Source organism: Lacerta agilis, chromosome 15 (assembly GCF_009819535.1).
Source record: "Lacerta agilis isolate rLacAgi1 chromosome 15, rLacAgi1.pri, whole genome shotgun sequence".
Taxonomy (NCBI): Eukaryota; Metazoa; Chordata; class Lepidosauria; order Squamata; family Lacertidae; genus Lacerta; species Lacerta agilis.
The window spans coordinates 11145513-11722228 of record NC_046326.1 but is presented as its reverse complement, the minus strand read 5'-3'; the positions used below and the strand labels follow the sequence as shown (position 1 = coordinate 11722228).

The 576716-nt window shown below is 45.9% G+C and overlaps 4 protein-coding genes and 1 long non-coding RNA gene across 12 annotated transcripts in view; 2 read left to right on the top strand and 3 right to left on the bottom strand.

The window, feature by feature from the left end:
* ESAM (endothelial cell adhesion molecule) overlaps positions 1-9585 on the bottom strand; it is a 72326-nt gene extending 62741 nt beyond the window's left edge. The window contains exon 1 of the mRNA XM_033172512.1: positions 9478-9585. Coding sequence (XP_033028403.1) covers positions 9478-9520 — 43 coding nt within the window. The 5' untranslated portion in view covers positions 9521-9585. The remainder of the gene's footprint in view (positions 1-9477) is intronic.
* A 15799-nt stretch (positions 9586-25384) lies between these two features.
* MSANTD2 (Myb/SANT DNA binding domain containing 2) lies at positions 25385-40609 on the bottom strand. Of its 6 annotated transcripts, none has more exons than XM_033171768.1 (4): positions 40044-40606; positions 29829-30105; positions 29029-29089; positions 25385-27178 (listed from the first exon to the last, which is right to left on the bottom strand). In XM_033171768.1, the coding sequence occupies exons 1-4, from the start codon at positions 40557-40559 to the stop codon at positions 26326-26328; spliced, it is 1707 nt and encodes a 568-aa protein (XP_033027659.1). In that variant the 5' UTR covers positions 40560-40606; the 3' UTR covers positions 25385-26325. The 6 variants fall into 6 exon arrangements, with proteins under 6 accessions (XP_033027659.1, XP_033027660.1, XP_033027661.1 ...); XM_033171769.1 differs by having other exon boundaries at positions 29829-30087; XM_033171770.1 differs by lacking the exons at positions 25385-27178; positions 29029-29089 and adding an exon at positions 30671-30714 and having other exon boundaries at positions 29914-30105; positions 40044-40609.
* A 62999-nt stretch (positions 40610-103608) lies between these two features.
* Positions 103609-113110, top strand: LOC117060167. The gene is made up of 3 exons (XR_004427976.1): positions 103609-103946; positions 107980-108077; positions 112976-113110. It is a non-coding gene; the product is annotated as an uncharacterized LOC117060167 (long non-coding RNA).
* A 25315-nt stretch (positions 113111-138425) lies between these two features.
* Positions 138426-448894, top strand: ROBO3 (roundabout guidance receptor 3). The gene is given in 32 exon segments (XM_033171318.1): positions 138426-138671; positions 293516-293842; positions 369904-370061; positions 371496-371616; positions 374601-374739; positions 376378-376505; positions 379653-379664; positions 387172-387296; positions 390126-390198; positions 390201-390296; positions 406336-406541; positions 421495-421576; positions 423585-423626; positions 423629-423752; positions 428112-428278; positions 429108-429234; positions 430049-430193; positions 430195-430255; positions 432365-432489; positions 433644-433815; positions 435649-435843; positions 437542-437565; positions 437686-437728; positions 439241-439398; positions 440315-440590; positions 441638-441782; positions 443221-443448; positions 443965-444146; positions 444856-444963; positions 445380-445562; positions 446405-446559; positions 448367-448894. Coding segments are annotated over 32 exon segments (4311 nt in total). The 5' UTR covers positions 138426-138499; the 3' UTR covers positions 448379-448894.
* Positions 448895-463626: 14732 nt separating this feature from the next.
* ROBO4 (roundabout guidance receptor 4) lies at positions 463627-557519 on the bottom strand. 3 transcript variants are annotated; one of them, XM_033171790.1, is made up of 20 exons: positions 556845-557519; positions 540988-541311; positions 533010-533167; positions 531652-531772; positions 530014-530152; positions 524560-524687; positions 522678-522808; positions 521447-521666; positions 519164-519285; positions 517101-517272; positions 515208-515402; positions 514370-514412; positions 513770-513909; positions 511508-511843; positions 505222-505338; positions 498626-498770; positions 490906-491145; positions 480091-480497; positions 469218-469487; positions 463627-464098 (listed from the first exon to the last, which is right to left on the bottom strand). In XM_033171790.1, the coding sequence occupies exons 1-20, from the start codon at positions 557023-557025 to the stop codon at positions 463932-463934; spliced, it is 3756 nt and encodes a 1251-aa protein (XP_033027681.1). In that variant the 5' UTR covers positions 557026-557519; the 3' UTR covers positions 463627-463931. The 3 variants fall into 3 exon arrangements, with proteins under 3 accessions (XP_033027681.1, XP_033027680.1, XP_033027682.1); XM_033171789.1 differs by having other exon boundaries at positions 463628-464098; positions 511508-511846; positions 556845-557514; XM_033171791.1 differs by lacking the exon at positions 556845-557519 and adding an exon at positions 548274-548355 and having other exon boundaries at positions 463629-464098; positions 511508-511846.
* Positions 557520-576716: the final 19197 nt, after the last annotated feature.

The window sequence follows — 576716 nt, the reverse complement described above, 5'->3', positions numbered from 1 at the left end:
CTAAAAACCCTCCAACATAGAAGACTAAAGGTTACCGTTCTTTGTTTCTCTGGGGCTGATAACTATCCATACCGCATATTTTAAAGCATATGACTTCCTTCAAAGAATCCTGGGCACTGCAGTTTTCCCAGAGCTACAGTTCCCCCACACTCTTAAACTACAGTTCCCAGAATGCTTTGTGCTCTAATTGTATGGTGCAAATGTGCTCGTAATTAGACGTTTTCCTAGCAGGAATGGGAGTATCTCATTCCCAATTCAAAGTTGCAAGGGGGAGAAAAAAGTTTGTTTGCGAGCAGGAACTATTTATAAAATTAACAGATATGAGTTGGCCTTAAGCACAACGCTTGTTGAGAAAGTCCCTCGTTGCATTTCTCACGACCCCAGGGCAGGAGGAACTTTAAGACTCAAGAGAATAAAAATTCGGGGGGGGGGGGTGTGAGAGAGAATTGGCTACTCTGTAATACTTAGCAGCTAGCTGACTGCTTTTTAACTCTTACCATTCTGATTTTGTTTCATGGGGGGACCAATTTAATTAGCAATAGTGAGTTGTCTTTCAGAGGTAATTTAGATCACAAAACACTCAGAGGTTTGAAAGGGTTGGTGTTGTTTTTTTAACTCAGCTGAAATCCCTTGAAGTGCAGCAGGTGCTTGGACTGATAGCCAAGGTCTTGGGTGGGCTCCAAGACAAATCGCCACGGTCAAGGTGAGTGCAAGAAATTTTGAAGAAAAGACAAGATGCTTCCCCCCATCCCCCAATTTAACACACATAAAATAACTGGACGGGCGCTTGTGTCTAGAAAGGAGCATTATACCAAATCAGACTATTTGTCCATCTGGCTCAGTATTCCCTATGCAGGCAAAGCAGATTTGCCTCTCACCTGCTACCTCAGAGATGGAGAACCTACATCCCTCCAGATATTCTTGGCCTACAACTCCCATCATGCCTTATGACTGGCAGTGCAGACTGGGGCTGAAGGGACTACATTTGGAGGGCCAACGTTTCCTCATCTCTGTACTACCTAGTCCAGATAACTGGAAAATGCCAGAGATTGAACCCAAGCCCTTCTGCGTTCAAATGAAATGCTCTGCTACAGATGTCCAGTCCCTCCCTTCAAATCAGTTGCTAGTAGCCCAATAGCAAACCTCTTTTTTTTGCTCCCTTTTTACAGATGGCTAAGATTATGACCTTGCTTCCTTCCGGTGAAAATTTGTGTGTGAGCAACATTGGAAATTTTCCCACAGATCAGGCTGGTCAAAGTTTATTCAACAAAGGGGAAACGAAAAGCTTATCAAATCAATCAACTATGGGCATGTTATGAGCACCGAAGAGCGTAAGGCAAACCAGCCTGCTGGATCAGGCCAATGGCCACCTAGTTCAGCTGGACATGAACACAACAGCACTCTGCCCACCTACGATTCCCAGAAACTGGGGTTGTTCAAATGCACGATGCCTCTCATGGAGGTAGGACATAGCCATTGTGGCCGGCATCCATCGATGACAACAGATTCCAAAGCAAACCAAGATGAAAGATCTGAGAGGTGCTAACAGAATTCAGACATTTAAATGAAATCCATCAATGGCAACGTCAGCAAGAACTGCAGGGTATTTTAAGACAGCTGATTGCACCCTAGGTGAAAACGAGAGTGATAAGTTCAGTGGTGTTTCTTAAGGACCCACAGGGAGATTCAGGACCAGGGGTCAGCAACCTTTTTCAGCTGCGGGCCAGTCCACCGTCCCTCAGACCATGTGGTGGGCTGGACTATATTTTTTGAGGTGGGGGAGAGAAATGAACAAATTTCTATGCCCCACAAATAACCCAGAGATGCATTTTAAATAAAAGCACACATTCTACTCTGTAAAAACACACTGATTCCTGGACCGACCATGGGCCGGATTGAGAAGGCGATTGGGCCGCATCTGGCCCAAGGGCCTTAGGTTGCCTACCCCTGTTCAAGACAGACAATTTGGGAGAAACAGCTGAAAGGCCAGAATCCTGTAGGTAGGAGGCTGCTTCTACGGGATGAGAAACTTTTTAAACTTGTGGCAGTTAAGTTGTTTGGGTGAAAATTCCCAAATAATCCTGCAAATAACTAGAGGAACCTGTGGCCCTCCCGAGCTTGCTAACGACAACTTCCATCATCCCTGACCATTGGCCATGCTGGCTGGTGGGAGTCAAACAAAACCTGGAGGGCCACAGGTACTCCACCCCTGGCAGCAGTCTTGCTATTTCCCAGGTCGTAGTTGCGTATAATTTGGTAGCTTAGCATCAGGTAGGGCTAAAATACCTCACTTCCAGCAACCAGTTGCACACTGCAAAGTGGAAGCAGTTGCCTGCAGGTGAATGTTTGTTCATTACCCAGAAGCCACTGGGCTTGCACAGCCCAGAGGGGATGGACAGGTATGTCCTACCAAGTTCAGTGGGACCAATTCACACAAGTGGTGTCTGTAGGTATGGGAGCTGTCTGCAAGACATGGAAAGGAGCATTGGAATTACATCTTCCTCTACAATCTTGGCCAAGGTGATGCTCATCTTGCAAATTGCCTGCTATGGACCCTTTAAATTTACAATGCTAGGTGTGTACACCGTTCTCCCCAAAGCAACAGAACTCATATTGGAGTTAGTTGCACTATCAAGTGCAGAGCTTGGGTCTCTCCGGGTGTCCTTTTTATTGTGCATTCTGTTGAGTGTGTGTTCAGGGTAATATTAGGAAAATCATACACAATCCCGCTTTCAGTACTGTTAGAACCTGGAAATTTTGGGGGAGGGGAAAGAAACACTACTTTGTTTCCTACAAGTGCATTTATTGGGGCTTCCTCTAGAAATCCAGAGTTTTTTCTACTTTTGTTACTGCACTACAGCACAAAAGTGACCCTCCAGACAGCAATAATGCAAAATAAAATAAAATAGAGGAAGCACCACAGAAATAAAGCAGAATTAGGTATGCACAGTCCAATACCCACCCCCCAAAAAACCCTCACACAAGTCTGGAGGGGACCCTGATTTAGACATCATAAGAGGAGGTTTGGAATCTCATGGCTCAATGCAAAATATTCCCTTCCTGTTACATTCTAGAAGGGTAGAGGGGAATCTAATTAATAGGATCCCTGTATTTAAGCCTTGTCAGTATGCAATTTTTCTCAGCATCGCTGTGCAGCCCAGAATGTTACAACAGGGTCCTGGAAAACAGAGCTAGAAATAAAAGCCATGGTCCACCCAACTCATTCCCTGGGGAGAATGCAATTTTTTTTAATTTAAAAAAAATGTTCCCAATGTTGTGTTTTAGAGTCATCGTTTCCATCTCCTTTTAAAGCTATCAGGCAAATGCCACTTCCTTTACGTAGAGGCAGTTCCACAAACTCGCAGAACTCGTGCTTCAAATGTCCTATGTCACGTAGGGCTGGGTGGGGGGAGGGGAGGAAAGCATAATAAGACTTAAAGGAAACATGCAAGGGCAAGGGTCCCAGTGGAGATGACTTGGGAAGTCAACCTCTCCAAATAGGGACACAAACACACACACACACCCCACACAAACATTAGAGGCTGGGCTTAATTTATACAGTGAAATGCCTGGTACTTCAGTCTATTCCAATCTACCCACAAAATCAACCCAGAGCAGATCTTAAGATGGTAAGGCATTCTTAGGATCTGGCAGCGTTCGTATTTTAGGTTGTTTTATCCTTGTTTTTAATGGTCATTTCGCAAGTCATTTTGAGTTCCATTTCTTTCCCCCCTTTTTAAAGCAACCAATAAATACTATTGTTAACAGCAACAGCATGTTTCCATATAGTAGGGATGGGAAACCTTTTTCCAGCCTGGGGGCCACATTCCCTCCTGAGGAACTTTCCAGGGGCCACATTCCAGGGCCAGAGGTGAAAGTGACCAGAGCAATGAATATTAGTTTTACCTTAGGCTAGCTGTGGTCTAAACCACTGAGCCTCTTGGGCTTGCCGATCAGAAGGTTTGAGGTTCGAATCTGTGCGACGGGGTGAGCTCCCGTTGCTCTGTCCCAGCTCCTGCCAACCTAGCAGCTTGAAAGCACACCAGTGCAAGTAGTTAAATAGGTACCACTGCGGCGGGAAGGTAAACAGCGTTTCCATGTGCTCTGGTTTCTGTCACGGTCTTCCATTGCACCAGAAGCGGTTAAGTCATGCTGGCCACATGACCTGGAAAGCTGCCTGTGGAAAAACGCTGGCTCCCTCGGCCTGAAAGCGAGATGAGCGGCGCAACCGCATAGTCGCCTTTGACTGGACTTCACCATCCAGGGGTCCTTTACCTTTTTTATCCATATTCCCCACTCTATCCCTCATCCAGGCAAGCAAAGAGCACTGCCAGAACTCAAGCACACATTCCAGCCAGGCAAAAACTCTCAAGGGGGGAGCAAAGCATGGGTGGTGATGTGGTGTGTTCTGGGGAGAGGGATGTGTGGTTTTGGGATGACTTAGAGGGACTGGGGTCATATCTCCCCACACTATTTTCACTGCTATCCTTACTGTAGCCCAACTCTGCAAAGCCACCAAACTGCTCCGAGTAAAAATTTCCAGAAAATGTAAAACAACAACAACAGCAACAACAATGGATCAATCACACACTCTGAGAAATTTTCATCTCCCCCCCCCCATTTTATTTTGAAGGCAAAGTTTTTAGTTCCCCTGGTACAGATCATGTGTGTATGTACATGCCCAGAATACAGTCCGCTCAGCTCTCTTTTAAGCCTGTGTGATTTCGTGCTCCTCTTTCCTAGCTATTCAGGTCTGGTGCAATTGCAGTCATGAACTAGACCCTGGAATATATCGCCATGGATTAGTACTCTCACGGCGTTTTCCAGAAATTATTTGCGGAACTGTTTGCTAGAGGCCCCCAACATTTACACAATGTTATACAGACAGATTATCAGCTGCCCTGAGAAGGAGAAGTTGCCGTCCAAGTTCTACCAAGGCAAACAAACAAGACAGCAGTTCAGAAAAGGGCAGAGGGATAAGAACAACAGAAAGCCAACAGTGATAACAGTGTGTGCCCTCTTCTGACTCTGGGACCCAAAAGTTCAAAGCTCTGTGCTGACATCCTAATCTGTTATCTGCATAGAGGGCAAAGTGAGCGATTGTGTTGTCTGCACCTCCAACTCCTGGTGTATACACAGTGATCTAGATGCATAGGCTCAAATCGCATGGGATGCAGAAAGCAACCCCCCCAAGCCTCTCTTTCGGACCCTTGGGGCTCCCTCCAAGCCACACTCCACACCGGCCCAGTTTGTACCCTCCATGACTGTTTCCTCCTGGCTGGAATTTGCCCTCGAAGTTTGATTAACGTCTTCTGCTTGTCTTGATGAAGGATAGATTGCGGAGCATGTATAGAAACTAGCCAGCAGTACCAAGACAATGGAAGGCTTAGATCTTCTTCATGCAGTGCACAGTTAAACTATGGGACTTGCTCCCCCAAGAGGCTGCAATGGCCTCCAATTTGGGTGGCTTTAAAAGAGGACAGGGCAAATTCGTGGAGGGGAAAGCCATCAATGGCTACTGGCATACGGTCAGTATCTTCAAGCATTGAGAGTCTATGTGAACAGATCACTGTGGGAACACTGAGTGTCAATGTGTATACAGTGTAAAAACAGCTGTCTGAAGTGATCGTGATTCCACCTCTCTGCATGTGTTAGATTACAGGGGTGGCCAACTTCCAAGAGACTGTGATCTACTCACAGTTAAAAACTGGCAGTGATCTACCCCCTTGTTTTGGGGGGTTCACATAAGTTGAGCTTTAGGGAAGAGGACAGCGATGTTGAGCTTTTTTTTAGGAAGGAAAGCCCTGTTTTTGGTGGTTCAGGTCATTTTAGGGGTGTAGGGCAAAGATGCTGAGCTTTTTTTAGGGGAGCCAAAGTTTTTTAGCTTCTTTGGAGGGAGCCGGTGATCTACCACAGACGTCCAGTGATCTACCGGTAGATCACTATCTACCTGTTGGACATGCCTGAGTTAGAAGAACTGGCATAGGGTTGTAAACTGAAATATGCTAGCACCAGAGACAGGCAGACAGGAAAAAAGGACAGCTTTATATACTTGTATTTTCAGTACTAACAAATAAAAATCTGTGGGTTGTATCCAATGCTAATTGTACTCAGAGTCGACCCATTGACTTAAGTTCACTAATTTCTATTGGATACAATCCTGTAGCTGCAGTCTTCATATAAGAGAACATTATTCTACTTGAGTAGACCCATTGACATTAACGAAACTAAATTAGTCATACTCCCCCCCCCCCCCGAATCACTATCTAGGAAAAATCTGACACGCTGACAATAGTTTTCGTTTCTAGTTCTGGTGACCACCATGAGTCAAATGCTCTCACTTAAACAAATTGGTCATTAAAGCTGGTTTCCCGTGCTCAATTTCTCCCCCCCCAATCAATATGTTATCACTAGCTACCACCTCAACACCATCCAACAGCTACCCAAGATGCTCCATGAAATAACAAAAATCTGCACAGCAAGTAAAAATAACTACAACAGCATGCTATCAGTGGTGTTAGAAGTAGAATATCTCACTCAATCTGCTACTAGAACAGGTTTATTAGGGAAACGTGCAGGCTGTGTGGAAGCAAAAAGTGGTGAAAAAGTGACAGTGCTTTTTCACCTTAAATCCCAAGTCTTTTGATCCCGGTTTTATACATTGAGGAGTGTTTATCCATATACACCCCTCTGGTACCTCTGTTTGGCCCTCCTCTTCTTCTCTCAAGCAAATGAAAGATGCCAATGATGCTGGGAGGATTTGCAAGCTGAAGGCACATCTCACAACCTGAAGACCATTGTCCTAAATTGTCCCCAATGTATCATTCAGGATGGATCCATAAATGATTAATAGACAGTCTGATGCATGGGTAATAAACTGCTAAGGAACTGGGGGGAAGGTGCAGGATGTGTGGATCTGCCACTTTCAGTTCCTCATGCTTTTTTACCCAACCTTATATGTAACTCTCCACATTTCTACATGATTGTTTTGTTTTTGACTGCAATAAACACGGATTGATTGTTTTTCATGAAAATTCATCAGCATTTTCGTGCAAATTTCTCCTAATATACACATTTTATATGCTATTTTGCCTGAAATACACATTTTTTTGCAGGCCATTTTCCCCTGATATAATGCATTCTGTATGATATTTTCCACTAATATAGACATTACTGTGCACATTTTTAGTATTTGCATTTTTGTATCCATTACTTGGCTGGAGAACTGCACTGCAAAATTCAGAGCAGTGCAAATTTCAAAAGCTGTGTCACAGCTGATAGATTGTGCCAGAGTAAGTGCGAATTAGGTAGATTCACCTTTAAATACAAACTGAATCAAATTGCTCCCCTCTCCCTAAGAGTAGGTCAATAAGTCACTTATAATCACAGATTCTACACAGGTCCTACCAATCTGCTTAGAGTGCACAACCACAAGCTGTCTCCAGATTCAAGTGTGCATTGTGGTTTACAACACATTTGTTAACTCCTCAGTAACCAGGAATGTGACTCGCATTGGCTGTTTTCTCATGGCTCTCCTTTCCCAGAGAGCAGGTTATGTTAACTAAGGTTTTCATTGGCCTGTTGAGCGTAATTCCACATCTCCATGTGTTTGATTAAAGAGTATAATCTTACCATTGCTTCAGCAGTGCGACGGATGCATTTCAGAATGCCTGAGCCGCTTTGAACTATGGAAAAGGTGGGTTGGCAAATACAGTAAGGAGATTAAAGTAAACAAATGTTCCTCTCCTTCAGGATGGATTAAGAAAAATGGTAGGGGAGCAGAACTTGACTGGAGAGATTAGCTGCAGAGGCTTATTGTAACCAGGCAGCAAAGGAAAGGGAGGGCCGAGGGAGAAGAGAAACCTTCCATTCTAGATGAGAGTTTAACTTGCACCTCAGCTCACATCCAAATGGTATCAAGCACCTCTCGCCCGCTGAGCAGAGACAGGGCATCTGTGGCCCTCTAGATGATTAATATGATGCTCTCTCCAGATGTTGTCAGACTCCCAATTTTCATCAATCGGCACGACAAGTGGTGATGGGAGTTGTAGTCTAGCAACAGCTGGAGTCCAGCAACAGTTTTCTCCAACCCATGTAGAGCATTTAACCATCTTTTCTGACTCCTCTCACCACTATCCTGTGAAGATCATTTCTAAGATTTTCCTTTGGGGGTGGGGGAGGGAATCAGAACCAAAACACACAAGTGTCCTATTTTATTTTGTTGCCCACCTACCCTCTCTCCAAGAACTCAAAATCTCCTTCCCCACCCCCCACCCCCATTCCTCACAACAACCCTGCAGGGGCAGCTTAGGCAGAGAGTGCGGCCATGATCCACAGTCACCCAGAGAGCTTCACGGAATGGAAACCCTGCTCTCCAGCGTCTAAGCACAACTGCTACACCACACTGGCTCTCACCAGTGGCAGCAGATCTATGGCAGAAGTGGGACTTACAGGCGTTTTTAGAACCATACAGAGCTATTCGTTCACTGCCCATACTTGGCAATTAGCCAGAACCACCCAGCAATTGACTGCAACTACACAGCCCATAGGGCAGCATACATGTCTCCCATCCAGAGCCAGACCCATTTAGTTTCAGCAAGGTGTTGGCCTCATGTACCATCAGACCATACTCTGGTACCACCTACCCACATGCCAGCATATGTATCTATGTCCACAGACACAGACCTCAGGTCACAATCATGCACCTGGACGCAAGTCCAGCACTGGTGGGATTTATGTCCGAGGAAACACGCATGGGGGTCAGCTTGCTAGATTCTTACCTAAAGGGAGCCCTCTTTCCGATCCAAACTCTACCCAAGCCCAAGATTACAGCCTCGCTGGTTTTACTGCGTTAATCCGGAGTGAACTCACACCGCTGGGTTCTTGCCCTGCTGCTGACAATCCCTAACGAGGATTATCGGAGGATCTCCAGTTTCCTCCATCAATAGCCTAGACGGGGGAAAACTAAACCGACCAAAGACTCTACTCCACTTGCACGCTGATTAGCCAGGTTCTTAAGGGAGGGCAACTAATTCGCGGTAAGCGAGCGGAGCAGCCCCCTGCCATTGCCGGGGTTAGCTGGAAAGCACAAGTTCGCCTTTCAATGCAGCCGAGCGAAAGCTGAGCCGCCCGCTCTCTCCACCTCCTTGGCGCTGGAGATCGCGCAGCACAATCCTATTCACGATGCACCCCATCAACACCCTCAAAAAAGTGCTTCCCCAGCTACGCTAAACGGAGCTTACTCGCAGGGAAGGATCGCGGCCACTTTGGAGACTCCAGGGAAATGGTGACGCGGGGCAAGCTGGGGCGCGTCCAGGCGGAGGAAGGAAAGCGCCTCCGGAGGCGCACCTGAGGCGCCCAGGGGAGACCCCGGCCGACGGGCTAGGCAAAGGCTCGGGCGGGCCCCGTCGCCCCGGGTGGAGAGCCGCGCTCTCCTCGCCCTCCGTCCGATCCCTCCCGCCGGACCATCTCACTCACCCAGCAACGCAGCCAATCCCAACGCCAGCGGCAGAGGCTCCATCGCGCCCGTTCCCCGAGGAGGCGCCCGACGCGCGACGACGAGAAAAGCGAGAGGAGCAGCAGGTGCAGGAGCCGGAGCCCGGGAGCTGGGGCGAGGGGGAGGCGGGGAAACCGGAGAGGGGAGGAGCCACTCGAGTGGGGGCGTGTCCGGCAGGTGGGGGAGGGCAGGGGGCGGCGCCCCGGGGAAAGGGAGGAGCCCCGTCAGGTGCCAAGCGGGCGGAGCGCACAGGTGGCGGTTAGAGACGCCAGAGGCGAGGAAGGGATCCAGGGTTGCAGCTCTTGTTTGGAGGAAGCCGACTGTGATCATCAGCGACTGCTTCTTATTTCGTCTTGTTTTGAACCCTTACAGATCGCAGAGGCGGGGGCTAACCAAGGGGGTTTAAGTTGCAAGGCACCCGCCAAGCAGGTAGCGAACTGGGGCCGATTTGGGACATCGCTGCAACTGGTGATGCTGCCGGATGGCAGCTTGCCCGCTTGACGCCGTCGCCGCCGCCGGCAAGAAGGGAAGTGGGGGGGGGGACCCAAAGGAAAACAGCTAACGCGATCCTTTCATTCGGACCCACGAAGAAGTCAGCGAGCTGCGCAGATAGCTTCGTCAGAATCCCTGGCCACTGCTGCTGCTACCTAGGGATCAGGGGTGCCAAATTGAATAAAACATTTGGGGCGGGGGTAGTTAAGCTCCGCCCCGCATAATCATTCACATGGTGCGGCACACGCACGCTATTTGAATGGCAATCAACTTGGGGGGGGGGGCGCGTCCACCTCAGATATTTTATGGGGAGGCAGAAGACCCCCTGGGCCCCTTGGCTCCTATGTACATAACCGATCACAAGATGCAGTGCACTTAGCACACACATTATTTGAATGGCAATGCCCATAAACGTGAGGGGAGGGGCTCAAATATTTTAATGGGGGGGGGGGCCCGAAGGGACATCGACCTCTAGGAGTTGGCTCCTATGCTAGGGATGATAGGAGTTGTAGTCCAAAAGCAGCTGTAGAGCCAACTTTGGGAAGTCCTAGATTAAACACACACCTTGAAAATGCCAGAATTTATCTGTTTAGTTTGTTATTTATTAATTTATTTATTCATCTGTTGCTTTTCTTCCAAGGAGCTCAAGCTGATATACTTAATTTCCCCCCTCCCTCTCCCTCCTCAGGAGAAGGGTGGTGACTCAGTGGTAGAGCATCTGCTTGGCATGGAGAAGCACACAGGTTCAGTCCCCCGTGGTATCTCCAAGTAAGACAAGGAGAGGCTCCTATCTGAAACCTTTTGAGCCAGGGTAGGCGTTACTGAGCTAGAAGGATTAAAATTCTAACTCTGCATAAGACTGCTTCCTGGGTCGTTTTACCTCCACAACAACCCTGTGAGGTAGGTTTGGCTTAAAGCAGGCATGGCCAAACTTTGCCCTCCATATGTTTTGGGACTACAATTCCCATCATCCCTGACCACTAGTCCTGTTAGCTAGGAATGATGGGAGTTGTAGCCCCAAAACATCTGGAGGGCCAAGTTTGGTGGTGCCTGGCTTAAAGGTAAAGACCTAGGTAAGGCCCATAGCTGTCAAGTTTCAGATTTGAAAATAAGGGATCAGCACCCTCACCTGTCCTGGGACACTCTACGGTTCTCAGGGACAGTCCCCGCCATGGTAATCCCTGCAGGCTACAAATTAATTTACACCAGGCTACACACCATCATCTTTCCCCACATTCATATGTGGGATTTGACTGGAGTAACACATGACTGGAAAGGTTTGCAGTTCCACAAACATAGGTGTGCACTGCCTCAAAATAAAAATAAGTGAACAAAAGAGGGCTCACTAGGGGGGGAGCATTGCTAAAAAAAATTCAACTTTGTAACCAGAGGTTCAACTGAATAGAATGTGAATCACATGCACCACAAGGCCTATGCAGCCTCAACTTCCTGGCCTGGCTTTTTACAGGCCCCAGCTGACTGCACAACCTGGCCTTTGGAAAGGCCATATAGACAGATACCTTTAGCTTCTGCTCCTCTCCTTTGCACACCTGTCAACACAACCACATAGGCATTTTCCACAACAGCTCCGCAGCACAAATCCCTTAAGCAGGCAGGCACCCGTGCGCAAGAAATGCGCTCCGCTCCCCACAGCGGACCCATGCTCCCTCGCCCTCTCGAATTTCCCCTCTGCAAGCTGAATCCATGGATAGAACATCGCAACTAAATATTTCCATTCTTCACAACGTGCAGCATTTGCACGACCCCCTCCTGACAGCACCACACACAGAGGGATAAATCCCCCCCCCCCATAGCTTGATGGGCACATGTGCAAACCCACCCCACCCCCACCCCAATACATATATAGCAGATCTACATCAGAGGGAATGGCACATGCCTCTTTGTCAAATTGAGCATAGTTGCGCTCCGTGGGCGACAATGTACAGAAATAGAAAGAGATGGGCAGGCCAAAGGCCTGGAAACTGGGAACACTCTGCAGCATCTTTCCCCAACCTGGTGCCCTCCAGATGTTTTGGATTACAGCTCCCACCAATCCCAACATCTTGAGGGTGCTAGCTTGCAGGAAGCTGCCCTAGATTGCACTCAATAGGTGAAAGCCACCTCAGCTGACACCCGTATTGTTTGCAGAGTTGCTTTGCATAGCTGTGTTCTCAGTCTGGCAAGTTTCAGTCTAAAATAAGCAGGGAAGTGTCACTCCTTTATTAGAAGCACAAAAATGCTCACACCCATGACTGCATGGAGTCAAAATGAGCACTGTGCAATATGTCTGTAGTGCTTACAGGTATATTCAAAAGTTGATGGCCCTTGAATATTAAGTACACAGAACCTTGGTTTTCTTTTGCAAAGTCCACAGGGATTTTGTCATACTGTGAATACTCTGGAAAGGAGAGGGTATGAGGAAATCTGGATTGTGGAGAGTGTGGGAAGGCAGTCATTCGGAGGAGATTGCCACGTGGACAACAGAATCAATGGAAGCAAAAGAAGCTTGCTATCCACAGCATGGATGAGCCCCATTTCATACCGAATCAGACCTTTGAACCTTTAAGCTCACTGTTTATACTGACTGGAAGCAGGGTCCAAGATAGGAGTCTTTCGTAGCCCTACCTGGAGATGCCAGGGATTGAATTTGGGACCTTTACGCCCCTAGACTAGCATTTGCTGTGCCCAGTGCTATTTTTCTAGAAAAAGAGGTGCCGGAACTCACCGTGAAAGCTTCCTTTGTTCTCTTATAATGGCAGTGGCACCCACCTGAGAGGTGCCGGAACTCAGTTCTGGTGAGTTCCGGCTTAAAAAGGCCTTGACTGTGTCTACTCAATTGTGGCCCCCTTCCCCTGGCACACTCATATTTAGGATGGGCCATCTCCCTGCCACAGTGAAGGAATAAGATTTAGCCCTGTCAGTCTTCCCTGATGCATTGAATACTCTGCAACTAGTTCATAAAGAGCTTTACAAGCAAGCATGTTGGCACGATACAGCTGCTGGCAGAGTAGAATGCCATTATCCCCATTTTGCAGATGAGGAACTGAACCTGCTCACGGTTTACCCAAGGATTGGGTTTACGCCTAGTGATTATGTAGTTGAGCAAGAAAAGGAGCCCAAATCCAGCATGCATGAAGCAATGCTTAGCTATTAGTCTCAATCCTAAATATGCAGAGGAAAGAGAGCTGTGTTTTATAACCGCTTATTTCTGAGCAGGGCCTTGATTCTTGGTTGCCATAAAAGTCCATTCCCACCAGTTATTTCTCAACAGGCAGGATGTAAAAGGGGCACCCAAATCACACTATTGAGTCACACTTCTTCCTGGGTAACTGATAGAGGGAGAAATGCTTCCCTAGTCTGTGTATTTAAAAAATGCATAACATGGAAAGTTGTGGAATGTTATGCTTGGCATTGGAAGGAATGTTTACATCTGAAACTTGGACCCCGTTGCTCAAGTGTCAGTCCTTTGCGGTGGAGAAGCATGTGGCCATCTTTTCCTTCAGGTAACTTTTGAGCTGGACACTCCAGGTAGGGACCTCTCCATTCAGATTGTTCAGAGATTCCAAGAACAAATAAGCGAGTGTTGGTGGCTGAGAGAGATGGGGGCAAAGCAGGACTTTTAATGTGGCAAAGTCTTTACAAGGCTCACTGATCAGAGGTATGGAGCAAAACCCCTATGAGGAAAGGTCGCAGCATTTAAGGCTTTTTGTTGAGGGAAAAGTTAGGAGGCAAGCTGATCATAGAGTTATAGACTCAGGGTGGAAGACGGGGACAAAGGTTGAATTAACTGGCTCTGCCTGGCTCTGGCTCCCCCTACTGTTTGGCTCCTTGCCTTCCAGCTCACCAGCCTGCAATGGGGCCAGCCATCACTGGTGCTGTCCCTGAAACATTTTGCCACTTGGGGAAGTGGGGGAGAACATAACAGTGGGGAGCACATAACACTCTGAGTTGCAGATAGGTCGTGTGTAATCTAATGAAGCACCATTCGCTGGCCAGCCTTTGAATACACCAAGACAAAATGAACTGAAGCAAGGATATGATGCTTTATTGTGGTTTTAATATTCTGTTGGGAGCCGCCCAGAGTGGCTGGGTCAACCCAGTCAGATGGGTGGCATATAAATAATAAAATTGTGGCTGTTATTATATATAGGGAACAGGAGAAGCAATTCTGAGCCTAGTTTCTCTCTATGTGGAAAGTGGCCCAGGGGAGATGGCTGACCACTTAATTTAGCAATTTACCTCTAAGTATAATAGATCTGTATCCCTCTCCCTCCAAAATAATTATTAGCTAGTGAAATGAACCTCCAAATGAACACAAGCAATATCCAGTGGGTGCCTAATCAGATTTGGTCGGTGGAGTAACAACTTTAACATGTTCTTAAATCAAATCAGGATTTAAGCAAATCTCTAAATATGAACAGATTAGATTTGTTCAGCCCAGCAGCATGTTAATCTATTTTGTCCTCCTGGAGAAACCTATTGCCTGTCATTTTGAACCATCAATGTCAAGAGTCCCCAGAGCTAAAGAGATGAAAACAGTGATGCTGTTAAGATCCCTGACCACATCTCATCACTTCTAGTTTGCTGTGCACCATGGGGGGGGGGGGCTGGGTAGCCTTGTTATATGGAGGCAGACCACTGGTCTACCTAAGCAAAGTATGGTCTGCATCAGGGTTTCCGAACCTCAGGTCTCCAGCTGTTTTTGGACTACAACTCCCATCATCCATAGCAGGACCAGTGGTCAGGGATGATGGGTAATGTATTCCAAGACAAGCTGGAGATGCAAGGTTGGGAAATCCTGGTCTACATGGACTGGTAGTGTTTTTCCCTGACCAGTCTAAAAATGCTAGGGACTGAATCTGAGAATTTCTGCCTGCCCCCCCCCCACCCCTTTTCCACCCCTGTATGAAACCAGGGGCAAAATCCTTCTCAGGTGCCCTTCTCCAATCTGGTTTCTGTCAGATATTTTGGACTAGAACTCCCATTTCTGTCAGATATTTTGGACTAGAACTCCCATCCTCTAGCACCTGGTCCAATACATTTTGATGACAGAAAATAGACTGTTTCCCTTAATTAATTTATTGTTATCATAGCACCACCTGAATGTAAAGGACACAACAGAGAGGATGGGAGGAATTATTCTTATTATTGTCCTCCTCTATATAGGATCAGCAGCATGTATACCACTTTACAGAAAATACGAGGGGATCTGCATCCCACCAACTTTCATTCACTAGCAGTGGGCACAACCCGCCTGCCCCCCGTTGGGGAAGGGCCCCAGCTCAGTGGGAGAGCAGCCACTTTGCATGCAGATGGTCAGTCCCTGGTAGGTCTGGGAATTATGCCTGTCTGTCCCCCTGAAAAACTGCATATGGTCCTGTGCTAAATGGATGATAGGCAGATTCCTACGTCCCCAGGAAGTTGTCCTGTATGAGCCCCACAGGAGGTTTGCAGAAACACACTGATCCAAATGCAGGTCTTGCTCAGCACACCACTTTATTTTACTTGCACCCCACTTTTCCTCCAAGTTATGCTCAAAACAACCCTGCAGGGTAGGTCAGGCCAAGAAGCAGACTCATTCCAAAGGGTTCAGCTCCAAGGGCCTTCTGGCAGTTCCCTCCTGTGAGAAATGAGGTTACAGAGAATTAGGCAGAGGGCCTCCTCGGTGGTGGCACCCGCCCTGTCCTGACTGCCGCCACACCTTGCCTCTTGTAGAAGGGGGTGCCAGGACAATACTCACACATGCAAGATGTCCTCTGTCACGTCCAGTTCCTTGCTGATCCCTTCTTTGCGGGGCTCAGGGTCAGGGGCCAGGGAGCCCAGCGCAATCTCGGCCAATGATGATGATGATGGGAAAGGGATCCTCAGCTCACAGATGTTGGGGGTAGCGATAAGGAGCATAAAATGTACAAGAATGTTTGTATATTTAGGTTACTGCCTAAACAAACAATGCACAATTAAGAGGCAGTCCTATATATATAAAAGAAGTTTTTTGTTCCCTATGGCAAGGAGTGCCAGGATGGGAAGCATCCATGTAATCCACCTTGTCTTAGACACACACCAGTGATGCATCAGAGGAGCACCTTGCTTCATTTAGCTCTTAAGGGAGAGAGAGAGAGGGAGGGAGGAAGGGAGAGAGGTTGCATTGGAAGTAAGCAGGGACACCGCAGGGGCTTGAACCCCGTCCTGGAAACCAGGAGCGCCGACCACCAGCGTCTTTTGCCTTTTTTTTGGCCAATGCAACAAGGTGAAAAGCAAAACCTGAGAGAACACTCTGAATACAGAATGTTCTCTCAGGGAAAAAGAAAACCCTTAACAGTTATGAAGTTGCAGACAGAACACAATCGAGGTTTTATCCCTTGCCAAGCAAGGGATAGTCACCTAGATGTGTTCAAGTCACAGAGTGCCATGTTGACTGCCATTAATTTGCAGGGCAGAACAGAGAGACTGGTCCCAGTCTTCAAACTCTGCCTTTATGCTCACCTTTTTGTTTGTCCCTCTGAAGTGTGAATCCATGGGCTGGAAGTTCCTTCTGCTGGTCTGTGAAAAGCAATCTGGACTCATTAGTTTGTCCCCGGCCCTTTCCCGCCAATTCCAGAGAAATGTTTTTTGCAACACAGCTGTTCTTACTGACCTGACTTCTGAAGGAGGAGCTGGCTTCACCTGATGGTGGTGGGCTCTTCTTGGACAGAACTGTGAAGAGATCAAGTGGGGGGAAATGGAGAGGCCAGCACAAAAGGATTGTACTGAAAAAGATCACTGAATTGTAGAGTGTGAAGTTCACTTGCCGTCAAGTTTCCTGAAGGCTTGCAAAATTCTATTTCTCGTGTCCCTGAGATGCACCTGGAAGAGACTAGGGTCTTCAGCAGCCCTCCCCTCCAGACACAGGAGCAAAAACAGCCGGTTACCTAAAGCAGCGCAGTCAGGGCACAGGTCTCTCTCAATCCTACACTGCAGATGTTCACTTGATGTATCAAGAGCTCTGACACTGCCTCTTACTTGGCAATGGAGCAGATCTGCTTCCAGCACAGGTAGCTCTGTGAGGTCTATAAAAAAAAGAGCTGCAACAAAACAAGGATGGCTGTCCCAACAAAAGATGTACCTTATGATGTGGTGGTGGTGGCACAGTAAAGGGCCTCCCCTGCAGTGGTGTCCCGACAAGAGAAGTCCCTCCAGGTAGAAGCACGGAGAGCAACTGCATTAGGCTTTCGAGTTCGCAGCTCTTCTGAAAAAGTGATTGAAGAACCAACATGGCTCAATACAAGCTCTTGGGAATATTTAGTTTGCATATTTGGTGTATTATTCCATTTAGAGCCTACCTTTTCTCCAACAGGCTCTGGGTGCTTGAATGGTCCCCCTCACTGCGACCTGAAAGAATCTTTGTACAAAGAGTTGCAGGCAGAACACAACAGAGATTTTCTCCTCAGCCAAGCACAAGATACTCACCTAGTGGACCCTCAGCCAGAAGACACACAACTGTATTGCTGCTACAATTACGATAGAACATTTAGAGATTACTTGTTCGTTATTAGTGCCTATCGCCACCTCTGATAATTCAAAAGTTTTTTTAATAGAAGCTATGATTGCAGTTGAAGGTAACCAAGTGAGAGGTTACAGGCAAAGGAAACAGTTTCTACACCAGGTTTTTAAATATATTGCCTTAGGAACAGAAGTACTGGCGAGGATCCAAATTTTAGTATTTGTCGGAAACCCAGCGACTAATAAACCCTATTGTACAAGTTTTCACCAAAAAGCCAGTAATACAATTTGGGTCAAATTAAATTTCTAATAAAGTCTCAGCATTTATGAATCATGTTTCCTGCCTTAAACAGACATACCTGTACCCCAGGCAAAGAAAATTGGGAGCTACATGCCTCCTTTATCTACAGGATTTAAGGGTACAGGCCTCTGTTCCAAAATGTTTCATAAATGTGGGTTCTTATGATTTTGGGTGGCCCCGCTTTGGTCATTAGTGGAACAATCAGCCACCCCCTTATGTACAAGTCAAAATGACCAGAGATTCGGGATTCATAAAATTTCAAATATTTTCTCAGTCATTTCAGCCTTACCATTAACAGACAAAATTTTCTGCCCCTTATGTACAGGAAAAAATGGTCTAGGCTCATCCTTCCTAATTCTGAATATGTTTGTGCTTAAACGTTTGCTGGACATTTTTTGCTTAAAAATGGCTGACAAAATGGTGAAAACCTCTACTCACTCCAATGCCATCAGTAGACTCACCCTCAAAATGCCTTATTTGCTTTTTTACACTGAAATCAGCAAGGCAGCTCTTGCAGACAAAGGAAGCAGTTTGATGCATCAGGTGTAAAAATGAGTATTCTAAATGGGAATTCTACCTTAGGAACAGAAGTACTGGCGAGCATTCAAATTTTAGTATTTGTCGGAAACCTAGCAACTGTCAACCCTATCGTGCAAGTTTTCACCAAAAAAGCCATTAATACAATTTGGATCAAATTAAAATTCTAATAAAGTCTCAGCATTTATGAATCATGTTTCCTGCCTTAAACAGACATACCTGTACCCCAGGCAAAGAAAATTGGGAGCTACATGCCTCCTTTATCTACAGGATTTAAGGGTACAGGCCTCTGTTCCAAAATGTTTCATAAATGTGGGTTCTTATGATTTTGGGTGGCCCCGCTCTGGTCATTAGTGGAACAATCAGCCACCCCCTTATGTATGAGTCAAAATGGCCAGAGCGTCTGGATTAATAAAATTTCAAATATTTTCTCAGTCAGTTCAGCCTTACCATTAGCAGACAAAATTTTCTGCCCTTTATGTACAGGAAAAAATGGTCAAGGCTCATCCTTCCTAATTCTGAATATGTGCTTAAACGTTTGCTGGACTTTTTTTTTTTTTGCTTAAAAATGGTTGGCAAAATGGTGAAAACCTTTACTCACTCCAATGCCTCTACCAGGCCTCTTCTACCATTGCCACCAGTACATTGCTTTTTGCTGCTGCTCCTTGTGGCCTTTTCAGTAATTTCCCTCTTTTTGCTTCCCCCACCACTAGGCCTACTCCTTGGAAGCCACATTATAAATACAGTGCCTCGCACAACGGAAAACTCGCAAAACGAAAGGGTTTTGCGAGTTTTTAGTTGACTCGCGAGACGAATTCATCTATGGCTGTTTTTCGCAAGACGAATTCGTCTGGCGAGGTACCACTGTAAGCTGGCGCTGGGCCGCGCCACGTTTTAAAGCTGCAGCGAGCGAACAGCAGCGCTGCTGTTCGCTCGCTGCAGCCTTAAAACACGGCGCCGCGCGGCTCCGGACGGGAGAGGCGGGTCGGATCGCGCCCCCCCCATCCAAGATGGCGGGCGCAATCCGACTCCGCCCCCCAACCGGCACCGGAGCCGCGTGGCGCCGCGTTTTAAAGCTGCAGCAAGCGAACAGCCGCGCTGCTGTTCACCCGCTGCAGTTTTAAAACGCGGCGCCGTGCCATACAGGGAGCTGTAAAGGCTTACCTTTTGGCTCCGGTCGGGAGGGGTGTTGTCCGATCGCGTCCATCTTGGATCGACTGCGCATGACATACAGCTCCCTGTATGGCGCGGCGCCGCATTTTAAGGCTGCAGCGAGCGAACAGCAGCGCTGCTGTTCACTCGCTGCAGCTTTAAAATGCGGCGCTGCGCGGCTCCGGTGCCAGTCGGGGGGGCGGAGTCAGATCGCGCCTGCCATCTTGGATGGGGGGGTGCGATCTGACCCGCCTCTCCTGACCGGCACCGGCACGGGAGCCGCGCGGCGCCGCGTTTTAAGGCTGCAGCGAGCGAACAGCAGCGCTGCTGTTCGCTCGCTGCAGCCTTAAAACACAGCGCCGTGCGGCTCCGGTGCTGGTCGGAAGGGGCCCCCGGACTTTCCCCCCCATAGGAACGCATTAATTCAATTTTAATGCGTTCCTATGGGAAACGGTGCCTCGCAAGACGAAATTTCCGCAAGACGAAAAGTCTTGCGGAATGAATTCATTTCGTCTTGCGAGGCACCGCTGTAAAAGGAAGTTCTGCCCATTAGCGAAGGAGCTTATCTCTAGTCCCCAAGAAGCTATCACAAAATGGCTGCAAAGGATTTTGTCAACATGGCAACCTGAGCTAACATGGAATCAACTGGAACTATGTTGTCTTCTGCCCCTCTGCTTTGCTCTTTATCACATGCACAGCTCCCCCCCCCCTTGGATCCCCCTACCCTTCTCACTTCTAGGTCTTACCTGTGTTAAAATCTTACCAGTCTTGGTTTTTCCTACTTCTGGAGCGAAGTTCTGGAGCGAGTGGTTGCAGACCAGATCCAGGTGCTCTTTTCTGGATCCATTTCAATCAGGGTTTAGGCCTGCTTTTGGCACAGAAACTGCCTTGGTCGCCCTGTACAATGACTTCTGTCGAGAGACAAGGGAAGCCGCTCAGCGACCCGGAATGCCTTCCATCAGCTTCGGCTGGTGCCCCTATCTGGATACACCCCTCTCTGGACAGGGATCGTCTGACTACCGTTGTCTATGCTCTGGTAACCCGTTATTGGGTTGTTCTTTTTGTTTTGATTTTGTGTATTGGATATTTTATGTGAACCTCCCTTAGACCTTTGGGTTTAAGGCGGTATAGAAATTAAATAAATAAATATTAACTTTGGCAACAGAAACGCCAGCCTTCTTTTTATGAAACGGCTTCTCCAGTTGCCTTTTAAAAGAAAAGCCTTCTCTTTTCTGCAATTATTCTTCACTCTGCTTGAAGCAAACTTCATATCCACCTACCCGTTCCTCTGCTCCTTCGTACATCCAAAGACTTGTTGGTCGAAAGGTAAAAAAACTTGCTTTCGCCCCTCACGTTCTTTCATTTGTCTTAGTTTTCCCTTGGCTTTTCTAGTCATCAGGTGTATCTGCTTTTCTTGATTCTCTGTAAAATCTTCAATTTGGTATTTTTATGAGTTTTCAGTTTAAATTTTGATTGGCTAAGCTTTCTTTTGGGGGCTTTCTCAAACTCCATCATCTGTCCACAATTTACTCTCCCTGTTTTATTATGATTCTTTGTTGGTCTTCTATTTTCTTTCAGTTTCCTTTTAAATTAAAATGTATTGCCTCTCCTAACACTTTTTAGGGACAGGTGGGTAGCCGTGCTGGTCTGCCATAGTCGAAACAAAATAGAAAATTCTTTCCAGTAGCACCTTAGAGACCAACTGAGTTTGTTCTTGGTATGAGCTTTCGTGTGCATGCACACTTCTTCAGATACACAGTAACTTTTTAGGGAGTTACTGAATTAAGCTATCTATCTATCTCTTTATCTATCTCTCTATCTATCTACAAGCAACATTTAAAATTGCCAACTGTGGAGATCACAAGTGAACATTTGTTGCATCTCTTTTTAAAGTTGTAAATAACAACTTCAGCTCTGACCAGTGGGAGGCTAAAATCAGTATTACAGCTAGGGACAGTCTCACTCACTAGACTCTGGCTCGCTCCTTCCACCACCTGTCAGTCATAATGACACATAAAAAGTCCCTCGGCGCATTGATACAGTGGGTACAAATGTGTTTGTTTTCAACATAGGATCATTGCGCATGGGTGAGAAATTAGTACCGGCACCACTCCCTAATAACAGGGTTGCTGCAGTGCCAACTTGAATAAAATATGGGGGGCGGAGGGGCAGTAAGCCCTGCCCTACATAGTCACATGACACGGCACACACCATTAAATGGCAATGCCCATCAACTTGAGGGGGGTGGTCCCTGACCCCCTCATATGTATTGGGGAGGCTTAAGAGGAGTTTGCTCCTAAGCTGGGGGTATGTGTCATTCCTGGATCCATGTCTTTGCTTGCTTGGCTATGCATAGCATCTGCTGTGCCTTTTAATGGCATTTTGCCCATGTATCGCACTGATCAGAGCATTAAAGATTTTGGTAGACACTGCAGCCTGAGTTTGAATTCTTCTTTGAGAGGGACCAGGAAACTCTCCTCCACAGTGTGCTTTTTGGAGGTATTCCTTGTGGGAGGGGCCCCAGGGCCCCAAAATGGATAGCCTATCGCTTTAAGAAAATGCTAAGAAACTGTTAAAGCTAGCTATCTGTCTATCTATCTATCTATCTATCTATCTACATACAAGCAACATTTGTCTACTATGGATCAGGCCCTTGCAGAGCCAGGCAGAGGCCCGGGCCAGGTAGATAATGTGCCCCCCCCTTTTTAACATGGGAATCTCCGAAGTCTTATAAATAAGTAAGTATATAAATAATAGTGCTTTTTAAAAATACATAGGGAAAAGGATTATTTTAAGTATTTACATTTAAATAATGGTTAGCGATTGTGAATATGCTGACCGAGGCCCCCTTTGGAATCGGAGGCCCGGGCCAAGTGGCCCATATGACCCCCCCCCCCCCCGTTTGGGCCTGGTCAGGTGGTTTAGGGAATTTTTATGAATCTTTTTGTTATTTTAATTTACAAACAACTGCATCTCCCTAAAGAATGTAGGAACAGATATACATGGTGCATGAGACTCTATCTCACGGTGCTGGGTTCGAGCTCCACTTTGGGGGAAAAGATTCCTGCATTGCAGGGGGTTGGACTACATGGTCCTTGTGGTCCCTTCTAACGCTGCAATTCTATGATCCTAAGTTAATTCAGCTGCTTGATTTCGTGGACTGATGATAGTTTTAACAGAGGCCTGTAACTTGGCAGAACCTTTCCGTTTTTTAATAAATGGCTCCCTCTGCTGACAGAAACAGGAATGATATCCATTGCTGGGGACATCTGGAGATTTATAAGCTCTCTGGGGGATATCCTCAGTTCAAAAGATTTTTATTTTTTTTTAATGTAGAGGTGATAGCACTGCTGCTCTTGAAAAGGCCCACCCTGTGTCTACAGGTTTGGAAAACTGCTTCCACATTGGAAATATCCCTTTTGGGTTGGGGATCTATCACCATCTCAAGTAAGTTTAGCCACTCTTGAATGACACAGATTATCTGGACCTTTTCTAACCCAGCTTCAGATCCGGGTCCCCATAGTTGGCGTATGGACAACCAGCCAAACAAACAGCTTAAGCTTTCAAATATTTGGGCCTTATTTGTCAGTCCACGGGGTCATGGGGAGCACATCAAAAATGTGCAAAAGAAAAAACACCCCAGAGCACCAGACCTGTTTTTTTCCATACAAAGGGTAGTAAGCATATACCATCAGCCCTAGAAGCCACCTTAGCACTTTGGAAGCTGTTCAGTTTTTAAGGCAGATCTTTTCTGTCCCACTATACGTCCCAAACGCATCACTGCGACTGGAGGCAAATCTCCCTTCAGTAGAAATACGGATTTGGCAAAGAATTTCTTAACTTCTGGTTCCGCCTAAATTCAACCCCCCCCCCCCCCGTTTATTATCTCTAGTACTTCAGGACTCCCATAAAAGCGCCTGGACTAAAACCGTTCATCTAAAACTTCTCTCCTGTGGCCTATCCCTGCAACATCTGCTCACGATGGGCCCTACCAATGCAAACAGTCTAATTGGCCAACGTTTAAAAGACATCAGAATAACCTGGCTACTATAAAGAAATTCTGCCCCTGGTATCCTCGTTTTCCACCCTCCCATTTCGATTCTCTGGCTCCATATCTGCATAAACTTATTATTCCAAAATACAGACGTGCTTTTACACTTGAAAGACTGGATGTTTTGCCATCTGCTGTACTTGAGGGTCGATTCCAAAAGATCTTACCTGAGAAACGACTTTGCCCCTGCGGAGATGGTAGTACAGAAACAGTGGCACACGTCCCGCTGTCTTGCACCCTCTACAAAGATCTGAGGAATGAGATCATCACCCCACTCCTATTAACCATCCCACGGTACCCAACCACGGCCATAATGTCCTTTCTTCTAGCAGACCAAAATGAGCAGATAAAGGCCAAGGTTGCCAGGTTCAAAGCAGGGGCGATTAGAATAAGGGCCACTAACTGATTGATGATTCAGGATTTTAAAATGTGCTTTTAGATCAAATTCTCTTTTCTGTATACATTGTAATGTTTTATTGTTGCTATGGCCATTGGCTAATGCGAATAAAGTTTTTATCTCTCTCTTCAGATCCGGGTTTGGCATGAAGCCAGTCTTTGTCATTCTTGTGGATGACCTTTGGCGGAACAGCAAAAAGGGGGAAGGCAATCCCAGTGCTCTTTCTCGGCCTCTCATGTGCTTTTGAGACCATCAAACATGTTTTTTCTCTGGGTTAAATGAATGTGTTGGAGGGGATGTGTGTGTACTATCTTGCATCAATTTTACACTTACTTGCAGGGTCAACCTCTGTCTGCTAGCACAGGGGCCCTTGCGTCTTATACAGGTGAAACTCGAAAAATCAGAATATCGTGGAAATGTTCATTTCTTTCAGTAATTCAACTTAAAAGGTGAAACTAATATACAAGATAGAGTCATGACATGCAAAGCGAGATATGTCAAGCCTTTATTTGTTATAATTGTGATGATTATACAGCTGATGAGAACCCCAAAATAACAATCTCAACTTTGGGGTTTTCATCAGCTGAATGCCAAAATCATCACAATTATAACAAATAAAGGCTTGACATTCTCACTTTGCATGTCATGAGTCTATCTCATATATTAAACTCAAGTAGCTAATGAAAACAATTGCTTACATAAATGAACTTTTCCATGTTATTCTAATTTTTCGAGTTTCACCTGTACATGGGGATGTCTTATACACAGAAAAGTACGATAGGTAGGAATAAAACACTGGGTTTTATCCATGTGACACTCCAACAGGAAACTTATCCCCCCAAAATTAATTTCTCCAGTCTGTTGGGTAGAGAAATAAAGCAGGAAGACAGAATTGTGATTTCATTCGCAGATAAGGAAGAAGTGTGCCTCTCTTTCCAGGTCTGGAGTGTTCAGCTATCCTATACCTCATTAATGGAGAATGTCTTCCTATTAAAGAGAGGTGATGTACCAAGTGACAACACAACTCAGAAGCGAACTACGATTGGGAATTCTGGCTATGTACAACCTCAGAAAAGTACAAGATTTCATGCTCCATGCTGATCCCACTCACTGCTGATACTAGAAAAATGTTATATATCTACATGTGCTTTTTAAAAGCGGTATTTTATAATACCAACCAGTTCTTGCATCTCTGTTAGAAGTTACCACAAATTTCCACAGACCCGTAATTCAAGAATAAAGGGCAATTCTGAACCAAGCTCTAGTGCTTTATAAGTTCAGCATGTTTTTTAGAAACACAGTGATGGTACCTTGAACCCACAGACATCCTACAAAAGGTATTTACACCCTTACCTTCAAAAGTACAGGCATTCTTGCTTTATGCCAGGTGTGAGGGATGATGGAGCATTAATAACTGTGAATATCATTTCTACGTCCAGGGAGACACCACCGAGTAAGAAACACATTTCTGAAAACTCGTGTTTGTTTGTTTTTATTTGGACTGACACATTCATTGTATGCCACAACTTCCACTGATCAATGAGGTTTTTAAAAAAAGAACTTTTAAAAAGCCGGAACTTGCCAGCAGCGTAATGGGGCTTATATAGTCACATTTTGATGAGGCATTAAAAAGGCTTACTCCCCTGGTCCATAACTTTCCCCTCCCCACCTCCCACCCTCTTCTCACAGCTTTGATTGTATTTGATAAAAGCATGGTATGGCAAAATGCATCCCAGCAGTTGAGTTACTTTCACTGCCACATAAAGAGGCGAACTAAATTTGTTTAAAAATGCCAGGGATTACTTTAATGTAAAAAAATAAAATAAAATAAAATAAAATAACAAAAAAAGCTGATATGGCAACACTACTAGTAAAGTGGGATACATCACAGAAACAGAAGTTTTTGCAGGCAACACTGGTTGGAAATAGTAAAAAACACTTGATGGGTGAAAAAAGTGAAATGCTAAATTATATACAAGAGGAGCAAAGGGTGGCACTGAAAAACAGTCTCAAGTGACTCCAAGTTTAAACTTGCCATTATCTATTGCTTATTTATTACATAACTGTAATAACACTTATAGAGACAAGATGTGTAAAAATGAGACATTGTGGAAAACAGTTTTTGCATATGAAACGTAAAGTGTACGTTTGTCCAACATGGAATGTACCAATAGTCATTGTATTTACAGGCTCCCTTTCAGAGTCTTCTCTTTACAAAACCAGCTAACTGGCCCAAGGCAAGTAAGCTGTATATTTTACTGACTTGGGAATACGCATTTTGTAAAATCATTTGCAAGTGTCTTTTTTTGTTCAAGTTCATTCAGGAAGGCTTAATTTGCCCAGTCCTGTACTGCAAGATTCTGTAAGACGCCCCAATGCCACGGAAGAGTCAAACCAGCAATCCTTATGAAGGACGAAATTCAGTTGTTAAATTTCAAGGGGTATCCAATGGCTTTTTCCAGACACTCTACCAAAGAGCCAGCAGAAAGGAAGTCCCTCTCCACTTCTACAAATTTGATGTAGATGGACTTGGGAGAAATTCCCGGGTCTACAATGCAGTTTTGAGATAAAAAGCCATTGATTCCAACCCACTCTTTGCTGAAGGTTTTGGTGTTTGCTTGAAAATGTAAGAACAAGCACTGCTGAAGAGTTCTGACCTCGGCAATACCAAGGTAACAATATATTATTCGGGTTGATTCCATCTCGACTTTGAGCGACGCTTGTGACAGGGGCATATCTGCTTCCCCCAGTGTCTCATTTTCAGGGTCTTGGCTGACGCCCTCATGATCAGGAGACGGTAGTTTCTCGTGACAATCTTCATAACCAATGGCATACAGACCAGGGCTCTTAGGAATACCCCCAGGTAATAAATACTGCACAATATTTCCACCTGTTGGCTTAGAGTGAGCAATAGGAATCCAGTCAATCTCCATGTGCAGCTCTAGGCACCTGGCTTCGCTAATAGTGATCTCTAGGAATTTGTAGTAAACGTTCTTCCAGTTCATTTTCTGTACCCTGGTCATTATGATCCTGCCCTCCGGTTTCTCCGAGTTGAAATATTCCCGGAGCCGCTTGCCAAGGGGGACTTGGGAACTAATCTCCGCGTAGTGGTAGCGGATATCCTCCTTCCACCGTGTGTTGTAGCCAATGCCAAAAATGGCCAGTTTGTTAGAAAGATGCAGCCTAGAAAAGTCTGTCCAGCTCTGAAATAATTCCCATTTTAACTGGACGGATTCCAAGATCTGTACAATATTCTGCATCATATCACGCTTCCTTAAAAAAAAGAAAGAAAAAAACAAAGTGTAAGGTTTAAGGCAGGCAATCAAGGGGTTTAGAATTTAAAAGAAGAGCATAAGAAGAAGTATAAGTTTTAAACACCAACTTTCATATGAAAGAACATCTGGCACTGTAAACACATATAGTAGCTACAGAAATTAAAAATGTTGCCCTGGATCTTTGAATATAATTTCATATAACTAACCTGACCGGCTTGCTCCAAAGGCATTTTCTAGCCAGTAAAGCTTAAGACACCGTGGAGAACTGTGGCAGTGCCTTAATCACCACAATAATTCTAAATGTACCTAGCGTTATCTAGCATAATTCAAAGAAAGCTCAGAGGCAGGGCATGCAGAAAGTCCCAGGTTTGATCTCTAGATAGCTCAGTTGATAGAGCATGAGAATCTTCATCTCAGGGTCATGGGTTTGAGTCCCACGTAGTGATCTAACATCTTTCCAAAACTTTGTTACAAGTACAATTATCTTGGCTTATCCAGCAGCTTAACCTGTCTTCGCCAAATTATTTCAAAGGTGTACTGAGATCTAACTAGCAGTTACCCTCTTTGGTGTGTGGACACATCTAACTGGTGTATTGCCGATTTAAATGGCTGTGTGCTGCCTGATAACCCCACCCATATGAAGACTACTGTGTCTGGCAAGCATTCCAGGACGTGAAAACAGGAACTTCCAAGTAGCTGCATTCAACACAGTCAATCACGCATAACAACACAATCCTACAAACTGCCACTCAGATAATAAAGGTGGTCCGGAGTCACCCTGGAAAGACAGGGCTGCACATGTCATCTTCTTAGGGAACAAGCAGATTTTGGAAGCTAGGACTGTGCACAACACAAAAATATGCTCTTTTCATAATCTTCTCTTTCTAATCTTTCCATAAACTTATTCCTTCCAAGCAATACTTTGTGGTAGCATGGGTTACTAGCCTTGTATCAACTGCACTGGACGCCAGTTCACTTCCAGTGCTGCCTATTGTATTTAATGGATTGAGACCAGAATACCTAAAGGATTTTCTCTTATTGTACAATCCAACCAGCCCACTGAAGTTATCTGGATGATCCTGCTTGTGTGTCCCTCTCCCATTTGAAGGCCTATTGCTGTGACTGCATGAAGCCTCTCCCAGTTGTGAGCACTCAGCTTTCAAAAATTCCCTGCCTCAGAAGATACGATTGGGCCGAATGACTTTCTATTTCTACCCGAATGGATTTTGTGTGTCAGAGAGAGAGGGGGGTGGGGGTGTGCAACAGAGACAGAGGGAAATCAGGCCTTTAACCTGAAAGTCAATTCTGCTGGTTCCCTCCTTCTGTCAAATTTTATCTGTAGCCTGTTTTTATTATTATTATAAAATATAAGGTATAACAGCTTGCTGGATCAGGCCAATGGCCCGTCCAGTATCTTGTTCTTACAGTTACCAACCAAATAACAGTTATGCTGTTATAACTGCATTTTTAACTTGGTTTAGCCACCCTGAGTGGCTCAAATTTTGAACTGAAGACAGGATAGGAGTATCATTAGCAAACAAACAATTTGGTGAAGATCAACTTGACACTCCATAAGCTACCTGAGTTTTGAGAAATAAAATGGGGTGGGAGATAAAAAATTTAAGTAGGAACATTATATAGACCAGTGTCTGGATTTCAGTGGACAACATACACACAGCTGATGGACCTGTATGTGTTAAAGAGGTTTAAGACCCATTTTATACAAACGAGTTCTGAACAGGGAAAGCCTGAAGAACTTTATAGTTATTGTTTGAAGTTTTAGATGCCCTCCTTCTAAAATCAACTACTGTAAGAGATTCCCAGGTAGGACACTCATAAATTACTCACTGGGATTCTTCAGAAGATTCCTGTTTTATCTTCAGTGATTTCTTCATAGCAGGCATTTCATCTGAAAGATTGGGTTACAAATAATTGTTAAAATCAAAAACAAAAACTTGCTACTTTTTGAATTTAAATGTCCTGACATATATTTAAATAGCACTTAAAAGAGCAATAAAAGTTAGATTTATTCAGCATTATGTACAGATTAGAGAATCACACTCTTCTTAAGAATAATACCAAGAATCAAGCCAGAAGGTAACTTTATTGAATATTTACATAAGGCAATTCTGCCTTGTTTATATTTGAAGATTGCATATAACAAACCTTTGCATCTGATTTAGATTTCCTGTGTACCACCAATTCTGATTTCAAGTAATATCAAACAAAAAAAACACATTTCTATAAAAACACCCATGTGCATCCATAACTATAAGGAAAATGGCAATCAGCAAAACATAGGGAAACTTGCAATATCTAAATGCACTGTTTGGAACTCTCAAATGCTGTAGCTTTGTTTTTCATGCGTGAGCTATTTTATAGAAATAGGGGTGGGTGGGTGTTCTTGAGAGCTTGTGGGTGCAGTGGCCAGTAGGGAAGCAGGTGTTAAGCCTACACAGGCAGAGAGAGGGAGACAGAATGAACCAAACTGGCCAAAGAAGTACAGCAGTCCTCCTCTGTGCATTCCTTTTTCCTTATTTATAATGAGATGATTTAAACCTCTTCATCAAGATACACAATGGCAACAAGCAGCATAAATTGCAGCAGCAGAATTATAGTTAGCAATGACAAAGAATAGTATTTTGTACCTAACTCTTGGTCTCCTGACTGGTAGCAATGAAGGTCCTGACTGTGGTTCCCCCATTCGTCCTGCGAATATTCCTCCATAGTGCTGCCGTCTGACTCCAACTCTTGGTATAGGCCACTGCTGTTGATAAGCACAGGCTGGCAGGGTTGAGAGTCCCATCCTCCTTGACCAAACACCTGCTCCAGCTGTTCAAATGTGTAACTGCTTTTCCTTTTCCCAACGCCGTGCTCTTTTACCCGGCTGTAACACCTGCGAAGAGTCTGAAAGACAGAAGGCACCTGGTCAGTGTAAACTAGCTTACCAAGACTTCTAGATAAGCTACACAATTTTATTTAATCTCTAACTTTGGCTGAGCAAAGCTCTACCACATATATTTTACTATTCTTAACCAAAACAGGATGCTACCAAGTAGCTTTAAAGCCAGGTTGAACTCTTGCAGCCATTTAAAGTTTCCAGCATACAGCACTTTCATTTGTATATTTGCCTCAAGAGCACAGCGCATCTAAGTGATCATCGTTTTAAGACATCAGTTTTCACTGGTTCTTGTATACTACCAAGGGCTTTCCCTTCTTAGCCCCCAAACTTGCTATATTATGCAGAACTAAATCCCAGTAAGATACCAACAAGCCCATAAGATGTACACCTTTACAAAGGGAGGAGAAAGAACAGCTACTGTTGTGCCCATAGTTTGGAGAAGATTAAGGGAAGGGAGAGAGAAAGAGAGAGAAATAGGAGTCACCAAAAGCAGACAGTTGGATCATCCCTTACTCCAAAAAGAAAACATTTAAGAAGTTAAAAAAAATGTTGGCCTAAACTCTTTAGCTAGTAAAATATATTACTTACATATTTTGCATCCTTACTAACTCACTCTGTCTCTTGGGAAGCTGCTGAAATTTAAAAGAGGTGAAATCAATAATACTCTGAATTCCCATGCTCAAATATCATAACACACAGTACTACTACGGTCAGGTCTAATAATAAAACATTAAACCCAACAGTCTGCCCTAGATTCTGAAGTATCTTATACACCAAGCTTCAATCAGGTTTTGGCCTCTTTCATTCTTACACTTTGGCTGCAAGCAGTATGCATTACACAGCAGCAGCAAGCATAAAGCTTTACAAATACTTCCTTCCGGGTCTTCCTTCCTGATTTCCAACTGCATACAACACCTTTTCTTTGGAAAACCTTAAATCTGTACCTATTAACATAGTCTGATGTAAAGAGCGGGCTACAGGCAGAAAACTGACCACACACCGCATCACAGGGCACCCTGTTTGTAAGAGCAAGTATGCTCCATTGACAGAAAAAATAAAACAGGAAGGGCAAAAGCTGTAAGGATTTGAAGAAATTCAGTAACTCAAGCACTCTTGCCTCCCAACCACTTTGGATTTTTATTCTTATAAAGTGTAGCTCTGCCAGCTTCTCCCATTGCCCCAGTGACAATGCTGCTGCTCATTTCTTAATCATGCAGAGAAGAGTTAATCAGTGCCCTAATGCATATTTGGAATCCCAGGAGCTGAAATCATGTTATTTTGCTGCTTAAGGCAGGGCAGTAAATTGCACTCCCCTGCCCATCTCAAGGGATAGAGTACCCAAGGACACTCAATATAGAAAATCCCACAAGCACCTCCTCCTCCTCCTCGGAAGTAAAAATGCAACTAACAATATATTGCCCTTTGATGACACACAAAATGAGCTGCTTAACACACCATACTGGTCCTAGGAATGGTTAGTTTCATAATGTTAATTTCATACTGCTACCTTTGGAGATGTGAAGACAGGGGAAAAAAGACAGGGAAAACATTTTCTCTTTCTTTTAGAAAGGAAAAAGGCTAAATATATTTGAAGTGTTTCTAGACTTCTGTTGGGAACATGTTTAGTGCTTTTGTACACTTTTCTGATATTTTCCAGGAAGTTTCACAATCCGCTTACAGGTGTGGGGGAATTGTTTCAATACTTAATCCCACTGGGAAGTCAACAGAACTAAGCCTACTAAAATCCCTATACTGTTGCTTAACTGTGTGACAATGAGTTGATTCTCTAGCTAAGCAGCAGAGCATTAGAGGAGACACTAATACGAGTTCATTAGAGATAATAAACGCTTTTATTAAATGTCAAGCTAAAACAAACAGTTCATCTAGCACAATTAGCCTCAGTATGATCTACTGAGGTCTTTTGGGAGTCCTAGCATTCACAAACACTACTTCAAATATTTGGGGCTCAGTTTAGCATTTCCAGATATTTTCTCGCTGCTTGCTTCAATACTAACAAAGAATTCTGACTAGCAGCAATCCTACTGAACATTCAAAACTATTTTAACACAGCCTACCTACTAAAACCCAGGGCAAGGGAAACAGGTGTACTACTGGTGTAGGCACGATGTGAGCCTAGCTGCATCATTCAGAGGATGTGCAGGCTATGTGGCTGCATCATTCAGAGGAAGGCCTTGCCTATACTGCCAACAGAGCTTAAATCAGACATGAGCAAAATGTTCTGCTTATGCTGTGTGAATCCTTTGCTCTAGGGGAGGCTAAAAGGCCACAGACCAGAGATTCCCTTGCCATGGATAAAACATACAGTACCACTCTGCTCAGGACATGCAACATTTCCCTTCAAAGGGGCTGAAAATATCAGTACTCATTTCCTGACACACACATGAGAAGATATCCCTTGTCAAAAGTAAGGGTGGGAGATTCCCAGACATCTGGGAATCTTGAAATGTTATTAGGGTTGCCATATGCCCTCTTTTTCTAGGGTAAGAGTCGTAATAGTGATCCATAGTTAAAAGTAGAAGTCTGCAAATGTGTCCTTTTTTTTGCTCTTCAAAATATGGCAACCCTAAAACTGAGACTGCCAAAGAACAACCCAAGAGGGTTACAGTGTGCTCCTATTTGCTTCTTGGCAATTTTTAAATTTGGCATCAAACGTGAGCCTTACTGTGGGCAGAGGTTGGTTTTGCTTGGGAATTCCTTATTGGAGATCCCTAATGCAAGCTGTTCGTGCCTTCTTCCTCAGCAGACACAGTTGATTAACGTGAGGCCTGCAAAAGGAAGAACAGAAAGATTTGAGAGGGCACACTAAGTGTGTGTTCCCAAGTCTTTCCTTTGAAGTTAAGTCCCCTGACATCATGGTGACATCCACTGATGACAGGTGGGCAGCATTGCTAGTTTGACTCAGTGTTAAACTGACTTCATGTATTCCATATGAAATTATAAAAATAAAAATAAAATCATTGTTTGGCCAAGTCGCTGGGCAAATTAAACGAAAACAAAAGAGCACAAAAGCACAAGTCAGAATTAAGTTCAAACATTTTGAATCCCCCCCCAACTTATTCTACCCTTTGCCACGTGGCACTGTGGGTTAAACCACAGAGCCTAGGGCTTGCTGATCAGAAGGTCGGCAGTTCGAATCCCCGTGACAGGGTGAGCTCCCGTTGCTCGGTCCCTGCTCCTGCCAACCTAGCAGTTCGAAAGCACATCAAAGTGCAAGTAGATAAATAGGTACCGCTCCGGCGGGAAGGTAAACGGCGTTTCTGTGCGCTGCTCTGGTTCGCCAGAAGCGGCTTAGTCATGCTGGCCATGTGACCCGGAAGCTGTACGCTGGCTCCCTCGGCTAATAAAGCGAGATGAGCGCCACAACCCCAGAGTCGTCCGCAACTGGACCTAATGTTCAGGGGTCCCGTTATCTTTACCTTTACCTTACCGTACCCTATCTTACCCAACCCAACTAGCTGTTCCACCTTCAAAATCGATTCACCTAGACAAAGGCACAAATAGAAAGTTGCAACCCATTTGAGCAACCATGTTTGATGCCGGTTTGGTTCAGTTCAATTCCTACTAGAATATTCATGTGATCTTTTGCTGACTCAGAAATAATTACCAGTCCTAGAAAGTGAATCTGCATATGCTCTGCAAGACAGATCAAACTGAAATCACATGTCCTGAAACACTCTTGCTGTATGCAGACAAGCCCAGAGTACCCAATTTGTGTACCTGAGTAACTACCAATTCCTTTGAAAATTAATCCCTTTCATTATTTCGGGCAAAAGGAGGAAAGTTATATCCAGAAAGACAAATGATGATAATAAATCAGGTATTAGATAGGGAGATTAACTTAGCAAACCGTTATATTAAGTAGCCAAGCAGTGTATTTTCATATTACAGACATTTCAAAGGCTCATCAAAGAAGTTGCCCAAGATCTAGATTAATGCTGCCCACTCATCACATAGCTGAATAGGTAATAGCTGTCCAATATATACTTCATGATTCCAGTAGATATTGCTTTATTCAAAAGGAGCAAGATGTTTGCAGACATCAAATTAACACATTAAGGACAAACTTGTTTTCACTTCCAGTGTAGCCCAGGCCAGTAAATTTCTGCTACGTTATGAAGCATGTTGCTTGATTTAAACATATTTTGACTTTGAGAATGAAAGTGATCAAGAGTTTTTAAAGCAAAGTTGAACCTTATTATTCATCCAAGCTCGTCCATCTTTAGCTCCTTTCAATGGTGTCATGCCATTTTCTAGTTAAGAAAGAGTTCTTTAGAATTTTAAAGTCCTTCCTTTCCTGAATATTTATACATGCATGCTAATCAAGTCTTTCTTTCTTTCTTTTAAAAAAAGAAATGTCAGCTCATTAACTGCTGACTTGCTCTGCAGCATCAATTCGTTTCTGTAGAACTTTTTAGCACTTTCTTTATGAAAAGCAGAGGCATAAATGTACCATGTAAAACCATTTCACTGATCTAACTCATTAGCTTTCTATGTCTTTCATTAAAGAAATGAAGCATTGATCGCCAGAAACTCAGTTACATTATAATTATTTCAAATATGCATACATTAGGAATAGTTTAATAGCCCCATTTGATGCTCTTGTTGAAATTGTTTAGAACAATTGGGTGCAATCTCAAACAATGGCTGAAGGTCTACTCAACAAAGCCCGTAGACAGACACTGATTTGCAGTGCAATCCTATGTAAGTCTCATCAAGTAAAATAGGATTTATACTCAGGTAAGTACTTTTAGGATTGCAGCCTTAAAACTCATAATAGACAAGTAAAAGGAAGTATTACTGCTCATACATAAGTAGAATCTTCTGAATTTCTCTCCTTTGTTAAAAACATATAACTCAGTTGGTAGAGCCTGAGACTCTTAATCTCAGGGTTGTGGGTTCAAGCTCCAAGTTGGACAAAAGTTTCCTGCATTGCAGGGGGTTGAACTAGATGAACTTCGTGGTCCCTTCCAACTCTACAATCTTCTGCAAGATTGTATGACCCTTATGTTAAGCAAGTATAAGCAAGTATACATTCATATGCAATGGGCTTTACGTTATATTGACAACTGGGCAAGCTATTTGAAGAGAGAGAATTATTTTATTTTTTTAAGTGGAAGCTGTATAATGCTGTTGGGTAAGGGAGTTTAATTACTTTATCCAATGTTTTCCACAATGCAGATTGCCAGCTGGCTAAGACAGCTGGTCACTCAAGTGATACAACAAATCAAACATTAGTCCCTTCCCTAGAGAACACAGCTTTCTGCTGGCATTATTGGGCCTGCATCAATATGGCAACTGGTATCAAAAACATGAAAGGAAACTTTTAATTCCAACTGAATCAAATTAAGCAATCCTGTTTTGGATTAGTCAGTATCATATCAATATAGCATGCAAGTAAAACAGTACAGTGGTACCTCAGGTTACACATGCTTTTGGTTACAGACACTTTGGGTTACAAACTCCGCTAACCTGGAAGTAGTACCTCAGGTTGTGAACTTTGCCCCAGGATGAGAATGGAAATCGTGTGGCGGCAGCGGGAGGCCCAATTAGCGAAAGCGCACCTCAGGTTAAGAATGGTTTCGGGTTAAGAATGGACCTCCAGAACGAATGAAGTTCGTAACCCGAGGTACCACTGAATAAAAATATAGTAGGATTAGGTCACCTGCCAAAATACATGTGACCTCCTCCAACCCACCTGGCTAAAGTTACAAAGGTGCAAAATGAATGCCAGCATGAACAATTGCTCACATGTAATGGTTATACCAGAGTCAAGATAATTGATTCAAATTGACAATCTTGAAAACTCCTGCCTTAAAGCCATAAAGGCTTGTCACCATGTCAAGATACAGAGAAGAGAGCCCATATCATTAGATGCTCTTCTAGATACATACCTTTATACTTTCTGGGACAGACTGCCTTTTCCCAATGAGCCTGCCTACCTATTCATCTTTGGAGGCCCTCTTGACAGTTTGAAACCTAAATTGTATTTGAGTGGAACAGGAAGAAGGGACTTTTTCTGTTAATGCATCCAGACTTTGGAACTCCCCCCCCCTTCCAGGGAGGTTTATTTTGCCTCCTTCTAAGTGGCATACAAATATCATAAATAAACATTAGCCTTCCATCACAGTATGAATACCTTCCTCTTCTGGAAAATCTAAAGCTATTAGAGGCTTATTTTATTGCTTGCCTACCAATCATAATTTCATGTAATCTGGATGTTTACTTTGTCATTTAATTCCTATGGCCATTTTAATCCTTCATGGTTCTGTCCTACAACTTGCTATAATTGCTCTGAATAAACACTTATTCTGAAAGTACTTCCTCCTTGCAGGGCATAATTGCTTAACCAGCTTTGCACGTTTCCCACATGCACTACTTACTGGCTTTAAACAATTTCTGACTCTTGCATGAGAGTAGTCCACTTACAGCAATCTTGTGATGTTTAAAATAAAATTTCAAAATCTTCACTTCATGCAGGTTCTTAAGGGTAGGCTGTCTATAGCAGTGGTAGGCAACCTAAGGCCCATGGGCCAGATGCGGCCCAATCGCCTTCTCAATCCGGCCCACGGATGGTCTGGGAATCAGTGTGTTTTTACATGAGTAAAATGTGTGCTTTTATTTCAAATGCATCTCTGGATTATTTATGGGGCATAGGAATTTGTTCACCCCCCCCCCCCAAATATAGTCTGGCCCACCACATGGTCTGAGGGATGGTGGAAGAGGCCACGGCTGAAAAAGGTTGCTGACCCCTGGTCTAGAGGATGCTCCAACATGAAATTAAAGTGCTTGGGACTAGGCTACCCAACAGATTGCTTTCTTCCATATGTATCTATCAAAATCTTAAGATCCCCTACAGAGACCCTTCTTTGGATGCCCCCATCAAATGAAGTGAGGTAGGTAACCACCTGGAAAATTGCCTTTTCAGTAACAGCATCCTACCCATGGAATAACCTTCCTCAGAGAGGCCCACTCAGCTTCATCTTTATGGTCCTTTAGGTGCTAGGTTAAGACCTTTCTGCTCACCCAGGCCTTTAAATAACTTAAGTCTGGGGTTGTTGTTTTTCCTCTACCCCCCTTTTAAAAAATGTATTTAACATTGAGGGTACCCAGTATGGAGAGGTCTATTGTCTCTACATAGCTTTTGGATTTGGTGTATATTTCTATATTGTATTTGTATTTATTTGTATATTATTCTTGCATTTTTTGTCACTTTTTCACAAAAAGTGACCCAAAGCGACTCACAAAATACAAATGTTAATACAAAATTTAAAAAATCAAAACCAAATCAAAGACCAAAAACAAAACCATACAATACATTTTAAAAAGCAGGTCTAATGGTTTAGTGTAGGTCCATTTTCACTGTTTTCTATTTATTTACTGTAAGGGATCTAGAAAGATTTCCCCATAGACCACTTGAAAATTGCTTACTGGTTTTTCTGCCTGTTATAGCAATTGTAATGCACTGTGCTAGCTGCTGTATGATTTTTTATTATATTTTCAGACATGCTTGCAACTACTGGTAGTCTGGAATAGTTTGGGAACCCCTGACCTAGACAACTTTGTTATGGGGCAACATACAACTGTCATAAAGATTAATTCTTGTCTGATAAAGGTGACAGCTCTGTGCCCACAGAACAGTTGCATTGCCTATACAAAAGGCTGTGGCCTGGTGGGTGGATGTCGAAACAGCCCAAATATAGCATCCCAGGATATGTGGTGCTGCTGCTGCTCCTGTATCACTTCCACTATCACACAGGTGGTTTTCACTAACAAAGTTGACAGCACCAGAGGGAAGCAGGCACTGGATTTTATCCAGTTATGCCCCCCCCTATCTTAGTATTAATATCAACACGTTAAAATTAAAGGAAACTTATCTTCAGGAGCTCTGACTCAAAATAAGCAAACTACAGTAAGTTAGTTAAAATGGCATCATCTTCAATATTAGTCAGAGTGAAGAAGAAAATAAGAAAACCTGGGAATATGATCAAATTTAATTTGCCATTACAGTGGTACCACAGGTTACAGAAGGTTCAGGTTACAGACTCCGCTAACCCAGAAATAGTACCTCGGGTTAAGAACTTTGCTTCAGGATGAGAACAGAAATCATGTGGTGGTGGCACAGCAGCAGCGGGAGGCCCCATTAGCTAAAGTGGTACCTCAGGTTAAGAACAGTTTCAGGTTAAGAACAGACCTCCAGAACAAATTAAGTTCTTAACCCGAGGTACCACTGTATAGTATACTAATTCCTGCTACCTTTCCCACCTAATAAGAAAAACTACTTACTGAACCAACAAAGTTTCACTCCAGTCACTAACAAATTTCATTATTCAGAACCATTTATTCTCACACTGAAAAATAAGGAAAACTGCATGCTTCGGTTCTTATGCTGATTAACTCTTATTTGTCAGATACCGCATTCCCGGAGAACACAACCACTAAACTAGGAATCTACTGTATGTTACCCAGACTGCAGTCTCCTGTTTTTAGCTCACACCCTTCAACTCTGGCTTTTGTCTTTCTAATACAGTTGTGGGATGGGGGCCCACCCATTTTGCTGCTGGCACAGAGCCACTCCCTTTGTTACCTTAAGGACCCACACTTAGGAGGACATTACCAAAAAACTTGTCTAGCTATTCTAGCAATTGGATCCTTGTTGGATTCAGGAATTAGAAAGGACTCAGGCACTCAGCCTACTTCCCCACACCAACTCACAACAATACTTACTCCATAAGATGCTGCCATTCAGCTAAAAAGTCACTCAACTAAACCGAAATATAGATAATAATTCATTTTTAAAACAGCAGTATGTACTCTTGTAATCTGGCAGAAAATGGAAACAGATGATTTGACTTGCATGAGATTTAACTTGCTTGAGACATTTTCGCTTTGAGTTCTACTGGCATTCCACATGAATTTGCCCACGCTTTCCCAAAGCTAACACATTTGCTGCTATATCCCCTTTTAATGCCGCATAATAAAACTAATGTTCAAATACCATGAACAAAACTAAACCAAGTCCTCAAACCTGTCATTTAGAAAACATTTAATATACTGTACTTGAACAGATAAAGCTACCACTGGATACTAGGCTACTCTTCACCATTATGGCACACAACCACCAATATAGGCTCTGGATCTTGCCCCTAAATTTGGGGCTGGTCTGCTAAATTGTAAAAAAAAAAAAAAAAAAAAACAGGAGTCCAAATTGAACCAGTTCCTAATATTATTCAAGCTGCGGAATCTTATCTTCTGGAAGAACAACTCTCAGCCTTGCTTCTCATATCTACAGCTCTGCTTGCTGTCATTCATTGGACCACTGCTGCCTGTGGCAGATAACTCAGAAAGTTTCTGCGTGGGAACTCTTTTGTAAAGGGAGCATCCTGCTCTTGAAGGAAAACAGAAGATAAAATATTAGCCTATGGCCTTGCCAACCCTACAAAATCTTTAGGAATTAGACCAAAAAAACTTCATTCAACTGCTTGCATTGCTGGATAGGATGGTGCTGCTTTTTCTCTCCTTTTAATGAGGAGTTGATTACATGTGATTTCTTGACCCCAAATAAGACCAAGAAAGCAATAAATGGACCGCCCCTCGCCCCGCACTAAAGCTAATTTAGTTGGTCACTACGGACCAGAAAATTACAAAACCAAAACGGACACTAGGGGATGAGTTTTGCTGGCTGTCAAAAGGTCCCTGGAGAAACAACCGAAGGATTACAAAGCAAGCCCGAAGGAAGGGCAAATTCTTTCTTTGGCCAAGACTTAAGTGCTCTGGGATTTCCAAGGAAGAAACGGCCCGCCAGCCAGCCAGCCAACCAACCAACTACATGGAGAAGTCCCCAAGCTATGAGCCACCCTTTTCAGGGAACGCCCAGGTACCTCCTCCTCCTCCTCCTCCTCTCTCGAGCATCACTTGCTGGGCAAGCGGCTGCGCTCCGTACCTTGATGCGCTCGCGGCACTGGGACGGTGTCCGCTCGTAGCCCAGCTCGGCCAGGGCCCGCGAGACCCGCTCGTACATGGCGGGCCCGGGGGCCTTGCTGCCGAACACGGTGCCGGCGCCCTCCAACTGCTGGTACCGCGCCTCCACGAGCCGCTCGTTGCCCCACACGGCGATCAGCGCGTTGGTCTCGGCCGGCGTCCACGACACGCCTCGGCAGGCGGCCGCCGTGGCTGTGCCTCCGGGCGAGAAGGAGACGGACGGGGAGGCCCCGCCGCGGCCCCCGCCGCCGCCGCCGCCCCCCGAGCCGGCCCCAGTCCCCGCCGAGGTAGCCGCGGCCACGGAGCCCGGCCCGGCGGGGCCTAGCGGGGAAGCGCCGCTGGGCGTGGAAGGGTCGGAGAGGCTGGGGTTGCCGTCGCTGAGGGCCCCGGGAGAGCCGGGAGACAGCACCTCCATCTTGGGGATCTTCAGCGGCGGCTCGGCGGCTGAGAGCTGTGAGGAGCCACAGGGCGCCGCCATATTGGAGCTGCGGAGCCGAGCGGGCGGAAGTGACGGCCGGAGCCCAGCGGGCGGGGCTTCCGCCAGGCGGTGACAGCCAACAGTGGAAAGCGGGAGAATGGGGGGGCGGGGAATGATGGGGGGGAGTGGGGAGGCGAGAAGGGAGTTGGGTGGTGTGCGCGTGCGCGTGCGCGTTAGGGAGAGCGTTGCAGCGCGTGCCGCGGCAGGAGGCGGTTTGTAACGGTTGTTAGAGGATGAAGGCGGGAAAAGGCGCGTAAGGCGCCTCAGGCGCTTCTCTCCTCAGGAGCAGCAGGACCATGTTTCGAAGTAAGCGAATACAGTGGTACTTTCAGTGCCGTATAAACTAAACAAGCTATAGCTTAGAGCCCCACTCTCTTGGCCCCCCCTCCCAAAATTCACTATTAATATACTTCTCCTTAATTGTATTTCAGTTCAACAATTACTTTGATAGAATACATATTTTGTTATGTGCAAATGGCTTTAGATACCTATTAGGTCCATAAATTATATATGTCACAAAAACAGCGACAATTTGCTGTTGACAAAGGACAGCTGGACATGTAAAGGGCCTCATTACCTTAAGTAGCTTATGGCCTCATCAATCATCAAACCTAAATCAAGCCCTGGTACTTTGCTTCTCAAACTTAATCCATTCTGGTAGTCCATTCCAAAACCAACGTGTTCCAAAACCAAGGCGCGCTTTCCCATAGAAAGTAATGCAAAACAGATTAACCCGTTCCAAACTTTTAAAAACAACCCCTAAAACAGAAATTCAACATGAATTTTACTATCTTAACGAGGCCATTGAGCCATAAAATGAAAGCAATAATCAATGTACTGTAAAATAAATATGACAGTATTGTAGGTGATTAAAAAAAAATCTTACCTGCACTGATTATAGTCGTTTGGATGGGGGGCTTTTGTCCATTTCCACAGTCACACAGTCAATCAATCAGTAGCTGAACTGGGTTCCACACAGTCACACACACACACACAAAAATAACCCCCCAAAAAGCCTCAAAAACAAAAACGCAAAATAAATAGCAAAAACAAATGCACGAAACTTAATCCATTCCGGAAGTCCGTTTGACTTCCGAAATGTTCAAAAACTAAGGCACAGCTTCTGATGGGTGCAGGCGCCCCAGAAACAATAGCCGACAACAGCATTGGATGTTTGGTTTCCGAAAAACGTTTGAAAACTGGAACACTTCTGGGTTTTTGGCATTTGAGAACCAAGATACCACTGTAACTAGACAGTTACTCAGGGAGTTTTCCTTCCTTCGTTCTTCCCAAGGGGGAGGGAGCAATGGGACAAAGGAAAAACTTTTCTAAGCACTGGGCAAGTGTAACAACAACAACAACAACAACAACAACAACAAATTTATTACTTGCACCCCACCCATCTGGCCTGGCCTCGCCAGCCACTCTGGGCAGCTCTAACAGAATACATGATAAAACATCAAACATTCAAAACTTCCCTAAACAGGGCTGCCTTCAGATACCTTCTAAAAGTCGATACAGTCGTACCTTGGACGTTGAACAGAATCCATTCCGGAAGTCTGTTCAGCTTCCAGAAAATTTGAAAACCAAATCACGGCTTCTGTTTGGCTGCAGGAAGCTCCTGCTGCCAATCAGAAGCTGCGGAAGCTGCGACGGACGTTCGGGTTCCAAAAGAACATTCAGAAACTGGAACAATCACTTCCGGGTTTGCGTTGTTTGGGAGTCAAAACGTCAGAGTTCCAGGGCATTTGACAACCAAGGTAATATTGTAATTTATTTCCTTGACATCTGATGGGAGGGCATTCCACTGGGCGGGCGCCACTACAGAGAAGCCCCCTGTCTGGTTCACTGTAACCTCACTTCTCACAGGGAAGGAACTGCCAGAAGGCCCTTAGAGCTGGACCTCAGTGTGGACGAACCCTCCGTCACAGTTGCGTACCATCCAACATTTCTCCATTGAAGATAGGGACTTTCTCTTCTACACCAGGAAGCTTTTTCTGCTGTTTGATCTCGCCATTGTCCTTTGGACCCCCAAAAGGTGCTAGTTTTAGCAGTATTAATCCACACATAGCAAGGAATCCACATATTCTGGGTGCTCCCTTTACCAGTCCTTCTGTTCCCTATGCATCAAATCAGACACTGTTTCAGTTACCATTAATAGAAACAAGTGGGAATTGCAACAAAATGTTGCAGCATAGCTTTACTTCCTAATATGTAGGAGTGTTTGTGTGTTCACTGTACAAGCCAGCAAGCTATGCCTCCTTCTAGCATACTAAGTATAAGCTATTAGGGGCTTGTAGCAAGCCAATGATGTCACTCAGCTTTCCATTCAAAAAGCCATTCAGTGTTCTATAGCTTTTGGTGAACAATCAAACATTCAGTATGGTGGTTTCCTATATGCGCTATAGTGGAATTTATTGTTTTATTTCCTCATGACTGGATTCTCACTTCATTACTACCCTGATGCATCTGGATTCAGATTCACCCAGCGAAATATTGCCTGGCTATATGTTCAGAGGCAGATATAGGGGAGCACAATGTGTTCGGACATACTGGGCATGGAACCTCGGGGGCACCACAGAGGACGCTGCAACTATTATTGGAATGAGGGCAAGAGGAGGGGTGGGTGGTTGCAGTATTTTGGTGTCACACAGGGTACTGCTGAAATTTGAGATCCCAAGATCCACTACTGCTATGGGAAGCAGACGAGGCTTGCAGCGAGAATTTATTTGTGTGGTTTTTGAATCTGCATGCACTCTTCTGGTTTAATGCTGTATTTGACATTGTCTTTTTCGTAATTGTGGTAACTCTCCGTCAGGAGTTCCATTTTGTAAATATTTTATAGGGCTGCAAGTCTGTTCATGTGTCAGGTATGCTGGCACCAGCGTTTCTTCACTTACATGGCAATATCAATTCTATACTTTCCGCTTCATTATTGTAGTTAAAATTTACTCTCTTAATCCCATTGAGACCAAGTAGAGTATTAATATTATGCCCAGTGTCAGGACTAGGCAATTCAGAGCCCTTGGCCTAATGAGTAGTGAGACACCAGAGGGTGAGAAGGGAGGGCAGATAGGAGAATAGCTAAAACGGATGGCGTGATTGGGGAGGGGAGCCCTCTGCAAGGGAACAGTTTAGACCTCTGGCCAAGAACAAGCTCACAATCTCCCAGCCTATTTTTAAATAGAGTTTCTTCTAACACATAAATTCCACATCATTCCTTGGTAGAAGGGAGCTGGTATTTTCAGATAGTTTGTTAGCCTTTCTGCTTTTGATCTTTAAAATTGTAGTATATTTGTAAATGAAGCATCCCCAGTAGCATGTCTTTGTGGAAAGCTCCCAAACTGTAGCATCATCATGGAACATGTGTTCCAAACAGTTTCCCAATCTTGGTGCTTGGTTGTACCAATCTTGTACTGTACCAATCTTGTAGCTTGATTGTAAAATGCTATCCTGCATCAGAGCACTAGAGGGAGCCATTACTCCCTATAAAACTGGCAGGTTTATGACTTGTCTAGTGACACTGGACTGTCAGTGTTATCTTCTTTCAGGGTTGTCTTCATTGAGATAACAGAACATTTTATCAGAATGCTTTCTGTTAAGTCTCTGTCCTAAATTAGATTCAATTTATGTGTGCAGGAATCCACTAAAATGTGATCCCCTATCTACATGAGTGATGAAAGGCTGTACCATAATTCACTATCCATGTGCATTTTATGTGGCTGTTTTTGTAAGCAGAATCACAGATTCAAGCTAAATCTGGCTATGTTATGGAGTTGTTCCCAGAAAATAGTTATACTAGTTCAGTCATGTGGCTAATCATAAACTATGTGTTTTGGTGTAACTTCAAATATTTTATATCAAATTTATTTGTACTGCTTTTTAACAGGGTATATTTTTGTATAAAAATACTGTTTCCTCATATCAATAACTAAAATGGATACATAGGACATGTTTTGCAGTTCAGCTTTCCTCCATATGTGAAGCATTTTACCACTGCAGTCATGTCCTGGATGGTTTTCACTGGTCCTGGCTGTTTGAATTTAATTTTAATACCTTGCAGCCAAGTCACATTTATTCTATCTTTCTCTGGACTATAGTGCATAGGTTAGAGAGTTCCTCTCTGCACTGCAGTGGTTTGAATGATTCCACTGAAATTAAAGGTTACTGAATAGCCCTGGAGCTCAGCGTTGCAGCATAACTGAGCACAGTCTTGCCGCAGGACCTGCAGGGTTTGGTGCACATAATCTATGTTTAATGTGTGCTGCATTTACAAGGTGCCCTGACTTCAGATTAAATTATGGGCTCCCAGACCTGCCTTGCAAATTTTCTAAGAGTTCTTTCACACAAAGAACTCTAAAGGATGAAGTAAAAGGCCATGCATCTATAAATGAAAACAGCACAAAATTCCAGCTCCTTCAGTCTTCAGAGCTGAATAGCAGTTCTGATCACATGGAATGCAAAACCAAATCTTTGCTTGGCATTATATAAATGCATGTTTTGGCTTTCTTTTCCTTGCATAATGCAGTCAGGTTCATCTGTTTTGCAGAAAACCATGATTTGGCACTACATGTCATATCAACCAAGTCACTGTCCAAGAAAGAGCTCTGAAGGAGTTGAACCATATTTTGTAAGTTTGGTTTGTAGGACAAACTTTAATCATACTTTGTCAGCTACGATGTAACTGCTACATACGGTTTGCTGCAAAAGAGGGCAAGAGAAGAGGCTGATATTGTGTGTCAGCCGCATAATGTGGCCACATAATGCCAAATGAGCTCTGTTTCTTCTTGCTATGTTAGTCAAGGTTTCAGTGCAAACAGTTCATAGTTAGGACCTCACAATATTAAAGGATAAAATTTACATTGTGATAAATTTTTTGGAATGGACCTGGATATCATGTATAACTATAGTCAAAACAAAATAAAATAAAAAATTCCTTCCAGGTGCTACTGGAAGGAATTTTGTTTTGACTATGGCAGACCAACACGGCTACCTACCTGTAACTGCATGTGTATTATGACAAGGTCCTTCATAAACATCTTACACAGGGATTAGATGCCCAGAGTGTTCCTGTGTTCTCAGTTGCAATAGTATATTTTCTGTAGCTTTTAATGATAATTGATTGATTGCTGGATACTGATTGAACTTGGTTTAATATTTTATTGGTTTGTCTCTTTTTGTCTCCACCATTAAAATTCCACTCTGGAGTTTTTCCTCAGCACACAGTTAAAAACAAAATCTTTTCTCAAATTCAGCCTCTTGCCAGATCTTTTCAGCAGTTGTTAATTCTTCTTGTTCTGCATTGCTCCCTCACGCTCCTGATCCAATCCAAAGATAATTTTAAATAAAAGTCCATTCAACCTCAGTCAAGGGGGGGTATAATAAAAGCTTGTTAAATTTCTTGTTGAGCATAAATCAAAAGCCTCCCCCCTCTTTTCCATGGTAACAGAAATAATAACATAGTCACAGCTACACAAGTCTTGTTCATTTTACAGGGGAGGACAAGAAAAAAAGAAGGCCATTTGAAAACCATATGAAAGCACAAAGCAACTTTGTCCTCCCCCTTCCTTTCCCAGCTGTTGTAAGGATTCTCAAGCTTCAGGGGAAAAAAAACATTCAGATAGAGCCAAGCCTAGTCCTTTCGGCCGCTGATTAATTGCAGCCCATTGTCATATGTTGGTCCATGGGCCTCTTGATTAACGCCAATATTCTAGATTAAGGAGGAACCAACCACAAATCATGACGGAGACGGAGGCTCGTCCATGACAGGGACACACTCCCAGGTTGCACCCGTTCTGCCTTTCAAGTTGGCAGACACAGGCTTGAGCGGCACAGTGGGATGCAGTGAGCTCCCCAGACCCCACTGGGGAACATTGCCAGGATTTTTGCTTCATAACCTGCCTGAACCTCCCCGCTGCCTGCAGCGGGCAGCATGACGTAGCCTGAAACCCCATATTGCTTCTTTCTATACTGCCTCCTCAGTTGCTCCCACTTCCTTATTATTCTCCCCATCACTTTCTCCTTTACTCATGACAGCAGAACTTCATTGACATGTGGTCAGCAGGTACTTTTTCATAGCTCTGCTCCTGCTGAAGCAGGCTCACTGGATTTTGGCAGCAATTATCCTTCCTCTCAGTGCCTCACATATCTTCATCCTATGGTTGTGGTTATGAAGGCATTCTGCAGATTCTGAAAGACAGAATCTGTGTTGCAAATTGAGGGGCAGAGTGCTGCCAGGAACTGGAAATGGTTTTTGGGTAGTGGGGAGAAGGGATCATGTTTGTGGGTTTAGAACAGTAGTTGGTAAGGAAGGAATGGTTAGAGGTATAAACAGTCTCCATTTCTGAAATATTTTTGAGCACAGCAACTTCCAGATCTAACAAAGAGTACTATGATTGTATGTTTCAAACTTGGGCAACACAGAAACAGTTCGTTATAATAAAACAGTACTGAACTGGCTGATAGATCAAGTTCAGCAGTGCTATAGTTCATCAGCTCCCTTTTAGGTGTCATATGATCTATTCCAAGGTTTCCCTGGAAGGTTTTTTCCTTGTTTTTAATTGCCATGTCTATGGTCCTCTGGGAGAGAATAGGGAAAGAACTGTCCTGATTGCAGCTTGAATAGTTTGTATAATAATAAACTTACGTTAAACTCAGATAGACTCAGAGACTTCCTCCTGGTGGAGGCCAGAGTCTCTCAGCAATCACTTCGTTGGCAGACAGCTCATTTGAAGAGCATCTGTTTCAAATTTATCGTTCTCTGTTGTCATACTTAAGTGTAACAGATTCTGGTTCTTGCTTCTCTTCTCTGCAGACTCTTTTACCAACTGCAGCCCCAGCTGAGCCTTCTCCCAGAGGTCTCAGTAACACCTTAGGCCAGCCTGCCCCAACGGACAGAAGAGCAGGTGCTAAGCGGGCTATAGATAGTGGAGTAATTCTCTTTCACATCCCAGAACACACACATGGGCATGCAGGGTGCCACACACAGCTTTCCTATTACATAGCCTCTCATTAGCTTGATGTGTGTGGGGTTATTGTAATGAGGGGATCTGTGGTGTCTGTAACAAAAGATCTCTGTAGTAATAATGATAATATTGGAGCTGGGTGGACTGTCAAGAGCCGAACTCACACACTGACACTGCCATTCCTACAACAGAAGTCTTCCATAGAAAAACTTTACATTTTCTCAGTTTTTCATGCATTGAAGTGTGTCCCTCCGAAACTTCCCAAGGTTTTGCCATATTTCTCACTCACCATTTCTTAGATCAGTGGAAAATCTCAAATCAATCAAGAAAACCTTGCCTGTGCTTGACAAACATAAAGTTTACTTATATGCAATGAAATATGGTAAGCACTTAAATGTATTGCCCCAATGCAAATTTTGATTCCTTTAGCTTGTGATTAGATATTTATAATTGCTGGTAGAAGGAGATGGCAGAAGATTACCCCTGAGAACTGAGAATTGTTGAGGCCTCTCTTTGGCAGGTTCGGTGAGAAATGAAGAATCTCTGATTAATATATTCTACTCTGAAAGCAAGCAAGGTGATTTTGTACCAGTGTAGAGATGTTGAGGGGTAGGGAAAGGGATAGAAAACTGAACTGGGCAGGCGGAATGCAATAGAGTATTTTGAAAGAGGTCATGGCTGGGTGCCTTGAACCGTGAAAGGGGAGGGGGGATATTTATTTATTTATGCAAATCCCACTTCCCTTTCTAATCAAATCATGCAGACAATTCCTCCTACTGATCTACATTTGGATGTAGGAATGCATGGAACAGATCATATGCTCAGAATGTCTTCATAAAAATAAGAAGTTCCAAAATCAGAAATATACCGGTAACTGGCCAGGGGATGGAGAAGTATTTGCATATTTTAACTTTTTACACCTGAGACGGAACAGCTACAATCTTGCATAGTAATTGCTCTGAAATGCAGGCATCCTTTGACCGCAGTGCTAATTTGTTGCAGTATATGGAGTTTGCAGACAGGGAAGACAGCAGCCTTCCTCACTTCCTACTTACCATTTATAGCTTTAACCCACTTCTCAAGAAAATAGAAGAAATCTGGCAGCAGCTCATTTTGAGACCTACAGTGCAATCCAGTACATGTCTGCTCACAAGTAAGTTCCATTGAGTTCAGTAGTGCTTACTTCCAAGTAAGTGTGTATAGGATTGCAGCCTAAATCAGTACAGTATTTTCTTCTGTTTTGCACTTTTCTGAAGGAGAACTAGCTTGGCTGCGTGCCCGCCTGCCTGCAGGCCTATTGATCCCCTCAGTGAGGGATTTGTATGCATTTGGTTGCATATTTTTCTGCTTCTGTTAACCTTGTGCCTGCCTTGTCCACTGCCAGGGAAACCCTGTGAAAAGAAGATTTATTGAGAAATTCAAAGTAGTGCTATATAAAAATAGAAGCTAGCAGCTCTTAGCTTCCCTTTCTTGCCCTTTCTAGTTTAAAGCATTCAGAAGTGAAATATCTGAATGCAGCATAGGCCAAAGGGGACCTCAAATTAAGTTTCCTTCCTTTTTTTCAGAGAGTGGCGGAGGGAACGCTCACACATTTTGTGAGGGGTTATCTGATTTTTACTACTGATTTACAGCAAGCTGGGGCCAAAGTACACATGATGTGAGATATCTATTTTCAGACCTCCAAATACTTTTTTTAAAAAAAAAGCTTAAAAGTAACTGGGCATGGCTTGGGGCCACAGCATTCTGCGGATGTGTAGTCTTTGCCTCCCTTACTTATTTCTCCAACTAAGTAATAATAATAATAAATGCCCTATATCACCTTTTGAGATTGCTATAATGGTCTTGCTGGGTAAAAAAGACAGAAACAACAAAGGTATATTTTCTTCCCTGTGGAGTGTGTAATTAAAAAAAAATAGCAGAGAAGAAAGGATTAAGTACCCTCCTACCCTAATCCAGTTTGATCATATGGTTGCTTTTAAGCTTTTTTTTAAAAAAAACTGTTAGGCACCTAAACACTGATTTCTCACATCACGTTTAGTTTGGCCCAAAGTAATTCTTGAACTGTTATCTTCTCACACCTCAAATCCCTTCTGGTTTTGAGCCTGGAGAGCATCTTGGTGCATAATCCATGAAATTTAGGAAACTATTTCCTTCATACCACTTAATGGTTGTAGAATGTCTTGCCAGACCCTATGGAACAAATGTATTTATTGTAAGGGAAGGGCAGGAGGGGTGTATTCATAAGCCAGGCTCTGGTGTCTTGATGTGCTGTACCACTTGTGCCTTGCCAAATATGGGGGATCAAGGGCACCATCTAGGCTTCAGTACCAGTCAGCCTGAATGTTGTTGTTGTTGTTCAGTCGTTTAGTCGTGTCTGACTCTTCGTGACCCCATGGACCAGAGCACGCCAGGCACGCCTATCCTTCACTGCCTCCCGCAGTTTGGCCAAACTCATGTTAGTAGCTTCGAGAACACTGTCCAACCATCTCATCCTCTGTCGTCCCCTTCTCCTTGTGCCCTCCATCTTTCCCAACATCAGGGTCTTTTCCAGGGAGTCTTCTCTTCTCATGAGGTGGCCAAAGTACTGGAGCCTCAACTTCAGGATCTGTCCTTCTAGTGAGCACTCAGGGCCGATTTCCTTGAGAATGGATAGGTTTGATCTTCTTGCAGTCCATGGGACTCTCAAGAATCTCCTCCAGCACCATAATTCAGAAGCATCAATTCTTCGGCGATCAGCCTTCTTGATGGTCCAGCTCTCACTTCCGTACATTACTACTGGGAAAACCATAGCTTTAACTATACGGACCTTTGTCGGCAAGGTGATGTCTTTGCTTTTTAAGATGCTGTCTAGGTTTGTCATTGCTTTTCTCCCAAGAAGCAGGCGTCTTCTAATTTCGTGACTGCGGTCACCATCTGCAGTGATCATGGAACCCAAGAAAGTGAAATCTCTCACTGCCTCCATTTCTTCCCCTTCTATTTGCCATGAGGTGATGGGACCAGTGGCCATGATCTTAGTTTTTTTTGATGTTGAGCTTCAGACCATATTTTGCGCTTTCCTCTTTCACCCTCATTAAAAGGTTCTTCAATTCCTCCTCACTTTCTGCCATCAAGGTTGTATCATCAGCATATCTGAGGTTGTTGATATTTTTTCCGGCAATCTTAATTCCGGTTTGGGATTCATCCAGCCCAGCCTTTCGCATGATGAATTATGCACATAAGTTAAATAAGCAGGGAGACAATATACAGCCTTGTCGTACTCCTTTCCCAATTTTGAACCAATCAGTTATTCCATATCCAGTTCTAACTGTAGCTTCTTGTCCCACGTAGAGATTTCTCAGGAGACGGATGAGGTGATCAGGCACTCCCATTTCTTTAAGAACTTGCCATAGTTTGCTGTGGTCAACACAGTCAAATGCTTTTGCGTAGTCAATGAAGCAGAAGTAGATGTCTTTCTGGAACTCTCTAGATTTCTCCATAATCCAGCGCATGTTTGCAATTTGGTCTCTGGTTCCTCTGCCCCTTCAAAATCCAGCTTGCACTTCTGGGAGTTCTCGGTCCACATACTGCTTAAGCCTGCCTTGTAGAATTTTAAGCATAACCTTGCTAGCGTGTGAAATGAGTGCAATTGTGCGGTAGTTAGAGCATTCTTTGGCACTGCCCTTCTTTGGGATTGGGATGTAGACTGATCTTCTCCAATCCTCTGGCCACTGCTGAGTTTTCCAAACTTGTTGGCATCTTGAGTGTAGCACCTTAACAGCATCATCTTTTAGGATTTTAAATAGTTCAGCTGGAATATCATCACTTCCACTGGCCTTGTTATTAGCAAGGCTTTCTAAGGCCCATTTGACTTCACTCTCCAGGATGTCTGGCTCAAGGTCAGCAACCACACTACCTGGGGTGTATGAGACCTCCATATCTTTCTGGTATAGTTCCTCTGTGTATTCTTGCCACTTGTTGATGTCTTCAGCCTGAATACAGTAGACTAATTTGGAACAGCCATTTATTACAAAACTTGGGCTTCAGAAGCTGCTTTTCAGTCTGAGCAATTTTCCAGCCCCGTGGGAGTAGATGGCTCCTTGGATCCTGATTTGTGTACTTTTGAACTGGTCCTGACCATATCCCTCCTGTGCTGAAAATCAGCTTACCTGTATCTTTGCACCAAACACCTGGAGCAGACTCCTGAGGCCTGACAGTATATTTAAAAAGTATTACATAAATACAAATGAGTAACATAAATAATTTTCTGTGTAATATTCTCTCTGGTGGAAATCCCTGCCAAATTTATTGCACTGAAAAAAGATTTCCATGACCACATTTGAAGAATGTACTAAGTTGCTATAAAACATAGTTACCATCCTAGTTTCAGAAAATGCAAAATTCTTAGGTCGCATCTACACCATACATTTAAAGCACGTGACCTCCGTAAAAGAATCCTGGGAACTGTAGTTTACCCCTTACAGAGCTACAGTTCTCAGCCCCTTTAATTGCAATTCCCAGGATTATATGGGATGAGTCATGTGCTTTAAATGTATGATGTGGTGTGTGACCTTACATAGTTTTGAACTTTATTCAAGTTCAAGTTTAGAATTTCAGACAGTTTAGTCTGGAGAAGATTATGAATCTCAAGAGCTTGCACACCCTTTAACTTAGTGGTGGGAAATCTATGACTGCAGCAGATGTAGTTGGACTACAATCCCATCATTTCTGACCTTGCTGCCTTGGACTGATGGGAGCTTGAGTCCAACAACATTTGCAGGGCCACAGGTTCCCCACTCCTGCCTTAAGTTGAACAGAGGTTATCCGTCACATTTAACACTCCTTACCACATATAAATAGGCATCTATCCCTATTAGTGGCTCCTTGCAATCTGGAAAAGCAGTAATTGCATATCATTAATTGTGTTTGTGTTAATACAGATCTCCGCAGTCAGGGCTGATATAATAGCTGTTGTCAAAAATGAATTGGTACCATCTGGCTTTGTTGGGTTGTTATTGGGTTCTGCTGCTTTGTACTGAAGTGAGGTCTCCAAAATGCACTGGATGAGAATAGATGAAACAACTAATTGACTCTCTTTTCTTTGTCATCTTGGGTACTTCAGAGCTATGAAAATGCACATGTACTTGTCAAGTGGGCACAAAAAAGAGGTCAAGATGTCTATTTTACTCTGGCCAGGTCATGACCTGAGGCTCTGCGGCCAGTGTCTCCAAATCCCTGTAAGGCAGTGGGCCAGTAGTGAGCCTGTGTGTGTAAGAAACCCTCCCACTGAGAATGTAATTAAAGCAGCTTGGAAACAGAGGGGGAAACTCTGCATTCTCTAGGGGTCATTTTATTCCAGCTTTGATTAATGAGGTTGGGTGGAGTTAATGAACAGGGAGTTTAAAAGAGTGAGCAGCCCAAGCTGATACATCTCCTTTCTCTTGGGAACTTGCTAAGGGTTATGGGCAGCAACAATGATCCAGCAATGGGGGTTTGGGGGATCAGGTGCTGTCCCTCTCTGCTTAGATCATTTATGCAGAGAATTATCTCCAATGGTATTTTTCCTGCTCCTCTGTGCAGGGGCACAACTGACTAACCTCTTCAATTTTGTAGCTTGAAGAGCCAGTGGGAGCTCCTTGAGCAGATCAGGCCATCATGAAGCAGTTAACTTTAGTCTTGATTCCCTTAGGAGTTGCATTGTCTGGGCATAAAACTGCCCTTTTTCCTTGTTTAGTTAAAGAATGTCAGAAGTCCTTTTTAACTGAAACCATCAAAGAGTAGCCCACGGGAAGACCTGCCTAATCTATCACTGCAGGTCTTTCTCACCTCTAATAGCAAAGAAGAAGAAATAGATACTGCTCTGAACTAAGGAATATCTCCATAGGTCTAGGGAGCAATTATTCAGTACATGATGTGGAGCAGAATAGTACCATAGTTAAAATACTGCTGTGAATCTTTGGGGCTAATTCCCATTTTCATCTAGCAAGTTATCAAATATTTTCCTTTTTTATTTATTACTGATCAATAACTTTCATTAGAATCCTAATATCCATTAAAACACACAATACATTTCTTCCTGAAAATGCACACTTTCTGTGTACCTCTCTATTCTTCCATTCTGTCTTCCTTTTTCTTTGTTGAGCTATGTGTCTGCACTTTTGTCCCAATAATACGCATAGACATTGACTGTGATGTGCAATTTAGTACCCTTTGCAGAAGCAAGTTTATGGTTTGATTGCAAACAAATATCTGAAAATGTGGGCAGTTCTGCTAAAGACGTTGATACCTGAGAACTAGCATTGGTCAAAATCTTTTGTATTCACTATAGCTCTTGTTCATTTTCTATTTCTTATTCCTTCCCTTTAATTAGCATTGAAGCAAAACAACAAGAAAAACAAGCCCAGCTGTGGACCCAGAACTTCCAGGAAGATAACCCCATTCTAAAAGGCCCAATAAATGTTACAGTGGCTGTTTTTTGGGTGGAAATTAGATTTAAAGAGGTCTGCTCTTGGCAATGGGGCACCACCAGGCATGCCTTCAATATCGCCACTGGGGATAATATATTCTTAAAGTTGTTTGCCCTGGTATCTGAGAGAAATAGGAACTGAGGGGAGAGAGAAAACCTCTAGGGTAAGAGACTAGTTAGCTGAAAGAGTTGACTACCAGGTACCTGCATGAGCCAAATAGTTAAAGGGGATTACAATTCTGAGAGACAGACAAGTGAAGATGTTCATTGGGTTGTCTGGAAGGCCCAGTTTAACATCTGATTCGCATTTTAGCAATTCTTGTGATGATGTCATGATTGCTATATTATAACAGAATATAACATATGAGTCGGTTTTCTTGTTGCTGGCTCTAGGGTACTTTATTAATGATTTTGTTGCATACGATGGCAAGTAGCAATTCACAATCATTGAAGGCCCCGTTTGCTCTTTGCATGAAGATGGCAGCATGTCCTCCAGGTGCAGAAATTCTGAATGCTGGCCCTCTCTTTTCTTCCCAACCCTACACTGCATATAACACCAGTGTCTCACAACAAATGTAACTGAAGAACCTGAAGAAAGAGACAATGCATGTGCTTTTGAAAACTAGGGGAAATTATAATTTTTTTAAAGAAGAAAATGAGTTTGTGGCAGCCCCCCAGTATTTATAGAGCCCCCACCCCTATTACATCATTAGAACCAGAACATAAACCTATGAAACTAGAAAAGAGCGAAAAATATCAATGTTTGGTCCAGATCCTAGGTATTGCACCCTCACTAAAGGAGGCTGCATGGATGATTCACTAAATGATTGTAGGACGATGACCCTCGGGGGAAGTCTTGTGCTTTAAAGGTGCTCTGGATGCTCTTTAAAACATACCATTATAGAATTGTAGAGTTGGAAGGGACCCCGGGGGTCATCTAGTCCAACCCCTTGCAATGCAAGAATCTTAACTAGATGATCCATGGCCGATGGCCCTCCAAGAGCTGCTTAAAAACCTCCAAGGAAGGAGAGTCACTGCCTCAGGGCCTAAGGGCCTCTGGAGCAGGAGAAAACAAGCTTGCTCCATCCTCCATGTAACAGCCTTTTAGACTTCAGTTTTTGAAAGGTCTGCATAGTGTGGATCTCATATCAGTGTTATGAGAGTGTAAGCAACACATTTCTCTCTCCCCTTTCTCCACACCATGCAGAAATGCAATGGTAACCAGGAGACTGGAGTTTGGAGCCCAGCCCAGGGCTGGCTGTGGGCAGGATCCTTGTATTGCTGGGGGTTGGACTAGATGACACTTGGGATCCCTTCCAACCCTGCCATGCTATGATTATATTAAGCAGCTAAAGGAACAAAAAGATGCTTCTGAAACATTTGGGAATTATAGGAACACTCTCCCCACCAGTGGCTTCCAGCAAGAGCTTGTATCTTCCTTAGGAGAGAGGCAGGCCAGAACAAGGGTGGAAGGCTCAGAGTTCAGGTAGGTGGAAATGCCAATTGAGTGCCACTATACTATAAGAATGCTTACTTCCCGTGTCTCCCACCCTCATGCACCAGACTGCTGCTAGCATGGCTGGGAGCCAGGCGCCTGCTGGTTGCTCCGTTTTCTTTGCAGCAAGGGAGCCTTTCCCCAAAATGTACTTGGTTCTGACAACCCTCAGGTACTGGGGCAGAGGAAAGGAAGGGTTCCTTGTGAAACATGTTTGGGGTGTCTGTGGCTTCCAGCAAGTGCTTTTCAGAAGTATTGCTCCCTCCAACAGGGGAGGCTGAGCATAGCCATCACGGCTAGTTGCCTTTGATAGACCTCTCCTCCATGCAGTTGTCTAGCCCTCTTTGAAAGCCATCCCATCCAAAATGCTCTTGTGGCGCATCTGATTCTCCTATGTTTCCTTGCTCCTTCAAGGAGATGACTATTGTGAAATCCTTTGGTTAACATCTATCTGGGCTGGAAAATATTCAAGAATCAGGACTGGTGAGCATACCCTTGAAGCAAAACTGATCAAAGGCAGGCAGATCTGTTAGCATCTTGATAAAGATGCTCAAACGACAAAGAATGCTATCATACCCTGCAAGCGTCTCAGAAAAAGCTCTCAAGTTGATGGAGAAGAGAGCTGTTAAGTGGTCAGTGGGGCTCCAGGTTGCCATTTCTGGATCCCACCACAGACATTCCAAGCTGCCAAAGAAATCAGTGTCACAACAGTTTTTTCCTCGCACCTCCTCCCCATGATCTCTCGTGGGGCCTTCTCAGACATGCTGTGTCTGAACCAGCAGATCCCATCAAACCAAGGAATCAAGGACCCAGTCAGAAAAGGAGTGTGCACAGTCATACCAGAAATAAGCAAAATAACTAAACAAGTATTAGAAGTCACCCCAGAACTGGCCCAACTGAACATCTTCCAAGATAACAATGCCCACACACTATAAAGGGCTCATAACCCACTGACAGCATATGATTCAATATGGCTAATAGTTAACCCGACAACCCCCCTCACCCACACACAAACAAATCCCATTGCAGCCAGCCAAAGACAATCAAACATACCCTAGGCCACTCCAACCTCTCTCACCACCAAAGAAAATTAACAAGCAAATAGAAAGAGAACTTCCCAAGTGATGCTGAAAGAAAAACCCCAAGCATACACTAAATCAGTGTTTTTCAACCACTGTTCCGCGGCACACTAGTGTGCCGCGAGATGTTGCCTGGTGTGCCGTGGGAAAAACTGAAAAATTACTTTATAAATAGTCAATATAGGCACAGAGTTAAATTTTTTAACATTTTCTAATGGTGGTGTGCCTCGTGATTTTTTTCATGAAACAAGTGTGCCTTTGCCCAAAAAAGGTTGAAAAACACTGCACTAAATAAAAGAACTTACCGGTAAGCTTTGCCACTCCAGTCCCTCTCTCTCTTACAACCCCCCCCCCCATATATGTCTGTGGTATCTACAGTAATTAACACTTTTAGTACTATAGAATTGTCTTGCATTTAAAAAATCATGCTACACATTTTGAGTACCGGTAAATAAATTCTTAAAGAAGTTCAAAAATAGAAAAAAAATTCCTTGCAGATTTTCAGTGTTTTCAATTTTTCCCAATTGGAAATCTTGGGAAAGTCTTTGGGGGGGAAACAGAAAAGCATGTTTGTGTCCCCCCCTTTTTTTACTTAGCCTTCATATATCTACCTTTGCCGGACACCCTTGTCACTAACCAGAGTAGGTAGAACCAGGGGCGTCGCTGGGGGGGCGGTGGGGGCGGTACACCCCGGGTGACAGGGGAGGGTGGGGGTGACAAGCAGTGGCCCCTCCTGCCACTCCCACGCGCTGCCGCTCCCTCCGTCACCCCGGGAGCAACAGTGCACGGCCAAGCGACCACCCCGTCTGTGCAGCGCTGCTGCTCCCGGGGTGACCGGCGGTGTGTGGGGAGTAGCGGGAGGGGCCGCTGCTTGTCACCCCCATGCACCGCCGCTCGCTCTGTCGCCCCGGGAGCAGCAGCGCACAGCCCGATGACGGAGTGCGCCTGCGCGACAGGCGCACTCTGTTGGACCGCTGCTTCCGCGGCCTCCTTTTGAGCTGCAGAGTGAATGTGATGTCACGGCGCCCCGCCCCCCGGGCATTTCCTTTTGCCGTCCCAGGTAGTGCGGAGCCTTCCTCCGCCACTGGGTAGAACTGAGCAAAATGGGATGTATAGTGAAATATACTTGGAGTCAAGTGTGGATTTCATGCTCTTTATTCAGCTCATTGTAGCGAGGAATGCAGTTTCCCCAAAACATCTGCTTTATATGCACTATTTACACAATGGGCCCCACGTGATTGGCTAATTCCGGGATACTCCTATATGCCAATCGGGTTGCGGATTCACTTCCACCTGAGCTGGATTGGGTGGCTCCTGCGGAGCAATCAGACTGCTGCATTCTGGATCCTATTGTTCTAGGACCAATCAGACTGCTGCATTCTGAATCCTATTGAACTCAGTACATAACATATAGGCTGACCTGATCCAAGGTGACTTCCTGCATACGAAGGAAGTACAGGAATTGTGAAAGCAGGAAGAACCCACACCACCTTTTGTACCTCTTATTTAGAATATGTGAGATTCCCCTCACTTGTATCTGTGAGCTAATAGAAGCATGGAAAGTGCACGGGGAGGCGAGACTTGTTTAGAGAGAAAGAAAGAATTTGCAAAATTATTGTAACTTTTTAATTGTATTACCACATTAGCTGAAAAATATAATTTGTTGGTTGCAGACACTTTAAAAGTAGGCACAATTATATCATGACAAACAGTATGTAACTTAAGCCTTTAGAAAAGCTGTAGTTATTCAAATGGCCTATCATCACAAAGGGTTTAGCTGCTAAAATCCCTCTGAGGAAGGGGCTTAACAAATAGAGGCTCTCACAGTGAAGGAGGGATCAAATCCTTACTATATTTAAGTCAGTGCAGTTGACTAATTCCAGGAACAAGTTTCAGGAAAAACTTGTAAGAAGGGATATTACTGCACGTCCAAAGAAATGGGAACATCTTAACTCTTGGTAATCATTCATTGCTTCAAAGCATTTTTGCTCTGTTCTTTAGCCAAAAAAAGGCTTCCAGTGTTACTTACAAATGCCAATGGTAGGACAGTCAATTCCGTGAAATTTACAATCTAAAATACATAAACGGGGTTGGGAGGGAGGAAAAGAGCATACTTAGGCACTAGGTATTTTTAAAAGTTCTTTTTATGATCAGTGGGAATGGAATGAATTGCAAGGGAGGAGCCAAAGGTTTCTGGTATTCCCTCAGATTCTATGGGTCCTGCAGTCTTAAGTTCCATAGCTGTCAACCTTTTCCCTTTTGCGGGAAATTCCCTTATTATAGCATTGGGAAACAGCAGGGAGGGCTGACAGCAACTCTCCCTTTGCTAGTCTGATGGAATGGCTGCAGATTGATGACGCTTTAGCAGGGAGCCTGATGGAGCTGGTGTTCCAACAGAGCTTATGGAGAGGACTTGCAGTCCTTCTGATGAAATGGCTGCTTGTATACGTCATCTAATTTAGCTCCAGAAGCAATGGCCTTTAAATAGGATGGCTTTGTAAAAAGAAGTACAATATGAGCAGGAAAGGCAAACAAACTGAAACAGATATTTGCAAGGCTCCGATGCAATCAGAACTTTTCAAAGCAGCCAGGAATGTCACCTATATCACAAAAAGTGTCAGTGTGCTGTAGAGCTTAGAATGTTGGACTGAGACCCTAGAGATTGGGGTTCCAGTAACCATTTAGCCATGACAGTGTTTTGAAGCTGTACTACAGAAAGGAAAGACAGCTGTATTGCATATGTACACTAAGATCATGGCCACTGGTCCCATCACCTCATGGCAAATAGAAGGGGAAGAAATGGAGGCAGTGAGAGATTTCACTTTCTTGGGTTCCATGATCACTGCAGATGGTGACAGCAGTCACGAAATTAGAAGACGCCTGCTTCTTGGGAGAAAAGCAATGACAAACCTAGACAGCATCTTAAAAAGCAAAGACATCACCTTGCCAACAAAGGTCCGTATAGTTAAAGCTATGGTTTTCCCAGTAGTAATGTACGGAAGTGAGAGCTGGACCATCAAGAAGGCTGATCGCTGAAGAATTGATGCTTTTGAATTATGGTGCTGGAGGAGACTCTTGAGAGTCCCATGGACTGCAAGAAGATCAAACCTATCCATTCTCAAGGAAATCGGCCCTGAGTGCTCACTAGAAGGACAGATCCTGAAGTTGAGGCTCCAGTACTTTGGCCACCTCATGAGAAGAGAAGACTCCCTGGGAAAGACCCTGATGTTGGGAAAGATGGAGGGCACAAGGAGAAGGGGACGACAAAGGATGAGATGGTTGGACAGTATTCTCGAAGCTACTAACATGAGTTTGGCCAAACTGCAGGAGGCAGTGAAGGATAGGCGTGCCTGGCGTGCTCTGGTCCATGGGGTCACGAAGAGTCGGACACGACTGAACGACTGAACAACAACAACAACTTATGTTCAGAACTAAACAAGTTGGAAAATGTGAGAGTTGGCTAGTTTGTGTGCGTGTGTGCGTGCGCTGAAATATAAAATGACCAATTTTTGAATGATGTGCTGATTTGCTCCATTTTACTAGAGAATTAGCGTGGAATGGAAGAGTATCATTTGGAAGGTATTAATGTATTTGAAAAGGAAAAGCTGGTGCTAAGTCTCTACTAACTGCTTTTTAGCCCCTGGTAATTGTGCTTCATGGTTGGAAAATCTCTGTGTTTGTTCTTGCCTGCTTAATTTCAGTTGCCTTTGTTATGGGTATTCCACTCCTCACATTAACCAAAATGCTTTAATTGCAAAGCCATTTGTACCAATGTTGGTTAAACAAATCAGTGTTTGGAGAAAGCAGGATTCTGCCTGCAGAACTAATTTCCTCAGCTGGGTGGGAAGGGTTTGAGGGGGGAAATCCCCCCAAAAGTAATGTGGAGATCTAGGCAATCACAGCTGTCAGGACTCCAGGACGGGAGCAATCAGATACGTAATTATACTATTCTAATTACAGGGATTACAGAGATCGTGGCATTACAAATTGCATGAGCTGCGGGCATTAGAATACATTAAATGCTTACTTGAAAGCAAAGCAGGTGACTAAGCCAAGGATGCCCTGCTCTTTGTGAAGAATAAGACTTTGTGTGGAATTGGTGACACAATCCCCTGTTTTCTAGATGGAATTTGGTATAAAGTGTGGAATTCAGACTCTAATGTTTCCATGAAAAAGAGAGAAAAGTTGAACCTTAAAAAAGATTTCTAAAATGGACTTTGAAACCTGAGGAACCAGAAGAAGGGCTGGACAGGATTTCAAGGGGCTGCAGGTTAAAGCTTCAGAAGATGGTTATTGAGCTCATGTACTATACTGTACGTGGACTTCTCATACGCCTCTGGCCACTGTTGAAACAGGATGCTGGATAGGCCTTTGTTCTGATTCAGCAAGTTTCTTAATGTTCCTTATCTCCAAAGCAAAAAAATACATGCAAGTAGTTTTGCTCAATATTTGCAGGTAGCATTATTTTTCTTCATATGGTATAAATATGTTTTGATGATATGTGTAGCCTTAATGATACTGAGCTAGAGAAAAATGGAGGCTGTAGGCCAACATAACCTTACAGCAGGGTGGCAGTGTTAGCTCTGTTGCAGCAATAACATAGAATCATTAAATTTTAGAGGTGGAAGAGGGACCATGAGAGTCATCTAATTCACCCCCCCCCACTGTGCAGGAATCTTTTTGCTCAATGTGGGACACAAACCCATGACCCTGAGAGTAAGAGTTTTATGCATTTACCAACTAGGTTATCCTGCCTTGGTGTCTGTTCATTTCATTGGGCTTCCTCAGAGCAGGGCTAGCATTTGAAAAATGTGGTTATGTGCAATGTGGAAGTGAAGCAGACCTTTCCCAACTCCCCAGCTCTTTGATCTCATTTCTTACTGACAAGCATAACCAATAAAACATGAGATTTAAAGAAATTACAAAATCTTGTACATGCACTTTGCTGTTCATGTTACACAGAGCACTTGAGATTTAAAACATCTTTATAAAATTTGTGTTATTCATAACAATTCAAGGGAGAGCATAAGCAGATCTGCTACCTTGCATTAAATTCTTAGTGTTTGCGAGAGAAACACTGCCCCCATAGAACTTCAGCCAACTTAGAATACACAGCTGCGATGGAGGAAACTGACCACTGTAAACTATTATTAACTAGTGGTGTGCCTGATAAAGCAAATAGTTGACCCGCCTCTGTAATACTATTATTATTGGAAGGATAGAAACAAATTCATTGTTTTATACCTTCTTACCACATCTAAATAAACAGTGTCATGAAAGGAAAGGAAAGGAAAGGAAATGTACAGAAGTAGAGTCAGTGTGATGTAGTGGTGTAATGGTTAGAGCATGCGTATGCAAACTAAGGCCCGGGGGCCAGATCCAGCCCAATCGCCTTCTAAATCTGGCCCACGGGTGGTCCTGCAATCAGTGTGTTTTACATTAGTAGAATGTGTGCTTTTATTTAAAATGCATCTCTGGGTTATTTGTGGGGCATAGGAATTTGTCCCCCCACAAAAAATATAGTCTGGCCCCCCACAAGGTCTGAGGGACAGTGGACCGTCCCCCTGCTGAAAATGTTTGCTGACCCCTGGGTTAGAGTGTTGGAGACAGGAGTTCAGATCCCTGCTCAGCCAGTCACAGTCTCTCAGCCTAACCTACCTCACAGGGTTGTTGTTAGGATAAAATGGGGAAGGGGGAAAACCAAGTATACCACCTTGAGCTCTGGAGGAAAGGTGGGATATAAATGCAATAGACAGGTGGTCTTATAATCATTGCTCTTCTGTCACACAGTTCTTACCTTTGAACCCAGATTTTCCATCTGTATTGCCAATGGTGATGTTGACATCTGGGATTAACAACACCACATTTTTTGGCTACTATTTTAATGCCATTCTTTTTCAAAGCTGAGGAAATGTTTCAGGAAACAAGAAGCAAACTCAGCAGGTGGAGTGAGAATAGGTTGCAGAATATGTTTGGAAATTGAGAGTCCCATGGTGTCCTTAATGCATTAAGTTGAATAGGTGTCCCAGCAAAATGCATTTAACCCTGGAAGATTTCTGAAAGCCACCTCTCCTCCCATTTGTGATGAGTGCTTGTTTGCCTTTCGCACTTGTCAGTTCCCCAAGCAGCCCTAGAAATGATGAGTTGCAAACTCATTACCCCAAAATACAATTTGCAATTCTAATACAGATGTTATCCAAAGGTGCCTCTTGCGCTTTTATAGATCTCACCACTGTAACCCCCAGCAGGAGACATTCCATGTTTCACAATTGATTTCCTTCCTTTTGCCATAGCTGTTGGTTCGTTGGATGTAATACACATAGTTTTATCTCTATCATATGATGAATGTACATATCAGGCACATCAAGTTAAAACACATTAAAATGTTTGCCATTAATCTGCAGGCTTCATGGTTTTTTTTGTTTTTGTTTTTGTTTTAAATCTGAGTGCATGTTATCCTTAATCCAGTTGTGCATTGTAAAGCTTGCATGCTGATCTGAAACTGAGAAATTGAAAGATGAGGATGGTCACCTTGATTGCAAAGTAGAATGAGACACAAATAGCCAGTGGAATTCTATAATTCTTTTCCTACATGTTATCTAGCCTCACTCTAGCAAAGGACAACAGACTGAATTCTTAGGGTTATGAAGACTGTTGTCTTATAACTAATTTTGTCTGTTCTTGGGAAGTGAAATGTATATCTATTGATTATTGCGATTTTAGTATTAATAAATGGGTCCGATAGGCTATAAAATCAGACAATTCATAAATGTTCAAATATAGAAAAATGGATCATAGTTGATTCTCCCCATAACAAAACAGTTGAACATTCATCATTGTTTATCACTTTTGAGAAATACATTTCAGAAGCTAAGGATCCTGTCAGGGCCGTCTTAGAGGGATCGGCTGCCGTGGCGCAGCGATCCCTTGGCGCCCCCGGCCTGCCGCCTCTCCTCCCGCCTCCCTCCCGCGCTGGCCGCCTCTTGGGAGGGGGGGTGGGCGAGCGGGGGATGAGGGGCGTGGCGTTGGAGCGGGCGCTCGCGCGCCAGCGGGCGAAGGATGAGAGGCGGGCGGGCGGGCGCTCGTGCACGGGTGGGCTGCAAGCTGGCCGCCCTCGCCTCCCAGAGCCCCAGCTGGAGTGCTGGAAGGGCGCGCAAAGCCCCGCGCCACTCCAGCGCTCCAGCTGGGGCTCCGGGAGGCGAGGGCGGCCGGCTTGCAGCCCGCTTGCCCGCCCGCCCGTGGGGGCGGGGGCGGGTTGGGGAGGGGGAGCCCAGTATGCCGCCGTGCTCGTGGGGGCGCCCCCGGGGGGCCCGGCACCCTGGTGCGCCGCGCCACCAGCCCCTATGTATGAGACGGCCATGGATCCTGTACACACACCCTTGCTGATAAAAAAAAAAATCCTTTCAGTAGCACCTTAGAGACCAACTAAGTCGCTTGTTCTCGAAGCGACTAGCATGAGTTTGGCCAAACTGCGGGAGGCAGTGAAAGATAGGCGTGACTGCGTGCTCTGGTCCATGGGGTCACGAAGAGTCAGACACAACTGAATGACTGAACAACATGAAGTTTGTTCTTGGTATGAACTTTCATGTGCATGCACACTTCTTCAGATACACTTGCTGATCATTGAACCATATGGTAATGAGGCTGAGGCAATGTATCTGATTAGTGCAGCTGGTTATTCACAAAGTATGGCTCACAAAATTGAAGTTTTCACTGTGTTTAAGATTAATGTATGACTATTATAGAACAGAGGGGCGTGGGGGCGCTGTGGTCTAAACCACACCATAGTTCTGGTCCACAAATCAGTCTACTTCCAGTCAGTTTTGCATGACTTTATTCACCAAGTTGGGGATGCGGGTGGCACATCACAGATCCTAGGGCTTGCTGATCGGAAGGTCGGCAGTTCGAATCCTCGCGACAGGGTGAGCTCCCGTTGTTCGGTCCCAGCTCCTCCCCACCTAGTAGTTCAAAAGCACATCAAGTGCAAGTAGATAAATAGGTACTGCTCCGGCAGGAATGTAAACGGTGTTTCCATGCGCTGCTCTGGTTCGCCAGAAGCGGCTTAGTCATGCTGGCCACATGACCCAGAAGCTGTCTGCGGACAAATGCCGGCTCCCTCTGCCTATAGAATGAGATGAACGTGCAACCCCAGAGTCGTCCGCGACTGGACCTAATGGTCAGGGGTACCTTTACCTTTATTATAGAACAGCTATCCTTTACCCTGGTGCATTTTGGGGGGAGACAAACCACAAACCTGGGTTCAGGCATAGCTTAGCCCGTAGTAGTGCTGCAGAACCAAGGAAGGGGCACAGTGGCAATGATTTTTACTCAAAGAACTCACTCATTTGTGCTAAGTCATAAATCCGCTTGGTGCTAAATGCACACTGGGCCTCTGAATCCAAGTACAGGATAATATGTTTCCTTCATCAAAGTAATCCATCATTGAGTCTGTTGTAGGCTTTTATGAAGGAAGTGCCTCTCTCTGCATATGTCCAGATTAGGTCATCATTACAAAGGACAGAATCTGCTTTATGTTCAGGAGGCCTAATCCATTCTTTGAATTCAAATGGCCAGCGTTCCAGAAGTTGTCAAATGATCCATGATACAATGTTATGGTTGCAACCTGGAGATTCCGTGTACCTAACAGGTCAGCAACCACAACAGAATATATTATTAGGGCTTTATCCCCCTGCCTTCTCCCCAGGCAGTCATGGAACAAAATGAGTCCTGCTTGCTTAAGTAAATGGAAGGGAAGAAAGGACTATTGCAGGGGAAACCTTTTGCAAGCACAGAGTTCTTTTAAAAGCCTATGTATTGCATCCAACAATCCTATGTTACTTAGCAAACAGAATCCCAGCAGCTCGTTTAATGTTTGCAGTGTTCAGTAAAAGTGTCTACAGTATCTGCTTTCTGAGCATCCTCATATCAACTCCTAAATCACCTGTACTTTTCCAAGTATTTTGTGGATTATTTGACCCATGCAATCAGATCTTCATTTTCTGTTTTCTTAACATTTCCTCATGAATCTTCATGACTCCTGATTCAGAGATAGGGAGCCTGTAGACTGTCAGACATTGCTAGACTGGAGCCCACCCCATCTCTGGCCTGGTGCTGATGGATCGGAGTCCAGTAAATGGGGGACATAGATATTTTACCCCAGCATGCATTAACCTAGTCCTCCACCTGTGCAAGATTTGAGTGATAAACAAGTTTGAGTGGTTTCTGCAAAAAATGTGGAATGATTACCTACATTCATCCTTCACCTTATGGTTTCCTTGTTATAGTGGCCAATCTGTGCCATGTACCATAGTAGTGATCTTGGTTCTGGGGCAGGGCTGATTTATTTTAAGTCCATACTTTCTCTTATTCATTTCTTCTCTGATCTAATCTGACCTATCACTTTGAATTACCTGGGCTGAGACTTGCACTACCTTATTGTGTGTTAATTGCTTGCCCCCCCCTCTCCCCTTCATCAAAGATTATTTAGCTATGCTTCTGTCAGCATTAGAGTATTACATAGTACATAGCAAATATGCATTTTTCCTTGTGCTTCTAAGAAAATAGAGTGCAGTGTGTGTCTATCTGTCTGTCTGGCTCTCTGTCTCTCTTCATCTCTTTTACAATTTGCAGCACATCAAAATGTAATTCTATCCTGTATTTTGCTAGTTATGTTTGTTCTAAGCAAGGTTCATGATGGACAAATCCTCCTGTTTGCCTTATGACAATCTCCCTGTTAGAGAGATAATAAGAACAAAATTAGAAGGACTCTTGATAATCCAAGTGGTCCAAAGTGAATGAGGAATGCAAATCAGGTGAACAGTTAATTACTTTTTGAAAAATTCATTATTTGTCTAGAGCAGCTGATTGAAAAGCAGTGTTGCAATTTAAATTAGGACTATTTGTTCATTTCCAGAATGAAATAGTGTAATTTGACTTATAATCTGTTATAGTTTAGATGAGTAACAGTGATCTGAGCGCCCAAGGCAGCTTTGGCCAATTGAATAACAAAGCTTTCTGATGAAGCAGGTAGAGGTGAAATAAGGGACCTCTTCTTCTGATTGTAACATACAAGCACACACACACACTAGCAATTAATTGTTGTCACTGTTGGAAACACAGTAGTGCTTTTTATCCTACACCACTTGAATTTGCATATCATGTATCATTCTCCATGTTGCCCTTGGACATTATTATGATTGGTTGGAGCATAATACACAGTGATTCATCTTACACATGCAGCGCTTTCCTTTTAATGAAGTTACAGGCTTTGCATATGAGTTAGCTTAGGGTGACATCACAATTAGAAAAACTATCAGATCTTACTCTGTAGGGAAACAAGAATGTTTCTTTGCTACTATTGCAATAGTTTGATTCTTCTGAACAACGGGGTGTTTAGGAGGATGCAGCTGATCTAAAAATTTGCCTTAAAATCGCAGGAGTGAGTTATGGATGCTTCAAAGTCATTCTGGGACATATTGACTATTTCATTCTATACAGCTGCAGTTGATATCCATTTTCAATTGGCTCTGTCCACTTATAGCAGTCTGTGAAATGCTTATTTATGCTTCAGACTTGTTTTCAGTAATTCAGATTTTGTGGCTTTTAACGTAAGTTAATATATCAAACCCTTTTACAGTCACGTTGAACACAAAGCACGTAGGATTCTGTCTGTCTTGCATTGGCTCCATTGGCACTTGCCGTTATTTATGTCACTGTACTTATATCTTGCTTTTCTTTGTTATATTTGAAGCAGCTTATAACATCATGAAAACAAACACATAAACTTTGAAATTAGCAAAGTGACAATAAAATAACCTTACAACGAAACCTAGTGGCATCAGTTTAACACACTACCACCAGAAGTTTCAAAGCTCATGTTCTTGGATGGAATTGGTTCTTCCATCTATCATCTAATCTTATTTCAGAATTCTTAGGAGAGGGCAGTGGCATAAACAACCATTTGTAAATTGCATGTCTTTTGAAAATCACAGTACAATTAATTCAGGAATAGGAGAAAAGAAAAGAGAATTACTTAAGACACTCCTTGACTATAGCTCCTGGTTCCTTTCTCCCCTCTTCCATGAAAACTGTTTGTGGCCTTTGGTGAGTAGGCTGCATCATGATGTTAGGATTGAAGTAAACTTTATATATTTATGCTGAAATTTCATATACATTGACATTGGGGGGGGGATAGGTGGTTTAGGGAAATTATAAAATCAAAATCAAATCTTGAAAGACAGTAGCAGGAGGCTGAAAATGAAAAATCATAAGTGATAGACAGGCCGATTGGAGTGACTATGGAAGACTACCTATATCATATTAATTTACTTTATGGATGGTCAATGTGGAGCAACTCTCAGCCCCAGCCAGAATGTCAAGCAGCCAGGGATGATGGGAATTGTAGTCCAAAACACCTGGAGATTACCACGTTGACTAGCCCTGGTTTGGTCCACAGGTTGAAGGATAAAAGTATGTGGGTGAGGCAGGGGATAAGGGTTATTGTGACTTGCTGGACATGGCTACAACAATAAGCTGATGCCCAACTCCTGGGTCTCCTAGTTTGTGCCCTTCAGTGCACATCATTCTGTGTCTTGAAAAGCTGTTCATCAGACAACTGCATAGCTGAAGTTTCCCCCAATGTTGTCTCCATACTAGAAACAGCTGCTTGTCATTCAGCTGTTAATGGGACAAAACCAGCTGGCATCAAAATTTGAGTTATGGCTTCCAGAGTTAATGACAGAGTGTCCTGGACTAGCTGGATGCAGAGGAGGGACTGCTGGTGGGACAATGATGAGTGGTCAGAGGGAAAAGAGGGGACATACTGGGAAGAGAAGGTGTTGGAAGCTGAAGAAGCAACAGGGTTTAGTGATTAGGAAGAGTCTGGTGCAGAAAGCAGTTCAGAATCAGAGGCAGGAGAGATAGAGGTCTCCCAGAATACGCAGAGAAATGAAGAGGCCAGAGCAAAGAGATACAAGACAATGGAGCCTTAAGCTACTGGGGAAGGACCCAGAGGAGGAGCCTTAGAGAGCAGTGGGAAAGCAGGGGCCTTCAGTCCTTGCAATTGACTCACTGGGGCAAGACCTACTGGGAAGAGTCGCTGTGATCACTAGGCCTGCACTGTTTGGTTTCTTTGAATAATGAGTTAACTTCACTGACACTGGGTGTTTTTATTACTGAACTACTCCTGACTCTGGCTCCTATCACGAGGTAGTTAATCTATTCTAGTGCATGAGTTGGCAAACTAAGGCCTGGGGGCTGGATCCAGCCCAATTGCCTTCTGGATCTGGCCCGTAGATGGTCCAGGGATCGCCGCGTGGATTGGCGTGGATCTGATTCTGATCGTTCGGGCTGCGCCACCCCCACCCCCACATACACCGCAGCGGCGCCTCCACCCTCCCGCCTCCTGGCTTCTCCCCGCCCTGTGGAGGAAGGGGGCTGGGCTTTGATTGGTGCCAGCAGCAGCAGTGTGATCGCTCGAGCAGCCGCCTTTAAAAGCAGCCCCTCTTCGGAGCCCTTTCGCGTGCTGCTCATTGTTCCTCCGCTGCCACCGCCGCCTGGTCCCCCACAAGGTTTGAGGGACATTGGACCAGCTCCCTGCTGAAAAATCTTGCCGACCCCTGATCTAGTGCTCTCCAGATGATATTGGACCAACCTCCATCAGTTCCAACCAGCATGACCAACTATTGGGGATGATGAGAGTTCTAGTCCAACAACATCTTGAGGGCACTAAGTTGTCTACTCCTGATTTAAGAGATGTGAGGCATCAGGTTGGCTACTGTGGAAAGTAGAATGTTTGACTAGATCACTTTTGGCTGTGATCCAGTAGATCTTATTTGAACCCTTAACTTATGGACCTGGCTAGAGTTTGTAGTTGTGTTTTTGTTTTAAATCTAGATTTTTAACCAGAATCCTTTTAAAGGAAGTGTGCAAGTAAGGTTACTGTTCTCTTCACATATCCACCCACCCCTACCAGAAATAATGTTCATTTCTACTGACAGTTGCTCTGGTGCCGAAGAACTTAAGGGCCCTCTGACCTCTTCCCATTGACCAGGGGACCAAGAGCTACTGGGAGGCTGCACCTCCTGCCTCCCAGCAAGAACATCAATATTTACTGAATTTATAACCCACCTGAAGGTTCCCAGGGTGGTAAACAACATTACATTAAAATATAGTATATAAGCCATAACATAAATAAAATAAAACAAGCAATCCATCAGCAGATAAATTAATTCTTTAATTCAGTCCTCTCAATGGTCTAAAGAAAAAATAAGTTTGTACTTGATGTCATAACACAACATGGGACATAACTCCAATGGGAGAGAGTTCCATAAGCAAGGTTCCTTAATATCATGGCAAGGGAAAGAGCAATCTGGCCTGATCCTTTAACCAAAGAGGGAGCGGCTCCAGGGAACTTGCTTCCCAGCTTCCTGCCAGAAAAAATCCCTCTCCAATTGCCAGTTGCCCTGCAGAATTAAAAGAATGAATTCTCTGGCCTCATCTATTAGCCTATGGGACAAGAGCTACCAGCTGCTATTCCAGTAAGAACACCAGCAGTGGAAGATCAGCCTGACCTGAACAGGATATAAATTCTTGTAGCTCAACACATTTTTCTGGCTTTTAAAAACTCATTTCCCTCTACCGTTTCCTTGTGTGTCCTGTCTTTTTAGTTCATAACTCTGATTGCAGGGCCTTTCTCTTTTATTGATGTGAGCCATTTTGGGACACAATCATTACCTGGAAAACAAGGTGAGAATATAGTAAACAAATCTATTTACTTGTGAATAAGTTTCAGTGAACTTGCTGGGGTTTGCTTTTGAGGAAATATGTTTAGGAATGTAGAATATGCTTTAGTCATAGTGGAAGGCTTGGACTATATCTGTGCAGCAGGACAGCACAGCCAACTTGGCTCCCCCAAGGCAGGGTGATGGAGAGAGGAAGCAAAGGAGCAACCTAGTGCTGCAGAAAGGCAGGCCAAAAGAACTGCACAAGCATCTAGCCCTGGCTACTGCCAGCACTATTAGGAGTGGTATCTACAGCCCATGAGCCATGCACACACAAAGCTCTGACCACAGACCAGTTTCTTATTCTGCCGCCTTCCAACTTGGTCAGAGAACCTACACCCAAACCAACATCACCCACTGCAGGAGATGAACCCCTGGGGGAATGTGATACAAAAAGCAGGACTGTCAGGTACCATGCTGTGTCTCTGGAGCAGCAAAATTGATTCCATGCCCTCACTTCAGACACCGATTTTCAGTCAGAGGAGTGAGAACAGGAAGTTGCAGACCTCAGGTACAGTGAACAGAATCATTTCTGCCACCCCAGTTCTGTGGTGTTAGCAGGTGACTCCCTTGGGAGGCAGCAGTGTGCAGAAGAATAATTCATGGTTTCAGTTGTCTCTATACTAATGCACAGAGTATGGGAAACAGGTTGGAAGAATTTCAGCTATTAATACAGGGTAACAAACATGACCAATAGGCATTGCTGAAACTTGGTGAGATGAGACTCATGAATGGAATGTAGACATTGAGGGGTGTAACCTATTCAAAAGGAATACCGGTAGATCAAACAGGAAGGGAGGAGGAGTAGCATTATACGTAAATGATGTGTCCACTTGTGAAGAGATCCATGACTTGGAGCACTGAGGGCAGATTCAGAATATATAGGTAAAAACTGTAGAAAAGGGAAACAAGTGTGACGTTGCTGTGGGTGTCTGCTATAGACCTCTAAGCCTATATACTAAGGACTTGGGTGATGCATTCCTACAGCAGATTAGCAAACATTTAAAAAGGGTAAATATAGTAGTCATGGGAGACTTCAACTACCCCAGTATCTGTTGGAACTTACACTTTGCCAAGAATGTAAGGACCAACAAATTCATCCATTGCCTCACTGTCAGTTTCATTTCCCAGAAGGTGGAAGAAGCAACAAGGGAATCATCTCTCTTGGATCTGGTCCTCACCAAAAGGGAGGAACTGATCAATAAACTGAAAGTACTGGAAACCTTGGGAAGAAGTGATCATGTTCTCTTGGGTTTATTTTTTACAAAAGCAAGGCAAAGCTGAATGTAGTCAGACATGCACTCTGGACTTTAAGAAGGTTGGTTTCAGAAACTTTTTACTGAGTGAAATCATGGTCAGAAATACTCAAAGAGAAGCAAGTCTAAGCTGGATAGGAGTTTCTTAAATGTGAAATATTGAAGGCACAAATGAAGACAATTACAACAAGAAGGAAAAATAGGCACCTAAACTGGTGTGGCTGCATAAGGAGCTTACAGATGAGCTGAGATGTAAGAAGGGCATGTATAAGAAATGGAAGAAAGGAGAAATCACAAAGGAAGAGTATACACAAGTAGACAACAGTTTCAGGGAAAAGGTCAGGCAGGCCAAAGCTCAAAATGATCTCAGGTTTGCAAGAAAGGTTAAAAGCAATAAAAAGGTTTCTTTGGCTATGTTTGAAGCAAGAGAAAGAGCAAGCAAGTAGTAGGTCCCTTGTGTGGAGAAGATGGAGAAATGCTATTGACTGGAAGAAGGTGAACTGCCTAACATCTGCTTTGCCTCTCTTCACCCAAAAGGAAATTGATGCCCAGCCTGGTGATAACAGAATAAACAATGCAAGGCAGGAGCTGCACTCAAGGGCTAAAGGAGCTTGCAGATGTGATCTCTGAGCCTCTGTCTATAATCTTTGAGAATTCCTGGAGAACAGGTGAGGTCCCTGTGGACTGGAGGCCAGGAAATGTTATCCCCATCTTCAAAAGTGGGGGAAAGGAAGACCCAGGAAACTACAGACCGGTTGACAGTAAGAACTATTTGAAAGTGAAATGCACTCCTTTGGGAGATGGTGGACTTGCCTTCCTTGGAAGTATTTTAAGCATAGGTTGGATAGCCTTCTGTCATGTATGATTTAGTTGAGATTCCTGCATTGCACAGGGTTGGACTAGAAGACTCTCAGGGTCCCTTCCAACTCTACCGTTCTAGGATTCATAGATGCTAGAAACAGTTTGATCCCTCTTCCTTTCAAACAGCTTCCATGACTGTTGCTGCTGCATATTTTCTCTGAACATCTTTTCCAACACTACTTCAGCCAGCAGCTGCACCCACCTCCTATGAATGCAATCATAGATGCAGGGCAATCTATTGCACTATATGAAAAATTAGAGCATTTTTATTCTTGTCTTTATTTTGATTCCTTCTAGGAGTTAGGAAAATAGGATTGCTGATTAAAATGGATACACTCCAGCTTCGCCCAAAGCCCTTCCTGACTGGCAATAAGATTGACCTGAATCATGCTAATCAACAATTGCTGTATGTCAGGCTTATGGAAATACAACATCTGCACGAAAAGGGAGGAGGATAATCAGCTGCTGATTACAAAACTTCACTTTATTTTAAAATGATTTTTGTGTGTGTGTGTTTTAAGGTCAATTTCTGTTGGGACAGGAAATATCAGTATGAGACTCCCCAAGCCACTTGCTCATTTTATATTAATGAGATCATCTCACACAGTTGAATTAATATTTGCAATACATTTGATCAGACTGCTGGTCTTCCTATAGTGACTTGTCGATGGATACATTATTCCTACCATATAGATTTGCTGAACTGTCTTCAATTAGAAATTGCTTCATGCAGAGAGAAGTCTGTGTCTCACAATCAAAATTATGAACACTATTTCTGAATTGCATTGTAGACTTTCCCCATGAATATTGTGTGTAGCCATCAGTTAACTTCACTATATACAGAAAGTAACTAAATCAGTTGTAAAAATATTAATATTCCTATATTTATCTTAATGCCTGATCAGACTTATTTAACATGTATTTTTGAAGGAGTGTTTAGAAATCCCATTAGTTATTTCATTTTTGTTGCATCAGGGACAGTATAGACCAGAGGTAGGCAACCCTTCGCTAGTAGCTAACTGAATCTCTGCAGCTCAGGACAAAGTTGACTTGGGAAACCTAGACATGTTTTATATTGCATATTAACGTGCTACTTCTGTTTGAAGCTTTTCTTACATTTTTTAAAATATTGTAAGGAACTTTGTGCATCATTGCTTTTTTTCCTTTTCTTTTTTGCTATGTGGAGTATAGTGCAAGTCTCAGCTCAGAAGCTCAGAGGGCTCAACCAGACTTCCAACTTTCCCCTGGGAAAATGCGCTCTTTAGTGCTGAATCAGAGCAATCAGTAATTGGGTTTTCTGTGGATTGGCATTTGCTCCAATTCACTGCTAAAGAGCTGGTTTTCCCTGGCAAAGCAGTGGGGCAAACAGAACACTGCTTGGACATGTGCAAGACAAGTGGGAAACCACTTTGGACCTGTGCTTTCTATGCACAAGACAAGTGGAAATGTGGATGTGCCGAAAGTCTACAGCCTCTGGTTATATCTATGTTGCCACATTCTACAAATAGCTCTTGGAATCTTTTGATTCTTTTCATATAAGGATATAGAATAGTTCGTGTTCTTGCTTGGACATGAGATTTGCTCCTTGTCTTTTAGACTTATGTGGCATCTTGCCAGGAGCTACATGCCATCAACTCCTGAACAGACTGACTAAGAGAAAAGTAACTTTCTTTTTTCACACAGGAGGGATGATTTTTCCTAAAATGTTATCATTACTTGCTGTAATACATGCCTGCACCACCTAAATACAAAGTAGGTATTTTTTTTTCATGAAAAGAACTGGTTTGTATTCCTCTCCTCTCTTCTGCACCCCCATGTCCCTTCAAAACCTCCAGAGCAGATGAGAAAAGAGGAAGATGAAGTCCTGTTGCATGAGTGGAAAGTTGCCCATGCACTGTTGGGTTCTGCCCATTGCTTTAGCTATATGCAGATTAATGCAAATTGGTAGATTCATTTGATTAAGAATTTTTTTTTAATGGGTGAGAGCCCTACAGCAGACCAATATTTAATTTAATGTGTGTATGTGTTCTATATAAAAAAGACTTGCAAGATGAAAGCACCTCTGCCTTCCACATTGCTGTCCAGAAAATCAAACCAAGACTAGTGGGTAGATAGCTTAAATGAGAGTGAAAAATGAGATGACTTTGTTTTTTGCCATCAGTAAATCAGCCAGCCTCCTCCTTAAGAATCCAGCCTTTTATGGCTGCTCAGCCCCTTTTCAAAGACTGTTTTTCATACAAATGGCAGGAGGCAGGGATCCAGCTGTTTCTCAAAGGACAGCAGGAAGTGGCAACCTCCTTGTTTCTACTGGTGGGTGAAGCTTGGTGAAGACTCTCACCCTTGGAAGCAGAAAGATCATCTGCAGACATCTGATGGGTCCCACACAGCCTCTTTGTAGCTATCAGCATGGGCTGGACTGATTCCTGATGGGCATAGAGCATGTGCATTGAAACCCCTGCCACATGTAGAATACTAACTCGAAATTCAAATTAAATAAGGATAATTAACAATTAACAAAAAGCTAAGCAGACAAGTAATTAGATATTCCCTGACTAGTGTTTACTGTAATTTCGTGACCCATTCATAATTAACCTCAGATTGTAAAGTATATTGATGAGAAGCCAAAGTATAAACTTGTATTAACAGTGACAGAATAAGGTGCCAATTAAACTGCATTTCATTCAAGCTTGGGAAAGCAAAGCTATAATGGGTTTTTATTATCTTCCCATGCTTCCCTATGCTTGGCACGTGCCAGAATGAGATTAGGAGTTGATGAAAGGGGATAAAAAAACTGCTTGATGTCTGAGGCAAGTTGGGGGCGGGAAGTAATAATAAAGAGGGTTTAAAGAAAAACAATAAAAATGTTAAGCAGCCTTCTGCTGTACAGGAGTACATATGCATGCTGAATAGGATCAACACATGCATCCCAAAGTTAACCTTTTTCAGGTATGGCCTGAATAGCTGGGCTTCCAGTGCATTCTTTTCTGACAGACAACCAGAAAGCTAACTTGGAGGCATTATTCACCTATCTGAATGTCATGTGCCATTCTATTGATATTTTGTTAAGGATAATCAATGGTGATAACTTTTTATTCCCGCCATTAAGTTTTGTTCTTCCTTGTAAGAAGCCACCTTCTCCATCACAGCAGATTGGTTCTACAATAATGCCAAACCAAATGTGAGAAACTGCATTCCTAGGACTTGTTCTTTCTTGAATAAAGAAAGGGTGTGTGTGTGCTTAAATGAAACCCCTGGCTCTTAATTTCTCTACAGCATAGAAGGGGATGCTGTTGGATTTCAACACTCATCAACCCCAGCAATGAGTATGACCAGTGGTTAGGAATGATGGAAGCTGTAGTCCAGTAACATGTGGAAGACCACAGATTCTCTTCTCCTGTTCTACAGAACATTGCCACTGACATCTGAAGCTAATCCTTGCCCTGTCCTTTAACTTATCTTCCATTTTAAAAATCAGTTTATCCTCCAGCAATTCAATAGATAATTTTAAAAACTACTTCTTACACCCCTTGCCTCATTATTCCCAGTACTTTAGTTTTTACTGTAGGTTACGGTTTTGCTATAGCCCATTCTTCCCAACATCTTACTACTATCCATCTCCATCTTGTAATGGATTAAAGGAAACTCATATTGTTAGCCTCATAGCTCCTAAGCACAGTTCCCATAGTTGCATGTCCTCCAGACAGTTGACTCTTCTAGACATCCAGCTTGGCAGCTCTCTAATGTCTACTGTCCCCTGTGACTGCAGAATTCTCTTTTATGACACTGTTTGCTCAAATGTATGCCATTGAAATCAATGGGATTTACTCCCAGGTAAGTGTGTATAGGATTGAAACCTTAGGTTTCCACCCTATGCCCACTGACCTGGAACTTGTACCTCTGTAGACATGCATAGAGCTAAAGCAGAGAGGAGTCAGGTGCTGTTCTACTTGTAGTGTGTTGTGTTTATAAGTATGGAATGGCAGTTACTTGGATGCTGTCCTTTCTACTCCCTTCATCTTGGGATATCTTTTAATATCTAAGAAAGGGTCATAGCTTGGTGGTAGAGCATCTGCTTTGCATTCAGAATCTCCCAAGTTCAATCCCTAGTAGCCTGGTATGGCTGGGAGACACCTTTTGTGAAACCCTGGAGAGCTGCTGCCAGTCATTGCATATGATATTAAGCTAGATGGACCAAGGTTCTGGACAGCTTTCCATGCTTCTGTGAGGAGCCAATATAAGGAGGATCCATATAATGCATGTTATACATGTGCTAAAATTAGTTCTTCTCAACTTTGTGTGTACTCCTTAAAAGAACAGTTTGTATGTCCACACTACAGACATTTGGACCAAGCCATGCTCTATGATACATCCAGCTCTAAACCACTTACCCATTGATAATCCTTGCATATCAATAGCTTTAACGTTGCTTTGACAGCATTGCCCAATAATTGATGGTCAAATCTGGCACTAGCCACTTAGGCAATGTGATTTGTTTATGTAGTTGTGAGTTGGAAGTGTACGTTGAGGAAAGAATATGCAGGTTTGATATGGTGCTCTTCAGAGTGTCAAACCAAACCAAAGGACGCACCCCTTCCCCGAGGAGTGTATAATTTAAATTAAATTGTTACTTCAAGAAAAACCGCTTCTTGGAAACATAGGAAGTTGCTTTATACCAAGTCAGACTATTTGTCCATCTAGCTAATTATTGTACTTTCACTGGTTGCAGTTCTCCACCACCATAGGTTCTCATCTCTGTTCTGAATGGATAAACTTCAGCTAAGAAAGCTGCCAGGAGGGGAGTTCGAACCCTTCCAGAAACAGGAACTCCTGGGCATGGGCTGGTTAAGTCTGGCACCTTCAATCCCTGAGCCATTGTGCTGCAGAGAGCTTCTTTAATTACTTATTATTATTATTCTTCAAACAACTAAGCTGGGACGTACTGTAATAGAGGCTTTAAAAACTATGCATGGTATGGATAGAAAATGTGGATAGTGAGGTTTTCCTCCTTTCTAATAATACCATAATTGTGGCTCATCCAATGCGAAATTGGTAGTAAATTAAAGATTGACACAATAACATTCACATAACACTTAACTAATTTATGGAAGTTGTTGCCACAAAATGTGGTAGTGGCTTTTTACTTAGAAGGCCTCTAACTTTATGGTGTTGCCTGTTTTGCATATGATACAGCTCCCTTGCCCAAGGCAGCTAAAAAGTTCTGGTCAGTGCCTGGGTGGAAAACCTGCTATAAAATCCTGTATGTTGCCTTTAACTTCGATGATAGAAGAAAAGCAGGATATCAATGCACTGAATAAATAGAGGGGATTAATCAGATTCATGGTTGTGCAATATTTGTCATGACTGACTAAATCACACCTCTATGTTCAGAGGCAATAAACCTCTACATACCAATTGGGGTGGGAGAACAGCATAAGAGGATTGTTGCCTTGTGTGTGTCTCAAGAGCATCTGTTTGGCCACTGTGGAAAACAGGGTGCTGGACTAGATAGTCCTTTGGTCTGATCCAGAAGGGCTCTTTTATGTTCTTTCTTACTACCAGCTCCTTGGTATGTGAAATTACATGAATGTACAGGGTAAGATGGAATTGACCCCTCTGTGTTAGATATTGAATCTAAGAAGAATAGCCCTCTCTCTCTTTAGCTGCTATTGAAACCATAGAATGGGTCGTGTCCTTTGAAACATCATCTGCCTCATTATGCAACTAGAGCCCTCTCCCCCTGTGTTCTGACTCCTGGATGCCCCCACATTACCCTGTCTCGTTGGAGTGTGGGTCACTGCTGTTATTTCCCTCCCAAGTTACAAGAGCCATAAAATTATTCTCCAAAGGGAAACGATTGCAGCAGATGCCACCTCCCCAATTCCCTCAAGTTCCAGACATGGATGTGATCAATGGCATAAACAAACAAGCACATCAGCGCTCCAGCGTCTGCTGTGAAGAAGGACAAGTAATCTTAATTAAGGTATTGTCCCAGAACTTTCTAAAATATGGAGAGTTTGTACTCTCAGTCTTAATAAAGTGCTACAAATGAAGAACTAATTTATATTTAACAAGGTATTTACTGGATGTTAGTCAACTACGGATTGATTTATCTAAAAACAAAAAAGTGGAGAGTTATAGCTGCCTCATCAGTTTATAACTGTCAAATTCTAATAAAAGTTTTAGTCTAATAAAAGTAATCAACCTGGTGTGTGCTAGCAGGCACTATACCAGAGGTGGCCAACTTTCAAGATACTGCGATCTACTCACAGAGTTAAAAACTGGCAGTGATCTACCCCCTTTTGGGGGGTTCAGGTCAAAGTTGTTGAGCTTCTTTAGGGAAGAAGAAAGCGACTGAGCTTTTTTTTTAGGAAGGAAAGCCCTATTTTTGGTGGTTCAGGTCATTTTAGGGGTGCAGGACAAAGATGTTGAGCTTTTTTTAGGGGAGCCAAAGTTTTTTAGCTTCTTTGGGGGGAGCCACTAATCTTCCGGTGATCTACCACAGACGTCCAGTGATGTACTGGTAGATCACGATCTACCTGTTGGACATGCCTGCACTATACATTTTGCTAAAGTGCTAGTGATCATCAACAAGGAGGATTGTATGTCGTGGGGTTTAAAGATTCATTTTATTTATTCATTCTGAAGATTCATCTCCTATCCATCCAATGTATTCAGTTGCTCAGACTATCTTACAATGATTATAATACAACTATCTTGTAATCAAACAATTTAAAACAAAGTAATATAAAAATGTAAACAAGCACAGCCAATAAAAGACTACAAAACACCATCTGCCTAGCAATACAAAACACCATCTGCCTAGCAATACAAAAGCTTACCAGAACAGAAAAGCTTTCATAGGCAGAAATAGGCAGAAAACGACAAGGGAGGGTGCCAAGCAAACCTTATGGTCACTTGGGTGCAGCTACCAAGAAGGTCCTATCTCTTGTCCCAGACAAGCATTCCTTCAGGTCAGGCTTGATACAAAAAGGGGGCTCTCCAACAGAGATTAGGGAGGAGACAGGTTATTTAAGATGAGTTGGCCCCTGAATTTTCCTGGACCCAAGCCATTTAGAGCTTTATAGGTAATAACCAGCACTTGTGGCCAGAAACAAATTGGCAAGTAGTTGCAGAATAGGTGTGATATGATCCCATGCTCGAACACCCGGTAACATCCTTGTTGCTACCTTCTGGACTCACAGAAGCATCCAAAGACTCTTCAAAGGTAGCCCTGTATATAAAGCATTGGACTTATCCAGTCTGGTTATATCTAAGATCTTTGCTGAATGTCAGGTGAAGAAATAAGAGTACCTCTGCTGACGGAGTTCAGTGAGGTCTTCAACTGGCTTGTGATGTTTTCTTGAGGCATTACAATGTGCAGCCCTTATTGCAAAATTTTATTTGAAAGGGAGCAGTTGTCCTATTGGAGCAAACCATCCTTGGAAAAAGAAGAAGAAGACATAAGCAGAATAATATGGTAGAATCCTGAGATGGAATGAACTCATCACTTCAGACTGCAGTCCAGATAGGAAATTACCCCTTTTGAATGCTCTCTTGCATTTTTTTTTAAATGCCAAACTCACATCAATGCAAGTAGAATGCTGGGACATCAAAAAGTGAAGTGGATAAGACAACCCCCACCCCAATTTTCTAGCTGCAGGGAGATTTTTAATTTAGTGCAAAAGAATAGTTTTTAATAAAAAATCCCCTCTAGATTCTACCACCACATTCTAATGCATGGGAATGACAAGCTTAAGTTTCCATGTATAACTGGGTAATATTTGTAGGACTAATTTAATTGTGTGTTTCCCCATTTCCCTAAGCCAGTGTTTTTCAACCACTGTTCCGCGGCACACTAGTGTGCCGCGAGATGTTGCCTGGTGTGCCGTGGGTAAAATTGAAAAATTACTTTATATATAGTCAATATATATAAAATTACTTTATATATAGTCAATATAGGCACAGAGTTAATTTTTTTAACATTTTCTAATGGTGGTGTGCCTCGTGATTTTTTTCATGAAACAAGTGTGCCTTTGCCCAAAAAAGGTTGAAAAACACTGCCCTAAGCTGTCCTTTCCAGACTTGCTGAGAAAGCACCTGGGGAAAGGGTCATGCTGTTCACTTCGGTGGACAAATTTCTTAAACAAACAGAGAGATACTTAACCACAAACAGACTCCAGGAAGAGAAGTATCTTCCTGCCAGGGTGGGAAGCTAGAGAGTGAGTTCTGTGTCCCTGGGTGTTTACAATTCCAGCTGCCCTGACTATGAATTGCTTATTTTTGGACAATAGGGCACAGACACTATAATTTGGTGTGTGATCATTGACACACCCTCTCCTTTGTCTTCCTTTCAAAGCCAATATCTCAGGCCCAGATGGGTTAATACATAATGCAGACATGCAAGTAATTGGCTGCCTTTGTATAGCAGTCAGTCATAGCTCGCTGTCCCTCTGATCCACTATTAGTGGCCATGCAAACACTCCTTCCACCTAATTAAGCACAGCTTTGAAAATACCCTTCCCAATGATGTTCCAGTCCCAAGCTAGTGATTCACATATGAGCCCCTACCTGTTAAACCTGCAATCTCACTCTCTTCTGGGATAGAACATCCCTGCCCGCCCCCAGGTGACCCAGCTGCTTGCTGGGGATGCTTAGGACCTAAAGGGAGTGGGGAGTGATAAATGATCTTTAGAATAGTCTGTATTAAAGAGTTGGAAATGGGATGTTAATAAACCCCAAGCCACTAATTTAGAGAACACATGCTCTCCAGGCTAAACCAGTGCCCTGAAACAATGGCCAATGATAAACATGGCCTTTGCCAGACAACTATCTTTCCAAAGGCAGCTTTTTTGCATTTGTGTCCCTATGCATGGTAAGTCCAGCTAAATTTTTGCCCTGTATATACCACTCACCTGGTGTAACATGTAGGTCTATTTTACTTAGGTGCTATCCTGGGAAAGCCTGTCTTGCCTTTCTTCCAATAACCTGAGATTTTTATAACTAAGTGTAGTGTTACTTGCTAGTATGGTGTAAAGTCCTTATTTGAACTGGAAAGATTCAGGTTCAAATCCCACTCAGCTATGAAGCTCCCTGGGTGATTTTGAGCAGGTCATCATCTCTCAGCCAAATCTACCTTAAAGAGTAGTTGTGAGGATCCAGTTAGCAGGGGAAGGAACCATGTACACCACTCTGAGCTTGAAGAAAATGTGGATATAATTTAAGGGAAATGAAATGAATAAAAGTGTTCTTGAACCAGCAGTAAATATATTTGTATTGCCAATGTGTTATATTGATTAGGATTCTGGCATGTATAAAATATATGGTGATATTTTTTTCAGAATTATGGTCATGAGAACATTATCTCAATATATTCCAACTTATCATGCCCAACACCTGCTCATCTAATGCAAGCAGAAATGATGAATTTGAACCACCAGTATATCAGGCTCCTTTATATTTTGCTCATCTGCTAGCCATGTGTGCTGACGTCTCCAAGCGCTGCCCCAAGGACATCCTGAATAAAAGCGAACACTCCATACTCCTTTATTAGGGATTATCAAAAAATTAGAGGGAAATTTTGAATTTTGCTGACTCTGGACTAGGGTACAAGAGTGGTTTAATTACAATTACAATGATAATTGCCACATTAGGAGTTCTTGAATAATGTTTCATGTTACTGTTCTTTGCAGCAGGTATAATCTCATACACCAGCTAGGGTATCAAATGCCCTGCAAATATTTGTGCAAACTCTGCTTTAATTTTATCTTCTCAATTGGATGGACATAGCCCCTCTCCCCATTTAAGACAATCCCAACTCTTGATTTTCACACAGGATTTGAACAGAGATAATGTTGCCGTCATCATTTCAGCCTACTCATTGTGCCTAATAACATTAATACTTCCCATGCATTATTGTGTTGAAATCCTTACAACAACATTGTAAAGTAGGCCAGCATTATCTCCATACTGCAGCTGGGGTGAAGGACCAAGCCCACCTAGTAAATTCATGGCAGAGGTGAGATTAAATCAGGTATTTGGTGTTTCATAGAGGCTCTCTTAGGCATTATGCTATTTCATCCGCTAATAAAATTCAAAATATGCCTACTGTAATATAGTTATGAGAGACTAATTTATTACTTAGTTGAATACATAATCTCATTAATCAGATAGTACTTTTGGTGAAAGAAAAATCTAACATGAACATTGGCCATTTCAAGACTCTCTCCAGCAGTTTAAGGAACCACTTTTCCTGAGGCTGGTGGCAGATACACAGGCAAAGTAGTACTGCAGAAAGAACATAGCCTTATAGCACCTCAGAGATTAGCAGTTCTAACATGGTATCAACTTTCATAGGATTCCATTCAACATTTATACTTTTGTGAGTTTGGGGGTTGGGTAGCCTGTAAGCCTGAGTCCCTTCTAATTTCAAAAAGACACCACAGTCTCCGCTGACCCTCTTTCCAAGGAAACCGAACCCTGAGTTAGCACCTGGAACCCCTGGAGTTTTGCAACTCTCAGAGATTGTGGTGGCATGCAACAATACTATAAACTGCCCTGTGATCCTCAGATGAAGGGTGATACAGTGGTACCTCAAGTTACATAGGCTTCAGGTTACATACTCCGCAAACCCAGAAATAACGCTTCAGGTTAAGAACTTTGCTTCAGGATAAGAACAGAAATTGTGCTCTGGCGGCGCAGCAGCAGTGGGAGGCCCCATTAGCTAAAGTGGTGCTTCAGGTTAAGAACAGTTTCAGGTTAAGAACGGACCTCCAGAACGAAATAAGTTCTTAACCCGAGGTACCACTGTATATCTATCAAAGCAAGCAAGCAAGCCTTCCCTGTAATGAATGTGCTGCTGCAAGATTCTTGCTGTTTTTGGAGAGCTGTTAAGAATGCAAGACTGGATTAGGCCAAAGGCCCATCCTGTCCAGTATTCTGTTCTCAGTGGTCAACCAGATGCCTGTGGGAAACCCACAAGCAGGAGCTGAGCGCTGCCGTGCTCTTTCAACTTTTGATTCCTAACAACTGGTATTCATTCAGAAACATACTGCCTCCAAGAGTGATATATTGTATCCTTGCAGCACTGTTACCTTGGAAGCTTCATTTCTGCTTTAGCACATGTAAATGTGCAAAAAATAGACAAACATGAGAAGGAAGAAGAACAAGGTAGTCAACATGGTGCTATTTAGATGTGGACTGCAGTTCACATGATCCCTGACTATTGGCCTGCTGACACGGGGTTGATGGGAGTTGTATTCTAAAATATCTAGAGGGCAGCAGATGTGTCTTCCATGATCCTCACATTCTCTGCCCTTCTGTGTCTGATCTTCAGCTATAGTCATACACCAGCTGGATGACAAAGCCTTCTAAGCTTTAGGTGTTTGCCTGCTATCACTAGCTTTTTACTCTTGTTTGTATATTATATACAGTATATTTGTACTCCTTTAAGAAAAAAATCTGCAGTGCATAGAACAGTTTTCAACATTTAACAAAGTATGCGATGAGTGCTCAAATTATGGAAAGGTTTGGGGAGCTTAATAAAATCCACAAGCACCACCCCTAGATTCTCCTCAATTCTAACCAAATCATCCTCCCTGTCATCTTCTAAGGGAGCAGTCACAAACAATCAGGGAATGACCCCACCTTGTAATTTGAGCACTGCAAATGTTAAAATAATAAATAAGGAAAAAAATCCATTCAAAACAATGAAAAACAGTTTTAAACCAGCAGTTTGATTAAAAGCAGCAGCAATAGGAAGACCAAATTTAAATATTAAGAGCGTGTTGACTTAAAAAAATTGTTTAGCAGCCATCCAAAGATTACAAGAGAAGGGACCAAGTGGATCTCTGCAGAGAGGGTATTCCACAATAATGCTCCCAAGCTGTTTATTAGTCTCTGCACATTTTCTGTTAGTGGCTATACATCCTGCCATTCAGGATGTTTTCTCCCTCTGAGAAGCAAGGTTTGTAGTTCTAAAGGTTGCTAATGATTGCAGAGGAAACAAGGCATGTTGAAGACCCTTTGGAAATCCTGATCCTAAATCTGTGTGTTTTTCTCATTTGAAAGTCAGTCTTGACCTGCTATATCTTGGAGTGGATGGGGGATTTGCAGATAATGTCCTACTGTCTCATTCATCAGCAGATCCCAGCTGAAAGTCCTTCCCACATGGGCAGCAGCAGGAGGAAGCACACCAGTATCATTATTCTGCATTAATAGAAGGGCCAGTCTCCTGCTGTAGCATTTTCCTCTGTTGCCAATTCACATCTCCTTCAATCTTCCCTGACTAGTTCTGTTTTAACATGGACAACTCCGCTTGAAATGTCTTCTTCACAATTGAAACCATTTCATTTATTTGTTTTATAAACAGAACTCTCACTTGCAAAATTGCCTATATGATTTATACTAAGCAGTCACTACATACCAGTATGTATAAATATTCAAACAGATGACTTTTCAGACAGCTGAGCAGATAACAGTCAACAGAGGAAGAGACTACCGGGTCTCCCTAAGGATATGCTAATGGTTTGGTCTGAAAGGGATTTACATTCCAAGCATAGCCACTTAAAGTACAGAGCTTTGTATTTCAGTCATTTGTCCATGTACATTTTTGTCACTCACCGTTATTCAGGACTTTGTCAGTCTTTGGCCAGGAAGCACCTTTTCTGTTCTTGCCAGTGATTAACTAGCATAGGGAAACATTTCCATTTAATACTTACCTTTTTAAGTCAGCTGTGTGCTCCCTTTCCAGATACTTAATAACCAGCAACATAAAAAGTACCAACTACAGGTGACCGTTGATCCCAGTTCCACCATTTCCTTCCTTTTTTCTCATTTTCCTAGTTCACTAAGTTTTAGTTTCCAACCTGATGCATTAGCTTTGATAGCCAACATTATGGCAATTAATTCCTTAAGCCCATGTTGTGTACACTGACTGGTAGTGGTTCTCTGTGGTTTTCAGCAGGGATCTCTCCCAGTCCTACCTGGAGATGCCATGGATTGAAGACTTTTGGCAGGCAAGGATTTTACTCAGTCACTGAGATATGATCTCTCAGGTTTTTTACCACCCACACTAGCTTAATGGAGTTACCTGTCCTGATTTGCATTCCTCTCTTGGTCTTTTGTTTTTGTTAGTGCGTTCCATATTTTTAATTTCACTTCAGCTGGAATTAAGGAATTCTAGAAAGAGAATTCAGGTTTCACTGTTTAAAAAAGAATGCATATGTTGTGGTATGTAGGTAGGGCAATAATTATGTCCAGAATGACAAGCAAGTATGTGCATGTGTAGGAGAAAGTAGTCAGTACCCCACAGCTTAGATACAAACCCGATTATATTGTTGGGTTTCTGGACCGTAATAAAGATTTTATTATAAACCCGATTATGATGCTCATTAATACTAGAAGTGATTGACTGAGCAACAGTTATGCATCTCCTTCCATCCTAGCTATTGTCATGCTTCTCTCCCTCCACTTTATCAGAGCTTTTAATACATTGTTTGTACTTAGAGTCAAGAAAGAAAGGCACTGTTTGCTTCTCTACTTTATTTTTTCATCCCTCATAGATCATTTAAGCACTCTTCCCTTTATGTTGAACACCTCAGCAAAAGTTAGCAGTGTTGGAAATACTGTATGGGGAATTCAAAGGATAATGTTTGCATGCTTCAAGAAACTGAGTGGAAATGCACTAAAGCAGGCATGGCCGAGGCATGCAGGAGAAATCTGCTTGATAGCAGCCAATTGTGACAATATAAAAAGAGTCTGATTATATGTCAGTTTCGTATGGTTCACAAAAATGTGGGAAACCACAGATATTATATTTGTGTCAGTAATGCATTCTTTGCATTTGCTCCCAGTATGTTTTCAAGCACAATTCAAAGTATTGGTGCTGACCTTTAAAGCCCTAAGCGGCCTCGGCCCTGTATACCTGAAGGAGCGTCTCCACCCCCATCGTTCACTGAGGTCCAGGTCTGAGGGTCTTCTGGTGGTTCCCTCACTGCAAGAAGTGAGGTTATAGGAAACCAGGCAGAGGGCCTTTTTGGTCGTGGTGCCCGCCCTGTGGAACGCCCTCCAATCAGATGTCAAGGAAATAAACAGGCAGCCCTGTTTATGGAAGTTTTTAATGTTTGATGTTTTATCATGTTTTTAATATCCTGTTGGGAGCTGCCCAGAGTGGGTGGGGTATTATTATTATTATTATTATTATTATTATTGCTTTCTATTTGTTAGCTCCATTGATATATAGTTGACCAACACGCACTGATAGTGCTGCCACTTCTTATCTGCTACATTTCTTCCCACTAACAACATGCAGTTCCATTTGACACTAGGCTTTGTGAAATGATGACTTTTTAAACATTTCTGAATAGTTGAAATATTTATGAAATGTCGCTGATGCCCCAGTCCCTAAATCTTCTTTACACACACATGCCCAGTAGTGTGAGAGCTGCTTCCTCCATGTGTCATCTGATGCTGCTGTGCAGGAGGAGTGCCTATCTTCAGGCCAGAGGGTTGGCCCTTTGAGACTCTGAAGTTCTCTCAAGGAAGTAGAACCTGGAGGAGATGGTCCAGAGTCAGAGCTCAGAGACTTTAAAGGGCCTCAGTGTGCTCCCAACTTTTATCAGAGAAAATTGCTCACTCAGAGCTGTCTAGCATTGAGAGACGGGGTAGGGAGGCAAATGGCTTGCAATGAGCAGAAGGCAGCTGAATGGCAGTCACTGAAAACAAATGCCCTTGCTTCTAGTACATGGTGAAGAAGCTATAAACACAAGCTATATAGTTCGTGGTAAACTGTCTTTGAATTTTAGAGGCAGAGAATATATATATATATATATATATATATATATATATATATATATATAATCTGTAAAGTCAAAAGCAGCTTGGGATAATATGTTTGGACACATTATGATGACACAGAGAAATGAAGTATTAAAGGACGGAGTACTTAAGATTTGCAGGAGAATAATAGTTTTGCCAATTTGCTTCCAAAATCAGATAAACTTGACAAAGGGGTGCGGGAACTCTTAAGAAAAAAGCAAACAGGGTCTTTGAAATTTCTATAGATATTGACTTTGGGATGCTGAAGTGAGAACAATATAAACAGTATTCCCATTTCTTGCAAGGTAGCATGGTGCTCAGCCTGCCAAAGAGACTGTTTCTTCCTCTATCTACTGAATTCTTTAGGGGAAGAACCAGTCCTTTAAGTATGTGAAGAGGAGGCTTAATAATGTAAAAAAAACCACACAAAAACCTACAGATCTGTCAACCCTACTGCGTGGGGGAATACAGAAAGAATTCAGTAGAGCAGTGCTAAAGTGGGCCTGGCCCAGGCATCCCCAAACTTCGGCCCTCCAGATGTTTTGGACTACAGTTCCCATCATCTCTGACCACTGGTCCTGTTAGCTAGGAATCATGGGAGTTGTAGGCCAAAACATCTGGAGGGCCGCAGTTTGGGGATGCCTGGCCTGGCCTAAGAGCATGTGAGTGATATCCTTCATGTAAAGCAAACTACAATTGTTTAAAAGAAGCCTGAACTGCTACTAGAAATAAATATTAATATGTTGGTTTCCTCAAAGTAAATATATATGGGGTGGCACCCTGGATTGTAGAATTAACAGATCGAAGGCTGTCACATCTCTAAAGTCTAGATATAGAAAAACCTTGTAAATCAGGAACAAAAACACAGTCAGAAAATAATGTATGGTCAACAGAGTACTTGGACCTTGTAATCTGATTGCATTCCTGTGTCCTGAGATACCTTCCAATGGTTAAAATCACTCATTATTCTACCCTTGGAGTCTATTGGATGTCCTGTTAGGTTACAAATACATAGCAAAAGTGGTGGCTCGGTATTGGATAGCTAGAAGTGGAAATTTACTCTGTCAAAATTTGGTGTGATCCCTCCTGATGATGTACTTGCTTTCGTTTTTATGAATCCTGGGCTGTTCCTCCACTAGACTTGGGGACAGGTATTGTTTTCAGTTTTCATCTTGTAGAATATAGTGCAGTTTGCTCCCAGCTGCAACTTCCTTGTGATCTGAGCTAACAGTTGGAGACCGCATTTCATTTTTGATAATAGGTCACCCATCTTCCTTGGTTGCAAATGCATATGACTGCATGAGTTGATTAGATTGTCTGGAAGTATTAATTTCCCCCAAAGTCTTGCCTCCATATCCATTAGCTACTTGGCTGTGTGGCTAACAATTCCAGAGAGCACCTTCAGAGACACTTCATTACCATGCAAATGGAGACTGGCTCCTTTCTATGCAACGTAGCCCTAGCTAGAGGATTACACTATAGCTTTAAGGAGAGCATATGCAGAACACAAATTATTCCAGTCATCAATATTTATACAGCTGCTAAAGTTCATATCTGACAGGAACAGCTTCTACCACAACGACTCATAAAAGCAAGAGAGATACACTGAGACTGAGAGGTACCATGCTCACAATTAGGAGCCCCATAATCAAAGTATTTCTGTGCTGTTGAAATAAATTGGAATTGGGCTGGTGGTGGGGATCATTTCTAGCACTAGTTAGTCTCCAGGGGGTAAACTTTGGCCATGAAGGATGGTGTCCCTTTCTTATCTATCAGATTGAAGAGCAGCATGCAGGTGGTTGACACTTGCAGATCTCTATAGGAGTGTATTGTCATGCATGCTGAAATATATACTTGATTGCATTCATGTGCCTTGATATTTTGTCATTGCTAAAATTTATCAGTATTGTATCCCTTGGAGTCTGTTTATGTTCTGTGTTAACACACATCAATTTGCAGCTGGGTTTAGGAGGAAAGGAGTTGGGATTTTACCTGCAGAAACCTAGTTTGATCTCTCCTGATTGACCATACAGCTAGCAGCTGAAGTACAGAGAAGCAGCATCACACAAAAGAGGGTTCTCAAAGGGGGTATCTAGGCTGTGGAACTCTGCCTCATAAGATTTGATAAATTACTTCCTCAAGTATCACCTTAAGATAACCATGTTTAGCCCCCTAAATTTGACTTTTAATTTTTGCAGTTAACTTTTATTAATTCTGGGGTTTTTTATGTGTTGCTGCTGTTCTACAGATTTGATGGTTTTATTATCCATGTTAACTGAAGCTCACCCACTTAAATGGCTTTAAAAGGTGGTTAGATAATTTCCAAATCAGAATTATATTTTCAGCACCTGTAGGGTTTGACCAAGGGTGTTTGCTTCAATATTGTTTTAACTGATTTTGTATTGTTATATTGTAATTCATCCTGGGACTTTATGGTGAAGGGCAGTAAAAAAAAAATCTTATAAATAGACAAGCAAACATGGGAATATTTCAAAACATTATCTTGAATGCATTCGTGCATAGGAATGAGACTCTAGGGTGTGATTCTTTTTTTTATAAGAATTTATTGATTTTTACAACAAACAAATAAAACACCCACATTAGCCCAACACCTAACTGAAAATAGACAAATACATATTCTAGGGTGTGATTCTAACCCCACTCACCTGAGAGTAATCCATATGGAATCCAGGAGGACTTAATTCTGAGTAAATAGAGTTAGGATCACACTGTTAGTGTCTTATAAAATTATTTGCAAAGATGTCGGTATTTCAGACCCATGCTGCTTATTTTCATTGTGGAGGGATTGTGCATGTCCAAATTCATAAAAATGAATTATAGTTTTTATCTAAAACGTCCTTAAGAACTGTATTCTGGTAAAGATACAAGTAAGATCACATTATATTCAAAAAATGCTGGCAGATATTCTTGGCTTTCACTTTGGCTTTTAACAAAATTAAACCTACTGAAGTATGGGGACCAAGGCATATTCACACATCTTTCCAAAGCATATTCTTTATATCTTTTAAAATAAATCTGTTGCATAAATTTGCCATGGCAAGCTTGGTGCAATCCTTTAATATTTTTTTCAATGGGAATAACAGTCCAGGTTAGACCCACATTGTACTCAAATAGTTTTAATTCTGTCCATAGTTGGGACAGGAAGCTCAGTTCACAAAATGTGAAAAGGTTATAACTTGGGGAAAGTAATGCTGTGTTTGCCACTTTTCCAATTGGTGAAACTGGTACCTAAAATGAGTTAGTCTTTCTACTCATTCCTACTCATTCCACCTATCCAGCTCCTCACTTTTTAACAATTTGTTCCTCCACCCCCTTTAGAAGAAACCCTGAATGTGCAATTGTGGAATAAATGAGATTCTTCTATATTTTCTTCCTGTAATTTCTCATTGTCTCAGAATGCTCTCTATTGGATGAATTCCAAAGTCTTGCTTCATTCTGTGTGTCTGAAAACTAGCCTTGATTTCCAATGGAGTCTTTGTTCCTATCTTAGCTTGTCTCATGTAAATCACTGCCCTGTGTACTTCAAAGGCCTCTCAAGATGAGGAATTCTTCACACTACTCTATGATTCTTACTGACTAGGAAGGCCCAGATTACCTAATTGATGGCTTTGTTCTTGATAGCTTAGAGACATCCCACTGATCTGAGCGGCCTCATAACCACACCTTTCTGAAAATGGATATTACAGTAGTTTGATTTGAAGTCTGTTGTCCTCACTAGGAGACCTTCATGTTTTAATTAATTTCTACCTCTTTAAGAGATTAGGATCCTTATCCCAAGCAATCCTGGGAATTTAACAAGTCTTTTTCTTCCTTCACACATTATTCCATAGCATTATCCTTGGGCTAGCACAGTCCTTCCTCCCACATGCTCGCATTCCCTCCTGTGCTTCATGGTTGTCAGCAAATCATTGCGTTCAAATTGGGTAAACTATGGCTTGCTTAAACCTTAATTTGCTTGGTTTGGAAGTAACAGCAAACCATGGTTTTCTGAGAAACAGGAAGCATAGGAGTGAATTAAAATATGTACGGGGAGGGTGGCGGGATAGTTCGTGTCCAAGTCTTGCTCATGCAATGGCAAACCATGATTTGGTGTTTCATATGAACCATGTCATGGGTGTAGCCAGGGGCAGCAGATGGCCACCCCTACCCCAATCAAGTAGTGTATATGTTCGTGTTATTTGCATTATTTTTCTGAGCATTGTTTTACTGCTCTGGTTTGTTAAAAATGTTTTGATTGTTTAGGTATCAAATGTAATTCTAAGATTTCACTCTCTGAGCCTTAAAAGACCTCTGGACTTTAGGCTACTAAATTAATGGATGGAGACATTGGTAAAAGAAAAGCTGGCTGGACTTTGAGTTCAAACAGTGAGAAGAGCACAGATTTCTGTAACCAAATTAGTTATTCTCCTTCTATATCTCACCATTTTGCCTGCTTCTCTGGATTTTAAACATTGGATGGGCTACTGCTAGCAAATAGCACAGCATTAAGGATTGATTGACACAAGGGCTGTGTACACACCATGCATTTAAAGCACACACAAACCTCAATGATCCTGGGAACTGTAGTTGAGGGTACTAGGAATTGTAACTCAAGGGGTAAACTACAGTTCCCATGATTCTTCTTTTTGAGAGGATGTGCTTTAAATGTATGATGTGTGTGCAGCCTTAGTTTACCTCATCCTAATCATTGTATTTTAATATTACTCAAAAGGCAGACACTTTGACCTGGATCGGATGTAAATGAGCTAGCCTGAGTGTTAGGCCTGTGTGCTCACCCCTTCCCTCTTATTCTCTTTCATATGCCACTTGCTGTGGTCATTTAAAAACCAAAAACAGAAGAGAGTCCATGTGGTGTAGTGACTAGAGTGTCAGACTAGGGCCTGGGACACCAGGATTTAAATCCCCACTTAATCATGAAGCTCACTGGGTGACCTTGGGCCAGTCACTGCCTCTCAGCCTAACTTACCCCACAGAGTTGTTGCTGGGAGTAAATGAGCAGGGGGAGAACCAAGTACTCCACCTTGTACCTTGGATAAAAAGATGTGATTATAAATGCAGTAAATAAATAAAAAATCAGTCTCCTTCTCCACAGAGGGGAAAGTGTGTGAGCCCCAAGTGCACCGTAGGACTTATATATGTAGTTGGGAAACTGTTTTCCTATTACCTCTGAACTGAGCCTTAGAGGAATAGAAGGACAACTCTACCAGATTGATTTTGGACTTTTGACAGTTACACCAAAATCTCTTTCATATGTATATTCATATGTGTTCATAAACAGTTAATATAGAAAACTCCATTGCATAGAAATGTTCTAATTCACATAGGTCCTAAAGAGATATTGCACACATCACATCAATTAAGCACACACATATATAAATCATAATGAACATTGTGGCACTTTTAAAAACTAGCAGATTTATTGTGGTGTGAGCTTTCGTGCACTAGAGCCCAATCCTCTGGAGGATATAAATTATCAAGAGGCTTCTTATGCATGCACATGCAGACCACTTCCATGCAAATATTTTAACATTTGTAAGCGCCCAGAAAGATAGCTGGCTTGCAACATTAAAAGCACCCCTCTTTCCCTTTCAGATATATATAGAGAGAGAGATCATACACAAGCTTTCCCACGTGCATCTGGATGCAATATGTGCAGATGTCTTTGACACATCTGAGTGAGTGGCATGGCAAATTTCTGAGAGTGCAAAAGATGGAGAAAATGATAAGTCAACTGTCAATCTTTAAAATTTTAATGAAGTGAAAATACTGCCTGAACCAGCATGTGAGGAGGAGAGAGACCTCCTTCAGTTTGAACAGATTAAAAAAAAACTCAGGGGGATCAAAGCGGCTTAGCACTCCCAATGCTAGCACTACTGCTTGGAGTGATGTTTGGGAAAAGGCTATGTAAACCATCTGACAAGAGAAGCTAACCTCCTTTTGGAAAGCCCTGAGCAAACAAATACTAATCACAGAATAAAGGGACAATTAGCAGTGATGTCTCCTGTAATAAATCTACTAACAAGAATACAACCTTCTGGCCATTCACAGCCAGATCCCCAGCCTTGCTGTTTGCTGAGCAGATTAATGGGGACAAATCGGGCAGCTTATTGCAAGGGACAAGCACATTTCTTTGTCTGTCTTGACACAAGGAAGCCAAACCTGCCTGGAATTGTATTTCCAGCTTGATCAACGGGGCATCTGGTCTAACGATTGCTCCAGTTCCAATGTCCATAAGTGGCACCTAATTTCCTCATAAAAGATGCCTCTGCTAGAATAATTGAAAACTAACAGCCAATTTCAAAAGAAGGACACAGCTAGTCCTGTTGTGACTCACACAGTCATCCTCCAACTTTGGCTTTCTGTGTAAATTATATGGCATGGAGTGCATCTGATGTAAATTACTGACTTAAATCCATTAAATGTCACTTTTGATTCACATCTGTGAATGTAAGGGGAATCGACCCCTTACACCAAGCCATGTTTGCTCTTGAAATGCTTCAGCTCTGATTTTGAGGTGACATTTGGTGCTTATGTAATGAGATTTTTTGAAGTGGTCCCATGATCATATATACATTGAAGAGTTATGTTGGGTTTGGATATTCCTCAACATAACTTTTCTGGGAACAATGCCATGAGTGACATCCTCAGTTCCTGCTGGGTCTGCATGCAAGATTATCCATAGAGAAATGATAAGGATATTATGTTCAGACATAACATGGCTGAAGCTCAGTGGAACAGAATCTGTTTTTCATGCAGAAGGTCCCAGGTCCAATCCCCAGAATCTCTAGGTAGGGCTAGGACAGAAACCTATCTAAAATTTTGGAGAGCTGCTGCCAGTCAGTGTAGGCTGACTCAGAGTAAGGCAGCTTCCTGTGTTATAAGTTCCTATGTTCTTTTCAATGTAGCATTACCATTCTCAGGTTTTCATTCTCAACTTTCTCTTAATCCGACCCAAGGCCAATACTCAAATGAATGCACAGAAATCTTCATGGTCAAATCTTAGCCAGAGCTGTTATGTTTAAGGAACTTGGGAGCATAGGAAGTTCCTTTATATGAGATCAGATTAATTGTCTTGACTTATATTGTCTTCTCTGTGGTTCTTCAGGGTCTCAGGCAGAGAGTCTTTCTCATTTTCTGCCGAGATCCTTTTCACTTGGAGATGTGGGGGCTGGAAGCTAGGACTACTATGTGTGTAAATGGTGTGCTTTACCATTGAGTTGTGGTTCTGCCTAAAGAGCCTTAGAGTATATGAGAGAGGGGGTTCATTGTAAATCAAAGTGAAGCTGCAAAAATGTAAATTGGATATATGCAAAATTATTTAATTTCTTAATTTATCAGCATGGAAGCCTGGTGTATCCTTAAAGAATACAGCCTCACACACCCCTATGACCATGATCTTGCACAAAGTCAAGTGCATGCAGCCTGTGCTTCTGTACTCTTGAATCTGTGGATTTGGACAATAATCAAACAGTGGGTTTAGAAGAGAAGATAGGAGATGCCTCCAGCTGGGTTCCCTGCCCCCCGCCCCGGGCCAGAATATCAGGTAAGGAAGTAGTTAACCGCCACATTTTTGTGATACAAATGTTGCAGTGTTGTGTGTGTGAGCCTTGGATCTATGTGGCACACATGCTAATACTACATTGTTGTAGCATTGCACTACAGAGAAGCAGATTCCCTCATGTCTTCTGAACCAGGCAAGGGAGCACTCCAGCAATATCAGCAGTCAGAATGTTGTTGTTGTTGTTCAGTTGTTCAGTCGTGTCCGACTCTTCGTGACCCCATGGACCAGAGCACGCCAGGCACGCCTATCCTTCACTGCCTCTCGCAGTTTGGCTAGACTCATGTTAGTAGCTTCGAGAACACTGTCCAACCATCTCATCCTCTGTCGTCCCCTTCTCCTTGTGCCCTCCATCTTTCCCAACATCAGGGTCTTTTCTAGGGAGTCTTCTCTTCTCATGAGGTGGCCAAAGTACTGGAGCCTCAACTTCAGGATCTGTACTCAGTCTGGTTATTCCCTGCTGGCCTGGCCCCCACCTTGAAATAAGGTGAAACCTTGATCCTGACTGTACTTATGATAATGGTTCATGTTGATTGTGGGGGTTCCACAGCTGTAGGATGAATCCAGCGGAAGCACATCAGATCTCATGATTCTGCAAGTTCCCTGGTTAGGGGAATTGCATTTCAGTAGGATTTTTGGGATTGCCTCAAGGTGCCCTATCTATGGTGTTGTGTGGTTTATTTATATGTTCCATTTGGGCTCAAAAGGCCCTCAAAGCATGAACAACAGTAATGCATATTAACAACTTGGGACCAGTTTATCTACAAGATTGCCTTACCCCACATGTGCCCACTAACCTAGCCAGAGGCTTAGAAAGTTGAGGTAATTTTAATCTGTTTTAGTATTTTAACTTCTGCATGTTTTTGAGTATGGTTGTGATCCCCCGCCCTTGTTTTATCTTTCTGTAAACCGCGTTGAGGCTTTTTACATTCAAGCGGTGTATAACTTTCATGAAATAAATAACATCAATGCAAAAGAAAGATGCAGTAAAATTACAATACATGCCATAAATTAATTAAAACAATATCAAATAATTTTAAAATTCAGACATGAAAACTAACTATGTGATGATATCCCTCCATTCTCCTTTGCTTCTTTGCAGGAGCAAAGATATCATTAGTACTACATCAGCAGTGTTTCTCCTGAGACACCATATTAGATGTTAGGCTGTCCCAGGTCATCTGGTCCTGGTTCATGCTGGGACTGATAGTGGTATTTTGCTCCTCTTCCTGAGGATGTCTCATGATAATCCAGTTATAGGAGCTTGGCAGGTCCCAATGCTTCCGCACAGCCACTCAGGAGTGGGTCTCAGGAGGTGGCTCAGTGGTGCTTTAGGGCATAATATTCAACATCACAGATTAATCTTAAAACCCTTTAAATCCACTTTTCATGTTGGGTGGCTTAAAAATGTAGTTTCCATTCTTTTGCTGCATATTTATGTGAGGATTTTACACTAGGTTAACTGTACTGAATATTGCGGCACAGGAAGGAAAAGATTCAACATTGTTTAATTGGGGATAAAAGGTGTGTTCTTTGTCCATGTCATTTAAGCTCCAGATGCAGAGTTTTGTGAATGTGTCATATTTGGGGCTTTCCACTGTTTCATGTAGGAGACAAGTTTCAATACCCCTAGGTACAAGGCACCAAGGCAGCTCCATATCACCTAAGGTTCTCTCTTTGGCCTGCAGCAGGGTTGGGAACAAGTAGCCCTCCAAACATTATTGGACTCCCACTCCCATCACCTCTGGCTATTGCCCATGCAGGCTGGGGCTGATAAGAGTTGGCATTCCAACAACATGTTTGTTGTTTCATGCTGATTTATGTGTATTCATTTAGATCATTTACTCAGAGTGAACAGTACTCTTGGACTTGTCTTTAATGTCACCTTTCCATTCTGTCAGATTTAATGCTGACAGTTAACTGACAGCATATTTATTTGTTTGTTTTGGCTCTTTATATCCCACCACCTCAAGAAATGTTTGAAGTGACTTGCAACAGTTTGCTCCTACTTGATTCCTTTAACCCAGCAGTCACCAAGCCAACATTTGGCTTAGTGTGTTGTCAGAACCCAATAATGTGGTTGAACTCTGTCCTCCTTAAGCACAACCTGTAGCCAAGAACAAAACTGCTGCAATCTCTTTCTTGGGAGCCAGCATTTGCAATAAACCATAGTTTTTGACAGCATTACACACAAACATGGCCAGTGTAGCTAGTACAGTGGTACCTCTAGTTATGAACTTAATTCGTTCTGGAGGTCCGTTCTTAGCTTGAAACTGTTCTTAACTAGAGGCGTGCTTTCGCTAATGGGACCTCTTGCTGCTGCTGCGCCGCTGGCACATGATTTCCATTCTCATCCTGGGGCAAAGTTCTCAACTTGAGGTAACTCTTCCAGGTTAGTGGGTGTAACGACGTTCAGTGGCTGTTCATGAGTGAAGCCAAGACACAGGAACTTCTAAGCTAAGTTCTTTATTGTGCTCAAAAAATGTACAGTGAGAGCAAAAGAAACACGTCCATTCCTGACTAGACAGATCCCAGGAATAACTACTTCCTGTTCCTTGCCCAGCAAAACCAGCGTGGGATCCGATGTGGACCCCTCCCTTCCCTGCTTCTGGGCGTGGGAATCTGATCCTCCCCCCAGCCTTCCCCCCGGCCATAAGGCTGCTTCATCGTCTCGCCTCTACCCCTCCTTCCTGCTTCTGCTGGCGTCTCACCACTTGAGGAATGCAGGGGGGAGGAGGAGGAGGAGGAATCTTCGCCTTGAGAACTCTCCCCGCTGGAATATAATTTAGGAGGATCTCGGTAATTATAATGCTCTTTCGCTTTCTCCAGCAGCCCTGGGGGGGGGTTCCTGACATCCACCCCCCCCTCAAAGCCCCCCTCCTCCCCCGAGGCTCTGGGCTTCACCTGCTGTACTCCCCCCTCGTTTCCCTCTGTTAGTTCGCCTCCCTCCCCCCTGAGGGGCGATACCGGAAAACCCCTAAAATCTTCCTCCTCGTCTTCCGTGGAGGCGAAGATGTCTTGGAAACCCATGGGTAACCCGACCTCCACCTCATTACCCTCCGGGACCTCCTCTTCCCACTCTGACTCCCTTTCTGTGTCGTCCCGCTCCCCACCAGACCGGAAACCCCAAAACTCTTCCTCACTGTCATCCGTGGGAGCAAAGACCTCCTCCCACGAGCCCCTCGCCGGCTTGGGCTTATGTGGAAACAAGGCATGGAACTCATGCACTAGATATTCCTCCGAGATGGTGCCTGCTGGTACCCATGTGTTCTCGGACTCTGGCTCCCCTTCCCATGCCACCAGATACTCCAGTTCACTTCCCCTCCACCTGGAATCCAGGATCTCCGTAACCTCATTGTAGGAATCCTCCTTTTCTAACACCGGTGTTGGTACCTCCTCCCTGGCCTCCCTATGAAACCGGCTCCCTTCCCTATACTTGGACAAGAGGGCACGATGAAACACGGGATGAATCCGCATACTTTCCGGCAGCCTCAAGCGAAAGGTGACTGGATTAACCTGTTGGGTTACCTCAAACGGCCCCAACCTTCGGTGCACCAACTTCTTACACCCCCTCCTGATGGGCAATCCCTGTGACGAGAGCCACACCTTGTCTCCTACCTGAATGCTTTCCCCTTCCCTCCTGTGCCTATCCGCATCCCTCTTGTAGGTCTCCTTGGCCCTCTCCAGCGTTTCAACTAGCTGCTGATGCACCCTCACCATTTCCCCAGCCAGCTCCTGCGCCGCCGGTACCTCCAGGACCTCCTCGTCCCTGCCCGGAAAAGCTCGAGGATGCCGCCCGTAGTTGGCCATAAAAGGGCTCATCCCTGTGGTGACATGCTCTGCGTTGTTGTACGCAAACTCTGCTAGTGGCAACTTGTCCACCCAATCGTTCTGTCTCTGGTTCACGTAACAACGCAGATACTGCTGCAACACCCCATTGGCCCTCTCCGCCTGGCCATTGGTCTGAGGATGCCTGGCCGTGGACAGAGCCACCTCCACCTGCAGCAAGTCCATGAGCTTGCGCCAAAACCTAGAGGTGAATTGCCGTCCACGGTCCGAAACAATCCTCGACGGCAGGCCGTGCAGTCGGAACACGTGCTTGAGAAACAGCTTGGCCGTTTCTTCTGCTGACACTGCCCTCGGGCAAGCTATGAAGTGACACATTTTGGTGAACAAGTCCACCACTACCAACACCGCCGTCTGCCCCTGGGACCTTGGCAAGTCGGTGATGAAATCCACCGAAACTACCTCCCAAGGCCCCCTGGGCGTGGGCAGTGGTTCCAACAGCCCCGCTGGTGCAACTCTCTCCCCCTTGGCCCGTTGACACATTTCACACCCCTGCACATACTCCTTTACATCCTCCCTCACCCCTGGCCACCAAAAGTCCCTGGTTACCAGGTCCATCGTCTTTCGCTGACCAAAGTGACCTGCTGTGGGGGTGTCGTGCAGCTGCTTGAGTACCTTGGCCCGCAACCCCCCATCTGGAACGTACACTGCCCCCTTGCGGAAAAGCAGCCCCTCCCCTTCAGCAAAGTCTCCCTCTGGGCTGCCCTCCTTAAGCTCCTGCAGCTGCTTGCGGGCGAACTCATCGTCCTTGGTCAATCTGGCAATTTCCCCCCTAAGGTCCAAGGTCCCCCCGCAGGCCCACTGCTGCTGACTGAAGACATGTCTCGGTTCCGGGGCTCCTTCGTCTGCCAAGTACTCGGGCTTCCTGGACAGGGCATCCGCCCTGACATTCTGCTCTCCCCGGACGTACTGGATCTTAAAATGGAAACCGGCAAAAAACTCTGCCCATCTGATCTGCCGCTGGTTGAGCACCCTAGCCGTGCGCCAGTACTCCAAGTTCTTGTGGTCTGTGCAGACCTGTATCTGGTGCGTGGCCCCTACCAGAAAGTGCCTCCACTGTTTGAAGGCCGCATAAATGGCAAGCAGCTCCTTGTCCCACACTGTGTAATTGCGCTCAGACTTGTTCAACTTTCTCGAGAAGAAAGCGCACGGTCTCCAATCACCGGCCTTGTCTTGCTGCAAAAGCACGGCACCAATTGCGCGGTCAGAGGCATCTGTCTCCACCCTGAGTGGAGCGTGCGTGTTCACGTGCACCAGCTGCTCCTCCGACGCAAACACCCTCTTCAAACGCTCAAACGCCTTTTGGGCCGCCTCCGACCAGACGAACTTCTTCTTGCCACTCAAACAGTCCGTTATGGGCCCCGCCACCTTGGCAAAGTTGGGAATGAACTTGCGGTAGAAATTGCTGAACCCAAGGAACCGCTGCACATCCTTCTTGTTCCTAGGGCTCTTCCACTCCAGCACCGCCTTCACCTTCTCGCCGTCCATGGCCAACCCCTTGTCGGTTAAACGATAACCCAGGAAGTCCACTTCTCTGGTGTGAAACTGGCATTTCTCGAGCTTGACGTACAGCCTATGCTCCCGCAGCTTCTCCAACACCGCCCTGACGTGACGCACGTGCTCCTCCTCGTTCCTCGAGTAGATCAGGACGTCGTCCAAATAGCAAACACAGTTCCTGTAGAGGAGAGGACCCAGCACGTGATGCATGAAGGCCTGGAAGCAGGGGCTTCCCGCTTGCAAACCGAAGGGCATAACTAAATACTCATAGCTGCCCAGGGGGGTAAACATGGTAGTCTTCCACTCGTCCCCCTCTCGCACTCGTATCAGATTATACGCTCCGCGTAAGTCCAACTTAGTGAAAATCTTGCCCTCGCGCACTCTCGTCAACAAGTCGTCGATGCGGGGCATTGGGAATGTGAGGGGTTGCGTCAAGGAATTCAAAAATCTATAATCCACCACCAGTCTCTTATGGGTGGTGTCTTTCTTGTCCACGAAGAACACAGGACTTCCTCCTACTGCCCGGGACTCCCGTATGAACCCTCGTCTCAGGTTCTTGTCAATGAACTCCTTGAGCTCATCCATCTCCTGATCCGACATGGCATAGAGCTTCCCCGTGGGCAACCTTGCTCCCGGCACCAGGTTGATCTGGCAGTCGTAGGGCCTGTGGGGTGGTAGCCGATCGGCCTCCTTCTCACTGAACACCTCCGCGAATTCTGCGTAGATTTCAGGCAGTACTCCACCCCCACACATCTGGACCGCTGCTGCCAACACCTTGCCATTGTAGTCACTCCTTCCACCCAGACAATGCCCCATGCAATGTGCTGATCCGAAAGTTAGTGACCTCTGGTGCCAGGCCACCACCGGGTCATGCTGGTTGAGCCAGCTCATGCCCAGTACAATGGGCGGCCCTGCTAAGGTGGTGACATTAAAAGCGATTACTTCCTCATGCCTCCCTATTTTCATGCGCATTGGAGGGGTTTGATGGGCAATTTCCCCTCCCAACAACTTCCTTCCATCGATGGTCGTCACCTGCAACGGAAAGTCTAATGGAAGCAGATGCAACTGATGCTCCAAGGCAAAGTCTCTGCTGAAAAAATCTGCACTGGCACCTGAGTCAATTAAGGCTTCCACCTCCACGGGGTGACCGTTGGGAAGCTCTAGCGTCACCTTAACCACAATGCTGGGCTTGGGCGCTTCTGGCCGGGGCACCTTCACTTCCGTTCCGCCTGGCTGCTGGCCCCTCCTTTCTCCAGCCAGGCTGCCTCGTTTCCCTGTGGTTCCACCTTCTCCCCCTCAGGCTGAACGGTTCCTGCCATGCCCTGCCACCCCCTCCTCTGCGGGCATGATCTCGCAAAATGCCCCGTTTGGGAGCAGACATAGCATTTGAGACCCGTCCGAGGCGCCTTGCCTTCAGCCTTGCGCCCCGCTCCAGGCCCCTGGGAAGGCTTCACAGGCGCCCCCCCAATCTCCATCGGCTCTGGCTGCTGTACTCTGGGCGCATGGCCGGAACTGCCTGGAATACGGTTGCTTAAGAAACGCTCCGCCCTGTGCGATCCCTTCAAACGCGCCCTCTCCTCCAGCCTCACGCCCACGGAGAGAGCGCTCCGCATCAGTTCATTCATGTCCTTCGGCTTAGGACAACGTGCCAACTCGTCCTTCACTTCCTCATTGAGCCCCGCTTCAAATAAGGCTTGGCTCTGTTCGGATGATAAGTCCCAATGCAAGGTATGGCAGAGCATTGAGAATTTTGACCAATAAGCTCTCACGGTCATGGCTCCCTGCTTGAGCGCTAGCAGCTCCTGCCTGGCCACATCTTTCTCGACCGAGGATGTGAACATCGCATCCATAGCATCAAAAAACTGTGTAAGGTCCTGCAGAGCAGCATCCTCTGATGCAATTAAAGGCCTGATCCACGCCCTGGCCTCCGCCTCCAGGTGAGAAATCACAAATGCAACTTTCTCCCCGTCATTGGTGAACTCCGCCTCCTGCAGCTTCAGGGCATACTTTATCTCAGTCTTAAAATTCAAGTAATTCCCGGGGTCCCCACCAAACTTGCTCACCAGCGCCCCCAACTTACGGCCAACCGGTGCCTTCTGCCCCCCCTGGCTCAGCTGCCTGTGTTCCTCCAGACGCGCGCTGAGCCTATCGGCATGGGTCTGTAGCTCACCATTCCTCTGCTGGAGCGCTGCCAGCTGGTTCTCCCTCTCTTCCAGTCGGGCGTTAACCTTCACTGCATAGGCTTCCAAATCCCCCACTCGTTTCTGCAATGCTGCAATCTGCTGGGCCGCCTCTGCCATCCCCTGCTCGTCCGTGCTCATCGTCTGCCGGTAGCAGCCAAAAGATAAGAGGCAAAGGGGAAAAGAAAATAAAACCTCTCACAAACAGCCAGCAGGGTTTCCTGGGATGCTGTAACGACGTTCAGTGGCTGTTCATGAGTGAAGCCAAGACACAGGAACTTCTAAGCTAAGTTCTTTATTGTGCTCAAAAAATGTACAGTGAGAGCAAAAGAAACACGTCCATTCCTGACTAGACAGATCCCAGGAATAACTACTTCCTGTTCCTTGCCCAGCAAAACCAGCGTGGGATCCGATGTGGACCCCTCCCTTCCCTGCTTCTGGGCGTGGGAATCTGATCCTCCCCCCAGCCTTCCCCCCGGCCATAAGGCTGCTTCATCGTCTCGCCTCTACCCCTCCTTCCTGCTTCTGCTGGCGTCTCACCACTTGAGGAATGCAGGGGGGAGGAGGAGGAGGAGGAATCTTCGCCTTGAGAACTCTCCCCGCTGGAATATAATTTAGGAGGATCTCGGTAATTATAATGCTCTTTCGCTTTCTCCAGCAGCCCTGGGGGGGGGTTCCTGACAGTGGGGTTTGCAATCTGAAGCGTTTGTAACCTGAGGCATTTGTAACTTGAGGTACCACTGTACTGAGCTAAATGGACCAATGGTTTCATTGGGAATGAGTCAGTGTCCTTTGTTCCTAGTCGTGGTCCAGATCCTTAAGGAGGAGCTATGGGTGGTGGAGCATGTGTGTTGTATACAGAAGATTCCTATTTCAATATTCATAATCTCCAGTAGTGCTAGGAATAACCCTATCTGAAACACAACAGATGCATTATAAGAAGATAACCAGGAGCTAAAAGGGGCTATAGTCTGACTTGGTAAAAAGCTATATCCTTATCCTTATGTTGTGACTTGGCAACATGGAATAATTCCTTCCAAGTATATAGTTGGTGCAGCTAAAATATTAAATACACTTCCTTTGTTGCCTTCCATTTCATTTACATGTATTTTCACATTGACAGCTACAACTTAATATTTGTTTACCACAAACATTTATGACCAGACATTATACAAAGCAGAAAAGTCATATAGAATCCTTTGGAGTATAAGTATTTTTCCATAAAGCTTTTTCTGGGGGTTTCTAGCTTCACTGAGAGAAGCCTTCAATTTCCTGGTTGCCTTATATACATTGGAAGCAATGTCTTCCAAGTTGTTGTCTGTGAACTTGATTGCTTAAGAATCCAGCCCAATAGGCTCTGTTTGAATAGCATTAACCAGAATACACGTTAAGATGCTACAAGTAATCTGGATAAACAGTGATAAGACAAAAGAAAATAAGCATTATGCATGCTAAGCACAAATAAATGAAACTTATTTGATAGGCCAACCTCTGTCTACAGTGGGAATGACAAAGTAAATTGGGGGAGTGAGATTGGAGCGGAGCGGTAAACATCTGTCACAGGGAGCATTTTACAGAAGGCTGGAATCGAGGTGAGCAAGATGACACAACCAGAGTGAACGCATTTTGAAATCATCTTCATTTGGCTGGAGCTCATTAAATTTCACACTCAATAAGCAGTATACATGCAAGAATGTGGGGGCTGGATGGGAAGAAGGTAGATAACAGAAGACGCTGCATCTAGCCTTGGTGACTGAATTGAAACTACTAATCAGTCTACTCCTGATTATGTGGAACTGAAGCTAGATGAAACTGTGTAACAGGACTGGAAAGGAAGAAAATGAAATGAGATGATCAGATTTCTTTAATAATAAATAATTCTTGCATTTCATTGCCTTTTGGTCTCACTGTTCACCTTTTTCCTCTATTCCCTGCATGTGTTCTTAATCTCGTCTGTCAGTATAGATATTATCTTCCATATGAGGACAACACTTCATGCATCTGATAATGTGGGTTCAAATCAATGAAAGCTTATGCCATAATAAATCTGTTAATCAAATTCTCTCTCTGTGTGTATGTGTGTGTTTGTGTTTGTGTGTGCGTTTGCTGTAAGAGACTAGCATGGCTATCTGGAATTTAATCAGAAGTTGACCCAAATGCCTGAATACAGCAAGGGGGTAAACCCTACCCTGCAACCCAAAGGTTTGAGTACCGTATTTCAGCTACCCCCGCCATCTAACTCAGGTGGGACACTTCAAGCCCAATGGCCAAATGGGCCCCCCATGCCTCTCTATCTGGCCACTGGGACTCTTCCCAGGCCAAGCTCTTGTGCAAAGTAGTCTTCCATGAACACGGTTTTAACAGTGAGTCCATAAGTGACTGTGGAGGCCAATTCTGGATCCACACATCCTTCCACAGTGGGGACATAGGTTTCTGGGTGGGAATTGATCATGGTGAGGGTTTGCCAACATGCCTTCCTCTTAACACGTTTCTCCCTTTCGTCCTGAGTTCGAGTGTCTTCAAAGCCCATGACACCTTTGGTGAAGGCTGTTCTCCAATTGGAGCGCTCACAGGCCAGTGATTCCTAGTTTTCGGTGTTTACACTACATTTTTTAAGATTTGCCTTGAGAGAGTCTTTAAACCTCTTTTGTTGACCACCAGCATTACGCTTTCCATTTTTAAGTTTGGAATAGAGTAGTTGCTTTGGAAGATGATAATCAGACATCCACACAACATGAACAGTCCAATGAAGTTGATGTTGAAGAATCATTGCTTTGACACTGGTGATCTTTGCTTCTTCCAGTACACTAGCATTAGTAAACTGACACTACTCTTTGCAAAGTAGTAGCTCCTGTGCAAAGTACTAGCAAAAGCAGCATGTGATGGTGGTTTTTACAGCTCTATATGAAATGGATGCATCATTGTCTCCAGGATAATATCTGCAAGCTTGGGTTATTTTCAAATACTTTGTATAACTGACACTGTGTGGAATTATTCATAAAGTAAATGTGTGTAGCAACCATGAAAGAGTGGGAGGACTCTCAACAATAATCTGGAAGTGTGATTAAGGAAGTTCTATAGATCAGTGGTGGCGAACCTATGGCACACATGCCAGAGGGGGCACTCAGAGTTCTTTCTGTGGCACGTGCACTGTTGCCCCAGCACAGAGCCGGCAGAAGGCAAGGGCAGCGTGTCGAGTCCTCAGCTCAACTTGTGTCCGAGTAGAAGCACCTCGGATAGGGTATCGGTGTGTGTGTGTGTGTGTGTGCAAAACGGAGCCACAACCTCCAGGGCGCGTGTTTTCCCCTGGGGAGCCTCCGCTGTGGGTGGGGAAGGCGCAGCGCTATGCACACGCTCAGAAGCGTGCTGACGCATTGGTAGGCCGCCGAGAGTTCCAAGCAGCCGCCTTCCTCCTCCTCCTGCTGCGAGGTTGAGTCCTTACACACCCTCCAGCCAGGGCACATCCCTTGCCTGCTTGCTTGCCGCTCAGCCCACCTTCCCTCACTCTGAAAACGGAAGTGTGGCAATCAAAACGGAAGTTATACTGAGAACAGAGCACTTTCTGCTTCCGAAAACAGTTCGAAAACCCGAACACTCATTTCCGGGTTTGAAGTGTTTGGGTTCCAAGTAGTTCGAGAACTAAGCTGTTCAAAAACAGCTTTGAATGCTTTGATGGTGTTTCCTGCTTGGCAGGGGGTTGGACTGGATGGCCCTTGTGGTCTCTTTCAACTCAATGATTCTATGAAAACCGAGGTACCACTGTATTGTTCCACTCTCTCTCCACATGGATGCACCAACTTCCCCTTTTAAACTAAAACCTCAATATTCAGGTTAAATTACCATGTTGGCACTTTGCAATAAATAAGTGGATTTTGGGTTGCAGCTTGGGCACTTGGTCTCTAAAGGTTCACCATCACTGCTATGGATGTACAGAAATTGTCATGGATAATGACAAAATATTGTGTAACATCAATGATTCCCCTTGTGTTGTATGTATGTGTGTGTGTGTGTGTTCAACACACAAATGAGTTTGTGTTCAAGAATGCTGGTGGGTTTTTTCTTTGACCTGGATTTGAAATCCCCTCTTCCTTTCAGTGGTTTATTGCACCTAAAGTTAATACCCTATCTTAGAGGTTTGCTAACTTTCTTGACTCCCAGTGCGGGTTCACCAAGGCCATGAACATTAAGAGCACAACTTGATCTGACACCAGGAGATCTATGATCATATCACTTGCTACTTTCAAAAGTACAATTAGGGGCACCAAATATGATCAGGATCATGACACTGGAGAAGGGAGGGATTACCTTTTCTTTTCTTTTTACACCATTGAGAAGATTTAATAAAAATGTAGAAACCACAAACAAAAAGGAAAAAAACAGTTGCACAAATGAATTGGGTCCTAACTCGTTTCACTTTTCGAAAAAGCTACTTGAGACCACTTCACTTTGTGTCCTTTTCCCACTTGCCATTTTCCCAATGAAAATCCATAGCTGCAATTTGCACTTATCACAGTGCTAGTTTTAATCTGGTCTACTCCTCTTCCTTCTTAAACTGAATATTTAAAAACTGGGCAATTCTTTTTAATAATTATTTTAAGGAAATGCATTGCTACATTTTTTTGCTGTTAGCTAAGTCAAAAGTGGACTTATTAGAACATAATTGACTGTCTGTGATGTATAACAATGCATTACGGTACAGTCCTTGATTGAAAGTAGGTTGAAATAGTTTCCATCTCTTCTCTTTTAGCTGGGGTGGGGTGGGGTGGGCAGGCAATGTTTTCCCATAACTAATGGCTAAAAACAAACAGACTGAACTAATTTGAGGCTAAGGCAGGCACCCCCAAACTCAGCCCTCCAGATGTTTTAGAACAACAACTCCCATCATCCCTAGCTAACAGGACCAGTGGTCAGGGATGATGGGAGTTGTAGTCCAAAAACAGCTGGAGGGCCGAGTTTGGGGGTGCCTGGCCTAAGGACAACACTTCACAAAACTGATAAAGCAGGCTCTGACCCACAAAAGGCTCCTTTCTATTATAATAACTTTAATAATCTTTTAAGGATTTGCTGCAACAGGCTAACATAACCATCACTCTGTAATCTATCTTTAAAGTTTACAATAACACTTTGGATCAAACTCATAACTATGATCAGTTATAGCTAAGATTTTCAAAAAATCTATATGGCTTTAATAGTTGAAAGCCATGATAACGAGTGCCAGTTAAGGTCACTGGTCAAGGGCTCAAGTGACAGTTGCTTCCACATACCATAACATAGTAACAATTTCTGCTTTATTTATTGCTGAATTTGTCCTGTCAGGAAGCAGACCAATTCAGAGCAGTGATTTAAGGAAATCTTTTAATAAAGGCACTTCGCAGAACTCCCCACTTGTCACCTTGCACAGCATTTAATATTCCAGTGTAACTTGACTGTTCATTTCTATTACAGTGGAGAATAATTGTTTTGATAATTGTTTGATAACGTGTTATTTTCAGGTAATTTATTTCTACTTTTTCCGCGTGGTGGATTCTCCTGTGTCCCTGGAGCAACGAGAGCTGCTGCAGGAGAAATGGAAGGCTTTGTATTACTTTGGAATTAATATTTATTTGGTTTCTTCACTTGCTCAAGAACAAGAGACTCCATGAATAATACATAGGCCCAAAGATGCCAAGATAGGAGGCTTTATATTCTGAATGCCGGTAGGATCCAGAAAACTTAAATCGAAGGTAAGAATCATCATTGTCGGGTGCATCAGGCATAGCTCTGGCAAATGGGAATTCGAGTTCACTTCAAGGCCCATGGTTTTTTTCAAATAAAAATAAAAATGAAGGCAGACCCATTATTATCTTGGGGTAAATGGGGGTAGGAATGACCTGGGAAAAACAGACCACCAAAATGAAATACAGATTCAGAATTTTGAAATACACTGGAAAATCTCCCTAGGAGATTTGCATGTTGCTTTCTTGACTTGGATGAATGACTCCTGAGGGTAAATTACTGGGAATATTTCCTAGCTTCAGATACTTCTCTGTTACGTATTTTACTTTATATATGGTCCCAGAACAGGATCTTAAGGCACATGATGCAACAACCTTGCCAAAGCTAAATAGGTCAGGGTCTTGATTATTGTCAGGATGGGAAACCACTGCCTGTTCCTCTGGTTCAGGAAGTAAAGCAGCTCAGTCTATGATATAGGAGCTGGAGGCTCCAAACTTCCTGATCAGGACAGGTGTTTTCATGAGCTTCCCTATCCTGAGTAATTTCATATGTGGTGGTGGCCCAGAAGCTCTTGCCCTGTTGACTGTCTCCTCTGATCCTGTGAATGTTGAGTGGGTGACCTGAGAGCCAGTCAGGAACCCATGCAGCTGTTGTGGTGCTCTCCAATCCTGTGGAAGCGATGTCTAGATCCAACAGCTTTTCAGGGTTTCCAGTGGTGTGGAGATCTGTTGGGTTGTTCTGCTCTGTGTATGGGGATACCTCAAGTTCCAGAGATGCCATCTACCCGGGAATCCCCTGCACACTGCATATAATAGAAGAAAGTCAGGATATAAAAGTAATAAATAAATATTAGCAGAATAATCTATTTTACAGCTAAGAATTTTGCAGAAATGTAAAGGCCCAATGTAACCTCAGATAACTGCCCAGCTTCAGAAGGCGAAATGACATGCTGTTGATCCTAAAGGCTCCTTTTTCTTAGTACAAGAAGTGGTATTCGTTGTTTTTAATGCCTGCCTGCTACACATCCCAAGAGAAACTCCAGCTTAGCTTTTGGGTGACATGTTTTCCTTTGTTATCTCACATCAGTCCTGACACTGAAATTAGTTCGCTAATGCAGCCATCATGGTGCAACAAGATAAAGGGTCAAAAGATGCAGGCATTTCTTATCACCCACTGGGTGGATAGATGTGAGCTGGTCAATAAGTGCTTAGTAATGTGTTCACGTTGTATGGAGCTTTTGAACTAATAGACATGTCAGCATAGTCCCAAGAAGCTGATGTTTGTACATTTGGGATTGGCGTTGACATTCCACTTCTTCCAGTCTTGCCCTTCTTAATGTAATAAGCAGAACAATTGCTTCTCTGATCAATCATCTTGTTCCAAGTTGCTTTCTCTCCACCCCACAAACCTTTCCCACACTTTCTTTCATCAAGGGGTGCCTGATAAACACCATGTTTCACTAAATGAAAGGATAAGTGATGAGGCAGGCCAACAACTATCTATTCTGAGACTTCTTATTGAGAGAGACACAAAATTAAAGCATGAGCATAAATGATGATAAGTCTACTTGGTTTTTGTCATTCCGAGAGCATGAAATTATTGGGGGTTTCCTGGTGCATCTTCCTTACTTCATGCCTTTCAGATTCTATAATATGCTGGATAATGCAGGCAAAACTAGACTGCATGCAGTTAATTGAAATACACAAAGTGAATTGAGTTCCTATCTCATCACTAAGGTGCAGTGTACTGAAATCTGAATTGTGCTCATCACTTGAGTCACAGTGTCTGTTTTCCAAAAAAGACTGAACAGTTGCATCATCTATACAGCGGTTGTGTTTGCCATAATAAATCCCCAAAGTGGGAAAGAATGTACATGTCTCAAAACACTTTGGGTTCTGTTATTGGCAGCCTTGAGCCTTTCCGTTATACTGGAAAGGTTGGGGAGCTAACCCATTAGGCAAGGCACAATCTATAGCAAAGTTTGCTTAAAGCAACAGGGGAGCTGTCCAGCACAGCAATCCATGCCAAAGCAGGAGCATCAGCCCCTAGACGAAGGGCATGAAACCTTTTTGGCTCTGTCAGCCAGATCCTAGCCCATAGGCCAAACTTGACATCACAATGCCATCAGGCAATTGGGCGCTTTCAAAGCACCACAAAAGGCTTGTAAAGAGCACCCAAGGCTTCCATTTTTGCACCCTATTAGTTGCCTATAACGTAAACAATTAACTAGACATATAAGTTGCATACAGTATTTCAAGACTTGCCAGCATTGCCTGTGCAGCTTTGATGACAGTTCAGAAAATGCAATTAGTACAAAAATGTAGTAGCTGGACTGCAACCTGGGACTACACACCCAGTCTTGCTCATATTAAAAGAGCCTCATTGGCTGCTGATCTATTTCCAAGTCTGATATAAAGGTGCTAGTGCTAACCCATAAAGACCTAACTGGACCCAGGTATCTCAAGGGATACTTGCTGCTCTATCAACATGCCCACATACTGAGGTCATCTGCTGGTGGCATTCTCTAATGACACTGCTATCAGAAGAGAGGCAGGTAGTGGTCAGAAGACATCTGCTGTGGTTCCCCCATTGTGGAGCTCTCTCCCTAAGGAGGCTCAACTGGTGCAGAACAGACAAAAAAGGTACTTCTGCACACAATGCATAGTTCATTATGGAATTTGCTCCTACAGCAGGCAGTGATGACCACCAAATTGGGTGGTTTTAAATGAGGATTGATCAAATTCATGGAGAATAAGGCTATCAGTGGCTTATTAACCCCGAGGACTATATTATACCTCCACTGTTGGAGGCCGTACATATGCCTCTGAATACTAGTTGCTGAGAATCGTGAATGGGATTTTACTATTAGGTCCTGCTTATATGCTTCCCATAGACATTTAGCTTGTCACTGTGAGAACAAGATGCTGGACTAGATAGGTCACTGGCCTGATCCAAAAGGCTCTTTTTTATTGTCCAGGCACTAGGGTAAGACCCTTTTGTTCACCCAAGGTTTTTAGATAATGCTAGTTGGGTTTTTTAAAACTATAGTTTGGACAGAATATCTCCATTGTTAATTATATTTTTATGTGATTGTACATTGCACTTAATTCAATATATATAAGGTGATATATATATATACATTAAAAAATAGATTTTAAAAAATGATGGGGAGTTCACATATACTAACTGTTGCGCCCATTCATAAGAAGGGCTAGTTTAAAGTAGCATATTAGCATTACAGTAATACATTTCCCACTGTCATAAAAGGCAGAAATACATTGTTAATTTCCACCCTTATTTTAATTTGAGACTGATGAAGAAAGGGATCTGTGCAGCCTGGAATCCTGCTAGTTCAAAGGGATTAATTAAAATAAATGCTTATTTCATCTCCCTTGTAATTTATTTAGCAAGGCTCTATAGTGTAGGTAAAACAACCATAGTAGCCACCCTGAGAGATAAAGGTATCTCAAAGTATGAGGGATGAGTTTCAATCTTAGACATTATTGTTTATGGATTCTGGAACTGAAGTGAATTTGCTCTGAAAGCAGCAGTTGAACCCACACAGATGTTAAAAAAATCTGATACTGACAAACTGTTAGTTGATCTTTAATTAGTTGCCAGGTTTGGAAACTGGAAAGAAACCTTACAGATGTGGCTCATTGGAGGCAAGTGTGTGTGTCCTTTATAACTGATTGCAAATTGCTTAATAGAGCAGCAGAGCTCTTTGATAAAATAAGCAATGGGCATATTTTCTTGCTCAGAATTTGCACATTCAAGAGACACTTTGAAGTAAGTACTCAGGTGGACCTGTTTACCTGAAAGGACAACACACCTTCAAAAGAGACATTGTGTTGGTGTAGATGTTGTTGGACTGTGACTCCTATCAGCCCCAGGCAGCATGCTGGCACCAGGTTGGCGAAGGCCACTTCAGATGATATCCCCAAAGCTACTCTCTGCTTTGAAAGTTCAGGGCCCTGGGCAGTGATTCTGGTAAAGCTCTGAACTTCCACTTTCAGAGGCTTGGAATGATCAGAAAACTATGCTAACACTAATGAATAAAAGCAGCCTTGAAGACTTTTAGTTTGCTTGGGCCAAAATTTCTGAACCCCAAGAAAGTTTATTTGGCAAAACATTGTTGCTAGTTCACAAATATACCTGTTTCTATAGGATCTTACATTTAAACATAAAAAGCCTTCACAGTTCTAAAGACAAAGGTTCCAAAATTGTTCAGGCCTTCCAGCTTTGGAAAAATCATTTACACTTTTAAATATTTACTCACAATTTACTCTGACAGCTAGAAATTTGATTTTTAAAGCCAGCAACTCAACTGAATACAACTCTTGAGTTCCTACAGTATGTGTGTATGGAACATACTAACACTCAATTCATGCTATCCTTTTGAATCATAGTGTTGTGGAACTATTCACACAAACTATCTCTTCAAAGGAAAATGAAAGGGTTTTTTTTAAGCATCCCTTACTATATTAGAATTATGAAAAAGATCCTAGATTGTATTGCGTGATTTATGATCATGATTTTTTAATCCTGGGCATTTTCCCTACTATATGCTTTGCAGCATGTACACATGAATAATTTTCATCCCTGCCCATTCCTCTCTTTATTAGTAATCCCACTGAGCCCTCTTTGTCCCTCTTCATTCTACATTTCCACCCCCCACTGTCTTGCTCTTTTCAAATGTAATCATTAATATCAGAAAATTAACTGATTCAAATGAGTGCAATTGTCTGAGCTTTGAATACTCCCAGGGTTGCATCCAGGGGTGGCACTCACACATCTCATTTGCATCTCAGAGAAATGGGCTCATCCGGTTAAATGTTATGTTAAATGCACCACCTTCTGATATGTGTGAAGCAATGTATTAATAAACTGGGTAATTGTCAATTAGACATTCTAGAGGCATTTCGTCCACAATGGAGAGAACTGCAAATTTTCTTCTTGTGGAAGCCAGCACAGACCTGAAGTCCAAGAAGCTGCCTCCATTTTAACAGTGTTGCTAACAACACTCCTATACACGTCTACTCAGAAAAGTCACTTGAGTTCCATGGGGTGTACTCCTAAGACAGTGAATATAGGATTAGAGCCTTAGTAGACAGAGTATAGGACACAGCTTTGAACATATCGGGGAAACTTGGGTTCAAACCTCTGTTCAACAATGCAGGTGATAAGTCCCTAACTCTCACCCTAACTCAACTCAGAGAGATGCAAAGAAGCAGGGATATCATGTATGCCATTTACAGCTCCTTGTAGGATGAAAGAGATCAAAGTGTAATAATTAGTATTGGTAGATACTTTGTTTGACTAATTCCTGTTCTGCTCAGAAAAGCCCCAGATTTTTTGTTTTTTGTTTCCAACCTTGTAGATGCTGTGGACTTCCATCTAAATTTACAAATAGAAAAAGAAAGAAAGAAAGAAAGAAATTGAGGAATGAAAATATATATCAGGGAGCACCTTGAATTAAATGTACATTTAGAAATCTTCACGGACCTATGTAGTATCTATTTACTTGCAGCTATAATAGCCAATGGCATGTTAGCACGCAGTCTATAGTGCATATGCATTATAGACTGAGCCCCTGTCCAATGCAGAGTTGAGTGTAGTTTGACCCATTGAATTCAAGTACAGTTGATTCTGTGTTGGATAGTATTCAGGATGTCTACTCATGGCCTACTCTCTGAACGCCAGTGCTGAGCCATAGCCATTGATGTGGGAATGTTTAGGGATGCAGGAGAGGATATATTGTTTAAGATATCCTATTCCAACTTGTGTTTACAAGTTCAACAATATCAGCAGAGTTAACATTCCCCGTATAAACACACAAACAGCGGATAGCTTGCTCAGGTTCGCTAAAACCTCTAATAAACGTCCTGGTATTTTCCCCTTTTAATCCCTCTCAAAATAAGACACTACAGTCTTCTATAAAAGCATAAAAAGAGTTTACTTACACATTTGTTCACAAAAGGATCCCAGAAGGCAGACTTAAAACTTAGTAAATAGTATACATGTGGAGACTATCTCCATATGGGAGAAAGCCCCTTTGTCCTCTCTTTATCAAGGAGCTGATCCAAAAGAGGAAGATGGAGTGTGGTCCCTGTGGTTTTGTGTTAACCTGCCCAGGTGAGACCACACCCATCTCCAGTTACACAGCTTCCTGCAATGTACAAGGGAATGTGCTCTGCTACTAGCTCACTAGCTTGAGTGAGGAAGGATAATATTTAATCAATATATCCTCTCCTACTATCCTCAACATTGACACACTCTTGACCACTGGTTTATTTTTACAGAGTACCCTGAATGTTGCATTATCCCAGAACATTCTTGAGGGTGAGTGGGGAATGTCACCCTCTACAAAAAACATGACCCACGTACCACCCCCATCATCACCCAGAATGCCCTGGAAAGATGCAATGGCCAATACATTTGGGGAAGATAAAATGGTGACTGTGAGGAAACAGCAGTCAAAAGGATCTCTGGTGCCACAATCAGCAGCAAAAAACCAAAACCCATGAATGTGGATAACAAATAAATGAAATGAATGAAGTTTATTTTCCAAAGCAGAGTGGTTCTTCCCTCAACAAAAATCTAACCTTTCTGCTTCTAGAATTGGCCAAAGCTGTCAATTGGCCAGTGCTATTTCTTGAACGTTTTCTAGTAAATTAGTCTTGCTCTGCTGACCAGAAAGCTTTGCCACATAGATCTCTGTGTGACAAGCAAAGGTTTAGTGACAGAGCTTTTAGGTGAGAAAGATCAATGAAAATGACTTTTTGCCAGCCTCTTGGGTCTATTCCCTTGGGAACACATTCCAAAGATTGCATTTGATGACATGAGCTCTGGTGAGCAAAAGCTTATGCCACAACACATTTGTTAGTGTTTCAGGTGGCATGGGACTGTGTTGTTTTTGCTGCAAAGGTTAGACACCCACACAATGTGTTAGCAGGCCTCCTCAGTAGACATGTGTGTCACATACACACATTCTAGGAGCCTCATGAAGTAAGGGCTTCAGACAGTGGCAAAGGTCATCTCAGCGTATTTACCCAGTGTAAGGGTCCAGTAGTGCTCCTCACGAGTAAAAGGTGATGATGCAGGATCTGTATATTTACATCAGTTTATTATACAGATATATACAAGTCAGAGCTCAAATTCATGACCTTAGTCACTCTCAGACTCCGGAAGTGGTGCTTTGCAAGAGCGCCTCCCACAAAATAACCTGGGGACCCCAAGTCTCTTCCTTTCCTCTTTCTGTTTGAGTCCCCTACGTAATTGGGGCAACGGAACTACCGATTTCCCCTCTGTCCCTGAACTGCTGAGTTGGTGTCGGGACCCTGCAACATCTGACTGCCCTTCCGCCATGGAACTCTCTCCCTGCCTATTGCTCCCACAGGAAGTCTCAGGGCTTCTCTGGCGGTGCTGGGTACTTTCAACATCAGGGGTGCCTCCCTCCACCTCAGCCTGCTCTCTGCTGCCTCCAGAGGATCCCCTGACACTTACCCTCACACAGGTCTTGAGATGGGGAAGCCTATTGCACACAGAATCAAAACACACACATTTAACATTTCAGTAACTCAGCAAATTATGCATATCTATTATGGTGGTAGAGATCACTCAGCAACAATAAATATGCATCTATTTGGTTTGGAAGAATTAGCTAATTAATTGTAACCATGACAAAATCAACACAATCAGGCCATACATGCAAGAAGAAGCAATCACATGAGGCATAAGGGGAGGGGGAGTGAGTTTAGTGCTGCTTAGGGAGACACATTAGCCTGCTCTTTCTATTTCAGCTCACGTTGCAGGCCATGTTTTAGTCAAGCACAGCTGGGGAGGGAGAACTAGAGGGTGACTTCTAAAACACACAGGTAGGAAGCCACATACTCTTCCAGAACCACACTCATGACCACCTTGGCCAACTCTGTAAGGGATGCTGCTGAGCAGCAGAGTGGTTAGTATACAACCCTGTTTCTATGTCTCAATACCAGGTACAGCCCTCTAAGGCAGAGAGGTCTCCTAATAAGGGAGATAGAATGTCTATGAACTATGGGCAATCACACACACACCCCACACCCCATCAGTCTGTGTTGATTCTGTGCCGAGGATCTCTTCCAGAGCCGTCTCATCCATTGGGGCTGGTGGCGCGGCGCACCAGGGCGCAATGGCCTGGAGGGCGCCTCCGCCCTCCAGCCCCGCTGGCAGCGCCTGCCGGCAGCGCCCTCTGACTCCCGGCAAGGGAGCTGGCCGGCCACGCCACGCCCTCTGGCTGCCCAGCAGAGCACAGGAGCTCTGCGCGCCCTTCCAGCGCTTCCGGGACGGGAGGCGAGGGCAGCCGGCTCGCGCTCCCGCGCGCAGCCGGATGGCGCAGCGCAGCCGGCCAGCTCGCGCTCTGCGCACAGCCACCTGCCCGCCCGATGCAGCGCGAGCTGCCCAGCCGCGCCGCGCCGTCCGGCTGCGCGTGGGAGCGCGAGCCGGCCGCCCTCGCCTCCCATCCCGGAAGCGCTGGAAGGGCGCGCAGAGCGCCGCTCCAGCGCCACGCCCCTCACCCCCCACTCGCCCACCCCCCTCCCAAGGGGCGGCAAGCGCGGGAGGGAGGCGGCGGAGAGGCGGCATGGCGGGGGCGCCGGAGGGATAGCCGCGCCAGGGCGGCAGATCCCCTTGAGACGGCTCTGATCTCTTCTGACACCAGTGTTGCATGCCACCCCAATCTCCAAGTGGTGCAAGATTCCAGTGGTTCCATGCGCTTACCCAGGGTTTGTGTTTGCTTTTGGAAATGAGGCACAGTAGAGACTATGAGGCACAGTGGAGATAGTGGTGTCTTTGTGATATATGGTTTATTTACACATGTACTGTATATAACCTAAGCCTACGATGGAGGGGTTCACAGCATTAACACCCCAAGAGGGTCTTGTTTCTCCCATAGCCGCAGCCTTGGATTCAAACAGAAATCAAACATGGCTCTCAAATGTTGTTCTGACTCTCCAGCTTGCTGCTTTTCTTATAGGTCACATCACGGCAACTCAGCTCTAACTCTGGCTTCGGCCTTCTAACTAACTGTGAGCTGGGGAGGAACCCCACCCATTTGCCATCTCACACAGAGCCACCTTTCCCTTGTTTCCTTAATGGCCCATCCCCTAGGCTACCTAGTCAGACATAGCTGGTTCAGATCAACACTATCTAGGACGGTGGACCCCCTCCTAAGTATCGATGTTTGCCTGGTCAGTTTCCTCATCCATGATTAAATGACAGATGAGTATAGACTTGTTGTGAGCTGTCCTGGTATTATGCAACTGTACTACCAGACTGGAGGGTGCCGTGGCAGAGCTACTGCATATCTTACAGTTACTGGAATGGCCTAAAAGGGAAACAGTGCATAAACATCTATACCACCTTTTTCCACAATGGTTTGCTTTCTCTCCCATCCCATAACTTCTGCAAGCCACAACCACTGTGACTAGTGCATTCATACCATGTTCTACTGCATCCAACTTAGGCACATTCAAGAAGGGCTGCATCCACCTCTTGCATCTCAACCCATCTCACCAATTGACTCAACCACACGTTGTGTTTTAAAGTTGTATGTCACTTTGCTATATTGCCTGTGAAAACGTGGTTTATCAGTCTCCACAAACAGACCTGCACACCCCACTCTTATCTGCAGCCAGCCACTGATAATAAAAATAACAAGTTTGCCACATATACTATAAAACACACTAGTAGAGATCTACAGTTGGTATCATTCTGTCCACCTCACCATGCACCTGGAGCAAATGAAATGTTCCCCATCTCAACCAGAGAGGTTCCCCCCACTATTAAATAGCTTCTCACCCCAAATGGTGTTGGAATGTGATAGAATGCAATTGTTCCAAAAGCCTCATCTCTTATATGGAGTAATTATGCATTCAACCCATTTTTCTGAATTCATCAAGCTTACCTCCTGGGGCCAATAGAAGCTGTGGGGTATGTGTGTATATGTAGGTAAATGGTAACACCCTCTCCCTGCATGCTATGGTCCCATTTCTGATCTGTCCTCACATGCCTATTTATCAGTATTTGTACCAATGAAGAGTTGGCCTTAAAATAAAATAGAATTCAGAGTTGTAAAAACATGATATTTAGTTTGGTCCTTAGAGTCCCCAAACTTCCTAAATGCCCTCTAAACCTGTTTGTCTTCTGTGCAGACTCTTCGTTTTCTTTTGCTACAATAGACTCACACAACTATCCCTCTGGAAAGTGTAACAAAACTTTTAATGCTGTCCTTATTCCACAGCATTGGTTCACTGTGTTAGTTTGTGGTTGCAAAAGCAACAAGTCCTGTGGCACATTTAAAGACTGCAAAATTTATTGTAGCACAACCTTGGGGGGTCTGGGCCCATGAAAGCTTACACCACAATAAATTTGTTAGTCTTTAAGGCATCGCAAAACCCTTTCTCTTCCTTAATGGATCTTCCTAAGCCAATGAATCTCCTGAGATCCTGCTGGTACTTTTACGGGTCAGAACATTTTTTGTTGGAAAAGTTTTACAAGGCTTTGAGGAGGGAGGATTTACACAGACTAGAAATGTTGTCAGGCTGAGCTTGTGTTTCTGCCGTAGAACAGAATTGCCTCTTGGAACTAAAGAAGCCCAGGATCTTGGAACAGAATGGGGAGTGGAAAGACACAGATGAAATGGAGGACTCCTGATTCCATCTCCCTGCTTCTCTTTTCACAAATCATTTAACCTTATTTCAATTGTTCCCCTGACACCAAAAAGTGCAAGTGCAGGAGACTAATTATAAGCTGCTGTGTTCCCTCCCTCCTCCCAGCCCACCCCGTTCAATAATGACTCCTTATCTCCTGCCATTCTCTGAATGGTGGGGTCTGGCTCCCATCAGAGGATCTGCTGCAAGGAGATACACTATCTCCCCTTATTATCGCAAATTGCAGAGCTCTGCAAAGTCTAATAACACTTGATGACTAATCAGATCTCACTGAAAGTCCATTGGCTTTTGCTCACACCATGAAGGTTGAGCACTGCTGATCCAGTTAGTTATTCACTGAAATGCAAATTCAGTACCTTTCCTGGTCACTGCACTGATCTCTAGCTTGACCAACATGGGTCATATGAGCCCCTTCCTCCTTGGCCGTGTTCTTCTGCCTAAGTTTCCCAAGCAAGTCTCATTAATATAGATTGTACCACTCTCCCTCTTGACATTCATTTGTCATGCCTTTTTATCTCTGTTGTACTCTCTGACAGTTTTCTTTCTGTCCCCTCCTGGTGTGTGTGAGTTAGAATGTTAATCTCTGCCATGCCATCTCTCCCTCCTCGTGCGCACCCCTCTTTCCTTTCTAACCTCGGCAGTTGTCTTGCTCTGGGGAGTCACAAAATGAGGAGGAGGGAGGAGAAACTCAGCTGGGAGAGGCTGGTAACATTGCAGCAAACCACATGTGCCCCGAATGGTTTGTGGATGGATGGTCATGTATATATGCCATTCACAGGCAGCCAAAGCAGTCCATAGAAAAAAAGAAAGGGATGTTGGAACCACGTGTGCTTACAGCCCTGTAAAGTTGGGATTGGGTGCCATTTAATTCATCTCCCTGACAGCTGTGCAGTCAGGCCCTCATCCTTTATCAGCAGCATATCCCATCACTAACATACCGTATGTAGTTTCTGTGTTGGAAGGATCCTAAGGGACCACTGCACAAGCATAATACTGGCTACAATATTGGCTTCAAGTCTTTATTCCTCTCTCTCACACACACCTAGTCTCTTCCCTTTTCCTTCCCTGGAGACTGGAGAGATAAGATATGTTGTTCTTCTGCTCTTAGTGCAGTGGAAGCTACCCTATATGTAGACAAACCTATAGCCCACTTAGTATAGATAAAGACGATTAATACTCATTGGCTATGGCTATCCAGTGTTTCAGAGATTAGTCTTTCCTAGGCCTAGGTCTTTCCTCACTGGAAGGGCAGATCCTGAAATTGAGGCTCCAATACTTTGGGCACCTCATGAGAAGAGAAGACTCCCTGGGAAAGACCCTAATGTTGGGAAAGATGGAGGGCACAAGGAGAAGGGGACGTGCCTGGCGTGCTCTTGTCCATGGGGTCACGAAGAGTAAGACACAACTGAACAACAACAACAGGCCTGAATGACTGAGGCTGCATATACGCTATACCTTTAAAGCACATTTGAAGCACATTTCTCCTCTCAAAGAATTCTGAGCACTGTATTTAACCCTCCTACAGAGTTACAAGTCTCAGCAAACCTTTTGTGGGCTCAAGGCCATAAACAGGTGCACCAGTTGTTGGCAGATGTTGGCAAACATTGAGCCCCAAAGGCCACGGAATGCAAGAAGCATACTCTGTGACATATCTCTGCTAAGCACAAGTGTATATAAGACAAATGTAGCAGCTATTCACAACGTCAATCAATAATGCAACATTCTTCTTTGCTATGCTAATTTAACACCTGTAGTGGAGGAGAAAACTTCCATGTCAATTGAGTCCTAAACAAATACAATCAAACTTAATTATACATTCCAGTACAACACTGCTGTGTAAGCAAAGCTGGAGGAGGTGACTCTTGGGGAAGGTGAATTATAGCTCTGTGTATTATATGCCACCATCAGCTCAAATTCAGACTAGGACAGCTTTTGTCAACCTGGTGTCCTCCAGATGTTGATGGACTACAATTCCCATCAGCAGCTGATGGGAGCTGTAGTACAACATATCTGGAGGGCATCAGGTTGGTGAATGTTGAACTAGAAATATAACGTCTGTGGTTGCTGGGTGAGTTTCTAAATGGGCTTGCCCTTCTCCAGAGCCTAGGCTGACTATCTTCCTTCTGTAAACAAATGTGGAGGCACATCTAAACAATTTATAAGCAATAGCGGACAGTGGGGTGGTGTCATGAACTGGCAGGACAACAGGGAGGAGGAAGTGGATCCTGGTGAGGGGTGCAGCTGTGACTAGGACCTACCAGGGTAAGTTGGGGATGGGAAAGGAGGAGAGGTTAGGGTTGTGGAAAGTACATACAGGATGACAGAGGATGGTGAGGGGTTGGGGGTCAGTGTGCAAGGACCAGAAGTGCAGGACCCCTCACCAGGGCCAGAGAGGACCCCATCTCCATGAACAAGGCAGGCTCTGAGGCATAGGGCGCATGTGAGCAGGGCACTCCAGGAAGCTGAGGCAGGCAAGGGCCCACAACCCAGCTCCCTAGCTGCCCAGGTGGGGCTCACTAGCTCTGGGAGGAGATGTGTGATTCTTCTGATGGAGTAGGCTCAGAACAGGTGATGGTCACATGCCTCAACAAGCCCAGATGCTGCAATCAACATACAATGTATAAAAGGGAAACAGAGCTGAGGTGCTATGTCTGCTCAACTGCCCATGTTGATAGACCTCGGCTTGGATGCTCTGGGACCTCTCTGGGTATGTGCTTCAGGTTTGACTCCAGTCTGCGTTTCCTGACTGCTGGACTTGGAACTTTGCTTATGTGGATTGATCTCTGGACTGTGTTTCCTGACTGTTGAACTTTGAACTTGACATACTGTATACACCAGCGGGACTTGCTGTCAGGTAGGCTGGGGGTTCAAGACAGGTGGCTGCACTCATCTGACCACTACTCAGTTGTGTAACTGCTGCTTACTTGGAGGTAAAGGGGAAGAAGTAAAGGTGGCCATGCAGCAAATAAGCTAGTGGAGTTAATCTGGTACTTTGGCTGTGCTGACACTGTGCCCCTCCCCCTCTACCTCCCAGTAAGAAGCAGCAATGTAACTGACTAGAGGTGAGTTAAGTGCTGCTACTCCACCATTGTGTTCACTGTTGTTCATTAATGTTAATGTTTATTTTTCAATAATTTTACAGTATAAAAATAAAATGATCAATAGCTGATCATCACAACATCTCTAAAGTGGGCCTCATTTTCATTCCCATTCAATATGGATGTAAGACTAAGTCAGAAACAAAGTGACAGTGACTTTTCCCACAGCTATCTGTGTTTTCATATTGGATTACGGTAGATGTCTGAGTCCATTTTCATGCCAAATCATTTATTTACTGGATTAACTACTTTCTTGCAGAATTCATCATGCGAAAGGCTGGACTGGATGAATCCCAAACCGGAATTAAGATTGCCGGAAAAAATATCAACAACCTCAGATATGCTGATGATACTACCTTGATGGCAGAAAGTGAGGAGGAATTAAAGAACCTTTTAATGAGGGTGAAAGAAGAGAGCGCAAAATATGGTCTGAAGCTCAACATCAAAAAAACTAAGATCATGGCCACTGGTCCCATCACCTCCTGGCAAATAGAAGGGGAAGAAATGGAGGCAGTGAGAGATTTCACTTTCTTGGGTTCCACGATCACTGCAGATGGTGACAGCAGTCATGAAATTAGAAGACGCCTGCTTCTTGGGAGAAAAGCAATGACAAACCTAGACAGCACCTTAAAAAGCAAAGACATCACCTTGCCGACAAAGGTCCATATAGTTAAAGCTATGGTTTTCCCAGTAGTAATGTACGGAAGTGAGAGCTGGACCATAAAGAAGGCTGATCGCCGTAGAATTGATGCTTTTGAATTATGGTGCTGGAGGAGACTCTTGAGAGTCCCATGGACTGCAAGAAGATCAAACCTATCCATTCTCAAAGAAATCAGCCCTGAGTGCTCACTAGAAGGACAGATCCTGAAGTTGAGGCTCCAGTACTTTGGCCACCTCATGAGAAGAGAAGACTCCCTGGAAAAGACCCTGATGTTGGGAAAGATGGAGGGCACAAGGAGAAGGGGACGACAGAGGATGAGATGGTTGGACAGTGTTCTCGAAGCTACTAACATGAGTTTGGCCAAACTGCGAGAGGCAGTGAAGGATAGGCGTGCCTGGCGTGCTCTGGTCCATGGGGTCACGAAGAGTCGGACACGACTGAACGACAACAACTACTTTCTGCTATTAAAGTTTCTCTATAGAATGACTTTTTGTGAACTCTCTACTTTGTAGTGGGCTTTTTGCCATAGCTTGATTTACTCTCTAAAAAGAGCTTTAACTTTGTGAAGAAATTTTGCTTTGTGAAGAAATAAGGAGCACCTTGTGAGTCAGAAAAACAGGGATGTATTCATTAGGTAACTCAGATTAATCTCAGGCTAAAATGTACTTGGAAGTCCAACTATGTTCAGTGTGGCTTATACACAGGATAGTAACCTCAGAGAATGATCAAATGAATTTTTAAAAAGCCACCTGCAATTAAAATAAATAAGAGTTGCACAGAATTCACATGGCAATGCTCACTAAAATCCATTTCTTTGGCATTGTCAATGCCTGAGGTTAAGAAAGCTAAGCCCATTTCTGGTGTTATAGAAGGTGGGAAATTCCACATTTATGGTGGAGGGTGGTCCATTAGGGCAAGTGGGACCAGTCTGTCTTCAGCCAGACCCGATCTGTCTGACTTATTACTTACAAGTTCAGGGGGATAGCATTGGCTGTCAGCTTCCTCTTTTTTTAGTCTGTTTTGTGCGTTCAGAACACAGAAGGGAGGATGAAGAGGGCAATGCTAGAATTGGTTGACTGCCTGTCATTGGCCACCTACTGTTGGGTTTCCTGCCTTCTCCCCTACCAGTTTCAATGGGCAGCAGTCAAGGGTTATAAGCATGTTAGCTCCACCATCCCTCTGCCCCGTTGATCTCTGCAAATTGATGGGTGACTGAGATTAGGAGTGGAATCCTGTACTCATGGGGGTTCCCCATGTAATTTTGTATTACCATGGTGTTTCATTCTACATGAGTGGAAGCAGGCTCCCTTCTTCAGACAGTTGCTCTTCACCTCATGGATAGAGATTCAGGTGGGGTAGAGCCAACTCACTCTCTGCTTCCTCCCGCCTCATTGCTTGTGAAATTTCCCTCTTTATATAACACCTGAATAGTCTATTCAGTCAGTCAGTGATTTGCTCTTCTATATAAAAGTATACGTTGTTCAGTACTGAACAGACTTCAGGAACTGCCATCTTTCCTAGCAGATATTCTCTGCATTTAGTGCATACAGTCAGCAGATTCTGGTGATTCCTGGTAAAGTGAATAGCTTTTGAAAACTGATAGGCTGTAATCTAGCTATACTGAAGCGCTCCCACAAGCTCAGCTGAATGTAGCCAAAGTCCCTGAGGAAACGATATGATTTTGTGCATTAACTCCTTGCCCAGAATTCTTTAGCCTAAACCCACCATTTAATATTATATCTAAATGGAAGATGTTCTTGACTGTCAAAATATTAAAGTTTCCAGAATTCTTTAGCAGAAGAGAAGAAGAAGAAGAGTTTGGATTTGATATCCCACTTTTCACTACCCAAAGGAGTCTCAAAGCGGCTAGCATTCTCCTTTCCCTTCCTCCCCCACAACAAACACTCTGTGAGGTGAGTGGGGCTGAGAGACTTCAAAGAAGTGTGACTAGCCCAAGGTCACCCAGCAGCTGCATGTGGAGGAGCGGAGACACGAACCCGGTTCTCCAGATTACGAGTCTACCACTCTTAACCACTACACCACACTGTGTCTCTATGTTGCCTATGTATGGAAATCCCAACATTTCTGATGGTGAGAGCTGTTCAACAGTGGAATGGACTACCTCAGAAGGTGGTGGACTCTCTCTCCTTTATAGGAGGTTGGATGGTCATCTGTCAGGGAATATTTAGCTGCAATTCCTGTATTGCAGGGAGTTGGACTAGGTGACCCTTGGAGTCTCTTCCAGCTCTACAATTCTGATTCTTTGTTGTGTGCCTCTTGTTTGGTGACACCCCATTCCTGGTTCAGTTCAGGCCTTGGCAGTTTCACAGTCACTGAAAGAGAATAGCATGAAGCCATCTTGAAGCACAGATATACTTGCTGCTGTGCTGTGAACCGAATGTAATGCATACATTAAGGATGAGCGAATCAGTCCATTTCCATGTTGCTTTGTGCTATCCTGTTCTTCTGCCTTTATCTACTTTTTTAAAAGTTCCCATGAACATTTGCATTTAAATGCACATTTTTAATGTATTTATTTGCATAATATACATTTTAAAGGGACTATGAGTTTTTGCAAAAGCCAGTGGGGAGACTGTAAATGCACGTTCAGCTGCTTTCATGGAACCACAACCTCTGGAGCCATTCACTGTTGCAGTGGTACTCTACCAGAGCGCTGTTGACACTGGGTGATGCTCAGAAATGGACCCTTTCTAAGAGGCTGTCCTCTAAGCTTCCTAATTAACACAGAATGACAATTCCAACAGCCAAATCCAAAATGTATAGACAAGAAGGGTCCCTTGAGTTGTGTGCTTTCCTGTAGTGTCTGCTGTTTGAACATCTGGAGAATTTCCCCTGCTGCAGAGGGAGAAGCTGGTAGCAGAGAGGCCTCTTGCCTATTTAAGCAGTGCCTCTGACATGCTGGAAATTTCCCTGTGCCCAAAGGTGGAAAGAGACAGGTTCAATCTGCCGTGTGCCATTCAGCAGCTACAGATTAGCACAAGCAACCCACTTAAAATTCAAGTCCCCCTAAAGAGAGCCTTCTTGGGGCATACTTTGATGGAGCTGGGATGGTAACCACCTGCCCCCTTTCATTCAGTCCTGAGTTGTTCTGGCACATTAAGGAGCTGTCAGGAAGTGATGTTAATGGGCTGAAAGACGTAGGAGTCCTGCAGTTCTGAGATGCCATAGTGGGAGTAATATATATCTGTTATATTCAATGGATAGATGAGATAGATAACCTTTCTAATTTAAGAGCGTAATGCGTAAAGAGCATTGAGGTTAGTATGCACCATTTGCATTATGTTTCTTTAGCCTGTATAGTAAGATTAATGGCATGCAGACAGAATCATTTGGCCAGAAGAATAAAGATCAACAGTATCCAGACCTGCCTGCCCCTCAAATTAGCCCATTGCTCTACCTTTTGGCACACAGCTGTGGTTTGTGGGGGATGACGGCAGGTATGATTTGTTAGACCATTCAAAGCACTTCACTCATAATCTCACTAATCCTTACAACACCCCTGTGAAGTAGGTCAGTGTTGTCTCCATACTGCAGATGGAGAACTGAGGCTGAGTAACGGTGGCTTGCTACAGAGATAAGTTCAGTATACTGGATTTTATATAACTAAGTTAGAATAGACGCACTGAAATTAGTGAACCTAGGTTTGCCATGTCCATTAACTTTGATGAGTCTTTTCTGAGTAAAACTAGCATTGGATACAACCCATAACGGGCAAGATGATCTTGTAGTTCAATGAGCCCTATTTCCAATGTGTATAGGTTTATGATCAGCCTTGCTGATGGGTTTAGGCTTCAGTCCTGTATACACTTACTTGAGAGTAAGCTCACTACACTTACTGAGACTTGTTTTTGAGTGGATGTGTACAGGATTGAACTGTTGCTCATAGATGTATTAAAATAGTTGAAGTGCTTCTCCATTCAATAGAAAGCTGAAAGTTGGAATCGGCGTAATCCAAAACATCTTGATTACAACTGGACAATTTATGCTCCTTTTTCACCTAATGGTCAAACCTAGGAACATTAAGTCTGCAACCCTAAATTCCCTTGCAGCACAGTAGGTCCTACTGAATTCACGACGGCTTACTTTCAGGTATTTCACTAAGGAATAAGTCCCAAAGAACTCAATTGGACTTCCATCTTGTAAGTAGACATGCTTATGATTGTACTCTGCATATATGCTGTAATTTGTTCTATTTATTTATTTATTTTATTTAACAAAATTTATAGACCACTTAATAAATTAATGAAGACAGGAGCACCTAGTGTGCTCTCGTCCATGGGGTCACGAAGAGTTGGACACGACAAAACAAAAATAAAATAAAAATTAACTGGGTTACATAAGGTAGTATAAAATACTTACAGAAACGCTGATAAAATCAACAAACTTAAAAAAACACGAGTAGGCATGATAAATTAATCAAACTATAAATAAAACTAGCTGACTAGTCGAAACAAAACAAAGGTTTTTTGTGAGTGTCACAAACATATTAATAGGCCGGGACTTTCAGACTGTAAGTACTGCCATACTAAAAAGACATAATTCAGGTTTCAATTTGCATGAAATGTGGCCTCCAGTAGCAAACAGGAATACCACTGGTAATCTGGTTGGTCTCTGTGGGAGACAGGACACAAGACTAGATAGGCCTTTGGTTCAGGGGAGCTCTTCTTAAATTCTTGTTTGTTTGAATATTGAACTAGGTTGATGTAAGTTTTTTTTTAATCATTAATATTCTTTAAACTGTCATCAACCAATTAGATTGTTTTCAGAAAATGTCTTTGTCAGAGAAGCAGCATGTGGACGAGCCCTCTCCAGGGGCAAAACTAGGCTTTATTTCACCTGGGTTAAAGACCCAGTTTGGCACACCCCCCCCACGCATTTGCACGTGTGCACACACAGGCTGGGAGCCTCAATGGCGCCCCTCTGGAGGCTTCACCCGGGGCAAGAAAACCAGCTAGCCTTCTGCCCAGCTACGGCTCTGCCCTCTCTCTAACAAGCCATGCCTTTGGGATCTGGGTCACATAAAGCAGTTGCTCCACAGAGCATAGGAAGCTGTTGTGTACCCAGTCAATGTATTTGTCCATCCATCCCAGTATTTTCTGCTCTGACTGGCAGTAGCTCTCAAGGGTCTCAGACAGAGCATCTTCCCCATCACCTGCTATGTGTGGCTTTTAACTGCAGATGCCAAGGATTGAACCTGGGGCCTTCTCACAAGAGTGAGCTTTGCCACTGAGCTGCAGAGCTTTCCACTAATTATCAGTCAACTAAACCACCACAGTTAGTGATTGAGTACAATGGATTCTGGTTCTGGCAGATATCTGGGGATATCAGGTGTGTCATGGCCATGAAATGGTATCCTAGGTCATTCACTAATTAGGAGTCACACCTGTGCATGTGTTTGCTTTACCTATGTGTTAAGCAAACACAAGCTGTTAACACATGAGAGCAGTAAGCTACCAGTTTGTTAAGACATGAGCAACGAATCACTCCCCACAATAGCTGACTTGGTGATTAATTGACACAAAGGATCCAAACGTATTCTGATGTGCCAAGCCACTTGCCAAGCAGCTTCATATCTGGCTCTCCCCACCTTCCTCTACTCTTGTATTCCATCTATCTATCTCTATCTATCTATCTATCTATCTATCTATCTATCTAGCCTTCACTTTCTGCTCTATTGACAGAACCTCCAAGGAGGCAAGCAACAGTTTCAATAAAAGCACTCAAGATTCAATAAGAATTCAATAACACTATCACCCCCAGCAGCTAATTTAACAATGCAGCAAGCTTACTTCTTTCTCTTTTTTTTACATTTAAAGCCCACAGGCTCTGGTGGATTGAGCAGATGAGACCAATAGTGGGTCCAGTGGTCAAGAAGGTAATTACTGCATGTGCTGTAGAGGAAAATGAGGGACAGAGGAAAATGAGGGACAGATGGGGCTCATCAACCTAAGAAGGTAGCCCATCAAGGAGAAGGAAAACTGATCCTAAAGCTGCACTGCCTTGCAGCTACACTCATTCATGAGAAAACCTTTGGGAGCAAACCCTGATGAAAAATCTGTACCCTCTGCCTTGCAGTACATCTTCAGGAGAAGAAAAGGCTATAAGGAGTAAACCCGACTGGAGTCTCCAAGACAGTTGGATGATGTCTTGTATGCCTCATTCTTGCAATCTCTGCAGCCAAGCTAGTGCCAGATGTATTGCTCTGCTTTCCTTTGGAGTGCATCAGTGAGGCTGAGAGGGGGGTATTGTCGTCTAGGCATCGCAGGAGCTCCATACACACTGCCCAGGCCTGTGCCCCAGGGAGGTCACTTCAGTGCTGCTAATGCATCAAAAACAACACAGGAGGTGTCAGTTATTAGTTATCAGTCTCTGCAGCCAAAGCACACCCTGTGATTGTCCAGCAGTTTGACTTCACCCCAGAGAATCACAACAACGCTATAAAGTAGGTTAGGCTGAAAAGGGGTGACTGGCCCGAAGGCACCTAATGAGCTGCATGCTGTCTTGGACTATGCTCCCAGTTTCTAGATATTGATCCTTTAATTCAAGGCTGGGGGACCTTGGGCCCAAAATGGTCCTCTAAGCCTCTCTACCTGGCCTTTATATTTCTTCCCAGGCCACACCCCTCACCAGCGTGCTTTGCACCCTGAGCATCTTTGCCTGGCTAGAATGTGTCCTTGATCTCTGATAATGCCTTTTCCTTGTTTGAATGGAATGCTGCATGTGTGCATAGAAACTAGCCTATTGTGCAAAGGTAACATTTACATTCATTGCCCTGCCCACTTTGGCCTCTGGCCTCTACCACCACTGGTGTCTGGCCCTCAGAAGGATGCCCAGAAGGGTATCTAGCCCTTGGGCTGAAAAAGCTTCCCTGCCTCTGCTTAGTTTGCAACTTGCAACTTGACCTCTGGCCTGTCTTGGACTGTGATACCTGCTGGCTCTGCAACCTGACCTGTGAAACATAGAAAGCTACTTTATAACAAAGTCAGATTGCTTGTCCTTCAAGCCCAGTATTGTCTTGCAGCCATCCTCCTCAGTTTCTAGCAGAGAGAGGTCTTTTCCATCACTTGGTACCTGATCCTTTAAAAAAAAAAAAGGTGGGAATGCCTGGGTTTGTAGCTGAGCTGTTGTTTTTTTGCAAGTAAAGCTTGTGCTGTACCACTGAGCTATACAGTTGCTACCCAAGGTATCTAATCTGATTGTACTATTCACCTCTGGCTGCTCAGGATGGCAACTAGTACCCCTCTGAATACTGAAAAGTGACTATTTTGGGTTTTATTATTATTATTTCTGCTGGGCCCAGACATTGGCTTGGGAGAGTTAAATAAATTCCTATCCTGCAGAGCTGGGGTGGGGAGCCTGTGGCTCTCCATATGTTTTTGGACTCCCATCAGCTCCAGCTACCAAGTCCAATAGTCAGAGATGAAGAGAGTTGTGTTTCAGCTGCCTCCAGAGGGCCACAGGTCCCCTATCCGTCATTGTAGGGATTGGGGGGGGGAGTAATTCTCCTTTTCCTGCCCCTCTGAATGAGCATCTTTCCTATTCAGGATCACTTCCCATGTTTTTTAATTGCACACTATATGGAAAAGTTGTATTGATATTCTGTGTGTATGTTTTCCCCTCTACTGCCCAGGTACATTCCCAGAAGGAAAATCTGGTTGAATATATTACTTATTATGGTTCTTCTCCTGGAAAAGGTTGAGTAGACAACCAGTTCCCACATGAATTTGATCACACATCATAAAACAAAACCCTAATCAGTGGTTGTATCCACAAAGCACCCTAATGAATCCACTTGTGTTTCTGCAGCTGGAGGGTCTGGTCTGGAAGTGTGTATAACTGATTCTGTCTGCAAGTGTACAGAATGCTCAAGGCAATTCACCACCACCTCTGCAATCCATAATCCTTCAGGAGATATGTGCCATCATTTCAGGCTTGGTCCTTGGAGATTGATGTATGTTGATATAGCATTCGCCTCCTTCTAATAACCCTTGAATTGGAGGAGTGTAGAGTCCTAATGAAGAATGCCAAACAATTGCTCTCCTGGCTAAGAAGGAATTTGAACAGCATCTCAACAGTGACCTGTTATTGCCATTGCTATGAATGAAGTAGGTGTTCCTGTGCTTCTGGTAACTAATGTGAAGTGACAATTATGAATGAGTTCAGAGTATTAAATCAGTGGTTGAGAGCCTGTGTATCCAGCATAATTAAATTTCAATTTTGCAGGTCAGTTTCATATTTTAGCTTGAATCACAGGTAAGGAAATGAGCTGGTGCAATTCTAGGCTACTCCCTTCCAGAAACTCTGCAGCCAGAAAAGAATCCATGAGCATTTATGAAATTGGGTTGGAAGATATCTCTGAGGTCTCATTGCAGCATCCCTAACACAGATTCACAAGTACACATAAAAAGAAGGAAACATCAACAAGTGCAATCCTATTCCTGTTTATAGGATTTCACTGCTGATGTAGAAGAGGATGCCTTCGCCCCAGTACGGCTTCCCTTTATCACATACACAGCCCAACAAGACAACAAGAAGAACCCACCAAGAGCATACAAAACAATCTGGCTAACCTGACCCAACAATTTCCTGCCCCATGCAAACAAATTCACCGCAGCCAACTAAACACAACCAACCTCTCACTACCAAGGAAATATAATAAACAGAAAGAGAATCTACCCATACGATGCTGACATAAAACCCCCACATGCACACTAAGTATAAGAATATAAGCTTACCACTCACCCCCTTTTTCTTCTTCCCCAACACTATTCTGTATACAACAATAATGTCTTGCATCATATGTAACTGATATATGGAAAAGACTTTACAACCTGAGAAAAGAGACAAGGCACATACTTTTGTAAACAAAGAAAACCTTCAATAAAAATTATTATTTTAAAAAAACCAAAAAATAGTGCAATCCTATACCCAGTTACTTGGGATTAATTCCCGCTGAACTCAATGGTTGTATCCAAGTAAGTTCTACTCAGAATAGACCCATTGAAATTAATGAACCTAAGTTTGTCATGTCCTTTAACTTCAGTATGTCTATTTTGAATAGGGCTAGCACTGGTTACAAACCAATGAGACTAGTTTCTTAGTAGATATATAGAATTTTGCTGAAAATGAAGCACCAACAGAAATATGAGTTCCAAAGTTTTCCTATTAGGATTGTGTTTATTGATAAGCTGCCTTTATGAGAAAAGCAAGCTATACATCTTCTAAATATATAAATTTAGATTGCAAATTTATACTTACCTGGGAGCAAGCCTCATTGGACTCGGCAGGACTTCCTTCTGAGTAGACATGGATTGACTGTTGTTCTGATAGCAATCTTCACTGATCTGGCCCTGTTCTGTATCGCAGCCCCACCAAGCCTGAACCAGATGCCAGCCTTTGTCCACAAGCTTCCATGCCAGGGCAATGACAGCGTGACTTCAGGGTCCCTTTCAACTCTATGAAAAACATTTTTGTGATAGAATGTAAAGGAGAAGAAATATAGGTGAATAACAGAGACTTTCATGTGAAGCTTTTGCTCAAACTGCCTCTGGTTTCTGATTTGATGGCAAGTTGCATTTCTCTGCACTGTGACAAACCTGTAGTTTGCTAAGGGTACTGAGCATTGCTGGGGACCATATATTCCCCTCACAGAGCTACAATTCTCAGAGTTCCCTGGCAGATTGACTGTAAAGTATGGTTGCCATACATTTGGGTTTTCCTGGACACGTCCAGGAATTCGCCTGGGAAATGGCACCTGGGCAGATTTTTATAAAATTGGCAAACATGTCCAGGAAAACCCGGATGTATGACCAGGGGGGTTAGTATTTTTCAACAATATTGAGCAAAAAACCAACATCAACAACTTTTCCCAGATTTTCACTTTTGGGGATATGACTATAGCTGTCAAATTTCAGATTTGAAAATAAGGGATCAGCACCCTCACCTGTCCCTGGGACAGTATACGGTTCTCAGGGACAGTCCACGCCGTGGTAATCCCCCCAGGCTACAAATTAATTTACACCAGGGTACACACCATCTTCCCCACATTCGTATGTGGGATTTGACTGGAGTAACACATGACTGGAAAGGTTTGCAGTTCCACAAACATAGGTGTGCACTGCCTCGAAATAAAAAGAAGTGAACAATAGATAATAGATAAGATTAATGATTTTTATAGTAAAAAAAGATTTTTCAAGATGGTAAGAAATTACTAAAGATGATTGACAAGGAATGCAGGAAGTGGAGATGAGAGGAAGTCAAGATACAATGTAAAGGATAGAAGTGAGTGATAGTAATAAGTTTTTTGTTTCTAATGTAGGTTCTTGTTTTTTATGGTTGTATTGTTTTGTATTTGTTTGTTTTTATGGATTGTTGTTTTTACAAAATTTAATAAATATTTTTTTTTAAAAAAAAAAAAGTGAGCAAAAGAAGGCTCACTAGGGGGGCATTGCTAAAAAAATGTCAACTTTGTAACCAGAGGTTCAACTGAATAGAATGTGAATCACATGCACCACAAGGCCTATGCAGCCTCAACTTAAGGTGGCTCCCAGCCTGGCTTTTTACAGGCCCCAGCTGACTGCACAACCTGGCCTTTGGAAAGGGCATATAGACAGATACCTTTGGCTTCTGCACCCCTCCTTTGCACACATCACAGAGCAGCAATTCTTGGAATGGCTTTACATAGGGTTGCTATATTCATAGCTGTCAAGTATTCCTTTTTGTGGGAAACTCCTTTATTCCAAGCTGTTTCCAGCTGCTATCCCTGATTTTTTTTATTTATTTTTTTGCTGCTCTGTGAGGGGAATTGGGGCATCCTAAGAACTCTTGGCAGTGCTGGATTAAACCCAAAATCTTGGGGCCCTCCTCACAAAGCTCTCCCCCAAATTGCTTGTGGCTTTGCCTCTTGTGCCTAGGTAAGAATGTGTGCAAGAGCGCCACCTGGTGAGACCTACAACAACAGCCGCTTCACAGAGGGTGCTCTGGAACACCTGAAAAGTCTTATGTTACTTGCTCTGCAACACAGCAGGAACTGAGGTTAAAGCGTGTCTTCTGATGTTGTCACCACTGGCAATGTGCCTTCTTCAGATTCAGTCCCAGGCTCTGCAGTTTGTCCTATCTCTCTCTCTCCCTCCCCCCCCCCCCCGCCTTTCCCACCAAATGTCCCCATTTGGAATTCCAGGACAGGGAGATCGTTAGCATTCAAAGTGTGTAATGAAGCTTTCAAAATTCAGCCCACAGAGTTGCTTTAAAATAAGGAGAAAGGCCGAAGGAGATTTATTCTTCCCGCCTGATGGCAACAGCACTATAACTGATTGATTTATGATGGATAAAGGAACAGCTTCCATGCTTTGCCAGTCTCTGTTAGAATAAGGCTCATTTTGTAGCAAAGTTGTGTAAACATGGACCAACGGAGGAAGAATGGACTTTCCATGTTGTGTTTGTCGGGCAGGTCCTGACAATGTTTCCCATGCCATGGATTCTTTCACCAGGCTTGGTGCCACGGTTTCTTATGCCAGGCAGTGGAGGCTGGTCTCTTCAGGCAAAAGGGGCACTGCCCCACCAACCTCATTCTGCCCTCAGCCACCCCCACCTGCCACCTGCTTGCCTACCCAGGGGGTAGGACTTCCTATCACCTTCCTCCTCCTTGGACTCACACTTGTTCTTGCAGAACTGGGCAGAAAGATAATGAGGACAAAACTAGGTTGTGTTTTCTCTTGCCTTCCATTGGTTCGGTCTCCACCAACTACACCCTGCCTTCCAGTGTGTCAGGGGCAGAAGTAAGGAGCATGGCATCCTGAGCACATCTCATTTTCAGTACTAAAAATAAGCTCACAGTCCTTTCACACTGCTGATGATTCAGGTTCATCATGGGTTAACCTATCACTCCCATGTTATGTAGGTGTTCCCTGGGAGGCGGAGCTAGTTGGCGTTCTAAAAGGAGGGGGAACAACAGTTGAACGGCAGTTGGGGGTTTGGCAGTTGGGGGTGGAGGGTTAGAGAGAGAGAAAAGGAGAGGTTAGGCTTTGGGGGATGCAAGGAAAGGTCATTACCATTGCTAAAGGGATGCAGGATATATTATAACAAAGCTGAATTACATGAGAAGAAGATTTGTACCAGTAATAACCCGAGACATCCATGTTTTCAAGTTACCTAATAAAGTTAAATGTGCTTAAACGTTCGTTGACTCTTGACAGTGTATCAGTGCCTTAAGAGGTGTGACTAAGAGAAGAGAACAAAGCTTTCCTGTGGAAGAGGAAACGCTTATTCTCCTGTCATACAGAGGGCTGGACAGTGAAGCCAAGTGTGCCACTTATTTGCCTAAAGAAAAGGCAAACTGCAGTAGTTGGGAACCCTGGTAAGGAGATCCCATAGGTGGCAAGAGGTTTTCAAACGTAGAGCCTTGAGGTACCCCAGAGACAACTCCCGTATGAACACTGAAGGATTCATCCTAGTTGTCAGTGAAGCCTAGGGAGTGTGTCTGTTGAAGTATTGAGGGGGGGGAATAGGATCCCTCACACACACACATTGATGGTTACAGCCCCTCAAGCTGCTGTGTACCTGCTAGGCATATAGGCTGTGCTGTTGAATGCTACTTGTGATACAGCTCAGCTATTTGTTTGCACAGGGGTGCAGATTGCACACTCATCAAATGTAATGTGTGAACACTCCTAGTTTTTATGGGGAGAGAATGATTTTGAACATTTGAAATAGTCAGATTCTGAGTCTGATTTGTTCTGCAGGTCAGTACTCATTGTGAGTGCTGGCATCAGCAAAGAGCATCCTTGGGCAGCTGCCCAGGTCCCAGCAAGGCTCATCGCTGATGCCGGTCTTGGCCCCCACTTTGAAAACAGCAACGTACTACTCAGAGTGAAGTTAAACCTGCCAGAGGATTACCAGTGGGCCCTTTTCCCAGGACCTCCTCAAACCCTATTCATTGTATTAGTGACATAGTGATATGGAATTCTACTCAAATTGATCCAGAGCAGAACTCCAATGTATAGTTAGCAGAGTAAAAACTTAAACACGTTGCAGGGTTCCCAAAAATAGACCAGAGGAAATTGTATTTCATCCAGCAGAGCTTATTACTACTGAAGGCAAATGAGCATAATGGTTACAAATCCAATACATTCAGGATTGGCCCTGTCCATAAGAAATCCAGTTGCAGCAGACCTTGACTGAAAGATAACTGATAGGAGAACCTGTTTAAGCCAGCTGTACTCAGCTTCTCTGAAGGTATAACCCAAACATCACAAACCTTCTGCTTGTTTCTTTCACACATATAAGCTTCCAGAACCCTCTTGAATTAATTAGAATAGGAAAGATCTCTTACACATCAGATCAATACTTTCTGTACCAAGAAATGCAAACTGACACATAGGTCCAATCAGCAGTCCATACAGTGGCAGCAACTCTCCATGATTTCAGCCCTACCTTGAGATGCAAGGGTACAGGAAGGAGTACCTCTGAGCACATACAGAGTGTCCTTTCCTTAGTGCTTACAGCAGTGGTGCAATGTGCCAATTGTAGATTCTGACTGACACACAAGCATGTTCTTTCGTTGGTAACTTGTATTTCTTCAGCACTTCCTGCTGCCTTTGGGACTCCTCCTGATCATTCTGCTGAGTGGGGCCCCACTGGCTCTGAGTCTGTTTACGTAAACTTCATAAAACACTTACCGGCCTCTCCCATCCTCCAAACTCATGTTCAGAGCCTGCTTCTTCCATGAAGCACTTAATGTTGGGTGCTTGCATTCACCTCTTCTGCCATTTTCCCTGTTGACTTTCTCCACCCCCCATTGAAATATAGATTATTATACACCACAGAGGAAGGTCCTGTCTTTTTGCTTGTGCCACTTATTGCCATGTATACAATGGCAAGGGTCATCGTAGCTCAGTGGCAGGGCACCCACTTTGCATTCATAAGGTCCCAAGGTTCAATTCCCAGCGGCATCTCCCAGTAGGAATGGGAGAGACCCCTGCAAGGAACCATAGAGTTGCTGCCAGTTGGTGCAGGCAGCACTACACTAGGTGGAACAGATGGATTCAGCATACAGCAGCTTCCCACATTCCTGTGTGCCCATGTTATTAAACAATGAATAACAATTATCTGCTGCACGGCCGCTGCTTGAAAACTGCTGCTGCATTCTGCTGGCTCTTTTCCCCATGGCTGGGCAGAGCCTTTGCAGGCTCGCTGCCATTCACAGCAATGCAGGCAAACACAGCAGAAGTGACATTTACGATGGAGTGTCACTCAAAACGCTGACTCTTGCACACACAGCCGCCAAGAGATGCACATGGCTGGCTGGAGAAAGGCAGGATTTTGCCTGTGCTCAACATTTCTATGAGCAGGCTCTGAGGAATGCCTAGGCACATGGGATTGAGGCACGATGCTTTCAGGTTTGGAATAAGTGCGTTTCAGGCCCAGGGACCTTTCCCCAAAACAGATTACTTGCTTCAAGGCTTAAGAGCAGCACTGTCACTTGGAAGCAACCTCCCCTGGAAGCTTTGGGGAGATGTTAGCTTCGTACCCGAGCTTCTGCCTTGTATGGTTCAATCTCCTGCAAGAGCTGGGAATTAACTTCCTTATTAGATTCTGAAAGGCAGTGAATGGCCCAAGGTCACCCAGGGAGTTTCATGTGGCCAAGGGGAGATTTGAACCCTAGTTTCCCAGGTCTCTAACCACTGCACCACAATGTCCCCTGCCTGAAATCCCAGAGAGTTCTTGCCGGTCATTGTGGACTGTACTGAGCCAGGCTGTCTAATAGTCTGATTTTGGAATCGATGGAAAGTTTAGGAGTGTACAGTGGTACCTGTAGGAAGATGCCTTTTCTGCTGGGTCAGACTATCGGGCTGCTATTGCCTACATTGAGATGGCACTTGATCTACGTTTGCTGGCAGAGGAGTTCCCATCACCTGTTCCCGGGTCTGGACTCCTGTTAAAAGTGGAGATGCCAGGAATTGAACCTGGGAACTTTTTGCATTACAAAGCATGTGCTCTGTCTCTGTCTTTCCTTTCGCCCCCCCCCCACATCAGCAACTCCCCCCCCCCCAAGTCAGCATGGTCGCAGATCCCAGCATGGTCCCAGTGGCAGGTATATGGGCATAGGCAAGATTCATTTTAGGGGGGCAGGCTTTATGGGGGGCAGAACTGAGTCGCCTGCAACGCAATTGGTCAGTTAAGTGTTTTTATTTCTTTACTTGATTTAGAGAGAGCAGCTGCAGCCCCATGGCCACCTTTTACCTACTTCCCCTTCCCACCCCCACCCTCAGAGCCCCACTTTCTCTTGCCCGGTGACATCTCTGTGACTTCTGCATTGTCGAGGAAAGTGTATGCAGGTGAAAGAGTAGCAGTGCAGCCAGAAAGGGGGAAAGCGTCCAAACTTGGTCAGATTCCTTTCTCAAGTGGTCAGCTGCTACCATATATTGATTTATCATTCGATTTCTACCCTTCCCCATTTCCTCCTTACGACAACCCTGCAAGGTGGGTCCGGCTGAGAGACAGGGCCTGGGCCAAGGTAACCCAGGGAGCTTCATGGCTGTGTGGGGGCTTGAACCCCCAGCCCCCTAACCACTGCACCGCGCTCTCCTCCTCTGTCCCTTGGCAAGGCTCCTCTCCTCTTTCTTTCCTCCTCCTCTCCCTTCTTCCCGACCGAGGGAGGGAAGGAGGGAGGGAGGCAGCGCGCTGCGTCTCCAGGGAGGGTTATTAATCCAATAATTAAACATTTATTGGTGGCGGCACCTGCTTTCCGCCTGCCCGGCCCCCGGGGGAGCGGCCAGCCCGGCCCAGCCTCGGCAAGGCAGGCAGGAAGAGGAGGAGGGGGACCAGAGCGAGCGGCAGAGCAGCAGCGGCGGCGCCGCAGAGGCAGCAGCGGCGAGGCTCTGGATGCTTGTGCGCTCGGATGCCAGCACACGCGGCGGAGCGCTGGAGCGGCGGCGGCCAGGATGCTGCGCTACCTGCTCAAGACGCTGCTGCAGATGAACCTCTTCGCCGACTCGCTGGCGGCCGGCGACGCCCTGGCCAACTCGTCCGAGCTGCTCCTTAGCCTCAACTCCTCGGCTCTGGCCGCGCTCAGCCCCAGCCTCCTCGACCTGGGCAACCTGACCAGCCTCAACGGTGAGGGGCGGCGGGGCCCGGGAGGGGACCGGCCCGAAAGCTGCTTCTTCCCCTATCCACCCACCCCCTGGGATGCGGGTGGGAAGCCAACGTGGAATATGGGGAGGGAGGAGGGCGCAGGTGGGAGAGAGATTAAGACCCGGGGCTTCGCTTTCCCCTCCCCACCCAAGTGAAGCTCCTATCGCCCCTTAGTCCAAGTGAACGTGTGAACGCCATTTGTGATTTCCCCCTCACGCGTGGGCACTCTGTGCATGCTCACGGGCATGCTTTTCTTGCGGCTGGTTTTGCGGCGTGGGGAGCGGGTTCAGGTTGGGACAACGATCCTACTCTACGCACAGCCCTGGGAGAAAGTCTCACCTGGTTCTGTTCGCGCAGGGGCTTGTGATGTGCATGCACCAGGGATGGGCTTTGTAGCATCCGGCCAGTGGGGCGGGACGGGGGAGTGGGGGTGTTCCCAGTTGTGGCGGGGCAAGGATTGTTGAGGGCCGGTTTGTTTGGAGAGGATGTTCCTCTGTCTCAGCCCTGTTAGAAGGCGGGAGAAGGGAGCCCAGATCACACGGCGTGTCCATGCAGAAACTCGGGGCGATCCTAGCGCGTAGCTGCCCGTTCAGACATGCTTGCATCTTGGGGGTGTCAGAGGACAGTGGGTCTGTGGCGCGCGGTGTCTCATCCTAGGAATCTTGAGTTCGCTCGTCTGGCTCTGCACCCAAACTCGCGTCGACGAGACGCACCCATCTCCCAGAAATGTTTCTGGCGAATCGGAGCGTTTTCCAGGTTCAGACGGACGCGTGCGAGCATCTACTGGGGCAGAAGCGCATGTGGGATTTGCTGGTTTCTTGCCTGGGACTCTTGTGTGCCCCCCTCGCCACCGGACCTTCATTATTGTGCAAAGCCCTCCTGACGTGCCTTTAGTGGCAGAATGAATTTGAAGGGGGTGGGGGTGGGGTGGGTTCTCTGAACGCTTACTCAAAACGACCCACGGATCTCGTATTCACTTGCATAGGATTGCAACTGACCATCTTATACGCGCACAAGGGAAGAATTCCCCTTGAACTGAGTAGAACTTTCTTCCGAGTCAGCAAGCATAGGATGCGACTGCAGCAGTGAAACCCAGATCCTATGCGCCTTCACTCAAAACAAACCCCACCTAAATTCAATAAGAATTAGAACTTTCAGTTAGGGCTGCAGCTCTATACACGTTCACGTGGGAATAAGACCCGAGTTAAGGATGCATAGGACACTTCCTGCCGGGTTGAAAATCCCAAGCTTCCCAACCGAGGTGGTCAGTCTTGAAATACCCGAGGTGAAAACGAAAGTGCTTCTGAGCACGTGCAAAGGGCACTCCTCTCATCCCGTTGCAGCTTGCCCTTCACGCTTGTCCGAGATCAGGGGGCAGAGTCTTTCGGTCAACTTGAGCTCCGGAATTTCTTTTCTTATAAGTGATTCCAGCGTGTCACTGGAAATCCGCAGCGTGTTCCTATTCTAATTTTATCTAGGCTGCGTGCATAGGTGTGCGCGTGTGTACACACGCGCGCGTCCCAGGATTTTTTGCGCATGCACTACCCAGGTGTGCATTTGGCCGGCGTGCATGCTTTCTTGAGCTTCCCCACACTGGAGTTTTAGAGCCACTCCACACGTTACACGGAGGCAAATCCGGGTTTGCCACCGGGTGTCCGGTCAGTAACCAGCAGCTGCAGTCAGTCGGGGCGAGTCCCCCTGGCGAGCCTGTCTGAACAGCGCACGTGTTTGCACTAAGTGGCTATGCGCTGCTGCAGAGAGTATCTCCCTGCACCACTCACTGCCAGATAGGCGAGCCCCTAAGTGGCGTAAGATGCGCCCGTTCCACGAATGCAATTGCCAGACCTGGAATAAAGGTACTGCTGCTGATGGCTGTGCAATGATGGCTAGTTATTAAGATGCTGAGTGTCCTGATAAGCTGCCGCATCGTCTTCGGGTTAGAGGATGTCGATAGGGGCAGCGCTCCCCGCTGTCACTCTCGGCGTGTTTTATTTAAGCGGCTGTTTCCTGCAGGCAGCTGATATGAACTGTAAATTGGCCAACCAGCGCCCTCTCTTGGAAAAGGTTGCTAAAACACTATACACAGCACTGCTTGCCCTTTCCCCTAAAGACTTGCTGGAAATTCAGGAATGACAGTGTAGGTAACTTAAGCCCAAGCAATTACACCGAGAAAACTTTACTCAAACCTGTGCCTATTTGTTGATAATAGACAAGCTCTTGACTCAAGCTACCCGAATAAGAAAGAGGCCTGTGGTTCAAAGATTTGCCCGTCTGCTTATGTGATGCCTCAGAGTGGCAACTTTAAAGTAGAGAGGGGCAGACTTCGCCCCTCCATATAATACTGAATTCCTGGTAGGTAATAACTTCAGACCCCCGTCAGTGATCAGGGATGGTGAGAGTTTTAGTCCAACAATATATGGAGGGCCACAGACTCCCTAATCTTTGCTTCCCAGTCTTACAGAAAATGCAAATCATGTTCATGCCATATTGAGATGTGATTGGGATTGTGTATTTTATTTCATTTATTTGCCAAACCAAAAGAAAGAATCGTGAATAGTTGGCTCCTGTCCTATTCAAACGATTAGTCTTTTTATCTATGCAATACAGATGATTTCATGAACCAAATGCATATGATCAGTTATTCTTGCAAACAAAGCAGGGGTCCTTATTTCTATGGCAACAGGCATCCTCGGTGTCCAGGTAAGTGGTCTGCAGAATCCAGTCTCTAAACACTCTATGCTTTCTAGGAATTAAGTACTTGAAGATGTCTATGCTTTTTCCATCTCGGTTAATTGAGCAAAGTCCACGCATTCCTCAGTAATGTATTGCAGTTACCGGTAATTAGTGAGCTGTCACAGTCTGCAGTTTCCTTCCTGTTGGGGTATTTGTTAGACACACCATTCCAAACCTCATGTTTCCTGCCCGTAGGAATGTGGCCTGCCATCATTTCCCAGTAGCTGTCAGATTCACACAACTGTTTGAAGTGGTGAAGTTGGGTCTGGGCTTACACACTGGGAGGGGGTGGGAATCGGTTCCCCACCCGAACAAAGAAAATGAGCATGTCAGGGAGAAGGCTAAGCCCTACCTGACATGCTAGTTCACACCTGTGATGGGGAAGGAGAAGGCCACTGGGCAACCTTCTCATTGCTTCTAAAATGTCGTTATGCATTGCCAAACTATTTTCAAACCTGCCTTGAGAACCTTGTAGGTTAGGGATATCGTTTCTTTTGTTTTAAAAACAGGAATGAAAGCAAATACTCCCAATATTTAAAAACCTGTGTCTGGTGGCAAATCTTGTGCCATGCAGTGTGTAGGCACATCATGTAGTTGGAATAGGAACATCTTATGTAAAGCTCTGCAAATCACCCCATCCCAGATACGGAAGGGAAATGCCAGGTGAGATTCAAAGGCGGCTTACAAATGTTGATGTTTTTCCTGCCACGGGCAGAGTTATTAAATAACATGACAAAAAGAACACACAAGTTTTTTTTAAAAAAATTATGAATGTGAACGTTGCAGAACGTCTTATCTATTATTATTATGACACCACCTAGAGAGTACCATCTATGCATAAAATTTGACAAGGGGGAAACTGGGGAAGGGAGCAGAAATGAAGGAGGGGGGAATGTGTGTATGCTTCAGTTACATTCACTTAGACAGATTTGCAGGTGCAATTGCAATCGAATAGGGTGGGTGGGGAACATTTTTCAGCATGAGGGCCACATTTCCTTCTGGGAAAGCTTCTAGGGGCCACATGTCAGTGGTGGGTGGAGCCAGAAGCAAACATAGGTGGCACAACATACATAAATCTCACCTTTTTGCAGTAGGCTGGCTTCTGCATACACTCAGATACCCCCTCTGTCCTCCATCCAGGCAAGCTAGAGGCATTCTCAGAGTCGAAGAACCCCTTCTAGCCAGGCAAAAACATCCAAGGAAGGTGTGAAGCAGATACAGTGAGGGGTGTGGCCTGGGGAGAGGGGGTGTGGCCTAGGGGAGAGTCCCAAGCACCAAGAAGAGTGGAATGGAGGGCTGCATTTGTCCCTTGGGGCTGAGTTTCCCCACCCCTGCAATAAGATATGAAAACTAGGTGATGGAAGGAAAGAAGGGAGGGAGGGAGGGGCTGGATGAATGATGGCTTGTGCTTCATCTGTCACTGTTCACAGGATAGCTCAGTCGGTAGAGCATGGCGCTCTTAATCTTGGGGTTGTGGGTTCAAGCCCCAAGTTGGGCAAAAACATTCCCGTATTGCAGGGGTTGCACTAGATGACCCTCCTGGTCCCTTCCAACTCTACGATTCTATGTTCAGTCCCTCCACCACCCCGGCAAACTGGCTTTCAAATAGATTCAATTTTTTATTTTTTTAAAAAATACTCTGTTTTAGCTGTTTGAGTGTACATAGCTAGTGTCACGCTGGTGTTTTTAGCCTACTCCCTTGTAATCTGTTTTATCGGTAAATGTTGATATTCATTTTCTGTACCGGGCTTTGTAAATTGCTCTGAAAGCTGTGGCTGAAGAGTGCATAATAAGTGGCAGACAACCGTTCAACAGGTGTAGCATTTCCATCACTGTATATGCTTGTTGGTGGCAGCAGCAGCGGGAAAGTTGCCTTCATCTGTAGAATTTCTACCTGCTCCCACAGATCTTACAAGCAGGGATCACCTGAAGGTGTGCACTGTTTCAGCCAGGCAACCTGTTTGCCCTGAAACTGTGACTTGTTAAAGTCCTGTGGGCCTTCTGCTACAGTGCATCTGTGTGATGATGCAAGAAATGAGAAACTTGGAATTATAGGATCATTGGTAAAAGAGTAGCTAAATAAATAATAGAGGCAAGTCTGTGCCAACTGAATCAGTCACTCCTGGAGTCGTCCCTTTTTAAATGTAAATGAAGCTGAACGCTGAGCACTTGCTCTCTGTTGGTGTGCAGTAGAGACCTCACCCTGGCCTCCTTCGGGCTCCCTGTCATAAACAGGAGGCACTTTTCATTAGCATTATTAATTAGTATTGTTATTAATGCAAATGAGGGCAAGTGCACAGAATCGCAAATCCTTAAGTCAGAAGGGACCGCTGGGACAATGCAGTGTGTTTCAGCCCAGTTGAATGGATTCCTTCCCCTTCCCAGTATGCAAATCAAGCTCATTAAATTGTATTTGGATAAAGCCTCGTGTCTGGTCCATTCTTTATCCTCAAAGTGCAAGTGATGGAGAACTTACTTTTACCACCCCTGGGCACTCTGTGTCAGTGGCTATTTCAGCTTGAAATGTGCCTTGTCCTGAACTTTCAATTAACCAACTTTAATTGGCATCCATTTGGGCCTTATTAATTTCTTCCACTGTCAGATTCATGAGGCTTTATTAGCCAGTATATTTATGCCCGTGAACGTCCTTAAGTATCAAGCTGCATCTCTGTAAACTAGACGGCTTGAACTCAGCGCAAATCTTTCCATAGTGGTTTTTGTTTCATTGTACTAGGTGCTTTTGTTTGCAGCTTCCCTGCTTCATTGACTGGCAGGAACTGCCATGCACACAAGCAGCAAGTACATAAGAATGCAATCAAATAATATATATATCCCATTTCTTGTTAAAATGCTCCATTCGTCCTATAAGCTCCCTTCAAGTGATAGCACTGGCCAGACGAGTCACTGTCTCCCTCTTGTGGCTGTACCAATGCAATTGCCAATGACTATCCTACCCATAATAAGTGGCAGACAACCATTCAACAGGTTTCCCCAGGAGTAATGTATGGAAGTGAGAGCTGGACCATAAAGAAGACTGATCGCCGAAGAATTGATGCTTTTGAATTATGGTGCTGGAGGAGACTCTTGAGAGTCCCATGGACTGCAAGAAGATCAAACCTATCCATTCTTAAGGAAATCAGCCCTGAGTGCTCACTGGAAGGACACATCCTGAAGTTGAGGCTCCAGTACTTTGGCCACCTCATGAGAAGAGAAGACTCCCTAGAAAAGACCCTGATGTTGGGAAAGATGGAGGGCACAAGGAGAAGGGGACGACAGAGGATGAGATGGTTGGACGGTGTTCTCAAAGCAACTAGCATGAGTTTAGCCAAACTGTGGGAGGCAGTGAAAGATAGGCATGCCTGGTGTGCTCTGGTCCATGGGGTCATGAAGAGTCGGACACAACTGAATGACTGAACAACAATCATCCTACCCATATGGGACGCGGGTGGCACTGTGGTCTAAACCACAGAGCCTAGGGCTTGCCGATCAGAAGGTCGGCAGTTTGAATCCCCGTGACAGGGTGAGCTCCCGTTGCTCGGTCCCAGCTCCTGCCCACCTAGCAGTTCGAAAGTATGTCAAAGTGCAAGTAGATAAATAGGTACTGCTCTGGCGGGAAGGTAAACGGCGTTTCCATGCGCTGCTCTGGTTCACCAGAAGCGGCTTAGTCATGCTAGCCACATGACCTGGAAGCTGTCTGTGGACAAATGCCAGTTCCCTCGGCCAGTAAAACGAGATGAGCGTCGCAACCCCAGAGTCGTTCGCGACTGGACTTAACAGCCAGGGGTCCCTTTACCTTTACCTTTATCCTACCCATGGCATTCGAAGAAGATGGGTCTCTGCCTCAAGGCACCTGCAATCTGAAATTTAAAATGGAAAGCAACATGAAATGGGAGGGGGTAAACAGGGGGAAGAATATAGTTAATGGGTGGCATCCAACCAAATGAAGGACAGATCCTGAAGTTGAGGCTCCAGTACTTTGGCCACCTCATGAGAAGAGAAGACTCCCTGGAAAAGACCCTGATGTTGGGAAAGATGGAGGGCACAAGGAGAAGGGGACGACAAAGGATGAGATGGTTGGACAGTATTCTCAAAGCTACTAACATGAGTTTGGCCAAACTGCGGGAGGCAGTGAAGGATAGGCGTGCCTGGCGTGCTCTGGTCCATGGGGTCACGAAGAGTCGGACACGACTGAACGACTGAACAACAACAACAATCCAACCAAATAGACCTAATGCAAGGATTTCCACTTGTGAAAGGGATCTCTCTCTCTCTCTCTCTCTCTCTCTCTCTCTCTCTCTCTCTCTCTCTCTCTCTCTCTCTCCCCCTCCCCCCCACCTCCGTTCTCCCCACAACAGATTTAGGGGGGACACAGAAGGCACATGGGGAGAGGGGAGGTGAAGTTCTTTTGCATAGCCAAGAGTCCTTGTGCTAGCAGATCTATTTAGCTGCCCTGTGTTCAAATACTTGCATTCTCTCTCAGCATTCAAAGCTGGCCTAGTAAGAACAATCACCTTTCTTGAATGATGCCTCTGTGCAAGATTCATCATCTGAGATTTACAGTCTAGCATTCCATCCTGACACCAGTTGACCTGATAGAATGCCCTCCCCGGAGAGCCCCACACTATCATCTTCAAGTGCCAGGTACAGCTCTCCCCGGCCTTTTCATTATAACGGGTACATCTCTTTAGATTCTTGCACTATTTTATTCCCCTGGCTGCTTCTCACTTAGCTTTAGCTGCTGTGTATTCCCTCCCCCTGGTCTTGCTTTATTTCTAATTGGTTTGAGTGTCTAATTTTTTGATTGCATTTCGATGGCTTGCAACGCTCCAGGGAGCCCGGCTTTATACAAATGCAACAAACAAATAATTAAATACTGATAACCTACCTGCTGAAGAAATAATGTAAATACTGGATCCTGCTTGCTAATGTAGTGGCCCTTGCCTCAAGAGCAAATTTAATTGCTGCCACCAAGCATTGTGCAGGATGAATGTTCCGTAAATAGCCTGTCTGGAGGTGACCTTAGATCCTGGGCTCAATGGTCTTTTATTTGGTGATGTTTGTTGCATCAAAACATAGCAGGCCCATCCCCTTTTGCATCTGTGGACCCACCTGTTCTGCAGAATGGGGCCCTGGACTCCAGTGTCTGTCTTGACATAGGAGTCCAAGAAGCTGCCTTAAACTGTTGGTGGTCTGGCTCCCTACTGTCTACACCGACAGTTGGCAGCTCTCCAGAAGTTCAGGGGTCTTTCACAGCCCTACCTGGATATCAAAATTGGGAACTTGAGCATGCCAGACCCTCCAAGGGTCCCTATGTTCCAGGGATGTCCCTAATTTAGAGAAGCCGTCCTGGTTTCTGATTTGATCCCGGAATGTCCTGCTTTTCCTTAAGATGTCCCTATTTTCATGGGAGAAATGTTGGAGGGTATGGAGTTATACAACCCCCGAGGCATCTGAAGGCAATCTTGTATAGGGAAGTGGTTTTTTTAAAAGTTTAATGTTTTATTTACTGGTCCATGGGGTCACAAAGAGTCTGACATGACTAAACAACTAAACAACAACAAAATACTGTATTGGCCTGAATATAAGTTGTACTCCCCCCTCCCCAAACTACAGCTGTGAAAAATTAAAATGTGGCTTATATTTGGAACTGAGTGCTGCATACCTGCCTCCCAACACTACTGCCCTGATTGGGGGACGGGGGCAGCCGGCACCAGCTTGGGGAGGTAGTGCCAGGAGGTGATAGTGCTGGGAGGTGGGGACATAGTGCTCTTGGAACCGAGTGCCAGCACCGGCCATCCTCCCTGCCCAGGGCGGTTGTGCCGGGAGGCGGGCCGCACCCACAAATAAGCCTTCAATTTTAAAGGTGCGGCTTATTTGCAGGTGTATCTTATATTCCGGCCAATACGGTATGTCAGAAGCTGCCCAAAGTGCTGGGACAACCCCAAAAGATGTGTGGGGTATAAATAGTAAAATGATCATTATGGAATGGGATGCTCCCTATTTTCATCGGAGAAATGTTGGAGGGTATGGCATGCAAATGGGACGCGGGTGGTGCTGTGGTCTAAACCACTGAGCCTAGGGCTTGCCGATCGGAAGGCCGGCGGTTCGAATCCCCGTGACGGGGTGAGTTCCCATTGCTTGGTCCCAGCTCCTGCCAACCTAGCAGTTCTTAAGCACGTCAAAGTGCAAGTAGATAAATAGGGACCGCTCCGGCGGGAAGGTAAACGGCGTTTCCGTGCGTTGCTCTGGTTTCGCCAGAAGCGGCTTAGTCATGCTGGCCACATGACCCGGAAAAACTGTCTGTGGACAAACATCGGCCAGTAAAGCGAGACGAGTGCTGCAACCCCAGAGTCATTTGCGACTGGACTTAACTGTCAGGGCTCCTTTACCTTTACCTTATGGCATGTGAAGCTGATGCTCTGCCCCTGATCTGCAAGCCTAATTTGTGACTTAATACCACTTTAATAGTCCATCAAAACCCCTACCCTTCCTCTGACTCACACCCACAACTGAAAGCAGATGGACTGCGCCAGTAAATAAAAGGTGCGTTCGAAAGGGCGAGAGGCAGGGAGGCTTCCAGCCAGACCCTGCTGCCTCCTAATGAGCTGCCTCTATGCTTAGCGTGGAGCATCAGAACGGGCTCCAAAGGGGCGGAAAATCTTTATGCATGGAGCGTGTGCTGCATAAGCAGCAGGCCTGCTGCACTGCACTGGGAGATGAGGCGGCTTTATGAGCGCTGGCACTTTCCCTCTGCTCTGAATCTGCCCCATTAGCATAAGCTATTTATCAGGGTGATTTGGCAATTGGGAGAAGCAGGAGCTTTGCGGGGAAACGGGCTGTCTTTAGGGGAGGAAGAAGGAAGGGCACTGAGGCTCTGTATGGGGTGGGGTGGCGAATGGGCTTGAGCCCCCGCTTCCGCCCGCAACAAGTTTGGTTCTAGGTCTTCCAGAGCCTAGGAACCAACTCCTAGGGGTCAAGGTCCCTTGCCCCCCCATAAAATATTTGAGGGGGCTGGGCCCCCCAAAGTTGATGGGCATTGCCATTCACATTGTGCGCCGGTGTGCCATGTCATGTGATCAATTATGTGGGGTGGGGTGGGGCTTACCTGCACCCCCCCAATATTTTATTCAAGTTGGCACCCCTGCTCCAGAGTGAAACTTTGCTTTGATGGAGTGGACCAACAGACAAATGTCCATATACAGTCGTACCTCGGAAGTCAAACGGAATCTGTTCCGGAAGTTCCAAAACGTTTGGAAACCAAGGCGTGGATTCTGATTGGCTGCTGGAAGCTCTGGCAGCCAATCAGAAGCTGCGGAACTTGTGTCAGACGTTCGGGTTCCAAAGAATGTTCACAAACTGGTACACTCACTTCTGGGTTTGCAGCGTTCGGGAGCCAAAAAGTACGAGTGTCAAGGCGTTCGTCTACCAAGGTACGACTGTATACTCATAGAATAGGCCATAGAATCATAGGGTTGGAAGGGACCATGAGGGTCATTTAGTTCAACCCCCTGCAAGGCAGGAATATTTTGCCCAACATGGGACTTGAACTCATAACCCTGAGATTGAGAGTCTCATGCTCTACCAGCTGAGCTACATATACAGCTGTGGTTTCTGGAGAAGCTGTGTTGAGAGCTGGTGTTCTAGCATAGTGGCTAAGGCTGTGAGGGGACAATAATTTACCCCTCACAGTGCTACAGTTCCCAGGACCCCCTAACAATCTGCAGTTCCCAGGATTCTTGGGGGGGGGGCAAGAGATGTGCTTTAAACGTATGGTGTGCACACAGCCTAAGAGAGTGAGCTACGGATGAGGTTCGAATCCTGTCTCTGCCACGAGGTCATGAGATGGCCTTAGGTAAGCCACTTTGACTCTCTACAATTCTATCAAATAAACAAAAATGCTTCCATCCATCGCAAAAGAAACGGTTTCCTCTTTAATGGCTGTGCAAATCAGATTGCTACCTGACCAACACCTCCCTACCCCCAAACCAGAGATGCTTTATCAGTCACTAACATTTCCAAACCCAAGCACACACAGCCCTGTTTGTGCGCACCCATTGCTCTAACCTAGGCCTTTCCCAACCGGTTGGCCTCCGGATGTTTTGGACTACAATTCCCATCACCCTGACCCCTGGTCACGCTAGGTGGAATGGCTGATGGGAGTTGTAGTCCAACACATCTGGAGAATTCCAGGTTGGGAAAGGCTGCTGGGACGACTACTCTGATGTGCTTCACCCCCTTCGCAGCAGCGGTTGCTTTACCGAGCTCTTGCAGATGTTGGTTTACTGCAGGCGTGGGGAGCCTTTGTCCCCCCAGATGTTGCTGGATTACAACTCCCATCGCCCCTGACCTTGGCCATGCTTGCTGGGGCTGATGGGAGTTGTTGTTCAGCAACATTGGGGGTGGGGGGGAAATTCCCTACATCTGGTTTACTGCCTATGTGTTTCTGAGGGGTGCTTGATGCCCTCCTTTGGGGAGCAGGGGAGGATATAGGCACCCCCCTAGGCAGCAGGGACATTAAAAGACTTTTGCATATGGTTTTTAAAAGCCATATTTCTACTTCTGATGCGTTGACACAGCTGGAGATGCCAGGGTGGTCCTGGGAAGGTTGCATAATTGGCGGTGGCTTTTAAAAGGAAAGGCTTGTTTGTGATTGACAGCTATTAGCTGGGCAGCCTGTGAGTGACAGCATCCTCCCCTTGACGCCCGGAGAGGGCTGTTTTGTCATTGCCTTAGAAACAGGCCCCCTCTCACTGGAGTGCCGCCAGCGGGAATCAGCTGATCCATAAGGATCCCGCTGAGGTGGGGCCTCCATGAGATTAGGACATCACCTGTCAAGAGATAATGGCTAACTCTGAGGCTTTCCAGAGACAAAACTCCGGCCACAAAGCAAAGCTGACGAGGGATATGGCCAGGGCAGGATCACAAAGGCCAGCTCACAAAGGTTTAACATCCCTGGTCTACAGTGACTGGGAGGGTCTCTCCGTGGGTTTTTTCCACCAGCCTTAACTGGAGATTCTGGGGATTGGACCTGGGACCTTTTGCATGCAAAGGATGTGCTCTCCTGCTGAGCCACACAAATGTACCGGTAAAAAAAAAAGAAGGCCATTGGATTGGGGAGAACTTTTAGGCACCTCCAATTTAGGGCATTGTTGCATGCAGGGTTGGCACTGGGGGTCAACATAGTCAGGTGCCAAAACTAACCCCAAAACTGAAACTAACACGGGGACAAACAGAAGAAGACGCCTTCACCGCAGTATGGTTCCCCTTCATCACATACACAGCCCAACAAGACAACAACAAGAATCTGCCGACAGCATACGGATCAATCTGGCTAACCTGATTCAAAATTACACACTCACACCCCTCTCACACACAAAAGCAATTCTCACTACAGTGGCGCCTCGCAAGACGAAATTAATTCGTTCTGCGAGTGCTGTCGTCTAGCGAAAATTTCGTCTTGCGAAGCACGGACAGGGGAAGCGCGGTTTGACGGAAAAAAGAATGTGAAATTTTTTTGTCTTGCGAGTCGTGCCCATAGGGAAATTCGTCTTGTGAGTCACCCTTTCGTTAGCGAATGCCTTTCGTCTAGTGAGTTTTTCGTCTAGCGAGGCATTCGTCTTGCGAGGTACCACTGTACAGCCAACCAAAGACAACCAACAACACCCTAAGCCACCCCCAACCTCTCTCACCACCAAGGAAATACAACAAGCAAGTAGTAAGCGAACCCATACGGGTAACGCTGCCACAAAACCCCACACATACACTAAATAGAAGTAGAGAAGCATAGCCTCCTCACCCCACCCCACTTACCATTCCCCCTCCCCTTCTTTCCTCCTCTTTTCTTCCTAATTGTTGAAACCTATTCATGAACCAAGAACTTCCACATTGACCACTAATAATGAACCACATGTTGTAGATGTTTCCCCACATTTATTATGCTGTTTTTGTGATATACAAATGACATGAGAAAACTTGGGATACTTATTTGTATAGAAGAACATAGTCAGGTGCCTGCCAAGGTCCCTATCCCAAATCCTAGAGTCCTGTGACTGTCTTCCTCCTCTTCCTTCTTGATGCTGCTGCTGAAAAAGAGGGACATTAATTTTCTCCTTGGTCATCCGCAGTGGGCCTTGGGGCAGCATATTGAACAGGCACACAGGTCTTCTGGTCCCAAACTTGCACCCCACTGGGGTGAGATGTACTGTATTCCTATTTAAATTACAGTATGTACAAATCAGCCAAGATAATTTGCTCAGATATGTGTCCTCTTTTGTTGACTTCTTTTGTGGATGCAGGATGCGGGTGGCGCTGCGGTCTAAACCACTGAGCCTCTTGGGCTTGCTGATCAGAAGATCGGGGGTTCAATTTCCCGTGATGGGGTGAGCTCCTGTTGCTCTGTCCCAGCTCCTGCCAACCTAGCAGTTCGAAAGCACGTCGACCTGCAAGTAGATAAATAGGTACCACTCCGGCGGGAAGGTAAATGGCATTTCCATGCGCTGCTCTGGTTCGCCGGAAGCAGCTTAGTCATGCTGGCCACATGACCCAGAAGCTGTCTGTGGACAAACGCCAGCTTCCTCAGTCAGTAAAGCAAGATGAGCGCCGCAACTCCAGAGTTGTCCGCGACTGGACCTAATGGTCAGGGGTCCCTTTGTGGACGCACGACCTCTCCTGGGGCCGTTCCGTTCTTGGTAGAGCAGCTGCTCTGCATGCATAGAGGTCTCCATTTCAATTGAGACCTTGGGGAGCTGCTGCCAGTCAGAGCAGGCTCTACCAGGCCTAGGTGGACAAAGAACCCGAGCTGGTGTAAGGCAACTTCTGCAGAACAGACGGGGGGAACAGAGGTTAAGACATCAGGCCGTTGTCAGCTGAGGACTTTGCGGCCTCGTTATGGAAGCAAAGGGGCGGCTCTGTTGTTAGCATGATCCTTATTTGATGCAAATCAACGGAGAGACCAGATGGGGTCCCTCCATTCTGTAAGGGACATGAAGGATGCAGCCCTGCTTAGTCCGGTTAAGTGAATTCCTGGCTTCCAGCGAAAGTTAAGAAGAGGAGGTTGGGGGTGGGCGGCTGATGGAACAGCAGCCAGGCAGCTGTGGGCATCTTCCCTGCCAGAGGAGGCTTCTTTGCGCAACCCTCCCAGAAGTCTCGCTCCCCATGTGCTTCCCCATGCTGAGCTTGCAGAGAAGACTGTTATTAATTAGCTGCTTTGTCTCCTGCAGGCCGAGTGGAGCTGAGTCGCCGCTCAGGGCTGGCAGGAGGCAAGTCCCCACTGCGAGGCAACAGCAGGGACTGGAGTGAGTCGATAGCCTTTAAGAGGATATCCACTCCCCATAAAACAGCTCCTGGGCCCTGGCTTCTGGCAGATTCCCCCCCCCTTAAACATTGTGTGTGTGGGGAGCCTGTTGGTCCAGACCGCTGGCAGACGGAAGAGACAGCTGTTTGACTCATTCGGACACCCCTGGCTGGCTGGCTGGCTTCAGCCTCACTGCCTGGGGTGCCTTGCAAGAAGTTTTCAGCTGTGCCCCAGGACCAGCTCATTCTTCTGCAACGTGGCCCAGAGGTCGAGGCAACCTTGCCGCACCCTGAAGCAGATTAGCTTCCAGGTGCCCCCTTCCAATTCTCGGCTTTAATTTGAATTCTGCACTTGGCGATGCTAAACTAAAATGGTTTTCTGTGGGATGTACCATCACTGAAGCAGTCAAATACAACTTTTCCTGTTTCCCCAGAGTGGACACACAGGGGAATGTTGTTCCAGCCAGGAGGACTTCCGGCCACACTTGGTCTGGAGCATCATCCATGTGTGTGACCAGGTAGATGGGCATGACCCTGGCAGACCCTATAAAAGGGCCAGTCATGCAGCCATCGTCCTCTTGTCTCTTTGACTCTTTTTGGCTACTTATGCTCTTACGCTGTCTGCTGGCTCTTAGCCAGCAGCACATGGCTCATCCCTACACAGGATGAAGCCACACTTTGTATTTCTATAAATGTAACTGCAACTATAAGCTAAAGCCTGCCTTCAGAAAACTACTGTGAACTGAATGTAAGTAAACTTTACTGTTGCTTTTAATAAAGACTGTTGTATTATTATTTTAAGAGAGAAACATAAGGGGAAACTTACCAGGAACAATCCAGACTGGACAAGCCAGACTGGATTGCTTAACTCAAATGATACTCACAAATCCATCAACTAGCTTCCAGCAATGTGCAAGGGAATGTGCTCTTCTTCTTACAAGCGTGAGTGAGGAGAGATAATATTTAATCAGTATATCCTGTCCTACCTTTCTGCAATATTCCCACACTAAGACCAGCACAAGGCCACCCTGAAAGATTTGGTGAACTATGTGATGTAGAATCCAGAGTTGTGGGGGGACCTGGGTGCTTTATGATGTGCCCCATAATTTCTGTCCCTCTGCCTTGCTCCCAGGCACCACACACTCCCTACATTTAATGCACCTGACCCCCCCCCCCGAATCCTGGGAACTGTAGTTTGTTAAGGGTGCTGGAAATTGTAGTTTTGTGAGGGGTAGGTTGTAGTTCTCATGATTCTTTGGGCAAATGTATGTGCTTTGAATGTGTGGGGTGTATGCAGCCATTAGCAAAAACAATTTTATTTTTATTTTTATTTTTTCAATTTAGCCCTATATGGCAGGGCTAGGGAAACTTTGGCCTTCCAGAGGTTTATGGACTACAACACCCATAATCCCTGACCATTGGCCATGTTGGCTGGGTCTGCTGGGAGTTGGAATCCACCTGCTTCTGAATGATCACAGGTTCCCCATCTCTGCATCCAGAAAGTCTTAGCAAGTCAGCCTGATTCTAGTCCTTGCTTTGCATTTGAAAGTGGCTGCATTGCTTGGCTGGCGAAGGGAAATGTCAGAGGTAGAGGCGGCTGCTAATTGAGGAGCATCGGAGCCCCACCTGATGGCATTTCCAGCATCTGTGATGCTTTGTTGTGAGCTTGCGGAACCATGAATCTGAACCGTCTAACACCATTCCGATCATGACGTTCAGAAACACGCTTGAGAAAAAAGAGAGGGAAGAAATGGCATCTTAGAGGTGCATAGCAAAGTTACGGACATGATTTTGTACACATCCCAACCTATATGTCAGGAATGGGGAAACTCAGGCCCTGGCCCTTGAGGCTTTTTTTTATCAGGCCCTTGGGACTCTTCCAAGGCCACAACCCCTCTCCCCAGCCACACATCTCTCCTGCCCTGCCCCTTGAGTGCTTTTGCCTGGCTGTATTGATTTGTGTGCCTGTAGAGGCTTTTGCATGGGTGGAATGTCACCTGCTATAGAAAGGGAAGGGGTGCCTTTGTTGATCTGCCTCCTCTTGACTCTAACCCCACCCACCATTGACATGCGGCCCCCAAAAAGTTGCCTGTGAGGAAATGCAGCCCTTAGGAGCGAGCCAGCAATAAATCACACAAAGCAAATGGAGTTAACTCTTTATTAGGGAAAAAAAACAGGATCTGCACAGGAGTGTGAGGCCCAATGAGCACACGAACCTTTATTGGGTAGGTCTTGCCCCTATGAAGCAGTTGTGGAAACACCCCATTTGCGTTCCCCTAGAGCTGCCTCTGTATCCAGTGTTAGTCCCACTCAGAGTAAAGGTAAAGGGACCCCTGACCATTAGGTCCAGTCGTGTCCGACTCTGGGGTTGCGGCGCTCATCTCGTGTTACTGGCCGAGGGAGCCGGCGTACAGCTTCCGGGTCATGTGGCCAGCATGACAAAGCTGCTTCTGGCCAGCCAGAGCAGCGCACAGAAACACTGCTTACCTTCCCGCCGGAGCGGTACCTATTTATCTACTTGCACTTTTGACATGCTTTCGAACTGCTAGGTCCCACTCAGAGTAGACCCATTCAAAATAATGCACGTGAATTTTCAGTGCGGGTCTACTCTGAATATAAGTGAGTTGCAAGCAACCCATGTTTTGTTCAGGTGTGATTTTAGGGTGAGTCTAAAGGAACTTTGCCCCCGTCATCACTGCTAAGAGCTCCTTCCTTTAATGCTTCTATTCTTGTGCCACCATGCGGTGAAAAAGAGTTAAAATGGGAAGGGAGGGAGGGAGGGAGGGAGGGAGGAAGGAAGGAAGGAAGGAAGGAAGGAAGGAATGGAATGGAATGGAAGGAGACCAAGTCATTCCACCCAAAGGAAAGCAAGAACAAAACCTATAGGGCCCAGCAAATATATTTTGCAACTTAGTGCCTGTTAAATCTCACAAGATTTACTCTTGGAAAAATGAACATACTTGAATGAGCTACATACTGCTTGGTTATTTTACTCCTTTTTTCCCTCATAGGGATGCAGCAGTGCTCTTGACTTGACAGTGTGCGCACCCAGAGACATGCACAGATCCCAATTCTTGTAGACACATGAGCTCGATGATGCTGCTCTCATGATGTTGCTTGGGGTACTAAACCAAAACCATGCTGCCCCCTAGTGGCTACATGTGATAATTACAGAGAGCGTAGAACTCCCTAAGTGACAAATGCTAGATTTTTAAAAGCATGGCTCAAATCAAGTGCCAGCGCCTAGCAGTGGGCTGTCTTCTCTCCACAATGCATTGTGGGATTGGCCTTGCAGCAAGGTAAGCTTGGCTAGCTATATTGTGCACACACAGCCTAGGGCTAATTTTAAAAGAAAGGGGAAAGTTTAATAAAATAGTAGAGCAGGACGTATCCTGGCTAGTGTTTTGCCAGACCCTCCAACATTTCTCCAATGAAAATAGGGATGTCCTATTGTGGGTGGTGCTGTGGGTTAAACCACTATGCCACTTGGGCTTGCTGATTGAAAGGTTAGGGGTTCGAATCCCTGCGACAGGGTGAGCTCCCGTTGTTTGGTTCCAGCTCCTGCCAACCTAGCAGTTTGAAAGCACCTAGTGCAAATAGATAAATAGGTACCACTGTGGTGGGAAGGTAAACGGCGTTTCCGTGCGTTGCTCTGGTTTCGGTGTTCCGTTGTGCCAGAAGCAGCTTAGTCATGCTGGCCACATGGCCTGGAAAAACTGTCTGCGGAAATGGACAAACGCCGGCCTGTAAAGTGAGATGAGCGCTGCAAACCCAGAGTCGTCCACGACTGGACTTAATTGTCAGGGGTCCCTTTACCTTTGTTCCATTATTATTATTATTATTATTATTATTATTATACCCTGCCCATCTGACTGGGTTGCCCCAGCCGCTCTGGACAGCTTCCAACATATATAAAAACACAATAAAACATTAAACATTTTAAAACTCCCTTATTCAGGGCTGCCTTCAGATGGCTCAGGGTTGGATAATTCCATACCCTCCAAAATTTCTCTGTTGAAAATAGGGACATCCTAAGGAAAATCGAGACATTCCAGGATCAAATCAGAAACCGGGACAGCTTCTGTAAATCCGGGAGTGTCTGTGGAAAATAGAGACACTTAGAATCATAGAGTTGGAAGAGACCACAAGGGCCATCCAGTCCAACCCCCTGCCAAGCAGGAAACACCATCAAAGCATTCCTGACAGATGGCTGTCAAGCCTCTGCTTAAAGACCTCCAAAGAAGGAGACTCCACCACACTCCTTGGCAGCAAATTCCACTGTCGAACAGCTCTTACTTGGAGGGTCTGGAAAAGCCCTATGGGATAAGGCAAAGATCCACCTAGTCCAGGGTCCTGCTGTCACAGTGGCTAACCAGACACCTATGGGAAGCCACCCAAACAGGGCTTGAGTGCAACAGCAGTCTCCCCACTTCCTTCCCAGCAACTCCTGTTTGGAGCAACACTGCCTCCAACGCTGGAAGGAGTATACAGCCCATCGTGGCTGGTAGTCATTGATATCCTTTTCTTCTGCGGCTTCATCTAACCCCCTTTGAAATCCATCCATGTTTGCAGAACTAATTCTGTTGCCAAAGGCAACACAAGTCCTGGACATAGGAAGCTGCCTTACGCCATGCCGGACTCTTCGGCCATTTTGTTCAGTATCGTCTACTCTGACTGGCAGCAGCTGCCCAAGGTCTCAGGCAGAGAAGGGACTGACCCTTTTGATTGCAGCAGCTGCATGTTGACATCACCGCTGCATTGCAGTGAAGCAGCTGACAGTGCCGGGCCTGGAAAGAATAATGTGAAATAAAAAGCTTTTAATCATCATAATCAGGATGGTGTCCAACTAAGTTGTTCTCAGAGTAGGCCCATTTAAATCAAGAAACCTAAGTCATTAACTCTGATGAGTCTACTCTGAGTAGCACTAGCTAGGGTGGATTTGATTTAAATCAAATAAATTTGAATCATGATTTAAATCACTAGTCAGTAAGACTTGATTAAATCTCTCCCCCCCCCCCCCGAAAGACTCATTCTTGCTGGTGTAATCTTAATATTTGCAACCGGATGAAGGTTTCATTTTTGGAATAATTAGTTTTCAGAGTAGTTTTTACAGTTATACAAAAATTTACTGATTTGGTTATACTATTAGAAATACATAGACAGATAATTATGAAAATATTGTGAGGTTTAATAAGTTAACTGTTTATATTTGGACAACTTTTCTGCTGTACTGTACTTTATTGGAAGGAGAAAAATAATCATTTCCTTAATAACAAACTAAACAATTTATTTAACTAAAACAATAACATTATAGCATATGTATCCATGTTTGTTAACTGACGTGATAGAAAACGATCTTTAGAAAGATATTTCCCCCCAAAACATTTTATTTTTTTTTAAAAAAAATCCGATTTAAATATATAACTAACATTGATTTTTATCCACTCTGCAGCATTGGATACAACCCTAAGCCATAACATGAAAATGGGCATTTGTGGGGGGTGGGGGGGTAGTAAGGTCACATGATGCTGACTGAGCAGTGCATAGGGGGAAAGACCTCTTTGGCCCCATATGCATTATCCAGATTTACCGGTATTTTTCTTGGTGGAGGTTCAAGCCCCATCTGCTCTATCCTTTTGAAGCAGCATCATTATTTCAGACAGCCACGGCTTCCCCCAAAGAATCATGGGAAGTGTAGTTTATTAAGGATGCTGAGAGTAGTTAGGTGACCTCTCTTCCCCTCACAGAACAACAATTCCCAGAGTTCCCTGGGAAGAGCATTGGTTGTTAAACCACTCTGAGAATTGTAGCTCTTTGAGGGGAAGAGGGGGTCTCCTAACCATTCTCAGTGTCCTTAACAAACTACACTTCCCAGGATCTTTGGGAGGGGTGTGTGTGTGCGTGCAGCGGGGAAGCCATGACTGCTTAAAGTGGCATGATACAAAGGATACTACAGATGGGCCCTAAAACTCTGCCAACAAGGAAGAACCTTGAAGCCTAAAAAGTTAGCTTTTGTGGACTCCTGCCTGGCTCATCATGGGACTCCTGCCTGGCTCATCCCTTGAGTTTGGCATATATGTTGCAGGGGAGCACAAAAAGAAATATCATCACCAAACCTTTTATTGGCATCACATACAAACATCCAAAACAAATCAATACAGAATTACCACTTCCCCAGTGGCACAAAACATTTGGTAAAAGAAAGGAGGTAGAGCAGTCTATCGTCACATCTCTTGGTCTCCAGGGAGATCAGATGTCTGCAGTGTATTTCGACAAAGAAGTGTGCATGCACATGAAAGCTCATACTAAGAACAAACTTAGTTGGTCTCTAAGGTGCTACTGGAAGGAATTTTTTATTTTGTTTTGTTTTGACTATGGCAGACCAACACGGCTACATACCTGTACCTGTAGATAGAGATATTTAGCCATTAACTTGGTGAGCTCCTGATCATTCCCCAGTAATAGAAAATGTACGACCTCCAACTCTGGTTTCCATTTGGGGATGCAGAGTTGATCTAGAAATTGCTGGCGGAGATCAGCATAGAGTTTACAATTAAGAACCATATGTGTAAGGGTTTCCACCAGGTGGTCTTCACATGGGCAAGTTCTTTCTCCTTCCACCCTGCCAGGGAACCTTCCCCAAAGGAGGTTTGATGGAATTGAATCAAACCTGGCCAACAAAAATGCCCTTCTTTCCTGAGGGTTAAGCAGAAATTCAAGGTAATTTGTGGTTATAATAAAGGCTATAATAAAAAGAAATAGTTCCAACAAGCAGCTCAGTTAGAGCATGGTGCTGACAATGCCGAGGCCACAGGTTTGATCCGCCTATGGGTGCACATTCCTGCATTGCATGGGGTTGGACTAGATGACCCACGGGGTCCCTTTCAGCTCTATAATTCTAAGATTCTAAGGCTGCTGTTTGAAAGAATAAAGAAACCTAAGGTTTGTTACTCCTGGCAGATGTGGACATCACGAGTCATGAGGTTACCAAGGGGAAGCTCCAGTGCTAACACATGCAGAGGAAGATTGATGAAGAAGAGGGAGGGAGTGAAGTAAAGCCTGAGAGAAAAGACAAACAAGGTATCCTCTCTCAAGAAACGGAATGACAGGTTGCCTTATTGTCTATCGCCCCTTAGTGGTTCAGGTTACTTATTGCAAGTGTTGCTGCTTTACTCCCAACAATTCCAAAAAACGTTTGTGTGTGTGTATACATCACGGGGGAATCATACATTTTTTATTTTTAAATTATTTGATTATGATTAGCCTTATATTCTACTCCCAAGCAGATGCATATATTTTATATTTCGGGCAGCTCAAAGTGGTTCACTTTACCCCCCTCCCCCCCCCCCCAATTGTATCCTCAGAACAGTCCCCTGAAGTAAACTAGGCTAAGAGACAGTGACTGGCCTGAGTGAGCTTCATGTCTGTGTGAGGATTTGAACCCCGGTCTCTCTGTTCCTTTCCCAAAACTCTAACCTTCTGGAACACTCTGTAACTGCAAAGCGACTTCAAAGGGAGACTTCAATGTGAAGAATTATTATGATTCATCAAGAGCTTGGTGCTATGAGTTGTGGATTTTTAAAATGATCACACTCCACGCGTTTGATGCCAGGATGCGCATGTTAGCAACGCAACCAGCTTTTGTTTTAGAATACTTTAGAATTCTTTAACTTCCGACCTCTGTTTCCAACGCCACCCACGTGATCTCGTGGACCTGCAGACCATATGAGGTTATGCCATATTCTTTGGGATTAGTCTTTAAACGGCCAGAAGACTCCTGGGCTGCAGCCGACAGACACACGACACAGCTGCCCCTCTGGAAATCTGGAAACAGGAAAGTAATCGCTGCATATTTATTTCTGGGGAAAGGAAAAAACAAACAAACAACAACAACAACCAGAGGCTGGCGTAGCATGTTCCTTTTTGCTCTGCTTTTTATGTGGGCAGTTGCGGAAGCAGCACAGCCTGTTTCCCACATGCTTTCAATGCAGAATGACAGTTGTGCTGAAGGTTTTAAAAAACACAAAACACAACCCCCTGGTTTTGTTTTTAATATCTACTGCCCTCTTGTGGCTATGAAGGGAAGTGCATCTAATGGAAATGTTGCGCTAGATTCAATTATTTAATCCAGGGGGTGTGCAGACGTCAGCTTTTTGTGCAGTCAGCTTCTTTTCTTTTTAGCTAGAATATTTGCACCCAATGATGCAAAGGTGCAAGAGGGTAATTATTATTATTATTATTATTATTATTATTATTATTATTATTATTTAATTATTATTATTTATACCCTGCCCATCTGGCTGGGTTTCCCCAGCCACTCTGGGCAGCTCCCAACAGAATATTAGTAATAATAAAAAGCTATAAAACATCAAACATTAAAACATTCCCTAAACAGGGCTGCCTTCAGATGTCTTCTAAATGTCAGTTATTTGTTTATTTCCTTGACATCTGATGGGAGGGCGTTCCACAGGGCGGGTGCTACCACCGAGAAGGCCCTCTGCCTGGTTCCCTGCAACCTCACTTCTCGCAGGGAGGGAACCGCCAGAAGGCCCTCGGAGCTGGACCTCAGTGTCTAGGCTGAACGGTGGGGGTGGAGACGCTCCTTCAGGTACACTGGGCCGAGGCCGTTTAGGGCTTTAAAGGTCAGCACCAACACTTTGAATTGTAGGTGTGTGCATAGAATTAAGGATCAGGGCACCTCTGAGCATTTGGGAGGGTTGAAGCCGGGTGGTAGAACATCTGCATTCCATGTTGAAGGTCCCTGGTTCATTCCCCAGCTTCCTCAGGTAGAGTTGGCAATGTTAATTGTCTGGAATCCTGGAGATTCTTTTCCAGTCAGTGAAGACCTGGATCTTAACCTCCAGATCCTTATTTACTCTGCCCCTAGCAGGTCACCTTCTGCAGATGGGTCCTCCTGCGAATCATCTTTTCTTTTCTTTTTTACCACTTTCCATTTCACTTTTAAGTTTTACAGTGCCTTTCTATATTACTACACGCATGGCGGTTTACAGAAACAAAATATACAACAAAGAACACACCCCTTACAATAATCTGATCCAATACAAAAAGTCATAATAATTGACATATCTTTAAAAGTGGAACAACTTATTATCAAATAAAGTAAGATTCAATAATCTATTAGAATATAATAGCACCCCATAAAATCAACTCTCAAAACATCAGCAAATAATAAAAATTCAAATGGAAATTCACTCTTAGCAATAGATAACTACTAAACTATGATCCATAAAAATAACCAAGTCACAATGCATAAAATACCAAAGTACACGCAAAACCACGTGAAAGGATCAAATTGAGAAAATCTATCTGAGAAAACCACCAGATGTTGCAATAATGTCAGGTGACCAACTTTTGCTGGCATGGCTTGAAATCAAACCATGCGGGCGACTATGGCACTTGCAAAGCACTGTGCAGGGTAGGAGCCCCTCTTGGCAAACCTTCTTTTGGCCCAGAAACATCCTTTCCTGCTCTATACTTGAGCTGCTGGGTTGGTAGTCATGGCTTAGCCAGTGCAGAAGCTTAAAGGTAAAGGTAAAGGGACCCCTGACCATTAGCTCCAGTCGTGGACGATTCTGGGGTTGCAGTGCTTATCTCGCTTTATTGGCCGAGGGAGCCGGCGTACAACTTCTGGGTCATGTGGCCAGCATGACTAAGCCACTTCTGGCGAACCAGAGCAGAGCATGGAAACGCCATTTACCTTCCTGCTGGAGCGGTACCTATTTATCTACTTGCACTTTGACATGCTTTCGAACTGCTAGGTGGGCAGGAGCAGGGACCGAGCAACAGGAGCTCACCCCATCGCAGGGATTCAAACTGCTGAACTTCTGATCAGCAAACCGTAGGCTCTGTGGTTTAACCCACAGTGCCACCCGCGCCCCTCGTGCAGAAGCTTAGCAGACCTAATTAGGACCATATTCCAGAGGTTCCCTGCGGCTGGTGTTGACAATACTCAGCGGGAACTGTGGTCTGACATGGTGCAAGGCAGCTTCCTCCGCCCCTCTGCTCAGACTAAGAAGCTGTGTTTAGTATGAGAACGGAGCTCTATTATTATGATTATGATTATGATTATGATTATGATTATTATTAATTTGTACCCCGCCCATCTAACTGGGTTGCCCCAGCCACTCTGGGTGGCTTCCAACATTCATAAAAACATAATAAAACATTAAAAAGCTTCCCTAAACGGGGCTGCCTTCAGGTGTCTTCAGAAGGTTGTATAGTTTACTCATCTGCTTGACGTCTGATGAGAGGGTGTTCCACTGGCTAGGCACCACTACTGAGAAGGTCCTCAATGTCCTTTCACATAAAAACTCACTCCTGGTCTCCCGCCCCAATAAAAACCTCATCATCTGAGCAGTTTTACTTCGCTTTACTCAGAGTAGACCCATTGCAATGACTGTGCCTAAATTAGACTTTACAATTGGCTCCAATGGTTCTACCATTGGCGACAACCATAGCTGTCAAGTTCTCCCTTATTTTAAGGGAAATTCCATTATGCCAAATAGGCTTCCTCATGAGAAAAGGTAAAACTTGGCAGCTATGGCGACAACTCTGCGTATAATTAACATATGATCTTAGATTTAAACCACCAGCAGCACAGCTTTAATAGTTGCCCGATATGCCTCTGCTCTAGATGACCAATAAAGGGCAACCAGAAGGCCTCCCTTCTCCAACTCATCTGACCACCTCAGTAAACTTAGGCATCATGGCTGTGTTCCAAGTTATATGAAACCATTCTTTTCAGTTGGCATTATTTCAGTACTCCGTTTGGCTCCTATTAATGGGGTTTTTTTTGTATGTGTTGGGTTTTTTTTGCTGCGGTTAGCAGATTTCCCACTAAATTACGATGCTCTGGATGTATATCATTTTGAAGATAATCTAAAAGAACATGTAATGGATTCAATGGTATATATATATCCCATCGTATTTTGTATAATCTTAATAAATTTCCCTCAGAAGCTCCTGGCTTTCTCACAGGTCAACCATGTTGTTGTTCAGTCGTTCAGTCGTGTCCGACTCTTCGTGACCCCATGGACCAGAGCACGCCAGGCATGCCTATCCTTCACTGCCTCTCGCAGTTTGGCCAAACTCATGTTAGTAGCTTCAAGAACACTGTCCAACCATCTCATCCTCTGTCGTCCCCTTCTCCTTGTGCCCTTTCCCAACATCAGGGTCATTTCTAGGGATTCTTCTCTTCTCATGAGGTGGCCAAAGTACTGGAGCCTCAACTTCAGGATCTGTCCTTCTAGTGAGTACTCAGGGCTGATTTCTTTGAGAATGGATAGGTTTGATCTTCTTGCAGTCCACGGGACTCTCAAGAGTCTCCTCCAGCACCATAATTCAAAAGCATCAATTCTACGGCGATCAGCCTTCTTGATGGTCCAGCTCTCACTTCCGTACATTACTACTGGGAAAACCATAGCTTTAACTATACGGACCTTTGTCGGCAAGGTGATGTCTTTGCTTTTTAAGATGCTGTCTAGGTTTGTCATTGCTTTTCTCCCAAGAAGCAGGCGTCTTCTGATTTCGTGACTGCTGTCACCATCTGCAGTGATCATGGAACCCAAGAAAGTGAAATCTCTCACTGCCTCCATTTCTTCCCCTTCTATTTGCCAGGAGGTGATGGGACCAGTGGCCATGATCTTAGTTTTTTTGATGTTGAGCTTCAGACCATATTTTGCGCTCTCTTCTTTCACCCTCATTAAAAGGTTCTTCAATTCTTCCTCACTTTCTGCCATCAAGGTAGTATCATCAGCATATCTGAGGTTGTTGATATTTTTTCCGGCAATCTTAATTCCGTTTGGGGATTCATCCAGTCCAGCCTTTCGCATGATGTATTCTGCATATAAGTTAAATAAGCAGGGAGACAATATACAGCCTTGTCGTACTCCTTTCCCAATTTTGAACCAATCAGTTGTTCCATATCCAGTTCTAACTGTAGCTTCTTGTCCCACATAGAGATTTCTCAGGAGGCAAATGAGGTGATCCGGCACTCCCATTTCTTTAAGAACTTGCCATAGTTTGCTGTGGTCGACACAGTCAAATGCTTTTGCATAATCAATGAAGCAGAAGTAGATGTTTTTCTGGAACTCTCTGGCTTTCTCCATAATCCAGCGCATGTTTGCAATTTGGTCTCTGGTTCCTCTGCCCCTTCGAAATCCAGCTTGCACTTCTGGGAGTTCTCGGTCCACATACTGCTTAAGCCTGCCTTGTAGAATTTTAAGCATAACCTTGCTAGCGTGTGAAATGAGTGCTATTGTGCGGTAGTTGGAGCATTCTTTGGCACTGCCCTTCTTTGGGATTGGGATGTAGACTGATCTTCTCCAATCCTCTGGCCACTGCTGAGTTTTCCAAACTTGCTGGCATATTGAGTGCAGCACCTTAACAGCATCCTCTTTTAAAATTTTAAATAGTTCAGCTGGAATATCATCACTTCCACTGGCCTTGTTGTTAGCAAGGCTTTCTAAGGCCCATTTGACTTCACTCTCCAGGATGTCTGGCTCAAGGTCAGCAACCACATTTCCTGGGGTGTATGAGACCTCCATATCTTTCTGGTATAATTCCTCTGTGTATTCTTGCCACCTCTTCTTGATGTCTTCTGCTTCTGTTAGGTCCTTTCCACTTTTGTCCTTAATTGTGGTAATCTTTGTACGAAATGTTCCTTTCATATCTCCAATTTTCTTGAATAAATCTCTGGTTTTTCCCATTCTGTTATTTTCCTCTATTTCTTTGCATTGCTCGTTTAGAAAGGCCCTCTTGTCTCTCCTTGCTATTCTTTGGAAATCTGCATTCAATTTCCTGTATCTTTCACGATCTCCTTCGCATTTTGCTTGTCTTCTCTCCCCCGCTATTTGTAAGGCCTCATTGGTCAGCCACTTTGCTTTCTTGCATTTCTTTTTCATTGGGATGGTTTTCGTTGCTGTCTCCTGTATAATGTTACGAGCCTCCATCCACAGTTCTTCAGGTACTCTATCCACCAAATCTAAATCCTTGAACCTGTTCTTCACTTCAACTGTGTATTCATAAGGAATTTGATTTAGATTGTATCTTACTGGCCCAGTGGTTTTTCCTACTTTCTTCAGTTTAAGCTGGAATTTTGCTATAAGAAGCTGATGATCTGAGCCACAGTCAGCTCCAGGTCTTGTTTTTGCTGAGTGTATAGAGCTTCTCCATCTTTGGCTGCAGAGAATATAATCAATCTGATTTCGATGTTGCCCATCTGGTGATGTCCATGTGTAGAGTCGTCTCTTGTGTTGTTGGAAAAGAGTGTTTGTGATGACCAGCTTGTTCTCTTGACAGAACTCTATTAGCCTTTGCCCTGCTTCATTTTGATCTCCAAGGCCAAACTTGCCAGTTGTTCCTTTTATCTCTTGACTTCCTACTTTAGCATTCCAATCCCCTATAATGAGAAGAACATCCTTCTTTGGTGTCATTTCTATAAGGTGTTGTAAGTCTTCATAGAATTGATCAATTTCGGTTTCTTCAGCACTGGTAGTTGGTGCATAAACTTGGATTACTGTGATGTTAAAAGGACTGCCTTGGATTCGTATCGAGATCATTCTATCATTTTTGAAGTTGCATCCCAGTACAGCTTTCGCCACTCTTTTGTTGACTATGAGGGCCACTCCATTTCTTTTACGGGATTCCTGCCCACAGTAGTAGATATGATAGTCATCCGAACTGAATTCGCCCATTCCTGTCCATTTTAGTTCACTGATGCCTAGGATGTCAATGTTTATTCTTGCCATCTCATTTTTTACCACATCCAGCTTACCAAGGTTCATGGTTCTTACATTCCAGGTTCCTATGTAATACTTTTCTTTACAGCATTGGACTTTCCTTTCGCTTCCAGGCATATCCGCAACTGAGCGTCCTTTCGGCTTTGGCCCAGCCGCTTCATCAGCTCTGGATCTACTTGTACTTGTCCTCCGCTCTTCCCCAGTAGCAAGTTGGACGCCTTCCGACCTGAGGGGCTCATCTTCCAGCGTCATATCTTTTATATGCCTGTTGTCTTTGTCCATGGAGTTTTCTTGGCAGGGATACTGGAGCAGCTTGCCAGTTCCTTCTCCAGGTGGATCACGTTTGGTCCAAACTCTCCGCTATGACCTGTCCATCTTGACCTGTCCATAGCTTGCCTGAGTAATTCAAGCCCCTTCACCACGACAAGGCAGTGATCCATGAAGGGGAGGTCAACCATATGTGCATATATAATCTGCTTTGATTCCCCCCACACTTCCAGCACATCTCACTAGCATTAGGATACGTTTTGCTAGGCTGAAGTGGAGCCAAGCACCTGTGGTATATAACATTTTATAAAATTACATATATAGACCTGATGCTGCCATGTGATGGCCGTGGGACTGGCTTAGGAGTCAATGGATCTTGGGCTGGCTCAGCCCTCTCCCTCCTTGCCTCCAGGGTGCCCTGTTTTGCGCCCGCTTGCCTGGATATTCAGAGACTGGAAGGGAAAGCTGCTCACCGATGGAGTGATGCTTGCATCACCCCTGGAAATAGGGGTCATTGGGAGGGTGTCTTAGCTGCAGAGAGCTGGGTGGAGGGACACTTCTGCCCAAACCAGTGCCTCCCCCATCCTCTCGGCCCAGTCCAGTGCAAGGGGGTCGGGTGCGTGCTGGATTGCTCTGCATCTACCCAGCTTATTTACTTATTTACAAAGCAGCACAAACTGTAGATACTAATATCTGAAGAAGTGTGCATGCACACGAAAGCTCATACCAAGAACAAACTTAGTTGGTCTCTAAGGTGCTACTGGTGGAGCCTTATTCGCCCCTACGGGTTCCTACGGTTGCGCCCGGTGAGAAAACATGGAAGCAGAAAAGACACCTGAGGCTGCTGGCTTCTGAGAGAGAGAAAGATTTATTTTCTGCATGCAGAGGCACTTGCGGTGTTCAGACATCCAAGCAAGTACAAAACTAGTCAATTTTCAGACAGTTCTTATAGACAGTTCTCTGGCTCTCCCCACCCCAGGAATCTGCCTCTTGTACATCCTTGTCCATTTAAGGAACATTTCCTGTTGTACATATAAGGCAAAAGGACATTTAGCCCTGAGTTGGTTCATGTGCACTTCAGCAAGGCCATCCTATCTCTGACCTACACAGTCAGTTCCTCTCTGTGCAAGGTCGACCTTCTACTGTTATCTCCAGACTCTTAGTCATAGCTTGCCAGAAAGAAGTGCAATGCAGATCAAAGTTCACAGCTTTACAGAGAGGTTTCATAAAGAAAAGCTTAAAGAGTTCTTTTATACTTCTGGACTAACAATACATTCAGGTAAATATATACAGGTTAGCTAATTAACCCCTTCACTGGAAGGAATTTTTTATTTTATTTTGTTTTGACTATGGCAGACCAACACGGCTACCTACCTGTACCTGTAGATACTTGTGACCAGTTACTGCTGAGCTAGTGTGGAAGGACACTTGTATGACGCATGCAGGAGCCGTCTAGGCCTAGGAGCAGGTTCCTTTTCCAAACGAAGAAGGCACAGCCCTTATCTCAGAACCTCAAAACCATTTATTTGGAATCTGAGCTCTTGGACAGCAAGGATGGGAGAGGACTCTGTGCATAGCTGTTACCTGCTACCCCCCTCTTTTGTTTTGGGAGTCATGTTTAGCTTGCAGATCTCGGATGGAGCAAACAGCCAGCAGTAAAACAGAAAAAGGCCCACCCTTTTGCAGCCATCTAGCTCCCTCCCCTCGCTCTCATTTGAGGCTCATGACCACACAAGGGACTGCTGCCTAGTGAACAGCTCAAGCCAAATGTTGGAGGTGGGTTGTGATGAGAGGAGGGTTATGATGAGATCATTTGTGTTTTTCCTTCCAAAAGACCTAAGCAGCTGCAGGGAGGGGGTGATTTGGATAAGGGCCATGGGGCTGGCACTTTTCTCCATGCGCTTTCCTGATTTAAATGCCTCTGCACTTGCTATTTGCTCCACATAGGGAAATGTACAGACACCGTAAGTCAGCAGAGGAAAAGCCTAATTATGCCATTGAGGCTGTTTTGGCAAAGCCACACCCACCAGACACCTGATGCCCTATACGGCAACAGGTGTAGGGCAGGTAAGAATGTGGCAGGCCCAGGAGGGTGTTTGCCAAGTACAGTCATATCTCGGGTTAAAGCCGCTTCAGGTTGCGTGATTTTGGGTTGTGCACCGCGCCAAACCCGGACATAATGGAACGGGTTACTTCCAGGTTTCGGCGCTCACACATGTGCAGAAGTGCTGAATTGCATCACGTGTGTGCGCAGATGCAGCGGCGTGGGTTGCGAATGCTGCAGGTTGCGAACGCGCCTCCTGCATGGATCTCGTTCGCAACCCAAGCGTCCACTGTACCACAGATCAGCTGATCAAGGCTACCTGCAAGTGCCCGGTCACCTGTCCTCATTGTGATACCAGCGATTGATAGGGGGCTGGTCCCACCCACCCATTGAATTTGGAGTAAAGGAGATAAGGATCTGAGCCCAATGGCCAGATTCAGTTCCCCACCCCTACTGCAAAGGTGCTTGTATGTTTTCCCCTCACAGTGTAAATATCAGCTTTGGGCATTGCAATATGAATGGGGGGGGGGAGTGTGTGCAAAGGAAAGTCTGAACACCTCCCTTCCAAGTATCATGACCTCAGTCCGACACACACACACACACACACACACACACACACCCCTTGTGGCTGACTTTACCTTTATTAAAAGCAGCAGCAACAACAACATTTGGTGATTCTGTTTTGGCTCTCCTGTTGTCATGATTAATTTGGTCCCCAGTGTGCAGTTTTGGTTGCATTGCCTCAAAGAGGTTTTTGCAGAGTTGGGAAAGGTTAAGAATGGCTGTTAATCATGATGGCCACATAGAACCTCTAGGTTCAGTATTTATTTTATTTCATAACTAGGATGTTGGACTAGGTGAGCCATTGGCCGGATCCAGCAGACTCTTCCTTTGGGCTTAAGTTAGAAGTACAGTATATGAAGCAATGCTCAATCTGTCTGTATAAAATGTGAGTCCTTGTAGATTTGTATAAGGTAAAGGTAAAAAGGCAAAAAAAACCTGGATGGTTAAATCCAGTCAAAGGCAACTATGGGGTTGTGATGCTCATCTCATTTTCAGGCCAAGGGAGCCAGCATTTGTCCACAGACAGATTTCCGGGTCGTGTGGCCAGCATGATTAAACCACTACTGGTGCACAGAGGACCGTGACGAGTGCCAGAGTGCACAGAAACGCCATTTACCTTCCGCTGCAGTGGTACCTATTTATCAATTTGCACTGGTGTGCTTTCGAACTGCTAGGTTGGCAGAAACTGGGACAGAGCAACGGGAGCTCACCCCTTTGCGGGGATTCCAACCGTCGACCTTCTGATCGGCAAGCCTAAGAGGCTCAGTGGTTTAGACCACAGTGCCACCCGCATCCCCTATAGATCTGTGTACTCAAATGCATACCTCATAGGGACGGAGACCCTTGATTCCCAGATACAGGCGACTCCCCACTTACACAGGGGTTACGTTTTGGGCCCCTGCGTGCATAAGTGAAACCACACAAAGTGGGGGGCACTCTCTAAACACCCTTTAAAACGTCCTCTCTGCCGCCCGCTCGGTATTCCATACCAAAAATACTGTATTAAAAATATCCACAACTAGAATTGGGGCCAGTAGAAGGCTGGAGGATGCAGGAAAAAATGGTTGCAGCAGCACATCAGCTGCAAGGAGGGGAAGCAGAGCAGTGTAAACAAAGCCCCACCACACCTCTGGTCTTTTTGGGGCTGCTTCTGCCCTCACTGACATCCACTCTCATGAGCCACGAGGACTCTCCAGCTCCCTCACGCTGTTTATGGGTTTGAATTGAGTTATTTCATTATTTTCCAGCACTGTGCATATATGCGGCCATGTGCAAGTAGGACGCTCTTAAGTGTGTGTGTGTGTGTGTACCTGTACATTCAAGGACCCTACCATGCATGTCTAGCAATGCTGGTTATACTCACTCTAATACTCTCTGCTCAGTCCACCAGAGGGTACTCTTGCTTCATCTCAAGATCCGGTTGCATCCCTGGGCTCATTTCAAATGGAGATGCCTTTCCTCCTTTGCTTATGCGTCGCGGTGTGTTGTGCATTCCAGGCATGCAAGAGGATGTATTGTTTGGCTGCTGTAAATATAAAAGGCTTGATGACTTGTGGCGCAGAGGGAAGTTTTGCTCTCTTGTGAAATATGACGGAACTTCAAGAGTGTCACAGGCCAAGATACATGTAGACTGACTACATTCGATGCGGGTGGCGCTGTGGTCTAAACCACTGAGCCTCTTGGACTTGCCGATCAGATGGTCGGCGGTTCGAATCCCCTCGGCGGGGTGAGCTCCCGTTGCTCTGTCCCAGCTCCTGCCAACCTAGCAGTTCGAAAGCATGCCAGTGCAAGTAGATAAATAGGTACCACTGCGGCGGGATGGTAAACGATGTTTCCATGTGCTCTGGTTTTCGTCATGGTGTTCCATTGCACCAGCAGCGGTTTAGTCATGCTGGCCACATGACCTGGAAAGCTGTCTGTGGACAAACGCTGGCTCCCTCAGCCTGAAAGTGAGATGAGTGCCACCACCCCATAGTTGCCTTTGACTGGACTTAACTGTCCAGGGGTCTTTTACCTTTTTACCTTTAACTGTCCAGTGGTCCTTTAGGTAAAGGTAAAGGTACCCCTGACTGTTAGGTCCAGTCACGGACAACTCTGGGGTTGCGTGCTCATCTCACTCTATAGGCCAAGGGAGCCGGTGTTTGTCCGCAGACAGCTTCCGGGTCATGTGGCCAGCATGACTAAGCATGACTAAGCCGCCTTCGGCAAAGCAGAGCAGCACATGGAAACGCCGTTTACCTTCCCGCCGGAGCGGTACCTATTTATCTACTTGCACTTTGACGTGCTTTCAAACTGCTAGGTGGGCAGGAGCTGGGACCAAACAACGGGAGCTCCTTTACCTTTTACCTAGATTGACTACATTGGAGATAGGAAAATGAGAAGTCAGACCCTTGCTTCACTTAGCTCAGTATTGTCAACACTGACTGGCAGCCTGACTCCAGTCTTTTCCAGCCATCAGTTTAGATGTCTTTCAAAGGAGATGAGACAAATTCATGTGGGAGGAGAGGTCTTTCAGAGGCTTTTCATCCCAATGGCTACATGGAAAATTCAGGCTCAGAAGCGGTATCTATTTATTTCATGCAGTTTGCGTGCAGCTTGAGTGTAAAAATAAAAGGTCAAAGTAATTTACAAAAAGATTTGAATGCCACTTGCTATTGGACAAAAACAATGGGGGCTGTTGATTTTATGCCCTCCTTGGGGCTTCTTGGAAGCACCCTATTAGCCAGATGGAAGATGCTGGATGAATTATAGAATTGTAGAGTTGGAAGGGACCCCAAGGGTCATCTAGTCCAACCCTCTGCAGTACAGGGATCTCAACTAAAGCATCCATGACAGATAGCCACCCAACCTCTGCTTAAAAAGCCTTCAATGAAAGAGAGTCCACCGCCTTCCGAGGGAGTCTGTCCCACTGTCCAACAGCTCTTACCCTCAGAAAGTTCTTCCCAATGTTTAGTTAGAATCTCATTTCTTGAAACTTGAAGCCACTAGTTCAAATCCTACTCTCCAGAGCAGGAGGAAACAAGCTTGCTCCATCTTCCATTGGACAGCCCTTGAGATATTTGAAGATGGCTATCATATCTCCTCCCAGATTCCTCTTTTCCAGACTAAACATATCCAGCTCCTTCAACCATTCCTCATAAGGCTTCGTTTCCAGACCCTTGATAACCTTTGTCCTCCTCCTCCTCTGCACACTTTCCAGCTTCTCTTAAATTGTGGTGCGCAGAACTGGACACAGTACTGCGGGTGTGGTCTGGCCAATGCAGAATGGAGTGTCACTATTATTGCTTCCCTTGATGTGATAGACCTCTGATGCATTAGGTCTTTTGTTATGTTGTCCTTGTGCAGCGACCAACACTGTATGGATAAAACCTATCTTTGATTGTGTACACTTTGCAGCTGTTGAACTTCTGGAGTCCTTTGTCCTCCCCCTGCCTTTGCAAGAGATGACCAGAAAGTCTTGCATGATCAAGCAGAGATGCTCTGCAATTCCCCGGCTAATAACACAGGCTGAGTTGCCTTGTTGCTCATGCTGTGCATTGTTCGGTGAATTAAATATTCATAAAAGGGGGCCACACACCAATGAACATCTGATTTAAAAAGTTATTATTGTTTTTGAACCATCCATTAAGTCTGCGAGAACATGTCGTGCTTATATATATATTAGCCACTCTCCATCCGAATGTTATGATTATCTGCCATCTCCTGTTGCATTTTGAATATTGACATTGCAATCTGACAGTTGTGTGGACAGCGGAATTTGCAGGCAGCTCTTCCTCCAGTCCAGTGCCCTGCCTGGCTCTTCCTGATGAGGCAAAAGTGAGAGCGGATGAGAGTTCTTGCCTTCTGCTCCCCTATTTCACCTGTTTTTGGGATTTTTTCTTTACACTGTGTTCTATTCAACTGAGTTTTAATCAGAGTAAACATATTGAAATTAATGAAATCTAATGACGGTGGATGGATACAACCCATTATTTCCTTTCCTTTCCTCGATATAATTTTTATGAATTTCTAATTTTTTCCAAATTGGTTTCTAATTAAATAGTTGCATTACTTCATGTATTGACTTCCAACTCCCATCTCCAGTGTTGCCATTCAAACCCCTCTCCACTGTATTATACCAGTACGACCCATTGTTTTCCTCCTGCTGGAAACAATAGAGAACAAGAAAGGGGATTGACTTAAATTTCTCCTGGGTTTGGGGGGGAGATTCAAGCCTTTCCTGGCCCTCCACTGACCTTGCCCCCCTTTTGGTGCTAGAAACACCAGAGGTCCAACCTCATTGGGCCAGTTACTGCAGTGATGGAGGGGGGGGGATTCTGCATTGAATTTCCCTCTCCAGGTCCAAGTTTTCTCACTGAACTTGAAGATCCAGTATACGGCACCCTGCCAAGGTTCACAGGATTCCAGCCGTATATGTCTCTAAAATTAGGTACGTGCTACCTTTGGGGGCATATAGCCTACCCAAGCTGGCCCATAATATCATAAGAATGCAACGACTGCAAATCAAATAATCACAACTCAGGAAGGCAGCAACATGAACCATTATTACTAAAGTGCCCATTTAAAGCAAATGACAGGTTAATGAACAGCTAACTGAACTACCCTTCATAGTGCAGTTATTTAGAGAGGAGGGGGAAAAGCTATTTAAGAAAAGGTAGTTTGAGAGAGGTGGGTACTTAAAACATGTTTTAAAATCTGCAGCATAGAGGTCATGCACGCCACTTATGGGCATTAGTTCTACAGTCAAGGGGCCAACACAGAAAAGACCTTATCTCTTATGGCCACCCAACCAAATTAATTTTACACATGAACATTTGGTTGCTTTGCTCATATATTCTATCGAGCAGCTATGCCATATAGCTACCACCAGCCATGGAATTCATTGTCCCACAAAACAAGTCTTCTTCCTCCGTTCTAATGACTTCTCAGTAGGAACCAGGTGTGTGTTGATATCTCCACAGGGCAAACATTGGCGAAGAGCACAAATCACTGAAAGCTGATGAACAGATTGTACTGTTTCTTCTTCAGTCAGTGCTTCTCTCTCTCTCTCTCTCTCTCTCTCTCTCTCTCTCTCGCAAATTAGATTATGCCCAAAATAACTTGCATATGTGGGAGGCAAACTTCCCAAATGACAGGAGTGGTCTAGTTTTTAAACATGTGAGGTATCGGCAGAAAAGTGCAATGGCTGGCCCCACAATATGAGAAGAATTCACATACTTCTGCAAAAAACTAAGTCAGAACAGCTATTGATGCTGTGTGAATTTTGCAAGAACAAGAGTTGATTTAACACCTTTCTGCACCATACACACATACGCTTGATCATCCTGTGTACAAGAGGGTGGCAATCTTGGGTGTTGTGATCTCACGCGATTTCGTGCCATGATTTCCCCCTGAAATGGAGCCCTTTTGGGGGGGGGGGCATGATCTCACACAGTGCCCTTTTGGGGGGGACCTTATCTGAAAAAGCACTTTTTTCAGGGGGAAATTGAAACACAAAATCACATGGGACCGTCGTCACCTCACAAGAAAAAAATGGGAAGATGGCATCCTGGAAATGGTGTCCCGCTTTTTGCTTTCGGCGTGTTGGAGGGTACGCAATCCCCATCGCCTGCAACTTGACCATTTCTAAGTTGAGGTGCCAGAGGTTGAACCCCAGACCTGCTGCATGCAATGCATGTAGTCTGCCATGGAGTTATGGTCCCACCCAGAGCATGGCCCCAGATTTCCCCATCCTGGTGAGAACTAGGCCCCAAACACCAGCATCTTCCTTTGTCTTGAGGCTGACAGAATATAAATGAGTGTGTACTTTTGTCCCGCAAAACACACCGCTACAGAAGCCACCCAAAGGGATGGGCTGGATGGTATCTGTAATTAAAAAGGAGACACCTCATATGTAGGTACTGCAGAGGCTTTGTAGCAGACGATGACCCACAGATGAGGGTCCCGCTTGATGGAACATCTGGTTATCTCTGCGCCTGCAGAGGCCTGGGAGAGACCCATGTTCCACGTTGCTCTAGGTGCCGTGCAATAGGTGATCAAAGATTGCAATTATTGACAGGTCGCCCTGAAGGTCAGAGCCTGCTATTTATCATTGGCATTTCCGCCTCCTACACCAGGGGGATGCGCAAGGCAGAAATTAATCAGGACAGAATGCATGCAGATGAAGGCCCTTTATGCAAAGGCAAACTTCGGTATCTGCCGTCATGCAGATGGCCACCTGACAACTAAGCAGTGGTGACACACATTTATCCTCAGAGGTTGACTGCTGGAGACACAGGGGAAGAGGCGGAGGAGGGCAGTTGCTGGGGACTTCATCTGGCCAGCATGAAAGAGGACTGACGCTCTTGGCGGAAGTGGAAAGGCCTGGCAGCGCATGTGAGGTAGCCGTTTCAAGCAGGGCTTTCGTAGGTGTCTAAATCAGTGGGGCAGCTGAGAGGTTTAAGACTCTATACATTCAGCTTATGGGGTGCCAGTGTGGTGTAGTGGTTAAGAGTGGTAGACTCATAATCTGGTGAACTGGGTTCGTGTCTCCACTCCTCCACATGCAGCTGCTAGGTGACCTTGGGCTAGTCGCACTTCTCTGAAGTCTCTCAGCCCCACTCACCTCACAAAGTGTTTGTTGTGGGAGAGGAAGGGAAAGGAGAATGTTAGCTGCTTTGAGATTCCTTTGGGTAGTGATAAAGCAGGGTATCAAATCCAAACTCCTCCTCCTCCTCCTCCTCCTCCTCCTCCTCCTCCTCCTCCATTTTACATGCTTAATGTGTATGAATGTTTTTGTTTTAAAATGTGGTAAGGCAGCCCTGCAGCATGATTTAGTTCTCCTGCTCAGTCAGCTGAATGGGGCCCTGGGCTTCTGCCCTAAAGTCCTGCTCTGGTACCACTGCAGGTCTAAAGAAGCACAGAATGGGCACAGGGGCATAGAGTGAAACATGCCACGACATCATGCGGTATACAGATAAGGATAAGGATATGGGTGTTGGGCTTTGCTGGCATCCATTGCCCGGTCAATTCCTAACAACGGAAAGGAATCGTTATTTCATACAACCTCTCATCTTCCTGGCTCTCAGCTGTTATTGGACTTCGACTCCCATCAGCCCCATCTAGCATGGCCAATGGTCAGGGATGATGGGGGTTGTAGATCTGGTAGAAGTACACAGCAGATCCTGGCATGAGATTGGCTCTGTGGTGTCACGTGGTGGTAATGATGATTGATTGGTCACATTTTTGCACTAAGGTGTCTCAAAGCGACTTACACAATAAAAACAGAAATAAGTCATGAAAACCATATGCAAAAACAGCAATTATCTAAATATCTTTCAAGGAACATACTTACCCACCCCACTTATAGGTCACTAGCAAAGCTAACTACCCTCCCAATTAAAAACTATAGGCCTGGATAAAAAAATGATCCGCAGACCTGGGGGGCTCAGGGCTGTGGGGTTGGTATCCTGCCCTCCTCTCCTCTGACCAGCAGTCCTGGTGTTGCAATGAGCAAGACTCCAGAGCCTAACAACCATGACTCATGGCGTGGGTCCTGGGATATATTCCAGGGATATGGGCAACTTCCTGCTTTGGCAAGCTGTTCACATATCTCCCAGGGCCAGTCCTACCAATAGGCACAGCAAGGCAGCTGCTTCAGGTGTCAGGTGAATCTCCTGGCCATTTTCCGCAGTTGGAGGACAGAGGTGTGCTATGGAGCTTGCCCAGCAGCACCCTTTAACCTAGACTGCAGTCTTCAAGTGCAACAGAGGGCACAGTTTTGTTGCCAGGGCCAAAGTACCATCTCATCATGGGATGGAAGAGGGCACCATCTCGTCTTTTGCCTCAGGTGGAAAAAAAAGTCTGTATCTTGTCCTAATTTCCACTATCTGCATCCCTGCTTCTTTGCAATATCTGAGGCTGCCCTCTGGTTGCAGAGAGCCCCTTTGGCCTGACTCTGCTCTCTGCTACTAGGGCTGTGTGTTCCAAAAATATGGTGGTCAGCGAGGTTATCCTGCCCTCCTTTGTAAGATGCATCTCAGTACAGTGGTACCTCGGGTTAAGAACTTAATTCGTTCCGGAGGTCCGTTCTTAACCTGAAACTGTTCTTAACCTGAGGTACTACTTTAGCTAATGGGGCCTGCCGCTGCCGCCGTTCAGCCGCCATGCGATTTCTGTTCTCATCCTGAAGTAAAGTTCAGGATTTGGCATCTTTCCGCAGGGCCTGTAAGACGGAGCTGTTCCACCTGGCCTTTGGGTTGGTTTCAGTTTAACCCTGATGTTTCATTCTTTTGGTGTGATTGGTGGGCTACTTAAAAATTTTAAATTGTATTTTAATCTGTATTTTAATGAATTGTTTTATGTTTTTGTTGTGATTTTATTGGTGTTAGCCGCCCTGAGCCCAGTTTGGCGGGGAAGGGTGGGGTATAAATAAAAAATATTATTATTATTATTATTAACCTGAGGTACTACTTCCAGGTTAGCAGAGTCTGTAACCTGAAGCATTTGTAACCCAAAGTGTTTGTAACCCAAGGTACCACTGTACCAGCGTAACCCATTGGGGTTCTAAAAAAAACAACCCATCCCTGATGGCAGCATAAGGAGAATACTGCTCTCTAGATTGTGAGGACCCACACAATTGTCCCTGTACAGCAGTGTTTTTCAACCTTTTTTGGGCAAAGGCACACTTGTTTCATGAAAAAAATCACGAGGCACACCACCATTAGAAAATGTTAAAAAATTTAACTCTGTGCCTATATTGACTATACATAAAGTAATTTTCCCACGGCACACCAGGCAACATCTCGCGGCACACTAGTGTGCCGCGGAACAGTGGTTGAAAAACACTGCTGTACAGAACAGAGCCAACAGCCACTGGTGCACCACCAGGGTTGAATGCCCCTGGGAGATAAGCACTGAAATTCACCCAATCAAGGCAGAGCCATGTGGAGTCCCATGGCAGGTCCCATCTATCCTTCCTATCATGTGCTGCTCATCCTCTTGTGATAAAGCAATGCGAAGAGTGTTGTCAAGGCAGACAAGCCCCAAGGAGTGCACCCCAAGGAGTGCTCTTTCGTTCATTCCACACTCTATGCGTGAAGCTGATGCAGTCCGAGCGGGGAAACAGTTAAATACAAGAGTGACCCATTCATATAACTTGTCCCAGTGCTGTCCATGAAACTCCGAGCTCGCTTTCCCCTCTGATTTCTGTTTCCTGCATGGTGCTGTGTGCTCATGTGCTGTAAACTCCGCCAGCATAGAGGAGAAATTATTTGAAAGTCATTCTTTTTTTAAAAAATAATAATGATTATTACTAGTTTTCAATTACAATCCAACTATAGCCTCATTATAACAATGCCGAATTATAATACAATTACTAATACCAATCATTCATATACCATTTGAAGATCATTCTTGGCACCATGAGGGGCAGGCCAGGCCAGGCCTTGGTGAGAGTGAAGGACTAATAGAGGCCATTTGTTTTGTTTTGTTCCATAAAATCAAGAAGCCACAGAAAGGTTTGCAGCTCACGCTTTCTGATCCCATCCATGGTGATGGCTCCCTTCCGCTTTTGCTTTGGAAAAGGAGCTGCCCTAAGAAGGGAAAGAAGGGAAGCTTGTAAAAAACAAAACCCAGCCTTCATCCTGTTTCCTCTTGAATTCAGGCACAGGGCAGCTGCTTGCAAGATGGAGACCTTCATGTTTATAGTGGGGGTGGGTTGTTTTAAAAGAGGGCGATTGAAGCAGGAACATAAGAAGTTGACATACACACTGGGTCAAACCATTCCCCCATTTCCTCCAATGTTCTCTACTCTGGCTGGCAGCAGTTCTCCGGGGTCTCCAGCAAAGCTCTTTCCCATTATGGGCTGCCAGATCTTTTGAACCAGAGATACCAGGACAGTTGGTGCTTCCATCCCAGCGCATGGATTGAATCTGGAAGCCGAACTTCTGATGTGGCTTCTGTGGCTTCCGATTGAGTGCAGGACGCTCCTGCAGCCAATCGGAAGCAGCGCCTTGGTTTCGAAACCGTTTTGGCAGTCGAACGGACTTCTGGAATGGATTAAGTTTGAGAACCAAGGTACCACTGTACACACCTAGTGAATGGCAGGTGCTGAATGGACTTTTTTTTTAAGTTTAATTCTTTATTGGTTAAAATCATAAACACACATACAAATACATCATATACATTTTATATGTACATTTTGTATACCTTTTTGTAGAAATGTACATATAACTACTATTCCAATAAATTTTCGCCTACACTTAAACTTCCAATTATTCTCGTTGCATTCTGTATTATTGTGTTAGTATACTGTACAGTTATATAATTCATTTGTTTCTCAATTTTCTATTCCTTATTTCTTTTCATTCATTTATTTGAACATTTAAAGGTTCAGTCGATATCTGCCTTTAGGGTTCCATTTATACCTTTACTCTCTAAGTATTCTTTAAATAACCTCCATTCTTTCCATGCTGAATGGACTTAACGCATTAAAGCCTTTGGCAGAAACATTTTCCAAGTTCTTGTTCTTCGTCCAGCCAAAAGAGCCAGGACACAGACCTACAATTTCCAGAGGAGTTTAACAACCAATCCCTCTTCTGGGAATTGTCACTCTCTGAAGGGAATAGGGGGTCTCCTAACGAATCTCAGCACCCGTAACAAACTGCAGTACCAGGAGTCTTTGGGGGACGTCGTAACTGTTTAAAGTGCTATGATACTGCTTTAAATGCATTGTGCAGAAGGGGTGCCACTTGCAAAAGAGCTGCTACCTAGGGTTGCATAATAGGATATAAACTGATAGCATGGAAGTCAGTGCATTATCAAGAATGGTACAACCAAGCTTAGGTCTTTTTTCTGTCTAGGCTTGAAATCCCTACATTCTCTGTGGGCATCTAAATGGGAAAGAGCAGTGTGTGTGTGTGTGTGTGTGTGAACCCAAGAGTCTCTAAAATCCTCTCTGCTAAATTGGTCTTCTCTCCAGAGGGCCCCGCTTGCCGTCGGCTCCAGCGCAATCTCCTTTTACACGGGCGCGCGACTGAAACATGCAGTATATTTGCAAACATGTTTCAGTGACCTTTGAGAATACGTGACAGACCGGCGTTGCTGGCTGCCTGCGACCTCTGACCCGGAGTCATGGATTAAATTTGTGACATATCTGTTATTTCACTTGGGAAATATGTAAAGGTCAAACAACAAATGAAGAGATTTTTCTCCCTCCCTCCCACCTTCACAGCTCATTAGGGTGACGCCTGTCGAGCACCTAAGATGAATCAGGTAAGTTTTCGCACAGAGGGAACATAACAAGGCTCCGACGGGAACTTTATGGGGTGGCAGCGAAGGGGGGGGACTTACCCCTTTGCCAACAGGGACAAGCGCAGAGCCCTTGTTAAGCCTGCCCCCCATGCTGAGTGCCGTAGCTTCTGAATGACACATGCTGGGCTCCATGACAATTCCCCCTCCTGCTCTTCCGATTATAGGACTTCTGAGAAAGGCTGTAATAAGACCTGGATGGAAATTGATTTCCTCTTCTCTAACTCTCTTGGCAGCGAAGCTGAGCTCATCATGATGCTCTCCTACAAATCTTGGCAATGGGGGGGGGGGGACCTTGTTACTTTGTAAAAGTGCGTGGGGAGACGGGGGTGGGAGTTGCGGCGGCGGAATGTAATAGTGCAATCTTTGGGATGCTTAGACCCCAAATGGACCCCTACTGGATTCAATTGCGAGTGCTCTGTGGTTAGCAGCACAGTCTCATGCATGACTATTCAGAAATAAGTCCCAGGCTATGCACACACAGTGCATTTAAAGCACACACACACACCCAAAACCAGAATCCTGAGAACTGTAGTTTGCCCACCGCACAGCTACAATTCCCAGCACCCTTAACAAACTACGATTCCTGGGGCTTTTTTGGTGGGGTGGGAGGGATGGGCTTTACACGTGTGGTGTGTATGCAGCCCACTGAATTTAACGGGACTAGAGCCTAGGGCTTGCTGATCAGAAGGTCGGCGGTTCAAGTCCCTGCGACGGGGTGAGCTCCCGTTGCTTGGTCCCAGCTCCTGCCCACGTAGCAGTTCGAAAGCACGTCAAAGTGCAAGTAGATAAATAGGGACTGCTCTGGCGGGAAGGTAAACGGCGTTTCCGTGTGCTGCTCTGGTTCTCCAAAAGTGGCTTTGTCATGCTGGCCACATGACCCAGAAGCTGTACGCCGGCTCCCTCGGCCATTAACACGAGATGAGCACCGCAACCCCAGAGTCGGACACGACTGGACCTAATGGTCAGGGGCCCCTTTACCTTTACTGTATATCCAGGTAAGAGTGTGTAGAATTTCAAGGACAGCGTTGTCTTTATGCAGGGCTGGGAAAGACCTCTGGCCAAGACCTTGGAAACCCATTGTTATTCCTCGTGGATTGTATTCATAAACACCACACACACAAAAATTGCAAATATGCATTTAATGTAACATGGAAAATCACTCCCGATCTTTTTTTGTCCATACACATTTCCTGCCCTGGAATCTCATTGTCTATTCTTTGCTCTTCTCTACTGCAAAAGCCAATTCTGTTTTCACTTTTGCTTGCCTGCTCCACACTGTTCATTAGTTTGTAGTCTTTTCTCCTGTCCCTTCTGATCCAGCTTCTCTCTGAAGACAATGGGCCCAGTCTTCCCAGTCTCTCTTGATACGGATGTTTCCCCCCGCTAGCCTCAAACCACTTTTGCTGCCTGTCTAAATCCTCTTGGTTGCTCCTGAGAGAAGGTTATTGCTAGAACTGAATGCCTTAGAACGGAGAAAGTTATCTTATTATCTAGCTCAGTATTGTCCACACTGACTCCATCCCCGTCGTTCAGCTCAGACAGAGGTCCAGCTCTGAGGGCCTTCTGGCGGTTCCTTCCCTGCGAGAAGTGAGGTTACAGGGAACCAGGCAGAGGGCCTTCTCGGTAGTGGCGCCCACCCTGTGGAATACCCTCCCATCAGATGTCAAGGAAATAAACAACTATCTGACTTTTAGAAGACATCTGAAGGCAGCCCTGTTTAGGGAAGTTACAGGTGGGTAGCCGTGTTGGTCTGCCATAGTCGAAACAAAATAGAAAATTCTTTCCAGTAGCACCTTAGAGACCAACTGAGTACTTATCTGAAGAAGTGTGCATACAATCCACGAGGAATACTTATCTGAAGAAGTGTGCATGCACACGAAAGCTCATACCAAGAACAAACTCAGTTGGTCTCTAAGGTGCTACTGGAAAGAATTTTCTATTTTGTTTCGACTGTTTAGGGAAGTTTTTAATGTTTGATGTATTATTGTATTTTTAAAATTTAGTTGGAAGCCATCCAGAGTGGCTGGGGAAACCCATCCAGATGGGTGGGGTATAAATAATAAATTGTTGTCGTTGTTGTTATTGCCTGCATTTTGGGATTCTCTATGGCTATCATAATGAACTTCTGCTCTTCAAAAGCTGGCACTACACCATTGGCAGAGTGTATGTTCCACATGCAGAGATTCCTAGGTTCAAGCATCAATATATCCTATCAAAAAACCCTACATAGAAATGAAAGCACCAGGATAGATGTGGCAGTGGCCTAAATGTTTGATGTTTTATTGTATTATTATTATTATTATTATTATTATTATTATTATTATTATGTTGGGAGCCGCCCAGGGTGGCTGGGGAAACCCAGCCAGATGGGTAGAATATAAATAAATTATTATTATTACTACTACTACTACTACTACTGCTACTACTGGCAGAGGCTCTTTCAGGCAGGGGTCCCTCCCAATGCCAGGGATTGAACCTGGGACCTTCTGCATGCAAAGCAGATGCTCTGCCACTGAGCTATGGAATCAGAGTCCTACTTCATCACAGTCCCTCCTGTACAGAACTTCAGCAAAAGAAGTGGGTCATTGAAGGAAAGGAATAGCTTTTGATCATTATTTTATTGCAGATGGAGAATGGTGGGAAGAAAATAACCAGTCTCTGTGGTTACCAACTTCCCTCCTTGGGGAACTAAGAGTTTGTCTTTCTGTTTGTCGATTGTCCTGATGTGGAGATAGACACAGTCAGTGGTAAGGTACAAAATAATAAGTGGACTCTCTGCAAATATCTAGATAAACCCAGTGAGCTGCAGCTGTGGCTTTGATGGAACTGGGGAATGAAGGTCACACTTCAGGAGGCAGGGGAGTCGGAAGCAAGGTCAAGGCTGAAATGGGTTGTAGGCACACAAGAGTATCATGTGTATATAATCTGGAGTCTCTCTGTCTGTTTATTTCCTGAGGATCATGTTTATTGTCGCCTGCTGGCTGTCTTCTCTTCATCACGGCCCTGACAAAAAAAGTTCCACCGAGGAACAAAGTCACAAAGGGTTGAACTAGTTACTGGGAATGACAAGTGAATTTGAATGTCAGTGTGACAGGTCGAAGTTCCAATGGACATCTTCTTCTCACAGAGTGATGGGGGGAGCGTTACCAGTTCACGTTCTCTCTTAAAGAGCTAGAATTGCACTTCAGTGTTTTGGTGACTAGTCTAGAGTCTGAATGCAGTAATTTAACTTTCCCCGTCTCCCAAGCCATCTTGGACAAATCCTTCTGTGCCTGGAGAACGGGAATAAGAAGTGGCTGCCACTCAGGGAAGCTGGGAGCGTGAATTGGAGCACACACACACAACACATCTGGTGCCAGGTGTCAATTGAACCCTTAGAAGAAGAGTCAAGTCAAGCCCATCCCGTAGTCAGGTGCCTGTCCAAGGTACTGGATAGCCCCTACCATGCTCTCTTGGAGAATGGCACCATGATGGCTATGTCCATACCGGGTGCTGAATTTAAGTGATGAACCACATAGCTGTTAAAGGCGTAGTGGCACTGCCAAAATAAAAATCTGAAACCTAGTTAGGACATTCCCTTCCTTCACTTTTTGGTTCCTTTAAGAACTCCATCTCCTTGTGGTCTATGAACAGTAGACTGAAATCCTTCAGGCAACTGGCCAATTTCTGGTGAACCACCTCGGGCAAAGAAGAGGAACCTGTGGCCCTCCAGTTGTTGCTAGATTACAACTCCTATCATCCATGACCATTGGCCAAACTGGCTAGGCCTGATGGGAGTCGTAGTTCAGCAACATCTGGAGGGCCACAGGTTCTCTCCTCCCCTGATCTAGGACCTAGAATTCCATGGACTTGTTCACTGCTGCATTTCTCACAGGGAGAGAAGATGCTGGACGAGGTGGTCCTTGGTCTGATCCAGCAAGGTGCTTCTGATGTTTTTAAGGCAAAGTGCACACCCAATTGTGCGATAACTGTCAAGAGATCCTTTGCTCTGTAAACGTAAGCACATCATTGGAGCACATGGATACTATTTATTTCAAAGAAGTAGAGCATAAAAGTAGAGCTTGAAAGTCAGCTCACCCCTGGACTACGCTGACCTTGAGTCAGCCCTTTATTAGATAAATTAATACTATATATTTAAAGCTACAGGTATACTGGTGTATGGGCAAAAAGCTGTGCTTGCACCTCCAGCAGTATTCAGAGAGGATTGATAAGAATCACATCAGCACACAAATGAAAATCTCTTGATTAATTCAGCTGTCAGACTTCCACACCCACTCATCCATCCACTTGTCCTCCTTTGGCGTAATTTCTAAAGCACTTGTCATTGTGCAACGAAAACATCAACGCCAGCCTGGCAGGTGTTGCAAGTTTCACTTGGTTGGGGGTTTGGTTTTTAAAAAATGCTTTTGCATGTGTTGAACCCACGGGTCTTGTGGACCTATCTACAATCTTCTGATTTGCTGACTGCTTGCCCTGATCTGGTACCACATATGGAGCCCTCAAAGAATGAACCAGACACCCAGCCCCAGGTTGAGGAACTTGGGGAGCAGGTAGGTTCCCTTAGAAGCAGTGCTGAGGAACCCTTTGAAGGGCCCTCTGTGGGGATGGGGGAATCCACTGAAGAACACTTGGAGCTGAGAGAAGATAAGATGGAGCCACCCCACAATCCAGTGCAGATAGATTCAGGTCTAGGCTGAGCGATGACATAACATTTGCCTGCAGATTTAGAAGTCAATATGTGGCTCCATGGTTAGACTACTGGGTAGGCTCTATTTGGTGCTGTGGTACTGGGGAGTTTCTACTTGATAGCATCTTTGTTCTACTGTCTATACAGCCAACCAGAAAACTGCCTTATACACTGCCCAGTCTGGCCAAGTATCATCTACCGTACATGGATGCCTCTACAAAGTCTTAAACAGGCTTCCTGCTAGCCAAGATCCTTTAAACCAGGCATAGGGACCAGCCTGCAGCCCAAATCAGGTTTGGTATGGGTTCTGATTTTATCTGCAAGACTGTTTCAGCCAGGCCATGCTCACCTGGTGGCGTATGATACCAAGTGTGGGGCAGGCAATTGGGAGTCTTAAAGTGCACTCAAGGGGTGCCAACTTGAATAGAATATTGTGGGGGCTCAGGTAAAGCCCACCCCACATAATTGATCACATGACACAGTGCACATACACCATTTGAATGGGAATGCCCATCAACTTTGCCCCTCAAATATTTTATTGTGGGGGCCGAAGCCCCCACGGTCCCTAGAAGTTGGCAAGTGGGGCTTGATTTAAGCTGGTTGGTGCTGACCCAGTGGCATAGTGTGGGTTGCCAGTGCCCAGGGCTTCACAGGGGGTGGTGTGAGGGAGGGAACTAGACAGAGTACACATGTTCTTTCAACTGCCTGACGGCATCTGTGTCTTCCAGGAGATTGCAGCAGCAGAGATGAGAAAAGGAGAGTTGTTCCATTGTCTAGAGAAGTCACTTCCTGGTTCACACGGAGAACAATTTTGCACTCAGGGCAACTGCCCTTGTGCCCTCCCCCCCCACAACACTGTGTTGACCACAAGCCCCACTGGGCCCAGCTGCACTCAGGCATTCCTGATTAGCTGCTCCCAAGTGCAGCCAATCCTTGCTGAAAGTGGGGCTTGCAAACCTTGCATTCATTAGGGATCTTCCTTTGCAACCTGTCTTGAATTTAAAGTTTAAACCAGAGATCATGGGGATTGAACCTGGGGCTTTCTGCGTGTAAGGCATGAGCTTTACCACTGAGCAATGGACTGAACGCAGAAAGTTTGAATCCCCATTCGTACGGCTTTAATCAATGCCATGTGTGAAATTTGGCAAGCTTCTGCAGAGAAGATCTTTTTCCCACCTGTACTTCAGCACTTCCAGAGGAGACATAAATTGAAATCAGAGGCACTAATGGATGTTAGCGACATCCATCTGGAGGTCAGTAGCGCTTTGACTGTTTAGATTTACTAGGTAAGAAATGTTAAGCTTTCCAAAAGCCGTTGAAAGTCAGGCTTAATGCAGTTTGTTCAAAGCAACATTACGAAAGTATTCTAGAATTCTCCCCCTCCCAACTCTGCTTGGAGACAACCTACATAGCAATTCTTAGCAATATCTCCTTATTCCATTGTATTTAGAGAAATAAGTATGATTCACTGGAGAAAGATTGCTAGAATTGCTATGTAGGTTGCTTGCTTCCAGAACTCGAAACCATAAAAGTAAATTAATGCAAGTGAAAATGAAGCCATGGGGAGTGGACATTAGGAGATTTAAGGTGAGGTGTCATCGGTATGCTGATGGTAGCCAGTTCTACTTCTCTGTAACATCTGAAGCAGGAGAAGCAAATCCTCGATTGGTGCCTGGACTTGGTGGTGGGCTAGATGAGGGCCAATAAACTGACTCTGAATCTTGGCAAGTGGCAGGTGCTGTAGGTGGGTGGTCCCTGTGCAAGGATAACTGGTCAATTGCCTGATTTGGATGGAGCCTCACTCTCTATGAAAGAGCAGATTCATAGTTTGGGCATGCTCCTTCATCCATCTTCATCGCTAGAGACCCAGGTGACCTCAGTGGCTAGGAGTGCCTCTTACCAGCTTCAGTTGTTTCTGGACTGGTCTTGACTACTGTTGTCCATATGCTAGTAACTTCCAAGCTGGATTACCCATGCAATATTTTTTTCTTGTTGCCATAATTGATTGACATTATCTTAATCGCGCATGGGGGTGGGGTGAGCCGCCCACAGGGGTGTCATGACGATCCGCCCAAGGGGGCGCTGCGGTGATCCACCCAGGGGGGCAGCATGGTGAGCTGCCCACGGAATCTGCCTGGTGGACGCAAGCCCCATACTACTGTTTTGGGCAGCACGGGGCCCTGAGCCACTGCGTCGCTCCCAGGAGGGACGTGTGGCTCAGGCGCGCTGCAGGCCAGGCCCTGCGGTAAGTGCCACCCCCTGTGGTGTGCCATTTTGTCACCCCCTCAGGGATGACACCCGGGGCGAACTGCACCCCCCGCACCCCCCTTCCTACACCCCTGCCATCTGGAAACCACTTCACAGAAGAGCTGCTTCCTATTGCAGTTTTAAAAAAAACAAAACAAAACAAAACACCAAAACAAAACACTGCAGCCATCAGTTGAGTTCAGTGGTAGTCCTGCCTTTCCCATGTTGATTGTCCTAGTTCAGATTAAGTACTGCTAAGTAGAATATGACTCAAACTGTTCTCAAATCTGTGTATTTTGGGTGAATTCATGGTATCACTTGTAATTTTGTGTAGAAGCAGCCTAAGGAATGTCCTGATGGTGGTCAGATTGGAGACAACTAAGTCTGCCATGCATATACTGTGGGAGTCTTCAAATCTGAGGCTCTGTGACTCTTTAACATGGGTTCCACACTTCACTTTTACCATAGAATCTATGGTATTCAATCACCAACAATCCACACATTTGGGGTGGGTTTCATCCCTGTTCTGATTACTGCTAGTTCATATAAATTAGGATCAACATGAGAGGTAGACCTACTTGCAATGGTGTGGAAGAGAGAGGAGGTGTATTTGCAGGGGACTGGCAGTGCCAGGGGGCTGGTGGGCCACTGACAACAGCCTGGCAGACCTTGGCTGGCCTGTGGACCAAAGGTTCACCACCCTTGCCATAGATGATAGCAATTCTTCTCTTTCTCCTTCACCCCTTCTTCTGCTTTCTCAGCTTCCTACACCTTTCTCATCATATTTTAAAGTAATATGTTTGGTGGTGCTTTGAGGTCAAAGTGTGGCCCATTGGTGGGTCCCGACCTACCAGCTGAAGACCGGTGCTCTGCTTTAATCTCCATAACTTGGCCACTAATAGCTCCGGAACAAAGAAATGCCTTTCAGATCGCAAATTCAAATTAATGTGAGGCTTATGAGCTGCCAGAAGACAAAAATAGCAGGGCAAGAAGGATTTCCTATCTCCCTCTCTTGGAGTTCTCTAGACTTATGCCAGACAGCATGAGCGTAGGTCTATGTGATGTGCACTGTGTGTTGTGCGATTAAATCAATTTCTATTTGTTAAGGAGCCGAGGTCATCCTGGACTCGTTCATTGCTTTTGCTTACATGTGCTGAAGGGGTCAGATCAGGCAAACTGAAATCACAAAAGCAGCAAGGTTTCTGTGAGCTCAGAAATGAGAAGCATATATTTCTACTGGGTCCCTGTTGCCACGATGCTCCTGACTGGAACCCAAATTCTTGGAGAGTAAACTCCCCTTCTTCTTGCAACATTTCTGATCTTCGCTCTGTGTTCTTGATCCCTGGCTTCGCCTTACAACAGTGTTTAAAGATCATTTAAAGATCACTTTACTGCTCGCCAAATTTGCTTGGTGTGCATTTTCCTCTTGTGAACAGTAATATAAGGCATGTGTGTTGCCATTGTTGGTTTTTGGTTAGTTGGGTTTGTGGGTTTCGGTTGCCGTATATATGGACCTTGCAGCAGAAAAAACTTGCTTTGTTTCTGATAAAAACATGATATTGAATGGTGTGTGTGTGTGTGTGTGTGTGTGTGTGTGTGTGAAGCAGGGATGCATGACTCTTGCCAAATTTGGCTTCTTTAATTTTCCCAGTGTTAAATCTGATTCCTCTATTTCCATGTCAGTTAGCATTCCCCCTCTCCCAGAGACCACACAATGTTTCATACACAGCATTTTCTACATACTTTTCCCCTATATGCATTTTTATACATTTTTATTGTTGCTGTTGGAGAATTGTGAACTTTGAAGGACAGCTTCCATATGGGTTTGTGAAGGGCAGATTGGGTAGGTTCAAGTTAAAATGTGAACTAAAGAAAGTTCTGCCCTTTCGCTGGTCAGAAAGTAACCAATGCTTCTGAATATTTAAGGTATGTAATGCCCAGATAAGACCGCTAAGGAAAATTCTTCAATCCCAATGGATCTCTTAGAGCTCATATTCAATTATCTGCCTATGGGAATTAATGAATAATACTACTAGTTACTTTAAATGCCATGGAGTTTATGAAACATGGGAAATTGCCTTTCACTGAATTTAGGCCACTGTCACATCTATCCTGGTGCTTTCATTTCTAGGTAGGATTTTTTTTATAGGAGATATTGATGCTTGAACCTAGGACTCTCTGCATGTGGAACATATGCTCTGCCAATGGTGTAGTGGCAGCTTTTGAAGAGCAGAAGTTCATCATGATAGCCATAGAGAATCCCAAAATGCAGGTCCTAATAACAATAATTTCTTCTTTATACCCCACCCATCTGGATGGGTTTCCCCAGCCACTCTGGGTGGCTTCCAACAAAATATTAAAAAAATACAATAAAACATCAAACATTAAAAACTTCCCTAAACAGGGCTGCCTTCAAATGTATTCTAAAAGTCAAAACAAAATCAAAAATTCTTTCCAGTAGCACCTTAGAGACCAACTGAGTTTGTTCTTGGTATGAGCTTTCGTGTGCATGCACACTTCTTCAGATACACTGAAACAGAAGTCACCAGATCCTTAAATATAGTGAGGGAGTGGGGAGGGGTATTACTCAGAAGGGTGGTGGGAATGGGTGATCAGCTGATAGGTGTGGAAAACCTGTTGACGACTCTTAACGGCTGCAATTAGTCTTCCAGGGAAAGGCAAGGGGTGAGATGGCTAAAGATAGCTTGTTATGTATAATGAGATAAGAATCCAATGTCTTTGTTCAGACCAGGTTTCTCCGTGGTTTTAAGTTTGGTGATTAGTTGTAATTCAGCCACTTCTCTTTCCAGTCTATTTCTGAAATTTCTTTGTATTAAGACAGCTGCTTTGAGATCTTTTATAGAATGTCCTGGGAGATTGAAGTGTTCTCCTACTGGTTTCTCTGTCTTGTGATTCCTGATATCAGATTTATGTCCATTTATCCTTTGGCGTAGGGTTTGGCCTGTTTGTCCAATATAGAGAGCTGAAGGGCACTGTTGGCATTTGATAAAAAAAGTCAGATAGTTGTTTATTTCCTTGACACCTGATGGGAGGGCATTCCACAGGGCGGGCACCACTACCAAGAAGGCCCTCTGCCTGGTTCCCTGTAACCTCACTTCTTGCAGTGAGGGAACCAGGCTGAACGATGGGGGTGGAGACGCTCCTTTATACATATTTACACATTTTTTAGATTTCCTCCCCACAAAGCGGTTGCACATAGCATAATATCCAATTTGTTAGGACCAGCTGACAGTCATAGATGTTTATAGAACAAATTCAACTTGTAAAACATAGAGCTAGCTGAAATGCAACCTTTAGCTTTTTAATTAAAAATGCAAACAATCTTGTAAGGAAATGTTGCCATTTAAACCACTAGCATGATGTAGAACTCCCCTGAAGAAGAAGAAAGCTGCTTCCAGAACCTCTCTGTTTATTTTTCTCATTCTCTGATTTCCCCTATGCGGTGTCAGAAAGAAGGTTGAAAGAAAGCCTCAAAGAACGATAGAATTGTGGCTTTAGAAGGGACCTTACACCAGCTCCTTCATTGGGCAGAGGTGTGGCCTTCTCCAAGCTCAGGTGGGTCACCTAAGGAAATCTCCGTGCAACCCCGACATCCAGGATATCGACTGATTTTTGCAGTTCAGTTTGCTTGTTACATTGGGGCAGACACCAAAAATAACTGTCACAGATGTCAGACTGGTTACAGCTAGTTTGGGATTTGTCCTCCAGGGCTACAGTAACAGGGAGTCTTTTGGCTTTGCTGGTGAGAGTGTTCAATGACAAACATGCCTCCTGGGAAGCCTGCAGGGCTTCATCTAAAGAGGTTACCCTTTAGAAATTCCTTTGGTGTGTGCCCTTCCTTGCTGTGCTTAGCTAGGTGAGGTCTCTAAGCTACAAGTCCTCTTGATTGGCTAGCTGACGGGAAAATGCGTTTCTGGCCTGATTACAGATGTAGCCTTAAAAGTGAGAGCCTGCCACTTCAAAGCCCCATGGCAGCTCATTTGCATGATGTCGGGTGGCATTACTGAACTTCTCCCTTTCGGGATAAGCCTTTTGTAATCGCAGCTTGGACAAATAAATAAATAAATAATAAATCCCAGGCGTGACCTTTCCCATTGCTGGCTAATGAGCTTCTTCTGTTTGAGAAGCAGCCCTGTCAATCGGTATTGATGCTCATAAGTAAAAGCACCCATCATATCCTCTGCTAAGCCCTTTGTCTCCATCCCTCGATGAAATGACAGAATGGAAGTAGAGATGGCCAAAACCAGCAAAAGATTTTAGCTGGTAAGAAATGCCCAGCTGGATCAGGGCAAAGGCTCACCCTGGTTCCTTTTGAGTAGGCTGTGTGTGGCACATGAGCACATGGGCCTTCCCCCGCTTTAGTTCTCCAGAGGCACATTGCCTCTGAATCCTTGAGGAAGGAGTGTGCCGTCAGAACTAGTGGACATTGATAGCTGCATCCTGCATGGATTTGTCCAATCCCCTTTACAGGGGTGCCAACTCCATCCTGTGTTCCTTTAGAGGAAGAGTGGGATAAAAATGTACGTAACGTATAAAACAAAATGAACAACAACAACTTATTACAGTTCATTTAGTGTTGGGGGCTCAAACCTGGTGAATGTCAGGCACAGGGCAGAGACTCTCTTATGCCACCAAGCAGTCTTATGATTACTTTTTGCTTTGTTTTTGATTGTATGGCTTTTTTTGTGTGTGAACACTGCTCAGGAATGCTAAGGATAAAGCGGTATATACATGTTTTAAATAAACTGTTGTGAAGTGTTGTGAAATGTCAAGTGAGCCATCTGAAAAGTTCTTTTGCAACATCAGCATCTAGATTTGCATTTAAAAATAAAATGGCCAATTCTGATTTGGCCAAATTATTGTGAGTCCTTTCCTTTAACATCCAAGCCCTTGGCGAAGATGGAAGAACTTGCACAGAACAAAATTTGTACTACTGCCGAGCTGGTTGTGGCTTCTAAGCGCCACCACCCACAACTAATTTAGGTGACTAACTTGGATGGTTATTATGCTCATGTAGCACAAGGCAAACTTGTTAGCTCACTGGGCGGAGGGATGCCCAAAATGACTTGATATTTGCTTGCGAAAGACCCCAGGATACATTGCGGAAGAAATGTTGCAAAGATTTTTGGAATATCAAATATGTCCTAGAGCTTTTGCAATCTGTCCATGAACAATTCACGAACAAAAGAAGGAAAAATGGCAGAGTTAATAGCACTGTGCATTATTCACTCGACTCGAGCAGAAAGTATTCACTGCAATGGAGACGATACCCATCTGTTAGTTACTGCATTAAAATAAGCTGTTAGCTTGATTGTGCCGTTTGTGAACTCATAATCATATTTTAAAATACCACCTTCAGCTATGGCTTTGCCAGCTCCGCCTACCTAAGCAAGATTGGGTTGGATTCGTGTGTGAGCATGCATTTTTATGAGATATCTTTATGGGAATCAAGGCCATAGTCCCAGAGAGCTTGTGGGGATATTCAAGCCTGTGGGGTTTTGTTTTTTTTAAAGACACTTGCCAAAACTTTTTGGCATTTGGTAAGTTTTGCAAGCCTTTTATGTACATAGGATGAAAATGCAACACATTGTCTTAGCTTGCAGCTTCATATCTAAGCAAATAAGAGATGTAATTTGGTGAATGGCACGATTCCCCCCCCCCTTAACTGATATGGTCCTGGAGTGGGTAACAGCAATGTAAAAATACAACATTAAAATTGGTTTAAAAGAAATTGCAGTCATTCCTAGAGTAGGCCCTGATCCTCCAAGATCAGCTGATTATATTATAAGCAAACCATTCACACTTTTTTCTGCTGCCTTATTTTGTTTTCATCTCTTGTCATCTCTTTATTTTTCATTATGGTTGGGTCCTCAAAACCTGCAAGTGACCCGGACCTTAGAGAGGACCTGGTTATAGCTGCTGAATACAAAGAGACTGAGGTAACTGAGAAGCCCTAAGATATGTTTGTGTGTGTGTGTGTGTGTGTGTGTGTGTGTGTGTGGTCTAAACCACTGAGCCTAGGGCTTGCCGATCAGAAGGTCAGCGGTTCGAATCCCCACAATGGAGTGAGCTCCTGTTGCTCGGTCCCAGCTCCTGCCAACCTAGCAGTTCAAAAGCATGCCAGTGCAAGTAGATAAATAGGTAATGCTGTGGCAGGAAGGTAAATGGCATTTCCATGCACTCTGGTTTGAGCTACCTATATTTATACTCCAACCGATGTTTCTGAAGTGGCTCTCCAACCCTTCACCAGAACTCCTTGCTTTTTAAGTCTCTGTCTCCATCTCACCTCCTTTAATGGAGTACTAGATATCCTCTGGCCTGAAGCTGGACCTCTCTCTCCTGCTGCATGGTCTTTGCCCTGGCCTGCTCTAGATAACATTGGATTGGTGATGTAGTCTAATGCCCTGAGACCAGGACTTCTTAGAGGCAGAGGGCTCCAGCAACCATGGCGGTGAGGAAGAGATGGATCCATACTCTGTGCATTCCATGAGGGCTTGTGGCAGCTGAAGCCCAACTTTTCTCTCCTGAACCCCAAGGGGACATCTCTGCCACCAGACTCTGGCAGTTGGTGCACAGAAGAGAGATCCCCCACAGCCAGAAACCCCATAACCTTGAAAAAGCCAATGGCTGCAGAAGAAGGCATCGAGCCTTTAACTGACTGAAAGACAGCACTGCCTCTAGACCAGGCATCCTCAACCTTCGGCCCTCCAGATGTTTTGGACTACAATTCCCATCATTCCTGACCACTGGTCCTGCTGGCTAGGAATCATGGGAGTTGTAGGCCAAAACATCTGGAGGGCCGCAGGTTGGGGATGCCTGCTCTAGACATTGACTACCTAGCCCTGCTATAGAAAGCTCATCAAGTTGCTGTAGGACATTGCTGAGAATACTTGACTGTTTGGCTTCAACTACTGTATAGGGGCACTGTCCTTGGTCCTGAACCTCCATCACTCTCAGTGGCCTCAGCTGTCCTTGCTATCCAACTACCGACACCACTTTGCTTGAGCTATCACTTCTCCTGAGCTGTGGACATCCCTGCACAGCTCAGTGAGTAGTGTGGAGTGGCAATTGGTTATTTGGGGTGGTGCAGCAATAAAGCTGCTAGCACATTTGCTTATTGAGATTCCTGCATTGCAGGGAGTTGGACTAGATGAGTCTCGGGGTTTCCTCCAACTCTACAATTCTATGATTTTATGATCCTGACACTGTGCTTTGGGGTCTAGTTCACCAGTCTCCTTATGAGGACCAGAGCCAAGAACCTGTTTCACCTCCTCAACTGATGTTGGCACTGCAGCCTTTGACTTGGTGTCCTAGACACTGCTAGACTCTGGGCTAACATAATGCAACTGCTCTCAGAATATTTGAGCAGATACATCCTAGATGCCTTTGAGCATCTGAAGGGCTGTTGAATGGAACATGGAGCAGGCTGGTTCTCTGTTGATCTGGAGGGAAGAACCACCTGTCTCCATACTGCAGCTTCTTTGGGTTTCACAATCAAGGCCTCTTAGAAGATTCCAAAGGTGCTACACCAGGAGTAGGGGACTTCATCAGGACAAGCGCCAAATGTGCCCCTCCAGGCCTCCCTATCTCACCCTTGAAACACTCCCTAGGCTGCACCTTCCACTAGTCCTGCTTTGAACTCGGAGTAGTGATTTTGCTTGGCTGGAATGTGATAGTGCCTCTTGCGGGACAGGATGTAGGTGTGTGTGTGTGTGTGTGTGTGTGTGTGTGTGTGTGTGTGTGTGTGGTAGGAAGGTAAAGTATATGTTTGCTGCTTCACTCCTTTTTTCTTCTGACCCACCCACCCTCCTCATGTGACACTTAGGAAGCCCTCAGGCTGAAAAAATGCTTTTCCACCCCTGCCCTACGTAAGTACATAAGACCCCCAGCTTTTCAAATAGCTTGAGGATGCTGCAAATCTCCCTGTGAGTTTGTTAGCCTGAAGTTTACCTAACTTGGCTTTCTTTGTGGCTGTCTGTCATTGAAAATCTTTGCGGCTAGCATGGATTTTTTCCCTCCCCAGCTGGTGCTGCAGCAGTCAGGTTTCTGGCTAATTTCATTCACAAGCAATTTGTTTTGCTTTTCCAATGTTATCAGGATTGCTCATTCTCTTTCAAGAGCCTTGCTTTGCTGCTGTGATCTCCTCTGCCTGTTTACTATTATCCCACAAGGTTAAACACCATTTGGGTTTTGCTCAGGGCTCTCACTGAATATCAAACTGCTATTATTTGAACAACTGCATATTTATTATCCTGCTGAGCAGCAGGCAAGGGAGAGAGGAGGCCTGTTGCAGGATTTCTTATATGGAGGACAGTTCGGGTCATGAGGGAGGGCTGGGACTGCGGACATCAAACAGAATCATCTGCAGGAAATGATATGTGTTGAAGTTCTGTGTTTGTAAGATGGGAAGCTGAACTTTCATGTTTCGGGGGGAATACATATTGTGTGCGTGAAGATGCCCTAATCATCTGGAGAGCAAGTGAGATGGAACTTAGCTCTGTAATAGCCCTCTTCTCTCCCCCCACCCAAAAGAAACCCCCACTGCTTGCCTCTCATTCAAGAGGCCCATTTGGAACACCCGAGTTTGCACAGAATGTCAAAAGATGCCATTTTTCTGATGCCTGGTTCCACGCAAAGCTCACTTTTGATAACACGCCAAGAAGAGGCCGAGCCTATCTCGGCTGATCAATAGACATCTCCCTTGTACATCGAGGCTGACAACTTGGGTCAACATCCATTTTATGAACAGGATTTGTCCAAAAGCGACATTGCCACGTCGGCACATTATAGATTTCTGTATAGATCAGCACTTCATCTTCTAATGGTGTTTGCTCAGAATTCCAAGGGAGTTGGTTTGTGTATCTGTGTGTGTGTTTTCCCCCCTTTGCTTGCAAATATCCTTATAAATAAGGAGCATACCTTGAGGGTTTATTACTCCACATAAAAAAGAAAGCCTAAAAGGAAAGGGAAGTTGACATAAAGCAATTACCCAAGCTATTAAAGGGATTTATTTGAATGTGCAAATATTTTCTACCAGTGTTAACAACTCTGCTGGGAAAGAAGGAGGAAAAACTCTCGGCCAGGCTCCTGCTTACAGACAATAATTCAGATATTTTTGTTGAGAGCTGGATGATGAATCCTGGGTGAGGATATCATTTGTTACCTGTCCATAATCCCTTGCTTGCCAATCAACATTGTTTGCTGGGCTCTCGTAGCTCATACAGCCTTTTGGTGGGCGCATTTGCACTGTTTTGCAAAGATAAAGTGATAAATGAGTATGTGCTTGCTCTTTTCTATGTGAAATATGGAATGAGTAGGAGGAGGGGGTGAGCATAAACCTGGAATTAGGTTTACAGCTGTGGTTAATTTGGAGAAAGAGATTCAAAACGACGTCCTTTGAATTTTCTTTCAGCAATACTAAATGTTAAACATTACTAAATTGGGTGCTGCAAAAGCAGCAACTTTGGGACAAATAGTAACAGGAGGGAGGATTTTCAGCTGGAAGCTGGTGCATTTTCCCAATTTGTATCAGATCAGAGGTAATGTGTGTGCTTTTCCTTCACAACAAAAGTAGTTGGTTCAAGTAGACTTTTTTTTAAAAAAAGCATGAATAACGAAGCTGTTGTTTTGAATGGGCACACTGAAACAGGACTTTGGCATGACTGTGCCCATTTTTGGCATAGGTTTGACATTGCCACTTGTGATATCATTGCCAAAATTGGCATGTGGGTTCCTGTGGCAGGAGTGGGAGTCTGTTTAGATACCAGCTACCATATTTAATCAAGATGGTGGACTGAAACAAAACTTTCAAATGACTTCACCTGGTTTTTGACATCATGGAGCGCAGCAACTTATTTTTGGTACAAAATCAAAAATTCTTTCCAGTAGCACCTTAGAGACCAACTGAGTTTGTTCTTGGTATGAGCTTTAGTGTGCATGCACACTTCTTCAGATACTTTTTTTTGGTACGTTACCAAGCTTGATCTCCAGTAATGGCTGGTGTCCACTGGGATGGGTAGTGTGAAAGGAAGGTAGCCCCAACAATATATTGAGCCAGAATGGATGGCTAGGCAAAGGCAACTAATTCTAGGTTTGCCTCCATCTTCTTCCCTGCTGTGTTCTACAAGGGCAAGGCTGTGATTAAGGAGGAAGCAGCTGGCCACCAGGACCATGCCTTGGACAGGCTATAAGTGACTCATGACCTCATTGAGAAACAAGCTGTGCAGAGCCTGAATGGTTGTAAAGGCTAGGCTGTGAGCAGCAGTTTATGGTAAGACAAGAACTCTGGGCCAAGCCAATGATTGGGATGAAATAGTAATTTGGAACCGAAGGACAAGCTAGGAAGCAGGATTAGGAAGCAAGCAGGTCAAGAATAAAGGACAGGACAGGAGGTAGGGACCAAATGACAAAACAAGGCAGAAGACAGAACAGAAGGACAAACCAAAGGATACAGGGCCATGCTAGAGCTTGGGGAGACCTTGTTGCAAGGCTTGAATGAGACAGGAATTCCTCTTAGTATAGTCCTTCCAGTTCAGGAGTGAACACATGCAAAAGCGACAAGGATGGACAACACATTGATTTATCCAAGTGGGAAGAGTGTGCACACCTTTTTCAAACCCCCCCCCTTTTGAAAAAGAGCCTCTCTACCTCTAGCTTCAACTGCACAATCCATGAAATGTACTCTAATCACAAACCACACATGGCGCTCCACAAGCACACACCATCACCTTAGAGCTTATCTCAGTGTAGGAAACAATCTCACATATGAAATAGCTTAGAGGCAGCGGAATGAAAATGACAACAACAAATCCTTTCTAAGTCTTCAAGCTGTAAGCATCTATCCACACAGTCCAGTAAACATACCGAGGATTTGCTAAAGGAAACAGCGTTGGCAGGAAATGTTTCCCGTGGCCTGACCAAGTGTCAAATTCATGGAGGATAATGCTGTCAGTGGCTTCCAGCCACAATGGTGATGCTCCACCTCCACTGCCAGATGCACTATGCCTCTGAATGCCCCATATGCCACCAGAAACTGGAAATCAGAAGTGGAGAGAGGGCTCTAGTGCTCAGGTCCTGCTTGCAGGATTCCCATAAGCATCTGGTTGGCCACTGTAAGAATAGGATGCCGGACTGTATGGGTCATTGATCTGATCCAGCAAGCTCTTCTTATGTCCTGCTGGGATGAGGGGCAAATGTTGCAGCTGCCTTGGTGAATGTAATTGGAGTTAAACCAGCTCATATGAGGGCATAGGTGCTGATCTTTATCATCAAGATTAGATGCCAGATAGAGAAAGTGAACTGAATTAACCTATGTGCCTAACAAGCATAGCTGTCAACCCTCCCTGCTGTTTCCCAATGTTATACGGTAATAAGGGAATTTCCCGCAAAAAAGGGAAAGGTTGACAGCTATGGTAACAAGTTATCAGTAGCCATGTGTTTTAACCATGATCTTTGAGATCCTGAAGCTCAGTTTTCTGAATAGGGTTGTGTAAGAACTGGGTTGATCTCCACTTTATGCAGGGGAGAAGATAAGGACACCTTGGTATGGGGTGGCAAGGCTGGAAATCCGCCAGTACTTTCACATTCCATTTTTTATTGTTGTAAGAAGACTTAGGAGGCCAAAGTCCATCTCTGTGTGATGTCTAGTGCTCCTGTCTCTCTCTGTGCCGTCTTATCTCTGAACCTTTTCTCTCTTTTTTGGGCCCAGTTGCCTATCAGTTCTGCTTATCTCGTTCCACACTTACACTTCATCAATTGACATTCCAGCTGCCACAGTAGCTGTGCTTGGCTGTTTTGTAAGACTAGCACAGCCATTCCCTTCCAAGTTTATACAACCTTCTAAGATTATACAATAATATAATAATAATGATGGTGATGATGATGATGATGGATGCATTGCAACCTTTAATGTCCACATCTCCAGGTGTTGCCTTTCAGCTAGCTGTATTATTTTCTGTGCTTTATTATTTATTTACATAGGCAACTGATTTGGACTGTTCTTTCAGAGTGAATTAAGTTGTGTTTTCCATGAAATTCGATTATATGTAACAAAACTTGCACATCATTCCCTTGAAACTGAAGAACCTTGAGTTCAATGTTCTTAAATGCTCCACTTTGGAGCTCCCTTTTCACAATGATTGGGTGACTCTAGGTTGCTGGAGCATAAAGAAGACTGATCGCCGAAGAATTGATGCTTTTGAATTATGGTGCTGGAGGAGACTCTTGAGAGTACCATGGACTGCAAAAAGATCAAACTTATCCATCCCTAAAGAAATCAGGCCTGAGTGCTCACTGGAAGGACAGATCCTGAAGTTGAGGCTCCAGTACTTTGGCCACCTCATGAGAAGAGAAGACTCCCTGGAAAAGACCCTGATGTTGGGAAAGATGGAGAGCACAAGGAGAAGGGGATGACAGAGGATGAGATGGTTGGACAGTGTTCTCGAAGCAACTATCATGAGTCTGACCAAACTGCGGGAGACAGTGGAAGACAGGAGTGCCTGGCGTGCTCTGGTCCATGGGGTCACGAAGAGTCGGACACGACTGAATGACTGAACAACAACAACAACAACAACAACAACAACAACAACAACAACAGGTTGTTGGAGACTGAGAACCTGCTGCAGAAATAGTAACATGTCTTCAACCCACCACAACCCCAGACCACCAAACCACTGAAGGTGACCCACCTGTCTCTTTTTACAAATGAGAGCCCCACTTTTTTATTCCCAGCTGATCGTTATCGCTATTTCCCCCACTTTGGGGGAATAACTTGTCAGTGTCGTTAGTGAACACATGAAGCTGCAGTGATACCAGGCCATAGTTGTCTGCTTTGACTGGCAGCAGGTCTGTAGGGTCTCAGCCAGAGAACATTTCCTATTCTTCTTATTTGATTATTTTTTTTACTGGAAATAATGGGGGTTTAGCTGGGGACTGCATTTAGGTAATTTTAGACTCTGAACGTAATGGTCTTACACAGACCCCTCTTCAGATAGTACTGTAGAGTTATTCCACTTCAAAATGTAATCCACCCCTGCTGTGTTTGGGGAACCTCCCGCCCAGTTTGCTGAGGGGGCTCCTGGACTTATGCCCCCAAGTCTAGACACCTTGATGACACCATTGGTTCATTCCCCAAGCTGTGGTCCCTCCCATAAGTTGTGGCTTTTCATTTTCAAGGTATCAGCCTTCTGTGTTTCTCTAGGAGAATGGGGAGTGAGAGGCAAAGAAAGGGTGTCTAGTGTACATGCATTTAAGCCAGGAGGATAAGAAGAGGAAAACTTGACAGATTCCAGCTCATCCAAAATTAATGTGGTGTATTGATCCAGAGCTCTTGGACCAGGAAGGGCAGTGAGAGATACTTAGTAAACAACCTCAAGGCATTATCTTAACCTAGCCTTTCTTGTCTGACTACCCTCCAGATGTTTTGGACTGCAGTTTCCATAAGGCTCAGCCAGCATGGCCAATGGGATTTGTAGTTCAAAAAATAATAATAATACCTTGAGGACATCAAGTTGGAGGAAGCTGGCCTAGTCCACACCCACTTCATTCGTGAGATATCACAATTGGGACGTGCTTGTAACATATCCCTCTCATCTCCCATCCAGGTTCTTGGATAAAGCTTCTATTTCTCCCGTCTCAACTCCCCTCCCCACCCCACCCCCATCATTGCTACAGGCTCTGTGCTGTCAGTCCAATGTCCCTGTTCATTTCCTCTGCAACACCTATCACTTGAATTTTATAAGCCAAATACAATATTTGCTCTTTGGACTGAAGATTTATTTTTTGGGGGGGGGATTGGAGCAGCGAGCTCACAAGCTGAACCTGGAGAAAACAACATGACCAAATTGGATCCAGTTAAGACTCACAAGAAGAGTTTGTGCAGTACTGTGGCTAAGAAAGCAATTCTCTGCTCTTTTTTAAAATTTGGCTTTCCAAGTGGGACTTAAAACAACAGAATGCTGCATTGTAGAGTGCTCTTTTATCAGATAATTAATTAAATGGTCCTCATTTTTTTCTTGGTCTCCCCCCCCCTTTTTTGAGGGGAGTTCCTTCCTTTAAGGACTTTTCCTCTAAAGATTTCTGTTAGTTTCCCAGAGGCCCCCCCCCTTCCACACCTCCCTCCTTGCTACTGATGGTGCTGTTTTGCCTCCATAAGGCAATGACTCTCATCCTCTGAACACTGGGGATAAAGGGAGCAATTTTGAAGAATTTTATACAGAGATTGTTTTAGCTGCTGGCCAATGATTCCTTTCTTAAGCAGATTGATAGTTGTCAGTGCAGCACGGTTGGCTGATGTCTCAGCTAATTGTTGGGAGATGGCTTCCTGACATGTGTGTTTGAAGGATATATCCATCAGAGCTTGGAGGATGTGACAACCCCCTCAGGTAAGGGGAGAGGCAGGTGTGTGATGGCTTTATGAAGATACATCAGTTATAAGAGGCAGAGATAGCAGTTTGCTTTGGTCCATGATTTGGTGCAATGCTCCCTCACTGATCCTCTCGAACCACTGCTCAAAAAAGAATGCAGATCTGTAGTTTAGTCCACAGATCTACAAACCTTTTAGAGATGAATCCAGAGGCTTGACCTTTTTTTCGCTTTAACAGAATAGAGCTGTTTGGAGTGGCTTCAAAGGGTGGCAGCACCACCACAATGGATGAAAATGGTTTTTCAAAATGGTCCAGGAAGTAACCACACATAATTAGGTATACAAAGGGCCAGACAGAAAGATGGTTGCCCCATTTATGGGTGGTCCAATCTGTCAGTTTCAGTCTCCCTTTCTTAAGTTTAGTCCCTTCCATTTCTATACAGTCATACCTTGGTTGTCAAACACCTTGGTACTTGGGTGTTTTGGCTCCCAAACGCCGCAAACCTGGAAGTGAGTGTTCCAGTTTGCGAAGGGTTTTTGGAAGCCGAACATCCAACAGGGCTTCTTCGGCTTCCAATCGAGTGCAGGAAGCTCCTGCAGCTGATCAGAAGCTGCACCTTGGTTTTCGAACTGGAATGGATCACTGTATTAGTTTGTAATTTTCTTTTCAAAAATAAAATAAATGCTCATAAAAAACATCAGCATTTTAGTGCAGATTTCTCCCAATGCCCCATTTTTATACATGTTTTTGCAAAGCAATTTCCCATAAGGAAATGCATTTTTGTATGTTATTTTCATAATGTACGCATTACATTCGTCTATATCAGGGCTGGGGCATATTTGGCCCTGACCACTGTTCCTGTTAGCTAGAGATGATGGGAGTTGTAGTCCCAAAACATCTGGAGGGCTGAGTTTGCCTATGCGTGATCTAGAGGGTCAAAGGTCCCCCAGCCTTGTTGTATACATCTAGCTATTCTAGGTGTTCCACCAATTTCCCAGAAAAGACATTAAGCCCACTGCTTCGTAATATGTTGCAGATCTCATCTGGATCCCTTTTTAAATATTGGTATCACATTGGCCACTTTCCAGCTCTCAGGTATGGAAGGGACAAATTGCAAACCTTGGTTAGAAGGTCATCAACTTCATATTTATGGTATTTAAGAAATCTTGGGTGGATGCCATCCAGACCTGGAAATTTCCCAGTTTAAATTCTGTCAATAAGACCTAGAACTTCATCTCTTGACACCACCATTTGCTCCAGCCCTTCCTGGGAAAGTTAGCTCAGGCACCGTTTTGATAATGGAGTCACATCACATACTTCTTGTATTTATTGGTTGTGTAGTTTTATTTATGAAAAGGATTTATAGCCCACATTTGATTGTTATCGATGCTAGGGTGGGGTGGGGTACAGCATAAAATAAATTATAAGCAACCAAATCAATAAAACAGTAAACAAATTCATAAAAAACACACACCACAAGACAGAGTGGTAATCTGTCCCAAACACCTAAAATGCATTAGCAAATAGGTCCATCTTCACTTGACACTCAGACGACAGCCATGTTGGCATTGATTGTCCCTGAAAGGCAGTAGCAAAGTACCTCAGACCTGGAGGACAAATTGTGGCCCTCCATTTCTCTCCCTGGCCCTCAGAACTCTCCCCAAGCCACACCTCCTCTCTTCAGGCCACACCCACCACTGGCCCTGTTTTTCATCCTCCTTGAGTGTTCTTGCCTAACTGGAATGTGGCCTTGAACTCTGATAATGCCTCTTGCTGGTCTGCATGGAAGATACAGAGGGTTGTGTGAGTGTGTTTAGAAGCTAGCCTGCAGTACCAAAGGTATACTTTACATTCATTACTTCACCATCCCTTGTCTCTGGCCCTGCCCTCCACTGCCACGTTGCCCAGAAAGGACCACAGCCCTCAAGCTTGAACAGTTTCCTTCCGCTGAACATATATAAAATTAAAATATATATAAAATTTCCTTCCGCTGAATATATATAAAATTCTTAGTTTTATATAGCGTTATACACAATAACTGTAACCATTCCAAAACAAAAAAATAAAAGAGGTTCTTTCGAACCTTCAGACCTCCTTCCCTCCCTCCATGGGTTCCAATTCTAAAGATTTTATCTTTTTCTTTTTTCCTGCATCTTTTACCATTATCCATCTATTACAGAATCATAGTAATCAAAGTTCATTTCACTTTACAAGTGTCACTGTATCCCTGCCAATGATTTTAACTGTCTACAGTGGTCTTTGAAGTATATTAAGAAGTTATTCCAAGACTTGGTCTTCTTGGTTTCTGATCTTTCCCATCAGTCTTGCCATTTCTGCATATTCCATCAGCTTGGTCTGCCACTCTTGTCTGGTCAGTGCTTCTCCTTCTTTCCATCTCTGGGCTAGAAGCATCCTATAATATATGCCTTCATTGCATACATAAACAGTCTTTTATTTTCTTTTGGTAGTTCCTCACCTAATATAGCTAACAGAAAAGCCTTTGGTTTTCTAACAAAAGTTTTCTTAAACATTTTCTTTAACTCATTATATATCATTTCCCAGAAAGCTTCTACCATTCCACAGGACCACCACATATTATTAAAAACTACCCTCTTTCTTTTTACATTTCCAGCACAAATTTGAGCTGATTCTATACATTTTTGCAATTTTACTTGGTGTTAAATACCAATGATACATCATTTTCATATAATTTTCTTTCAATGAACAGCAAGCCATCTGCCGCTGTAGGTATAGGGCATGCCACAAATGGGACACAATCATGCAAAGGGTGCTATCCTGCATCACCACCAAAGGAGCCTCACCTAACAAGTATAGGGAGAGATGCTCCCTAAGGAATATATGCATCCTTGATTAACAACTGGCAATATTTGGAGGGCCAAAGTTCGCCTTGTCCTAGTTTCAGGGATGCGTTAGAGAGGCTCAGGCAGTCATCTTCACTTTCAGGGGCTGATATCTGAGCCAAAGAGCACCTCTCTTTTTCTCAATTAAATGCTGAAGCGTACGCTGCAGGTTATTTTCCACAGGAAGTAAAATATTGGCGCTCCCCCCAACTCGGTAAACACCACACAGTGCCTCTCTTCCGAATCACCTGGCCTTTCTCTGCCATCCAATATTGACTCAGCTAAGCCACTTACGAGAGCATTAGCAAACACACCTCTCCCATCCATTCCGCCTCACCCTGCTTTTGCTGCCTCTTTGTGGATTTGAAGGCCTTCCACGCATCACTTGGGCTCTGTGATGGGGGTCCTGTTCTCAGGCATCCTTTATTTAGCAAAGGTTCCTCAGCAGGGCATGTCTTTGCCCCCCTCAGTTGGTGACTTACTTCCATGTCCGATTTCCTTCATTTGATATTTGTGCCATCTCTCTAATCTGCATAATATGAAGGCCATAGGAAAGATCTCTTGCTTCTCACCAACCCACCCAATTTATCCTTTGGTTTTTGTTATGTACTGAGTTGAATAGGATCCAAACTGCAGCAGTCTGATTGGTCCTAGAACAATAGGATTGAGATTGCAGCAGTCTGACTGGTCCCAGAACAATAGGATTGAGATTGCAGCAGTCTGACTGGTCCCAGAACAATAGGATTGAGATTGCAGCAGCCTGATTGGTCCGCAGGAGCCACCCAATCCAGCTCCAGGTGGAAGTGAATCTGCACTCCGATTGGCATACAGGAGTATCCCGGAATTAGCCAATCACGTGGGGCCCATTGTGTAAATAGTGTATATAAAGCAAACGTTTTGGGGGGAACTACATTCCTCACTACTATGAGCTGAATAAAGAGCATGAAATTCACACTCGACTCTGAGTATATTTCAGTTTTGCTGATTTGGTTCGATGATTTCCATAGAAGGAACAGTCACACGAGGGAAATAAACATAGCAGTTTTCTAAGAGATAAACCACAAATAAAAGGGTGGCTTAGCTTTCCAGCAGCGGGGATGGCCTAGGAGAAAACAGCTAGCTACAGAAGCCACTCCTTCCTATTCATGACTATCTCTTTCTTGGTTCTTGGCCCAGATCTTACTGGTTCATGAACAACTGGGTCCAGGTGTTGGCAGGTACATGGACACAGGAAGATAGCCCCCCTCCAAAGCAAGTTGTTTAAAATGAATAAATGCACCACACCTGGGAGTTTATGAACAACTCCCTGTCGTTGTCTCTTTACTAGTAGTTTGGTCTTCAGCAATGTCGTCATTAATGCCTTGCCCTCTAAAGCTTCACTACTGATCTTTGCACATCAGTTCTTGGTTGAAGTGACAGGAGTAGGCTACTCTGGATGTCCACCCTCTGCCCCTACCCCTAGCCAATTAGCAACTCTGGATTTAGATTTAGGGAACTGCTGGGAACTGGGATCAGCTGTTCCTTGTGGTGAGCTACTGAACTGCAAGTGGTAGCTTCTTAGTGAAGTACCTTCAAGCCCGGAATGAGCTTTGCCCCCCCAGGCTGGCCAGTGGATCTTCCTGGTTTTGGAAGGTGTACAAGTGCTTTCCTGTACCAGTTGAGGCTTTCTTAAGCTACAAGTTTTTCCTTGAGTTCTGGCATGTTTCTGAATCCTTGGTCCAGATTTCAGGCTTGCTTCTAGAACCTGCTTATGCACTTTGACCTTGACCATGAGTGGCCAAGATGGGGAGGGACCAGCAGTGCGCACCTGTCCTCCTGGCACCAGTGTCACTGTGGCTTACCTGGAAGGAGAGGGATGAGACGGTGAGGACGTCCCCCTGCTTTCCACCCTACCAGTTCCATTGGGCACCAGCCACCTCTGTTTCCAGGCCCTTCCCATCAGCTGATTACCTATCACCCCCTCTTGTATTTAACCCAACGTAAACTCATTGTGCTGTTTTCAAGACCTGGCTCCCTTCAGATTTCTTTGTACTAGTTTTCTGTCTTAGCTGATCTTCACAGCCTGAATATCAGCCTGTTAATATCATCTACGACTTTCATTAATATGCCCTTTGCTCCTTCCACCAAATCATTAATGAGGAGATTAAATCAGGTCTGTCCAAACCCTGATCCCAGAGGTCCCATCACAAAATGCCTCTTCCTCCTCCCACGCTACCCCAGCCTGCTTGTTGCCATTTATCATTCTCTTTTGTCATTGGCCTTTTAGCCAATTCTCAATCCATATTTGCTTCTCTCTGAGCCAATTTAAATTACATTTTTTTAGTTACAGTTTAATGAGGCACCATATCGAATGCTTTAATAAGACAGAAGTATATCATAGGCACAGCATTCCTTATGCCACTTAACCTTACTGCTCATTCCAAAATAGCAATTATAGTTGCCTGGCAAGATTATCCCTTATAAGAATTCTTGGCTGGAGGCAGATGGCTCCTCCCCGCCCCACACACCACAAGGAGCTGAAGGTGGTTTGAAAGAGGGATCGCTGCTCTCTGGGCGTGTTTATTTATGACCTCTTGGTCAAGCAGGGTTTTGTATTGTTTTGAAAACCTGCCTTTGAGCAGAGTTGACCAGTGGTTGCCACTGTTGATGAACCTAGGGCCACATTCCCCAGTGGGGTGGGTTGCAGAGGCAGATCTGGGCAAAGTAAAGTTTACCTTTCTACACACACAGCTCTTGGCATCTGTCTGTCTTGGCAGACCATGGAGGAGTGTGTCTTTGGGGTGAAGCCAAGTTGTTGGAAGGTTGCAGCACCTGCTGTGGCTGTAGACACCAGTGCAGGAGAGACATGTTTTGTTGCAGCTGGGGCAAATGAAGGCACCTGGTTGTGCTGCTGTAGGTGCACCATGGCGTTCAGTGGTGTGCAGTCAATGGACTAGACTAGGCTAGTCCCCTACATGTTCCCCTGCCACCTCCTTCCCAAAGCCCAGGAAGCTTCTGCCCAGCTTAGGGAGCCAGGTGCAATGCTAATGCATGCAACATTGGGACGGCACAACACCAGGCCCCCACACCAATTGCCCTCGCAAGCTGGCACCTCTGGCCCTAATTGTTCCCCTATGAAAAATGTCATCACACGCCATTGATGGCATTCCTTCTCTCTGTGCTCCTCCCAGTGTTCATTTCTCCCGTGGTCACTGCTATGGATTCACAACCTGACTGTCTGTCTCCAGGCACTGTGGTCGCCTGCAAGGGAGACTCACACAGTGGGGTTGATGGTGCCTGAACTTGTTCTTTGCTTGAACTTAAGCACATCCACATGCTGCTCTCTGTCCTCCAGCCACACAAGCAAGAGGCATACTCAGAGTTCAGGAACCCATTCCAGCCACGTAAAAACATTCTAGTAGGGTTGCCATACATCTGAATTTTCCTGGACATACCTGGAATACTGCATTCGGCAGCAGTATCTGAGCGGGAATCGGCAAAATGTCAAGGAAAATCTGGGCGTATCATTAAAAATAGCTCAAAAGCTTCATTTTTTTTGCGAATTTGCTCAACAACTTTTCTGTCTGGATTTTCACTGTTTGAAAAATGGCAACCCTAATTCAAGGGGTGTGTGAAGGGCCCGTGATGGGGGATCCAGCCCTAATCATGTTTTTTAGCACAGGGAGATATGGGGTGGCTGCACACGTAGTACAGATGCTAAAGGTCTGTTGCGGGTTAGTCATATGGACTTACCTGTGTGCCAAGTACCACAACTGATGCCTGTGAGCCTCCTTGGTTACTTGGTAAGCTGTAGCGGTGGCAGCATGGAATGCTCATAAATATTCTACCTACTGACGGGAAAGGTTTCAGCAGTAATATTGTTGCTGGGTGATGCAGCCTCTGTAAGGGAAGCACGGGGTCCGTTTGGTTGAGGAAAGCCTCTTAAAAAGGTGTAGGAATTGGGGGACAATAGAATCAGAGGAATTGGGATGTTAAATGGGAAGGTGACCTGGCAATGGGGGTTGTTAAGGGACCCAGAGGGCCAACAGCTGGGGTGGCTGAAGGAATGGAGACAGAGTGAGTCCTAGATTAGGAAGAAGTATATTGAGAGATAAAGTAGAGAGCTGAGGGAGGGGTAGAGAGAGGGGAGTCTGGGAGAAAATGTCACACAGGCTCAGGACCGCAATACCTTAAGGATTGCCTCTTTCCATATGGACCTACCCAGTCCCTGAGATCATCTTCTGAGGCCCTCCTTCGCGTGCCTCCTCCTCGAGAGGTCCGGAGGGTGGCAACATAAGAACGGGCCTTCTCTGCAGTGGCTCCCCATCTGTGGAATGCTCTCCCCAGGGAAGTTCGCCTGGCACCTTCATTATACACCTTTAGGCACCAGGCAAAAACGTTCCTTTTTAACCAGGCCTTTGGTTGACCTGATCAACATCCCATACCCTTTTAAAATGTGCACTTTTGGGGGGGGGGGTATTATTGAGTTATTGTTTTTATTTTGATTTTATATACTGTGATCTTTTTATGTGAACCGTCCTGAGTCTTTAGGGTATAGGGCGGTACATAAATTCAAGAAACAACAACAACAACAACAACAACACAGTGCCGTGGAGAAAGAGTTTGCATGTAGCAGGAAGGGAATGAACCAGTGAACAGGGAAGCAGGGAGAAGGAAGAAGGCTGTGTTTCACTTATTGATTTGTCATAAGTAGCCAAATCTTTAACTCCAGCTTGCTGGATTGATTATTTGAAGCTTGCAATAGTGTATAGCCAGAGTGAACTCAACATACAGGTCTCTGGGTAAGATACGCTTATCCCAGTAGGAATCTATGGCTACAGTAAATTCAGTAAAGCTTACTCCCAGGAAAGTGCGGCTACCGGGAGATTGCAGCTTAATTCGTGAGCAAGGCCTCATTAATAGATAGGCTATCCTTGGCTTTTTTGGCCTGAGTTTTAAGCACAAGTGCAGGAAGCCTGGTCTGCACATACAGCTGAATGAGGTGGCTGGGCCATGAGGTGGCACAATGGACTGTGCCACTGTAGCTGGGGGGGGCACTTGGTTTTTTTTGGGCCAAATAGTAGGGCTGGCCCATAGAAGGAGCTCTGCAAGTTCTTTTCCTCTTCTGTTTTATGCACACATCACTGTGAATGTCACCTCTGGAGAATGTCCCCGACAGAGCCTCCTGTGCTATCTGTGTGTCTGAAGTGTTCAGTCCTTAGAGGAGCTCCTGGCTTTGGGCACTAGATGTGCTTTTTCTGCCTTGTCGAACCTTGTGAGGCCAGTTTGCATCTTGTTTGCTAAGAGGAGCTGGCAGCAGGAAAGCTCTTTCCCCAGGAAGGCAGCTGAAATAAGGAGAAGAAAGCATAGATGAGAAGCAACAGCTGCCAGGTGCCATAAGAAGAAAGAGAATGGGCAGAGGAAGTGGGACGCAGCCCTTGGTGAGACCAACGCCTGGCCTGATCCGAGAACCCCAAAATAACCTTTGTTGTTCCTTTGCTGTAGTGTTTATGTGAGAAGCTCCCATAAGGTAGTGGTGGCCACCATCTTGGATGGGTTTAAAAGAGGATCAGATACATTATTGGAAGATAATAAGGCTATCAGTAGCTCCTGGCCATGAAGGAGATGTTCTGCCTCCACTGATGGAGGCAGGGTGCCTCTAAATCCAAGTTACAAGGAATCACAAGTGGGGAGAATGATCTTACCCTAAGGTCTTGCTTTTGGGCTTCCCATGGGTGTTTGGCCACTGTGAGAATAGACACAGCTGAACTAGATGGGCCATTGGCCTGATCCAGGAGGCTGTTCTTAGGTTTTCCTCTTAAGAAGGTGCCTCCAAAATGTGGCAGAGAAGAGGGCAGGGAGAGAAGGTGGTTTTGCTTTATTTGTGGAGATAATAATAATGGGGTTCATGATGGCACCATTCAAAATGCTGGGTTCTTCAAGAAGCTCACTGAGATCTTGGAGGACACATGAGGAAAGGCTGAAGTTTTTGGACAGGGGAACAGGCTGCCTCAGGAAACAATGGGCTCTCTTTCGCAAGATAATTTTAAGCATAAGATGGATGGCCACCTATGGTAAATGATGCAGCAGGGGATTCCTTGCATCAGCAGAGGTGTTGGCTAGATGATCTTTGGAGGATCTCCCAAGTCATTGAATCTTGGGCAAGTAATAGAGCTCACCCTACAAGAAAAAGAATGGTTGCCTTTGGCTGAGTTGGACAATTGGTCTATCCAGCCCAGTATCATCGACTCTGACTAGCAGCAGATCTTCAGGGTGTCAAGCAGAGGTCTTTAACATCATCTGCTACCCTTTTAAAAAGGAAATTGCAGGTTGGGGTGCCCTGATCTGGCTTGGAACTACAGTGAGGTAGCAAAAGCTTAAACTCACTGCCGCTGCCCCTGCCCCCATGCACAAAGGTCCTGATCCAATTCACAGAACTCTCAATTTCATGAATGGAGTCTCATCTAATTTGTCCCTAAATAAGTATGTGTAAGTTGAATCCAGTCTATTATTAATTCTCTGTTCTTACCTCCCTCTGCTTCCCCTCCCTCCGTCGCCTTCCCCTGTGTCAACTTCTAGATTGTAAGCTCTTTGGAGCAGGGATGTGTTGCTGCCTTGACACTGTAAAGCAGGATGCACATTGACAGCGCTATATATGTGATTTATGTATTTAGTTATCACATCTGTTTGTTTGAGTTTAACTAGGAGATGGCATGACAGCCCAAATCCAGATGTCAATGAAATACCGTAACTGTGGTGTCGAGCGTTTGCTGAACTGGATCGAAAAAGGCTGCCTCACAAACTGATGCCTCTATTCTTAACTTGCAAAATGCCCATCATGATGATGAGCAGAAAGGTACATGTAGAATGAAGGGCACATTGGGAGTTTTGGAGAATGGTGGCCATGATGGCACGCAGCTCTGTTTCTCTGTAACATCTGGAGTCAGGGGAGGCTGTGCAAACCCTGGACTGGTGCCTGAATGCAGTGCTGGACTGGATGAAGGCCAAGAAATTGAGTTTGAACCTTGCAAAGACAGAGGCTTTGTGGGTGAGTGGTTCCAGTGCCCAGCAGCCTGTTCTGGACAGTGTTGCCTTCCCTCTAAAGGAGCAGGTGTGTAGCATAGCTTCTGCGTCATTAGAAGGCCAAGCATCCTCTATGGCGAGGAGTGCCTTTATAACCAGCTTTGCCTGGTATGCTACCTATAGCCATATCATGATAACTTGGCCGCTGTAGTCCATGCATTGGTAATGTGAAAACTGGATTGCTGCAATGCTCTCTATATGGGGCTGCCCTTGGTCCTGGTCTGGAGGGGAATGCAGTGGCTAGACTGCAGATGGGTGACAACTTGGACACTTCTGCTAAAGCATCTGCAATGGCTGCCCAAATGCTATTGGGCCAGTTTCAAGGTTCTTGCATTGATTTACAGAGCCCTGAACAACTTGGCCCAGGGTACCTTAAGGACCACCTGAGCCATTATATTCCAGCTCCATCACTGAGATCATCCAGAGGAGCCCTGTTAGTTGTCTGCTGGTAGCCCCACCCGTTAAAAGGGAAGCTTTTTAATGTGCAATGTCTCGTTTTGTTTTTATATATGTTTTATTATGTTTATATGTATATATGTTGGAAGCCACCCAGAATGGCTGGGGCAACCCAGTCAGATGGGCGGGGTACAAAGAATAGAGTCATTATTGTTGTTGTCCACTGTGTGACAGAGGCCTGACTGGCCTCCAGTAGGTGTCACGCCTCTGGTGTCACAGGTACCATGATGTGGGAACACAATTCCAGAGGGGATTTGGCAGGCATCCTTGCTTTTGGTCTCACACCTCAGGGGTTAAAACCCCACCATTCGTAGGTCCTTAAAAGCACAACAAGGTTAGCTGAAATCCTCAACAGAAGCACTTCTCTTAGGGGCCGGGAAAACATGGTGCCGTGGGTCCCTACGTGTGTGTGTGTGTGTGTGTGTGTAATTATCCCTCTACATGCCCTGCAACAAATCACAGCTGTCTAGCCACTTCTAAAATACAACAAAGGGAGTGTGCTCAATCAGCGCATGCAGGTTGTATACATGTGTTTAGTTTGCTAGGATCAGAAGCTAGCATGTGAAGTCCTGCTTTCTAAACATAGCCTTTTCTCCAAAGCTATGTTTCGAAAGTGAATGGGTGGGTGGGGGGTCCCTCTTTAATGCCCTTCCAGACACTTTTTTAGTGGTTGTAATCCTTGTATTGTCTCGCTAGGTGGTGCTCTAACATGACACACTTCAGCCTGCAAAGATTAGCCCCATTTTAATGAGTTTTTGTTTTGTTTTGTTTTGTTTTGTGTTTTGTTTCTGTGCAATCCTTGTATTATCTTGCTAGGTGGCGCGCTAGCATGGCACACTTCAGCATGCAAGCACTAGCCCTTGTAAAAATCATTGGGCCACATGAACCAGAGGAGAAACGGAAGAAATCCATGCAGGACTTGGTTTGTATAAATTCTCTACTAGGAGAGCCTAAGTGGAGAACATTCTGTTTCCATGCTTCACAACCCATTCATGACTACAGCTCCCTATCCTGGACACCCGGTTTAATTCCTACAGTGCTGTGGTCATATTGACGAGGCCGTGGGGGGGGGGGAAGCTGAACCTTATTCATTACTGTTTCCTTCCATGGTGAGAAGTGAGAAGGCTAGCATGGAACTGGTCCAAAGCTCACATTACTTCCTCCTTCCCCAGAATACTGAGCAGAAGCTTTTTCTTTTTTAGCCTCCCCCAATCCAAAGCTGTTTCCCCCCCCCTCCTCTCCTTCTGGGTCACACTCAGGAAGAGGCTGTCGCTTTTCAGCAGATTACATCAGTCGCTATTGATCGTCCAACTGGTTTATTACCTCATCATTCACCAGGGAGAAAATTACTTTGCTGCAGATTATGCAGTAGTTCAAATTCCTGAGTGAGGAGAGCGGAATACAAATGGAAAAAAGGGGTCTTTCTCCGGCTCAGCAGTGGGGCGAAAGACAGAATACACAGCCAAGAGGGAGGAGGCTTGCAGCTGCCTTTGCAACAGGCTGGGCAAGTGCTTTTCGATCAGCACCGCCCCCCAGCCCCCCCCCCCCGGGAAAGGCATCAGAGAGACGTCAAGAAACCCACCCAAAGAGATGTTAAACATCAGCTGTGCTGGAAGGGTAGGAGATGGAATAAGAATACAGGATGCTATCTCATACCAAGTCAGGGTTGAGCACCTGACCATCTCCTTCATTTCATTTGAGCATTTATAACTCACCTTCTTGTGTAACTGCAACACTTTGGGTGGCTTATGGCAGTCAAAAATTAACTCTCACTCTCTAATCCATGACATCACAACATCATACATTACATAACTTATATGTTAAAAGAAAAACTGCTCCCTTTCCCTTATGGGGTATATAGAGTCCTTAAGTGGGTTCCCTATCAGTAGGAGAAAATAACAGAGGCCAACCAGAGTATGTTGAGAAGCAAAGCGGCTAGTAATCCTGATCTTTATTCAAGGAACTGTTGCAACAGGGTCCCCACTCACCACACGCAGGAGGAAGGAGAACCCTAAACAATGGTGTGCAAGCCCTTATACAGTGGTACCTCTGGTTAAGAACTTAATTCGTTCCAGAGGTCCGTTCTTAACCTGAAACTGTTCTTAACTCGAGGTACTATTTCTGGGTTAGCGGAGTCTGTAACCTGAAGTGTCTGTAACCTGAAGCGTCTGTAACCCGAGGTACCACTGTATAGACTTTTTCACTCTGTAGCCCAAGACCACCCCACAAAACATAATACATACATCACAGACGGAGGCAGTCTACAGCAGAAATCCTGCCGCCCAGGATACCTGATAATGGTCACTGATTGCATTACCTGGGCAGCCTGGCCATTCTTTTGTGATGGTTAATACTTTAGTTCCTGAATCCAGGTCACAGGCCCATCCTATTCACAAGCAAGAAGACAATGGGAAGGCTTTCCCCATTTGCCTCCCTTACTGCAGAGGAATATTTGAGGTCACTGGGAGAGTCAAAATGGCTTCAGGATTGCTCTCCTATACTATTTCAGACACATGGTTCGTATATTTAGATTGTTGTTGTTGTTCAGTCGTGTCTGACTCTTCGTGACCCCATGGACCAGAGCACGCCAGGCATGCCTATCTTTCACTGCCTCCCACAGTTTGGCCAAACTCATGCTAGTCACTTCGAGAACACTGTGTCCAACCATCTCATCCTCTGTCGTCCCCTTCTCCTTGTGCCCTCCATCTTTCCCAACACCAGGGTCTTTTCTAGGGAGTCTTCTCTTCTCATGAGGTGGCCAAAGTACTGGAGCCTCAACTTCAGATATGTGTGCATTTATGAATCTTTATTCTGTATTTCTTAAAATTCTTATAACAATACAAAATAACTTTAATAGAACCACAACAATGCAGGGCACAACCATTTTCTACATATTTGAAGAGAAAATTCAAAAACAAACCAATCGCATCCGTTTAGCAACAATCAATCAGGGACTGCTTAGCCAGGAAGGTGTCTTGGTAGTAATAAATCCATGCAGAAAGATTTCTGGAGAAGTGGTGGTTGTATTGCACCTCTCTGACTGGCCATATAACACAAGAAGGGGCCCCATGCATCAATTTGCAAATGGTTTTCATCTAGGGCAAGAGAACAATGAGAATTTCATGGAGTACTTCCACAATTTCATCAAAACAGTGGGCGGTATCCAACAAGTGCATCCTTTCAGCGCAAGGATCAGGGCCCGTGCAATAGGAGTTCCCCTTCTCCACCCAACATGTGTGCCCCAAATCTGCTTCAGTGCAGTTGGAGGAACCCCAAGAGCCGATTTAGGGGGTATGCTGCAGGAAGATGTAGGGAAGATTTCTGCATAAGAAAAAACCATCACACTAGTTGAACGAGTCACTAAATGCTACTTTTGATTCAACCGAACGAACATACAGTATAAATTCCACTGTGATACAGGCATATTCAGAACACACTGGGCATATGTGTTGGAAGCATATGTATAGGACCTCGGTTTGGCCCTGCTTTGTTGCATTTTGGAGTTTGCTCTGTTGTTTCACTCCGATCCAACTTTTTTTGGACAAGTTTTCATGCTGTGATGGAGGAATGGCATGTCTGCTTTTGCTATTTGTGACAATATCATTCTGTGCTGTTGAATTAAAATAGCGACATTGCCTACCTCATTAAATAAAAGCCTGCAGAAATAAATTGTCGTTGGCATCCATCTGTCTCAAGAGACAATGGAATGTGCCTTTGGAGGTGAAGTCAACTGCTGCATTAGCAGCACCAAAGTGACCCCCCCACCCCCAGGGCACAAGCCAGGGCAGTGTGTATGGAGTGTATGGAGGTCCTGGGCTGCCCAGATGACAAGACCCCCCTCTCAGCCTCACTGATGTGGTCTAAAGGAAAGCAGAGCAATACATTTGCACCAGCTTGGCTACACACATTGCTAGAAGGAGGCTTATAAAAGGGGGCCATCTGACTGTTTTAGAAACTCCACTCTGGATTTGTTTAGGGTTTACTCCTTAGTCTTCTCTTCTCTCGAAAATATACCGCAAGGCAGCTGAGGTTTAGGGTCAGAGGTTTCCTTCTTCTAGATAGGCTACCTTTCCAGGTTGATGGGCCCCATCTGCCCTTCCTGTCCCTTCCCTTCCCTCCACAGCATGTGCAGAAACTGCCTTCTTGACCATGGGACCCACTATTGGTGTCATCCGCTGAATCTGCCAGAGCCTAGATGTTCCATAATCTGTGTGCAACCACTGAGAAGATGCTCTTTTGTTGTCTCATCATCCATGCTAGAGGAGAAGATCCTCTCCTGATCTTAGGGGGCAGGCAAGATGGCATGGGAGGAGATGGTCCCTAAGGACATAGTGTTGTTAGATCAATACCAGTTGTTGGAAATCACAAGTGTGGAGAGTGTTGTTGCACTTGAATCCTGCTCATGGGCTTCACATAGGCAACTTGTTGGCCAATTTGAGAACAGAATGTTGGACTGAATGGGCCTTTGGCCTGATCCAGCAGGACTCTTGTTATGTCAGGGCACAGGAAAAGACCATCTTCATTATAGCATGGCTCAACCTTTGTCTTTCTCTAGGCTGAGGGCCAGTGTGGTGTAGTGGTTAAGAGCGGTAGACTCGTAATCTGGGGAACCGGGTTCGTGTCTCCGCTCATCCACATGCAGCTGCTGGGTGACCTTCAGCTAGTCACACTTCTTTGAAGTCTCTCAGCCCCACTCACCTCACAGAGTGTTTGTTGTGGGGGAGGAAGGGAAAGGAGAACGTTAGCCGCTTTGAGACTCCTTCGGGTAGTGATAAAGCGGGATATCAAATCCAAACTCTTCCTCTTCTTCTTCTTTTTAAAGCCAACATTGCCTACATTTTAGAACTTCTAGAATGATGTTTTAGATGTTGGCAAGCTGGTGGGTCTGTGAACTCCTCTTAAATAATTTTATGGGTGTGGGGAGGAGACTATCATCAGGATGCATGAAAGTTATGGGTTGTGAGTTGTATCAAAGTATGTTCTGCTCAGAGAAGACTCATTGAAATGAATGAACCAAGATAAGTAATGCCCATTAACTGCAGTGGGTCTACTCTGCATAAGACTAACATGAGATACACCCCTGTGTTTGGAGAACCTGAGATCTTCCCCCTGGGAGGTTACCTTGCCAGTAGCAACAGTAAGAAAAAGTTACAGGTAGGTAGCCGTGTTGGTCTGCCATAGTAAAAACAAAATAAAAAAATAAAAAAATTCCTTTCAGTAAGCACCTTAGAGACCAACTAAGTTTGTTCTTGGTATGAGCTTTCGTGTGCATGCACACCAGACCCTTATATATAGTGAGAGAGTGGGGAGGGGTATTACTCAGAAGGGTGGTGGGAATGGGTGATTGGCTGATAGGTGTGGAAAACCTGTTGACGACTGTTAACGACTGCAATTGGTCTTACAGGAAAAGGCAAGGGGTGAGATGGCTAAAGATAGCTTTGTCATGTATAATGAGATAAGAATCCAATGTCTTTGTTCAGACCAGGTCTCTCCCTGGTTTTAAGTTTGGTACTTAGTTGCAATTCAGCAACTTCTCTTTCCAGTCTATTTTTGAAATTCGAGAGTAAGAAAAAGGCTATCTCAGCTCGTTGCGGAGATAGAAGCCATTGTGACATCAGCAGCCTATAAACCAATCGTTTCTGCCTGCCTCCTCTTCTATTTGCATGCCAGAAAACCTCAAATGTCGCTGTGGAACACTGAGCAATACTGTTGACTACAGATGTTTCCACCAAATAATTTAATTGCTGTGGGTCACTTTCCGTTTTTGCCCACCCTGCATTTCCTTTCCCTCCTACAAACCCCCTGAGATCCACCTGCTTGTCCAAACTCCAGGGAGTCGTTTTCTCATGACATTGCTTTCTTTGGTATGCATGCATGCAGAAGGAGTTGTCAGCCTTGTATATTCTCCAAAAGTATCATAAAAACAAATTACACTATTAAAGTTATCTGATACGCTGACGGGCTTCTCAAGTGTCTAATAAATCTCTGGCAAAAAGAAGAACAAGAAAAAAGGTTAGCGTGGAAGGGGAAGGTCATTATTATGGAATTGGTATTCTCATTTGTACTGTGGTGTGGGATTTTAAGGAGAGCAGCCGACACGTAGCCAGAAACTTTGGGCTGTGGACCCTGAGGGGGTGAGAAATCATTTGTAGGGCAGCCAGAGCATAAATACAGCAGGCCTAAGTTATTGAATTGTGTAAGTTCTTAATGAGCAAGTTGCTGCTTTCGCTTACATCAGAGATGCGAGGGGGGACATTTTTTCAGCCTGGGGGCCACATTGCCTCATAGGGAACCTTTCCAGGGCCATATGCCAGTGTCTTGGCAAGGAGCAGCAGATGGGATGCTTGTCCTTGACTCTGCACCATGCAAAAGTCTACCCACACAACTCTCTCCAACCTCCATCCAGGCAAGCAAGCAAGAAGTACCATGACAATTCAAGGACACAATTTAGCCAGGATGAGGAGGGCATTTAGCACGAGGAGTGAGCGGCCTGGAGGGCTGTGTTTGGCCCCCGGGCCTTCAGTTCCCAACCCCCATAATAAGCAAAGGTGCTAGACTAGAGACTGGTCTGGCACCTGCATGTGGCATCCTCAAGCAACAGCTAAGGTCCTAGCAGAGCCCACTTCTGACTCCTGTCATGCCCCACCCCCTTTAACAGGTCCTCTGAGGCAAAGAGGACCTAGCGACTGGGTCTGGGACCTGTCATTCTCATTTCCCAAGATGCCACCAATATAGCATAACTCTGGGCCTGGCAGGAAATTTTAAATAGTGAAGTAGTAGGATGCCATTCAGGTGCTGCTGCTAAGGATGGGTGGATCTGTATATTTTTGGACCTCATCAGTTTCTTGTAGTCCCTCCCGCCACCCTTCTGCATCATTCTGCAACTTTTATAAAAACCCACAAACATTCATTGGGGGGGTACATGTTGTATTCTAAACTATGCATGTTTATGTACCTTTTGAGAGAGAGAGAGAGAGAGAGAGAGAGAGAGAGAGAGAGAGAGAGAGAACTTTTTACAAACTTCAGAGAACTGTAGAAGCTGAAGGGTAACTGCTTTTTGATCCATGTATTAGTCTGGGAATTGCAAATCAGGTAGGTTAACTTTAAAATGCAGCTCAAACAATGTTCCCAGGTACTCCTTTCTGCAGCTTGCAACTGCCAAGTAAGCCTTAAATATGGCTTATTTTCAGGGGATGTCTTGTTTTTATTACGTCAGTTGCTGCCCGTATTCTTAACCGCTTCGCGTCTGTACGCTGCATAGCCACGCCCTTCACTATGCCTTATTTTCGGGGTATCGTGCAAATGCTTAGAAATCCTGCTACGGCTTAATTTTATGGGCATGTCTTATTTTCGGGGAAACAGGGTATCATGTCTAACAAAATCTCAAAATTCAGAGAGGCTGCTAGGGAATATCGCTGAAGGGGCCAGTGCCCCAGAGATACACCTCTTCCTCCCCAGTGTTTATAGTACAATAGCTGTTGTTGCAGGTTATCCTGTGGGGAAACAGGCGCATTGCACCCATGTGGCTTGGCTGCCCAAGAGAACGAAGCCGTATCAGATGCTTCTGCACAACTCGGCATCATTATTTATTGGAGTTTCGAAGAAGCCGGGGTTGTCTTGTCTCTCCAAGACTATTATCTTTTTCCAGAGAGAGATGCAGCACACATTCTCTCCTTGCACTAGCTTATCCGTTTCATGATTGGCTTGGTTTTATGTGTGAATCTAACATCTGTATAGGGCAGGAATGGAGACTCTGAACTCCAGCCCCATCAGCCCCAGCTAGCAAGGCCATAGTTTCAGGGATGGTGGCAGTTGAAGGGTAGCAACATCTGGAGGGCCACAAGTTCCCCAATCCTGGCATTGGGCTCATGTTAACATGCAAATTGCCCAAATAATGTGCATTTCAGTTTAGTCCGATGCCCAGAAATGTAACTTGAGAAGCTGGGACGTTACACATATAAAGAACCACACCCTCTACCCCCTGCCTTACCTTCCAGAGCTGAGGTTAGAGCAAATACCTTGCCATTATGGGAATTACCTTCTTAATACAGAGCTTGGATTCAGTGGCCAAATTGAGAGATTCCACTGGAGCAGCTTCCAATTTGTTAAGTAGAGCTGTTTTAATTAAGGAATGCAGACTTTGAGTTTATGAACTGCATAACTCTTCGCTGAAGATTTCGTGGTCTGCGCTAGCATAAATTTGCCCTGCACAATCATAGTGATGAACTGTGCAATGTAATGGAAATCAGGCCTGTTCAGTGTCACAATGGGAAGTGCGGCCTTTTGCGCATTTAGCACTGTAGGCACAAACCTTCAGTCACAAAGTGGATCTGATTATGACACAAGACACCAGAGGCCGGTGTGCTGCTCCCCTGCTTCTTTCTTTCAGTTGCACCTGCTAGCTAAAGAGGGGTAATTTCTTTTCCTTTGATTTTCTTCTGTCAACCTCTTTAAAGCAGTTCCGTTGCTCCCAGATTATTCCGATGCCTGGATATAGTTAAGTGTTGCAAATCCTTTGCGCAACCGAGTTGCCAGCTGTCTCTTATTCAAGGCGGGATGTCCTTTTGACTTGAGGATGATCAGCTGCCGCACAGGAGATGCTTCTTTCTTTTGAAATTTGGATGTGGCCGGCCTTCCACTTCCCGACCTTCTCCAGCATTTCTGGTGTGATGCAGGCTAGGTAGGCTACTCGAGAGTGATGTAGTGGGAGAGAATTGCAGTGGGACACAGCTTTTTCCCAGAGCAGGAGTGATGATGTCATCTGCTGGAGTGCCAGGCTAACTGGCAGCCTCTCCTAGCTCTGGTAAATGAATAATAATAATAATAATAATAATAATTTTATTTATACCCCGCCCTTCCCAGCCAGAGAACCGGGCTCAGGGCGGCTAACATCAATTAAAATCACAACAAAAAACATAAAAACGATCAATTTAAAATAACAGATTAAAATACAAATTTAAAATTCAATTAAAACTGCAGGTCTCAATTTCAAAATAACCCACCAATAAAAGATGAAGCATAAATATTAAACAGAAACCAACCCAAAGGCCAGGTGGAACAGCTCCGTCTTGCAGGCCCTGCGGAAAGATGCCAAATCCTGCAGGGCCCTGGTCTCCCGTGATAGGCTATTCCACCAAGTCGGGGCCAATATTGAGAAGGCCCTGGCCCTAGTTGAGGCCAACCTAACGTCTTTGTTGCTCGGGACCTCCAAAAGATTATCACTTGAGGACCTTAAGGTCCTACATGGGACATACCAGGAGAGGCGGTCCCTTAGATACGAGGGTCCCAAACCAAAATGAGGATTCAGTAGCAGTTTCAATGGAAACCCTCCTGGAGCAAGGTTAATGGGCAGTGCAAGGGCACCTTGCTCCAGAGCTCCACTTTGGGCGCCTGGCTTTTCATTTGAAGCCATGCTTTCCCCCACCCTACACCCAACACCCAACAGTCAGTGGTAAGGGATGATGGGCAATGGAGACTTGTCCATTTGGGCAAATGGGGCACTGCCCCACCAACCTCAATCTGCCCTCAGCCAGCCCTTCCTGGCCCTGCCTTCTACTTATGACCAGCCCAGGGGCTGGCACTGCCTGTTAGCTTCCTCCAAATTAATCTCAGCATTGTTCTCGCTGAACTCAGCAGGGAGGTGGATGGGGACAAACCAGGATTCAATGTCTGCATTAAATCTGGCTCCACCTACTGTTGGACCTCCATGCCTCCCCCTCCCACCAATCCCAGTGGACATCAGTTACCACTGGCAATAACACCTGGAGGGCTGCAGGTTCCCCGATCCCAGTTTAAGGCTTGAACTCATGGCTCTCTAAGAGCTCTATGCAACCTACTGATTCATTTTCTAGTCTCTCAAGTTACCATCATGCCTCCTTTCCCCCAGCCAGGCTACAAGCCCTCTGGCAAAGACTGTCCTGCAAGGTCCTTTGAAAGGTGAAATAGATTGCAATCATCAGAGGCTCTTCTAGCAAACGGCTCTGGTCTTGTCCCATCACCTGGGAGGCATGAGCTTTAATGGAGAGGTGCAGGGAATTTCTCTGGCCCCTGATGTAAAAAAGATTACACCCAAGCCCTTGGTGATGCTGTTTCTCAAAAATGCCTCGTGCAAACACCTTGGCTTCTCTCATTTAACTTCATATACATACCCACCTTCACCATTTCACAGGCGAAAGCAGGGATATGCTTGTAATGCCCCAGCGACATACCAGGGATCATTACCTTAGTCTTTCCCGCTGTCACACTTTCTTGAAGGCTCTACTTTGCCTTCATCTTAATGCCATATTCATTATTCTGCAGTCGCCCATTCCCCGTTGCTTTCAAAGTCAAGAGGGTGATGGTTCCTTTGGATAAATTTATAGTAGAAAAAAACAGAATTGCTCTCCAATAGGTTATTATCATGTCAAAACACACCTCGGTGGCTCTGGCGTGCAAAACAGCGATCCATGCGCTGCATGGTGTCGGAAGGTTGAATGCGCTTGCGTTCGCAATAAAATGGTGCAAACTGGATTTGATGCAGCTGGCAACTGTATGCATGGTTATCTGGATTGGGGCCTTGGGTGATGCAGGGGTAGGAGGGTTTTAACTCCCCGCTCCCCCGCAGCAGAAGACCTGATTCAGTTTGGCAAGGGCTAGGCTTGCTTTTTTGCATTGCATCCCGCCCCCCATGGCAAATAGCAGGGCCACCACCCTGATCAAGGCTGGTGGCACAGTGGGCAGGTATGTTTAAAGCCCTCTGCTCCCCATATCAGGGATCTTATCTGGAATGGGGCACTTTGGGGCACCTATGCCAGCGTTTTCCTATTTAAAAGGCATTCAGGCAATTGTTAATTACATGTGCGGCGTTGCACTGATCTGGGCCCGAAATTGTAAAGGTCCAAGGGAGAGGGCTCAGCTCTGAGCATCTGTAGCAACTCACAATAAAAATTATAGCACAAGGTCATTCTGAAAAGGCTGAAATAGAAACCAAATAGTACTGTTCAGAGCAGTTTTAGTTAGCCCTAGCAACACAGAACCATGCATCTAACTCAGGCTGCATCTACACAGCTATTTAAAAAACGCTCTGGAAATGCTCTGGAAAAAATGTTTTTAAAGCTCACAATGGAAAATTTCACAGAGTTCCAATTTCAGCTCTACAGTTAAAAGGTAACAGTAAAGGACCCCTGGATGGTTAAGTCCAGTCAAAGACGACTATGGGGTTGCGGCGCTCATCTTGCTTTCATGCCGAGGGAGCCAGCGTCTGCCACAGGCAGCTTTCTGGGTCATGTGTCCAGCTTCTGGCGCAACGGAACACCATGACAGAAGCCAGAGTGCACAGAAACGCTGTTTACCTTCCCACTGCAGCAGTACCTATTTAGCTACTTTCATTGGCTGCTTTCAAACTGCCAGGTTGACAGAAGCTGGGACAGAGCAACGGGAGCTCACCCCATCGCATGGATTCGAACCGCCAACCTTCTGATTGGCAAGCCCAAGAGATTCAGTGGTTTAGACCTCAGCGCCACCCATGTCCCTAGCTCTACAGTGTCACCTGGTGTCACAATGTTATAATGCATTTATAATGTTTTATTTTTACTAATGTAGCTGAGTCCTCAGCAATGTTCATACTGATTGGCTGAGGCTCTCCAGGGTTTCAGACCCAGCTTAGAGATGCTGGGGATGGAACCTGGGACCTTCTGCAAGCAGAGCAGGTGCCCTCCCACTGAGCTAAAACCTCAGCAATGTAACATGTAGCACACACCAGCCAGTCGTTTATTTCAAACCAGAAAATCTTAAAACCTTGCAGTAGCATTTCTTCTAACATGATGGTGTACAGATACAGGATGAGATTTTGCTAAATCCCAAATAGATGTTAAGCTACTTTTTGAGTTACTTTGATGTTAGCAAATTTAAGAATCTGTTTGTTTGTTTGTTTGTTTATTAAAAACGGTAGACCAATGTTTGCCCATCTTCAATGTACGTGGGAGATTATTTCCCCCTCGCAGTCCATGACTGTGGGCAGCTAAATAAATAGCGAGGGAGATCGCAAACTTGATTATTACCACAGTAACAGAAGAATGACTTATATAGGATCTTACAAAAATGGCATCAGTTAGAACCAAGCAGGTGTCAGTGCTATCCTTAAAGAGAACTCACCTAACTAGATATATTGTCCAGCCGACATTTAATAGCATAGTTGTGATTTACTACATGGCCTTTTAAAAAAAAGAAAATCTAGAACTGCCTAGTGGTGTGTGATGATAATTTGTGCACAAATTGTATGTGGCTACAACACACCCCTGCATTTTCCTTGTGGGTAAATATGTTCCTTTTTGCTTATAGTTGCATTCCATGACATTTAGAAGCCTATAAAGAGTGGGAGAAAGCCCTCAGAACTTGGAATTTGACAGCACTGGTGTAGAAAAGTACCATACAGTGGTACCTCTGGTTACGAACTTAATTCGTTCTGGAGGTCCGTTCTTAACCTGAAACTATTCTTAACCTGAGGTACCACTTTAGCTAATGGAGCCTCCTGCTGCCGCCGCACAATTTCTGTTCTCATCCTGAAGCAAAGTTCTTAACCCGAGGTACTATTTCTGGGTTAGCGGAGTCTGTAACCTGAAGCGTCTGTAACCTGAAGCGTCTGTAACCTGAGGTACCACTGTATTTTCTTCTGATTAGAAACACTGGCTCTGTGGTGAGTACCACTGAGACTGCCAGGAGTGTCTTTGGCGGGGTAGGAAAGTTGGGTAGCTCCTGGTTTACTTTTCACATTGTTATCAGTCCCTTTTAGTATCACCTAACATCTGTCATGGCTGGTGCCCAATGTGGCTGGGAGGACAGAAAGGAGGGAGCCCAAACAATGGGTGCAGCCAGAGCCAATGGCAGGCCAAGCCAAGTAATGCTACTTTTGCCCAGTGGCCTAACATGGGTTACCAGTGTCCGGAGCCATGGTGGGGGGAGTAAAGATCACCTGGGAGTCCACAGCTGCAGAGATAAGGAAAGAAGAGTCGTTCCATTGTCTGGAGAGGTCACTTCCTGGCTTGCATAAAGAAGCCATGGAAATGCACAGCTGTATTGAGGCAACTCCGGGTGTTGAAATTTTGCGCCCTAACAATTTTGCACCCCCCGTCAACCACCCCTATGCCCCCCTACACTACGCCACTGCTTTTGCCCCACCCTCCTCCCTGCTGAGTTCTGCAAGGGCAACCCTGGGACTATGGAGGGGGAAGTTGACAGGCAGTGCCATCCTCTGGACTGCCTAGAAGTAGTTAAGTGGGTACGAGTTGGCTGAAAGCAGACTGAGACTGATGGGCCATTGTCCTATTTGGCCTAATGAACCAGCCTCCACTATTGCACAGCATATGGCTTTTGCATGACTTGAATTTTGGAACTGCCCAAATGTTCTTTCGTAGCTTCCTGTTTCCCCCCTGTAACTGCCCTGTCTGGCTCTGGCTCTGGCTCCTCCTCCTCCTCCTCTTCTTCTACCTCATTTACTAGAGACCGATACCAGAAGACAGGGACTGTCCTTGATGAAGACGTAGAATTGGATCATAGCCACCTGTCTTTCCCTTTAGCCCAAACTGCTGCTACAGTGATACAGTTCTGAAGGGGATGGGATATCCAATCAGGTGTCACCAGGGCGGGAGCTTAGGGCAGACACCAGAGCCCCTCTCAAAGAATGAGCAGGGAGGCGCAAAACTGCATACCACAGCTTGAAGCAAGGCAAAGTAATACACATTTCCATTTAAAAGTGCCTACTCCCAAATAAGTCCAGATTCTGTTGTATCAACTGCCTGGGTACTGAAGCTCAACAAAAGATGCTGTCCTGGTAGCTCCTGTGTTAAATGAAGTATGTAGTGTGCGGGTCTTTGGAAGAGCCTTTTCAGTGGTGGCTCCAGGGCTGCAGAATGACATTCCCACTGCCCCCAACTCTGTATTTTTTCAGACACGATGTTTTTTTAAAAAAATATATAAAATAAAAAGACTCTACTTTTTTCACTGGGCTTTTATTGAGCGGATCAGTAAAGCCACTCTTATGCTGTTTTTAACTATGCTAGATATATAATTTATAAAAATTATTTTTAAGTGTTTGTTATGTATTATGTTTTTCTGTTATCTTGGGGGTTGTTTTTGTGTGTCTGTGTGTAAACCACCCTTTGACTGTTTCCTAATGAAGGGCAGTACAGAAATCTCTTAATGAAATAAATAAGCAATGCTGGCCAAACTACATCTTGCCTCAGTCTTTGCCCATCTGGTCCCAAGTTGGCTGGGGCTGATGGCAGGTGTGGTCCAAAAAAATCTGGGAAGCACCAGGTTACGGAGCCTCCTTTTCACTAAATGCATAGCATGCAACTATGTCTGTGGGCTGTTTTTAAAATATATATATATTATTGATTGGGGGGGGGTTGTGGTCAGGACCACAGTGAACAAGGAAGGGAGCTTTATTCCTTCCCTCTCCAGCTGTCAGCAATTGGGACATGTTTCTGTGAGGCTTAGCAGACAAAATTCCCATCGATGCCAAGGACAACTTTAAAAAAAAAAAAAAAAAAGCTTCATAGCTGGGGTGGGGTGGGGATTTAAATCAGATTGGGGCTGGGGCAGCGGGGGGATTAAAGCTCCCCTCCTTGCATGCTGCACACTGTGCATTTAGCACAACGTAAGTCGACCCTAAAATTACCCAACTGCACCACTGGAGAGAAGGAGATTCTAGGACTGCATCAGCTGGAGTCTTGTGTGTGCCGGTGCAATGCACAAACATGCCTGTTTGCGCTCTCTCTCTCTCTCTCTCTTAGCCCTGTTTTGAGGATTAGGCTGCTGTTGTGTCATTACTTTGATTTAGCATGTATTTAAAGGTCGCCAGGTGATGTAGCGAAACGGCTCGCGATTCAACAGCACTGACATCGGCTCCGTTTGACCTTGCTGCTGCAGTTAATTAACTTGTGTTGAGATAAAGCTAGCTGTGACTCCTTCCAGCAAAGGCAGACTTTTATTTCTCCAGTCTATTGTCAGCCGAGAGGGAAGTGGAGACTTAGCTGAAGCCTTCACATCTCTTCGTAGGCCTATATTGTGATGCTTTGGTGGGTAATTACCAAGGGGCCAGGTAATTACCCACCAAGCTCCAGTTCTGAGGTGGGGTCCTTATGGGGGGAGGGTGCTATCATGTTAGGGGCTTTACCTGTTGAGTAGGGAGGCAGTGGCTGTACTATGGTGAACACTCAGACACTTGGAGACTCCATTTAAATTTCCCAGAATGTCCCTGATGTAGTACCACTCTAGGACAGCGTTGGGAACCTAAAATGACATTTCTAGCATGCCTGAAACTGATTGGAGTTTCAGGCACTGCAAACGTCAAGCCCAGGTATGGCTGCTATGCGCTCTGCTTTACAGAGGACATTCCTGTATTTTTAGTGGGGGTGGATGAACTTTCAGCCCATGGACCTAATCTGGCCTTCCAGGCTTCCCTATTTGGCCTGTCATTGCATTTTGGGCAAACCATGGCCATCTGCCCTCCTCCTAACATCACACATATGATGCTGGTCTGATTACTGAAGTTGGACTCAGCTACATTGGGAAAGAAAAACCGCTTTATATGTGTTGCATACGCATTCTAACACTGTGGCACCAGAGGGCGCTGTGGAGTTCTGTTTTTGCCAACCCGATTTCTCATACAAAGTTTACAACGCGTTGAACTGAAATGCTTCTTTGATGTGTCTAGATCCAGCCATCTTCTTTAAAACCACACCAGCAGGTTTTTTAGGAGCTGGAATTGCCCGACAACTTGTTGCTCATGATGTTGCTCCTCCAATATGGACCCCCTTTTTCAGTTCTTACAGAAACCCAGTAATTTACAACCCCTTGGATTACTTGGCTGTTGGGCATCAGTAGTTCTTCAGTCTATGTGCAGAGGGTGATCTCTCATCGGCTTTTGCTTAGTTGGGCCTTAATTATTCCATCCTGGTATCTTCCCTCCTCCTCCTCCCTTTTGGACCTGGTGAAATGCAGTTAACAATTTTCTATGGCACTAAGAACCTAGTGACGAAGAGCCCTTGATTATAGCTGGCCAGCTCCTTTGGCCTTAGGGACTTGACTGGAAATAGCTGCCATGCTCATTCTTTCACAGCCTTCTCTGTAGAGGATATTCAAAGTCTGGGCTCCAAGTCTATGATATCCTGGAGACAATTAAAAAACCAAAAAAAACTAGGGAAACCAAATGTGTTATAAAAGAATGTGGCTCAAAGGCCAACTGGCTACAGCTCAGTCGGAAAAGATGTTTAAAGCTGTGGCCCAAAGACCATGAACCCGAGAGAGAGGAACCATAGAAGTTTCTTCTTTTAGATGTTGCCACGGGCTCTGTCTTATTATGCTCTGTGTGTGTGCTTGGGTATGTAGATCCAATGGTATAAAGTAAGGTGGCAATAGCATTTGTACCTGGCTAAGCATGTACCTGGGACATGGGTGGCGCTGTGGGTTAAACCACAGATCCTAGGGCTTGCCGATCAGAAGGTTGGTGGTTCGAATCCCCGCGACGGGGCAAGCTCTCATTGCTTGGTACCTGCACCTGCCAACCTAGCAGTTCAAAAGCACATCAAAGTACAAGTAGATATATAGGTACCACTCCGGCAGGAAGGTAAACACCGTTTCCGTGCGCTGCTCTGGTTCACCAGAAGCGGCATAGTCATGCTGGCCACATGACCCAGAAGCTGTACACTGGCTCCCTTGGCCAGTAACGTGAGATGAGCACCTCAACCCCAGAGTCATCTGCGACTGGACCTAATGGTCAGCGGTCCCTTTACCTTTACCTTTAAGCATTATTGCACATCATTTGAACACATGGTGGGATAGCCTTAATTATGTTTTTCTCTCTCTCACAACAACCTTCTGGGGGAGGCCACCATTATTGCCGTTTTTCAGATGGGACTGCTGAAGCTGAGACATAATGGCCCGGTTTGGACATCATGCTAACCCATAGTTTACTGCTTTAAGATTCAGCCTTGGTGAGCAGTGCTGGCCCACCCATGAGGCGGGCTGAAGCAACCACCTCAGGTGGGTGCCTTGCCCACCTCATTGCTTCCAGTGCTGCTCCGAGTAAGGGAGGCTGTGGTGGCACAGCTTCTCTTGTTGGTCTCCACCCCACCAGGGGTGACCAGCAGCAAAGCCTTGCCAAATGCCCCCTCTTGGCAAGAGGGGGGCATTTCGGTGCACAGCCCAGCAGAGTCTCATGTCCCCATCACAGGGGCAGCAGTGAGGCATTATGCCTCAGGCACCAAAACGTCTCAGGCTGCTCCTACTGGTGAGCCGCATTCTGGGGGAACTCTGCTCTCCAGCATAGTTGCGAGGAGGAATTGAGAAAAGTTTGCTTTTGGTTTAGATTAATTGCTGCTTGCCACATTGTCTGAACCTGGGCAAACAGTGCTTAATCTTAACTATGGCTCATGGAAATAAGTCCAACTTCAGACTGATTTATGAAGCTGACTTCTTTTCACCAGTCCTACTTAATATTAACCACTGTTTATGTTTTGTACATAACCCTAAACCGTGGTTAATTTAAGATAAGAGAAGCTTCCAATCGCCTTCTCTTGGCTGTTATGGAGGAGGAGTGGAGAGGGGAGCATGTAGGTCCAAGACTTGCTCCAACTTTCCCCCATAACTTTAGCACATGCTTAGCCAAAGGTTCACATAACAACCACCCAATGTGTTTAAGAAGGATGTGTGGCTTAATTACCCCGTCTTCCAAATTAAGATTCGTGTAATCAAGTTGTGGACGAGCTTCAGGCTCTAAAAAGATTTAAAAACCCCAGTGTTCCACTAATGCGTGTAATATTTATGAAGCAAAAGAATATTTGCAAGAATCCCAGTAACCAGCACACACCACCACAAACTAGCCAGTGTTACCCAGTGGAATATGAATACCCTTAAATGGTCTCCCCTGGGCCAGCTCATATGGGCTCATGAATATCATGGAGGGTGGGGAGGGGAAACAATGGACAAGGATTCTTTGAAAGAAAGTTTTGGCAAAGCCTACAGAGAATCTTGCCAAACATTTCTGCCCTTAATCCATTTTGAACTGCCACCGTTGCCAGCTTTTGCAGCTTTTGCGAGTCTCAAAATGTTAGGGTTTTTTCCATCCTTAATGTTCAGTGGGCTATGTTACTTCATGCAAGCTCAAATTTCATTTTCTCCAAAGTCATTTTCCAAGCCTTATAGCTATAAAGAAAAATCTTTCAACATGAATCAAAAAATGTGATCTGAGAGGAGCCCAAGGCAAAACAAACAGATTTTTTTTTTAAAAAAGTGTATATGTACCTATGGAGATATAGGAAAGACCACATGATATGTAAGCCAATCTCATGAATATTTCTGGCATTGATTCAGTATTTTTTTTAAATAACTCTTTATTGGATTTTATCAACAAGGATCATAGGAATAATAAATGAGACAAATAAACAGATCAAGTCTTCTAATATCATTTGTACATCACAAAAACAGCACAATAAATTTGCAGCGATATCTACGACATATGGTTCATTATTAGTGGTCAATCTTCAAGTTCTTGGTTCATGGAGTATTTTAAATATAAGCAACAACAAAACAAAGGGGAAACAGGACAGAACAGAGTTAACATTCAACATCACATAGTTAAAATGCCTAATCAGGAGACCCTGTAGTTGTGCTTAGATTAAGTATTAGTAATAATCATTTTTTTCCTTTTATGTTACCAATGAAACAACATAAAGTATTGGTATATTGATGAACATGGGAGAGGGGATTCAAAGTAAAGATAACAATTTATGTTTAAATTTAAATTTAATAAAGCTAATTCTGGCTTGACTTCAAATTGTTGTTTTGTTATTTTATCAATTTTCTGGAATATCAAATTCTAGAAAGGCTGGATTTTTGTACCTTCCCACCACATGTGGAGATATGTACTGAGTGTGGGGCAGCCCCTCCGGCAACGGGGTGTGACACCAGGATTTATCATTGCCAACTTCCTTGAGGTTAAAGGTAAAGGGATCCCTGACCATTAAGTCCAGTTGCAGATGACTCTGGGGTGGTTGCGGTGCTCATCTCGCTTTACTGGCCGAGAGAGTCAGCGTACAGCTTCCGGGTCATGTGGCCAGCATGACTAAGCTGCTTCAATGTCCAAACTGGGCCATTATGTCTCAGCTTCAGCAGTCCCATCTGAAAAAAATGGCAATAATGGTGGCCTCCCCCAGAAGGTTGTTGTGAGAGAAAAAAACATAATTAAGGCTATCCCTCCATGTGTTCAAATGATTTGCAACAATGCTTAAAGGTAAAGGTATAGGGACCCCTGACCATTAGGATGACTCTGAGGTTGCGGTGCTCATCTCTCTTTATTTGCCGAGGGAGCTAGCATACAACTTCCGGGTCATGTGGCCAGCATGACTAAGCCGCTCTGGCAAACCAGAGCAGCACACGGAAACACTGTTTACCTTCCCGCCAGAGTGGTACCTATTTATCTACTTGCACTCTGACATGCTTTTGAACTGCTAGGTTGGCAGGTGCAGGGACCGAGCAACGGGAGCTCACCCCGTTGTGGGGATTCGAACTGCCGACCTTCTGATCAGCAAGCACTAGGCTCTGTGGTTTCATCCACAGCGCCACCCGTGTCCCTCCTTGGGGTTAGGTACCACTTATATATGAGTTTAAGGGTTAATTCTCTATTGCTCCGCAAAATGGACTTTTGTCCAAAGTCTATTCCATTGACCTAGGTCAGGTTCATAGCCGAAATCACTTTCCCACTGATGTTTAATAGGTTCAAGTGAACCCACCGATGCACTGAGTAGAATTTTATAGATTGCAGATATATACCTGGGTATTGTCCTTCTGTGGATATTGCAAGCCTTTCAAATGGGGCTGGTAGTCTTGTGGCTGCGTTACTGGGTAATTGGGTTTGCAAAAAAAAAAAAAAGTGCAGATTTGGTGAAGTAGCAGCCAGGGGGTTTGCAAGTTTCCTAGTTTTGTCTATATTTCTTTGTACGATAGTGGTGTATTTCTGTTATAAAAGTCACGTAACTGACACTGAAATCCCATGATCCCAGGCCGGAAGTTAACAATCTCCCTTGCCTACACAAAAGGATCACAAGTCCAGCCATGTTTGTATTCTGAATCTTAAACCTTGCACATAGCTTTCAACCTTCCCCTTTTTTGTGGGGAATTCCCCTATCAGTACTATACTATAGACTATAGTATTGACAAGGGAATTTCCCGCAAAAAAGGGGAAGGTTGACAGCTATGACCCTGCACAAAAATGTCGATCCTCTCTTTATTTGAGCAACCTAAACTCTGTGATAAGCCAGCTCCCCAGAAATGCAGAAGGTGCAAGGGGGAAAGAGACCAGTCTGAGCTAGACTGGCACCCACCTCAAGCCAGGGAAGCTGACCCAGAAGTTTTTGCTTTTTGCTGTTCTGTCTTTTGTTGCCACAGTTGTTTCTGTTAAAGAGTTGTGCCTTGTGTTAAGTTCTATCCATTGGAAGCATTAGTTTTCTTTCCAAGCATTTTTAATATGCTCCTTTTTGCAGGGGCGTTCCTAGCCCCTTGGCTGCCCGGGGCAGGAAGCCAAGAGGCACCCCTGGGGGGCGGGGCATCGCGGCGCGTGCATGCGCCATGACGTCATGACGCACGCACACGCAGCGACACCCTGCCCCCGGGGGATGCCGGGCGGGGGCTTTGGGAGCCTTTGCGGGCTGCAGAGACTCCCGAAGCCACCGCCCGGGCACCCCCGGGGGAGCGCAAGTGGGGCAGGGAGAGGGGCAGGTCAGCGAAGAGGGGTGTCACCCCTCTTTGCTGGCCCGCCCCTCTCCTTGCCCCGGCTCCGCAAGCCAGCCAGCGGCGTGAAAAGCCGCTGGAGGACGGGGGCTATTTTCGGCGCTGCCGGGGCAGAGCCGCAGGGACTGCCAGCGAGGGGGGTGACACCCTGACTCGCTGGCGGCCCCTGCGGCTCCACCCCGGCAGTGCCGAAAATAGCCTAAAAAGAATTTTTTTAAAAAAAGTTTTTAAAAAGCCCAATGGGCAGGGCCGACACCCGATGTGTCACCCCCAGCAGGGGCGCTGCCCGGGCCCCCCGCCCCCTCCGCCCCCCCCAGCGACACCCCTGCCTTTTTGCTGTCCTGCAAATTCTTCTCTTAACATATTGTTACCCTTTTCCTTCTCCAGTGAGGGAGAGGCTTCTTTTGAGGTTGGCGCCATCTTGGCTGTGACCTGCATTATTGCCCTTACTGGAAGTGAGACATCTATCTCTGGGCTGGAAGAATTGAGCAACGTCTTTTATTTTCAGCTCTTCTGAATCCCTTTGTATTCCCCAGTCCTTTCTTCAAGGTTTGGGGTTTTTCAAGACAGGTGGAGCTTTTCTTTCAAGTTGTTTTTTCTGGGCCTTGGAGCAGAGTTTAGAGTTTAAGCGGCCATCTTCCTTCCTTCATGGCCATGCCCCCACTTGAGTCAGTATTTGCGAATGCTAAGTTATTAGCAAGGTTGATTGGGGGCAGCTCAACTGACTACAAAATGTGGTGCTGGGGAGCCACTAGCCGGCCAGCCGCCACCTTAATTTGCTCAGAGGCCCAAATTTGTATCCATACATATAAATTAGCGTACACAAATTTTATACAAATTTGTGGCATAGGTCCTAGGTCTTTTAATAACCAAGCAATGCCCCTGGTTCTTAGGATTGTAGCCACAAATCCTTTTTAGCTGTTCAGCACTAATCAAGGTCAGATTGTCAAGTGAGCATGCCATCAGCTAATGGGAATAGGTTGCAAACTGGCCAAACTGCCAATCCCTTCCCTAGAACGATGCCACATTAAATTAAATCCCCTGGGCTCCTTCTACAACCTATTTTAATCATGGATTTATAGCAGATGTACAAAAGAGGGAGAGATTTTGAAATTTTGTTGGAGGGTAGTTAATATCCACAAGTGACCATGCATCGCAAGCAATTTGGAAATGAATGTCGGACCTGAGAACTTCCATTCTTCAGGAATGTGTTTTCTTCTCATGGTTCTGAGTGTCTTATTAGACTGGAAGGCTGATTTGATAACATTAAGCACTTGGTGGGTTCTGCTGGCTGGGAAAGTGTGTTTTCAGGAGTGGATCCAACTTTGCCGCGATGTGCCTTGAATCTGAACGGAAAGCTGTTGGTGCAGGGTTCTCTCCCTTGTTCTGGACAAAGAGTGACTATCTTGTTTTTTATCCACGCAGTTACTTGCAAACCACAGCAAGCTTATGTTACAGGATGCTTAAACTAGAGCTGTGTGCAAATAGCTTCTCAAGATCCTACATCCTATTTTCATCTGACAAAAGTGGGCTTCGGTCCATGAAAGTTTAAGCCGTAATAAACTGGCTAGCCTTTGAGATGCAATAGGACTCTTTGTTTAAGTGTTCAATTCCTACGAAACACCAAGCTGCATGAACTGAAACAAAAATAGCTTGACTAATTTTCTCTAGCCAGTGTAACTGAGCGGTGTTGGGATAGCACAGCACTCACTACTAAAGAAAGGTTGGCGGATCCAACACAGTGTTATGTGAATGTAGCACCAGGACAAGGATTTCTGTATCAGTAGCCCGGACACACAATGTTACATGCACACACCTGCACATAGTGCATGTACATGCAGGCATGTGCTTGTGATGTTGTGTGTCTGTGTTAGGGCAGTGGGTACCTACAACACTGAGGGTGAGGTGGCACCCCTGATGAGCAGCGGAACATTCTTCCCTTCTCTTGCCCAGACACCACACCAAAATCTGTCCCAGGGGTTTACCAAACTCTCGGGAGCAGATTTGGGGAGGATACAGGTTGCATGTGGGGAGAGGAGGGGGGGCGAGTCCCATTGCACACACAGAAATCCTTGCACTGATCACATGTGTTAGTTGAATACTGCCTAGGGCTTCGATTCGTATTGAGCTGAACTGGTCAAAACTTTGACCATGGTCAGTTGCGTCATTGAAACATATTGGCATGAGAGAGATATGGCTTATAGGTGCAGTGACCTTAATGTAAGCTTAGAGAACTGGCCTTTTTCATGGGGCTCATTTGACACATGGACTGTCATCTGACTTTGTTTGTTTCCCCGAGAATGTAATTATAACTCGTGCTGTGTGTAAAATCAGCCCAAGCAACGTCCTTGGCAAAGGAGCCACTTGGCATTGCTAGAGAAAAACCTTGCTTCCAGGGGAGATATAGGCATTTCAATTTCCAGTTTCTGGGTTTCTGTTTTGGCAGCGATCTTCAAAACCACTTATTCTGGACCAGAGCCATAGAAGTCAGTGGGACAGCCCCAGCATTGTAGGACTGTAGCTTTGAATTCCTTGCAGTGCACTGAAGCGGAGGAATCTATCTCTGCGACCTCAGGGGCTGCTTTATACATACTTCAATCCTTTCCCCACTGATGTGGAGCCTCCATCTCCAGGGTGGGGTGTCAGTATAATGGATTAGTGGTGCCTGCTATCTTCTTCATCACCAGCGTCATCACCTATCTTCATATATAAATCAGTATTGCAGATCATGGTGTTCTGTTATTCTGAGCAGTTTCTGTGGGAACCCATTTACACTAGTGTAATCCTTTTTAAGCCAGAGAAGCTTCACCAACGTAGGTGGCCACTGAACCAGACTGTGCTATTAAACCATGCCAAAATTAGCCTTTATGTTTGGGGCTGGTGGGGTGTTGTGTTTTGCTGAAGAAAGAGGCAGCTAAGTGGTATATTGGACCTAGGCTCACAATAGTGTTCTCTTGGCATTATCCTGCGGTCCTGGTGCCCTCCACAAAGAAACGAACGAAGGAGGTAGAGAAATGTTGGCTCAGCCTTCCCAAGGAGAGCAGGGAAAATAGCACCGCCTGTCAAATGGAAAGGGATGAAAACAGCAGGGAGAGGAATTACATCTCCAGGCTTTCAGAAGACGATTGCAATCAAACGAAAGTGTGTAGCGTTTGACAGTTTCCCTTTTAAAATGGCTCAATTAAGGAAGAATCTGGAAAGATCTCTGGATGCCTCTCCTGTAATTAGAGATGTTATTACACCCCCACCCCCACTGAACATTAGGCTTGTCATCTTGAGTTCTGAAGGGCCAGCTGCAGTGGAGGGAGTCCAAAGGATGCTTGACATGAGTGGGAGCCGATAGGTGCTGAGATGAGGAGGTGATGTAGGGAGGGGTGCCTTGGGACAATAGGATGTATTGTTACTGGAGGAGTATGTTTTCCATCTTCAGCGACCTTAAAAATATATATATTGGACATTCCCCTATGGCAGGGATGGGCAACCTGTGGCTCTCCAGATGTTGTTGGACTCCAACCCCCATCAGCCCCCAGCCAACATGGTCAATGGTCAGGGATGCTGGGAGCTGTAGTCCAACCAAATATCTAGAGTGCCACAGGTTTCCTATCCTTGCACTAGGGAATGCTCTAGCATGCTACCATGTACCTTCCCAAAAGATTATTTGTGGTAAGGTGCTAATTTCCAAGGAAGCTGCTTTTTACTAGATCAGAATACTGGTCCATCAGTATCTTCTGATTGACAGCAATTCTTTAGGATCTCAAGGCAGAAATCTTTCCCATCATCTGCCTCCTGATCATTTGATTTGCAGTGTTAGGGACTGACCCTGGAGCCTTCTGCATGCCACCACCGAATTGTGGTCCCTCCCACCAGTGATGTTCAAAAGTTATCAGGCGTTCTGTGGTTGGTATCTGAAGACAACACCCCAAAGACAATTTGTAATTAGTCTTCCATTACTGACGTTTCGTTGCTCAAAGAACTGTCAAGTACAGTATGTTCTAGGGTGAACTTCAGATTGCAGACATAGCACAGTTAACTTGCCTCCATGCTGCTGGCCCCATTGAAACGGAAGGAGAGATACTGATAGTGTAGGACATGTAACAACTGGTGGGGATATTTTTATCAGGATGATGGTGCATAGGACAGGGTTGTATCAAACCCCAGGTTCAGTCCCCAGCATCTTCAGGTAGGACTGGGAAAGACTCTTCCCTGAAACCCTGGAGTGGCGCTGCCAGTCAAAATCAGATGGACCCAGGTCAGCCTTTCTCAATCTTGGGTCTGCAGATGTTGTTGGACTTCATCTCCCACCAGCCCTGGCAACTGGTACTGCTAGCTAGGGATGGTGGGAATTGTGGTCCAACAACATCTGGGGACCCAAGGTTGAGAAAGGCTGACCTAGATGGACCAGTGGTCTGATTCAGTATAAGGCAGCTTCCTATGTTCCTAAGGGTCAGGGAAGAGCTGTAGCTGAGTGGTAGAGCACATGTTTTGCATGCCAAAGGTTCCAGGTTCAGTCCCCGGCATCTCTAGGTATGGCTGGGAAATTGCTCCTGTGTGAAACCCTGGAGAGCCACCACCAATCAGTGCTAGGCAAGATGGACCAATGGTATAAGTTGCTATAAGGCAGCTTCCTATTTTCCCCTACTCCTGTTCAATCCAATTGCCCCACCATTGACTGCTTTTTTAAAATAAACAAACTAAAATCTGAAGAAGTGTGCATGTACACGAAAGCTCATACCAAGAACAAACTTAGTTGGTCTCAAAGGTGCTACTGGAATGAATTTTTTTTTATTTTTTATTTTGTTTAAACTAAAAACTGTGTGGGAGATCCCATTTAGCCCTTTGGAGGACACTATCCTGCGTTATGTTTAGGGATTTGGGAGTAATTTGATTCTGCTTGCATTCAGAAGCAAACCTACCCAATGTGTACTTTCCAAAACAACACATGAACCAAAATTGACACAACCACCTTGTGAAATTTACACTTTTCCAAATTTTGCAATGCAGTTCTTCAGCCAAGTAATGTGCATAATTGCATATACTGGGGTAAAATGTGTGTTGAAATGCATATATTTGTGAAAACAGCATACAAAAGTGCATTACAGGAAACTTGATTTGTAAAAATGTGTATGTTGAGCGATATTGCACACACAAATGTGCGCCTTATGAGAAATTCACACTAAAAGGCTGGTGAATTTTCAGGAGGACTTTAAAAGAATCCCAAACTCTTGTAAAAATGTGATGAGCTGAATACTGGACAAATGAGAAAGTGTGAGAAAGCAAAGCTGATGGATATGTCTATCCTTTGTTATGTTATCTTTCATACAAAGTACTAGCAGGAACCAGTGGGGTGGTAGTGGCAAAGAGAATGGGAATGTGCCCCTCATTTTAGAATCCCTTTAGTCCCCCAACCTTCATGGAAGCCCATGTTTATCACATCTTACAAGCCCATGGGGGCAAGGAACTAGTGGCCTTCCAGATGACTACAATTCCCAGCATTCCTGACTCTTGACCATCCTGGATGTGACTTGTTTGAGACCACAGGCTCCCCATCTCTGGCTTACCATTTCAGACAACGATTTGACCCATAGCACTTTCAGTCCATCAAAACCCTCCAGTTACTATGGCTAGAGAACAATCCCCAAAAGTGGCCATGTGAATGGAACTTGGATTCTGTGGCTCACATTAGCAGGGCTTCAAACCAAGTTCTTGTTAATTAATTTCTATACCACTTATGTGACCAAAATGGCTTCTAAGTGGTTTACAAGTACAAAATCAATTATAAACTATCTATGCATCATCGACACACACACACACACACACACACACACACTCCAGCGAAACATCCATAATTAAAATATACAATAAAACAAGCTTGTCTAAAAGCATAACAATTGAAACATTTAAAAGAGCGAATAAAACAATTAGATCAGGAAGTTCAAGTTAAGGCTGGAGAAGGAGCTGAGCTGAAAAGTGCAGTATAGATTTCCATGCATCCTAAATAAGCCAAATGGTGACATCATCCTGCAGCAAAAAAAATATAAAAAACTTAATAGAAAGGGATATTAATTTACCTACATTTCTATACAGAAAAGGAAGGAGAATGGAAACGAGAGAGTTCGAGTAGCGAAGCTATGAGATGGGATTATGATCTACTGAGCATAACTGTTTGGAGTCCCATAATTAGAATGTCAAAAATTGATGGCTAAGATTTACACAGGGCAGCGCAGGAGGGAAGAGGTAGCATTGCGATGTGCTATTTCAACAGAATGAGCTAAGGCAGCTATATACTTTCATTATGAAGATGGCGTAAAAGCATTGGACACATGGAACTCAGAACCAAGGAGGAAATTATAGATGGGATCAGCTCCAGCCCCTGCAGACTGACGATGAATGATGAGGCTGAAATTTTCCTAGGCGGCTAAGTGAGGAATTTAGAAATCACTCAGCGCTTGTTCTCACAAGTGTCTTTAATTGGCTTAAAATGAACCAAATATGCAGAATCAAAAGTGTTTGAAGCTGTGATAAAAAGGCAATGTTATGATTCAGAATATAGAACATCCACCTGGAGGAGAAATCATCCTGCAGTCTGAGGGCATTTACAAGTCTGGTGTGTTACGAATATCACTTTCTGCTGAGCTCCAAAAGTTAAAAGCAGGGCTGGGGGAATCTGTCACCTTTGGTTTCTCTCACATTTTCTTTCCCATTTTAAGTTCAGTTTGCTCAAAAACAAAAGCAAAAACCCAGTGGATATCTTTTTGCATTTTTGTGGGCATTACTCCTAATATATGCATTTTTGTACACAATTTTGCCTAACCTACGCATTTTTGCACACAATTTCACCTAACATAATGCAATTTTGCATGCTATTTTCTGTATCTGTTTTTGTGCACACTTTCCCTTGATGTGCATGCTTTCATGTGCCTATTTTGCTTGGAGATTTGCTCTGTAAAAGTAGGAGAATTGCAAAATTTGAAGGATAGTTGTATTTTGGATCACACATAGTTTGGGCAGGGCAAATTGGATCGTTTTGCACTATTAACTACTAGCCAATAGATTCCTTGAGACAGAAATGGGGGCTCCAATATTCTGTTGGTGAAAAACAGCCTCCATGAATAAAAGAATAGGGGGGCTTGCACACCCAGCACAAATGCCACAAGATCACATTGCATGGGGGGGGGCACACATTGCATGCAGAGACTAGCTGAAGGCTACTGCACAAGACCAAATGAGTAGATGGAGCCATACCTGCCAACTCTATGGAGCTGGGACACCTTGCCCCCCCAATTCCTCTGGGGGCTCAACCCCCACATTATTTTTCATACCCTGCCTGTCCCTTCTTTCCTTGCTTGCTTGATCCTTTCCTCCATGTGGCTTAGCCAAGCAGGAGGACATGGGCAAGCCAGTGAAGAAGGTGCCATCCCATGGGGGGGGGCAGCAGCCTCTTCGGGGGCCACCCCCCCAAATACCATGGTTGCAGCCAGAGCACTGGTGAGAGCACCTGGCCAGCCGGCACTGGCAGCGGGCGTAGGAGAGGCAGGTGCCTGGCTGGCACCTGAGGGAAGGAGGGAGGAGAGGCAGGCAGAGCAAGCAGCCTGACCATGCTGTTGATACCGCCACCAACTGGGCACGCGCCATCCTGAACCCCTGGCCCAGAAGGAGCCACTGGGGCCACGTCACTGCCATGTTCCGCTCTATCCAGTGTCGTAACATCACCAGGGCATTGCACAGAGCCCTCCAATCACCTTAAAAAGATGGCGGCTATGGATGGGACAGTGTTTCATACTTTCATGTGGTGGAGATGAACCGGGTGGCCTTCTGAATGCAAATGGAAACTTGCATGAGGAATCTCTGATGGTGCACAGCAAACGGATGTGTCTGTGCCCTCCTAGTGTGGATTTTACTGAGCATCTAGATCTCAGAGCCTATGCTGCCGCTGTGTGCGTCTTTTCTCCAAACAAACTTAGAGAACTTAGGTACTAGGGGATATGGAAGACCCCACCCCACCCTGCACAAACACATCTGACACCCCAGAGAGCCACTGCCAGTCACAGTACCAAATGTCTGACGTGGTATACAGCAGCTTCCTATGATTCTATCTTCTCAGAAATGGAATAGCACCAGAATTTGTTGGTGCCTTCCTGTCTGGGGATAGTAAGATCACGAGGGAAGATTCCCATAACAGAGGAGGGCTCTAATAACTGATAAAGCACGATCTTGGAGGAGCTGGTTTTCATAACCTTCTTACTGGAACTCGCTCATATTAGGAGACGATATATAAAAACTTCCTTTTTCAGGACTCAGCCTGCCTCCATCATGGGCTGAGTGAGATCCAGCAGCTCAGCTCAGCTCAGCCCCACCCTAACCCTAAACCCAGATGAATCCCTTTATTTCCCCAATCTTCATGGAAGCCCATGTTCATGACAGCTTACAAGCCTAGAGAGGCTCCCTTTCCCCTCTAGAGAGACAGCTTACAAGCTGAGATAGGATGTTAGGCTAGTTCAGCTTCAGTCTTACCCCTCAGAAGGTGCTTAATTTCTGAAGTGAGGTTTGCTGAGGCTCAAACTTGCCTGGATGTTGCACCTTCTGCTCTGCACACAGCACCTTGTCTGAGTGGTGGGAGATGACTGTGTTTATTCCGTGATTGGGGGAAAGCAGTTTTCACATGCATAAAAGGTAAAGGGACCCCTGACCATTAGGTCCAGTTGCGACCGACTCTGGGGTTGCGGCACTCATCTCGCTCTATAGGTCAAGGGAGCCGGTGTTTGTCCGCAGACAGCTTCCGGGTCATGTGGCCAGCATGACAAAGCCGCTTCTGGCGAACCAGAGCAGTGTACAGAAACGCCGTTTACCTTTCAAACTGCTAGGTGGGCAGGAGCTGGGACCAAGCAATGGGAACTCACCCCGTTGCAGGGATTCGAACCACTGACCTTCTGATCGGCAAGCCCTAGACTCTGTGATTTAACCCACAGCGCCACCTGGGTCCCTTTCACATGCATAAAAGTGTTCTATTCCCTTTGTTGCTCTTTCACTTGTTACTTGAGTTGAGACAAAGCAATAAAAACAGCTGGGGAACTCTGTGACACTGGATGTGATGCTGCAGGCAATTATAGGGAGGGCAGAAGACAGAGATATCAATTCTGGGGTACCTGGAAATAACAGGAAGCCCATCGACCTCTGGATAACTAGGATCTTCACTTGTGGATAAGCATGGATGAAGTTGTTGACTTCAGTTTTTCATTTTCCCAATCTTTAAGTTCAGTTTGCTAGGCTTCCTCATCAGTTTGCTTTTTTTTAAAAAAGTCTTTACAAGAATTCATTAGCATTTTAGCATTTCTTCTGATGAACCAATTTTAATGCAATCTAGACAATTTCTGTAAGGAAATTTCCCCAGTTTGATCCATATCTCTCTGTTATTTTCCCTAATACACATGCATTTTTGTGCACTTTCCCCATGAATACTGTAGCAATGTGTACATTATTTGCTTGGAGAGCCGTGCCACAAAAGTTTTAAGAGAACTGCAGATTTCAAAGCTGTGTTCCAGGTCATCTATTGTTTTGGGAAATATGAACTAGGTGGTTTTCATTAAAATATGAAGTGAACTGCATCCCCCCCCCCATCCCCATTCTGAAGAAGCAATATTTTCTTCATTATTACTTCCTGGAGAAATCCCAGACTTTCCTGAGGGCACAACTGTGTGAGATGATGCTTTCCTACTCTTTCCAGAATGCCCCTTGTGGCTTCTATCCTGATTATTTCTCTGCGGGATGTCAACAGTCAGCACAGAGTTGACACCAGCCTTAGATGAGGGGCCCGACCACATCAGACTGGTAGGAGTCAGGTGCGAATTATGCACTGTGCAGTGAAAGTGGATAGAGATAAGTTTTCCTCCCACTCATAATACTAGAACTTGGGCGGCATGTCATCCAATAAAAATGATCAGTAAGAGTTTTAGGGCAGGCAAAAGGAAATTCTTCACACAGAACATCACGCATTTATAGAATTGGTTGCCACCAGATTCTAGTAGCACAGGGAGCTTCAAATTCAAGGTTAGGTCTACCAACCTTTCAAGTTCAAAGGGGGCTTCTCAGAGGCATTTGGTTGGCCACTATGGGAAATACCATGTTGGGCTAGATCAGAGGTGGGGGAGGAGGAATCCTTTGACCCTCCAGATGTGGCTGGAGTTCAGCTCCGTCACCCCAACCATTGGCCATGCCGGGTGGGATGATGGGAGTTGGAATCTATAAATATCTGGAAGGCCACAAGTTCCTCACCCCTGGGCCAGATGAACCTTTGGCCTGATCCAAAAATGTTTCAATGTCCTTCTGCATCTGAGTTGTATGGTGCTCTGCAACTCACCTGAAGGCAACACCTTGACAACTTTTGAGCAGTGCCCCTTATTGCACACAACCAGTTCCTTTCGCAGAGATGGGGAACCTGTCGTCCTCCGATTACTGATACCATACAGCCTGAGTCCATCTTTCCAAAGGGGAAAGGGTTTCTGTCCTCAACCCCCGCACACCAATACTTGTTACTAGGCTCCATCTCCCATCATCTCCCATCATTGGTCATGCTGGTTAGGACTGGTGTGAGCTGCAAGTCCAACAACATCTGGAGGACCAAAGGTTCTTCATTCCTATTCTATACAATGGCACCATTGATTGAAATAATCTTACTCTTCCCTGCTCTTTCCTAAGACATATTTGAGGTAGATTGCCCCACCCCAAGGTCAATTGCAAGGTAATGGTGGAATCACCTCCATTCCTGCATCGTTAGCATTGGCAAGCCCCTAATTTTCATTCATGTGGGGCTCCAATAAGCCAGGCACCTCGATTTAATGCCGAAATCACTCCTCTTTATACCTGGAGGCTGGTGCTCTCTGTTAATTTAGTAACAGATTTGCATTTTTATCACTTTCTTGGCTTAACTGATGAACATTAATTCTGTGCAAGTTTCTACAATTGCTGGATACTTAATTATTTGGCCAAAACCTTCTGCAGAGAGAACCTTGTGCTATAAAAATGGCAATTTCCATCTTGATCTATTTTAGTACTTTTCAGAAGAAAAGAAAGGGTGGGGGGAGAGAGGAAAGAAAGAAAGAAAGAAAGAAAGAAAGAAAGAAAGAAAGAAAGAAAGAAAGAAGCAGGATTGATCCCTGAAGCAGCTCCTGGCCTGCGACTCGGTGGCAGAATGAGAAGAATGGGTGAATAATCTGTCTGATTTCTTTAGCTGACGAATGTCAGTTCCATTTTTATATTCAAGTCTGTCGACATTGCAACAGATTTCATCTTTGCCTTTCGTTCATCAACAGCTATTCTGTTCCTTTCCATCACTCTTGCAGGCTCTCCCCCCCCCCCAATTTGAAATGGGAAAAGAGGCTGATGGGGTGGGGGGGCAGGGGGAGAAAATTTGTGCAGAAACTGTTTTTCTTTCCGCTCTTCCAGAAACTGAAAACCTGGGTGATTGGTATTTATCACAAGGCAGGAATCTTAAGTCTGCATTAGATACTGTTACAGAAAGGTACATAAAAGATGGATATATCATTTGCCAGGGCAAAGCCTGCCGGGCTTCTTCTAAGGGGTTAAAGGTCACATGAACAGTGGTGACACGTTTAAAAAGTAATAGCATTGCTTAAAAGAGGATTAATCAAGTGTAGAACTACACCCCTCTCCCCCCCAATTTTTTTTTATTGAGAGATGGTATCTGCTGACCAAGCGCTGACCTCAGCTTAGCACAGGCTGAGGCTTGAGTTGAACGAAGTGTATCTTGAGATGCAAGAGAGCAGGACACTCCACAGGCAGAGGACAGAAGGTTCACAAGGGCCTGAGGCACTGTATGTGAGAGAGAGAGGAGGCTACTTGTCATAACCTGGAAAAAAACCTTGGTGTTTATATTAAACTGCATCACCTCGAAATGTCCTGATAGCAGGGGAAATGTTGAAGGGGAGGAGAAGGCTCAGAAATGATGACGATGACGATAATTTGATTTATCGCCCACCCTTTAGCCTGAAGTGCCAGGGCTTCTGAGGATGCAATTTTTGTATCCTTTTATGCTTCTACAATTAGTGCAGGTGGCGGAGTCCAAAAGAGACAACAATGCCTTGCTCGTTAAAACTCCTACATCGCTTGGTATCCCCTCCCCTTCGAGCCTTTCACTTCCATTTAAAAGAGCACATTGCAAAATCAGCCGAAAGGGAGCTCGCTACCTGGATCCTGATGGCGGCCCGGAGTGTGCGAGTTGCGAACATTAATGCATATTTTCACATCAAATGCACATTCTCATCTGATTTCTCTTCTTTCTGGGAACCCCCCCCCCCTTCAATCAATTTAACTGTCATTTAGGCAAGACTTGAGAGTTGACAGTTTAGCTTTGGTGTGTGTGTACATGTTTACTTGGTGCATCTCCCTGGCATGGCACAACCAGTCATAATAACTAAAAAAAAAGGGTGTGTGTGTCTTGTTTATTGACATGCAAATCTTACGTGTGACCATAGGAGAAGGCAGCCGCCAGAGCTTTTTAATTACCTGGGTGGTGATGGGGGTGGGGCAGAGTCCCAGTCCTGCCCTTAATGAGTTGTTGCACAAGTTAGCAGATGACACTTGCCAGCTCGTTAGCTGTGGTTTCTCTTCATCAGAATCACCAGGTCTGCAGGGCAAGTGGGTACCTGCGTCCTGGTTCGATTTGTTTCTGTTTCTGCAAGGACAAAAACAAATGGCTTCATATTACAGGGAAGGTCAATTTAGGCCAAACATTCACCAAACTGTACAAGTGATCCATGGAGCAATATTATCAAACCAGCTGAGGAAGCTGGGGAAACTCTTTTCACCTTGCCCCCAGAAATTTTAAAGGGGGGGGGGAAGTCAGGTGCATAGATGTAGGTTTTGTAAAGGCAATTGGTCATTGCGAGGAGAGCACATTCATCTCCCCCTGAGGTATGAATTTAATAAGATGCCTTGTGGTGATCCAGGCTATTGGTCCAGCTACCTTGGAACTAGCTGTACCAATCTGGCAACAGCAGCTATCCAGGTCTTAGGCAGAGGTCACTTTTATACCTGGTACCAGATATTATGTGATGGGAATATGCTGAGTGGATACTCAGCGGTGAACAGGATGCTGAACAGGAAGAAGCTGGGTGGGATCTTTTGGTCATGAAGTACCCACTACTGGACTATGGCCCCTCCAGTATGGTGTAGTGGTTAAGAGCGGTAGACTCGTAATCTGGGGGACCGGGTTCGCATCTCCGCTCCTCCACATGCAGCTGCTGGGTGACCTTGGGCTAGTCACACTTTTTTGAAGTCTCTCAGCCCCACTCACCTCACAGAGTGTTTGTTGTGGGGAAGGAAGGGAAAGGAGAATGTTAGCTGCTTTGAGACTCCTTCGGGTAGTGATAAAGCAGGATATCAAATCCAAACTCTTCTTCTTCTTCTTATCCTAACTTAATGTGACTCTGGGCTAGGCACTGAAACTCTGTGTTAGTAAGGGTGGGTTTGAATTCCCTTCACATAACTCCCCACACCTGGAAGGCCAAATTTGACAGGTGGGTGGGGTTGCCCACTTGCCAGTCACCTGACATTATAGTGATGTCAGGTGATGCTGCACCTTGAAAAACTGACTGTAGGGACTTCAAAGAGAAGCATGGGGGCAAACAGGTTTGCTAACAGTGCCATGCTGCTCTTTGAACCTTTCAAAACCAGAAGTTTAAAGACGAGCTTGGGGCTGTTTTGTAAACAGGGTTTTCAGCCCAGCACTGAGATTTGGCTGCATGAGCCTGCTCCCAGCAGAAGGAAACCCCACACACGTCTAGTGATTGGCTGGCAGGTGTGCTTTTTTAAAATGACCCCGTGGTCAAAATTTGACCAAACTATTCCCCTCACACGGTGACAATTTCCAGAGTTCCTTTGGAAGAGGGTTTGACTGTTAAGCTACTCAGGGAATTGCGGTTTTATGAGGGGAATTGAGGCCTCCTAACAACTCTCAGCACTCAGAATTCTTTGGAGGAAGACATGACCAGAGGCACCAACTTGCGCCAAAGATTAGGGGAGCCAGCGTTGTGTGTGTGTGTGTGTGTGTGACATCACACGCTTGTTGCACATCACATGACATCACGTCACCATGTCTGGAGGAGCTGTGGCAGAGCCGAATGCAGCGCCAGCATGGCTTCAACGGCCAACAGCTCCTCCTCTCTGGTGCTTGGCCTCCTCCTGCTGTTGCCATTGGGGGTCCCAAAAGAGCTTGGCCCCTAGAACGTGGCACCCCTGGCCATGACTACTTAAAAGTGGTATGAAATTGTTTAAACTGTATAGTGCAGACGGTTGCAGCGAAATCAACCATATGAGAAAATGGGCTTTGGTCCATTTGAAACTTATACCATAATGTGGTGGCTTGGGCGCACTCAGGCTTCGCGCTGCCCCAAACGGTCTGCCTGCCGCCTCCCCCTCAGCTGCAGGGCGGCTAAGTGGGAGGAGGCAGGCAAATTCCTTGGAGGCCCCACGGAGCATCCTGCCCTGGCTCGCCCTGCCCCACGGGCGCCTGGCCCCACCCCTGGGCACATGTGCCGCCCCAGGTGCCTGATCGGCTTGCTCCGCCGCTGATTGGGCTATGGCCAACTAGCCTCTACAGTAGACCCTTTGAAAATAAAGAAGCCAGCTGATATCATGCCTATTAACTTCAGTGGGTCTACTCTAAATAGGGCTGGCATTGGATACAACTCTTGGTCTGGATCCATGCCATAGCCCTTATGGATATTTTCTTATAATAAGCATATTCCTTTAAAAAGAGTCTTATGACACTGAACAGTCGGAGCATTTATTCTGATATACACAATTGTAAACCGATGAAAAGGACTCTTGTCCTTGAAAGCTTTTCACACACTAGCCTTTTAAGATGCTTTTTTAGCATTTGCATTTGCTTTAGCAGACTTCATCCATATAACTTTGCCTCTAGAATTCAATTCCCCATTTCTTACATTGGTGGATTGCTCTCTCTCTCTCTCACTCTCTCTCTCTGTGTAAAGAAACTGACATCCCTCAGTGGCTTCCCTCTCTGTTCAGGAAGCACCTAATCCTTGTCTGTGGACTGACAGTAGGCTTCAGCAGTCATTTTGCAGGGATCACTTTTTGCTCCTTGTTTTGCTAATTTAGCACTAAACCAGAAGCATGGCAAATGGAAGGGGCTGCTGCAGGGCTAACCTCTGTAGAGGGTTTAAGTTAGGGTTCACCAAGCAGGCCCCATCTCCAGAATTGACTTTCAAATACCTGTTGTTGTTGTTCAGTCGTTCAGTCGTGTCCGACTCTGCGTGACCCCATGGACCAGAGCACGCCAGGCACGCCTATCCTTCACTGCCTCTCGCAGTTTGGCCAAACTCATGTTAGTAGCTTCGAGAACACTGTCCAACCATCTCATCCTGTCGTCCCCTTCTCCTTGTGCCCTCCATCTTTCCCAACATCAGGGTCTTTTCCAGGGAGTCTTCTCTTCTCATGAGGTGGCCAAAGTACTGGAGCCTCAACTTCAGGATCTGTCCTTCTAGTGAGCACTCAGGGCCGATTTCCTTGAGAATGGATAGGTTTGATCTTCTTACAGTCCATGGGACTCTCAAGAGTCTCCTCCAGCACCATAATTCAAAAGCATCAATTCTTCGGCGATCAGCCTTCTTGATGATCCAGCTCTCACTTCTGTACATTACTACTGGGAAAACCATAGCTTTAACTATACGGACCTTTGTCAGCAAGGTGATGTCTTTGCTTGCTTTTTTTTTTTGCTTTTTCAAATACCTAGATCATGCAAAATAAGGAAAAATCAGCGCCATTGGTTAAAATGATTTATATAAGCAACTAATGTCTGAAACACCCTGTCCTAAGACAAAATGAAGACTATCTCACCTGTGGACTAAAAGAGTCTTTCAGTATACACAGAGTGCATTTATTTAATCCATTATAAACTTCACAGGCCTGCTCCACATATCTGGAATTGGAGGGCACAACATCCAAATCAAAGGGCATGGCTTGTCATAGCACCTCTCCTTTGCTGCATTAGGGAATAATAATAACAACAGCTTTCTCTACTGAATGCTAAGCAGTGTAGCCTGCCACCTAGACTGGTTGCACTGAATGAGCAAAATAAATCCACCCAATGTCTTTAGAGACTCTGCACCTACCCAAGGGGAGCAATTTTTTTCCAGGCTGCATCCCATGTGTCACTTTTCCTCCCCGGGGCATACAGTGACGTAGGAAAACACCTATATTACACTGCCATCATTCCACGTAGACGGTCACGGTGAAAAATGGGGGTCAAGTGGAGAGTGGAATTGAGGTCACAGCCATATTCCTCCTATTCATTTCCACACCTTCAGCTGAAGTTGTGCACAAGGTCTATCCCATGTCTAAGTTGTACACCTGTGGTCTCTTTATGCGCAGTTAGGGACCTTGTTCTGGACATTATATTAAAAGTGGATGGTGTATGGACAGGAGAGGGCAGGATCAGACCTGCTGCCTTGCTCCCCATGTTTTGGCTTAATGTGTGAATAAACTTGTGTGTGTGCAAACTGCACATGTGACAAGGACCCTCAATTTTCCAGGGTATCATGAAGAGAAAGCTCTATTATGTGCAAGTATTCTTTAGGTGAACCAGTGGAGGTCAGTTACAGGTGGGTAGCCGTGTTGGTCTGCCATAGTCAAAACAAAATAAAATAAAAAATTCTTTCCAGTAGCACCTTAGAGACCAACTAAGTTTGTTCTTGGTATGAGTGGAGGTCAGGTGCAAGCATAACAGATGTGATCCTAATTATCCCCCACACCTGCACACTGGACGTCTGGATGGTGAAAGCTCACTTTTCGCCAGCTTCCAATTAGTGAACTACAAACGTTTCTCTCCGTGGGTGAGAGAGTAGCACAGCAGCAGCAAACCCTTAGTCGGACTCGTCCTCAGGTTCGCGCGCAGGCACGTAGGTCAGGGGCGGACCCTGCTGCCGCGTTGCCCCTCCCACCTCCCTGCGTTTGTTCTAACAAGGGCAGAACACGCACCCTGCCTTCTCACATGACGACGGTGCACGCTAGCAGAGGCGTTTCCCTTACTTCTCATACACACGTGTAGCAAGAACATTACTGTATCAGGCGGGCAACCGAGGGACCCCAACGGGTTGTGATTATTTCGTGCGTCGGAATTGCCCTTGCGCCCCGAGAGGGTTCCAGATTCAAATCTAGTCGCGTTGGCTGGCGACTTGATCCGGCGTGAGCCAGCGAGAGTTCCCCCCCCCCGGCCCGTCCGTGGGGCGACAGGGGCGGGGAGCAGCTCGGCAAGCGCGTCCCTCCGGCGTGGCTGCTGGCGCCGTAGCCAAAGCTCGCCCGCCCCCCATCCCGGTTCGACTGCAGCCAACTCCTCTCGACCCACGCGTCCTCCGGGCGAGGCGGGTTGGCGTCTCTTTCAGCCGCCGCTGGGGGAACCAGCAGCCTGACAAAGGGGCCGGGGCAGCGGAGTTGAAGCAAGTTCCACGGCGTGGCGGCTTCTCGGCTATCGCGCCCGGGCGAGCAGGCACCAGCCAGGCGTCCTCCGGAGCAACATCAGCATCAGCAACGTGCTTGCTCCGCCGGGAGTCGCTCCAGAAGTGCTGCGCTCGCCCGTAAGCAATCGGCGCCTTGGAGTTGCTTTCCCCAAAGTGCCGGAGCCTGCCCGGATCGCGTGCCTCTCCCTCTCCCTCTCCCCACCCCTCCCCTGCTGAACCCGAGGACCGCCTCCCTTCCCTCTCGCCACGGCTGGGGGCAGGTCCCCGGAGCCGACCCGCCCCCCTGCTGGGGAGCCGCCGCGAAAAGGATTCCGCTTTCCTCTGCTGGATGCGTCCCTGGAGGAGCTGAGCCATGCGGCGGCGGCTCCCGCTTTGGCTCCGGAGCTTCCTGTGCTTCTTGCCGGCCTTGGTGGGACCCGCTGCAGGTAAGATGCGCTTCGCTCCCAGCGCCTGATCTGAAGATCTCCAGTTAGTACTCCACCCCCCCCCTTACACCCCCCCGAAAAAGAAGAGCTATCGGTAGAGACCGCAGCTCCGGAGCTCCCCGTCGTCTAAGGGAAAGCGCAGTTTCTGGGCACAGCTGGGCAGGAAAGTAACATTCAGAGGCGCACGATCCGGATGCGTTTGGCTTCCTTTCTTTTGGAGACAGGTTCCTTGTTGCCCGGGGATCCTGCGGTTGGTCTAGGGACAGCTCAGTGCGCCACAGTTCTGGAGTTTGGTGGATCTCTAGTTGCAATTGTATCAGATCTTTTCGCTCTGGAAATCTGGGGGCAGGGAAACACCGAAGGAGGTGCCCAAAGGCTGCCGGCGAATCCCTGACACCCACTGGAGTAAATGGAGAGCCATGCTTTGGGGGTGGCAGTTTCAAGTCTTGATGAAAAGGCAAGAGGGGTTGGTTGATGATAACGACCCTATGAAAGGATGATAATGGGAGACCGACAAGAGGGCATTAGGGTCTGGGCAGTGTGGGAAGGAGGTCCTCTCTTTTCACTGTGCCCCCCTTCCTCCCTGCCCCATTATTGTCTTTGTGAGTTTGTCCAGAGTCTGTGTTAGACCACCAATGCTGACCCACTGCATGTCAGTCCGTAGATCATTCCCTTTACAGAGCATCTGTCTGTATAGGAAGATTGGAATGAAACACGTGCAGGTTCTTGTGGAAGCCTGTTTGTAGTTTGCCATTGCTTTTGTGCATGCGGTGCGTACAACATGCTGGGATGCTACATTTATTTTTTTCTTCTGGTGCACAGCAAAATATATGCACCTGCAGTGGTTGCGCTTTCCCTGTCCGAAAGGTGTAGCATGCAAAAATGTGGTGTGCATGTATTCCCCAATGCGCAGCTGCCACGTTGTGGAGTTGCCTCCCCCCTTCCGTGTCACCCAGAATTGAGCACTCTGCCTGCGTGCGGAGAGATCCAGCCTCACCCAGAGGCTCTTCTGCTTTGCGCTTTCCATTGAGGTAACAGATGGGCCCAAGTGTGATAAAAAGAAGTGCACACAAGGGGATGTGACTGGGTAGAGGCTAGCTTCAGAGAAGAGGCTGTCAGCTGGAGGGTGACTGACCTTTCAGATCCCTGACAATTGAAGGCTCCAGGCCTCCCCTGGCTTGAGGTTCGCACACAGCTTGCCTTAGCAATATTTGTACCAGTCCCCCTCTCTCTGTGGCCAGAGACAGCGCTAAGGTTTTCTGTATGCTCTTAATTTGCTTCCTTCCAAAGCCCTTAGCAGTCTCTCCACCCCCTTTTTTTTCTCTGTGTGTGTGCGCGGAAACAAAAATCTTCAGGCCACAAACTCTCCCAGAATCTGTCCACTAGAGGAGGCATCAAGACACACTTTGCAAAAGGATGCAGCAGCCCAAGGCTATAGCTGGAACCATTGTATGTGTCGGTTTTAAAGCAAAATCTAAAGCTGCAAAACATGCAATGCAGGAAATAATAATAACCCATCTTTATTTACCATGGAGGGAAAGTGAGGTTGTTTTTTTTAAAAGTGCTTTAAATTATGGGGCTGTAAAGTATTCCTGTTTAGATTTTAGGCAGATTTGGTGGGTGGGTTGGGGGCTGGGAGCTGAGTTCCAGCTCTTTAGGAGTGAACAAAAAAAGAGTTTCAACATCCCTCTGACTACCCCAATCTGAATTTCATTTACAGATGTGATATTTTTTGTCACTGAAACTTGGAAGGTGATCAGTTTGAGGCTAGTTCTGTCCTGGAGGGTGGGGTGGAAAAGACAAGAATGGTGAGATTCCTAGAATTTTATTTTTAGATTACCCCCCCCCCCCAAATATTACTTGACCATCCCATGCCTTGGTGGGAATTTAAGAAGCAACCGCTGACAGTATATTATTGTTGGCAAGGAGCAGAGAGTTCCATTGAGTGTGGGGCTGTGGACGTGGGTCTCTACCTAGGTTCTGTTTATTACATTGAATGCTATCAAATCTGTGAATGTTGCATGCCAGTTAGTGCCCTCGCAACTGGCTGTTCCCAATCTCCTGTAAAGGGGGGGGGGGCACGACATGGAAGAAATGATTTGGTCTGAATGACAATGGCTGCTGAAGGATAATGCCAAGTGAAAGGCGTGATGGATTCACATTTGCAATGTTTTTTTGGGGGGGAGAATGTGACTGATTTTTCATTGCACGTTGCTTCCAGCTGAGAGCAGGCGCTGGCAACAGGATCGGAGGGAATAGGTTGCTCCTGCAAGCAGGGCTGTCGATTAGCTATGTGTCTGTTGTTAGGTCAGCAAACAGGAGCCTGTACTGCTTCATTAATATTTGTGTGTGTGCAGACAGGAAGCTGAGTAGACTCCCACAATGAATAAAATGTAGGTTTTTTTTTAATTTAAAGAATTAAACCTGTTGGAAGAGACACTAGTTCAAAGGTTGGCTTAATTCTGCCAAACCAAAAACTCTGTGACCGTTGATATGGTATTCTTAGGGTAAGATGGGAATCAGTTATTTTTGGCCTCGCAGGAAGCATGTGCAAGATAAACTGTGGATGTCAGAAACTCACAGTGCAATCCTAGGTACTTTTACTCAGAAGTAAGCTCATAGTGTATCGAACGAGAATTTTCTTCCAGGAAAGTATGTGCAGGATGACCTAGGTTGGCTAGAATGTGCATTTGCAGATGTGAAAAACAGGATGCCTTCAGGAAGTCTGAGGAATTTTCTTCCACCCATAAGCCTCTGTCAGAAAGCTTTAGAGGGGAAGAATTATGACAGGGGCTTTCGGAACAAGTCTTCAATGAGTCGCTTGAGACTGGCTATGTGTGTGCATGTTGATTTTCTGATGCTGCCTGCCATGCTATCCTGACCCCAAGAAGGTTAAAAGGGATTGGATTCAGTGCGGACGTGTGCTTTGTTTGTCAATGCAATTGGATGCTGGTGTCGAATTATTGGGGTGTGCCTGAGTCTTGAAGTTCTTAATATTCTGTGATCACTGGTTTTTACGTTGCTGGTTGTACTTTGGCTGACTTTTTTCCATTTGCACGCCAGATTGTCCAGTGGTAGCCAATGTGGACTACAACTCGCATCATCCCTGAGTGTTGACCATGTTGGCTGGGGCTAATGAGAAAATGTAGTCCAACAACATTTTGAATGTGCCATGTTGGCTACCCTTGGTTAAGCGGTAAATAACAAGAATGCACTTCAGGTCTGTGTGAAGACTGAATAACAAAGCAAGTCAGGGTGATTTGCGGGGTCCCCCGAAGTCAAAGTGCAATTGGAGCCCCTGCAAAACCTCCCCCCCTGTTTCTTTGCTATATTGTCTATATATCTCTGTGTTTCTGTAGGTGCATGGGTTCTGCAAGAATTGAGACTGTCCAAAATGTTGCCTGTAGAGCACTGAAGAGCTCTGAATTGTGCTTTATGAAAGCAGAGCAGTGGAGAATTTTTTTGTTTGTTTAAAGTTGAAAGTGTCATTTATGTTTTAAGAAAACAAAAAACAGCGCCATGCTAGAATTCTTCAGAACTCTGCAGGCAGCATTCTACTCAGCCTTGCATTGTGAGGCCTATCAGAGACCTGATAAAGCCTGGTGGGAGGCCTGTGAAGGCCTATCAGAAGACACAAACAGCCACCAGAAAGAAAGGTGGATGTGAAGCTGCAGAGTTTTAAAAAATGTACAAGCAAGAATGCACACCACTTGGCCACTGCTTAATTATTTTAAGGTGAGAAAGAGACAAACCCATGTGTCTCACACCCAGAAAGGATTATGGAGGAAGTGAATCATTTTTACTTCCCTCACAAATGACCCATATATCTATTAGTCCACAATTTGCTAGGCTTAATCCACTCTGGAGAGATTTCCCTACCTGTAAATTTCATCCACTCTGGCCAAAAGGAGAAAAAAGGTAGTCGTTTTTCAATTCCCCATTATAGTGAATGGGAACTAAGGGCTTTGTTTGTTTGTTTGTTTGTTTGTTTTGTAAATACAGAGTAGCTCAGAACATGAAATATCGAAGTGGAGAGAACATAGAACGATACAGATACAAGGCTAATCTTGAGACATGTGCTCACCCCTAAGATATAGCTTCCACTAGGGCTGTACAGTGGTACCTCGGGTTGCAGACACGATCCGTTCCGGGGTGCCGTTTGCACCCCGAAAAGTCCACAACTCGAGTGGTGATATTGCGCATGTGCAGAAGTGTGATATTGCGCTTCTGCGCATGCATGAACTGCGCAGAACGATTATGTGCATGCACAGACAGCACTGACTGCTTCTGCGCATGCGTGTGCAGCGAAACAAGGAAGTAAACTCTTCTGGGTTTGCCACTTTCCTAACGTGAAAAAACGCAACCCGCAGCTATCGTAACCCGAGGTATGACTGTACAGTGGTACCTCGGTTTAAGAACAGTCCAGTTTAAGAAAGATTTGGTTTACAAACTCTGCAAAACTGGAAATAGTGTCTTGGTTTGAGAACTTTACCTCGGTCTAAGAACGGAATCCAGACGGTGGAAGGGCTCCGGTGGCAGGAGGTCTCATTAGGGAAAGCGTGCCTCGGTTTAAGAATGGTTTTGGTTTAAGAACGGACTTCCGTAATGGATTAAGTTTGTAAACCAAGGTGCCACTGTACTCTGCACTGTCAATTGGCTTTGGCGTGCTTTTGAACTGCTAGGTTGGCAGGAGCAGGGACCGAGCAACGGGAGCTCACCCCATTGCGGGGATTCGAACCGCCAACCTTCTGATCAGCAAGCCCTAGGCTCTGTGGTTTAACCCACAGCGCTACCCGCGTCCCTACTTTACTACTGTGCTATAAATACAGCACAGAGTGGACTAGGAGGTAGGCAATTGGAGCCGAAACTATTCATGTTAGGCTAATCATAAAGGGCAGGGCTTCTCTGTAGCTTTCAGTGCTTGACTAGGAGTGAAGACGCCACTTCCCTATGGCATTTGGTCAACCTGGCTTTTTCATCCTCTTCCACTAAATCATTGTGCAGCCTTGGTCATGTCTCTCAGCCTTCATCCTCCTTCTGTAACTTGGGGAGTTTCCTCCTGGAGCTATTACCCAAATATTGACAGTTAAGATTGTAAAGCACTTAGAAACACTTGAGAAACATCATATAAATGTGTGAGTAGTTAGTGATATGTGGTGAGAATGGCTTATGAGCATCTTCAGTATAGCGCCTGAGCAACTGAAGAAATGGCGCAGTAGTAAAAGTTAGGCATTCTCTGGTTCTGTGCTTTTAAACATCGGCTTGATATGGAGCAATGATCAGCGTATGGATATAAGTATTATCACTTGCTGATGTTTGCCCATCAAGCTGCTGTTAAAAAGCACAGAACAGAAGATGGTCCCATAAGCTGGCAATGGATCTGAAGTGGTCTAGCAATGCCATTGCTAGGACAGAGCTTGTCTCAGGTGGCATTGCACCAAGGGTGCTGAGACAAGTAGTTAGCTTTATACAGCAGTACCTCCGGTTGCGGACAGGTTCCGTTCTGGAAGTCCGGTTGGATCCCGAGGTTTCCGCAACCTGAGGACCGCTTCTGTGCATGCGCATGTGGCGAAACCCGGTAAAATACTTCCGGGTTTGCCACAAGCGCATCCCTAAGTTTACGTAACCAAGGGGTTACATAAGCGGATGTACGACTGTACTGCTACAGTCGTACCTGGGAGGTCGAACAGAATTTGTTCCAGAAGTCCGGTCAACTTCCGAAACGTTTGGAAAACAAGGTGCGACTTCTGATTGGTTTCCGATTGCGCAGACGCACCGGAAACAATAGCAGAAGCCATGCCGGATGTTAGGCTTCCAAAAAAAAAAAAAAGGTTTGAAAACCTGGAACACTCACTTCTGGTTTTCGATCGTTTGGGAGCTGGATCGTTTGACTCCCAAGGCATTTGGGAGCTGAGGTATGACTGTACTGTGCTACCAAAAAATTAAAATAAAATTGTAAAGCTAGGGTTTGCTGCCATGGCTCACTCCACTTGCCATCTCTGCCTACCTGCCAATCCCTTTGCCTACTCTCTTTTCTCCACACCTTTCAACTCCTCCTCCCTCTACACCTGACCAAACATCCCTCCCTTTACACCTTGCCCACCCCCATTCCTATCCCTTGACAGTTTGCCTAAACCTCCCCATGCCCTTCATTCACAGCTCTCCCCAAGCCCCACCTCCTTTTAAAGCAGGGGGGAGGCAATTCAGAGAGGGGTTTGGCAAACTGCTCTCTGAAGCACCTCCCTCCCTTAAACAGCTTGCCTGGCCATTTGCCATCCATACTGACTGCTTGTTCACCTGCCTACTGTTCTGTAGTCACACTGGAGTTGGCATCACCACCTACTGGTGGCCAAAACAACTATAGCATGACGACAGCCTTACATGTTTATGTATATAGGAAGACATGGGGAAGGACTGCAGCTCAGTGATAGAGCAAATGCAGTGGCCCTTGGGTAACTGAAGATTTCTTGATGTTTGTGTGAAGCTGTTCTGTCCATCCTGAAGCAACAATTAAAAATAAAATAAAATAGTGAAGCAGGTCTTTCTAAAATAATCCAAGTCTTTTTTTTCTCTGGACTTCATTGTTACCGGAATGCTCTGTGTCCCACCTGTAGCTCAAAGTCAGTGCAATTTGTGTGCGTCTCTGTGTGAATATCCTTCCATATAGGTAATCCAAACACTAGAGTTCCTCCTTCCTCCCCTGGAAAGCTGTCTAGCTAATTGAGGCCAGGCAGTGCTTGGCTGTGTCACTCGCTAAGAGGTTTGGCTTTTTTAAAAAAACATCTGAGAGTTTGGCAGACTCTAGGCTTTTCAATTTCATATGGTGGCAGATGATGCTGGTGGGAGGTGAGGGGGAAGAAGGAAATGGCACCAGCGGATTCCTCGACAGTTGCTGACTGCTACTGTTTTTGCATCATTGTTTCAAGTTCCTGGGATCCTTATATGGGCAGATCTCAGACCGGATCCTGTTTACAGATCTTGGGAGGAAAGGGACATAACTCAGTGGCAGAGTGCACATTCTTTAGTGTGGGCATGTGCCAAAGGTCCCTGATCCAATCCCCAGCATCTCCAGGTAGGACCGGGAGAGACTTTTGCCAGGAGTGTCACTGGAACATACAAAGCACTGAACTACATAGACCAATGGCCAAAAATCATAGAATTGTAGAGTTAGAAGGGACCCCGAGGATCATCTCGTTCAATCCCCCGCAATGCAGGAATCTCAGCTGAATGATCCATGACAGATGGCCATCCAACCTCTGCTTAAAACCCTCCAAGGAAGGAGAGTCTACAACCTGACTTGGTATAAGGGTTAGGACAGTGCTCTGTGCTCCTTCGTAACAGGGGGAAATGCCTATATTCTGGTGCAGAATTCGGCGGCCAGGTTGCTCACTGGAGCAAGCAGGTTTGAGTATATTATACCGATCCTGGTACGACTGCACTGGCTACCGATTAGTTTCCGGGCCCAATTCAAAGTGCTGGCTTTGACATATAAAACCTTAAACTTTTCTGGACCGCAATACCTCAAGGACCGCCTCTTTCCATTTGAACCTACCGATAACCTGAGATCATCTTCTGAGACCCTTCTTTGTGTGCCTCCTCCTCGAGGGGTCTGGAGGGTGGCAACACCCAGGGCCTTCTCTGAAGTGGCTCCCCATCTGTGGAATGCTCTCCCCAAGGAAGTTTGCCTGGCGCCTTCACTATACACTTTTAGGAGCCAGGCAAAAACGTTCCTTTTTAACCAGGGCTTTGGTTGACCTGATCAACAAATTTTTATTTTATATACTGTGATCTTTTTATGTGAACTGCCCTGAGACCTCTGGGTATAGGACGGTATATAAATCCAATCAATCAATCAATCAATCAATCAATCAGTCAATGAATTAATTGTCTTGAGCCTGTTCAGGTGTTCAGCACTGTTCAGCCCTGTTGCCACAGATGGTGCATCTCTTTTTGTCTCAGGGTTGCTACAAATCAACTTGCAGCCAGAGACCTGCAGGTGACCAGTTTGCCTTGCAGGTGGAACTGTGGAGTGGGATGCCCTTAAATAGTGACCACACACCAAGTACCCATCTCCCCTGGGGATGGAGCAAGGGCATGTGGTAGCTCTCCACATGCTGTTGGACTCCACCTCCTCCCAGCCCTAGCTAGCATGGCCAAGGATCATGGAGCATCTCCTTTGCATCATGCAGAAGGTCTCTGACTCAACGACTGGGTAGGACTGGGAGAGACCCCTGTCTGAAATCCCACAAAGCTGCTGCCAGTCAGTGCAGGCAGTCCTGAGCCAGGTGGCACAATGGTCTGACCCAGCATAAGGCAGCTTCTTGCATTCCGGAGCTGTAGTCCAATAACATTGGAAGGGTGACATATTGGTTCCCCCTGGATCATGCCAACTGTTATGAGAGTGAAAAAATCGTTCATGTCAATGTGTCCAAAAGTTCAAAGTCTTGCTTAACCAAGCAAGTATTGGGACAGCTCTTTCCATAGCTTTCTTCAGTGTTTATAAAAATAGTGATAGTGTTCTAAAAATAGTAATTCTGGAGCATGTCAGTGCAACCTATGAGGGATTATGATTTGTGTTCTTTTAGCAGTGTTTTTCAAGTCTGGTTCTTCACTTGTTGGTTGAAGACAGCCTTTGTCGCTGGCTTTGTTGGGCTGATGGGAGTTGCAGTTCCAAACATCTGGAGGGCACCAGGTTGGCAAAAGCTGGTCCTTAATCGATTTTTACTTTTGGAAAGGAGACACAACCACCCCTTCTCTCCCCCGCCCCCTGTCTGTCTGGTGTAAAGAGGTCTCATCTCTTGTGTGCACAAGAAATACGAAGCTTAATGGAAATCGAGTAAGATGGTTGTGTGTTACATAAGTGTGTGATCCATGAATCATGGTTTGGATGGTGCTCTCCAGAAAGGCTGCGCACCAGCTCCATATCAGAGAGTTTAAAAACAAACAAACCCATCCGCCTCCTCAAAAGCCATAGCTCAGTGGCAGAGCATCTCAATTGCATACAGAAGGTCCCACTTTCATTCCCCTGCATCTCCAGGTAGGGCTGGGAGAAACCCCTGCCTGAAATTCTGGAGAGCCCCTGCCTGTCAGTGTAGATACTATTGAGCTAGATGGATCATTGCACTGACTTGATATATGGCAGATTCTGATTTTCCTGTGGTCCTTTGGGCTGTGAGCTGTCTGAGCAAGACACAACAGGGGCTGCTATGAAGGCCTGACAGTGGAGAGAGCTGTTGCAGCAGGACTCATGGTTTTCATGGTGAAGTGGCAAAGGGTTTGGGCCACATACAAGCCTTGCCAGTGGGTAGCCCGATTCCCTTTGGTGTTTCTCCAGTAGGACAGGGAACCTATGACTCTTCCGATGTTGATGGGCTCCAACTCCCATCAGTCACAGCCAGTATTGTCAAAAGTCAGGAATGATGGGAGTGGCAGTCTAGAAACATTTGAAGGGCACCAGTTCTTCACCCCTTAAGATAGAGCAGTGGCTCCCAATTAGCCAAGTACTGCAGACCCCCTGTTTTTCAAAAGCCAAGGCATGGACCCCCTACTTTTGAAAATGTTGATATCTCTGTGGTAGTTTTTGTTGTGCAAATGAGGTGACCATATCCTTCAACATGTCCCAATGTAAAACTGGGGTGCACGTCTTCTGGGCCGTGTTTCCACGTGGATCACATGAACCGCGTGAGAGCATGGCACTTAAAAGCAGAATGTCCAAGGCAGTAGATGGGTATGTGCCATGGACCCCCTGGGTGGATTACATGGACCCCCTGGGGTCTTCAGACCACCAGTTGGGAACCACTCTTCTAGAGGCATGCATTTGATTCATAACAAGTGAGAAATTGAACCAAATGGACCTCAAATAACATTCTGCTTGCTGCAGCTAAAGCTCTATCTTAAGCTGTTTGAGCAACCAACCTCAGGGACCCTGGGCTGGAAGAAGACAGGCAATTCCTCCCCCACCCCCCGCAAGAACCATCTTAAGGTAATTTACAAGAGTGTCCTGGGGTGGGGTCAAATTTTTCTCTCACTGATTTATAGATATTGCCATTTTGGATATCAGTTTTGTATCCATTTAATCTCTTGCATGGTAAGGATGCGGGTGGAGTCTAAACCACTGAGTCTAGGGTTTGCTGATCAGAAGGTCAGCGGTTTGAATCTCCACGATGGGGTGAGCTCCCATTGTTCGGTCCTAGCTCCTGCCCACCTAGCAGTTCAAAAGCACGTCAAAGTGCAAGTACCGTAGATAAATAGGTACCGCTCCGGTGGGAAGGTAAGCGGCGTTTCCATGCGCTGCTCTGGTTTGCCAGAAGTGGCTTAGTCATGCTGGCCACATGACCCGGAAGCTGTCTGTGGACAAATGCCGGCTCCCTTGGCCTATAGAGTGAGATGAGCACCACAATCCCAGAGTCGTCCGCGACTGGACCTAATGGCCAGGGGTCCCTTTACCTTTAATCTCTTGCATAGAGATTGACCTCTCTGTAGTATGTAGAAAGCAGAAGGGCATCGTTGGGGGACAATGACATAAATTTCATTGGAAGAGGACAGGTGAACGAACCCTTGGTGTTATGGATGGCATTATTAGGTCATGTTATAACTTTGCCAGAGTAGACATGGAAACAGGTTTGGCACTAAGGTCTGACTCAGTTCCTGGCCTCTCTGTTTGCTGTTGCTGTTGCTGTTTTAGGTTGGGAGACCATCTGTAAGTAACTAACTGTGGTCAGTTTAATAATAAGCCAGCTTCGAACCTATATTTAGCCATGGTCTATGAAACAGACTTGTTAAATCAGAAGGGCATGTTTTATATCAGAATACTGGCTTTGAATGTAACACGGCTATTCTTTGTTCTGCTTCTCATGTAACATTGAACCAGAGTTTCAAACCAAGCAGCATGCACCAGCAGGCTCCTCGTGTGTTAAACTAGAGTTTAAAACCAAACTCTAGTTTAACTCACTCATGGAGCCTGCTGGTACATGATGCTCAATAATGCTCCATTCACTCTTCAGCTGCTCCTGCCTTTGCCACATGGTGTAGAAACAAAAGGCTAAGCTGGCTTTGCATTATGGTCTAAACAGCTCAGAAAGATAGGATGCTATCTTGTGAGTCAGGGCATTGGCCCATCTAATTCAGTTTTGTCTACACGGACACACAGCAGCTCTCTAGAATACCATATTGGCCTGAAAATAAGTCACCCCCCCCAATTCTGACCTTGAAAATTTAAAGTGCGACTTATATTCACGACCTTATGAGCAGCAGAGTGGCAGCGCTCCCCCCCCCCCCGAGGAGCCCAGGAATGCGCTGCTCCTAAGCCTCTCCTGAGCACTGGAAAGAAGGGGGAGGGGGGAAGGCTGTCGGCAAAGCAGTGTGTTTCGCCCTAGGAAGCTGCCTGGGTATTGTCTCCCCCCCCCATCAATTTTAAAGGTGCGGCTTATTTGCGGGTGCGGCTTATATTCAGGCCAATACGGTAATTCCCAGTTCTATCTGGAGATGCCGGGGATTGAACCTGAGACCTTCTGCATGCAGAGCAGATGTCCTACCGCTGAGCTATGGCCCCACCCCATCCCAATGCTCACTGTTTTCTTCTCATCAGCCAAAGCCGGGACAAACCTTGCCTTCTGCTCACGGTTTGTTTGAAGAGGAACCTACACCTCATGAGCAGGGATTTGAGCCTAGGTACCCCCCAGGACAAGGAGAAGGGGACGACAGAGGATGAGATGGTTGGACAGTGTTCTCGAAGCTACTAACATGAGTTTGGCCAAACTGCGAGAGGCAGTGAGGGATAGGCGTGCCTGGCGTGCTCTGGTCCATGGGGTCACGAAGAGTCGGACACGACTGAACGACTGAACAACAACACAACAACAACCCCCCAGCCATGGGTGGCATTGTGGTCTAAACCACAGAGCCTAGGGCTTGCTGATCAGAAGGTTGGCGGTTCGAATCCCCGCGATGGGGTGAGCTTCTATTGCTCGGTCCCTGCTCCTGCCAACCTAGCAGTTCGAAAGCACGTCAAAGTGCAAGTAGATAAATAGGTACCGCTCCAGCGGGAAGGTAAACGGCGTTTCCGTGCACTGCGGTGGTTTGCCAGAAGCATCTTAGTCATGCTGGCCACATGACCCAGAAGCTGTCTGTGGACAAACGCCAGCTCCCTCGGCCAGTAAAGCGAGATGAGCGCCACAACCCCAGAGTCGTCTGTGACTGGACTTAACAGTCAGGGGTCCCTTTACCTTTACCCCCCAGCCGTAGTCCCATATGCTATCTGCTGCACCCCACTGTTGATTGGAAATGATCAGAAGGGAAATCTGGGGGCATAGCCAGGAAAAAGTTCTGCTGTTCCACTGCTGCAGAACGTGCAGTGCAGACCACACCCCCTCCACTCTTGTCAGTGGTGTGAATCTGAAAAACGATGAAGCTGGTTAAGGGAGCCAAGGCAAACAAAATGATTTTAGCTTACATGCTGCTCTTGTGGAGACAAGAGGCTGACTAGCAAATGTTCCTAGAAAGCTCTGGTCACCTCCCTGACCTGCTTTGGTGGTGGGTAGAGAAAGGGGCTCTTTAAACTATGGGATGGAAGAAGTAGCCAGAAGCAACTTGGGGAGGGACCAAAGAACACTGGGTTTTGTCTTTCTTTCCTTGTTAAGGGGGTGGTGAAATGGCCTCCATTGTGCAACTCTTTTCTCTCTTTCTGCTGCTGTAATCTTGGGGAGGGTGAATTTGCAACTGAATTCACAGGACACTAAAAAGAAAGAAAGGAGTGGTTTTGTTGTTTCATGGGTTTTTCTTCTTCTTCTTTGCAAGAAGAAAATGGCCCTGCTCATTCTTTGCCTTGTTAGGATCAAGACAGATTAGCTGTTTTTAAGGTGTTCTTTTGAGTCTGACGTCTATAGCAACAGTTGGAGGCAGGATCAGAATGTGAAATGGCTGTGGGACCCTGAATGCTGAAGCCTCAAACAAATCGAAGTGTCCCCAAGGGGTGGGAGGTGAGAACACTGAATGTGTTGGGTGGGGGTGGGGGCGGTCATTGCTGATGATGTGTAATTGGGTGCTTTTTTTGGGGGGGGGGTAGCAGAGTCAGATACTGAAATCCCACTCCAGAGCCACAAACGAGATGTGGAAAGTTCAGGTGGACCTTTTCCTAACTCATTCTTGCAAGCTGCAAATTACTCTCTTTTAGCCGTTGTGCATCATCTTTCCAGCCAGAGCAGCAATCAAGGCTGCTTACAATAAGGTAAAGATAAAAAAAAGGATACAGAGCTAAGTCACCTGGCTGGATAACCTGTATGAATGATAAAAGAAGCAGTAATAATAAAAAATAAGTAAAATTGAAGGCTCAGTGGGGTGGAGTAAAAATGACTTAGCAGTGGCGATAGCAGTTAAATTTTAACAGATCTGCGGCCACCATGCCCTGTGATGTTGTTGAGCTGCGGGAAAGTCTCATTTCAGTTGTTTGTGGGGGGTAGAAGCAGCTGTTGGTTGCTAATGGGTTAACATTCTGCAGCCCCCTGATTCATTTTTATAAACATCTGCTAAAAGTAGAAGATTTGGATTTTCTCCGTTCACAAGGGATTTGCATGTCCTTGATTCAAGGGCTTCTGGTGGGTTTTATTTCATTCCCGGATTAATAAACTCGGAGTAACCGGCTGTCGCATGGACAGAGTTACTTAGCTAGCCATCAGCATTAGTTGGCATTTGGGAGTGGTTTCGGACTGAAGCCAGCTCCGGTTCCTGCATGTGGAAGCGCTAAGTGGGGGAGAATTGACAGTGGCAGAACCCTTGAAATTATTCCTCCTGCCGGCAGCCTCCTGGAGAGATGATGGAGAATGGAACTGAAGGTCTTTGAAATGTGCTGGGATAATGGCAGAGGAAGGGAAAAAACTCATTTCACCAGGTCATAAAGTGTCCAGCCTGAATTTAGCTGTTAGCCAGCATGCGGCAACCTGTGTACAAGGACGGGGGTGGGGGTGGGGGATTGATGTATCGCAGCCCGTGTGCCCATGACAGTCAACAGTAGCCCAATGACCCTAACATCTTCTACTTCAGAATTGTTGACATGCATTGCTCTTTCTGCATCTCGGGTCTGAACCAAGAAGTAGTAGTAAAGCATGCCACTAGGCATGCGAAGAGCGACTTTCTGTATTCACTGAAGAATTTGTAGCCGGCCTAAGGGTTTTTGGGTTAAAAGATATGTCTTGGAGGCAGACTTCTTCAGCCTTAAGTTTTGCAGAGCCATGAAGTCTCTTTTTCTCCATCTCGCCCCTGGGAAACTTTGTTCCATCTTCCCTAGTTTCTGCAACTTCTAAGGACATTTCCTGCACAATTCTGAAGCTACGTTGATGAGGGCTAGAAACTTGATTTTTTTAAAGTGAGTTTAAGTGAGCAGGGTGGGATGGAAGAATGCACTCAAAGCCTTGAAAGTAGCATTCTCCCCTTCACACATCCTTCTCTGCTCAAGCCTTGTCTCCTCCTCAAAGCCTTGTCACTGTGTTTTAGACATCAGACCTTCTAAGGAGGACTCCTGTCACTTCGTGTCTTCCACACAGCACTTAATACCCTGATGGCTGGTGTATAATAAATGCCAAATGGTAGCAGAATAGTTGTTTGCAGGGCTGTTTGCTCAAAATGTGGTGTTTCCCGGTTTACAGAAGTGTTTTGGAGCTGCAGCTCAAATGCTAAGAGGACTGAAGCAATGCTTGGGACTATTTTGTTGGGAAGATGCATAAGTGGGGGCTTGATATGGCAGAGGTTTGTAAACTTATGCATCGTGTGGCGAAAGTGGATATAGACCTGTTTTCCTAACCTATTTCATAATGCTAGAACTAGGGGTCACCCAGGGAAACATGCAGAACATCCCAGGTTCAATTCCTGGCATCTTAACGTGTTTAGATCAGGGGTCAGCAACCTTTTTCCAGCTGTGGGCCGGTCCACCGTCCCTCAGACCATGTGGTGGGCCAGAATATATTTTGAAAAACAAATATGACTGAATTCCCATGCCCTACAAATAACCCAGAGATGCATTTTAAATAAAAGCACACATTCTCCTCATGTAAAAACACCAGGCAGTCCCCACAAATAACCCAGAGATGCATTTTAAAGAGGACACATTCTACTCATGTAAAAACATGCAGATTCCCGGACCGTCCGCAGGCCGGATTGAGAAGGCCCATGGGCCACATCTGGCCCACAGGCCTTAGGTTGCCTACCCCTGGCTTAGATGGTAGAATGAGGGAGCTTCCGATGAACTGCCTCACACAGCGCAGGACTAAATGGTGGAATTTTCTACCACAATATGCAGTGGTGGCTGCCGGTTTGGGTTGTATCTGATGCTAGTCTAATTCAGAGTAGAGCCACTGAAGTTAATGGATCGGAGGACTAGCTTAGATTCATTAATTCCAGTGGGTCCCCCTTCCAATGAAGGCAGAGATGGAATTTCTCTCTCTCCCTCTCTCACAATAACTGAACTCCTGGACACCAATGAAGTTGAAGGTTGGGAGATGAAGGACAGATCAAAGAAAGTACTTACCTATTTACGCAGCACATAGTTAAACAATGGAACTCCCTCCCACAGGAGGGGCAGTGATGGCCACATGGAGGAGAGGGCTGTCAGTGGCTACTAGTCATGATGGCTCTGGTCTGCCACCACAATCAGAGGCATCAATACTTCTGAATACCAGAAACCACAGGAGGGGAGAGGGCTCTTGTGTGTGAATCCTGCTTGCGGGTTACCCACAGGCGTCTGGTTGGTCACTGTGGGAACAGGATGCTGGACTAGACGGGCTGTTGGCCTGATCCAGCAGGCTCTTCTTACATTCTTATGGGTCTGTGTAGATGTAGAACTTAGTTGGAGATAGCCCGCTGTCTCTGAATATTAATCACTAGGAAACACCTATAGGATGAAGGCTACTGCTCTCACGTCCAGCTTGTGGGCTTTCCAAGAGACATCTGGTTGGCCACTCTGTGAAACAGGATTATAGACTGAGTAGGCTTTTAGTATGATCCATGATACTGACAGGAAGGGAGGCATGGATTCTGCACCAGTGCAGAAAATGTGGTAATGAGCACAGAATTCAGAATTGCAGTCCATATTTGTCTTACTTTTCCCTTTACAGTGGTACCTTGGTTCTCAAACTTAATCCATTCCGGAAATCCATTCCCAAACCAAAGCGTTCCAAAACCAAGGTGTGCTTTCCCATAGAAAGTGATGCAAAATGGATTACCGTAATCTGTTCCAGACTTTAAAAAACAGCCCCTAAAACAGCAATTTAACATGAATTTTGCTATCTAACGAGACTGTTGATCCATAAAAGGAAAGCAGTAAACAATGTACTACAGTCATACAATCAATCAATCAGTAGCTGAACTGGGTTCCACAGTCACACACAAAAAGAGCCGCCAAAACAAAAAATGCAAAATAAATAGCAAAAACAGACGGAGCTCAGTGTAGCACTCAAAACGGAAGTGTGGCACTCAGATTGGAAGTGTAACACTCAAAATGGAGCACATTCAGCTTCCAAAAAAAGTTCAAAAACTGGAACACTTACTTCCAGGTTTGCAGTGTTTGGGTTCCAAGTTTGAGTACCAAGCCGTTTGAGAACAAAGGTACTACTGTATTTTTAAAAGGCAGATCACATCCACATCACACATTTAAAGCACCATTTTACTATTTTAGGGATGTATGGGGTGTTAGGGGAGGGGGTAGTACCTTTGAGGGAGACACATAATGCTCCTTCTGGCGCAGTTTGTCTGTCTTTGGTTCCTACCCTGCACTCAGCTCTCACCTGCGGCTCCTAGAAGCTGTCAGTGTCCACATTCCAGAGAATGGCTTCGACTGGTAGGCTAAACCAGATGAGATTAGCTGATGGGTCTCAAACCCTCGGTGAGTTACAGACTTCCCCTGCATGAGTGAATTGAGTGGTCAAGTCGGTCCAACGGTCCAGAAGGTGGTTTCTGCACGTGCTGCAGAGGGAAGTGAGGGGCAGATGGGGCTCCTCAACTTGGGAAAGTGTTCCATCTCGGAGAAGGAAAGCTCTGATCCTAAACATCCACTGCCTTGCAAGGTATCTTCAGGAGAAGAAAAGGCTAAGGAGTAAACCCTACACAAATCTCAGTGGAGTCCCTAAGACAGTTGGATGGCACATGGTACACCTCCTTCTGGCAACTCTGCAGCCAAGCTGGTGTCAGACGTATTGCTCTGCTTTCTTTTGGACCACATCAGCGAGGCTGAGAAGGGAGTCTTTTCGTCTGGGCAGCCTAGGACCTCCATAAACGCTGCCCAGGCTTCTGCCCCGAGTAGGTCACTTCGGTGCTGCTAACGCAGCAGTTTTACTTCACCACTAGAGGAATACTCCATTGTCTCTTGAGGCAGATGGATGCCAACAACAATACCACTTTGATTGTCTTGGCTTCCACCAAAGACTCCTGGGAACTGCAGTTTGTTAAGGAAGTGGAGAGCTGTTAGGAGGCTCCTCGCAGAGCTAAAATTCCCAGTGCCTGTAACAAACTACAATTTCCAGTGTTTTTAAATATATGGTGTGAATGAAACCTCGGTGTCGCTGCCTGCTATGGCTTGTAAAGCACGAAAGTGCATAAGAAGGACTTGGTGAAATCTCAGAAAGCACAGGGGTGTGTGTGTCCAAATTAGGTTTCCAGTGGGTGGGGCCTCACTGACATACAATCACATTGTTCCCTCCCCACAATTAGGCTAAGCAGAATAAATTATACATAAGGTGCAAATGGGCTTAATTTCCATAATTTATACAAATTGCAGACAATGATGGCCGAGGAAATTTCTGTGCCTGAGGCAGAAAATGAAATGTTGCATACTCCCCCTGCACAATATAAATAGTAATGGAGCTGTCACCTGATTCATCAATTAATTGGCAAAGATCTTTGTTTCTTTCTTAATTCATTTATTTAAATTTGTGGTCGCGTTTAAACAGATGCTCCGAAGCATTTATCTTTTTTTAGGCGATGCTTGGGTTGTAGGAGACATCTTCACCTCGGAAGAGGCCTTCTTTCCTGTGTGGGAAAGATGGTAGGAATGCTGCTTCCAGGATCTACCAGGTCAGCCTATCTAGATCAGCCCTGGGCGGGAAGAGGTCTTTCCTGTGTCTCAGTCGGTGGATGGCCTTTCCTGAGCACAGGCTGAACATTGGAAGATTGAAGACAAGCAAGAGAAGGTACTGCTTCACGCAGTGCATAATCAAACAATGAAATTCGTTCCCACAAGAGGCGGCGATGGCCACAAACATGGATGGGTTTAGAAGAGGATTGGACAAATGCATGGAGTATAAAGCTATCAATGGCTATGAACCTCCAGGGATGAAGGCAGCATGCTTCTGAGTAACTGTTGCTGGAAACCACAGGGAGAGAGTGATGCTGCACTTGGGTCTTGCTGGGACTTCCCATAGGCATCTAGTTGACCACTGTGAGATGCTGGATCAGAGGGGCTACTGGCCTGATCCAGGAGGCTGCTCTTATGTTCTTACGGCTGCATCAATATATTTTGCTGCCTGAGGCAAAGGACGTGATGGCATATCCCTCCATCCCCAACTCTGCATACAGTTGAATCTTCTTTCAATACCAGCAGTGGGATTGTGTTCTCTTTTAGAATCATAGAATTGTAGAGTTGGAAGGGAGCACGACTGTCATATATTCACACCTGGAGGACTGTCACCACTGCCCCTTAGTATTTTATTCATTATTTTACATATCTCATTTTTGAATTGATCCCCAGGAATCATCCCAAAGTGATTTAACCACGAAAACAACATTAAAACACATATAAATACAATCTCTATGCCAATGTACCCTATTTAGAGGATTGAAAATCTCCACTTAAAAGGCTTGTTGGAAGAGGAAGGTCTTCGATAGGCACCAAGAATACTGCAAAGAGGGCACCTGTCTGATATGTAATGGGAGGGTGCCACACTCTGAAAGTATGATTCCTACATCATACAGAATGGACCAGGACTTCCCAATAAGAGGGCATCTGCAGAGTGCAGTAATGAACTGGATTATAAGGGCGGAGACTGTATTTTAAGTATCCTGGTCCCCTCCTGCCCAATGGTAGGACTAGCCCTGTCTTACCCTTTACCTGCTATTGGATCTTTGGCGGTGCTGAGGATTGAACCAAAGGTGTTATGCATGCAGAGATGGTGCTTGGTCCATAAGCTACAGTCCCTCCCTTAAGTTAGCAAATTTATCCCACCTCTCTTCTGTAGGACTGAAGACAGTGAACATGAGATTTCCAGGCAGACTCCTATACAGCCACTGACAGGCTTAACTTCAGCAGTATTGTCATTTAGACTGTCATATGCTGTTAGAATATGCCTTGGGACACATTATTTTAAGTTGTCACTTGCCGTCTGAATTTTTCTAAAACAAGAACCTTGTATTTGTATTATATAATTTAAAAATTTGGTGTCCAGTTAATGGGAAACTCTGGTTTAATTTAATTAACCCAATTAAATGAAATGCTGTTGCCATTTAATCATTTAAATGGTGCGGTCCTGTGCATGTCTACTCGAAAGAAAGCCTCATTAAGTTCCATGGGGCTTATTTTTAGGTAAGTGTGTATATCACTGCAGCTTAAATTTTGCAGCCCTAACTGAAAGCTTACTGTCCTGTCTCCCCCTGTTGAATGACAGGGCCGGCTCCAGTTGCAGAATTTGTCTCCATGTTACCATAGCTTTCTTGGCACAGATTATTTTTTTAAATTTTACATGCAGAGTACACACAGCCTTGTCAACCAGATGGTGGAGAGAGACAAATAGATGTGAGGATGAGAGGGACTCTCTCCTTTGCCTTTTGCAGCAGCCAGATGTCTCAATGATGCTTGGAGAGGTCTTGTTTCCTTCCAGTAGCCAGAGGCAAGACTGGATATTGGATTTCACATACCAGCATGTTAGAGATTCTCAGATCGGGGTAAAAAAATGGCTCTTTGATGGGAAGCCCAGAACCTTCCCTTTCCCTGAAGGTGGTTTAATATTTTGAAGGCTCAGGGAGAGATGCTATTTATCGCATTAGCTTCTCATTTATGGGTGTGTGTGTGTTGCACAAACATATCGAGACTTTATCTGCTGATATACCTTTCCGGCCTTCTGCTGATCAATATTTGTTAAGCTGTCAAGTGAGTAGGTGACCACTTCCAGCCGTGCTGTAAACTTAGCTGGCATGTGATTGGCACCTGTCATGATCCTAAGGAACAAACCCGAATGCCCAGGGAAGAGCTGTGTGTAAATGTACAGATGCATCTCCACAGCAGAAGGCATAAAAATATAATGCTTTACTGATTTACATCTGTTGCATTCAGAGGCCATTGGATGATAGACAGAAGCAAATAAAGGCCCTGTAGCCCAGAAGTGGATGAAAGACAAATGCTGGTCCAGTAATGGACCACTGAGCAGTTTGCCACCAAGGACAGGGAAAGCCAGAGGACTTCCCTGCGGCTGTTGTTGGACCACAACCCACATCACTTCTGGCCAGTATAGCTGATGGTCAGGGATGTTGAGAATTGTGGTCCAGCATCACAGGTTCCCCCATCCCTGAAGCAGATCTTGGTCTAATCCAGCAAGACACTCCTTATGTTATTAAGCATGAGTACATGCTCAGGATCAGATTCGTTATGCCAAAACTGTTAAGAGATCCTGTGTATGGACTCCTGCCTTATGTAAACTTACCATAAAGAGAACTTTCTGGATCAAACCAAAGGTCCACATTGTGTGGCCAAACAGAAGTCTCCAGGAAACTCACAGAAGGACTTCAAGGACTTTCCTTTTCCTTTTTATTTTTTGCACACACACCCATAACAGGTATTCAGAGACATATTGCTTCTGAACCTGGAGGTGGCTGCTGGGACCATATAACACAGTCCTAAAGGATCTACACTGGCTCCCAGTACATTTCCAAGCACAATTCAAAGTGTTGGTGCTGACTTTTAAAGCGCTAAATGGCTTCTGCCCTATGTACCTGAAGGAGCATCTCCACCCAATTCAGCCTGGACACCGAGGGCCTTCTGGCGGTTATAGAGAACTAGGTACAGGGTCTTCTCAGCAGTGGCACCCTCCCTGTGAAATGCCCTCCCATCAGATGTCAAGGAGGTAAAGAACTACACATCTTTTAGAAGACCCGAAGTCAGCCCTGTAACATGCTTGACATGTTATTATGGTTTTATATGTGTGGGAATAGATGGTGACAGCAGTCATGAAATTAAAAGACGCCTGCTTTTTGGGAGGAAAGCAATGACAAACCTAGACAGAATCTTAAAAAGCAGAGACATCACCTTGCCGACAAAGGTCCGTATAGTTAAAGCTATGCTTTTCCGAGTAGTAATGTACGGAAGTGAGAGCTGGACCATAAAGAAGGCAGATCGCCGAAGAATTGATGCTTTTGAATTATGGTGCTGGAGGAGACTCTTGAGAGTCCCATGGACTGCAAAAAGATCAAACTTATCCACCCTTAAAGAAATCAGCCCTGAGTGCTCACTGGAAGGACAGATCCTGAAGTTGAGGCTCCAGTACTTTGGCCACCTCATGAGAAGAGAAGACTCCCTGGAAAAGACCCTGATGTTGGGAAAGAGAAGGGGACAACAGAAGATGAGATGGTTGGACAGTGTTCTCCAAGCGACTGGCATGAGTTTGGCCAAACTGTGGGAGACAGTGGAGGATAGGCATGCCTGGCGTGCTTTGGTTCATGGGGTCACGAAGAGTCAGACACAACTGAACAACAACATGTGTTGGAAGCCACCTGAAGTGGCTGGGGCAACCAAGCAGGGAAGAAGGAGGAGGAGGAGGTTGAAGAAGAAGAAGAAGAAGAAGAAGAAGAAGAAGAAGAAGAAGAAGAAGCCTGCCCAATTGGCAGGCAGTATGATGGTCTGAGTGGGTGTGATATAGGCACAAAGAGTTTTCTCTTGTCTGAGCAGCAGAATGGTACCTTCTGCCCTTGAGGGTCTTTCTGCCTTCTCCACCATAAACCTTCACGGATGCCAGACTGGAGAGCACATACTCCAGCTCTTGGATCCAAGTGCAGGCTTGGCAACTCTGTGATTGGTCCCAGCACCTTGTCAGCTCGTGGAAGAACCATGGCACCATGGTAGATGCTGAGCACATGTTTTTTGTGTACAGAAGGTCCCATATTCAATCCTTGGCATCTCCAGGAATCTGATAGCTGCCAGCAGGGAAGACCAATGCCGGATACCCTGGAGAGTAGTCAATACCTGACTGGGCCACCTGGATAAATAGTGGCGCAAGGCAGCTGTGCTCCCAGGGACAATCTAGCTGTTGAAGAGCAACTCTCCTCTCCCCTCAAAAATTTATGCAGCCGTGAAGCCAGTGCTGGCATGTGGAGTGCAGCTCAAGCTTCTCTTTGAAAAACAAATCTGGATTTCTCTGAGAAAGGGCTAAAGGAATTATTTGAAGTCTTGGGGGGGGGGGAGAGAATCTTTAAGAGGTTGCCTACTCCGTGTTTCTGTTCCTGCTCCCCATGACGTTCCCTCAACAGCAAGGAGAAGGAGAAGCTTTGCTCCAGGAGCTGGCAGTGGGTCCCCTGCTGAGGCATGGACTTTTTTAGCTGCCTGACGATGCCAGCCCATGACGGGAGCGTGAGCATGGTGGCTTCTGTTTGGAAGTCAGTCAGAGGGAGTAATAAGGACCTTGTTACCACATGACCGTTCTTGTTTGCAATGGGTTTGTGCTTCTATTAATCTTCGTCCAAAAAAAAAAAAGTTCCAGACCTCTGCAGGTGCTTTTGTCAACCTAACAGGAACCTGCTAATTGCTCTCACGGGTGGCTAATTTAAGCCTCGTGCTGTCATCTCTCGCTGTAGTGTTGGAAAATAAATGTCGGGATGCTTGGATGCTAAGAAAAGCCAGTGGGCCGCAGCACATAAATCAGCAAGGATTACGAGTTGCCCATTCATATTCTAAGCCTTCCTTTCAGCATGACTCTTGTGGCTGCTGCTGGGGTTTTTTTTGGCCTGTAGCATCTTGTCATGAGTGGAAACTGTTGGTGTTGGTTTTGACACACCGGTTGTGTGAATTAGCCCTAAGGCCATGCATTGGAGCGCAGTTCAGCTAGCATGGAAGTCACTACAGAGTCCCATAGATCTTAGTGTTTAGGCCACGTCTGTATAATAACAACCCATTTAACATCTGTGCATGGCAGGGATGAGGCTGCTGTTGGCATATGGAGTGCAGCTCAAGCTTCTCTTTGAAAAACAAATCTGGATTTCTCTGAGAAAGGGCTAAAGGAATTATTTGAAGTCTTCTGAGGAAAAAAAAAAGAATCTAAAAAAAAGAACCCAATGTATTTAAGCTTGTCAGAAACAATCTGAGCATCTTGATTTTAAAGGGCGAGATTGTTTGCAGAGAGGAAGAAACTCTGACTTAGCAACAAGCTTTTAGAAAATAAGCTTTTGTGTGCTTTGAAATATTTCTCACAGATGTAGCTGTTCTCCTCCTCCTCCCCCTCCCCTAATTTTACACGTTCTGAACCTAAAGAGATAAAGTGAGCTACATAACTCTGGGGATATGTAGATAAGGGTGGCGAGAAGTGAATAGATTTCATGCCAGCTAAACCTAACTTACTACGGTTTAAAATGAGCATTGTTGTTGTTCAGTCGTTCAGTCGTGTCCGACTCTTCGTGACCCCGTGGACCAGAGCACGCCAGGCACGCCTATCCTTCACTGCCTCTCGCAGTTTGGCCAAACTCATGAGCATACCTTTCTTTAAAAAAACATCTTCAGCTCCTGATATTGGGGGCTACCTTCTCAGAGGCCTCAGTTTATTTCCCCATTTCTATTTAAAGGGATGTCCTCTTATTCATTATCTCCCCTGGCTAATGGAATGCTGAGGAATGATGCCATTGGACTATTTCAAAAAGTATAGACATACACAACCTTCCAGATGTTTTGGACTACAATTGCCATCATCCCTAATTGTTGGCCATGTAGGCTGGAGCTGATGGGAGTTGTTGTCCAAAAGATCTGGAGGGCACCTGGTTGGGGAATGCTGCTCTACACCAGTAGTCTTTTAAAACCCAGGTTCATCCCGCTTTAACCCACATGTGCATTTGGGGACCCCTTTCTTAATCTTTTGCCATATATTTGAATGGTGGTAGTGCTGTGGTTGCGACCCACCGTGGAGGAGGCTGTGACCCTGTTGAGACTCCCAACACACCAGCTGAAGACCGTTGCTCTCCGCCGTATTGTAATTAAACAGTGTAAAGCGATTTCTTGCATTTCAGGGCCACCTGCAGTCGAGGCAAGGCTCAATTATGCATCTCCTTAACAGCAGTACCACATGCCTCTTGAAGACAAAGTGACGCTCTGCCGGGAAACTGTTCCCTTTCTCCGTTCTGAGATGCGATGACTCTGTCTGATTTGTGGGTCAGACGCGATAAGCCTGCCAGATGCATATCACACGATGAGGCAGAGTGCTGAAATTGGCTTAAACGGAAACCCAGGAGTCCTCTATTGGAGGCCGTGCCCCATGGAAAGGGATTTCCTAGGCAGCAGGGAAATGACTATACTAGAGGCGGCCCAACCCCCAGATTCCCTAGCTCAGGGATAACCAGCATGGTGCCTTCCAGACATCATAGGACTCCAACTCCCATCAGCCCAGCCCAGCACGGTCAATGGTCGGGGATGATGGGAGTCCAATGCCATCGGGAGGGCACCGCATTGCCTACCTCTGCCCCAGCTCATTCTGACAGCACAGATGGGCCTTTGCCAACCTGGCGCCCTCCAGGTGTTTTGGACAGCTGGAGCTTCTGGGAGTGGTAGTCCAAAACATCTGGAAGTCACCAAGCTGGAGACAGCTGGCATGCATGCCAGATGACCCAGGAATTACAAGAGGAGGGGAAGGGAAAAGAAATCAGTGCGTCTTTCTTAAAACACAAGTTTAGTCAACGTGGTAAAGGTGGAGAACATGTTTTTGGATGTCCAGATGTTTTTGGACTCCAATGCCTGCTGGCTGCAGACACCATGGCCAGTGGTCAGGGAATGAAGGGAGTTCTAGTCTGTGGGGATAGCCAGCAGATGGGACGACCAGTAATCCTGGAGTTCCTGCTCCCACTGCGTCATGAAAGGGTCCGCTGGCTATGATCTGAAGGTAGTTGTCGTGAGTTCTGAAGGTTACTGAAGGTTTCCGAAGGTTTTCTGCAGGTATCTGAAGGTTCCGGAGATTCCGGAGGTCTCCAGATAGAAAGATAGGCTAAGCTAGGTAGCGGCCAAAACTTAGAAGGCCAAATAAACGCTTTTGAAATAAAAGAAATAAAAACTAAGAGACTGCAGTCAATGGTGAAGAAGCTCTCAACTGCTCTGTGCGGCTGGTTTTGCTTTCGGTTTCTCTCTGGCTTGTCTCGCGTGTTCTCCACCCACGCTACAGAGAGCGGAGGCTATTTATTAAGAAATCAAACATTGTCACAACATTTACAAGAACCAATCACAACCGTGTCTCTAAGCTAGTTTCTGGGCGGGAAACTATCAACTGACCGTTACATTGGCTAAATTGGCGCGCTTTGCCCCAAACGTGGAGGGATCCATGCAGCAAACTCTCTGCTGGATCCTTTGTCCTTCCTTCCTAACGCGGAAGGTTACCTTAAAATAAACATAAACAAACAGGTGCAGGAGCACCTTAAAAACGTATTCCCACACTAGTCTAACAACATATGGAGGGCTATTGGTTCCCCATCTCTGTGGCAAGGTATTGTGATGTCACCTGCTGCAACTGGGGGTTCCTGCCACAATCTTTGAATGGCTTTAGGAGACGTGGCTGTGTTTATGCCCACTTTAGGAGCACAGAAAGCTGCCTTATAGTGAGTCAGACTATCATTCCATTGAGCTCAGTATGGCCTATACTGACTGGTAGCAGCTCTCTAGGGTTTCAGCCTAGGGGGTCTCTCCCAGCCTTACCTGGAGATGCTGGGGATTGAACCTGGAGCCCCTTTGCCTGTAAAACAGATGCTCTACTACTGAGCTATGACTCTTCCCAGAGACAATGATGGTAGGAACATGGGAAAAGGTCTTTTTCGAGCCAGATTTTCAACCCATCTAGCCCCGTATTGTCTACACTTACTGGCAGCAGCTCTCTGGGGTTTCAGGCAGCGAGTCCGTCCCAGCCTTGTCTGCAGAAGCCAGAAATTGCACTTGAGATCCGAGGCATATTTATTTTATAAAAGTATTCGTACGCCGCTCTATCACACAATGGCAAGGCAGTGCACAGCAACATTTAAAAACCTTTTAAAAGCAACACAGAACAATTATCAAAATGGCTGGCCACTCAAGGAAATTCTAAACAACTGCCTGTCAGCATAAAAACATCTTCAAGAGACACAGGAAAGGCAAAAGCAAATCGTTGCTGAAAGAGTGTTCTACGGCATGGGACTTGTGACACTAAATGGGCGACTTCTGGTCTGGATGATCTCAGTGATGGAGTTGGGATATTTTATTTTAAATTAGTTTTTATTGAAGTTTTTTTGTGTTACAAAACAGACAGATAAACAGGGAAAGGTACCTCTATCACCTCCACTGTCAGTTCATAGTCTTTTTCACTGTTTGCTTACACTTAAGTGAAAGATACCCTTTTCATAGACATCTTGCAGTTGGGGGAAAAGACAGGGGAGGAGAGAGAGGTGGAGTATTGTTCTTTTGTTCTGTTGCATAGTGTTAGTGTAGGTGTTTGTGGGTGGGTTCTTTGCTTCTATATATATTTATTTTTATTGATATTGCGAGAGATCAGGGGATCCCAAGCTTGGTTGGTTGTGTTCAGTTGACTCCAGTGTGGCTTGTTTGTATGCGGTGTGTGTGTGGGAATAGGTTGTTGGGTCAGGTTAGCATATTGATTTGTATAGGGATGTGGGTGGCGCTGTGGTCTAAACCACAGAGCCTCTTGGGCTTGCTGATTGGAAGGTCGGCGGTTCGAATCCCTGCAATGGGGTGAGCTCCCGTTTCTCTGTCCCAGCTCCTGCCAACCTAGCAGTTTGAAAGCATGCCAGTGCAAGTAGATAAATAGGTACCACTGCAGTGGGAAGGTAAACAGCATTTCTGTGTGCTCTGGTTTCCATCACGGTGTTCCGTTGTGCCAGAAGCGGTTTAGTCTTGCTGGCCACATGACTCAGAAAGCTTTTTGTGGACGAACGCTGGCTCTTTTGGCCTGAAAGCGAGATGAGCGCCACAACCCCATAGTCACCTTTGACTGGACTTAACCGTCCAGGGGTCATTTATCTTTACCTTTTTATTGATTTGTATGCTGTTGTGGAGGGATAGGTCATTGTCCCATTGTGCTCTGTATTTAATAAAGAGGAACCACACTGGGGTGAAGACGTCCTCCTGTGCTCGCCCCATGCTAGTTTAAGTTCGTTGGTGAACTTTTCTAGTAGGGCTGTTTCCCATACATTTTGGTCCCGGTGGTCTATAAGGACTCAGGTGATCCTGAACAGATCCCTTGATGTTTACGGTGAGAACAATGACATGTGAGTGCGTTGCTTTCTTCAAATTGGTAGCAGCCACAGAGAAAATAGGTATCATTCATATTCAGTTAGAGCTGGCACAGATAGAGAGGCCTATGATCCCTAGGGATTCTCCCCCCCAACACACGTTTTCGGTAAGTAAACAGGTTTTTGCTCCTCCTTGCTTTGCTGTGTAGCTCACTGCAGCTTGCTCCAGTCGTCCCGCACCACACTGATGGCATTTACCCACTTTTTACTCTAATCCTGCTTTGTCTGTTTGGCTGCAAAGCTGCTGTTTGTAATTACACTTAGGAGGATGGAAGGCATTCCCCCTGCCCCAGCCACTAATTCTCCCTCCCCCCCCCCCAGATTTCCTCTGGATTTACAGAATATTTTCACTGGCGAGAAATTATCTGTGATGCAAACGGCTGCTTTCAGTGCCACTGAAATTTGAGGCAGCTTAAGTGTGCACCTCTGGAAAAAGCGCTACAGGAGATCTTGATAATAACAGCATCGCACACCTGTGCCATACCTTCAGTGCTCTCTCCTGCCAGCACATTGAACACCATGCTGCTATTTTAACCATGGGTTTGTAAAAGGAATGTTGAAGGTGGCAAAACCCACCACAGGATCAGTGAGGAGATCTTGTTTTGGCATGTGCGGGATAAATTTCTGTTTGAGTTCTCAGCTGCGAAATAGCTTGGCTGGACTAGCAATGGGGATGGAGGGTGGTTGGCATCCTAAGAGTGGGGGCAAGTTTGCAGGCTAGGATTCACCAGAAAAAGCATCTAGAGCAGTAAAGGGGCATGAGGTCTTATGAATTCTGACTGTTATTTCCCTTATGCAAACCCCTTGGCCTGGTTAGGACAATCCTTGTAGCCTTCATAAACCATGGTTTACTAAGCAGGGAACAAGCACTGTGGCTGGGCACTCCTTCCCCTCCTGCTGTACGGTGGCTTTTGACATGAAGATTTTGGCTTAAGGCAGAGTCCCCTGTTACACCTGAACCAGAGAACTCTGACTTCGATTTGGTTAACCATGTTGCCTCACCTTGTTTTCCAGGGTATCAGACAGGGTGTGTCCTTCAGCTTTACCTGCAGATGATGGCGATTGAGACGGGACCTTTTGCTGCAGCCCTTCCCTATTGTTTAGACCATGAAATGCTAGGCTAGGTAGACCCGTAGTCTTACCAAGCAGAGGTTGTTAATGACTTGGCATTTGTAAATCACCAGAAAAAATGCACACACACACAAATTCGATTCTCAGCAACCATTGCAAAAAGAATGTAGGCTAGCAGCCGATGTTCACGTTAGGCAGAATGTGGTGGTAGGGTTCCTTGGGCTGTGCCACTTGAGATTGCAAGGGGGGGTGATGGTCCCATTTTCAAATGCTCGCCAATGCAAAAAGTTCATTGCATGTTGAAAGCAAGCATGTATGGTTAGCAACAGCTATCTCCCTGGTGTGCTAGTTTATTACCAGCAGGGAGGTGTGTTATATGGGTGAGTATTCAAAAAAATATATATGGCACATATGTATACAGACACTCCAGTCCGAAGTGGTATGGTCTAGAATTCTACAACCTCATTTATACCATCTCATTTTGGATAATGAGTAGAATGTCTCTCAACCTTTGGAATTTTTCATATGGCTGACACAGCCTCTTTTTTTCTTTTTCTTTTTTTTACAAACTCTGAAACAACCCATCTAATGACATCTTTTAGTACGGTGTAACTAGAGGCAATGAAATCAGTGTTCATTTAGGCACTTTTAGACTGAATTTGCAAGTCTTGTGTGTGTTATGGTGGTGAGGGGAGGGTTGCTCTTCAGATGGTGATGTGCAGATGTCCATATTTCAAAATGTGGTAAGCCACCCCTCAATGCTGTGTTTGGGAGCTCTCCTGCTCATTCTGCTGAGTGGGGCCCCGGAACCTCTGCCCCCAAAGGCCCACTCAGTGGGGATGGAGTCTTTTGGAGAACAATTTGAGGGCTGGGCTGAGTCTAGGCCTAATGTTGAAACAGGGCGGCTGGTGTGCTTACCTAGGAGTGCCAGTTTTCAAAATGTTTCTATTTCCAAGAGGTGTTGGCTGAAAAAGAGGTGATTTTTTGATTTGGTGTGTGTCCAAATGGGTTGGTCTCCCTTGGCTGTTTTTTTAAATCTGAAACACCCTGGCCTAGTGGTAAACCTTTACTTCATACTATAGATGGGGAGTCACTTGACTGAATGCTCCCCGATATGAAAAAAGGAATCCTGTGTATGAGGAATGAACTAATCGGATAACACTTTCCTGTGATATAATTGCATATTCCCCTCCTCTTGTTTACCACCTCGATGAGGACTAGTGGCTTTCCTTTTAGTGAGTGGGCAAGTGTTCACCCACCCACCGCACAAATTCAGCCCTTCTCCGTTGCTGCGGCTACCTTTGTGCTCTTGCCCCAGCTAAGCAACCTAGAAAGTAATGGGTCCACAGTTCTCCTGCGGACTGGAATGTTTGGCCAAGGAACTTGTTGGAACAACATTTGCGGCCGGTTTTGTCCTCAGGAAGCCAAGTGCTTTCATCTCCCTCTTGGAGTCTGCCGCCAATGGGGAACGTGGTGCCTGAGCCAGTGTTTTTCAACCTTTTTTGGGCAAAGGCACACTTGTTTCATGAAAAAAATCACGGGGCACACCACCATTAGAAAATGTTAAAAAAATTAACTCTGTGCCTATATTGACTATATATAAAGTAATTTTTCAATTTTCCCCATGGCACACCAGGCAACATCTCGCGGCACACTAGTGTGCCGTGGAACAGTGGTTGAAAAACACTGGCCTGAGCAATTGCAGAACATGTCATAGCCTAAAGCGATGGCCACCTCACATCAAAAAGGATATTGATCAATGGAATGGAGCGACTCCCCTTTGAAGAAAGCTTGCAGTGTTAGGGACCTTTCAGGTTAGAGAAAAGGCAAGTGAGAGGTGACATGTTAGAAGTTTGTAGACTTACACCTGGCATGGAGAAAGTGGATAGAGGTAAGTTTTTCTTCCTCTCGTAAAACACTAGAACTAATGGATATCCAACAAAACAGAATGTTGGGCGATTCAGGACAGATGGGAAATTATTCAAACAGCGCCTAGCTGAACTATGGATCCTCAGCAGGTGGCGAGGGCCACCAACTTGCATGGTTTACAAAGACAAATTCATGGCGGAGAGGGCTATCAGTGGCTACTAGCAATGATGGCTATGTTCTGCTTCCACCGTTGGAGTCTAAAGCTTCTGAATAGCAGTTGCTAGAAGCCACAGGAGAGGAGAGGGCTCTTGTGCTTGGGTCCTACATGTGGGTTGCCCATAGACATCTGGTTGGCTGCTGTGAGAACAGGATGCTAGTCAAGATGGGCCTGATCCAGAAGGTTCCTCTTATGTTCTAAAGCAGGCAAGGGAAACCTGTGATCCTCAGGCCATTGTTGTTCCTCTTTCTCATGTTGTGACTACTATGTTTTGAATGCTGCTGTTCCTCCAGCTCCTCTTGGCATGTTGCTCCTTGAGGCTCCCTGTGGCTTATTGCAGGTGTAGCCAACATTGTGCTCTCCAGGTGTTGTTGGATGACAGTTGCTGTCATGCCTGAACACTGGCAATGCTTTCTGGACCTGATGGGAGCTGTCGTCCAGCAACATCTGGCTTCCCTTGCCGTATTGGGCCTCTGATCTTACAGAAAGGGTCATGCTGCTTCAGTGACTCCATGAAGCCAAAAAGTAAAATCTAAATGCTTTGATTAAATATCAAGCCTTTCCCACTGACACGAGTGTCTCACGAGCAGTGACCCAGCCAGCTAGTGACACCATTCGCAGCTGGAGGCTCATGCCCAGATTCTGCCCCAGGGAAGGAGCAGCAGCAGGCAGTGTCTGTTTTCACCAGCTGGGATTCCTCTCTCTGACAGCTCTTGAAATGTGGTGCCTGGCGGGAGGCAGTAGCCTGACTTGCATGCCAAATAGCCACACCAAGGACTGACTTTGGTTGTGAGGGGGAGTAGGGGTAGGAGTGGAATTGGTGTGGAAGGATGTTAGCAGGAATACAAGGAGTCTGGAACCATCTCCTTTGCATTTGCAAACCTCTCTCTTTGAAATGTCTTGAGGATTCCCCTCTCCATCCTGGAAGTAGGCCAGTGGAAAGACTCCCAGTGCAATCCATAAGTAAACCAAGGAATGGCACAGCATCTGTGTAGACCAAGCAGGAAAGGATTCCCTTTGCCTCTTATGCAAAGGGATCAGCATTGCTGATTTCTGCCTGCCTGCCTGGTTTTTGGGTGGTTCCAAGCAACTCAGAATGGCAAGGGCCATATCATGAATATTTCAAGGATGGAGGCCCTCAACTAATTGCTGTTGTATCCATCTTGTGACCATGAGTAGATGGCAGCAGTAGGGTTGGTTTTCTAAAACATCATTTTTCTTTTACAAAAATGGCCTGTGAATTTAAGAACAAAATAGTTGAGGCTAGTTTTGAAGATCTTGGCAAGTGGATGTTCAAAAAAATAAGAATTATTTTACTTTCTAAATTATAGTGTAGGAGTAGTCAACATGTTGGAGCACTGCAAGCATAGCTGAGGAGTGGAATTGTAGTCTGGAGGGCACCATGTTGGCTATGTCTATTTTGGTGAGTTTGCTGTCACATTCTTGAATTTAGACATCTTATTTCAGTGTCTTACCTCACTGTAGACCAATGTTTCCCAAACTTTGAGTCTCTGGCTGTTTTTGGACTACAATTCCCATCATCCCTGACAACTGGTCCTGCTAGCTAGGGATGATGAGAGTTGCAGTCCAAAAACAGCTGGAGTCCCAAGTTTGGGAAACATTGCTGTAGATGCCTTGAAGTCTGTCTGTTACATGCTTCTTCAAGGATGGGGAACCTGTGGCTATCTAGATGTTAAGGAGCTATAACTCCTGTCATCCTTGACTGTTGGCTGCACTACCTGGGGTTCATGGGAGCTGGAGTTCAACAATATTTTATAGGTTCCCCATCCCTGTGTCAGGCTCCTGCCAGCAACTCCCACAGCTGGTTGCCCAGGAACGTATAAAGACAAGGAATGTTTCTTACTATCTGCTTTTTATTCAGTATTTACAGAGAGGTTTTAGAACCCAGCCTCTTGGATAATGGCCTTGTCCCGAGTGAATCTCCACTCCCCCCATCTCTCCCACTTCTTCATTCATCATCCTCCTCTACAGGTACTGACAAGTGCCTTCTGCCTTTGAGCTCTTTGCTCTCCTACTTTCAAGGCTCGCCAGGCTCTGGGAGAGAGCGGATCTGGAATACTTTATAAAGACACTGTGTGTGTCAGCTGTTGCCCCCCCGGGTGCTTCCTCTCCCTCTTCCTCCTCCTCTCCCATTATTTCTTAACTTTTCCCTTCATCTGACTCTGAGCTGTGACCTCCCTCAAACCCCTGTTGTAATTCTAAACCATGGGTAGGCAAACTAAGGCCTAGGGGCTGGATCTGGCCCAATCACATTCAAAATCCGGCTGGCGGGTGGTCTGGGGATCAGCGTGTTTTTACATGAGTAGAATGTGTCCTTTTATTTAAAATGCACCTCTGGGTTATTTGTGGGGCCTGCCTGGTGTTTTTATATGAGTAGAATGTGTGCTTTTATTTAAAATGCATCTCTGGGTTATTTGTGGGGCATAGGAATTTGTCCCCCCCCATATAGTCCCCCCCCCCAAGATCTGAGGGACAGTGGGCTGGCACCCTGCTGAAAAAGTTTGCTGCCCCTGTTCTAAACTGTCTTTCTCTTCTCTGGAAGGGTCGGTCTGGGGAGGCAATCTCCACCATTCCTCCTCTGCCCAGTCCCTGACGCCTTGTGGCACTCATTCCTCTTGTGGAAGGCTACAACTGGTGGTTGAGAAGATGGAGGAAATGCTAGGGTGTGTGTGCTTGACATTTCAAATCAGTCCACTTGACATTTCAAATCAGCTTCATCTTGCAGATTTCCTTGCTTGCATGGAGAGTCTCCATGCTAGTACTAAACATCTGTGTCAGCTGCGGACAGCAAGAAGTGTCTTCATGGCGTGGGAATGGCCCACATCATAAGAAATGAATGCTGCAGTCCCCCTGTACAGGAAGTCTAAAGGTTTGGGAAGGACAACAACTCAGTGATACAGTATCTGATTTGCATGCAGAAAACCCCGTGTTTTATGTAGGATTCCTGTGAACCCTACCCTGGAGAGCTGCTGCCAGTCATTGTGGATAAACCCAATGGCCTAACTTGGTGTGGCAGTTGCCTATGTTCCTAGGAATTACTACAACATGAAAGAGTGGCTAGAATGTTTGAACTGAATCCAGCTTACTTTTCAGAACCTAACTGCAGCAGAGTTACCTGAAATCGCTATATGGGAGAGAGTGTAGCTCAATAGACAAGGGCCTGCCGTGCATTCAGAAGGTCCCAAGTTCCATCTCGAGCATCTCTGGAGAAAAGATTCAGGTTCCAGGGGATGGGGAGAAAACCCCTCTCTGGCCTAAAGTCCTGTTGTTAGTCAGAGCAGGCAGTACAGAGTACAGCAGATAGATATTCTGCCCGAGTATAAAACTGTTTCCTAAATGTTCCATAATTGCAGTAGTTTCTGCATGACCTTGAAACCCATGCTCTTATGTATTTAGTGATTCCTATCGTGTCATTTTACCCTGTCCGCTCCCTCCATAATTATTGCCAATTTCTACCCTGGGCCTGCCAGTGTTCCCAAGCGCCCTATTTCTCAGTTCTATTGACTTGTCTGCAAGACTATTTCCCCCATATGTATTAAAGTAAATCCCTCCCTGCCCCCAACACACACACACACACACACACACACACGAATTCAAATCTCTTTGCTATTTCTCTCTTTGGGAGTCTCAGCAACTCTCTTCTCATCTTAAAAATCCTCTTTAAATGACATTCAATTCAGTTTATCTTTGGTTTATCTCTCCCATCCTTCAGTCCCCCACCCTTGCCATATTTCATGGCAATGTCCAGTGGGACAGGTCTCGACTCCAACTCATCCAAGGCCTCTTCCTCTCTTGCTAGCAAAGGACCGGTTAATACTTGAAGACCTGGCAAGCAGGAGTTCATCTGCTTTGGTTTCTCAGTGTCTTTCTTGGGAGCTTGAAAATAGCTGTGAGGGATTTGGCTGAGGGTGGTGGTTCTCTGGAATACCCCCATGCTGGCTGCAGCTGATTGGAGCTTGCAGCCCAACAACATCTGGAGAGCCACAAATGTTGTTCAGTCACCGTTGGCTAAGGTTGATGGCAAGAACTGTAATTATTCCTGGAGCCAAGACAGAAGTTCACAAGAACCTGGTACTAGGGCTCCTACTAGGGGGAACTTACATCCAGCACAGGTCCAAGATGGACTGAGAGATTCATATTGCTAAAACCAGTCCCTTCCCTTCCTGGTTACCTACTAAGATACAAAGTACACCGTTTTGGTCTCTGGCCGCTCCCTCTTCCACTGTAGACCCTTGCTCCTAAGTAGACTTCTGATGGTGAAGCATCTTGGAAGGTAGTGGGCTTCCCAATGGGCCCAAATAGGCCTTGGGAGTGAAGAAGTAGACTTGGGAGTCAAGACAGGGTGTTGGGGTCATCCAGGGGCAACCTGACAAGATGTCATTGGTACTTGGTACCTCAGCAGGCCCTCCAGAATCTCCTGTTGTACTAGGGCAGGGCAGGGCGACCACAAGAGCACTTTGATAAGGAACCTGTGGACCGCACATTGCCTTGTTGCACGGGGAGAGGGAGCGAGGCCATAATTTGCCCCCCCCACCAGCCTTCCTGCTTCCTTTCCAAAACCACTTAAGTGAGGTGCCTGGCTTTGAGAAGGAGGTGCAATGCTGTGGCGGGGTCCTACAGCCATCACACCACCTTCCAAAAGCTGCTAACTAGGCTTTGGGAAGGAGGCTGGAGGACTCTAGAACCCTGTCAGATCCCACAAAGCTTCTTCCCAGAGCTTTGGCTTTGGGAAGGCAGGACAAGGGCTACAAGGTGGGGTGGAGTGTCTAATGTTGTCGAGGGGTGCCAGAAAAAGGCCTTGAGGGCTGCATGCTTCCCTTGGGTGTGTGTTGGACTGCCATGACTCCTCCTCTGATGGGGTCTCTCCAGAGTCCTGGTCAGGCTGAAGCCTGACAGAGGGTGGGTTAAGCCCACCTCCTCTTGAACTACTGTTTGAAGTCAATTCTCCCCTTTCCCATTTTGAAGTTGCTTTTATAAGCATGCTTTCTTGGGAATACCTCCAGGCAGTGATCTCCCTGGTCGCAAGTCATTCGCCGCTTGCGTAGCAGAATAAGTCCCCTAGATTCCTTTCTAGCGAAGGGGGCTAGATCAAAATCAGCAGCAATCAAAGAAAAAAGAAACCATTGTTCTGCTTGGGTAGGAGGAGGGTCTCAGGATGAGTGACATCATTGTTATGATTGGTAAACAGATCAATATCCCTGGAGCTTATCAGAGTTTAGGATTTCAGCACTATTGATTGAGTGAAGTCTGCAGATAAGACTTCTCAAATACCTCATGTGAGAGCCTTGTTCTTTATGGGCTTAGCTGGGATACAGGCTTTCAGGCAGTGGTTAGGGTCAAGCGGTGGTGGGATGTTATCCTGTTTCTGCATGGATTAGGAATTAAAATTTATTCGTTTATTTTACAGATGTATAAACAGCTTCACAGCCAGAAGCTATTGAAGCTGTGTACGATGAGATAAAATACAAAAGATAACAGACCCTTAAAACAATAAAACCGTTTCTACAGTTAATGTTTTATAAAATTGGCAGGAACGCCTTTCAAGAAAAGCCATCTTAAGCAATGTGTCTTCAGCAGCCACCTAAACATCTAGCTTGTCTAATTGCAGCCGGTAGCCAATTCCAAGGGACTGGAACTGCAACAATAAAAACCTCTCTAATAAAAAGCCTTTTTCTAGTAAAAACTAATTGGTACCCTCAACAGTGCCCCGTCTAAGGAACACAGCTGCTGAGCAGGGTTATATTGAGTGATGCAGTCCCTTCCGTAACCTGGTCTCAATTTGTGAATGTGCAAGGAAGGTGTGTGTTCCGCCTAAGGATCTTAGAAAGTATCGATTTTGGTCCTGCCTCACTTTCATCACATGCAGTGCTGTTTCCGTTCCACTGCAGTTCAGCTTCTGACAAAACTGTGTTCCTCATCTCGCTGTCTGCTGTGGTGGAATGTTACATAATTAAATACAGAATTATTATGCAACTGCTTTGGTGTTATTCCATTCTATTCATTTCATTGAAAAAGAAATGCAATGGAAACGGGGGAGAAACATAATCAATTACCGTATTGTTTACAGACTAAAGACCACAACAGCGAATACCAATCGTATTTGCTGGATTGATTTCTGTTGAAGGCATGGGATGAATAAGAAAACATTGACAGTTTCAGCGGCAGCTTCTGTTTCCTTCTGAATTCTCCAGTTTCTCTAGTTCCTCCCCACTCCAGCTACGGGAGGAAAGATAATAGCCCTATTCATATAGTCTCTCCCCCATCCCAATGTATGCAAAATTGCCTGGGTGAGAGCAGGAACATGCTGGCAAGCCCTGACTTTCCAGTTAAGTCTGTGTGCTCCCCGCTCCTATCTTCATTGAAGGGCCACCATCTGCAGTGAGGAGCCTGCTAAATTCATGGAGCCCCCTAATGTGACAGAGAACCCTAATTTGGGTAGGGAAATTCTTGCAGCCTGAGGCCGCATTACCTCACAACAAATCTCCTGGGAGACGTCTGCCAAAAGTGAGCAGGGACAAAGCAAAAAGAGGGTGGGGAACCTGTGGCAGGTATTTGCCCCCCCCCCCGGTGAAGCCCCTGATGGGGACATGCTGGAGCTAACTGATATGTTCCCTCCCTCTCCCTCATTTATGTGGGGAGGATTTTGGGGTCAAACCACACATTGCAATGTAGCCTGCAGCTATGTTCTTTTTACTCAAATGTAAGCATGCATTGGATCTGGATCAGGACCGCAGCACACGAGGAGGGGAGGTTTCATTCTTCCCGCCCTTTGACCCCCTCAGACTCCACCTTCCCCATGCACTAATGGGGCAAAGATCCCATTGGTGCTAGTTGAAGCTGTTTAATATTGGTGAGGGAAAAGTTTGGGGGGTTATGATGGGGGAGATAAGGATCTAGCCTCCCCTATCTTTGCATTTAAAAGTCATGTGCAGTGCGGCCCTCTGTAGTGGCTTGGTTTCGATATTTGCCATAAGTTTTTTGAGAGGGAGTCTTCCCCGCCCTCATGATGACAGAGTGGAGTGCAATTGTGCTAGAACGCTAAGGAAATGTTGTTGGGAATTGTGTGAAGATTTCATGTCTATTGACTAATCACCGTTTTGGGAAAGAGGGTAGAAAGAGATCCCTCCCCCATAGACCAGAGGTAACCATTGCGGTACCTTCCAGAGGCTATTGGACTATAACTCCCAGCCGATCCAGCCAGCATGGCCAACAGTCAGATATGATGGGAATTGTAGTTCAGCAGCCTCTAGAAGGCACTACATTGGCTGCTGCTACCAGAGACCCTACTAGTGGTCATAACCATGGCGAGTATATCAATTATGGGGTGTAAGACTATCCAGATCCTAAGATGTGATGCTATGAATAGATTTGGATATGAGCGAACCGTGCGAAATTTGTAGCTCAGCTGCTGTGCAAATTATTAATCACTTGCTCGTTTGTTCTTAGAGGAGTGCCTCCTTCTCTTTCGTGAAGGAGATGGTGTCTGCTGCGACACACAGATAACCTAAAGGCAAAGCATGCCCTCCCTTGTTAAAACCTATAGTTAAATCGGCGAAGATTTATTTTATGAAATGGCAGCTCTGCTTTGGGCCAGCTTCCCCCCACCCGCTGCTCCCCAGTTGAGCTTAACTTTGCTTTCTTTGTGGCTCTTGGGAAAACCGCTTGAGCCTCTGAGGTCAGGTTCATTGACCTCTTCAACCTTCCTGGGGAGTTCACTGGGACAAAGTTTGTGGAGACCCATCTCCACAGTAATGGATTGAAACAGTACCTCCTCTAAGGGGCCACTTGGACATGGAATTGCGACAAAGGATTGCAACTGGGACGACCGCTTTTGCTTCTCTATCCATAGTAGAAACTAAACATGTTAGGTGCTTGCACCCAGAACTGTGCGGCTGCACAGTTGTTTTAAGATTTAAAATTGATGTATGCAAAATCTGCGTGTTAGCATTTCAAGCTTCAGAGGAACCTCAGAGACTGCGCTGCAGCATGAAACCACTACATGACAATTTGTCAAGAGGTTCATTGCCATTGTGTGGACTGAATTTGGGTCAAAGGTTTCTTTAACAAACAACAACGCACAGCATATGTTAATTGGCTTACCAATGCCAGGATGTCTGCGTTAGCAACAATAACTGTTTTGTGAATGGCCACTGTTCATTATGTAATTAGTACGGTTTCTGTACTTTGTTTTGTTTGTTTTTTGTTTCCCTTCGACCTCACTGTTTACAATCCTCCTCCCTTAACTGTGTCTGTGTGTGTGTGTGATGCCCTCACCACACCTAGACCATAGCTGTCAACCTCCCCCCCCCTTTTTTGCAGGAAATTCCCTTATTATAGCATTGGGAAACAGCAGCGAGGGCTGACAGCTATGACCTAGACACACACACCTGTAACTCAGGATAGCATTTCACACATCTCATGAATTTTACAATAGTCCCCAAAAGCTTATGCCATTATAATTTTTTTAGTCTTTAAGGCTAGCAAGGATCAAAAAGACATAAGCGAGTCACTTTCATCCATTAGCAATGTAAGAGATGTAGGAAAGAGAGCATATGCTAAATCAGGTAGTAGCAGACTTTTAAGTTCTGCTCTGTCTAAGGTGCTGAAAAAAGTCTCTGGGCAGCTTCCAGAGGCTTCAGCAGATGATTAAAAGGATTAATTCTGTCCGACACTTTACCTTCTAAGTTTATATAGCTGCCTAGAGCACAATTTGTCTTACCAGGGGCCTCTTCTGCTGAGAATCATTTATATGCGTAGACAACCCTAGGGAGGTGCTGGGACTCATCACAGCCAGCACCGAAATTAAGATCTGTCCCTTCCTTGGAAGTAGAAATTTTGTGCGAATGCCACCATGTGCGCTTGATACAATCCAGTCATATGTGGAGAAAATCCAAGTGACCATATTGGAGAGGAGGGCCACAGGAACAGATTTTGCCCAGATAGCCCTGGGGCTTTTAACATCTCCTCTTTAAATGTCAGCGCTACTCAGGCGCAGATATCTAAGTAAAAAAAGCCTTGCACATATTTTATCAGGGCAAAACATGGGAAGAACTGTGAAAGGGAGGTCATAGAATCCTAGTTAGAGGGGGCCTTGTTAGCCGTCTTGTCCAAGTTCCTGCTTGATTACAATAATACTAATCAAGTGCTCGGGACATGGGTGGCGCTGTGGGTTAAACCACAGAACCTAGGGCTTGCTGATCAGAAGGTCGGCGGTTCGAATCCCTGCGACGGGGTGAGCTCCCGTTGCTCGGTCCCAGCTCCTGCCCACCTAGCAGTTTGAAAGCACGTCAGAGTGCAAGTAGATAAGTAGGTACCGCTCTGGTGGGAAGGTAAATGGCGTTTGCGTGCGTTGCTCTGGTTCGCCAGAAGTGGCTTTGTCATGCTGGCCACATGACCCGGAAGCTGTACACCAGCTCCCTCGGCCAGTAACGCGAGATGAGCACCACAACCCCAGAGTCGGACGTGACTGGACCTAATGGTCAGGGGTCCCTTTACCTTTAATCAAGAGCTAGAACATCCCCAATGGATGATTGTGCAACCTCTGCTTAAATCAGAGGTGGGAAACTCTTTACAGCTCCTTGTTGCACAGGTGACTCTGTAACTCGTGCATCTTCCTAGCAATCAGAAGGGAGGAAACAGCTCTTGACAGAGAAGGGCGGCTGTTGTTGAAAGGAGATTGCTCATTCTCTTGGGATCTAGAGGTGCAAGACCCTCTGGATGTATGCTAATGTCTAATTATGCACTTGATCGTTTGCCAACTGCTAACACAAGCGCACACCTCTATTCAGCCATTAATTAGCCGTGATGAGGTGGAAGCTTTCTTCTGACTGTCAGTACACTGCCAGTGACCTAATCAGTGGCCATTTGCATCCCCCCCCCCCTGCTCCCCACGTGGGATATTCCTGTCGCCTTTGTTCCAAATATGGTGCGGGCTCAGAACACTCCATTTTGATTGGTTCACAACACTTGCCTATGCTTCTGAAGACCAGCCTTCCTAACCTGTGTGACCATGTAGCCTCCTAAAAAAAACCCTCTCTACTCATTGACACCAGCCTCATCAACATCTATTCCTTTTCTTACCTGCCCCTCACTGTGAGGTCCTGAGGCAGGGCACAGCAATTTAAGATTCAATCATTTTGAAAATTTTAAATTACTCACAGGGATAACATAAACATAGGACCTTAGAGACCAACTGAGTTTGTTCTTGGTATGAGCTTGGTATGAGCTTTCGTGTGCATGCACACTTCTTCAGATATCTGAAGAAGTGTGCATGCACACGAAAGCTCATACCAAGAACAAACTCAGTTGGTCTCTAAGGTGCTACTGGAAAGAATTTTCTATTTTGTTTCGACTATGGCAGACCAACACGGCTACCCACCTGTAACATAAACATAGGAAATGAAGATACAAAATACATACCAGAATAAAGAAGGAAACCTTCTCACTTGGCACCTAAAGATATGTAATGATGGTGCCAGGCAAGCTTCCCTGGGGACGGTATTCCACAAACTATACAGTGAAGATGTCAGGTACAGCTCAGGAGATGGCAAATTTTACAACCTGGCAGCTGCTACAGAGGATGCCATCTCCTAGGCTACCACCCCAAATGTTTGAGGGTGGTAGAACTGACAATAGGGTCCCTCTCTGATGATCTTAACACCCAAGAGCAGGGGTCAGAAAACTTACTGCACCTCGGGCTGGTGTCTCCAGTGCCAATTGTGCGGCTGGCCAGGGGAGTGCGTGCACATACGCGTGCACACACGCTACTTCCGACTCACTTCCGGGTCGGAGGAGCACCGGAAATAGCTTGTGCGCATGTGCACGGGCCTCCTCCATCCCGGATGTGCACCGGAAATAACGCTTGTGCATGTGCACAAGCTATTTCCAGTGTTCCTCCGACCCGGAAGTGGGCAGCTACGCAGTGCAGCACCGGTAAGAGTGGGGTCGCCGCGGGCCGGATAAACAAGTCCCTTGGGCCTTATCCGGCCCGCGGACCTTAGTTTGGGGACCCCTGCCCAAGAGGATCTGTAGCAACATAGATGGCCTTTCAGATATTTACCTTTTAAATCTCTTTCCACTGGTGAAAAGCAGGTTCAGTTTCACATTTTGCTCCAGGTGTTCCCTTTATTTGGGCAACAGGGTCTTTAGCTGTTGACATTGATCTATAGATCTCACATCACTCTCTCATACCCAGGCCATTGCATGGTGCTTCTTTCTGTTTGAGCTGTGTGGGACTTTTGATGATGGCAAATGTTCACTTTTGATGGTAGTTTTTCCATTATGTGGTGGTATGAGTTTGAGCGATAATAGCCTTGGGCACTGTAACTATCAATGACTCTGGAATATGAATTGGCTTTAGCCATTCACTGCCCTTCCTTTTCCATTACAATAGCCCATTTCTGATGTCAAGCCAAAATTGAGGCAGAGCATATCTCAGACTCATGCGCTCCCTACTCACTTCTGAATTTGTGGCCACCATAGTTTGCTGTTGCATCTGGATACTGTTTGCAGAAACCATGAATGTTTTCCAAATCACAATGGGAAACAAGGGCTTGCTTTGGTTCCTAATGCTGGATTTGGAGGCAAACTCCAGTTTGCAACAAATATATTTATTCAATTCAGGTTAACAACAAGCCATGGTTGGTGCAGACCAGGTAAGTGAGGGAGGGAAGTGGAGCTGGTGGGGGTGGACCTTGGAGAAAACACATACCTGTAATGTAAATCATGGTTTGGCTTTGATGTCTGAACTGGGCCTGGTCTTGTTTTTTAGTTCTGCTACAGTCTCTTCTGTGCTGCTCTCTATAACCATTTCTCTCTTTTTACACCTCAGGCTCTCGGCCTCGCCTTGAGGATTCATCTCCGCGGATAGTAGAGCATCCCTCCGACCTCATTGTGTCCAAGGGGGAGCCAGCAACGTTGAACTGCAAAGCGGAAGGACGTCCCACCCCCATCATTGAGTGGTACAAGGATGGGGAGCGGGTGGAGACGGACAAGGAAGACCCTCGATCCCACCGCATGCTGCTGCCCAGCGGCTCCCTTTTCTTTCTGCGAATCGTGCATGGACGGAGGAGCAAACCGGATGAGGGAGTGTATGTCTGTGTAGCCAGGAACTACCTGGGTGAGGCTGTCAGCAGGAACGCATCTCTGGAGGTAGCCAGTAAGTAGAATACTGAACAAGTGAGACAGAACTTTGGCTTGTCTTAAGAAGTGATACGCCGCAAGCGATGCAGTGCTCATCGGCTCCCATAAACGATGGGGAACTGTGTGGCCTGAACTGTGGTCCATGATATTGGGATTAAGTATGGTTTGAGTGTGGTCCTGATTCTGTGAACGGTCACTTGCCGTGTGCATTTGAATTTGCAATTATAGTTGAGCACTATAGAACATCTGGCAGGAGATGTGAGCAGCTGCCCTGGAGATGTACCCTTAAGTACTTTCTGCCAATCTATAATTTGTTCTCTTGCCCTGCCCCAGTTTCCTCCAAACTCCCAGCCACATCCAAACCATGTTGATTAAAAATTAAATGCCCAAACTGAAAGCAAATAGAAATGTTTCTGCTAATCTCATCCATTGACAGGGATTGGGTGTTGCTGTCTGTCGAACAAAATGAGTTAAGCAAATGGCTGGAGGGAGGAGCGATGAGGGTGCCTTCAAATTCCTGCTACCTGATCATTTCACCTAGAACAGAATACGTTCCGCCTCACACAGTGTGGCCCGTGTGTCTGCGTGTTGCCTGTAAATTACCTGATAGCATTTCATATAGATTTGCAGGTCTCCTTATGTTTCTCCTCCCCCTCCCTTTAAACGAAGCAAAGGTGGTTAGGATCCCAAAAAGAGTTTTGATTGGAAATGTTGCATAACGTCTTGTGCCTTCTGGTTAGAAGGGATTGGGGCTCTAAATTTGTTGTTGAGGTGTGCAGACCATATCAGCCGTCATATTGCCGATAACAGGGCCGTATGCATAATCTGTTACTGCTGGTGATTACTGAAGATTGTAGAATTCTCTTGGTGGGGAAGAGACACATCTTAGTAGTAAAGCATGGAATCTTCTGGTAGGGAAAGACCCCTATTTTGAAACTGACTTCTCCAGTTAATGTAGAACAGAGGTTGGGAACCTGTGGCCGTCCAGATAGTGTTGGAGTCCAACTCTAATTTGCTCTAGCTAGTATAGCCAATGAAGGGGGTTGATGGGAGTTGTAGGCCAACAAATTATGGAGGGCCGCAGGTTCCCCACCCATGCTAAGTAGACAATAGTGAGTCAGGTGAACCAGAGGTATAAAGGGAGTGATCTGGTACAAATACCAGGAAAAAGGTCAGCAGGGACACTTGGAATGCATGTAGGATGTATTTCTGAAAAGTTTGCTTGTTCATTGGTATTGGAAACATTTCAGGAAAAAGAGTATGCCTGTTTTATTTGCTGGTTGTCAAGCATCTGAGTGAAGGAATCTTACCTATTTCTAGGTTTCTAATCCCCCCTCCTCCCAATTTTGCTGGGGTCACTTTCCAACACATATAAGACACGAGCAAACACTCTGTTGATAAGTCCATTGAGTTCTGGTTATAAACTCTTTCTAGCAACTAGCCCGGCTGCATTCTTGGCAGGCTTCTCTAGTTGTGCCTTTCATGGAGCAAAGGTCCCTGAGAAGCAAACAGCCGTGTGGATTGTGGGCACGGAAGATATCCAGGTTCATTATTTATCTGCCCTGACCTCAAAACCAATCTCCTGCGCCGCTTTCCAAGGCACTCTCCTCCCATTGTCTTCCTTAATGGTTTTATGGAGACAAAGATCTACAAACAAACAGTGCGGAAAAGCATTCAGGCCTGCCGAAAGTGACACAAGATGAATGAGGGCCTTGCCTGAGACAAGGCCAAACACCAGCAGCAGGGGAAATGAAATGCCATTTCGGTTAAGCCCTTGGAGTCGCTAACATGTTCAGGCACCTCCCAAGCTGAACTTAACATTAGTTGATCTCCAAAACTGGTAAGGGGGAGGACCTTTGACCACTAGCTCTCCGTGATTTGTGGCTATTGGCTGGATTGATAACAGGTTATGGTTGAAATAAAGCTATCAAAGGAGTGTGCTGCAGCCAGGGTAATTGGTCAAAATGCAGACATCAAAGGGAAATCTATAAAATGGCTCCCTGTGAAGCTGATGTGCTGGAAGTGGGTGTGTATATGGAGGGGGATAGAATAGACAATTATTCCAGAGGCCAGCAAAGATTCTAAGGACAGGGACAGCAGGTATGATGGGGCAAAGCCCAGTCCCCCCACCCACTTGCATAACATATGGATAGGGTTTTAGACAGATATAGGGTGCTGTTTCATGTATAATGCCAAACATCAGGTTCTCCCTCTCCATCTTCCTCTGTCCACTGGGTTTCCAGTTCTGGCTTGCAGGAAAACTGTGGTTTGCACAAAACATAGTTGCTCCAGTTTGGATCAATGGCTGAATACGTTTCTACAGGAAACTGGAGTGTGCAAGGAGTAAAGGGAAGGGGTAGCCCTGTGAGTCCACAGTGGCAAATCACAGTTTCACATCTCATATAAACTGGGTCTGTGTTTCTGCTGAAACTCTGCTGCCCCAGGTGCATAAAGCAAACCTGAGTTACCATCAGCTTTGCTGTGCAGTGGTACCTGCTGCTGCTTTGCCCATAATCTTATCTGCCCTTGTTTTAGTTAGTCCACTTTCTGTAGCTATTGAAGTGGGCTGAGATTGCTTACAGAAGTTCATGCCAGAAAACTGAGAGAGCATCGCCTTAAATGGCAATAGTTCTTGATTTTGCATGCAAGGAGTAATCCTGCTTTTCTGGAGAAGCCATAAGACAAAGCTGTGTGTAGATTTCTCGCAAATATTTAGAATTATGTATTCTTCTTTGCTCTTCTGTCTGTCTCTCTTTCTCCAACACAAACCTCTAGACTGAGGTTTGGCTCCTTACACACATGGTAGCAAGAGATCATTCACCAGTAATATTCAGCTTAGCCTGCCAAGTAGGCTTTCTAGGATGGAAGGAGAAAAAAACCCAACCACTCTTAGGCAAAGAGCTAGTATAGTTCAAAACAGCTTCCTTCATTGTGCCTGGGAGTGTCTTGTGATAGGAAACAACAAATGCTAGCTAATCTGATCTCTCATTCCCTTGAACGCATAGCTTGGGGAGCAACTCATTCAATACTGAAAACCACATTGGGAATATATAGGAAACTATTTGTTTGCATGCTTTAATGCACAACACTTTTCATAAAGTTTGCAATTGCTTTGATAGGCACTTTGGCAAGAGCTAAGCATGCTATATTGTTGTTGTTGTTTATTGTTAGTATTACACATGCTTAAACAGTTTTGAAGATGGCATTTAGCTAATTGAGAAATTGGTTTACACACTTAAGGGTTCAGCCAGCATATGTGCTGATCTGTCTTATTTGTCTGAATGTTGGTATAATTCTGGCAGGAGTTACTCTCTGTTTACTGGCAATGCAGGCTGATTTAACTCTCCAGTGGCAGCAGTTTCCATTCCGAAGACATGTAACAAAAACGATCAGTAAAAAAAAAACCCAGCAACACAAATAGTTTGCCTCGTAGTGCCCTTGTTTTTCAGCCAGCGACATCAGCATGATTTACGTCTTGTTTGTTAATTTAACATATTTTTGGCCCACTTTTCCATTTTGAAAAGCATGCAAGGTTGAAAGGAAAGCAGTTGAAAGAAAAACACAATATGAAAAGCCACCACAAAGACTTTAAGGACATTCAATAGCTATAAAATAAAATATAGAAACAAGATGGCACACAAAACAACACAGATTAACCTGTCAAATTAAACACCTGTTGGAATGAAAACATATTCAGGAGGAGACAAAAATAGATAAAAGAGGAGGCCAGATGGATCTCCCAGGGTTGGGAGTTTCATAGTCTCGATGCAAAAGAGCACCCACAACTGAAGTGGCCCTTTAGGTATCCTAAAAATGTTTAGGGTAATACCAACACCTTGAACTGGGTCTGCAAACAAATCGGTAGCCAATGGAGCTGGAAGCTACCTGTCTTATGTGCTGCAAGTTAAAATAATTCCTGGAGAGCTTCTTTCATTTTTCTAGCATGGCCACAATTTGAACTCATGATTCTCCTATGCCAGGCTTGTCCAACAGGTAGATCATGATCTACCAGTAGATCACTGGATGTCTGTGGTAGAACACCGGTAGATCAGTGGCTGCCCCCAAAGAAGGTAAAAAAACTTTGGCTCCCCTAAAAAAAAGCTCAACACCTTTGCCCCACACCCCTAAAATGACCTGAACCACCAAAAATAGGGCTTTCCTTCCTAAAAAGAAAAGCTCAATGTCATTTTCCTCTTCCCCAAAGAAGCCCAACAACTTTTACATGACCCCCCCCCCAAAAAAAGGGGGTAGATCACTGCCAGTTTTTAACTCTGTGAGTAGATCACAGTCTCTTGGAAGTTGGCCACCCCTGCTATGCTATCTCCGGGATTAGAGGCAGTTGTTGTTGTTGTTATCCATCTGTCTCAAGAGATAATGGAGTGCACCTCTGGGGGTGAAGTCAAACTGCTGCAGTGACCTACCCGAGGTGCAAGCCCGGGCAGTGTGTATGGAGGTCCTGGGCTGCCCAGGTGACAAGACCCCCCTCTCGGCCTCACTGATGTGGTCCAAAGGAAAGCAGAGCAATACGTTGGGCACCAACCTGGCTGCTGAAGTAGCCGGAAGGAGGTGTACAAGGTGCCATCCAACTGTCTTTGGGACTCCACTCTGGATTTGTGTGGCTTTGTGAATATCAATGGCTGGGGAACAAGAGCGGGAGAGGACTATGGTGCTCTTGTGGGCTTTCCTGCCAGCATCTTGATGGCTTCTTTGGGAAGCAGACTGCTGGTCTTCGTGGGCCTTTGATCTGATCCAGCAGGGCTCAAGAATTCTGTAAGTTTACAGATCATAAGAGCATATCAATTTCCTTCTTGAATCTAACCATAACTTCCATCTAGTGGCTTCCTGCATTGACACCCATTTGGCTTCTAGGTCCAACTGAAGATGCTGATCCTAGCCTTTAAGGCCCTAACTGGCCTGAGCTCTACATACTTTTGAAAAGTGTGCCTTCCCATGCCCAGTGATCCGCCATGGAGGCTCTGTTGCAAGTGCCTTACTTTTGGGTCTAGTTGGTAAACCTAAGCTATACCACTTCAGCCTTGGAAGGGGAAGAGAATGAAAGTCTTTGATGGCTTGCATTTCCCCCCGGAATGCCTTATACGGGGTCATATTGTTAAGGCAACGTATCCTGCTCAAGCAGGTGGCCCTTTGGTGCCATAGAGATTCCCTATCTTTTAGCGTTGTCTTAGCCGTTGCTTTTAATGAAAGCCTCTGAAGCATCACGTTGTGTCCGCATGAGAGATTTAAAGGATGTGAGGTCAAAGATTAGCTCCCAGCAGGGAAAAAGAACCTTTAAATGGGGAAAGGAAGAAGGGGTTGAGCGAGCAGCATCTTTAGGGTGGAGCTGAGGGACTTGAGCAGAACTGCCTTTTGTCAGGGTCTGAGGTGATTTTCTGGCACCGGTGAAAAGGCTGATATACCCTCGTGCTCATCCTTTTGTACGGTTCAGAAAAGGCAAAGGGAGCAGCTCAGCTTGTAGCAATTAGCGAGCAGCCTGACCTTCCCTGAACGTCCACCCCATGGCCCAAATGGATTTTCTGTTGCCTTCCCATTAAATGACGGATGAGGCCTCAGGTAAATGGTTGAAACATCCTCCATCGGAAGAGCGATGGGGAAGGTGGGGGTTGGAAGGGGTTGTCTAGTGGACTGCAGATAACATCTCATAATGAGTGTGAGGAATAGAATGAGGCCATTTTCAGGGGAATTTGCCAAATGGTCCTGTTGGCATGATCTAGAGGCTAATGCCTAACCGAAATGCCGTAAGTGGCTGTTACACGAAGTATCATGGGTATTTTTAGACCTAGAGGAAGTGGAGATACATAACTGGACTTGTTGCAGCTGCCTTATCTAAAAGCCTTAGAGTTTTGACACAGCAGGACTTTTTCAGAGAGACATTACTTCCATTTTGCTGGAGTGGCTTCCAGTTAGGACCCCTCCACCGCCATTTATTGGATAAAGGTTCTGAAAGTCATATTGGCAACGAAATGCTGAAGACTGGCCCAACTCCACTGTGATGGATTCTTTCAGTGGAAAGCTGGACCAGAGATGCTTGAGGATTTTGGTCTTTGTGAATTCCTCTAGGAGACGACTTGCTGTGCACCCGTGCAGACTAGAACTTCCCTTTCCAATGCTTTTCACACTTTTCTGAATGTTCCTTAGCTAGTTATCGCATTTATGGATCACTTCCCAAGTCCTGAAGTAATTTACTAGAATAAAATTAAGCGGTGAAAATAAACTTGTTTTTTTAAAAAAATCATTGCTGCCCAAATGGTATCAAAGTTGGTGCCAGATGGCCCTCTCTGGATAGAGCATTTCATAGATGGGGGCTATTACTTAATATGCTGCTCTCTGCAGTTTAAAAGCATGCAAGGATGCATTTAAATGTGCATTTTGAGAGATAATACATCTAAATACATACTTGAAGGGGGAGCACATTTTAATTCTGAATAGGCTGAAATCCTCCACACACACTTACAGGACCAATTGTTCTTATACAAAGGTGATGGTGGGATATAATGGTGACCTTCAGGTGGAGGTGGATGAGTTTTCTGTTTCTAATAAATACATAAACAACACCCACTCATTCCCATAAGTCAGTGTTCTTCAACCACGGGTCCACAAATGGGTGTTGTTGTTTTGCACTACAACTCCCATCATCCTCAGGCAGCTTAGTCAGGGGTCTGGGGTTGATGGGAATTGTAGTCCAGCAAGTATCTGTGGACCCAAGGTTGAAGGATACTGCTAGAAGTTATCTTTTCATCCTGCCCAATGGAAGATTCCGGACAGTTTGAGAAAACCGTGCATGACTGCATCGAAACGAAGGGGTGGGGTGGGGAATGAGGAAATACCTTTTGTAACAACCACCGAGCCTTTCTGAAGGTGATTGTCTTCCGTGTCAACTTTTCAGAAGCGTTGCTGGTTTTACCTCAGCGCGTACATGGTGAAGCAGGTTCCAGAACAGTAGTCAAGGGAGACTTCTGGAATAAGAGGCAGGGCTGCGAAACACACTGGGGTCTACACTCCCGTCTCCATCACTGGCGTTGTCCCGCTCCCCATATCCCAGGGAAACAAAAACCTTCCTAGATGAGACCGGGGCCGAGACCCCATCTCTCTCTCTCTCCCTCTCTTTCTCTGAGGTGTTTTGGAGACAGAAATGTGTCTGACGCACTGACAACGGGCTGACAGCTCCGTTGAGAGCTGGGCCGCAGCATGGGCAGTGTCTCGGAACACTTGCCAGCCATCTCTAAACTGGAATTATTTATTGATTTTTGTGTCACTTCTCAGTCCATTACCCAGACAGGATGCATTTGTGTAATTTGGGAAAGGGGGCAGCTGCTGGGTAAACAATCCAGGAACATATTTCTTGCCGGGCTCCTGGACGTCCCAACCATCCGCATGGGCTTATGCCGAGAGCGGAAACTGGGGGTGCGGGGAAGGGCTGCAGACCTCACCAAACATGCATGCCCTGGGGGGGGGGTGAGGGCTGCTCTTCTTTGCCGCGATGCAAAGAGAAATTAACTTTCCATCCCACGCCAGGAGAGGTTACTTACGTGCTACCGGCAGGCAACTCTGGGGGGCTGTTTCTTGCTCAGGGAGCTGAGACCCACATTGGCAAAAGCAGCATTTGTATGCCCCGGATTTGCTAGATAATTTTAGCTTTCGGTGGATCTCGTAGTTTGGAATGTGGGTTGCGGGGAAAGAGCAAAAAATAAACAAATCGCTCCAGTAATCATGTCGCCTCTCTCTTTCCTCCTCCCTCCCTACTTCCATTTTCAGCTATACATTTTGGGCAAGAATGGCCGTCTGGCGGGGATGTTTATCCGAGGCTTGTAATCAGCCCGGCCTCCTTGCTTACAAGCCTTTTTTTGCTCCCGTTTTGGACAGTGATGGGTTATTTCCCCCCTCTTTCCTCTAACCAGGGACCTCCTAGTGATAAAGTGCACCCATTTCAGGGGGAGGCCGTGTGATTAAGTAATTAGTGGTGTACCCCCCCATTGGGGAGGGGGGTCCTGAGCCACACAGAGAACAGAAAGAGAGAGGTTTCATCCAGGTTTGAGCAATTCAAAGCTAGGACATGAGTGATATCTAAGAGGGGGAAATTAAGTCATTTCCTAAGTAATGGGAGTCCTTTCGGGTGACCCTTTTCAGCTTTCCCCTTGATTGTACTGGGAATTTACTTGGCTAAATCATGGTGTGTTTTTCTTTTAATTTTGCCAGTGTGAAAAAGGTTCAGCTGGGTTTGAGCTGGGGGAGCTCATGAGGATGAAAAGCCGGCGGGTTTTTTTTGGGGGGGGCACACTTCCTTTTGCAGCTGAAATGACCGCCATTGTTTTTCTTGGAGTGGGGGGGGGGAGAAGAGGAACAATCCTTTGTGTCTAATTTTGTCTTTTCCTCGCAGTGGTGATGGCTTCTCCTGGGCTTTAAGGCATCCTTTTTATATATATGGTCTTGCGCATTCACGATTTCTGGGGAAACGCCTCCACTGAATATGTTTTTCTTCTGAAAAGACAGGCTTCCACGGAGACGCATTCTTTATTTTTGGAATTCATCGTTTCACATTTCAACAAGCATCTTTAATTTATGCAGCAAGATGCGATGATGCTCGCTATCTTAGATGGCTTTGAAAGGGCATTAAACAAATGGAGGATAAGTGCTTGGCAATGGTTCCTAGTTCTGATGGCAATTTGCAACCTCCTGGGTTCAGAGGCAGTACAGAATCTTTGGACCTCCTGAGGGACACATGCTAACATACACTCACATCCAGGGGCGTTCTTAGCCCCTTGGCTGCCAGGGGCGGGAAGCCAAGAGGCACCCCTGGGGGCGGGGCATCGCAGTGCGTGCGTCATGACGTCATGACGCACGCGACGCCCCGCCCCCGGGGGGTGCTGGGCGGCGGATTTGGGAGACTTCGTGCCGCGGCTGCTCGTGCCTGCGTGAGCAGCCGCTGCAGGAAGAGGTGCTGGGCGGCGGATTTGGGAGTCTTTGCGGGCTGCAAAGACTCCCGCATCTGCCGCCCGGGCGCCCTTGGCGGAGCGCAAGTCAGGGCAGGGAGAGGGATGGGCCAGCGAGGAGGCCCCAGCTCCGCAAGTCAACCAGCAGCGGAGCTCGGCAAAGAGGCAAGGGGCGGGCCAGCGAGGAGGGGGTGGCACCCCACCTCGCTGGCCTACCCCTTGCCTCCATGCCGAGCTCTGCCGCTGGAAGGGGGGCTATTTTCGGTGCTGCCGGGGCGGAGCCACAGGGGCGGCCAGCGAGGGGGGTGACACCCCTTCTCGCTGGCCACCCCTGCGACTCCACCTTGGCAGTGCCGAAGATAGCCTAAAAAGATTCTTAAAAAAAAAATTAAGTAAAAAAAAAAGCCCAGGACGCAGGGCCGCCCCCCGATGTGTCACCCCCAGCAGGGGCGCTGTCCGGGCCCCCGCCCCCTCCGCCCCTCCCTTGCTATGCCCCTGCTCACATCCCTCCATTCAGGGAAATGAGAGGCATTCTCACAGTTCAGTGACACATTCCAGCTACCAAAAAAGCACTCGAGGAGGATGCAGAGCAGTGCCACTGAGGGGTGTGACCTGGGGATAGTGGGTGTGGCCTGGGAAGACTCCTGAGGGCCAGATGGAGTGGTCTAGTGGGCTACAGTTGGGCCTTGGGTGTGGATAGACTATTGCTCTTCTTACGTTCTGATCATGTTAGTAAATTAGCACTAGGTCAAATGCCCTTCATTATTCCTATATGTGATTGGTGGTAACGGGACAGGATATCATAGGCATGTTTGATTCATTGACTGTATGTAAGCTCCCAGCATTTTAAAAGAAAGGACTCGGCACAGAGCTGGTGTTGCATAGTGGGTAGATGCATATATTTGTTGCCCTGTTCTGCAAGTGGAAATCCATTCACTGATGGGACGCATTATTCAGCACTACTTTGGATACAATCCATATATTTTGGTGTGAAAGATGAGTGGGTTTGTTGGGCCCTTTCTGGATTGATACCTGCATTCCACCTTGGTTCTTTGCTCTGTTGCATTATGTGAAAAAGCAATCCATTCGATTTTTATTGAGAGCTGCAGACCAGCAAGACCTTGGTGTCCACAGGTCTCTCACACTCAGACCACTAGATAATTACAGTGGCGTGATTTTGAATGTCTCCTGCTGTGTTTGCTTTTCCTGCCAGTACCACCTTGCTGTATTCGGAAGTTGCTGCTAAAGGCAATGTTGACTGTCCTTGGCTTGTATTTTATGGGATGGAGGGCAAGGCAGGCAGAGTGATGACCTTGTTTTGAGAATACAATTGGAGGGCAACTTCTCTCTCCCCCGCCCCGTATTTCTTTCTCTCTTTTTCTCTCTCTCTCTTTTTTTTTTTACCATGTCACTGTGAGATTTCAGGCCAGCAATTGGCAGAGCTCTGGAGCAGAACAGTTTGTTAGATTTATGAGCCCAAATAGTGCTAACAGCTCGCCGGATGTGTATAGGTCAGCTTGTTGTTGAATCCCCTATGATTCTTACGAGGGACAGACTCCAGCCAAAGTAAAAGCACAAAGTTAAAGAGGACAATCCTACTCAGAAGCAAGTGCAAATCGAGTTCAGTGGTGCTTGCTCCCAAGTAATAGGATTGCAATCTTAATTCCATTTCTGCCTGGCAGATTTTTAAAACCTTCTGTTGAAATCAGCGAAACTTTGACTGGATCTGCGATGGGCAACCTCTGGACCTCTTGATGTTGTTGGGCTCTGGTTGGGTCAGGGATGAGGAATATGTGGTCCTCCAGGTGGTTGGGGGCTCCAGCTCTCACCAGTATCTGCCCACATGGGCAATAGTAAGGGATGATGTAGTCTAGCAGTATCTGGAAGCCCACAAGTGCCTCGGCACTGTACAAACTGGGAGCTGGTGTACACTTAATTTCTGCCATTGGTCACATCTGCCCCTGAGTCTCCTCTTGGTGACTCTACCCAATTCTGATCCCCGCAGGGAACATTCCTCTGCCTGTCCACATTCCATGTGGCAAAAGGCAAGGACTAATGTAGTCCCTGTAACTTGCATGGCCAGGAGCTCTATGGCTCGTGGAAGCAGTCAAGATATTCTCCTCTCAGTTTTTGAGTTACTTTAATTCCTACCCGCCTACAGGATTTGTTTTATTGGCTTGTTTTAATGCTCTCCAGTTCGTATAATTTCAACAGTTGCTTTTAATGCTGCAAACGGGAACGTGTTTTGGAAGATATGACCAGCTCTTAACTGAGAACTAGACTGCACAATTTTGCTATTGTAGGAGTAGCCTGATCACAGGTGGGTTGGTTTGCTTTTTAAGTTTTTGCATCACAGTGTGCATCTTCAGTTCTGCACATGGAATAGCTCTGCTTATCTAAAGCAACTCTTCCTGCAGAAAAGGATGCAGGAGCTTTTCACATGCAGTGTTGTTCCTTTGCACTGCATATGAGGCCGCACACCCATGCAAGATGACTTTCCCTTTTGGAAAGTCTCAAGGCAGGGCCAGCCAATGCCATGCTGTGTAGGGCAGGGTTTGGGAACTTCAGGGCCAGGAACCAGATGTGGAACCTCCAGGGCTCTCTATCTGGCTGCTGGGACTCTACCCCAGGCAATAACTCTCACTTGCCCTGAGTGATTTTGCCTGGCTGCAATGTATCTTAAAAATCTTGACAATACCTGTCTGGATGGAGAATAGAGAGGGGTGTGCAGAAACTATCTCACTGTGCAAAGGTAAAATTAACTTCATATCTGCATCCACTTGCCTCTGCCAAAAGGGAGTGCAGCCCTCAGGTTCAAGAAGGGTTCTCCCCCTTTGTTGTAGGCTGAAGTATGCTCCTTCAGATGGCACCATGAAAGGGGCAGTGGGGGATGGATGGAGGCAGGAAGTAGTGTCTGATTGGTGCTGCTAGATAGCCCAAATTAGAGAGTAGAAGAGACACCATTTAGGCATTGCTTCAGGCAGCAAAACGTATTGGGCTGGCACTGGAAATTCTGAAAGGTATAGAATCATAGCATTTTAGAGTTGGAAGGCACTCCAGAGCTCATATAGCCTGACCTTCAGCTCAGTACAAGAACCATGCAATTTTTATTATTATTATTCTTTTGTTGGAAAATTTAACACATTCACATACTGAATCTTACACACATACACTTACATTGTCAAATTTACACTAACACATTACACATATCCTCAATACATAAACCCACCACCACCCTCCACCCTACCCCCCTGTTGTGATAGACTTCCAATCACGTAAATTGTAGTATCATTTGGTCTCTGTTAATTCCCCTTGCGTATTAATAACCTTGTATGTTTCTTATTACTCCAAATTCCAATATTATATAGAGAGAGTATGATAGCTAAATATCATTACGTATTCCATTTTCTATTTCTTCCTTATACTAATCCCGGAACTCACCTTAATCTGATATGAGTTCTGGTTTTTCAATATAGTTTTTAAAGTATTCCATTCTTTCTCATTCTCCAGCCCTGACTTATAGCTGTCCAGCCTTTGCTACAATACCTCTAGCAAAGGAGAAACCATCACCTTCTGAGACAGCCTGTTCCAGTGTTGAACAGCACTTTCCGTTCGGAAGTTTTTCCTGATGTTCTGGCTGTTACCTGCTGCTTTGCAATCTCTACTCCTTCATTCCAAACTTGTCCTCTGAAGTGTCAGGGAACAAATTCATCCATCTTCTGCATCGCAGTGCTTCAGATATTTGGAGGCTGCGATCGTATCTCCCCTTGATCTTTTCTTCTCCAAGCTAAACATGCCCAGGGCTTTTCAACCGTTTCTCAAAGGACTTGGTTTCCAGACCCCACATTGTTATATTATTTGGGAGCTAGATTTGTATGATATCCTAAGTGGATACACGGCCCTCTTTGGCTGGGTGGTATGTTTTCCATGTTGGGCATGTAGCTACATGGGAGAACCAGTTGTCTTGAATGCCCTACCCAGTGGAGAAGACAGTTTTGCCACACCCAGCTAAAAAGCTAAGGTTGCAAGATAGTGTGCTTAAACAGGCATGCTATGGTCAATTACTCTTCTGTGGCTACATTTTGCAAGATAGAGATCTGCGGCATCCAAATGTGAAACTATGTGCCTGCCAGGCAGTGGGGAGATACATGTTTCTCAAATTGTTGAGTAGGGTGTGTTAGCTTTGGGATCCCACACAGCCGCAGCTATGTTAAACAAATGGATCTGTTTCCATCTAACAAACCTGTTGTTGGCAGAGGTGCCTTCTCTCTCCGCCCCGCCGGCTTGGCTGATGCCATTCCCTCAGAGTACATAGCACTAGCACATTAGCGCACCATGTCAACTTCACACTGTGCTGCTTGTATATAATCACTTTCCTGTTTGCTCTGAGCTCCAGATGCACCTTCCCCCCCCCACGTGTCCCCCTAACAAGGCAGAAGCACCCCTGCTGTTGTTGAAGCAAGCCTGGGTTGCAGAGATGTGCTGCTGTGCCACGTGAAGCTGCGGGCTGTGGCGCATGCTTCCGCCCTTTCACGGTGCTAATAAGTCAAGCTGCCCTTGTTTGCTCTTCTTCGCACAGGCAGGCTGCTAATTGGGTTTCAAACACAAGGCTTGGTCAGCTCGTCCTTTTGTTTTCTTCCCGTCTCTTAGCTTCCTGTTTATAGGCACCGTGCAGGGAAGGATCCCACACCAGCCGCGATGTGGAGGCTACACACTTAAGTATGCAACAAGAGTCGACGCCGTGCGGTTAGGGTTGAATGCTCCGCCCCTGAATGGGAAGCCAGACACTTAATTTGCCCCTGACAAGCTGCACCGCTGTTGGGTAATGTCCGCCTCATTGAAACAATCTTCCCAACAATCTGCCCCAGCTGTGGCCCCGCTCCTTGCCGGATGGGACAAGGCATTACAAGGCAGGAAACCAGGTTTATTTGCAAAAGCACAGCTACGTCGGCTCATGCCAAACGGGTGGCGCTGCGTTTGTCCATTTCATTTCTCCTCTCCAAACCTGGCAAAGGCTCACAGAGGCACCCTTTTGGGGAGCATAAATAAATAAAAATGATGGCTGCTTGGCTCTTTCCATTAGTTCCAGATGGGTTGTTGGGATTTTGCTCCAAATTGCCATCTCAGGCTCATCGTCATGCTGTGAACCAGCAAGAGAAGAAAGCTGCAGGCTCCAAGTGGAGATCTGTCTGGAGACATATGAGCTGGTGGAGGAGCCAGGGGTTATGCTATTGAGAATCTCGACACACGCTCCAATTGTAGCTTCATCATCAAGACAATGATGAAAAGGGGCTGCATGGTCCAGCCTTGTCCCCGGAGATGGGAGGGGATGCTAGGGCTTTACAATTTGTCTTGTGGCATGTATTTTTGTCAAGTTCAATTTTAGTTGTCCGTGCACTGGGGCTTCCATTGTTGCACCATCGCCACCCCTCCCCCTGAGCTGGGAGACAATTCCACAGTCTGATGCACACCACTGTCAAGAATTTTTCACTCACATTCAGCATAATTTCCCCATTTCCTAGGTTAGGCCTTATGTCACCTTCTCCATTTCCATTTCTCCAAAACAGGTTACGTCCCTCTGGGTCCGTCTGTCCATCTTGGCAGGTTCATCTTTTTCTTTTTTTATGCTTCTCCCCCCCCCCTCCCCAAGATCTTGCCTTTCACAAATCATGCCTTCTCTCTCTCTCTCTCTCTCTCTCTCTCTCTCTCTCTCTCTCTCTTTCTCTCTCTCCCTCCCTCCCTCCCTCCCTCCCTGTATTTTCCAATTGATGTTTAAAAATAGGGATGTTAGTTTGGTTCACATTATATACAAACCAGCTTGCTTTGAACTTCTCAAGTAATTCACAGATGGAAATATAGCTGTTATTTGCTGTTTGCACTTCTCTGAATTTTGCTATACACTTTTTAGTGAAAAAAGTACCATAATACTGTAAACATGAGTGTTTTAGCATAATAGCGGTTCATAAATGCACACATTTGGGTAAAATGCACCGTCAACTCACAACTTGTGTGGGGATTATGTTCTGGGTTTTGCCCATGATTGTAATAGACCAGCTCCAGAACCACCCCCAAGTGGCCATTCTACCTTTCGAAGCTGGTGCACTGAGTGGAATCTGCCCCTCCCAATGAATTGGAGAGCTTTTAAGCTTTCTGCCTTGCTTACTGGGCTCTGGGAGGCTCTTGCGAGATCTCAGATGGCCCTGTCTCACAGCCCACAAGAAAGCCTCCCAGACTCTGCTAAGCAAACCTGAGAACTTAAAAGCTCTTTCTGTGCTGGGAAAATCCAGTGCAAAAAGAGCTTTTAAACTCTCTGTCTTGCGTGTGTTTCATTTATGTGATTTCAGCTGGCCGCTGCCAGGTGTGTACAGCTGCGATCGCGCAAGTTAAATGCATGCACGTGGTGAGTTGACTGTACCAAAAACTACAAAAAGATTGTGCCATTTACATTGCAGAATGATTTGAAAATGGGGGCATAACGTACTTGGTGAATAGGTAAAGGTAAAGGGACCCCTGACCATTACGGTAAGTCCAGTCGTGGATGACTCTGGGGTTGCGGCGCTCATCTCGCTTTACTGGCCGAGGGAGCCAGTGTACAGCTTCCGGGTCATGTGGCCAGCATGACTAAGCCACTTCTACCTTTACCAGCAGGAAGGTAAACGGCACGGAAACGCCGTTTACCTTCCTGCTGGAGCGGTACCTATTTATCTACTTGCACTTTGATGTGCTTTCGAACTGCTAGGTTGGCAGGAGCAGGGACCGTGTAACAGGAGCTCACCCCGTTGCTGAGATTCAAACCGCCGACCTTCTGATAGGCAAGCCCTAGGATCTGTGGTTTAGACCACAGCGCCACCCGCATCCCCAACTTGGTGAATAAAGTCATGCAAAACTGACTGGAAGTAGACTGATTTGTCCACCCTACTTAAGAAAAACCACACGTTTTTGTCTCTCATAATTGTGTGGGCTTAACACAACCTCTTTGAAACAGTGATGTCAACATAAGGAGAATGCTGTTTGAAAACTGAGGCTAACAAAGCAGTCATTTGAAAGGGTGCCCACAACTTGCCATTTCCTAAAGAATGTGAAGGTATTAATCCCCACCCCAACAAGATGGAGGCAGCTTGTGATCTTGCCAGGTGAGGACCTTCTTGCCATTTTAGAACATTCCAAGGATGTTACCTTGTTTGTCCCTGCATCTCCCAGTAACTTCCCACTCAGATGTGCAAAGGTAGTGCAGATGGGGTGGTTATTTTTTGTTTTGTAAGAATACTCTCCTCGTGCCCCATGGCATGGCTCCTTCCACACTGCCCATCAAACGAGACCATGGCGCAACTTGGTTGTAATCTCCTCTGTGGTCATTTCCATCACCCTGTGGGTGAGGTCTGCATCTGCAGCCTTGACAGAGCGGCATGTACAGCTCTGGATACTGTAGAGCTAAAATAAAGGTTCAGAAAATGGCAGCCCAAATGGCAATGTGGGTGGAACATCTCCCTTTTGAAGAACGGTTACTACATTCACTCATTCATTCATTTCATAAAATGGATACACTGCTTGATTGCAAAAAACCTCAAAGCAGTTTACAAAAAGAAAAGAAAAAGCAATAACAGTATTTGATATGAGCAGTTTAAAACAGCTATTTAAAATGTTGGAAAAAACTGAAGTGCACATCAACAGCCTCCATGTTTATCTGAAAATCCCTCTTATATTCTCACTGTAGTAAAAAGAAAACAAAAAGCTTACTGCAAGTCCTTGACTTTGGATGCTCAATTTAACACCCTTCAGCTTTTACAATCCTTGTTCATGGCTCCCCCCCCCCTTTTTCTTTTTTGCTGTTTACGGCATTGCCTCCCACAAGCATATCACAAATACATAGAGAAGTGGTTTGTAAAGCATTTACTGCACATATTTGTTGGTTTCCTCACACCGCACTAAAGAAGCCTACATTCTGGTAAGGGAATTTAGATCAGGGAGGTTTTTGTAGCGAGGGTATATTATCTTCATTGTCCAGCACAGAATGAATATCCTTGAGAGAGGCGTTGGAAGTTTAACATTTTAAAGGATCAGGAATTTGACTTGGCCAGAAGAGAGAGACATGCAAGAGACCCAAAGGAACAAATGAAAGTATTGGAAGGGGATGAATGAGGAAAGAAGGTGGAAGAAGGGTGGCTGTCAAGGGTTGTCTGCTTAGCCCCGACACTGAGGTCCTCCTCCAAGGGTCTTCTACTGGTTCCCTCACTGCGAGAAGTGAAGTTACAGAGAGCCAGGCGGAGGGCCTTCTTGGTAGTGGTGCCTTCCCTGTGCAATGCCCTCCCTTCATATGTCAAGGAGATTAAGAACTACACAATTTTCAGAAGACATCTGAAGGCAGCCCTGTATTGGGAGGTCTTTAATGCTTGGATGTTTTTAGATATGCTGGGGAAACACAGATATGCTGGGGAAACACAGTCAGATGGGTGGGATATAAAATAATAATAATAATAATAATAATAATAATAATAATAATAATGGAATTTGAGAACCTATCAGGAATGTTAACAACATGGATACAATATTATCACTTAAATGAAGTATTTAAGAAAGATGGGAAATGAGGGTTTGGTGAACAAATATCACAATTGGAGAGAGACCTTTTAGAATGTACAGGTGAAACTCGAAAAATTAGAATATCGTGGAGAGGTTCATTTCTTTCAGTAATTCAACTTAAAAGGTGAAACTAATATACGAGATAGACTCATGACATGCAAAGTGAGATATGTCAAGCCTTTATTTGTTATAATTGTGATGATTATGGTGTACAGCTGATGAGAACTTCAATAACAATTTCAACTTGGGGGTTTTCATCAGCTGTACGCCATAATCACCACAATTATAACAAATAAAAGCTTGACATATCTCGCATTGCATGTCATGAGTCTTTCTCATATATTAAACTCCAGTAGTTAATGAAAACAATTGCTTATATAAATGGACTTTTCCACGATATTCTAATTTTTCAAGTTTCACCTGTAATGTTAAAGTGCTGTCTAAAATGTACAAGATATTATTGGAATGGGAGAAAAAAGGATGAGCAAGTAAAATATTCAATGATACATTGGGCAATAGACATTGGTCATAATATAGAGATAGAAGCATGGGAACAGTTGTGGAATATGGATATAAAATTTACAGCGTATTATGGTTTAAGAAAAAATTATATGAAAATGATATATAGACGGTATTTAACACCTAGCAGATTGGCAAAAATGTATAAATCAAAATCGAATAAGAGCTGGAAATGTAAAGAGAAGGAAGGTGCTTTTTATCATATGTGGTGGTCTTGTTGTAAAGTTAAAGCTTACTGGGAAATGAGATATAATGAACTGAAAAAGTTGTTTAAGATAATATTCGTTAAAAAAACTAAACAAAACCCTGAAGCTTTCCTCTTGGGAATTATAGGGGTCGAACTACATAAACAATATAGAAACCTATTTATGTATGCAACCACAGCTGCAAGGACATTACCTGCCCAGAAATGGAAAGAAGAAGAGGTCCTGATGAGGGAAGAATTGATACAAAAACTTTTGCAATATCCAGAAATGGTGAAACTTACTAGAAGAATAAGAAATAGAGATAACAAACATTTGATAAAAGAATGGACATGGTTTATTGAATATTTACAAGCAAATTGTAAACAGATAAAGACATTGGCAGGATTTCTGTAATAATCTGCAGTTTTAGAATGAAGACAGAATTCAAATAAATAAATAAATAAATAAATAAATAAATAAATGCTAATCTAGAACAGGCTTCCTCAACCTCGGCCCTCCAGATGTTTTGAGACTACAATTCCCAGCATCCCTGACCAGTGGTCCTGCTAGCTAGGGATCATGGGAGTTGTAGGCCAAAAACATCTGGAGGGCCGAGGTTGAGGAAGCCTGATCTAGAATATGCAGTAAACAATAACACAAAGTTAATGAACCACAGAAAGAGGAGGAAGGAAGTCGAATTGTTTGAAATGTTACAATTTTTGTGAAATTATTGAAATGTATACAAATGAAAACTATAAATAAAATTAAATAATAACAGTAACAACAATAATAATTAATGGACAGCAGTCTGGAGAAAGCCAGGAACTGGAAGCCACGATCTGAAACCAACTAGGGGGCAGAGTATGAGAAAAAGCCAGGAGCTGGGGAAGGAAATATGAAGAGAAATGCAAGAGCTCAGGAAGATATCACTCAAACAAGGCTCATCTAGAAAAGGTAGTCTTTCTGTCCATAAGTAGCAAATGGCCAGCCTGGGTGGGTGGAACAAGGCCAGATCTGGAAGGTTCTTCCCCAGAGAGGCTGTGGTTATGTGGCTCACCACATGAGGCAGTGGCCACTTTCCCAGTAGAAATCAAGTCATGTTAGAAGATCAGAGTTGGTAGAAAAGACACAGAGGATGGACTTGTTGGTCAAGGGGGAGGGGTCTCCAAGGCTCTCATCTCCCTAAGACAAGTAAACAAGATTAAATAGACCAGAGGGAAATGAAAATAGTGCCAGGTAGAAGGTGATCATGGGACATATTCAGATAACTGGGAACTAGGGTTGGCCGATACCTGGTTTTCAACATCATGATTTATCACCAGCTAATCATCGTGATATACCAATATATCACAATGTCTGAAATAGGGATGGAGCTATGTAAAGCCATTGGCTGGCTTAACAGTTTTTCCTGCATCGTGATTTTTGCATAACACACACCATGATTCACAAGATATTGCCAGGTCAAAAATTATGAAAATGATTTCACAATATGGACTTCAAACTGGTTTTGGATGATATCTCAATATATCACCCAGCTCTACAGGGAACCACGAGCCTTCCAAATGTACTATATCAGGGGTAGCATGTGCCGTTCTCCACTTGAGATGAAACAGGAAATGCCACTGACTGCCTTTCCACCTCTAAGGCTGGCGGAGAAGCAGTGCTGGCATTGGCACCAATTTCCAGTGAGATCTCACATGCTGCACGAGATCTCATGAGCTCTCGTTAGAAATCGGTGCTGATTCTCCACCAGCAGCAGAGGCAGTGGGGTGGACAAGGCCCTTGCGTTGGCGCCACCTTAGGGGTTTTTGGTGCCTGAGGCAGCTGTTTCACCCTGCCTCATGGTTGGGCCGGACCTGTACTCCATGTGTATGGTGCCTCCACTGCCAGGCGAAGCAATTGACTGCAGACTTAAATCAGTGCGGCCAAGCCCAGCATTGCCTCCATTCCACTTCCCTGGATTTTGGAGAAGCGACAGAGGGATGACACCGCTGGCGTAAGTGCTGGGTTGGATCACTGCCTCCCCATGTCCTTGCACATGCCATATATTTGCCGTCTGAGTTCCAACTAAGATCAAACCAAGCAAGGAACAGACGCCTGACTTCCAAGCTAGCAAGTGCCCAGCCAGTTAATCTTTTTTGTGGCTTTATTTCTGCATCAGGCCTTATATATAAGTGGCCAAGAGTATCAGTGCAACAGCATCATTGATGCAGTTCCCAGAACAATCGGTGAAGACCAGGGATAAACTGGCAAAATCCCTTGGGGGCACAGATAGAAATAAGCCAGACCCGTTTTGCAAGGCTGTGTCTGGTCTCTCCTTGCTTGTATTCATGTCCATTGGCTCCTTGAGGCTCTGAGGATCAAAGGAACTGGATGTCTGTCATCTACCATAATTTTTAGGAGGCATCACTCTGAAATGGCAGTTCTTGGTTTGAAGTGAACTAAGGGTTTTTATTTTAAATGGTAAGAAGTAATGGCCTCAGTAAATCCTGTAGGCTTAGCTGGAAAAGACAGAGTTGTGCTGCCTTGATTCTCTGTAGATATCTCCAAATTACAGACCTCCGTAGCACAGCCCTAAATATGTTTACAGAGAAGGAAGTCCCACTGATTTCAATGGCACTTACCGGTACTTGATTGCGTGTTTAGGACTTCAGCCTTGAGCTTTCATGGGAGAAAGCTCCATGGAACACAGTGCAACATACTTCTGAGCAATGCTTTGTAATGCACAGTAATTGCACTGTCTAAGTAATTGCACTGTCAGTAATTCTTGTTTCTTGATGGAGTCGTTCTGTAGAGTACAAAAATGGATGTCTAACAAAGCAGCTTCCAGAGATATTACCTGTGCCAGACATGGGGAAATCTTTGTCTCTTTCGATGTTGCTGGACCTCAACATGGACCTCTAATATCATCTGGAGGGTCACAGGTTCCCCATCCCTCCCTCCCTCCCTCCCTTCCTCCCTTCCTCCCTCCCTCCCTTCCTTCCTCTATCGCTCTCTCCCTCTCTCTCTTAATTTCCCCAAAAGTAATGGAAAGGTCCTTACCATCAGTTTAAATATAATCTGTCCCACTTCCTGAGATCTTTAGTTGTCATCTGCTATCGTACGTCACTGGATTCCATCTGTTCAGTCCTTCTGAATATTTCCCCCTATCTTTTAACCTTGTTAGTTTTATAACTATAGTTTTTTTTAACCTTGTTAGTTTTATAAAACCCAGTCACTCCCATATTTTCCTAACCAAGTCTAATGTACCAAGTTTTAAAGCAGGGATGTCTAACCTTTCCTTTGGCTCAAGGGTCGCATTTACCTGTGGTCAACCACCCCAGGGGCTGCAGGCAAGTGGGCAATGGGGGGTGGGCCACCCCAGACTCTCTCCCACACCTACTCTCTCTCTCTCTCTCTCTCTCTCTCTCTCTCTCTCTCTCTCTCTCTCCATAGCTGTCAACCTTGCCCTTTTTTGCAGGAAATTCCCTTATTATAGCATTTGGGAAACAGCAGGGAGGGTTGACAGCTATGCTCTCTCTCTCTTCAGCTGATCTGTTGGCAGAGGAGAGGGCAGAAGAGCCCTCTCAGATTATTAAAGAAATGGTGGCCAACAGGGTGGCCAACTTCATATGTTGTTGGATTACATCTCCCATCAGCCCCAGCCAGCATGGTCAGTGATGAGGGACGATGGGAGTTGTGGTCCTGCAATGCTTAGAGGGCACCACATTGGCTGCCCCTGTGTTAAATGATCAGTCCAAAGAGCAGGGAGGAGGTGAGATGTTTTCTCATTCAGGTGCTGGGCTCTGCTCACCCCAGCACTTCGTCTCCTCTAATTATTTTTTCTTTTTTGCAGCTTCTGCCCAAATCAGTGAGGTCTTTTCAGGGGCAGAAAGTGTTGCTGGCAAGTGAGGGGCACCAGGCTCCCAAACTAGGGGCTAGCCATTAGCCTGATCTAGCAATACATTCTCATGAAAGGCGCAGGAAGTCTTCTTGGGGCAAGGGCTGGCGACTGATGTTCAGCTGCACAGCTCCTTGCTACCTTCCCTGTTCATTAAGTTGCCTGTCCTGGTAACAATGCCGCCTGAGCATACCTGCCAGAAATGTTTCACCTTTTCTTGTCGCAATAATTTGCAAACTTAGCCTCCGGCTAAACGCAACCTTTTAGTAGTTGATGGCAGAAGGGATTATTAAGCTTGGAATATATAAGCAATTGCAAGGGTTAATTGGAGGAGACAGCTTTTTGTTTTCCTAACTTGTGGAGTGACGGAAGCTTGTTTTTAAACTGTGGCAAGCCTGGTGTTTTACTTTCGCTTGACAGAAAAATGGCTCATCTTTGAGATGCTGAAATTTGGGCTGGTGACTAGTCCTTTGAGACCACTTAGAGCATGAGTCTTAGAGAAACGGGTTGTAAAATAACCTCAGGGATGCCTTTTAACTTGATGTTCTATTGCAGTCCAAGCCCTGCTCTTAATGATGCAAGCGCTGAGTAGCCACACGTTTGTGTAAGAGTGCGCCTGTTCCCCTGAGAATAAAAACTTTGCCCGCAGAAAAGCATTTCTTTCCTGTAATTGGAGTTCTTGTTTATAGGGCCTTGCGGAGGCTGCAACAGATTGTTTTGTGCAAATCAGGTGTGGTTAGCCCGCATTCCTCCAGATATTGCTTGACTACACTTTCCCTCTTCCCTAACCATTGGTGATGCTGGCTGGGGCTGATGGGAGCTCTAGTCCAACATTCAGAGGGATGCAGGTCTTGCTAGAACACCCAGTGGCAAGAATAAGCGTTCCTAAGGGCTCTAGTATTCCTAACTCCAAAACAGGCAACCCAAACAGATTGTAGCCCAACAGAAACATATGAACATAAAATATATACAATAAATAAAGCATAATCTTAAATCTCGAAGGAGGCCACGTGACATAAGTGTAGCAGCCTTCACTGCAAAGTTAGCTGTATTAAACGTTACAGACTCGTCCAACCCAGACAGCAGATATTTAATCTTATCCATATTACCCTAAGGGCTTTAGTATGCACTCAGCCTGCCAGAGCTTTTAGTTAGGAAAGGATCGTTGCCTTTGCTATTACCCGCTTGTGAGTGAGTCACCACCAGTAGAGTCAGAAGGCTCCTTGGGGCAGGAGAGCAGGGTGGTCATGAATATATAGGGCTGGCATATGCTGAGCCAGACCATTGGTTCATTGAGCCTAGATCCAGTGGTTCCGATCCTTTCCAGGATCTTGGGCAGACGTTTTTCTCCTCACCATCTCCCTGGTCCTTTTACCTGGGAACGAACCCATGGGAGTTACAGTCCAACAAGGGTACCTCGTCCCCCCCCCCCTGCTCTGAACACCACCCTTTAATGCAGGGGTAGGCAACCTAAGGCCCATGGGCCACAAGCAGCCCACTGGGGTAATTTAACCGGCCTACGAGCCACCCCCAAACAGAGCTGCTCACTCGGCAAGTCCCTGTGCTACACTAAACCGATGCAGTGTGGCACGGGGACTCACTTCTGCGGTGCTGGAAATCACGTCTGCACATGCTCAGGCACAGACACTGGAAATCGTGGTCATGGCCGCGCACGATCCAGCCCATGGAGGGATCTCTGCTGGAGTGAAGTGGGCCAGGCAAGGTAAACCTTGCCAACCCCTGCTTTAATGTCCCCAGGTGTCAACAGAGGGAAAGCAATTCCATGCTGTTAAGGAGCACATGAAACTGCCTTAAATGAAGCCAGACTCATCAAGCTCAGTACTGTTTAATAGTAGCTGGCGATGTCTCTCCAGGGTTTCACACAGGAATCCTTCCTGGAGATGCTCAGGATTGAACCTGGGCACCTTCTGCATGCAAAGCAGTTGCTCTGCCACTGAACTACAGGCCCTTCCCTTTTGGGGAACGGGATCCGCAGACCGTTCTTCTCCCTAGCCCAGGAGAGAACTGGCTTGTGTAGCAGGCAGCACAATCCCCTTTCAGCTTTTGGGTGCCTAAAGGCAGGTGTGTACTTGGACAGAGAGATTTTCCAGGCTGACTAATTCCTGGTGATCCTCACCCCTCCTCTCTCTCAGGAGGGATTTTGTACCTCTGATGTCAAGAATCCACATGTGTCAGGCAGCAGACTGTTGCCAGCTGGGCCCCTTGCCAAATGCCTTTTTGCAGCGCTGGCTGTTTTCCTGGAGCGCTCGAAGGGACATCCAGCCGCAGCATCCCTCCCAGGAGAAACTCAGCCACCCTCCCAGAATCCATCCCCCTTTCCTACCACATTCCTTCCCTCTGCATCCATTGCCTCGTAGCCTTTGGCTCTTTGTCTGTGGGGTGGTGCTGCTGGCCAAGTGCAAGCAACTGCCTGTAGGGAACATCTGTTCAGGGTGATAACATAGGAGAGAGGCTCATACTGATCCCCTCTGTGTGGAGGCCTCCTTTGCCAAATCATTCACAGTAGGCCAGGGCATTTGGAGGAGGGGGAGGTGCAAATCCCAGCTTAATGTTCGATCGCAGACCCTCCATTTGAGGACATTAGGATGCTCTCAGGAGCATCTGCACTTAATGCATGTGAGAGAAGCAATTTCCTTTTTGCCTTCCCTCCCCACAAAGAAAAGAGGGTCTTGACGTGGGTTGGCATCTGCTATGCCAGTTACGCTGTTGGCACAAGATCTGCCAGGCCACCCACAGAAGGATGCCACATTATAAGCTGCCAGGTTATTCCTGCCCCCCACCTCCCTGCCAACCTGGAGTCCTTGCGCACTAGTTCAGGCCAAGATGAAATGCATCCCTTTTGGAAAGCAGGTTACAATTTCAGCACATTGCAGAAAAGTGCGCGCAGCCAGGGGCCGTGGGCGGGAGCTGTACCAAGGGGAAGAAAGGGGAAGAAAGAGACAATCTTCCATAGCTTTACCCCTGCTGGGCATCCTTTCTCAAAAGAGAGAGATGATCCCTTCTGCAGGGTCTGGTTTCTTTGGGTTATTTTATTTTTTAAAAAAAGACTCTATCGAATTTAACAGCAGACATAAAAGCCCTAAATGTGAATGGTTTGGAAACAGAAGCTGAAAGACCTATTGTAACTTCTCTGTTGCTGCCTGTGGGCTGTTTGGATCGAACCAGACTCAGGAAGGGCTCCCCGCAACATCCAAATTTCAGGGCTATGGGTTTACTCTTTGCGACATCCTCCCCACTAGTGGAATGTTAAGGTTGCACCATTTTCTGCGGGGGGGGGGGGGAGAAGAATGAAATGAGCCATTTCCTAACACCCCTGCCAGTCTGCTTAAATCGGGATAGGCAACCTAAGGCCCATGGGCCGGAAGCAGCCCACAGAGGCCATTTAACCGGCCCATGAGCCGCCCCTGAACCTAGCCGCTTTCTCGGCGAGTCCCCGCACACTGCGCTAAACAGGCACAGCGTGGCGTAGGAAATCTCTTCTGTGGCTCCAGAAATTGCTTCTGTGCATGCCCAGATGCTGGAAATCACATATGCGCATGTCTGCGGTGCCAGAAATTGCGTCTGCACATGCCCAGATATTGAAAATCGCTTCTGCGCAGGCATGATTTTCAGTATCTGGTCATGTGCAGAAGTGATTTCCGGCACCGCGGACATGCGCAGACTCGATTTACGGTGTCGCGCTGTGCTGGCCCAGCCCACAGAGGATCTCCGCGGGAGTGATCTGGCCCATGCCTGGTAAGCCTTGCCGACCCCTGGCTTAAATGAATGTAGATCTAGCATTGTCCCTTGGTTAGCTTTGTATGTCAGCTAAAACAAAGGTTTGGTTGATTCAGTCCCAGCCTGGTGTTAAACTTTGTGGAATGGACAGAGGACAGACCATCCCACTGGGCCAGGAGTAGAGAGCATGTGTGTGACCCCTGAGATGCTGTTGGACTCCAACTTCCATCAGCCCCACTTAGGAGAACCAGTGTTCCTCAGGTGGCACAGTGGGTCATTGTGTCTGGCTGTTCACCAGAAGGTGGTGGTTTGAGCCCACCCAGAGATGGCTGTGGGCAGGATTCCTGCATTGCATGGGATTGGACTAGATGACCCTCGGAGGTCCCTTCCAGCTCTACGGTTCTATGATTCTAATGGTCAGGGATGGGTGGAGATGTAGGCCAACAATATTGGGAAGGCCACAGGCTCCCCACCAACGCACAAGGTGCACCCTGTAGGGCAGAGAGCATCATGCAGTACATTTGCTGCTCAGGAACTGCAGTGGCAGAACATAAGACTCCCCTATACTAAACCAGACTCTTTAACCCAGTGGCTCTTCCGAGGCCTTTCCCAGCATCTTTGCCCTGCAAAGCTTTAAACTGGAGATAGCAGGGATTGAACCCGGTACCTTGTGCCTCCAAAGCATGTGCTTTGCCACTGAGCTGCAATAGTTCCTTCCCTAGGGAGGGGATAGGCGCAGATAGCCTGAAGAGTCAGGCAAAAATCAGAGCATCCTATCCCAGCAACTATGGCCCAGGGCTGGTTAGGACCCCGTAGATTACGAGTGAAGAATCTGTAGGTATTTCGAGGTGACAACACAGAGTAATTTTCCTTAGCAAACACTTTACCAGCCTCAGTGCTGTTCAGTGGAGACTGCAGATAATACCCAGATAGAGTGGATCAATAACAGCTGTAGAAGCTGTTACTGATAACAGCTTCTGCTTAGGTGAGTTGAAGTACAAATGTCTCGAGCATTTTTTAGCAAGAAGCATCGGGACATTCCTTTGATAAAGCATTTCAAAATCTGCGTTGCATAGGTATTATCTTATTTGATGTTGTGATTGCACATTATCTGTAGGTCTCAGAGCAGGGCTATATGAGTCTGCCACCTTGCTGAAGCTAAGCAGGTCTGGGTCTGATCAGGGTAATGGAGAATCCCCCAAGAAAGCATGGCTGGCTGGCTAGAACACTGAAGAGGAGTCTTCCATGGTGCAACATTTTGTTGCAAGTTCCACTTGCTGACAACTATTTACAGTGACCGCTAAACGGCATCTCAGATTTTTAGCTGCTGCCTGGGGATGGGAAACAGTATCGGAAGACTATTGCCTTTGTGCCCTGAATGTGGAGTTCTTGGAGGCATCGAGTTGGCATCTATGTGAAACAGGATGCTGGATCTGATGGACCTTTGGTTGTGTCCAGCAAAGCTATTAATATATCATTTCTTCATTCATTCAAAGCTTTTAGGCCCTGCTTTCAGTCAGAAAGGGATGCAGGTGGCGCTGTGGTCTAAACCACTAAGCCTAGGGCTTGCCGATCAGAAGGTCGGCGGTTCGAATCCCCACGATGGGTGAGCTCCCATTCTTTGGTCCCTGCTCTTGCCCACCTAGCAGTTTGAAAGCATGTCAGAGTGCAAGTAGATAAATAGGTACCGCTCTGGCAGGAAGGTAAATGGCGTTTCTGTACGCTGCTCTGGTTCGCCAGAAGCGGCTTAGTCATGCTCGCCTTATGACCTGGAAGCTGTCTGCAGACAAATGCCGGCTTCCTTGGCCTGTAGAGCGAGATGAGCGCCGCAACCCCAGAGTCGTCCGCGACTGGACCTAATGGTCAGGGGTACATTTACCTTTACCTTTCAGTTGGAAGAGCTCCCAGAGCAGCTTACAAAATTAATAAAAATAACACTGTCCCCGACCCTCACGCTGAAAATCTAAAAAGGGCATGGCACAAAAGGAAAAAAAGGATGAGGAGGGAAGAGAGAAACAAGCAAACTTAGGCACTACATGCTTAATGTTTCCTTATGGTGGCCAGTTGGGATGGAGGTGGGCTGCCCACAGTTCAGAAAATATGCTTTATTATTACTGGGTAGCCTGGTATGCCTGCTTGGACATGCCCAAAATCCATTGGCCACCACTCTGTGCATCTTCTCTTGGGAATACCGTCATAAAACCAGATTCTCTGCCTCCCACCCTCCGAGATTAATGATACCTGACTGATGACATTCTCTCTTTCAAACCAAATGATCCACCCTGATTAATTCCTGACCTCTAAGGCTCTTGGGAGGGCTTGCCGGGTCATAAGCTGCTTTTGCAAAAATCAGGATTTTCACGGTTGCTCTGGGGGACCCCCTCCCCAAGTCTCCTCTTTGGAATGTGTCATTCTGCCTTCAGCAGCAGTAGCAGCATGTGCCTGGGGTAGGTTACTGATGAATGTGTACCCACTCTTAAACGCCCCCCCCCAAATCTGCAGCAGTTATTTTCACCCAAAGTTTTAAAAACTTTTGGTGAATCCTTGCCTAATTGGTCTGGCCAGTAACTTGCTGTCCTAGCAATAATACACCCGTTTGGATCTGTAGACGTAGCCTATGTCAATATTTAAATTGCCACAGGAATGTGCTGCCTTAATAGATTTAACTTGTCCAAAAGTTAGGGTGGCCATGTGTCTCACTTTACAGAGGACAGTCCTCTCTTTGAAGGCATCCTCTGCTTGAAGTGGTCACTCTGGCAAATGATTGTCAGCTAAAAAACAAAAAAAAAAAACAAAAACACAAAACACAAAACAGAAACATTGATATGTACAATGCATGACTCCAAGGAATACCGGGTCAAAAACACATTGCTTCCTGAAGAAATTCAGGCTTCAAGGGGACTTCTGTAGCTGTAACTCCCTTCACAACCAGGCTGCTTCTACACAAGATTGTCTCCCTCCTTCCCTCCACATTGCAAATAGAAAACAATGTAAAATGTTATTAAAATAATGTTCATTAAGATGGATGCAATCGAAAAAAAATTCTAAATAGACACTCTCTAGCACAAGCACTTTCCTTGCATTGGGTGTTTATCTGGAGAGGTTTTTGACAGTATTGCCTAAAGGTTAGAGGGATGGGCTCCAGCAGGTCTTGTTAGGTCAGCTGGCAACAATTTCCATTCAGACAATTCTTTGTCACGGCCAGCGCTGTTTCCGTTCCACTGCAGTTCAGTTTCCACCGAATACCACAGGATTCATCCTGCTGCTCACTATTTAGTATAACTTATGCAATCATTTATATGATTAAAAATATATATTTCCACCCCAGTCATTTCAGTGTAAAGGAAATGCCAAAACAATGTCAAAAAACACACCGCAGTCATTAATTATGCTGCGCCATGCCCAGAGCCTCTGTCCCAACGGAGGAGCCGCCCTCCAGCTGCTGCCCACCCAGAGGGAAACGGGGTGGAGGTGGGGGGAGCCGGAGGGATCCTTGCACCACGGCGCCAGATAAGCTTAAGACGGCCCTGCATACAATGTTGCCAGAGTCTGCACAGCAGCGCTCAAAATTCGTCAGATGATGACCTGTGCCACAAACTAGATTTAATGAACACTCACATCAGAGTGCTCTCTAAACTGATACTTGTAGTCTTTTATGTACTAACCTTTTATGCTCTTCCATATCCGTTTAATGCTCCTAACCCTTCTTTTAGATTCTTATAGTCTTTTAGAGATACCTTCTCTATTTTAATACTTTTTAGCTTTCCAAAATGTTTTACAGATTCTAAATGATTGCACCCCACCCTGCTTACACTGGTCTATGACCGTAATAAAGATTTGATTGAAAGCCGTGTAAAATAGCAATAAGCCAACCAAAAGGCAAAACAGCCTATGATTTATAAAAGAGCGGACATAGACAGCTGTTAAAAGGAGGTCAAAAATTAACAGCTGTTAAAGGCTCAAAGAGAACAGACTTTGATGCTGTTGTACAGCAAAAGGGTAGCTTAATTGTGGCTTTGCTGATGAGGCTGGACTCCCAACTGCTGCCCGCCCCAAACTACATGCCCAATAGTCAGGGATAATGGGCGATACTGTGCAGTGACAACTGTAAGGCCACAGGTTAGTCCCCCATGTTGTATATAGCCCTCATCAACAAGAGAGGGGTGCGGCCCCTCTCCCAGTCTTGAGCTGGAGGGGAGACAAGCACCCATGCCCACCTAGCCCCACCTTGAAGTTCTAGGCTCATCCATGTATCCCAGAGTCTACCATTCCTCTTCCAGCTAAACCCTATCTGTGATGAATACATCTGTCCCTGGGCCTGCTGGCTGCCTTTATACTGATGCTGATAGTCAATCGTTTTCAGGCATGCTTCGTGGTTTCTCATTCATGCTGGTGTTGTGAACGGAGTGTTGATTTCTTGGTGGCAGGAGAGATCTGCACCTTGGCAGCGGAAAGCGTGTCCCTCGTTTCTCTGCAGCAGATTGCTGCTTACACAGGAGCCAGAGTCATTCCCTGCTCCCTTTCAGGTTTATCGTGGGGGAGAATGGAGCTACAAGAAACGCAGACCAGCAATGTTGCCCCCAACCCCACCCGCCCAAGATGCAAAAACTCACTGTCCTACATCAACTTAGCAATCAAAGCTAATGCAGTTCTAGGCTGCATCAACAGCACTGTCCCCGATCATAGTACTATTCTGCCTTGGTTAGATGCCGTCTGAAGTACTGTGTCCAATTTTGGGAGCCACAGTTTAAGAAGGATATTGTCAAACTGGAACGTGTGCTAAGGAGGGTGACCAGGATGATAAAAGGTCTAGAAACCAGGTGTTACGAGGAACAGTTGAAGGAGCTGGGTATGTTTAGCCCGAGAAGAGAAGTCTGAGAGGTGATATGATTGGCACATCCAAATATCTGAAGAGCTGTCACATGACCAAGCTTGTTTTCTGCTGTTGCAGAGAGTAGGACCCAAATTCAAATTACAGGAAAGGAGGTTCCAACTAAATGCCTGACTGTAAGAGCTGTTTGACAGTGGAATAGACTCCCTCAGAAGGTGGTGGACCTTCCCAAAGAAAGACACAGTTGACACCAATATTAGTTTAAGGTTATTGGCATAATTTTGGCCGCAACTTTATTGATTACAGAATGTGAGTGGTTTGCTTAGGCATTGGTTCGACTAGCTGCACCTACACCTCCAGCAGGGCAGCACTGACAACTGGGCACCAGCAGAAGTCAGTAGGGGTAAACATACTGGGGGAGCATTGAACCTACCACAGACGCAACCTCACCCCAAATGTTCCCAGGTGCTCTGGCGTGGCCCTAACCCTTGGAAGGGGATCGGCTAAAAGCATGGCGAGCACCTGGATTCCTTTAAAGGAATACCCTATCGCACACTGGGAGGGACAGGTGTGACAACCTCCCCTCCACCACACCTTGAACTAATGCCTAACCACCAAACCTTACAAAGTTGTGGCGATTTGCTACGTGGCAAGAGAAACCCAAGTGGCACCAGCCAATCACTCAAATGGGAAAATTCCTACTGGGCCCCTGTCCCAAAAGCAGACGACCCATGATGGCATAGCAAGGTCATAGCAAGATCCTAAATATAGGGAGGGTGGGTGGGTGATCTGATGCATGAGGTGCTAAGATGAAGCTCAACGCAACATACAGTGGTATAAATAAGTCCCCCGGCTGCCAATTCTCTCAACCCCATTGGCCAGAATTACCCCAGCAACCGGGGGACCCAATCGGGTTGTTGTGGCTATCCAAACGAACCCACCAGCACAAACAAGTAAGGTCAGTCTTCGTGATCTCACTGCAACACGTGCCCTCCGTGATGAGGACACGATTTTTAAAGAGAGGTTGGATGGCCATCTGTCAGGGATGCTTGAGCTGTGATTGCTGCACTTCAGAGAGTTGGACTAGATGATCATTGTGGTCCCTTCTGACTTTACGGTTCTATGATTGTATGTTTCCCCTCTCCAACTCTGAAAAAAAAGTGTTTATAAGTAACGTAAACCAGGAGTGGGGAACCTTTGGCCTTCCAGTTGTTGTCTGACTACAACTCCCATCAGTTCCACCCAGCATAGCAAGTGATCAGGGATGATGGGAGTTGGAGTCCAGCAACATTTGGAGGGTCACAGGTTCCCACCTTTGCTATAAACAAACACACAAGCAATATATATATATATATATATATATACATACACCACTCACTTGTGTAAAATATCAGTGAGGTATACAGCAATATATACAAATGCAATATAAAACAAGGGTTATAAAAAAAGCTGGAGGGAAATGTCTCTTCTCCCCACCCCCACCGCTGAAAAGAAAATGCTGCTAATTTCAGTATTGTCCTTCCAGGCATCAGGTGGGCTGGATTTTCCCAACTAATTCTACTGTTTGCTCATCACATTCATTCATGTCTGCTCCTGCCTGTGGTTAATTGGAAAATTGATTTCCCCCCCTCCGAAAATGACACTTCCTAATAATGAGAGTTTAATTGCATCCAGGACACTGAGGAGAGGAGACTTCTAAGGCCAGCAGCCTGAAGGAAGCACACTGGGGACTCAGGGCAGCCCTTGCCTTGAGGAGGGGCTGAAGACCTGTCACTGGACCGCAGTTTCTTCCGCAGCATCAGCAATCCCTTTCACAGTCCTTTTCTTTCTGCCAAGGGCTTCAGCTGCCTCCCACTTATAGGCCGGTGATGCCAAACCATGGTTTATCATGCCACACGCAAGCAGGAAACAGCTTGCAGGGGAAAAAGTCAGGAGAAAGTCTTGGCTAGCATTTACTTCCATGTTCTACAAATCATGAGTTTGTGGCTTAAAAGCAATCCATGGTTAGCTAAAGGAGCCATGCTTGAAAACTGGCTTGTTTTAAAGTTTGGAAACATTAAAAAAGGCCGACCAATCCCTGCCCCCTCCCCTGCCAAAGAAAATGGCAGCAGTGCAGTGATTGTGACTTACTCTGACCCATGGTGAAAGTCTGAACCCACCATCAACCCACTGATCTATGATGGGGTGGGCATACTTTTTGCCACAAGGGCACAAGGGATAACTTGAGTACTGACAGTGGGCCGCAATGAAGGCCTCCGAGGCCACAGGCGGGCCAAAGGTTGCCCAGTATCAGGGACCGTGCTGAAGGAGGGTTGCACTGAGGAGGAATAATGGGAGCCTCCCCCTCGCCCTGCTCCTGATCCGGACCCTGAATCTTCCCAGGAGCAGGAGGACAGTATAGATTTGGAACAGTGGTTTGCAGAGGGGCATAGTTCAGAAGGCAGAAATACTGGATGGGGGACAACCAGGAGAAGAAAGACTGGAAGAAAAGGGGTTAACAGATTCACAGTCTCTGGAAAGCATTCACCTCCCTTCTCCAAAGTCGCAGAGAGCTCAGAAAGTGGCAGAACAGAAAGCGCAGAGGGTACAAGCTCAGATTACAAGATGTAGAAGTGACACAGATTAATAGGGACGGAGGGGGTGTAAGCCTTAATTGGAAGCACCGCCATTTCTAGGAGATGGGTTCTTTGGTATCTTGCTGTGATTACAGTGGTACCTCGGGTTACAGACGCTTCAGGTTACAGACTCCGCTAACCCAGAAATAGTACCTCGGGTTAAGAACTTTGCTTCAGGATGAGGACAGAAATCGGGCAGCGGTGGCACGGCAGCAGCGGGAGGCCCTATTAGCTAAAGTGGTGCTTCAGGTTAAGAATGATTTCAGGTTAAGAACGGACCTCCGGAACGAATTAAGTACGTAACCAGAGGTACCACTGCATTAAAGTTTCTAACTGGTAAGAAGACTCCTTTCATTTGTTCTGCTTATCTACTGCCACAGGGGAGGAAGCTGATTCCCTGAAGCTTGACACCCATGTGTGATCTAAGGAAACCAGAGATGACCATGTTGGTGCGGTCCCTAACTAGTTTCATTGGATTCAGTCCAATGCCTTTCCCTATCTTTCTGCAGAAGGCAAGAGGTTTTGACTATGGAGCCCACACTCACATGGACACCCCCAGCTTTTGAGGCTCCTTCCCATTCTGAGCTGACTCTTTCCCTGCCACTATCCCCCTTGCCTGGGAACACCCATTGCTGTGCCCCTTCCCCATGTTGTTGCTGGCAAACGTTAACAGGGGTCAAGCAACCTTTTTGCCCTATGCAGCCCCCTTCCCTGCCCCCAGTCCAGCTCAATGGCTTGTCCTCCAGTTTGTTAGCTCTGAAGGAATGCCACTGTTTGTGTGCGATTTATTGATGGATAGGCTGCTAATTAAAGTGTTGCTTCCCTCAAGGAAGCGAGCTGAGCCTCTGTCTTTTTGAGCAAAAGCGTGCGGGGTTCCCCCGGGGCAATAGGGTCCATCTGCTGAAGCTCCACACTAATGAAGCCCTATTTCTGCAACAATATAACATATTGATCCAAATGTAATATTCACACATCAGGCGACCTTTGTCTGACAGCCCACCTTCTGCTTGCCCCCAGCAGCAACCCAGTTACAAAGGACCCCATTCTAGGCAACAGGGCAAAGTTGGGGTAGGAGGGAGCTCAGACATAGTGATGTGTGTCAGCACCCCCAGGCAGTGGGGAAATGCCATTGATTGCACTCGGACAATATTTGGGACATCGTCCTTCTGGAGGTGTCCTGCAAGGCACCAGTTGCCCAAAACAGGCAAACTCCAAGGCTGCCTCTTTGCAGCAAGAAATAGCAGGAGAATAAAGATAATCTCTGAAAGGTGTTCCTTTGACAGGAAGTGGCTTGCAAGCTGGTTTGTGGCCACAGCCTGCGTGGTGCACCATGGCAACTCAGCAACTAGGTGCAGCCATCAGAATCTGGATATACAGTCGTACCCCGGAAGCCGAAGGCCTTGCGAGACGAACGTTTTGTCTCCTTAATGCCACAAACCTGGAAGTGATTGTTCTGGTTTGTGAATGTTTTTTGGAATCCGAATATCCGTCATGGCTTCCGCAGCTTCCGATTGGCTGCAGGAGTTTCCTGCAGCCAATCGGAAGCTGTGCCTTGGTTCCCGAACATTTTGGAAGTCGAACGGATCATCTCCCAGAATGCCTCTGTGAAACTACCTCTCTTACTCCTTTCAAAATCCCACATCTTCCACGGAGCTTTTGGCAAACCTCCTCCGTCCAATACCCTACTGTGAGGATGCGGAAGAGCTTCTCCATGCCTAGTTTAAAAGGTGGATGTTCCACCTTTCAACAGGGTTTTGCAAAAATTATTTAAAACACAACTGGTGGCATTAATTAGCATAATAAAAGCCAAAAATGTGTATTTTATTTACTTGTCAGGAAGACATCTCTCCCTCTCTTTTTCCTTTCCTTTTCCAAAGAGACATTTAGTATATTCAAAGATTCTAACAGTTGCTTAACACAAGTGCAAAAAATAAATGAAAATGAGGTCCTCCTCCAAGGGTCTTCCACTGGTTCCCTCACTGCAAGAAGCAAAGTTACAGGGAACCAGGCAAAGGGCCTTCTCGGTAGTGCCATCTTCCCTCTGCAATTACCGGTACCTCCCTTCAGAAGTCAAGGCGATAAAGAATTACACAAGTTTTAGAAGACATCTGAAGGCAGCCCTCTATCGGGAGGTTTTTAATGCTTGATGTTTTTATTATGTTTTTAGATATGCTGTAAGCCGCCCAGAGTGGCTGCGGAAACCCAGCCAGATGGGCAGGGAATAATAATAATAATAATAATAATAATAATAATAATAATAATAAACATTAAAATATGTCATTAGATAAAGGGAAAACAGAACCATGTGTGCCACACTGAGCTTCTTGGAAGAAAGGTGAGATATAAATGTAATAAGATAAATGAGTAAGATAAATTGCTAAAAAACAAATAAGTAATGGCAAGTGAAGGCCCCACAATTCTTGTCAGGAACAATGCACATAGGGAGGAGACATTAAATGATTTGCTTCTTTGCTGTGATCCTCATGAAAATTGATCCCCTGCTCTTTGGGATTATGATGAGGAAGTTCAAGGGTTAAACCCACACTCACTTTTTTTTTTTAACCTTGGGGAAATTAGGAGGGGTGGGTTTAACATCACATCTAGTTTGGGCCCTGATTTGGTCTACAGTTGTGTATTTTAGATGGAGTGGAGTTGTTCACTATCTGGAGAGTAGACTAGAGGAGGCTTTTTTTGACCTGACAGCCCAAATCTTTATCACTCCCCACTGTGCAGGCTGACTTTGGCAGCTGGGCATGGACACCCCCCTGCCAGTCATCTGACATAAACATGATGCCAGCTGACTGATAGATGAGCAGTCCTGGTCAGCTGTCAAAGTTGACCCTCTGCCACAGCTGCCCAAGATAAGGAAGAAGCAAGCATCTGATAGTTAACTCTTCACGCATGAGAGAAGCACTTACAACAGCTTCCTCTTTGCTGCGGATACACATGTTCACATACATCTAGCCCAGGCATAGGCAAACTCGGGCCCTCCAGATATTTGGGACTACAATTCCCACCATCCCTGACCACTGGTCCTGTCAGCTAGGGATGATGGGAATTGTAGTCCCAAACATCTGGAGGGCCAGAGTTTGCCTATTACCCGATCTAGCCTCTAGGCAGCTGTCCACAGGTCTGGGCCCTATGGAGAAGTTGCATTGGCCATGGGGCCCTTTCCCTCCTCTGGCTTATATAACCTAATCTGATGGAGTGAGTACATGCAACCTGAGACTTTTCCTGCATGGATGGTGCTGCTGCTCTTCCCTTTTTTTAGCCCCTCCTGGTTCTAGGAGACAGAGGGGCAGGGGAAGTTGGGGAACCTATTGACCTGTCCCTTGCCTGAACCATCCTTTCTTCCTCCACTATGCCCTGCACTCCTTCCTCCGCCTCAAACTTCCCTGACTCACCCTCCTCCCCTGACTCCTGTCTTGCAGGTGGCATGACACTCCATGAATCCCTGGTCCCCTCTCCTGGGTCACTCCCTTGGTCCCCTGCCTCCCCCCCACACACACACTCTTTGGAGCTCTGCCAGTCCCTGACACCCTTGGAGATGGCAGTGGGAGGTCTGTTCCGCCAGGAAATGTGCTGGCCAAGCAGCAATCAAAAGGACTAAACTCTCTGCGGATGAGTAGTTACCAGCTACTCATTCCTGCTCTCTGTAGGGATCAACTTTGCCAGTGCATTCCTTGCAGGGAAGTTGCTAGTGAAGCAGATTCCTGCAGAGAGCAGGATTTAGCCCCTCCGCTCATTTGCTAATGGGCAAAGAGTTTGTTCCTGCCTTTGCAGGGGTCTGAGCAGTATTTAACCCGCTGTTCATCCGAATGCCCTGTCCTCTACCACTCTATCACACCTGCTGTAGGACAGGTGAAGAACCTGTGGCCTTCTAGATGTTGTTGGACTGCAATTCTCACCATCCCTGAGGGCTGGACACACTGGCTGGGGCTGATGAGAACTGAAGCCTAACAACATCCAACGGCTTGCAGGTGCCCCATCCCTACTGTAGCAAGGTGTTCAGATGGGCCACACAAGTGGTGATGGGAAGGGCAGGAGAAGCTCTGTCGGCCTGATTCAGCAGTAGAGTTTAAGATAAAGGGAGGGTCACTGGGTTGCAGCCTGGCAAGTCTAGGAGAAAGGGTTGGATCCAATGTCACCTGAATAACTTGTTTTGTTAGTGCAAGGAATCACGCTTGTGCAATGGAGCTCCCCCTCATATCTGTTCTGGGGGTTCCTCTCCCTTAAGAGGAGATTTGGGGAGGGCATGGGGGGAAGCAAAGTGGGGAAGTTCAATTGCACAAGTGAAAATCCTTTGCCATTGGATCTAGCGCATCGGCTACTGTCCTGAATGTTCAACACGGTGCAGAAATAGCCCTAAATGTCTCCTACTCAGTAATAAGGTCTTCATTCCTCCTTGTTGTGAGATGTTCATTAATGTGACTCCGCTCCTTGCAGTTAAGGTCATCCATCATTAAAAAAAAAAGAGAGAGAGAAAGATCAGGAGGAAAAGAGTTAAGCATCCTCTTTCTCTTTCCCCACCCTCCCCTGGAGTGTGCCAGTTCTTTCCTTTGCTCCCAACAGTTCAGCGGTGCATCCGATAATTGAAAGCCAGTGTCCATCACGACAGTCACCTGGCACTCGGTCAGGTTTAAAGTGATTAAATGGGACTCTGAGGCAGAGGGAGCCTGCTGAGCAAAGCCCAGCCCCAGCTCCAGCGATCGCTAGAGATAGATGTTTGTCGGCATGTTCAGTCCGTAGGGATCACTTTGTGGAACATCAAAGGTGAAACTGAAAATCATTAGCATCAGGGTCATATCCTCCATGGAGGGGGAGGGATGTGGAGGAGGTCATGGAGATTCATCCGGGAGGGAAGTGTCAGAGAGAGAGAGAAAGAGAGAGAGAGAGAGAGAGAGAGTCCTAGTGGAATGTGGGCTGACTTTGGGAGAAAGGCAGAAGGCAAATTCATCCAAACTTGTGAGCTGTGTGGCTACAATATTTCCACCCAGTGATTTAAACCAGGGATGGGGAACCTGAGGTTCTCCAGATGTTTGCAGGACTCCCAACTCCCAACAGCCATGGAGAGCATAGCCAATGGTAAGGGGTGATAGTTGTGGTCTAAGAGGAGTGCCAACTAGAGCCTCCCCCCCACAATATTTTCAAGAAGGGGGCTGGCCTCCCCTAATTCTGTGGAGATCCTCAAAAGAATGTGCCAGGACAAAGACCCTTGGCCCTGCCATGTCCATTTGAGGATCGCCAGAGGGAGAGATCAAAAGGTAAAGTGGCTTGCGGTGGGTGGTGATGGGCTGAGTTCGCCTGGCCGGACTTGGGGAGGGAGTTGTGTGTGTGATGTCATGCACACACAATGGGGCCTCCCCAATGCTGGGAACAATTTGGCGCGTATGTGGTCTTAACAACGTCTAGAGTGCCACAGGTCCCCCAATTCTGGTTTAAACTCTCACTGAACCATCGGTCCTATTCATGCGCAGGGGAACAATATGGGGGCATACTCTCCCCTCTGCTGTGCATGTACAGCAGTATCTGCAAACCTCTCCATAAAAAGAAATGTGTTAGGTGGCAATTAAAAGGGGGAGCAGGTGGTGGCAGTGGCTGCCATCTTCTTCCTCCCCAAATAATGTAGCATTGCTGTGTTGGGAGGACAGCCGTAACTGCCACCCAGCCTCCCGCTTCTCCTTTGAGTGCTGGGCTCTTGACATCTGTAGAATTATCACTGCCCTGATGTCAACCCCGGTGAACCCTCGCATTTGGCCAACTATACTGGGAGCTGACACTGGGCCTGGAGACCCTGAAGAGCCACTGCCGGTCAGAGTAGAGAACCCTAGGCTAGATGGACAAGCATTCTGTCTCCGCTGAAGGCAGCTTCCTCTGTTCCTGTGTAATATTTACTATGATACTGGTGAGGTCATGAGCTGGTATGGCAGCAAGGATATTTAGAAAATGCTTAGTTTCTGTACACCACCTCCTTCAACCAAGCTTTGATTCCTTCTGAGTTTTTGCCTGGTGAAAATGGTACTAACTATCTGGCCTGGTCCCTGTGAGACTTGTTTGCAGGGAGAGCCTGTGTTTTGTTTTGCTTTTTTACAAGGTTTGGAAACCTGCCACTTTCAGGGGCTTGCTACTCCAATCAGGAAGCATCAGGCTGTTTTAATCAATTCTAAATGGCTGTTCTGGCAAGGGGCTTAAACCACCTCTCCCTCTTTATATTTGCATTTAGTAGCAAAAGACCTCTGGGACTTCACGTGGTCAGAGGTTAGAATCATAATCCGCCCGGGGATGCAAAGCCTTGTGGGTAAATGGCCGAACCCAATTAGGAATGGGAGCGATACATTTTTGATGAGAAAAGAGAGCTGGGAATTCATCCCTCATAGAACATGGATGTTTTGAAAATGCACCTCCAGACCCTTCAGATCTCTCCTGCCTCTAGTTAGAAATGTAAGCCGTGGTGGTGCTAACTATTCTGTTGTTTGGCTATGCTTCCCAACCCACACCAGGATTTCATGTCGCTTGAAGTTCCATGGTTTCGATGACACCACAAATGTCTTCCCAGAAGTGGTTGTCTTGTCCTAGCGTGTAAATATGAAAGGGAGGTGCAGTGTAAAACACCCAGGAGTTTTGAATCAATTCAGAAATCCAGTGCAAGGCCAGCATGGAGGATGGCATGGTCAGGGATCTGCTGAGGGTCCGCACCCCAGCAGAGGAACCACTGACAAGAGCACCCTAGTTCTGCACCTTTTCTTCACCCACTTCTCACTCTGGCCCAGACAGCAGTGGAACAATAGACAAAGGAGGATTAGTAGATGTTAGGGATGCAGGTGGCACTGTGGTCTAAACCACTGGCCTCTTGGGTTTTCTGATCAGAAGGTCGGTGGTTCGAATTCCCACATTGGAGTGAGCTCCTGTTGCTCTGTCCCTGCTCCTGCCAACCTAGCAGTTTGAAAGCACGCCAGTGCAAGTAGATAAATAGGTACCTCTGCAGCAGGAAGGTAAATGGCGTTTCCATGCTCTCTGGCACTCGTCACGGTCCTCCGTGTGCCAGAAGTGGTTTAGTCATGCTGGCCACATGACCCAGAAAGCTGTCTGTGGACAAACACTGGCTCCCTCGGCCTGAAAGCGAGATGAGCGCCGCAACCCCATAGTCGCCTTTGTCTGGACTTAACCATCCTGGGGTCCTTTACCTTTACTTTTAGTAGATGTTAGTTGGTTTAAACTGTTTTCTAATACTTTGTTTTAACAAGTCACCCTTGGACCTCAGGGTAAAAGGTGGGTTGTTGTTGTTGTTGTTGTTATTGTTGTTGTTGTTATTATATACGATAATATAATAATTGATGTCACTGCCTGCTTGTTCAGTGGTTTTCTGCAAGCATGGAAGAAGAGAAGCAACAGTAGCAACTGGGGATAATGGTGCTGAGGAGCTAGACCCCTTGTTGTTGTTGTTGTTGTTGTTGTTGTTGTTGTTCTTCTTCTTCTTCTTCTTCTTCTTCTTCTTCTTCTTCTTCTTCTTTTTCTGTGTTGGGGTGGTTCCTGCCTCCATGAGAGACATGGCCGTATTGGACACTTGCCTCCCCTCTCTGGGCGTGGTTCCTTCCACAGCTCAATGGGAAATAGTTGGAACCTTAGCCTTGCCTGGGTAGGAAGTCCTAACTGCTAGGTTGAGTTGCTTTTCTGCTGTTCATACTGCTCCTTTCTTTCTCTTGTCTGAGGCCCCCTCCTCTGCTGTGCCATCACAGAAATGTAGCAGTTGAGCAGAAAATACCCCTTTCTTGAATGGCCAGCTGGCCAATCATTTGTTTGCAAAGAGACTATGAATGGGCTTGATTGTAAGAGTCAAGAAGCATTTCCCCACCTTCTTCAAAGACCAGCAGCCTCAACTCTACCGCATTGTTCCCTGGCTTGCATTTGAGAAGCCTGTGCAGCTAATCAATATTTTAAGTACACTTTGCTCCGGCTCAGGGACACATGCCGTGACTATCCTACATCCCTGACATCTCCACTCCAAAGAGCTTTTGCGCACGCCTGGAGAGCACCGGCATGTGCTCGGGAAAATCATGCCAATGATGACATGCCTGTTCGATTTCACACCTCTCCTTCTCTTACACACCCACTGAGGGATCAGTGAGCGTTGCGGGTGAGAGCCTTGTTAGATTACCAGATCATCCTCTTTGGGCTAATGCAAGATTTTTCTTTGCTGAAGACATACCTCCATACCCTAGCCTTTGACAGCTAAGGTATTTTAATTTGTGGGACCCACCTCTTTTGCAGAATTTATTCATTTGGAAGGATTTTACATGTTGTGCAATTGTTATGGTGGTAGCAACAACAACAACAACAACAATAAATATTTTATTTAAACAAGTATTAGTAGAATTAAAATATATACAGTCGTACCTTGGTTGACGAATGCCTTGTTACTCAAATGTTTTGGCTCCTGAACAATCGAAACTCGGAAGTGAGTGTTCCGGTTTGCAAATGTTATTTGGAACCCGAACGTCCGACGCAGCTTCCACAGCTTCCGATTGGCTGCAGGAACTTCCTGCATCCAATCAGAAGCCGCACCTTGGTTTCCGAATGTTTTGGAAGTTGAACAGACTTCTGGAACAGATTCTGTTCGACTTCCAAGGTACGACTGTACATGTACAGTCGTATAACAAACACATATGGATTGTTATAATAAAAACAGGGGTCAGCAAACTTTTTCAGCAGGGGGCCGATCCACTGTCCCTCAGATCTTGTGGGGGGCTGGACTGTATTTTGAGGAAGAAGAAAAATGAACGAATTCCTATGCCCCACAAATAACCCAGAGATGCATTTTAAATAAAAGCACACATTCTACTCATGTAAAAACACCAGACAGGCCCCACAAATAACCCAGAGATGCATTTTAAATAAAAGCACACATTCTACTCATGTAAAAACACCAGGCAGGCCCCACAAATAACCCAAAGATGCATTTTAAAATAAAAGGACACATTCTACTCATGTAAAAACACGTTGATTCCCGGACCATCCGTGGGCCGGATTTAGAAGGTGATTGGGCCTGATCAGGCCCCCAGACCTTAGGTTGTCTACCCATGAATAAAAACATCTCAGCAGCTCAAATAAAGGAAGAAAGTTCCAAAGGGTTGGTTGTTATAGGTTCACCATCTCTGTACTTAAAAACAGAAGAAAATTACAAGAGAACAAAATAATAATCCTGATAATAATAGAAAGCTTTAAAAAGAATGGATGGTGCAAAATATATTCCATAGTGGAATACAAGGTTCAAACATTGAAATATTCATGAATGTTGCCAAATAAACGTGCTGAGCGGGAATGGGCCAACCATAAGATCGTTTGGTCCTATAAATCACAATCGGCCTCCAAGCAGAAAGCATCATCGTTATTATTATTTATTATTATAGTTATTCAATTTATATCCTTCCAAAGACCCTGTTTTTATAATTGTATATTCTGTTACAGTAACTCACTTTGGGATCTTTTGGTGAAGCGTGGATAAGGAATCTTATCAATCAATCCATCAGTCTAATGCCATTAGTATTATATTGCAGCATATAAATACACAATGAAGTTAAATCAAGAAATAAACAACAATCTCACCCAGAACCCTAAAACAATGGTTCCATACAACACATTCCAGAGAGGACATCAAATCTTATTTTATGTTATTTATTTGGATGAGTGATATGCTGTCGTTGAGGCAAACCATAGGACAGTTTACGACAAAGCAAATAGACAAGAATCCGTAAAATAACCTCGGTTTTCAAAAGTCAGAGTGAAGTGAAGCATGTTTAGCAATAGACAGAAGGTGTAAAGAGAATGGGGACTTTGTGGTAAAGTCAAAACTATGCAATAAAAATTTCAAATGAATAAAAATGCTAGACTAAAAAAGAGAGAGAGAGAGAGAGAGAATGGGGAGCGAGTTCTGCGTTCTTGGGGCTATCCCAGAGAAGTCCCTCTCATAAGCTGCCACTGCTGAACCTCTGAGAATGGCAGAACCCTAAAAGCGGTAGACTCGTAATCTGGGGAACCGGGTTCGTGTCTCCACTCCTCCACATGCAGCTGCTGGGTGACCTTGGGCTAGTCACACTTCTCTGAAGTCTCTCAGCCCCACTCACCTCACAGTGTGTTTGTTGTGGGGGAGGAAGGGAAAGGAGAATGTTAGCCGCTTCGAGACTCCTTCGGGACTCCTTCCTGCAGCCAATCAGAAGCCATGCTTTGGTTTCCGAACATTTTGGGACGGATTCCGTTCGACTTCCAAGGTACGACTGTACTTTGAACTGGGCTGGAAAGCTTCATCCAGCTTACATTTTTACAAAGCTCCTGAGTTGCCTCAGTAAACTGGATCCTTGAAAGAGAGCTTCGTTAAAATTCTTGGTTTTAAATAGGAGACCTGTTTATGGCTTTTGAAGTGTCATGTTTACTATCTTTATTCCAACACACTGTTAGTAAATGCATATAGTAGTTATTATTTATTAGCATGTAGTTACTGCTTGCTACGTAAAATGTCTCAGAGTGTCTTGCAATTATAAAAGCCTACAGAATACAAAATATAAAATAACACCAAAAGGTTGATTTATATATATATACACAAACCATTATTGACTAAAATTTTCACCTTAAAGGTAAAGGTAAAGGTACCCCTGACCATTAGGTCCAGTTGCGGACGACTCTGGGGTTGCGGCGTTCATCTCACTCTACATAGGCTGAGGGAGCTGGCGTTTGTCCGCAGACAGTTTCCGGGTCATGTGGCCAGCATGACTAAGCCGCTTCTGGCGAACCAGAGCAGCACACGGAAACGCCATTTACCTTCCCGCTGGAGCTGTACCTATTTATCTACTTGCACTTTGACGTGCTTTCGAACTGCTAGGTGCGCAGGAGCTGGGAGCTCACCCTGTCATGGGATTCGAACCAACAACCTTCTGATTGGCAAGCCCAAGAGGCTCAGTGGTTTAGACCACAATAACATAAAAAAGGATGAATTCTACCCCACTCTGCTAAAATGAGGACACCAATACAGGTAAAGGTCTCATCATATCAGATCACCCCAGTTAGGAGCCAAATGCCAGGGTAGACAGGAATGTGTTTGCCTGGTGCCTGATATTTGCCAGTGATGGTGCCAGGTGCATCTCTCCAGGAAGAAAATTCCATGATCTGGGAGCCACCACTGAAAAGGCCCCTTTCTTGGGTTGCCACTGCTTCAGCTCCCTTAGAGTGGGCATGCAAAGAGGGGCCTCAGGTGACAATTGCAGTATCTGTGTAGGTTGACGCCTTTCTGTTTTCTTCCTTGCTCTCCTTTCTCAACACAGTGTAGGAGTCGGAAACCTCAGGCCTGAGGACAGAATGCCGCCTGGCGCTCAGACCTCTCCCCAGGCCCCTCCTCAGCCGCTGCCCCCTTGAGTCCTTTTGCTTGGCAGGTGACCTCTGACTTTTGTAGGGCTGGCATGCGGCCTACTCTTAAAATTGAAGAGCCGCATGCATTGCCCCACTTGCTTTTTCGCCTGCAGCCACGCACCCCCCAGCCTGCATATGACCCCAGGCTGCAGATCGGAGTGCTTCCCCTATTGGGGCTCAATGTTTCTCCACCAATGGGAATCGGCTTCCCCCCCCCCAATGCGGGGCACGGCAGAAACAGCTATGGGGGCCTCTCAGATATAGTGGCCCCCCTCCCAATTTGTGATGAACTGAAAAACAGTGCAATAAAAATCTGATTCAGAAATAAATGAATGCATTTCAAATATCCCTGTTCACATTGCTTCTCGAGTGCCGCTACCGCTTTGCAGCCTGATAGAGTGGCAGTGTTTGTTCCAGCTGCAGCGAACTGCGATAGACGGCTGTCAGCCCCACCTGCCTTTAAGACCCCCCCCCCCCCAATCCCAGTGGCAGGGCAGCTTCCGTTTCAATAGCCAATTACGGAGCTCATGCTAATCACTCAGAGACCTCATTAGGAAACTTGATTAGTGCTTCGCATAATTGACCCTATTACAAATGATGGAGAGAACCTCCTTCCTTATACCCTCTAATTAAGGGCAAACAGCAGCTTTGTGTAGCATTTAGTTCAGCTAATTATGGCAAGTCCTACCCCCGAATAACAGAAAGGCACCTCATCATATCCAGCAAAATTAAACAAAAGCAGGCTGTGTTACACATTTAAATCATATGGCTTTCTTCCCCCAATTCCTGGGAACTCTAGTTTACTCTCTGCAGAGCTACCTTTAACAAACTACAGGTGAAACTCGAAAAATTAGAATATCGTGGAAAGGTTCATTTCTTTCAGTAATTCAACTTAAAAGGTGAAACTAATATATGAGATAGACTCATGATATGCAAAGCGAGATATGTCAAGCCTTTGTTTGTTATAATTGTGATGATTATACAGCTGATGAGAACGCCAAATTAACAATTTCAGCTTTGGGGTTTTCATCAGCTGTACGCCATAATGAAAACAATTGCTTACATGAATGGACTTTTCCACGATATTCTAATTTTTCGAGTTTCACCTGTACAGTTCCCATTATTCGGGAGGGGGAGGAGTCATGTGTGTTACATGTATGGTGTCTGTGTGGCCACAGTGCCTTCAGTGGGGTTAATGTAAGCAGGCTGTACCTTTGGGAACAGAACAGGTTGGAATTTACAAGCCCCTCCCCAATTATCTTTTAATGAATAATTTTATTAGCTTTTCAGATATACAAATAGTTCCCAGATACAGTGTACTGTCGTCCTTATCCATACAAAAAAATAAACAGCAAAGTATATAATAATAATTCCTTTAAACAAGCAGTGCAAAATGAGCCACAGGTGTATAATAGCTTGGGAAATTGTGCTCAAAGCTGCAAAGTGGGTACATAATGGCTCTGTTTTTACCACTTCCTTTCTAACAGCCCTGTGAATATTCCTGGCAGTCATTGTAAGCAATGCTGGGCAAAACACTCTGACCTGGTTTAAGGTCACTTACGAATTACAGTCGTACCTTGGAAGTTGAACGGAATCCGTTCCGGAAGCCTGTTCGACTTCCAAAACGTTCAAAAACCAAATTGTGGCTTCTGTTTGGCTGCGGGAAGCTCCTGCAGCCAATCAGAAGCTGCGGAAGCCCCATCGGATGTTTGGGATCCAAAAGAACATTCAGAAACCGGAATACAGTGGTACCTCTGGTTAAGAACTTCATTCGTTCCGGAGGTCCGTTCTTATTCTGAAACCATTCTTAACTTGAGGTACCACTTTAGCTAATGGGGCCTGCTGCTGCCGCCACGCCGCCAGTGTGCAATTTCTGTTCTCATGCTGAGGTAAAGTAGTTCTTAACCCGAGGTACTACTTCTGGGTTAGTGGAGTCTGTAACTTGAAGTGTTTGTAACCCAAGGTACCACTGTAATCACTTCTGGGTTTGCGGCATTCGGGACCTAAAACGTCTGAGTTCCAGGGCGTTCGGGATCCAAGGTACGACTGTATAAGTTCAGAAATCTCCAGGCTGAATTTCATCTCTGCCATTAACTTATTAGGCTGTTTCAGGCTACGGATGAGGAACTTTGTGGCCTTCCCAGATTTTGTCAGACTGCAGCTCCATCACCCCATGGGGGCTGGGACTGATGGGAGTTGTAATCCAACACATCTGGAATGGCACAGGTGTCCCTGCTTGAGGCATTGTTACAGTTTTCCAGCCTCAGTCCTCCTACCTCCCCTTCTGCAAAATGGGGGTAATTATGCCTACTGACCATACAGGCCTGCTCCACAGATTACAAAACCATAATGTGTGTGAAGCTCTTTGAATGCACAAAAGCTGCATCGGTGCTATTAACCTTTTGCTATCATTATTTTACAAATAATCCTTATATCTTTTTACTTTGCTGTGTACTCTGACTTCAGGCTGTGTCCTGGGATACTTCAGTTGCTTGCAGGGGGTGGGGGCCAGGGAGCAGCGAAGCAACAAAGAGAGATGAGCCTCAAGATGGTGCCACTGGAGAATTTATACAGTTTAATTGCACAGCCTGTTCCGACAAGTGTTTTCATCAGATGTGTCTTCATTAATTGCAAGGAGGCATGTGTTGTGTCATCTAAAACCCTCTGGTAGCTGCTTTTGATATGGGAGAACAAGATGCAGTTGTTAACCCCCCGAGGAAGACACTTTTTGGATCATGTCTGGCAATCCATCAGTCCTCCTTAGACACCGTCTCCAGGTTCACTACTCTAGTAACAAAGAATAATAGAACCATAGAATTGTAGAGTGGGGAGTGAGACCCCAGGGTCATCTAGTCCAACCCCCTGCAATGCAAGAATCTCAGCTAAAGCATCCATGACAGATGGCCATCCGACCTCTGCTTAAAAACCTTCAAGGAAGGCGAGTCCACAACCTCCCAAGGGAGTCCGTTCCACTGCTCTTACTGTCATAAAGTTCTTCCTGATGTTGAGTCAGAATCTCCTTTCTTGTAACATAGATGCTTTTATACTGAATCAAACCACTGATCCATCTTGCTCAGTATTGTCTACACCATGGGTAGGCAAACTAAGGCTCGGGGGCAGGATCAGGACCAATTGCCTTCCAAATCTGGCCCACGGGTGGTCCAGGAATCAGCGTGTTTTTACATGAATAGAATGTGTCCTTTTATTTAAAATGCATCTCTGGGTTATTTGTGGGGCATAGGAATTTGTTCATTCCCCCCACCAAAAAAAATATAGGCTGCCCCCCCCCCCAATAAGGTCTGAGGGACAGTGGACCAGCCCCCTGCTGAAAAAGTTTGCTGACCCCTGGTACACTGACTGGCAGGGGCTCTCCAGACTTCCAGTCGTGAGATGCTCCTCCCTGCCTTACCTGGAGATGCCACACATCAAACAGGTGATTTTCCTGCTTGCAAGACAGATGCTGTAGCACTGAGCCATCACCCTTGTGTTACATTTGGCTTGGGGGGTGGCGCTTTTAGTGCTGGCCATTCCCAATGTTCTTCTCTTGCCTTCGTGAGCCATGTGTATTTTTTCCTGCACCTGTGCGGCTACCATAGGAAAGAAGATGTTAAAATAAAAGGTGCTGTCATCTAGGCCCAGGGAATGATCCAAAAGCACGAGAAGCCACCAACTTGCACAATATCTGGAGACGGTAATGTTTCTGAATAACAGTTTCTGGAAACCGCAAGAGGGGAGACTTCTCTTGTGCTCAGATCCTGCTTGCTAGCTTCCCACAGGGAAGAACAGAAGATGGCCTGATCCAGCAAGCTCTCCCTATGTTTTCATTAGAGAGAGAGAGAGAGACTCCCCACACTCATCTCCACAATGTTTTTACTCAAACCTTTTCTACAGCATTATATCTTTATCTATTACCAAATGTTTCTCTATTACAATTATTTTGTCATTTTCCTTCCACCTCTTTTATCTTGAATCCTGCCTGCAATTTCATTTGACTATAATATTTTTTTAAATAGTCACTAAAGACCTCCATCCTTCTGTTAAAAAGTTCATCATTTTGATCTCTTAATTTTGCTGCCAGCTTTTCCATTTCTGCATAATCCATTACTTTCAAAAGCCACCCTTCCTTCATTGAAACCTGCTCTTCTTTTCATTTCTATGCCTATAATATTCTAGCTGCCATTACCATGTACATAAATAGTTTAGTCATCTTCTTTGAAACCTTCAGGCCTATTATGACCATAAGAAAAATTTCTGGCTTTGGGGGAATAGCCTGTTTAAACATTTTCTTCATTTCATTTTGTATCATTTCCCAAAAGCCTTTAGCTTTTTTTACATGTCCATCCTATATGGAAGAATGACCTTTTTTATCTGCTTGCATTTACAGCACTTACTTGACATGCTTTTATACATCTTGGCCAGTTTATTTGGTGTTAATTGCCACCTGTAGCTCTTCCTGTGTTCTTAAGGAGGTCTGGTTCAGTGCTTGGATCTGTAACTGCATGGAAAGCACATGGAACACCTCCTTAGGTTCCATGATGGAAGATAGGTATAATGCATATTGCATAATTGTAATAACTGTAATAAAATAAAATAAAATAAAATAAATCCAGCAGGGCTCTTCTTTCACTATTTTATTTAAAAAAAACCACACACATTAAGCCTAGGTGCAGCAATGGTTGCTGATCCTCCTTATTCAGCAAGTCCTGACCTTTGGCTTCCGCTGCCTCTTGCCACCTTCCGTTGAGGAAATTAATCAGAAATTTGTTTGCAGACCAAGTGGCTGGGAAAGAAATAAAAGAGTCCCCCCACCCAGATTCTCTCTCTCTCTCTCTCTCTCTCTCTCTCTCTCTCTCTCTCTCCATCACGTTCTGCAAAATTCTTGGCAGCCTTTTGATTCATTCAAACAGAGAGCAAGCTGGCATTAATCATGTCGGAAGGGCCTTCCCTCTTGCTGTGACAGCGAGGTGACACGACCCCTCGAGATCGTCTGTAATTCGGGATAATGAACAATTATAACCTGACGGGGAAGATTTAACTGTCATAGGGCAGCTGCACAGATTGCTCACGTTTTGAATAATCCGATTGCCACTCTTGGTTCCACGCGCAAACAAGGTGGGACGGCAAACTTGCCAGCGACGTAGCGAAGCAACAGACCATGCAGTGCACGTACCAGCTGGATGTATGTTTCAGAGGTTCTTCTCTCCCTCCTGTGGGTGATCAGGAGTTTCATAACTCAGGAGAACCCCTGCCAGCACTAGCCATTAGCCCATTCTTTCTTGCAGATAGGAAATGCCCAAAGACAGGAAGCCGTGAATCTTTTCCTGCTGTGCTCCTTGTTTCAATGGCGGGAGCAGGATTTCTGAGGTGTCCCCTAAAGTCATAGAATCATACTCAGGGTAGAGTTGAAAGGGAGCCCAAGGGTCATCTAGTCCAACCCCCTGCAGTGCCAGGAATCTCAGCTATGTCCATCCAACCTCTGCTTAAAAGCCTCCAAGGAAGGAGAGTCCACAACCTTCGGAGGAAGACGGTTCCACTGTCTTCCAGCTTACTATCAGAAAATTTTTCCCATGTGTTTAGTCAGAATCTCCTTTCTGGGAAACTCAGGATTGGGGGGGGGGGGAATGTTACTGTGCAAATTAGGATAATTTGCACTGGAAAATGTTTAGCTGGCATCAGAAAAATTTCTGATGCCCTGCAAAAGGTGTGGCAAAGCTTTGGCCCTCCTGTTATTGCTGAACTGCAACACCCATCATCCTCTGCCATTTGCTGTTTCCTGGGGCTGGTGGGATTTGTAGGCCAGCAACATCTGGAGGGCCAGAACTTCCGCACACCTGCCCTAGAGGAGTGATCTAATTTAGCACATTCGTTTTACTTGCATTTAGTAAACAAAGCTTAAAAAAAAAGGAACTGACAAACTTACCTGATTTGCAAATGGCAACCATTCATTGCTACTTAAAGAACGAGGGGAGGGGAAAAATAAAGCAGCAACAAAAATTCTAATTTGGAAAGGTTTTCTTCCCACACCGCTCGTTAGGGGATCTTCTGGCAAAAGTTAGCTTAATTGGTTCAGACATGGAGCGAGTTGATCTGTACAAGGCCATCTGCACACGCCCTTTTAGAAATTCAGAAGTAGTCTGGGAACTAATTCTTAGTGGGGCAAAGGTATTGTTCTGCTCAACCTTCTTGACTTTTAATATTATGCAAAGTATATACAAGAGAGACCTTGCTTTTCAGAAGCCCTGATCCTTGCTGGGCAGGAAGGCAAAGAGTAAGTTGTATTCCCTTGGAGACATTCTAGTAGGGAGAGATGTTTTCAGTGGAACGCTTCTAGAAACTGCTGCTAGGTATAAATCTATAACATGGGAAAGGGCTGCCTACATCGCTATTCATGAAGAAAGCAGATTAAGACCGCATTCCTATGCATTCCCTTCCCAAAAGTAAGCCCCATTGGGTTTAATAGGACTTACTTCTGAGTAGGCATGAATAGGCATGCACTGTAAATCACTAGAATGGAGCATGCAAGCATTGCTGGTGAGCTGCTAAGTGCCTTTGAGGACAACGGAATATATTGCTCCCATTCCGCTGGCGCAAAGGACGTGTGCTAGCAGAATGGAACTTTCTGCTCTTCTCCCCCGCAGCCCCCCTATAGAATCTAAGAACTGTAGAGTCAGAAGAGATTGGAAGGGTCATCTAGTCCAACCCCCTGTAATGCAGGAATCCTTTGCCCTCGAACTCACAGCAACCCCAAGATTAAGAGTCTCATGCTGTACCCAATGAGCTATCCCACAAAATCCACTTGGGTTGGTTGGGGGACCTTCTGGAGAAGATTTGTGGGGAACACGGGGGGGGGGAGGAACTGGAGGTGCCATTGCAGCAGTGTGACCCTGCTGCCAATATTTTGGATGCAACCCATACTGTTGTTGTCTGCTTTTCTGCTAATAATATTTGAAGTGGCTTGCAAACAGATTTGCAGAGTTGGAAGGATACATATGGTCCAGGGTGGTCCAACTTTTCATACCAGGTGGGCCACAGGGGTACTTCAAGATGGAACACTGCCTTGTTGCGTGGGGTTGGGGAGTGAGGCCAAAATTTGACACCCTCCTCCACAGCTCTAGCACTGTCTTCCCGAAATGAGGCACCAGGCTTTGGGAAGGAGGCATGAGGCTCTGGTAGGGTCCTAGAGCCCTTGCACCTCCTAGCCAATGCTGGGAAAGCACTAACTTGGCTTTGGAAAGGAGGTGGGAGGACTCTAGGACCCTGTCAGAGCATTGCGCCTCCTTCCCAAAGTCCAGCCTCTCATTTACCGTACTTGGCCTTGGGAAGGCAGCTTGAGGGCTACAGGGGTGTCAAATAGCCAAGGGCCACCAAAAAAAGCCCTTGAGGGCCACATTCTGGACTACCCTGATCTAGTTCAGCCCCCTGCAATGCAGGAATTGTAGCAAAATTACAGCTAAATAAAATGACATAAATCTACAGGAAGACAAATTTCAGAATGAAATAAGGCCAAATACTCCTCCGTGAGCAAGGATGCTTTTAACTTATGCCTAGAGTTGCCCAAAGCTAGGAGGTATCCTCAGATTATTTGGCAGGCCTCTCCAGGCAGTACTATCACTTACAATCGCTGTAATTTATTATTTATTCACTTATTAAAAGCATTTAAAATCTAACCTTTGCCCAAAGGTCTCCGGGGGAATACACAGCCAACAAAATCGGGCTAGCAATCTAAACTAACATAATATAAAACTAAGCAAAATGCAATAAAGCAAAACCCACAATAAAATTGCAGGTCAGTAAAACCACCACCGCTGCCACCACTAACAAAATAAAGCAGCAGCAGTAGACAGGAGGTTTCATCTCCCATTGCAGCTCACCCATCCTGAAAGTTCTGAACAACTTCACATGCATGCAACTTCACATGCGGATGAAACAAAACCAATGTCTTGGTGAGATGCACCTTAGAGGGGGGTCATTCTATGAGATCCCACTCCCCTAGCAAAGCAAGGTCTTTTTTATTTATTTATATCCTATTTTTCCTCCAAGAAACTCAAGGTGGCATACAGGGTTCTACTCCTCCCCATTTTGTAATCCTCCCAATAACCCTGCGGGGTAGGTTAGGCCGAGAGACGGTGCCTGGCCCTAGGTCACCCATGGCTGAGTTTCATGGTGGAGCCATGGGATTTGAACCCTGCTCTCCCAGGCCCTCGTCCAGCGCTCTAACCACTACTCCATTGCTCCACAAAGAACACAGGTGGACTCGTGAGACTAGATCTTCCATGGGTGACTAGCCAATTGCGGAGGACTTCACAGTAGCATCAATCTTCATTCTTCCTGCCTGGAATGTAATTGGCAAATGCTGATCATGAGCAGATGGAGATTGCTGCATCTCTCGTGGTTTTTGAATGGGCAGCCCTCCCCTATCCAGAAAGAGGCCCATCATTTAGGAAGCCCCCTAGCCTTCAGGACACAGGCATCTGAGACTGCCCCTATAGGCAGTCCTGCCTCGTTTATCAATCTGTGATTAGAGTGTGGTCATAATACCAAGGCTGCAGGTTCGATTCCAGTAAGGGACAACTGTGATATGATGAAGCCTGGACCATAGATTACCAGCAAATGGGAGTTTCATGCCTTTCTGTAGCATTCTCAGTGGATGACCATCTTGATTGCCAAGCACGGTGCTTTGGAGGGTTACAGCCTGTGGGTTGCATTGTGGCTAAAGTGTAGTTGCATCAGGAATCTTCTGTGCCCTTCAAATCTAAGCAGATATTGTTGCATCACAGCTCCCATTGCCCCTGATTATTGACTGCATTGGCCAGGGCTTATGGGAGTTGGAGTTCAACAACATCAGGAGGGTATCCCAGTTCTAGAAGCATCTGGCCACTGCAGACAGCCAGATACTGGACTCCCTGTCTGAATTCCTGCAGAGCTGCTGCCAGTCAGTATAGACAATATTGAGCTAGATAGACTAGACTCAGTAGAATGTGCAGCATCCTTTATTCCTACAGCCTTATTGACAGGTGTGGTTTGAATACAATGGAATGCTTAAGGTGTCTATAGATGTTCATTCTTGAATAGCCATTATTCCATATTGCTTTTTAAAGGTTTTTTTTATGTTGCTGTACTGCCCTGATGTTTTGCAAGAGGGTGTTGTATAAACACACACATGCACACACACACACACACACACACACCAAACCTCCTTGCACACAAACTGACAAGGATTCCAGCCTCGATTTCTACTTGGCATGCTTGCTTTGTAGTGATAGTTTGGTTTCATTCCAATCTGCCCTGCAGCTGAAGCCATACAGACCATGAGCACTTTTACAACCTCATCTGCTGCCTGTGCAGCTAGCATACCAAGGGTCACTTCAGCTCGCCTCCCCCCCCCCTGCCCGGGGGCTTTCAATAAAACAAATGGCAACGATTACCCCCTTAACCCAGGAGCCCTCCCTGGGTGGCACGCTGCTCCCATTGTACTTTGAGATCGGACACTTGTTCAGAAGGGTGTAATAATGGCGCTGGTTTACTGCCGTCAACTTGGCAAGAAGAACAAAGGCCTCACCTCTCATGACCTGTGACAGATGTCCCCTGGCCCGTGTGAGACCAGCTGAAACACCTGACCTCAGCCAAGGCCACAAGGTGAGGCTGTAAACTAGCCCAGTGAGAAAAGAGTGGGGTAGGTGGGAGCAACCCAGCAACTTAGCCGGAGCTCATTTGAAGGGAGAGAGAGAGAGAGAGAGAGAGAGCTCAATCTGATTTTTTTAAACAAGAAATCAAAATGCTGGTTGAAATGCAGGCAATTAAATCCTCACCCACACATTCCCACTGCAACACTCCAGACTTCGGATCTCCTCATTAACTTGTCACTACCTCCAAACTGCACAATTTCCCTGTGTGTGTGTGTGTGTGTGTGTGTGTGGTTTTTTTTTGGGGGGGGAGGGTGGAGAGAGAGTCGTTCGTACACCTGATAAAGGAGCATGCCTTTTTAATTTTGCTTTTTAAGTGTTAAGATTTTTTTAAAAATAGATTTTGTGTATCCAAGGAAAAAGAAGGAACAAGCATGAAAAGGAAGAGAGGAGAGAAAGTTTATTTATTTATTTTTTAAAAAAATATTTTTATTTTGCTTTTAACATAACATAAAGAAACACACTTAAAAGGACATCCATTAATCAAATACATATACCTATACACCGCCGAGTATTATGACTTCCCTCCTTTTCCATCCTGGTTTTATGACTTCTCCTCATTCTTCCGTTTTCCTAAATCCACGTTTAATTTTTATTATTAACTCATTATCTATTTAAAATTCCACTGTTACATTGCAAGTATTATGTCATTACCTAGAGAGGAGAGAAAGTTTAAATAATGATGGTTTGCTGTGTCGGCGAGAGAGAATTATATGGAGAAATAGTATCTGTTGCTTTTTCATTCCAATATTGGATAAACTAGACCCATCTCTCAATGGCTAAACTAGGCTCATCTCTCTAACTTGCTGGATGTTGCTTACAGCACTTCTTTTACATGTTAGCCGTGATGACAAAGTTAACTCTCAAACTTTTCTCATCCACTCTCTGATAGCTGGAGGGTTTTTGTTTTTTCCATTGCTGAGCTATACAAAGTTTGTTGTTGTTGTTGTTGTTGTTCAGTCATGTCCGACTCTTCGTGACCCCATGGACCAGAACACGCCAGGCACCCCTATCCTGCACTGCCTCCCGCAGTTTGGCCAAACTCATGCCAGTCGCTTCGAGAACACTGTCCAACCATCTCATGCTCTGTCGTCCCCTTCTCCTTGTGCCCTCCATCTTTCCCAACATCAGGGTCTTTTCCAGGGAGTCTTCTCTTCTCATGAGGTGGCCAACGTACTGGAGCCTCAACTTCAGGATTTGCCCTTCCAGTGAGCACTGATTTCTTTAAGGATGGATAAGTTTGATCTTTTTGCAGTCCATGGGACTCTCAAGAGCCTCCTCCAGCACCATAATTCAAAAGCATCAATTCTTCGGCGATCAGTCTTCTTTATGGTCCAGCTCTCACTTCCATACATTACTACTGGGAAAACCATAGCTTTAACTATACGGACCTTTGTTGGCAAGGTGATGTCTCTGCTTTTTAAGATGCTGTCTAGGTTTGTCATTGCTTTCCTCCCAAGAATCAGGCATCTTTTAATTTTGTGACTGCTGTCACCATCTGCAGTGATCATGGAGCCCAAGAAAGTAAAATCTCTCACCGCCTCCATTTCTTCCCTTTCTATTTGCCAGGAGGTGATGGGACCAGTGGCCATGATCTTAGTGGTTTTTGTTTTTGTTTTTTTGATGTTGAGCTTCAGATGTTTAGCAGCATTCAAAAGATTTGTCACCAGCTGAAGAACCACACTTCTGCCTGATCCTAACATACAGAGGAGTATTGTTTTTGGACCCTGTTGTGCCCTGTTATTTCCTGTTCTGTATTCAGTACTGTTTTGGTGATTTCTCTAAATATAAGATGAAGGGGAAATAGCTGGAGAAGGTTGAGGAAAGGGGGACATTAACAGGGAAGGCAGGAGCCTTCCTTGCAAGCTTACAGGTGAAAAGAAAACACGAGATTATTATTATTTTTCCAGAGGATTTTGATGAAAATCATTGCAGCGACCCTTGTTTGGATAGGGATAAGATGCTATATCAAAGTGGTGGCTCTGCTCACACCTTTAGAAAGGTTAACCATGCATGCTCTGAACTTGCAGTCCCAGTGAAGCTTTCGTTGATTAATCTCGCAATTAAACTGATAAATGCCTGAGTGCAGCCCACTATTTGCTTTGTAGGAGTAGCTGGGAATAACTGTTTGCTTTGCCAAGACATCTTTAATCTGAAAATATCGCTTCACTTTCTAGAAGGTGTGCCTAGACCAAAATGAGAGAGGGGGGGTCACTTCTGAAATTCCCAAATCACCCTGCTTTAATTGATAATTGGAGTCGGATGTGAAATGTGATGTTTGCCCATGCAGAGTAGTAGTAGTAGTAGTAGTAGTAGTAGTAGTAGTAGTAAATTCTATTTATATGCCGCCCTCCCTGGCCAAAGTCGGGCTCAGGACAGCTAACATCATTTATATAACATTGGTATAAAATCAAACAATAATTAAATTACCTCCTAAAAACAGGTCAAAATAAAATTAAAGTCTAATTATATGGCTTTCTACAGGGTTAGGGTTGGGAACAGTAAGGGTAGGAAGCGCTGCTCTTCCTTGGCTTTCACTTTTTGACATCATCACATAGCCAGGTCTGATTGGCTAGATGGCACCTGTCATGGTCCCTGAGGAGACATTGGGGGGGGGTGTGACCAGATGGAAAGTGGGAGGAGTTGCCCGCAGAAGATTCCAGGGAGGGACCCAGTGGGCTAGGAAAGACTGTTAGGTTCCAGGGAGACCAAGGAGCTACTTGGGGAAGAGGACACCAGGGAAGTCCCCTAGCCCTGTCCCAACCCCCACCAATCACCCCAGTGTATGGCAGTCGCATCACCCCACCTGTTGCACCAACTCTCCCCTCTGGGGTCACTGGAGCGCACTTCAGCTTCCCAAGAGGAAGCTACCACTGTCGGTTCCAGAGGTGCTTTTAATGCCTCCTCCATCTCATAAGTCCTGGAGATGCAAGCACAGGTGTGAACAGACAGTTCCGACCCAGTCCTCCCTGAGGAATTGTTCCCCTTTACTTTCCCACTCCAACGACCAGTCTCATTTGCCACACTAAGTTGTGCCCACCCCATTCTTGTATAATGGAATTGCAGAGAGCATGTCGCTTGTTGAATCAACCTCTTAGCTTGCCTAGCCTTGCCTGGTACATCTTGTGCCTATTTACTCTTGCCAGTCTTTTACTCTGCACCGGTTTGAGCAATAAAGGTCTCTCGGTCTCTCTCTCTCTCTCTCTCTCTCTCTCTCTCTCTCTCTCTCACACACACACACACACACACACTCTCTCTCTCTCTCTCTCACTCTCTCTCACATCCACACACAACTATTAACAGGATTCCTTTTAAATAATTATAACAAAGCACCAAAACAGCTTCCAAGAGGGACGGGCACAAAGCATTCAAGCCTTTCAGTAAGGCTGGGGCTGATAGAGTTCTGTGCTTCAAGGAACCATCTTGGCTGCAGTGCCAGCCTGCCTGGGCACCCAGACCCCCCACCCAAAGGCTAACCCCTGTCCACCAGACCCTGTAAAGCCCTATCCACCCCAGGAGTAACCGTTTTTGGCCACATTCCCTTCTGGGCAGCCTTGCAGGGGTTGCCTGCCCATGCTGGGCAGGACCATATCAAAAGCTGGCAGAGAGATAGAAGTTGCTCCTACCTTTGTCCAGCAGGCTGCATACCAGCTGTGCAAAAGTCAGATTTCTATACATATACTTTTTCTCTCCATTCTTCCTGCAAGAAGAAGTACCCTTGTTTAAGGATTCATTCCAGGCCAAGCAAAATCTTTGGAGGAGGGCCTGGATCAGGGCCAGTGAGGGGTGTGGGCTGTATGGTGGGTGTGGCCTAGGGAAAGTCTCAAGGGCCAGATAAAGAGGACTCTATTTGGCCCCCAAGCCTGAAGTTCCCACCCTAGCTTCAGAATTTCCTTCACCGTGTGAGCTGTTAGTCTCTGGAGTATCTGCACTACCTAAGCACCTGCTCACATAGAGCTGAATTGATTATGTGATAAAATACAGAGGTTATTTGGATAATTCACCTCATTATCTTTTAACGCTTGCTTCTGAGTACAGTCTTCTTAAATAATAGGGACAATGTTGCTATTTATATAGCTGCATATTGCTTTGCTGACTACAGTAATGGCAGGTTTACCCTAAAGGGTTTTTTTTAATGGCCTAAACGCTTGCAATCAATTTTGACAGGCTTAAAAGTCTGGGACTGCGATCGGCTATGGGTGATATATGGCTAAAGGGGTTGGATAAGCATGGCCTGCTACTTTGGGGAAACCTGTTTCTCTGCAGAGGACCTGGGAAAAAGCCATTCCAGAATCTAGATGGGGAAGTGTAGGAATGGAACTCTTGAGTCGAGGAGGTCTGCACTGGATGGTGCTTGAACACAACACATTTGAGTTTCTCTAGGATAGCTCAGTTGGTAGAGCATGAGGCTCTTAATCTTAGGGTTATGGGTTCGAGCCCCACATTGGGCAAAAAGATTCCTGCATTGCAGGGGGTTGGACTAGATGACCCTTGTGCTCCCTTCCAACTCTACAATTCTATCAACCACCACAGATTCTGTAATCCCGGGAGAGCAGGGTTCCACATGAGAGGGTCCCGGGAGGTAAAGCTGTGAGTTAGACCTGACCCTGGGGCAGGCACACCAACAGGGTCCTTGACAGGACTGAAGGTGCTCATCCAGAGAACAGTGGTCAGGTTTCAGGACCATGGCCAGCGCTCCTGCATTTGAAGCAGAGGCAGGGAACTTATGGCCCTCCAGGTGTTGCTGTACTATAATTCCCATCATCTCATGGCTATTGACCATGCTGGCTGGGGCTGATGTGAGCTGGGGTCCTACAACATCTGGAGAGCCACAGGTTTTCCCCATTCCAGGTTTAAAGCAAGAAGTCAAGCTACCGCAACCCTAACCTGGGATCACCCGGCAGAATTTTATGGTCTGGCCAAGAGAGTCAGTGTGGAAGGTCCGCTGTGGTGCATCAGGCCAGCTTAAAGGGTCAGTGCCTTTTTTATACAGTGGCTGACTTCTTCTAGGGCGAGGGAACTGTGGCCCTCCAGATGTAGTTGGGCAGCAATTCCCATCAGCCCCAGCCAGCATGGTCAGTGGTCAAGGATGATGGAAGTTGTAGTTGTCGTAGTTCCACTGCTGAGCAACGGTGTGCAGAGCTCGGTGGAGTGTGCAGCCAAACAAACAGAAGATAAGAGTTTCTGAGATATACTTGGCAGAATCAGCATATGAAGTCAAGTCTGTTCCAAGGGACTGCTCTGTTCTCCCACAAAAAGGAATGGTCAGAGAGATTAGGAGAGATAGCTAAGGGGTTACTGCGTCTGCTGCCCCCTCCATCTGCTACCTGAGGCAGTCACCTCACGCTGTCTAATGTTAGGGCCGGCCCTGAGTCCTAACATAGGGAAAATGCATTGTGGCCTCTCCAGGTATGGGGAGCAGGAGGCTCACATGTCAGTGACTCTATGACACTTAAAGAAAACTGGAGATGTGTTGCAAAAGATCCAGCCACATGATTGTGCCACCGCCACCCCCTCCTCCGCTCTTTACAATGGATTTGAATGTTAGCATTCATTCCTTTCTTCCCAACTGTCAGAGCTTTCAGAATTGCTGCCGGCACAAAAGCTTTTGCCTTAATTACTACCTCTCTGGATTCAGCTCTTTGCCTTAATGCAGATTCAGATGTGTTTAAAGTAATTTTATTTCACTAATATAATTTTTAAGCAGTTTTAAAATGTAGCACTTTTCCTTTCTTTCTTTCTTTCTTTCTTTTTTTTTTTGCACGCTAATGCACGATTTCCAGAATTCAACCCAGCCAGAAACTGTGGTTAAAAAGTTTCAATTGTTCCTACTGAATAAAATGCATTTTCAAACTGAAGGAAGGTAACTGGGGGTTGGGCTGGGGGGGTGCATTCAAATGGATGTTAAGATGTATGTTTTAAGGTGGGTGGTATTAGAATCTGCTCTTCAGGTTTGCAACAAGGAGCACTGAATAGAACATGATGGCTACATTAAGTTCGACTGTTGCTAAACTGGCTGGTTTGAAAGACTTCCCCATTCTCATGAGAACACATCTCTCTTCTGTACTTGCAACGCTAAAATAGCCAATAGATCCAATTCGAATTAAGCCAAGTAGCTTTTACCTTGCAATGCATGCTTCTGTCAGTACATTAGAGGGCCTGCGGGAGCTCTGGCCAGTGAGCCAAATCAGGCTAACAAGGGGTCCTAAATTGATGTGCAAAGCCGTTTTTCCCCAAGCCATGTCCCCCTGACCCACAGATATGGGGAAGATAAAAATGTGGCTGCAGAGGAGCACCAGGAGCCTCAAGGAGCCTGATGGCTCCTTAGAATGTGAGGTTTGCTGGCATCACTGGCCAACTGATCAGCCAGTTGCACTTTTGGCAAGGATCTTCCTTTTGCAGCTTGGTTTCAGTTCAAGCTGGGTTGTAAAGCCATCCTTTCAAAGTGCTGGCTTGGACCTACAAAGCCCTAAACAACTCAGGATCACCATACAAATCGATCCAGACTCTGTGCTCATCATCTGAGACTCTTCTTTGTGTGCCAGCTTCACATGAGGACCAGAGGGTGGCAACACGAGAACAGGGCCTTTTCTTCAGTGGCTCCCTGTCTGTGGGATGCTCTCCCCAGGGAGGTTTGCCTTCATAATATATCTTTAGACACCAGGCGAAAATGTTCCTCTTCAAACAGGCCTTGGGCTAATTAATATTCTACAGTCTTCTAAATTGGTTTGTGTGTGTGGGTTTTTTGTTTAGTTGTTTACATTTATGTTAAGCTTTAGCCATTTATTTGTGCTTTTGCCTTGTATTTTTTGCAGCAAGGGCTTGAACTCAAGCCAGGCTGCAGAGGAAGAAAGCACAGAATTGGGAGCGCCTTTAGAATGCGCTCTGAATCTTTTTCTTTGACATCACAATGATGTCAGATGACTGACAGTTTCACCCACTTGTCCAATGGCCCATAGGGGTAGTGTGTGCCACCAGGTAGCAAGGGCACATTCAGAGATGTTCTGCACGGCTGCCCTGCAGCTATGAATTCTCTCTCCCTTTGGCAGCTTGACAAAGCCAGGGCAGCTTTTCTGAAGCTGGGCAAGATCTTTTTATGTGAGGATTGGCTTTCATGCACAAAGGTTAATCCAGCAGTGGACTTTCTCTTTCCTCTTTTCTTTTAAAGCAGCTATAACGTATATCCAGGTGTTTGTTTTTTAACTGGTTTCCTTTAAGTAAAAGTAGAACACTTTTTATTTTATGGGGTATTTGGAGGTTTGTTTTGTAATCTGAGCCGTCCGGTTGGGGTGAGTGATCAACTACATGCTGGATAGCACCGTCTCTGTGAAATCAACACTCCCTGCCCTGTTTGCTTTGTGAAGTTTGATAGCCAGAGCTCAGAAGCTGGTGACTGCCTCCTGTATTGTGTCTCCTATATTGTTTCTGTGCCCCGCTTCTTACAATGGTTTTATATTTTATTGGCTTTTATTGGAGGTTAGCAGCTGCTTTTGTGGAGGAAGTTCCTCAAAACCAGGGGTCCCAAACTAAGGCCCGGGGGCCGGATGTGGCCCAATCGCCTTCTCAATCCGGCCCCCGGACAGTCCGGGAATCAGCATGTTTTTACATGAGTAGAATGTGTTCTTTTATTTAAAATGCATCTCTGGGTTATTTGTGGGGCATAGGAATTCGTTCATATATTTTTTCAAAATATACGGTAGTCTGGCCCCCCACATAGTCTGAGGGACAGTGGATCGACCCCCTGCTGAAAAAGTTTGCTGACCCCTGCTCAAAATGCATACATTTTTTATTTTTAAAAAAAGATGTGGCAGAGGACACAGGAGAGCAGGGCATGGCTAGCCAAGCAATGGGACTATGAAGGACAGGATAATATTTTCTGCTTAGATTAGAACTATAGGAAGCTGCTGTATACCTTCTTAGACAATTTCAACTTTCCTCATCGTGGTACCCAGATGTTTTGACTGTAACTCCTGTCACTTCTGACTCTTGGGCATACTGGCAGAAGCTGATGGGAGTTGTATTCATCTGTACATTTTGGGAAATGGCTTGTCTGGTCATCCTATAGTCTGTTTGTTTTCTGTGTGTCTGGACGCCTCTTGAGATATTGTTGCCAAACTAGGCATGAGGGTTCCCGAACTGGAATGGGGGCTTTTCATCAACACTTGGATGCTGGGTGATATTTTGGTTCAAGATGGTGGAACAAAACATGACTTTGGCATGACTTCACCCATAGGTTTGGCCACCTCTCGAGATCCCATTGCCAAACTCAGCACAAGGATTCCTGAGTTAGGGGCAGGGTGGTCTTCATTGATGTTTGGAACCAGGCGCCAAGATGACTGACCAAAATGGGACTTAGGTGTGACTTCACCAGGTTTGGGGCCAACTCAGAAATGACACTATCCATTTAAAAATCAAAATATTTGTTGGTTTCTAAAAATTCCTGTGCAGTGCCAGGCATTCTCTGCTAGTCAGAACGTAAGAAGAATCCTGCTGGAACAGGCCAGTGACCCAATAATAAATTTGGCCACAATAAATATTGAATTCTGGCACATTGGGAAATTGCACTATTGGGTATTTATTTGCATAAGATGCATTAAGTGATTCTGCTGAACAAAGTCGTATGCAAGACAGAGATCCATGAATGCCCTTGTCAGGTTGCCAATGGGAGGGCTATACCTTTCAGCCTGACAAACACCTTCCTTAGCAAGGATTGAGAGATGCATAGATGGAAGCTCATCTCTGATAGGCTTACCATACATCAGGAAAATTCATGACTTGTCCTGGTTTTGGGGTGTAAAAATGGCATCAGGGAAAATTTTGCCAAATCATCAAACTGTCAGGGGAAACCCAGATGTATGGCAACGTGATGGAAAAAGCAGCAGAAACAGCTCCAAAAATCTCTATTTTGGGGGGAGGTCTGTCTGAAAAAAGCTCAACAACATTGTGGGTGTCTGGAATTCTACTTTTTGAGACATGGCAACCCTCATCTCTGACCTTGCAGAGTACTTCGGGAGCACTCAAAAGCAAAGAGAATTCTTCAGTGTACCATGGAAGCTCAGCACAATTGCAGCACCAGATCTCAGATAACCTTCTGCTGGATTTCTGATTAGGCATTGATAATGCATCAGTTTGCATTTTAAAAAAATATCTGCACCAAAATGTGAATGTTTTCCCCAACACACACCTTTAGCAAAAATATAAATTTCCTCCAATTTATATTTTTGACTTTTTCTCTCTCTAGTGTGCACATAGTATGTCCACATTTCCCGAATACATTTTCACTAGTGTACACATTTTGTGTGCACAGTTCCCTGGTATACACTTGTGGGGGGGAGGGGTTGGAGAACCTCAACACAGCATTACAACATTGGGAGAAGTTTGAGTTGGATTGGGAATTGTGAAGGAGTTTCGCTCCCATCTCTGCTTTCCAAACCATTGAGTCTACTTTCTTCTTCCCAAGTATCTCCAAACCTCGGCCCTGTGTCGGAAGCAAAGCTCTTCCTCTCCCCTTGAGAGATGATCCAAGGTGACCAAAACTTTTGGCTGTCTGCGAAAGCTCACCAAACTCCATAGACTTCTCTCACAGAGCAATGAAAGCAGAATGGTGAAATGTCTGGAGACCAAATCCTGTGAGGAAAGAGCTGGGTATATTTAGCCTGGAGAAGAGAAGATTAAGCGGAGACATAATAGCTGTCTTCAAATATCTGAAGGGCTGTCATGCTGAAGATAGATCTCCAGAGATTGGACTACAACTAATGGGTAGCAATTGCAGGAAGCCGATTTCAGCTAAATATCAGGAGAAACATCCTAACCAATAAGAGCTGTTCAGTAGTGGAACAGACTGGTTTAAGAGGTGCTGGGCTCCCTTTGCTGCAGGTATTTAAGAAGAAGCTGGATGTCTGTCAGGGATGTTGAGCAGCATTGAGCAGCTGCATTGTAACAACTCTATTCTGAACTTAAAAATGGAAAGCGTTATTGCTGGTGGTCAACAAAAGAGGTTTAAAGACTCTCTCAAGGCAAATCTTTAAAAATGTAGTATAAACACCAACAACTGGGAAACACCGGCCTGCGAGTGCTCCAATTGGAGAACAGCTTTTGAAGATGCTCAAACTCAGGACAAAAGGGAGAAACATGCTAAGAGGAAGGCAAGCTTGGCAAACCCTCACTATGACCAACTTCTGCCCGGAAACCTATGTCCCTACTGTGGAAGGACGTGTGGATCCAGAACTGGCCTCCACAGTCAGTTATGGACTCACTGTTAAAACCGTGTTCATGGAAGACAATCTTACTCGGCTATGAGTGATTGCCAAAGAAGAAGAATCACACCCTGCATTGAGCAGGGGTTGGATTAGATAACAACTGAGATCCCTCCCAACTCTTAACACAAGAGCATAAGGAGAGCCTGATGGCTTAGGCCAATGGCCAATCTCATCCAGCATCCTGTTCTCACATTGGCCAACTAGATGCTCCAATGGGAAGCTCCACGTTATATTATCCCCACCCCCCATACTCTCCTCCCCACCCCAATGCTACAGAGGTCCTCCTTTCCCTGGCTGAATGCAGCTAGCAGCCAGTCAACTCAGAGGTAAGCACCACTGAATTTCCTGGGGCTTCCTCCCAGGCAAGTGCACAGAGGCATAGCTGTCAACTTTCCCTTTTTTGCGGGAAATTTCCTTATTCCAGTGCCATTTCCCATTGCAAAAAAAGGGAAAGTTGACAGCTCTGGCACAGAGGTTGGCAGCCTAAGAGGATTTCTAGAGAATTCTGATGTTTTCTGGGCATCGGGAATGCCCTGCAGTGTTAAGCCCCGGATGACTTTGTTTTCCCCTTGGTTGACTTGTTTGAACAACACCCCTGTTGTGAATGGGAATCTCCCAGAAGCCCAGGCAGACTGTTCAGCTGCCTCCCCCATGGCTGGCTGTACCCCAGCCTCATCCATCTCCTTGAATAATCTCATCCCAGCCTGGGGCAGGAGAGGCACAAAATCCATCACTGAAACAGCCTTCGGGTGACTTGTGCTGTGGGGAGACAGACCCAATTTAACACTTCATTAAGGATTTGCCAGCCATTGATCTAGATTATCAGGGTTACTGCCAGCTAATTGCATCTTCCTATACTTATTAATTATATTTGGAGAGCAAGAGAGCGGTGCACGGCGCCTGTCTGCTATATTTAGAAAAATCTCCAGCAGATATCTAATTATGGAACAGATCATTCACTGGTGCTAGGTAAACCATTAAACCTCCCTGTATATATCTCACTCTCACTCTCTTTTTAACCAGAGGTAACTGTTAGGATAGATCTTCTGCTGTGCGTGAAGCCATCCTCCCGGATTGCCCTCCATTCCAAGTAACTAACAGAAGCAATAATCTTTGTAAACAGCAGGAGGGTGGAGGTGCTTTGCTGCCATTCACCCTGTGAGAAGCGATCATTCCTAGTTGCAAAGTTTGAAGAGCCTCCTTCTTAAAACACAGGGCTTGGAAGCAGGGGTGTAGCTAGCTGCTCCAGCACCCGGAGCGGCGGGGGCGGGGCGATCCACCCACAGGGGCACCACGGTGGTCTGCCCACGGTCCCCCTGGCAGACGCAAGCCCCGTGCTGCCATTTTGGGCAGCACAGGGCCCCGAACCACCGCGTCACTCCCAGGAGAGATGCGTGGCTTGGGGGCGCTGCAGGCCAGGCCCCGTGGTAAGCGCCACCCCTCCGCAGTGTGCCATTTTGTCATCCCCTCAGGGATGTGACACCCGGCATGGGCTGCACCCCCACACCCCCCTTCCTATGCCCCTGCCTGGAAGGAGGACAGCAGCGCAGTGGCAGAGCACTTGCTGCATCACAGAAGGCCCTTAGTTCAAATTCCGACCTGCTGCCAGTCAGGGTAGATAATACTGAGCTCAATGGACCAATGGTATAGTTCAGTATATGACAGCTTCTTGTATCAGCTGACTGATGAACGAGAACAAGGCAGTAGAGTGAACAATACCACCTCAGGCTCCAAATTGGGGGGGGGTGACATTTTTGAATGCAGTCCCACATTTATTTATTTTTAAAAAAATGAGATTGAAAACTATCACAGTGGAGAGTAAGCAGGGATCGACCTTTGTGCCTAGTGTGTGTGTGTGTGTGTGTGTGTGTATCTCACAATCACACACACATACACATACATATTTCAAAGAGGTGGCTTTTTTTAAAGGCAGGGGGAGCATTTAAAATTAGCGTCCAACGCATGCAGTTTGAAATGTTGCAATCCACTTGGCCACCCCATTCCAGCCTCATTTTTCCCTGCATGGTTCTGACCAAGCCTTAACAGTAATTCACGGAGCTGCGTTTATCATTCAGCGTCAAATATGTGAACCTTTCCACACGCAAAACGTACGGCGTTGGACGTGTGGACGTTCTCTCTGCGGTGCATGACCTGCGATGGCCTTAGACCAATTCTTGTGATCGGTCGGTGTAGATTCTCTGTGTGCAAAGTAGGAACACAGCAACACCCTTAATCTAGGAGGGCCTAATGGGCAGTGGTGCTGTTGGGGCAGAACTCCAGGGCATATATATGGTCATGGCCCCATCCAGTAGAATGAGCAGGAAGTTAGCAAAGTAGTACACATTACACATTGCCATCTAAAGCAGTGAGACCATTAAATCCAGGGTCTAGAATTACCTATGTGCAGCACTACATCAGTTGTGCACTACATCAGTTACAAAAGGGCAGATCAGAGTTTGGCAATTCCCCAAGCAGCTGGAAGTTTCAGGCAGCCTCTGGTGGCTCAGTTTGTTTCGCTCAAGAGATCGCTGGAGACTTATGGCAGTCCCTATAAATAGCTTTTTTATTTTACTTTAAAAAATATGAAGGGAGAGAAGGAATTATAGGACTGCAGGTCCAGAGCAGGCAGTGTGAAATCCAAGAACGTGGATAGTCTCTGCTAAAATCAAAATGCTGCTCTTAAGATTGCGGTGGGGTTCTTTTTAGCTGCCTGTCACACAAAATGGAAAGTGGCTTGGAAAAAAATAACCAGTGGGGGAAAAGAAATGAGCAGACTTTTCTGTGGACAGGTGAGTTTCTTAGGAAGACATGGGTGCACCATCCCAAGGAAAGCTTTGGGATGGTGTTGGATTTCAAGGTCATACGCCAGGCTTCCTCAACCTCGGCCATCCAGATGTTTTTGGCCTACAACTCCCATGATCCCTAGCTAGCAGGACCAGTGGTCAGAGATGCTGGGAATTGTAGTCTCAAAACATCTGGAGGGCCGAGGTTGAGGAAGCCTGTGACATAAGCAGATAACAAAGATGCAAAAAATTATAGGACTCCAGGACCTTTAATCGTTGTGTAGAAGAAGGACATTTACCTGGTGTTGGTTGCATGACAAACTACACCTGCTGAAATTCCCTGTTCTACCCACAACTATTAAAAATATGGAAGCCCTGTTTTCTTCCATATGTTAACACTTTTGTCCTGCTCAGATTCACAGCTCTTCTGTCTGCAAGGACAAATTAATACTGGGTACAGCACTATGAAAACCTCTCCTCCCTCCCTCCCTCTGTCCCTTCTTTCTATCGCAGCATATTGTCTACTCTGACTGGCAGCAACTTTTTAGGGACTTTTCAATCACCTGCTGCCTGGTAGTTTGAACTGGTGATATGAGGAATGACAGTAGCCCAGTGGTGGAAGGCATGCTTTGCACAAGGAGCTGCAATTTTCTATCCCTGGTGTCTCCAGTGAAATGGACCAGGTGGGAGATGGTGGAGAAATCCTTGGAGAGATGCTGCCGGTCAGAGCAGGTAGCATTCAGCTAGACAGCTTCAATGGTCTGAATCAGCATAAAGCAGCTTCATCTTTGTTCAACAGCCAAATCTCAGTTGAGCTTTCCGTTGCAGCAGATGTCAGATTAGGTCCTTCAATTTCTTAAAGGGTTGGATTCTCACACTTTGCTTACTCCTTCCTGGTTAGAGTGGCCAGCTGTAGGAGAAGACAGGGTTGTGGCACCCGCCCTGTGGAACGCCCTTCCACCAGATGTCAAAGAGAAAAACAACTACCAGACTTTTAGAAGACATCTGAAGGCAGCCCTGTTTAGGGAAGCTTTTAATGTTTAATAGATTATTGCATTTTAAATGTTCTGTTGGAAGCCGCCCAGAGTGGCTGGGGAAACCCAGCCAGATGTGTGGGGTATAAATAATGAATTATTATTATTATTATTATTATTATTATTATTATTATTATTATTATTATTATTATTTTATTCAACAGGACATTTCAATAGAGGTAGCTTGTTGTTCTCTTCTGCACAACTGTTAAAGGTGCCGGAACCCTGTCTTCTTTCCACAGCACCTGATTCCTGGAACAGGACTCTGCCAGAGTCAGCAGCATGGTATAGTGGTTAGAGTTTTGGTCCAGGACCAGAGAGACCAGGGTTCAAATCCCTGCTGAGCCATGAAACTCACCCAGCGACCTTGGGCTGGTCACCATCTCACATCCTAACCTGCCTCATAGGGTTGTCATGAGGATAAAAAAAATGGGGAGGAGAACTCCGTGCTTGCCACCTTGAACTCCATGCAAAAGAAGGCAGGAAATATATGCAGTATATAAATAATAGGGTCTTCTGGGAAAGGAGAGGTCTGGTGCGGATGGTAGAAGGGGACTTCTCACTACAGTCAGGCCCACTAGTCCTGACTGCCCCCAGGAACTCCATCTTCAGAAGGCTACAGATAGGCTACAGATTTGAAATTAACATAAGGTATAGAAGCAGATAGAAGTTGTGATAAGGAAAATAGAGTTAGATAAAGATTAGTTAGTGGAGATGAGTTTAAAATGTTAAGAACTTACTAAGTATGATACTCAGTGAACGCAGAAGGTGAGGATATGAGGAAGTCAACAAATGATGTTGTGGAAATTTGATGTTTCTTATTATCTTTGTATTTTTTTCTGTTCCTTCGTATTGTGTTTTTGTAAAAAAAATTGTTATTGTTTGTAGTGTTTGTAGGTTGGTGTTTGCTTTGTTTAAAAACCAAATAAAAATTTTATATATAAAAAAAAACCAGAAAGTTGGGATTCTACCCCTTACGACCCATTTCAGAGACTCACCTGTGGTAGTTCAGAAGTGAGTACGGGCGAGACATGCACCACCTTGTGATCAGTGTCATTATCCTTGATCTGTTCACCACAGCAGCAAGTGTAGCTGTGTTTGTGTGTGTGTAGCAAATGCTCTTTCTCCACTCCTCTCTCTTTACGGCATTTCCACGCCCGGGTGTTTCCAAAGCCGGCCGTCTCGGCAACGCTCTTGGGTAGCGGACATCAATATTTAATAAGCAATATATCCGTATTTTATTGCTCATTACTGGCAAGATTATTTCAGTATATTACTCTTAGATATGAATATTTATGGTGTATTACTCGGCTCGAAGTTAAATGGCTTATTGACACGCTATTAATGCCTGGTAAGCACCGCTTTGCTCTCGCTCCCTCTTCTGCTAAAGTGCCCAGGGGCGGGGCGGAAGCTGTCAAGATCCTGGCGCTTGTGTTCTCTTTCTCTCGACGGCAAACGTTGGGAGGAAGCTGCACTCTAGTCCAGTCCCATTGGGACTCACCTGGTGGTGGAGGAAAAATAATCCAGACTCCACCTTGATTTGTTGTTGTTCAGTCGTTCAGTCGTGTCCGACTCTTCGTGACCCCATGGACCAGAGCACGCCAGGCACTCCTGTCTTCCACTGCCTCCCGCAGTTTGGCCAAACTCATACTAGTCACTTCGAGAACACTGTCCAACCATCTCATCCCCTTCTCCTTGTGCCCTCCGTCTTTCCCAACATCAGGGTCTTTTCCTACCACCTTGATTAGGCTGACCAAATTGTCACAAAAGAGTGTGCAAGCTTTTGAGTAGTGCAGAAGTCTTTATCATGGCGGGGAAACCTTTATTAGTTCAGGGGTCACTTTGCTTGCTTGCTTATCGCCCAGTGGGTTGGACTAGATGACCCCTGGGGTCACTTCCAATCCTATGAGTCTATGACCAGATTTGATTGTCTGCATCCTTCACCCTAAGGTTCCAGGGCGGGTTGCAACGTTAAAAATAGTTTAAAGCGGAGCGGGGTGTTGCCTGCAGAGAGTCCCTAGGGCCAGATGGTGTGCCTTGGAAGATTGCTTCTGGCACTTAAGCCCCAAATCCCCCAGCCCTGTTCTGTATACACCCCCCTCCAATGGTGAGATTTGAGCCTATGCATATCGACCACTGTGCAAACATGGATGCCAAGCATTTAATTTGCTAAATAATAATGCTGTTGGGGTGATTGCTTTCATTTGTTACGATGTATGCATATATTGTAAACCTTGGTGTGATCCTTGATGAAGGGTGGCATAAAAACTTTATAAATGCACTACTACACTGGAGAGCCAGTGTGGTGTAGTGGTTAAGAGCGGTAGACTCATAATCTGGGGAACCGGATTCGCGTCTCCGCTCCTCCACATGCAGCTGCTGGGTGACCTTGGGCTAGTCACACTTCTCTGAAGTCTCTCAGCCCCACTCACCTCACAGAGTGTTTGTTGTGGGGGAGGAAGGGAAAGGAGATTGTTAGCCGCTTTGAGACTCCTTCGGGTAGTGAAAAGCAGGATATCAAATCCAAACTCTTCTACTACTCATAGAAACATAGAATTGTAAAGGGGGGGTTATTGGGTTGCCTTTGCTTTTACTAAGTATTTTGTGTTTTTATGTTGTAATAATAATAATAATAATAATATGACACAGTCCCGCCCTTGGCTGTCAGACATTTGGGAAATGCTGCCTTTTTAAATTAGAGGTTGGATGGCCAGCTGTCATGGATGCTTTAGTTGAGATTCCTGCATTGCATGGGGTTGGACTAGATGGCGCTCGGGGTCCCTTCCAACTCTACATTTCTGTGATTCTATGCAAATATGCCTTGTGTGTCTCCAGTTCTCCAGTTGATCATGGGTCGTTTCGACAGTTGTCTCCGATGAACTCAAGCCAGGCTGGTGTACAGGGCAAACCTAAACTAGGGAGTTTGGCTCCTGTGATGTCTACCAACGCATGTGGTTTTAAAAGAGGGTTAGGCAAATTCATGAGGGATAAGGCTATCGATGTCTGCTAGCCCATGATTATTATGGTCTGCCTCCATTGTTGGAGGCATTCTGCCTCTGAATAACATTTGCAAGTGAGGAGAGCACTGTTGCCCTCAGGCCCTGCCTGCAGCCCTTGGGCCAGACACTGTGAGAAGTTAAAAGGTAAAGGACCCCTGGACGGTTAAGCCCAGTCAAAGGCGACTATGGGGTTGTGGGTCTCATCTCGCTTTCAGGCCGAGGGAGCCGGCGTTTGTCCACAGACAGTTTTCCGGGTCATGTGGCCAACATGACTAAAACGCTTCTGGCGCAATGGAATACCGTGATGGAAACCAGAGCACATGGAAATGTCATTTACCTTCCCGCCAAAGTGGTACCTATTTATCTACTTGCACTGGCATGCTTTTGAACTGCTAGGTTGGCAGGAGACACTGTGAGAACAGCATGCTGGACCAGATGAGCCTTTTACTTGATCTGTCAAGGCTATTCTTACTTCCTTATTAGAAAGCAGGCAGCTGACTTGCCTTCCTCTTCCTCGCCTTCTTTCCAAGGATCGCTTCCACGTGTGCCTCACGACTGTGCCGCTTGTCAGGTGTCCGGAGCGAGAGGCTAACTCTCTGGGGTCGTAAAGTCTAGCTAAATGAATTGTTGTGTTTCTGCCGCTGCCGCTGCTTCCCCTCTTTCAGCGGCCACTGCTTATGTGCATTTTACAAGCCGAGGACATCTCCCCAATGCAATAAATAGCCTCTGACAGGCAGTTGTGCAATAAAGCCCTGACGTTTCTCTGTAATGGTTATAAAACGCTGAATTATTTGGGCGAGGAGCGGCTGATTAGGGAGCAACTCGGAGGCAGGATAATTAGTTGTGCAGTGGTAAATACAGGAGGCAACCTAAGAAGTGGTGAGTTAGGGACTTCTTAATAATTCAGAGGCACTCCTGGGGCAGCAGAGATACCAAGCACTGAGCTAGTGTTCATTCTGGCGGCTGCAGTTGTGGGGAGATGCAGTCCATCCATCTTTTTCAACTACAGGTTTGGTGCTGATTATCAAAAGAAGCTGGTGCTCCTAAGTCCCAGTCATTTTTATTTTTAAAAAAGAAAATCTTCCTGAATCCTATCATACGTTCTCCACTGCTAACCCAATTTACAGCACTGGATTTTGGGATCATGTCTAGAATACGGATTTTCTGTGGAGTTGACAGCAAAGTTCACTGAGCTGAGAAACAAGCTCCGAGGACTTGGCGATTATTAACTCAGAGGACGGGGGAACATTGGAAGCCCCTGAATTCTTCTGCAGCTATGATTGAAACCTGAGCCAGAGAAGATTTTCCAGCTTAGTCCTGCACAGATGGGCTGCTTCTGGGGGTACCGCTACTGGGGAGACACAGGGGCCAAGGTGTCCTGGCCCCAAGGTATCCCACAGAAGGTCACCTCAGTTTACTATGTCCAACTCTTCAAAGCACTTCCTTATGTAAAGCAACAGAGAAACCACTCTGTTGTTTTGCACAAGGAGTGCTTTGAAAAGTCGTCCCGTCCCCACCCACCCCGGAACAGTTAAGGATATTTCAATAGATTTGGAAATTGAGCTACTTTCTGATATGGGTGTGGGGAGTAATTCTGTTATTTGCCAAGTTAACAATGGTAGAAACTCAGATATAAAAGCTGGGTGCCAAATGGCTCCTTAAACCAAGATTACTGTCACCAGAACGGGGAATGCCTTGCTGCCATTATTCAGTACCACTTTTGGATCCCTGAAATTCATTCTGATTGTGCAGATAAAATATCATGGGTAGAATTCTACGGGAAGTGTTGCTAGTGTGTGAAAACAGTCAAGATCCAAGGATCCCCAGGCATGCACCTCCAGGTGGTGGAGACATCAGGCGCCATCCTGGCACCTGGGCATCTTCACTTGATTATAAGTGGCCAAAAGCCAGGTGCAAAATGCATCTGGCACCTGAAGAATTTCAAATGCTGCAAGCCAGCTTGAGCCAGAAACAGCACACCCACCTCTAGTTTCCAATCCAGCAATCTGTGTCCTTGTGGCCAACAAACAGGGTGAATTCAGAAATGTAGACAGTAATTCTATGCGTTGCGTGTCCAAAACATTTTGGGGTCCAGTCTTGTTACAGTGAACCATGCCATTTTAACATCAGGGTTACAGTGGCCCAGTGCATTGTATGTAGGGCTACCTTTGAAAAGTGCTCAGAGAACATCGACTGATTCATAATCTGGCAGCGAAGTTGGTGAGATGGACCCAGTGCACTGATCACATGACACCAGCAGGTTCACTGGTACACTTCAGAGTTTTGGCTATCACACCGAGGTGAAAAGTATAGGATGGATTCGAACATGGAGCATGAGAAGCTGCCTTATACCAAGTCAAACTATAGGTCCTTCTGCCTCAGTATGCTATACACTGACAGGCAGCAGCTCCCTAGGGATTCAGAAAGGGGTCTTCCTTATCCCTCTTTGGAGGTGCTGTGGATTGAACTCGGGAGCTTCTTTTTGCAAATCTGTGCTCTACCATTGAGCCACGACCCTTTCTCTTGATATTCGTTGGGTCTGAAGCTTTTATTATCTGCATCCGCGGCACCAACTGTTGACTAGTTCGGCAGGCAACTCTGCCCTGGAGAGGATGCTATTTGCCGCAGTCTTGCGTCCGTTTGGAACCAGTGTCCCAAGAGATGACGCCTGCTGGCATAGGAAGCTGGCGTACTGCGCTTGGCAAAAGTGGGGTGTGTTGCTCGGGAATCTTAGCGCATCCCTCCAGACCATATGGCAGGGCTGGCCCTATCGGGGCCGAGTAGCAGAGGGAGCAGGTGGCAGGCTGAGCGTTGTTTCCTGCGTAGGAGTTGCAAGTTCCTGCTGCCCTGAGAGCCAGGGCCAAATACAAGAGAGGAAATGAGCTGGAGGACAGCAAAAGAAATACCACTGTCATGCCCTATGTGTAAAATAGTGGGGTCAGTTATTGCAAACAGGGCAGGGAGTCTTGTATCCACAGGGAAGGCTTTGCTAACGGTTCTCAATTTGGGGAATCACCTGGGATTGTAAACCTGACAACTTGTAGTGACCCTGATCTTAGGGGTTTTCTCCTAGATTGAAAACGTGCCAGTTTTGGTTTCTGAATGAGATGCCCATATATTGCTTTACCATCATTAGCCGGTGCTGCAATCCTTTCAGGCTTCTTCATGCTGCCACTGCCAAGGTTCTTTCCTCCTTTCCTACAAGCTGTTTCCTGGTGCACATGATGGCTGGGAGAAACACAGCATGTGAACCAGGGGGAGAGGGATGCTTCGGAGCAAAAAGAAGCCAACATTATAACCAGTAATGTTGCAGCCAGTGTCTTTGGTGAAGTGTGATTGGTCTGTGGAATCAGCTGACACAATGGTCAGCTGACAGGGCTACTTGTGGCACCACAGGTACCCTTGAGGAACCCGGTTCAGTCAGCAAGGCTTATAGCAGAATATAGTCCTTGTGACACAGGAAGTAAAGTGTCAATGCATGGCCAATGGAAACCCTTTCAGCTATGGCTGACAAGGATACTGCCTGGTTTTTCCTGGGTTCTCTGGAGTTGTTTCATCATTGGCTGAACTGTGTTCCTCATGGGTTCCATTGATGCTGCAGCATTTAGCATTTTGTCAGCTGATTCCAAGGACCAATCAAGCTTCACCAAGCCTTCTAAGACTCCAGCCTTGGTCTTAAGTCTCAGCAGTTTGTCATGTTATTTCTGTGTGATTCTCCTGTTGCTGCTCAAACAGCAAGGATTGATGCCTCCAGCGAGAAAATCTGAATTTGTTCTGTCTGCATCTGATTTAGTGTGCATGTGTACGCACACACAGAGAGCTTTTCTCCTGGGGTATAAAGTAGGGTTACCAGATGTCCCCATTTCCTAGGGACAGTCCCCAGGTTTGTGAATAAGTCCCCGGACAAATTCCATCCCCGGAATGTCCCCAGATTTCATCTAATGTCCCCAGGAAACACAGCGGCAGCAGTCTCAGCAGCCCAGAGCAGTTGGCTCTGGCTGGCTTCAGGAGCTGCTTGGAAGTCCCCATACGATGGTTGTGCAGGGGCTCTAAGTTGCAGCTTCCGGGCTGCCTCCACCTTCCCTGACCCCAGCAACTAAGCTGTGAAGGGAGGCTTCGTGCTGCCTATTGGAGCAGCCTCCCAACTCCTACTTGCGTGCAAGCAGGAGCGGCGCAGGGATCTCTCAGCTGTGAAGGGAGACTTCATGCTTTATCAGACAGGCAACGGGAAGCCTCCCTTCCCAGCTGAGGGATCCCCGCCCTCTCCTGCTTACACGCAAGTAGGAGTTGGGATGGGGCTGATCCGAAAGGCAGTGTGAAACCTCCCTCCCCTCTGCCATTGCCATCGCTCCAGCATCAACGTCCCAAACTTATTTATTTATTTATTTATTTAGAGTGTCCCTGGATTCATTGAAAAAAATCTGGTAACCTAAGTATAAAGGGGCCTATGAGAATCCTTGTGTACAACAGAGAATTAATTCCAAGTGTGAACAGACGCTTTTTAAAATGTGGTGGTGGAACAGACAAGGAAGTAAGGAAATCTGCAAGTGTCTCTGTGATTCCTCCTCCTGTTTTTTTGTGACTTCCCCTTAAGGTGACCCTCAAACTCTTCTCGCTTCCTTGCAGTCTTGCGAGATGACTTCCGCCAAGCTCCCAGCGATGTGGTGGTGGCAGCGGGTGAGCCAGCTGTGATGGAATGCATCCCACCAAGGGGACACCCAGAGCCCACCATTTCCTGGAAAAAGAACAACATCCGCATCAGCGATAAGGATGAGCGCATTACGGTGAGACTGAGGGAAGCCTCTCTCCCCCCCCCCTTGAAAAAGGCAGCCCTGTACCTCCTTTCAACCTAAATAATTGCTGTGGGTTTTGCTGTTCTCCTGTTTGAGGCTGACGACCTTGGAGGAGCTGCTGTCTGGGACTGGGAGCAGAAACATAGGAATTGGCTCATCTAGCTCAACATTGCCTACACTGACTGGCAGCAGCAATGCAAGGTTTCAGATAGAAGTCTTTCCCAACTGTACCTGGAGAGATGAGAGATTAGACTTTGAACCTTCAAAGCATGTGTTCTACCGCTGATGCTACAGTCTCTCCAACCACCTGCTACCTGATCCTTTCAGCTGGAGATGCTAGGACCTTGGACCTTCTGCATGCAAGGCATAGCACTGAGCTTAGGCCATGACAGGCAAAACATCCTGGAAAGGGCATAGCAGAACTGGATGCATGGTTAGGAGCAGCAAGCAGGTAGCCTTGAGCGTTGATGGAGTATCGTCTAAAATTCCGCTGAGGTCTGAAATACTCTTGCAGGAAAATGTGTGATCTCAGCCGGTTCTCCTTAGAGAAGGTCAGCTCCCAGTTTAAGGTGCAGAATCCTTTTTTATTCATTTAGTGGGAGTTATATGCTGCTTCACCATCCCTAACCTCTAAGCGGTTTAAACAGAATATAAAATGTCCACTAAAACACATTGATAAAAACAAACGTTAAAAGCAAGTTAACCTAAGCATTTATCAAAATGTAAGTGGAACCAGCCATTGTTACTTACATTTTGATTAATGCTTAAATTAAGTGTACATCAGGGGTGGGAACCCTCAGGCCCAGGGGCCAAATTTAGCCCTCCGGTCTTCACTATCTGGCCCTCAGATTTATTCCCAGCATGCTCCACTCATTGGCCTTGATTCCCACCCTAAGTGTTTTTGGCTGGCGGGAATGTGTCCTTGAGCTCTGATGATGCCTCTTGATTACCTGGATGGAGGATTGAGACAGGTGCGTAGAAACCAACCTACTGCACAAAGGTAGCATTAACATTTGTTACTCTCCAGCGACATTTGCCTCCGGCCCTGCCTACCACTTTGATGTGGCCCTCAGAAGGTTCTCCCAGAAAGAGATAGGGACCGTGGGCTAAAAAAACAACAACCCAGTTCTCTCACCTGATATACATAATGAAATTGGATGTGTGAGCTGGCTTACTTAAAAGGAAGTCTTTAGCAAACAAACCGTATGGCAAAGGTGCCTGCCTGATATCATTGGGCAGGGAGTTCCAGAGGCACACACTCCAGTGAATTTCTGGGGAGGCGTATCCCTCGTTATCAGTGAAGTTCGCTGCAAGAGGAAGTTTCCCAGGGGCTGCTTCTTGAGGAAAGTGGGGCCCCACCAATACACTGGCCTGGGAAGCTTGTTTGTCTCTAAGCAGGATTTCCTTTTGGCCCCTCTGCTCTAGATCCGAGGTGGGAAGCTGATGATGTCCAACACGAGGAAGAGTGACGCTGGCATGTACATCTGCGTAGCCACCAACATGGTCGGAGAACGGGACAGCGAGCCTGCGGAGCTGGTGGTCTTCGGTATGTAGGAGCAGGGATCTGGCAGGGGAGATGGGAATCGGACGGAGAGGGAAAGGCAAAGTGGAGTTTTCAGGGTCAAAAAGGAAGGGGGAAACCCACAAGGCAAGGTCTGTGATAAGTTCCCCTGTGCATTTTTTTCCCTATAGCTTAGAAGCAGCCAGGGAGAGGTGTGAGAATGAGAACAGAACGGTTAACTTTCCCCCCTTTCTTTCTTTATTTTTAGAATTATTTCTTTAAAAATAGATTTACAGTGGTACCTTGGTTCTCAAACTTAATCTGTTCCGGAAGTGCGTTCCAAAACCAAAGCGTTCCAAAACCAAGGTGTTCTTTCCCATTGAAAGTAATGCAAGATGGATTAATCTGTTCCAGACTTTTAAAAACAACCTCTAAAAGAGCAATCAAACATGAATTTTACTATCTAATAAGACCATTGATCCATAAATAATCAATGTACTGTACTATAAAATAAATAAGACAGTATTGTAGATGATTAAAAAATAAAAATAAAAATTTGTTATCTGCACTGATGATAGTCATTGTTTTATCCATTTCTGCAGTCACACAATTAATCAATCAGTAGCTGAACTGGCTTCCACACAATCACAAAAACAAATTAACCGAAAAAGCTTCAAAAACAGAAATGCAAAATAAATAGCAAAAACAAAAGTGACAAACTTAATTCATTCTGGAAGTCAGTTTGAAAACCAAGGCACAGCTTCTGATTGGTGCAGGTGCCCCGGAAACAATAGCCAACAGCCGAATCAGACGTTCGGCTTCCAAAAAACGTTCGAAAACTGGAACACTTTTACATCTCCATTGTGTCCAAAATTCACCCTAAAGCTACAAGTTTTTAAGGTTATAAATCCCACCCCCCATTCCTTATTAAAATTTTGGTCTTCCTGATTTCTGATTCTTCCGGTCGTTTTAGCCATTTCAGCACAATCCATCCACTTGATCTGCCATTCTTCTCTGGTAGGGACTTTATTTCACTGCTGTATGAACTAACAGCAAGCCCAATTTTTTCTATGTGTATTTTAGTATCTGAGAAAATCTGAAGAGCACTTTCTTCCATTGAAAATGAGTCTGCAAATAAGTTGTGGCAAACAAATGCTTTTACTCAAAGCCCAGACCTCTTACTTGACTCTTAAACTTCACTTTTTAAAAAACAAAAAAACAAAAAAAAGTCTCTTGTCCTGTAGAAATATAATGAAAACATGAGCAGGCTGGATTCTACCCAATTGCTCATTACTACTGAAATCAGTGATGAAGGGCTGAAAATTATTTTTCTGTGGAAAACCTTCAGTTTCGTAAGGTCATTACTAACAATGAATGGAAGCCAATTACAAACAACAATATTAGGCAAGCATGGTAGTATCCAAGTTTGTTTACCGAACACAAATAAAATGAACATGCTAAATTATATCATTCTGTAGGGAATCAGAGTTTTTTCCCATGCAAACTGAGCATTTCCCCATGAAAATTAGCCACATATCAGAAAGCCCATATCACAGACTGGAATGCAGCTGTCCTACAATTAGTTGTTTGGTTTTGAAAGTTTTCCACAGCATTGCAGCTGGCTATTTTTGGGTTGCAAGCAGGGCCGGATTTCGATGAAGAAAGGCCCTAGACTACTCTACCTCTGAGGCCCCTCCCAATTCCCCACCCTCACAACTAGAAGAAAACAAATCGAGTGAAGCCAAGGATGATGACGGGTTTTAAATTTTTTGCAATTCACTACTTTCTCCTCTAAAGGACGTAAAATGTTATTGTTAAAAACCATGGTGATTTTAAAAAATGCATAAATGTTAAAATTAACGCTGAAAAACTTTTGCAATAACTGAACTTGCTAAACCTTTTATGGAATAAGAATTACTTTTTTAGGAAAATGAAATTGTAATGTTGTTCTTTAAAAAAAAAAAAAAAAACCTTGAGTTTACAAATTATATTGCCTGGGGAGTGTAAACAATATGATGATGATTACCTGACAGTGTGGCACTTTTAGAATCTACTTTATGTTCTGATTAAACAGTCAGTTTTAAAATACATATTAAGAAGTAAACTGCAAACATCAAATAAAGTAAGACTACAAATGTTTTTCCCTAGCCTTCCTCATAGCAAAAATCATCCAAAACTTCGTCAAAATTTGTTTGTCTAAGTTTGTCACTTTCAAAAGGCAATTGGAGCAATTGGGCCAAATTGGACCCTGCGGGCTACTCCTAAGCCCCCCCCCCCGCACCAAGGCAATCTAGGTGGATTTTATTTATATCTCTAAGATTTTGCAGAATTTGGCTGTGAACTAGGGCCCCCCCCCAAAAAAAAATTCAAGTTGGGCCCCAGAGTGTCAAGTTGGACCCCAGTGGCTGGCCCTGAGTCTCATAGTTTGCTGTGCCCAAGTTGCCCTGCCCTCGCATGGTCTTGGGTTTGCAATTTGGGGAGAGGGGAGACTGCCTGCTGGGGGTGGGTGGACTCAGGAGGCCCCCTAGATTTAGAGGTCCTAGGCTTCAGCCTACTTAGCCTATACATAAATCTGGCCCTGGCTGCAAGGCTAGTAGGAAATGTCTTCTATCTGAGCAAGTCCTATCTTAAGCTTAAACCTGATATTGCGATTCGGTGCCCCTTTCTTGGTGCCAAGGGTCAACCTGTGGGCTTTTGGATGATTATGTGAATAGAATACAGAGGTGGCTAAAGTTGTCTGTTAAACCAGGACTATCTCCAGGGTGCCCCATGCAAAGGGGCTTCCTATGTTGGTGGGGGTCCCCAGGTTTCCAGGGCAGCAACAGCAACGGCACTCCAGAGGCAGCTAAGAACCATCATGGTCATTTCCCACAATGCCATGGGGTTCCAGGGCATTGTGGGAAAATTAAAAAAAACGACTGGCCCAGCTGAATAGCAGACCTCAGCGCTGGTAGACCTTGCCCAGTGGTAGGTCTGCCTCTGTGCTGGTCCTCTGCCTCATGCACCATTTCTTGCCTGTGCCCTGACAGAGCGTCCCACATTCATCAAGAGGCCCATAAACCAAGTGGTGCTTGCTGAGGACACCGTGAATTTCCACTGCGAAGTGCAGGGAGACCCTGTGCCCACATCCCGGTGGCGTAAGGAAGAAGGGGAGCTTCCTCGAGGGAGGTAAGTGGCGCCGGCAGGTTCCCTTTCACCTTTGGGGCTTGCAGGATGAGCAGGCGGGTAACTTGTAATCCCGGTGGGAGATAGTAGACTGCAGGTATGGGCTTGGCTGTTCCTTTGCCGCACACTTACCCAATGGCCTGGGGCCACGCAGCATCTCTCGGCGCCATTCCCCACCTCTAAAACGAGGGCTGTCAGCCACCTTGCACTTGAGAAGAGCTATGGAAATTGCTAGCAATAACAGCAATGACTGGGAAGAGATTGAGGGCCGGATCTGCTTCACCGCGGAGCCGACGAAAGGTCACTTTCTCCACGCTTCCAAAAGGGTAAACCACAACACTGTTTCGGATACCCTCGTCTTGGTTGGCGGTGAGCAATTCTGCTTAATTCCCCGGACAATGAGCCTGACAATGCCTATTAGCTCAGGCAATTGCACAAGGTGCTGCGCAATTAAAGAGAGAGCCATCTTTATCTCTCTTCCTCCTCCCCGCCCCCAAATGTATCAATGTGAAAATGAAGCACTTTCTTTCTTTTAGACAAGGGTTCTAATAGGGAAGATGCTCCCAAGCTGGCGAGGAGAGAGATTAGGTTGCCTGCACCACTGACCCTAAAAATTCGCTTAAGATTGTTAATATGGTTAATGTGCCATAGAACATGAAGAGGAGAGCTCTTTTTCAATTCAGTTGATAGTTCCTGGGGAATGTGGCTATTTAGGAAGGATTATCTTGTGGGTTTAGCGTTTCCAGTTCCAGTGAACATTTGCAGTTAAGAAAAGGGGGGGGGGAGTGTGTATATTAGTTGTTGCCGATTGTCACGGAGAGGAACCCATAGCATACATGTGATCCTCCAGAATGTGGGAGTTGTATTTATTTATCCATATCTATTGCTACATTTACACACATTGCCAGTGTGGTGTAGTGGTTAGGAGTGGTAGACTCGTAATCTGGTGAACCGGGTTCGCGTCTCCGCTCCTCCACATGCAGCTGCTGGGTGACCTTGAGCTAGTCACACTTCTCTGAAGTCTCTCAGCCCCACTCACCTCACAGAGTGTTTGTTGTGGGGGAGGAAGGGAAAGGAGAATGTTAGCCACTTTGAGGCTCCTTCGGGTAGTGAAAAGTGGGATATCAAATCCAAACTCCTCCTCCTCCTCCTCTTCTTCTTCTTCTTCTTCTTCTTCTTCTTCTTTTTCTTCTTCTTTTCATCCAAAGTGCTCAGGGTGGCATGCATGCTTTCCCCCTTCCTTATTTTATCATTACAACGACCCTGTGAGGTAGGTCTTGCGGGGCAGCTTCCGCTAGACGAATGCCGTTCATCTAGCGAGTTTTTCGTCTAGCGAGGCATTCGTCTAGCGGGGCACCACTGTAGCTGGGAGCCGCTGACAGCATACTGACAGCTAAACCGACACACTAGCTTTATATGTGGAAGGCTAAGCCAAAATGACATGCTAGTTATCTGCATGCAAGGCTAGACTAAACCCCTTCTTCCTGGCAGGCTCACTTTCTGTGTACATAGCTAGACCAACACCCAGTTTCCCCCGGCATTTTGGTACAGCTAAGACACAGGTTTTCCACTTCAGTTAGAACTAGTCTTCGGTGACCTGACAACTCTTCCATTCTTTTGCTTCATTCCTTCAATTCCAAGGTCGGAGGTCCAGAATGACAACACTCTGCGCATCAGCCGGGTGAGTGCAGAGGACGAGGGCACTTACACTTGCGTGGCAGAGAATAGCGTGGGCAAATCTGAGGCCTCAGGCTCCCTTAGCGTCCACGGTGAGTATGTCTCAATTGGTTGAAGATGCTTGTTCCTGAAGAGGGTGCATTGTGGGGTGATGAAAAGATAAATGCAGGGAAGGGTAAAAACATGGGTCCACTGAGCTCACATTGCCAGGGCAGCTTAGTAGCACCATATCCAGCATCAAAAACTAATGCAAACAGAGTCAGCTAATCACGACTAAGGGGCACAGGCTGTCGGGAAGCATTGATGCGGCAAAAATTCACCCAATAATTCAAGGAGAAGTGGTTTTGCCCCTCACCCCTTAGTTTTTCAGTGATTCGTTTTTCCACTTCATCAGCACATTTTTACCTTTTTAAGGCCCACTGAGCTCAGTGGAGTTTTCTCTGGGTAGACACACATAGAATTGCACTTTCAATTTCTGTTTCCACGCCAACTCGTACTTTTTTTTCTTTTTCTTTTTGGGTTTGCTTTCAAATAAAGCAACTTCACATTTTTGCAAGGCATTTTTTTAAAAGAGAGCAAGAAAAGAAATCTAAATGTAGAATATGCTTTCCCCAGTATTTTCGGTTTTTAAGAAGGTTGCATTTGAGAGCCAGTGTGGTGTAGTGGTTAAGAGCGGTAGACTCGTAATCTGGGGAACCGGGTTCGTGTCTCCACTCCTCCACATGCAGCTGCTGGGTGACCTTGGGCTAGTCACACTTCTCTGAAGTCTCTCAGCCCCACTCACCTCACAGAGTGTTTGTTGTGGGGGAGGAAGGGAAAGGAGAATGTTAGCCGCTTTGAGACACCTTCGGGTTGTGATAAAGCGGGATATCAAATCCAAACTCTTCTTCTTCTTCTTCTTCTTCATTTTTAACAAGCCTGCTTCAGTGACTGCTCTAAAAGTGTGCATTTTTCTATAGATGTTCAGTTGCTGTCCACGATAATGGTAGGCCCAAGTGAGTGGCACAGAAGGCAGCCATTTTTAAATGGTGGCGCCATTTTGACTTTCTCAATGTGCGCCTCAAAACCCGGCATTCTGAGAAAAGCAAAATGGTGGCCGCCATCCTTCCAGAGCTCTGATTCATTTCTCCCCCACTCCCCAGAACAATGTCACTGAAAAAGTTATTAACTGAAACACCCTGTTTCAAACTGGTTGAACCACCTTCTGATTATCTATGTCATTTTATTACAGTCCACTTACATAATTCTGTCCACCTGAAGTTTCCTTCACATTCTGAATTGTCTGATCTTCTCCGTGGAGCACTGAACACGAAGGACAACCTTTCGTTCTCCTGTTCTGGATTTCCAGGACTGTTTTTTCACATTACTAAACATTCACAGTTGGTCTCAATTTTCAGTTGGCCATATCTCTGCCACCCACCATTGATAGGTTTTTGATGCACACAAGCACCTAGGTACTTTAATTACAGCACCACACAAAAAGAATGGTATGATCATATCAGGATTCCCTCTTGTGCAGTGATTGTTCAGTGTGCATGATGTTTACGTGCTGTAAAATGGAGACATCAGCTGAAAACTGGGGCCAATGTCACATGCGACAATTCCAAAATGAACTGCAGAAATGTTTCCAAGTTAAACTGGAATGCAGGCAGGCTGCAACACAGAACGGAGAGATGGCCCACAGAGCAACAGAGAAACATTGGACACCCATTCAACTTTACAAAGCAGGCTTCCTCTTCTTCTGAATTTTGCAAATCACATCCTGTAAAAACGTTCCTTCTAACTGTGGCTCGATATGAGTCATTTGTGTGCTGCAGCACATATAGACCTATAAACTGATGGGCCTCTTGGCAGTGGGATGTATTGCATGAGATGTGTATAAAATAAAGGACAGAATAAGACACCGTGTGTTTCTAGGCAGAGGGGAAACTGAGCTGCAACCTGCAATGTGTTGAAGGGGGGAAACATTCCTATTCTCTCCCCCCAAAAGTGGGATTAACCGGGAAATGGGGCAAATTTGGCCCTCACTCCCAGAGCATACCCATTTCCTTATCCCATCGGATGCTTCTTACTGAAGTAAATAAGAAGTAGTTCTTAGAAAGACCATTCTAGTGGGACCAAGCCTACCCCTTGCTCCTGAGGGTGGATGGCAAATCTCCATTGATAAATATCCCAGGTGTGCTCAGTGCATCACTGTATTCATAGTAAGGGAAGGTTCGGCTTTGGGCTGAATAGTCTTCTGGGAGCCCTCCCCTCCACCCATCACTTCCTGCAGCATCGGGGGAGCTTCCTGTTCATATCTGCGGAGCAGGGCCTGAAGCCGTCTCTAGAATTGAGTGGGCCCTCAGTGGGCCCTGTTAACAGGGAAGAGGCAGGATGTGCCAATTGAGAGCCCTCGTAGGTGGCACCAGATCTTCTTGGCAAAGTGGAAATGGTAACACGGTTAAGTGGGTGGGCCCTCTGCTGGTCTTAGACCTCCAGCAAATGTCCAAGCTTGCCATTCTCTGGAACTAGCTCCGCCCTAGACTTCTGTCCCAAAGTTTGGCCCTGATGGGTTTCTCGATTTGCTTCATTCTCTTGAGATCAATGGAACACACGTTATAACTGTAATTTGTTTAACCTGTAAGGTACAACAGCAACACCTTGGCTGCGGGTCCTGCAGTTCCTGGCATTCTCTGCTAATTCCCAGCCTGGGTTTGAGAAGATGCACAACTGTTTATTAATGTGTCCTGGAGCCACATTATTTCCTTACTTAACATATTCAGTTTTTGCATTTTACCTCTGCTCTGTCCCAAAGGTTCAAAACAGACCAGCCTTCTATAAAAGCCCATAGCATGAAATTGAATTTTATCTGTAATAAAAATCTCAGTGAAGTCTCTGGCGAACTGCAGAAGAATAAAATCTAAACTAAACATCCAGCTCCTCTCCCAGTATTAACTCTGGTCACTAAAGCTCAGTCCAAACAAGAAGACTTTATAGCATTAGCAGAGGCTTCTCCAGCTTTGGCATGTCTCTAAAGGGAGGGAAATCTGTGGTTGAAGCATGCCACAGAGTACATCTGTACTTCATATCGTTTTGGCAAAGAGATCGGCTCCTATTTGGCCTTTGGTTAGCCTTGCACTCTAATTCTGGGTCTCCCTACTTGTTGACGCTTTAAACATTCATGCCAGATTAATTTGATCCAACTCATCTCATGCTTTTTTATTTTTTTGTTTTTTTATATGTTCTCTTTGGTCCAGTTGGCCCATTCCGTAAGTATTCATTTCATCTCATTAACACTGCTGCATGCTGGGATGACTAAGGGTTGGAGTTCCTTGGTCGGTTTTGTGCATGTGCCTTCTCCCCGCTTTTCTTTCCATTTCTTTTTTTGAAACCACAGTGAGAGCAGTTTTTACTGTGTGAGTTCTGTGCTCCGTTTGCCCAGTGCTAAGAGGAACTCATTGCGCCTGGTTGTCTAATTAGCCTTGCTTGCCCAGCTTGGTGGCCTCTAGAAGTTGGACTCCAGCTCCCATCAGCCCCAACCAACATGGCCAGTGGTCAAAGACATTGGGAGCTGGGAGTCCAAAACATCTGGAGGGCATCAGGAAGTAGAAGCCTGGTCTAGATCTTTGTGCATCCCTCCATCCCCATCATCTTCCAACAAAACAAGGTGGTACAGCATTTGGGTACTCTCCAGCACTGTTTTTCTAAGACAGTGGTGGCCAAATTTGGCCCTCCAGCTGTTTTGGGACTACAATTCCCAACATCCCTGACCACTGGTCCTGTTAGCTAGGAATGATGGGAGTTGTAGTCCCAAAACAGCTGGAGGGCCAAGTTTGGCCACCACTGTTCTACGATAAGGCTAAGATGCCCAATTTACCATGTAATCTTATGCACTTGGCATATTCCTTATCTTAACCTCAGGTAAGGATGCATAAGATTACAGACCTGTGCGTAATCCCATGTTTCTCTACTCAAGAGTAAGTCCTTCATGGTTCTTGTATGTTGGATTGCTGCCATTAGCATTTTCATTCCTTCTGTGCTTCCAGGATTCAAGTGCCATCTGAACTGGGCCATGTTTTCAGCAGTTGGTTTCTGGAAAGAATGCATGGGATTGTACTTGGCTTCTGTCTACCACAATGGGGACATTTCAGTCCTGACTCTCTTGGAATCTTCTCTGTTCTTCAACAAGAGTAGCCAATGTGGCATTGTCAGACTCAAAATCCCATGAAACTCAGACGTCATGGCCATTGGCCGGAGATGATCGGAGTTGTAGTCCAGGAACACCTGGAGGGCAACACATTTACTGCCCCTCTTCTAAGAAGGATGTAACTTTCCCGCTGATAATCAACATTCCTTCCCTTGCCTATATTTTGCCAAGACTTTAATCAACAGTGATGATTCTCATGGGAAAGAGTTTTTCCTAACACGGTTTGTAGCAAGGTGGTTGCTGCATGCGTTGGATAAAACAAATTGTGTTGGAGATGGTTGCGACTTACCTTTCAGTGAATGAACTGATTTCAGAATTTGCCCAGTTTTCTAGTAAGTGAGAGAATTAGAAAATTATAAAAAAATAAATTCATTCCCTCCCCCCAAAAAAGTATTCCCAACACATACCACAAAGTTTCCAGATGTTTGACTTTTTTTGCACACAAAACCTTCCGGTGCAACCCCAAAATTTATGCTTGGAACTGCCTCCCAGACCAATGGTTTGATATCACCTCACTTGCTTTATTCAGAGTCTTCTGCAAAACCCACCTTCTCTGGCAATCCTTTGGCACAACCTTTGCGTCGTCCCCCGCAGCCCTGCCCCTGTTTTTAACTTGCCCTTTAGCTATGCCCAAAGCACATGCAGCTGAAACAACCCTATATTGCTTTCCTGTTTCCCACCTGCCTCGAGTTCCTTTTTCCTTCCCCTGTGATGAATTTTAGACCGTAAGCTCCTCAGGGCGGCGACCTGACCACTTGCCCTCCATAAAGCACTCTTCACACCGTTGGCCCTATATAAATAACGAAAAAGGTCATTGCAGAGTATGAATTTCCCCAGTCTCCAAGCGCTTGGCTGTAATGCTGTTGTAAAAAGGAAGGGGAGGGGATATCTGCTTGCGAACTAGTGCATGGCGCCATGCCTTTGCCTTCAAATGCATTTTTGTACTGTGACATCACTTGTCAGGTCGACAGGCTTGCCCTGCATCTGTGGCTTACATATCCCTAAAAAGAATCCTGGGAATAGCTGCTTTTGCCCTTTCCTCTGACGCACAGCAGCCCCATCAAGGGCTTATCTTCTTCTTCTTCGCTTTTCTTTTTGCCAATAAATCACCCTCAAACAAAGCACGCTTCTCTTCTTGTAGCTGTGAAGATAATGGCCCAAAGGTGAGCACGAGATGCCAGGTGATAGGAGACGTTGCCTGCCCTGGTCCCCTCTTTTCTTTGCTAGGCAGCCAGCAACCCAGTTCAATTTCCTGCCTGGAGGGCGGGAGGTGGGGGGGGGGGGGGGCGGCCTGCCATCATCTCTTATCTCCATGCTGAATTTGTGGGCAGCAGGGACCATTTTCCTTAGACGCCCCAAGGTCGTTCCTGCCCTCTGAGTTTCTTTTTTTTTATCTTTCCCTTTGAAGTGGGGTGAGGCGTTGCTGGAGGGGCAGTAATGAATTTCCTGAGTCACAATATCCTTTCCATCATCCAGACTCCTCCAGCCTTTGAAGTGGCGCCTGGTGCAGTCCGGGTGTGTGTGTGTGTATGTGTGTAATCTGGGAAGGGGGCTTTCCCAGCAACCATTAACCAAAGAACTGAAATTGACCCCCCTCCCTCCCTCCCATTTACATTTTTATTTGATTGTGGAGCAGGTGGCATCACCAAGACAGCAGGCTGTTGCTCTGGAAGGTCAGAGGTCTCCTGCCTCGCATCCAGGCACATGTTAAGAAGGACCCTGCTCATTCCCACCCCCTTCTTGCAGAATCGGCCCAAGGCAGCTGATCTCTGATTTCAGTGCCAGCCGAATGACCCTTCCTGTGGCTGTTGGCTGCCAGGTTCCCTCAAAACACACACACACACACACACACACACACGTCATTTGGTGAAGTGATTTCTAGGGGACAAAGCCTGACCTTCAGCAAAGGAGAAGTGGCCTTTGCCAGGCCAAAAGAAAAAAAGAAAAGGCTGGCAGATTCTTTCCCTTGCTTCCCTCCCTCGCAGGATTTATGGACATCAAACGGGGGGGGGGGGGAGAGGGAGAGGGAGAGAAAGAGAATGAGGTTGTTCCGGACACTGTGACGAAACCTGACCCACAGCCTCAAGTTACAATACCCTACACAGACGTTTGTAGAAGTGGGCCTGACCCCACCCCACCCCAATGGATGTTTTTTTTGGGGGGGGGCGATTTGGTTACCCGCAGTGCTTGTGCCAAGCGTTGGAAAGTCAGGATGATAAAAAGGAAATATCCCAAGCGCCTGATCACCCCAAGGCTCTTGTAACATTTTGTGCTGGCAGTATAGCCCTAAAATTTTGTTTTTCCAACCTTTGAAGGGTGAGATTTCAGAAACCTTTCAGGTTTTGGAGTGTGCTACCTATCTGAGACTCTATCTCACTCTTTTTGTGTGTGTGTGACTTCACTTATTTTCAAATATATATATAAAATTTTAAAACAGACTTTGCTTATGGGTCTCTTAATTTGATTTTATGAGCACGTAAGTAGAAAGACAAAAACTACCAGGTAGTGACAGGATTGGGTTCCCTAGGGGTTGAAACAAAGGGTCACTGCGTGCTCTCAGATGTTAGGATCTGGAGGCAAAGGAGAATGAGATAGAAGGCTGATCCAATGTCATAAATCAAGAAGCACTAAATATCTTTGTGGCAACTTGCCTCCCTTTGTGGAGGCTTGGATATGAGAAACCTGAGTTCAATAAGACAGAGAAAGAATTGCTGCAAAATAATAGGAAAACCCTATCCAAAATGTACAGGTTACATTTGAATTGGCATTTAAAGGATGGAGGGATAAAAGATGTAATGAAAAAGTTGGAACGGGATGTAGGACACCTGACAGAGCTAAGAAAAACAAAAAATTACAGTGTGCTACCAAATAAGAGAAAATTGGATAAAAATGCAGTATAGGTGGTATCTTACTCCTGTCAAATTATCTAAAATTAATAAAAACCACAACAATAAGTGCTGGAAATGCAAATCGCAACTGGGAACCTTTTTTCATATGTGGTGGTCGTGCCCAGAAATAAAAAAATTCTGCGACATGATCTACGATGAAATGAAAAAAAAAAAAACTATTAAAAATTACATTTCATAAAAAGCCAGAAACATTCCTTCTTGGGATAATAAATAGTAGAATTCCAAAAGAAAAAAATAAGACCATTTTTCTATGTGATAATGGCGGCTAGGGTATTAATAGCCAAAAATTGGAAGGGTAATTATATACCAAATAAAGAAGAATGGCTAAAAAAGTTAAGCGAGTACTATCCAGAAGGAATGGGAATGCCTAAATACTTATTTATTGAATCAAGGTTCAACAAACAGGATTTGGTGTTTAGAATAAACCAGTGAGGGACGCGGGTGGCGCTGTGGTCAAAACCACAGAGCCTAGGGCTTGCTAGGTCGGCAGTTCGAATCTCCACAATGGGGTGAGCTCCCGTTGTTTGGTCCCAGCTCCTGCCAACCTAGCAGTTCGAAAGCACGTCAAAGTGCAAGTAGATAAATAGGTACTGCTCTGGCGGGAAAGTAAACGGCATTTCCGTGCTCTGCTCTGGTTCGCCAGAAGCGGCTTAGTCATGCTGGCCACATGACCCAGAAGCTGTCTGTGAACAAACACCGGCTCCCTCAGCCTATAGAGCGAGATGAGTGTGCAACCCCAGAGTTGTCCGCGACTGGACCTAACAGTCAGGGGTCCCTTTACCTTTACCTTTACCTTTAGAATAAACCAGTAAGTGAGAATATGACTCCTCATACCAAGATGAGGAATATAATGAAATACAGAGAAACTGTCTTAGCCACAGGAAATAAACTGCTGTGTGATTGACAGAAGTCAAAACCAAAACCAAAAATTAAGCATCTTAGTTATTTACTTTACTGTTCCATTTCGTTGCATATAAATCAATAATAAAAAAGAGAAACCCAAGTTCAAATTCATGCTTATCCATGATGCTAGTTGAGTGACTTTGCACAACATGAGGCTAAGTAAGTGCCACATCCGCACATTCAGTTGGACATCCGCATGGAGCATCTTACACTAGGGATTATTCACCTGTGGTCTTCCAGACAGTGGACTTCCATCACCTCTGACTACCAGTGACCCCTATCTTTGGTCCAGCCCAATTCCAGTGACACTTTGTTAACTACTGTCATGATTCATCACTGCTAGTTCCTGAAATAACAATCACAGTTACATGTCGCACGCTGCCAACTTTGCTGCCTTTTCTCTCCACCACAATCAAGCACAGTGGCACAGATTTTTCTCTGTGAGACAACCCAGGACCCGGAATAGAAGCAACATAGGGGGCAATGGGGAGGGGGCGCAGGTGGCGCTGTGGTCTAAACCACTGAGCCTAGGGCTTGCCGATCGGAAGGTCGGCAGTTTGAATCCCCGTGAAAGGGTGAGCTCCCGTTGCTCAGTCCCTGCTCCTGCCAACCTAGCAGTTTGAAAGCACGTCAAAGTGCAAGTAGATAAATAGGTACCGCTCTGGTGGGAAAGTAAACGGCGTTTCCGTGCGCTGCTCTGGTTCGCCAGAAGTGGCTTAGTCACATTGGCCACATGACCCAGAAGCTGTACGCCAGCTCCCTCGGCCACTAACGCGAGATGAGCACCGCAATCCAGAGTTGTTCACGACTGGACCTAATGGTCAGGGGTCCCTTTACGTTTTAGGGGGCGATGGGACTGGGCATTGCTGCAAATTTAACTCCTGTCTGCATATAGATCCACACACACACCCCTTCCCACGAACCATTTCTAGTGCCAGTCAATAACTATTAAACATCAGGAGGATTTTTCCTCATTCCATGGAAATTCTGCCAGAAAAGACTTCTGGATGGGGGAGGGCTGGTTAACAAGCAGTCACACACCCCTTGCGATTAGCATGCGGGTAACCTAGCACTCACAACTTCATTAAAGTAAGGCTTGCAGTGATCAGCATGACAATAGTACACCTGAAGCTCCTTTCCCCTCCCTTTCTTATAGTGCCTGGTGCCCTATAAATACTTTACAGCTCTGCAAGAGGGATGGGGCATTGTCTCTCTCTCCTTCTCTAGGTAGTTTGGGAGGGAGGGCAAAGAGGAGATAAGGCAGGCGATTAGCATTTGTAAAACCCGGTGCCATTTGTCTTGCATTGAGAGAAGAGAAAAGGTTCCAAACCAGACAGAAGGTGCTCAGGGAGGAATTTAAATCTGCAACATTATTTATGGCCGGGTGGCTGATTTAAAGGTTCTTTTTTTTTCTTTCCTTGCCTCTCTCTGTTGTCTCCTTTCCTTTCTTCCATTGCAAGATGATATCCTTTGCATGCATTTATAGACTGGATTTAAAATAAATAAATTAATTAAAGTCCAAGCAGATCTGGAAGCACATTAATATTTTTGATTTCCTCTGTGAAGTTATAGCTTGTGTTCCTTTACCCTACCCCAGTGGTTTGCATTTCTCCTTTCTTTATCTCTTCCATTGTTAAATGCCTCTTGCTGTTCTTGCATCTTAAAATCTTCTGGATTGCCCATACTGTGAAAGCAGGTGCTCCAGATATCTAGAAACATTGGAAGCCACCTAATGCAGAATCAGACCACTGGTCCAACTAGTTCCTTATTGTCTGACTGGCAGCATCTCTGCAGGATTTCAGATAGGGGTCTTTTTCCAGCCCTACCTGGAGATGGTGGGGATTGAACCGAGCACCTTCTGCACTCAAAGCATGTGTACCGCACCAGCAAGCTCCACCCATTCCCCAAATGAGCAAGCTATAAATGAGCCAGAGCCAGATTCAGAGTCAGAACCCACACGATCCCACGCGACATGCAACACAATTTTCACAACCCTATTCAACGAGGACCAGCAGGTCTTTCAGTCCATCTGGATTAAATGATGCTAACTCTTATAAAGCTCATTGGCTGCTGCTATAACTACTATTAGTTCAAACCAATTTAGAGAGAGAAAGTAATGAAGGAACTATATTTGACTGTCCAGACATTCTTTTTCCGGAGGCGAGATTTCACATGACACAAGAGCTTCCCAGTAGGCAGAGTGAATGGGTAGTTAGTTCCCTCCCTATTTTATAAGAGGGTGAAAAGGTAGTTACAAAATACATCTATTCATAGACTCATAGAATTGTAAGGGAACCTGAGTATCATCTAGTCCACCCACTATGATGCAGGAATATGCAGCTGCCCCATACAGGGATCGAACCTGCAACCTTGGCGTTATCAGCACCACACTCTAACCAACGGAGCTATTGAGTGCTGTCAATGTCTTTGGGGCAGAACCTTTATTTTCAAGCACACACAAATAGTCCAGAGACAGGACAGCAGAGTATAGTGACTAGGGACAAGAATGGAGAATTTATGTCCCTCCAGATGATGGTGTTGGACTTCAGCACCTGCCCCTGCCAGCATGTCCAAAGGTCGGAGATGAGGAGAGCCGTGGTTGATCTGGAGGAGCACATCTTCCCAATCCCAGGGTTATAGTGCTGGGCTTGGAAATGAAAAACCTAGGGCTGGATGGGTCCAGGGGTGGGTGCAGCTCTTAACTCCCCCAAAGTCTTAAACCTGTTTGTTTTTGTCTCGCCTCTCCTTTTCTCTCAGTTCCACCGCAGTTGGTGACCCGCCCTCGGGATCAGATTGTAGCCCAAGGCCGCACCGTGACCTTTCAGTGTGAAACCAAAGGAAACCCACCACCAGCCGTGTTTTGGCAGAAGGAAGGTAGCCAGGTAGGTGTGGCCTTACCCAATTCAGTATGGCCTCTTGCCTTCCTTTTGTGCAAATGCCGTATGTGCCTGGGTGTGCATGCTGAATCTTTCGGCTTGCCTCGGTTCTGAGATGCAATTGTCACGTTTGGTCAAATTCCATGCAGAAGTATGATGCGGAGGGTATAATGTTAGGGATGGATGGGGGAGTCTCTGTGTTGGAGATGTGGTATTATTATTATGTTGTGTGTGTGTGAAAGAGGAATGTCTTTAGCAAGCAGCAAAAAGCCAATAGAGAAGGGGCCACACACTAAAGCTCAATTCCGCCATCTTGTGAAATGGACCTCCTGATAGAGTGGTTGCTGCAGGGTGGTCTCTCCTGCAGAACACAGCAATCCATACATTTCTTTTGCTGGGAATAATAGGTCAAAGAAAAGACTTAAGACAGTGAAATCCTATGATTACACAGAAGCAAGCCCCATTGGATTCAGTGAGGCTACTCTTAGGTAAATGTTTATAGGATTGCAGTCCAAACGCTGTGAACCACCCTGAGTTTATGTGATAGAGTGAGAGATAGATCCAATTACTTTAAAAAAAGAAAAGAAAAGAAGATTCAGTTGTATACCCCATAGGGAGACTGTGATCACGCCAGTTTTACCTCAGATTAGGTTAAAAAAATATGCAGTTGTCTTTTGTTAAATAGACAGTTTTTGCAGACTGCCAAGGTTTTAGGCAAACAGAGATAACAGGAAGGTTACCCAGTACTACTCTAGCGGCAGTGCTTGCGTAGAAAAAAATACTTTCCCCCCCCCTCAGTATTTCTTCATCTATTAATCCTAGTAAATATGCCTCTGGTCTTTTTGTTATTGATATTTTCAACATTTTCTTCATTTCTTTGTTCACTATTAAGCAGAACATTTTGATTTCCTCGCACTGCCACCACATGTGTATTGTCGTTCCTTCTTTATTACACCAACAAAGGTTTGGTTTTAATTTGTACATCCTGGCCAACTTCACAGGTGTTAAATACCAGCTATGGAACATTTTTATAAAGTTTTCCTTAATCGTGTATGAGGCGGTAAATCTTATGTCTTCTTCCCAGAATTTTTCCCACTGCTCAAGTCCCTGTTAGAGTAGATAAGTATATTAATTGTACAATCCAAGCTTGTATGCCAGAGCTAGAATTTTTACCTCAGGGATTTCTCTTTAAGGCCATTTTGCCAAATTTCCTCTGAATATTCTCCACCATTGTATTTTATTTTACTTTTTGTGGCGGCGGCCATCTTCCCTCTCCCCAATGCCCTGGTTATAATGCTAGATCCAGGGCACTGTAGCGAATGTAAAATGATGGCCAGGCTGCTGGTACGCAAACACACACCCTTAGGAACAAAGGAACGATCTGTGCTACTGCCGCCGCCAATAATGAGTTCCATCCCTGAAGATCTGTTGGAGAATCTCTCCTCCTCCTGAAGAAAATTGGTTAAATGCTCCTCCCGGCTCCTCTGCCCAGAAATAGTGAGAAGAATTCTGAGGGGCTGTAGCTGTAGCTTTTCTCCTGTTCTGCCCATCAAGGGTACAGGATGCGGTCATGCCTCTGCAGCAGGGGTGGGGAACTGAGCCCGATCCTTCCGCGGGCCAATTTTGACCAGTGGGACAGGGGACTGGTGACAAACTGAAGCGGTCTCACCTTTGACGTACATCTGAAATTGGTTTCAATGAAGGTCATTTGGAAATGGACTTCAAAGCAGTGATAGCCATGCCTTCACCTGCCTCATTCATACCTGATGTTACCTGTGATGTGGTGACAATAGGAAAAGTGGACCAAGTTTCGGGAGAATGGCCTTACAGGATAAATTAGGCCCACGAGCTGGAGGTTCACCACCCCTGTGCTAGACAGGCTTCATACTTCCTAGATCTATGCTTCATTTTGCTTTCTGTTTTTCTACTACAACCCCAAGCTCTACCAACCTAAACCAGCTGCAAAATACATAGTTAGAATTTAATTTTTGAGCATATTCTGAGTTCACAGGCCCTTCACACAAAAGTCTATTGCTATTCCAGTAGCCTAAATTAGGTAGGGTTGCCATATGGCTGGAATTTCCCGGACATAGCCGGGAATCGATTGTCCGAAACACTGTCTGGACAGGAATAGCTAAAATGTCCAGGAAAATCTGGACGTATGGCAACCCATGTCGGAAGTGTAGTTTTTGGTGAATTTCATTAAAAAATAGCTCAAAAAGTTCTTCTTTCTTTGTGTCTGGATTTCCACTTTTTGAAATATGACTACCCTAAAATAGGTGAGAAATGTCATTTTGGTTTCAGGTCCTAGTTGGAACCACAAAACGAACCGTAGTTACCTGATTTCAGACATCACAGTGAACTGCGGTTAGTTTAAAACCCAAAGCAGATGCTTCTGATCTCTTCCTCTCGCATATAAAATAGGGGAGGGGAAGGCACATGAGCTCAAGACTTGCCACAGCTCATTCACATAGCAGGAAACCACAGCTTCCTGTTATGTCTGAACTAGGCTGATGAAGGGAAAAGCTTTCCAAGACGATGACGTTTCACCCATGGCAGGCATACCTCCCTTGGAGTTAGACATACTAATACATTTCATTACAAATACAAGGTACCTTTTTCTTCAGCATCTTTGGAGATTCACCCATTATCTCTTTTTGATCCCATGACAACATCCCACAGAAGCAAGGGGGGAACTGTTGTGTCTCTCAAGAGGGAGGCATTCTGGGAAATGGGCAGTGGGGAACTGGATGGCAACCCAAGGACATATTGGGTTGAATGTTTCCAGGGGATGGGAATTGAAAAAGTTTTTTCCCCCCATTTTATTTTCTACAGATCCTGCTTTTTCCTAGCCAGCCCCCTCAGGCGATGGGCCGCTTTTCTGTGTCTCCAAGCGGCGAGATGAACATTAGGACGTGCAGACTTCAGATTCGGGCTACTACATGTGTCAAGCCATTAGTGTGGCGGGGAGCATTCTGGCTAAAGCTCTCCTGGAAGTGGAAGATGGTAAGTTACCTGCGAGTGGAAGATAAATTTTTCACGCCTGGGACAGTTTGGAGCGAGAGGCGCTGATGTACACTGACTCCACGCAGATTTAAATGGCAGGAAATGCTTCCCTAATCCTGGGAGGGGGGGTGGCAAGGCCAGTAATGCACAGACATGCTTATCATATTCCTTCAAATCAATAGCTGCTTATTAAGGAGGCAGGGAGTAATCCCTAAGTTTCTCAGCCTCTGGGATGACTCACAGTTTAGCAATTCTTGGATCCAATTTCATTTATTACTTAGCTGGAAGTGAGAATGGCTCTTGCCTTAAACATGGTGGTAGTAGTGGTGGTGGGGAGGGAGGGAGGTTGCAGCCCTGACACCACTTACCTGGGAGTAAAAGGTAAAGGGACCCCTGACCATTAGGTCCAGTCGTGGACGACTCTGGGGTTGCAGTGCTCATCTCGCTTTACTGGCCGAGGGAGCCAGTGTACAGCTTCCAGTTCATGTGGCCAGCATCACTAAGCCTCTTCTGGCGAACCAGAGCAGCACACGGAAATGGCGTTTACCTTCCCGCCGGAGTGGTACCTATTTATCTACTTGTACTGCATGTTTTCGAACTGCTAGGTTGGCAGGAGCTGGGACCGAAAAACGGGAGCTCACCCCGTCACAGGGATTCAAACCGCTAACCTTCTGATCGGCAAGCCCTAGGCTCTGTGGTTTAACCCACAGCGCCACCCGCATCCCACACCTGGGAGTAAGCCCCACTCAATTTAGTTAAACATTTCCAAGCGAGATAGTTAGAATCACGTTATAGGTGAGAATAGTGAAGGCATAAATCACACACAAAAAACAATTGTTAGAGAGTCACAATGGCTCAGTTCAAATGATCCTCCAAACCATGGTTTAGAGGAGAGGTTTTCAACCTTTTCAAATCCATGGCTCCCTTGACCAGCTACATTCCTTCTGCCACTCCCCTGTGAGGAAACACACCCTGAGCCTCAGAAGCCCAGTTATGTCACCCCGTGCCTGTAGAGCTGGCAGCCCCTTGCCCCTTTTTGAAACACACTCCCTTGTGGAGTCTTCCCTCAGCCTCCTTTCCCCTCTCCTTGCGAGTCTCTGTGTCACTGGCCCCCGCCCCAAAGAGAGGTGCCTCCTCATGCCGCCTCATAGGATGCCCCCAGCCTTAGCTGCCTGACAGAGTCTGGCCAAAGGTGAACATGAGGCAAACAGGCCTTGGGGCAGCAGAGACGTGAGAGGGCATCAGAGGAGGGAGGGAAGGAAAGAAAGGGGGACAAAGGCCAGGGTTGCCCCAAGGCACCCCGACTCTCATTCAAGGCACCCCATGTTGAAAACTGCTGGTTTAGAGGATTGGAAATGAGCTTCTGGCATGAGTTCCTCTCACCACTTTCCTCTGTCTCACAGCTCCCTCTCCATTTAGCAAGAAGCATAGTCTGCTGCAATGTCCAAATTAGCCAGCTACGTTTGCACTTGCCCTCAAAACCTGAATCAGATCCCATAGTCTGATTCCTAAAAATGTCTGTTCCGCACCTGTAAGCAATCAGTATCTTAACACAGCAGCACCTGCACTCTGGAACTCCCTGCTCATTGACATTAGGCAAGCTCCTTCGCTGCACTATTTTTGGCAACTGCTAAAATCTTCTTCTTAAGGCAGGCTTACCCTGATATGTAAAGCTGGTACATGTTTTAAAGTGTTTTATTTTTGTAACGTACATTTTAACTGCTGTTTTTTTTTAAAGGTTAACTTGTTTAAAACTCTGACTTTAATGTCATTATAGATAAATTTAATGTATGTTTTTGTAAACTACTTAGAGGTGTTTTTTTTTTTACAATTAAGTAGTATACAAATTCTGTGAAATAAAATAACAATGGATGGGCAGGCATAAACCATTATTGGCCTATTCAGACATTATCATGACAAGCTTGCGTTCCTGCTGAACAGTAAGTGGGGAAAGCTGTAACAAAGAGGATGGCATGAGCCCCTGCCTGGCGTGTTGACAACCAATCCATTCTATGGTTTGAACCTGTTGTGCCATTATTATTTCTGAAACGTAAGAGGGTACCCTAAGGGTCTGTTGGGGGCGGGGGGGAATTGCTGTTTACGTTCTCTTCCATCCATATTTTTGCATATGATTCACAACTATTTTTTACTGTCATCGCCCCATATTTAAATCAACATCTTGCCTTTGTAACTAACCAAATATAATGAAATGCTGCTACTTAACATGACCCGCAGCGTCAAACTGAAAAATAAGTTGACGGAATCTTAAGTAGTTTGTTACATTAGAGCAGTTTCTCTCCTTCTTTAAATGTGTAGCTGAGTGGCAGCTGGGGGAAGCAAGAGGATAAGAGAGCAAGACTAAAAGAAATGAGTGGAAATTTCAGAGAGGCATATTATGGTCTCTGGGCTGTGGGTTGGGTCTGATGACCTCAAAGATCTCTCCAGCTCTGAAAGTCTGTGATTCTGAAGAAGTGTGCATGCACACAAAAGCTCATACCAAGAACAAACTTGTTGTTGTTGTTCAGTCATTCAGTTGTGTCCAACTCTTCGTGACCCCATGGACCAGAGCACGCCAGGCACCCCTATCCTCCACTGCCTCCCGCAGTTTGGCCAAACTCATGCAGCCGCTTCGAGAACACTGTCCAACCATCTCTCCTCTGCCGTCCCCTTCTCCTTGTGCCCTCCATCTTTCCCAACATCAGAGTCTTTTCCAGGGAGTCTTCTCTTCTCATGAGGTGGCCAAAGTACTGGAGCCTCAACTTCAGGATCTGTCCTTCCAGTGAGCACTCAGGGCTGATTTCTTTAAGGATGGATAAGTTTGAACTTTTTGCAGTCCATGGGACTCTCAAGAGTCTCCTCCAGCACCATAATCCAAAAGCAGCAATTCTTCGGGCGATCAGTCTTCTTTATGGTCCAGCTCTCACTTCCATACATTACTCCTGGGAAACATACATTACTGTATGTATGTTGTATGTGGTAAACATACATTACTGTTGTCCTTGTCCATGGAGTTTTCTTGGCAGGGATACTGGAGTGATTTGCCAGTTCCTTCTCCAGGTGGATCACATTTAGTCTAAACTCTCCGCTATGACCTGTCCATCTTGTGTGGCCCTGCATGGCATAGCTCATAGCTTCCCTGAGTTATTCAAGCCCCTTCGCCACGACAAGGCAGTGATCCATGAAGGAGAGAACAAACTTAGTTGTCTCTAAGGTGCTACTGGAAGGGATTTTTTTATTTTTTATTTTGTTTTGACTATGGCAGACCAAGACGGCTACCTACCTGTAACTGTGATTCTAAGAAAAGACTTCTCAGGTACATGGGCTTTGCAAGCCTCCCCCCCACATCCCCAATAATACCTCAAGAATCTTTCTCCTGACATTTCACTAAGACCTACAAGGGTTGGGCTTTATAGGATCTGTCCATTTTGGGTTACATGTGAGCATTGGAAATAACATTTCAGACAATCCTAGAATATAAACAACTAGGATATTATTTTCTGTTTTTTTGCAGGAGGGGCAACAGGCTCTGCAAATTTAGATTTTGTTGTATCTTGTTGGTTTTTCTTGTGGAATGGAGAACTCACCAAATCCAGCTTTAGCCCTGCTTTCATTAAACATAGATTCTGACCTCACTATCTGACTAAAGATTTAGTGTTCTTTTTACTGATGTCCAGACGTTTGGTGCTAGCATGTTTTTTGGAAATCTCAGGCTGAGCTACCCCTCAAGATATGGTTCAACAGCATTTGGGATGTAGCTGTCTCAGAGCTACATCCCAAACTAACCCCGGCTTAGAAGAGTAGCAAAAGGTGTTGCTTAGAGAGATACTGTAGCTTTGTTGAAGCTCCTTTCTTTTATATGTAAGGGAAGAAGATAACAATCCCCCCATCTGCTCTAATTTGTCTGTGGCAAGGCTATATTACCATTAATGACTTAAGAACAGGCTTGAAATGACAGTACGTACTCAATGTAATGTTGTTGTTTTTGCGGAGATTGTATTATATAACTAGGCTTGTACCCAGTTATTAGAATTAAATTTTATTGAAGAAAAAGAGAAAAAGATATGGTATATCCTAAAGAATGACACCAGTGTGCCATTCATTGTCAGTAGCTCAGTCAGTAGACCGTAATACTCTTAATCTCAGGGTTGTGGGTTCGAACCCTACATGGGGGGGGGAATCCTGGATTGCAGGGGGCTGGACTAGATGATGCTTGTGATCCCTTCCAACTCTACAATTCTATGAGTACCAGTTAAGAACATGCCTCTGTCCCCCCCAAAATACTGATCCCTCCAGAGCTTTCTGAAAAGGGAGGAAGTGACCAGCCATTCCTTTAGTTTTGTCGTCCCCTAGTCTCAGTGTTCGTTTGGCCATTACCTGGATGAAGGACCCTATTGCCCTCCACACCTTGTTGGACTCCAGCTCCCATCAGCATGCTTATTGGTCAGGGATGGTGGAAGTTGTAGTCCAAGTTACATACATCCACAGTTTGTGCACCCTCAGCTGTTACCTGGAGGAAATTTCACACCAAATCACCGAAGAACCTTTCTTGAGCCCTAGCAGTCCCCTTTTCTTCTTGCTGCTAATATCATTTTGTCTATGTTTCCTGGCAATATTCAGATACCTGGAAAGCATAGAAGGGGCTTGACTGATCGGAAAACCTTTCACTTTTATTAAATCACTGGAAAGAAATGGTGGGGTGGGGGAGGTTCAGAGGGAAAGAGAAAGAATAGCTGTGTAGGCAATTTCCTTCATTACCACCACCTAACAATAGGACTTGGGGGGGGGCTTCTCCCTTCCCCCCCCACCTCCCATTCTCCCAAGCAAGCTGTGCTTCGTCAAAATCAACAATTATTTAATGAAATGTTGTCAAGTTACGTAGGTAGAAGTGGGAGTAGTAGGAGGGTGGTGGGTGGAATTTCATGGCGTATATTCGTAAATAACAACTTAGCTACGGAAAGAACAGCACAGATCAATTGCTGTCACGCTGGGCATTTTCTGCACCGAGCAGGGTACGCTTTATTAAGAAGCCATCTCCTCTACAAATCCAATGTGATGCAGGGCAAGATGTCATAAGAGGCATGTGCTGGTAACCTCAAGACTTGATTGCTGCAATGCGCTCTATGTGGAGCTACCCTTGGTCCAGGGGCTCCAGCTTGTTGTGGGGATACACTATCACCAGCACATTAACTCCAGTGCTCAAAAGCCTGCACTTGGTGCTCATACACTCCTGGTGCAGGTTCAAGGTTCTGGTGTTAATTTGCAAGGCCCATAGCAACTTGAGCAGGGGTAGGTAACCTAAGGCCCACAATCGCCTTCTAAATCTGGCCAGCAGACAGTCAGGGAATCAGCGTGTTTTTACAGGAGTAGAATGTGTCCTTTTATTTAAAATGCATCTCTGGGATATTTGTGGGGCCTGCCTGGTGTTTTAACATGAGTAGAATGTGTGCTTTTATTTTCAATGCATCTCTGGGTTATTTGCGTGGCATAGGAATTCGTTCGTTTATTGTTTTTCAAAATATAGTCCAGCCCCCCCACAAGGTCTGAGGGACAGTGGACCAGCCCCCTGCTGAAAAAGGTTGCTGACCCCTGAACTTGAGCCTAAGGCACCTCAAGGGCCGCCAATCCCTTATATCCCTGCCCAACCGCTAAGGTCTCTGCAGATGCCTTGTTAATGGCTCAGATGCACGATTCATATCTGTATTCACTAGGAGCTGTGTGTTTAGGATTGTGGGCCCCATATCATGTGATTCCTTTGCAGTTGAGATCCGTATGTACATAAAATCATACCAAAAAATGAAATCAGTAACAAGCTATTCTGATAAGATGCATTCTTAATTGCCTGCATTATCCTGACATTATTTTGTAGGGGTTAAAGAGAGCTGCGGCAGGGCAAGGCATCAGTAGCACCCTGGACAGCTCCAGCCAGGGCCCAGCCTGCAGCTTTAACGTAACAGCAGGGCTCAGATGTTGTTTCAGCAACAGCCAGCCTCCAACTGAGCCTTAAATAGGAGCCTTGAGCATCCCAGTAGCTAGCGCCATCTTCCATGAGAGGAGTATCTTCATTAAAGGGACAGAGCCTGCTTTAGAAGTCATTGACTTTTGTAAAATGAGAGAGACTATGGCCTTCTGAGCTGCTGTCCTTAGAGTCAGAGGAGAGCAATGCAGCCCATTCAGGCCAAAGAAATACTAGCACTACAGGCTCTTCTTCCACAAGTGTGCTTGTGTAGTAGCACTTGCGTTACTGGTCACACCCCAAGAGGGGTTCTCCCCCCCCCCGAATCCCCAAACTCATTCCCCACAAAGAAGGGAGATCTGACTAGAGAGTCATTCCAAGAGCTGGCCCTGTCTAGAAAGCCTCAGTAGCCGCCATATCCATTCTTGTGCCAAATAGGCCTTGTTGAACCATCACCTTGTTGAACTGGTGACCTGGAAATGAAAGGCTTTGTACTGCCTTATTTCCCTACCTCTGAGCTTCTCCCCAGGGAGCAATCCTCTACTCTCAACAGAGTCCTCCCTTCCACCCTCTCCTTTATTATTATTATTATTTAACGGAAACACCTGATCCATTGGCAGCAGACAATTGGGAGGGATTAATAAGACAAAGGAGGTTGTAACCCTGAAATCCTCATTTAGTCTCAGCATCACCAGCTGGGTTTCTACGGCAACAAGAAAAGGCACACACTTTCCAAAACTCCAGTACACGGGAGACGTGGCTCTGTGTGTGTTGTATATGTGTGTTGCACATTGACACTTCTTCGTGTGTGTGTGTGTATGTCCACATCAGGCATGTGATTTTAAAGGGGGGGGGGATCAGCAAGTGGACAAGTGTCTGTTGCCACCTTTCAGCGTCAACACAGAAGAGCTAAATCACTTCTTATCTTCCCCCGCCCTTCCCCCTGACACTCAGGGAGGAGGGAAAAGGCAGCTGGGACTTGTGTACAATCTCGTGGGTTGCACCCACATGCCATCGAATATGATGTCAAGCCGTTTGTCTGCTGCGTGGGAGATTTGGCGGGGCAGGAGGGGAGGAAGTGCCGGCGATCCGTCTCCTGTATGAGCGGCGGGCGCAGGGCCCTCATGCTGGAAGCTTGGCAGGTGCGACAGATGATCCCTGTCTGAAGCCAGCTCCTTTGCCTTGATTGATTTTCTCTCGCCTCTCCCTCCCCCTCCACCCCTTGCGTGCGCTTTCACTGCTGATTGTTACTGGGAAATTCAATTGTGTGTGAACTCTCGAGCGCCCTTTGTCCGTTCGCTGCTTCCCAGTCGATAGAGAGTAATTAGGGTTGTAAATAATGGGCAGAGCCTGTGAGATCGCTGGGCTGCTGGGCAGATGTGAAGCTTGGCCACCTCTTGGGTTTTAGTTTCAGGGGATTAGAAGGGGGCAGATCTTTCATGTATGCAGGATAGAAAATCTAGCACTGATGCCCTCTCCCCTTGAGTCTTGCTGCTAAGCAGGGCAGCAGATCAAGAGCAGCTTTCCCCAGCCTGGGGCTTTCTACATGTTTTGGACTCTTATTCCATCAGGCCCCAGCCAGCATGGCCAGTGGTCAGGGATGATGGGAATTGCAGCCCAACAACATCTGTAAAGCAGCAGGTTGGGGAAGACAGCACTAGGGTGAAAGATGTGAAGGTTGCAACCATCAGGAAGTGGTGTCAATCGAGGTGGCATTTCAGCCTATAAATTTAATAGTATTGTTATTAAATATTGCATAATGTTAAATACATTTTCTTTACTGTTTGGGAGATAAGAAGGTATGTGCACTTAAAATATGCCCCTTTCTTGAGGAAGGGCTGTAGCTCCTTGATAGAGTGTAACCTTTGCATGAAAATGATCCTGTGTTCAGTCTAAGTAAGAGTGTGAGAGACCCCCTTCTGTAGGGTTGCCATATTTCAAAAAGTGAAAATCCAGACACAATAGTTACTGCTTTTGTGTTTGTGTTGCTTTTTTTTTTTGCAAAGTTGTTGCAAAAATCGCCAAAACTGACACTGCCAACATGGGTTGCCTATATCTGGATTTTTCCGGACATTTTAGCAATTTCTGCCCAGACACTGCTTCTGACCTCAGTATTCCAGGTATGTCCAAGAAATTCTGGACGTTTGGCAACCCTACCCTTCTGAAACCCTAGAGAGCTGCTGCCAGCCAGTGTAGACAGTGCTGAGCTAGGGACCAATGTTCTTGACTTGGAAGAAGGCAGCTGCCTGTGCTCCTCTGTGTTTCTTTCATGTCAGGGAATGAAAAACTGCACCAAGGAGATTTTCTTCTCTCCTGGCTGTTATGTCAACTCAACGCTTCACAATGATATCCGTTTACCGAGCAAAAGCGTTGGAATCCCAGACAAAACCTTCCTGTGAAAAGGGGAACCCAAGACAACATTAGGAGTTCAAAGGATGTTAAACCCGACACCACATGAAACTCCGCATAAGTCAGAATCCTAGATGGGGGTGGGGGAGATGGTTTGCCTTCTCTTCTCCAAAGAGTTCAAAGCCATTGCTGGTCATCTCATGAGGTCCACAGCTCGCTCGCTCTTTCCTCAGTCAGCCTCCACATGCCTGCCTTCCTACTACAACAGTCCTGGGGGTCGCAAACACAGGCTGGAGATCCTCAAGATTGGCAGGGTGTGTGTGTGTGTGTGTGTGTGTGTGTGTGTGTAGAGAGAGGGGGTGGGGAAAACCCCTAGAAAGCGGAAACATCATGAAGTCTAAGCACACTGTCTGACCTTGGAGTGATTTGTTGTTGTTTAGTCATTTAGTCATGTCCAACTCTTCATGACCCTATGATCAGAGCACGCCAGGCACTCCTGTCTTCCACTGCCTCCCCTAGTTTGGTCAGACTCATGTCGGTAGTTTCGAGAACCCTGTCCAACCATCTCATCCTCTGTCATCCCCTTCTCCTTGTGCCCTCCATCTTTCCCAACATCAGGGTCTTTTCCAGAGAGTCTTCTCTTCTCATGAGGTGGCCAAAGTATTGGAGCCTCAGCTTCAGATCTGTCCTTCCAGTGAGCATTCGGGGCTGATTTCCTTCAGAATGGATAGGTTTGATCTTCTTGCAGTCCATGGGACTCTCAAGAGTCTCCCAGCACCATAATTCAAAAGCATCAATTCTCGACAATCGGCCTTCTTTATGGTCCAGCTCTCACTTCCATACATCACTACTGGGAAAACCATAGCTTTAACTATACGGACCTTTGTCGGCAAGGTGATGTCTCTGCTTTTTAAGATGCTGTCTAGGTTTTCATTGCTTTCTCCCAAGAAGCAGGTGTCTTTTAATTTCGTGACTGCTGTCACCATCTGCAGTGATCATGGAACCCAAGAAAGTAAAATCTCTCACTGCCTCCATTTCTTCCCCTTCTATTTGCCAGGAGGTGATGGGACCAGTGGCCATGATCTTAGTTTTTTTTTATGTTGAGCTTCAGACCTTATTGGAGTGATAGCTGACTCTTGATGGGAGACCCATGAAAACTCAGGAGGACGGAATGGGATGGAGTATACTGGAATAGAGCAGAACTGGCTGGCTGGAACCTGGGGCACTCCACACAGCAACATTTTGCTGCGGGCCCCACTTGTTCTCTTTGATTCTCCATCTCTTACCTCTGCCTTCAGTCCCCCTGCCCCTCTTCACTGTCTGTCTATGCTCGTGTCAGTTTGCTGACCGGAGGATGTAAGGACGATATTTCATCTTAGATTCATGGCTGTTTCTGTAGCTGGCCGAGGCCAAGGGTGCCCTCTTAATCCTTCATGCCCTGCTCTCTGGCCCCCTCCCTCCCCTTCCACCCCCGCCTCCTCCATTTCCCTTTCCTCTCGCCACTTGCATGACTTGGTTTGCCTCCGTTCAATAGGGCTCTTATTTAGTGTCATTTCTCATAGTGTCAGAGCAAGCTCCCTCCAAGCGCATCTGATCAATGGCATTGATCCACAATAAAACTGGCACCAACATCAAGCGTCCGGAGAAGCGCAAGCGCTAAGCACTTCTTAGCTAGGGCAGGCCGGGCGCTGAGTTCATTAGCACAGCCGCTGGCTTTCTCAGACAAATGAATGGCAGTCCCATTAATAACCAAGTCTTTTGTCTGGAAACCTGTGTTTAATTGCACTGTCCATATCTATTTTGCTGTAAACGTAGATTCAGTCTGTTATGGACGATGGCAGAGGTGGCAAACAGTGCCCGGCAGATGTTCTTAGACTCCAACTCCCATCATCCCTGATCCTTTGTCATTCTGGGTGGGACTGGTGAGGGAGTGGCAGTCCCAACACCATCCAGAAGGCGCCAAGATGACTACCCTTGATCTATGGTCAGGCAAATAGCGTTGTATTCGGCGGTAGCCTACTGATTTAGAGTAGACCCACTGAAATCAATGGTACAGCTAACTTAGCTTCATTCATTTCAGTGAGTTACTCTAAGTAGAACTTAGTTGGAAACATGAGAGGGGAGAAGGCAGGAGCGGGCCCACTAGCCTTTCTGTAAGCTCCATATGTTCCACCAGACCTCCAAACAATGGGTTGTGTCCAGTGCTGGTCCTGCTCAGAGCACGTGCGTTGAAATCAATAGGCATGGCTAACTTTGGCCCATTAATTTCAGTGGGTCTACTCTGTGTAGAAATCAGTTGAAGATGACCCAAGTTGTATGGGCTCTTTATATATGACCCCAGACTCTGCAAGAAGCCAAGTCTCCAACCACATGGATTGAGGCATCACATGTACAAGCTGTATCTACATGCCTGGCTCAGTTCAGAGGTTCAGTGGAAGACATGGAAGTTGGGGGCAAGGCCAGTGGACATGATTCCACTCTGGCTCTGTGCATTCAGTGAAACCAGATTGTTCAGGGCTGAGCAGGGCTATAAGACTGTTAGCTGACATACACTACTTAAAGGTGGATGAGGCTTTAGGGGAGGGTAACCTCTGGTGGTGGGGGGAAACTATCTTTCTTGGGTAGCTTGTCCACCTTTGGCCCCCACCTGCACTCAGCCCTCACCTGTGGCTCCTAGAAGCTGTCAGCATGTCACAGTGGCCACACCCTGAGAATGGCTTTGACTGGCTGGCTAAACCAGGTGAGGACAGCTAATGGGTCTCAAACCCTCAGTGAGTTAGGGACTTTTCCTGCATGCAAAGACAGGCTCTGGCAGATTGAGAGGATGAGACCAATAGTGAGTCCAATGGCCAAGAAGGTGGTTTTTGCACATACTGTAGAGGGAAGTGAGAGGCAGATGGGTCTCATCAACCTGGGAAGGTAGCCCATCTAGAAGAAGGAAAAATCTGATCCTAAACCTCTGCTGCCTTCTGTGATATCTTTGGGAGAAGAAAAGGCTACACAAATCCAGAGTGGAGTCCCTAAGATGGTTGGATGGTGTCTTGTGTGCCTTCTCCTGGCAACTCCTACAGCCAAGCTGGTGCCCAACTGTATTGCTCTGCTTTCCTTTGGACCACATCAGCGAGGCCGAGAGGAGAGTTGTTGTCCGGGCAGCCCAGGAGCTCCATAAACACTGCCCAGGCTTGTGCCTCAGTCACTTTGGTGCTACTAATGCAGTGGTTTGAGTTCACTCCTGCAGGCACACTTCATTGTCTCTGAAGACAGACGGACGTCAACAACTACTTAAAGGGTTGGTTTTGGTGTGGCTGTCAGTAAAGCTTCTGTGCAGACCTCTGGAGTTGACAGATAGCTGTTAGTGTACCAACAAGTCCTCCCTAAGGCCCAAGTTACCTGTTACAACTACAGTGTAGTTGACTGCTGCATGATATTAGTAACATGAAAAAGTGCCAATCACCCCAAGGTTGCCTTAGATTAGTTACACCATTCATCCAGCTTGTCAGCTTAGACGTCTTTCTGAGTTCTCGAGCGAAGCTCTTACCCATTGCCTGCTAGCTAAGATCCATTTAACTAGATATGCTGTGGACTGACCCTGCGACCTTATGTTTGCAGTACATGTGCTCCGCCACTGAGCTTGTTGTTGTTCAGTCGTTCAGTCGTGTCTGACTCTTCGTGACCCCATGGACCAGAGCACGCCAGGCACGCCTATCCTTCACTGCCTCTCGCAGTTTGGCCAAACTCATGTTAGTAGCTTCAAGAACACTGTCCAACCATCTCATCCTCTGTCGTCCCCTTCTCCTTGTGCCCTCCATCTTTCCCAACATCAGGGTCTTCTCTAGGGAGTCTTCTTCTCATGAGGTGGCCAAAGTACTGGAGCCTCAACTTCAGGATCTGTCCTTCTAGTGAGCACTCAGGGCTGATTTCTTTAAGAATGGATAGGTTTGATCATCTTTCAGTCCATGGGACTCTCACTGAGCTATGGGTACACAAATGCGCAGACACAGAGAGCATTGTAGGTTCCTCAGACAGAAGTGCCTCTGCCACAGGGTAGATTGATGGCCACAAGGTGCATTGATGGTGGACAGCTTTAGGCAAATTCATGGAGGATGAATCAATAGCATCTTCGTGGTTATGTAGATCCTTGTGCTCAAAGACAACAAGCCACTGAAGACCAGTTGCTGAGAGCAGCAGCAGGAGGGCTTTGCCTTCATGCCTTGCTTTTATGAGCTTAGCAGAGCCACCTGGCTGAATGTTGTGGGAAGGCAGGTTCTGGGCTAGACGGAACTTGGGTTTGAGTCATACATTCTTATAGAATGTCAGGATTCAAACCCACAGCCCCTAGAGACACAGACACAGTGAGTGAAAAACCTAAATGAGCAGACCTTGCTTTCTAGGATGCTGCTACAGTGCAGATGCTTTGCTGCCAAAAGGATTTGCAGTAATTTTCGGTGCTCATTCTTCAGTTGGTAAGGTGCTTTGTTTATGCAAGGCTCATAGCAAAATCAAGGCAGAGGCAGAGAGCCAATTTCTTAAAGAGCTTCATATCCAAATTCAAATAGAACTTGGTTCCCAATAAGCAGGAACCAATGAAAGGCTTCTCCCCCAAAAAGCTGATGGATGAGCACAGCATATTACCTATAGGTAAGCAGAAATGAGCTGGGGAGTGGGTATGATGAGTGCATGAATGATGGCCCATTAGATGGGGGGGGCAAAACCTACCCATGCAGTCCCTACTCATGACATCTTCAGCATCTCCAGCCTGTACATTATGTGTGGACATCTAAGAGGACAAAGCTGTCTTGCAGGCTTCCATGCAGTCTGGAAACCCAGCCCAGCAAGCAACATGCAAATCGGGACGGGGGGGGGGGAGGTAGAGCTTAAGAAATGTTCTGATCCTCCACTGACGGGTGCAGTATATGAATAAAGATGACAGAAGCTGTAAGGCAAGTTTCGCTCTTTTGCTTGATCCGCTTTTAGGAAAGCACACCGCCTAATCAAGTAGCGAAGTATGTAAAGCGCATTTACATAACTGCAATCCAGAGCGAAATGAATTTCCTTTTTTTTTACGCAAAATGCACAATGCGATTCTTGCAAATTAGTGGAACCGTTTCCCACATCTCTTCCTTTTTGTTCCTTAATTTTGTGTGCCGAGCCTTGTCAGGCAAATTCCTCTAGTGTAAACAACGCAGCAGGCAGAAGTATTTAATAACAGCCAAATGATTCCTCACTAGGTTACTTCTTAGCGTTTTGTATCACTGTGCCGATACGGATTTCTTATTGTGTTAAATAATAGGCAAGTCCCTAGGAAATGATTTATGGTCTTCCCCCATGTTAATTCCACATGGGCACCTTGTCTCTGAATAAGAAATCTCTTAACGTGTTTCCTCTCTCATAACAAGCAATTTCTGTGTAAAACGTAGCCTAGTAATGGCTTCACTTTGTTTGTGATGACAGATAGGCAGAAGAGAGATGGGGAAAGAAAGCAAGAGTTATGCTTTTCAAAGTGCAAGCAAAGATGAAGGCTGTTTTCCTGCAGAGTTAAGCCTCTGGAACTGTGTGTCGTTGTGTGCATTTGAGGAGGGGTCCACTGTTGATCCCTCCCAGACAATTTTTGTAGTTCTGCGAATCTTTAGGTTCCCTCCAGCCTGCTAATACCTCCCTCTCATGCATGGATGAATCCATTTCAGCTACATAAGGAGTGGCACTCACAGTGTGAACATTGGAATTAGAGGGATTGATCTAAGACGCTTGGAGCAAACATTGGGAAGGGTGCTGCTGCAGCCTTCATTTTTGGCATGCAAGAACGCAGCTACCCAACACTGTGGAAAACACAAGGCTGAACTAGTTAGACTTACTGCCTCTTATTATTTCCTAGTCTGCTTTTGGGGAGAGGGAATCTTCTGTGCATGCCCTCTATTAGCTGTGAGAGGAAAGTTTGCACACATAATTTAGTAACTCGCCGATTTTTTCCTGTGCTTTCAGAGCAGGCAGGTGATAGCTCAGATTAAAGGTTTGCATTGACACATTTACTGCTGCCTGTCATTCCCAGGCAGTACATCTCCAGGTAATCAATTAATACTTGCCTTTAATTGACTATTTAATTACGCGTTACTAAACAAGCTGATGGATATGAATCCCATCACCTGTAACTTTGGTGGCGGCAAAGAAGCAAATTGCAATCTGTCACATAAATGGCTTATAAGATGCTGCAAAGATCACTTCCCTTCTGTGGGTGGGGAGAGAGGGGGGGAACAGAAATGCCCAGCGGAAATGAGAGCGGCCCATCACACGAGAGGAAAAATGCTACAAATGTTGATCCTGTTTGGGAAATAATAGGAAGGTACACCACAGTATATATATTGGCAGGGCCAACCAAGAGGAACAGCAAAGGCTGGGAAGCTGATCAGCAATCAAACAAACTGTCCCACTTAGTTCATTTACAGGCATTTGTACCCTGCCTTTTAGCCAAAAAGGCTGTCAGGGTGGCTTACAAAAGTTAAGTTCTAAGATGGTCCTTGCCCTCAGGCTCAATCTGAAGCACGAAAGTGTGGTTTTGTACACAATGGAGAAGCATGGATTTTATCTGCACACAGATGATTTGCAGTTGATTTAATCTTCAATGGCATTTTTGTATTCCCAACATGATGCAGTGGTTCATGCTGGGAAACGCCTTAGTTGTGGCAGAGCATCTCCTTTGTGTGCAGAAGATCCCAGGTTTAGTCCCCAAACAGGACTGAGAATGTCCCCAGACTGAAGCCCTTGGAAGCCGCTTCAAGTCAGTAGATGATACTGAACTGGATGGACCAATGGCCAGGTCCAGTATAAAGCAGTTCCTTTGTTCCTATGTTAGAGTGCCCAGCAAGAACTGGGTTCAACTTCCTCCTTGGCCATGAAATTAACTTGGTGACTTGTAGCATTCTCAGGCTAACCTACCTTGCAGGGTTATTTTGATGACCGGGGGGGGGGCAATATTAGGAACAGAAAAGGTCCTTGCTGGATCAGACCCCAAGCACCTTTTAGACCAAATCCCTTCCCCCCACTGCAGCCAATCAGGTTTTTTTAGGAAGCCTACAAATGGTGCTTGAGGACAGTAGTCCTGTTCCTTTGTGGATCGCTAGCAACTGGTATTCAGAGACATGTTGCCTTTATTGTATGGTTGGCTTGGGGGACCTAGCCAGATGGGCGGGGTACAAATAATAAAAATAATATGCATGTCAACCTGAGCATGGGATTAAAAATAATTAAGAATCACTATTTAATTAATAATGAATAACAACCTAGGTAAGTACCTTAACACTGCATCCATATGCAAGCTGCCAGGTTCAGAAATCTTGCCTTCGTGATCTTGCTGTCTTTCACCCTCTCATTTCCCTCTCCTCAAATCCTAAGGTAACTTCTACAGTGGTACCTCAGGTTACATACACTTCAGGTTACATACTCGGCTGACCCAGAAATAACGCTTCAGGTTAAGAACTTTGCTTCAGGATAAGAACAGAAATCGTGCTCTGGCGGCGCAGCAGCAGCAGCGGGAGGCCCCATTAGCTAAAGTGGTGCTTCAGGTTAAGAACAGTTTCAGGTTAAGAATGGACCTCCGGAACGAATTAAGTATGTAACCAGAGGTACCACTGTATTAGAAATGTCTGCCTGCTGTAAACTGTTTCGCCTGGGCTGCAGCTGAGATAAATGCATTAAATTTCATACGTGCCCTGCTGTTTTGTTTTGTCTTGCCTTGCCTAATAGTGACCTCGGACCGTATTCCACCTATTATTCGCCGAGGACCAACCAATCAAACACTTGCCATAGACTCTACCGCACAGCTGCAGTGCCATGTGACTGGGAACCCCCTTCCCAGCGTCCAATGGTTGAAAGACGGACAGCGGATCGTGGGCAGTGACCCTAGAGTGAGCCTATTGGACAATGGAACTTTACAGATTATGAACCTACAGGTATGTTCCTTAGCAGCAGACACAAGTTTCTGTTTCTTGTAGCAGCAGAACTCTTTTATTTTCGTATCCCTGCCATGCCCATAAAATTGACAAATTGGAAAGAGTGCATCCATGCTCTTGGCATTTCTGGATCTAGACCAGTCATGGCCAAACTTGGCACCCCATGTTTTGTGACTACAATTCCCATCATCCCTGAGAACTGGTCCTGTTAGCTAGGGATGATGGAAGTTGTAGTCCAAAAACAGCTGGAGGACCAAGTTTGGCCACAATTTGCATCTTTAAATACATAGGTGCATTTAGCATCACATCCAGTTATGCCCACAGGATGGTACATCAGTAGTATATGGCCTGCATGGCAATATCTGTGACAACAGGCGGATTCATGTGCCCATCTTTTAAATGATAAAATCAACACGAGTTCTCTCCCTCGTATCCAGTGGCCTTGAGTTCATTTGAACCAACCTTGTGAATGCTCTGATGTGTGTCCAGATTATGGCTTGCTACTTCACGGTGAATTCTGTCCCTCCGGCAAACAAGCATCCAGCAAGCGAATGAATTCCACAGTGTAGTTAGGGGATGAATTGCTTGCTTTCATAATCGTGGTAAATTGCTAAGTAATGAAATTACTTGATAAAAAAGGGAAGCCTGTAATTGCCTGATTCGAAACTGTATAGGAATTGTTCAACCCTCCTGAAAGCCGGCTCAGAGAATGGACTCATAAGCTTCTGTGTGCTTATTAAGACATTAATGTTGTTAACAGGCAGTAAGCAATTGCTTTGTTTTACTGGCTAAAAAACAGCTGAATGCAATTTTCTTGCTCTTAACAAAGTGAATATCAAAAACAAAGAGCCAAGCCAGCCAAATCAGTCCCTTTGCGACACAGCTGAGTCTGAAAACACACTTCGCAGCAAATTCCATTATGGGCAAAGTTATACATAACTTGTCGCTGGGAGCTCGGTCATAATTAACCCTCTTTAACGGAACCTCTCACAGCCACAATTCTCCTTAATTGTCAGCTCCTCTGCTGAAGATTCTTCTGTCTTCTTCCAAAGACTTAGAAATCTGTAAACGTCTCATTGTGATGACATTTAAAAAAACCGACCGTTCCATTAGTGACGTTCAAGGTCAACTCGCAGAGTATTGCCAAGTATATCCCAGACATAAGCTACACAGCATTTGTGGGGAGATTTCTCGCGTTCTGAGAACATTTGCGATGTGTGTGGTCTCCTATCCCAACTCAGGGTCAGGAAACTGGTGTGGTGGTGATATTTGGGCTCAATTCAGCATGCTGGTTTTGATCTTCAAAGCCTTTCTTGGCCTGGGATCCTTGATATCTGAAGGATGGCTCTTTCCATAGTTACCTGCCTGAGCCATGGCACCTGCCTTCTCGAAGTTGATTCCCTACCAGTAGCGAAGCTGCATGCTCTGGCACCGGGGGTGGAGAGCAAGTGGGGCAGGGCTGGCACACGTCCCGGGGGCGTGGCACGCCACCCGCAGGGCAGGGCATGCGTCCCGGGGGCGTGGCGTGCGGCGTGATGCGGGGATGCGCGGCGCATGTCTGGGGGGCAGCCGCGATGGTACCCCCCTCCCTGATGGTGCCAGGGGCCCTGCGCCCCCCCGCCCCCCATTCCTCCACCAGTGTTCCCTACCACGAGCCCCAGTCAAAATATCTAGAGAGCAACAGGTCAGGGAAGACCGCTTGAGATCATGAACAGAGACCCTTCTCCAAGTGATGAGATAGAGTGGAGAGAAGGGGCATTTTCAACAGTGCCTCTCTACAGCCTTACTTATTGCATTTATACCCCAGCTTTATCTCCAAGAAACTCAAGGTGTGCATACATGGTTCTTTCCTTATTTAATCCCCACAACAATCCAGTGAGGTTAGGCTGAGAGGCAGTGACTGGCCCAAGGTTGCACAGTCAGCTTCATGGCCGAGTGGGGATTTGTACCCTAGTCTCCCAGGACCTACTCCTGCCTGCTAACCACTACACCACTACACTGCATCTCTTTTCATTTGTGGAATGTGCTCCTCAGAGAGATGTGCCTGGCACCCATTTTTTGTATTTTTAGTGCCAGGAAAATCCCTTTTGTATTTTGCGAGGCCTTTCCAGCTTGATGCTAGGCTGCAGCTTTCAGCTCAATTGTTTAGCTCCTTGACTTTATTGTAACTGATCATCCCTGGAATCTTTTCATCTTTTGATCTCTCTTTAAAGCCGTTTGTTTTGAACTTATGGTTTTCTTCGATGCTGCTTCATTTGTCTCGTAGTCACTGCAGATTTTAATTTGTCTTGCTTTGTACTCCTGTTCTTTGGTGGGATGAATTGAATGGATGGATGTACGTATACAGTAAGGAAATACTTAAGCAATTGGATTTTGTTTTGTAAATGGCTTAGGTGCCACCTTGGCATTAAACGTGGGAGAGGGCCTTCTTGGTGGCTGCTCCTAGACTTTGGAAGTCCTTTTGTAGAGAAGGTAGATTGGCTTACTTCTTGTTGTCCTTCCATCAGCAGGTGAAGACTTGCTTGTTCCAAGAGGCTTTTGGGAACTGGCTGCTTTTAATGCAAGGGCTGGTACTGTGATGTTTTGATTGTAATGACCTTATGTGACATTATATATATATATATATATATATAATATATATATATATATATATATACTAAACATTCTACTAATGTTTAAACAATGTTTAATTGTTCCTAAGTGATGGCTTTTTAATATGTTCTTAGCTGTTTCTATTTTAGCTGTAAGGTGGTATGTAAATACGCAGTAGCAATACTTTCCTCCACATCGGTCTGCCCATGCACTGAAGATTGTCTGAAGCTCTCCTCCAGGTGCCCAGTTAGGGCAGGCTTTAAGCATTGGCATTGTGGGGCATCAACCCAAGCCCATAACCCTACAGGGGTCCCAATCCCACTCTTTGGAGACTCCTGCTGCATTGCCTCTTGTGTTCATCTGCCATTGCCAAGCATGCAAGCAGAGAGAGTTAAGGAGATACAGCAGTATTCTTCACCTTCTTTGAGTTCTCCTTCTGGGCGGTTGCATGGATTGGGCCCAGAAGGAAAGTGTCAGCAAATGGACAGCTGTGCCTTGGAGACGGCCCCACAGATGGCATCTTGACAGATGTGGCGGAATAAGGCCTGGTTCATCATGGGTTAACCTATCACTCCCATGTTAGGTAGGTGTTCCCTGGGAGGCGGAGCTACTGGGCATTCTAAAAGGAGGGGGAACAACCTGAAAAGGCAGTTGGGGGTTTGGCAGTTGGGTGTGGAGGTTTAGAAAGAGAAACTGCGAGGTTAGGCTTTGGGGAATGGGAGGAAAGGTCATTACCAATGCTAACGGGATGCAGGAAAGATTATAACTGAGCTGGATTATATGAGAAGATTTGTACCAGTAACAACTCAAGACATCCATGTTTTCACGTTACCTTAATAAAGTTAAAAGTGTTTAAACGTTCGCTGACTGTGGCAGTGCGTCAGTGCCTCAAGAGGTGTGGCTGAGGGGAAAAGCACTAAGGGTTTCCTGTGATAGAGGGAACGGGTGGCTTATTTTCCTGGCATACAGAGGACTGGGCAGGGAAGCCAAAGGTGCCACGCAGTTGCCAAAAAGGGAAGGCAAGCTGCAGTATTTTGGGAACCCAGGGCGGGAGATCCCAAAGGTGGCAAGAGTTGTTTCGAACGTAAAGCACTGAGGTACCCCAGAGACACTCCCATATAACCATGGAAGGATTCATCCTAGTGGACAGTGAAACTTAGGGAGAGTCACGGTTGGGGAAGAATCGAAAGGGTGAGGGAGTGGGATCCCTCACATTTATTGGTGGCAGCGTCGCGATTCGAATACAAAGCCCACACGCCAAGTTTTGTGTGATTTTGATAAGATTTTCCAGTCAGGAAAATGGCACATTTGAGGAAAGCTAAAGAGGCAAGGGGAGATGAGAGAACAGAAGGATCTGAGGCAAGGGAAGATCCGAGTTCCGCACTGGAGTTAATGAAACTCAAATTACAAATAGCCAAGGTTGAGGCAGAAAAGGAGCAGTCTAAGATAGCTGCTGAGGAAAGAATGCAATTGGCCAAGGTTGAGGCAGAAAAGGCTAAGATAGCTGCTGAGGAGAGAATGCAATCTGAAAGAATACAATTAGCCAAGGTTGAGGCAGAACGGGAGAGATTTGCTATGGAGAGAGAAGTGCAGTTGGGAAGACTGAGGCTGGAGGAGATACGGCTAAGAGCAAAATTATCTCAGAGCCAAGATAGTAAGAAGTCACATTCTTTAAGCCTTCACAGAAAAATAAACTGTGGCAAGTTGGGGAAAGAAAGGAAAAACAAGAACCCAATCCTGTCAGACAATCCGAGTCTGATAAGTCTCCTCAAAAGAAAATTACGTGCTTCTTTTGTGAAAGTGAGAGTCACATACAAAATAAATGCCCTCTAGTGGTCAAAGCACAAACTGCAGCTGCTGTTGCGAAGCCAGTTAAACTGTTACTTCAAACGGATACTAAAAACCTTCCGCAGACACCAGTCCAGGAGCCAACGTATAGTCAAACAGAGGCTTCTGCAAAAGTTATGCAGGTCTGGAGAGCTGAGGAAGAGGTTAATAAGGAATTTTTGGAGACTGTCAGAGTAAATGGACAAGAGTTAGTGGGACTACAGGACTCTGAATCGGAAGTTACTCTGATGAGATCTAGTTGTATTCCTAAGGAACAATATCTCCCAAACCAATCTTACAGCATAAAAGGTATATGGGGACCGGAGTTTGAGGTGCAGGTAGCAGAAGTGAATATTCAGTATCAAGATTTTAATGGCAAGTGGACAGTGGGTATTTGGGATGATCTGGAGGTTCCTGTCCTGATAGGCAACGACCTAGCCAAACGGAGACCTCAAATACATGCTATCACAAGAGCGAATCAAAAGCCCTTGTGGGTTCAAATCCTGCCATTAATGCATCAACCACAGAGCCTGTGGGAGAGGTACTGATTACGCTACCAAATGCACAGGAATCTAGCACCCAGGTTTTAGTGGAACAGAGGGAAGATGAATCTCTGAGAGACTTGTGGGATGAGGTGCAGGGTCCTGACTCTGAAGTGACTTTAGAGAATCCCTGTTTACTGCAATAGAAGGGAGACGTCATAAATAGCCAAAAGGAGAAAAGGTGCAGCCAAGTGGAAAATGAAAATAGCCAAAAGGAGAAAAGGTGCAGCCAAATGGAAAATGAAAAAAAAAGTTGGTTTTGCCCCGGAAATACCGACTACAAGTTTTACAGTTGGCACTGGAGTCACCCATGGCTGCTTATCTAGGCATTAATAAAACCAGAGACAGAATAAAAGCGTGGTTTTATTGGCCCGGAATGGGAATGGAAAGGAACCCATTGGGAATGCGGACGTCTTAACCTATCTTCAGGATCTACAAAGTGATTTACAGGAACTTAAGGAACTATCATCCTGTAATTTAAAAAGAGCACAACAGAAAAGATGGTACGATGCACACGCCAGAGATCGGAATTTACAAACTGGTGACCAAGTCCTGGTGTTGAGGCCCAGACGACAGCGGAAGCTCGAGGTTTCCTGGGATGGACCCTTTAGAGTGATAGAAAAACTATCAGCGGTGAACTATCTAGTTGAGTTAAATGTTGAAGAGAGACGATGTAAAGTTTTTCATGTCAATATGTTGAAACCATATTTTGACAGAAACCAGGTAATATTGAAGGTTAATGGTCAAATTGGCATGAGGCAAGTATGGTATTTGGGACACATTTTAGGAAGTGGGGTCATCAGGCCTGACCACAGCAAGGTCAAAGCAATTAATGAATGGCCTAGACCTGTCACACACAAAAAAAAACAACACAGGTTAGAGCGGGAGTGTTTAGCAATAGTGTGGTCGATTGGAAAACTAAAGCCTTACTTGTGGGGAAGAAAATTCACCCTGTGTACCGATCACTCTCCTTTGAGGTGGTTAAACCAAGTAAAAGGCACCAATAATAAATTAATTCGATGGAGTATGCCTTTGCAAGATTACAACTTTGACATTAAACATGTAAAAGGGAAGGATAATGTCATAGCTGATGCATTATCAAGATGTTTTAAGGACTGAATGCTAGAGTGAAAAAAAAAATAGAAAGATAGCAAATGGTATTCCAAATTAGAAATGTGTATAAGTGCCAAAGTAGTTGTTATGGTGGAAATAAGATACAGGAAAAAGTAAATTATTTGTTAAGTTATGTTGCAACATAGAAGTTGTGTACAAAAGGGAAGTACTATGTTGTGGGTTTTGATTAAGCTCCAATACATTGCTTCGGCATTGTTTAAAGTGTATAACTATGCCTATGCAATGACTTTGGGGGTGGGACGAATGTGGCGGAATAAGGCCTGGTTCATCATGGGTTAACCTATCACTCCCATGTTAGGTAGGTGTTCCCTGGGAGGCGGAGCTACTGGGCATTCTAAAAGGAGGGGGAACAACCTGAAAAGGCAGTTGGGGGTTTGGCAGTTGGGTGTGGAGGTTTAGAAAGAGAAACTGCGAGGTTAGGCTTTGGGGAATGGGAGGAAAGGTCATTACCAATGCTAACGGGATGCAGGAAAGATTATAACTGAGCTGGATTATATGAGAAGATTTGTACCAGTAACAACTCAAGACATCCATGTTTTCACGTTACCTTAATAAAGTTAAAAGTGTTTAAACGTTCGCTGACTGTGGCAGTGCGTCAGTGCCTCAAGAGGTGTGGCTGAGGGGAAAAGCACTAAGGGTTTCCTGTGATAGAGGGAACGGGTGGCTTATTTTCCTGGCATACAGAGGACTGGGCAGGGAAGCCAAAGGTGCCACGCAGTTGCCAAAAAGGGAAGGCAAGCTGCAGTATTTTGGGAACCCAGGGCGGGAGATCCCAAAGGTGGCAAGAGTTGTTTCGAACGTAAAGCACTGAGGTACCCCAGAGACACTCCCATATAACCACGGAAGGATTCATCCTAGTGGACAGTGAAACTTAGGGAGAGTCACGGTTGGGGAAGAATCGAAAGGGTGAGGGAGTGGGATCCCTCACAGCCCCCCCCCCAAAATATATAAACCCACCTGGATCCAGCATGACCCTCACCAGCCGAAGCAAGGCAGCCCAGCAAATAGCAGGGTGTTCAACCATAGGATGATAGGATGCTTTTAGCCTTGCAAGGTGGGAATTGTGATACAGCAACAGCCCTCTGGAAACATCTGGAGTGTCAGGCTCCAGAAGAGGCACATCCTAATGGTCAGAAGGGGGAAAGCTGTATCGTTCTGTGGCTCCAGTATTTACCTCTATGTGCAGAGGGACCTGGTGGGACACCACATGCATTTTGATGCATTACACTCATGTGTAGTTTTACAGCTCCGATTCCCACGGGTTCAACAAACACGTCGCCTGACATCTTCACATAATCTCCCCTGCTACAAGCTTATTTATGTATATTTACAATATAGCAGGGGGGGGTGGGGTAGGAGATGATGGGAAATGTGGTGCCTCTCATCCCAGTGGGAAATCCAAGTTGTAAACCACACTGCTGTAATAAATGCATTGGAATGTGCATGAAGTAGCGCCCGTAACAGTTGGATAACCAGGGAGAAAGGCATTTTATGCAAACATGGAGCCATCAGAACCCCTCCTAGTGGTGCAGCAATAAAACTACTAGCACATTTGCAAAGCTAAGCAGGGTTTCAAATTGGATGGGGGACCACGTTGTTGAGATTCCTGCATTGCAGAGAGTTGGACTTGATTGTATGATTCTAAGGTAGAATTGGCCAAACATTTGCTTTCTCACCATTAAGATGTTCCTCCAGAGGTCAGTACTATTGATGAATTGGAAATGCAGGTAGTGCTGTGGTCTAAACCACTGAGCCCCTTGGGCTTGCCAATCAGAAGGTCGGTGGTTCAAATCCCTACAACGGAGTGAGCCCTGTTGCTCTGTCCCAGCTCCTGCCAACCTAGCAGTTCAAAAGCACACCACTGCAAGTAGATAAATGGGTACCACTGCGGCAGGAAGGTAAACGGCGTTTCCATGTGATCTGGTTTCCGTCACGGTGTTCCGTTGTGCCAGAAGTGGTTTAGTCCTGCTGGCCACATGACCCGGAAAGCTGTCCCTGGACAAACACCAGCTCCCTTGGCCTGAAAGTGCCACAACCCTTGGCGCCCTTGGCCTGAGCTCCGCAACCCCGTAGTCGCCTTTGACTGGACTTAACCGCCCAGGGGTCCTTTACCCTTTTACCTTTTTACTATAGATGAGGCAGTTAGGCAAGGTACAAGTTTACCTTGATCTATTGTCGGAATACGTTGCACGGATCCGCCATAGGATCCACATTTATTTATTTTGTTTAATGAAGTTTTCGGGAACTACTTTTGGTATTACTACGCGCGAAAGCGAAAGTAAGAATGAATGGTTTGGTTCACCAATGAGATTAATCCGCCTTTATTCTGTAGTTCCGGTCATGTTCAAAGTTATTAATGAGCGTTAAACTTGCTTCCCGCCTTTTTGGAGGGCAGCAACAGTGATTTATTGGTTGAGGCATTGATCATGATGTCACATTTGTTCCTAAATAAAAGGCTGAGGCTCCCCGCTTAGGCATCGTTCATTCCGTTCTTTCCGTTTTGTTTTAGTTGGGTTTTAGTTGAAGTCAAGTTTAGTTTAAGGGTATTAGGAGCGGGCTGGATGGGTTGGATGGGTTTTTCCTTTTAGTTAGAGTTAGATCGCGGAAGATCATTCGGTTTAGCTTTAGTTAGGCTTCTTTTAGATTTAGCCTAGGGCTAGGATCGCGGAAGATATTTCGGTTTTAGTTTATTTAGTTAGCCTCGCGGAAGATTGGGCGCGCAGGGACTTTGAGCTTAGGAGAACTTAGCTTAGGGGACGAGCCTACGCGGGTTCTGCCAAAGCCACTAAAGATATAACCGGTGTCTGTCTTCTTTGGGGCAAAAGGGGAGTAAAAGGTTTAAAGTAAATGTTTTATTTTCCTTGAGTTAATCTACCTATTCAGATTCAGGGTATCTTCTATTTCTCGAGGCAATATTTTGGTTAGAAGGCAATTAAGAACTCATGCACCTTCGGAGTCATTACCCGGCTTACTCAGTTTCCTTCGGATTGTGAGACTTGGCCGGTGCCCGTGCTCAAAAGCACGCGGAACGCTGGCCGCTTCCCGCTACTGGTACCTCGTGCATGAGCAGTCCAAGTTTGTGCATGAGGAGCTCCAGCACCCAAACCCCGACAATCTATTAGGATGCTTTGGGGTTGAGGGCCCATCAACAACTAATTGCTGCACATCTCCTATCCACAGTGAGTTTTCGAAAACGGCCACTATGAGAGTGAGGACTGACCTGTAGCTACTGATGGGATAGGACTGAGCCACTCTCCCACCACTATTGCTGCAATCTTCATGGATGAGGTTGTGGCAGGGTAACAATGACGTTGGGACTGTGTGGACACACTGTTGGGAGCCTGGCCCTGTGCTCCTCTCCACCCACCAAGGGCCATGTCAGCCAGCCGGGCTCCCCCCTGTGCAGGTGGGCAGGTGGCTTAGTGCAGCCCCTCTATGCTCCTGTGAGGGTGGGGTTGCTGCAGCAGCGAGGGGGGCTGGCACAACCCCAGCCTAGCATGTGTGGGCCTGCCCTGGACACCAGCAGCCCATGCTATGCCACTGCATTGGGCACAGTCATGCTGCTGACATCATGTCTGGTCTGGCCCTCGTTCTGCTGTCAGTAAAGCCACATGACTCGTTCTTGGGAGGCTGAACACCACAAAGGAAGGCAAACTCCTTTGTTCTTGTGCCCTTTGGGTAAAGGCTATATAGCTCAGCAGTAGTGCATCTGTTTTCATGCGGAAGGTCCCAGGTTCAATCCCCGGCATCTCTAGGTAGGGCTGGGAGAGCCCTGCTGAAATCCTGGAGAGTTGCTTCCTCGGTGCATAATATGAACATAGCTGTGGGCTGTGAGGAGGCTCCTGACTCCGAAGAGCTCAGGTGGAGCTTTTGGGGGCAGTCAATAGCTCTCTCCCCTCCACCAAACAATCCCAAGGTGGGTGTGTCCAACTTGCCCTTTCGCTGCACCGGAGTCAGATCAGGCGATGGGGTAACGTGGAGGTTATTCATGAATTACTTATCAAAACACAGAGCTCACGCTAAACATTTGTTTAAAATTGATGCCGGCAGTCAGCGGGGAGTGAAATATTTCACGTTAGTTTTGTGCCTTCATTGTGTCAGAGTCAGAAGGTTAATGCATCTGCCGGGTCCCAGCGCGCCTAATAGCATCGTTTTATAGCAGTTGTGGCTCTTTGCCCAGGAAAAAATTAGAGCTGTCAGGGGACTGGAGGACTAGCATGAGTTAATGGTCCCCCAGGATGGGCCGCCTCATCAGGCCACTCTGATTCATGGGGAAAAGTGGGGCAGCCGTCCCCAAGTTGCAGCTTCAGAGCCCACCTGATGGGGACATTAAAGCAATCCCCTCTCTTCCCGCTCACTGCCCTATAGCAGTGGCAAGCTGCAAGCCATTCTCAACCTCCATTTCAGTGCCTTTGCTTATCGTTCTCCATGGGAGAACATGTGCTATGCGTGCAGAAGATTCTAGGATCGGTCCCTGGTACCAGCAATTCAAAAGATTAGGTAGCAAGAAATGGGGCAGACTTCTGCCAGAGACCATGAAGATGTAGCTGCTGCCATTCAGAGTAGGTGGTCCTGAGCTTGATAGACAAATAGGCTGAGCTGCCATAAGGCAAGTCTCTATCTTTTATTTGCACTCCCCATCATCAATTCAGTGTTAGAAACCCAGATATATAAGCTAGGCGCCAAACAGCTCCTTAAACCAGGGTTACAGTCGCCAAAACAGAATGCTTCATCGCCATTTTGGGGCAAGATGGTTCGAAAGTCGTATTTTTCAATACGTATTTTGGGTTCCTACAATTCATTCTGATTATGCAAATAAACTATAATGGACAAAATTCTACAGGATGTGTTGTTAGTGTGTGAAAACAGCAAAATCTCAGAATCCCCAGGTATGCATCTCCAGATGGTGGAGACATCAGATGCCATCCTGGCACCCGGGCATCTTCACTTGGTCGCAGGTGGCCAATAGCCAGGTGCAAAATGTGCCTGGCAAATTTCTAAACACTACCTGATTGGTCAGCCCTGATTTATAGTATGTAATGATGTGATGATGGTGGTGGTGGTGGTGGTGGTGGTGGTTGTTGTTGTTGTTGGTCTCTTCCAACTCTATGATTCTATGATTCTAGAGGGTCTTCTCCAAGTGCTCCTCACTTCTGAGGTTAGGTGAGTGGCTCTTAGTGAGATGGCCTTTTGGCCATGGAGCTCTGTCTGAGGTGGAGTTGGGGAACATTTGGCCCACAGATGTTGTTGAACCCCAATTCCCATCAGCCCCAGACCCCGCTTCCGTACTACTAATCTACAGGATGCTCTCCCTATTCCTTCTGTCCTTTCAGCAATAGGCAAAGACCTTTTTAGTTTAATTTTCCCAGGCGTTCTAAAATGTCATCCTCAATGTCTTCATTTTTTAAGTGCCGTTGTGTTTTTTCATCTGCTGCATTTTATTAGCTCTGCCTTTTCAATTTATTTATTTTTATTCTCGTTGTTTGAATTGGGTGGCTATTTCCCCCCTCTTTCCCCTTCCCTTAAATGTTAGCTGCCCTGGAAATACTCATATTGGCAGGATACCCACTTTTAAAAAATAAATAAAGCAGCTTTTATCATTAACCGCCTATGTGGGAAGGAGGGATTATGAAAGATAACTACTATATGGCAGGTAATTTTATTATCCCCATATTAAAGATTAGAGGGGTGAGGCCAGGGCAGCTCAGTGAATTTGCACCGGAGGAGCAATTAAAAACAGAGGAGGTTCTTGGGCCTTCATGCACAGCCATACTTGGAATGCTGTGTGCAGCTCTGATTACCGGACCTCAGAAGGGAAATTGTAGAGCTGGGGAAAGTACAGAAAGGGGCAAGGCACATACATAAGTTATAGTATTCGCAACACAAATATGTGGGGGTGCCTTAAAAGGGAAGCAAGTAGACAAATCCGTGGAGGTTATGGCTGCTAGTTATGATGGCTATATACAGTGCTATTTTTTCTAGAAAAAGAGGTACCGGAACTCACCATGAAACACCTCCTTCATGAACACCTTAGAACAGCAATGGCAACCATCAGAGAGATGCTGGAACCTACCTGAGAGGTGCCAGAACTGAGTTCCTGTGAGTTCTTCCTGAAAAAAAGCCTTGGCTATATAATAGATTAGGGGTCAGCAAACTTTTTCAGCAGGGGGCCAGTCCACTGTCCCTCAAACCTTGTGGGGGGGCCGTACTAATATTTTTTAAAAAATAATGAACCAATTCCTATGCCCCACAAATAGCCCAGAGATTCATTTTAAATAAAAGGACACATTCTACTCATGTAAAAACACAGATTCCTGAACCATCCGTGGGCCGGATTTAGAAGGCGATTGGGCCAGATCCAGCCCCCGGGCCTTAGTTTGCCTACCCATGTAATAGATCAGGGGTAGGCAACCTAAGGCCCGTGGGCTGGATGCAGCCCAATCACCTTCTAAATCCGGCCCGCGGACAGTCTGGGAATCAGCTGTTTTTACGTGAGTAGAATGTGTCCTTTTATTTAAAATGCATCTCTGGGTTATTTGTGGGGCCTGCCCAGTGTTTTTACATGAGTAGAATGTGTGCTTTTATTTAAAATGCATCTCTGGTTTATTGTGGGGCACAGGAATTCGTTCAATTTATTTTTCAAAATATAGTCCTGCCCACACAAGGTCTGAGGGACGGTGGACCGGCCCACAGCTGAAAAAGGTTGCTGACCCCTGTAATAGATAATAGAACTGTAGAGTTGGAAGGGACCACGAGGGTCATCTAGTCCAACCCCCTGCAATGCAGGAATATTTTGCCCAATGTGGGGCTCAAACCCATGGCTAGCAACTGAGCCATGGGTGTGATTATAGCACCTACAGGATCAGAGCCACTATGCCTCTGAATAACAGTTACCAGGGAACATGAGCCAAAATGTACTGTTGTGCTCATATATGATTTGGGTCCCAGCTCTCGCCCAAACCACATCAACAGTGGCTCTTACTTGAGGGTAAAGAAGAGCCAAAGTATGTATAGTAGTTACAGTGTCAAGACTAGGATCCGGGAGACCAGAGTTCAAAACCCCACTTGGCAACGAAGCAAACTTGCCTCTCAGCCTAACCTAGCTCACAGGGTTGTTGTGGGGATTAGACAAGGAGGGGGAAAGCCAAATATGCCACCTTGAGCTCCATGGAGAAAAAGTTGGGATATAAAATAAATAAATAAAGATAACGATAGAAGTTGAGAAGACTTACAGGTTCAGTAACAGGTGATGAGTCTAGGTTCAGGCTAGGTTCAGGCTAGATGACAAAAAAGGCAAGGCCAACCAGGCCAGAAGCAGCGGTCCAAGTTTAAGATGCCCAAGATCAGGGCAAGGAAATCAGAGGTACGCAGAAGCAGCAGAGTTGTCCCAACATGTTGGCACGTCCACCTGCCAAGCTTTAAAGAAAGGTGTGCTTCCTTGCAAGACTTTGGTGCCTGGCAAGACTGCTGAGTGTGCAGACACCACCTGCTTCTGTCCTCACCAATGGGAACACAATTGGGTCCTGAGTGACCAGGTGTTGCCCTCTCCTTCTGATTCTCTGTCTCCTCCAGTTATAGCATTCTAACACCACCACCTCAAATTCCCTTGCTGTACTCTCTTTCCAGGAGGGAAGAGGGGAGGTGGATGTCCTGCTTCCACATCTGGGGCAGATACATCCTGGGAGGAGGAAATGCCCACCTCTTCCAGCCACTGTTCCTCAATCTCAGCACCACCACCCTGGCATCCTCCTACCTTCTTCATCTGTCTTGGCCTACCACTCCAGCCTGTGACACCTTGGAACTAACTCATGGCAGCTTGTGGGCCTCCCACAGGCATCTGGTTGGCCACTGTGGGAACAGATCTACCTTTGGTCTAATCCAGCAAGGTCCTTATGTTCCCATGTCCTATGCACATTGGCTTTTATGTCCACATCCAGACATGAGGCCCATGTGCAGACAGGTGCATCAAGTGAACGGGGGGGGGGGCATTCTCTCGCTCCTCACCACACACAGAAGATTGTAGATTGTTCCTGGTACATTTCTTCCCATTTACTCTTAGCAAGTGTGTTCTTGTGAGTTGGTATATGGTTCCCACAATAACCGTCGCAGTCCTAAGAGTGGCTTGCAGGCACATTTCAGCAACCAAACTGTTTAGTTGTCAGGGACTGGACAGAGGAGGAACGGTAGAGACCACCTCCCCAGCTTGACCCTTCCAGGGAGAAGGAGAAGGAAGCACCAGAAGGGGTGGCAGCTGACGGACACAGTGTCTTTAGATAGCATTCCAGACCCTCCCTCCTCTCCCAGAACCTGGTGAGCCTTGAAAGTAGGAGAGCAAAGAGCTCAAAGACAGAGGGCATGTAGCAGCACCCATAGAAGTGATGAATGGGGAAATGGGAGAGATGAGGGGGGTGGAGATTCACTCAGGACAATGCCATTATCCAAGAGTCTGGGTTCTATAGCCTCTCTCTGTAAATACTGAATAAAAAGCAGATGGTAAGAAACATTCCCTTGTCTTTGTACGTTCCCGGGCAACCAGCTGAGAGTCGCTGGCAGCAACCTGACATTAGTGGAAAGTGGCATGAAGATGAACATGAGCACTGGGGTTTGTCGTATGGCAGTCTGCTTCCATTAAGTCCACATATCCTACTTCTCCCAGGGCTCTGAGAAAATGCATAGGACTTCTTAGGATGAAATGTGGATTCCCCTGCCCCATGTCCCAACACACAAACACAGAAGGAGATCTATACAACACCTACTGCTTGCATACCAGAAGGTGAAACACTCCCAAAGCATGAGCTGTGGCTGCAGTGAGTTGTCAGTGGAAATGAATAACATCCTCCCTTTTCTGCATATTCCAGGTTTCAGACTCGGGGTTGTACGTTTGCATCGCTACCAGTTCAACCGGCGAGACAAGATGGAGTGGGTTTCTGGCAGTGCAAGGTCAGTGATGTTGAGGGAAGGGCAGGAAGTAGACTCAAGGGCATGAGGTTTACTCTTCAGACATCCTCTAAATGCATTAACTGGGCACCCAGGGAGAGGCAGTGAAGATGAGCATACATTGGTATCCATGGGATTGGGGGGTGGTGGTGTCAAGGGGGCAGTTGCCTCCCCACAGAAGAACTACAGTTCCCCAGTTTCCCAACTTTCATTTTAAAATAAGGAGTAAGCTTTTAGCACTTGTAGAACCTGAGATACGAGGCAAAAGGTACAGACACTTTACTCCCCTTGGAAAAGTTGCTACAGGCACCTATGATGTACCCATCATTGTTCCCATTGCACTCTGTGACTTGGAGGACAACTGTTTGAAGCAGGGACCCTCTGTCCATTTCCCCAAGTCTGTGGGGCTGGACCTTGGAACTGTGATGAGAGCAACTCGAGACAGGAAGCTATTTAAGAGCTGGAAGCTCCACCCCTTTTTGGCTGTCAGTCAGGCCCTGATTCTGCACGTGGTTTCCCCCTTCTCCCAAGAAGCTTCACATGCAGCTAGCTGGACAGTGTCTGGCTTCCATCTCCTCTCATCTTGTGGCTCTGGGAGAGATGTGGGGACATGTCAGAGAGCCAGCCTGCTGAGGTGGCATCTCCAGCCCTGGGACAGGAGATTTCGGGTTCATGGTCTTGGCAGGCCTGAATCCTGACACTCTCCTGAACTTGCAGAGGTTCCTTGTGCATTTCAGAGACCTGGAAAATCAGGGTTCTGAAATGCATGAGGAGCTTCCACAAGCCCAGGGTGGTCCTTCCTTCACACAGTCACCCTCCAACTCAGGAAGGGCAGCAAGAGTTCCCCTGCATGCCTGCTGTGATCCTGATAATCCCACCATCAGTTAATGTTATTTGCATTTTTTGAAAAAAAAAAAAACTTCACATTGAATGCACAGATGCATTTAACATCGCATCTAGTTTTGGCCCTTAGCTAGGTCATGCTTTGAATTGTGTTTCTTCTGCAGTAGAGAGGGTTCAACTTCAGAGCACACATCACTATTCAGTATAACATGCATTTCTTTTAACCCTGGTTTGCTGTGTACCCACCACTTGCTATACTCCATGCAAGGATGAGTGGATTAATTTTTGGCCCAGGCAGCTGTTGTGGAGTTTGGACTCACAAAGCCACAGTCATCTCCAGGCCGGCAATTGTAGGCTCACGTGTGTCCCTGGAGCGGAGGCCTTGCCTGTCTCCTAGCACAGGAGCCCTGTCTGCATTCGCCTGTGTGAACAGCTCATTTAAAAACCAATAAACTGCCCTCTGATTTTAAGCCCAGCAAGCACATTCCTGCCTTGGAGAGCCATGCCAAACTGTTAAATGTAAAACCACCTCAAGGAATAAATGTTGTTGATGTGGAGATGCAATGATGAGCCAGGTTTCTCAGACCTCACAGAAGGGTGTGTTTTTTTTGGGGGGGGGTGGATTTTTTTCCTCTTGCATGCAAGGAGAGCTCCATTTCTCCAAGGTTGGTTTTGGAAAAAACACACCAGTAAGAAAGCAAAGTCTCAATCCCACTACAAGCCCCGGCGCCCAGTAATTTGGGAGCTGCTGCTCATTTACAGATGTGCTGGTAAAATAAAATATATCCAACATTAGCAGTTCTTGAAGCAGCTGATTCTGCCTCCTAAATTAAGAGAAGGTTCTTTTCCCCAGGAAAGGTAGGGCAGGGGCATGGACATTCCCTCACCTTGCCCACAGCAGGTGGTTTTCTTAGTTTTACACAGGGGTTGCTGAAAAGCCACACCAGTGTATTCTCAGGTCCTGTAAGAACACGATAGCTTATATCGTAATTGTTCTGAGCATTCATTCTTGCTTTGTCAAGGTAAAACACATTGATAGACCACAAGCTGTGCAGGGCTGAATTCAGCTTGCCCCTTATAAAGGCCCTGCGCAGGTAACCTGATCCCTACTCCTCCTTTTAGGGCTCTCTGCCATTCTCATTCTCTTCTTCCACATTTGCTTCTGCAGAGAACGGGGCTGACCTCCAGACTCAGCTTCTGGAGCCAAGCCTTCTCCAGGTCCACCCTCTGCACCTCTGGTCACGGACGTCACCAAGAACAGCGTTGCTTTGATCTGGAAGCCAAACCCTGTGAGCGGGGGAGCCGCTGTCAGTTCATACATAATCGAAGCATTCAGGTAACTCATATTGTTACTCAAAAGTAACCCCACTGCCCCCCCTCCTCTAGGGTCTTTGGGCACAAAGTGGAGAGAGAGTTTGAAGGTGGTAGAAAGTGTACGGCTTATTACAGGGTTGGGGAGTCATTTTCACGCTGAGGGCCGCATCCTCTCATTTCCAACCCTCTGAGGGCCACATGCCAGCAGCAGGTGGGGCCAAAAAAATGGGAGAAGACAGACTTCATCAGTGGGCAAGGCCACATTCATTCTCTCTCTCTCCCTCTCTCCCACACACACAATCATGTAGGCACATGGAGAGCTCCTCCAACTATCATTTATTGGGTATCATCCTGATTGCTTGCACAACATGTGCATAGCGGTTAGACTGCTAACATCCTGTCTGTACTGAGCATGCAGATCAGCTATTGGGTAGGTGGTTGTCTTATTGCCCTTCCCTGTTCTTCAGATTATTTGAGGAGCAGGGAGGGGGGAATTTCATCTCATCACAATGCTGAGCTGGATCCCCATGGCCGGCCCCACATTGCTCTTCAGGTCATCCCCACCCCAGCCAGGCATGTAAGAGCCAGCAATTCCAACCTGCCTTTGTGCAACCAGAAATGTTTCCATTTTTCTGCAGTTCAGCTTCTGCTAAATATTAAATTATTTGTCTGCTGTCCTCTGTTCAATGTAATGAAATTATGTATGTAAGTTATGAATTGAATGTAACTAATGGTGTCATTATCTCACACCATTCATTTCAATGTGAAGGAAACACATTATATTTATTTTATTGCCGGGGGAGGGGGGGCGGATCTGTCATCAACAACAGCGAATACTTATTGGTTCCGCAGACATGTGAGGAATATGACAGCATTGACAATGTGGGATTAAAAAAGGAAGACCCTACCATGCTGCTGCTTGCCCTGCTGTCAGGTTGTGCAAGAATTGGAATTCTTTATTGCGGATGTCCAGGTCAAACCATCAACTCTCATTTACAGTATATGTGTGTAACCCCCGCTGTGGGTTTTGCTGCATTTCCTTTCCCAATCATAGCTCCTAAACAATCTCTCTCTCTCCAATGTCACTGTGCCACTCCCCTTCTCCTTTTTCCTTGCCAGCACCTGAGGCCGGTCATCACCGCGTTGTGTTGCCACAAAATTTAGGAAGTGGCCAATGCGTGGTGTCCTGACATCGCTGCAGAAGCCACCCTAAATAAATGCCATGCATCCGGATGATCTGAATTAGGGTTGATTGTGCATATAATGTGTTCCTTTCTACAAAGGTAGAGTCCCATCTGTTTTGCTTCTGGCATGAACCCACCATTGTTGTGTGGTTCCCCAGAAGGCTCCCCAGAAAGTATTATGGCCCTATATGACTGGGAATAAACCTCACCACCCCTGCCTTAATAGCTAACAGTCGCTAGAATCCTGCAATTGCTGCAGGTCACTTGATGGAGGTGTGCTTGGAGAATTAGAATTGCCTGCTGCGGCACACAGATCCAGGGCCCCACGGCACAGTCATTTGCTCGGTTAACAGCTACCCCTGAATACCATCTGCACAACCAAGGTGTGAATCAGAGCTTTGGGGTGCATTGAGATTCTGCAACCTCTTGCAAAACAGAGGCTTTTTACTCACCTCTTTCCTCCTGGGACAAGCTGCTATAAACAGTAATGGGGTTGTTTCTTTATTGTGTGGAGTTTGCAGTTCTCTAGAGAAAGACTGCGACCATAAACGACCCAGGGAGAGCAGGGCAGGTAGCCCTCTTCTGTTCTCAAGAGTACAGCAATTTCTGGATCTGGCTTGGGTAAGGAAGGGCCTCGCAGTCGTAAAGGACTGAATCTCTGCCCCTGATTCTCAGCTCAACCAAGTCTGTCTCGAGCTGGGTTTTTAGAGGTCAGGGGAGCAGATCTGCACAGCTGCGAAAATGCTTCGCTGTCAGCGTGATCCTGGGCAGTAGGTCACCGCTGCTGAATCTGCATTCAGCTTCTGTTTGTCATCCCCCCTCCCCTGCAGCACACCAGCAAAAGACCCCATACTTAAATCTTTATCCTGCAGCTGAGTTGCTAAAGCCGTGACATGACGGGAGGCCAAACTATTTTCCCCCCACCCACCCACCCACATGGCTTGTGGCCTCTACCTTGGAGCCATCTGCTCTGGAGCCGGAGGAGATTTGGGGGAGCGCAGGTGGCGAGAATCCGAGAGATGTCAGTTTGCAGTAGGAAATTCTGCAAACATGGAGGGCAGCTGGGCTGCCGCAGTAAATCGCCGGACGGGCTGATTGCAAGTGTGCGCTTGTGCCCGCGGATGTGCGTGCAGCGGCATGGAGATGCAGAGTTAGGGAGCAGCAGGGATCTTCAGTGTGGGCTGTTTCCTGTGTCCTCGGCTCACAAATCAGACTGTACACATGTGTTGTACCCCGGGGGAAGAGTCCCATTGAAATGGGCGTGTGAGGAAGAGGTTCAGTCGGACCCAAAACTGACTGTTGGGGGTCAAGGAAGGATCAGGTCTGGTCAGCTGAAAGTATGAGTTATTTTCAGGTCTGCAAGTTTTCAGGCCCTGCTTGAAACCATGCCCAGATTACTCTCAAGAGTAAGTACAGTCCTCTCTCCTAGGGTGCTGACTTTCATGCGGCGGCTTTGGCAGGCTCAGGTCTAGGGTCATGTCTCCCTGAGGAGAAAGGGGGCTGTGGGAACCTGGAATGCAGCTATTCCCTCTTGACACCACCCAATGAAGTCCAGGCAAAGAGTCTGGAGATGGCTTCCAGCAGGGGAGTAAGGGTGAGCTACCCTTCCTTGTGTGGAGGCCCAGCCACTCAGTTGGGCTTCCACTGTCCCACTTTCCCCTCTCTGGGGCTTTTAATAACCTTCCGGTTTCCACATCCTTCATTCAGGCCGAGGCCCTGCAGAATGAATGAGCGAGCCCCAACCCATCTCCATGCTCAGCGGCAGCAGAACATCTGCCTTGCATGCAGATGTTCCCAAGTTAAGTCCCCAGCACCTCCAGGACGGGCTGGGAGTATGTCTCTGCTTGGAACCCTGGAGAGCTGTTGCCAGGCAGTGTAGGCAATACTGCAGCAAAATAGACCAATAGCCTGACTGGAGTGTGGGACAGAAATACGTGCTTGGGCAACCACATCAGGCAGCTGGGGGGTGTCAATCATCCCTACTGTAGAACATATCATTGCATTAGTGTGTCTCCATCCCTTGCTGACACGGACCTAACCTTGCAATGAGGCACATTGCGCTCTCTCTCTCTCTCTCTCTCTCTCTTCTCTCTCTCACACACACACACACCACACACTGTCAGGGAACTGTCAGAGCCCAGCAGGGTGGTAGGAGGGCTCTGTGAGGCTGAAGGTTCCCAACACACCCCGGAGCAGCAGGGAGACATCCTGCGGGAGAGACAGGCAGGAAGAGAGTGCCGCGGGGAAGGGGCTGTGGGATGCTCCAGGTTCCCAACACCAACCAAGTGGCTCAGTGGAGGAGGGGGCAACCACAGTTCCGTTGCCCCAATTGCATAGAGGGGTGAAACTCAGGGACGAGAGAGGAGGACTTGGGGTGCCCAAGTTCTTTTGTTGAGGGCGCTTTTGAAAAGCGCCACTTCTGGGATTGAGAGTGACTAAGACAGTCACGGACCTTTGAGCTCTGCAATGTATAGTTGTACAATAAATCCTGTAAATAAGAGGATCCGGAATCAGGACTCTTACTCGTGAGAAGTCACTACAGAACCTTACACACACACATGCACATGCATGCACTCAAACACACACAAACATCAATTATGGATCACAGGAAACTTTACATCCTGGAAGCATCACAGAAGGGTTCGAAGGGAGGATATTATTTCTGAATGAATAGATTTGGCTAAGGACCGAATTCCTGTTTACTTCCAAGTTGAGCCAGGACCCCATTAGCCGGGCCCCACTGAATTCCAGATTTTGGAAACTCCGGGCAGTCCTTTTGACAGTGTTCGCTGCACCCTCTTCTTTCCCTGTAATTCAGTATTTAAGTACCAAAGAACAGCCAGGACTCACAATGGCTTAGAGGCCACATCCCCTGCTGTAGCCCCTGCTACTGTTGACTCTGGTTAAGCTTGTGGTCTACTAAGACCCCTAGATCGTTTCCCATGTACTGCTGCTAAGCCCAGTGTCCCCATATGTAGAAACTCGCATTCTATGCAAGGTAAAAAATGTGCATTGCTTGCTGTGTACCTGATGCTTCTGATTCTGTCTCCATCATTGCCACTCAGAAAAATGACCCATAAGGTGATGGGGCCTTAGACTTGAAAGAGCTGCCCCTTCCCAGGTAGTACAGGAGACAAAGCTGAGCCATTGACCTTGGGGACTCCCCTTCTTCATTTCGCAACTCTGTTCTGTTGCAGTCAGTCTTCCGGCAGCACCTGGCAGACAGTAGCAGACAACGTGAAAATGGAGAAGCACACGGTCAGCGGCTTGAACCCCAACACCATTTACCTCTTCCTCATACGGGCCGTCAACGCCTATGGGCTCAGCGACCCCAGCCCCGTCTCGGAGCCAGTTCGTACGCAAGGTGAGATTCCCAGGTGCTGACCTGCTGGAGAGGCATAGGAACAGCTTGGGGAGGAAGCTACAGTCACGGGCATTTGCATCTCACATCATTCTACAGTAGGGACATCTAGGAAAAACATTAGACCGCTCCATCCGACTCTGCTTACAGAGGCATCCCCTTTGCAAACAGGGAAGGGACAGTGCTCAGGGATAGGGCATCTGCTTTGCTTGCAGAAGGGCTCAGGTTCAATCACTGGCATCTTCAGGTAGGGCTGGGAAAGAGAGCTCTGTCTGAAACCCTGAAGCTACATCATTAGACCTGGGGTTCCCAAAATGTGTCCCACTTTTTCCAGCTCGTTCACTTCTTGCTTGAGGCTGCAATCTAGCACTTACCTGGGAGCAAACCCCGTTGAACTGAACGGAACTTACATCTGAAGTAGACACAGTTAGGAATGCAGCCTTGGTCTATGGCAGGCATAGGCAAACTCGGCCCTCCAGATGTTTGAGACTACAGTTCCCATCATCCCTGACCTAACTGGTCCCATTAGCTAGGGATGATGGGAGTTGTAGTCCCAAAACATCTGGAGGGCCGAGTTTGCCTATGCCTGGTCTATGGCTCTCTTTATCAGTCCACATGCCACCTTTCTCACATGGAAATTAAGGCAGCTACAATGGGGTTACAAGACAACCACGCTTGTTTATCACCTAGCCATCAGGTTGCACTTAACCGGGGATTTTTCTGAGAGTATAGCAAGTCCCCAAACCCTTGCAAGTCCATCTCCTCAAGAACATACAGATGAAACGTTGTGCCATGGGCCTGCCTCAGACTCATTTCCTATATGCTTTGGCAGACGTAAGTCCTACCAGGCAAGGCGTGGATCACCGGCAGGTGCAAAAGGAGCTTGGCGAAGTTGTGGTGCAGCTCCAGGATCCTGTTGTCCTCACTTCCACCACCATCCAAGTGGACCTGGACCGTGAGTACCACTGCAGCATCACTGACGCTTCCTTAAAAATGCCACACCCTGTGTAAGCAAAGGGCAACTTTGTGAATGGGTTAGGCAGAGGGTGGCGGCTTTCAATGGGGATTAGACAATGGATACCAGTCACAAAGGCTGGATGTTAAATTCAGATCCAGAGGCTGTGTAGCAGCTCTGAATATCAGTTGCTAGGGGAACAAGAGGAGGAGATGACTCTTGCCCTTGTTGGCTTCCTAGGGGCATCTGACACTGAGGAGAAAGGGCACTGTTCAACGTAGGTTTGTGGCCGGATCCAAAGGGGTCTTTCTTATGTGAATAACTTTGCTGACTTTTGCTGAAAGTCACAATAGCACCCTGCCCATTCTTTGGGCATGCAGGGTTTTTTTCCAGTGAAGGAAACACCAGAGCAAAAGAAAACTGTCCTTCCGGAAGCCTGAAAGGAACATCTTCATGCTGCCTTCTCAGTATAGCCAGCATTGGTCAATAGAGGTCAGGTTGTTGCATTAAAGGGCTTAGAGTGATGTATAAAGGTTTTAGGAGAAATGGGAGGGTACAAGGTTGGAGCAAAAGAGATATTATAATAATTGCTGGAAATAGACATAATACAGGGGGCAGAAGCAAGCAAGGAAGAGGGAGGGAGCAGAAAAAAGTTTGGGGAAGGGCAGCAGAATCAGCAGGAAGAGGTTTGGAAGCAGAGAGAATAAATAGGAGCTTCAGCAGGCAAGAAGCTGGACCCATTTTGCTGTGGCCTTTTCTGGAAATGGACACCATGCGCAAGCAGCTAACGGTTTGTCTTCTTCCAGGTGGACCGACAGGCCTCAGTTCATCCAAGGCTACCGAGTGATGTACCGGCCCAAAAACAGTGCCTGGCTCGTGCAGGATGTGAAGTCCCCTGCTGAACGGAGCACTGTCTTGGTCGAGCTGCGCAAAGGCCAGGAGTACGAGGTCAAAATCCGCCCATTATTTTGATGAGTTCCAGGGCATGGACAGCGAGGTGCTGCTGGTGCGCACCCCGGAAGAAGGTAGATGTGGAAAGGCAGGGAAGTGTGAGCCTCTAGGCTCCAGTTCAGCCTCCCTCCAAAAACTAACTTTTCGTTCATGGACCATTTCCAAAGGCCTTGTCAACAGAAACTGGCATGCCGTATCACAACCAACTCTTGTTTTGTTTTGTCTGCTGGAAACAGCAGTTCTCTGACATAAGAAAAGCAATGCAGGGTCAGGCCAAAGGCCCATCTAGTCCAGCATCCTGTTCTCACAATGGCCAGATGCTTCAGGAAAGTGCACAAGGGGGACCTGAGTGCAACAGCACTCCTCCTCCTGTAGCTTCCAGCAACTGGTATACAGAGGCGGGTGGCGCTGTGGTCTAAAACCGCTGAGCTCTTGGGCTTGCCGATCAGAAGGTCAGCTGTTTGAATCCCCACAATGGGGTGAGCTCCCGTTGCTCTGTCCCAGCTCCTGCCAACCTAGCAGTTCGAAAGCATGCCCAGTGCAAGTAGATAAATAGGTACCACTGTGGCGGGAAGATAAACGGCGTTTCCGTGTGCTCTGGTTTCCATCACAGTGTTCCGTTGTGCCAGAAGCAGTTTAGTCATGCTGGCCATATGACCAGAAAGTTGTCTGTGGACAAACGCCAGCTCTCTCGGCTGAAAGCAAGATGAGTGCCACAACCCCATAGTCACCTTGAGTGGACTTAACCATCCAGGGGTCCTTTATCTTTGTCTTTTTATACAGAGGCGTACTGAATACAATGCAGCCAACATTGCGGTTCACCTTTGTTCTCCAACCATGTTGTATCCTAGCACCAGAACTTTATGGAGAAGTTACAGTTCTTCATGCTTTAAGTGGTCAAAAAGGTTACTGTTGTCTAGTGGTTGACCACTAGCTGATGGCTAGTGAACCACCTTGTGCCTACTAGTGTTAGGATGCTTACAAAGAATACCAGATTAGGTAGACCATTAGTTGGTCTAGCAAGACACATCTCCCCACATTGGGGAGCCTGTGGCCCTTCAGATGCTGTTAGACTACAGCTCCCATCCCCGTTGACTATTGGGCATGGTAGCTGTGGCTTTGGGAGTCGAAGATGGCTCAGTCTTGCTTTTAAATACCCCCAAATTATCTCCAAGGTGGCTTACAACATATTAAACAATAGCAAAACAAAACAAACCCCTACCTAGTATCCTTCTTCCTCTCACCATCTCCTCAATTTTGCAGTCAAAGGCAACTAGCAGTTAAAAGATGCTCAATTGTTAAAAGATGCTCAATATTCTCTTTTGCTTTGCAAATTTAAAATATATTGGTGGACTTTAGCAATTCTGATAAAGCTAAACTGAAAAGGGTAGAACATGAAAGACGGAAGTCAGCCCACCCTTGTGTAGATCATGCATAATAAGCCACTCAAATCACTTTCCTCCTCTCAGACTATTGACTTCTCTTCTGTAGACTAAGCAGAGGCATTGTTTATATGCCTGCTCTGTTGGGCACTCCCTGTATTAGTAGTACACTCTAAAGGGTTTCTCCTTAAGTAAAGGGTTGGAGATCTGTAGCCCTGCAGACGTTGTCGGTCCACAGCCCCCCCCCATCATCCTTGACCATTGGCCATGCTGGATGGGGCTAGCAGGAGTCTGGAGGTTCCCCACTCCTGCCTCAAGGAATGCCTGTAGCTCAGCTCACCTGCTTTCTGCATGCAAGGCTCCACCCCTGCCATCTCCAGGTAAACAAGACTGAGCTAAATGGGATCTGTTCAGGCGCTGCCAGCTGGGGATGGGGGCAGCACCAGGGACCTAGTTTCCCAGCAGTGGCTTCAGTTCCAGGATGGTGATGGGGTGATGGTGAGTGTGCCAATGAAACCAGCTACACAGTTCTGTCCCTCCTCCTCTGCTCTGGTCTCTCCTGGAACAGAGGGTCTGGCATGATATAAGGCAGCTTCCTAGGTGCCTATAAAAATCTGTTTCCATGCGCAGTGTTCTAAAAGTTAAGCTTTGTAGGGCAAATGTCTAGTGGCTTTCCCTTGCCTGTAACTCAGCATGCCCTGGCATAGCTTTGCAGCATTCCAGAACTCAGAGTTGGCAGCCACGAGATGCCACGTAGTCCTACTTCTGAGCAATAAACTCCTTTTATCCCGTCTCGCCCAGCCCCCAGTGCTCCTCCTCAGGCAGTTACTGTAGTCACGGTGGGGACCAGCAACAGCACCAGCATCAGCATATCCTGGGAACCACCTCCACCCGGAGAACAAAATGGGATCATCCAGGATTACAGGGTAAGGCTGCCATTCTCAGAATATCCTTGGGGAACCTCTGAAATTTAAGATTAGCCCCAGAGATTAGAAGGTTGGTCTGAAGGATTTGGAGCGGGGCGGGTCTAGCCACAGCTAAGAGCTGCAGTGGGTGCTGGGAAACAGCCATGGGATGTTTTTGCTTATTATTTGTTTGTTTATTAAATTTCCGTAAGGGGGGCCCTAAGGCTGTTTACAATATAAAAACACAAAAAATACATATCATAGTAACAAGCAAACACAACACACACACAAACCAGTTTAAAAGGCAATACATTTGCTACAGTGTGTCCCTTCAGCCATTGGTCATAACAGTTCAGAATGCAGGTGGCACTGTGGTCTAAACCACCAAGCCTCTTGGGCTTGCCAATCAGAAGGCGGTTTGAATCCCTGCGACGGGGTGAGCTCCCATTGCTCTGCCAATCTAGCAGTTCAAAAGCACGCCAGTGCAGGTAGATAAATAGGTACCACTGTGGCAGGAAGGTAAGTTGCATTTCCTTTTTATTATTATTATTATTTACAAATTTTATTGAAAATTTTAAAACCAGTAACCCAACACAAAGTGTTGTCTTCCAATACAAATACATATTCAGATGTCAAGTCCCGTATGCAGTCAATTCTATATGGTACATAACCATATTCTATATGACAATTGCAGTGGAAGTTTCAGCTGGCAAGGGGGTAAAATTTCTGTGGCAAAGTATCATTTTTTATGTTGTTGACAACAACAACAGCAACAACACCCTTCCCTAGGGAAAAATAAGTAGTTCCCCTGATATGGTCATTGAATTGGTTTTTTTAAAATATATATTTTATTGATTAATCTCCGTATATTACAATAACAAACAACCTTATATTACATTACTTTGGATCATGTCTCTTATTGTACAGTACTTTTGTTCGGAAGGTAAATGGCGTTTCCATGCGCTCTAGTTTCCGTCATGGTATCCCATGCACCAGAAGCGGTTTAGTCCTGCTGGCCACATGACCCAGAAAGCTGTCTGGACAAACACCGGCTCCCGTGGCCTGAAAGCGAGATGAGCGCCGCAACCCCTGAGTCACCTTTGACTTGACTTAACCGTCCAGAGGTCCTTTACCTTTACCTTTTTACCATAACAGTTCTTCTCCTCCCATGGCAGGTTTGGTGCCTGGGAAACGAGTCTCGTTACCACATCAATAAGACAGTGGATGGCACGGTGCACTCAACAGTCGTGCTGGGCCTGGTGCCAGGGATGACCTACCGCACAGAGGTGGCAGCAGTTACCAGCGCGGGCATTGGAGTGAGGAGCGCCCCAGTCACCATACAGATCAGTGAGTACTTGAGACTCCTTCCCAAATGTCGAAATGAGATACCGTATTTTTCGCTCCATAGGGCGCACCGGACCATAGGGCGCACCTCGTTTTTAGAGGAGGAAACCCAGGAAAAAAAATACTTTTCTGGTTTTCCTCCTCTAAAAGCCCTGGTTTTTGAGGATCAGCTAAAAGTTTTGCAGCTTTTTTTGCAAAGGGAAAAGCCCTGTTTTTTGAGGATCAGCTAAATGTTTTGCAGCTTTTTTGCAAAGGGGGAAAAGCAAAGAGAAAAAGCTCTGTTTTTAAGGGGTTCAACTCACATTTCTGCAGCTTCTAAAGGAAAGGGAGCCTTTTCTACTGTTTCCAGACAGATAATCTAATCAGCCAGTCACATGTAGCTGGGGAAACAAATACGGTAATAAGATAATAATGTTCTTCCAGTGTGGCCATGCCCATTCACTGAAGTCAGCTGCAGAAACATGTTCCTTCCACATCTGAGGTGCCGCCATAATGGGAGGAGGACTTCCTGGTTGTGGTGCCCAATTTCTAGAACTGATGTTGGAGAACATTGATTCCTCCCATTCAAGGCTCACCCGTGGTAGTTTCAAAAATGGATGCCAAAAGTATTTCAGACTCAGAAGTCAACTGCCACGGTGATGGCTTAATCCAATGAACTATTCCAGTACACCATTTATAGTTTGTAAGTTCAAATTTCAGGTTTCGCTCTTGAAGTTGAATCTTTGGAGGCCGTGTTACTGAAAATTATGTCCATGCTGTGCAAAGTTTTAGTAGCTGCTGGTCGAAAGTAAAAAAAAAAAGGCTTTTCAAAGTGGTCACAAAGTATACTTTAAAATGTGTAATAAACACATATGGTTGGGGAGGTTGACAGTGCTGTCATAAATATTTGGTTCAGTAGGATTAAGGTAGCAATCCAATATCCACTTAACTTGAGTAACTCCATTGAACACAGTGGGACTTGCTTTTGAGAAGGCATGATTTGGAAATGTGAAGAATTAAACTTAAGATTGGAAAAAGGAGAAACCCTGTATCGGGAATTTTTTTATGTCTATCTGTTGTTTATAATTTTATGTGCTTTAAGCTGCCCTGATTGGCTGGGGAAATCCAGCCAGATGATGGGCGGGGTATAAATAAAATAATAATAATAATAATAATAATAATAATAATAATACCAAAATTGGCAGATGCACTGGTCCCTCCTGTGAAGGAATAGAGAAGAACTTATTTTTAACTGGCATTCATATGGGGGGAAGGCAATGGGGGAAGGCAATGCAAAGCAAGTAGAAAGAAACAGCAGGATCACTAGATGTTGTAGTTTTGCAAGCAGCTGTTGGCCACCTAAATGGGATTTTAGAAGGGAAGAAGTCTTTTGGCATCCTGCCACTTTCTCACAGCTTCATATTCTAGTTAAACCAGTGGTGGCCAAACTTGGCCCTCCAGCTGTTTTGGGACTACAATTCCCATCATCCCTGGCCACTGGTCCTGTTAGCTAGGGATGATGGGAGTTGTAGTCCAAAAACAGCTGGAGGGCCAAGTTTGGCCACCACTGAATTAAACAGTATCAGGCCTGCACTACTTCAGGCTGCATGTGGGGGCTCATGCAATCAAGTGTTCCTCCACACCAAACATCTCCTTGCTTGTAGAAAACCAGCAAGTCAGGGATGGCGGGTCTTCTCTGACATGCTAACTTTCTATGCGCAGGGAATGTGTTGCCTTTTTGTAACAGAGGAGCGTTCGGTCACGCGGGCCTCTGCCTGGTTTCCCGCTTTTGGGGACAGCCTACGTAGCTCAAGCTACTTAATCTCCTCTCTTCTGTGGTTGCTGTGTGTGCTGCAGAGCCCTTGCCAGACCAGGACACGGTGCCTGTGAGCAATGGGGACAGCGTAAGCCTTGCGGAGCAGATCACGGACGTGGTGAAGCAGCCGGCCTTCATCGCCGGCATCGGCGGGGCTTGCTGGGTCATCCTCATGTGCTTCAGCGTGTGGATCTACTGTCGCAGAAAGAAGAGAAAGGAACTGAGTCACTACACAGGTGAGATTTGCAAGGCTGCATTCTGCCTTCCTCCCCCAGGGGATATGGGTTGGCTGCCTCAGAACCGCCTTATACCAGGTCCTGTCCTGACTTGGAAAAGGTGCTCACAAGGCACTATAAGAACCAACAATGTCTCCAGCTCCAGATCACCCCTCCTAGGCTCAGCCTTGAGGAGCAGAAGACCTTAAAGGGGCGGTCAGTCCTCTGGCTCAGACTTATCATTACTAAATTTCTTAGAAGCCTGACGCAAAACAGTAACACTGCTATTTATATACTGTTCTATTTATATTTATATAGAACAGTAATTATATAGACCTTCCCAAAGACAAAATGTAAATCTAAGACATTTATATTCCACCAAGTGTCCCGTTTCTTTAAATATAGTTTTTACATTATGTGTGCAATACCAAAATCATGTACAGTACAAGGGCAATACGGGAGGTCTCAAAACCAAAGTTCCGTCCAAATGTCCACTCGTTCAATAAAGAGGAAATAATTTCTACAAATATGCTTGTTGCTAAAAGATAATCCACAGATCGGGGGCAGGGGACCCTATCCACATCAACAGGAGTTTTATAGCATTGCTCCCAATCACTCAAACCGCAGTGCCCCAGCTGTGTGAAAATCCCAAGCAGATTCCGAGGACAAGATCACCGGGTGCAAATCTCTGTTTCGAATGTCATCCTCCAGTCGGCCCACATTGGAATGATAAAATGGTAAAAACACATGCACAAGCAGCTAAGTCAGCTCCATAAACTTGAAAAGGCGCTCCGCTCATTTTGTGAAGGCTGATGTGGACACAGCTGTGCGTTCTGCAGCCGGGACATCCCGTATCGGACTTGTGCATGATTTTGAAATGGACTCTTGGTGGAATATAAACGTCTTATCCTTACATTTTATCTTTGGGAAGTTCTATATAATCGCATAGTTATGTGAGCTGTGTTTCTGTATTTCCCTGTGTTGTGCGTCACAAAACGGTGTCTAGACGATTTACAACTTTAAAAAACGTAGAGAAGGGTCAAAAAATGGCCAAAACCATATTAAAAACCACATCGTTCTATTAAAATACCAGCACGTGACTGAATTACAAATAATATTTTATAACGAACCAGCCAATCCAACACCATCAAGTGTTTGGGAGTAGAGGAAAATCTTAACCTGGCGATGAAAATAGAGTTGTGTTGCATTGGCACCAGACGGGCCTCTCAGGGGAGAGCTTGGCCCTGCTACCTCCCCCTCTCTGAGGACTCCCTTGAGGCTTGTTACTGGTCCAACAAAGGAATGTGGTTTCCCAGCATGGAGGGAGTTGGATCTTTGGGGGCAGAGGGCAGGTTCAGAGGGAACAGGCTCCAGAAGTTTGAACTGGTTCATACGATAGACCCATAAGGCTGCAGCTGCGGGTCAGACTCCTTGCCCATCTATCCCATTGCCCTCTGTTCTGGCTGGCAGCAGCTCTGCAGAACCTCAGGCAGAGAATGCCTTTCTTTCCCCATAGCTGCTCCCCAGATCCCTTATAACCGGAGATGCCGGGGATTTGAATGCTTGACATTCTGCATGCAAAGCATGTGCTCTGCCACCGAGCTGCGCGTCCTCCACCCGCCGGCCCCCCGATCTGCCTTAGGCTCCCTGCCCACATCTGCCTGCCGTAAACGCAACTTGCTCTGAGCCACCTCACTTTCTGCTTGCTTCTCTTTGCAGCTTCCTTTGCGTACACGCCAGCAGGTAAGGCTTTTTTTCCTCGCCCCCCCCATTACATTGCTTCCCACCAGCTTCGCCAACCCAGCCCTTGCCTTCGTTCTTCACGGAAGCGTCTTTGACTTAGTGTGGTGCCCTCTCTTTCAGTCTCCTTCCCCCATGCGGATGGGCCGGCGCGTGGCAGCAGCAGGTGAGTTCAGAGACCCCCCCACTTGGCGTTGATGATTCCCTCCCTCCGTCTCCCTAATACCGGCTCCTTGGTGGTTGAAGATCATGCCGTATGGGCCTCCCTGTCCCCAGTTGGTCTAAGCTACATAAATCACATGAACTAGAACCACATCATTAAATGTTCAGATTGACTTTGGCCACATACCACCAGCAATCTCCCAAAGAATCATGGTACCTGTAGTTTGCCCCTCGATGAGCTACAGTTCCTGCCACCCTTAACCAGGGGTGAAACTAGGCTTTCTTTTACCTGGGTCAAACACCCAGTTTGGCACACACACCCCAGCATGCATTTATGTACACACACAGAGGCTGAGAGCCTCAATGGCACCCCTCTGGAGGCTTCACCCACGGCAAAAAACCCGGCTAGCCCCATGCCCCCCCCCAGTTACGACACTGACTTAACAAACTACTGTTCCCAGGATTCTTGGGGGGAGGTCATGTGGTTTCCGTGCATGTTGTCTGCACACTCTACTGTAGGTCAGCTTAAATGGTGCTCCCAGACTGCAGTTTTGCAAGTAGTGACAAAAGCGGGAGGCAGCGTCTCAGAAGCTCCATCTCCCCCTTTTAATGCAACTGCATTAAGCTGTTGCGCAAAAAAAAAATGTGTACTACAAATATTACACAACTTCAAAATCACTCCAAACCAGGGATAAGGGACTTAATGGCGGATGTCGCTGGACTCCAACTCCTGCCACCCGTGACTATTGGCCAGGCTGGCTGGGGCTGATGGGAGTTGGAGTCCCGCAACATCTGGAGGGCCACAGGTTGCCCACCCCTGCTCTAAACACCTGTAAGTAAATCCCTTAAGGGGTTTTGAACATTCATGACAAAGCAACAACGTGTTAGAACCTGATAACCACCATTACTTATGCCCAGAAATGCATAAGTAAACCTGTTCAAACATCAGAACTCGATAACCATATTAAGACTACATTAAGAACACAACATTAAGAAAACAACTCTCTACTTCTTCCTTAGCTATAAAGTATGGCAAGCAAACAAAAGATCTACTATAACAAAATAAAGTAGCCTAAGCCGACACAACTCCAATAATAGATTTTGTGTATTCATTAGTGTAAAAATAATAATTTTTAATGCCACAACATACACTTCATAATTATTATTCCATGCATATCACACCTTTCCTCCAGCAAGCTCAATGTGACATTCATGGTCCTCTCTCTCTCCCTATTTTCTCCTTCCAGCAACCCTGTGAAGCAGGCTAGGCTGGGAGACCACGTGGGCTTCATGGCCGAGTGGGGATTTGAACCCTGGCCTCTTGGCTCCTAGTCTAGCACTCTAACCACTAGACCACACTTGCATTATCTAAAAGAATATGCTTGGCTCACACAATTGATATACTCTTTGGCGGGGTGGGGGGGGGAGAGAGAATCTGGTGTTAGCCCTCACACAAACCACCTACTACTGTAACTCACACAACCACATAACCCTGGTTTCCGTGGCTCTCCTCCAGTAGGCCTGGCATGCTAGCCATGGCCACTAGTGCCTCGAGCTATCCGTGGCTGGCGGATTCGTGGCCAGCCCCCAACCTGCTGCGGAATGGGAAGGCAAAGGATCCCGGGGCGAACTGCTGCACAGGAAACCACACCGCCACTGAGAGATATTACAACGGTAAGCCTTTTCTGCAACCCAAAAGCTCGCCTGGCGTTTTCATTACATATCGATAGGGGACAGGCAAAACCATTTCTCAGTAATCAGGCCTTGGTCTGAATATTCTATGGCCTTTCCAATGTGTTTGTGGGTGGGGAGAGGTTATTGGTGAGCTTTTGTTCTTGTTTTATTGTGTATTTTGTGTTCTCATTTTGTATTTTTGTGCTGTGTTTTGTGTGTGTGATCTTTCGGTGACGGGTGGCATACAGATTTAATAAATATTGCAAGAGCGGTAATATAAAGATGCATCTGTTTGAGAAAATAATGTGGAAAACTACATTGCGGGAGGGGATTGCTTGCAAAAACGGGTACAATAGGCAAAATGCATGTATATACCAGGAGAAATTCACCCCAATATGGATATGGGCTTTTATTCAGGTTTCTTTAAAAAAACAACAACCACAAGCTGATGTGGATATGGCACAAATGGAATGTGAGTTTGGAAAAATGTGAAACTTGAGGCTGAAGCTGAAATTGACCAAATTCACCCATTCCTAGAACTGGCAAGCCCAAGAGAAACATTTGTGGTTGGCAGATACGGAATCTGAGCATTATCGGGTTGGAAAGGCCGACAGACTCCAGTGAGAGGCTTAGCCTTTAGGTTTGCGCAAAATAGGAAGTTGTTGAGACAACGAAAGCAGGCTTTGCAGGTTGTGACCTTCCAGGAGGGGAGGGGAGCCAAGGTTTATTGGGAGGGGGGGCAGCAGTGGCGTCAATCCCTTGTTCTCCTTCCCCCTCCCCACAAGCCCTGGATTAGTGGTAGTTCTCCAAGCCCACAAATCACAGAGGTCATTAAAATTAAGGCACGTGGAATCTGTTGTGGCTGAACCAGAAGGTTTGGTTAAGCAAGGTCACGATGGGTCTCCCTCGCTCGCAGATGCTGGGATTTCCAATTACATTGCTCAGACGGAGAAGTTTGGAACGGGGGTGTCCGATGGGCCCATTTACAGCACCATCGATCCTGCCAGCGATGACATGAGGACGTTCAACGGGGCCTTTTCCCAGCACACCACCCCATATGCCACCACGCCCGTGGTACCGTACGGGGCAGCACATCTACACTCACCTGATGAAGAGGAGAGCCAGTGGAACGGCCAACCTGGGCTGCCAAGCATCCAGTATGCCCAACCCGAACGGGGCAGAGCTGAGAGTGGTAGGGACCTTAAGCGTACAAGAAACTGGGCACCCTTCTCATCCCCATGGGAATTATGTTTTCAAGTTCCATCGGTGTCACCTGCCTAGAAATGGAACCCCTTGGTGCATCTTACAGAAGAATCTTCTAGTCTAGTGTATGGAAAGTCCGATGGTGATTCTATCGCCGTGGTTAATGATACGGTGTTGTTAACATGCATAGCATGTTGCAACGCAGCTCGAGCGAAACAGGAAACGCCCCAGCAATATTTAGCTCAGAAATTAGTTAATGGGAAAAGATCACGGAGAGAGACCAGGTTGACAGGGATGAATTAATTTACAAAGCCCTGAGCAGCTTAAGTCCAGGGTACGTAAGGGTCTGCCTAAAGCCTTTTATCCTAGCTAAGTCACTGGCATTCCCCGAGTTGGCGAGGCTCATCTGACAGCAACATGAAACTGAGCTTTTAGTGTCATTGGGAACTTGCTTCTGAGTAATAATAATAATAATAATAATAATAATAATAATAATAATAATAATTTATTTATACCTCGCCCATCTGGCTGGGTTTCCCCGGCCACTCTGGCTGGCTCCCAACAGAATATTAAAAACACGATAAAACACCAGACATTAAAAACTTCCCTAAACAGGGCTGCCTTCAGATGTCTTCTAAAAGTCAGACAGTTGTTTATTTCCTTGACATCTGGTGGGAGGGCGTTCCACAGGGCGGGCGCCACTACCGAGAAGGCCCTCTGCCTGGTTCCCTGTAACCTCACTTCTCGCAGGGAGGGAACTGCCAGAAGGCCCTCGGAGCTGGACCTCAGCTGCACGATGGGGATAGAGATGCTCCTTCAGGTATACTGGGCCAAGACCATTTAGGGCTTGAAAGGTCAGCGCCAACACTTTGAATTGTGCTCGGAAATGTACCTGGAGCCAATATAGGTCATTGTAGAGTAAATGTGCATGGCATTCTACCGCTAGAGAGTTGTTGGGGTTTTTTGTTAAATAAAGCAATTTCATCCTTTGCTGTGCTGGAGGGTCCCGTCTCTGAGCTCTGTTTCTCTTCAGTAGTTGCTAAGCCTGGGAAACAGAAGTCCATGGGGAAGCCAGTGAAAACACCATCCCTCAACTGGACGGAAGTGCTTCCCCCACCCCCTTCTGCCAGTGAATTGAGCCAGTATGTGGAGGAGGAGGAAGACGAGGAGCTAGAAGTCAGGTAAGCCACAAAAGAAGGGCAGAAGAGACCACGTCCTTTTACTGCCATGTTTCCCTTGGAAATGGAACTGGTTTTGATCTGGGAAACATGTTCATAATTAGTTGGAGCTCCAACTGGTATCGGGCCAGCACATTCCTATAATGTGTTCTAATGCGCTTTGCTGTAAGCTGCTGCCTTTGAAGAGTGTTTGGAAACTGCAGCTGGTCTAGGACGCCAGGCTAATGACTGGAGCAAGTCAATCAGAGCACATTTTTTAAAAAAAATCAAAAAAAAAATCCCCACCTTTCCTTCAAGGAACTCAAAGTGGCATACATGATTCTTCCCCTTCCCATCTTATCCTTGCCAAAAACCTTGGGAGGCAGGGTAGACTGAGAGACTGCAACTGGCTCAAGGTCACCCAGTAAGCTTCATGACTGAGTGGGGAAGTGAACTCTGGTCTCCCAGGTCTTAGTCCAACACTCTTAACCACTAGGTAAAAAGGTAAAGGACCCCTAGACGGTTAAGTCCAGTCAAAGGTGACTATGGGGTTGCAGCGCTCATCTCGCTTTGAGGCTGAGGGAGCCAGCGTTTGTCCACAGACAGCTTTCTGGGTCATGTGGCCAGCAGGACTAAACTGCTTATGGTGCACGGGATACCATGACGAGTTCCAGAGCGCATGGAAACACCATTTGCCTTCCTGCCGCAGTGGTACCTATTTATCTGCTTGCACTGGCATGCTTTTGAACTGCTAGGTTGGCAGGAGCTGGGACAGAGCAACAGGAGCTCACCCTGTCATGGGGATTCGAATGGCCAACCTTCCGATCAGCAAGCCCAAGAGGCTCAGTGGTTTAGACCACAGCGTCACCCACTCCTTTTTTCTTAACCACGACACCATATTGGCTCACAGCCTGGGTTCCTCCAGATGTTTATGGACTCCGGTTCCAGACAGATGTTTCAAAGCAATTGCTGACTTCATTGAAGCGAGACCTTAGAATCCAATCCCAGAAGCATTGGCCAATGATCAAGGACAGTGTAAGTTGTGATCCAGCGTGATCTGGAGGGTTACAGGGTCTCCATACCCAGGTTAGTGTGTCAAACTAGGATGGGGAAGTCTGGATTCAAACCCTCACTCAGGCATGAAGCTCATTGGCCAAGCTCAGCCTAGTCATTTGCTCAGCCTCACCTAACTCCCAAGGGTTATTATGAAAGTAAAAAGTGAGAAGGAACCATGGACCTCTGAGCAACTTGAGCAAAAACAATGAATGAATGAGTGAGTGAGTGAATGAACTTCCATTTTGCTTCAGTGTCACTGGCTCCAATATTGGAAAAAAGCTTCCACACCCTTGGTTTAGATGCCCCCTCTAGATGCTATGGAGCCTTGTTCTCCTTAGGGTGATTTCAGGGATTGGGAGCCCAGTGTGTCCCAGCCCAAAATGTCTAGCTCACTCACTTTTTGTAGTTCAGAGGTGGAGGAGTGGTGCCCACCCCTGCCAGAAAGGACCTACCTGATGGAGAACATCCAGGAAGAGGAATGCCCTCCACCACCACCTCGTGGAGAAGCCTCCTCTCCTGCAAATTCCTATGGCCAGCAGTCCACAGCCACACTGACCCCCTCACCCCGGGAGGAGATGAGAGCATCTGAAGATATCCCCAGGCTGCATCACTTTGAGATCCCACACCTGCCCAGGTATGATTCACCCAGGGACTTGGGGGTGCTTGGGGGAATTTGTTCTTTGTCAGTTCCAATACAAACTGTCCCGATCCACACCTTGCAGAGTAAAGTGCATATCGGAACCTAATTGTCCTTCCTGGGCACACACATTTGATCAGGAAGGTGATATAAACAGAGAGAAGTTGTAGAATGGATGGTATTAGAGCATAAAAGTGGGAAACGTAAGCCAGGGCAGTATGTACTCCTAGATCCTACTGTGCAATTCCAGAATTTTGTACTGAGCAGAGAATTCGGCATCCTTAACAACCTCAGCCTTGTAAAAACAAGAAAGGAGGTTTCTGCTTCTCATGGTGGGAGTGAGTATGACATCATTCAAATAACCAAAATTCAGGTTTTGTTGGTGCAGAATGGGGGCCATGATGCAGAATTCTGGTTTATGCCCATATATGCAAACAGCTGGCCTCCCCACCTCTTACCTGCTCCCACTGGGGCTTGTCCTCTCAGCTTAATGTGTTGCTTTCTGTGTTCAAGGCGGTTACCCAACGGCTCGGGGCCATTGCCCAAAGCCTCGAGTCCTCCCTTGACCCAGTCCAACCCAAATCTCAATGTGCCTGAAGAGGTACCCGAAGGCATCACTCCCAGGCAAGGTCATCGGCGCAACCTGAGCCAGACGCCGGCGCACAGTGCAGAGAACGTCGACTCTCCGGGAATAGGTGGGTGCATCTTCTTCGACCCTCTTCTGAGGGGCAATGTGGTGTCTTAGGCACAGGGAGATGGAGGGATTGGCCCCCTTCTTGATGTCCCTGAGCAGAAAGTCTGTGGCCTTTCAGCGCCGGGTTTGAGAGGCTTACCCTCGACACCAGTTCACTGTAGCTGGGATAGTCAAAACTTCTCTGGAGCTGATTGCCCATCAACAGTTTGTGAGGCCCTTGCGTTTAATTCCTTTAAGACAGGGATGAGGAACCCACAGGCCTTTAGATGTTGTGGGACTCCAGCTCCCATCAGCCCCAACCAATATGGTCATTGATCAGGGATGATGGGAGTTCCTCATCCCTTCTTTAATAAGAAATCCCTTCTCCTCCCAGTGGAGAGCAAGACTGAAAAGGACATGGGTTCCTGTCCCCTCTTAGCCATGAAGCTCACAGGGGCTGGCCATCTCTAAGCCTGACCCACCTCACAGGGTTGCTGTGAAGATGAAATGGGAGGGGCTGGAACCATGTGCAGTGCCATGAGCTCCTTGGAGGAAGGGTAGGACAGAAATATAAGGAACGATTAAGTGATGCCCCCTTCCGCTTTTAGCAGGAAATGGTTCTGAGCTTCCTTAGCAGCCACAGGGACACATGTGGCAGGGCTGAGGCTGGGTGGGACAGACCAGGTTGCTGGCTGAAGGGTCTCACTCTGGTATTGGGCTTTTACCGACAGGCAAACTTCATCCCAGCCTAACAGACATGCCTCTCCCTCCGGGACAGAAAGCAAAAAGCAAGAAGAAATCAAAGTCCAGCCACTACCGCCGAGAGAAGAAGCAGGGAGGTAGGTGTGGCTGTGCCCTGACCCCTGAGGTTGCCCAATTCTTCCATCTTCTAGGGTTCCTTCCTTCCTCTTAATTTCCTATTTCCCTAGCTTTTTAGAGCTGTTTCCCATCTTTCTCTGTAGTTTGAGACAAACAGAAGGGAGTATTGTTTCAGTGGATAAAAATGAATTGATTTTTTTAAATATATATTCTAAAACAAATATTCCTGGTTGTGATTCAGCATTGTAAAACTCTCAGATTTCCGGTCTTTAAGCAACGGGTGCCGTTCTTACGGCTGTGAAGGTACAGCTTGAATACATGCTTTGAGACTCCTTCGGGTAGTGATAAAGCAGGATATCAAATCCAAACTCTTCTTTTATGGAAATCTTGGGGAAGGAAGGGGCTGACAGTGCTTCCCCCTTGGTTCTGCTCACAGATCTCCCGCCACCGCCCTTGCCACCTCCCGCCGAAGACCTCAGCACCGCTGCTCCAGACGGCGCCCTGCGACTGGACTGTGACCCTTCTTCTCTGGAGAAGAACTTGAACGCTTCCTCGGCCCTGGAGCGGAGAGCCGTCCATCGCACAGTGGCAGGACACCTCTACCACCAGCACCGGGATGGTAATGCCAACCCCAGTAATAATGGCTTCCCTGGCTTCCTGTACTCTGGGTTGAATTTCTGCCTCGATAAAGTGTCATGGTCTGGCTAGGTGCTGAGGAGTGGTGGGAGGCACCAACTGGGGAACCCCCCAAGGGAAGAAGGCTCAAAGCCAGGGTATTGGTGGTGGGATGACAGTGAGTGGTCAGAGGGAGGAAACCAACTGGGAGGAGGGGGTCTCAGAAGTGGTAGCAGGGCATTGTGAGCAGAAAGAGGCTGGGCCAGAGAGCAGTCCTGATTCAGAGGCTGGAGAGGAGGGAGACCAAGAGGCAGAGATCAGGAAGGCTACTGAAGAAGCCAGGGGGTCTTCCCTATTGCTGTGACCAACTCCCCTTCCCCCCTCCCTGGTCTCCCAGGACCAGAAGAGGTATGAAGAGGGCGGAGGAGACACAGATGCATAGACTGAGTCTCAGATTGCTTGGGAAGGACCCGGGGCAGGGGGAGGAGGGCTTCACAACCCCCTCGTCAGGGCAAGACCTACTGGGAAGGGTTGCTGTGCTCACTAGGCCTGAGATGTTTTGTTTCCTTGAATAAAGAGTTAACTTCACTGACACCTTGTGAGTTATTGCTGACATGCTCCTGACGCCCGGCCTGACATAATGTCCTCCCTTGGTATTGTAAGATCGCTGTTATTTTAAACAGAAACAAAAGCTGCCTCTCTTAACCTGCCTGCCCTTCTGTCAATGCACAGGCTGTGCTGAGTGCAAAAACAGCAGCAATGTCTGGGCGAAGCCAGAGCTTGCAAGACTAACCACCTGCTTTTGCTGTTGTTTCTACTCTCCTGTCTCTGTGTGTGTGCTGGCAGAGGAGGAAATCATCCCATACAGCAAGCCCAGCTTTCTCTCCAGAAGCCAGGTGTCAAGCAACTGCTCCACAACAGGAAGTTCTTCTTCCAAGGGGTCAACAGGATCTAGAGGTCATGGGTCAGGACGCAGCCGGACAACAGGGGATCGCAGCGAGGTGATTTGGCAGCACTTCCTTTGTGTGTTTTAAAAATAATATTTTGCGTTAAGGTGCCTGGCCTGGTGACAGGTGGAGGGTGCCAGTTCTGGGATTGACGCTGGCCTGGCACCAGCCCAGGTGCTGAGACCCCCCAAAGACCCCAGGGCAGTGATGGACACCAGCTTGGATGTCTTTAAAAGAGAGTTAGCCTTGCCCTGAATCAAACTGTCTTATCTGTGGCTATGAGCCGCATGATGGCATGTTCTTCCATGGTTGGAGGCAGTAATGCTTCTGAGTAGCAGTTTCTTGTAACTGCAGGAGGGGAGAGCCCTGCTAGGGCTTCCTGTAGGCAGAGGCATTGCATCATTTGCGGGCGCCCAAGGGCAGGGCACAGAGGGTGAAGAAAACTCACCGTGCCAGTGCAGCCTTCGCCGCCAATGCCGCTGGGTGGGCGCAGGGCACAGGTGGTTCACAGGGCTGCACTGCGCTACCTGTCTGCCCACTTACCCATGCCGGGGGAAGCCCGGCTGACCAACTCAGCACCAACCCCAACGCTGGCAGGGTGGCCATTCAGCAAGGGCGCCAGGGATGACATAGTGACATAGTGAGGCCCAGAGTGTAATGGAATTCTACTCACTATCGATCCAGAGTAGAACTCCAGTGTATAGTTAAAGGTAAAGGGACCCCTGACCATTAGGTCCAGTCGTGTCTGACTCTGGGGTTGCGGCGCTCATTTTGAGTTACTGGCCGAGGGAGCCGGCATACAGCTTTCGGGTCCTGTGGCCATCATGACTAAGCCGCTTCTGTTGAACCAGAGCAGTGTACGGAAACGCCATTTACCTTCCTGCTGGAGATGTACCTATTTATCTATTTGCACTTTGACGTGCTTTTGAACTGCTAGGTGGGCAGAAGCTGGGACTGAGCAACGGTAGCTCACCCCGTCGCGGGGATTCGAACTGCCTACCTTCTGATCGGCAAGCCCTAGGCTCTGTGGTTTAACCCACAGCGCCATCCGCATCCCTAGTGTATAGTTAGCAGAGTAAAAACTTAAGCACATTGCAGGATTCCCAAAAAATAGACCAGATGCAATTGTATTTCATCCAGCAGAGCTTTACTGCTACTGAAGGCAAATGAGCACAATGGTCACAAATCCAATACATTCATTTCTTATGGCTCTGTCCATAAGAAATCCAGTTGCAGCAGACTTACCATAACTTATAATACGGCTAAACCTGAACCCTAAGCATACCACAGTATATATAGAACACCACACCAGAAGGAAAGAGAGATAGAAAGAGTGAAACCCAGGCTCCTTCTGGCCTTACAGCATGACCTTGACAGAAGAGATAACAGAACCAGTTTAAGCCAGCGGCACTCAGCTTCTCTGAAGGAATAACCCAAACATCACGAACCCTCTGCTTGCTTCTTTCACAGAGAGAAGCTCCCAGAACCCTCTTGAATTAAGTAGAATAGGAAAGAATTCTACATATCAGATCAATCCTTTCTGCACTAAGAAATGCAAACTGACAGGTAGCGGCAGGTAGGGTGGGGCAGGCATCCCTGCTTGTGGGTGGCTGGTTTGCACACACACCCCACACACACACAATCGTGCACCTAGGGTTACAGCCCCCCCGGCCCCCTCAACCTACACCCCTGCCCACAGGCATCAGGTTGGACACTGTGAAAACAGGATGATGGATTAGATGAGACACTGGCCTGATCCAGCAGGCTCTTCTATGTTCTTATGTCCTACGGGAAGGAAGAAAGGCAAGTGAAGAGCAGGGGCAGATCTTGCTGATATCCCCCTCTCCCTTTCTGCTTTCAGGAAAAGAGATGAAACCAGATGGAAGTCAGCGGGGGGGAAGCGAGGCCTACGAAGGAAGTGGCAGCCGCAGACTTTGGGCCAGGAAGTGGGGGGGGGGGTATTTCTGTGCTTCTAATTTATGATCCCTCTGAAGAAGCCGCATGACCTGGCCCCTTTGTAAATAAGTTTGTTCCCTGGAGGTTGGCAGTCCCTGGGAGCCAAGGAAGCTGTATTTATAAATCGTTGCAAAAGGGACCGTCGAGTCTCGGGCCTCGGAGGGCCTGCTTTTGGAAACATTGGCATTTCTGCAACTGGAGGGTTTGGGTCCGATGGGAGAGGGGACGGGAGGAGGCAGTGGGGAAGGGGGGTTTGCCCTCCGCCATCCTGCTAAGGGTGGGCATTGAGAGCAGCCCATCCCACCAAGCACATGCTCGGATATTGCCCAGGTGCTCAGTCCTGCTGGCCACATGGCAGGGGACAGCAGGTGTTTCTTTGGTAGCTAATGAATCCTTTTGTAAAATGACCAATAAAGCTGTTTGTTAACCTGGATCTCGCAGAGTTCTCTTTCCTTTCGCTCCTCTGATGCAAAGCATCTCATCCTGTTGGTGAATCCCGGAGTGCAGCCTGTGCAAAGCTTCTTTGTGCAAGGCAGGTAACTTGCCTATCTAAGCCACCTTTGAGAAGCCAGTTCTATGCAGAAAAGCTCAATAGGAAATTGGAGCAACCTGCCTTCTTGGGGTGTGAACTCTGCGTGAGCACTCTGTGTTATACTAAGTGAAGTGGCCATCATCTGGAATTGACAAAGCTATGTGCATTTCCAGGGGGAATCCCTCTATGCCAGGGGTCAGAAAACTTTTTCAGCAGGGGGCCAGTCCACCATCCCTCAGACCTTGTGGGGGGCCGGACTATATTTTGAAAAACAAAATGAAGCAATTCCTATGCCCCACAAATAACCCAGAGATGCATTTTAAATAAAAGGACACATTCTACTCATGTAAAAACACACTGATTCCATGACCGTCAGCTGGCCAGATTTAGAAGGCGATTGGGCCAGATCCGGCCCCTGGGCCTTAAGTTTGCCTACGCTTTCTAATTTAGTTTGTTGCCATTCCTTAACTCAGCAATCTTAAACCTTGGATGGCCATCTGCCATGGATACTTTGGTCGAAATTCCTGCATTGCAGGGAGTTGGACTAGATGACCCTTCTGACTCTACAATTCTATGATTCTACATTTCACCTTTGTACTATTGTCTACTTTCTACACACATTCTCACTCACCTTCCTCTATCCTCCATAAAGGTAAGCAAGAGGCATCATCAGGGTTCAAGAACGCATTCCAAACAAGAAAGAATGGTTGAGGTGCAGAGCAGAGTCAATGAGGGGTGTGCCCCAAGGAAGAGACCCAAGGGCTGGACTGAGAAGCTTGGGGGGGGGGGAACAGTTGTCCCCCAGGCCTGAAGTTCCCCATACTTGATCTAAGCCGTGGATGGTATGCATTTCTCAAGAGTACTTGTTTTCAGTCCATAGGTTTTACAAGATCAAGTCAATATTGCCCCAACCTGTGGGCTGACTCTCAGCCCTGCCATCAGCCCAAGACATCTTTGGACAACTGTCAGAGCCTCAGTGTGGCGGCAGGGCCCTCCGCCATGCCAGTGCGTACCCCGGGCCCCTTTGCTGAGCAGCTGTAGCCACTGCTTTAAATTTCCCACAACACCAGGAGCATTGTGGGGAATTCAAAATGGCAGCCACCTGCCGCTGATGACAATGCACCTGTTGTTGGATGCTTCTACCAGGTAAGCCTACAAGGGTCCACCCACACGAGCCCAAGGGTGTATGTAGAATCTCGCCTGAATATCAAGCACACTAGCTCTCCAGATAGGCTAAACAGCCAGAAATTACTTCAGCCGTCTGTCAGGAGGGAGAAAAAATGTGAAATGGAAGTAGGTGGTCAAGCCAGTTCCTGTCAGATGGCGGATGCTGATGCAAGGCAGCAGACCAGCCAAACTGCCTTGGGTTTTGGCCCAGCACAAACGGCGACAGCCTGCCCAGTCACTCAGGGTCACTTGTCCATAAATGGTGCTCAATTTACCATGAGCACAGCAAGCTGCACTGGGGCTTTGAGAAGAATTTGCAGAGAACAAGGATCAACTGGCACCTCTTCCGCTACTGTCTAGCAAAAGAGATTTCAACAGTGCCCAAATCTTGTACCAGGAAGGCCTGCTGCTCCTGCATGTAAACTTGGGTTTCCACCTCGTGAGTTGGAGGGGATGGCCACCTCTTTGATTCCGACTTGTCGGGGTTTGGGTGCTGGAGCTCCTCGTGCACAAACTTGGACTGCTCATGCACGAGGTACCAGTAGCGGGGAAAGCGGCCAGCGTTCCACGTGCTTGTGAGCACGGGCGCCGGCCAAGTCTCACAATCCGAAGGAAGCTGAGTAAGCCGAGTGATGACTCCGAAGGTGCATGAGTTCTTAATTGCCTTCTAAATAAAATATTGCCTCGAGAAATAGAAGATACCCTGACTCTGAATAGGTAGATCAACTCAAGGAAATTAAAATTTTACCTTAAACCTTTTACTCCCCTTTTACCCCAAAGAAAGACAGACACCGGTTATATCTTTAGTGGCTTTGGCAGAACCCGCGTAGGCTCGTCCCCTAAGCTAAGTTCTCCTAAGCTCAAAGTCCCTGCGCACCCAATCTTCCGCGAGGGTAACTAAATAATACTAAAACCGAAATATCTTCCGCAAGCCTAGCCCTAGGCTAAACCTAAAAGAAACCTAACTAAAGCTAAACCGAATGATCTTCCGCGATCTAACTCTAACTAAAGGAAAAACCCATCCAACCCATCCAGCCCGCTCCCAATACCCTTAAACTAAACTTGACTTCAACTAAAACCCAACTAAAGCAAAACGTGAATGAACCCGCCTAAGCGGGGAGCCTCAGCCTTTTATTTAGGAACAAACGTGACATCATGATCAATGCCTCAACCAATAAAATCACTGTTGCTGCCCTCCAAAAAGGCGGGAAGCAAGTTTAACGCTCATTAATAACTTTGAACATGACCGGAACTATAAGATAAAGGTGGATTAATCTCATTGGTGAACCAAACTATTCATTCTTACTTTCGCTTTCGCTTTTGCGCGTAGTAATACCAAAAAGTAGTTCCCGAAAACCTCATTAAACAATTAAATAAATGTGGATCCTATGGCGGATCCGTGCAACGTATTCCGACACCGACTCCCTGTTCTTCTGCCTTTATCAGCAGCCCAGCATTTTAGCAGGTGGAGCTCCTCCCCCCTCCCCCCCGGTAGGCATGGAGATAAAATGATGGAGAAAGTACCACTGGCTTCATTTGGGCATGTTCAAGGCCCAGGAACAGGGCCAGCAGAAAAGCTGGCAAGCCTAGTAACCCTCTGTGAACTGTTAACAATTAGAGGCACGACACAATTGGGAACACGATTTAATTGATAAATCGTGTGATTTTTACGGTGCCATCCTCTGCGTGTTTACTCAAAATTAAGTCCTATTGTGTTCCATGGGGCTTACTTCCTGGTACAAGTGTGCTTTATGATTGCGGCTGGGTGGAACTGTTGTAGGACCCACACCCTCTGCCTGGAGGGGGTTAGGAATGCATAGAGGTCCTTCCCCACCAGTGGAGAACACTAACCAGTGGCGAGGGCACCTCCAATGTAGAGATCCTCACTACAGCCACAGAAGACTCCATGGTTTAAGCTCTACTGCTGATGGTGGACCCTCAAATGGATACTGGAGCCTCTCCGATTCCATTCCTCAAATGAAGTGCCAGGATTGAGTCTTCCTCCTACATTAGATTGCAAGTGGCATAAGTATTATACACCTGGACCCATTGAAGGGAGGAACACTTCTGTAAATCCATTGCTGGAGGAGAAATGCTAGGTCCCCCCACCCTACAGACCTCCCACTTTGGCCAATGCAAAATGGCTGACTTTGAAAGGGGTGGTAGATTTGCCACATTGCCCAAAACCACTCTCAATTTCCCATGTATGATTGCAACAAGCCAACGATTCCATCAATCAAATGTCCATCTATGTAAAAGCAATAGTTTTGAAACCAGAAAAATACTCTCTGTGTTTTTAGATGGCAGATGCATATGACAAAGGAGACATTAAAAAAGGCCCCATCATATTCTATTATTTTTGGAAATATTTTGTAACTTTTAAAGCTGCTTTTATCATACTGTGTTCAAAACCTTGGGACATAAGTGGAAGGCTTATTATTATTATTATTATTATTATTATTATTATTATTATTATTATTATTATTATTTTGCCTTAGAAGAGGCTTTCCCTCCTGTTTGGATGCTTCTTTTAAGATTATGCTTGCCATCCACAGCTTTTATAACATCCTAAATATAATGGCTCGAAAAATCCACTTTCTGCCATAGACGGGTGTTGCTATATCTCAAACCAAGCACTCTGATGTAATCCTTTAAATGTCCAAGACACACAGCAGGTGAGTGAGGAGGTCAGATTGCAAACTGAATGGACGGTAGAAGCTGTGGCTGCCTTGTTGCCTACTGTGGCAAAAGATTTCAAGAACCTATGTGTGGTGTCCAGGTTGCAAACTGGCAACCTTCAGCCTATTCAGTGCCCTCATGAAATGAAAGGGTGCAGAAGTTACTGGGAAGTGGAATGAGCCTGCTGGGGAAAAATCTTAGCATGCACCCTCTTTTCCCCTGTGTCACTTTTTAGGCAGCTTGCAACAGGAATTCTGGCTGGATTTATTTTCCCATAGATAGGGTTACTATACGTCCAGGATTTCCTGGACATGTCCTGTTTTGGGGGGGCAGCACCCCTATCCGAGTGGCTTTTTGCCTTTTGGATTAAAGGTCCAGGTTTGGGGGCTTTTATTCTTGTGTTTTGGGTTTTTTTAAAACAAAATTGTGGGGCACACGCATGCTCAGAGGACGCTGTGCCCCTAAACAGGAAGGTCTGGGTGGCCTGGAGCAGCCTGACGGAGGTCGCACTAGGCTTGGTGTTGTTTCTGGCAGCTGCCAGGCCCTGCGCAGCCTTTCTGGGGTTGCACAAGGCCCCACACCAGTCCTGGCAACTGCCAGGCCTTGCGCGATGTCCCCGGGGCCGCTCAGCCTCCCATCATGAGCAGGAGGCCAAAGATAGCAAAGATTAGTGAGGGGAGAGAAGAAGGGGGGGTGCAAGCAGGCGAGGAAGGGGTTGGCAACAGGGAGGGGGCAAGCGAGGGAGATTAGGGATAGTGGGGGCGTGCCCCATGGGGGGGGGCTTTCTGGGCTTTTCATCCACGGAATATGGCAACCCTACCATAGATACTCCCATGGCTTAGAAAATGGAAGAATGCATCTGCTGCAAGGTTTCTAAAAGCAAGAAGTGGCATGCGCTTTTGGCTGCTCTTGATTGGGGACCAAGGGTGGGTGGCAGAGTGCCCATCTGCGCAAGACCCTGAGCCAGATTCTGCAGTGGGAAGGAGGGAGGGACACATGCACACATTGTGCCTCTTTTGCTCATGGTGTGGCAAAGCAAGGATTTTTTTATTTTATTTTTTTTGTTGGAGCTTTCTGCAACTGAAAGGCACCTTGAGAGGCTGGTGCCAGGGAACTGGGCTGTGGAAAAAGCCCAGGGTTGATTTGTTCAGGGAAGTAACACTTTTGCAATTTATCCTCCCGCTGGGAGTGCAGTTCCCCCCCCCCCACTCCCTTCTCCACTGCAGCCAGTGATAAATGGGCTTGTGGTCAGTAAATCAAAGAGAAATTCTGCTTAGGAAATGACATGGCTGCTTTTGGCAGAGGGAGATGGATGGTTGGCTGGCAGCGGAGACTTGGCTTGTTTGGAAAGGACACCAGCCACCCCACAGCTTGTTTCTATTGGAGTAAGAGGAGTGAAAGAGAGAAAGCACACACACACACACACACACACACACACACACACACACCAGGGAAAGTGGAACATGCCCCTTTCCTCTTCTCACATCCATGGGAAGAGGAGCAGAGTCATAGCTTAGTGACAGAACATCTGCCTGGTTAAGTCCCTGGCATGTCCAGGTAGGGTTGGCAATGTCTGCTGTCTGAAATCCCAGAGAACTGCTTCTACTCAGTGTAGGCAATACTGACCTAGATAGAGCAATGGTACGACTCAGTGGACAGCAGTTCCCAATGTTCCTATTTCCCCCAAGCCTGTTGGGTCCCTGGACACCCATTCCCCGGGTTCGTCTTCCGTGCTTTCAGATCAGGGTGTTGCAACATTTCTCTGAAGCTGGTCTGGGGCCGGATGAAGCTCTTGGGTCCCCAAGATTCTCTCCAGACCATGGACCTTGGCAGGCATGCTGAGGACCCCTCCTTTTGCCCTGCCTCAAATCCTAGAGAGCCACTGCCAGTCAGCATCAAGAATGCTAAGCCAGATGACCCAAAAGGTCTGTATAAAACAGCTTCCTGTGCTCTTTGAGGCAGTGTGCTTATACTACCCCTCCAAGAATACCATCATGAGTGCCAAGGAATAGCCCAAGGAGCTGGGAGGCTTGGAGTGGATGCAGAAATCCCCCCTGGGGCCACAGTAATGTGATTCTGTAACGGCATGTCTTGCTAACCCTGGTCTTAGGTACCGAGAGAAAGCGTCTAAAAGCTGGACGAGAAGCTTTGCAACCCCGCGCTTCATAATCCCAGCCTTCATCCCTGCAAGCAGAGGATTTCCCCCCAGCTTACTGCAAAGAGGGGCAGAGGTGTTTGGAAAGCAGCAGGATTTATGGCTTCAATTATTTTCCTTGCACCAAAGTCTGCTTTAATAAGCAATGCAACAACATTGTGTGTGTGTGTGTGTGTGTGTCTATGCATTTGTAGGTCAGGCACCATCCAGGCCAAAACAGTGCTGTAATACAGGTCAAGTAAGCCATGCACTGCAGAGTGGAGAGAGGAAGCTGGGGAGGATGATTGAGAGAAGGGCTCGTAACAGAGTGAGGGAGATGCTCATTCCTGACCAGCAGCTCCAGGTTTCTGCTGTCCTCGGCCATGAGATCTTTGGTGTCATAGTATAAGGTGGAGCCTGGTCTGGGGCTTGAGATGTAAGGAGGCAGAGATTTCTGTCCCATCTGGGGTTCATTCCAATCCACACTATTTCTGTTCCACTACAGTTCGGTTTCTGCTAAAACCTACAACTCTTCAGCTTGCAACGGCCAAAATACATGTAATTAATTATGCAATTAATTTCAATGGAAGGGAGATGTTAAAACAATGCAGAAGATAAGGTAATTATGTAACATTCATGAGCTAAACATACAAACACCCCCCAGAATGATGGCAAATACTGCTCTGATCCATTTTTTTTGTGATTTTTGTCCTGACCAGGGTTCAAATCCCAAATGAGCCATGAAGCTCACTTAGTGACCCTCAGGCTGGTCACTCACTCTTAGCCTAACCTGTGAGGATAAAATGGGGAGGAGGAACCTAGGTACACCACCTTGAGTTCCTTGAAAGAACTGTAGTAAATAAAATAAAATAAAATAAGAAGTGTGTAAGGTTAAGGTAAAGGGACCCCTTACCATTAGGTCCACTTGCGGATGACTCTGGGGTTGCGATGCTCATCTCGCTTTATTGGCCGAGGGAGCCGGTGTACAGCTTCCGGTTCATGTGACCAGCATGACTAAGCCGCTTCTGGCGAACCAGAGTAGCGCACGGAAACCTATTTATCTACTTGCACTTTTGGGCGTGCTTTCGAACTGCTAGGTGGGCAGGAGCTGGGACTGAACAACGGGAGCTCACCCCAACGCGGGGATTCGAACTGCCGACCTTCTGATCAGCAAGCCCTAGGCTCTGTGGTTCAACCCACAGCGCCAACCGGTCTCGCAGTAAGTCTGTAAACTTCTATGCAATTAGGTTTTTCTGCCTCATCTAACCATGAACATCCGTAGATGATATGAGGCCAGGTGAGCTGTGCATTTCAGGGCGGGCATTCCCCCCCCCAACCTGGGCTGCTGCTTCACACAGATCATAGAATCATAGACTTGTAGAGTCATAAGGTACCCCAAGGGGCCCCGCAGCCTGACCCCAGCTTCTGATCCCACGTGGCCGATTGCAGAGTCAACAAAATTGGTGGCTGACTTCATCCTGCGGTGGCAGCTGTCCCAAATGCTACAGCCGAATCTCCTGAGCTCACAGATCTTCCTGCCTGCAGATGCTAAACTCATCATCAGCGATTGCATTAAGCTTCTGTTCTGTGATGGAAGGGATGTTTACGTAATATATAGAAGGAAACTGGGGAGGCCGGGGGGGGCAGTTGGCTTGGCCACACTTAATGAACACAAAAGGTTTGGGTTTCCAAGCTCTCTGCTAAGCAGCTGCCTGTGTTTATTTAGCCCCTCTCCAACAGGAAACCCCTCTGGAGTTCCCTGATTAAACCAGATGGGCCCCCCAAACGCTGCCAAGATCCTCTGGATGCCTGGCAAAAGGAAGGCAAGAGGCCGCTGAGAGTTTCGCCTTGTGCGACTCCACGTCGCAATGGTACCAGGAAGTCAGTGGCTGCTAATATCCCTTCTTCCTCCTGCATCAGTACAGTGTCCACTTCCTCTTATGCCAGAGGTCTCTGGAAATTGTGGGAATGTTCAGGGATGCAGGAGAGGATGTATTGTTTGATTATATTCTTTCCAACTTGTGTTAACAAGTTCCACAATTTAGCAGAGTAACATTACCCTTTTTATACTGACACAGCGGATGCGTTTGCTCAGGCTCGCTAAAGCCTCTATAATAACTGTCCTGGTATTTCCCCCTTATTCCCTCATAAAAGATAAGACACGACACAGACTTCTATAAAAGTATAAAAAGAGTTTACTCACACATTCTGTTCACAATTGGCTCCCAGAAGGCAGACATAGCTTAGAAAAGTAACATACACCTGGAAACTATCCCATAAGGGGACAGCCCCTTTGCCCTCTCTTGCCTGGAAGCCAAGAGAGCATCTTAAGCTAAGCAGATGCTGCTTCTTCGATGAATGTGGTCAGATAGAGAGAGATGGCGGCCAGTCCTATGCTTTTGTTACCCACACAGGTGAGGCCATGCCCACCTCTAGTCACATACAGAGGAAGTCTGTAGGAGAAACAGGGAAGTTCCGACTGGCTGGTGCAGACATCCCCTTTTATGTCCATTCTAGGGATGTTGTACTTGACTGCTCTTGTGTTTCACATCCCACAGAAATGTGGGGCACAGACATCCACCCATGGCTTCCTCTCCAAGAATCCAGGGAACTGTAGCTTGTTAAGAGAGCTGGAAATTGTGAGGGGCAAACTACAGTTCCTGGGATTCTTGGGGAGGGGAGCCATGGGCAAGATTCACCTAGCATGCTCTGCCAACAGAAGGACTTCCAGCTGCACAATGGGACTTCTCCCCCTCCCATGTTCCTTCTCCTCCTTCAGACAGTGAGTCTCCCCCAGCCTTGCATGAGATGCTGGGGAATGTATCTGGGACCTTCTGCATGCAGAATGGTTGCGCTGTGGCTGAGCTATGACCTTGCACCATATCCCTTGCACCGGCCCTGGTTCTGGGAACTCCTTCCTAAAGTTTGTGTCACTGAATCTCCTCTTGAGTGCCTTTGTCATTTATCTGGATTCAGCTGCCTCTTCAGGGTCTCTGGAAATTAAATCTCGAGAGGAGGATAGCTGCATCTTGTCTCCACTGCCCTTGTCAGTAAATGCATGTAGAGGGCCATTGGCACAGCAGAGAGAGAGAGAGAGAGAGAGCGCAAAGAGCACACAATTTGCATAAAATGTGGGTATGCTAATCCATTGGTCTACAGCTTGCAAAGGGGCGAGCCTTAGCAAGTGCCCAGCCATGCCTAACCCTGACAGTGACCTTGCCAATGCTACAGAACATTGAGGGGGAATAGGAGGCTGCTGCTCCATTGTAAGCTTGTTCACCTGCAAACCTAAGGTGGCCAGTCAGGCAGGAGGAAGCTCAATGAGCTTCCATCGTACCTGGAATAACTTCTGGCAATGGTGGTCTTAGCTAGGCTCTGTGCACCATTTAATACTTAGCATTTACAGACCCTCCAAGTGTCCCTATTTTCCAGGGACAGTCCCATATTTACAGAAGCCACCCCAGTTTCTGAATTGATCCCAGAATGTCCCGCTTATCCTTAGGTATGGAGTTACGGGACCCCCGAGCCAAGGAGATAAGTAACAATACAACCTTTCGAAGACATATGTCCTGTAAAGGGACATTTTAAAATGTTTAATGTTTTATTATGTTGTTATATATGTTGAAAACTGCCCAGAGTGGCTGGAGCAACCCAGTCAGATGGGTGGGGAATAAATAATAAAGCAGTTGTTGTTGTTGTTGTTGTTGTTGTTGTTGTTTTGGAATAGGGCATCCCAATTTACATAAGAGAAATGTCAGAGCGTATGCATTTGTGCCACTTTCAACATCCTTGATCTCAGTAACCATTGCAACAACACTGTAATGCAGGCCACTACCGTTATCCCAATATGACAGGTGAGGAGGCTGAGACTGAGCAAAAGCATATTTGCTAGAAGCCCCCTTGTGAGTCTGTGGCAGAGGTAAGAATTGCTCCAGGGACATTCTCATTTCCTGCTCAGTCTCTTTGCCTCAATGTGGGCAGCTCAGGGTTTAGCAATATCATTTTCTGCGAGAGAAGCAAGCAGGAGAAACCCTGAGCCATCAATAAGCCAAGAAGATGCTGCAGAAGGGGACCAATGGTGGGCCAAGCAAATGGTGCCTTGTTCCTCCCTAATGGTAATTGATGCGGTTGAGTAATTAGGCCAGGCTGCTCACAGAGGCAGAACTTCATGCCCAGCTCTCCCGCCGCTCAGCCAATGTCCCGAAAACACCAAATCCAATTAGCTCGTCTTAAGAAGCAAAAGCTCTGCTCATAAAATTATCATTGCGGCCATAAAATTATCCATCCCTCTTCTCAAACTGAGCACAAGCACTTAACTCCCTGACCCTTTCTTGGCTCACTGAAGGCTGTGGGTCTGACCGGAATACAAAAATACCGAAAGCCCAACCACCTTTCGGTTTCTGCGTTGAGCTCGGCGAGGTGTCGGGGCAACTGTATGGGTGGAACATGTGAACCTACCTGGCCAGTATTTTCAAATGATGGCATGTAAGAACCTAAGTGCTCTGCTGGGCCTCTCTAGCCCAACATCCTGTGTTCCCACCACGGCCAGCCAGAGGACTACTCCAACAGACTCCTCTTATGTTCCTATGTTCTTATTTCCCATATAAGCAGGATTTAGGGAGAGATGCCATCCCCCTCTCACTTGGAGAGGCTTTATTAATGCTGCTTAATACAAAAGGAGGGTTCCCCCCAACAGTTTAGAATCTTTACTGATATGCATAAATGTATCTGTATGACACATATTACACCAATCCTGTTTGAACGTATTACACCAATTCTGGCCAGGCTGCACTGACTGCCAATTAGTTTCCGAACCCAATTCAAAGTTGTTGTTGTTGTTGTTGTTGTTGTTGTTGTTGTTGTTGTTGTTGTTGTTCTTCTTCTTCTTCTTCTTCTTCTTCTTCTTCTTCTTCTTCTTCTTCTTCTTCTTCTTCTTCTTCTTCTTGTTATCTTCTGCCAACCTAGCAGTTTGAAAGCATGCCAGTGCAAGTAGATAAGTAGGTACCGCTGCGGTGGGAAGGTAAATGCCGTTTCCGTGTGCTCTGGTTTCCATCACGGTGTTCTGTTGCACCAGAAGCGGTTTAGTCATGCTGGCCACATGACCCGGAAAGCCGTCTGTGGACAAATGCCGGCTCCCTTGGCCTGAAAGCGAGATGAGTGCTGCAACCCCATAGTTGCATTTTCAATCAAATAAACCAAAGGCCTGGTTAAGAAGGAATGTTTTTGCCTGGCGCCTAAAGCTGTATAATGATGGCACCAGGCGAACTTCCCTGGGGAGAGCATTCCACAGATGGGGAGCCACTGCAGAGAAGGCCTGTTCTCGTGTTGCCACCCCCTGGACCTCTCAAGGAGGAGGCACATGAAGGAGGGCTTCAGAAGATGACCTCAGGGTCTGGGTTGGAAAGAGGCAATACTTGAGGTATTGCAGTCCTGAGCCGATTAAGGCTTTATAGGTCAAAACCAGCACCTTCAATTGGGCCCAGAATCTAAGCCAGTGCAGTCAGACCAGGATTGTTGTAATATGCTCAAACTGTCCTGCCCCGGTGAGCAACCTGGCTGCTGAATTCTGCACTAGCTGAAGTTTCCGAATCGTCCTCAGGTTTTGAATGTTTCTCTTCCACCAGGCCTTTGACTGACTAATATTATACAGCTTTGACTGACTAATATTATACAGCCTTTGACTGACTAATATTATACAGCTTTGACTGACTAATATTATACAGCCTTTTAAATGAGTTTGTGGGAAGTGGGGGTTATTGTTTTGCTGTTTTGTTTTATTTATTTTCATGTTTTTATCCTGTATTTTATTCTATGAACCATCCTGAGGTCTTATGATGAAGGGCAGTAAATATAATATAACATAATATAATATATGTTTAGAAATTAGAAGACGCCTGCTTCTTGGGAGAAAAGCAATGACAAACCTAGACAGCATCTTAAAAAGCAAAGACATCACCTTGCCGACAAAGGTCCGTATAGTTAAAGCTATGGTTTTTCCAGTAGTAATGTACGGAAGTGAGAGCTGGACCATCAAGAAGGCTGATCGCCGAAGAATTGATGCTTTTGAATTATGGTGCTGGAGGAGACTCTTGAGAGTCCCATGGACTGCAAGAAGATCAAACCTATCCATTCTCAAGGAAATCGGCCCTGAGTGCTCACTAGAAGGACAGATCCTGAAGTTGAGGCTCCAGTACTTTGGCCACCTCATGAGAAGAGAAGACTCCCTGGAAAAGACCCTGATGTTGGGAAAGATTGAGGGCACAAGGAGAAGGGGACGACAGAGGATGAGATGGTTGGACAGTATTCTCGAAGCTACTAACATGAGTTTGGCCAAACTGCGGGAGGCAGTGAAGGATAGGCGTGCCTGGCGTGCTCTGGTCCATGGGGTCACGAAGAGTCGGACACGACTGAACGACTGAACAACAACAATATAATATAATATTATAGTGCATATCCATTTAGTGACATACTGGTGACATATTTAGTCAGTCTCTCTCTCTCTCTCTCTCTCTCTCTCTCTCTCTCACACACACACACACACACACACGGATGCAAGAGGCAAAGTTGAAGGACACTTTCTAATCAGGCAAAGTAGGGCTGTGGAGAGGTGTGGCCTGGGGAGAAGTCTAAGGACCAGAAAGAGAGCTGCATTTGGCCTCTGTGCCTGAGGTTTCTAGCCCCTGTATGTAGCTTTTGGGTCTCTTTGAGCAGCTACCATGTATTAAGGTACACTCCTTGTCGAATTCTATCAGTTGTGGGGTCTGGGAAATGGACACCCACATCCTCTAAGGGATGATTTGCCCTGAACCAGCTTCTCCCCAGCTTTCCCTCATCCCCAACCTGGTCAGTTGTAAATACCTCTTAGGTAAAGGATGCAAAGAAGGAAACAACTGGCACATACTTGAGAAAGCACATGCTTTGAAACACTGCGACACTACGAAATGGATTGCATCTTTTGGAAATGTTTCAATTTATTTACACAGTAAGGCCACACGCGCACACACATGAAAAAGTTAGTAGCTGCACCACATCAGGCACAATTAGTAGACATTCGAAAGGAAGAAAATGTTTGCAGCGATGTACACAGTTCTCCTGCAAGAAGGTAAAAACAGAGAAAGCAACAAAGGGCTGCCCAAGTTGAAAATGATTACCAAGTTGCTCTTTTCTCCACTTTGAAGATCCTTCCTTCCTTCCTTCCTTCCTTCCTTCCTTCCTTCCTTCCTTCCTTCCTTCCTCTAATAAAACCACCACAGGCTGCATGGGGACGATGGTGGTGGGGACCTCAGCCCAAACTTTAAAAATACACAGCATTGGCGATCAATAGTTAAGTGGGAGATTAGAAAAAGTGCCCCCCTCCCCAGTAGAAATGTCCTTGCAAGTCAGCAACCCAGATGGTGGCAGAGGTTGAAGGATCCTGGGAAAGAAGCCAATGAAGAAAAGGCCCATAGGGTTTTTCTTCATTATCCTGACACTGATCTCCACCTCAGAGGCCCCTGCGATGATCAGACTTCTGAAGAGTTGCCAATACGGCCAGGAGAAGAAGAAAACACTGGTCGGGCTTTGCTCCTCTCCCTTTTATAGTCCGTTTAATATGCAAGAATCAGCAGGTGAAGTTTTTCCTGTTGCAAAGCTAAATACGTTCAGCTCAGTGGTGCCATCTGGGTAGGACTTTGGGGGCAGATGTCCAGGGATCCATTCAGCTGCAGGAGCGGGAAGGCTCCTAAATGCATCAGTCCTAAATGCTGGCTCAACACATTTTGAAGTTAAGTAATATATATTGCTGTCTAAAGAGGGGAGGGGTGTTAAGAACACAGTCTAAAATTATGCAATTGCACCACTAGATCATCTGCTCAGGACCAGTTCAAAAACTGTAAACTGATATCTTTTTCCCTATCCCCCCAAAAAACTTACACTGGAAGACCAAGGATAAAATGAGAGAAGGTGAATCCCAGGCCTGACTCACTGACATCCCAATCCTATGCATTTTTACTCAGAAGGAAGTCTCACTGTGTTCCATGAGGCTTACTCCCACCTAAGTTTACACAGGGCTGCATGATGCTCAATAGTCCAAACTAGTCTCAAAGCTAAAAAATATATGCAAAGACGATACAGGCAGGTTCCTTCTTCCACATACAGGTATATTATGAGCAATGCTATGGTTGGGGTGGGAAGAGGAGGTTACACAGAATCAGGCCATTGATCCCTCAAACTCAGTGCTGTCATCAGCCCAGGGTTTCAGACAGGGGTTTGGCTCCCCCGTGAGATGCTGGAATGAGAAGAGACTTTCTGAAATTTTGCAAAGGTCCACGGCATGCAGGCAGAACTGGTTCAAGGACTCCCAAGGAACTTCCATGGAAATTCTCCTTCCTAGGAGAGATTACAAATATAATATAAGCTTGGGTTTGTAGACTGGTGAACGTCTACTGGCCAAGAAGAGAGGCTGATTGGAGCTAGGGGATGTCAATTTTGGTTCCCTCGGTTCCTCATTTTTTCCAGTCTTAAATTCTGTTCTCCACATTTCTCCAGCGATTTGCAATTCCTCGTGAAAATTCACCAGCATGCGAATTACTCCTAATAAAGACTTTTTGAAATATTTTTTGCAGGCAATTTCCACTAATATAATTCTTTTTTTGGGGAGGGTATGTTATTTTTGCTAATGTATTCCTTTTTATGCACTCTCTCCCATAATCTGGCCATATTTTGTAAACATTGATTGGAGTAGTGCATTGCAGAATCTTGACAGAGGGCGGATTTCAAAGAATGTCTGGGTTATGGTCTGTGTATCATTTTGAAAAGTGTTAATTTGATCGATCCTCCTCTCAATGCAAACTGAACTGAACGTCTCCCCCATCCCTCTCTGATCCTGACAGACCCCTTTCCAAGGAAGTGCAGGAGGGGCCTGCCTTGATCTGTTTCGTGCACCTTTGTCCCCACACTCAGATGTGCTGTCCGGGCTTCTCAGCGACCCCCTTTGTTTGGCGTGGCGAGCTTTTCCACAACCGGTTCCTCTCCTCTCTTGGGAATGGCAAAGGATCCTGACCCAGAGTCCTGGGTAGCTGTCAGAGGAGCCTTGATGGCCCCAGCTTCTCTGTCTGGATAGCTGCTTGAGTCAGACATGCAGGCACCTGAAAAGAAACAGTCTGTTGCTATTACTGTCCTTTGGGGAAGGGGCAGGGAGGGGTTGTAGCTCAAGCACAAAAAAGGATATTGTTCCAGGCAATACTGACGCACCAGGGCAGGGGCACAGAAGATTTGGGCAAAGCCAGAAGCCGTTGCTTTGACAACCAAGGGAAAAATCCTGTGTGCACATACTGGAGCCGGTCAAAAGCGTGTGCCCAGCAGGCCTCTCTCTGGCGCAAACAAAGGCACTTTTCCTACAGCAGGGCTTTTGCTCAGCATATCCTAGAAGAACCATCTATTTCCCCCCACACCATTGAAAAGAAGCAAAAATAAAATAAAACAAAACATTCAAACAGTGCAACAAGCAGAGAGCTTGCTGCCTTCTGACCGGTAGAAGCAAGGTTAGAACTGCCCATTTTTTTTATGGGCCTTGCACCTCTGCCTTTAACAACAACTTAAGAAGTTTTTTCTCCGTATCATATTAAAAAAAAAAAAAATCTAAACTGCAGTATGGCCTGTGAGTCGTTAAAAGCATAGGAGTAGGAGCAGCAAAACAGAAAAAGTTGACAACTCAAGGGCTAACTCCATGGAAACAGCTCTTTACAACTTCTACTGAAAAGTCTCTGTTTCATATTCCTCCTCCGTCTTCTGCGAGCCCCAACAAATTTCTGAAGAATCTCAGTAAGAGACCTATTAGCTTAGGAAACTGACTCAGGCAGAATTGGTTCACCTAGCACCATATTGTCTACCTTGACTTGGCAGGGCACTCCATAGAGGGATCTGTCCAAGTCCTAACTGGAGGTGCCAGAGCTTAAACTGGGACCATCTACATGAAGAGCAGATGCTCTTCAACCAAGCTATGGCCCCTCAACAGAACTCCTTCCCCAATGCAAAATGTCTGCAGTTAATGAGGGCAGCTACAAACATGTGTCAGCATCTGTTTAAGCATGTGTGCATGCCAGGGCCCATGGGCGCTAATACTGCATTGTCCAGAGGTTCTCACCCTTTTTGAGCCCACAGCTCCCTTGACCAACTACATTTTTTCTGTGGCACCCCTGTGGGGCTCAGGAGACCAGTTATGTCACCCCTTGCCTGCAGAGCTGGCAGCCTCTCGCCCTGTTTCAAACACCCTCCCTGGGGGAGTGTTCCCTCACTCTCCTCTCCTCTCCCTCTCCCTCTCCCTGGGAGTCCTCTGGGCAGCCGTTGCTGCTGCCCCCAGTCTCTGAGCTGTCCCCTCTGCCCCAAGGAGAGCTGCCTCCTCACACTGCCCCACGGGGGCCTGAGAAGAGGATGCCCTCAGCCATAGTGGCCCAACTGAGACTGGCCCAAGGTGAACATGAGGCCAGCACCTTACCTTGGGAGACAGCAGTGGTGGCAGCAGGCGCTGCCGGGCCTGCATGTTGGAAAGGGCACTCAGCTCCCAGGCAGGCCTTGCACACAGCAAGCACAAGAAAGGCCAGCATGGTGCCTGCCTGCCCACTAGTCTTTCCATTCCCAACAGCAAGGGCTGGTGTACTGGCTGGCTTGACTCCCTCACCCACTTGCTTGCTTACTCCAAGGTAGCCTCAGCTCCTGTCAACCAGCACCCCCTGGCCAGCCCCAGAAGCACCATTCTCCAGTGGAGCTTATAACCAGGGCTGCTGTGCAAGCCTTGGGAGGCAGAGACACAAGAGGGAATCAGAGGGAAGGAAAGAGGGACAGAGGCCAGGCCCATGGCACTCCTGACCATCATTCAAGGCACCCCAGTGTGCCACAGCACACTGGTTGAAAACCACTGGCATTGTCCCTCCACATGTCCCCCTCTAGATGTTGCTGGAGAGCCAGAGGTTTCCCAACCTGGCATTAATTGTTGGCTGCCTCTGGTGAATGTGGTGGTACAGACTGCCAAAAACAAAGGCAGAGCAATATAGCACCCACACTGTCATAAGTACGCATCACTGCAGGTCTTGGCCTTCTTGCCAGAGTACATAGGTCACGGTCGGTGACTTAGTTTGTAATACGACAAGTGCTCTCTGTTCGCCTTCAAGGATGCCAGAGAGGCTCAGTGACCTCTGAATACAATGGCCTGCTGGAAACAAACAAACAAACAAACAAACAAACAAACAAGAGGACAGAACTCCTGCACCTTTAAAAGTCATGCAGATGAGGGAGTTTCTGCACATGTAGCTTGTCACCTGCTCAAGTCCCCTATCTAGCTCAATTATTAAAGGTGCGGGAGTTTCCAACAGACCATGCTAATTAAAGGCACAGCAGATTCCTGTCATAGGAATATGGGAAACTGCCTTAGATTGAGGCAGACCAATTGGCCTCTCTTGCTCAGTGTTGTCTATCCTGGCTGGTTTCAGGCAGGCCTCTCTCCCAGCCCTACCTGGACATGCCAGGGATAGAATTTGGGGCCTCCGGCATGCAAGGCAGGTGCTGCAGGACTGAGCTATGAGCCTCATCCGCCTTCCCTCTACAACACAACTCTTGAAGATGCGGGAGCAGCTCTGTCCTGCCCTCTTTTGCACCTGCCTTCCAACCCCCAAATGCCTTTGATGGATGCTTGCTATGATCCACAAGAGGCATCGCTCAGACCTATCTTGGGGAGAGAGGCTGCAGAGTGCCAGAATGTGATCATCTTTTCCTTCCATGTGAGGCTCTGATCCAAAGTGGATATGGCAGGGGGGGGGCAAGGTGCACGGGATACTTCCATCACTAATTGAATCTCTCTTCCTTGCTTGCTGAGGCGCAAAGGTGTGGGAGGCCATCAGTCAGTCAGAGCATTGGAAATCAATAGGTCTTCTCTGTGCCCCCCCCCGCCCCCACCATGGAGCAGTCGTGGGCTGCAGACACAGGCCCCAATTCATCGCACCTCCAGCAACTTATAAGACACACCCACCCAAAAAGAGAGAAGCCACACAGGCAGCTGAATGGGGGTGTCTTTCACCCTATTCCTTCAAAAGCAGGTGGCTTCCAGAAAAATCTGCAAAACAAGCAAAAAATTTGCTGAAGTACAGGAGTTGCAATGACCCAAATCGCCATGTGTGATGCTCTCATGTTGGCTCGCAGAGCAACATCTCAGATCTGGGTCAGGCAGGGTGACCTCTTGCAATTAACAAAGTCTGTGTATCTTGAGTAGCTGAGGAGGCAAGGGCATTTTGGCAGGTGTGGCGATTTACCAAGTCACAGCGCTGCCAGGGGTTGAAAAGCTCCCTCCTATCCTGGCTGTTTAATCTACCCAACTCGTAAGTGCAAAGGAATCTCTCATGTCAAAAGGCTGGCCAACCCCAGGCAAGAGAGTTACGTATGTCCTGTTTGCAATGTACAGACAAGGCCGCTGCAAATCAGGAGAACCATTCTTTCCCCCCCTGCCATTTATTGTCCACAGCAAACCAGATGACAATGCCCTCCCTATTTAGCTTGAATTTCTTGCCGCCTGACTTCCATCAGCTCAGTTCCAGAAGGTCAGGACTTTTAGGGTGCAAACAACATTATTGAGGGTCCAGAGGGCAAAGTCCACCTCCCCACCCTGTCAACTTGACTTGACGGATTGGGATCTCCTTAGATGAACAATTCCCAGTTGGAAGTCAAGCCTCTGGCACAACCAAGCAGAACACAGAAAATTTATGAACTGTGGCAGCAGCAGTGCTCTGAATCAGTGCTGGGGGGGGGGGGAGCCACCATTTACATTTCCCACCATGCTCTCAATGTAAGATCGCTCTAGAACAGGGGTGGAGACAGGGGTGGGGGCCTCCAGCTGTTGCCCTCCAGGTGTTGTCAGTCTCCAAATCCCATCAGCTCCAAGCAGCATAGCCAGTGGTCAGGGATGATGAGAGTAAGTTTCTGGGACCCTGAAGCTGCCCAACAATGCCACATCTGGATGCTGGGCCTGCTCCCAGGCTAGCCAGATGCAAAAGGGGAAAGGACGTCTGTAGCTTTAGTACAGGGGTGGGGAGCAATTTTGGCCTAGTGGGCCAGATCTTTATCTCCTGCCATCCCAAAGGCCAGTGTCGACAGGTAGTGGGGGACAACCCACCTGTCACTCATCTGATGTCATAACGATGACAGGTGATTGACAGATGGGTTGATCCACCCACCTGTTAAAATTGGCCTGTGTGGGTGGGGGGAAGGTAGTGACCAAGGAGGATTAATCTCCATGCGCATCAGCTGGTGCATAGGGATTTCAAGCTGGCTTTTTGCAGGGTAAAGGTAAAGGACCCCAGACAGTTGAAGTCCAGTCACAGACGATTCTGGGGTTGCGGCGGTCATCTCGCTTTACAGGCAGAGGGAGCCGGCATTTGTCCACAGACAGTTTTTCTGGGTCATGTGGCTAGCATGACTAAGCCGCTTCCGGCAAAACCAGAGCAGCACATGGAAATGCCATTTACCTTCCTGCCAGAGCCGTACCTATTTATCTACTTGCAATTTTTTGGTGTGCTTTCGAACTGCTAGGTGGGCAGGATCTGGGACCGAGCAATGGGAGCTCACCCCGTCGCAGGGATTTGAACCGCCGACCTTCTGATCGGCAAGCCCAAGAAGCTCAGTGGTTTAGACAACAGTGCAGGGATCACCCCCCAATTCATTGTTGTTGTTGGCATCTGTCTGTCTCGATAGACAATGGAGGGGATGAAGCCAAACTGCTGTATTAGCAACACTGAAGTGACCTGCCAGAAGAGCAAGCATACACAGAGAGTATGGAGGTCCTGGGCTGCCCAGATGACGACACACACACACACACACACACACACACACACACACACACACCAGCCTCACTGATGTGGTCCAAAGGAAAGCAGAGCATTACGTTGGGCACCAGCTTGGCTGCAGGCGTTGCTGGAATTTATTTGATCCAGCTGCATTTCTACCTTCCCCACACCTGTAGTCACCTGTGACATCAGCTGTAAGGCAGCGAAGCATGGGTTCTGGAAAACATCCCTTGCAGGAGGGCAGAGGTCCCTCCACCTACTTTGGTAGCTGCGTACGAGAGGGTCACCATGGGAGGTGCAGCTTGTCATGCAAGGAGCATCTAGAGAGATGCATCTTCCATGCAACTGTTAAAGTCCTCTTTTGCCCCTGGACTCAACATCTGCTCCACATGCAGGTATTAAGAACATGACAAAAAACAAAACAAAAACCACTTGCCCTTTATCCCCTTCAAGGCAGAAGTGAGTGGCTGGGTTTCTCCCAGCGCTGCTACTGCCGCCGCCTCTCCCTTTCCCAACTCCGGAATGGCGTTCCAGTTCTCAGCCTGCTGCGGATACTTGGCTTCCATCTCATCCACCCAATCTGTGCTCCACTCCCACGCAGGAAGGAGCTGCGATCCGGGAGGCTTCTGCTGAGTTTCCTCTGAGCTCTCCAAGGAAGCGTGTGGTTGCAGGAGTCCGTTGAGAGGGGGTGCTGAAGGCAAAATGTCTGCAAGGGAGAAGAGCAGGCAGGTCACCACGCAATCAAGGGGAGCAGTGATTTCATATAAAGACCAACCACAATCTCAGAGCAGGAAGGGACCTCCAAGGGTCAACTAAGTACAACCCCTTTGCTAAAGAATCCCTGGAAGATGGCCTTCCAACCTCTGGTTGGAAACTTCCAGTGAAGGAGAGTCCACCACCTTCTGATTCATTGCAGCGCTTATAGTGTCTGTCCAGGATGTCAGGCAGGGCTCTTACCCAGTCGTACCTGGAAATGCCAGCGATTGAATCTGGGACCACCTACATGCAAAGCAGATGCTGTATCCCTGCCCTATGTCCAGAACCACCTCCAGGGGATCCCGTTGAACTGCGAAAATAATGACATGATAGCAACCAGATTCGGTTGCCCCGTTCCTTAGTATCTCTCAGACAAGCAAAGCTGTCAAGTTTCAGATTTGAAAATAAGGGATCAGCAGTCTCACCTATCCCGGGAACAGTCACATGTCAGTGGTGGGCGGAGCCAGAAGCAAAAGTGGGCGGAGCAGCAATGTAAACTCCAAGCGGGCTCGGGCTCAGAGCGGAGCAAAGAGGAGGGCAGCCATGTGCTCCACGCAATGGAGCCCCATCGTCTTCTTGTCTGATCCCATCAAAACAGGACAGGAAGCAGCAGCTGCACAAAGGAAGCCAGGCTCCGCCCGCCAGCTAACCCTATTGGCCGGCTGAGGGGCTCGGCGGCAACGGATAGGGGCTGATGCAGGGGGAGGAATACACCCCCCTGTAAGCACGGGAAACGGCTTCCTGCTTTGAGGGCTGAGGCTTTTCTCTCCAAGTAGGCGAGGTCTTCCCACCCAGTCCCTGGCCAGCAGGGGAGGAGCTGCTTCCATTAAAAATGGGAAATTTAAGGGAAATAAAAAATAAGGGAGAGCAGCGGGAAACTGCTTAAAATAAGGGAGAATCCCGGGGAAAACGGGATACTTGACAGCACTGCAGACAAGTCCACAGCAGTTTGTTGGGAGTGCAGAGAAGGGAAAACACCAGAGGTGTTACAGAAAGTGTGTGTGTGTGTGTGTGTGTGTTAATACTACAGGCGAAAGCAACAACACCACATTTCAGGGTTTTGCATTAATAAAATTGGGAATAGCTCTCCACATTCTCTTGGAATCCCTAATGCAATTTCCCATCTCCTCTTTTGCACCTACAAATATGTGATGAAATGGTGGGCCAATAAATCATTTTATTCCCCCTGACTGTGCATTTGACAAGGCAGTTTGGGAGTGTTCAAGGGTTTGCAACCTGTGCAAGATTGCTGAATATGTTCCAGTTTAGAAGTTTGCTTTTTTTCCCCTCGTAGCGTATGTGCATTATGATGAATGCAGGTCTAAGCAGGACAAGGGAAATTAAAATGATTCATGGTCTGGAACAGGAGAATCACTTACAGATATATATATATATTTAAATTAAGCTGTATATAATTTGTATAAAAAAATGAGTAATAAAACAAACATGCTTTTGGGTGGCTCCTAAGACAAAAAAGAAAAAAGATGACAAGCAATGGAATCCTATGCATATCTACTCAGAAGTCAATTCTATTTGTGTCCTCTGGAAATTATTCCCATGTAGATGTGTATAGGATTCCAGCCTAAGTCGGGGCAAAGGGGGTGATAGAGGTTTACAAAATTATACCTGCTGTAAAGAAAGAGAGAACTTTCTTTCCCTCTCAGACATGAAGCTGTTCAGGGGCATTACAAAGACACAGGTACACAAATCTGCATAAAACATGCATTTTCTGATTTATATGCATTGGTGCAAATTTTGACTGAATTTTGCAGGGGTGAAAACAAACTGGCTCTTGCTGAAAGGACTTACTCTGAGCTATGGGCTGCTGATAGGATTATCCGAATGCCTTGTAGGCAGATGGGGCCCATAATCTATTGCCCACGACTTGCTGTGCATGTGCATTTTACAACGAAAACAAGTCCAACGTCCAACATTCACGCACAGACATGCACACACAAACACACACTTATTTTTTTTTCCTTCTTTGCCCAGCAACTGCATGTACAGTGGACACTCGGGTTGCAAATGTGATCTGTGCGGGAGGCACGTTCACACCCCGCAGCATTCACAACCTGCAGCGCTGCTTCTGCACCCCCGCGGGTCACGATTCGGCGCTTCTGCGCATGCGCAAAGAGCGATTTAGTGCGCATGCGCGAGCGCCGAAACCCGAAAGTAACCCGTTTCGGTACTTCCGAGTTCGGCGCGGTGCGCAACCCAAAAACACACAACCTGAAGCGGCCGTAACCTGAGGTATGACTGTACTTACAAGGCCCCAGCTACCACTCAATAGCTGGAGAAACTCCCAGCAGGTGACAGCAATGCTCACCTGACCTCCCACCCAACAGCTGAGTCACTGCTGCTTATCAGGGAGGAAAGAGGGAGAGGCAAGGCAGTAGAGAGGTCAGTGCAGTGCAAAAGCGCTGGGAGAGCTAATTTAGTGTTTCCACCGGGGCATTTGCTCCCATGCTGACTTTCTCCCTCCCAGTAAGCAGCAGGGACTCAGCTGTTGGAAGCTCAGGTGAGCACTACCATCCCGCCATGCCAGCTGCTAGTGGACACACCTCTACAGCGTATCTTTGGACAGATCTACACTGAACATTTAAAGCATATTCAGTGCACATTTAAAGCATACAACTTCTCCCAAAGAATCCCAGTAGTTTGTTGAGGGTGCTGGGAATTTGCAGCTCTGTGAGGGGGGAAACCACAGTTCCCTGAATTCTTTGGGGGAAGCCATGAGCTTTAAATGTGCACTGGGTGTGTTTATTTTCAACTTTTTAATTTTGTATTTTTATACTGTTGTGTCACCGTCCTGGGATCTTACGGAGATGGAGGAGTAAGAAATGTTACTGATGATGATGATATCACTACCTTACATACACAATATCCAGCAAGCCTCAATCCACAGAATCTGTGGCTGGGGTCTCATCGGCCCTGCACTTTGCAGTGCATTGTAAGCAAAAGTTTTGTTTTTACATTTTAATCACATATATAATTAAAACCTTTTTAAAATGTGGGTTGAGGGAGAAGGGGCAGGAGAACTGAGGTTTGGCAGAAAAGACTTGGGGTTTGCTCCCACCCCCAGGCCAACCCCCTCTAACAACGCCCCTACTGCTGCCAGTCTCCCAACTGGCTTGGAATTGGATTGTGCTGCGATGCCAAATGCAGAAATTTGGTGGGATGCCCAAAAGGCTTGTCTGGGGTGGAATCTACACACTTTTTTAAAAAAAAAATGTTGTAAAAATGATTTATTTCAAAACGTTTTGAAAAATCCATTGAATTTTGCATAGCTCACTGTCGCCATCTAGTGCCAGATTTGCATATTGCACTTTGCAACACATTTAAAACATTTTAATTGCTGCTGTTTAGCTGAGTCCAGGGTCAAGCACACTAAGCCTGACCTCACCTCACAATGGGGGCCTGCGTGGGGAGGGGGACAAAGGCAGGAAGAGTTTCAAAGGCATCAGTTAGGAAGGAGCGAAACAAATCCTCCCTCTGCCTTTGAGGGGAAGGTGAATAGGAGCTGCCTCCTGGCCAGTCGCTCAGGGATTTTCAGCATATTTGTGCCCGGAAGCTCTTTCTCCCTTCTGCCATCCCTGGCCTCCCCTCTTTTTCGCTTGCTCCATCAATCTTGTCATTTACGGCCCTCAAAGTTTGCAATACGGGGAGAAGAACTTGAAACAAAAGCCTCGTTCTAACGGCAAGGGAGAATTACTGCCGCGATAAATCAAGCTGCACTTCCCTGGCCGTCTGCCTTGTTATGAGGAACAGAGATTGAATGGAAGGGCCCACAACCTGAGCAGGAGATACCGAATAAATCAACAGGGCTGTCGGCTGAACCGGAGAGTCTAGATCACACCCTGCGTGCAACTGAACTCCACTGTCCCAGAGGGCGTCTCCAAGGAGGGCAAGGCTCTGCTCACACACACTTGTAGAGTTGGCTGTCAGTTGGCTGAGCAGAGCCGGGGGGGGGGGAGGCTCCCCAGGTAGGTTGCACCACCCCAAAAGAGGAAATGCATCTCAGAAGCAAAGAGCAGACTCTCCGAGTGTCCCTATTTTCCAGGGACAGTCCCGCATTTACAGAAGCCATCTCGGTTTCTGATTTGCTCCCAGAATGCCCCGCTTTCTCTTAGGGCGCCCCTATTTTCATCAGATAAATGTTGGAAGGTACGATGTGATCTCTGAGCCAAAGAGATAAGTAACTACGCAACCTTTAGAAGACATCCGAAGGCAGCCTTGTACAGGGAAGTTAAAAAAAATATGTTTAAAGTTTTATTATGGAACAACCCAGTCAGATAGGTGGGGTATAAATATTACTATTATAACAGTTGTACCTTGGTTCTCGAACGCCTTGGTACTTGTACGTTTTGGCTCCCGAATGCCGAAAACCCGGAATTGTTCTGGTTTTTGAATGTTCTTTGGAACCCAAACATCCGGCGCGGCTTCCGAATGAGTGCAGGAAGCTTCTGCAGCTGCACCTTGGTTTTCGGAAGTCAAACGGACTTCTGGAATGGATTACGTTCGAGAACCAAGGTACGACAATATTATTATTATTATTATTATTATTATTATTATTATTATTATTATTACTATTACTATTGAATAAGATGTCCCTGTTTTCATCGGAGAAATGTTGGAGGGTATGAAAGAGGGCAAAAGAAGACGCCATTTGCAAAATAAATATTCATATGCACACAGTGCAAATTTAGAAAGGATTATTGCAACTGAAATAGAAATATGATAGTGGAACATAGTTCAACAGCAGAGCATCCACTTTGCATGTAGAAAGTCCCAGATTCAATCCCCAGAATCTCTACAGAGAGCTGAGAGAGAGCCCTGCCAGGAATCCTGGAAATCCACTGCCAGCCAGGGCAGGAAGTACTGAGCAGGCTCAGTCTAAGATGGTTGAGATCCGTGTGCCACCTGAGCAGGGGCGTACCCAGGATCAAAACTAGGGAGGGCAAGCCATGGTCCCCCCCCCCCCCGGTTTCCCAGAGTTGTCGAACTTTTGGCTGGCGGGGTGGCATGACGTGGGCCCAGGACTTCCGTGATGCAGGGGGCAATAACCAGAGGCGTAGTAAGGTTAGATGCAGGGCCATCTTAAGCATATCCGGCGCCGGAGTACAAAGATCCCTCCGGAGGCCCCCCCCCCATTTCCCATATCATATATTCAACACACATTTAAAGCACATGATTTCACCCAGAGAATCCTGGAAACTGTAGCTCTCCACTCACAGAGCTACAGTTCCCAGGATTCTCTAGAGGAAGTCACGTGCTTTAAATGTGTGGTCTACTCTAGAACTGGCGTCAGCGGCTGAACATCTGCTTGACATGCGGAAGGTCCCTGGTTCAGTCCCTGCATCTCCAGGTATGCTGGAATAGGACTGCATAAAAATCCCAGAGGGCTGTTGTCAGTCAGTGTAGACACTATGGTGCTAGGTAGGCCAGTGATACAACTCTAGTTAAGTTATCCCTCTATAAAAGTAATATTTCATTTCCTCAGGTCATGTGTCCCCCTGTTAAACTGGCATTGTGGAGGAGGTTGTCCCATATAATCGACCGGGGGGGGGGGAGGATTCTCCTTAATGGAAAAAATAAAGGTAAAGGTAAAGGTAAAGGTAAAGGGACCCCTGACCATCAGGTCCAGTCGTGTCCGACTCTGGGGTTGCGGCGCTCATCTCGCTCTATAGGCCAAAGGAGCCGGCGTTTGTCCACAGACAGCTTCCGGGTCATGTGGCCAGCATGACAAAGCCGCTTCTGGCGAACCAGAGCAGCGCACGGAAACGCCGTTTACCTTCCCGCTGGAGCGGTCCCTATTTATCTACTTGCACTTTGACGCGCTTTCGAACTGCTAGGTGGGCAGGAGCTGGGACCAAGCAACGGGAGCTCACCCCGTGGCAGGGATTCGAACTGCCGACCTTCTGATCAGCAAGCCCTAGACTCTGTGGTTTAACCCACAGCGCCACCTGGGTCCCTGTAAGGTAAAGGTACCCCTGACCATTAGGTCCAGTCACGGACGACTCTGGGGTTGCAGCGCTCATCTCGCTCTATAGGCCGAGGGAGCCAGTGTTTGTCTGCAGACAGCCTCCGGGTCATGTGGCCAGCATGACTAAGCCGCTTCTGGAGAACCAGAGCACTTGAGTCTGCTGCCCGGGCGCTTTCTTATCTGTAAACGGGACTCAGATAGAGGAGTCTTTCAAATAGAGGGCTGCCGTTTTCCCATCCTCAGGATGTTATTTTTCACGGGGAAAGCACTGCATGAAGCTACTTGCTAGGCATGCATGCATTTTCCTTTTTCACTGTCCCTGCTCCCTGATCCTGGCATTCAGAAATCTAGCAGGCAGCGCTTTTTTTGAACCACTTATTTCCATGCCAACAAATATACGGTCTTGCTGGTTTGCTCACTTGGGTAGTAGAGCATGTTGCTGAAAAGGCCAAGGTCACGGGTTTGATCCCTGAATGGGTGCACATTCCTACATTGCTGGGGGGGGGGGTTTGGACTAGATGATCCATGGGGTCCCTTCCAAATCGCACATTACATCTTTCTTTTAAAACTTATTTATACATCTATAGATTTCATCAGTTGGGTTCTACCAGAAAAAGATGTTCCCAAGACAAAGTCTAAATCAGATTTCAGACACAAGGAGGATAAAGCTGGGAACCCGATTCCCCTACTAGCCATCTAAGCGGCATATTCCAGGGTCTGTTGCATGCTTGCCAGCTGCAAATACTCCTCTCTGTGTGTTGGTTTGCTGAACTAAGGGTTGGCCTAGCCAGGTCACCCATCAGTGAATCCCCCAGCAGCCTCCCTGGTCTCATTCCACTGCACTTAACTGAACCGCACAAAAGTGTATTAAAGTGTATTGTGTACTAACCTCTTTAACAAGGAGCAGGTGCACATTTTGGCTATATTAAGTCTGCTGTAAAAGGCACACACACACACACACACACACAGCAACCAGGCAGCAAAACCTTAGCAAAGATATAAAAATAGGTGTAAAAGAGGAACTTGCACAAACTGTTTCCAACAAATGATCTAGTCCTGGTGGTTGCTCATTCAACTAAATTTTACTCAGAGTTGTTGTTCAGTTGTTCATTCATGTCCGACTCTTCGTGACCCCATGGACCAGAGCACGCCAGGCACCCCTATCCTCCACTGCCTCCCGCAGTTTGGCCAAACTCATGCCAGTCGCTTCGAGAACACTGTCCAACCATCTCATCCTCTATCGTCCCCTTCTCCTTGTGCCCTCCCACAAAAATGAATAGCTCTAACTTAGTAGTGTTATAAAATAGAAAATTCTTTCCAGTAGCACCTTAGAGACCAACTGAGTTTGTTCTTGGTATGAGCTTTCGTGTGCATGCACACTTCTTCAGATACTTAGTAGTGTTATGAGAATTATAAGGTGTAAGATATAAAATAAATGTTCATAAATGTACCAGGCAAACACATACATGTACAGTGGTACCTCGGGTTGTAAACACTTCAGGTTACAGACTCCGCTAACCTGGAAGTAGTACCTCGTGTTAAGAACTTTACCTCAGGGTGAGAACAGAAATTGTGCGGCGGCCGCGTAGTGGCAGCAGGAGGCCCCATTAGCCAAAGTGGTACCTCAGGTTAAGAACGGTTGCAGGTTAACAACGGACCTCCGGAACGAATTAAGTTCGTAACCAGAGGTACCACTGTGTCCTAAAGCCAGTTCAGTGAGCTCAAATATTGTCTCTGTGCTCACAAATCCTGCCTTAAGGGCACATTTGGGTATGGATAGGGTGAGCCTGTGACCTGGACTCAGGAATTAAGTATTTATCATCACAAAAGAATAGGCTCTCCAGGTAAACCCATCAATAGGTTTCCTGCCAGGGACAGGATTTTGCTGTAGACCTCCCCTTCTGTGATGCATGTATGATGTATTGGGGGGGGGGAGTCTTGAGGTACAGGATGGCAATTTCAAAAGTCTATATAAGAGCTTTGCACACCTTTGTTCTGTGTCTCTCCTGCCTCCTGCATGTGGTTGTGACCACCCTGTTGCAACAGTTAATAAAGATCAGGCATACTAGCTGCTTTGCTTCTCAATATTCTCTGGTTGGCCTCTGTTATTTTCTCCTACCGATAGAGAACCTACAAAAGGACTCTATATGGGCTCTTGGGGAAAGGAGCAGGGTTTTTTTTTTCTTATAACAGTAGTGTTATTTAATTTCCAGGGATCTGCTCTGAGTAAAATTTAGCTGAATACCGCCCTTGTTGTTCTTCGCCCTGCCCTTATTTTGATTGGCAGTCCCCACTTCTGTGGAATTAAACACCTGATGCCATGATAAGAGCAGGATTTGGGGGGTAAGCAGTGGGGGTATTTCAGAAACCCCTGAACACCAAACAGAACCCTCCCCAAATTAGGAGGGCTGGAGTGTTTCCCCCCCATAATGAGGCACAATTAATATCCTTTTAAAAAGCATTTGTCCTCCTCTGCAGATCCATTTTGCTCTGTGTTTCAATCTGCATCCCTAAACTACAGCACAATCCTTTGCATATCTACTCAGAAGTAAGTCCTCCTGAGTTCAGTGAGATTTACTTACAGGTAGGTAGGATTGCAGCCTTTGCTCTGTGTTCCCCTCATCCCCCCCCCAAAAAATTATCTTTATGTCCAGATAAATTAAGAATCAAATAAAACTGAATACATATAATCAGTAGAACTAATACATGATTATACTCCATAAAACGGATGCTATCCACCAAATACTTTATGGCCTCTAGCCCTCATATTTTGCTTTAGCTTTTATATTCACATCAGAGCAGCTGGAGAAGGAGGAAGCCGAAACATTTTGCTATAAAAAAATTAATTTGTTTTCTTAGTCCTTGGACTAAATATATGTTTTTAGTGATTAACTGCACCCTACCAGGATCCAGAACTAACTTGTCTAAAATGCTGTAAAGAGTGTTAAAAATAGTTTCTCCCTCTGTGTGTGAGTGTGCATACATTTGGGGATCTTATATATATATAAGCTGAGAGACACTCACACCTATTCCTATCTTGTCATAACCTCACTTTCTGTTTTACAGTGATCCCAATAATTCCTATATCACTTATTACTCCAAAATGCAATAAAAATGGACCACTCTTCAATAAAGCTTTCTCTCCCTGTCTGCCTTAATTATATTTTTTTAACAAGCTGCCATTTTGCTAAAACCTGCTCTCCTCCGATTTGATTCCTATATTGCTTATCCGCTTGTGAATTCATTTTTATTTTGTTGCTGGACTTGGCTGGTGCCGGACGCATTGGGCACCTTTTATGGAAAGGCAGTGCCTGAAAACAACAAACAAATAAATAAACAGAAGGGCACCAGTTATTTGCTACAAGCTCTGCTCAAGGAAGGGAAGCAGCGGTGTGCAGACAGTGGAATAGGGAGAGACTAGGCTAGTCTCCTAAATGTTGCCTGTAAATTAGAGTATTAAAATATTAAAGCCTGTCACCTCCTTCCCAAAGTCTTGGAAGTTTCTGCCTGGCTTAGGGAGGGAGGCACAGCCCCACATCGCCCTTGCAAGCCTCTGGCCCTAACTGTTCCCCTATGAGGTATCAAATTTACTGCTTGTAATGTATTAAGAGAGAATATTATGAAAATGGTATATAGATGGTATTTAACACCAGTGAAATTAGCTAAGATGTATCATGGAATGAGCAATGAATGTTGGAAATGTAAAAAAGTAGAAGGTACTTTCTATCACATGTGGTGGACATGCCCAAGGGTTAAGGACTTCTGGGAGAAAATCTACAATGAACTTTAAAAAGTGATGAAAATCACCTTTACTAAGAAACCAGAGGCCTTCCTGTTGGGCATGACCAACCATGAGATACCCAGGAAAGACAGAGTGTTTTTTATGTATGCCACAACAGCTGCTAGAATTTTGATTGCAAAAAAATGGAAAGGTGAAGAGCTTCCGACAGTAGAAGATTGGCAGATGAAGTTAATGGACTTTATGGAACTCGCAGAGCTGACCGCGAAACTCCGAGACCAGAGGGAGGAGAAGGTGCAAGAAGAGTGGAAGAAATTTAAAGAATATTTAAAACAACGTGAAAAATTGGACATTTGAAGTGAAATCAGTGAATATAATAGGCTTTAGTTATACAATGTTAGGTTAAAATAGTATAGAAGAAGTTAAGATTGTGTTTTAATTTTCTATGTAAAATATTATGGTTAGTAATAAGCTGATAGAGATAAGATAAGATGTTATTTGATTTTGAATAAGGATAATGGTGAATGAATGTTAAAATAGTTACAAAGTTACTAAAGTAAACTCGAACTGAACGCAGATGAGAGAACGGAGGAAGTCCCCAAGTAAGATTTGAAACAAGATTTAAATAATAATTAATTGGTGTGTTTTAGTGTTCCGGTGGTGTTAGGTACGTATTCGTATTGTATTTATATTTGTATTTGGGTTTTTTTTGTGTAGTTTGTATGTTGTTATTTGTGATATTGTGTGGAAATACCAATAAATTCTTTATAAAAAAATAATAATAATAACAGTTCCCCTATTAACATTTTCACTGGGAAGGGATGCTGTTACCTGTCAATGCCTTGTCAATATCCCTCTGGGTCAACCCAAAGCAGAAGCTGTCCACCGCCACAGCCAGAGCTTGGGCAAAACTGGCGTCAACAAGGAAGGAGCCGTCGGTGGAGCTGACCAGGCTGCAGCGGGTGCTGGTGCCGTTGTCCTCCGAGACGGATCCCCACCCGTTGAGCAGGGAGCCCCCCAGCGAGGCGTCATCCTCACTCAGGCTGGACGAGGGGGTCCAGCAGAAACTGCGGAAGAACTTTGTGGAACGGCAGCCACCTTCCTCTTCCATGTTGGGGTCGTCGTCGTCCATGGCACTGTTCTCTGGCAGCTCGGAGGCCAGCGGACCACAGATGTAGCCATAGGTATGAGGTGGGGAGAAGACCCGCGGAGGAGCAGAAACGCCGTCGCTCTGTTGCCTTAGGAGAAAGGCAATAAAAGTAGGCAATTAATACCATGTCCAGCAAGGAGAAATGAGCAACATTCGTTCAGCAACATCAGTAGATGTGCGGCGTTGAATGCATTTCTTAAACAGTACAAGAACTGGAACACAAAAGAGTCCTTTGAAATTCACACTTCTCCGAATTTTGCTGTGCAGACCTCCAGTCAAGTAAGGTCTATAAAAATGTATACGTTGAAATACTGTGAGCCTAAAAATTCACATGTCAGTGGAAATGGCTCCCTGTCTATGGAATGCTCTCCCCAGGGAAGTTTGCCTGGCACCTTCATTTTTGCCAGGCAAAAACATTCCTTTTTAACCAGGCCTTTGTTTATTGACATCCAACACCCTTTTAGAATGTGGCTCTTTTGGGTTTTTTTATTGGGTTATTGGTTTTGGTTTGATTTTATATGTTGTGGTCTTGTTTGGGGACTGCCCTGAGACCTCTGAGTACAGGGCGGTGTATAAATTGAATTAATAATAATAATAATAATAATAATAACAATAATAATAATACACAAAAATGCACTACATTAGGGGAAACTTCTTTGCACAAAATGCATATATTAGGCAAAGTTGCAAACAAACATGCCAAATTACAGTAATGCGCACCAAAAAATTGTGGTGCATTTGCATCTGGGAATGTGAGAACTAAACTGAAGATTGGAAAAGTGAGAAACGTAGAGAAGCAAAAGGTGATAGATTGGCCCATCCCTGCTAAGAGGGCTGGTGGTCTCTCATTCCCTGGAGGACTTTCAAGCTGAGGTCAAATAGCCATTGGTTGGGGACGCTCTAGCACTGGACTGCCTGCCTCTTGAGGGAGGTTGGACTGGGCCTGTCCACCTCTATGGTTCAAGGATGCTATGAGCCATCTCTGATATAGACTTTAAAAAGCCCCAAATGTTTTAGGCTCTGGGAACTGGCGATCCACTGTGGCCTTAGGTCTCATTTCATGCAGTCTCATTTCAGCAATAGGGTGTGAAATATACTCGGAGTCAAGTGTGAATTTCATGCTCTTTATTCAGCTCATAGTAGTGAGGAATGCAGTTCCCCCAAAACGTTTGCTTTATATACACTATTTACACAATGGGCCCCACGTGATTGGCTAATTCCGGGATACTCCTGTATGCCAATCGGAGTGCGGATTCACTTCCACCTGGAGCTGGATTGGGTGGCTCCTGCGGACCAATCAGACTGCTGCAATCTCAATCCTATTGTTCTGGGACCAATCAGACTGCTGCAATCTCAATCCTATTGTTCTGGGACCAGTCAGACTGCTGCAATCTCAATCCTATTGTTCTAGGACCAATCAGACTGCTGCATTTTGGATCCTATTCAACTCAGTACATAACAGGGTGGGGGAGAGAGAGAGAGAGAGAGAGAGAGAGAGAGAGAGAGAGAGAGAGGTAAACGGAGAGAGGGAGAGGGGAGCTATACAGTCCTGTAACGCTGCAAACTCTGCCACTTTTGGTTCTGGTTCTGCCTTCCACCACTCGCCATCAGTTGCGACCCCAAATGGACATCTCCCATGGCTCAACAGCCCCTTCCTAACCCTTTCAGGATGCTCCAACCCCTTCATCATTTTGGCCACCGTTTCCTTGGCACATTTCTATGGGGCATCCCGTCCTGTCAGCAGCCTCCCACCCAAGAAATGACCAAACTGAGGTCTTCTTAAGCTTTGGCAGTGCTGCAACATCCAGAATTCTCCAAGTGTTACCCGTGTCCATCTGCCTGCATTATTTGTTTAAGTGCCCTTCCTTTTTTTCTTTTTTGCTATACCCGCACAAAATCCCTGACGGAGGCAAATTGCCCATGCTGGAGGTCTGCCAAGGATCTCTTTGGTATTTGGGATGAAATGGAATGATGCTGCTCATCTTTTAAAGAGCATTGTGGGGGGGGGGGGAGCTGAAACTGCCATCGATGCCTGAGACAGACAGCCAGAAAAGGAAACCAGCAATCCAGAGGTTTTGATTTAATTAGCAACTTGTTCATGCGACTCTTCATTTCAGGGATACATGGTCCCACTTAAATTACAAGGTAAATCTCAGCAAAGAAGGCGAGTGCTATTCCAGGCACGGGCCTGTTTCTGTCAACTCCAACCCAACCACTGGCACATTGCTCAGCTTTTCTGTTCTTCGGTCTATTGCATTCCGCAGTTGCCCTGTTTACGCTTGCGATGAATTCTCCTGCATTTGCGATGGGCGCATCAGTTGTTTTCGGTTTCTGGCTGGTTCCAATCTGAAAGTTCAGTTCTCAACATTTCCACGTCAGTTTGTGATTTATTTATTTTTAAGTCTTCATGAAAAATCACCAGCAATTTCACCTCATATACACATTTTTGCAAAGCAGTCCCCCCCCACCACCACATAGAATACATTTCTATGGCTAGCTTGTTTAGGTCCATGCATTTCTATAAACATCACCAGTGAATTAAGTTACTTCCATTACCTGTGAATTAAATTACTGGCCTCGGCCCAAGATACCTGAAGGAGCGTCTTCACCCCCATCATTCAGCCCGGACTCTGAGGTCCAGTGCCGAGGGTCTTCTGGCGGTTCCCTCCCTGAAAGAAGTGAGGTTACAGGGAACCAGACAGAGGGCCTTCTCGGTGGTGGCATCCACCCTGTTGGATGCCCTCCCATCAGATGTCAAGGAAATAAGCAACTATCTGAGATTTAGAAGACATCTGAAGGCAGCCTTGTTTAGGGAAGTTTTTAATGTTTGATGCTTTATCGTGTTTTCAATATTCTGTTGGGAGGTGACTAGAGTGGCAGGGGAGGCCTGGCCATATCGGTGGGGTATAAGTAATAAATTATTATTATTATTATTATTATTATTATTATTATTATTAAATGTGAACTAAATGCCCATTCCTATATAACAAACACACCGAACCTCAACAGGACACTTAGATAATTTTAGACTCTGCACTTAAATAGTCTTATTGGGAGGGGAGGGCTCTTGGGGGTGGGGGAACCTCCTCCCCACAGGCTTAATGAAGCCCACAAGGACACCTCCTGTGGCCTGCAAGACCATTTTGGCCTTTACGGTGTGGATGGTCATGTGAACAACTTTGCTCACTTCAAAACGTGGAAAGCCAGTCTTGGCTTGGCTGCTGTTAAGTTATCACGCAGAGAGCTTCACTGTTAAGGGACTGCCCTGCTCATTCCGCTGAGTGCAGCCCTGGAAGTCTGCCCCAAAGTCCTGCCCTCAAGGCACAACTGCACAGCCCTGAAAGCTGCCAACAGTCCGCTCTACTAATGCCTCTCAAAAATCCCAGCTGAAAGCGGATTTGTCAGCTGTTGATGGAGGGTTTTATTGCCAGCTTGCCGGTGGATCCTGGTGACATTCCAGAGGAACATTCATGTGGCTACGGTGCTCAACCCTTTAGATATGACTTGTGTATAGATGTATGTGTGCGTAACTGCAGGTTTCTTGTCCCTCCATAACCACAGTGCCATTCCGAGCCTTTCCCAAGGGGCTGGAAAACATTTTGCAGTCAGCCCTGAATGCAACTGACTTAGCATCAAAAGCTGTGGTCAGGCCACATCCTGCCCTAAGGCCCAGAGGGCTCGGAGACAGCAGCCTAGCATGAAAAGGAGGGAGAGGCAAATTGCTCTGTGAAACCCACCACATATTAAGGCATGCTGGGTTGGGGCTCCTCTTTAGAATGAAGGGGATCAGCAGGATAGGGCAGAGGGACCCAAAGGCAGCTGATCCTGCCTCCACCAGTTCTTGGAGTCCTGAAATGAACAGCATGAAAAGCCCCATGAGATTGGGGAGTTATCATGCAGAGAGCCTAACTGCAAGTTAGCAATCGTCTCATGGGTCCCCCCCCCCCCAGAATAAATATCAGGTGCTGTGTTAGAGAAGAGGGAGGAGTATCTCATTGGGAGCAATGGGAGATTATTTCTGAATGCTAATTTCCATGGCAAGGAGGATTTTTAACCAAGATGTCAGCCGGGGAGGTGTAGAGGTTTGGAGCTTTTAGAGTTAACAAGCTCAACCAGGTCGTCCCACCCACGAGGGGAAAAGCGTCACTGGAAGACGCTGTGTAATGTGTAATGTGATACTTGTTGCTGTATCTGTTTTTCTTCTTTCGTTTTTTTGCCGGAGAAAGGAGAACGCAAAATGTCGAGCGTATCTCCCGGAATGGAGATTTATGCCTTGTAAATAAAAGCTTCTAGATTAGGAAAGAAGCTGTCGTCTGTCATTGCTGGTATGCTGGCATGCACACACACCGCTGCGCGAGGTAAGAGAAGATAACTCTGCTGATGGCACAGGAGGAGCAAGCGAAAAACGTACAGCAGGTACGTGCGCAGAGGAAGCTTGCCAGGCTCCATTGTGTGCTAAGTTGGTATGAAGCCTTTCCAACAATCAAAAAACGCTTCAGGAGGGAAGCCTTGAGCTAGTGCTGTGCTGATTCCCACACACCCCATTATTATTTTTTTAAAGGGGAGAATGGAACATCTCCATTTCTCTTTCCCCCTTCCACCCACTGTTTTTCTCCCTTCCTTAGGGTTCCCACATTATCGCAATAAAACAGAGCAGCCCCTTATTTCCTTCCCTGCCCTCTCCCCTGGCTCCCTCCCCTCCCTCTGTTCTCATTCCCTGTTTGTTGTTGTCGCTGCTGCATTTTCATTTCTGATGTTCAGTCGGGAGCATGTTCTGGAGTGCCCGGGCTCACATGCTCAGATAAGGGATAAATGAGTATCAATGTGTCACTTGGCTCTGAGATTAACGACTGTTATGGTGCAGAGGTTTCCCTCTCTGCATTGTGCCTCCCAATTTCTTCTAGTTGTGGTGTTATCCAACCAAGCAAAAATACCCAGGAAGGGGCAGAACAGGACTAGGAAAAGGGGTGTGTGGCCTGGGGGGGGGGAGAGGAGTCCTGAGGGTCAGATAGAGAGGTCTGGGCTTCAGACCTGAGGTTCTCCACCATAGTTCAACAGCAGAAAATATGCTGTGCACATAGACGGTCTCAGGTTCAACATCCTGCTTGAGAGTCTCAGAGAGCAGACTGGGCAAGACTCTGGAGATGTGCTCCCAGTTAGAGAAGCCAGGCAATGGAGATGGGGACAAAGATTTGACCATGTACAGTGGTACCTCGGGTTACATACGCTTCAGGTTACATACTCCGCTAACCCAGAAATAACGCTTCAGGTTAAGAACTTTGCTTCAGGATAAGAACAGAAATTGTGCTCTGGCGGTGCAGTGGCAGCAGGAGGTCCCATTAGCTAAAGTGGTGCTTCAGGTTAAGAACAGTTTCAGGTTAAGAACGGACCTCCGGAACGAATTAAGTACGTAACCAGAGGCACCACTGTATAAGGCAACTTCTTATGCTTTGTATTAAGTAGTGGGTGGACATAGCAGACGACACAGTGATTCTCCAAGCAGCTCTCTTTATTCTCAGGCTGGAACAGAACTGGACTGAAGGGCTCAGCCAGCCTGCTTATATAGTACTCAGTAACATGAAACAGTAACAACTCTCTCTAGCTACCCCAATCCGTGAACGGCACTCTCAATCCTTCAATATCAATAACAATTTATTCGACCGTCAGTCAGAACACAATCATCCATACAAATTTTAAAACCTGAGACAACTCAGAGGGGTTTACACTAGAACATACACTAAAAGTAAATTATACATAAAAACCCATATCGATACTATCGATTTTGACCTTACGCTGTTTAAGGGTCAAAAAAAGAAATTTGGCCACCTCAAAAGTTGTGGTGCCAGTAAAATTATTCACCAAAAACGAAACCTGACATTCTCCATCTACCAGGCTAAGGTGGCCTAAGAGTGGAGCTATCAGTTTCTGTCTAAGGGCAACATAAAATGGACAGGTCAGGAGAATGTGTTCGGTTGATTCAACCTTTCCCAAGGCACAGGGACAGACTCTCAGAGCATATGGGACTCCCTTATATCTTCCCAACAAGACCGCTGTTTCCAGGACGTTTAACTCAATCCTTCATTTGCATGTTGTGGACCTGAGTGAGAACTGCAGCCATGGTGGGCAGAGTGAAACTATATACACAACACCCCTAGTGGCCTAGGGTGAGAACTTCAATACATAACACTTTGCACTGCAACAACAACTCTCCGTCATACAAGGGAAGCACAGTGTATACCCGATTCCCCGCCCCTGAAGAGGAGATGTGGCTTGGAGCAGGGAGGCCAGGCAGCTGGCAAGGAAGACCGGCTGAGGCTTGTTAAACACGTCTTAAGCTGGCAGGCAGTCGTCCCGCCTAGGCTCCAAATGGAGCTGTAATTATCTGAGTGGGATCAATGAGCTTCCCGTAAAATCAGCAACTCCATGTCCCAGCCCCAATTACAAAAGTGTAAGGAGTCGGTCTTGTGGGGCGAGCCGTCCCCAAACTGCAGAGGCAGCAGTTACAGCGCATTAGCTAATTGCAGCCAGCGAGGCTTCGGCTGCCAGAAGGATGGGGCTGGAGGCTTCCTGTTAAGTGCAGTTCCCACAAGACCAGGGTGGGGAAAGGGGCCGCATGCCCAGGAGGTCTTCAACCCACCCCGAGGCAAGGGAGAGAGCAGAGCCAGCTTGGGCTGCGTGACACAGACCTTCACGTTGTGAACCAAAGACATCAAAGCAAATCAGGGAGCACAAGCGGCTCGTGCATCCATCATATCCGGATGTTGTGCCAAGCAGTGCAATGGGGTAGTAACCCTGCACAGGGCCAGCCCACCTCTGTAGAACTTGGGGAGAGAATTTCTTAGGGGGTTGTACCAAGTGCAGTAGCCACTGTGGGCACGCAAAGTTACTTCCTGTGAATGCTGAATACCCAGGTATTTGGTTAAATTGCAAACTTCAATTATTTGGTTTGTCTTATATTGGAACTATTGATTTGCTGTTATTTCCTGGACTTGTTTTTTTTATTATTTTAAAGGATTTTGTATTTTTGTCTACTCCCATATAACCTTATTGCTTTGTTCCATTGTTGCCCACTCTGGGATAAAAAATGCTCAATGAAGAGTGGGTTAAAAATACTTCATATGAATAACAATAAATAAAGATACATTTTTGTGTTTTTGGTCTCCCATCATCAAAGGATGGATGAAATGGGCAATGGATTTTGCCCTAAGAAAGCATTTATCTGCCCAACTAATTTATGGCAAAGTTCTTTAAGGCTTTGCCATGAATTGGATATTCAAATTACTCCCCCGCCTCCTCCAGATACTGTTCCAAAGAGGAACTTGTGCACATCCCATGCAGAGAAATGCACAACTCTCTTCCATGTCAGAAGAACATTTGTGCATTGTGGAACTGAGATTTTGTCCTTTGCAGAAAAGCACATGTAGCATACATGAACCACTCATGCAACATCTTTACATCTTTTCAGGGAATGTGCAGGGGGGGCACCTCCCTGGGGCTATTAGGCTTGGCTGGGAGACAGAACAGAAACCAACACAGAAGCTGGTTGAAACAAATCAGGACACAGAGCTAAAACAGCATATTTGTGCAAATAATCCAAGCACTGTGGTTTCAATTGGGGTTTCAGATACACTGTGCTTTCTTTGAAGGGAGGAGGAGAGAGGAAGAGAACGAAGAAAAGCAGCAAACCCACCCCTGAACTTTTCTTCCAATTTTGCTGCTCTTCTAAAATCACCCTCCCCCCCCCCCCCCCCGGTTTCAGGTTCCATTTTTGCCCTCCTTGCCACCCTAAAAGTTCAGGATTTCAAATTTTCAGGCCCTAGAGCTGTTCTCAAACTTTTTTCTCTGGGCCACACTTCCAGAATAAAAATATGCTCATGTCACACTGATTTTTGTTATTATTATCGATAAGAAATACATTGGAAAACAAAAATAAACAACTTCTAGCAATGCTTGATTTATAACATAGAACAGAAGTACTTTATAATCTGATCATGGGACCTCTGGAAAGTATAACGCAATGCAACTACATAAGTACACAAATCATTCCCATACACTTGATGCTCTTGCTCTCGTTTTGAAAAGGTATTTATCCATATTCTGCAATATATACTGGAATGTTTAAATGTTTCTTTGAATTTCCTTGAGCCTTCCCATCACAATAGCCATCCTCTCCCGCCACAACAATGTTGCATGCCATAGCCACACACTTTGAGAACCATTGCCCTGGAGAGATCACCGGAGACTGTCTGTATAATTTTTGCCTTACTTAAAATATGCAAACAAATTGTAAGTGGAGACAAACAGCAGGTGCTGCTACAAGGCAGAATATACCCAAGCAAGCAATTGGACCAACTCCTCAGGATTGCACCCCTCGTTTCAGCTGCCTCTGGGTAACACTCTCATCTCTTTCTCTTTCACATTCCAACTGCAAAACTGTGAACTGCAACTTCTTACGTACATAACACACCCACCCTCTTCCCTTAGCGGCAGGTTTGTCACCTTCTCTGAGCTCTGCTGGGTGTCTCATTCAAAAACAGAGAGCTATCCCCTAACTATCAGGGACCATCTCCAAACCATTAGCTCCCATTCTGGTCTATTAACGCTGGTTAATCCATGTAGTGGATTTCACTACATGCAGTGAGAGATTTCACTTTCTTGGGTTCCATGATCACTGCAGATGGTGACAGCAGTCACGAAATTAGAAGACACCTGCTTCTTGGGAGAAAAGCAATGACAAACCTAGACAGCATCTTAAAAAGCAAAGACATCACCTTGCCGATAAAGGTCCGTATAGTTAAAGCTATGGTTTTCCCAGTAGTAATGTACGGAAGTGAGAGCTAGACCATCAAGAAGGCTGATCGCCGAAGAATTGATGCTTTTGAATTATGGTGCTGGAGGAGACTCTTGAGAGTCCCATGGACTGCAAGAAGATCAAACCTATCCATTCTCAAAGAAATCAGCCCTGAGTGCTCACTAGAAGGACAGATCCTGAAGTTGAGGCTCCAGTACTTTGGCCACCTCATGAGAAGAGAAGACTCCCTAGAAAAGACCCAGATGTTGGGAAAGATGGAAGGCACAAGGAGAAGGGGACGACAGAGGATGAGATGGTTGGACAGTGTTCTCGAAGCAACTGGCATGAGTTTGGCCAAACTGCGAGAGGCAGTGAAGGATAGGCGTGCCTGGCGTGCTCTGGTCCATGGGGTCACGAAGAGTCAGACACGACTGAACGACTGAACAACAACAACAAATCCATGTAACCAATGATAGCCAAAGTCACCACTGCACCATCATTGCCATCATTCTTGTGCTCTGTTTGTGTCCTTCCCAAAGATTTCTGGCTGAGCACTGTGGGAGACAGACTGCTGGATTAGACTGACCTTTGCTCTGATCCAGAACAGAAAAACTGGCTTAATTGGACATTAGAGCAGGCAAGTTATACATCCCGAAATCTGATTATGGACATACTATTTCAAAGTGGAGCAGAGAGGTCAACTCTTTAACAGCTCAAGCAGCTAATGTAAGTAAAGGAATAAGCCTTTCAAAGTTATTAGCACACAGAGGACCAACAAACAAGAACTATTAACCTTAAAATTGCACCACTAGGCAATAGCATATAGTAATAACATAGCTTTCCTTCTGTTTCCAGTGTTCAGGCTCTGAGTGTCGTTGCTCGGTGCTCAGTTTAGCTTCTTGAAAACCACAAGATAATGCACAAGATTGTAATCGGAAACAATGTTCCTCATAACATGCTTACCATGTTCTCGCCATTCCCTCTATTTCCGATGTTCAGGGTGTGAGTGCTGTTGCTTAGGTAGCCAAAATGGCAGCACCCGCACACGGGAAAAAGGGGTCAGCAGTCAGAGGAATCATGAAGTTTGCAGAAGTACAAAAGGAATTTTGAAGGGGAGGGTCTTGGGTGGGGTCTCTCGAAAACAGCCCAATGAGGAGGCCACTAAACACTAGCAGGATACTGGAGCAGGAGATGGAAAACCAAATGGAAAAATGGAGTGGAGTCTCTTGCAACATGGCTATCCTGTAGTTCTTTCTAAGAATCCACAGTGCTTCCTGGAGATCAACTCCATCACGTTCACAATAGCTTGGCAGAGTAGCCCGAAGGAAGGGACTGAGAATTAAGAGACAATGACTTACCAAAGGTCAGTGGATTCATCATGCCTGTGGGGGGGGGATTGACACCTTAGTCAATACATTACATTACACTGCATTGGTCAGGGACAATGAGGTCAAGGGAAGGAGCCAACGCTTCCTGTCATCAACTGGCAGACTTGGAAATAAATCCCACAGAAAGCAAGCTTTTGAGTATGTGTGATGAGGACCAGGTTGTTAATTTACCTCTTTTGGGTATTCAGAGGGATGCCTGTGTCTCTTGCAACAACTAATGTCAGGGTAGGAGGAGAGAGGAGAGAACGACCTAGGAACAGAGCCACCATCTACATTGTCCTTGAGATGCTACATTGTGTGGACTGCACTGCTCTTACCTTTGATGCTCTGCCTCCTCGCTGAGCTCTAGGTATTCAGCCACCTCCTCAGGGGTCAGAACCGTCTCCCCATCATCATTGAGAGATACAGAGATCGAGGCTGCAGAAAGACGGCTGTAAGGCAGAGTGGGGAAGGTATGGCTTTCTCCCAGGGACTCACTGGTTGCCGGCAGGGAATCTTTGTCTTGCTGCTGAAGGACCAAGTCCACGGGAGGATCCAGGTAGCAAGTGCAGGTACACCTGTTCAAGTAAAAATAAGGTTCAAGTAAAAACAAGGATCAAAGGTGGAGTTGCAGGCACTGCTGCCCCATGCACAGGGTTTCGGCTGATCACCGAGTCTTGCCAAGTCCCTTGCAAAGAGCTCCACATGATAGTTGGGTCTCATGGAACATGTTGCAATGGGCTTTGCAGGACCCAGCGACCAGCTGATTGCCAGGTGTTGTGAAGCTCTTTGCAAAGCATTCTGCAAGACTATGTGGGCACTTGACATCATTGTGATGTCAGACAACTGGCAGGTGGGCAGCTTGACCCCTGAGGTGTGTAGAGGATAACAATTTGACCCACCGGTCAGATCCAGGTCCTACACCTGGGCAACACTGACGGAAGCCCGAAACATTTGCAGGCAAGTGCTGCCCACCTGCCCGCATCCCAGTACAGCAGTCTAGATTATGGCTGTTTGCAGTTTGCCCAGCATGCAAAGGCAGGCTATGACCGGGGAGCTCACTCCTCCTTGGCACAGCTCCAGGTTTCTAAGTGACTCTCCGGGTCGTGTCCATCTCTCACACCTCTGCCAGGATGTTGGAGTGGTTTCAATAAATGAACTGAGCCCATTTCCGTGCAGAGCGCTCCTCCATCACTTACAGAACAATTCCTCAGCCCCGCTCCTACACCACCCCCACCTCTGCTCAGCTAGTGACAGCACTCACGTCTTGCATGTAAATGGATGGAGTCTGCCACCTGCCACCTGCGGTTTGGGTCTACTTTCTCCCACTTTGACAAGGTGTGAGACAGGAGGAGGCAGTGAACAGGGGGAGGCAGGAGGAAATTGCTCAGCCTCTGTACGATGTTCCGAGCTACCGGTTGCAAAGGGGTGAACTTGCACGCACCTGCACGCCGCTACCACAAATAGGGATGCTAGGAGCACGGGGAATCTGTCACACTCCCCCCCCCCGCCCAGTTTCTCTTGGATTCTCCTTTTTCCAATCTTAAATTCAGTTTTTCACATTTTTTACACCAGTTTGCATTAGAAAAAAAAGTCCTCATGAAAATTCATCAGCATTTTGACAATGAGGGGGCTGAAGACACCTCAGCCCTATAGAGTTGACGCCTATAAATTGGCCACTGTGGGAATAGGATGCTGGACTAGATAGGCCTTTGGTCTGATCCAGCAACCTGGCCGATATGTTGTGAGACATAGTTTATTTAAACATATAGACAGTTTGAGCAACATGTACTGTTTTCCCATCTTATATTTAGGTCAACAGTAGCAGAGGATTCCTGCAGAAGGCAACTCAACTGTACAGTATCCATGTCTCTGCCATTCCTCTTAAAGCTGCTGGCTTCCTCCCTTTGATTTCTGCTTCTACACACATCTGCCCCTTCCCTGTCTCGTGAGAAGGAAAAAGAATGAGTCATCTCTACCCTTCATTACACCTTCTTGAGCCACCTTTGCTCCCACTGTCACATCACCTGAATATTCCAGGCTTTCAACAATCTTTCAGTGGGTGTTTTGAGATCTGGATTCAGGGCAACCCACATTGACAGCTAGGGGCGAGGGAGAAATTTAACCCAATGGTGAATCTATCAACTTCACATTTTTCCAAAACATTTTCACAAACCGAAACGCAGCCACCCTCCAAAATTCACACCTATGTGAATTTTGCAATGCAATTGCCCAAACAATGTTTGCAGAAATGCAGATACTAGAGGAAAGCATGCATAACAATGAAAATGACACGCATAAGTGCCTTATATTAGAGGAAAATACATACACATTAGTCAAAACTGCATACAAAAAAAGTGTTTATCAGGATAAATTTACACTAAAATGCAGGTAGATTTCCATGATAATTTTTTTAAAAAATTGCTGCAGAAATGTAGAAAACTGATTTTGAGACTGAGAAAATGAAAACCTGAGAGAAGCAAAATATGCAGCTCCTTCCATCCCCACTGACAGTTCTACATACAAGTAGAGTGGCCGCCAGGACCATATAACACCGGTCCTGAGAGATCTGCATTGGCTCCCAGTATGTTTCCGAGCACAATTCAAAGTTTTGGTGCTGACCTTTAAAGCCCTAAATGGCCTCAGCCCAGTATACCTGAAGGAGTGTCTCCATCCCCATCATTCAGCCCGGACACTGAGATTCAGTGCCGAGGGCCTTCTGGCGGTTCCCTCTCTGCAAGAAGTGATGTTACAGGGAACCAGGCAGAGGGCCTTCTCGGTAGTGGCGCCCGCCCTGTGGAACGCCCTCCCATCAGATCTCAAGGGAATAAGCAGCTATCCTATTTTTAAAAGACATCTGAAGGCAGCCCTGTTTAGGGAAGTTTTTAATATTTAATGCTGTATTGTTTTTAACACTCGATTGGGAGCCGCCCAGAGTGGCTGGGGAAACTCAGCCAGATGGGCGGGGTATAAATAATAAGTTGTTGTTGTTGTTGTTGTTGTTGTTACAGAACTCTCATTTAAAACCCATAATATCATCATATGTTTCTAACACTCCACCAACTGGGGCGGGGGTGGACCTGAATAATGCATGTTAACATTAAATACTAGTGCTAGAAAGCCCTACTACACATTAGATAGATGTCGCTGGATGAGGGAGACTCTTGGGAACTGATGTGATGCCCTCTAGAGGTTGCTGGACTCCCATTGACCCAGACTGTATTGAAAGCTGGCCCATTAAGGCAGATGGGGCCAACTTTGCACTTGATTCCTCCAAGTCCTCCTGCTTTCTTACTTATAACTGGCCCTGGCTGTCAGCCTCCTCCTGCTCCTTTGTCTCAATGTGACCCTTGCAGAACTCAGCAGGGAGCAGGATGGAGACAGGTGTGAGCTCTGCTTGTGGTTGCCTTGACTTTCTGTTGGCTACCGTACCAGTCCTAAAAGGGAACCTGCCACCACCGCCTAGCCTGCTTGGTCAATGATCAGGGGTGATGGGAGCTGGAATCCAACCACACATGGAAGACACCATGTTGGCTACCCCTTGGAGTAGATACTCAACCATTTTGGACTAGATAAACCAATGGTCTGATTTAACGTAAGGTGGCTTAATATGCTACTAAGAGTACATTCTGATAAAGGCGAGAGTCATCAAGGAGGGTTATTCATGAGAGTATTTCAAACCTCAGTGCCTCTTTGTCAAGGTCAGCGGCACTCTGCCAAAAGGTGCCTCCCTCTCGTTGACCAGTCATTGGCTCTTTATTCAATTCAACATCTATCTGTTCATTCATTCACACTCATTTTCTCTTCCCTCAGAGCCAGCTACAAGACTTTCAGCTCTGGAAGTCAGAGCACAAAGCTTGGGGGGGGGTGCAAGAGGCTGTGGCCTGTTTTAAATGCTTTTTTTTTATAAAGGAAGAAGATTAACCAATGCTAAATCTGCTTTGGTAGTACTTGCATTAAGTAGTCCATTTGTATGCTATTGGCATACCAACAGTTCTTTGCAGAAGTTCTTAATCTCCCCGCAACTCCCAGCAGCAGAACTCTGGCCAACTGTGTTTCCCCTTTGTACGACAAAGGCTGTCCTCTTAGGAGCCATTTAAGGACTCCTCTAAAGCCATTAAGTTGCTCTTTGTTTCATTACGAGAACATCTGAATTAACTGAGCAGCAAGGGAAATGTAGTTACATGCATACATTTCCAACAGGTGGGTTAAAAAACAAACTTGACTCTGTTGTAAGGGGCAATTCACTTCGAGCAAAGGCTGGATAACCTTAGGCTGGAATGTCTGACTGTCAGGGCTCTCATCAGGTCACAGCCCTGGCCAGGTCTGCTTTGAGTCCTCCTTGAGTGCTTTTGCCTGGCTGCATTGAATTAGACTAATACCTTCTGCTTGCCTGATGTGGGTATGGGGTATGTGGATATAGATGCCTTTGAATGTTCACGTGCTTGAGAATGTAACCAATCGTACCAAGGTAAGACTTGCATCTGCTGCTCCACCCACTTTTCTCTCTGGCTGTGCCCACCACTGTCATGTGGAGCCCAGAAGGTTATCCACAAAGGAATGTAGTCCTTAGGCTGAACAAAATAGGACGTCCCTATTTTCATTTGGGAAATGTTGGAAGATATGGAATAGGATGTCCCTATTTTTATTGGAGAAACGTTGGTGGGTATGGAACAGGCTGTCCCTATTTCACTGGATAAATGTTGGGGGGTATGGAATAGGATGTGCCTATTTTCATTGTCCCTATTTTCATCAGCCCTGAGTGCTCACTGGAAGGGCAGATCCTGAAGTTGAGACTCCAGTACTTTGGCCACCTCAAGGGAAAAGAAGACTCCCTGGAAAAGACCCTGATGTTGGGAAAGATGGAGGGCACAAGGAGAAGGGGACGACAGAGGATGAGATGGTTGGACAGTGTTCTCGAAGCAACTGGCATGAGTTTGGCCAAAGTGTGGGAGGCAGTGGAGGATAGGGGTGCCTGGTGTGCTCTGGTCCATTGGGTCACGAAGAGTCGGACATGACTGAACGACTGAACAACAACAACAATTTTCATTGGGGAAATGTTGGGGGGGTATGGAACAGGCTGTCCCTATTTCACTGGAGAAATATTGCAGGATATAGAATAGGATGTCCCTTTTTCATTTGGGAAATGTTGGAAGAGATGGAATAGGATGTCCCTATTTTTATTGGAGAAACATTGGCGGGTATGGAACAGGATGTCCCTATTTCACTGGAGAAATATTGCAGGATATAGAATAGGATGTCCCTATATTGTTGGGGAAATGTTGGAGGATATGGAATGGGATGTCTCTATTTTTACTGGAGAAACGTTGGGGGGTATGGAACAGGATGGCCCCATTTCATTGGAGAAATATTACAGGATATAGAATAGGACGTCCCTTTTTCATTGGGGAAATTTTGGGAGGGTATGGAATAGGGTGCCCCTATTTTCATTTCAGAAACGTTGGAGGGTATGAAAAATGTTCCCTACCCTGAGTTAAATAAAGAACCAATGCAGATGCCAACCATGTGCACTAGCATCTCGTTCTTAACCAGCTACAGAAAACATGGCCTAGAAGCAGAAATATTTTCCTCAGCCCCTGATGGCTAAATAGTCAAGGATCAACACTAAGGAAGCTAGGAAGCTGCAGACCATTGGTCCCTCAACCTCAGTATTACCTACACTGGCTGGCAGCTACTTTCCATGGTTTCAGGAAATGGGGAAATGGGCAAGGTTTCCCAGCCCTGTCTGAAGGCTGCCATTATGGTCCTCCCATCACTAGGAGGAAAAGCATCTATCCTTGAGCATGTGGCACATGCCAGTAGTGATATGAGGCAGAGCGGGAAACGTATTTGCAGCCTCTTCTCTCCTGCAAAACCTGCCCCGATCTCCTCTGCAACCAAATGTATTTCCAATAGAGCAGCCAATTATGGTGTAATTGCCCATAAATTTAGAATGACACCGATATTAGTTCATGCGCAGATCCAAGGACAACGTTTTCTCTTCATAAATGTGGGATTCAGCGGGCAGCGAAAAGGACAGAGTCAGCTGATATTGCCCTAATGGATTGATTTACGTTCCTGGAATGATAATTGTCCATTTACTTAAATAGCTGGGCACTTGTTCAGAGAGGCCCGCTCTATTAAGTGGAAAACTCTCTCTTCCAGCAAAGCATGGATTCTCAGCATGATTTGTAGCTTTTTAAGTGCCAAGTAGGTAGAAAGTATGGTTGGAATTCATTCCCACCAGAACCACCAGCAAAGATGATCCATCATACCAGCGCCTGAGGACAGTATGCAAAAGCAGGTAGGCTCCCCTTCTCAGTGCTGGGGGGGGGGGCGCACTGGGAAATTTATCTGAAGCACCTGGTGGCACTGGAAGATGAGTCAGCATGAAGAGGATCTTGATACAGCTGCAATGCACTACCCATCAAAAGATGCACAGATACAGGAAGGAATTCCTGGAGCCAGGCAGACCTGCCCAGCCTCCATCGCTACAGGGAGTTGTGTGAGTCACAGTCTTGTGAGCTCAGGACATAACTGTACTTGCTAATTGTACCGCTTGCTAGCATATATTTGGTTTTTCTTTATTCAGTTACAGGTAGAGAAACCCCCCTTTTTATCAGGACCTTAGTGCACAAGATGGGAAGTTTAGGCTCCTCCCCCTTATGTTACAGGTAGGGTTTTTTTTGGGGGGGAAGCTCCCATGAGTGCCAATGGGAACTTTGTCTTTTTTTTTCCTGGACTGAACTGCAGCACAGATAGTCTCTATGGGGGGCTGCTACAAGGAAGGATTAAAAATCCCCTCTTTGCTTTCTGTGGACTTGATAAAATCAACTCCCCCCCCACACACACACCTGCAATTACAGAAAGAGAAAAGCACTGGTGGGCATAGCTGTCAAGTTTCGGATTTGAAAATAAGGGATCAGCAGTACCACTTATCCCGGGGACAGTCACATGTCAGTGGTGGGCGGAGCCAGAAGCAAAAGTGGGCGGAGCAGCAATGTAAACTCCAAGGGGCTCGGGCTCAGAGCAGAGCAAAGAGGAGGGCAGCCAGCAAAGAGGAGGGCAGCCATGTGCTCCGCGCAATGGAGCCCCATCGTCTTCTTGCCTGATCCCATCGAAACAGGACAGGAAGCAGCAGCTGCTCAAAGGCAGCCAGGCTCCGCCCGCCAGCTAACCCTATTGGCTGGCTGAGGGGCTTGGCGGCAACAGATAGGGGCTGATGCAGGGGGAGGAATACACCCCCCTGTAAGCACGGGAAACAGCTCCCACTTGTTTTGAGGGCTGAGGCTTTTCTCTCCAAGTAGGCGAGGTCTTCTCACCCAGTCCCTGGCCAGCAGGGGAGGAGCTGCTTCCATTAAAAACGGGAAATTTAAGGGAAATAAAAAATAAGGGAGAGCAGTGGGAAACTGCTTAAAATAAGGGAAAATCCTGGGGAAAACAGGATACTTGACAGCACTGCTGGTGGGATTGCAAGTAATGCAAATGGCACCGTGTGAACTTAGGATCTCAAACATCAAGTTCTGGGCTCCCAACAAAACATTGTGCAAGTAGCCAGGGCTGCATAGACACCCCCTCTCTTGGGGTATCAGGGGAATAGCAGTCTCCTAACAACTCCCAGCATCCTTAACAGACTACAGTTCCCAGGATTCTTTGGGGGGGGAGCCATGAGTTTTTAAGGTGGCATGATACTGCTCTAAATGTATAATGCAGATGGGGCCTTAGCAGTGGGTTTATTCTGCTTTAGGTTGTTCTACGGTGCTTCTCCAATGCTACCACATTGTTGCTGCCAGGGGCAAGTTTAAAAAAATAATAATTAACCAGAGCACTTGTGGTACAAAAGTGGGCTTCAGCAAGAAGTTACTGGATATGCACTGATTGGAAGTGAAGCCTTGTGGCCTCCTCAAAACCTCTGCAGGCACCAACAGCATCAAAAGCAGAATCGCATGCAGCGACCCCAAGCGCACCAAGAGCGCAAATAATCGTGTATGCAAAATGAAAAGGATGTCTGGAAGGACTCTATGATAAATCCCAAAGGCATTTCAGACCCACTCTTACACTGGCTGGGCGCTGTGATCTTGGGGAGCTTGAAAACCCGGAGGGACGGGAGGAGGAGGAGGCAACAAACCGGCACCGTTCTGCAAGGCGCTGCATTTTGAGAACTTCGGGGAGCTGTATGTTTTCAGCACCTTTTTCATCTCCCCTGTGGAGGAACGCAAGGAAAAGAAACCGTTAGTCATTTGTGACTCAGCCCAAAAAACCCCACAACAGTTTTCAGAGCAGGCAAGTGGAAACCATGATATTTTCGCTTCTTCAGCTGAACTGCCCACCAACATGCAAATTAAAATCCACCCCACCCCCGGACATTATTATTATTATTATTATTATTATTATTATTATTATTATTATTATTATTTCACCACCACACCTAATACGAACCATGACAATTCCCCGTTTCATGTTTTAAATTAGCACAATTCTCATGGGTTAGGGCAGGGGTGGGTAGTTTTCAGGCTTTTGGGATCTACTTAGCTTTTTAGTAGAACCTCAAGATTTACCAACCAAAACCAAGCTCAAAAGACATACTATTAGAATAAAAGAAATGGGTTCCTCTGAGCCTAGGAACTGGCAATAAATCTAGGTCCACCAGATTTATTGCAAACTGGTACCAATGGAGCCATCCCAGCCCTCATTTGAGCAGAAGTGTGCACTCGGCATTAAGTCATCTTAGGAGCTACATTATGCCTATATACGCTCTATGATCCTTGCATCCAATATGGGGAAGAAAAGAGCAATCTCTCTCTCTCTCTCTGGCAGAAGCAAGGCCATCGGCAGAATTGCATCATTGGCCCTCTTATAGGAAACTAGAAATAATGCTGTCCTTGGAAGTCTCATTAGGCAGCATCCCGCCAACCCTTGCATATGACAGCCAGATCCAATTCAGATTAGGGAAAACTTAATGTGTCCATCAGGGGGAAAGGAAAAGGGGGGAAAGACCAAGATAAACATTAACTGCCTGACAGGATCTCTATGGACAAATTGATCAGGCACTTAGTTTCCTGAGCTGCAGGGATGTGGAAAGGAGATTAAAGCAATAATGCTACCCAACGTCTATCACAACCAACAGGAACGTTCCCTCAAATTTCACTGTTTTTTTTCGCAGGTCACAGCAGCAAAGAGGGTGTCCAGGTCAGCATTTGTTTGTGAGTTCTGCTAATGTTATTCATAGACGCATGAGGAGGGCAGGAGAGAGAGAGAGTCCATGCTACAATTTATTATCCATCACTATTTTTCTTGCTGTTCTCTCTCTCTCTCTCTCTCACACACACACACACTCCTCAGTCACATCAGTTTCCCACACTACTGACCTCGCCTCCAAAACATAGCGTGTCAAGAATAAACATTTGCATTCTGTACAGCACCTAGCTGATGCCAAAAGAAAGGAATCAGGTTCCAGTTGCTGGGAATCACACATGGGGAAAGTGCTGTTGCAGTCCGGCCCTCCTTATGGGCTTCCCACAGGCATGTGGAACTAGATAGGCCTTTGGTCTCCTCCAGCAGAGCTCATATTATGCTCTTCTCATCTCACATGTAATGACTTAGGGCCCTTTAGGCCCCAAGCACAGGTGCATTTTAAACACTTTAATTACCGCTCAGAGATCTTCTTGGATCAATGTGTTGCCACCACCTGCAAGTCGTGCTATTCCTGCTTGAATTGCCACAGCATCCGCCCCACTCGGGGCAGAAGAGATTCTGCCTCTCCCCTACCTCAGAGGCGGACTCACCACTGCAATTCCACAAGAAGCCTTCAGGCTTAACCTGTTATCATTGTCTTCGCTGCCTCCACACCTGTTCTTCTCTTATCGATTCCACCCAACAGGAGAGGCGCTGGATGGCATGGGTTAAACTGACGAGGTTTACCCACCACATCTCAAGTTGGACAAGAACATAGGAAGTCGCCTTATATTGAATCAGATCCAAAGCCAGCTCAAGACATTTTGTTGCCTGATGCAAAGGGACAAGATGGTGCCACCTGTTCCATATATGGAAGGCAAACAGATGTTAAATGTTACTTGCACTAGGATGGCATCCTCTATGGCACCCAAGGGCAGCAGGCTAGTTTAGCGGGTGCAGGTCAATAAGTGTGGCACTAATAGCTCCGTCCTCCAAAAGAGGGGAATGCTTCACCCCAGAATCTTCCACCAGAGGAGATTGGCTCACTCTGCTTAATGGTAGAGCCAACCCTATTCAGACCATTTGTCCATCTCTCTCAGCATTGTCAACAATGACTAGCATGAGCTGCAAATGTGACTATTTTTTTACCCCAACTGGCAGATCCCAGAGATTAAGCTCGGGACCTTTTGCATGCAAAGCAAGGGCCCTACTGCTGAGTTCAAATTAAACTGTGAAAAAGCTATTTCCAAATCTGTACAACTCTATGGGGAAGAACAGCAGCAGGAGCCGAAAAATGCACATCAGAACAAATTAGTTTACAGGTGACTAACCTTCCCCACCACACACACACACACACAAAAAACCCCCAAGAAGGTTGAAATGTAATTGAAATAGCCCCATGCCATTAAGCGATCTGAACACTGAAAAGAAACACATTTAAAACCACATTCTTGTCTTTCACACTTGCTCACTAGTAGTGGAAGGCAAGCTTTTAAAACCAGGCTTTAAGTGGCATGTATGAACTCACCCTCTTCTCTATGCTGCTAGCAATCAGAGAACTAAATTTTGGCATCTTGCTACATTTCTGCTCTCCCTGGACTGTAACGTTTGGAGGCGCTGCTGCCAGGGAGGAACTCAATACCTCCAGGATTGCCTCTCCCCATATGATCCAACCTGGACCCTGCACTTGACATGTGAGGCCCTTCTGTATGTCCCCCATTCCAGACAGGTTTGGAGGGTGGCAACAAGAGAACAGGCCTTTTCTGTGGTGGCTCCTCAATTGCGGAATGCTCTTCCCTGAGACATTCCTCTTTACCCAGACCTATGGGTATGAAATAATCTATGGCCTGTGAAAGTGTGGGGGAGAGGACTGTTTGTTGTTGTTGTTGTTGTTGTTGTTAATAATAATAATACTCCACCCATCTGGCTGGGTTTCCCCAGCCACTCTGGGTGGCTTGCAGTGACAATTTTATCATTAGGCTGTCAGTATGCTTTTATCATTGATGTCCTGTAATGTGTTTTTAATGTACGCTGCCCTGGGATCTTTTGATAGAGGATGGTATACAAGTGAAATAATAATAATAATAATAATAATAATAATAATAATAATAATAATGGCTTCCAGGCCAGACAGCTGTTCATGCAACAACAAAAAAACGCTGTCATAATCCATACTTGGACAGAAACCCTCCAATTCCTCTCTTGTCCCCCCTCCAAAATGTCCAATTTACCCACATAGCCTCTTCCTTGCAGACCCTGCCTCATGAATAACTGAGAAGGATTTATGGGCATGGGGCACCAGGGAGAGGGTGCGGTGGTGGAGTTTGCAAGGAGAAGCATCATCGGCAGTCCCGCTGCCTCATTAAGCCTTTGAAAGGGGCTTCAAAGAAGAAGTCTCTGTCCTCGAGAGCCAGCTTGAGGCTCATCTGGCAACGAGGCTCCCTTAATAAAAACAATGCAAGCAAAGCTCAGACGCACATCCGGGAGAGCAGAGATTTACCACCAGAGCCGGCCATAAACACACAGTTCAGGCTCAGACTAATAGTCTTATCTCTAGCTCTGGGAGCCCTTGAAAGCCAAACATCTTGGAACGGGGCAGGCATCCCCTAAGGAGGTGCGGGCAATTGCTAGGCGATGTGTACAAGCTCGGTCCCTCATGCTTCCCCGTCTTGACTTTATTTATTTAAATGATTTCAATGCCACTGTTCAAGCGAGGATCAAAGGAGAGAAAAACTGTGGCTCAGAGCTCCTCGTACACGCTTGGCGCATGGAGCTGGCCCAGCAGACGGCACCATGGCAGGGGGCGAGGGAGGAATAGATGGAGACAGGGACTGGTGCCCAAATGGTGCAACAAGGCTTTTCAAAGGGTTAGGGACATGGGAAGCTGCCTTCATAGCAAGTCGGAGTATTAGCCCATCTTGCTCAGTATAATAAGTGGCTCCTCAGGGTTTCAGACAGGGAATGTTCCCAGCCCTACCTGAAGATGCTCGGGATTGAACGAGGGACCTTCAGAATGCAAGGCAGAAGCTCTGCCACTGGGTTGTGGCCCTCCCCGTAAGTGTTGGTTCCTAGCAGACCCAGGTCCCTAACAGACCCTTGGTCAAGTCTGGGTCCATGGACCAGGGCTTTTTCTAAGCTGGAACTCAGTTCTGGCACCTGAAAGCTCCCATTGCCGTCATAAGACAACAAGGGAGGTGTTCATGGGGAGTTCCAGCACCAATTTTTCTAGAAATGTAGCACTGCATGGAACATATGGGACACCCCTCTTTTGAAGTGTCCCCTCCCCCAGGGTGCAGCGCAGGGCCAAAGTACATGCAGTGCTAAATGCGTCATAGCAGGCACGTGGGAGTGTTGGCCCTTTTCCTCCATAAGGGAAGAGATACTTAACCATTTCCTTCCAAGCCACGGTGCCATTAAAAAATCACACACAAACACACACTTATTAGCATTAAAGGGAAAGCTCCCATTGGCACAAGCAACCAGGATCATGCAATGACGCATCTGTTCAAAACTAGAGCACTGCCCTTTGAAATTACCCAGCCCAAAGGTCCCAGGATGGCAGAATATGAGCATCACATTATAAAGGATGCAAGGTGCTACAGGCCGAAGCACAAGGAGACCTCCATAGCTGTCAAGTCTCCCTTTTTTTTGCAGAAAACTCCCTTATTCCAAGCTGTTTCCCGCTGCTATCCCTGATTTTTATATCCCTTAAATTTCCCTTATTTCAAAGGGAATATTCCTCTCCCCAGGCACATCTCTACCCTGTGGCGCCAGTGGCACGGGGAACCAGGGCCGGGCGGTAAGCTGAGTGTCCAGGAAGGAGAGTTGGAGTCCAGGGAGATCAGAGCTGCTCCCCCTCTGCAATCCTAGAGCGCCGCTGAGGGAGGAGGAGGAGCCAGAGCAGGAGGAGAGTCCACCACCCATCCACCTCCCCGCCCGCGCAGCTGGAGGACCATGCTAGGGAAAGAGGCCACACTTCCCAAACTTCCTGCCCCACGTTCCTCAACATCTGGCTGCCGAGTGCGCGCCAAGTGTGAGGAGCGAGGAGAGAGCCGCGTCAGAGACCCTTAAAAGTTCTCCTGGATCTGAAAGCGAGCCATCGTGCAGCGCAGGAGAAAAACACCGAGAGGTGGGCTCCATGGGTTGCCCGTGAAGCCGCCTGGACTTTTAACCTCCGTGTGTGGTGCTGTCAGGAGGGGGTCGTTCAAATGCTGTGCGTTGTGCAGAATGGAAATATTTAGGTGCGATGTTCTATCCATGGATGCAGCTTGCAGAGGGGAAATTCGAGAGGGCGAGGGAGCATGGGTCCGCTGTGGGGAGCGGAGCGCATTTCTTGTGCACGGGTGCCTGCCTGGAGAAGGGATTTGTGCTGCGGAGCTGTTGTGGGAAATGCCTATGTGGTTGTGTTGATAGGTGTGCAAAGGAGGGGTGCAGAAGCTAAAGGCATCTGTCTATATGGCCTTTCCAAAGGCCAGGTTGTGCAGTCAGCTGGGGCCTGTAAAAAGCCAGGCCGGGAGCCACCTTAAGTTGAGGCTGCATAGGCCTTGTGGTGCATGTGATTCAGATTCTATTCAGTTGAACCTCTGGTTACAAAGTTGACTTTTTTAGCAATGCCCCCCTAGTGAGCCTTCTTTTGTTCACTTCTTTTTTATTTCAAGGCAGTGCACACCTATGTTTGTAGATCTGCAAACCTTTCCGGTCATGGGTTACTCCATGTGATCCCTTATTTTCAAATCCAAAACTTGACAGCTATGGAGACCTCAGGCCCGAAATGAGAGCTGGGCACCAGAATGTAAAAGCATTAGCAATCAACCATTCTCCAAAGAAAAGCTCCATGACTCCAGAGCTAACACGAAGCTCTGCTGCCCTCTCCTGGGATGTTAAGAGAGATGCTATGCAATTTGAAGTACAGTGGTACCTCGGGTTACATGCGCTTCAGGTTACATACTCCGCTAACCCAGAAATAACAGTGGCAGTGGGAGGTCCCATTAGCGGAAGTGGTGCTTCAGGTTAAGAACAGTTTCAGGTTAAGAACGGACCTACGGAACAAATTAAGTACGTAACCAGAGGTACCACTGTAGAGGCTTAAACTGGAATGAATGTCCATGGTATTGGCCACCTCTGCCATCCCTTATGCTCATGAGGGATAGAACTGAAAACTTGTTTATTTACACATCGCTTTATTTGTCATTTATCTTGTCATTTTGTTATGTTATTAAGAAATGGTTCTTGCAATGGTTGATGTTGAGATGTCTCCATGTTTTTTTCTGTCGTAAGCCATACTGAGCAGGGGGGTTTTTTGTATGAAAATGAAAGAATGAAGGAAGTGTAACAGCCTAAGGTGGCCCCACTGAACTCACTAAGTGAGCATGCACATGCACAGGACTGTTAGTCTGGATCCAACCCTAGATTTCTAAGAACATTGCCTGTACTTGAGTTTCTTCCTGATGCCCTGTTTTGCCCCTTGCTGCTTCTCCTACCATGAGTTCTCCGGTGCTTCCCAGAGCTGATACGAGAGCTTGTCTGGCTGCCCTGGCTGCTCCAGTCTGCCGAAAAGCTAGGTGGCTGCGTGGGAGTGCTGTGTGCTTGTTGTAGCTCTGGAAGAGATAAAGACATTGACATGTGCAAGTCAGATCAGCCTTGACTCTCATTACAACTAACAAAGGAGATAATTGTGGCATGCTATATAGTCTTCTGTCTCAATAAGAAATGCCACTTTCAGATTTTTAAAATTGTTTTAGCCAACTGAGCCTGTAGTATTTCCCATCCAACATTTTCTTTTGATCCTTTTGTTAGCGCATTTGTATTGTTGCAATGACTGGACAACCATCTTTCACTTGGAAGATTGCATGTTAATGGATCAAAATCAATGATTTATCGGTGGGGGCTAATGGTTGGGAGATCTTTGTGTGTGTGGGGGGGGAAACTTTCCCCCCAAAACAGTACTTCTGTATTGTCAGGATTCAACCTCAGTCTGTTTCCCGCCATCCATCCTCCAACCACCTCCAGGCACTCACGCAGGACATTCACCGCCTTCACAGGTTCAGATTTAAATGAGAGGTAGAGCTGGGTATCATCTGCATATTGATGAACACCCAGCCCAAACCCCCTGATGATCTCTCCCAGCAGCTTCATATAGATATTAAAAAGCATGGGGGGAGAGGACAGAACCCTGAGGCACCCCACAAGTGAGAGCCCAGGGGTCTGAACACTCATCCCCCACCACCACTTTCTGAACACGGCCCAGGAGGAAGGAGCAGAACCACTGTATAACAGTGCCCCCAGCCCCTAGACCCTCTAGACATTCTAAAAGGATGTTATGGTCAATGGTGTCAAAGGCTGCTGAGAGATCCAGCAGAACTAGGAAACAGCTCTCACCTTTGTCCCTAGCCCGCCGGAGATCATCGACCAGTGCAACCAAGGCAGTTTCAGTCCCATGGTGAGGCCTGAATCCCGATTGAAAGGGATCCAAATGATCCGCTTCTTCCAGGCATGCTTCGAGTTGTTCAGCAACCACCCGCTCAATCACCTTTTCTAAGAATGGTAGATTTGAGACTGGGCGATAGTTGGCCATATTGTCCGGGTCTAAATATGTTTTTTTAAGAAGCGGTTTAATGACCGCCTCTTTCAGCGGGTCTGGGAAGGCTCCCTCACAGAGGGAAGCATTTCACTACCCCACAGAGCCCATTGCCCAGCCCTTCCCAGCTCGCTTTTATTAGCCAGGATGGGCAAGGAACAAGGAGACAGGTGGTCGGTTTCACTCGTCCAAGCAGCCTGTCCACATCCTCGGAGGTAACAGATTGGAATTGATTCCATGTAACATGACTAGACAGGACTCTAGCTCTCTCCTGCCCTGCCTCTGCTCCCACGGTGGAGTCTACTTCCTTCTGAATCTGAGCGACTTTATCCGCAAAAAAAAAACTTTGCAAAAGCATTGCAGGAGATCTTGGGGTCCCTACCAGGCCCTGGTGACGAAGATGGTTCTGATAGATTGCGAACCAGCTGAAATAGTCTCCTGCTGCTGTTTCCTGCAGATGCAATAGAGGCGGTAAAAAGGTCCTCTTCGCCGTTGCCACTGCCACTTGGTAGGCTCGATGTTGAGCTCTAGTCCGTGTCTAGTCTGATTCAGAATGAGTTTTCTGCCACCGGCGCTCTAGCCGTCTCAGCGACTGTTTAATTACCCTCAGCTCCAGGGAAAACCACAGGGCTGTCCAGGCTCCATGCAGTCGGAGAGGGCGCTTCGGAGCCAGACAGTCAATAGCCCTGGTTAACTCTGCATTCCAGCAGGCCACCAGGGAATCAGCTGAAAGGCCATCAACATGGGATAAAACAACCCCTACCACTCTCTGGAAGCCAATTGGATCCATTAGAGAAGGGATGGGGAGCCTGTGGCCCTTCCAAACGATGTAGGTCTACAACTCCCATCATCCACCATGACCATTGGCCAAACTAGCTGGGGCTGATGGGAATCAGAGTCCCACAACATCTGGAGGGCCAAAGGTTCCCCAACTTTGTAGCAGAGGGTGTAGGAACAGATGGCAGGGCTGCCCACCCCCGACTGCCACTGGTCCTCCACCCTAGTGCCCCCCTGATGCTGCCACTGACGACAATGACTCCTCCACTGTGCCCTGCCCCCACCACCTCTGCTGCCTGAGGTGGCCCAGGAATGCCCCAGCATGCTGAAGGTAGCAGGGGAGAAAAAAGGGGGGGCTGGAGAGGAGTCCAGTTAGGGGAGCAGTGATGGAGGAGTAAGGGGCCTTCAGTGCACATTAAAACCTTCCAGGGAACTAGAGAGGCTTTTCCATAATTCATTCCGGAGGCACAAGGCCTGATTTGAATGCAAAGGCCAAAGTTGCGGAGGACCACATGGATACCGAGCGATGGGGGTTCCCCTCGGAGCTACCAGGCTTGTTTCCCAGCAACCCCACCCGCCTCATCCTCAGCAGAGAAGGCCATCGTCTCTGCATCACTCCCAGCAATTAGCAGCTTCAGCAAGCAAATTAGGTTTTCTATTAGATTCTGCGAAAGTCGCGGCATTCAATTTGTACCTGAACTTTGCAGATGATTCAATTAGGGCCTCCTGAGAACCTCACCCTCCCTGGAGGGCAGGTAGGGAGGGCAGGGAGATGCTGGCATCATGTAGAGGAGGGGCTGAGCTAAGGCTGTTCCCCCACCCCCAGGAATCTGTATGACATTTAGAGGCGGACAAATCCCTTATCTCAAGACTCAGGACACTGGAAGCTGCCTTATTCTGACGTTTGGTCTCTCTAGCCAGGTATGGGGAATCTGTGGTCCTCCAGATGTCATTGGATTCCTACTCCCATAATCCTTGACCATTGGCCATGCTGGCTGGAGATAATGGGAGCTGGAGTCCAAAACTTCTGGAGGGGCCCAGATTGGGAAGATCTCTTTTGTGGCAATAATCCTGATGCTCATGATTGTGGCTACCATTGCCAAATCAGGGAGTTGCCATGAGGAGCAACCCTATGCAATTCTAGGCATGTCTGCTCAGATGTGACCCCCATGGAATTCAGTGGATTCAGGGAGTCTATATAGGATGGCAGCCTAAGTTCTCAGGCTGAGATGGGGAATAATAATCAGGGGGGTATGGGAATTGTACTCCAACAACATTGCCAGGGTGGAAGACAAGTTCCCCTCCCCCGGGCTCAACTGAGAAACATTAACAATGTATTGTGTGGGAAGAATGTGGAGTGGGCCAATATGCAAAATTCAGAAAGGTGTCAGCATGCCATGGGACTGGTGGTGGTGGGCTTAAATACAACCCTTTCCCCTCTCCGCAGTTCAGGCATCACACATTCCCAAAGCCCAGCCTTACACCTTTAAAACTATCATCATCATTATTTATTTGATTCATATACTGCCCTTGACCAAAAGATCCCAGGGCAGTGTACAACATTAAGAACACATTTTCAACTGCTTTTTCAAGTGTGTGTGTGTGTGTTTGAAATTTTTGTTAACTGTTTTTATGTGTTTTTTGTGGTGGTGGTGGTATTTGGCTACTTCTGTTTATATTTTGATTGTGTATTTTGTGTTTTTATGTTGTAATTTTACCTTGTGAACCACCCTGAGACCTGTGGGTATAGGGCGGTATATTATTATTATTATTATTATCATCATCATCATCATTATTCAGTGCTTTTTTTCTTAAAAATGTTTAGGGGTACTCTCATTTTCCTACTCATATTGGAATACTGCCCCTCAATGAGGCCAAACTTAGATTCACAAAATGTTTAGGGGTATGCATACCCCTGCGTGCACCCCAGAAAAAAGCACTAATAATAATAATAATAATAATAATAATAATAATAATAATAATATATGGAGCATCAGTAATAAAAATGTAATATAAACATAATGAAAAGCATAACGACAGCACCCTGCACTAAACGGATTGTGACCTAAGCTTTTGTGCACCAGAATCCACTTGAGATGCATGCTGTGATCATCAGCTGCCAGATATCCATCTATCTATCTAGGATGTGAAGAGCAGCGTGTCCAAAAGGTCATGAGATGCAAGGAGAGACAATGTTAACACTCCACAGACCCAGTGACACTTTGTGCACAGTGCAGTCGGCTCAAGTTCCATCAAAACTCTGCTCCTAATAAAGACTAGTGATCCTTAAGGCAGTGTTTTTCAACCTTTTTTGGGCAAAGGCACACTTGTTTCATGAAAAAAATCACGAGGCACACCACCATTAGAAAATGTTAAAAAAATTAACTCTGTGCCTATATTGACTATATATAAAGTAATTTTCCCACGGCACACCAGGCAACATCTCGCGGCACACTAGTGTGCCGCGGAACAGTGGTTGAAAAACACTGCCTTAAGGTGCCACAACTCATTTTCACATTTGCTGCTGCTGCAGAGTTCCCCCTCTGGAGTGAAAATATTGATAGCTAGAGACCTACTGTCGGTGGTTATTTAAATCCACTATCTCAGATTCAGCCCTCCTTATGTCTCTGCACCCTTCGGGTTTCCTGCTGCCACGGATGCGATACCTTTCTCTATGTCATCCCTGCGTCTCCTCCCTAAATAATCTTATAGTCTCCACAAGACACCCTCTCCACAGGGAAATTCGTTTCAGGCAGTAAACCTGAAATTAGCATTAGCGGAACAGCTTTGCAGTAAAATAAACTGCCAAGAGAACTTGTAGATTCTTGTTCCTTGGAAGCAAATGTTTCCGCTAGGGATGTGGGACCACGGCTCCGTAGTAGACCATTACCCTTGAATGTAGAAGGTCCCTAGTTCAACCCCTCACATCTCCAAGAAGCTCTGGGATAGATACCGGTCTGAAAGCCAATCAGTGGCTAACCTGTCATTCTCCAGAAATCATTGAAATCCAACTTTCATTAATGCCAGCCAGCCCAGCCAATGGTTTAGGATGGGAGCAACAAATTGTACAGGCCCATAGGTTAGCTGTCTCTGGCGTAGACAACAGTGAACAGGATGGCTCAATGGTCAGACTCGGTATAAGGCAGCTTCCTATGTGTCTCTAGGACTTCCTATGTGGTCTAGGACTTCCTCCAGGACCAGGGCTCCAGTTCAGTAATCTACTAGTTCTCTTTCACCCAGAAAGAGACGGGACTCCTGCAACTTTTAACAGCTGCACGACACAATCAATCAGGCAAAGCTGTCCTAGCAGTCAGATGCAGTGAAGGCCCTCCTTTGTGTGCCTCCTCCTCGAGAGGTCCGGAGGGTGGTAACACGAGAACAGGGCCTTATCTGCAATGGCTCCCCATCTGTGGAATGCTCTCCCAAGGGAAGTTCGCCTGGCGCCTTCATTATACACCTTTAGGAGCCAGGCAAAAACGTTCCTTTTAAACCAGGCCTTTGGTTGATCTGTTTGACATCGTATACCCTTTTAAAATGTGGCTCTTTTTTGGGGGGGTGGGGTGTTATTTCATTGTTGGTTTTGTTCTGATTATATAGGGTTGTGATCTTTTCTGTGAACCGCCCTGAGATCTCCGGGTATAGGGTGGTATATAAATAAGAGTAAGAATAAGAATGGGAAGAAGCATCATCTGCCAAACTACTAATGGTGCTGCAGCTGTTCAAGGCACATGAGTTCTGCCAGAGAAAAAGTTGGCAACCTTACTTTCACAACTCTTTATATATTATGGTGTCATAGGCAACTCCCAGACAAGAGAGAAAGGGAGAGAGGGAGAGAGAGAGAGAGTGATTATTGTCAGGAGCAGCCCAGCTACTCACGAGGAGAGGGAGAGAGGAAGCCCTGCTCAGGAGTTGGGCAGGGAGAGCTGCTCTTCAAGGGAAGAAAGCACACGAAGCTATAGGGAACCCGAGCCCCTTTTGCAAAGGGACTCCTCCTCATCATCATCCAGCTTATCACATGAATTGTCTCCAAGCGAGGGAGCGGAGCAAGGGCTCCGTGACACTGCTGAAAGACCCAGCACCACCAGCCAGACAAGATCGGACAGAAGCCCACAGCTTCCAGCACAGGCATGCACAGCGCAGGAGGGCTAGAAGACCCAGGAGACATCGTTTCAGGGTGCCGAAAATCTGGTGTTGGGTGGGGAGCCGAAGGAATGGACTTCCGGATTCTGATAGTGATGGAACGGTCATGTTTTTGACTAGCTCCGCTTGTAAATAGCAATGCTTAATAAATAGCTTCAGTTTTCAAAAGAGGCTTCTGTTGTTACTCATGAGCAGTACTGGGGAAGATCCTGACAATGATGATGATGATGATGATGATGATGATGATGATGATGATGATGATGATGTCTTACCTTTCTTGCTATTTTTATCCCAGGATCCCTGAAGTATAAGATTTGGAGATAGGGAGCCCTTTGCCTTCCGTGGCCCTTGACGTGCTGCTCCCCTCGTACTGGCCAGCCAGGGGTTCGGGCTGTAGTGGGGCATGAACACCTGGTCACCATTTTGCACCAGTTCCATGGCATGCAGGCTGGGGCTAGAAAGGCGAGGCGGTGGGGCATTGTAGAAAGTTTTCAGGTCCTTCACGGGAAGATCTACGTAGAGTGCCCCATATAGGCTGCTGCTCCTACTATCAGGCACCAAAGGAACAGTTTGGATGCAGGAACCTTGGCTCTGCCTGTCGAAGGGTGCTGCTGTGGGGAGGGGGGCAAGGAAAATGCAAAAAGGAGGGGCCAGTCAGGGATGGAGCAACCTACTTAGTTCATAGCAGTTTTGCATGTGTTGATTCATAAGTCCATTTTGCCCCATTACTTCAATAATCTGATTTTTTTTAAAGGAATCTACAAAAAGATCCTATTTAAATATGTATACTTAAATGTCCTTAAATGCATTTTAAAATTTCTCTCATAGTATGCATTTCCAAGAGGATATATTATCCTTATAGTACACATTTTCCCATATTGGCCTGAATATAAGCCATACCCACCAATAAGCTACACCTTTAAAATTTGGGAGGGGGGAGGGGAGTCAATAGCCGAATATAAGCCGCTCCCTAAAAATTGGGTTACAGGCTGAAAAGCACTGCGGTTGGTAGAATTGTAACTCTGAGCCAATTTAAGCCTTTGATCTTGCAAGCCCTCAAGTTACCGTACAATCGTTAAATTACAAATCTCTATTCAATTGCTACAATTCCGCAGGAGCTCACACCCGCAAATGACAAATGAACAGTCTCAAGCTTGCAAATTGGCAAGAAAACACTTTTTGTTCCGTTTTACCGTATGTCTGTTTTAGTATTGCAATATTGTAAAAGCCCATTTTTGTAAGGTTGCGAATTTAAGCGAATTTGGGGGGAAAGTGAGGCTTATATTCGGGCCATTGCGGTATATGCATTTTGATATGTACCTCAAAATTCAGAGACGTGCAAAATCCAAATAACTCTAGAATGCATGGATGGGCAGGTTCCCAGAGACAAGATTGTAGCTACCTTGGCTCCTTCTCTAGCCCTGATGTTCCAATATGGCTGCTGAACTAAGCCATGGTTTGGCTCAGTGTGTCATCCAAATCAGGGATCATGGTTTGTTTCACTCCAGAAAAACCATAGGGTGTAACCATGCCTTGTTCCTGGGTTTACAATCCATGGTTTGTCTGGAGTGAGATCCCCAGTTTAGACAACATGCTAAGCCGAACCATGGTTAAGCGCAGCAGTAGTGCAGCAGGAAGAGGGTCAGGGGAGGAACCGACTCCAGGAACCCTCACATTCACATGTCTGCACTAAGCTCACATTGCATGCAAACCAGCTCACTGAAAGAATGAAATAATACTGTCAGTGGATGAAGGTGGCAATGAGCTAGGAGTGGAGGTTTGCAAGGACTGGGGTCCAAACCCGTTGCTTCTTTCAACAATATTATAATTCTTTATTATGGCTGCAGATCAATAAAATTAAGTCCAGAAATAAAACATACAGCTTGTTAAAACAATTGAAAACAGATGGGATGCTATTATACTTTCCTCCCATCTCTCAAGCCAACAGACAATTTCTCCTGATCTGTATTGAAGTCAGAATTATTATTATTTTTTTTTACAACCTTCCCAGTAGCATACAAATGAGCATCCCTTAAGCAGATGGAAGCCAGATCTTCATATCTTCCTGGGAGAGTGCTTAATAAAAGGAGAATCATCCACTCTCTCTACACTAACTATACAAATTGCAGTACAGAAGAACAGGGTCAACAGGTCCTATTGCTCCAACTCCACACAAACACAACCGTACATAAACCCAAGTCTTGGTGAATCGTCCACTTAACAGTGCAAAAGGCAACTCGCTGAAATGAGCAAGGATAAATGGTCCCCTATACTTGGGCAAGAACCATATTATAATAAACGATATTAAAACCAGATGCACAGCTCCACCCAAAATTCTCCACCTTACTTGTAAGGAACAATATTCTCAGGCTATCTTGCCAAATGTTCTCCAGGGTAGTCGACGTGTGAAATTCTCTAACAATTTAGGAGCAGAAAAATTCCCAGGAAATGGATCAGATTGTAAATTTCAGAGAAATTTCAGCAAGCTCTAAGCAAAACTAAACCACCACCTGCTGTTGCCAAGGGACACTTACTAGATTTGTGGGATTCCTGGTTATCTTTGGGTTCAGTCCACAGGAGCTGACTGCTCAAGCTGCTGCTGGTGCTGTAGTTCTTGGAGTCCGAAGTTGACTTCCATGTGTTTGAAAGCCAGGGAGAATCACTACAGTCTACCCTACAGTCAAAGGGGAAATAGCACACTTTCATAGATCCAAAACTCGGTAGAGTGGCAGACAGACTCACTGACCAAACAGACAGACGGAAGACTGTGAAATCAGAGAAGGACATGACACGACTCTATTGGTAGCTTGGGTGTCTTCATTTGCACAGGTGTCTTCATTCACACACACAGGACTAGTGAGCTGCAGAAATATATACCCGCTCCACCCCACCCGATTACAAGAAGACTAAACATATATAAAGAACTGTAGTGATTTTGTTCTGGTTTTGCATGACAAGGACAGGGCATAAAGAAGTGAAATCGCTATTTAATTCTGGGTCACGGTGGTGGCGGGTGATAACTTGCCCCCTGATTGCCATCAAACATCCCACGACATATAACTATTTTGCTAGAGCTGTCTTGCCCAGATATAAACATGCATGCATCCCGGGACAGAGGGGAAACTGCAGCATACCTGTGTTTGATGATGGTGTCATCACTGGCGTTCCTATACAAACCTGGAGAGAGTGAAGTGCATGGCAAAATAGCATTAGGCAGGCATACCTGTCTTCAGTGACAATTCATTTTATGATTCCTCACTGCAGCTGACAGCAGTACTCCCTGCCACACTCTTCCGAGGTCCAAACTAGTAAGACCGCAACTTAACTCCTGACCTGGGATAAAGCGACCTCTTGGTGTGCTTACTGTATTCAGTTCCTTGCGGGGAGGGCAGTGTTCAAGGAAGCAATGCCCCCCACATACAATCACATGCAATGCACATGCTGTGACATTTTTCCCCACGCATCCCTGCTTAGACTAGAGCAGGGTTCCCTACGCCTCCCCAGCAATCTCTGTATAACTCTTGGAAATCTTCCCAGGCCAAAAGACTTCTTCCCAGGCTACATCCCTGCTTCACACCCTCCTTGAGTGTTTCTGACCAGCTGGGATACGTTCCTTGGACTCTGATAACACCCATTGCTTGGACTCTGATAACACCCATTGCTTGCCAGAGCGGGTGATAGGAGAGGGTTGTGTTGACTAGAAACTAGTCTAGCGTATGATGGTGAAGGTTGCATAATTGCAGCACCCACTTCAGTCTCCGGCTCTGCCCATCTCTGAAACGTGGCCCTCAGAAGATTGGCCGGAAGGAAATGGGGCCGTCAGACTGAAAAAGGTTTCCCACCACAGGCAGAGAGTCCTATTCAGACTGACACCCTACACTGAGCCCATTTACCAACCCGGGACCCAGTGCAATGAGTCAGAACACTGCCCCTTCTATAAGCCTAAAGCCAGACTCTATCTGCTTCCCTTACCTTCACCTAGGGCATATGGACGTCTCCGGCCATACTGCCTGGCTTGCTGCTGGCAAACATAAACCGTGAATGCCATCAGCATGACCCAGAGTGCCGAACCCACACTGGCAATGAAGACAGGCTGGCGCACCACTTCCAGGATGTAGTTGGCGGAATGGAAGTCGGGGGTCTTGGCCATCTTCTCGACTGTCGGCTCTGGAAAGGAACGAGGTGTGATGGTGGACTTACGGTAAGCCACAGGAGAATGAAGAAGGTTTGGGTTGTGTGTACACACAGTAGATGAGCCCTGGCCTCACGGACAACATCTTCAGTGGGAGGCGCGGCTACAGCTGAGTGGCAGGGCACATGCTGGAGATCACAGCAGTGGTGCCAGGTGCCCGTGGCAGCTGGAGGGGAGGGGAAGAGGACCAACAGCAGGTGGAGCCAGAACCAATGCTGTGAAGCATGGCTGGAAATTTCCGTTGAAGCTGAAGAAGGGCCTAACAGGTCAATCATTAAGTGGGGCTGCTATCTCTACTGGCTCAGTCACAAGGTATTTAGCTCAGAATCATATGAAAAGGACTGTAGTACAGGTCTATGCATATGTTAATCTGGAGGCATTCAACTTGGGTGAGGTGCTGTCTTTGTTGTTGTTGTTTGTATACTGCCCTATACCCGTAGATCTCAGGGCGGTTCACAACATAGAATTGCAAAATAAAAACACACATTATTATTATTATTATTATTATTATTATTATTATTAATAAACAAAGACAAGCCAATAATCCCTCCTTTCACAGTCCATTTAAAAGGGCATCGGATGTCAATTGGCCAAAGGCCTGGTTGAATGGAATGCAAACTCTGGCCCTCAAGATGTTTTGGAACTACAATTCCCATCATCCCTAGCTAAAAGGACCAGTGGTCAGGGATTATGGGAATTGTAGTCTCAAAACATCTGGAGGGCTGGAGTTTGCCTATGCCTGGTGTATAATGAAGGCACCATGTGAGCCTCCCTGGGGAGAGTGTTTCACAAACGGGGAGCCACTGCAGAGAAGGCCTGTCCTCATGCTGCCACCCTCCGGACCTCTCAAGGAGGAGGCACACGAAGAAAGGCCTCGGAGGATGGTTTCCGGGTCCAAGTAGGTTCATATGGGGAGAGGCGGTATTGTAGTTGTGTGAATCTCTGTCTCCAGTAAAACAGCCTGAGGCTAATGGAGGCTGCAACGGAGAAGAGACAGAGCTTTGGTTTTTAGCTCAGACTGCAAGATATTTATAATCTAAGATATTATGCCTTTTGCTGGGATCAGTATACGGAATTATGCAACTAAGTGAATGTAACTTTCATTTGTTCTAAGTTGTTTGGAGTTAAGTGCTGGAAGGCTGGTTTAGACGCATCAAAGAAGCATTTCACGTAAATCACATTGACAAAAGACGGGACTCCACAGCGCCATCTGGTGGGTCACAGTGTTATAACACATATAAAAGTAGAAAATTCTTTCCAGTAGCACCTTAGAGACCAACTGAGTTTGTTCATACCAAGAGCTCATACCAAGAACAAACTCAGTTGGTCTCTAAGGTGCTACTGGAAAGAATTTTCTATTTTGCTTCGACTATGGCAGACCAACACGGCTACCCACCTGTAACATATAAAAGTGTTTATCTTTACTAATGTAAGTAAAGCATCTGAAACATATTTTTTGGACTGATAGCCCTCTCTTCCATGAATTGGCACATTCCTCTTTTAAAGGCACCCTCTTTTGGTGGCAGTCACTGGCACTGCTAAAAGTCCCATCTACCGGAGCCATCATAGTAAATGGTCAGGAATGATGGGAGTTGTAGTCCAACAGAATCTAGATTGCCACAGGTGTCCCCGTCCCTGTTGTAAGAGATCAACTACAAGATAGCACCTCTGACCTACAGCACTGCATACAGGATTACTGGGCACTCCAGTTCCAGCTCCATTGACTGCTGCTACCTGGACGCAGTATTTTTGCCCGTTAGCCAGGCCTGTCACTTCTAGGCTGTGTGTTTCTCCATCCACTGTTCTGTTAGAGCCTGAGAAAGTTTCATTGCCCAGGAACCAGACCTGCAGACACAAGGAGAGAGAAGAAAAACATCAGCCTGTCTCACACAGAGAGGCACAAGACGGCAATTTCTGCAGAACAGAAGTACGTGTGAGAGGAACCAAATATATCCTGCACAGAGTCACACATCTAGCAAAGCAGTAAGAGATAGATGCAATGTTGGGGAAAGAAGCCAGTCTGTGGGCTGCATTTCGGGGGGGGGCACACACCAGTAGTGTGCGAAGCCAGAGGAATTGATTGATTGATTGATTGATTGATTGATTGATTGATTTTATTATTTATACCCCACTCATCTGTCTGGGTTGCCCCAGCCACTCTGGGCAGCTTCCAGCAAAATATAAAAAACATAACAAAACATCGAACTTAAAAAACTTCCCAATACAGGGCTGCCTTCAGGTGTCTTCTAAAAGTTGTATTGTTATTTCTCTCCTTGACAGCTGATGGGAGGGTGTTCCACAGGGAGGGTGCCACTGCTGAGAAGGCCCTCTGCCTGATTCCTTGTACTGTAGCTTCACTTCTCGCAGTGAGGGAACCGCCAGAAGACCCTCAGAGCTGGATGGACATGAGTGTCTGGACTGAACAATGGGTGTGGAGACACTCCTTCAGGTATACAGGGCCGAGGCCGTTTAGGGCTTGAAAGGTCAGCACCAACACTTTGAACTGAGACAAGAGACGAGGCTGGCTGCTGGAGAACCCAGGAAGCTTCAGCATAAATGGATCTATCTCTGAAGAGGACTGTATATTATACGGAAACTCACAACCCCACCTTTTGTTTTTAAGTTTCCAAATTAGAAAGAGGGAAAATTCCAGTTCCCCTGAAATGATTTATGACTCACAGGGGTAAAGGGGGCAGGCTGGTGGCACAGTCTCGCAGCTCGGCGGTGCCTGTGCAGACACATTTTTTAAATCAGGGAAGTGTTTCTCCGAGTCCTTCTCCATACTTTCTAACTAAAGAGCACACTGTGTGTCTGTCCCTTTGTTAGGAAGTATGGTGAGGGACTTGGTCGTGGAAGAAGGGCTGGGTTTAAGAATGGGGGAAGGCAAGGATTGGAAGTCAAGCACTTGGAATTGTGCTCGGAAACTTACTGGGAGCCAGTGAAGATCCCAGTGTAGGAAAAAGTGGGCAGGGCAAGGAATATAAAGTTTTATCTCTGTAAAGTAGGCTAGTTTCTACAAACACATACACACGCCCCTCCCTTGCCTCCATCCAGACAAGCAAGAAGCAACATCAGAATTCAAGGACTCATTCTAGCCAAGTAAAGACACTTGAGGGGTGAAGCAGTACCAGTGAGGGATGTGGCCTGCTGAGAATTCTGAGGGCCAGGTCGAGATGTCAGGGGGGCCACATTTGACCCCCAGGCTTGAGATTTCCTACCCTGCCATGGAACATAAGTCCAGAGTCAGTGCACCTGCCGTACATGTATAATATACAAGGAGCATGACAGCAGGCAAAAGAGGAAACGAGCCTTGAAATGACAAATTAAGAACCAGATGAGGTGTGGGTGACCTCTGGCCCTTCAGATGCTGCTGAACTTCAACTCCCACCATCCCTGTCCATTGGCCATGCTTCTTGGGGCTGGTGAGAGCTGTAGTTCAGCAACATCTGGAGGGCCAGAGATTCCTCAAGCTTGTAATTATTTCAGGAAACATAAATAAACATAACTGCATGTCACTCAAGCACATCTCTAGTTTCCCCAGTTTCCCCAAGTAGAACAGCTGGATAACGCTGAAGGGTTGCAACCACAGTTTTAGTTTGATCCACCCCCATGAAATGCTCTATTCCACCAGACCTTGGTGGAATACCACTTAATCGTCCTCCTTCCAGATTCCTTCTATCCATCACCATCAACCAGATATTGTGGTACCCAAATGGCACCAATTTCATTCCTTTACCTGGTAACCTTTGATGATACCATTGTGCATGTCTTGTGGAGGGGGCTCCCAGTGGATGATCACAGTGCCATTCGCATCTTGAAATGTGGTGATGCTGATGCTCTCAGGGGAAGCACCAGGCACTGGGAAGAAAGGAAAGGATAGGGTTGCTGAGATATTTTTTAGGAAAAGAAGGAGCAACAATTACTGGTGCAACAGGCCTCCAGCCACATGCTATTATCTACTCTTCCACCTCCTGCCTCCTCCATACAACTCAACAGCTTAAGATCAGGAGTTCAGGACTGAGGGATCCCAATCCTTTGCATGCCTGGTGGATCTCAAAGAGTTCTCAAACAGGGGTTGGCGAAATTAGCCTTGGGCTGGCACTACGAGCAGAAGACTAGAGAGTGTGGGATGTGGGAAAGTTCATGTTTGAATTATGTACTCTTAATTTCATTTCATGACAACAAGGCAAGGTTCATATGCTGTTGCTCGGTGCTGCCTGGGTTTTGCAAAGGTGCAAGAGCACAGAAGAATCCTACTGGTCTCCAAGGGCTAGGTCAAAGCTCAGCCACATGCTTTGTAGACAGAAGGTCCTGGGTGGGTTCAGTCTTCAGTTAAAGGAACCTAAGGTGTCACAGCTAGAAAGTCCTGTGCCTGGCACCTTAGAGAACTGTGTCCAGCCAGGTGAGACAATAATGGGGGAAATGGATCAATGGCCAAGGGAACCTGTGGCCCTCCAAATGTTAGATTCTAACTCCCATCACCCCAGATCATTGGCCATGCTGGCTGCGGCAGTTGGAGTCTAAAACATCCAGAGGGTGTCAGGCGTCAGAGGATCTGAACCCCCATGACAGGTTGCCAGGAACAGATAAGACAAGGGAAAGTCCTTACCAACTGCTTTTTATTCAATATTCACTGTGATGGCCTGGGATTCAGACTCAGATGCTGAACCTGAGAGATCCCAGCCTGCACAGGATTCCCAGCCTCCATAACCAGCAGAGCCGGAGCTAGGGCCTGAGTCTGAAGGGTCCTCACCTGTGCTGGATCCTCAGGTGCAGGCATCTGCTGAGTCGGCTCTGGCTCCTGATGGGATGGAGGACCCATTGCCTGGAGGTGCTCCACTCCCAGCCCCGTCAGAGGAAGCTGAGGTTGCCTCTGGGTCAGGTAACGCTCCAGCCTCTCCAGAGCTGCAGAGGCTCAGGACAGAGAGGCGAAGGGAACTGAGTTCCCGCAGGAGCAGTGCTCGCCTCCAGGCCAGGAGAGGTGAGTCTCCAGAGGATCGGGGCCGCCCTATGCCTCGGGGCAGATAAAAGCTGGCCAGCCCCAGGCCCATGTTGCAGGAGCAACATCATTGGTGACCAGTACCTGCCGGTGTTCCTGCTTGAAACCTGTCCTGCTTTCCTGCCTGAGCTCCTGACCCGCCCTGGTTCCCTGCTTGCCTACCTGTTCCTGACTTTGCCTGCCTCCCTGCCCTGCACCCAGCTTCAGATACTACGGACTGCCTTCACGTTACACCTTTGACCACGGACCGGACTTGGACCTTGCCTCTCAGGTGACCCACGGGACCAGCACATTCACAAAGAGAGGCTTGGAAATGCAGCCTCTTGGAAGAATGATGTTGCCCCGAGTGAGTCTCCACCCCTCCCTCTCTCCCTTCATGCGTAATCACTACGGGTGCTGAGAAGTGCCCTCTGCCTCTGAGCTCTTTGCTCTCCTACTTTCAATGCTCGCCGGGTTCTGAAAGAGGGGGGGTCGGGAATGCTTTCTAAAGACACTGTATCTGTCAGCTGTCGCCTCTCTGGTACTTCTTCTTCTTCCTCTCCCATTTTTTCCCAGCTTTCCCCCTCATCTTCCTCTGAGCTGTGATCTCCCTCAAACCCCTGTTGTAATTCTGAACTGTCTTCTACTCTGGAAGGGTCAGGCTGGGGAGGCGGTCTCCATCATTCCTCCTCCGCCCAGTCCCTGACGTATCCCCCATGCCCAATATAACTCATTTATTTATGTTCACATGCACCCCACTGCCTAAGGAAAGTAAACTGCTAGGCACAGATCACACCACATCACTGCCTCTAAAGCAGAAACGAGGAACCTGTAGCCCTCTAGATGCCTAGAAGGACTGCAACTAGCCCTGCTCTAGGTGTATCTCTGCTCGACTACAGCCTCCATTGTCCCTGGCCATTAGGATGTGGTCACTGGGATTGATGGGAGTTGGAGTCCAACAATGTATGGAGGGCCACTGGTTCTCCACCCATGTCCCATGATATTTAGTGTTCAAAAAGAGGAAGTTCTGAAGGGTCGTACCTTCTTCTGGGATCCAGAGATCTCTTACGTTGCTGTCCAAGCCATTAACCTTCCCTGAATATGGTTGCACCTTGAACTCATACTTATAACCTCTCTCAAGCCCTGGGACGATGGTACGGTGGTTGCTTTGGACGTGCCATTCAGCCCAGTGCGTGGTCACGGGCAACAGGGAGCGGTAGAACACCACATAGCCATCTATGCGCTGAGAAGAGGAGACAACCTTCAAGGCAATAGGTGGGAAATCTGGGTTAACCTCTGCTTCGGAGTAGGAATGGAGAAAATTTGCCAGTTTAAGCTTCTCTCCATTTCTCATTCTTCCAACCTTAAATTCACTTTCCCTGACTTCCTCAGCTTGCAATTTCTTCCTTTAAAAACATCTACACAAAACTGCACACAATGTATGCATTTAGTTATGCCAGTTTTGACTAATATACACATTTTTGCAAGTATTTCCCTCCAATGTAATGTCATTTTCTTCGATATCATGTGCCTTTTCATGCACACTTTTTGGCTGGAGGATGATGTCATAGAATTTGGAGCCTAGTGTGGGTTTTGAAGGATGGCTGCCTTTCAGTTGACTTGTGAAATTAACACAAAATGTTAACAAAATGTGAATTAAGCAGGCTTGCCTTAAAATGCAACGTGGGTAGATTTCTCCCCCAACCCAACGTAAATCAGAGAGAACTGTGATATCTGCAGAAACCACAGCATTGTTTGGGTCAAGCGACTCTTAGAGATATAGATGAGGTCCCTGAGGAACACAAAAGCTATGGAACGAAGTGGGAATAGACAAGAGCCAAACAGAATCTTCACCCCCAAATTAAATTAAATTAATATTCTGCGAGCTTTTGCAATTCAACTCTGAACAGCCAGCTCAATTCAGCTCAAAATTTGGATTTTGAACAACATTCATGAACAGACTAAAACAGCAGTGTTCAATAAATACCTGCATTTTACAGGCCTCCTTTGGCTGTGTGCACCTGTTCCCTGAACAGAATTTAACTCACACCTGTCAGCTGATGAGTTAAATCCTGGGTTAAATCCTCCTGGGAACAGGCATCCACACCTAATGCAAAACCAAAACCTGCCTTGCTTAAGTCACATCAGCTGATTGAGAGGTGGGCATGATTTGGGGAAATCACCTTGTGGGCCCAGTTGGAATGGCCCATGGGTTTAGAGCATGCTCCCCCTATCTGTATGCTCCGTTACACCTTTGCTATATCTAATTCACCTTCCAGTGCAGGTGGGCTGCTGGCGTGGAGGGGACAGCAGTGACATTTGCCAGGTAAACCTTTGCATCCATCGGCTCCTTCAATACATCTTTTGGCCTGTCCTGCTTGCTCTGGCCAGTGTCCAGGGGATCTAAAAGCCAAAAAACAGACTCAAAGCTGTATCCTTGGAGAACCTGGACTTTACCCAAATTGAGAGATGATAAGGTCAGTCCTTTTGGAGTCACCCCTTCTTTTGCATTATGCTTGTTTGCGCTGCTTTCCTACAGGATATGGCGACCAACGCAGCTCACAATAAATGAAGGCTGGCAACATCAACCCTGCCCTTGTGGGAATCGCCTGCAGGTGACCCAAGTGCCTGGAGACAAAAAGTCCGGTTGTGCATCCATAGCAGTGACCGGAGGAGGAATGACCACTGAGAGGAGCTCAGAGAGAACAAACTGCTTGGTGCATCTGCAGTAACACAACTGGATGCCTTCATCCAGAGCTGCCATCTATGGAGGGCCATGGGGGCCAGGGACCCACCAATATTTTCAAGAAGGGGGCTGCCCACCCCCAATTTCGGGGCTTGGCTCTGCCTTGCCCTTTTGAGGATTGCCAGGGCCACGGCAGGGTGTTCCTTTCACAAAGGCAAGGTGGCTGGCAGTGGGATGGTGGGCTGAGTTGGCCTGGCTGGGTTGGGGGGGGGGAGTGTTGCATATTGACTTCATGCACAAGTGAAGGGCCAACCCAATGTTGGTCGCAACTCATGAGTCCCAGCTGCAACAAAACATGTCTCTCCAGCCACAGCAGGTGCTGCAACCTTCCAACAGTTTGACTTCACCATAAAAGGTACACTCCTCTATTATCTCCCAAGGCAGAGGGGTGCCAACAACAACAGTTATCAAAATACATCATTGTGGTGTGGTGTGGCTTTCCTCCATGGCCTTCCCCAACCTGGTGCCCTCCTAGTTGTTGTTAGGCTACAGCCAAAAGGTGAGGAACCTTTTTCAGACAGATGGACATCTTCCAACAGTGGGCAACCTGTTGAAGATCTCACGCCAGTGGTGTGTAGAGCCAAAGGTAAGAAGTGTGGCCAGAGGCAAAAAGTCAACAGTACCAAAAGCAAAGGTGGCAAAACAACAGGTTTAATTCTCATCCCGCTATGGTAGGCTACTTTCCTGACACACAGAAGCCAGAGGTTTCTACACACAGGGCTGATCACAGGGGAAGGGGGGGGGGACATTTGTCCCAGGGCCTCACACCCAAGTAACCATTACATGGTGTGTGTGTTTTGGCATTTGGTTAATTTCCCGACTTGTTTTTTATGCACATGGAAGCAAATTGTGACACCCTCTCTCAGCTTGGAGCTGCAAAATTTAAGAAAGAAATGTGATTTGGCAAAAGACATAAATGTTCTTGTTAACTGATTTTGTCACATACTAACATCGACTGTTTCCCCCCCCCCCTCAATTCTTCTGGGAATTTCACAGAAAAGGAGTAGAAAAACATTTGTTATTTATTTTATTTTATTTTTTAAACACCTCTCACTTTTTCTCTTCTTTCCAGAGGTGGGCATGCGCTCCTATTTTGTTTTCACATGCTGTCCTTTCTTCACAGCTGCATAATGTTATGAGTTTGGGGGTGGGGGACTAGGCTGTATGCTGAGACCCTTCGAATGCCTGGCTGTCCTTCCCCTTCTACCGTAATTCTTGGAATAGCCAGGCTAGCTTCCTGGTGAGGCCATTCTTCCTTCAGGCAAACCAAAGCCATTGTCATAGCTGGCCAGGTCAAGCCCTCAAGGAGCATGCCTGGTCACAAGGGGCGTGGCTTAGGAAGTGGGTGTGGCCTGGACAGGGTCCCAAGGGCCAAATAAAGTGGCCTGATATTGATAGAGCCGCTTACCCTGCACTGTTAAAGATGCTTTGGCAGAGATGGTTCCCACCTGGTTGCGTGCAGTACAGACATATTTCCCGGCGTCGTTCATCGTCAAGTGCTGAATCTGAAGGACGTTTTCTCTGTTTACTTCATACCTGTGGGGAGCAGCGGTACAGAACCCACAGTCAGTGACTGAGGCTTTGTTCGCAAATGCATGTTCATCACTAAACACAGCTGCAATGTCCGGAAAGGACCTGCATGTGTGAAAGAGCCATCACAAGTCCGCTCACCCCTTTTAGGTGTGGTGGTGTTGCAGGATGGCAGAGGCTCCTCAAAGGCCCCAGCGAGGGGGTAGCATCATCACAGCCCCATACGGATAGGGGGCATGGGCATAAGCCTGCGCCTCCTATCAGAGGCCGGATCCTAGCCCGCATCCCAGATTGGCAAATGGGGATGCAGGCTAGGACACGGGCTGGACTGTGGGGTGGAGTCAACGGGGCAGGAAGGCTTCCCTCGGGTCCATTCCCTGGCAATTTAAACAGCCCTCACCTGCTTTCCCCTCGTCGGGTTTCCCACCCACCCTCCCTTGGTTCAAGCTGATGTTTAAGGACTTTGCTGCGGCTATGGTGGTCGCCGTTTTATGGGGCCAGGTAGGAATTTGTCCACCGGGCCAATTAGCTCCAACCTGGTGGTTTTGCCTACCTCATAGCAATCATCACAACTTGGTTGGGCATTGGGGCAATCCTTTGTCTTGGATGGAGAGGAGACTGTAGTCTCCGCCTGCCCCTCCAAACGCTGGGGTATGCCACTAAATGGATCCGGGGGGAGTGGCCATGTCTGCGTGCTCAGGGGGGCCGGGGCCGAAGGCACTCCCCCAGACAGCTGTCTCTGCAGGGGTCACCCTATTTGATGTAAGTCTTGGGACGTCCCACCTAGATTAACCTATGCATCACTTCTAGTTTGCAGGGCAGAAGTATTTTGATTGCCCCATGCCCAAGCCAAACCTCTTTCATCTGTATTCAATAAAATTATGACCTGTTTTGATCCGAACCAGTCTTTGTTGTCCTTTATTTGTCTGTGGATTGGGGACAGAGGAGCACAATGCCTGGACCCACAAGAGCAAATGCCAAGGACTCTGGTCTGATGTCATGCTACTCTTAGCACCATATGTTCTGGGGGAGGTCATTCACACAACCGGCTACAAGTGCTCAAGGCACGCTCTGTATTGCTCTTATGGTAACATTAAGTAATGAGATAAAACATTAGAGAAGCCTTGCAAATCGGCCCTGGATAGCTCAGTTGGCTAGAGAGTGGTGCTGATAACGCCAAGATTGCAGGTTCAATCCCTGGTTCAATGCATATTCCTGCATTTCAGGAGGTTGGACCAGATGAACCCTTCCAATTTAGTGAAAAGCTACTAGCCTATGATGATGCTTCTTTTTTAAAAAGACCAACTTGCAATAAAAAATTACTAGCCTGCTAAGAGGCAAGTAATCTACATAGCCATACACAGAAGAAAGAAAGACTGATCTGTCCTACGCTAACTGACCCAGAAGCTAGATCCAGCAATGAGTTTGGCTTCTCCTATTTCCACCATTGGGCTCATCTTTAGGATTTGCCACCCGGACTGATAGCAGTAGTTGTGGAAATCAAGGAGTGGCAATCTTCAATTGATACTAGCCGTAACAGCTCCAGGATCATCATGCCTCCAAACATGAATCGCCAGTGGGAGAGGACTATGGTCTTCAAATCCTGCTTATAGCCTTTCTAGGGAAAGGTGGTTGGCTGCCAGGGGAATCAAAGAGGCAGAATGCCTTTTAATACCAGTTACTGGGGAGAGAGTTGTGGTGCTTGTCTTCTGCTTGCCAGCTTCCCATGGGCATCTGGTTGGCCATTGTGGAGAACAGGGTGCTAGATGGGTCTGATCCTGCAGCCACGCTCTTCTTAAGTTCTGCCTTTGTTCCTCTGAGCTGTCTGGCAATAGCCAAGGTAAAGGTAAAGGGACCCCTGACCATCAGGTCCAGTCATGTCCGACTCTGGGGTTGCGGCGCTCATCTTGCTCTATAGGCCGAGGGAGCCGGCGTTTGTCCGCAGACAGCTTCCGGGTCATGTGGCCAGCATGACAAAGCTGCTTCTGGCGAACCAGAGCAGCGCACAGAAATGCTGTTTACCTTCCCGCTGGAGCGGTCCCTATTTATCTACTTGCACTTTGACGTGCTTTCGAACTGCTAGGTGGGCAGGAGCTGGGACCAAGCAATGGGAGCTCACCCCGTGGCAGGGATTTGAACCGCCGACCTTATGATCAGCAAGCCCTAGACTCTGTGGTTTAACCCACAGCGCCACCTGGGTCCCTCTGGCAATAGCTGTTGTTGTTCAGTCGTTCAGTCGTGTCCGACTCTTCGTGACCCCATGGACCAGAGCACGCCAGGCACGCCTATCATTCACTGCCTCCTGCAGTTTGGCCAAACTCATGTTAGTAGCTTCGAGGATACTGTCCAACCATCTCATCCTTTGTCGTCCCCTTCTCCTTGTGCCCTCCATCTTTCCCAACATCAGGGTCTTTTCCAGGGAGTCTTCTCTTCTCATGAGGTGGCCAAAGTACTGGAGCCTCAACTTCAGGATCTGTCCTTCTAGTGAGCACTCAGGGCCGATTTCCTTGAGAATGGATAGGTTTGATCTTCTTGCAGTCCATGGGACTCTCAAGAGTCTCCTCCAGCACCATAATTCAAAAGCATCAATTCTTCGGCAATCAGCCTTCTTGATGGTCCAGCTCTCACTTCCGTACATTACTACTGGGAAAACCATAGCTTTAACTATACGGACCTTTGTTGGCAAGGTGATGTCTTTGCTTTTTAAGATGCTGTCTAGGTTTGTCATTGCTTTTCTCCCAAGAAGCAGGCGTCTTCTAATTTCGTGACTGCTGTCACCATCTGCAGTGATCATGGAACCCAAGAAAGTGAAATCTCTCACTGCCTCCATTTCTTCCCCTTCTATTTGCCAGGAGGTGATGGGACCAGTGGCCATGATCTTAGTTTTTTTGATGTTGAGCTTCAGGCCATATTTTGCGCTTTCCTCTTTCACCCTCATTAAAAGGTTCTTCAATTCCTCCTCACTTTCTGCCATCAAGGTTGTATCATCAGCATATCTGAGGTTGTTGATATTTTTTCCGGCAATCTTAATTCCGGTTTGGGATTCATCCAGCCCAGCCTTTCGCATGATGAATTCTGCATATAAGTTAAATAAGCAGGGAGACAATATACAGCCTTGTCGTACTCCTTTCCCAATTTTGAACCAATCAGTTATTCCATATCCAGTTCTAACTGTAGCTTCTTGTCCCGAATAGAGATTTCTCAGGAGACAGATGAGGTGATCCGGCACTCCCATTTCTTTAAGAACTTTCCATAGTTTGCTGTGGTCGACACAGTCAAATGCTTTTGCGTAGTCAATGAAGCAGAAGTAGATGTTTTTCTGGAACTCTCTAGCTTTCTCCATAATCCAGCGCATGTTTGCAATTTGGTCTCTGGTTCCTCTGCCCCTTCGAAATCCAGCTTGCACTTCTGGGAGTTCTCGGTCCACGTACTGCTTAAGCCTGCCTTGTAGAATTTTAAGCATAACCTTGCTAGCGTGTGAAATGAGTGCAATTGTGCGGTAGTTAGAGCATTCTTTGGCACTGCCCTTCTTTGGGATTGGGATGTAAACTGATCTTCTCCAATCCTCTGGCCACTGCTGAGTTTTCCAAACTTGTTGGCATATTGAGTGTAGCGCCTTAACAGCATCATCTTTTAGGATTTTAAATAGTTCAGCTGGAATATCATCACTTCCACTGGCCTTGTTGTTAGCAAGGCTTTCTAAGGCCCATTTGACTTCACTCTCCAGGATGTCTGGCTCAAGGTCAGCAACCACACTACCTGGGGTGTATGAGACCTCTATATCTTTCTGGTATAGTTCCTCTGTGTATTCTTGCCACCTCTTCTTGATGTCTTCTGCTTCTGTTAGGTCCTTTCCACTTTTGTCCTTAATTGTGGTAATCTTTGTACGAAATGTTCCTTTCATATCTCCAATTTTCTTGAACAGATCTCTGGTTTTTCCCATTCTGTTATTTTCCTCTATTTCTTTGCATTGCTCGTTTAGAAAGGCCCTCTTGTCTCTCCTTGCTATTCTTTGGAAATCTGCATTCAATTTCCTGTATCTTTCACTATCTCCCTCGCATTTTGCTTGCCTTCTCTCCCCCGCTATTTTTAAGGCCTCATTGGACAGCCACTTTGCTTTCTTGCATTTCTTTTTCATTGGGATGGTTTTCGTTGCTGCCTCCTGTATAATGTTACGAGCCTCCATCCACAGTTCTTCAGGCACTCTATCCACCAAATCTAAGTCCTTAAACCTGTTTTTCACTTCAACTGTGTATTCATAAGGAATTTGATTTAGATTGTATCTTACTGGCCCAGTGGTTTTTCCTACTTTCTTCAGTTTAAGCTGGAATTTTGCTATAAGAAGCTGATGATCAGAGCCACAGTCAGCTCCAGGTCTTGTTTTTGCTGAGTGTATAGAGCTTCTCCATCTTTGGCTGCAGAGAATATAATCAATCTGATTTCGATGTCGCCCATCTGGTGATGTCCATGTGTAGAGTCGTCTCTTGTGTTGTTGGAAAAGAGTGTTTGTGATGACCAGCTTGTTCTCCTGACAGAACTCTATTAGCCTTTGCCCTGCTTCATTTTGAACTCCAAGGCCAAACTTGCCAGTTGTTCCTTTTATCTCTTGACTCCCTACTTTAGCATTCCAATCCCCTATAATGAGAAGAACATCCTTCTTTGGTGTCATTTCTATAAGGTGTTGTAAGTCTTCATAGAATTGGTCAATTTCAGTTTCTTCAGCACTGGAAGTTGGTGCATAAACTTGGATTACTGTGATGTTAAAAGGACTGCCTTGGATTCGTATCGAGATCAATCTATCATTTTTGAAATTGCATCCCAGTACAGCTTTCGCCACTCTTTTGTTGACTATGAGGGCCACTCCATTTCTTTTACGGGATTCCTGCCCGCAGTAGTAGATATGATAGTCATCTGAACTGAATTCGCCCATTCCCGTCCATTTTAGTTCACTGATGCCTAGGATGGCAATAGCTAGGTGACTTAAAAGCAGAACCTGAGGAATAAATCTACAGTTGAAGCAGCATCGACCCTTTGATGTGCTTCCTATAAACACCAACTTTGAGACCTATTCTGACATTTGAATGGCATAATATATTAATCTGCAAGCGTAATTTAAGATGGATGTTTATTGTATTGTGAATATGGGGGCGAAACTTTTCTGTTGTTGTTTTTTCCCCGTCTCTTTTTTCTTCTTCCGTCTTTTACAAATTTACAATTAAAAAATCAATTAAAGCACACACACAATTTGATCTTACTTTCACAAGCTGCAATGCCGTGGCCAAGCAGTGAGTGACAGCGACAGAAATCCTCTGAATCTAACAGGTATCCTCACCTTCCGGAGGGAAGCTCTCCCGTTTCCTTGTGCCACTGGATGACGGGCGTTGGGTCTCCATGGACTCCACACATGAACAGGACGGTGCTGCCAAGCTTGGCCACGACATCATTAGGCCGCCGAGTGAATACTGGCTTTTCTTGGGTAGGAGAAGCAGACAATCTAATCAAACCGAATAGTCCCTTAGGGTTATGGAAGCTCTCACTAGCAGAGTGGGTTTTATGGAGGTCAGAGCCCACCAACATCTACTCAGAGTAGACCCCTCAAAAGTAATGGGTCTAAATTGGCCATGTCTCCTAATTTCAAGGGGTCCACTCTGAGTAGGATGAGTGCTGGATACAGCACATGGAGTCCAGCCATCGAAAGACATAGCTTCTTTTCAGCAAGATGACCCACCTCTCTGTCCATCTATGCTTTCATATTAATGCTTTCCCCCACACTTCCTGGTGATGGAGCCATTAAAAAGGAATTCATAAGAACATAGGAAGCTCCTTTATACCAATTCAAACCATTGGTCCATCTAGCTCAGTATTATCTGCCAGTGGACACTGACTCTCCAGAGTTTCAGACATGGGACATGCCCAGTCCTACCTCATGTCAGGCTTCAGGGAATTGGCTTCCTCCCCACTTTGGCAGTAGATAACCAGAACAAAGGAAGGGGGTATTCTTACCAGTTAGAAACTTTAATGATCACAGCGATAGAACAAAGAATCTCTGTCCTCGGAATGGTGGTGCTCCCAATTAAGGGTTCCACCCACTTCCTCCCTAGTCACCCACTTCACTTCCACGCCTTGCAACCTGATCTCGCAACCACTGTGCTTTCTGTGCTGCCACCTTATCTCCTCTCCTTGACCTTGGAGAGAGCGGATGAATGCTTTCCAGAGACAGTGAGTCTGTTAACCCTCTCTCTCCCAGTGCTTCTTCTCCTAGCTGTTCCCCATCCAGTATCTCCAAGCTTCTGCCTTCTGAACTATGTCCCTCTGCAAACCACTGTTCCAAATCTATGTGGTCCCCCTGCTCCTGGGAAGATTCAAAATCCTGATCAGGAGCAGGGGGAAGGGGAAGCTCCCACCATTCCTCCTCAGTGCAGCCCTCCTCAGCACGGTCCCTGACACTTGGGGACTAAACCTGGGACCTTCTGTTTCCAAGACAGGTGTTCTGCCACTGAATTATGGTCCTTCATATTCAGTTCATATTCTGGATCTGAATACGCTAAATGATCCAGCTGCTTCTAATGATGCCACATCCCCAAAGAACTTTGAAAGTGTTGCACATCATCTCATTCACGAATCACTTCCCCTTTCAAAAAAATGACTTTCTAATATATTTCCCATTGGCTAAGCTCCCTTTGTCCTGCCAGCTTCAGTACGATGCATAAATTCAATACTTGGTGGTGATGGAAATGATGGAAAACAGATACCATGATAATTCAACAGTTATGGTTGGACAATGCTCTCATTTTCTCTATAAGCACTTCTGTGCTCTGCACAGTTAGGTGAAGCTCATGTCTAATTTTGCCAATCAGCCCCAATGTGGCACTTATCTATGGTGTAGAGATTCTCACCAGCTGATGGGACACCCGCCAAGGGTATAGCTCAACTTGGTGGGGAAAGATGGGGGGAGAAATCCCTTCCTTACCCAAAACGGAGACCAAGGCAGCTCTGCTCGCTCGCTCTCCTACTTGATTGGTGGCCATGCAGGTGTATGCTCCCACATCGCTCTTCAAAGCATGGGCTATCAAAAGCTTTGTGTTGGTCACCTGTCGAAATGGGGTGAGGTGGGGGAGAAAGAATATGTCGGAGCTCCATGAGTATTTACTTGCCCCTTTTGATGTGTGGCATTATGGTTAGGGTGTTGGACTATGACCTGGGTGACCAGAGTTCAAATCCCCACTCAGCCATGAAGCTCAGTTGCCTTGAGCCAGTCACCAACTCTTAACCAAACCTTCCTCACAGGGTTGTTGTGAGGATGAAATGGGGAGGAGGAGAATTGTGTACCCCACTTTGAGTTCCTTGGAAGAAGGTGATATATAAATGTATTAATAAAAATATACCAAAAAAGTCATATTGTCTGGGAGTCTGTGAAGTGCCTTTTCTCTGGGCAAAAAAAGGACAGTTGGCTTAACAAGATGGCTTAGCAACTTCTCTACATATTCTTCAAAGGATAAATACACACACACACACACACACACACACACAAAATCACACAATACACAATTGTGCAAAATAACTTCAACATAGCAATGACAACACAGTGCACAGTACAATTCACAAGCCCACTAAGTACATCCACTTAGTGGATTAATTTTCAGAGAAAATATAGCTAAGTTCCTCACTGTAGAAATCAAAACTCGGAAACTGGGATACAACGGTTAAAGAGAAGATGAATTCCAAGCCAAAGTTGTCTGTAGTTTAAAATCAGTTTTGATGATGTTGTTTTGTTAAAAATAAAAGGCAGAATCTTTGTGTATGTATATTGCCTTTTTATTCTCTCCGCTGTGGTTGTTGCGGCTACATTCCCATCTTAAAGCACATGGCTTCCACCCCCTCCCAAATCCCGGGAACAGTAGTTCCCAGAGCTACAATTCCTGGCACCCTTAACAAACTATAGTTCCCAGGATTCTGGGGGGGGGGCGGAACCACGTGCTTTAAAACATGCGGTGCAATTGTGACCTTGATAACCATACACTGCATCGGATATGGGCTGCATATATTTATTGATTGATATCATTTATATCCCACCCTCTTCTCCAAAGAGTTTGAGGTGGCACACATGGTTCTCCCCATCCTCATTTAACCCCCACAACAACTCTGTGAGGTCGGCTAGGCTGAGAGATAGTGACTGGCCCAAGGTCACCCAGTGAGCTTCATGGCCGAGTGAATATTTGAACCTTGATCTCCCAGGTCCCAGTCTAACACTCTAGCCACTACACCACAGCGGCTCTTTAAAAAAAAACCACAAAAAGCATTACTACTAGATGTATTGTTTTTGATTACCTCATAATGACCATTTTCCTCATTTATGGGGACGCCGTTCTTTTTCCACGAAATGGTAGGCTCGGGGTGTCCTCTAGGGGGCAAGCATTCCAGCACAAGTTGTTCTCCAGTTGTCACCACCAAGTTGCTGGGATGAAGCCGAAACTCTTCCTGCAGAGCTACGAGAAAACACAAATATATCCTAAATAAAATTCCCATATGGGGTAAGCAACAGTTCCCAATATTCTTTGGGGGAAGCAATTTCCTTGAACTGCACATATGTGAATATGGCCTACGATTTTGCAACTACAGGTGGGTAGCCGTGTTGGTCTGCCATAGTCGAAACAAAATAGAAAATTCTTTCCAGTAGCACTTTAGAGACCAACTGAGTTTGTTCTTGGTATGAGCTTTCGTGTGCATGCACACGAAAGCTCATACCAAGAACAAACTCAGTTGGTCTCTAAGGTGCTACTGGAAAGAATTTTCTATTTTGTTTCGATTTTGCAACTGAATGTGTTTGAATCCCACCTGAAAACAACAACAGTCTAGAACAGTGGTGTCCAAACTTTTTTCAAAGAGGGCCAGATTTGATGAAGCGAAGGGCCACAAGGGCCGACCAAAGGGCTGACCAAAGTTGTTAGCCTTTTTTTAAGGATTGATGTTGTTGAGGTGTTTTTTGGATTTTACACTAGGAAATAAACTGATTAAACAGACCAGTAGTCTGGATTAGGCCCCCGAAACGGACTTTGGACATGCCTGGTCTAGAAACACCCTAAATTAGCCACACCAGTAGAGGGTAGTGCTGCACTGGACTACCAATCACGTGATAAGAAAAAATAGAAGTTTAAGGTGCAAAAAGCTGCTCATTGTAGATTAAGCAGCAAAGGGGGGGGTAAGTGTAAGAATCCTTCTTTTGCCCTCTGGTGTTGACTGTGTTTATGCAAAGGAGCGGGACATATAGGGTGGTTTTTAATTACTCAGTCATTTCCAGAGGTTGCATTTTGTAAGCAGAATCAAGCACTGATCCAGCTGCCTTTCCACTCCACCTGACAAAATTAATCAGTTCGATTTGGAAGCTAAACTTCCATGCTCTAAGACGAAGGAAAGATGACGAAGTTAAAAGGACAAAATTCCAACCACAAAGTCATTGGATGTTGTGAGGGGTGGGGATACTTAAAACAATAAAAGCTGAACCAGCAGAATCAATTATAAACCATACTAAACTTAAAAGTGAGTTTATTTGGTGCAGTCACTCTACTGTAACGGCAATAAAGCACATCCCATTAATTTCAATTAGTGTGTTAAGCACATGTTTAACTCTCTCCCATCAACGTCAATGGTGTTTACTTCACTTGCGCTCGATGATTGTACCCTAAGATTTTTACCACTCTTCAAAGGCTTGGCTTTGCCTTTCACATGTTTACTGCATCAAGAGAGCACTGCAGTATAAATTCCTTAATTCTGTTTTGTATTTTACAATTACTTTGTAGATTCTAAAATACACACACACACATCCAGTTAATGTGTTTTTAATCGTTTTCAATGATGGAGTGTAGCTACATAAACAGAGGAGATGGAGCTTAAACAGACGCTCAGGTCAATGATGATGATGATGATGATGATGATGATGATGGTGTAAGGAATTCAATTAACATTGCCATTCGGGGCATGCCTAGTCAGGGAAGCCATACCGAGTAGGGTTGCCATATCTTGAAGAGCAAAAAAGAGGACAGCCCAAGCTGCTGCCAGCCCACGCGCCTCTTCCCCCAGCTTGGGACAAGCCCAAGCCAAAATACAAAGCAAAAAACAAAAACCCAATAAATAAATAAATAAATAACACCCCCCCCCCAAAAAAAACCGACATTTCCTTTGAAATGTAAAAATCCCCCCGGATGGGCATGTTGGCCTCCCAAAAGAGGACATGTCCTGGATTTCCCAGACGTATGGCAACCCAAATGCTGAGATCAGTGGGACTTCTTCCCAGGAACATGTGCATTGAATTGCAGCACCTATTGCCTGAGATGTGTAGTGTGGAGCTAATGCCCATGGTACGAGGCCATGCAGCTGAGAAAAGTCTGCAACACACGCACGCACTATTCCACAACAGTTGCTAGCCCAGAAAAATATAGTAGCTCACATGCTCAGGTGCACGAAAGGCAGGAGTGGGGAATCTTTGGTCCTTCAGATGTTGCTACTCATCAATCCACCCTAGCAAGCATGCTTCCTTGCCCTCACTTTTTGCACAAACATACATATTTGGAAACAAGATGCTGGGCTAGATGGGCCTTTGGATGCTTCTCAAAATTATCATTTTTTTCCAAGTGTCAGTCTGCTGGACTGTACAAGTAGCCATTTAATGTCATCTGTTGTCCCACTTCACTCAAAGCGCCAACAGCTGCTGCTCTTGTGAACAATACAAAAGACCACCAGGCCATCAAAAAGAGGCCTATTGACCAAATGCCCTCTCCCCACTTCAACAATGCAGGTTGAATGTAATGTTGATGCTACTCAGAGCAGATTCATAGAAATGAATGAACCTAAGTGAATCACATCCATTAACTTCAGGGTGCCTACTCTGAGTAGGAAACTTGCATTGCATACACCTCCATTTTCCAAAGAGGCCAGCCACAAAGGTGGGTGTAGGGCAGCGCCACCAGTTCTGCCACACTGGGTACTGAGCCTAGGGGGTGCCGCAGGGCACTGCAACTATGACGTAATGAATTGAACAGAACAGAAGGGGAGAGGCAGGAGTGCTGAATTTTTGGGCTCACACAGGGCGCCGCTGAACTTTGAAAGACCAAAGTCCACCCCTGCCTTCAAGAAACCCACAAGTGGAACATGAAGGGAGTTGCATTTCTTAGTGCAGAAAGTATTGATCTGAAGTGTAGAGATCTTTCCTATTCTACTTGGTTCAAGAAGGTTCTGGAAAGTTTTCTTTCTATATGAAAGAAACAGGCAGAAGGTTCTTGTTTGGGTTATTTCTTCTGAGAAGCTGAGGACAGCTGGTTTAAACTGGTTCTCTTATCTTTCTGTCAAGGTCATGCTGACTATAATAATAAGGCCAGAAGGAGCCTGGGCTCTGAGCTCATTCTTTCTGTCTCTTTGTTCTGGTGTGCTGTTCTGTATGCTATAGTGTTAAGGTTTAGTCTTATTATAAGTCATTGTAAGTTTTATTGTAAGTGCTGCAACTGTGCCAATCCTGAATGCACTGTCGTACCTTGGTTCTCAAATGCCTTGGTACTCGGACGTTTTAGCTCCTGAACGCTACAAGCCAGAAGTGAGTGTTCTGGTTTGTGAACGTTTTTCATCTGACACGACTTCCGTGGCTTCCGATTGAGTGCAGGAAGCTCCTGCAGCCAATCGGAAGCCGTGCCTTGGTTTTCAAACTGTTTCAGGAGTCGAATGGACTCCCGGAACAGATTAAGTTTGACAACCAAGGTATGACTGTATTGGATTTGTGACCATTGTGCTCATTTGCCTTCAGTAAAGCTCTGCTAGATGAAGTACAATTGCCTCTGGTTTTTTTTGAAACATTGTGTTTAAGTTTTTTCCTCCTCCGGACCAGCAAAGCTTAGCTGGCCGACAGGGAGAAGCCCTCGCCTGCTTTTACTGCCTATCAACTGGTGCTATTCACAGATACAATGCCACTGAACCTGGAGTTTCCATTTAGCCATCAACACTAATAGCCATTGATGGGCTTATCCTCCATATATTTGTCCAATCTCCTTTTGAAACCATCTAAGCTAGCAGCAGCCACACCATCCTGTGGCAACAAAATGAGAACTAGCGTGGCTATTTATGGGAAGCCGACTTCCTGCAGCTTCTTCTGCTTCAAATATAACAATTGCCTTGACAACCTGAACTGGGAACACAATCAGAAGGGAGAAACCCACAGAGAGGGAGGGAGGCAGCCTTTCCCCCTTGCCTTCCAGTCTTCTGCCTGCTTCCTGCATTCATCCCTCCTGGAGGATGTGACTCCTTTGTAATATAATCAAAAGTCCAGGAGATGAGTCAACTTCTTACAAGCAGCAACCTGCAAAGACCGTACCTTAGGATGTTATTGCTAGATATTTTTAGACAGTTAAACAAAATAATCCTTAATTGTTTCCAAAAGTCTCCCACCCCACGTTTCCCAGCACAGACCAAGAGAAAAGATTAGGCTGCATTGCAGCGATGCGCTGTAACAAAGAAATAGGTCAATTCTACTGCCGAAGAAGGATGGTAGAGGACTACAGATGGAGGAGAAATTTGGTTGATCTCCATTTAAATGGGAGCCCACCTAACTGACACTTCCCAATGTTGTTGTTGTTCAGTTGTTCAGTCGTGTCTGACTCTTCGTGACCCCATGGACCAGAGCACGCCAGGCATGCCTATCCTTCACTGTCTCTCGCAGTTTGGCCAAACTCATGTTAGGAGCTTCAAGAACACTGTCCAATGCAATCTGCTAACCAAAAGGCAGCCATTCTTGAAAGTTCACACTTTCCTGAATTTTGCATTGAAATTCTCCAAACAAATAATGCACCAAAAAAAGGATGTCTATTAGTGAAAGTGTGTTCAAAAATATGCATATTAGGGAAGATAAGTCATAAAATGAATTCATATTAGGAAATAATCAGAAACTATGGGGAAATTGTGCACGAGAATGTGCATATTATGTGAAAATTGCTCTAAAATGCTACTTTAAAATAAAATCACAAACTGATGCAGAAATGTAGAGACCTGAACTTGCAACTGGGGAAAAATGAGAAATGGAGAGAAAACAAAATTAACAGATGTGCCCATGCCTATACAGGAGTAATGGAGGGGGTTATATTTGCTGTAGAAATGAGAAAAGGATCTCAACATCTGGGAGGGAGACAAATTTAGCTTCCCCTGACCATATGGGAATGTAAATATGACTTCCTAGTGCATAAGTCAATGACTGGGGCACAGTACAAATATTTTAGAGGGAGTTTTGATCCACAACTGCCCTTTAAGCTAGTAAACTCAGAAGGAGGATGATCGAGAATCTGTTAACATTAGAAGTGGAACCTGTTACAAAACATCCCAGTGTGGAGTGCTTCCTGTTTAGGGATTCAGTCAAGCAGCCATGCCAGCTTCCAAGATACTCCACCCCATTCCTCCTCCATCCAAGTTTTCCATTATTTCCTTTCAACAGTTAGTCAGCATTCCATGGCCATAGACTGTCTTCAGTCCCCAATGAGACATTTATGGTGGTTCCCCAGCACCACCTTTTAGGTTTTGCCCTCTAAAGATTTTGTATAACAATACCTCTTGTGCTGGGGGTGTTGGGAGAACTGAGATCACGGTTAGTAAATGATGGCATCCCACTTTGCTGCATATGTATGAGCAACTTGAGGATTTTAATGGGCTTTTGTGATCATAGGCAGGGCCGTCTCGTCATAGGGCCTGGGTGGTGCAGCGCACCAGGGCGCCGGGCCCCCCAGGGGTGCCCCGCGAGCCGCCGGCATACTGGGCGCCCCCTCCCCAACCTGCCCCCGCCCCCCTGGGCGGGCGGGCGCTCGCGCGTCGGCGGGCGGGCTGCAAGCCGGCCGCCCTCCAGAGCCCCAGCTGGAGCGCTGGGAAGGGCACGCAAAGCCCTGCACTGCTCCAGCACCACGCCCCTCATCCCCCGAGGGGCGGCCAGCACGGGAGGGAGGCGGGCGGAGAGGCGGCATGTGGGGGGCGCCAAGGGATCATTGCGCCACGGCGGCCGATCCCTTTAAGACGGCCCTGATCATAGGGTATGGGAAAAGAAGATGGTACTTTCTTAAAGTTAATTAATCTGGAACAAAAGCTTATGTATGCAATGCTGGTCTTTTCAGTCACAAAGATTTCTATTTTTATTCTGCATATTTAACAAACGGAGGAAACTGCCTTGTACAAACCACTGGGCTACGGGACCCCCCTCTACAAAAATAAGACTATATATCCAGCCAGCCCACTATTGTCTACTCTGACTGCCAGCATCTCGCCGGTGACTCAGACAGGGAAAGATCCTCCCATTAGCTGACCCTTCTAACTGGAGAGGTCAGGAATTGAACCTGGAACATTAAGCAGATGCTCTGTCACTGAGCCAGGTTTTTTCTAAGCTACAACCATGATATTAATCCATTCAAAATGCTATCCCCTTTTAAAATAAATGTGTTGGTTCGTTAAATGGTATGAAACCCACAGACTTGCTATTTGAAATGGTACAGCTGAGCGTTTTAACCTCCTGACACTAAGCAAAACCGCCAAAACAGCACCGGCCTCCTACTGACTTTGCTTCAGAGACCCACACAGAGGCAGTGGGGGGGCGGGGGCAGGAAGCAGAGGAAAAACTGGGAGCATGTCTGGAATTGGCTTGCCGGAGCGCATGTTTCGCATCGCTCCACGGCAATGCAAGACCCAATGCGCATCTGAGGAGGGGAACTATTTGCTTGCACGTGCTCGAACAGCGAGTCCATGTGGCGCACTTAATTTAGTGTTGCTAACAGAAGCATCTCCCAAACCATCCTCGCCTGCATGAATATTTATAGCTGCCAAACACCACTGCGAACCTTCACACTGGGCCACGAGAGCCGGATGGAGCCTGATCGTTAATGAAGTGTTAATTGGAGGGTCTCCCAGCCTGAATATTAAAGAGGGTTTTTTTTTAAATTGTGCCAATAATTAGAGCTGCAAAATCCTGCAAGAGAGACGTTGTGGGCTTAAAGGTGGGGAAGCTCGTGTGGTCCAGGGGCATGCCTGAGATGGGGCATTTGATATCTGTACTACCCTGGGGATGCAGAACGTGGAATATAGGAGTAATGAGAGTAGCTAGAAAGTCAAAAGTATTTATAAACACAAAACAAACAAACACACATTGGCAGAACTTTTCTTACCGTATATACTCGAGTATAAGTCGACCCAAATATAAGCCGAGGCACCTAATTTCCCTACAAAAATGTGGGAAAGCTTATTGACTCGAGTATAAGCCGGTTCGCCTTTGCCACTGTGGTAGAGGAGGAACGAGCATCCCAAAGCAGCCCTTTGGGCTGCTCCTTCCTCTTCCTCCTTTGCTGCTGTGGAGCTCACCCCGTCGCAGGGTTTCGAACCGCCATTCTTCTGATCAGCAAGCACTAGGGTTCTGTGGTTTAACTCACAGCACAATGTTCCCTTGTGTTATACAGAGAAGGCTGGGATCCTGTCCTGTTTAAGCAGGAGCCAGGGAAAGTGAGCACCTGTGGGGTTTTAATATTTCCCTAACTGATAGGCTTTCTGCCTTCTGGGGTCTAAAGTTTGCATTTATGTGAGCAGTTCAGGAATGGAACAAGCTGCCTGGGGAGAGTAAAGAACCGCCGTTCTTGTACACTTCTTAAGGAATGGTTGACTTGAGTATAAGCCGAGGGCAGCTTTTAAAGCACAAAAAGTGTGCTGAAAAACTAGGCTTATACTCAAGTATATACGGTAATTGTTGCTCTCAGTATGCATATATTTCATTGTATTTATTTATGGATGCATGACATTATTACTCTCTGCTTCCTGAATACGAGAGGCAAAATGTCATCCCCTGATCCCCAATCCTAGTTCAGCACACTAAACACTACTGTATCTAATTGGATGCGATCAACAGCATTGAAATCACTGGGTGACATTGAACCAGTCCTTTTCTCTCAGTTTTCTCATCTGTAAAATATGGAGAATTGAATTTAATATTGGACAAATGAGAAAATCAAGAGAAATGACAATGTACAGATTTGGCAGTCCCTCAAGTGTGGATCTATACGGGGGGGGGGGCTATAAATAAGCCATAAATTAAATTGTTTTAACCAAAGGGGGGGAACTCTGTGTAAAATCGCATAGAAAAGTTTTCTGCTCTACAGCGCCATCTGGTGTTGCATGTTTATAACGCATTTAAAATGCTGTTTTTGACTAATGTAGGTGAGTCCCTAATCCCACCCAGACAGCCCCACCATGCTGCAGTAAAAGTGGCTTGCCCGGTATGGAACTCTCTGAGCTGATCCCAATGCCTTACCTTCCACATAAAGAGAAGCATTCTTGCTAATGGCTGCACCCAGGTGGTTTCTGGCCACGCAGTTGTATACCCCCTCGTCCGATTTCCCCTTCCTCTGGCTGAGGCGTAAGAAGAAGAGGGACCCACCCGGCAGGAGGGTGCGTTGGGAGGGACCATCATCCTTGTTTGTCTTCACATACTCGCCATTGCGATACCACTCAATGGTGGGTGTCGGGTTCCCAGCCGCACGGCAGTTCAAGGTCGCAGCCTGGTCCCAGCGTACCACGAGGTCAGAGGGGTGGTCGATGATATATGGTACAACCTCCTCTGAACGAGACTTGGACCCTGGAAGAATAAGAAATGGGGAAGGAGGGACAGAAAAAAATTAACTTCATTCTCCCCCATCAAACACCTTATTGTCTTTCTGTTCCTTTGCTGGACTGCTTGCCACCTACAGTAACCTAGCACTGGGTTGACTCAAAAGTTCCAAACAAAGAAATCAGTAGCAAAGTAACCTATGTCATATTTTTGCACCCTGCATCATGCCGGTGCTATGCAGAATCTATACTGTTGGACATAGACTGGAATACTTGGTTTCAAGTCCCTGCTAAGCCACAAAATGTATGGATGTTGGGTGAGCCACTGTGTGCCTAACCTACAGGGGTATTCGGATGATAACAGCAGGGATATTGTGAACACAGCTTCATTGGAGAACCGGATACCCTTGTCAATCTTTACACATAATATTTATGTAAGGCTGTTGTCATGGTGTAGTTCACACAGCCACCAGCAGGTGCTGCTGCAAACGACAGTATGATGAGAGGTCAGTGCCACTTTCCTCCTCCACTGGCAGGTGTGGAAGTGGACTAACAAAGGAAAGAAAGCCTTTCTCCCTTCCCCACCCCTACTCCAGCTGCTACTGCTGCTTCGGCAAGCAAGGAAAAAGTCTGCATTTTCAGGCCTGATCGCTGCACCAGCTATGGCAGAAGGATGAACGATCCCGATCCCTGTGGCAGCTGCAGGCTGGTGCACAGGTTAGGCTATGGGCCCAATGGCATTGTACGATGGCAGCAAGACCAGTTTGGGGTTCAGCAGATCCCAGACTGGCTCAGAATGTTCCACTTTGGGGGCTTCAGCCGGGGCTCGGCTGTTGAAGGACTTGCCACCTTGCTTCCTGCTCACCCAAAGGAGGATTTCGGTGTCACTGACATGGTGCTTGTGCCGCCCTGCCGGTGGGTCAGAGGGAGACTAGCCAGACAGCAGTTCCATTCAATCCAACCCCATACCCCACCCCAGCATAAGGGAGTTTGAATTACTCTGCCTCTCTCTTAGAATCAGCTCTCCATCCAAAAATATCAAAATGACAATGATGCATTGCGAGGGTTGCTGAGAACATGAATGTGCCTTGGACATTTTAATGCTCTAAATAACATCACTATCAGAATCAACAACATAAATTGGTCCTCTTAGACAGCAAACCTATACATACTCCTGGGATTAATCCCATTAGACTGGGTAGACAAGTACAGTATGGCACAGTTGGTCTCCTTATCTCAGTGCCTGTTAGTAACCGCTGTCCATTTTCTAGCCTCTCTGTTTAATGCGAGGTACAAATTTCCCAGCCTTTCAAACTTCTAAAATTTAATAAGAGATGGAGAAAGCCCCGGGCCTTGATTTAAGCTTTCTGTAGAATGGCACTCTGCTGATCCACAGCCTCCGAGAAGCAAACTCATTGTTATTGCGGCAATACATAGTAATCCCCTCAGAGCTTCCTGTGCAGAATTTCCTGACATTGTCCCCTCGGAAGCAGCAAAAAGTCAAGGACCTTCAGCCACAAAGAATGGACCGGAGGGCGCCTAGGCACCCTTTGAGATACAATAACCCTTCTCCTCCCCCTATTTCCCAGTCAAAATCTCTGCTTTCTGCAACCTGCCGCATGCAAATCTCCAAGTCCAGTATTTTCTAGGTTTGATCCCCAAATCTGCCTTCTGCAACTATAATCATGCAACCCCTGTTCTCTGCACAGAGCTACAATTCCCAGACTTCCCTGGGAAGAGAGGTTGACTGTTAAACCACTCCAGGAATTGTAGTTCTGTGAGGGAAATGGGGATCTCCTAACCAGCGGTGTTATGTGAGTTCACAGCTCCTGGGGTAGGTGCATGTGTGCTGGGGGGGGGCAGAGGCATGGAGGGTGAAGGAGCCGGGCACAGCACCCCAGCCCTCACCACCGACACCACCAGAGCGACTGTGCCCTGCACTGGAGCCAAGCAGGGCTGCGCTGCTCCACCTGCCTGCCCATGCCGAGAGGGGGAGCTTGGCCAAACAACATGGCACTTGGCGGACCCGACCAGGTGCCCCCAAGCTGGCACCCCCAGCACAGCGCTGCCCTCTGCTCCTCTCAATGAGCCTTGGTTCCTCCAGCATCAGAAAAGGAGCACCTCACGGGGGGGGGGGGCTTTGCAAAAATCCATGCCCAGGTCCAGGGCTCCTCTGGCACACCACGCGCTACACCCCTGCTCCTAACAACACTCAGTACCCTTAGCAAACTACAATTCCCAAGATTCTTTGGAGGAACCAATCACTGTTTAAAGTGCTATGATACTGCCTTAAATATATAGTGCAGACGGAGACCCAGAGAAATACTTTAATCCCCTTCCCCCTGGTCTTTTGTTGCTGGACTTGGCTAGGGACTTTTCCGAAGTTCAACCTACCCAGAAAGGTCGTTTTTCCTTTCTTTGTATCCCTGCAAAAAACGTCCCATCCCACCCCCCACCCCCCGGTGCTACCACTGAAGCTTCCTGATTTCCCCATCTTTCCCACATTCGCCGAGCATGACGACGAGCCGGCGTGTAACGTTTCAGGAATTTCCTGCTTTTCAATATTTGTTTCTAAAGAAACATCTAAGCATCCCCCCACCTCCGCCGCCACTATTTCATCTCAACCCATTCAGATTCTGTATTACCACCCCAACAAACTGCAGAAAATGAGAGAGCTGGGCAACAGGATTTGGGCTAGGTGGAGGAAAAGAGAGGGGTGGGAAGTATTCATCACTTGGTACAGTGGCTGCAGGTTTTGACCCCTGGAGTGAATCAACACAGCTGGGGGGGGGGTTCAAAAGGGGATGTGCATTAGCAACAACTTTGTAAGAGTGGCAGAGTTGCTCCCTTTTAGAGTTCTGGAACCAAAGCCCCCGTCATCACACTGCAAAGCTTTTCAAAATAAGAAAAAAAAAGTGTTTCATCATTTCCATGAAATAAACACAAAGAAGGGAGCAGGCAGCACCTAAAATAAACAGATCTCCCATTGTTGCTGATCATCTGGGCCAATGCAGTTCAGGACCTCTATATCGAAAGGGCTGCCATTCTGCATAGGAACCTGCCCAGACCCTGAGATCATCATCTGAGTCCCTGCTGTGCAAGCCTTCTTCAAGGAAGGTCTGGAGGGTGCAAACGAGAGAATGGGCCTTTTCTGTAATAGTTCCCTGTCTAAGGGATGCTCTGCCCAAGAAGGTTAGCCTGCCACAAACGTTGGGATTGTTTGGAAGCCAGAGACGGCTTTGTTTTCCCAGGCGTTTGGGCAGCGCCAACAACTGAATGTTTGTTTTGGTGTTCATTTGAAGCTGGATGGAGTGGTTCTCATGGAGATGGACCATTTTATGACACTGAAATCTATTAGGGATGAGGAAATCTGTCCAGTTCCTCGTTTTTCTAGTCCTAAGTTTGGTTCTCCACATTTCCACATCAGTTTGCAATTATTTTTTTAAGTCCTCATGAAAAACCATCAGCATTTGAGTGCTAATGTCTTCATTTAGAATCATAGAATCCTAGAGTTGGAAGAGACCACAAGGGCCATCCAGTCCAACCCCCTGCCAAGCAGGAAACACCATCAAAGCATTCCTGACAGATGGCTGTCAAGCCTCCGCTTAAAGACCTCCAAAGAAGGAGACTCCACCACACTCCTTGGCAGCAAATTCCACTGTCCAACAGCTCTTACTGTCAGGAAGTTCTTCCTAATGTTTAGGTGGAATCTTCTTTCTTGTAGTTTGAATCCATTGCTCCGTGTCCGCTTCTCTGGAGCAGCAGAAAACAACCATTCTCCCTCCTCTATATGACATCCTTTTATATATTTGAACATGGCTATCATATCACCCCTTAACTTTCTCTTCTGCAGGCTAAACATACCCAGCTCCCTAAGCCGTTCCTCATAAGGCATTGTTTCCAGGCCTTTGACCATTTTGATTGCTCTCCTGTGGACATGTTCCAGCTTGTCAGTATCCTTCTTGAACTGTGGTGCCCAGAACTGGACACAGTATTTCAGGTGAGGTCTGACCAGAGCAGAATACATTTATTGCATAGAATTTTGCCTAATATACAGACGACAACCATTTCACATGGGGGTTCCATTTCTGGACCCCATGTGCATCAGCGAGTACGTATTTGTGTGCCCCGCCCTGTTACGTTCCATTATGCCCTGCCCCGCCCCCATTATGCCCGATTCCACCCTCTTTCAAGTCCAAAAGGACCCGCATGCATCATTTGGACATACCTAAAATAGTCGCTGCTTGTACACAATCTGGCAAAGCTGATTTGCCTAATATAATTAATTTTTATATGTTATTTTCATGAATACAGTGGTACCTCTGGTTACGAACGGGATCCGTTCCGGAGCCCCGTTCCTAACCTGAAAGGTCCGCATCCTGAAGTGCCACATCTGCGCATGCGCACGACACGATCCGGCACTTCTGCGCATGCACGTGACATCATTTTGCGCATCTGCGCATGCGTGAACCGCTGAACCCGGAAATAACCCGTTCCGGTACTTCCGGGTTCAGCGCATTCGTAACCCGTGACGAATGCAACATGCAACATGCAGCGTAACACGAGGTATGACTGTACTTGCATTTTAATGCATATGTTATACATTATGTGCATTTTTCCACACGTTAGTTTACTGCATTGCAAAATCTGGAGAAGTGTGAATTTCAAAGGATGTGTGTGTCAACATCCTATGCCCTTTTGAAATGTGTTTTTTTTGGGGGGGTTGTTGGGTTGTTTTTGTTTTGATTGTGTATTTTGTGGTTTTATACAGTGGTACCTCAGGTTACAAACACCTTGGGTTACAAACACTTTGGGTTACAGACTCCGCTAACCCAGAAATAGTACCTCGGGTTAAGAACTTTGCTTCAGGATGAGAACAGAAATTGTGTGCCAGTGGCACGGCGGCAGCTGGAGGCCGCATTAGCTAAAGTGGTACCTCAGGTTAAGAACGGTTTCAGGTTAAGAACAGACCTCTGGAACGAATAAAGTTCATAACCAGAGGTACCACTGTATTTTGATTTTATTCTGTGAACCGCCCTGAGATGTGTGGGTATATAACAAATAATAATAATAATATTGCTTCAGAAATAATAATAATAATAATAATAATAATAATAATAATAATAATAATAATAATAATAATAATAATAATAATAATAATAATGCTTCAGAAAGTTTGAATTAGGTTCACCTTTAAATGTAAACTGAACTAAAATTTTCTCCCGTCACTGATTCTATGTTTTCAACATGCTTATGTGATTCTCACTATTGCATTTTTACTTGGCAAATTGCTTTGGGAATTTTTGTAATGGAAAGCAATATATCAATTTTATAAATCTTACCTTACCCAACACCTTGAATTGCTACAGTTCGCTTGTCCATCTAAGGTCAGAAACAAACACCACCCAGGTGACTACAAGTGTTATTTGCTATCATTGTTTTTTAGTCTGCAAACGTTACATGAATAAGTGTGCTGTTGTATGCACCGTTTCGACATTTCTTTCCATTGAAATGGATGGAAGTTAATTACATAATTATTGGCATAATTATATTAGTTTCGGCCACAGCACATAGTAAAATAGCAGAAGCTGAACTGTAGTCGAACAGAAACAGTGCCGATTGTGACGGGCTCAGGACAGGATGGGAATCACTGCCTCCTTACATTCTTAGTCTCCAAACATCCCAGAATACCAAACAAAGCAAATCCAGATCAAAAGATCACGTGTTCTTAGACCCCACTGTGTATCAATGGCTGTGCAGTAATATTAAGCATATCATGGGATAGAATTCTGAAGGCAAGGTTAGGAAGACAAGTGTATTTATCACAGCTCCTGAGGGGGATAACCTAGCAACCCAAATTTCCTAAATCAAGTCAATAGTGCTCAGGGGAAAGTTAGGATTCAGTCAGCTCACTTTATATTTGCCTAACCTACAGTACAATTTTAAGCTAATTTATTCAGAATTTGGAAGGAAGCCCCAGTATGTCCAGTGTGGCTTATTTCTGACTTACAAGTTAAGCCCTGTTTAGTGAAGTTTTTAATGATTGATGTTTTGTTGCATTTTAACCTTCTGTTGGAAGCTGCCCAGAGTGGGCAGGTTAGAAATATTATTATTATTATTATTATTATTATTATTATTATTATTATTATTATTATTATGTGTTAGGACCACAACCATAGCAGTAAGGGCCATTGAACACAGTGAAACCTGCACATTTACCTAGGACAAGGACACTCGCAGAGGGACTGACTTCTGACTCAAGTAAATATGCCAGAGTTTTCACTGTGAGTGAACATAGCTAAGATCTGGCAGCACATTCTATTCCAGGTTTTAAAAATGCAGAGATTTATTTAATCAATCAGTTTGATGATAGAAGGTTTTTGTTTCGTTTTTTTTTTTTTTTTTGCAAAACGGCAGGAAACTAGAGGAACACGACCCAGGATCCAGATGACATTTGCAAAACATCTCGTATTTTACGGCAGGGGTGCCCAATGTGAAAAAAAATGTCAGGAAGGGGGCCCAGGTAAGCCCCACCCTGCATAATCGATCACATGATGCGGTGCATGCACACCATATGAATGGAGATGCGCATCAACTTGGGGGGCAGCCCCCTCAAATATTATATTGGGAAGCTGAATCGTGTTACGGGGAAATTCGTGGTTCTTTCTCCTATAAATTCAGGGGGTTGTTGCAGCAATGGAGAGTGTTGGGTAAGCGAGCCCCCCTCTTTCAGGCTACAGGGCAATCTGAAACATGTTGACTGAAAAGCACAGCCTTCTTGTTTCAGTAGACCTTCCTCCCACCTAAGTGTGTGCAGGACCGCAGCCTTCATCACAGTTTCCCAAGTTAAGTGTGCTCAGGAAATCAATCACAGATTCCCTCCTTTCCATTGGGCTGGGAGGTGGGGTGGAGATCTGCCCTCAGATTCTAAATCCCTTTGACTGCATAAGTAAAAGCTTCCCCTAGTCCGAACGGATCCTGATCACTCACCTTGCATCAGCAGAAACGATGCCCAAATTATGAGCTTCTGTAGCGCAGGGCACACCCCTCCTGCCATTGCTTGTCTAGTTGCAGAAACCTCTTCTTGATGGAGCTTGGCAGCCAAGGATACTGGCTGGACCCTGCATTCACTTGCCTCCTTTTCTGCTGGTCAGTGCCACTGGGGGCTTTTGTTGCTCCAAGACACACAAGCATAGGGACGCTGACACAAACAAGTTTGTCAGCTCCGAATGTTTCATCAAGCCACTTCCTCCCCTCTTGGTGTCAGTGCGTATTTTCCCGGACCGTTCACAGGATACCGGAAGGGGTGGGTGTGAATTCCACTGCCTCCTCTCCTCCAGCTTCTTGTCGAAACTACAGCTGCTGGAAGACCCCACACCAGAAAAAGGAGTGTTTGCACCAACTTTCCTATCCCCCCCCCCCCCGGTAGGACCTGGAATCTGCTCGCTCCTAAGTCAAGGAATTGGTCTCTCTCTCTCTCTCTTCAAAAAGTTCCTCTCCCCTCCCTTCCCTGCCTCTTTTCCTTCAATTGTACCTACTTCAGCCTTCCTTGTGCATAGACAATGCTCTGGAAATATGAAGGTTTTCACAGAATGGGAGTGAAGCCAATGGGTTTTATTTAGCTATCCAACAAGCAATGCAATTTGTAAGTGAATAGATCCTGATGTTGAGGCTCCAGTACTTTGGCCACCTCATGAGAAGAGAAGACTCCCTAGAAAAGACCCTGATGTTGGGAAAGATGGAGGGCAAAAGGAGAAGGGGACGACAGAGGATGAGATGGTTGGACAGTGTGATATTCTAATGTATTTTAATATTTGTTGGAAGCCGCCCAGAGTAGCTACCAGCATGAGTTTGGCCAAACTGTGAGAGGCAGTGAAGGATAGGGGTGCCTGGCGTGCTCTGGTCCATGGGGTCACGAAGAGTCGGACACGACTGAACGACTGAACAACAACAAAATAATAATACAATGGATGCTCGGGTTGTGAATGTGATCCGTGCGGGAGGCGCATTCGCAACCCGCAGTGTTCACAACCCACACTGCAGCATCTGCGAACGCGCGTGATGCAATTCGGCGCTTCTGCGCATGCGCAAAGCGTGATTTAGTGCTTCTGCGCATGCGCGAGTGCCAAAACCCGGAAGTAACCTGTTCTGGTATCATTGGCTTGTTAAGGATGCTGAGAGTGGTTAGGAAACCCCTATATTCGTATCCTGAAAACACGCAACCCGCAGCGAGTGCAACCCGAGGTATGACTGTAATAAAAATCTAAGAAAGGGTTGGCCAAACTATGAAGGCATACATTTCAAAAACTGGCGGGGCAGGGGGGGGACAACCCCCCTCACATTCTTGCTTTACAATAAGAAAGGATCCTAAGGAGTCCACAAAATATGAAAACCACTTACAAAAATGCCAATGATGTTTGAAAGCTTTGTTTCGAATATTCCGCTTTCTTGTTTTTAAGCAGACTCTTATATTCCAACCTAGGCTTGATCAAATTGTCCATGGATTCCTCTGATGGATTCTTGTGAGAATCCCTAATTGTCTTAGCAAGAACTTTCTCGGCCACTTGAGAAAGCTTTGTATCAAAATATAATTCCCCTCCAATTAAAAATGAATGGTACATTTTAAGCAATATAAATGTGCACTATTTGTGGCAAAGTTTCATAGAGTTGGAAGGGACCCTGAGGATCATCTAGTCCAACCCCCTGCAATGCGGGAATATGCAGCTGTCCCATACTGGAATTGAACCTGCAACCTTGGCATTATCAGCACCACACTCTACCCAACTGAGCTTGCTGTGCAATATTTCACATATTAAATTTAATCACATTTCAAAATTCCTTGCATACTAACATAGAAGAATAACTTGCTTCCTATGTAAGATACTTCATTTCATTCCTGGTCCCCGCTTCCCCCACCCCCAAGAGTCAGCACTCCATACCCACTGAGCAGGCCCAGTTCTTATGGGGCTGGTTTTCGGTTTACCCCTCTTTTAGGTGTTTTTCTTTTTATCTAAAGTTCTTTTGGGGGTTAGTTCTGCAAACCATGCGTTTTCTCAATGCCTGCTGATGGTGCTATTTGGGCTGTTTTGTATGCGGGTGGCACTGTGGTCTAAACCACTAAGCCTCTTGAGCTTGCCGATCAGAAGGTTGGCGGTTTGAATCCCTGCAATGGAGTGAGCTCCCGTTGCTCTGTCCCAGCTTCTGCCAACCCTAGCAGTTCGAAAGCACACCAGTACAAGTAGATAAATAGGTACTGCTGTGGTGGGAAGGTAAACGGAATTTCCATGTGCTCTGGCTTCTGTCATGGTGTTCCATTGCGCCAGAAGTGGTTTGGTCCTGCTGGCCACATGACCCAGAAAGACAAACACCAGCTCCCTCGACCTGAAAGCAAAATGAGCGCCACAACCCTATAGTCACCTTTGGCTGGACTTAACTGTCCAGGGGTCCTTTACCTTTTCCTTTTTACATAAGAATCAGTGTTCAGAGAACGAGCTCGCTATTAGCACAGGTGGTGTGACTTTTCAATGTATGCACCCAATTTCCCCAGAACTTTGAGTGTTATTTCTAATCACCGTGATAGGATCTCTGTACCAAAGAGCTATGGCAATGTTTCCTAAACTTGGGTCTCCTGCTGTTTTTGGACTACAACTCCCATCAGCCCTAGCTAGCAGGACCAGTGGTCAGGGAGGATGGGAATTGTAGTCTGAAAACAACTGGAGACCCAAGTTTGGGGAACACTGGGCTATAGCATATCAACTGTGAGTTTGAGATATATATTTTTCAACAGCAGTTGCTCATGGCACAGGACACACACACACACACACACACACGGCTTTTAGACGTCCTTTCAATTCCAACAGCTGTTTGCCGCCTAACACATGGGGCTGCTGTTCGAGAATCAGTTGTCCATGCTCCACCCACCCTGCTTTAGGAATGTAGAACTATTTCTGTGGTCCTCAGAAGAAAGTCACTGTGGTGTGGTGGTTAGGGTGTCAGCTTTGGGGCTGGAAGAGCAAGGGTTCAAATCTCCACTTGACCATGAAGCTCACTGGGCGACTGGTAGACTTGTTGTGAACATAATATGGGGAGGGGGAGAACCCAAGCTAATCACATTAAGCTGCTAAGAGGAAAGGTAAAGAGGTAGATGCAATAATCATTCAGATGCAATACATCCCTATTCATAGATCGTGCACCTTATTGTCATATAAAATCTTGCAAACAGCTGGAATTTGCCAAGGCCCTCTGAACAGACAATGACAGGATGTTGCACGCAAGTGGCAGGAAGTGTTATGAATGATAAACCTAAATAATAATAATAATAATAATAATAATAATAATAATAATAATAATAATAATAATAATAATAATAATAGCATTGAGAAGCAAATTGAGCCATAAAAGGCCAGAATCATAAGAGATTAGGACAAAGGTCGGAAGTCTGCATTAATCACAGAAAACGTGTGCTCCCTCTTGCGATGGGGGGACAGCCAATGCAATCTGATACACCTTACTAACTTAGCACTGTTTTGTAAAGAAGCTATCTGGAGCAGCCAAGTCAAAATCTAGGCAGGTGTGACCAAATAACAAACACTTATCTTATTCCAGTTTGGTTTTGGCTCAAGGTCATTCACCCTGTCCCTGAAATGAAGAGCAGCAACTAGAAATGAGTAGACCTGGCAATTTCTGCTTCTCATTTTCCAGTCTTAAGTTTGGTTCTCCATATTTCAACATCCGCTGCTGATTTTCTTTTAAATAATAATAATAAAGCCCTCCTGAAAATTCATCAGGATTTCAGTACGAACGTCTCCTGAAATAAACATTTTTGTATGCCATTTTGCCTAATTTCCGCGAAGTGTATTTTCCCTAACATAATGCTTTTTTAAAACGTTCCCCCGACCATTAATATAGATATTTCTATGCACACTTTGCCCCAATATATGCCCTTTTTGGTACACTTTAAATGTAAAGGTAAAGGGACCCCTGACTGCTAGGTCCAGTTGCAGACGACTCTGGGGTTGCGGCAATCATCTTGCTTTACTGGCCGAGGGAGCCGCCGTACAGCTTCCAGGTCATATGGCCAGCATGACTAAGCCGCTTCTGGCGAACCAGAGCAGCACACAGAAACACCATTTACCTTCCCACCAGAGCGGTACCTATTTATCTACTTGCACTTTGATGTGCTTTTGAACTGCTAGGTGGGCAGGAGCAGGGACCGAGCAACGGGAGCTCACCCCGCCGCGAGGATTTGAACTGCTGACCTTCTGATCGGCAAGCCCTAGGCTCTGTTGTTTTAGGCTGGAAAACTGCATTGCAAAATTCGGACAACTGCAAATTTTGAAGGGTGTCTGTGTTTCGGTTCATGTATTGTTTCAGAAAGTGTGAATTAGGTAAGTTGGCCTTTAAATGCAAACTGACACACATGGGGGCCAGGAACGGGACCCACACACAAAATGGCCATTGCCTGTACTTTCAATGAAGAAGAGACCACCCCATCTCCAATATAGGCGGCGGCTGCTACTGCTGCTGTACTGTCAAAGGGTTTTGATTGTTAAACGTTTCTTACCTGCGATTTCCAGTCATTGGTTATACTCCTGCCCTATGGTGAGAAAAAGTCTCCTCTATCTTCTGCACAACAGCCCTTCAGATATCTGAAGGCAGCTTTTTTTGTCAGCTGACCTGGTGTTAGGAATTCCTATCTGGTTTTTGTTGTCTTTTTTCCTGTTTTGTTTTTAGTGGTCCATAATATAAGCTTATTGGGACAGCCTAAACTGTTATAAATACATCCACATAGTGGCTTGTTAAGGATGCTGAGGGTGGTTAGGAAACCCCTATATTTGTTGTGGGGAAGGAAGGGAAAGGAGAATGTTAGCCGCTTTAAGACTCCTTCGGGTAGTGATAAATCGGGGTATCAAATCCAAACTCTTCTTCTTCTTCTTCTTCTTCTTCTTCTTCTTCTTCTTCTTCTTCTTCTACTATTCCCATCAGAAATTTGCAGTTTCCAGAATGGTTTAACCATCAATCTCTCTTCCCAGGGAACTCGGGGAATTGTATATTGAACCGCTATCTTTGGGTTGTATCCCATTCTGGTCCTTCTCATTGATGTTAGTGGGACTAAGGTGAGAGTATGAAATTAAAAATATTAATAATTGCAGTGCAGAGCTGTGGAACGCCCTCCCATCACAGGTCAAGGAGATAAACAACTACCTGACATTCAGAAAAAACCTGAAGGCAGCCCTTTTCAGGGAAGTTTTTAATGTGTGATATTTTTGTATCTGATTTTTGTTGGAAGCCGCCCAGAGTGGCTGGGGAAATCCAGCCAGATGGGCAGGGTACAAATAATAAATATTATTATTATTATTATTATTATTATTATTATTATTATTATTATTATTATTATTCACATGATCACTCATAGTCTTTCAGTTGCTTTGGGGTAGCAGTTGCCATTTAAAGATGCATGTTGACATGTACTGCTACCATGTAAGGCTGTATGCACATTACACCTTCGAATCACATTCTTTCCCTCAAAGAATTCTGGACCCTCTAGTTTGTTAACCCATAATTCCTTGAGGGTTGCATGCATCCTATACCTTTATAGCACATTCAAATCATGTTTTCCCCTCTCAAAGAATTCTGGGCACTGTAGTTTACCCCTCACAGAGTTACAATTCCCAGCAACGCTTAACAAACCACAGTGCCCAGAATTCTTTGGTTCAGAGGAATCTGCATTTAATGTGCAGGTATAGAGTGTGTTCAGCCTATGGTAGCTTTGGAAGGTGCATGCATACAGAAAACTCGTGTGAACATGAGACCCCTCTTAGGAAACATAGGCTAGCTGTGAAGTGGTTAGACACTGTAAATCACCCCAACTTTGTTCCGCCAAGCTGAGATGCAGCTAATCCTACAATCCCTTGTGCATAGGAATGGCCTCTTTCCCATGTATTAGGCTTGCAAATTAATGCTCTGGGCTTTGTTGTATTCTGTTATCGAAAGCCGGCACAATGGCCTAGTATCAGCAGCAAAGTGCTACATGAGGCACAGGGCATAGCGTGCATTGCGATGGCGCATTGCGATGGCCTGCGACCCTTGATACACGTGACACAACAGCCTCCCATTGATTCCAGAAGAAGTCAAATGTGAGAGAATCAGATTTCTTCTCCGAAAGTCACGTGATCACTCCATTGAGGCGGTTCCATTCCAACCTGTATTTTGCAAAGGGCAATTCTTGTATTCAGACGACTAGGGATGGGTGAGAAATATGGCTCAATTCACATCGAAAAGCAAACCAACCTAATTCACACTTTCTGAAACGAAAACAGAGCCATCCTTCGAAATGTGCATTTCTCTGAATTTTGCAATGCAGGTCTCTGGCCGAGGAATGTGCACAGAGATGTATATAAAAGAGTAGTGTGCATGAAATTGCATATGTTAGTGAAAATAACAGACAAAGATGCATTTTATGAAGGATCATATAATTCATAATTTCACCACATTAATTAATTAATATATTGCTATAAACTCTGGCGAAACCTTTATTACAAGATTTCAAAGTATCTTGAAAGTTTTGCACATGAATATCACTCAGTGCACCTTGGGAACATGGTGCGTGTGACACAAACGGTTGTAACACATCCTTCACTGATTAACAATTATCACATCTGCTAGAGCCAAAGTTTACACAGATTCGTTCCATTGGGGGGTAAAATCAATAAAGCAGCCTTCCCCATCCCGGTGCCCCCTAAATGTTTTGAAGCACAACTCCCCTCGTTCACATCCAGCATGTGTTGGCCATGGTGACTGGGACTGGTGCGAGTTGCAGTCCAAAACATCAGGGGGAGCTCAGGATGGAGGAAGTCTGAACATAAAATGGAAATAAACGAAGCACTCCATACATTTCCTTTGGGAACTAAAGTGTTGTGGCAGCAGTTGCGTATGCACAGAGATGGTGGTGTTTGACTGTTTACTCATGCCTCTTAATAATATTATAAAAAAGATTCTCTAAGCAGTGAACAACTATCATCATTCACACAAAGAGTTCAGCACTTCACCTTGCTTATCATGGTCAGCCTACAGTTAGGTTTGTTTTAGCCTCAGTGTAATTTGCAGCACCATTAAAACACCCAGGTAATTTCTTTCTTCCTTCTAATCATAGGGTTGGATCCAGACTAAGTTAGCTGATTGAAATCAGTTAGCCTTGGCTTATGGTAAGTCCCATTTATTGCAATGGGGACTACGTTAAACAAACTTAGTTGGGATGCATCCCACACTTTTCAGGGGCTTCCAAGATAGGAATAAACAATGGCAAAAAGAAAAGGAATCAGTTCATTTGTGAGTTCAGCACCAATGTCCAAAGACAACAGAGAGATGCAACTGTCTCTTCACTGGCTTTCAGAGCAGAGCCATTACCTCTGGGTTACTGAATAGTGAATACGACGTCCTCCCTCCCTCCTTGCAAAAAGTCTTCCCAAGACTAAAAAGACAGGTCCAACCCGCATAGTGTAGCTTTATTTTGAACACCATTCTAATGATACAATCCTTTACATTAATGTTCCGCAGTCACAGATTATTCATTCCGTGGCTGTGACTTTTAAAACATATTTAAAAGTAATACGACACTTTGTAAAAACTGCACTGAAGTTTGAAATGCAGCCAGCAGTATTCACATTTGGTCTTTTGCCCAGGCAGGTAAGAAGCAGTTAAGAGAATATTGGGTTTTTCTGCCCCCCCCCCCAAAAAAAGCATAATGACCAAACACTCTATTAAAAAAAAGCCCTTATGAACTGGGAGTCAACACAAATATTTCAGAGGGTTTATCTATCCCTATCCCATCACATGGCATAAATCCCAGTGGGCTGGGCACCATTTCACTGGGAAAATCTCCTCCACAAAACTCAACGGAAACTAATAGGGGGCTGAACAAGAGCTCTTCCGCGTGCTTCCCACAGGAGAGCTTTCTGCTGGTTTCCCAACATTTCACCGTTTTTCCTTTGCATGCCTTCCCCCATCTCTTTCCCTGTTTCCCCATCTTATTTCCTTAGTCTCTGCCCCAAAGGCCTTATAATCCATCCCAAATGATGCAGGAAATGGGGGTGGGGGTGGACACAGCCATAGGTGACATAATCAAAGTAAAACACCACCTTCTCCTCCTCCAGTCATCTTTGGCAGCTCTCTCTGCATTCCTTTGCATTCTGGTCTTCCTCAGGTTTTGATACAAAACTGCTTGTGTGCTCCAAAAAGCACACTGGGTCTCCTTTCGCAAGTGTACACATCCGTGGCGCCCCAATAGCCTGCTCACCAACCGCACCACCGTTTCCAGTGACCGCGGGTTTGACTGACATTTATTGCAGCGACCCTATAGCTGTCATTCTTTCCCAACGGCACGTTTCCTAGGAGGCTCTGAAGTCGCCCCAGATCGCCAGCCCCTGAGCCGGATTCAAACAGGTGGGCCGCAAGGGGTCTAATGCCCACTGGCAAGTCAGCGCAGGCCTGTAATCTATAACTTTGGGGGGAGGGTTGTTTCCCCCCCCCAAAAAAGAAAGGTGGGGAGGGGTGTTCTCTTACCTCTTAGCCTGTGCCTCTGCCCAGGCTGGCGGCTGTGACGAAGCTGCCGCGTCTGCCTGCTGGGCACCTGTGGGGCCTTCCTCGCTTGCTCTGCCAGGCAGGTGCACCGGCATTGGCATGTCTGAGCCCCAGAAACCCAGGGGAGGAAGGCGAAACCCAGCAGGAGAAGCCCGGGCAGCATCCTGCAGAGGAAAAGGCACCGAGGGGGGAAGATGCTGGCTCCAGGGGGGGAAACAAACTCCCCTCTAGTAGCATGCAAGGAATCCAAAGAAACTCTTGTCCAGATGCCCAAGAAGCCTTGGGGGCAGGTTTTGCCCCCCCTCCTTCCCCTTCTCTCTCTCTCTCTCTCTCTTTCCGCTTGTGCCTGCACAGCTCTCCCTTCTGCTTAGCCCGAGCCCTCTGTTTGGGAAATTATTTGGAATTAGTTATTAAGCATGTTTTCCAACTGCTTTTGTATTTCCCCCCTTCTTTTTTAACGGGGGGAACAATGGAGGAAGGAAAGCATATAGGCACCATGCTGTGAGCGGGCTGGTCCCCTGCACCATCTGTGACATCAGAAAGCAGGGAGGGGGCATCTCCACTGGGATCTCTCTCACACACTTTTCTCTTGCCCCCCCCCTTACACAATATTGTGAAGAACTAAATTAAATGATCAACGAAGAAAAGGGAAACATTCTTTGTGGCTTCCTTCTTGAAGGCCAGACATTTCTCCTTAAAAAACAACAACAACAACAACCCACCCCCAACCTTCCTTCCTTCCCTCACTCCCTTTTTTTTTTTTAACCTCCATGCAAAATGCCTTCTATCTCCCACCCCCCACCCCCCTTTGGGAGAAGGCAAGGAAAAGTTGAGTTCCAGCCATCCTGGCGAGGGGAGATTGACTACATAAAAGAAGGCTCAGTGCTTTGTCTGGGGGAGGTGTGGGGGTGTGGGTGGAAGGAGTGTTTTCAAACAAAATTGACCATCCTCTGATAGATTTAACCGCATGTCGGCTGCTCCTTTGTCAACCTGGCTGGGGAACTGGGCGTCTTGAAGGGAGCCTGAAACATTTTCATTTGTCACAAGAGGCAACACAACATGCCCGAGACAGTTACAATTACATTTATTGCACCAAGGCCAATTATTTCATCATTCCATTGCTGAGAATCCAAAACATCTCAATTGTTATCGCCGTTGCTGATGTTGCACCCTTCTCCTTAAAAAAAGAAAAACAGCCACTCATTTCCTGGGAGGTTCTGGGTTGTTGTTTTTAATGGACTCGAACACATTCAACGAACTAAATTAGCCTAAAGAAATTAATACCAATTTAACTCCCAAATGCCCAAGCCATCCATCACTCTTGTTGTTGTTGTTCAGTCGTTCAGTCATGTCCGACTCTTCGTGACCCCATGGACCAGAGCACGCCAGGCACCCCTATCCTCCACTGCCTCCCGCAGTTTGGCCAAACTCATGCAAGTCGCTTCGAGAACACTGTCCAACCATCTCATCTTCTGTCGTCCCCTTCTCCTTGTACCTTCCATCTTTCCCAACATCAGGGTCTTTTCCAGGGAGTCTTCTCTTCTCATGAGGTGGCTAAAGTACTGGAGCCTCAACTTCAGGATCTGTCCTTCTAGTGAGCACTCAGGCCTGATTTCCTTAAGAATGGATAGGTTTGATCTTCTTGCAGTCCATGGGACTCTCAAGAGTCTCCTCCAGCACCATAATTCAAAAGCATCAATTCATCGGCGATCAGTCTTCTTTATGGTCCAGCTCCCACTTCCATACATTACTCCATCACTCTTACTCCTTATTAACTATGCTGCCCTCACGCCTCACGCCCAACTTAGCACCTCCCAATTGAAGAAGGTCTTTCTCTCTCACCCCTGGCCGAGCTAACAACACACTAATCCAAGCTGCCTGGTCGTGTTTTACCAGGAGCCGAGCTGAGGACTCCCCTTCCCAGTGCCAAGCAAGTAAATGTGGCTCTTCCCTATCTGATTCCATGCTGTTTGTGGCAAATACAGAAATGTAAGAAGAGCCTCAATGGATTGGACCAAAAATCTATCTAGTGCAGCATCCTTTCCCCCACCATTGGCCAAACAGGTGCCTCCGGGAAGCTCACAAGCAAGCCATGGAGGTCATGGTGCTCTCCTGTGCCCCGGACCCCCCCTCTACAAAGTTCCTAACACATTTCACTTCCATACATTACTCCATCACTCTTACTCCTTATTAACTATGCTGCCCTCACGCCTCACGCCCAACTTAGCACCTCCCAATTGAAGAAGGTCTTTCTCTCTCACCCCTGGCCGAGCTAACAACACACTAATCCAAGCTGCCTGGTCGTGTTTTACCAGGAGCCGAGCTGAGGACTCCCCTTCCCAGTGCCAAGCAAGTAAATGTGGCTCTTCCCTATCTGATTCCATGCTGTTTGTGGCAAATACAGAAATGTAAGAAGAGCCTCAATGGATTGGACCAAAAATCTATCTAGTGCAGCATCCTTTCCCCCACCATTGGCCAAACAGGTGCCTCCGGGAAGCTCACAAGCAAGCCATGGAGGTCATGGTGCTCTCCTGTGCCCCGGACCCCCCCTCTACAAAGTTCCTAACACATTTCAAACTTTGGATCATTTGCACCTTGTCTCACCATTGCACTTTGCCTGTGGAACTTTTGGCTTGCTGCGCAGCTCTTCAAGGCTCTGTAGCTTTGCCAGAAAGGTAGCAAGCCTTATTTTGTAATAAGCATCTGTGTAGATCTACCAGGAGCCAAAGGGTGGGAGTTCTGTGCTCTACAAACCTCATAGAGACTCTTCCATGGATACCAATATTCATAGATTTGTTCTTAAAACAGATGTGTGAACCTGCACATCCTGAGTCAGATGTCCCTTCTTACTCTTCCTTCTAATTTCACTATTGCGTTTTTCTTTTTGCATTCAAGGTCCGCTGTGGTTTGCAATTCCTGAGATAAATGGCTACCACATCTTCTGATATAGGATCTTGTGTGCATCCGAGGCTGGAGAGCCAGAAAGCAGTGTTCTTGCTTCAAGGGTTATGATAAAGGCCCCATTTGCCCACCGTGTGTCCACTAGGTTCTTCTGCTCAAATGATTTGCACGTGTTTGTGGTGTCATCGGGCAGAAACAGATGGATCCCTCACCTTGCCGATAGTGGATCCTTCATCTCTCTCTGTCCTTCCATTTTCTCACCTTCCTACACTTCCCCATCCTGTTTTCCTTTTCTTGCCTCTGTTTCCATCCCACTTTCAGTTGAGAAGGCTCCCCAAGGTAGCTTTCACAAAGTAACATACAGTTGACACTGGGGTTACTTCCCTCTCTCCAGTACACGGCGTTGCATTGCGGTTGACTGCTCCCTGACCCTCCAAAATAATAGCAATAATCAAGTTATTCTCAGGTTATTATGGCCATTGCCACTGCCTCTCGTTCCATTTCACGCCAAGGATTACTTGCGATTGGGTGGACAGTTACCTGACTGTGCCGCTCGCATTATCTTCCTGTTGAGACTGCAGGTTTTTTCACCATCCAAGGACAGGGAGGGAGAGCCAAGTGCAGCCGCTGTGTCTCAGGTAGGGGTAGGGGAGAACTTTGATTCAGTTTGCATTTCAAGGGAAACTTTCCTAATTCGCACTTCTGAAACAATGCACAAACCGAAACACAGCTTTACTTTGAAAGCCTCTGAATTTTTCAATGCCGTTTTCTAGGAAGGTATTGTGCGCAAAAAATGCATATACTAGGGCAAAGTTTGCACATATATGCATACATTAATGAAAACAACTTCCAAAACAGACATTCTATTACTGGAGATTGCTTTGCAAAAACGTTATATTAGGCAAAATTGTAAACAGAATTGTGTATTGGGAGAAATTTGCATTAAAATGCTGGAGAATTCCAAAAGGTTTTTAAAATAATAATAATAATAATAATAATAATAATAATAATAATAATAATAATAATAATAATAATAATAAAGAAATGCAAACTGATGTGGAAATATTGAGAATTGAACTTAAGTCAGGAAAAATGAGAAACTGAAAGAAACAAAAAAAATGACAGATGCACTCATTCTTGACCTCAGGCAAGCTGCTTATGGTTGACTGGATGGTCAGTGGGCTGGCTATTATATCTTAGGCATATATCTAAAATAACAATGGGTTGAATCCAATGCTAGTCCTACGTAGAGTAGACCCATTGAAATCAGTAGATATGGTTTAATTAGGTCCATTAATTTCAGTAGATCTGCTCCAAGTAGACGTTGTGACTTAATGATGATGATGATGATGATGATAATTTGTAAAGAAACCCTTAGAAGTAAAAGAGAACCTGGCTTTGTTTCTTCTCCTATGGAAGTTTCTTCAAGCCAATTGCAGGTGATCGCCACCAATCACAAGTCATGTTTCTGATGAGCTAAACCACCACCAACAAAGTGAAGCATGGGTTCTCGTTGGTGGGCAAGGTTGTTGTTAGTGTGGCCCTGCTGCCATGTCTTTACAGACTACATGTGCTCAAATCCAAGGCCTTGCTCTCTCATTACAGACTCCGGCTGCCTGATAGATGTGGGAACTGGGATTGCAGTCTTAGACATGAGATGACCTCAGCGCTTTCCTTGAGCACAACACCTCCCTAGGCCAGCTGGGGGGGGGGGTGAAGTAGAAAGGTCAATACAAAGGGCAAGTTTCAGCAGTTCCTGGTCATCCCAGGATGCAGGCATTTCAAAGAGGCACCCATAAACCTCAATAAGGATTAAGTGCTTTAGCCCTTGTGTTCCTTGGGGTTGTGTCGAGGTCAGTGTAACGACAGCAAGAGAGAGATGCCTTGGTCTAGATTTTCTTACTGGATGCCTTTGCAGATTTTCCCTTTAGGCACAATGCTGAGGCTAGCCCAGATAAGGTACAGGTAGCAAGGCAGGGACTTAGCTAGGGATTAAGGCAAAATTCATTTCACATTGCATTGAAAGGCGAACTTGCCTAATTCACCCTATCCGAAACAATATGGTAACTGAAACACAGAGATCCTATAAATCTGCACTTCTCTGAATCCCGCAGGGCTGTTCTCCTGCCAAGAAGTGCATACAAAAATGCCTATATTTGAGTAAACTGTGCATAGGAATGCATATATTTCTGAAAACAATTTTAAAAGATGCATTATATTTAGGGGGAAATGGTTTTGCAAATATGTGTATATTTAAACTGTGGGGGTTGGGGTTTATTGTTTTACTTGTTATTATTATGTCATGCGGTTTTTGTGTTGGAAACCACCCCGTGATCCTCAAATGAATGGCGGTATATAAATTTAATAAGTAATAATAAAATAAATAGGCAAAATGGCATACGAGCCCAGGTGCATGTTAGGAGGGATTTGCAGGTCAATGAATTTTCATGAGGACTTTTAAAAAACAATATTCACAAACGTGTGTGGAAATGTGGAGAAGTAATCATAAGGTTGAGAAGCTAAGGGGTACGGAAAACATTTCCCCCTGCCAACCATGGGCCTTGTGGGGCCTGTAGGAAATTGGCCCTGTCACAGAAACCCAAGGCCCCTCAGCTGAATTTTCAGCTCTAATTTAAAGCAATCTTCGGACCCCTTTATTGGTGACAACATAAGAAAAGGCAGGCATGTAGCATTTTACACAACTGCTCAGTAAGAAGTGCTGCTCATCAGAAAAGTATTTAAATGTTGATAGTTGTTTTGAGGTAAGAGGAGTTTTGTGACTCTTTATTCCTCCCTGCTACCCAGATCCCTCAGTTTTATTTGCTACTGCTGCTGCTTCATTGTGTAGCCGTCTCCCAGTGTCCTGGCCAATGGATACAACAGCGCTAGAGTAACAAACCCTTGAGGCACTGACTTGGAAACTTTATTAAACTGCTGCATTCCACATATTGAATGAAACTGAGACTGCGATAATCCGCGAGTTTACTTGGGAGCAACTCTGTTGAAGCCAGTGGGAGTGCTCCCATGCACCATAAGAATCAATCCACCCTTCATTTGCAGCATTTTGCCACAGAGGAAATTAAATTCTTCTCCCAGCTTTATTGCATCAAATGCACTCGTGGAATAACCCTCATTTGGAGGATCACAATCATACCTGTGGTACAATTTGGTGCACTTCACAAAAAGTCTTGTTTTCTGCTTGGGAAAATTCACCAGAAGGCACTGGTGAGGTCGCAAGAGATAAAATGCTCTGGTCCAAGGCCAGATCCCACAGCCTAGCAGGCCCAGTTCAGTGGAGGTCACACCGCACTCAGCTATAGGGTCCTTTCACTGCCACAAGGGAGAAGGAGGCAGCAGCAGCAGGAGCGAAGGAGCAGGCAAGTGAGTTCCCAGTGTGAGAGGTGATAAGGGAAGAGGAGCACATGAGTAGGCAGCTCTCTTACCTATTTGCGCACGCCCCTCCTAACTATTGCTTAGTCTCCTGCTGCTGCTACTGGAACACAAAGCGCCCTCCATTGGCAACCTCCTCCTCTGCTTTGCTCCCCAATGGGAGGAGAGTTGGGAGAAGGCTGTGGCAACAAACCAGCCAGCCGATGGCTGTGTTGGATTGGCTGTTAGGCTACGTGCACATTAACAAGAAAGCCTAACGCTTGTTCCTCGTGGCGTGGGAGCCTCTGTGGGGTGGGAGCCCACTTTCCAGTCCTTGGCAATATATTTGAGGCAATATTTTCGGGGGTCAGGAGGGGAACGCTGCTTAGTCAGTTTTGCTCCTGCTCAGTTTTGCCAAGTGTGCTGAAGCTCACAAAAGTTCTGTTCCTTCACCCAACGCAGGGCCTCTTTTAAGCATGCACAATACGGCCATTTTCTGTAGCAAAAAGAGGTCAGTCCCCTGAAGGATTTATAGTCCTTTGTGGGAGTTTTCCTGCTTTTGCACAAAAGCATTTACATTTCTTTGGCCTCCAATTTGGTACCGGGCTGTTCCTTATATTTGTTTTCTTTTTTGAAATCCACAGACTCTTCCTCCCCATCCCCACCCCCCCTTTTTTTTTGCTTACTTCCTCACAGTCTCACCTGCTAGACATTTTGCATTTCTCTCCCCGACCCCCCAGCCTGATTCAACACAAGCATCGCCTCAGCACGTTCAATTTCTTCTCAACATTTGACAGAAATACTCTTGTTGTTTACATTATGCGAGCGTGAGAGTAGCTATTCCTAAACCTGCCACTTCCATGTGATGCTCCGCCAAAGAACTTCTGTGATCCTTCTCTCAAACTGTGTATTTCCTTGCAAGACAGAACAAACATTTTCAGATTCAGAAGGTCAGAAACAGCACATGTAGAAATTCAATACATCCTAGGACAGGGCAGGCAGAATGAGAGAAGAGGGAGTACATATTTATACACCTAGACAAAAGCTTCAACAGACATTCAACAAGCAGTGCTTTACCAATAGGGATGGGTGACTCTCACAATTTCTGTTTCTTGTGGTTTCTCATTTTTCCAATCTTAAGTTCAGTTTTCCACATTTTCACATCAGTTTGCATTTTTGCTAAAGTCCTCATGAAAATGCATTTGCCTTTTAGAATGGAGTTCTCCTGCTATATGCATTTGCACACAATTTTGCCTAATATACACAATTTTGCAAAGCAGTTTCCCCTAGCACAATGCAGTTTTGTATGACGCTTTCACTGAGAATAAACATTTACCTTCGTATATGAATTTTGTTCAGCGGCATGTAAATTTCTCCGATCACACACACACACACACACACACACACATTTTTATGCAATTTTGCCTAATATGCATATATTTGCAAAAAAGAATCCCTCCCAATCTAATGCATTGTTAACTGTTGCTTTTATAAATATATGAATTCTTATTCACACTTTACTGAAGTTTATGAACTTTTGTACACACCACTCGGCAGGAGTAACTGCATTGCAAAATTCAAAGAAGTGCAAAATTCAAAAGATGGTTGAGTTTCGGTCCACATATTGTTTCAGGCACTGCCAAATAAGTAAGCTTGCCTTTAAATGCAAACTGAGTTGACTTTCTTCCCCCGCCCCTATTTACCAGCAGCAGGCACAAGGATTTGCCATGAAAAATGCAGACAGTTGAAGTGCCTACATCTGCCTTGCAAAACTGGAGCAGAGCCTTTCAGGGAGCTGGTTCCTGCCCTTCCTGGTGCCCTCCCTGTGGTCGTGTGCAATGCTTTTTGCTTGCCTCTCCCCCCCTTGCTTTTCACCTGTGAACCCGCAGCCCAGTGGGGGCTACGGAGCCACACTCCTGCCTAGCAGGCAGGTAGTCTCGACACAACCGCGAGCAGCATGGGCCTTTTTTTCTCCCAAAGTGACCTTTAAATTGGTCCCTAATCATCCCAACAGGAGGACGGGGCTTTTTAAATGCCTCCTGAGGAGAAGCCATTTCCCACCCACCCCTCTCCGCCATGGAGGCCTTTGTTTTCGGGCCTGGTTTGCATTCCGAGAGGCTCTGAAGCCAACAAAGTGGGAAGCGGAGCACATCAAGGTCTGTATCCAAAGGGGGTGAAAAGAAAAGAAAAAGAAGGCTTTTGGGTCCCTTGTGCCCCTGTCCACCACCCCCCACCTTCTCCCTGCAGGTGAGCAGTGTCGAAGAAGGCCTGGCATTCTTTGGGACCTGGTGGTCCCCCACCGCACCTCTTGGCAGCCTGCACACGATCCCTATAGCAACTGCTTCCCCGTCGCCCCCTGGCTACCCCTTTTCCTCCTCCGGCTTCTTCAACCTCTTGGCTGCCAAGCCCTAACCCTCTGAAAAGAAAGATAGAGTCTGCGAATGTTTCCCTGAGTTAGTTAAAAGCAGAAAGTACATCTCATTTGCAGGGCAAGCCCAATAAAAGGGAAACGCATCTATGGAGAAAGAGCTGGCCTGGGGAGGAGGTTTTTGTTGTGCTGCATTGTGGGCAGCGGGAGGGGGGATGAGGGGAGGGGGAGAAGAAAAGAAAAGTGCTGAGGACAGAGCCGGCTTCTGCTTGACTGCCGCTCAATGGAGGTGGCCCGGGCTACGAGGGGAAGGGGCTTCTGTTTTGTGACTCATTCCCAGCTGGCACTGAACAAAAGGGGGGCAGCTCAGAACCCCAGGTCTAATACTGATCCAGCTCTGCTTTGTTCCAGTTATTTTCCCACTCTGTGAGGAATGATTTTTTTGGGGGGGAGGGGAGGATAGAGAAAGGGGAGGGGCAGCCAAAGGCTGCTTTTCAACACATTCAGAGGAAGAAGGAGTAGGCATTAGCAAGGGGCTCAAGGTGGCCCTGGCCACAAGGTGGCTGGACGACCGAAAGGAAACCAAAGTTATCCTGCTTTTTGCTAACCCAACCCCTCGAGATGTGAAAGCAGCACAGCAAATGGTACCAGTGCCATTTACGTAGTTCGAGCTACGTGGAAGCCTCCCCACTTTCAGAGATGTTCTGTGCGACCCTAAAGCCTGCTGTTTTGTTGATGATGATGCTTGTTGTTGTTGTTTAGTCGTTTAGTCATGTCTGACTCTTCATGACCCCATGGACCAGAGCACGCCAGGCACTCCTGCCTTCCACTGCCTCCCACATTTTGGTTTGACTCATGTTGTTAGCTTCAAGAACACTATCCAACCATCTTGTCCTCTGTCGTCCCCTTCTCCTTGTGCCCTCTTTCCCAACATCAAGGTCTATTCCAGGGAGTCTTCTCTTCTCATGAGGTGGCCAAAGTATTGGAGCCTCAGCTTCAGGATCTGTCCTTCCAGTGAGCACTCAGGCCTGATTTCCTTAAGAATGGATAGGTTTGATCTTCTTGAAGTCCATGGGACTCTCAAGAGTCTCCTCCAGCACCATAATTCAAAAGCACCAATTCTTCGACAATCGGCCTTCTTTATGGTCCAGCTCTCACCTCTATACATTACTACTGGGAAAACCATAGCTTTAACTATATGGACCCTTTGTCGGCAAGGTGATGGCTCTGCTTTTTAAGATGCTGTCTAGGTTTGTCATTGCATTTCTCCCAAGAAGCAGGCGTCTTCTAATTTCGTGACTGCTGTCACCATCTGCAGTGATCATGGAACCCAAGAAAGTAAAATCTCTCACTGCCTCCATTTCTTCCCCTTCTATTTGCCAGGAGGTGGTGGGACCAGTGGCCATGATCTTAGTTTTTTTGATGTTGAGCTGCAGACCATATTTTGCGCTCTCCTCTCTGATGATGGTAATGATTATTAAATTTGTACACTGCCCTTCATCCGTAGATCTCAGGGTGGTTCACAAAATAAAATTGCAATATAAAACACACAAAATACATATTAAAAAATATGAACAAGCACAAACCAATAAACCCTCCCTCCCACAAGATATTTAAAAAACCACAGAATGTTATTCAGCCCAAGGCCTGGCTGAACAGGAATGTTTTCGCCTGGTGCCTAAAGGTGTATTGTGAAGGTGCCAGGCGAACCTCCCAGGGGAGAGCATTCATGGGGAGCCACCACAGAAAAGGCCTGCTCTCATGTTGCCACCCTCCAGACCTCTTTTGGAGGAGGCAGACGAAGAAGGGCCTCAGACGATGATCTCAGGGTCCGGGTAGGTTCATATGGAGAGAGGTGGTCTCCCTTACATTTGAACAGGAAGTATATTTGAAACCCTTCCAGGTCCATGTAGCCTTATATACACCATCCCGATTAGGATCTGCTCCGGGTTTGTGGCGTTGCCTCCTACATCAGTGGGCTCCATCTATGGGCTTAGCAATGGGTCCAGACATCAGACAGTGGCAAGTGGCTAAGGGCCACCATTCTGAATTTCCCTTCATCGATGGTGCACCTAAGCAAATGTAGATGCTGGATATAATGCTGGGCTTCAGCTGGCTATGTGTAAGAATGTCAGCAGAGCCCCACTGAATCAGGCCAAAGGCCCATTGAGTCCTGTGTCCTGTCCAGTGTGGTGTAGTGGTTAAGAGCGGTAGACTCGTAATCTGGGGAACCAGGTTTGTGTCTCCACTCCTCCACATGCAGCTACTGGGTGACCTTGGGCTAGTCACACTTCTTTGAAGTCTCTCAGCCCCACTCACCTCACAGAGTGTTTGTTGTGGGGGAGGAAGGGAAAGGAGAATGTTAGCCGCTTTGAGACTCCTTCGGGTAGTGATAAAGCAGGATATCAAATCCAAACTCTTCTTCTTCTTCTTCTTCCTCAGAGTGACCAAGTATATGCTTATGGGAAGCCCACAAGCAACGTCTGAGTGAAACAGCACTTACCCCACTTAAGGTTCCCAGCAATGGATGGGAGACAAATTCTCCACATTTCCAGCAGTGGAAGAAGAGCGTTGCCATCGTGACTAGCGACAGCTGACAATCATACCCTCCACAAATTGGTCTAGAAATCGAGAAGTTTATGCAATGACAATCCTACCCAGAATAGAGCCATTGAAATGAACAGGTCCATAAATTTCACTGGGTCTACTCTAAAGATGAGACTAATGGAAATTGACAGATTTGTCCATTTCTCCTGTCAACATGCACTAAGCTTCTATTGTTTCTCTGTGGCGCTGTTGTCCCAATCCAGTGATATTTTGTGGCTGCAGGAGCTGCCACACAGACATTCTTTGGGCGGTGCCAGGGTTTTGTTGATGACAGACGTGCCTCTCCTAGCCAGATCCCAGGGGGTGGGTGAGGGAACATGTGCCTGTGAGATTGGACATGCCTGTCTTTTCCTATCACCACTGCCATTAAATACGACTCCAGTGAATGTTCCTCTTGGCATCCTTGATTAGACCACCCAGCTGTCACGGAAATTTATTGCTCTTTGCAAATAAAAAGCTGGTCAGCGACATCCCAAGATTCTTTGGGATTTCTCCAGAGGGAAGGACGATCCCACTAAGTTCAGCTGACCTAGCCTGGATCTAGCCCAAGGATCAGACAAATTCCATTGTCTCCCAGGATTTTGTTTCCACAAGCAGCACTTGCAACAAAATGTTGCAGCACGAGGTGCATCTGTTTTGGTTTCCAGCCACTCTGGTGGGGGGAGGGGGGTTGCCATTTTGCGGTTTGCCTCGGGTACCAAAGTGTCCTTGGTCAGCTTAGGGCGAGGAAAGTTCTCCATCTTTGCTTTCTTGCTAGGAATGCCCAGAGAATTCTGAAGAAAACAGAAATGGGAACAGAACTTGCTAATTTTTGGCAGAGGGTGAACTGCAGCAGAATTGAAACAATGCTGCATGCAACAAAGAAAGGGTGGGACGGGGGAGAATGTTTTCTTACGTCCTTGTTTCTTGCTATCTCTTGCTGTGGGCAGATTAAATCAAACACAAGGAGTGAGCAGAAGCAGCAGGTAGGAAGCCAGGGAGCTCCAGGAGAGGCAATGGGTCACTTGTTGAAGCACAAACCTTGGCAGGTTTGCTAACCCCTGTTCCTGAACCCCAGTGCAGAGATATTCCTCAGCAAACAAATAACGGTGATAAAGATTCCATGAGGACAAGAAGCTTGGAATTCACCATGCTGCAGCACTGAGAACATGGCAAACTGCTCTCTTGGTGTGATTTAAAGCAGGGGTGGCTAATCTTTTTCAGACAGGGAGCCCATATTGCCATTTTGCAACCCCTTCCGGGGGCTGTCTGCTAGTGGTGAGCGATCACCCCACACTCTCCTGCACATACAGACACAAACCAACATCAAACACACACCTTGAAGCCGGGATGGAGAAACTGCAGCTCTCCAGAAGTTGCTGGACAACAACGCCCATCCGTCCTGACTACAGGCCAGGCTGGCTGGAGCTGATGGGAGCTGGAGTCCAGCAACACCTGGAGGGCCAGAGGTTCTCTCCCTCTGGTCCAAAGCAAAATAGGGGCGTTAGAGAGGAATGTGAGGGGCTATGTGAGTTGTCAAAGGCCACTCATCAACTCAGTGTCAGAGAACAGGAGCAACGCCTTGCTCAGTGGATCATGCTGCCTTTCCAGCGCACGGCACCAAGCAATGGCTCAGCTCCGCGAGCCTCTGCCCCTCTCCCCATTCCTCTGCAGCGCTAGTAAAGGCCTCCTCCTCTCCTCCATCCCTCCGTCTCTACCTCAAAGCCATACAGGCCGGAACTAATAGGATTGACTCTGTTTCATTAATTTCCTTTCATGTGGTCTGGTTGGATTTCCACCACACGTAACACCATCTTTCCCAACATTTATCATGGATTAAGAAATGCAATGAGCTAATGTGAATAGCAATACACTCCTCAAGCTGAGGCGCAGGAAAGGAGGCACTCAAGTTTGCAGAGGGGTTTTTTTTTTTAAAAAGGAAAAGATTAAATACCGCATTCCCCTCCTTCCCCCTTCCACCCTGATACACCCCCTTCTCTCACACAACAGCCTTTTCATATGTAGTCTTAAAATCCTTTTGTTGTCCACGCTCTTCACAGCGAAACATTTTGTAAGGCAGGCAGGAAATTCTAATGAGACGAACAGCAGGTGAGGTGTTGGCTGCACAGCTCAACATCTACACAAAGCAAAACTGAGCTGTTGGAAACCTCCCCAGCTACTACCAGGGGGGAACTGAAACGATTTGTTCCCAAAAATTCCCCTCCATAAATGTGGATACACAATGTCTACCTGGTATTTGCTAAAAAAGAAACTCCAGCATTTGCTCCAGAAATTTATCTGTCTCTAATATCTAGTGATATTTAAGTTCAAGATCTAAAGGTAGTTTGATAGCTGCACTGGCATTTAGGGTTTGAGGAATGGCATGCCATGGCATGCCGTATTTGATTATTAGAATTTAATGTAAATAGTCAAATATTATTGGCATTGAAAGCTTATGCCAATTCATACTTTATGCTTTCCAAATTCAAAATGTGAAAGGAAAAGTATTTACAGGGAAGTCTAAAAAGTCTACAAGCATTTACAAGTATCCATTCCAGGTTTGTATGGTCTCAAATGTTTCTCTGAAAGAAAATGAATGGGTTTCTGGAATTGCTTTGGATAAACATTTGTGGAATTGTCCGTAGATTTTGAGAATCATTAACAAATGCCTCAGTGGCCAGTGCAAGTTTTAGTGGATTTTACTGGTAGATGAGGCATTCGCCATTATGGTAAATGTACAAACTTTTTCTTATTTGCCCTGCACTTTCTTGTTTGTCATAGATTTGATAATCCAAATGATGAAATTCTCTTCTTGAGCACCTGTGCTCTCCATTCCTTAGGTGCTATATGGAAATTGGTCCCTTCCTTTGGGCTTTGAATGGCATTAGATCTGCCTTTCAGAACATTTGCTCCTGTTTCTGGGTTTGAGTTTTTTAATGCCTCCTGGTTTGTTTGTTTTATTCTGTTGCCTTCAGAAACTGCCTGGTATTGATCTGTCTGTGCTTTGTGGTGGCCCATCTAGGTCAGGATCTATTTACCATTAAACACAAAAATAAGGAACCCGCTATATAAAAATATACACAAATAGAAAAAAAACGGGTTCAGGCCAGCATGGAAAGACACAATACATGGCAAGCAAAGTAGTAGTAGTAGTAGTAGTAGTAGTAGTAGTAATAATTTAATAATTTATTATTTGTGCCCCGCCCATCTGGCTAGGTCTCCCCAGCCACTCTGGGCGGCTTCCAACAAATAGTAAAATACATTAGAATATCACAGATTAAAAACTTCCCTAAACAGGGATGCCTTCAGGTATTTTCTAAATGTCAGGTAGTTCTCTTTGACCTCTGATGGGAGGGCGTTCCACAGGGCGGGCGCCATTACCAAGAAGGCCCTCTGTAGCTTTGCTTCTCGCAGTGAGGGAACCGCCAGAAGGCCCTCGGTGCTGGATCTCAGTGTCCGGGCTGAACGATGGGGGTGGAGACGCTCTTTCAGGTATACAGGACCGAGGCCGTTTAGGGCTTTAAAGGTCAACACCAACACTTTGAATTGTGCTCAGAAACATACTGGGAGCCAATGTAGATCTCTCAGGACCAGTGTTATGTGGTCCTGGCGGCAACTCCCAGTCACCAGTCTAGCTCGTCGCATTCTGGATTAATTGCAGTTTCCTGGTCACCTTCAAATGTAGTCCCATGTAGAGAGCATTGCAGTAGTCCAAGCGGGAGATAACTAGAGCATGCACCACTCTGGCGAGACAGTCCGCGGGAAGGTAGGGTCTCAGCCTGCATACCAGATGGAGCTGGTAGACAGCCACCCTGGACACAGAATTAACCTGCGCCTCCATGGACAGCTGTGAGTCCAAAATGACTCCCAGGCTGCACACCCGGTCCTTCAGGGGCACAGTTACCCCACACCCGCCCGCCCCCTGTCCCCCCAAAACAGTACTTCTGTCTTGTCAGGATTCAACCTCAAAGTACAATGAATTGTATTCGTCACAATGTACCCGCTATTACAAGGCATGCAGTACATACAAGCGGTACTCCAGAATGATCAAAATAAGTACAATATTGCAATTAATGATATATTTTTATCTCTGATACAAGAAAATTCTTGGAAGCTGTGTTGCAGCTGTAGCAAACAGGACTGAAGCCCAGTGATCCCAGTTTCGAAGAGAAACTCCTTCTTCAGATAACAATATAAAAGAAAATGGTAGCAACACAAGCCAAACAATATAATGTAATGTTAACTTTTCCAAACTGTGAGCAGGCTGGCTCACTCTGTGAAGTTAACAAGGCCCCACATCGGATACCAGTTGAGGTACCTGCTGCATGCTGGCTACCAGAGAACAGAGGAAGCCCACTAGTGGACATTTATGAGAAGAGAATGTAAAACACCAAAAGTTTCTTGAAGAGGTATTACAAAAAACAGCCCAAATCAAAAGGTGTGTTAAACCCATGCGGTGTAATTCTATTGAGAAGATGAATAATCTTAATTTCTTGTCTCAAGAGCACCTTCTCAGACCCATACAACAGAATTAACACTGAGAAGGTACTCCTGAAACAAGAAATTGGGCTGTTTCTTACAATTGTGACAAATACAATTTGTTGTACTTTGCTTGCCATATATTGTGTCTTTGTTTGCTGGCCTGAACCCGTTCCCCACCCCCTCCACCCCCCATTTGTGTATATATCTACCATTCAAGGCAGGGTGCTCTAAGGCTTCAGAAAGAGGTATTCCTGCCCTACTTTGAGATGGCAGAAATTGAACCCGGGATCTTCTACACACAAAAGCCTGCCCTCTGGCACTTAGCTTCACTTAGCTTCCATTTGTTTTATTGTGTGGTTTTGTTTTGCTTTATTATTATCCATCTTGAATGTGCTAAAAAAAGAGCCACGATTCAAATCCATAAATAAAATAAGTAACAGGCATATTTATTTGTTTCTTCTCTCTCTATTGCGCATTAGCATGGATTGCAAATTATCTGGATCCTAATTCAAGGATGCTAATAAAAGCAACAAGACCTGCACTGTGCCTAGTAACAATACCAACATCTTGTTTTGGACAGGGGGGAGGGTGTCCTTTAAACATCTGTGAAAACATTTGCACAAGTGTGTGTGTGTGTGTGTGTGTGTGTGTGTGTGTGTGTGTGTTTCAGAAAATGCAAATTAGGTAGGTTTGCATTAAAATCCTAACAACCTAATTTATCCTCCATCCCTAACATGCGATGCCGTGCAAGCTAGTGTTTTTTAAAATAATAAAGTTTAATAAAAAATAAAAAAAGATTTGCACTATTGAATGCTTTGGGCTTGATATGTGCAAGGCACAGCTTGGCAAAAAGCTTTGACACCCCCTGGCCCATCTGCTCCTGTAACTGTGAGCTGCTGATTCGTGGCAAGTGCCATGAATTTAGCACATACGAATGTATGAACAAGGCAAACGTCCACATGTTCTAGCATCCAGTTTCCCAGTGGCCAATCAGACGCCTCCTGGGAAGCCTGCAGCAACTAGTATTCAGAAGCATGCTGCCTCCATCCCTAGAGGTTGGACAGCACTGCCCATTAATTTGTGCAACATTGCCACCTACTGTTGACCAGTGATGACTGTGGTGAATGGGCAGGTGTGTGTGTTCAGAGCGGAGAGAAACCAAGTGCTGCACAAACACACACATATAGTGAATGGGGAATAATATTTAATGCACCTGATAAAGAAGACTTGGGTTCACAAAACATCTGTTCACTTCTAAGGTGCCACAAGGCCCTTAAAAGGTACCTATCTCCACAGTCGGAGGCAGAGATGCTGCTGAATACTAGTGGCTGGAAACTGCAGGAGGAGAGAGTGTTATTGTGCGCAGATCTTGCTTGCAGGTTTCCCACGGGCATCTGGTTGGCCACTGTGAGAACAGGATGCTGGAACAGATGGGTCATTGGCCTGATTCAGCAGGATGTTCTTGTGTTCCTGTTCTTCATACAGCAGATGGCTACCACTTTGGGATTTGGCACTTATTGCCAAGGCTCACTAGCAGAGCAATCCCTCAAACGAAAGTGAAGGGAATCACTTGACCTTTTCATTACATGCTGAAGTCGGCACAGATCCAATCAACCTACAGTCTCGATACACCAACTACACCATAAGGATACACTAGAGCCTTTTGCGCCACAGGTCTGAAGGCAGCTGGTTTGGGCAATTTTCAGTGGGAAAATATGGACAATGGGGACAGGGTTAAGAATCTCCCTCTCTCCTCTGCTGCTTTTACGCTCCTGGTCGTAGCCTCCCAAGGTTACTTTTCAATTTTAGTAAGTTTCTCCAGGAAAGGTTAAATGCCTAGTCCAGCCCTTACAGCCACATCACACCAGGAGAAGGATGACCAATATGATCAAGGATGCAGAAACCAAGGCTTATGAGGAACGGTTGAGGGAATTGAGTATGTTTAGCCTGGAAACGAGCAGAGTGAGAGCAGATACTATAGCCATCTTCAAGTATCTCAAGAGCTGTCACATGGAAGATGGAGCAAGCTTGTTTTCTCCTGCTCTGGAGGTTAGGGCCCATACCAATGGGTTCAAGTTCCAAGAAAGGAGTTTCTGACTTAACATCAGGAAGAACTTTCTGACAGCAAGAGCTGCTCAACAATGGAACAAATTCCCATGAGAGATGGTGGAGGTTTGTAAGCAGAGATTGGATGGTCACCTGTCATGTATGATTCAGAGATTTTTGCATTGCAGGGGGTTGGCCTACAGCGCTACCATTCTATGATTCTAAGACAATTCCCCAGTGTGCATCTTTCAGGCACAAAAACAAGATCCCACAGGAACTTTCTTCACTAAGGTTTAATGCATATGGATAACTTATTTCCATCTGACATAATACTGCAAAGCACATGTCTGCTTGGTATTTCATTCAAGCTAATGCATGCCCTAGGGTGCTTCCTCCCAGGGTGGAGTTGGGGGAAATGAGCATTATGGCTACCACACGGTTTGCTTCATCGGCCACTGCATGGCTCTAGGGTCAAACCTGCTCTTGATTCCTGCATCCCTGGCTTGCTAACACAAACTGACTCCTGCAGAGCGATGCCTTCTTCCCCTTCACTACAGACAAATCCAAGTGTACCACGAAATAAGTATAAACAGAGACTGGTTAGACAGTGGTGGCTGGTGCCCATTGGAGCTGAAAGGGTGAAAGGCAAGGAGCCCCACAGTGGGTGGAGTCAGAGCCAATGACAGGCAGGGCCAAGTCGTTCCAGATTTGTCTCTATTTTCCTCGCTGCTGAGTTCTGAGACTCATGGACTAGCCTGGATTTATTTGAGTACATGAAGCTGCCTGGAACTCTCTACAGTCATACCTCATGTTACGTTTGCTTCAGGTTGCGTTTTTTCAGGTTGCGTCCCGCAGCGACCTGGAAGTACCGGAAAGGGTTACTTCTGGGTTTTGCTCCTTGCGCATGCGCAGTAGCGCTAAATCGCACTTCGCGCATGTGCACAAGCGTCAAATCGCACCACGCACCTGCGCAGATATGGCACTTCAGGTTGCGGGCTTTTCACATTGCGAACAGGCCTCCGGAACAGATCCCATTCGGAACCAGAGGTACCACTGTATCTATTTAGCCTGGCATTAGCTACCAGGGCTGGCATCAAGGCTCAGCATGCTCAGGCACCCCTTCCAGGGGCCCACTGTGAAGAGTCTCAGCTCCTCTCTGCATTCATCCAGCTCAGAAATCAGCATGCACTGTGCTGTCCACCCCGTGGGCGTGCATGCACCCGCAGAAGTAAGCATTCACACATATCCTGTCAAATAAAACTTCCTCACCTGCAGTCTGATGGAAGTGCGTGCGCACACACGCAGGCCATATACAGGCCACCACACTTTCAGAAATGCTCCTCGGGTTGGACTATGACCAAGGGATTGCCACATGGAGAGACCTTGCAGTGATGCAGTAAAAAGAGTGTCAGGCTAGGACTAGGCTTCAAATTTCCACTTAGAAATAAAGGTCAATGGCTAACCTGCCTCACAGGGTTGTTGTGAAGATGCTCTCCCAAGTTTTTGGAAGAAAGGCCGGGGCGGGGGGATAAAAAATGGCAAATAAAAATACAATCATGATTTCAACCTGACAGCGTGGCATGAAATAAACTACTTTTAAAAATAATATTTCACATTTTGGAGTATGAGTAGAAAAATAGAAGCTGCCAGTTAGACTATTTGTCCCAGTTAGGCTGTTATTGTCTGCTCTAACTAGTCAGTGCCACTCCCTAGGCTGGATGTAAATAAGAATGTGGGCGAATGGGAACTGGCAGAGATTGTTAGGGCAGCACCAGGTTCTGTAACCAAGTTCCTTCCCATCATCCAGCACCTGATGCTTTAAAAAGGAAAAAAAAAAAAACCTGGTGATGCCAGGGGTTGAATCTGGAACCTCCTGCATGCAAATCCATGTGCTTTTCCATTGAGCTATGATCACCTCCTGTTCAGTGCTTGTAAGGTATGACAAATGCTTGCGATGTCCTGTGCAGAATAACAGCTGAAATGTGCTGTGTTTCCTTAACACCCTTCTGAGTGAGGGTAGGACAAACTTGGAAGCATGTGAAGGTGTTCACATGCAAGTTTCACAGGGGAAGGCGGCAATGGTTTGCAGCAGCCAACCATGG

What these genes read in the sequence shown, in the direction of transcription:
- ROBO4 (XM_033171789.1), bottom strand. Translation starts at nt 557,025, where the DNA reads ATGCTGCCCGGGCTTCTCCTGCTGGGTTTCGCCTTCCTCCCCTGGGTT. An exon ending in TGCTTCTCTTTATGTGGAAG is followed by an intron (nt 533,168 to 540,987) that starts GTAAGGCATTGG and finishes GTTTTCTCGTAG; the next exon opens with CTCTGCAGGAAGAGTTTCGG. An exon ending in GAGGAGGCAGAGCATCAAAG is followed by an intron (nt 480,498 to 490,905) that starts GTAAGAGCAGTG and finishes CTTTCTCCTAAG; the next exon opens with GCAACAGAGCGACGGCGTTT.
- MSANTD2 (XM_033171768.1), bottom strand. Translation starts at nt 40,559, where the DNA reads ATGGCGGCGCCCTGTGGCTCCTCACAGCTCTCAGCCGCCGAGCCGCCG. An exon ending in AGTGCCGCGAGCGCATCAAG is followed by an intron (nt 30,106 to 40,043) that starts GTACGGAGCGCA and finishes TACACTGACCAG; the next exon opens with GTGCCTTCTGTCTTTCAGAC. An exon ending in GAATCTTCTGAAGAATCCCA is followed by an intron (nt 27,179 to 29,028) that starts GTGAGTAATTTA and finishes CTTTTTTTTAAG; the next exon opens with GAAGCGTGATATGATGCAGA.